Source organism: Diceros bicornis, chromosome X (genome assembly GCF_020826845.1).
Source record: "Diceros bicornis minor isolate mBicDic1 chromosome X, mDicBic1.mat.cur, whole genome shotgun sequence".
In the NCBI taxonomy this organism is placed as follows: domain Eukaryota; kingdom Metazoa; phylum Chordata; class Mammalia; order Perissodactyla; family Rhinocerotidae; genus Diceros; species Diceros bicornis.
This window is the reverse complement of record NC_080781.1, coordinates 4,050,010-4,626,725: the sequence shown is the minus strand read 5'-3', so window position 1 is coordinate 4,626,725 and position 576,716 is coordinate 4,050,010. Positions and strand designations below refer to the sequence as shown.

At 38.1% G+C, this 576,716-nt stretch overlaps 1 protein-coding gene and 1 long non-coding RNA gene across 7 annotated transcripts; one reads left to right on the top strand and one right to left on the bottom strand.

The window, feature by feature from the left end:
• Nucleotides 1–194,888: 194,888 nt before the first annotated feature.
• On the bottom strand, nt 194,889–246,198 carry LOC131400701 (uncharacterized). 2 transcript variants are annotated; one of them, XR_009217410.1, is made up of 3 exons: nt 245,676–246,198; nt 197,062–197,212; nt 194,889–195,467 (listed from the first exon to the last, which is right to left on the bottom strand). It is a non-coding gene; the product is annotated as an uncharacterized LOC131400701 (long non-coding RNA). The 2 variants fall into 2 exon arrangements; XR_009217411.1 differs by lacking the exon at nt 194,889–195,467 and adding an exon at nt 195,926–196,200.
• On the top strand, nt 245,841–540,145 carry NLGN4X (neuroligin 4 X-linked). 5 transcript variants are annotated; one of them, XM_058535384.1, is made up of 9 exons: nt 245,841–246,202; nt 277,872–278,040; nt 279,744–279,830; nt 310,355–311,158; nt 421,091–421,150; nt 424,506–424,658; nt 523,890–524,075; nt 527,928–528,717; nt 536,495–540,144. In XM_058535384.1, exons 4-9 carry the CDS (start codon nt 310,672–310,674, stop codon nt 537,342–537,344), a joined length of 2,526 nt encoding a protein of 841 aa, XP_058391367.1. In that variant the 5' UTR covers nt 245,841–246,202; nt 277,872–278,040; nt 279,744–279,830; nt 310,355–310,671; the 3' UTR covers nt 537,345–540,144. The 5 variants fall into 5 exon arrangements, with proteins under 5 accessions (XP_058391367.1, XP_058391369.1, XP_058391368.1 ...); XM_058535385.1 differs by lacking the exon at nt 245,841–246,202 and adding an exon at nt 247,869–248,034; XM_058535386.1 differs by lacking the exon at nt 421,091–421,150 and having other exon boundaries at nt 245,846–246,202.
• The last annotated feature ends 36,571 nt before the right edge of the window (nt 540,146–576,716 follow it).

Sequence of the window (576,716 nt, the reverse complement as noted above, 5' to 3'; positions counted from 1 at the left end):
ATGGAGGAAGTGATGGAAACATGGAATCCAAAGGCAAGAGCTGGCCATGTGAAAGGAGCCAGAGATCCAGGGCATGGGAGAGTGGGTGTTCAGGTCTTTGTGAAGCCCCAGAGTTTAAGGAACACTTGAAGCAGAGAGGGGCCATGTCAAGAATTGTCTCATCACACCAGGATGATGACATGCTGAGATGCTGAGATGCTGAGATGCTGAGAGCTGGAGCAAAACTGCTCTTGAGGACCTTGTACCATTGTTCACTGCTAACTGTAAACAGAAGATGACGTCTGTCGGATCTTTCTTTTCCCCTCCTTGGTATCAGTCTTCATTCACGATCTCACCTTCCACCATTTTGTAGAGACCAGATTTTGCAGCTCCCTGCTGTACCCTTCAAAGCATTTCTTTTCCGAATTTTTGCAAATCTGATTTTTGCTGTTTCTTTCTGCCTATTTTCTTGCCAACCATTTCTCAGATGAGTACTCATATTTTTAAATACTTGATTTCTTCTTTTGAGATCTTTACAGCTTTTAAGCACACCCATAGACAAGATACAAAATAACTGACAATTGTTTTTCAAAAGAGTTACCCGTGGTCATGAAATACAAAGAAAGACTGAAGAACTGGCAAAGATTAGAGGAGACTAAGGAGATCTGACAACTAAATATAATGTGGAATTCTGCATTGGATCCTGGTCCCTAAATAGAACACTATGGGTAAAACTGGTGAGATCTTCATAAGATCTCTAGTTTAGCTAATAGTACCGTATCAATGATAATATCCTGATGTTGTAGTTGTACTATGATGACATAAGATGTTAACATTAGAAAAAGTGGTATAGAGGGTATACAGAGCTCTACTATTTTGGCAACTTTCTGAAAGTCTAAAATTATCTTAAAACAAAAAGTGAAAAAGTAAATAAAGCTGAAATTACCAGGAAAAAACATCCTGCAACTCTCCGGCATTTTAAAAGTGGGACATGTATTCTTTTTCCACTGTTTGGCTTACAGTTTTAAAAAAAATGCTCTACAAGCATTTATCTACATTTCTTATATGCTACTCAGATTATTGGGTTTTGTCTCAGGTTATTTCTACAGCACAGAAGAGCTTCATTTTTTTTTTTTTAATTGAGATGGAATTCACTTAACATAAACGATTTTAAAGTATACAATTCAGTGACATTTAATACATTCACAGTGTTGTGCAACCATCATGTCTATCTGGTTCCAAAATTTTTTTTTTTTTGGTGAGGAAGATTAGCCCTGAGATAACATCTGTTGCCAATCCTCCTCTTTTTGCTGAGGAAGACTGGCCTTGGGCTAACATCTGTGCCCATCTTCCTCTACTTTATATGGGATGCCACCACAGCATGGCTTGATAAGTAGTGCGTTGGTCCGCGCCTGGGATCCAAACCCGCAAACCCCAGACTGCCAAAGCAGAGTGCACAAACTTAACCACTACGCCACCGGGCCAGCCCCTGGCTCCAAAATATTTCTGTCACCCCAAAGGGAAACCCCGTAGTCATTAAACAGTCACTGCTTATTTTACCACCCTACCCCCACCCCCACCCCCAGGCTTTGGCAACCACTGATCTATCTGCTTTCCGTCTCTATGAATTTACTATGTAGATCTGGACATTTCATGTAAATAGGATCAGACAATATGTGGCCTTTTGTGTTTGGCTTGTTTCACTGAGCATGATGTTCTCAAGGTTCATCCATGTTGTAGTGCGTCTCAGTGCTTTATTCCTTTTGAAGGAATAATATTTCGTTGTATATAGAGATCACAATTTGTTTATCCATTCATTGGTTAATAGACATTTGGGCTGTTTTTATCTTTTGGGTACTGTGACTAGTACTGCTGTGAACATTCACATGCAAGTACGTATTTGAGCCTATTTTCATTTCTCTTGGGTATACACCTAGGAGTAGGATTGCTGGGTCATAGGGTAATTCCATGTTTAACTTACTGAGCCTCACTTTATGTACCCTAATTCCATTCTTTGGCAGAGATCCTACTGGCTTACTTTTCCTACAGCTATAGTCTGTAAGTTTGTTCAGCCAACATGCACATCCTAGAATTCATCTTTCAAGGCTATGCTCTTTTAGGACCAGTTTTATAACTTTAGTTTCTTAAAACAGTTATTGGGAATGGTTGGTCCTGTCTTCTGTTCTCACAATTACCGTACTTATATATCGTTGCCGATTCAAACACAGTCACGTATGGGAGATGTTTTAATTCATTCTTCCCATTTATGGACATATATATTTTTAGCAACAGCCTTTTTAATTTTTAAACAGAATAACCTAGGCTTTTGTTTTACTTTCCTTAGATGAGTTCCATAGTCTGGTATCCAACGGGGCCATTATCTTTACTGAAGGAAATCTGTCTTGCCTCCCATCTTGCTGTTTCTCTGCTATGCCTTCCATCATCCTCGCAATGTCCCTTTCGCTTCTCATCTATATCCACTACGAGAAATGCATCTTTTTATTTTCTTCCATTTTTCCCTATGGCCACCTTTTACCATCTCCACTTTCTCTCATGGCCCCAAATGGCTGGCTTGAATTCATTTAGGTACATACCACCACTTTCGTTCCACGCCCCTGGAGATGGCACATTGTGGTCCTAACCCTTTCTGATTAGGAATGTTCTAGAGTAATGTGAATAGACATGTCCTTTTCCCTCTAAAATATAATATACAATCTAATTTTAACAGAGAACACACTTGAGGCTGCTCTTCTCGTGACCATTTCTTGTAGTCGGGTCAAATCTTCAACAAAATCTATAAAAGGCCATTGTCCTTCTCACGAGCTAACCATTTCCCCTGACACCAAATGGAAACAACTCATCAGGGGTGCCTTTCTCTCCTTTCTTGTCACTGCCCCATTTCAGCCTATTGTCTTCCCAGCCCACGTACACTTCTACGTGGATTGTTAAACGGCCACAATATCTTTTTAGCCAAGGCAAGATGATTTCTCTTTCTTATTCTTCTTCATTATAAAGAAGACACAGCACATTTGGCTGAGGCCTGCTGAGTAAAAGTGCCAAAATTAAATCATAAGTTTTGCCTCCATTATATCCTAATTCAGTCTGAAATTAAATTCTTCTCACAATAATGTGAAACACACAGCCACCTCCAGAGATTCATATGACTAGGGTTATTCCCCTGGGTTCTTCTTAACTGATTATCAGAGTCCATGCCACCTCATCGTTAGCTGGACACCTGCTCTTTTCACTTGTGGATTATATCTGTACAACAGACAACTTCCTCCTTTGGGCTCCTTCCACCAGCCTTCTCCTTTCTCAGAATCCTGCATAGGTCATTGCCAACGTGCCTGGCTGGGGATGGAGAGAGCCCAAAATGAAATGAAATAAAATAAATAAAGTAAAATGACTAGGATGTAACTTCCCACTCTGGAATACAAGCTCCATAAAGTCATGGACCATGTTCCCTTTGCACTTGGATCTCCACATCTACAATTCTCCAACTCATGCCTAAATTTTGCCTGACACATATTGAGTACTTATTAAATATAGCATTTTGCATTGCCACATCTGCAATCCTCCAACCCATGCTTAAATTCTACGAAGTACATACTGGGTAGTCATTAAATGTTGAATGAAAATTTTGGCCCCCATATACATCCCCTTCTTTGTTTTTCACTGTTCCTTTTCAACATCTTCCCTCCCCAAATATCAACTTCTCGAATTTCTCAGAACACAGTGGTCTGTCTCACATTCCCACACCTTTGCACCAGCTGTTTGCTCTGCCTGGTACATGTCTGAAAACTCAGAGCATCAACTTCTTGTTTCTGCAGAAAGATTTCATTGAATACCCAAAGCTGAAGGAGGCATTCTTGTCCTATTTTCTCATGTCACCTTGTGTACATATTTATCTATCTTCAATATTATTTCAAATATGTTTACATATTTGTATATCCATATTTATAGGTAAGTATATTAGTAATATAAATATTTATTCAATTATTCATAATTTGATATTTATATGAATATGATCACATGGGACAAATTCTTCTTTGACCTACTCTTTTTTTTTTTGTGAGGAAGATCAGCCCTGTGTTAACATCTGCCAATCCTCCTCTTTTTTTTGCTGAGGAAGACTGGCCCTGGGCACACATCCATGCCCACCTTCCTCTACTTTGTATGGGATGCCACCACAGCCTGGTTTGCCAAGTGGTGCGTTGGTGCGCGCCCAGGATCCGAACCAGCGAACCCCGGGCCGCCGCAGCCGAGCACGCACACTTAACCACTTGCTCCACAGGGCCGGCCCCCCTGCTCTTTTTTTTAATTCAACGTGTGTTGGTAAATTTGTTCAGGTTGAGGTCTATAGCTATAATTTATTAGTTATCAATACTCCATTCTATCAATAGACCATCTAAGGAGAAAACTGATATAATTTTATGCTATGATCACTAGTGGGCCATTATTGATTTGCTCTTAAATGTCTGGACGTGTGCCCTATGAGAAGCTAGTTTTACCAGTCTAAACTTCCCATAATACATAGATTACTTATTTGAATTGTTGAGTTCTACTATAAACTTCTTCCTCTAAACCTAATACTCACTGGCATGAAGTATGAGTGAATTGAAAGCTGTCTGTGTGTTGGTAATGGAATGTCTATTATAGTTTTCAAAACCGCATCCTACACGCAGATTTCCAATTGTACCCATTTCTGCTTATATGGGCAATTTTCATTTAAGGGTATATTCATAATATTAATGCAATGCCAGCAGTCATATTTTGCTCCTTCTGTTATTCTATGGAGTTTAATCGAAAAGCAGGAGTTATTTGAGTGATTTTAGCATTAGAGTAAAAATTATTCCCAATAGGATCCATCTTACACTACTCATATACATCAACCGACAATTATGTTTTTATACCCAGCATCCTGAAGTTAATCATTACTCACTCTATTCTCAGGTTAAAAAAATAATAATAATCAAAAGTGCAACTGAACTGACAAAACAAATCTAAATGTAGAGAATTCTCATTAGAATGTGCCAAGGGAAAAAAATAATCAATACAGTGCATGTCTCTAACATGGCCATTGTTCATGGAATCATGGTTTTGAATCCGAGACTTTGATCTAATGAAAACCGAGCTTTAATACACCAGTAAGAGGGTTATTTGCAATAGAGAGTCTTATGTATTCTTTTTATTTCCTACATATAATTCTGGTTTTCTTCAAAATACAGTTCATAGGTGCAGTGTTGCTTTTGAATATTCAGAGCTACTGAAGTTATCCCTAATGACTAATCATGATAGAAAACTGTAAGGTAATAACATTTTTTATCAAAGAATACTGGAGGAACTTAATGAGCCGGTAAGAGGAATGAGGTGTTTGACTATCTGAGAATTCAAGATTGTGAAACTGCTCTCTTGCAGGAGGAAAATTGAAGATTCTTCACACACATTCTTAGTAGAACCAAGCAGATAAAGATGTTCATACATCATGTAACCAGCATAGATAGATTTAAGGTCTTTCATTTTTTCCTTATAAGTCTCTAATTAATCACAAAGTTTCAGAATAATTGATTCTGTACACCTGAGTGCTTCAGAAGCTCTATCACATATAAGCACATTTGGATTTTTGCATTCCTACTGTCTTTTTCCAACACAAGGTTAACAATTGATCATATCAGAAGCTCCCTGTGGTCCAAAGTCCCCTTATCTCAATTGTGTACCTTATTGTGCTGCATATTCAGTGTCTACACATTGACCCTAGAAAAACAAGGAGGATGTTTTTGGATTGCACTAAAATGTTTAATTATCTTTCCCCAAACAGTGTTGCTTTAGGATGTAGGGATAATCTTGAGAATCAGTGACACAATAAATAAGTTAATCCATTTGAATTTTCCCATGATTGTTTGCCTTTTCTCAGCTCTTGGAGTTCATAAGAGAAGGCAAAATGAGGCAGTGTTTGAAAAAAATGTGTGAATGCATAAGGAAAAAGCAGAAATGTTTCCCTATATCAACAAGACTGAACATGGAGAATGAAAATTTTACACCTCAAAGAGATCCGGGAATGGATATTCTAATTGTTCTATCATTCTTCAGACCTGGCTAGAGTGATGGTGTTAGCTGTGATAGGTGAGAATACGCCTAAGGCAAATACAAAACACAGCTTGTGATAATACGACATTTTACTATCTACTGAATTCTTGTAGAGTAATGGCCTTGTTTGTCTTACAAAAAAATTGTTGAGCAGACAGAGAAAATGATGTTACTATCACCATTTTATAGCAGAAGAAACTAGAAATCAGGCAAATTGGTCATTTGCCCCAACTTTCCACGGCCTGTCAACGCCAAGGTCAATGATCAGAATCCAGGACTCCTAAATCTTTGTAGACTAAAGTCCTCTCCATCCTAGTTCTCTCTCCATTGTATAGAGCAGGAAAGTTTACTACATATTATACTAGGAATTGGAACCTTAAATTAATGTATTCAGTTTCCAATATGCAGGGCTTTCTGATACACAGAATAGAATGACTTTATTGAATCTGGAGTCTAAAGGAAAATGAAGCAAAACTGATGGCACTAAAAAAGAAAAAAATTGGGATATAAACCAAAAGCATCAACAATTCCAAGCAAAGATAATCAAATAATGTTTTATACAAGGTTTCTTTTTTTTTTTAAAGATTTTATTTATTTATTTTTTCCCCCCAAAGCCCCAGTAGATAGTTGTATGTCATAGCTGCACATCCTTCTATTTGCTGTATGTGGGACGCAGCCTCAGCATGGCGGGAGAGGCAGCGCGTCAGTGCGTGCCCGGGATCTGAACCCGGGCTGCCAGCAGCGGAGCACGAGCACTTAACCGCTAAGCCACGGGGCCGGCCCTATACAAGGTTTCTAATGAAAATGTCCAAAAGAATCTCTTTATAAAGGCGTCTTCTAGTTGAATAGTCATTACTTTTGACTCAAAATTATTTGACCTAAACCCACTTGGAAAAAACAGCACAATATAGCAGTGATGAAGTAGATGAAAAGAATTCCCCTCAATCAGCTTCATATTTAAAAGAAATGTCAATTGTGAATCAAGTCTAGATTTCTTGGCATTGTTCTAAGAATACTTAATAACACTTTAAAAATATTAACTTTTGCATTAATGAAAGGATTTATAGTATTCTATTAATGTTTGTAGAGACTTGTCAGAAGGAAACCTGTGTTTAGATGGCCTCTTGGAGGAGGAATGAATGAGCTGAATTATTAGAGTTCCTAACTGCCTCAGAGTCAATGCTGTTCATGAAATTTTCTTGCCTTGAAGGTGTACGTATATTATGGAGAAGAAATACGAACAAAGCCAAAAAATGATAGCCACTCATAAGAATTTCTGTAAGGAAATCTGCAAATACAACTATTTTGAGAAAAGAGACAGGTTCATCTGAAGGAGGTGAGCCGACAATTATGGAATTGGTAAAGATCACAATGAATCACGGATCATGTCTTTAAATGGAATGGAGCCAGCGTCACATTTGCTTATAAGAGTGCAGAAAGCACTGCGAAGGAAGGCATCCACGGAGAAGAGGATTCCTGCCATCCTTGGGAGTATTTTGTATAGTTCAACAACAAAGGTAACCTTGCAAGTCTGAATGCCGAGAGGTTATTCAAACACAGAGACTTATATAAAAGCACAATAGAATATTCCTTCTGCAAGATAAAATGTCAACATTGTAAAAGCCATGGTGAAGCCTGCTGTGTTATTTAAGGTGGTAATAATCAAGAATTCATGAGCTGAAGGACTATGGGATAGTTCCAATACGTAATTCTGTGTGTCCGTGGGAGATTTCTGCTCTACTCCAATCATAACCTGATGACTTCAGAGAGGAAAGAAATGTAACACATCTGGGAAAGACTCTACCTGTTTGAGGAACCTTAGGAATTAGGTTAGCAGCATCCGGGAACTTGTTAGAAATGTACATTCTATGATCCTGCCCTTGACGTACTGAATCAGAACCTCTGCAGGTGCGGCCCTCCAGGTGACTGCAAATGCTTACTGAAGTTGGAGAACTCTGCCCCAGTTGAGTTTTGCACCCAACTACGCCAAGTCAGAGGGTAGTGGTTGCCCCAAAGCATAAGCTACCGCAACCTGATCTAAAAGAGCTTCCTTGTTGCATTTGTAGAGAGTCAGACTCTGTGTTAGGATGTGATGAGTTTGCTGTTAACACTTGGCTCCTCCTGTAGGTTTTTGTTTAATAGTTTGGGTTCATCAGTGCCACTCTCTAGGCACACTCGCTGACACTTATTTGACGCTAGCATTATATGCATAATGGAATTGGGGCTGTGATAAGATTATTTCCCTAATGACAACCTGGAAATAAAATTGCTGAGAAAATTACCTTAAGGTTAAAAAAAAATAGATAAGTAATGAATAACACCTTATATGACTTAAAGCCATCCACCTTATTTTTTCTATTAAACATAAAAAAAGTATTAAAAAGAATTATGGGTGGTGGTGTTTGATTATTAGTTAATTTTCCGATGCAAAGAAATGGCATCCTTGCAGAAGGAAAAAGATATCCTGTTCATTAAACTCATTCTCTTCCATCAGGAACTGGAGAATGATTGATGAAATCATTCCTGGTTAAGATACCGGAGCAATAGAACGTATACTAAATCACAAAAATACTAATACATTGCATTTCACAAATTATTTATCTGAAATAAACTTCTTATTTTCTAGAAAAAATGTCACTAGTATTAATGCAACGAGAAAGAGAAAAACTAATTAATCAATTTCACAATGCGAATTATGAGGCAGTGAAGAAATATATTCCCCATATTGCATGAAATCTGATTTATTTAAAGGACAAGTTCTAGGAAAATTTCAAGTAACTTATTTCTCTATGAGTGTAGTTTAATGAATAAGTTTCCTCCACCATTCTGTCAGACTACTATAACACTGATTTTTTAAAATGCAAGGAAAAATGAAATATAGAATAATTAAACTCCAGCTTCCATCAAGCATACACAGGCAACCATAAAAATAAAACATTAGTAATTTTAATGTACTAGTTGGAAAATACACCAAATTTCTAAATAGAGTTTATTCCAGCAACGTGAAGACATTTAATATTAGGTGATCCATTAAAATATTATCATATTAACTTTGGAAGAGAAAAATAATGCAATCACAGCAGTGTATCTGGGAGAAATATTAATGAGTATGAAACCACGTCAAATGGGGAAAAATACATTTCGTACAAGAAACTTCCAGCAAACATCATGTAATGATATCATACTTTGCCACAGGAGAGATTTGGGGAAAATGAGCTTCTGCATGGAGAACAAAATGTCAATTTCTCCTCCCCTGTCTTCAGGCACATTCCCAAAAGTGCCCCAAGTTCTCCTACAGCAGTGGGATATGGGCCGGACTGACCCAGCCCTACAAAGCCTATCCACAGCGGGTATCCTTTATGAGGGAAAATTGGAGGGTATTGGGTGACAACAGAGTAGAGATGCATTTCCCTAAATGTACCATGGATGCTGGTAATCTCTCATGATATGGGTAGGTGTTTTACACACATACATTCACATACACACACCACACACAGGCAAACAAAGGCTTTGTGGACAAATAAGTTTGCACAATGCTGGGTTAAATAGTTAAAATAGCCTCCTTCACCAAGAGATGCCAAGGTCTTGGAGATGTTAATGGTCAGTATGAACTTCTACATGGGAGGACTTCCAAGATGGATGTTTTTCACACTTATTTCATCTGCAGAAAATCAGTCCTAGAAACATACATTTACACTATAGATGGTTCTATTTACACTATAGATGGTTTTGACTGCATTTGTCTGTTAAGTTCTTCTAACCAGTCCTAAATATAACACAAAATAGATAGCAGAGCAAAAGTACTTAATTTAACTCAATATAAACCAAATAAGTTGAAGACTGTGAGAAAATAATACCAAAGCAGACAGCCTTTGTTAATTATAAACAGACAAAAAAAGGCCAAGATAAATGGTTGACTTACAAAGACTGACATCATTGTAGTCAGTAGCTCAAAAAAATGTCATATATTGAGTAAACCGGCCTTTATGCTTTGCCTTTTTATTTTTTTGACTCTTAAAAAAATAGATTCAATAAATGATAGAAGTAGAAATACAGGAAATTTTTCATTGCCTAAAATATAGCTATGACAGTTATAAAAACAATCATAGCTGCATCCACACCAACAGCTATTTCCAAAACAAACAACAGAGAATAAAAAAGAGACAAATATGATCATCACAGGTCAGGATAGTTCAAGTGTAATTGATTTGATTAATCCCAGATGATGAAATTTTTTAAGCCAAGTTTATTAAAAAAGCCATTCCACAAAATGAAAATCGATTGTAATAGATATAAAAACAGATATTGTAATAGTTTATCATCTCATAAGAACACTTAGAAAACAAGTGGAAAATACTTATACCAGAATAAAAAAATGGGCAAGTGACACAAACAAATTATAAAAGAAAAAGAAAAAGAAAAGCAGACGGCTGTTAAGCAAGAAAAATAACCTCTTGCATTATAACAAGAAAAGAAATGAAAATATTTTACCTGACAGACTGGCATCTCATACGGTCTTAGAAGGATTGGAAACATTTTGTTACCACCCAAGGGGGGGTTGTTTGCCCACTGTAAGACATGCCAATAGTCAAGAGACAAGGAGGTAGGCGAGAAAGGACTTTTTGTTACAGCTTGCTAGCAAGGGGGAAGATGGCCTACTCATGTCCAAAAGAGCCATCTTACAGAACAAACACTATAAGCCAGTTATATAGGGGGCTGGTCTCTGGGTGGGGGAGGCATCTGGTCTCTGAGTGGGGACATCCAACTGATCTCCAGGTGGGGCAGACATCTGGTCTTAGTTCCTGATAGTCTTTTGTTTTACTGGATATGCATTAGAGACTGGAGCACTGCCCTATACCCTGGTCTTTCAGTTGTCACTGATGATGGCTATCAGCATAGACTCTCTGCCCAGGAGTCATCAATTCCTAAGGAACTCAAAAGAACATAGTTATTAATGTATATAGCAGCTGGGAGGGGCCAAAAAATCCACAGAGCATGTCTGGGCTAGTTAATCAGAGGTCATTCAAAGTCACAGTATGGTTTGTTTTCTACAATGTGGCTTCCCTTATGTCAACCTTGTGTTGAGCCAGTATCAATTTTAGGATGTTCCTGTAAAGCAATTTGGGCATTGGCATTGAGTTTTTAACTTTTGACAGAGTAATCTCAATTTTAGAAATATTTCCTAAAGGAACTATCAGAAATACAATAAGAGATTTGTGTGGATAGTCACTATCATATTGTTTATAATACCTAAAAATTAGAAGCAATCTAAAAATGTGAGAATATGTAAATTGACTAGTGAACATAATCATATTATATAGTGCAGCCACAGAAAGGAACAATGCTTATGATATGATGTTATGAGAAAAAAACAAGATATAAAAGAATATATATGATATGATCCACATCTTGCTAAATATATGAAGATTAGAGATTCAGAAATTAGAAATTTCAGGTTAGGGTATCAATATGAGTTTGGATATCTAAGCCCCACGAACCCATTCAAATTCTCCCTACATAATCAACTAAAATTTGAAATTGAATAACTTGTCTCACTCAAAGGGTGGTATTTATACACCAAAACTTACTGAAACTAGCAAGAGTAACTATTTGAAAATTTCTTATCAATTCAGACACATATGCACTCACTCTGGGGAAAGTACCTCTGTAAATTAGAAATGGAAGCCATGGAGAAGCAAATTGAAATCAGAAATTAAAGAATGGAAACAAAAAAGTAAAACCAAATGAAAACAGCAGAGGAGACAATGAAGAGCAGACTGGTTACTAAAGAAAGCTGAATAGAAAACAACTGAGAGGAAGGGACATCAAAGCAAGGAAGTGAGAAAATGACCGAGAACAACAGAAGGAAAGATGAATGACAAGAGTCGGTGGCCGACTCAGAGCTCCAATTTAGGTATAAGAAAAACTCCAAACCAGAAGCCACAGCAGCACATGAAGGAGAAGAAGACTTTAATAAAGAAAGAACCACATCAAAGGATTTGCTGAGGGCCAGATAAAATTCCTGAAAACACCTCACCACAGCGTGAAGAGCGTACACTTACCCTCTGCACCGCAGAACTCTCAACAAAGGAGAAACATCTCTAAAAATCTGAGGTGAGCTGCTGGCTCGTGACCTGAGGGTTCTACACAGCTCTCCACAAGCGAGGAGCCAACCCAAGCAAAGTAAAGAACATGCTCTGTGGGCTCTCCAAAGAAAATGTATTTAAAGATGTTATTCCAACAACCAAGAAATTAACTCAAAAAGGAAATCGGGGTGTAAGAGGACTGAAATGTGTGTATCAGAGTGAATTTAAATGTTTGTAGTGAATGTGTTTACCATTCGAGGCAAATGTAAGAAACAGACTAAAGAATTAACATTCTTTAATTCAAAAGACAAAAGAGTTAACACGAACGTAGCACAGCTTCAATTATGAAAGGAACATGCCCAGAAATGAACCCCAGGTGTCTGTGGCTGTGAATGTTGTGCGTGTTTACGTACGTTCAAAACATAAAGATAGAATTTCCAATCAGAGAGAGAAAGAAGATGGAAAAGTTAGATAACAGTCTTATTCACGAAAAGTAGTAAAAGAATTAGGGGAAAATATAAAGAATGGTTTACCTCAACCTGTGTTAGAGAAGGCTCTTACACTCGTGATGGTTAAGGTTAGTGAGTGCTTGAAAAAATTTTGAGTATGAAACTAGGTAAATAAAAAGCAGACAAATTTGATTTTCACAACATTATCAGAAAGAAAAGGTTACACTTCTTAATTTATCAATTGCTCCTGTAAATCAATAAAGAACAGCATATGAAAAATTCTCAAATAGAAAAAAATGTAACAAAATAGTTGAAGCCTGTACAGAAAGGAAATGAAATAAGTAAAATTAAGACAAAATCCTTAACTTCATTAGAAGTCAAAGGTAGACAAACTAGAACTCTAATTCAGAATAGTTTTAGCCTATAAAATAGTTAAAAGTTTAAAACATATAATAGCCAATATTTGTGAATTTGGCCCTCCCAGATGCCTATTTTTCTTTTGTAGTATACACTACAATTTAAATATACTAAATATGTGAAACATATATATTTTTTCTACATAAGCATAACATTATCCTGCGATGGAATTTATCAGGAGGCAAATTCTCTTTTCCACGAAGTTTTAATGCAGAGCAAATTAGTTTAAACCATAGCCAGTGATTGGGTTTAGATAGGGATGATTAAATCTGAACACAATTCTGGGTCTAAGCTGTATCATTTCTGTTGTGATATAGCAAACGGAATATTCGCTCAGACGCTCTCTCAGTTGGTTCTGTAAAGAGGCAGTGGGCTGGATTCTTTCGTGTCCTCTTCGGCTCTTGGGGGCAGAGAACACTCTCTCCGTTCTGAGTATTTCTGTTTTAAAATATGCTTTGGGGTCGGCAGGCGTTGGTGGATTTCCAGTTGCTTGACATTTTCTCCACATTTGATATTGCCAATATTTCCAAAGATTTCATAATTTAGTCATTCTGTTATGCAGTGGTTTTAATTTTAATTTCCCTGAGACTAACCAAGTTAAACACCATTTTAAAATATGTATACATTTAGAAACATACAACATGGAGGAAAGTCACAGAGAGCTAAGAGATACATATATCATATGAATATACTGTATATTAATAGATATAACATGATTATATTAATAGATATAATATGAATATACTATATATTGATAGATGTATAATATGTGTATATGAAGCATATAAATCAACATATTTGTCATATATAAACATATACCTTTAAAATATAAAAATATATATACATGTATATATGTGTGTGTATGTGCGTGTTTGGCCATTTGTATATCCTTTCTCTTTTTTGGTAGTATCTGTCTGAGATTTTTAATCTATAGAAATCCCAAAGTGTCAAATATTTGCCTTATTTTGTCTTCTGGTCTTACTCCATGCATTCTTTTTACATTAAGTGCTTATAAATAAAACAGTTTTACCAGTAAGACTGAAAAACATATCTATCAAAGAAAACTATTTCCTTTGTCAGTTTTCTCCTTGCCAACAAACCACAGGGACTCGTGTAACCCTGTGACTTTGCATGGGGAGAGAATCTTAGGTGAGCCCTGTGGCCCCCTGATACCGCAGAGTTTGGGACACGACAGGTCTATCTCGGCTCCGTTACTGATTAGCAAGCACTATCTTGGACTTGTTATCCCAACTCCCCACACCTTATTTTCGTTATCCATAAAATGATCCAACCAACGGGTTGCTGGAGGATTGGGTGACTCAGAGTCCATATTTCTCATTGTGTGTATATTTGTTTACTTAGAATAGAACCTCACAAAGGTGGCTATTCCATTACATCTCATCCCCAGCCCCCTGGACTCCCGTATGAGTTTCTTTAATTAACCCTGGGTTAGCAGAGTAAAGCACGGAATCGAAAACCTCCATTAACGCACTTTTGAGTATTTACTTGTATTTCATGGACTTCACAAATTTTGAGGATAAAAGTCCCTTATATTAGATAAATAACACTAGTCGTGATGCCTCCATTCATGTGTTACGGCTTACCCCATCGGATGCGAAACTGGAAAAAACACAACCCTGGGAAGCTGGCGTTGTTTCTTTGAATTGCTTATGGCAAGAGCACCTCAGAAAATAGACTGAAATATTCCTGTATATGTTGAAAACGATCATTAGAAGCATCTGTTTGGTCTGATCCCCTAGAGGCTTAAGAATAACACCAGCAATAGTATTGCTAATTAGCAGAACTTTATTTCTCTTCATTTGATTTGTTACTTAATCCCATTAAAATGAGTTGGATACATTTCAGGAGAAAAGATGTCACTAGTATCCACCTAGGTTTCAAAGGCAAGTTGATTTAATAAAGTCCTATATTTTGGGAAAACCCTGATAACCCAAGAAACCTTTTGAGAGGATGCACTTGATTTCTAGATTTGGCGTTTCTTGGCAGCCTGCGGGAGATACCAGCAGATGGCACTGTTCAGGGTTAGAACCACAAAGAGCCCAAACGGTTCAGTAGGTTGAATGGAAGGGATATTTCCAAAGACCCACCCATCTTGCCCCTGTGCCTGGAACATTGACTTCCTTTGGGCCCTCACTGAATTTGATGGCAAATAAGAATCATAACAAAAGAGAGATCCTTGGAGGAATTCATCCAAAAAATATAGCTGGTCCCCCAAATATTTTTCAAATAATAGACTAAAAAAACATCTAGAAATGATGCTTAAAGCATGGGACCATTCTTTTTCCATTTTCCCCTTCATCTTCTTTCAGCTATTTTCAAATGAAATTTTTATGCCAAAAACCAGTTTACTCTCACAAAAGTGAACTTTCTGTAGGTAAAAACATACCACGATTCCTTTTTAAAAATTACCTTTAAAAGCTAAGACCAAAGTTGTAAAAGGCAAACAATTGCCTGGTAAACTTCAATAATGCATAGCAGCATCCCGTAGAGATGTATCCCAACTTTCATTTCTGTGTTTTCACATGAATGCAAAAAGCATTTTGATTTTTAATTTAAGACTTTCTAGGGTATTTCAAGGGCTAAACTGGACCTTCACAATTAGACCTGTTCGATATCAAACAGAGAATACATGTTATCAGACCAAGTTTTCCACGTAGTTCACCTGTTATTGCCGTCTGCATCACACTATAATTGGTTAATGCCGTTATCATCTAGGAATCAGTTGTCATTACTGGACTTGGCATGAAAAGAAAGATTCAGCTGCCAATTCAGGAGCATCATCCTTTTGTTTTGTTTTTCAGAATGAGGTCATTTAAGACACTAAGGAGTGACCCGATGTTGATGAAAGCAGTCATCTAGACTTTGGTCTCTCGCACGAAATGACACCATATGCTGACCAGGGTTTGACTCCATGCAATTGCCTCATGTTATCAATTTCTTTGTAACCTGACTCATTAAATATTGGACCCAAAAAGGCCCATTGGAGACCTCCATAATGTAATAGATAAAGGATAAAATGCACTTATGGGATGAATTATGGACTCTACGTAATGGCTTGAACAATAAGTACTTATTAGATAAACATAATCAACGTGAAGTGATGTAATAACAGGAAGACAGGCTCTGGTATGAGAGGACAGGCCTCTTTCTGGATGCTCAATTTGGCCCGATCCTGCAACTGCCCCAGACTTCAATTCCATTATTGTTAATTGGTGATAAGTCCTTAGGGAGATAGTGAAATTAGATAAAGCAACAGCGTGTGAACATGCTGTGTGAACTGTGACACATTCTGCAAACCTTATTTGTTGCACAATTTGTGTGAGCCTCTTGTTCTCATCGCATTTTCTACATACTCACATGTTGCATTCATTATATGGAATTAGAATATTTTAATCTATTGCCCCAGCTCTTGGACTAGACACTTTGAGAACATGCTTATCTCATTCCTGTCCTCTTGGCATTGGATGATGTTCCTTGTCCCCAATAAACAACCACTGAGTGAACCAAGGAAGGATGGAAGGACAAATTATTGCATGATCAAATGAGCAAAAGGATGAACAAACCCCGTATATTTCATAAGAATATGGTGCAGAAAGTATGGAGTTTGGGGGAGAAGATAAACATTTCTGCCTATTGCATTTATGTCCAATTGCTTGTTGTCTGGACCGCTAAACTAGGCTATGCTAAAACTATAATTGACATTTTATTCTGTATTTGTCCAATTATTTCATAAGATTGCTAAGGAAGACTGATCTCTGGATTTAAATTAGAGTGCTACCTTTAAATCCTCTTCTGAATCACATTTGCCCACATTATTATTGACTATTGATTTGTATGGGTATCTCTTTAATGACTGGTTTCTCTCCACTGGGTTGTAAGTTCAATGGGCACTTCAGGCATGTTTCCCTCCATCTCCAGGACATAATATAGTATATGGAACATGGGAGCACTAATGATTAATTTATATTGCATAGCAGAAAAGTCGAAAAAGCTTTTTTTAAATTCTCAAAGTTAAAAAAATAATAATTCTAAAAGCACAAATTCTGAATTTATTATATTCTTTGTTAAAAAGTGAAGATGTGGCATTATGGTAATTCTACTGATCACTTAAAGGTAATTATAACTATTATGATTTTCCAATTAATTATATTTGGTTCATTCTTTAGACTTTTTCAACATTTTTCTTGTGCTGTGTTCAAAGTGAATGATTGTCTGGACTAATTATTATTCCTGGTGTTTCTTGAAGCATGAGCTCAGTGGTTTAAGTTTAACATTTCAGAGTCTGCTCCACCTGAAACTTTAAAGGGAAATATGATCAGACATTGGGGGCGCAGTGGGAATGTGCAAATAAAATTCCTACTCTCATCACTCCAATGATTCAATTTTGTTGTGTTTAGATGAATCAAAAATTAGGCTTTTGTCCCCAAACAACCATAAATGAAATTTCCAAAGTTCTCAAATAAATTTGGTCAAAATGAGTTTGGGGGTTACCCACTCTTTTCATTCAGATTAAGTGTAACTCATGTGTTTAAAAGCCCTCAGTATAAAATAAAAAGAATCTTAGAAGCTAGGAACGAAAATAAACACAAATGCCTTTATTCATGAGTAAAGTGAGACAAAAGCTAATCTCTGGGTTTCTCAAGGTGAAAAAACAGGGTCTGTCTTGTTCTTTCCCTAGCACCTTGTGCCTGCTCATAGGGGAACACCTGGCTAAATGATAAATGAACCCACTCAACACCATAGAGATCACTCAATTCAATTTAGTTCTGCAGCTCCCCACCCTAATATCAGAGTCTCTGCCTAGTACTGACACCCATTGTCAGTGCTAAATGCCTTGTAATAAATTCCTTGTAATATTATTGAATTTCGAAATTATTATGAGCTTCAAAATTGGTTCATTCCACAAAATGCAAAAATGGCTCAATATCTATTAATACCATGTACCATAATAATAAATCATAGAGGACATAAGCCATGTAATCCATATGTGCCAAAATGAATCTGGTAAGATTCGGTGTCTACTCTGACTAAAATGGGTGATAAAAAAGGACTGATAATTTTATTATGAAAAAATAAGTATTTTCAGCCATGAACCAGCACTTTAATTCATACGGAAACATTAGAAAAATTCCTATTAAAGTCAGTGTAATACCAGGATGCCCCACTGTCACTGTTATGATTTAACATTGTTCTGAAATTAACAGTCAATTCAGTTAGACAAAAGAGAGAACCATGGAATAAAAATTAAGAAGGAAGAAATGCAATAATTTGCCGATGGGAGTGTATATCTGGAAAACATCAAGACTGTTATTTGACAACCTGTTAGAAACAAGAACAGAATTCAGTAAATATATATATATATATATAATTTATAATATATAATATATAATAAAGTATATTTAAACTATATATGATATATAACATATAATATATGCTCTTGCATTTTTAGAAATTTTTTGATAATTCTCATATTTTTCCCCTATGAACTTAATATATATGAACTTGTCTAGACAATCTGATATGGAAACATGTTATTAAGCAATATTAATAAAAGTTTAGTATAGATGTGTGATTAGACAGATCAATAGAAGACTAGAGAATCTTGAAACTGCCCCCAGTACATATCAAAATTTTATTTTTAATGAAGAGAGCAATTCAAAGCAACACAAAATACCTACCTAGATCGTCCCATACATGTGTTGTGTCAAATAGCTAACAGTTCGGGGTGGGGGGAAAGGAGGATATGCTCACTTCCTTCAACAGAGAAAATTGTATGTAGATCAAAGATTTAAACATAAAAGGGGGAAAACACTCAGACTAGAAGAGATGGGATAACATTTTTTAGGATAATCTGAGAGTATCAAAGGCATTTCTAAGCAAAGCAAAAACCCAGACACCATAAAGATGAGACTGATAAATTTGATAATACACATTTTTAAAAACGCAACAATTCTTGCAAAAAATAGCAAGAAAAGTCAAAAAAATAAAATCATGCAAGATATTATAAACAAAGCCTCAATTTGCCTGGTATTGAAAGAGTGTTTATAATTTAATGAGAGACCAAGATTTCAGCAGAAAGAATGGACAAAGGACCTGAACAGATATTTCATGGGAAAATAAATACTATTTGTTTATAAACATATGAAAAATTGTCCAACCACATTCATAATGTTAACAGGAAAATTAAAACAGATTAGATATAGATAGATAAGTGTTTTTACCCTATGGTTTTGACAAAACCCAAAATGTTGGAAAATGTATATAATATAGGCAAAGATGTGGGGAAACGCTCACTCATACGTTCTGGGTGGGAATCTAAATTGCTGCCATCTCTTTGGAAAGAAATTTGATGTAGCAATTTCAAATCTAGAGATTTATGCTACCCATATATTCAAATATGTGCACAAAGCTCAACACACAAAAAGGCTCTTTTTGGCATTATTTATAAAACAAAACACTGGACACGACCCAAGCGGCTATAATTGGGGATTAGTAAAATGAAGTGTGATACCTCCATAATAAAGATTACTCTGATGCTATGATGTGTATAAGATGGTATGGAAAGTCTTCCAAGATAAACTATTTAAAGAGAAAATAAGGTGCAGAAGAATGTGTCTAATAGCCTCCATTTGTGGAAAAATAATTTGCGTATATATGTATATGTACACACATACATAAACATACACATCTACACACAGATATGTGTACACAAGAACAATACACCAAGGGTATGGAAAGGGTTGTTGGTGTGGGTTATGATAGCGTTTTATTCTTCATTGCACATCCTTTTCCCCTTTGAGATTTGTTTTTCCCATGTGTGTGCATTACTTTTACTTTAAATTAAAAAGCAAGCTAAAATTAAAAACAAATGAAAGTAGAAAAATGAAATACAAGGCATCCAGATCACCTCACATGTTTTATTCTTTTTTTCACAGTTTTACCCAATACTGTTTGGGTAATACTGTTTTCATCCAGGTGTGGCTGGACCTGGAGGCTGTAGAGTAGAAACAGATTTGGACAAATCTTTCAGAGTAGATGGCCTGGCTGTTGGAGATGGAGAGCTCATGGCAGGTGAGGGCATCATGACTAGATCCAGTGAGCACCAGATGTGGAGGGAATGTGGGCTGAGGAGTTTGGATTTTTCTTTCTTTTCTTTTTTGTTTGCTTGTTTTCATCCTTATCATCTGTCTGTTTTGTGGGGACTTTTCGGAATGACCTAGAGATAGTTTTTAGGAACCTGCTCTGGTGGTAGTATGGAGTGGTGTGGAGAGAGAGTGATACAGGCAGGTCTCAGTTTGTGAGAGCTGAAGGAATGTTGTTCAGTCAGACGCAGGGGGCATGGACGAGAGAGGCTAAATTTGAAAGGAAGTCAACATTCTCCCAGGAAACCCCAAGATCTTTAACCCCGACACAAAGCCAAGACTGGTGTCTTAGGGATAGCCAGAATATCCAGATGAGAACATTTCAAGTTCCCTGGTTTGCTCTCCACTGAAATCTGTTTATTGATTTAACCCCTCTCCTCCATTCACCCCTCAACCCAGCAGGGCACCCACAAGGCAACAAGCAGCTTCAGAAAACCATCACACTGCTGTGTCCTGTCTCCTGCAGGCTGTTTACAATTTACTCTTCTTGAAGTTAAAACATAAAGAAAATGAAATGTGTGTTAAAGAGATATTTGCAAGACATCCACAGATTGAGAAAAACCAACTCGATTATTGCAAAATAATAAGGGGAAAAAAAATCTGCTCAGGCACTTGTCTTTCTCTGACTGACACACATTTTGAAAGTGGGGTCTACCGTCGCTGTGTGAACTTCCCTAACTGCCAATCACCTTTAAAGCCGTGACAATATACCCTGTGTTCAACTTCGCCACCCTGCTGAGATTGGTCTTCAATTGGCTTCAGACACACTGGCTTTTTCATGTCTCCAAGGCCACTGGCCCTTTCTCGACTCACTGGGTTTTCATTTGCCATCCTGCTTCCCTCCTTTCTCCTTTTCCATTGGGCACCCTCCAATCCCTCAAGGTCCACATCCAGTGCAACAACTTTCTGAAGATGCCTAAACTTCCCAAGGAGAGTGAGCTCCTTTCCTGGCTTCATGGAGCCCGGGGTCACCTGGTTGTTAAATCAGGCAGTGTGGTCGTGTGTGTGGTTACGCAGTGACTTCCTCTACCAGACTTTACATCACATGAACATTTTATGTACCTTAGTGCCCTCAACTCCTGGCACACAATTGAGGCTTTTTAAAGGCTCGTTGAAACAAACAAACAAAAAGCCAAAAAACGGAATTAATGTGTACAAAATGTTTTAAACCTTCTTGGAATTCCAAGAACCCCATATTCATGTTAGGTTTATAATAAGTGAGTGTGTTAGTCAAGAGTTCCAGGATTCTGTTGTGATGTTTCCTCCGCTGTGAGTCAGAATTATGGAGATTGGACTCCAACAGAGTTTCTCAACCTTGGCACTATTCACATCTGAGCATGGATAATTCTTGGTTGTGGGGGGCTGTCCTGTGCATTTTACCGTGTTGAGCAGCATCCCTGGACTCCACCCGCTAGATACCAGTAGTAACGCACCTACTCCCTGTTGTGACATCGAAAGATGTCTCCAGGCACTGCCAAGTGTCCCCTGGGCAGCCATACTCACCCTGAGGTTGAGAAAAAATGGAGTACCCTATAGGATCATTGTTTTTCTTATTTTAAAGAGTATCTGAAGGGGATCATTAAGAAAAGGAAAAATAGCTTCTATTGGGGAAAGATTCAAGTAGCTACAGTTTATTTGTTAGACATTGTCGAAGTCAGACAAAGCTAATCTTTCTTCTCTAAAGAGGAGAGAGAAAGGAACAGGATTAAACAGAGGCAGAAATGATGGAGGCGTTTCCAACCAAAGGGGCCTTGTTTTGGGGACCGATTCAGAACAGGAACACACATCATAGAAAAGCATGGTTTGGGGTGACCAGCTGTGAAATGGGGTGCTTTTGTCATATTTTCGCTTCACAACACGGCCTGCTGTGTGTACATCTCCTTCCTGGATTATCCTGTAAATGGTCTAGGGCTTGGCTCCTGTCTTCTTCGTGTCTGCATTCTAGCCTAAGTCATAGAACAGGGCTTGCACATGAATTAGCAGCCTTGTCAGACTTAAAAGCCAAATTTAGTCTCATTTGAATTAAAGGTATTACCAATAGGCAACCATAAAACTTTTTTCTCAGAAATCACCACTTGTATGCTTACCACTTTCGACTTGGTGGTTTATGATTAATTGCCTGCTCATAGATGCTTAGGTAATCTCATTATTAACAGCAAGTCAGCAACAGGAAAAATGACTGAAATGCCAGAGTTTGTCTCCACCTCTACTAAGAGACTACATTCCAATACTTAAGCATTCCACATTGCTTTAGGGATAAAAAACAAAGGTCGTTGTACTAGTCTGGGTTCTCCAGAGAAACAGAAATGATAAAAGATATATATATGTATATACAATTTATTCAGATAGTCTATCATTTCTTCAGATAAATTTGCAATATTTAACGAGATTGGCATATATATGGCATATATATATATATATATATAGAGAGAGAGAGAGATGTGGAAATATGACATCATACACATATAGTATGTGGAGGAGTGTACAGTGTCATATATGTACATATATACATAGATATTCCTGTACATAGAGTGTGGAGATGTGGAAGTGCATGATTTCTTCGTCGACAGAAGTCATATGATTTATGCAGCCACACTATCTACTTTGCTTAACCTTCTAGCTAATAACACTTTCCAACGTGCTCAAGAACAATATGACAAGATCTCTGAGATATATGTAAATACACACATGTAAATCTGGAAAGTTAAATAATTGAAGTTGAAAGCTTTTTATATAAGTTCCTTAGAGATAAATGTAATATGTTAATTCAACATATATTTTTAAAATAAAAAGTGGGATTAACGTAAATTTGCATAACAAAATTCCAAAATCCTAATTATCTCCCATTTATAGGATGAGAAAAATTTGTCTCAAAATGTTACTACCCTTCCCCTTGTACTTACGACATGTATATGAATTAATGGAAGTTTATATGCTGACCTCATTAAATAATGCAAATTTATTTAAAGAAATGATAGACTGGTGATGATATTTTATTGAAATTTTATAAAATATTTAGAGCAATTCTTTTGGAAATACAAGGCAAAAAAAAAAACACCTCACAAAGCATTTGAAATATTTCTCTCTTTCAGCCATCAGCGAACTTGGAAGCCAAAATTTGTTATAACTCAATATTCCCATGAGTAATCACTTCTATGCTTGGATTAGAAACAATTCTATTTTCATTAGAGTCTTCAATTTATTTATGTTTTTCTCCTTTGGGGAAATCATTTCTATTGGTGATGAATATTTACTGTATGTGTTATCTTAAATAACTTAGATACATCAAGTGTGAATGCCTGGCTTTTAAAGGATCATTTCAATCCGTCAGATAACAAAGCATATTCCATGAAGGTGTTTATTGGAAGAATGTAAGTTGAACCAGTTTTCAGAGTGTATCCGGAATGATGAAGAGCTTTTCATTACTGGCCTCCTAATTTGTGTATGCTCTCCCTTCACGCTTGCCTTGGAGAAAGATTGCTTTGGCTCTTCAGTCTCTTTTGTGGTTCCATATGAATTTTAGGGTTGTGTTTTCTAGCTCTGTAAAGAATGCCATTGGAATTTTGATAGGAATTGCACTGACTTTGTAGATCACTTTCTGTAGTGTGGACATTTTAACAGTATTAATTCTTCGAAATCATAAATACAAGATTTCTTTCCATTTATCTGTCTTCTCTCATTTCCTTCATCAATAGCTTATAATTTTCTGTCTACAAATCTTTCACCTCTTTGGTTAATTTATTCCTAAGTATTTTTTGTTTTTGTTGCTATTTTAAATGAGATTGTTTTCCTTCTTTGGATAGTTTATTATTTGTACATAGAAATGCCAGTGATTTTTGTGTGTTGATTTTGTGCCCTCAAACTTTAATGAATTTGTTTGTTAGTTCAAAGAGTTTTTTTTTGTGAAGTCTTTAGGATTTTCTACTTACATGATCATGTCATCTACAAACAGAAATAATTTTACTTCCTCATTTTCAATTTGGATGCTTTTTATTTCTTTTTCTTCTGTAGTTGCTCTGGCTAGGACTTCCAGGGCTAGATTGAATAGAAGTGGCAGGAGTGGGCGTCCTTGCCTTATACAGGATCTTAGAGGAAAAGCTTTCAGTTTTTCATTGTTGAGTATGATGTTAGCTGTGAATTTTTCATACAGGACATTTGTTGTGGTAATTGAATTCTAAGAATAGATAAAACGTTCTCTTTTTGCTTAAAAAATGAATACAGATTTCAAGAGGTAGAAAGAGCCACAGCTATAAGAAGCCACACCTAATCTATGGAGAAGGTTGAAGATCCCATTTGTGATGGTAAAAGCGTGGGACCATTCTTTTGTCCAATCCACCCCAGGGATGCTGCAGAATCCAAAGGGACATGGAAGGTTTGCTTAAGGTATAATTATAGCTCCTCACCCTGGAAGACTCATCCTGGGAATTGCTTTCTTTTCTAAAATCATTATTCTCTCTCCCTAAGGCCTTTTATCTCACCGTTCCATGACATCACATTCTGGGTTAGAACCTCTCCTTATTTTTATTGTGTTTTAATGTACATTTTAAAATTTTTCTCCACCTCTCAAATCACATAGAGTTTTATTATTTTTAGTCTCACTGGAAATATTCTCATTTTGATTGCGTATTTGAAGAGTGTATATAGATGCATAAATGTAATTCATTTCCAGTTCATACCCTTTTTCAGAATAAGAACGTCAAGAATGGTCAAAATCACATGTATTACATTATAAATCCAACACTCAGAATGATACTACATGTTATCTGTAGGTTTATAAATTAAAGAGATGGGGGGTGTGTGTGTGTGAGAGAGAGAGACAGAGAGAATAGTGAATCCTATATCTATGTTGTTTATAGATTTCTGAAAAGCATGATTTCATTATTTTTTAAACAGAATACCAATGTTCAAGATTTCCAAGCTTCCCTTCATTTTGTTTTATATCATAATTAAGTCAAAGAAAAGAATTCACTTTTGTATTTCAATTGCCTGGAATTGCCCTAACAATTTCACGTACGTCTTCAATTCCCTCTCAGACTCTGAAAAGTAAATCTAACCTCCATTTGCCTGCTGCTATATGATGGCCTTGTTCTGAAGCACTCCCTTAACACATGTAGGCAGATATTCTCTGTGATTACAGAATGCATATACACATGCAGATTTCCATGTGATCAAATGGGGAAGACAGCTCAGCTGAATGTCGCCTTTTTGGCATAACCTGATGAGAAAACAAATTTCATTCTCTGATTGCAATCCTGTCATTATCAAAGAGATAATTTAATTTCACGTGCATGCTTTTGACTAGAGCTATGCCTGTCATCAGTAATAAACCCAATAGGTTTTATGTAACACATACAGCTGGGTCTGTGAAGCATTTTGGAAACCTAAATAAGATTTTGATGAGACAAGGAGCCTACTGGTATCACTCTTTCCCAGGGGTCAAGAGAGAATGGAGAATAAACTTTTCAATGTTTCTCCAGAATTTTCTGTCCTCTCTAGTCGTCTAGTGGGGACTCCATTCAGTGGGGATTCGTAGGTCTGCAGCTCCCAGGATGGGGCTCTGGAAACAAGCGATGACATCCTCTGGGGACGGTAATGACTTTCCTGGACAGCAAGGGATGAGCAGCCAATTAGGGGCATGGCTGCTCCCATTTGCTTCAGGCTGAAACCATCAGCATTGATTCCAGGTCCTCCGCTGGGCAGCCATCATCAATAAGACCCTCACCAGCTACTGCTCTCAACCAGGTATTGGCCAAGTTAAATTTATCAGCTGCCAAATTGCACTGGAAGCCTTTCCAGTTTTCAAGCAAATGCCTCATCTGTATGACTAAGGTTTCACAATAAAATGCAGGTTTCCAAATAGCCTACCTCTTTAATAAAATATTTGAAGGTTGTATGTTTGATTCTCTTAAGAAGAAAAATTATATATTATTTTTCTACAATTGTCACATTCTTTTTAACATTGCTTGCAGAGTGGAAGCTTAAATGTTTTCATTTTAGCCATATTCTAGCAGAGGTTTGCGTGTGCATCCCCAGGAGGGCTTGTTAAAACACAGATGACTGAACCCCACCCCAGAGCGCCTGATTCAGCAGGTCTGGGGAGGTGCTCAAGAATTTGCATTTCCAACAAGTTCCCAGATGAGGCTGAGGCTGATGGTCCCAGCACCACACTCTGAGAACCACCGTTCTGGAATGTATTTCTCACATTTTAACTATATAATTACATTCAACAAATCAAATAATTCCATATTTTGAACTTCTGGTTCATAATGATTCATTCCTTTAAAACAGTCTCCTTCTCAGAATTTTATTGTTTAATTATCCACATCTCGACATTTTAAAATATTTTAACTCTGGCTTTGATAACCAAGAATTTAAGAAAAGAATAAAATCAATGTAGGCATCGCTCCTGATGTTTCCATCACACCCGTTATTTCTTCTTGGAATTTCATATTAGACGTTATTTTTCCTTTTGTTAAAATTAATTTAAAAATTCCTCTTGGTTTGTTTGAAATTGAACTAGGAATTTCTACCAACACATCCATTTTAGAGGCACCTGTAAAGTTTAATCATGCACAGAAGGGCCTTATTAGCCAAAGTTTACCTATAGTTCAGCTTTAACATATGCTTATTAACCAAGAGGTCAGGAAGAGCTGTCAAGGAGGGCTTCCCACCTCACCTAAGGAGTGGAATTGTTACCACACCAGGTCCATTTTTGCCCTCTGCCCAGAAAGCCAAAAACCGAGACGACGAGATTGCAGCAGAGAGAGAGGGTTTATTAATCACAAGGCAGCCAAGTGAGGAAACGGGAGAATGAATCTCAAATCCACTTCCCCGAAAATAGGGACTCAGGGATATTTATGGGGTAGGGGCAAGGTGGTCTGAAATGATTGCAGGTGAGGAGAGATGAGGTAATTGACGATCTGCACAAGCATCGTCCGTCTTCATGCCTCTTCGTAGGACACATGTTCACAGAATGGCGGCATTAGTATGCACGGAGTGTGGAGTTCCAACGTCTTGACGTCAAAATGTTGCGTATGGGGCACATGTCAACCCAGTTGATGGGTTGGTGGTCTCAACAGGCCTGAAGTGGACAAGGGGTTCCAATTCCTGAAAAAAATAGCTCAAGAACCCATTAGCATGGTGACCCAGACTCCAGGGAGACGTTATCCATAGGAACCTAGTGAGAGTCAGATAGCATACTACCTAAACAGCACAGTTAACAATGGGTAAGTTTATCATGGAGATTTAAGTCCTTACCTTCCATTCAGATAAGTTTCTAGGTAAGGCCATCCCCCCCTTCTTCCTGGCACAGGGAGGAAGATACCTTTACAAATGGAGATTTCGTTTACAAATGTAAATGTCTCTTACAAAGGGTAACCAGAACTAAGAATGGGCTTAGCAAGGACCCTCCCAGATACCCAGAGATTTCTATGTTGACTGCCTGTTTTGGGGGCAGGCCTCCCATCCCAAACTCTTTTGGGAGTTAGTGGGGGTGGAGGCCAAAATGTCTTTCAGGCAGAGACGTATTTTGAGGTGGCCAATTCCAATCCCCCGTAGTTACTAGCTGCTTAATCATCAGTGGCTAACTGTTTGCCCGTTTCAGAATTTCAGGTGCGCTGAGAAGGTTCACTCTTTCAAACAAAATTTCCCCTACCTGCATGGTGGCATCTGAATTTCCACCCTTCATTTGATTACCAGGTCTTTTATTAAATAGTTGGAACTAAAAGTTAAAATGTAAGGACCTCTGAAACAGGTGAGATACTGAGTAGAAGACAGTGAGTATATTAAAGGACTGTATAAATTTCCTAGGGCTGGTGTAACAAATGAAAAACTGGTTGACTTTAAAGAACAGAAATTTATCCTCTCACAATTCTGGACACCAGAAGTCTGAAATCAAGGTGTCAATAGGGCTGCGCTCCCTCTGGAGGCTCTAGGGGAGAATCTTCCTTGTCTCTTCCAGCTTCTTGGGGCTCTAAACGTCACTTGGCTTGTGACCACATCCCTCCGCTGTCTGCCTGCATCTTCACATGACCTTTTCTTCTCTGTATCTTCTCTTCTAAGTTTAGTTATCATTGGGTTTAGGGCCCATCCTAATCCAGGATGATCTCCCTGGTTCCTGGCACAGACCTCCTAAAACCCTTGAAATATCCCAAGTGATGAGGGTGAGAAGAGTCTTTTGTTATTCATAACAAGCCCCTTTCAACCATACCTGAGTTTATGCTAATGAGGCAACTCTTGGTGGATGGAAGCTCGTTGCCAGGGGAACCGACCCTGTGGGGTTGGAAATTTCAGCACAGAGTCAGACCTCCAGGGAGGGGTGATGGGCTGGAGATTGAGTCAATCACCAATGGCCAATGATTTAACCAATCATGCCTAAGGAAACCTCCATAAAAATCCCTAAAGGAAAGGATTCCGAGAATTTCTGCGTTGGTAAATGCATCCACGTGCTGGGAGGATGGCGCATTCCAAACTCCATGGAGACAGAAACTCCTGTGTTTGGGACCTTCTGGGACCTCACCTTATGTACTTCATCTGGCCGGTCATCTATGACAGGTAATAGTAAGTAAAATGTTTCCTGAGTTCTGTGAGTCATTATGGCAAATCATCAAAACTAAAGCGGGGGTTGTGGGAACCCTCAATCTGTAGCCAAGTGGGACAGAAGTTGTGGGTAACCTGGGAACCCACTACTTGTGATTGGCATCTGAAGTAGGGGCAGTCTTGTGGGACTGAGCCCTTAAATTGTGGGGTCTGCACTAACTCCAGGTAGATGGTGTCAGAATTGAATTAAATTGTAGGACACTCAGTTGGTGTCCACAGAGAACTGAAGAATTGCTTGGTGTGGGAAACCCACACATTTGATGTCAGAAGTGTAATGAGTAGATAATCGGTTTTCCTTTAACAACTAAAAAAATTTTTTTATCTCCTTTAGAGCAAATACCTCCTCTTGGCTGATATGTCTGGCTGTTGGTCTTTTCCCCTGTAAGCGATTCTCCTCTCTGCTGACAGAGAAAATTCTCTAAAACCCAAATTAGGTCACGCCATTGCCCTGCTTAAAACCTTCAATGATTTTTCCTGGCTGTTAGAAAAAAGAACAAATTCTTTCACCTGTCCTGCAGACTGAGGAAGGGCAGCTGGTGGGAAGAGTGGCCACTGATGTAATTACAAACACGTTTTGAGGCTGATGGACATGATCTTCCACCGAGTACGTCTTGAGGGATTTTATACTCTGTGTTCTATTGCTTGAAAACTTTTTAAAATAATTTTTTCTTATTACTTATGTCTGACATACAGGAAAGATATTAAAATATTTTGGAACTGATCCATGTGCCCATCCAAGAGCAGATCCTTTTGTTTTTGCAAGGTAGATCGTCACAGCCTCTGCAAATAAATCCAATTTTCCCTTGTCATTTCCAATATTTGTACCTCTCATTTCTACTCCAGTTTTAGTTTATTGTGCAGAATTTCCAATAAACATATCTTTATGGGAATGCTTGTTTTTGCCTGGTTTAATAAACCTACCTCAATTTTGTTCACTATTACTTGGCTTTGGGTGTGATATCAATAATCTTCACCATGTCAAAGATCTATGCAAGACCAAGGCAGAGCTCAAACCCAAGACGGGACATCCTCTTAAGACGTGGCAACTACGAGTGGCATAGAAATCTGTCCACTGTGTGGTCGTGGTTTACCGTTTAGGCTTGTGGCCAGCTCTACAAACTGCTATTGCACATCCTTGTCTTCAAACATGGATGGACAAATTTTAAGAAGTGAATATTACTAGTTTTTTTTTTTTTTTTTGTGAGGACGATCAGCCCTGAGCTAACATCCGTGCTAAGCCTCCTCTTTCTGCTGAGGAAGACTGGTTCTGAGCTAACATCTATTGCCAATCTTCCTCCTTTTTCCGCCCCCCCCCACACAAAGCCCCAGTAGATAGTTGTATGTCATAGTTGCACATCCTTCTAGTTGCTGTATGTGGGATGCAGCCTCAGCATGGCAGAAGAAGCAGTGCGTCGGTGCGCCTCCAGGATCCGAACCCGGGCTGCCAGTAGGGCAGCGTGTGCACTTAACCCCTAAGCCATGGGGCCGGCCCAAATATTACTAGTTTTTAAGTGGGTTGTGTAAGCCATATCATTAGACCAGCTACATTTAAGTGGGATAGGGATGATTTTAACTTGGTTGTACCTCGTTTCTACTTCTGTCAATTTCACACTTGTGCAAAGTCTATCTAACCTTCTGGCTTGTTATTTACCAAGTTACAATGGGAAAACAAGCAGCAAACTATCTGAGGACTTTTTTTTTGGCCAATCTTCGATCATCCATCTGGCACCTCATTTCCTAATCATAGGTTCTTACAATTTTCCCTCTCCCAGAATATCACATTCCTGCTCCAAACGTTGCCTGGTTCACCATAATTACAAGATCACTCCCAAGACTGTTTTTCATGACTTGTTATGCATTTGGGAAATTCTGGAATCCTTTCTGCAGATCTTCTCAGAACCTTGAATAAACTGGTGTGCGTTTGATTATTTAAAGAAAGGCCCTTCGTATTGAGCTTTATGAAAGATTATTTGAATGTTGAAGGATTCTAAGGTCTATATTAATTGGGACACACTTTTGGAAGGGCCAGCCCAATGGAAAAGGTCCAAGTTCTGCAGCCCCTTTCCTTTACATTCTCCCTGTTGGGAAGAAACCCAGCTCACATTCCTCTCCCATTAACCTCCCCAATCACCCCTGCTAGAAATAATCTCTCCATCTTCCGTAAATCTTGAACAGTATTTTTGTCTATTTGATTATTTGGTAATTGTCCTTGATTTTAACCACCTTTGCATTGGAGGTTAGTGCTTCAACATGTGAATTGGGGTAGGGGGTGTGACACAAACATTCAGTTCATAGCAGACAGATAGGATATGAATGCACTGCTTAGCTTAGAAAGTCAAAAGGGGCTAGCTCTGGACTCATCAAACTTTATTGACTTGACTCTCGCGTCTCATCTGGTTTCAGCAGTGGAGAATAGCTTGCTAGTCACACATAATCAAACTCTATGTGCCCAAAAAGATTCTCACACATGCATGAGTTCTCTTTTCTCTGGATAGTGGCCCCTGCTGTCTTCACTGATGACAGAATCTGTGACCTAAGTCATCTGTGATTTTCCAGGTCCTCACATTGTACCTTGGATATGATAGTTACCCCCAACTTATATGAAATGAATTGAATGATTTCTTCTTTAGAAATTATTTTAACTACTCATTTTCTGTCTTGTTCCTCTTCAGGGTCACACTCTACATTTAGGAAAAAAAAATCCTTATCTGGTCAAACTACTTTGTTTAAAGTGTTTGACCAAGACTGAAGAAAATACAAATTTTTTTCTTAGATATTCTGCCGAATGCACATTGGTACGTCTTAGAGAAACATTCGCTTTTTTAAAACTAGGTCTGCATTGTTTGCCAACTAGATCTTCTTCTCTTGTTTTAGATAGTCTGGTTTGCTTCTTATCACAGTGATGGAATATCTCTTATCATCTCACATGTTAAAGCCAGAGCTCTAATCAAATGGGCATAGGTGGGTTTTATGGGCATCTGTGAACTTGGCATACAATATTTTTTACTTGTTTGAATTCCCTTCCTATTATTTAAAAATGTTTTTAAGAGATAAATAGGTCAAACATTATGATGAAAGTAATGTTTCATTCCAAACAGTTTCAGCATGGCTAGGGATAGGTACTGTATTTGGTCAGCTACAATAAAATGCTCTACTTTTGTTTCCATCAGCCTGCCAGACCCCAGATCTGACAAGCTTGTCAACTACATCCAGATTTTAGTTCACAGGAAGCCCAGGGGTAAGGTGGACTTCAGGTGAGAGAATCAAGTCACTCTATGAGGTCATTGAGCATCCAAGAGTTTCCCTTATTCCTATTCTGCAATCTTTGGAGTTGGTTATCTTCAGCTTGGTAGCAAGATTTCTGTGTAATTCTGGGCATGGCATCAGGACAGGAGGCAGAGAGACCATCTCTTCCTCTACTAGTTAGACGGACATTCTCCAAGAAGCCTTGAAGAAGACATCCCTCCTCATCTTACTAACAAGAATCAGACTACCTGCCCAATACCTGAGTTGGACACTAGTCAGATTACAGGGATTGCCTCTGGTCCAATAAGATACACCAAGGAGCTAAAGATGGCATCAGCTTTTCAGTCGCCATCATGGGAGATGGATTCGGGGGGACAAAGACATGAACAAAATCACACATCTAATTGGAAGTGTAAATGGGAAAGTACATTCTGAGAGGCAAGTGCCAGTTATCCAACGCATATGTCTAGAAGGGTTTGTTTGCTATTGCCTCTGCTGTTGACAGAATAAAATTTATAATGATATAAGCTTATGAATGCCTGCCTTTGTTTACATCAAATCCAGCAAAAGTTAGAAAGGGTTAGGAAAATAAAAATAACAAAGTTTATGCATTCTTTGGATTTTATTTTCATTGCTGAACATGACAGAATTCAAAAGCAACGGTGCTTTTTATACGGCAAAGTTCTTGTCAGAGGAAGAATGGAAATAACAATGCTGAAACAATACCTGATGTCTTCTTGTCTTGATAATGCCTCGGACATTGTAATTATCTCATAAAAGACACTGACTCAAGATTTGAAAAATCTTTACACAAAATACTTGGTTATGCACAGCTTGTCAAAGACAGTCCATTTGATTTGAGGATAAATAAAATAAAGCACTACGAATTCAAGTGAGAGAGTCTCAGGGCATTCCCCCTTTCCCCAATCCAAACCTACCAGTGTTTAAAATGTAAACTTGGATTTCTGATTCCATTTGCACTATAGGACCAGAAGGGGCACATGAGCATGCTCACACACATCAACCAAACAAAATACATTAGGTTATGACACAGGGCTGATCCTTTCCAGTAAATCTTAGTAATATTTTTAGATGTATGACAACTTAAAAGGGCTATTCTGAACGAATTACCAAGACACATGTAAATGTAGTTTTCAATAACTTTTTTTTTCCACTAAATATCTTTCTTTGACTTTGCCCACCCATAGACAAAGAGAGAAAAATAGTTAATTAAATTACCATGATTCATTAGGTGTGACTAAACTTGTGAGAGAAGCTTCCTTGGAAATTTTGATGGAATCAGCGAGAGAAGTTTCATTTTTATTCTTATTTATGTACATGTCAGATTCCCTTCAGGAACCACTGTTTACTCAATACCACCTTAATCAAGTCTTTTGCTTCCTAATTTTCCAATTCCCATTTGCCCTCAATGGGAATAGCATCCAATTTACAATGTATTTATGACCTGTCTCGTCATTATGGTGCCCTGTCTGTGGAAGTGCCTTACGTTACTTTAGGAAACCTTAATGATGGAGTAGATACTACATTTCCTTGAATCTAATGAAACTTGATTGTATGACATGCCACTATCCTATGGGTCTCTGAAAGAAAACATTGCCAATTAAACAGATGACATAATGTTTTCTTATCACTCATAATTTTTATTTTATACTTATTCAAGAGGGAAAGTGAAAAAATTATACATATGAAGCTTAAATAATCATAAGTGAATACACTTGAGTGTGCATCTCCTTGGTCAAAAAGTTGACCACTGCAAGCAGATTTATCTAATCTGCTAATCCTCTAATCCCCTCACCCACTTCTTCTCCCAATCATGACTTTTTGCACCACAAATTATTTTAAGCTCCTTATAATATTTCTAAAAGTAGAATCATAGAATATTTATTCTTTTGCATCTGGCTTCTTCTGCCTAACATTATGTTTGTGAGATTCACCAGTGATGTTATGCATAGTGGAGGTTAGTTCATTTTCCTTGCTATATTCTGTTCCATTGTATAAATATCCTATCATATATTGATCGACTCTACCATTGATAGACATTTGATGTGTTTCCCATTTTGGGTTATTATAAATAACGCTGGTGAGCACACTTTTGAATATAAGCCTAAAAGTGAAATTGCTGGGTGTTAGGAGCATGTGAATGTTCAACTGTAGTGTGCAAAGATGTACGCTTTGCAAAGAGCTGGTGTTAATTTACACTCCCACCAGCAGTGTTAGCACATTCTGCTAGATTCTCTATATTTGTGCTATCCAATAGAGTAGCCACCAGTCACATGTGGTTGTTTAAATTTAATGACAATGGAATAAAATTAAAAGTTTAGTTTCTCAGTTCTATAGCCAAATGTCAAGTACTCAGTGGCTTCATGCAGCTAGTGGCTACCATATTGGGACAGCACTTTTCATCATCACAAAAAGTTCCACTGGATAGCATCACTCCGTATCATTGCAGCACTCAACATTGTGTTTACAAACTCAGGAGACTGTGTGACGGTATCAATTTGTGGTTTTAGCTTACATTCTTCCTGGTTGCTAATAAGTTTGGATAACTTTTCATATGTTTCCTGACCACCTAGAGATTCTCTTTTGTAAAACACCTGTTAAAATCTTCCCTATGTTTTCATACGGCTGTGTGTGTTTTTGTATTATTTTTCTGAAGGATTTGAAGCCATCTATTACGTATTCTGTTATATCAAGTTCTTTTTCAGCTCTATGTTTTGCAAATAACTCCTCCCTTGTACTGCCTTCCCTTTTACTCACTTAGTGGCCACTGTGTAAGAGAGGATGTTTGTTATAAGGCAGCAAAATTTTACAGTCTTTAACTTTAAGGTTCATGCTTTTTGTGTGCTGTTTATAAAAGCTTTGCCTCCGTCAAGGACACTAGTATTTTTATTTCTTCAGATAGGTACGTCAATGGATATTGTAGGAAAAGGAATTTTGTTAGCTGTTCAGTGGGAATAAGAAAGGTCAATATAGATAGAGCTCTGCCAGAAGGACCAACAATATGTCGCCTTGGTGGAGACAGAATCCTACCATGAAGATTCTAGAAAGAGTATAATAGTACAAATATTTCATTTCTATTCTCATATTATGTTCAACATATATGCCCACGGCATCTATCAAAGCCCAGGTATCATTCTGTGATATACCTCTGCATTTTTATGATTAAAATTACAGGCATGATTTCTAAGTCAATTCTGGTTTCTTTGACACTATTTTATAGGCACTTGAGACTAAAATATTTATCTGAATCTACTATATGATAACACGATCTTTTAATATCAACAGGGCAAGTTAACCATTTGGTGGGAAAACATCAACATTAGCACAAACAGCTACTATTCTGAATCCCTACCTCACACACTACACTCAATAAATTTCAGACAGATGAAAGATGTAATCTAAAGAGAAATATATTGTAAAATATAAACGTATTGATAGAGCTTTGAAGTGTGTAAAGACTTCCTAACCTTGGCTCTAAATATAGAAGTCAGAAAGGAAGCTACCTACTTGTAGCCATCAAGTTCTGCCATCCATCTCTCCTTTCTTTCTCCCCTAAGCCCCACAACTCCTCCCCACACACACCTAATGGACACCAAGTCATCCTTCAGATAGTAGCTCAAACATCATTTCTTGCCTGCCTACACCCACTTTATAGATCAGATCAGCCTGGAAAACACTTGGGTCATAACCTCTGATATCCTTTCACACTACTTACCAAAAATGATAGCTACATATTAATTTCTGTGTTTTTTTTAAATTAGTATCTTTCTTCCCTCCAGTACATTAAGGCCCCCAGGGGAGAGACAAGCTGTGTTTTACTCACTATTAATACACCAGCATTAGTGTCTTTTCCCATAGATGGGGCTCAAAAATATTTTTTAAATAAAAAAAATATACTTACAGATTTTTACTACACAAATAAAAAGCTTCTGTACAATATAAAGGAAATGTACATGAAAAATATGCAGAGAATAGTTTTTAATGCATAAAATATATATATCACCTGTAACATAACACCTATAACACCTATATCTTAAAATTGATAGGAAAAACATTAGTAAAATAAAATGATAGCTAAGGCTAAAAAAACTTTTTATAGAAGCATTTATAGAGCCCATAAACAAATAAAAAAAGTTTAAATTCACTCATAAATGAAAAATGCTTATTTTTGAACACTGCATAAATTTTCCACAATGAGATTGATAAATATAATAACGAATAATAGAATATGTGGGCATATATATGTGGAAAGGAGCACACTTGGACACTTTGAGTAAATTTATATAACCTTTCTGGGAGGCCCTTTGGAAATATATAATAAAAGCCTTAAAGATGTCTTAAATTTGTCTCTGTGAACATAATTTTAGGAATTTAACCCAAAGAGAAAAAGCACAAATGGGGAAACACATAATGCCAAGGAAGTGTACAATACCAAAATAGCACCATGAATTTACTTTTCTATGATAGATATTAGTTAATTAATTATGACACAACCATATAAGAGAATGCTGTATCTGATTATGAACACAGATATAATCAAATGTATTGTTTAGTGACTGGAAAAGAACAGAGCCTTAAATAAGGCTGACAATTCTTATCTCTAGTGTGATAGAATAATGGCTGAAGTTTTTCGAAAACCGGTTTATCAGGATTTTTCTAATTTTTCTCCAATAAAACATTATGTAGTCATGTCTATATGTATATATCCAGTCACAATAAGTCCTTCTCTTCATTACTCCCTTTCAGATTTGTTTTAAGTGTTTTGCCCATTACCTTTTGTATGAAATTAGAATATATGTATAATTTATCTATATATAATTTACATACAATAATTGTATGTATATGTAATCTCTACATATAATACATATAATAATAATTCTCTCTATATATAATCTAGGTGTAAAATTACATATATAAAACATATATAAAATATACATTAAAATATATATAAAACATATAGAGAACTTGTGTCTATCTTGAAAGTCAAAAATAAAATATAATATGAAAATCCTGCTTTGAAATATAAAATTATGGAGAATCAGTCTTAAAAATCTTTTTTGGTAAATGATAGGCATTTAAAAATATTTGTAAATTGTTTACTTATATTTCCCCCCTTTATGTTTACTGGTACAGAGGAATGAACAAAAATAACAGAGTTGCTCAGATCATAGAAATCACTGTATTTCCAGTTAATTTTCTCAGTGAATTGAATCTCATAATCAGATAATATATGTGAAATGGTTTTGAGAATTGTAAAACAATGGAAAAACGTGTTTATTTAGAATGATCTTGCCATGGCAAATACCGGTACTTTCCAAACATCTACACAATCCACTTCACTAGAAATCATTCCTAATAACTTTTAGAAATTGAAACATTTCCTCTCTTACTGCAATAGGAGAAAACAGAAATAGGGAAATTATTTCCCTAAGCGCACATACTGAGTGCCAGAACTGATTAAAAGTGGAGCCCAGAACCAGCAAAATGAGCAGCCTTGTGGGATGAGAGAATAGGGGAGCTTACCAGTATTAAAGATTTGATTAAATGAAATACTTTGAGACCATTCAGCAAACCATCACTTTCATTTTCAATACCCATTTTTTCAAATGTGTTCTAAAATACTTTTATTTTTCATGAATGCCAATGGACTATGTGGACATCGTGGATATGAACTTACTGAGTGAATTTATTTAAATTCAGAATTGTTTTTTTAAAAAATCTGAACCTACTTGTCAGTAAAATGAATCTTTTGAAAGCACTATGAATTACACCATGGGCATTTTTAGGTAAAAATTTATCAGCAGTAATTCCTAGAATAAATCTCTCCCTTTTTTTTCTCCTATATACATCTCAAAAATCCTAGGGGCTGGCCCGGTGGCATAGTGGTTAAGTTCATGTACTCTGCTTCAGCAGCACGGGGTTCACAGGTTCAGATCCCGGGCACGGACATACGAACTGCTTATGAAGCCATGATGTGGCAGGCATCCCACATAAAGTAGAGGCAGATGGGCACAGATGTTAGCTCAGGGCCAATCTTCCTCAGCAAAAAGAGAAGGATGGGCAACAGAGGTTAGCTCAATGCTAACCTTCCTCCCCCAAAAAAGAAAAAAATCCTAAGCATCTACTGAGTCTATAGCAAATTTAGTTCACAAGAAAGTGCAAGTATGGAAACAAGTCTAAATTCCCCTCAACTCTCCATGAATCAATATCTTAAAAAATCAAATTGGTGTTCATAATGAACGTCTTAACAAAATAACTTATTATTTTTAATTCAGCTATGTTGTGCAATGTTTTCTTAATAGAAGAAAATCAGTGTGTACACTGAGACCCTTCCAGAATATTTCATCATCTCATTGGGTCATCCTTTGACTTATGAGATAGCTGGCCCCCATAGTCCACAAACGTAAGTCTCTGTATAGGAACGGCAAGAGAATCACGCTTTTGATATTCCTTTACATTATGTTTTCTGATTCCTCAATATCCTGAAATGTCTACTATGCCATGCTAAAAACGATGCACCATAAAGGAAGCCCCAGCCCAATACACTGTCTTTACTTCTCTCATGTGCTCTAATCACAGCCTCCATTTCTGCTAAACTGGACTGAAGTGCACAGAAGACAATTTCCTATTTAGGACTAGAGCCTTGAACAGGGAGATTGGACCCTATCTCTCTCCTCTGAGTTACATCCTCAGCCCTCTAGCTCTCATAAGTTAAGACTGCTTTTCAAGGAAAAGGCATGAATCAGTCCAAGGAAAATGAGAGTAAGAACTACCTTTCAGTTGACAGACCTTATATATTCAAAAATCAAAAGCCCCTCAGAGTCTTCAAAAATTCATCCAGTAAAAACATCTCTGAGAAACCTAGTAATCCTAGTTCTTACACAGTCCTATTTCCTACCAAATTTCCCAGGCCTAAGTCTAATGATATATGGAATTTGGACAAGGTAGGTGTGGGATGTGGGATGATATGAGGTTGGAACAGCATAGGGACAGAGAAATGTCTGTTCCACTTGTGACATTAAGAAGGGGCTTCACTCTATGATCTCACCTTTTTTTGGTGTCATTTTCTAATGAATTACTTTTTCCCACTGGGCACTGTCTTATGCCATTTTCCAAATGGCTTTGGGATTTCTGCTTTCTTCTACAAATCTTCTTCCGTTTAATTCATCGATGACCATGAGTTCTTCTGAGAAGAGTCCTTGTCCTCAGGATGCTCACCATGTGGGGCAAGAGGCAGACAAATTAAAAGATGTTAAAATAAAACCCAATTAGTGCCGTAACAGAGAATGTAACACGAAACTGGTGGTTTAAATGCACAAGTTGGAATTGGCTTATCCAAGAGTGGCACAATGGATTTACTTGGAATAATTTGGAAAAAGCTGAAGAATATACTGACTATGGGGCAACTGTGAAAGATGAGTGGGGCAGGTGGCACAGTAAGAAGTACAAACTTTATCCTGACGGCAAAACAGAGTCACCAGAGGATGTTAGAAGTGATCCTAGGAAGATATATGTCAGACAATTTTACTCATCTGCTCAAAATGGCGTAAGGCTTCCCATTGTTCTCAGCCGCCATAATTTTCCTGGACACCGAGTGCATTCCTATCCTCCCAGTGTGCTCTTTCTCTTGTCTCTGTCTTTCACGATCACCCTCTGAATCTTTACTCAGAAGACACCTTCTTGGTGAAACTTCTGAGGCCATCTCTCCTCACTCACAATAGGTGGGCTACACCCACCTCCCCCATCCAAGACATCATACCCACTTTTCAAGCTCTATTTTTGTTTGTCCTTAGGACTTTTCTCTTTCTAACATACTCTAAAATACTCTATATTGGACATATTTTTTCTCTTTTCCTTTTTGGTTTGTCTCCCTCAATAAGATAGATGAGATGAGATGAGATGAGATCTGTGCACAAGTAGGAGGTGCCTGCCTCAGGAGCTCAGACCTGGTCAACAGTGTTTATGGATTCTGCTCTCTTAGACTTGAGGAAATAGCACTGTGTATGTTTAATAAAATGAATTGTTTTTTGTTTTCCCTTTAAACAAGTAATACAGTTTTACTGCAAAAATTTTTGAAAAATGCCAAAAAGTGAAAAAGAATAATTTAGACTCTTTGAGATTTCTGTTTTCCAAAGATGAACACTGTTGATATTTTGGCAAAGATTCAAATTATTTTTGTAATGCACATTTTATATGTGATATGTAATATATATATTTTGTGAAATGTTTATAAATTTAAGATCACACTGTATATATAATTTTGCATTCTGCTTTAAAAATATAGTAATGCTATATTTTCAAAAATTTCCAAAGTAATATATATTAATCTGAATTTTAATGGCTGGATATTACCACAAAATTTACTCAATTAATTTCATTTTGTTGAGCATTTGTACTTTTTTTCTGATTTTTACCACTATCAGTAAAATTGTAATAAATATTCTCATGCATTAAATCTTTCTGTAAATCTGATTATTTATTTAGGATAAATTCCATATGGTGGAATTGTGGTAGTTTTTAAATTATGCTGTTTTCTTTTCCTGAATGTATGCCAGACTCAACTAACCCCTAATAACAACATGCTATTGTATTTGCTCAGTATTTTTAGATATGCCTGAGGAGTTTAGAAAGTAACTAGTCATTTTGTCTAGTTAGAATGTTTTCTTTTAATTAATTCAACATTTATTCAATTTTCCAAACAATACAATGTGTTTATATCTGCACTATTTAAGCATCATTTATCAGTAGACAAGATTCTAGTTTAAATGATTAGGCACATTGATGAAATATTTAGAATTCTTCCCCTTGGAAATATGCATTTATATTGTCATCTGTAATGATCGATAGTAATCTTAATTGCTTAATTTTCTCACAGAAAACATTGGTGCTTACATGACTGTTAAGTAACTCAAATCAATCTTAATTGCTTTATTCTAGACTAATCATGTCAATTGTTAAGACCTTAAATTAGAATAAAAAATGTGTCTGGAAAGTGACTCTCTCCTTTTTCCAAATTGGACATTGAGACCACCAAAACTGTGTAATATCCATTAACATTTATTGAATATCTGATGCACTTTGAGCTCAGTGCTAAATGCCAAGCATGCTTAATGCTATATACATTCTAAATATTCGTGGAAAACATATGACAAATATAAATGAAGAACTCCATTCAATAGAATCAACTACGTAAGGAAGGGATTTGAAAATGGTATCTATCAAATCTTAAATGAGAAAGGACAGAAAGTTGGAAATGAGTCTGGAATGTTCAGAAGAGGAGAGAAGGTCATTAAACATCGCTAGCACTCCTCAAATATATATTTGCTTATTTCAGTTCAAGAAGGAATCAATTCTGTTTCAAATGAAGGAAGATATTTTGTGCCCAGAATGGCGAATTGTCTTACAAAGCTAATTCGGCTAGAAATAAGGGATATTGGAATTTGTGGAGAAGACGCCGTTCAAATTAATCTTGTAAGTTCTAAAAAGGTAGTGACCCTACTCTTTTATTTCATTCATATACATTCCGGACAACCACAGGCTGATAGTTGGCGCTTGTGTTTGAAATCCTTTAAATTTCTGGCATAAATGTTTGAAATCCTTTAAAATGATCCCTAGGGGCAAAAAGTCAAGATTTTACAGAATTGAGTCTAAGATGAATAATTTAAATTAAAAATATCCAGTGTTTCTGTTAAATATGACAAAGGCATATTTTTACTTCAATCTCTTTCTCAAAAAGTAAAGGGAGGAAGAAATGATGACAACTCCAGACCACTATCCAAGCTGCTTCCTGGCTAATTGCGAAGTCTACCTAGGGAGAGGGAGAGGAGAAAACCTGTCCTCCATCAGAATAAATAGTTCCTAGAAAGAAATGTCAGAGATCTGAAAGGCATATCAAGTTATTAAAAAGAAATGCAAATGGATGTGTGTAAATCCTTACTCTTGACAAAGCCTATTTATCAAGACTATACTGCTTATGCCAAAATCCTATTTTCAATGTTGAAATCTGACTGTAAACTTCCCTCCACCTCATCCTGGCAGAGAGATGCTTAGGACTGGCTCAGGATACAATCATGTTGATGGAAATAAAAATGAGAAAAGCATTTGAATTTTTTAAAAGCTGTTACCTCCATCGTTTTCCTATAACTTTGATTCCTAACTCTTTGAAGCTGCCCAAGGTGAAGCAAGTTAAACAAGTTTGAGAATGCGATCATCTCCAGATTACAACTCTGGCCACAGAGAAACTGTGGGATGAGGAATTTCACAATAATTTATACCCACTCCTTGAACTCTTGAATCTGAGAAGAGACATGCTCCCCAGGGCAAAGAACGACTGATTTGACAAGAAAGTATGTAAAGTAAGTGGATCAAGGCCGCAGAGCAGATTCATTCCATTTCAATCTTTGTACATTGCCTATTGTCTGTTCTAAGATATGTAAAAATCAAAGATAAGCCAAAAGAAAACTCTTGCCTAAACTGCAAAGAAAATACGTGGGGTGGAGTGTAACAAGGAACATAACCAAAAAGAATGAAGGATAACTTCACATAATGAAACCATGATTTCAGATAATTAATTCTTCAGTCTACAAGAAATTTTCAACAAATGATTTCTCTTAAAATGAGTTGAAATATATTGTCTCAAATAAAAAGAGAAATAAAAAAACAACAGAGGAATACGTAAATCAAGCTAGTGAAAGAAATGAAAGAGAAAAATAAGGATTAAAAAGGTTGAAAATGCCATTTGAAGTACTATAAAATAGACTTAAAAAGACTAAAATATCACCAGAAACAAAGGGGATAGGTTTGAGGAAACTATTCAAAATGAAATAAAAAAGGATAAAAATATTTAGAACGGGAGAACCAAAGCAATGAAAGACAGAGATGATAAAGTGTCTACATAATTGGCATTCCTGGGGATGAGAACAGAAGGAAAATTCCATTCAAAGATGCGATAGAAGAGAAATTTCTTGAGATAAAGCAAGACTTGAATCTAGTGGTTAAAAGTTGGTTCTGGGAAAAGCTGTTACCCAATGAACTGCTCATCAAAACCTAGCCCAGTGATGTTGCCAAATGTGAAAAATAAAGAGACTATCATAGAGGCGTTCAGGGAGGAAAACAAGTTCAATATAACATGGAGAAAAAACAGGTTTACCTTCGACATTTTCTTAGGGATACTCAATGTCAGAATGTAATGGAACAATGATTATAGTTTGAAAGAATATCTTCTTCAAAATTGTCCTTGGAGGCCCGCCCCGTGGCTTAGCGGTTAAGTGCGCGAGCTCCACTGCTGGCGGACTGGGTTCGGATCCCCGGCGTGCACCGACACACTGCTTCTCTGGCCATGCTGACGCCGTGTCCCACATACAGCAACTAGAAGGATGTGCAGCTATGACGTACAACTGTCTACTGGGGCTTTGGGTGAAAAAAAAAAATTGTCCTTGAACTATGAAGACATCCGACAGCAACCATGACTCCTTGAAGACAGTCTACCCAAGGACGAAACCACTCAAACAAATGATGGGAAAATCTGAGAAGACTTGATCAAAAGGCATGCCAGTGTGTACTGAATTCATTCCGATATAGTTCTAAGGTCAAATTATGGAGGGAACTTTGAAAATCGACTGAATTGAATTGTTATAAAACTTACCCTTTCCAAAATAACAGTATAAATAACAAAGCTGGAAAGCTGAGAGACAGAAGGTGTCTGTAAAAAGTCCTTTATCTAATTGATACCCCTAAAGCAAACATGCCATTAACAAAAACATAATACCTCCAACGTTTTTAAAGATTTCTTTTTTCATTAGAGGACTCTTTAGAGAAGAAACATCTTCTTGAATATCAGTAATATTTTCAGGCTAACCCTTTTTACTTTTTTCTGTCAATATAAATCGTATATCTTTTATTTTAAGAACATATGACACTCTTCAATTTTAAGAAAATGAATTCTATGCATTTAATCTACTTATCTACATTTGCTTGCGCATATGTTTACAGAGATTCCAGGATGGTATTGACTAAATATTGACTAGGTGTATTTTGGGTGACTCTTTGGAATCTTCTTTATACTATTATTTTTTTTTTTAATTTTATTTATTTATTTATTCCCCTAAAGCCCCAGTAGATAGTTGTATGTCATAGCTGCACATCCTTCTAGTTGCTGTATGTGGAACACGGCCTCAGCATGGCCGGAGAAGCAGTGTGTCGGTGCACGCCTGGTATCTGTGCCTGGGATCCGCCAGCGCCTGGGATCCAAACCCTGGGCCGCCAGCAGCGGAGCGCGTGCACCTATCCGCCAAGCCACGGGGCCGGCGCCTATACTATTCTGTATTATCTGAATTCATCGTTTAACTAATATATTTTGACTATTAAAAAAATGGAAAATTATTGGTGAAGAAAAAAAGTAATAAATTAATGAAAAGAAATCCATCCACAACTATGTCCCATTAACCAGAATTGTGAGGATGAAATACAGACTTATCCAAGCTCCTTGCCCACCCGTGCAGAATTTCCTGGACATTCCTTTGCTTCACTTTGGGTGAAGAAGAAGATATTTGATCCCTTCCTCTTCACTCACAATCAGGGATCATAAAGTCGTATATTCAGTTCAGGACATGAAACTAAATCCTTTACTTTTCCCTCTTTTCTTCTTCTTAAAAAACAAACTGATATAAATTGAACTACCAACACAAATAAATACATGTTCTCTGAATTTCTCCTAGTTCTTAAGCTCCAAATACCATATGTTCATCCAAAAGTGATACATTGATTTTTAAAAATCCCTAAATTATGACATGTTTCTTGCCGTGCCAACATTTTTTGCTCCATCACACTGAGATCTACCTACTCTGATATGGCTCTCTATGCGATCAAGGCCATCACTTTGACAATGTCTGTTTTTATTAAGTAAAAACCAAAGGAGACTGTCTTAGTTGTCTTGATTTCATCTGGAGAACTATGTTCTAATTCCCAGAAAACAGCAACGCATAGCTTTCGAGACCCTCTGGTTCATAGGAGATGAATTTTAACCTCTGAGACCAATCTGATCAAAGATCTAAAAAAATAAGGGCAAAATCGTGGGTCCACAAAGTTTATATTCTTGCACACACAATCAACACACCTAGATCAGAATTTAGATCTTTCTACCAACCGACCCTTTGTGAATCGAGTTGTTCTCTATACTCATTTACATTGCCCACTTTTGGAGAGTGGCATTGTGGCATAATGGCAAGAAAAGGGAATCCATTCAAAACCAAACAGATCCGAGTAGAAATCACCTTCTTTTTCCAAATACCAACACAGGTTTGTAGGAATATTAAACTATTTTTTCTCACTCTTCCTTTTCTCCCATCTTTCCTTCCCCACCCCTGCCTCATTATAGGAGAGAATATCACCTATCTTAATGGGTGAATGATTTTTTTTCTTTAATTGTCTTGGCTTTATTTTTCAGTGATAGAGAAAATTGGACCTGAAATTTGTGTATATTCGTACGTATTCAGTCCACCTGTATGGGTGTTCATTAAGGTAAAATGAATGCTGTATAAATTAATTAAATCCAAGCCCAAGCTGTATATTTTCATTTGACATGAGCATTTTAAGGGGCTGTGATTGATACATCATTAAAAGAATTCGGTTTGAGGTTAAATTAGTTATTGAACCACCTCCGGGTGGATGCTCTCTATTGTGTGTGAGACTGGACAGGGAGACTGACTGATTTGCATAAATCAAGTTATCCCACCAGGCTGTTCAACTTCCATTGTCTAGAAAATGGTCCTCCTGGAAAGAGATTAGAGAGCTTTGAGGATGAAATGTTCATTTTTATAAAATTGCCAGTAAGTGAATTTCGACCACAAAGGAATTGCTCTCACAGCTTAAGTAAATGTATGACCTCAATAACTGCATACCCAGGAAGTAAAATCATTATTAACTTTAACCTTTTGGACACTTGGATCTCTGTGTTATGAAGCCGTCTAGGATCACCTTCAACAATGCAGGTTCAAGTAACACTCTATCTGTAAAACATTGTGTTTTAGTGAAGCATTATGCACTGTTTTTAAGAAGCTAATCTTGAAATGCAATTTAACTCAGGGGGACTATTGCAACTTAGATTAAACCACTTATTAATAAATGTAGCTCCACTCTGATGTAGGCTACAATATGAGCACGGTTCAAATGAAGAACCTACTTAATAAGAGAACAACGGAGAATCAAAGAGCACTTTCCCTACATCCCTTATGTATCCGTGTTGTCTCAATAAACATTTAATTGATTTATCAGTCTGATGATCTTGTTTTGTATATTTATTTAGATAAATGCTTCATGCACATGCATGTGTGCGCAGACTATTAAATATGGTCTATGGCAAAGCAATTAAGTAATTCAACAAATAATCATTGCATGCCTCCTAAGTTCCAGGCATCACTCTAGGTAACGGAATACAGCGATGAGCTAAGAGATGGGGTCTCTGCTTCTGTGGATCTTATATTCTTGTGTGTGTGTGTGTGTGTGCACGTGTGTGTGTGTGTGGGGAGGGTTCTAGTAACAGATGAGCAAACAAATAAATGAACAAGCCTATTTTAGATACACTAAGTGTGGTTAAGGAAAATACACGTGGGTGAGGATAGATAAGGTGGATGTGAGGGATAATTTAGCTCAAGAGCTCATTGAAGACTGTACCAGAAACCCAGTGCTAAGGCAGGAGCTGTCATAGGAGGATCTGAGAGCTGTGATGTCCCGCCAGTAGACAGAGCAATCAGATGCCTTAGATCTGAGCTTCCTTGTTTTAGGGAAGAGAGAAAGCAGGTCGGTGTCACTGGATCACAGTGAACAAGGAGAAGCATGGTTAGACAAAATGTGAAAGGTAGGAAGGGAGCCAGTCGTGCAGTCCTCATAGACCCCAATATGGAGCTTGGATTTTATCCTATGTGCTATGGGAAGCCCCATTAAGCATGGGATTAATAATAGTTTTAAACAAATCACTCTTGCAGCTGCTTGAAAATAGTCCTGCTATAATCTCCCAGGACTCCCCGTTAGACACAACGGCAGCTTGGACAAAATTAGTAGCATTTGGGCATGCGAGCAGGTTTGGGAATTAATGCTGATACAATAGGTGACTTCTATGTTTTTTGCTTGTGCCCCTGAGCAGATGAATGTGCCATTCACTAGGTAGGAAAGACTGACAACATACCTAGTTTGTGTGGGGGAAACCAAGAGTTCTAATGGAGCCATATTTATTTTGATAAGCCAGTTATTCATCCAAAAGGAGACACCAGGACATATTTGGGAGGAATTGCTCTATTTAAAACCATGAAATTTGGCCAAAGGGCCAAAAAAGTCAAGAGCCAAGATAGTGGTAGATCAAATAAGATGTAGACAGAAAAGTTACCATTAATAAGGCAAGAAGGAGACCTGGGGTGTCCTTTCAAGAGCGATATTTGAGTGTAGATGTTGGCTGATACTTGCTTGGATTTGCTGTAAAAATGAGTCTATTCCAGGGAAATGAGCAGCACCTACCAGGCTTGAACGTTGTGACAGATCCTAAAACATCAACCTGGTTATGCCAAGGATCTCAGATGGATCAGAAGGAGGACCTTTCCAGCCTGTTGTGGGAAATTCCCAATTCTCTATGCAACGGAGTCAAGACTGCTGGTTAAATTGTTACCTGTAATCAACTGGGATACCAACCATGTACACTCAGGGCTGTGACATTAGGGAGCTGAGCACTGAGATTCAGGATATTGGAGTGTGTAGTCTGGCTTACTGTAAGGTCTCTCACTGCAGAGAGACACATCGGCTGAAATTTGTCCATCTACAATTAGAGTGGCTTTTCTAAGAAAGGTCTTATCTGCGTCTGTCTAGCAATTCAAGTTGACTGAGACATCTATATTCCAGAGCCCAGCAGAGCTGGAAAAGCCAAATGCTCTACTCTGTGCTCAGTCTATTAGTCAGGGTTCCAATGGGAAGAGAAGGCAAAATCAAATATAGATAATCATTGGAGGGTATAATTATCAAGGGGAATTTATAAAACAAGAAGGCGGGGTATCAAGAAACGAATTGGGTTAGTGTATTATGCCAAGAAAAAGCAGGTACCACCTGTAGATTCAAAGGGAGAGAGGGTTTAGAAGAATCTAGAACAAGAGACCATAGAGTAGGGGGCCTTGAGACAAGCAATGGCAGATAGGGTCTTAGTATGTAGCACCCATGTAGAGGAATGTATAAATTACTAGGGCGACCATAACAAAGGACTATAGACTGGGGGCCTTAAAACACAGAAGTTCATTTCCCACGTAAGTCGGCCTCCCAGAAGAGGAAGCAGGCAGGGAAGGGCAAAGAATGGATCTAGGGGGAGATACTCTGGCTAGAGTTAGAGAGGATAAGGAGGGAAGATCATTGTTGAAGTTGATACTACCCCAGGCACCTCTTTTTCATCTGCTTTCTGTTGGAACGAAGAGCACAGTTGCTCCAATATGAAGACACAGCTGGGACACAACCCTCTGGGATAAGCAGATTAGTGGTATCACCTCTACTACGTTCTAATGCTTCACCTTAATACTTGCCAAGATGGAGGCTCTTTAATGAGTCATAGCGATGGGCAGAGCCCAGAGAACGGTTGCTAGGAGTCGACAAGGCCTGCACTGAATTCTAGACTCCAGAACTATGAATCAGTAAAAACTCTGCTTGCTAGTATTAATTCATGGAAATAAGCAGAAACAAATAGATACTAAGATACTTATATATGCTTCCAGGCATACAACCATGAAATACATATATGTATAGTGTATGAATTTTTAACAATGATACCCCGAGCTGGATAACAACAGCAAGCGTTGCTCAACCCATAAAACAGTCTCTGTTCCCAAATTTTCACCAGGTGGAGATGAACTGACAGAGAGCGGCAGTCTCCACAAAGGGCTATGTTCTTAAGGCATAGCTTAGATATGGACCTGGGATCAAGTGGAAAACGCGGTACCCCCAAAGAGAAGAGTGGGGGCAATGAGCTTAAATGATCAAGTGATCTGCCAAGGTAAGGAATCCTTACTAGTCTGATCAGTTAGGGTGGAACATGTACCATGGGCTTGGGAATATTATCCTGCTTTATTTTTTTATTCTCTCCTTTTCCAATCAAGAGACTTGGTTGGTATGTTCGTTTCATTTTAGCAGTTGTGACCTTCCTGGTGTCACCCCACAATTCTATCCTGGGCACATTCACAGGGGTTGAATTTATCATTGACTTATAAGTTCCTGGGTTGTGTGAGCTATGTCTGACAGGACTGATAGTTCATTTCCAAGAGATCTTTGACATAGACCTTGATGTGGTCACTAGATGAGACTCTGCCTTGTCTGCCATTGGAGGTGGAATCCAGAAAGGATGACATTTTATGGTGTATTAAGGGAAACAGATGTGTGTACAGACATTGGGTGGGCAAAGAGTTGGTGTGTAGAGTTGTTGTTTGCCATCCAAACAGTCATTCCTCTCTCTCCTGGTAACGGCCCCTCCCACTCTGTTGAGAAACCCATCTGTCCTGCACTTTCAACCAAAGTGGTTTGGGTACAAGTAGTCCTTACGCCCATCCCAGACATGGATCCTCGTTTGCTTAAACGAGTGAGTACCATTTCTCTGGTCGAAAGTGATTGAATTAGGAATCGAACATAGCCAGGTTACAGTAAATAGAACCACGGGAGATATTTTCTGGGCTTTTCTCTTTCTTATCCTTGATAACATGCTGTGAGTGTGTAAGGCTGGAAATGATGAGTGATTTTCTGCCAGGCTAGTGCTACAAACAGCAATGTAAAGAGAAGCAGAGATATTGGATGTTTGATGACAGTTGATGCAATCTCAGAAGCTAGTCTCACATCTGGATGCTAAGTCAATAAATTGCCTTCATTTAGACCAGTCTGAGTGGGTTTTCCGTCACTTGAAATGAATATATTCCTGATTAATATGTACCCTGTCTTCAGTCTCTCATCACTGCTTTTCCTAGTTTTAGCCACAGTCTCCTAATTGACCTAGCACCCATCCTCCCGAATAACCATTCTTCTCACCATAGCCAAAGGATATCTCTAAGTCATAAATACAATCATGGTACTTCTTTGCTTAATCCCTTTTAATGGCTCACCTCTGCCCTCAATAAAAATTCTGAATATCTTAACATAAATGTTCGATCACATTTCCTTCTTCTAATCATCCTATTACCTTGGGTAGGTCCCTCAATTTCCCTGTGTCTTAGTTTCATCATCTATTAAATAGGAAAAATAATCCTTACTATCTCACAAGCATTGACATGAGTTAAACTACGTACGGTGCATTGAGCAGGGTGCCAAGGGCACTCACTATAGGTTCCTCACATTTCTCAGTCCTCTTTGTAGTTGGGAGTGGCCATGAACTAGTTCTCTCTAATGAGTTTTGGGAGAAAGTGACATTCATTCTCACCAATCCAAGGCATTTAAGAAAGCAGAAGTGAGTTTCAGCAATCTCTTTCCTTCTGATATGTTGACCCTAGCCGCCACATATTCTTGATGGTTTCTCCAAAAGATGGCAACATTGAGTCACTAATAGACAGCTACTTGATTTTCAGTGGACTTTAGGAGCAGAAAAGAACCCTTATACAGTCATGCATTACTTATGGAGGGGGATGCATTCTGAGAAATGCGTTAGGTGATTTTGTCATTTTGCAAACACCATAGAGTGTACTTACACAAACCTACATGGTATAGCCTACTACACACCTAGGCTATAAGGTATTAATATTATGGGACCACTGTCACATATGTGGTCTGTCGTTGACTGAAACGTCATTATGTGGCACATGACTATATATATGTGAAGCCCCTGAGATGTAAGGGGTTGCTTGTCACTGCATTATTATCTGTCCTAGTCTGACACAAACAAAAAATTCCTGGCACATGGTAAGCCCTATCTAATTGTTAGCAATTATAGCCTGCCATTGTTGGCTTTTGTATTGCAGAAATGAACCTCAGGAAAGCCTGAAGCCTGGATCTGCTAGGAGGTCCTGGCTTGGGCAAATGACTTTGGAGTGTCCAGTCTTAGAGGACATATAAGAATGTTGACTGCTGTTCCACACCAGTTGCTTCCACCTAATGTTCAGCCTGATAGATAGGAAACCACGAGACAGAGTCCATGCTCAGCATGAGTGAGTGGTATAATCTCAGTGGAACTCTTTGAACCCCAAGGCACCTCTACTTTCCTTGGAAAGATCTCATGTAGTGATGACTTTAGCTTTGTATGGCTACGTCCAAACAGGCATATTTCCATACGCTTTGTCACAAGTATAAGTTGACACCCTCAGACATGTCTGTTGGTGTTGTAAGGGAGGAAGGACTTTTCCTCTGCTCTCTCCTAGGTTGGAAATAAACTGGCAAGAGGCAGATTAACAGAAGAAAAGTTACACAAATTTATTAACTTTTAATATTGTGTGCATAGGGGCATCAAAGGTAAAAAAAGTGAACATCCAAAAAAATCATGATATGTGAGAGCTTACATACCATCTTAAGAGGTGAAGGGAAGGCGGGGTGTAGGCAATTTAGGGGAGAGTAAATAATGCTCAGGAAAGGTGAATGGGAGATATGATAATTTGTGACAATGTTTGTCTGGTGTGGTGTCCACTTCTAGTCCCCTCTCCTGTGACAACAGTCAATCTTCCCGGTTGATGAAACTCTCAGGGAGGGGGCTGATGTCACTTAAGTTCCTTTTGGAGATCTGTCATTAGGCAGATAAGAATAGGCCAGAGAAAGTCTCTCCCTGCATCTACTGTTTTTCAAGTGTCTACAGCTCAAAATAATCCATATGTCAAGGTACCACATTTTGGGGTGGCATGTCCTGAACTTCAGTGTCTCTCCATCCACCCCATCCTGGTCCTTCTGTGATAATCGTGTCCCCATTCTGCCTCTTTACTCTTCTTTCCCTGAACATGCTGTTTTCAGGCGCAGTGAACTCTGACTATTAATGTGCTATCTTGGCCTGCTTGTCAGGGTTTGCGTATGCTGTTCCCTTGGACAGGTGTACATCCCCCAACGTCAGATCCCCTACTCCACTTCTTCTTTCTGATGAGTCATGCTCACCCTGTAGTTATGCCTTAAACACTGCCGCTTTCTTGCACATGGGTAGTGTAGGCACTCTCTCTGCGTGCATCCACAGAGAGCTTCCTGCACTTACTCCCGTTGGGGCACCATCCCATTTTATCATGGCAGCTAGATTACTTCCCTGTTGCATCCTACTGGCCTGGAGACCCCTCAAGATCTCTTCAGGGATGGAGTCATGATCATCAACTTGGTGCCTGCCTTTCTGTAAACACTTGATGCATAAACAAAGGTCTATTATGCTTAACCTTTAAAAAGTACAAACACCTCTTTTCATTGAATGAAATCATGTTCTAGTTTTTTCTTCTTTTTCATATGCTCTGTTGACTTGCAGACAAAATACAATGAAAACAGAGAAAAGTAAAAGAAATATTGGAACTTAGCTTCTTTGTTTCCCTTTAATTACAGGATTTTTAACAATTAAAGACCATATAAAAGTCCGAAGAATGGAAAAGCAATTAGCAAATTCATTAACTGTTTGCTTATGCTTTTGATCTTAAGAATAATTAGTTGTCTTAGATGAAGACTTCTGCTTGGATTAATGCCTCCTGCGTGGAAGCAGCCTATATTTCACGAGTATTTTTGCAAAATATATCAGAGCAGCAAGACTTGTAAATGGATTAATGCAAAGACATCATGCATCAAGCAGTCCTTATTGATGCTGCTAAATTTGAGTGCAGGAGTAGAAACAGAAACACGTGAATTTGCTAGTGTTTGAATTTCTGCAGGGTTGACCTGAAGTATCCAATTTCATTATAGGAGGGAGAGACCTTGCATAATGATAGCAGAAACTCTACATGATGTAGACATTTTGGATTATTTATGTGGCCTTATAATATTTGAGAAACTTGGAGATAATTACTCATTGACCCAAATTTATATTTGAGGATCCATTGAGGAAATTATTAATTGATTATGCAGCTATTTGTCTTTGCATGTATTGCATGCAAGACTCTATCCTAGGAGCTTAGGAGTAAAAAATAGAATAGGATGGTATAATTAATGTTTAAAAGCAAACACACAAAAAGTATAATTCAAGATAAAGTATGAGGCAAAATATTTAAGGGAAATAGCAGAATATTGGATTTTAGAGAACAAGTTTACTTCTAGATGAGAAAATCAAGGACATCTTCCTAAATGAAGTGACACTTGATTTAGTCCCAGGAAAATAGAGGGATATTTAGATATAGAAACATTTGAGTTTTGAGGGAGCAGAAATCAGTCTGGTTGATTCCTAAACTGAAGATATTTCTAAAGAAGCCCATGAAAAAGAAAGAAAGAGGTAATTTCCCTCATCAACAAATTGCCTTAGAATCCACGTCATCTGTTTGATCAGGGGATATCAATTTTAACACCCTGGGTGCAGTTCCTTGGGAGATAATTGCTTTTCTGTATGATGTCTCTCCTCTGAGTTTGAACTCATACTTTGTCTCAGAACTGTAATATTTTCCCTCAAATAAAATCATTTACCAATTGCAGATGACTGTGATCCAACTGATCCTTGATATATTTCCCAGAACATACATCTTAGCAGCAAAGTAGGACTTTGATACTTTGAATGATTTAAGAAATAAGCCTTTGGGACCAAAAAATGCTAAACAGCATCATTCCGGGAAGAATTTAGGGCTGGTGATCTTGCCATCCATTCCTGTAAAATCTAGGATGAAAATGTAATTTTTCAAATGTAAACTCAGATAGTTCACTTCGAATGCAGACTTTAAGATACCCTTAGGATTGAGGAGGGCCCAGTACCACTGCTAGCCAAGTCTAGTTAATCTGGATTACAAAGAATGTGAGTTATCAGTTAGTCTCTGCCTAAGTTTTACACACCAGCAATGCTTTATGGAAGCAGGGGTCTTTGCCTTTGTCCATGAGGGGCGCTTTTAAAAAAGGGAGACTTAAGCACATCTGAACGTCATGTTAGAATGCAGAGAATAAGTGACTTCATTTAAAGAGACCAAGTCATAGTCACAGCTGATTATGTAATGAGACACTGTTGTTTTAACTATCCAGAAAAAGATAGGAGAGAGCGGAATTATCCACATTCTGAATCTCGTGGAACATGGGATATTTATATATGCAATATCCAGTGTGTTCCAGTGCAGGGTGTCTCGTAGGAAAGCAGTTCTGTTATAGTATAGGAATTCAGTTGGAGTAATATGACTGTCCTCATGATTTCTTACCGATAGCCTTTGAGGCAAAAGACAATAGATAAAATACAAGTTTTCATTAGAGTAAAAAGTAGCATCTCCCGCAGATGTTGACAAAGCACCAAAATTCTGCAATTAACACTGACTCCTCTTATCTCTTTTATAGACTGAGTCCCCCTAGGTGGGGTTGGGGACTGGGATCCCTGTGATTTTAATATAGCTGAATGCCTCCTCTTCAGATCACCAGCACGATATATTATTACAATGAAGGTGGCTATTACTATACAATAGACCATGCTGAATTTCAAATGCAAACCAATCTTTTGTTTCCTAGTTACCTCTCCCTTCTTGACCCCAGGATTGACAACTCAAACATTCAAGAACAACAAATACATATTTTAATGAGTTCCAATAGAGAAGGCCAAGGAGTGAAAAAGAATGCAGAGAAATATAAAATTTAGGTAGAAAAACCTCGTTTAGCTGGATAATTATTTCTGTCAAAGTTACTAAGATCAGGAGACGTTCTTTTAGTATGTTTCAGGAAAATATACAAAGGTGATAATTTGTTTGTACTGTATTATTCTCATTCAAGGAAATACAACATGGTTTTCCAAAGGAAGACATTTTTCTCATGGTCTCTTTCATTTAGGAAGCAATGTAGTGTTTTTAGAATCAGGAGTAGACTATCACTCTTTTGTTATCTGATGTCAGACACTCTAATACTTTTACCTTTCATCTTCTGCAAAATGATGTGCAATAAAAGTGTTCTATTTCCTTAATGAAATTTTTGTACAAAGATAAAATTATAAATTATAAAATCACTTCCCACCTAATTAGCATAGCAATTTTACACACGAAATTTCAATTACTATGCAACCCACTGCCTGGAACTTGTTGAATAGGGAACCAATGGTGTTTGTTAATCATTAACGATTTATACATTGTGAAATTTTTGATTGCAAATATGAAGTTAGTTGGAAGGAATACTAAAGGTGCTTTTTCATATGTGCATCTGAAAAAAACCCTAGAAATCATCCAATCCTAGGGTACCCGTACAATATGTAGCTAATTATACTAATGAGGATGCTTTTGAGAATGAAAAAGGATGTTATTTAAAATTCTGTTAGGACAACAGCATAAAACAGGAAGTGTGGTTTTGTTCAAATACCCATTCTACCCTGAGGAAACTCTGGTCTACATAACTGATAATAACAGGGAGTGTTCAAAGACATCCCAAAGGTAAACTGTTAGGGCCAACTTTGGAACACCCATCTCATGGTTAACTGCAACATATCACACAATACTGAACCCCAAATGTGATATTGTTCAATGAGGTGTGGAATATGACTTCTTCCAGCTCTAACGCATCTCTCTCCTCACTTCCTGTGATGTTCTAGAGACAGGAAGTCCCTCGTTACCTTGGTAACTGTGACCAGGAAATGCATTGTGTTGAATTAGCAGTCAAAAACATAATCTATCCCTTCAAAAAAGCACCATGCCCAGAGAGTTTTACAGATGAATGTTAGTAAAATTTCAATAAAGAGAATACCCTCAGTTTTTATAAACTCTTTCAAATATATACAATGGTAAAACCTTCCCAACTTACTTTATAGTGCTAGTGGGGCTTTGATACAAAACTAGTCTATGTATATTTTGCATGTTTGAAATATTTCTGAATATTTCAAATAAACATATTATAAAATACCCCAATACAACCATAAAATAATATATATTAATGTTTTCTCTTCCCAGGGTGAGGAGAAACCTTCATAGCCATACAACCATAGCATGAGCCCATAACTATAAAGACTTACAGGTGTCACTATAAAAAATATATTGATGTATATCCAAAATAACCCATAGACAAACCTATGAGGGCACAATTTATCAGGTGGATCCCATAAGGGAGTCATGCAGATATCTGGGAGAGGGCACTCCAGTAGAAGGACCCCAAGTACAAACGCACAGAGTGGGAGCGTGTAGTTAACGTCTTTATAAAACAGCATGGGGGTATGATGGCTGGAATAGAATGAACAAAGTCAGAGGCTGGAGATAAGACCAGAAAAGTATTCAGAGTCCATGCCAAGCAGGGCTTTCTAGGTCATTATAAAGAACTTCACTTTTATTTTGAGTGAGGTGGGAAACCATTCAAGGGATTTAGTAAGAGAAGTGACACAGTCTGGACCTACATCTTAAAAGAATTAACCTGGCTGCTGAGTTGGGCATAGACTGTCAGGTGGCAGGTCAATACAGAGACACTTGTTAGGGAGATGGTCACAGTAAGCTAGGGAGGGTGTGATGGAGGTTAGGACCAGGTTGGGATGGCAAAGGTGGTGAGAAATGGTCTGTCTCTGGGTATGTTTTGACCTTGGCTGAAGAGTGTGTGAGAAAGAAAGAAGATGAGGGGTAGCTGCATCTATTTCTGGTCTCATAAGCTTGAGAATGAAGTTGCCTTCTTCTGATATGCAGAAAACTGACGGGAATAGACGGGGCAGCATGACAGGGTGAAGGGGATGAGTGAGGGGGAAATCTATTGTTCAAACTATATCTTGGAGTAGTTAGAGAATTTGGCTTTTTCAGAATATTTTGAATTCTATTGCATAGGCACAAAGGTCTCTCTTAAAAAGCCATATTTCCCCCGCTCTGATTTCACCAGTTATTTCACATAATCTTGTCTCTTGCCCATAGGAATTACTGAGAGCTTCTGGAAGTAGCTAATTTACCCCAACACCCTGAATTTTTCCTCCCAGCTCCCCTAAGCCTTGAAGGGCACAGAATCTGAGTCCCAAGAAATAACTGGTGGCAATTTAACTAGTGTTTTGCAACTACAAATTAATGCTAATACCTTTCCAGCCCTGGGTAGAGGAGTTCTCATTGTTGTCCATTTTTATCATTGGCTCAGCCCACCCAACATTCTAGATGTGTGAATTGGGACTCATTGTTCTTTGCTGAAATGAATTTGAATGGCAAGATAAATTGAAAATTATTCAAACTGACTTTAAAAAGAATGATGTATATTGGTGTGTATAACTTGAATTCAGATGTAGGGCAATTTTCAGGGCTGGCTTAACCAGCAGTTCCCATTCCATTTTTGTTGAGATTCCTTTGGCTTTCCCTTGTTTTTGCTGAGGAAGATTCACCCTGAGCTAACATGCATTGCCAATCTTCTTCTTTTTTTCCTTGAGGAAGATTATCCCCAAGCTAATATCTGTGCCAGTCTTCCTCTATTTTGTATGTGGGTTGCTGCCACAGCATGGCTGACGAGTAGTGTAGGTCTGTGCCAGGGATATGAACTCGTGAACCTGGGATACTGAAGCAGAGTGTGCCAAACTTAACCACTACAACATGAGGCCGGCCCCTGGCTTTCTCTTTTTCTAAGGGTTGGCTTCATTTTCAGGCTGCTCCCGTCTGTAGTGCAAAAATGGCTGTAGCATTCCAGCCATCACACCTGTAGACCACCATGTTCATAGAAGAGAGGAAGTGCTCCTGTTTAAGCATGATAAGCTAGAGTCCTAAGATTAGCTCTGATAGGACCTTTTGGGTCATATGCCCACTGTGTGCTGATTGGTTTAAGCCAAGGCACACAATAGCAGTAGTAGGGGTAGGTTCAGCCTCCATTGAGATATATGGGATTTGTGGATAAGAGGTAGACACTGAAACAAAAATGTAGGTGACATTAAGAAGTGGGATTAAATGGATGTGGATAAGCAACCTGTATGCACTCTACCGACATTTAGTCAATGCATATTAAACACACACACACACAAACACACACACACACACATACTCTTTGGCTGCTTCCATTTCTAAACAATCACGTGTACATAAATATTTATTGACAAATATGCATTAGCTGTTATGGTAGGCAGCATCTAAGATGGCCCCAAATGATCCCTACCTCATTATACGTATATGCTCATGCTGTCTCCTCCCTTCAGTGTAGGCTGCATCAAGTCACTTCTAACAAATAGAATACAGCAAAATGATGAGATGGCACTTCTGAAATTAGGATTCCATCCTGGGCATCATCTTTCATTTTCTTGTTCTGAGGGAAGTCAGCTGCCATCTTTGGAGCTGTCCCATGGAGACAATGACATGTAAAATAAATGCTATCTCTGGTCAATAGCCAGGAAGGACCTAAGGCCTGCTAAAATCATGTGTGTGAGCTTAGAAGCAAATCCTTCCACAGTCAAGTCTCCAGGTAAGACCCCAGCCCTGGCTGACATTTGATTGCAACCTTGTAGGAATTCCTAAACTGGGGGTCCAGTTAAGCTGCTCCTCGATTCCTGAATCTATGAGATAAATTATCACTTATTTTAAGTTGCTAAAATTTTGGATGTTTTTATGCACCATTAGACAGCTGATATAGTTATAATATCTCAAAATTGCAAACTACTTAAATTTTCAAAAGCAAGGTCTTGGCCAACCAGATAATAATATATCCATGTTAAGAAAGTCAGAGCACTCGAATGAGAATACCATTCTCCTACTTATCTCCTTGGAAATTGTGGCCAAGAATCTTAACCTTCTCTATGATGCTAATTTCTCTGTAAATAAGAGCAAGTGTTTCATAAGGTTATTGCAAAGATTAAGTGACATAATTTATTACTCAACAAAGTGCCTGGAAGAAAGTAAACTATCAAGAGAAGTAAGGTTTTTTTTTTTCTTAAATGACTTTGTACCTGTTATAAAGCATGCACCTGAGGAATATTTATGGATATGGGAAATGTTCACAACATATTAAGTGCAAATTCAGGTCATAAAAATGTATGTTAATAGACAAAAAGGTTAGGGGGTTTTATGTTAAAATGCAAATTGACTAAGATTGATTGCAATGATGCTGGCACAATTTTGCAAATACACTAAAAACCACTGAAGGTACGTGGGTGAATCGTATGGTATGTGAATTATAGCTCAATAAAGCTGTTAAAAGATGTAAGCAGTGTTGCGGCTGGCCCAATGACATAGCAGTTAAGTTCGCGCGCTCAGCTTTGGCGGCCTGAGGTTCACAGGTTTGGATCCTGGATGCAGACCTATAACACCGCTTATCAAGCCATGCTGTGGCAGGCATCCCATATAAAGTAGAGGCAGATGGGCATGGATGTTAGCCCAGGGCCAATCTTCTTCAGCAAAAAAAAAAAAAAAGAGGAAGATTGGCAACAGATGTTAGCTCAAGGCTAATCTTCCTCAAAAAAAAAAATGTAAACAGTGTTTTTCTTTATATCGTAGACTTTTCTTTGCCTCATTAAACATTTCCATATCCTCTACTATGATTATGTATTTTTTGTAATTGGAAAGTCTTATTAAAAATCTAATAATGACTCCAATTTAAAAATACATGCAGTAAACATCTGTATAGTAGATATGCTTGTCCCTCTTCCATTATTGGAATTTGTTTCTAAGTGCACAGAGTTTGATATGGATTTATCATTCCTGTGAGCTAAAAAAAGAAATTTTTTTTGCTTTATTTCATTTCTGTTATCCTATTAAGGCCAAAACTTTATAAGTAGGTGTCAGCAAATCTGATTGCCATGGTGAGTATGAAATCATTTGAGAGGACAAACAAAGCATTGGAAATAATTCCATAGTATATTTTCTTCTAACTTTGCTTGCAACCCAATATGAAACACTGAGAAAGAACTCTTAAAAAATGCAAAGGATGTGAGTCCAGCATAGAGTATTAACTGATTGACTATCATCTACTCAGCATTGTGCTAAGTTTTTGGCATTTATTATCTCTTTCAATACTCTGTTAGTCCCATGAAGCAGGTCTATGTGCTGCACCTTCTAAACTGGCTCCCAATGATCCGTACCTCTTGACTTTTCACGTCCTTATGTAATTCCCTCCCTTAGTGTGTGTGTGGGACCTAACGACTTCCTTCTAATGAATAGAATACTGCAAAAGTGATGAGGTATCACTTCTATGATTATGTCATAAGAGTACATGACATCCTTCTTGGTCATAGACAACTTCTATTGCCTTCTTGACATGGAAACTTTGATGATACAAGTTGACATGTGTGGGAAGCCCATGAGGCAGGGAACTGAGGGAAATCCCTGGCCAACAGTCATAAAGGAACGGAGGCCCTCAGTCCAACAAACTGGAAGGAATTGACTCCTGCCAACAACCACATGAGGTGGGAAGTGGGTCCTTCCCCTGTTGAGCCTTCAGATGATTATGGTCAAAGGACCCAGCTAAGCTGTGCCAAGATTCCTGACCACAGAAACTGTGAGTTCGTACATGTGAATTGTTTTAAACCACAATCTTTTGGGATAATTTGTCATGCAGTAATAGATAAGAAATGCACTGTATTATTGCATTTATGAAATGAGAAAGATATTATGTTGAAATAACAAAAAAAGATATCTCTTTTCAGGTAAGTAAGCAAAACTGTGCAATTCCTCATAATAGGAAGTGTTCCAGCCAGGCAGGAAATGGGAGATTTCAACAAATTTTAAGATTTTGATAGATTTGTGGTTGATACATCATTCATAAATGTGTGGTTGATAGGAACTGAGTCTGATGCTCTCTCTTACCATTTTGAAAGCAAACTACTGTCTCACAAAATGTCTCAAGGCACATTTGTCTGACAGAAACCTATCCCCAGGATGCCATTTTTCCCCCAGGTTATATCAAGGAAAGCAGCCTACAATCCTTGGTTTCTGCAAGACAACTCTTTACTATGCAATGCTAGACATGTCTTTCTTAGTTCTCAAGAATCCTGGAGCTAATTTGAAGGATGAGTATGGACTCATTTATGTGCACACTGTAAGACAAGACTATTTTTGCTCTCTGAGTGGATCCTTCATATAATCTCAATAATGGCGACTCCTTTTGGATAATAACACATCTACATCTGAGCATTTCCCATAAAGCTGCCAGTTACCACAGCTGTTCACTGCATGAGGTGGGATGATGAGGTGGGCTCATGCCATATTACTGATGACAGTGCAGTGTAGATCTATGGAACGTTCTCTGGGAAAGTTTTGTGATTCTTGTTTCATTCCTCAAACACTAAAGTTGGACTTGAACTTTGCTCTGTGTCCAAGACCTTGCTGTTCAGACATAGCTTACCCCTCCCCCCCCACAGATTTTAGGGAGTCAAGGATGTTTCTTTCTGCTCAATCCACCCTGTGGGACATATAAAATGTAGATTACGATTCACAAAATATTTTTTCACATATATTTGGTCCCATGATCTTCATGATAAATATGTGAGACAGGTGGTACAGAAATTATTACCTATACTTTACAAAAGAGGAAATGATATATCAGTGTTTTCAGGGAACTGCTCAATGTTACTTACATGGATGTTAAGAAGAGGCAGTGGGATTTGGGCGAGACATTGTGACCTTACATTGCGTGTCCTTCCAATGATATTACACTATCTCTGCTACCTGGATTGGATGTTGTATAATAAAGTGATGATACTCAGCACAAGGAACAGGAATAGTGTAATTCAGAGGAGTAAAATGCTTTAATTGCTTAGTAGCACTTACCAGGGCAATGCCTTTCTCAGACTTTGAGCCACAAAAATCTCTATCAGCCATTTTTTTTGGTCTTGTTTCATTGTATATTTCTTTTAATGCTGTTAAACAAGTACTTTGCTTCATTGGTGTACCAAGAGATGCATATTTGCATTATATGTCATCTCAATACTCTTGATATTAAGATTAGAAATGTTTAGTTCCTTATTTTGGGGTAAAACATTAAGTAATATTGAAAAACTTTTTCGTTTTAAATATTTTCAGTATTTTTGTCAGTTTTTCTCTCCCTCAAAAACTCTCTCTACACTAAAATTTGCAGTATTTTTGAAACTCTAAACCTTAAGGAACATCTTTACTTCAAAAATGCAAGTTTAGCTGATATTTATTTTCAAGGCAGTTTGATTCCCAAATCCGATTCAGAATACTACTGCTGTATTTTTCAATCTTCAAAGAGAAAAAGTTTATAGGTAAATGCATTCTTTGAGTAAATTTAAATGGAGTTAATAAAAAATATCAGCTATGTTTAATTTCTTAACAAACATAACTTCTAAGGAAAAGTCAAAAATATGAAAACAGTGTAAACACTACAGAATAGTTCAACAAAGTGTTCATTTGATAGTTTACACTGACCTAGCATAATACATTTTTTTATCAGAATACCATAGCTAGAAAATATAAAATTTGTTGTAGAGTATTACACATTTTTAGAAGTCATAATCATATTAATATTATATGCCTTTAAGAGAAAAGTAAAGTTGGGTCACATGGATCATATATTAAATGATGACTAGTTAAAAGATGAATTCAAAGTGAAATGAAAAAACAAAGATAGTATGACTTTCTCTTCCACATAAATCAACATCCAAAATCGAGTCTGAGAGGCAGTGTAGAGTTGCCATGGACACATAGCTATTTTTATAATAAAGATAAAACCAACATCATTGCTTCCTAATGATGTTTTGTGAATGTTTTGAATATTATTAAACTATCCACTCTTCTAAAACAGTGAAGTTATTAACTAAAGATTGTCAGTTAAGGAAGAATTAGTAAATTTCAAAAGGAGGCTTTATTTGGATTAATGAAGATGGGGAAAATCTCATTTTCTGGAAGTTACACAATATCTGAAGCTTGGGTGAGTTGATGTATAATATTGCATTAAAGTACATACCCAAAACCTTACAGTGGTAAACTCAGATAATGACTAAAATAGAAACAAAGAGAATGAACTCAAAATGTTCACAATTCACTTGGGATCTTTCCTGAATTACTTAGATATATACACAGGATGGCATAAAGATGCAATGACTATGCCCATAAAGGGTGTACAATTTTTTTCTAAAAATAATCTAAATATCCTTGTAAGTGAATAGCTTAATTTGTTAATTGAAATATGAAAGATTCATGGGATCAGGGACACTATATGTAGGAAGGTAGGTAGTACACTATTGTAGAACAGATGTCAAGTAGAAATTCTATTCTTTAGCTACGTCATTTTGGAGATGTCGTTTATCCTCTCTAAGACTCAATGGACTCAAATGTAAAATGAAAAAAAAAAAAGTAGAAACTCCCACAATACGGATGGTATAAACAAATAAGGTAATATGTGGAAAACATTGAGTGTAGTGGCTGGCATATGAGTCTTCAGTAATGAAATATGTGATTCTTATCATGGACTTATGACAAGAATCGGCTAGTGAACAACATTGTTCTATGAAGTACATGCTGTTTAAAAGGTCTTCCTCCTGCCAGAGGAAGAAGGAGGAAGCCAAGAGGAGGACCTGGGGCCAATTGCAGTGGGTGGAAGGTGCTGTCTGGAAATGTTCACGGGAGGTCTGTCGTATAGACAGGAGATTAAATAAAGGGGGCTACTTTTGCTGTTTCCTCTAGACTAAGTGTGTGTGTATGTGTACTACAATAGGAAGCAATGTAGTCACGGCCAGTTTCCTACAATCAGATCAAATTGGAGTGATTGGGGATTATATAGAGCCCAGGTGGGCAAACTGGTGTTGATGTCCAGAAATCCATTCTTGCTGAGAGCGAGGATGGACCTTCAGAGCCAACAGGCAGGACTTGGTGTCTCGTTGTAACCAGGTACGGAGGAACATGGGAAATAGTGTCAGACTTTGTCTTAGTCTATTCAAGCTGCTGTAACAAAATACCAAAGATTGGCCGGCTTGTGAAAAACAGCAATTTATTTCTCTCGGTTCTGGAGGTTGGAAGTCCAAGATCAAGGCACCGGCAGATTCAGTGTCTGGTGAGGATCCACTGCCTGGTTCATAGGCAGCCATCTTCTCACTGTGACCTCACATGGCGCAAAGGGCAAAAGAGCTCTGTGGGTCTCTTTTATAAGGGTCCTAATCTCATTCATGGGGGTCCACCCTCCTGAACGAATCAATTTCCAAAGGCCCCACTTCCAAATATCATCACATTTCGGCTTAGGTTTCAACATATGAATTTTGTGGGGATACGAGCATACAGTCAATAGCAGACCTGGAGACAGGGGTCCGCTTTTCGTTGTACAGAGACAGCAGACAGGACTCCATGCACAAATGCAATACAGCTGCCATTCATGTTTGAGTACTGGATCTTCCGTGGAAAAATGAGGGTCTGACGGTGACCATATGCAGAGCTCCTTGCATATGGGGGCAGATAATTACAGTTCAAGAAAGTCAATTACCTTGAAGACGGAGTGCCCATCCCTAAAATAAAAAGATAATGTGATATAGGTATGTAGTCACTTCTAAGACTCATCACAATCATGTGATGGTCATGAAAGGATACAAAAGACAACTCGGAAAACATTATGCATTCAGCTTTTCACGGAAAGGCACTTTTTTGTTGTTTTCAATTGTGGGCAGTGGATTTCTTTTTTCTTTCTTCCTTTATAAATTATGGACTTGCTCGTATTTCCCTAGGATATGATCTACAATATCAACAGTCATCCATTAAAACCGTGAGTAATGTTTAAAGGACATCATTATTTGATATTTGACAAAGGAAGATTGGAATTGGTGAGCAGTCGATGCTTCAGTTATACCAGTCACTTGGGGAAGAAACAATCTTGGAATATAAAATTGCGAAACAGGATCTTGTGTCTTTGAGAATGTTCAAAGACCAAGGCTCGTAAATATAATCCACGATGGAAAGTAATATAACGTGAAAAAGCAAAACACTTTCTCAGGGTTTTTAATATTAAACTCAAAGAGCTAAATAGTGTTCCAAATATTGTATAAGATCGCTGAGAAACAAACAAGAAAGCAAAAAAATAAAGCCTTAGGAAAAATGTTCTAGTACAGGGCTATAGTGAATGAATACAAAAATATACACCAGTGTGTTCTATTTACGGGAAAAATAAATAAATCAAAAGCATGAAACTGAACTTAGAACTCCTTACAGAGTATTGGCCTTTATAATTATCTTCCTGGCCTTTGTGTTTGCCAATAAAATTATAAATCATGATTCTTAATTCTGCCTGGGACAAGATGCATGTCACTCTCTCTTTCTGTGGGGTCATTTGGTTTTACATGACCACAGAGGACCATTCAATTGGCAATGATCTCAGTGAGTCAGGATAAGTTTCTCATGCAAAAATACAGCTTGGTTCTCAGATTATGGAAAAATTGAAAGTGTCTGAATTTTAGTGAGATGACTCAATTTAATGGTAACCCAAACGAGAAGTTCCCATTTGTGCTATCTCTACTCTTTCCGAATTTTCAGGGGCCACATAGAGTTCAGAGAACACTGGCTTATATATTTTCAATGCTTCATGGTTTCCCATCCAACAAAACTTACTTTTCATTTCAAATACTGGGATTATTAATTTTTTTTTTTAAATTATGGCTTTAACAAATGTTTTAACTTATCTTCAACTGTTAAGTTTTATAGAAATTGTTATGGTATTTTTAAATGAATTATGTATTCTCTACTTAAATTGTGAATTGGTAATACAAATTATTGTTCAGTTCTAGAGTAAGGTAAACCTCTTATTAATATCAATGCACACTTACAGAAAGCCTAGGAATATAGGATGATATGTATTAGAAAAAGAGTGAAACAAAATATATTTTCCTCTTTAGGTTGATTTACAATCTCTTTAAGAGAGCAGAAGACACACTTAGAAGGATGATGTACTCATATATGATACATCATGGGTGAAGGTTGAAAACATTATGCAAAGTGAAAAAGTCAATCACAAAGTGCCATATATTGTACGAGTCCCATTACATGAAATGGGCAGAATGGGCAAATAGCTCTCTTCCCATGTTCTTTCACACAGGGATTTCACATAATGAAATCTTTGCACATTTACTCTTTTCTTGGAATTTGCTTCTCAGAGGATATCATCTAACACAAGCACCCATTTCAACATCCTTAAGTTTTCACGTCAGCCTTCTCATAGCAAGCTCTTCCTCCTGGTGCCATGGCACCACACCATCCTCCTTCACTCATTTATCTGTCTTTCTTATTAGGTCCAAGATCCTTGAATCCAGGAAGCTTTTCTTACCCCACCAGCTTGGTACTCTCTATGGCACAATACTGACTCTCGATAATTGCTGAATGAATACATAATTGTTGAATGAAACAAACAAATTAAAATGACCCAGTCCGTCAAGACTGTAGGAGAGCAAATTTTAATAATGGCTGATTAATTTCAGAGCAATCTACCTCCCTCCCCCCAAAGATCATTGTGATCACCTCTAACAACTCCGTTTTGAGATGTTTTTCTTTCTGTCTGTCATTTGTGCAATTCTCAGTGAATGCCATCTGCAGATACTGCAATGATTCCCAGCACAGGCCATTTTGGTGTGTGTGGATATTCAAACCACTTAAGGTCTTTTTTTATGTGATTTGGGAGTGAATAATTATGTAATACATTGCATTGGATTCACTACTCCACTTTTCGCTTGTAGGGAATGGTTCAATAAAATAAGCCATCCGTTCTGAGTGGGTGATATCTTTAGGAATGCCACAAATGTAGTATAAAAAAAAAAAAAAAACAGGAACTAAACTGCAGTTGCAATTCTAGTCAGAATTTTCCAAATTTTGGTGGTACATATGGTCTCCTTGGAAATCTACGTTGGAGGAAATAATAGCTGTAATACTAGCCATAGACTTCATAATTTGTTACATGAGGACTGATTGATTTTTGTCTTGAAGAAAAATACATCGTAATCTATCCTAGGTCACTCATGAGTAGTTTGAAGGAAATATAGTACCTGATGACTATATTACATCACTTACCTTCAGCTCTTGTGTGTCTACTGCCTGGATTCGGGAGAACTTTGCCGTCAGATTATTATCCTCAACAAGGATAGTAAGATGTGTCTGTACACTTTATGAGAGTACATCCATTGCATCAATGCAGATAATTTCTCTTGTGTTTGGCTGGAAGTTGGCAGTGATCATCATCATCGGGTGAAATATGGTGCATTTCAAATTAGCGTTTAGTTTTCTAGTAAATGTACATGCACGAGATGTTTTAAAGAACGAGTTTTGCTTCTAGTTATCTCAATCTGGCTGACAAAGTCATAGTATTTTTAAAAAATCATAATGAAAGAAATCTCCATTCCGAGTGGTATTTTCACAGTGTCAGATTGTAGAGAACTGTGCCCATAGTGAGACAATCTATCTTATTCTAAAGACCAGTGTTATTTGCTTTGTGAACACATTCATTGCCAACAAGCCATCTTTTCTGGGTTATATTTATTAATATTTTTAGTCTCTGAGTGTCTCTTAGCTGAAAGTTTCCAAAATTAATTTTTATACTGTAGAGTAATTTTCTCGTATAGAACTAGAAATTTAATGGCAACAAAAAAACACTTAAATCTTTCTTGGAATGTTCATCCTAAGAACAATTCATATGACAAGAGTTTTTCATCAAAGACCCAGGGAGCAATGCCATCAGATCAACTGTGTCTTTGCTATTAGGCACATAAAACACTTTCTTTCCTCAGCAGCATGACTTCAGCATGGTTTATAAATCAATGCATCCCAACAAACATTATCATTACTTTACCAGATCATCATAGATACTAGATAATAATCAAGATTTTGCCAAAATAAGCTCAAGTCTCACTTATTTCAAAAGTTTATAAATTCAACATTTTAGAATTCACTGGCAGTATGAATAACAACAATTTGCCTTCAAATTGCAATGCCTGACCATTGCAGAACTGGTCTGCTACTAAAGGCAGAACATGCTGTTATACCTGAGCGAATCCCACAGCACATTGCAAATAGAATCATTGGGTAGTTTCTGAAATTTCTTATCTTAGTTTTTCACCAAGAGCCTTCAGGAATTGCCTTATCCATGGGGTTTTCTAGAAAACTGCTCACTTCCTTTGGGAAACAGAAGAAAATGTTTCTTTTCCAAGTAAAGAAATCCTGGATACCACTCTGGGACATCCCTCCCTCTGTCTTTAGAAGTTGCAGCCTTACTCATGTGATGGGAACTTCCGCCTTCCAATATTTTCACCCCACAGAGTCCTGTTTCAGGTGCAATGAGGCAGGAAAGAAAGTGGAGGAAGAGGAAAAGGTAGGTTAGGAGAAATTGGGGGTGAGGGAGATAAATCAAGCAAGCTTTCAATGATAGAGAAATAATGATTATCACATCACAAAAGCAGATATGGGAGTGCTTATCTCTCCCAAATTTTGTGTTCAAAAATAGAACACAAATAACATGCTATTTTATTTGAAGAGATAGTATATTTGGCAGAATATCTAATTATATTGTTCCCATAATTCACACTTAACCTTGCAATTTTTTAAATAAATTGTTACCTCCTGTAAATCTGTAATACTGCTACCTATAATGATCATATATCCCTTACACATGCCAAGTCATATCTTTAAGTTAATCTCATAGAGAGAAAATAACACTGTACACTTTTTTTCTAAAATTATTCCATTGTTGTTAAGGATTCTTAATCTAGCAACACTTGCTCCTAATGACATTCAAATTAATCTGTTTTTGACCTATTGTTACATCCTTCAATGGATATCTACCACAAAGACTTCTCCCCTTAATTCTGTGTTTAAAAAATCAGAAGCAGTGGGGATAGAGGCTTGTTATTGTATAATCCTTGAACCTTTGTATACTAATTAATGGTTAAATATGTAGCTACAAGATTTAGTGTCATATTAGGAACAAGGAGTCAGTTTAAATTACAATATCCATACTTTAATACAATCATTGCAGGACCACCTGCCTCTGCCTAACCCAGTTCCTGACTAAAGAGGAAAGAGCTAGGTTAATAAAAATATTATTTATAAATATTTTATGATTCGAGTCCACCAAAATAAGGAGACATTTTTAAACTATAGTGCTAGAATCTCCTTTTACACACTAGGTTGAGATGTCCAGTCATATGCCCCATAACAGCATTTCAGTCAATGACAGACTGCATATATGACACTGGTCGCATAAGAGTAGTACCATAATAGCCTAGGTGGGTAGTAGGCTATGCCATCTAGGTTTGTCTAGGTACACTCTATGATGTTTGCACAACGACAAAATCACCTAACAATTCATTTCTCAGAATGCGTTCCCTTCGTTAAGTGGCACACAACTGTATGTGGAAATGCTTAGGTTGCCTTTCCTATGTGACACCCAAACTCCAACCAGGATGACATCTGATGGTGATCAAACAATACAGCTTTCGTTGCTCCAGAAATTCAGGAAATTGGAATTGACCATGATGTCTTTCCTCCACCATGCATAGAAATGGACCTTGATATGTGACCCAACCTCTGGTAAAAGACGTCAGCCAGCCTGTCAGCTCAGCTTTTATTTTAAATGTAGGATGTCTGACTGGTGGTGGCCATCACTATCATCGTCATCATTTGTATAGTCTTCACTATTTGCCAAGCATTTTCATATGTTCTCATAATGGATGTGAATGTCATGGTTCTAATTTCTGTCTTCAAGTAGTTGGAGGCAAAATTGATGGACAAGTTGAGACTGACAAACAAGCAATGAAGAGGACTTAAATGATTAACTATAAAACTATTAAGCTTCAGGATGGGGTAGATAGTGATTTAGCATTGGAGAAAAATCTCAAGACATCAGAAGAAAACTTCTTGTTGAAGTAGGACTCTGAAATAGATTCACAGCTTCAGCAAGTATTTATTAACCACTTGTTTTATTCCAGGTTTTATGCTAGATGTGAGGGGATGCAAAGGTATGTGAATTAAGAGCTTCTTCCTCAACATGATGGTTAATTTTGTGTCAATTTGATTGTCTATGTACAATTAGCAAATTACTTTCACAAACCCTATCTGTGATTGTATGCATCCTATGAGGTAAGTGGTAAGATATTATAATTTCCATATGGAGATTGATAAAACTGGGTTTTATTTTTAGCATTTTAAATATCTTTCCCTGTCTCCTGACTCTAGTCCAGTGTTCCTTTAGACGCTAAAAGGTCTATTAGTAGAGTTGATTGGCCGCTATGATAAATTTCAGAAAAACACCCAAGAGACATGTTGGCCCATTCTAGAGAGTTTTATGAAATGGCTTTAATCTCTTTGATTTGTGAAAAACAACCCAGATCTTAATACAAGAGACATGAATTGTAAGCTGGGATAAGAAAGATTTGTCAACTATGAATTCAATGAGCCCTTTAAAATTAAACTTTATATTCAATGAAATAGAAGTATAAATCTTGATATTGTAGTGACAAGATTATTAGGTTCTCACTGAAAACAAACAAACAAAAAAGAGTTAAAGGTGCTCCTTAGAGAATATAGTAGCCTGGTTAAATTACTTATATTTTCTTATTAACCAAGGTTTTATTCTATAATTATTTGAGTGTGTTTCTCTCTCCCATGCATCATAAGCTTTTCAAAGAGGTTGTGTCACGCCCATCTCTGTACAATTTACTTCTCATAGTTATGTTGCTTTTGCACACATCAGGTGCTTATTAAATGTTTGCTACAGTTATTGTTACTAAGTCCCTGATGTTGTCCTGCAGATTTGCGAGTAGTCTCCCTCCCCAAGGAAGGGAGAAACCTCTAAACTTGGGTATATGGTTACAAGCTCACACTTAGACACACCTGGGTACATCACATCCCTCTCCTTGCATTACATTTGGATTCCAGGCAATTATTGAACCTCTCTCAGCCTCAGTTTCCTTGTTTGCAAAGCAGAGATAATTGTTGCAATCCATTTGCAGGGTGGTTGTGAGACTGCAGTGTATATAAAGTTCTAAGAAGGGGCTAGTTATCATCATGGTCATGACACTAAATTCGTTTTCAGCTTTTAGATGATAGCTTTACATATTTGGGGGTCTATCTAATATTCTTTTTAATGCAGTAGTATAAAAGACTAGCATTAGGCTATTTATTCCCAATCTATTTATTTTAATCACTAAGATAGTGAATATCAATGTTTCATGAGAATGGGTTTACAGTTCTGCAACCCTATGGAGAAAGTCGGGTGGAATACTTTTCTGTTGTTTATCTGTAAGGAAAATGTTTCTTTGGTTGGAACCATCACTTTAAATATTCATGCAACCTCCATTTAAATATAGTTAAAGCAGCATTTCCTTGCCAGCAAATAAAACGTAAATTCCAAAGAAAGCCATCAGAATGTTCACTGTAAGAATGAAGTATTACCTTCTACTTGTGTGTGCCTTCAGAAGTAGATCTTTTCATAGTATTCCAATTCCCTCTCTGTAGTATTCAGACTAAAATATTCCAAGGCACTGTTAATAAAAACCTTTTACTTCTGAATATCGTATTGAAAATGTAACAAGTGGCTCTGTGAGCTGATTAACAGATACTGCATCAACAAGCTACAGAATAGATCTAGCGGGGTTTATTTATCAGTATAAAAATCTGCACTATTACAACCCAGCACAGTACGATTTACTCCAGTATAATGGTAACTGATTAACTTCCTGGCTCCTATTTAAAATAACTCCTTTCTAATGGAGATAGCCCACAAATCTTAAACTGAAGAGGACACAAAATCCCAATACCGTTTTAGAGAAGAGAATTTATAGGCATCATTATTTCAGTGTAAAAGGCTTCTCGAAAAATGTTTGATATCTGGAGGAGAAAGTTAGTCCAACTTATACAAAGAGTGAAAAATTGATTTCAACATTGCAAGTAAACAATGCTAAAATTGACTAAATGAATAATTTAAATCTCAAGTCTTTTTCCAAGAAAACAAGAATATACTTTGGAATTGAACATTCCTACAGACTTCAAGGAATATGCTTGACATACTTGTTCAGATGATTTAAGGTTCTTTTTTCCCCAATCAATTGAATTATTTGGAGAAGCAGTACCTGTCACTTTCAGAAAATAGCTAAATGGGTTAGACTCATTCAAAAAGCCATTTGGCATACAAAATTGGAGACATGTTATGGTCTTTTTCAAAGAGATGCTTGCTCTTAACAAGAAATTATCTAGTCTATTTCCTGAGTTCATTCATCTTTATTTGATTAGGAATATAATTGCTTTACCCACTAACTCAGGGTAAACCGTTTGTGTGCCTGCTGAATAAATAAATGAGTGTGTGCACCTAGGAGGAGCTGCAGGAGCACAGCAGGGACAGATGCACAGAAGTAAGAAGAGGAAAGAGAGATGGATGGCATAGCGTGAAGAGTTGGCTCAGGGAGGGAAAGAGAGAGGGTGGTCCACGTGATGATCACAACTCTCCCGTCATATCCATTTCCCTGTGGCAGATAGTGCACAGGAGGTTGTTCTATTATTAGGACACTCATGTTCCTCCTTTTTCTTTGTCATTAAAAAGAATACATTAACCAAAATCAAATTTTGGTTTTGCTTTGTCTATTCAGGAAGGGAGATGAGACAGAACTTTTGTAACTTATAGAGAACAATGGCATCCTATTTGGGGGAGCAAGCAATCATTAAAATGTAAATTTCACCTGGTCTTAATAATGGGACAAGGGTATTTGGGAGGGGCCAGAATCTCTTTTTTATTTTTTTTAAGTAGAAAGCATTTGCTTCAAGGATGTTCCTTGCTTATCCCTCCCAGCCACCAGCAGTAACACCTGCTGACGTTGTGTTCTAAGAGATCCTTCTGCTTTGGAGACACCTTCATCCCAGGAGGAAGGATACACATATTTCATGGGAACCAGCATCATCTCTGCATCCATAACATGTCTATCTCAGTGTGTTCCATTTTGTTGACCTCTGCCATGTTGACTTCCGTTACTAAATCAGTTTTCTTAGCACCCAGTTGTTACGGCTTATGAATATCAGATCAAAGTCATTTCTTTTTTGTCAAAGTCCCAGAAAGAAATGCCTCACCCTTATTCACACCTGCCAGCCCGTTACCACAGAGTCGCATAAGCATCTACACCCAAAGAGAAGGATGCATGCAGAGCTCAGCCTTGCAACCCGAGGCTTTCCTCCAAAAGGGCCAGCACAGCATTTGCTTTAACTACAGATGCTACAGACCAAGAGAAGAACGTAGGTGTGCCCTTTAGCCTCCTTTAAACATTTTCATTACCACTTGGCATGCGGAACTTGCTCAATTTTTTTAAGTCTCTCGAGTGAACCTTCCCTAATAGGCATCCCTGTATAGGGACAATCAGTGGTTCTGATGCATGTGGGTTGACATAGAAACATCTGCAGGTCCACCATATTGTTGTTTGCAGGAGAACGCCAAAGTCAACAATCAAAGGAACAACAGAAGTCACAAAATTTTTACTTTGAGGCAGGGCAAGGTAGGGCCTGTTTTCAAGGAGCTGATCCCACACTTGAAGGAGGATCAGGGAAACACAGAGCAGCTAGGTCCCACAGCTGCTCTCTGCCAAGCAGGTGAGGCCACAGGTAAGGAACAACGTGCATGGGTCACCACAACTCTTGGTGCCCCTGTCTTGACTGATAAAAGTGATAGGGCTCCTGCTTCACTTCTGCCCTCGATGTCATGACCATGAGGGCTACCAAAAAAGGTGGCCGGAAACACATAGGTGGGGAGTTCAGGGAGAAGTAATTTGGTCTAGCCTGGTCTACACATTATAAAATCACGAGACTGAAATATGCTCCTTCTATGAACAATTTGATGTTAGACAATATCTTCAAAATCTTTCCCTTTCTTTGTAAGATTGACTTCCTATACATAGGCCTTTATATAGCACAAAGATGAAAATTCTAAACTACACTTGCTAATTGAAACAAACAAAATTAAAAATGTCAAAAACTCAGCCATGCAGGTGAGGTTCTCTTTCCAATATCAACATGAGAAATGATGGTCTTACATCAATTTTCTGTCATAGCAGCTTCTGATGCCCCCAGGGATACATCCCAGTCCCATTAATGCTATGGAATGCAAGGGAAATGTGGGAAGACAAAAGGAAGGTCCTGGAAAAAAGCTTAATCCCACCTCATTCATCAAGATCCAGCTCAAACAACTCCCTCAATGTCTCAGGCAAGCAGAGCTGATTACTCCTGCCTTTGACACGATGGCACCTTATCCATGATTATAGTACAGGGTGGAGCAGGTGTCACCATGCTTTTTCTACAAAGGGCCAGCTAGCACAAATTCCACCATTTCAGCTCATGTGGTCTCTGTCTCAAACACGCAACTCTGCCACTGTAACACGAAAGCAGCCATGGGTGATATATAAATGAATCACTGTGACTGTATGCCAATTAAACTTTATTTACAGACAGTGATCATTGAGTTTCATATAGTTTTTAGTAGACTACTTTCTAGAGCATTTTTAGGTTCACAGAAAAATTGAATAGAAAGTATAGAGATTTTTTTATATACCTCCTTCCCCCACACATGCACAGCCTCCCCCATTATCAACATCCCCCACCAGAGTGGGAAGTTTGTTACATTTGATGAACCTATGTTGACATGTCATAGTCACCCAAAGTCCATAGTTTATATTAGGGTTCACTCTTGGTGTCGTACATTCTATGGGTTTGGACAAATGTATAACGACATGTATCCAGCATTATAGTACTGTATAGGGTCTTTTTGCTGCCCTAAAAAATATCGTCTGTTCTCTGTGTATTCATCCTTCCCTCCCCTCCAACCCCTAGCAACCACTGATCTTTTTACTGTCTCCATAGTTTTGCCTTTTCCAGAATGTTATATAGTCAGATTCATACAGTATGTAGCCTTTTCAGATGGGCTTCTTTCACTTAGTAATATGCATTTCAGGTCCCTCCACGTCTTTTCATGACTTGATAGCTTATTTCATTTTAGTACTGAATAACATTCCACTGTCTGGATGGACCACAGTTTGTTTATCCATTCACCTACTGCAGGACATCTTGGTTGCTTCTAAGTTTTGGCAATGATGAATAAAGCTGCTATAAACATCTATGTTCAGGTTTTTGTGTGGATATAAGTTTTCAACTTTAAGTAAATAGCAAAGATGATGATTGTGGGATTGTATAGTTAACAGTAGAGTTCCATATAATTTTCACTTCACAAAATACTATTCTTCCTTTGATTTTTTCCTACTATTAAAAATATTTTTAAAAAATCCTACTTCACAGGCCATTCAAAGCAGGCAGCAGGGTGAATGTGGCCCACAGGCCATAGTTTGCAGATCCCCGGTCTAGACCACACTGTGTAAATACTTGTGTAATTGTATCCCTCATCTTTAAGCCACTTGAGAGTAAGAGTTGGGTCAGATTCATCTTCCTATCCTGAATATTTAGCATATTTAGTGCCAGGTATAATTATTAGTAGAAAGAATAAAACTTGGAATAAAAATACACATTCTCCTCAGTGATAACTACCCCAAAATGACCTTGAATATCCACACATTTCTCCTACAACAAAGTTGAAAAGAGATTTCTGCACTACCATAAGCCAAATGTATCCACAATGCAATGTACATAGCTTAAGGGGATATTCAATATTGAATTTTAGACCTCTCACAGTGATAAATAAATTTCCTGAAATGTGTCTCAATGAGGCATTAAAGGTATCAGCTACATCAAAAGATTTAGTAAGGATTGTCAAATGGGAGCTGTTGCATGGATTCAAAACAAGGTGGGGCTTGCTGTTCCCCTTTGTCTTCTGTTTCACAGACTTGTTTGTGCAAATGCATATTAGTTTAGAAAGAAGCACCTTGGATTCAGAGGCCTGATGCAAATTAATTAATTAATTCAGCCTACAGCAAAACATCTATATCAAAGGAGTACAATGGTGCCCGAGCCATCGATGTTTAAAACATGAGTTTCCATTTCATTTTATTTTCAGAATATTTATTTTTAGAATAAATTTCAAGAATTTATTCGATGCCCTTATCCTCCATGCTGATTTGCAGGTTGACATCCAGATCTTGGTGTCTAAGGGCCCAAGCCAAGTGAGGGGTCATGGTCTTCTGACTTATTCACAGGATATCAGGAAAGCCCCAGAGAAGCCTTTTCCAAGCACTTTTGGTGATCAAATGAAGACTTATCAAGCCATGTCTGTCCCCAATCTCTCCAACACCTCAGCCTGGCTGTTTTCCTGTCCTTGACTTGCACAAACTTTCACTTACTTCTCTTCCCCATCGCCTCCCTCATCAGTTTCCACTTTAGAAAGAAGGATTTAAAAGACTCACCGACACTCTAACTCAGTCTTGTCACCCTATCTGACCATGGTTCCTGTTCTAATAACTGGCTTCTGGCCCGGGCCCCTGCCCCCAGCTGTGCTCCAAGCCTGGAGACCACCACCTTTGCTCAAACACTGTCTACTTCTTTGTCTAGTACCCAAGTACCTAGTACTCAAGAGAGAGGACCTGCCTTGTCCTCTCTCTTGATCATTCCATTTCACTCACAGCAATTGAGTTTGGTCCTTGGACGTGGCCCATTGCATAAGGCCCTGCTAACTCCCAGCTCACAGTGCATAACTGGCTGTCCTCTTGGGTTTGTGAAGTGCAGCTGCTGTAGGGTCTCCAAGTCTACACTCCTCCCATCTTCCAGGAGCAGTGCTCTTCGTAGTCTGTTCATATTAAGGAACCCCACTGTACTTCATGCCTTCCATCTCCTCCCAGCCAGGCATCTGGGCCTGCACCTGCCTAGCCTTCTCTTGTGGAGAGAGCCTAACTCCATGCCTTAGCTTTTGCCTATACTCCTTGGTTGACTGCCAAGAACTAGACCATCTAGTCCCCCCAGTGATGATGTTTACCTGGTGATAAAGTGAGGCTTGGGGTTATGGGTTTAGGTACATATTTACAACATTTGTTAACGTTTTCTCAAAACATTGTCTCAGTTGGTGATTACTAGGTGCAGTGGGTTGAATTGTGTCCCCCAAATGTTCAAGTCCTAACCTTTGGCACCCTTGAATATGTTCTTTTTGGAAGTAAGGTCTTTGCAGATGTAATTAAGGGGAAATCATACTGCACTGGGGGGGTCCTTAGACCAATGACTTGTGTCTTCAGAAGAGAAATTAGAGGGATGTTTGGACACAGAGACACAGAGAGGAGGACACCATGTGAAGATGGAAAGAGATTGGAGTGATGCATCTACAAGCCAAGGAACATCAAAGATTGACAGCAACCACCAGAAGCCAGGAAAGAGGCTTGGAACGGACTCTCCCTCACAGCCCTCAGAAGGAACCAACTCTTACACACCTTGATTTTGTAGTAATTTGGCACAGCAGCTCTAAGAAACTAATACACTAGGGAAAAGGACCATGGTCCACAGACATTAAATGAGGTAGCTCTGGAGAAAGACTCATCATTTTATTCCCAGACAATACATTCCTTTGGAAAAAGCATGATTCTGTGATGCTGAGCAATACAGTATAACCCTCAGGTTTCTCCTTTTTCCCAATCATAGGTTAGCCTTCCTATTTTTTTTTTTTTACAAATGGAGAAACTATTTACATCTTTGCCAGAGGAGTTACCATCCAGGCTAATGGCTTTTAATAGCATCTCTCTGTGCTGACATCCAAATTTGTATCTCCGGTCTGTGCCTCTCACCAAGCTGCAGACACATGGATCCAATTGCCTTCTAATAGTTAATATTTATAAGCCTTGACCCTGTGCAGTGATTTTTATAGGCATCTTTTTTTTTTTTTTTAAGAGGAAGACCAGCCCTGAGCTAACATCCGATGCCAATCCTCTTTTTGCTGAGGAAGACTGGCCCTGGGCTAACATCCCTGCCCATCTTCCTCCACTTTATATGGGACACCACCACAGCATGGCTTGACAAGCAGCTCATCGGTGCGCGCCCGGGATCCGAACCCCATCCCGCCCCAGCAGAGTGCGCGCACTTAACTGCTACGCCACCGGGCCAGCACCCTATAGGCATCTTTTAAAATTAAGCAGTTGATGGCAGCCCTAGGAGGTACACGCTGTTATTTCATTCTCACCTTCCAGATAAAGAAATAGAGATACAGGATGGTTACGTTCTTGCCCAAGCTTAGAAAGTGGTAAGTGAAGGATCAGGAAATACATCTGATGAGATATTGACAACAGTGATAATTCTTATATTTGCACGAAAATGTGCAGTTTTCACTTTTAGCTAATGTTAACTAACCAGTAGAGTTGTGTAACGGCTTCAGCGTTTGGGATCTTGGCTCAATAACTCGACACTTCCACTGGCTGCCTCTCTCTACTTGAGAGGGAGGCTGAAGCTCTCTATGTCTCATTTTATGTTGGGTAGATGAACATTTGGTAAGCTTCAAGGCCATAATGAGCGTTATCATGACTGTTATCATCATCACTATTTGGAGGATATTAATAAGAATCATCATAATTATACTTATCAGGGAATGATTTTTCTACTGTGGTGTGTACAACGAATGCGCCTCTGTGGAGGCAAACACATTCCAAGAGTTAGTCTTGAGTCAAAATGGTAGTCACAAAACTTCCATTTGGACCCCACGGAAGGCAAACAGCCCTGCCATTTGTTTACATATGGTCTATGGCTGCTTTCACACGGCAATAGCAAAGTTGAGTAGTTACAACAGAAATCCGATGGCCCACAAAACCTAAACTATTTCCAATCTGGTGCTTTACAGGGGCTCTCCGCCGACCCCTACTAATCCTGTGTTATGAGCACGCAGCTGGATGCTTTACATGCATTGTCTTTAGTACTTCCAACAAACCTGCTTGATAGGCGTTTATATTTGTAGTTTTTACCAGATGCTCAGAGTAGTTATATGATTTGGCGAACACCAAACAACAGAGAGACAGTTGTGTTGCCGTTTGAGGTCCTGGAATTCTAATTTTGCAGCTTTCTTCCTCTACAGCTCCGAGAACAGAGGGACATCTTGCTTGGGCTTGAGTTTGCAGAATCAGAGATCCCTTGGTATTGAGTACATTTCAGGGCTTGAGAGAATTTGGAGGTGGTAAGGGGTTTCGATGCTATAGTTGTCTAATAAATGGAAACGTGGCCGAATACCGATAAACAGGGACTCTTCATTCAGATGGAGGAGAAGATCCTTGTACACCAATTCTGTACACATAGGGCCAGTGCCCCCAGGGAGACAGGTGCAGGCTTGTCTGCATATCTGCTGTTTTTTGCTTGAAATATTCCTGCACATTTGGTGGGTCCCCATACTTTATAAATTAACCAAACATCCAGGTACACAGATATTTATCCGGTCAAGAGCTTCCAATGTTACATAGATCAATACAGACAAGCTCTTCTCCAGTGCCCTCATCTTCTGTTTCTATTCAAATAACTCTCATTTCTAGATATTCATGGTGAATTCACAGATTATCACCATAAATTACCTCCAGGACTTATACAAAAACATCATTTGTTTCAAATACCTGTCCAACTTTAAAAATTGTCCTAAAACCTCTGTTGGGAATGTGAATTCAAATAAAATGTATTTAAGCATTTAGTGGGTCCATAAAGACATGAAAATGAAGGACTTTTATGGCATTTCACAGCTCTTGGCCATCTAGTACATACATGAAAACCTGACCCTGTGCTAATGATCTCTGAATGAAAGTTTTTTCTCTTTATTAAATGCAGTGACTGTGTCTATATCTGGAGTAATGTTCATAGGTCTTCAACTCTTACTTGAACTTTGTATTAAAGAAAGAGGAGGTCGAAGACAACCAACTGGAAAGCAAGAGTTTGGGGGTCTCCTGGGTGTAATCCATCATTAATGATGAAAGCCAGCATTACTTTTCTGGAAATCTGTCAGGACATTGAACCAAATACACGAGGCAGACAGATCTATCTTCTGGCAATTACATTTCCTTGTTGCTTGACATCCTCGATATAAATGACAGTCTTCATTTCTTTAGTCCTATATTTAATAGATAATTATTCCTTTATATAAATTAATCACCATAAATATTGCCATAACAAGAAATCAACATCCAGATCGTATTACCCTTAATCAGGTTACATAATCTTGAGGGACTCACATTGTGAAAAATTGACAATATTGCTGTCTAGACTAGTGCTGTCCAACAGGCATTTCTGATGATGGAAATATTCTATATCTCTTGCCCAGTATCAAAGCCACTAGCCCACGTGGCTATGGAGCTCTTGAAAGGCGACTAGTACGTCTGAGGAACACTGAATTTTAAGTTTTGTTAAATTGTAGTTAATACCAGTTTTAGCTTAAATTATCACATGTAGCAAGTGCTGCTGTATTGGACACACAGATCTCCTTATCAGATGGTATTAACCTAAATAATATGGTGAAACAGATTAATTAAAACTAAAAATAATAACACTGGAGTGATTTTCTTTATGTATACCAGGATATCTGAGCTCAGTGATGGTTACAGTACCAGCCACAGCTAAATTTGCACATTAGCCTACATAAATATGAGGGTGCCCTTCTGTTAGGAGGTTCAAGATGCACCGTTTCTCATGTACCATGAAGCTGTCCATGAAAAACTTTTATCATTGCTTCATAAAAATGACGGGAATTCTTGGGCTTTACTTCTCACTCTATACCTAATTATTTGCTGGTTTTCAAGAGCACAACTCTGTGGGAGGCTGAATAATGTCCCCCACCCCAATGCTTATGCATTAATCCATGGAATCTTTGGATATGTTATATTACATGGCTGATATGGGATGAATTGTGTCCCTGCCAAAATCCATGTGTTGAAGCCCTAACTCCTACTATCTCAGAATGTGACTGTATGTGGAGATGAGGTCTTTAAAGAGGTAATTAAGGTTAGATGAGGTCATTAGTGTGGCCCTAATCCAATGGGACTGGTGTCCTTATAAGAAGAGGAGATGAGGACACAGACACACACAGAGGAAAGACCATGTGAGGCCACAGGGAGAAGACGGCCATCTACAAGCTAAGGAGAGAGGCCTCAGGAGACACTAACCCTGCTCACACCTTGATCTCAGACTTCCAGCCTCCAGAAGTGTGATAGAATAAGTTTCTGTTGTTTAAGCCCCGCAGTCCATGGTACTCTGTTATGGCAGCTCTGGCAAACTAATGCAATGGCAAAAGAGACTTTATAAGTGAAATTAAGGCTATGGACCTTGAGATGGAGAGATTGTCCTGGATTATCAGAGTGGGCTCAATCTAATTACATGAACCTTTAAAGGCAGATAACCATTCCTGGCTGTGTTCAGAGAAATGTGACCAAAGAAGAGGCAGGAGAGATTTGAAGCATGAGAAGGACTAGGTCATCTGCAGCTGGCTTTGGAGATGAAGGAAGTGGGTTATGAGCCAAGGAATGTGGGTGGCCTCCAGAATCTGAGAACCACCTTCAGGTAACAGGCAGGAAGGACAAGGGGACCTCTGTTCTACACAAGGACCTGTATTTTACCAACAACCTGGCCGAGCTTGGAAACAGATCCCCTTCCATCTCCCCAGAACCTCCAGATAAGAGGCCAACCCAACTAACACCTTGATTTCAGCCTTGCCAGAGGCAGAGCAGAAAACCCAGTTGAACCTCCCGGACTTCTTATCTACAGAACTGTGAGACGAGAAATGGAATTTTCGTTAAACCACTAAGTCTGTGGTCATTTGTTACAGCATCGATAGACAATAAATACACACCTGTATAATCTTTATCATTCAACAATAATAATACCTGGTACCTTAAACTAATTACTAGGCAAACTCCTGAGGGAAATGAGATTCTCTTCCTTTAGTGCTGAAATCACTGATGTTTCCTCCTTGTACTTAAAAGGGAAAGGAAGGTGACCAAAGGACACCAGACGAAGCAGATGCAAAAGTACTTAAAATGGTTTTGCGCAGTTGTAAGCACCTCTTCTGGGTAAAATACTACTTTTGTCAAGGACCCGACTCAAAACAACCTAGGGTGACTACAGAGAGAGTTCACAAAACCTGATTTACCCACACAGCCTTGGTGGTAGAGTGTATTGTAAATCTCTTCAACTCTCAAAGGTCTAAGACTCCAGTGGCAATATTCTTTGTTCTTGGCATTGTCAATGTAAGTCATTGTACTGGTTACAGCAAATTAGCTGCAACTCTACAGACCAAGGGTTGATTTTTATTTCCCCCTGGAGCAGACTTGTAGCTTTCTTAGGCATTCCTCTTCTGCCTGCTTAAGCTTAGCATGTTAACATACCATAAATATTTAAATTTAATTGTATTTTTCTGCTATTGTTATCAACCCAATCATTTATCTCTAAAGAAACTAATGAAACTTTTGGTTCACTATGAAACCCCTAAAGCTACAACATAATAATTATCTCTGCTCTTCCCAACCAACGTTTAACAGCATGATTTACCACCTGCTATTTAATTTGTAATAATAACATTCATCCTACAAATATTGATTTAGTGCCTACCATATCGCAGGAACCTTTGAAAGGTTGTATGAAAATAAAGAGGAAAGAGCTACAGTCTAGTAGGGGAGAGAGGCATGCAGAAGGGGGCAATACATGTTACATGGAAAAGAAGTGGGCAGCCCCCAGTATGGTGGCATTGCAAAGGATGTGGCAGACGCTGCCCAAGGAAGACCAGCAAAGGTGTCCTGGAAGAGGTCTTGAAGAGTGAATTGGAGATGCTGTCAGTGCAAATAATCCATAACCAATCTATAAATCAAAATTGGGGAGAGTTTATTATGAGCCAAATTTGAGGACCATATAGCTGGGGACCTTCTTTCCTCAAGGAAGGAAGGACACCAAACAAGTGGGGAGTACAGAGTAGTTATATACCATCAAAGAGCATGCATCATGGGACCAGCCCAGTGGCGTAGCAATTAAGTGTGCGCACTCCACTGCGGCGGCCCGGGGTTTGGATCCCTGACGCGCACCGACGCACAACATGTCAAGCCATGCTGTGGTGGTGTCCCATATAAAGTGGAGGAAGATGGGCACGGATGTGAGCCCAGGGCCAGTCTTCCTCAGCAAAAAGAGGAGGATTGGCAGATGTTAGCTCATGGCTGGTCTTCCTCACAAAAAAAAAAAAAAAAGAGCATACATCACATATGATTGCAATGTCTCTTTTACAACAGTCATGAGATTGCCTAGCCTGCCTAGCAGGCACTGTGATTCAAACAGCAATTGATGAACACAGCAGGTAGCAGGTCTGTGGTCTCCAGCTGGGTGGTCACAGCAGGTCAGCAATCAATCCCTAGCCTAGGGATAGATGCTTATCCTTAAGGAAATGCTGGTGTGGGGGAAGTTACTTTATCTTAAGGGCATTTGTTCTTGTCTTTGTGACATAGTAAATGCTTAAAGCAGATATACAGTGCATGTTTAAAGGCCAGGTCTGGCCCTTTTGGAAAAACAAGTTCAGGCTGAATTAGTTTTACACAAATGGCTTCCTCATATACTCCAATATACCCTGTTGCTTGCCATTTATTTATCAATGCCCAGGAACATCCCAAGAGAAAGAACAGCCCAGATGGACAGTACAGCAAAGAAAAATATTGGGAGATATAAGAACATATAACATGGCTTGAGGTTCAATATGGCTGGAGAAGTGTTGAACAGTGGGGAAGGTCAGCGCAACCACCATCTCAAGCCACTTGCTGTATTTTCCTCTCTAGCTCAGAAGAAAGGGCCATGGATCTGCATTTCTTCTCAGTCTGAGGATCACATGGCTTAACCCTTATTATTCACGTACCCCATTTTGGTTCTAGCTTCTGCTAGCATTCCATGGATAGTTTAATTTTAGCTTTAGTGAGTCTCTGGACATGGTTTACTCTTCTGCATGTTTGCACACTTCAAAAGATGTCTCCCCAAGAGTCGTGTCTCCTGTTTATTCAAACACTAATCTAGGCACTGCTGTGAAGGGACCTTACAAGTTGAGGTAAGATTGAATCAACTGACCTTAAAATAGAATATCTTGGATTATGAAGGTGAGCCAATGTAATGACATGATCCCTTAAAAGTAGAAGAGGTACTCAGGGATGGGGCTGGCCCCATGGCATAATGGTTAAGTTCAGCACACTTCACTTTGGCGGCCTGGGTTTGCGGGTTTGGATCCCCAGGCATGGACCTACAGCACTCATCAGCCATGCTGTGGTGGTGACCCACATACAAAAAAATAGAGAAAGATTGGCACAGATGTTAACTCAGGGCTAATCTTCCTCAAGCAAAGAAAGAGGAAGATTGGCAACAGACATTAGCTCAGGACAAATCTTCCTCAGTAAAAAAAAAAACAACAACAACGGTAGAAGAGGCACTCAGGGAGATGTATGGGAGAAGGAGGCAGAGGAAGGATGAGACAGAGAGGGTCAGAGCATAAGGACTTGACCGACCATGTCCAGTGTCAAAGGAGGCCACAGGCCAAGGAATAGGAACAACTCCTTGAAGCTAAGAACCCCTCAAGGAAACAGAAACCTCAGTCCTACAACAGTATTCTTCCAACCGCCTGAGTGAGTCTGGAAATGGATTCTTCTCATGAGCTTCCAGAAGGGAACACAGCCCTGCCTACACTTTGATTTAATTGTTGTGAGAATCAAAGGAGAGAACCAGCTGAGCCATGCTGTGCCAGGAAAACTCATCCACAGAAACCATGAGCTAATAAACATGCAACGTTTTAAGGTGCTAACTTCGTAGGAATTTGTCACAGAGGTGTAGAAAGGAATACCCCATCTCTCAGAGATTCCTGGTTACACTGGATGAATGTGGTTTCACATATCAATACAACATTGAAAAGAAAAATATCATGTGTATCCAATATTGTGACACTTGGCCTCCTTCTGTAACATCAGGGATTTCAGAAGAGTAGACCTCCCTGAATGTGACATAGACTTGTGCATAAACATGCCTTATTCTTCCACTGCAACAACACCAACATCATGTGAATATTTCCACTTAGCTTGGGGATAACTCTGTGTTTACCATTGACAGGTGTGGATTGGGTGCATACTCTGTGCACAAATAAAAGGGATGCAGTTAATATAAGCAAACCATCACTGGTCATGCAACTTTCATATATAATGGGATGTAAATTTGCCTTCACAAAAGGTTACTTGGAAAGACAGTTGACTATAAAGCAGCACATAGCAAACATCTAATGGACATGGTGGCCATTGTGGGGGATCAGAATTGGCCACCCCAAAATGTGTCTCTGACATGAGGATTATTTTGGGCTGGTTACTTCTAAAAACTGCAGACATAGGAAAAGCTCTGAAAACCAAGTATAAGTAGAAGTTATCCTTTCTAAGGGATATTTACATTCGTAAGGGAAATCTCCATTTTTAAAGGTATTTCCATCTCTATACCAGGAAGAAGGGGGGATGACCTTATCTCTAGAATCTCTTAGCAGTGTGGAAGGTGAGGACTTAAATCTGCATAATAACTTTACTCTTGTTTACTGTGCTTTTCTCCCATAACTGACTCCCACCACCCCCAACATCTTCCTTTGTCTTTAGCTGAAGATGGTATTTAAAATGAGACCCTCCGCCATTTTGGTGAGTTACTCAGTTTTCCTGGGTCTCTCCCACGTATAAACATTATAAAGGTTTGTTTGATTTTCTCCTCTTATTCTGTCTCATGTCAATTTAATTCATAGCCCAGCCAGAAGGACCTACAGGGTAGAGGCTTTGTCTTCCTCCCCTACACCATTCAGGACTGGAGTTGTCTATAGGGGGAGATGGGGTGGGTGATGGAAAAGTCTTCCAGAAACAGACAAATGTCAAGCCTTGCATTTAGGTGGGATTTTTACTCCCAGTCAGGAACGGAAACACCACTATGAGCACGGACAATAGCATGGAACTGGAGGGAAAGCTCAAGATAAATGAAGATATTGTGAGCAGGCCAGTGGGGATCAGAGGGCTGGAACTATAGCTGGAGCAGGATTAGGGAGGTCCTTACAGATAAAGAATGAGAAACGAAGGAAGGTCTTTCAACTAATAAGCGATTCAGTGAAATATGTATTTCAGAAGAGCTATTTTGTGTGGTAGTGAAATGGAGGATGGGCTGTACTAGGGAGGATTAAAAGCAAGGAGACCATTAAGGAGTCTATGGTATTACCTTAGAAATCAGAGAGATAACCAGAGGGGTGGGAGTGACAGCAGAAGGGAGAGGAAAACTCAGATGTGAGAAAACTTGAATGCATTTGATTTTGAATCAGCCAGTGGCATTCTTTAAGTTATCTGCACGGAGAAGGCAACATTCAGAGATTTTGAAAAATTCTGACCAACGAGAAAAGTTACACATAAATGTGCCATGCCTGTGTAGAGATTGAGGGGCTGGGTAATTCATGGTGGCTAAATTCAGCCTGATTAGTGGATTCATTTTAATTCTGGGTGAGTAAATCCAATTTTCTATAGCAAAATTCTATGACTTAAATGAAGAACAGTACAATTACTGATGCAAAATATTGTGTTTTATGAGATTTTCTGTTATCATATGCTTCCTAGTCAAAGGGTACATTCCTGAGAGACAAAATAAAATGTATATACATGTATGTGTGATGTATATATAGAATTGGAGTTTAAAAATAAGGTCAGCACACCAGAAGCAGATTTTAAAGACAAGGAAACTGAAATTGAGCTATTCAAAAGTTAAATGGTGAATGAGCCAATAAGAGCAGTGTTCTTCCAACTCGTTCCCAAGAACTCTTGTTTTAAGAAGTCATTTCAGGTGTCCTGAAAGCATTTGATTCAAATTTTTGAAAACTAATGTTGAAATAAGAGTGCACCTATCACCCATTATACAAACTTCTAATTTCCATATATGTAAAAAAAAAAAAATACCACTTTTCATTGACTGCTTTTATTAAGCAACTGCTAATTAATTTAAACTGAAAAACAAATGCATGGACAAAATACTGTATTTACTATTTTATATATTGAGCACATGTGAATGGATTCATTTTGCAGCACGTGAAGAATCAAGGAAGACACAGACCATTAGAGTTACACAGTTTTCTCAGGGCAGCAATGCTCCTGGTTCTTATGTAGAGTCATCCAAGACAATAAACTGGAATTTTCAGCTCTGCTTGGGACAGTAGTTAGAGCGTGGATTACCTTGAGTCCCTGTAGAACAGTGGACATTTATGTCACACCATAAACATCTTTTACAAGCCTTGCAGGTGCATAATTTCCAGGTGTTAGCACACCAAGTCGCTGGCTGCAAAGAAAAAAAAAAATCAGGACTGAAGAACATCACCAATTCCTAGTTCCAGTCTTTCCCTTATATCGTCTCAAAGCCTGCTTTCAACATTTGTTTCTGGTATAGCCTTATTGAAATACAATTCACAAATCATACAATTCATCCATTCCAAGTGTACAATCTAATAGTTTTCAGACTATAAACTTGTGTAACCACCATTACCATTTTAGAACATTTTCATCACTCCTAAAAAGAAGCTCTGCCTCCCTTAGTCGTCTGCCCTAATCTTTCTCATGCATCCCCAAGCATAGGCAACTACTAATCTACCTTCTGTGTCTGTATAGATTTGCCTATTCTAGACATTTCATGTAAATGGAATCATACAATACTGTCTTTTGATGACTGATTACTTTCACTAAGCGTGATGTTTTCAAAGTCCATCCATGTTGTAGCATGTATTAATACTTCATTACTTTTTATGGTCAAATAATATTCCCTTATATGGATGCACCATATTGTTTATCCATGCATCAGCTGATGGACATCCACCTTCAACGGTGTGTTTTTAATTTAGTGGAAATCTCTCCCTGCTGACATGAATCACCATGCCTGCTTTTACTGCCATGGTACCCCATCAATCCTCAGAAAATCTCAGAGGGTCTTCAGGGTGGAGGACTTGAAACCTACAAAGAGTTCCAGGTCAGCTCCCTATTCATGGGCTCCTCATATGGGTCCATGTGCTCTCCCCCAACGAAGACAACATCACAGCCATGGGAGGAAGGGTGTTCTCTCGACATGGGTGGTTAAAGCAGAATCAGACTGTGAGGGCAGAACTTGAAGAGTGTTGCATGCAGGAGTAAGAGCTTGGGTGAAATAAAATATGACAGAAGGGAAAAGTACAGTGCTGCTGCTTCATAGGTATTTATGGGCGTGGGGCCGAAGGTGGAAGGATGATTTTGAATCTAACAACGTAAACTCACTGTTACAAAGAATGTGGCTAATTTTCACACTTCTATTCCTATTAAGAAAATAACAGTTAATTCATAAGTTTCCTGCGACTCAAGGACAGAGGTATTAGTGATAATTATGGAAAAAAATTACCCTTAGAAAAGCAACTCGTTAATGAATATGAAAATTGTATTACCACCTTAAAGGTGATTTTTCGGCAGTTCTTAGTTGTATGACCTGCGGATTCCCTAAATAGTTTTCAGGTACTAATTTTCTGTTTACAATCTCATCAACTGCCCCAATCTACCCACTGAAAATTGCATTTTTATTCCACATAATCTTGAATCAGTATTTGCTCTTACTTAATTTCACCCCACTTCACTTCATGAATATCCCACTTCTTAGCAACTTCTAGGAAATCAGTTGAAGCTTTTATCCCTGTGAACACAAGTGCATATGTACATACAAATGTAATTCTACGTAAATACATAATGGATCACTTAATGCACCTCTTTTAAAATAATGGACCCAACCTATGAATCCTGCTGTTATTTGTCGGTGTTGTCATTACCCTGCTATTTTTGAAATTCCTTTGGTATAAATTGTCTTAAAAAGATAACACATTATGTACCAAAACCAATCAGTTTTATCGCTTTATAAATCTCTAGATTTTAACAAAGACAATATTTCCCAGTTAGCTAAAACTTGTTACACCTACCATCTTTGTTATACTTATGAGCCCATAATTAATATAATAATTAACACACTTTTACACGCATTTTGTTAACACACTAACAGGCATATAAGGAAACTGAGGCACAAAGATTCAATTACTTGCTCCATGTCACACGATGACCCTCTGAGTTAAACCAGAGCTCAAAGGCTTTGTTTAATTTTCCAACTCTCTCTCCATTCTTTCCCTCCCATGTCATGCCGTGTTTTGATTACCTGTCATGTTCACAAGAATTAACTCTGAATAAATTTGGCCATTTTCCAGACTGAAAGCCACGGTCAGAGGCTAAAAAAAATATCATCATCGGAGATAGCAAAATAATGAGTTGCTACTTTGGAAAACAATTGCCATTATATAAAAATATATAGACCATATGGTGAAACCAAGAGCTTATTAATATTATATATGATTTCTCCATGAGAGTTATATCTGCATTCCATTCCATCCCCATATTTTTATTTTGAAAAATTTCAAAACTACAGAAAAATTGTAATGATACTACAATGAACACCTGTATACCCTTCATTGAGATTCACAAATTATTAATATTTTACCATTTTCCCTCATTTACTTTCTTTCTAGTATTTTTGCTTATGCATGCTCTCCTACATATATATGTAAAATATATGCATATATAAAGTATAAATACATAGAATACGTATGTACATATATAATACACATATATGAATACATATAAAATACACATATATAAAATAAATATATTAGTTCGAAATGATTCAGAATATATATATACTTTCAAATATATATATATTCACATCCTTCTGAATCATTTGAAAGTAATGACATTTTACTGATACATACTTCATTGTGCATCTCCTAAAAATAAAGACATTCTCCTACATAACCATAATTCAATTATTACAGCCAAGATATTTAAAATTGATACAATATCTGATGTACTACCCCAAATTAAAATTTTGCGATTATCACAAAATCTCATATATATTATGTATAAATATACCTTATATGTAAAGCCAGCTTCAGTTAATAAATAATCATGCTTGGGGGAGCATTTGGTTGTCATTTTTTTTTTTTTTAACCCTCTATAAATCTAGAATTGCTGCTCCACATTTTTGGTTTGTTGGTTTCAAAAAATCATCATTTTTGAAGAGTGCATGCTGCTTGTTTCGTAGACTGCTCCTCAATCTGGATTTGTCTAATTGCTTCCTTCTCATGATTAGTTTTGGGTTAAACTTTTTAGCAAAAATACTACTTATATAATTTTGAGCAAATCCTATCAGGAGTCAGATAATGTCAGTTTCTGTATTTGTTCTAAGAGATTCTCTTTGATCTTAGGTATGTATCCACTCAAATAGGGAAAGAGATGCAATTATTTGGTCTTATCATTCTGTCTTCCAAAAACGTAAAGAAAGGAAAAGAAAAGATATACCAGGTATTTTAATTAAATAACACGGCATAGTCTACATTAATAACTGACTCTGGAACAAGTTCCAACATTTTCTAATCGAAATCTAAAAAGTATTATGGCATCAACTTAGCAGTGACATGCAGATCCTCTCAACGTGTAGCTCTGTATTAGAAATCTTAAGGTCTCTAGGTGACTCTAATTGCCCAAAATTGCTGAAGTTTTCTGTAAGAATTAAAACTGACACTTGACTGCACCCTTAAGAATTTTCCAAAACACACAAAACAAGGCAAAATGGGACTTTTCTTATAGACTGACCTGAAGTCAGGCAAGTTTCTTAGAAGGTTACTGATTTGACCTACCTTACAGGACTGCTGTAAGGATTGAATAATAAGTCAACGGACCTCAAGAGCCTAGCTCAGCACACGGCTGAAACCGGGACTCAATACTACATGCCCATCCCTTTTCACACCCTTGAGCATTTATTCTGGGGCATTTTAGACTCTGTAGCACTCATGGAGAGTAGGCAAGTAATGTTGGAATGAGTCAAGGTGAAAAAGAGTAAGGAACATGTTTGGTTTTCCCAATCAAGCACTAAAGTTTGGAACCTATTATCCTCATGTGAACGATGATATATTAATACATTTAATAATGTATCTATACGTCTGTCAAAACCTTGAATTTTGGACAGACACAACCTGGTGATTCATTCACAATATTCCCATAACAAAGAAAGACAACATTAGAAAATTTAACTATTAAGCAGTTAAATAAAGTCTTTTTGCCCACAATCTATACTCTAGCTTTATTACTAAAGTAAATAGGTTAAACTCAATTGCAAGTATAAATTCTCTGTTTCCATTTTTGAAAATAAAAGTAGAAGTGTTTCGCATTGCATTGTGTCTAGACTTGCCTGTAAATACCTCCTTAAAATGCGGAAATTCGTGCAACTTTAAACTTATAAAGATTCGTGTGATATGATATATCCCTCCTAAACACTTATCATCATGCGTTTATTTTCACAACCAATTTTGACTCAGATTATTGAGCATTCATTTAAATCACACATTAAAACATCCTCTAGACTGAAGATAGCCTTGATTGAATTATTAGAGATTGGGAAAGAGAAAATACATTCTTTCTAAACCTCATTTCTTGTGTCGCAGCCTTCAGGATGTCATAATTTTAAGTCTTCTTTTCCTTTACGATTTCCTCCTAGTAAAAATGTGGAATGGTTGTCCACAATGGGTTCCACAATCCTTGTTAAATCGTATCTCTTCTTTAGGCAAGAGTATCTATGATCTATTTCTCTGTGTTCTTTGATTTTTCAGTAGCACTTGGGTACCGGGGTTTTGCATTCCTCATTGAAGGTCACCTTTATTCAAGAATTAAACAGCCAAAGCATTTTCAGTATCTTCATATTTTCATGAAGAATACTATTTTTTAATTCACAAGAATTAGCTTTTGATCTCTAAGCCATGATCTTCATCCTATGTCAACTATAGCACATTGATGATGGAAGATGGAGTTACCTTTCCAGGGTGAAATCTTTTCCTAAGGCAAAATTCCCCCTTTTTTTTTGCTCTTGGGGGAATAAATTCTCTTACTTTCGATAAAACTTTTGACTCCCACAATTAGTTTCCATGTTGGAAATGTTTCAATCTATTGAGACTAGAATTTTTCTTCATTTTAGGCTCCATATGGGTCCAGCTAAGACTTTTTCATCAAATAATACAAAGCCCCCTCCACTCTCTGAAATAAGACTTTTCCATTTGTGGATTCAAAGATTTAGACTTTACAGAATAGATGTTTCTATGCTCATGCCATCATTAAGGCATAGTTTTGCACAAAAGTAAAATTTTCTGTGAGCTGACATATACCCTTTAAAGATCTTAAGGAGACGTAAAGGGGTGTGATTTTGACAATTCCTACCAATACTCTCAATATCTAAAGCCCAATTCCCTTTACAGTTAAGATTCAAATCTGTTTCCTCTTCCAGACGTACCTCTAATTATATCTTGAGACAGATCTTGGCTCCAACTAAACTGCTCAATTTCCCAAAGCTTCAATATTTTCAGTTTTCCTGCCCCATGCATTAGTGCCATCCCTAATGTTCCACTGCTCATAACTTAGGTAGACTGAGCCCTCTCCATCCACTCACTGAGAGCCAGTTAAGATAGGAATATTGTCATAGCCCACCTAACTGACAATCTGTCCTTTCCGCTTGGTATTCATGCTTGTGTGTACGTGTATGTGTGTGTACTTTACATTGTATGTGCATACTCATACAAGCACACACGTGCATTTCCCTCTCCACTTTGAAGCCATGTGATGTCACACAAAGACCACAGGTTCTGGAGTCAAGCAAGCTGGGTTCTGAATCATAATCAACCACCGAGTTGGTTGAGTGCCTCTTCCTTCTCTCTTTTCTCAACTCTAGGACGTAGATCACTACACCAACCTTATGAGATTGCTGTGGATATAAATCAAATAATATATGTAAAGAAACTCATGTATACAAAACATTGTTCCCACTCCTCCTCTTTAGAAGACTAAGTTGCACCCACTTTTATATTTTGTAGAATTCTATAAAGACAGAAGGAAATTATATGTCGAAAATTATATGTTGTTGTGTCAATTGATTTTTTAAATTGATTAAACTCCAACCCAGTAAATTACGCCTCATCAATTTTTCAAATTGCATAAAAACAGATGAAAATCTGTCATCCCCTTTATCAATTGTAAGACCTAAGTTATTGTGGCAGAACAGATTAGAGCATTCACAATATCTTTTGATGATTTTCTTTAAAAAGTTCTTAAATCACTGCAAGCCAAGTAACATATCGTCTCTCCTCTTCCAAACCCGGACCTCAGATTACTCAGTAATTCTGATGATGTTGGAGACAATGCTGGTTTCCATCTCTTTTCTCGATAAACTGTTCCTCATTTGCCCTTAAGTAACATTGTTCCTTTAAGCAAAAACTAGTCTAGTGAGGAGAGAGAATTTGGTCCCTGTGCCAAGGAAACCCTGGGCTGGTGGAGAGACTGTCAGATTCTCCAGAGTGTGTGCAAATAAATTAACCCACTTTACTGTTGTAGAAATGGTCTGAGAGGCTTGTTTTTTTACCAGCTGGGGAGAGGCAGTTAATTTCAGCTCATTGAATTAAGTATCGGATCTTGTTAAGTGGTGAAACCCAGCTCGATCTACCAGCTTTTCTGAACACATAATTCTTGAACAGAAACAGCAGGTAATTGAGTTGGCGTTGATGGGGTATCAAATCAGCTCTGCCAGAGTTTGGGTTATCTACTTAATTTTCCCCAAAGTGGAAACCGAATGAGTGATGAATTTCCTATGCATCCATCCTGGCATTTGGTACCTGCTGTTCCTTTTCAGAACACTTGTATATAGAATTACATTTGTTTCTCTCTATGCTTTTATTATTATTATGAATTAAGTGAGTGGATCTTAAATTGCTTCTCTTACAAAATGCTTAGCATGCTTTACATCACAAATGAGGTACTATTAGTATTTTTATAGTAGTAGACACAGAAAGTTTTTGTCTATGGATTTGAGTTCAAATTCCAATTTTCCTCCTTAATCACAATGGGTTTTTAAATTAGTCACTTCTCTTTGAGCCTTAGTTTCCAATGTGTAACATAGGCATAATAACACCTATTATTACTGACTAGTATCATTGTAAAATTTATGTGTTTAAAGTAAAGAATAAACATCATAATGCAGCAACATCAATTAAAGAATGTGTCATTCGAATTTTAATCTTAAAGGGCAGCCATGAAAGCCCATGGAAGATAGCTTCTTTTAACACTACTGATTTTATTAAAAGCCAACATGGACAACCTTACCCACCTTTTTATTAGAAAAAGACTTGATCTTGGATACCTGCAAACAGACACACCTATATATTTATATGAATTTAATGAATAGCATCTAGAGTGGTGATCATCAAACTGTGGCCCTGGCCTATTTTTGTAAATAAAATTTTTTTGGAACACAGCCACATTCATTCCTTTATGTATCATCGATGGCTGCTTTCACACTAGAATGGCACAGTTGAGTAATTCTGATAGAGACTCTATGTCCTACCAAGCCAAAAATGCTTACTATCTAGCTCATTCCAGAAAAAGCTTGCCAACCCCTGATGTAGAATGCCAACAAGTTTTTCTTCTCAAGATGTTTTCTACTTGATGGGAATAATGTGGAACACTCTGAGTCATTCCGATAAGGGAAATCGACAGCATAAAACCAAGCCAAATAATCATGATTGTTACATAAAAGAAAATATATCTCCTCTAGCTAGAAAAATTTTAGAGACCAAAATGCCATAGTGTAGATTCAGCTTAGAACCTAAGTAACTGGACATACTGAAAGAAAAACTCAACTAAATGGCAGATAAAATCAACCAGGGTACTCATTTATCTGGTTTATCTTTGTTATCATCTTTGTCTGTGTGGGGATGAATGACATTTGACAATCACCTAAGGCTAAAGAGGAGAGCAGAGGAGACAAGTACTAAACATTTTAGATGGTAACTTTATCTCTGAAAATTATCCTTAAGACCCGTGTGCAAGATGCTTGCTTTCCTGGTTCCTGGAGAGGGATTCAAATAAAGTGTCTTTATAGGCACTTTCAATTTCCTTGCAGTATAGGAAATATTTCTAAGTTGATGTCATAAAGTATACAAAGCTCTCCACAATCTGGGATCCTGGAATTCTTTTTCTCATTTTGTCCAGATTCTCTAAGAATCTCCATAGTGCTGTATTAGTTTATCACTGAGCGTCTTTGCCTGTCTTGGTGTTCTTTGCCCCAGACCCCTTATCTCCATTCTTCTACTGTGTTGGGCATTGTAGGGAGACTGAACCCTGCAAGCAGTGCTTTCCAGGATCCATGTCACCAGGCTTCCTACGAGATCACCCCAACAAGAGATTGGCTGATAGGAGCAAGGAGGAATCCAGGGTATTTCTCACCCTTCTCCTGATGTATCTCCTCCACGGCTCAAAATCCTGCCCCCTCCACAGTCACAGCCTCCACTGGGATTACTAACATCCCTCTCTGCCTCTGGCCCTCCAGTTTCAGGGTGGGAGCAGCTCTCTGATGTTACTAGCCTCTGAGTTTCCTCACCATCCCTCAAGATCACTTGTATTAAAAATCCCCCATATTCAATTCCCTCTGTGGTACACGCTATTCCTGGGTGGTCCCTGATGATTCACCAGTTTACTTTCAAGATAGTTATTTGGGTGCATTTCCTGGTATTCCTCCCTATAAGCATCTTATAATCCTGGTTTCCCCCCCAAATAAGCCTCTTAAGGACGTAATCAGCATCTGGACATCTTTATATATTCCACAGTGTCTAACACACAACTTGGCACATAGGAGCTGTGCAGTAATTATTTGCTGAATTGAATTTGGCTGAAATGCTTACCATGGACAAAGAGTTCAGGAGATAAGATGACTGACAATCTGTTTAGAGTGTTATGTCTAAAGTGTAGACAGGCCAAGACCACCACTGTCCTCAAAAAGTGTGCTTTACTTACCTGGTATAGAAGGAATCATAGCTAGACGGGGAAGCCAAGAGTTTGAGGAGCTGAGAAACTCCACTGGAGACTCATCTAGCACAGTCATCAAAAATTGATGAGTGTTTTCTACTTTGGTGCACAATTTATAATTCAAGCATAGGAACACAATTTTTTTACTGGATAATCATCTGAAGAACATCATTCTCTTGTACCCTATGTCAGGCAACTCAAACTCTTTGTTGAATAATTCTATCTGAACACGTTTTGCCTTACATTTCATGACCATGTCAGAAACATCTCCACGTGCTTCCTTTGTGTATAAGGAACCTTGGTACTTGGAGCCCTCACAGCTTTAGTTTACCCTGGCCCTTTCTCTAAGCAACAGTGATTCCTGGGGTTTTTAATCAGACGTATGTGAACAACTTCATCACTTCTTTCTTAAATTTTGGAAGAGAAGAACACGAATTATAGCAGTACAGTGAAGAAGACCTCGTTTGTCAAACAGTAAGGTTTGAACTCCAAAGTCACCATCTACCAGCTCTGGGATCTTCCGGCAGTTCACTCGAGTGCAGTGTCTTCATCTCTACAATGAGTGTGTTGGAAAGTACCTCAGATTGATGCATTGGGATTTAAAGGAGTCGGCTCAGATGAAAACACATGGCACAGGGCTTGGCACCTGAGACTCATGGAGGACACTGGCATATGCTGCCCTCACTGTGCACAGAATGCAATCATTTCTGAGTAACCTGCAACTGAAGAGACCCACCTTTAAGAAACATGTATTCCCTCCTTGCTTCCTTTTCAACATTTTCCCATTTCTCTATGGTGAACAGGGCATATCCCTGGAGGGACTGCCCCAGCAGAAATGACTTTTCTCATCTTAAAATAATAGCACAGTATAATTGGAGTCTCCATGTTGGGTCTCTGTGTGTATATGAGTTTTTCCCTTGGAAGAACATGAAATCATTCATTAAACACACCAAAGGGGTTTATGCCACCGAAAACGTGTAGAACCATTGTACTCTTTTCTTTTACTAAATAGGATTATGGGAAATCTCCAAAATATTCAATCATCTTAATAATGTGTGTTTTAGTTAGAGGCCATTTCTAAGAAATAAATTGGAATTTTTCTCCTTTTGTTTTTCCTTGACCTCATTGAGGGGCAGATTGGTTAACCAGCGTGGTTTCTGACTCTTCAGCACCTACACTCCTTAGCAGAGCTGTCACAATCCTCTGCCATCTGGTTACCCTATCAACCTCAGATTCCTTTACTTTTTCTCACATATTCTACGTTTCAAACAAACAATACTTGGGATTTGGAAAATAAGCTGAAAAATGTTTAATATCTTTGACCTTTTACATGACCTTCTCCTGGAAACTTTGTCTTCCCACAACCCACCTAGTGAGCTCATAGCTCTCGTTGGAGACCAGATCAAATGTCTTCTCATCCAAAAAGGCTTTCCCATTCTCTACAGCCAGAATACAGACTGTCTTTCTCCAAGCTTCTATAAAGCACTTGTTGATTTGTCTGTGTTCCTCTGTTTGACCATTAATCTCAAGAAAATAAGGTCTTCTTTTTATTGTTGGGATATTTTTGTGTCCATCTGGGGTAACCAGACTACAAGAATGAGCACAATGGTAGTTTCTAGTTCTTGGAGCATAAGGTTTAGTCAATCACAATGCCCTAGGGTTTCTTTTCAGAAAGATGACCTCATGGCTAGGGAAGAGTCTTGCTTGCAAACCAGGTTCTGAGCTTTACTAACTAAGATGGGAGCCTCTGGGAGTTAGTTAGGCTCTCCTAGTACAGTGTGATTTAGGGCAGCCCAGGCTATATAGCCTTTTGCTCACCTTGATCATCTTTATCTATTTTAACTCCAAGCCCTGGTGCAGGAGTTATTGGAAGACTTCAGTCCAAGTAGTATGGCTCCTTCATATACTGTTCTCTCTAAATGACATTGGCACAATTAAATTCAGGCATCCAAAGCAAAACAATTCATGGAGGTGAAATGGAAAATGTGAAGGAAGGACTGCCCACTGTTCTAGCACATTTATGGGCACCAATCCAAAGAAAGGATCATTTCATGGGTGGGCATTTCTCCTGCCTGTGGTTGGGGCAAGTACATACCCTTTGCACCATTAACCTGTCATCCCAGGTCTATGACTCACCCAGTGGAAGGCTGAGACCTGGAATAGAATCTTCCAAGATATTCTGAAAGTGTGGACCATAGCCTGCTGTAGAGCCTTCTCCCAGCTCAATGGTGTGGCTTTGGGTCTCCAGTTTTCTCCCCACTTCTAACTTCAGAGGCCAGAGAATAAAGCAACGTCCAAAATGATACTGGCTTCTGGTTGGTGGATCCAAAGCCCAACTTGTCTCCCCATCACCATGGATAGAAATTCTTCAATGATTTATTGGTTAACTTTTCTACTTTTTGAGTTCTTTTAAGGCAGACTATTTGTAATATCAAGGAGAGGAGAGTGAAGAGGCTGTTCTGCTGCTCTTTCTAGTAGAGGACCTCACAAACAGATAATACCCAATCATGTTCCTTGAACATACTGAAGGTATCGTCTATTCCTGTACTATAGGTGTTTGCCTAAAACATTTATTTCTTCTACAAAATTATTAACCTCATTTAATACAGGGACTGTTTTATTTACACATTTCTTAGCGGGCGCCTTGTGTATGGGAGGCACTCATTAACTGTTTATAAGTGAGAAGCCTCTTTCTAAATATCACCTGCGGCCCATGTCAGAATGAATCATAATTCTGGTCCATCCTTCTTCTTATGCAGCCTAAGCCATTATAATTTACCATTCTTGAGATGCTCAGTTATTTGAGAAGATAACAGTTGCGTGGAGGAACAAAATGGAAAGAACACTGAGAGAAAGCTTTTCATATAGTTTTAAAACTACCCACATTTCATTCTTAAGTATTCCCCAGATGAAATTTTTACATGAAAAATAAAGACATAGAAAATACACTTCATTCAGCTACATTGATTTTTTTTCTAGCCTACATCTACAGGACTACAGTGATTATAGTAGGAACAGCTGAAATAAAATGTCTGTTGCAGATTGCCTTTCCTCCCCAGCACAGCATTATGCAATAGAATCCAAAAGAACGATACCATACATCTTGAGGAATGCAAGTAATGAATTCTGGTATGCTTTAAGTCTTACATCTAGCAAAAAAATTCCTACATAAATATGCTACACATAAAATATATCCATTTACAATATACAGAATAAATGCATTCAAATATTATCACTTTGTAGAATTTATCTTAAAAACCACAATGATTAAAAAAAGTGCTTGAACAAATCAATCCTGTATGAGAGATATACTAAAATTTAATAAACCTATATATGCAACCTTCCATGCTCCCTAGTTCCGTGCTGGGAATCTAGGATAGATAACCCACTTAGTGCATGGGAGCTATGAATCGATTGATAATGCACTACTGAGAATCAGATGTGTGTCTGGTTCCACAAACTTCAAGACAGTTATGGGGACTTAACCGATTCACTTTCATCCTCTGGGTCTCATTTTCTTTTTTGTAATGAAAAGCTGCTAGGACTTCTGATAGAAGATAAAGGCAGTTGTAGATGTGATCACCACTAGTGAAAGGTGAGTTAGCTCTTGACTTACATTTTCTCTTCTAAACCTTTCAGAAATTCTATGAGGTAACAATTGTTACTCCATTTTACAGATGAGAAATATAGCTCTAAAGCAGGAGTCAGTGAGGCCACTTGGTCTTTATTGAGACTACTCAACTCTGCCGTTGTGAGAAAGCAGCCATAGACCATCCTAAATGAATGGGCATGTCTGTGTTCCAATAAAACTTTATTGACAAAAACAAGTGGTGGGCCAGATTTGGTCCATGGGTCATAGTTTTCCAACCCCTTTTCTAAAGGATGGTAAGTTGTTCACTTTAGTTGGGTTGCTCAGCAAGGTTTTGAACACATCCTGAGTAGTCACTTATAAGTTCTTACTCACTACACAAGGTCCACTGTGAAAACATTGAAACTTTATAGAAAATTATAGAAAATGACACTCACGGATCTTCCAGAGACAATAACTAATAACAGTTTGGTGTATTTCTCTCTCGTCTTGGTTGAGCACATTTTTGTGAATAATTAAGATTGTACTGTGGGTAGATTCCTGATACGCTCTGGTTTACTTAACACACATCATAACCTTTTTTTCTTCTCCATTGAAATCCTTCATGAATATCACCTCAGTGTGGAGGTTTTGCACAGCCAACCAACATCCACTGCCTGCAGCCAATGACAGGCTGAACCCGGAGTACAGAAGGCTGGTCATTTTGCTTCAAGGTAGGTGCTGTATGAATTTTTGTGTCCCATCAAAATTCTTATGCTAAAACCTAACCCCCAATGGGATGGTATTAGGAGGTGGGACCTTTGGGAGGTGATTAGGTCAATGAGGGTAGAGCCCTCATGAATGAGATTAGTGCCCTTAAACAGAGACCCCAGAGAGATCCCGAGCCCCTCCTGCCATGTGAAGACACAAAAGAATACAGCCATCTACGAACAAGGAACAGAGCTCTCACCAAACACCAGATGTGCCAGCGTCTTGATCTCAGACTTCTAGCCTCCAGAACTGTGAGAAATAAATGTCTGTTGTTTCTAAGCCACCCAGGCTATGGTATTCTGTTATAGCATCCCGGATGGAGTAAGAGAGTGGTACTAGCTGTGAGGTGCAGGTCATGCGACAGACCTCCCTGTGGGATCGGGATGAAGTATACATCCATCTGGGATCACATCCACTCCCATTCCAACCCTATCCTGCTGTCGAGTCCCTCTCCTGAGAGCTCTTCCTCAAAAATTCACATGCACAAGGACCTTTCCCACAAGTTCTTCTTCCAGAAAACCTGACCTAAGACACAAGTTATATACATTAAAAAAAAACTCTATTTGGATCTGGGCCTTAAGTACCTAATTTTAAGAGATCCTAGGTCTAAAATTCTTTCTGATTTTTAATTCCCATTATTTGAAAATGAACAGAAAAAAAAAAACTCCCTAAGATTTCCTAAGAAAAGTCTAATAAGTTGCTATAAAATCTTACAGATCTTAGGCATGAGAAAATCCGTTTGCTGAGTATGATAATGGCTCTGTCTTCTGAGTATTCAGCTTTGTGTTACAGTACTTTGGTAAAGTGTAGCATTTATGGTTGGGAAAAATAAACTCAGAGGATTAAAACAAATATAATAGTCGGAGACCAACTTAATTTAAAAGTACCCCACGGGAGGGACATAAAAGTAAAATGTGTAGTTCTTGATCTTCTGCACAGAATACAAAGAATGTTACATGTGTGGGAGGGAAAGAAAACATTTCTACCGTTAAAAAAAATTCATGTGTCTAGCTACTGTATTCAAGTCACAATGCAATCAACCATCAGAATCCATTGTCGCCACTTCCAAATGGTAACTTCTTAAAACTACCATTTTCCCTGCTCCTACCTCAATTCAACCATGCTGTGTTTTTGTTATTGAGGTATGTTTGTTTGTTTTAATGTCCCCAAATAAGAACTTATTTATCAAAGCCACTATTTTCATGAAATAAATAAAATGAAGGAATAATTCAACTCATTGATGTCTTTCTTAAGGCTGTTTTTGTCACCTGAAAACATGTTTGAAGTAATAGAAGCATGATTTTTTCCTTTTCCACAATAAACACAAATGCTTATCTTGAGGCTGAATTTTTCCCTAAAGGATAAAGTTGGAAGTGTTTCAAGCCTGTCTGTTTTTCATGGATGCCCTCATCTGTTCAGTGAAAACTTAGTTGGATTTACTCTAATGCATGAATTATCTTTTGCCTCTCATAGCTCTGCTTTTAGTAAACTGCTATATGGCTCTCAGTATTTTCCACAATCCTTCCATTCTCTTCATTTGTACGATCGCAAGTGCCAATTCCCTCTTGGCATCAAGATAGCTGTAAATCTCATGCGAATCAGTGATGGTGGGTGTACAGGACCAGATTTGAAACCTAGTAGTATGATTCTACGCTGTGTGAGCTTCATTTTTTGGGGTCTAAATTATATACCCAGACACCCAATGTGGAACTCACAGGGATAACTTTATTGGCGTTGTGGTAGACATTATGGAGGCTTCCTAGATTTCCCTATCTTTTAGAGTTCGCCTTACTGACAAGCCCTGTGTTGTTTGATTTCAGTCAATGATGCCTAGCTTGTTTTACATTCAGTGTCACTGTTGCTGGTTCCCAAAAGCTAAACTGGGTGCATCTCTTCCATCTCCCCATTGAGTGACATCACATTGGTAGCTCGAAATTAGCCACAGTGGGAGTATTTACACCGCAGAAATTGGCAAACACTACAAACCACAGTTCTCCCCCACCCCTTTGGAGAGTCACTTATTAAGCATTTGCTATCCTTCTACTGTCTACATCTCTGACACATCAAGAATGAATAAAAGTAAAGCCAAAAGCAAAAAGAGCCTTGCATGGGAGTACAAAAGGACTGGGGTTCTGACTAAGACACCCAGTTGAAATCCTCCATGCTGATTTATGAAATGGCAAGGTGTAAAAGTGGAAGGATTCCCCTGATTGCCCCCAAAGGGCACATCACCACAGATAAGAGACACAGATGTTCAAGAGGCGGCACTCAAAGGAAGCCTTCAGGGCAAAAATGTACCTCTCACTTGATCTGGTGCTAAGGTATCCTTCAATGCACCCCCCTTTCCTGCAGTCTGCATAGACTTGTGGCAGCAGTGCCCTCTCTCTTCCGTGCATGAACAATCAGTTATTTTGAATTATACTAACAGTGCATTATGTGGTTTGTATGCATTATGCTTATATTTAGTGACTATTGAACTGCTTATGGGGACACATACAGACCTGCTATCATCTAGTACTAATTCCTCTCTCCGAATCCCTGTAAACAACGTCTTGCCTCTATTTGCTCTTCCCATTCTGTCCATGTAGACTGTCAATTTTTCTACAACCAATTCTCCCTTATTTCTTAAGGTCTGCTTTGTGTTCTGTTCTTCCCACCTAGTCTACCCATAGCAAGTATTCTATTTCAACTTTATGCCTTTGTTTTAAAATATTTTACATACACCTATTACTATTAGGTATATTTTATATCATACAAAGCAAATCACCTCTCTCTCCCTCCCTCTCTCTCTCCATAGACATGGGGTTGTACTTGTAGGTAAATGGTATTTGGGGCATAGAACTTTAACCAAATTCTGCCTCAGACATTCAGACAAAAGGGCATTAAATTGCAGTCAGGGGACACCAGATGAGGATACAAATTTTCTGATGCAGTTTTGTTCCAAAAGGAAGACAGCTTGATGTTTGCAAACAGGTTCTTAAAAGAAGTGAATAGATGATAAGCTCTCTTCATTTACAAGGTAAACCCTGAATACTAAAAGGTGATATTATACCCAGAACGTGGCTGTTTTCTACAATTTGGCCAGACCGTAGCCTGGGATAAGAGTGTCAGGAGATGTCATATACCTTCTCAAGGAACTAGCGGCCAGAAAATTCCAGACCAAGGTATTCAGTCATCTTGCTTCTGAGTCTTGTCTAATCATATTAGGAACTGAATTGAATGTCTGCACAGGTGGGATTTTCCCACCCATAACTCATCAATCTGAAAAGTGGCAGCAGATGTCAAAAGTGCTATCAGCGCTTGGCAGACTTTTGGAAGAGGTGTGACATTAAAGGAAGTGAAGCGACAAGCTGGAGATGCCTAAGGGCAAATCAGATTGCCAAGGCATGAGATCTTTGGGTTGATGATGGAGGTGTGTTGGACCGATGAATGCCAGTTGAAGCCCTCCACTCTGACCTTATGTCCAACCAGCTGTCTTGACGTTATAATGCAAAAAGGTTGAGCCTCCAACAAGGTCATTCAAGGTCAAATTTCCTGATGTTTTGAAATCTATTGTCCAAGGCAGTTGGGATGATTGGGGAACTCCAAGATAATTGAAAAGTCTCACAGTGGAGTGTTCCAAGGTACTGAATTGTAGCATTTGCCAAGTTCCATGGTGTAAATATTCCCACCATGGTTGATTCTAAGTTACAAAATGAAACCATGGAATGTGGAGATGGAGAGAGATGGGCAAGATTGGCCTCCAAGAGCTGCTTCTAGCACATACTACCTTGACCTAACCGATCTGGTAGAAACAGGAAAAGAAGAAAAGGTGAGAGTTTACCAGATATGTGAAAGCAAGGAGATAAAGGTTTTAGATGAGGAAGGGCACATTAGTTTTCCACAACTACTGAAAAAATCACCTCAAACTTAGTGGTTTAAAATAACACAAATTTATTCCCTTATAGTATCGGAGGTCAGTGTCCTAAAGTCAAGGTGTCAACACGGCTGGTTCCTTTTGGAGGCTGTAGGAGGCAATAAGCTCCGTGTCTTCTCCAGCCTGTAGAGGCTGCCTGCACTCCTTAGCCCATGGCCCTGAATCACTCCAACCTCCTTTTCCATTACATCTCCTTCTCTGACTCTGACTCCCATGCATCCTTCTGGTAAGGGTCCTCTTGCATATTCCAGGATAATCCCCTCATCTCAAAATCATCAACTTCCTCACATCTGCAAAGTTCTTTGTGCTATGTAAGGGAACATATTCCAGGTTCTAGGGAAAGCTCTACTGGACAGCAGTAGTCATTTGTCCAATCAGTATATTTTTCTTGAACTATATTCTAAGCACTGCTCTTGTTGTGGTTACAGCAGAAAACAAGACAGAGAAATACCTGTAGAAAGGCTTATATTCTAGCAAGAGGTACAGAAGACCAGGAGGTAGTCAAGTCTTATGTTGCAGTGCCTTTGCCTCTTACACAAATTCAATACAGAGTTTATTTTCATACTTAGGTTCCCTTCCAAACAGTGAGCCCCATGAGCATGGAGCCCTGCTCATCTTTATAATCGCTGAGCATGATACAGTGACTGGTATATAGTGGTAAGCACATAATATGTGGGTGATTAGTAAGTAAAATCATCTTTATGAATCGTCCACCATTTTGTTTATACAGAAACAGAAATAGCTCAAGAGACTAAAGATCACAGGGTTAGTGAGTGGAAGAACCAAATTTAGCATCCATTCTCTCCATTTTACATCATCTCAGGAGAATATTAGCATTATCAATGATAGATTTCAGAGCAACTCATTCTATAAAGAAACATATCTGCATCTTAAATATCATAAGAACAATAATGTTTATCATTGGAAAAATTGCTCCATCTAGTTATGTGCATCTAGTTTCCATAGTTATATGGAAAAGTTATAACTTTTCAGAAGAACTCGTAATACATGAAAACTTCTGGCTTCCTCTTACATTAGTTCTTCTGGTGTGTCTGATAGGTGCTCATGCACATGAGATTTCTCATCTCGTTGCCAGTATGTTCTCTGAGAAAGAAAGGAAAGACCTGAAAAACACTTGGAGACAATGAACTGTTATAATGCGTCTTGGTATTGATACTGAATTTGACCTTATGATACCTACTTTTAACCCAAATTAGTACATAATGATTGAAATAGATACAATTATATGTTTTTAGCCAAAGTGCTCATGGTCTTTTTAAATTGAATTTAGGTAATCCAAGCCCTTGCAAAGTGTTTATTTTCAATATGCATGATTATCTACATTTCACTTTTTCTCTTACAACCAGTCTTTGTGAACTTAAAATTAATTCTCTATTTTAGTCTGGAAAACCAGACTAGTTTTCTAGTTCATAAAATTGTAAACCATAAATATTTGGAAGAAAGAATGTATTTATCAAAATAAATATGGATATTTAGGTCAATACTAAAGTTTCTTATGTGTCCTGAAAAGTTGGGCAAAATTTGTCAAAGCTGAGAAAATAATACAGGTTGTTGTAATTCTTCATATAATGACCTACATTATTTAAATTTCATGTTCACTATTTTAGGATAATTGGATAATTTTTTAAATTTTTATTTTTTTCTTTGACAAACTATACAAGTTACCTATAGACATGTATTGAAAAGAGAAAAAAAGCAGAAAACACAATCGCCCACGACTCCTGAATTTTTGAAAATAAATGTCAAATATTTTTTGGTTTATTTCCTTTTTCTACATTCATTTTCACATAATTAAATACACAGTTTCTAAAACTCTTGGGAAATAGAATATAACAATTGAGATTTCAGCTCTTTTATATACTTAAAAATCTTCACTGCTTACATATTTCTTTTTTTTTTTTTTTTTTTTTTTTGTGAGGAGATCAGCCCTGAGCTAACATCCGCCAATCCTCCTCTTTTTTTTTTTTTTTTTTTTTTTTTTTTTTGCTGAGGAAGACGGCCCTGGGCTAACATCTGTGCCTATCTTCCTCCACTTTTTTATATGGGACGCCGCCACAGCATGGCCCACCAAGCAGTGCGCCGGTGCGCGCCCGGGATCCGAACCAGCGAACCCCGGGCCGCCGCAGCGGAGCGCGCGCACCCAACCGCTTGCGCCACCGGGCCGGCCCCTACATATTTCTTATTTCTCAAAATCAAATTACTTCTGAATATATTAAAATTAAGTTAGGGGCCGGCCCGGTGGCGCAAGCGGTTAAGTGCGCGCGCTCCGCTGCGGCGGCCCGGGGTTCGCTGGTTCGGATCCCGGGCGCGCACCGACGCACTGCTTGGTAAGCCATGCTGTGGCGGTGTCCCATATAAAGTGGAGGAAGATAGGCAGCGATGTTAGCCCAGGGCCGTCTTCCTCAGCAAAAAAAAGAGGAGGATTGGCAGATGTTAGCTCAGGGCTGATCTCCTCACAAAAAAAAAAAAAAAAAAAAAGTAAAATTAAGTTAGCTTCTAGCCACTGTAATCTAGAAGCGGTCCTAACATTAGATATGAATCAAATTTGGAAACAACAAGATTATTCGCCTGAGCACTGAGTGTACAAGGACTTCTTCTACCTCACAAGTTTTCAGTGGACAAACACATCTCAGGTACACTTGTACCACAAGGTTCCTTAATAGGCAAAACTTTTATCTTTCATTGCCATTGCCTTGAACAGAATCAAATTAGATCTAGAATACATCTTTATTATTCATTCTTAGTCATTAGCATATATCCCAAAACTCCCTTCTTTGCCTTTTCCTCCTCCCAGCAGAAATTACCTGTCAAAATTATTTTTATGTGTCTCCCACTCTATTCCAACTCTGAAAGGACCACATGTGCTTTTAATTCAATTTAAATATTTTCAGGGCTAACTGAGGCACTCTAATAGGCATTTTGAAAGACACCGAGGCAAGCAAAATACAGTTCCTGCAATCAAGGATTTTAAATCTAGAAGAAAATAAGATAGCAGATACTTTATAAATAAATGATGGGATTATGTCCCCCTTTCTTCTCACTGTAGCTTATCCCAATTACTGTGCATGTTGTCATGATTTATCATTCAATAAAGATGTGGATTTGGGTCCCAATAATGAGTAGAATGTCCACATGAGTGCCCTGATGTTTATAATTGACCCCAGGCTGATTAGTATTATAGCAAATTAGTGACAATATAATATTAATGACTTAGGGCTAACTGATGGAGAAGGTCAGTCTAAATTAATGAAAATCATGAATTTCTAGAATGCTCATTTACAAATTAAATGCTTACAAAATTTGTCCAGAGTGCTGACAATAATGAACGAAGCTTGATCATTTGTCATTATTAAATTAAGTATGGTCAAATGTACTGCCTTTCTTCTTTTTTCCTCACTTGACTTGGGCTAATTTAGCCGCTTAGCAACTCCCAGGTACTTCTGGTAAATATCAGGATTCTCTGGAGCTCATATCAACCCAACAACGTGGCTGTCAGGTGGTTGAGTTGCAATGAAGGTCAACTCTGTCAACAGTATGAATGTTTATTAGCCTGCAGACACATTTTGATGAACTCAAGAAAAATCTCTGCTCGATGTCTTCAGAAACAAGCCATTTTCACAAAAGATACACATTAAGATAGACTAATATTCTGAAGGCAGGATTAGGCAAGCTTTAGGTTGGCTTGGACAAAAGTCTCACTTTGAAATGAGTGTGTATGTGTGTGGGGTGGGGTGACACAAGACTAATGGGGTTGTAGACCAAGAACATTGTCCTGAAGGTATTGGGTGCTGAGCTGGTCACTTTCCCAACCCATGCAAACTTGCTCTGGGTATCAGTTCTTTAGATATTGCCACACACTTGGTGGCTTAAAACAACACAAATTCATTATCTTATGGTTCTCTAGGTTTAAGTCCAGCATGGGTCTCAGTGGGCTGATATCAAGGTGTCAGCAGCACTTCAATCCTTGTGGGGGCTCTATGGAAGAATCTATTTCCTTGCCTTATCTTGCATCTAGAGGCTGCCCCATTCCTTGGCTTGTGGCCCCTTCCTTCACCTTCAAAGCCAGCAATAACAGTTGGAGTCCTCACATCATACCACTCTGACCCCTTATGCCCCCCTCTTCCACTTTTAAAGACCCTTAAGATTCCATTGAGCCCACCTGGATAATCCAGGACACTCTCCCTATATTAAGGTTAGCTGATTAGCAATCTTAATTCCATCTGCAGCCTTTATTATCCTTTGTCAGGGAAGGTAACATTCACAGGTACTGGTAATTAGTATATGAATATCTTTGGGGTGTGGCATTCTTCTGCCTACCACACTATACAATCATAAATCTTGTCTCCACCCATGTCCCCAGAGAAAAACCATTTCTAATATATTTTATGATTAATAAGGAACTTCTGTTGTAGATTTGAATAGGATATTTGAAATATATTCTTTTTGGGTACTTCTCAATTCCTGACTAGGGACTTAAAACGCTAACTTTCCACAGTAAACTGTAAATGAAGATAATTTTCACACACATGTACCTCAGTCAGTTTATAAAGAGGCATTTTAAAGCAAGTTATCACAAAACAATATAAGACCATGCATTCAATGCAATTTGTACTATGAAGCTCAATTTTATCTCTTCAATTTTATTTAGCAAACACTTTCTGAATTAAAAGTGTCCAAAATATAGGCTTAAAAAACAATCCCAGAGTAGGAACAGCTCACAGACAGCTTTGGTCCAATTCCTTCATTTTAAAGATGAAAAATGTAAACTGAGAGAATTTAAGTGACTTGCTGAAAGTCACACATATAATTAATGACAGACGGAGGTGGGACCTACATCTTCTAAATCCAAGTTTAGTTTTATTACCAGAAACAAAAGTCTATCTCTCATCTCTGATAACAACCCTCAAGGGTTTTTGATTTAGAATTATTAAAATTTTTCACTTAGAATCATTAATATTATTTGAATTTGCAGTAATAAGTCTCTACTTAAGATTGTTTAAATAGAAGATATCAGTTTCTGGATTGTAGTCTAACTTCAGGCTTTAGCTAGCACTTCCTCGATTTTATTGAGCATCTAGTAAAATGGAAGGTGAAGGTAACTTGATACTACTTTGTAATCAACAGACGTCACTTTCCTATCAAGAGCTTAAAAGGTGAATTTGGAATTGTGGCAAGAAAGATCTTAAAAAACCTGCTTTATTCCACAGGTAACTCTTTGTGCATTCTTAGGCATCCAATGTGGTTAATTGTATGGAAACATGAAAAACCATTTCGATCTCCATGGAAACCATGGTGTGATCTATATGATCTATGTGAATGTCAAACATTGAGAAACTGAGAAAAGGGTAAGTGATTTTAAATGTCTGTTTTTACTGGAACTACTTGAAGGGATTCAGAAATGACGTGACTGCATGAAAAGTCTCAGTCAATCCTCACGGAGTTGAGATAAACAAAGCATAATGTGCTTTTCATATACTCTCACATAAAAGAATGGCAAACATTTCAGTTTGTCCCAGCAGATGCTCATGTCTGTCAAGGTATTAATTCAAACCCGGTGCCTGGACTGAATGTCCCCAAGCTAAGATTTTAGGTGTAGAATCATCACAGCTTACAATTTATAGTCTTTCTTATTTCATCTTCCCAATAACCCTAGACACAGTTCTTTTCATTCTACAAATGACAATATGGAGGTTCAGAAAGGTTACACACCTTATCCAACTTCAGGCAGCCAGCATTTACTCAGGCATTTGCCTGAGCTAAGGTTCTCACCTAGTCTAATAACTCAAAAGTAAAAATTATCTTTTTCTACTCTGGAACAGCTATTGCCTTCTGGCTGAGTTGCATTTGTCAATATTTTTTCTATTTCCTGGTGCATGTTTCATCCTGTACAGAGCACTCATAGAAGCGTGCAGTCTTCATGACTGAGAGAATAGTGTCCTATCCTTCAACTGTAGAAGCTTTTTTGGAAGGTCTCTTTGCGGTGCAAGAACTGCTTCCATTTCACCATCACCCTGCTTCATTGACCTTCTAAAGGTAATGAAAGCCACTGTTTACTCTCAAGCCAATTTATATCAAGAAAATACTCTAAATTTAGCCTCTAGAAAGGATGTCTTGTTCTCTGCTCCCATAGAAAATCTGCTTTGAAAATAGTCTCAGCAACTCATCCATTCATTCATCCAGCAGACATTTATTCAACAGCTACTGTGCTCAGAACATACAGGCGAGTCGATACAAATGTTTTGTGCTTGTCCTCAAGGGTCTCCCAGTCTAATGAGGAAAGCAATTATAAATATGCTCTTAGAAAACTGCACTATTTCTGATCTGGAAAGCATAGCCAAGGATGCTGAGAAAAAACGAAAAGGAAAAAGTGCCTTTACCAACAAACTCTACTAAATTCAGGAGAATTTTTAAAATCTAGGTACAGTTCAGTAGTACGTTAGTTATTAAAGTATGTGTCATTAATCTTAGGAACCATTCCATGATCAGTGGGGTGGCAATGGAGGGATATAGACATTAAATAAATCTGTTGGAGGGAGTTCAGTCTCTTAGATTCCGATACGTATTTTTCCCTCTTTTGAGATATAACAAAAATGCATCAACTTTCTTCAAAGGCCTCTAAAAAGTTAAATCTTAAATACTCAAGTGATTTTTAAAAGGGCTAACCAAAAAACTTATAAGTTGAGACCTATGGATAAAGACGGACAACTTAATGAACGCTTGTTAAAATTTTAACAAAAATTCCTAAGAAAACTTTCAATAGAGGAGAACAAAAGGGGTTTGCCAATTGTAAATGACCAAGGGATAAAGTACAGAAATATGCAACATTGCCCTCAAATTATGATATATTTTAAGGTATGTGCTTGTAGTAGTGTTGTCCTTTATCAGGGCAAAATTTTTACTGCAACATCTTCTGAATAAATGGATGCCAAAATATTTGTTTGGGCTCTCAGTCCCTTTTCTGCTGTGTGAAAATTATATTGTCATGTAGAAACTGAAAAGTAATTGTCATGTGTTAGTAGAAACGTTATGTTGATACAGCTAGGAAATTCCTGATACAAATAATCCCTTAAAAGGGCTATTGTAGATGAAGAACATTTTTAAGACTATATTATGACCACATGTGTTTTTTAACTGCTTTATGGAGGTAAAATTAATATACAAAAAACTGCACCTATTTAATGTGTTCAATTTGATGGGTTTGGACATAAGAAAACGCCTGTGATACCATCACCACAATCAAGGTAGTAGACATGCAAAACCTCCAAAAGTTTCCTTGTGTCACTTTGTTGCATATGTGTGTGTGACATAAGAACACTTAACATGAGATCTTCCCTCGCTGTCACCTCACACCTGTCAGGATGGTTATTATCAAAAAAATGAAAGGTAACAAGTCTTGGTAACAAAGATATGGAGACAAGGAAACCCTTGTGCACTGTTGGTGGGAATGTAAAATGGTGGAGCCACTGTGGAAAACAGCATGAAGGTTCCTCAAAAAATTAGAAATAGAATCAGCACATGATCCAGCAATCCGACTTCTGGGTATAGACCCAAAAGAATTGAAATCAGGATCTTGAAGAGATATCTGCACTCCCATGTTCATAGCAGCATTATTCACAATAGCCAAGATGTGGAAACAACGCAAATGTCCATCAACGGATGAATGGATAAAGAAAATGTGGTATACACATACAAAGAACATTCAGCCTTAAAAAAGAAGGAAATCCTGTGATTTGTGACAACATGGATGAACCTGGAGGATACAATGCTGAGTGAAATAAGCCAGCCACAGAAGGACAAACACTGCATGGTTCCACTTATATGAGGTATATAAAGTAGTCAAAGTCATAGAAGAAAAGAGTAGAATGGTCGTTGCCAGAGACTCAGGGCTGAGGGAAATGAGGAGTTGCTGTTCAAAGGGTGTGAAGTTTCAGTTATGCAAGGTGAATAAGTTCTAGGGATCTGCTGTGTGACATAGTGCCTACAGATAAGAATACTGTATTGGACAACATGTGATGTTAATACACAGTTGGAATGTAAACTCTGGTCTACGGCTGGCAAAAGATCGATGCTCAACAATTGAGTACTGTGAGACGAAGACCCACTATGGCTAAAATGGGAGGAGAGGGAATACAGAAGTGAGTAGCTGGACTCTTCAAGCTCAGTTCTGAGACAAGCAAGGGAAATCCAAAGGGATTTTGAACTCAGGAAGAAAATGTCACCATGGTCATCAAACCGAAATGTAAACTCCATGGGCGCAAGAACTTTTTTTCTTGTTTGTTTTGCTTTTTACCATTTAATTTCCAGTGCTTAAACATCGGCACTGTTGTTGAATGAACGAGTTTATCTTTATCTATCCAGTACTTAATAAAATGCCTAGCCCAAAGACAGTGCTTAATAAATGCTAGGTAAACAGATGGATGATCAGAGGCAGGACAGATGGAAAACTGGATGGATACATGAAGGAATGAATGAGAATAAAAGTAACCAAGGGTGTGTCTGAGAGAGGCAGAGACAGAAAGAGACAGAAAAGGAGAGACAGATTTGAAAATGAAAGGAAGAGCTACCGATTAGAGAAGGCAGAGGGTAAATTATCTTAACTCTTGATGTCATGACAGACGAGAAGAGCAATTTGGAGAATAGAAGATTGAGAAGATATTTCTGATGCTGTAGATCCTAGTGACGTTATTACTATCTCCAATATAGTCGTGCATGGCTTAACGATGGGGACTCATTACGAGAAATGCATTGTTAGGTGATTCCTTCCTTGTACGAACATCATAGAGTGTAGTTACACAAACTTGGATGGTCTAGCTTACTACACACCTAGGCTCTATGGTGCTAATCTTATGGAACCACTGTCATCTATGCAATCCATTGTTGACCAAAATGTCGTTATGTGGTACATAACTGTACTCAACATTGCATGGTATTTAACAAAAAATGTACCACCTTTGACTCAAACAATGAGTACCTGGTGCAGTCGGTCTGCCCCCAGTTTTATAATACTTGAGGCAATGTATATTTTTCCTTTATTCTGCATTGCTTCAAATCACTTACATGCAAGAAAATATTCTTTCAAGTATGAACAAGAAACTATTTGCTTTAACTATATTTTTCCACATACTAAATCCTATACGCCAATTCAGATATGCTAAACAAACAATATGCATATTCGATGGTTTCAAATGGACGGTGAAATAGTAGAAGCTTACTGAATGATTTGAGAATTTTTACATTCAATAGTTCAGTAATATTGGGCAATCTTAATTACGTTCTTCAGAAAATAGAATGCTAAATTCCAGGCATTTTCCATGATACATGATCATTTTGTACAAGTTTACTTTCCTGATACTGGAAGCCTCTGAGCCTTGCCCACTGGTTTTAAACTTATAGAGAAAATCATGAAAAATAGTGGACTTCAGCTTCTTCTATCAATGTGCCAATAAAAAAGCATTCAAAAAAAGTAAAAAAAAAAAGCACTTTCAATTCTCCACTTACCGGCTAATAGAGTGAGCCTGTTCTTTGAGAAACAAAAGGAAAATGGTTTAAAAATCCAGGTTCTCCAGGAAAGGGTAATGTGTTAAGGCCGTTAAGAAGGCAAGTGATTCAGGTGTCCTGCAGGGTTCTTAATACACCATTTGACACAGGCAGCCAGCACTTACCTCCTGCTAGAGGTTGCCCAAGGTAAGCAGATGCAAGCACTCATTGTCCATCCTCTGCAAGACCACATAGAATCATTTTAGACATTCTATTTTGTTCCTTATGAATGCAAAAACAAGTTGACATTCCTTAATTTGCTTTCATAGCCCTTCTGAATAGAAAACGATTCTTCTCGTCAAAAATTTCCTGCAGTTTACTGAAAGGGCTCTACTCTCTCTCCGCCCTATTCCACCGCCCACCAATCCACACACCACACTAGCCTGCCAGTAAGTAGCCTGGTTAAGTCATACAAACAACTTTTATTTTCACCCATAATGTCTGAATGATGGACTATGATTTCACACAGAAGGCTTTTGTTGAGAATCAGTCTTGTGGATTTTCAGAATGAGATGTTTCCATTCAATAATTTCAAGCTTGGCCAGCTCTCAGCATTATTCTGTCAGGTAAATATGAGCTCAAGGAAGGAAGACATGTGGACTCATTATAGGCAGAGGGAAGTTAAAAGGATTTTCTCTTTCAGAGTTTATCCAGCTGGATTTACAGTTGATCCAATAATTGCCTCAATAGCGGTGCATGATTCAGAGCACTTCTTCAAGCATCTCTCTCCCTTTGATAGTTCCGTGGAACTCGGGAGGTACAGATCATTATACTCACAAGGGCTGACTCAATGGGCAAAGGATACGCTGGAGAATTTTGTGATCATGTGTTAACAAGCAAAGTGTGATATGTCGATGGCAGATTCTAATTTTAAATGAAATTTAAGATTGGTTTGAAGGGTCCATTTTTTAGAGAATAAATTTTTAAGAGCAAGTACGCCAACTGGATAAGAAAACGCCACTGGAGCACATTAATGTTCTTGGCAATTACCTCCCAGAGGAACTGATGGCTTTGCATGGTGGAGGAAGCCACTGTACTCAATTCAAAACCCTGCAGATCCTTTTAGGAGCAATTATGGGAAGTCTGACTGTCTTCAAGACCAGCATTTCCAGTGTGCTCTCAAGAATGCTATTCCTATAGAATGTTGGTGGATATTTGTGATGGATGGGCTGAATTGTGTCCCCTCAAAATTCACATGTTGAGGCCCAAGCCCCTAGAACCTCAGAATATGGCTGTATTTGGAGATAATGTCTTTAAACAGAGGATTAAGGTAAAATGAGGTCACTATGGTAGGACCTAATCCAATAGGACTGGTGTCCTTATAAGAAGAGATGAGGACACGGACACCCACAGAGGGACTACCATGTGAGGACACAGGAAGAAGACGGCATCTACACACCAAGGAGAGAGCCCTCAGGAGAAACTAACCTTGCCCACAACTTGATCTCGGACTTCCAGCCTCCAGAAATGTGAAAAATACATCTATCTTGTTTAGGCCCCCCAGTCTGTACTTTCTTATAGCAGTCCTAGTGAAGTAAGATAATATTACATAACAAATAATCCCCATTGCCAGGAAAGGTTGGGAAGACTGAGTAAAATACAGTTAAACACACGTTTTTCACATTAGTGCTTTGCATAGCACTGTGTGTTATGAATCTATAAGAAACAATTATTATATGCAATGTTCTCCAATTTTTTTTGGCCACAGATATTTAACTCAGATAATTTTGAGAAACCTTTGTTCTAATGAATATCCCTTTGGAAACATCAACCTACACCAACATACTCTAATTAATAGAAATATCCATTTACCCCCAAATGCTTTTCTGTTTGCTTATCAAATTTTCCCAGTATCCCATTTTGGTTTTCTGGGTGGAATTATCCACGAGGAAGAGTGCTCTGGAAAGAGGTCCACTCTTGGTTCTTTTACTAGACACATCTTCCAACATAAATGAAGACATTTGCCTGTAAGTTTAAAATAATAAATATAACACCTCATGTTGTTATAGTGGTTTGAAGTTTGTCATGCTTAATAAATATTCCTTGATCCCAAAAATTCTGTGAAAGAAGACAGAATTTTTTTTTCTTTCTTTCTTTCTTTTTTTTTTTTTTTTGATAAAGAAGGAGATGAAGAAATAAGCAAAGTAATTTTAGGAAGCTTACTGGCTCATTTAAGAGCACACCTTTGGAGTCAATTCCAGCCACACAGAATACTTACTCCGTCTAGGAAAGTCAGTTAACCCATCTGAATCTTAATGTCTTCATCTACTCAGTGAAAGCAAGTTCAGGATACGGTTTTGCCTCTCAGGATTGAAGAGAGAATAAAATGAGCTGATAAAAGGAAGTAACAAAGAGCCCGGTATAGTAAGTACTCAGTATGCATTAGGTACTGTTTGTCTTATTCGAGGTTACCTTAACCCAAGAAGGAGTGGTACAGCCGGCTGCTGAGTGCCATCTCCTGATACCCCATCTCCTGTGCTCTGCACCTGATATGAACCCCCTTTCTGAGAGTGGCTAATAGAACCTGATTGCCCAGAGCTTAATCAGAGCTAAATGAGCTGATAAAACTGTTATTTCCATCCTACAAATAAAGATATATACCATCCAACTCCAAATCATCAAAACCGTGGAAGCACCACATATTTATGAACAAATGTGGAACTTCAAAAACTTATCTCAGAAAATAGTAATGCCCAGAATTTCCTCCGAAAGATCAGCAAAATTTATTCAATGTGCCTTGGTGAAAATTACCTAAACACCACAGAAAACAAAGTTTGTACTTGGCATGGTAAAGTAGATTCCTAAATTCCACTTTATGACCCTCAAAGTCTGTAATTCAAACACAGTTCCCAATTTTAATTTCTTTTGTTTTGTTTTACAGTTAGCTTTGGGCATGCATTTTTGGATCTTCCATGAGTTTCTTCTAGTTTCCACCTACACAACCTGAGTTCACTTTCATGCTCAGTATCCACGTCTTTGTTAAAGAGATTGTTACAGCATGTCAAAGGATAAGCCGCCTTAGAAACCAGTAGGGAACTTCCAAGACTCATACACCTTATCGTTCAGGGAAGCATAGGCACACGTTACAAATATGCTTCTCTTTGCATAATTTAAACACACAACCTTTTCACGAGGTCAAGTCATTTTCCACAGCAAATGTGTCAACGATAATCACAAACAAGAAAACAACCATATCCCAGCAGATCAGCCACACCCTTCATTTCATACAGCAGTCTCAGACAGAAGTTGCAGAACGCACAGCTCACAGTGTTGCGTTGGTCTGCATAGTGTTTCGTTGTCTTTTTTTTTTTAATTTAAACTTTTTATTTTGAAATAATCATAAATTCACATGCATTTGCATTAAAAAAAGATTCTGTTTGTGTACTTTTCACCCATTTTCTTCTAATGGTAACTGCTACCTTGTTAAATGTGATTTATTGAGCACTTAAAATTGGTTAGATTTTGATTTTAGAATTTCATTTTCTGTTTCCCTTAAAAATTGGAAGATCCAGCAATACGGGACCTAGATTTTCACATGGCAAACAGGGTCTGGTTCCATGTGATTCCAAATCAAATAGACGTGGAGATTTGTAAGATTTTCAACAGGAAGTATTCTCATTTCTATGCAGCGGCTAATCTCATGCAGATGGAGGGGTTGTGCACTCGTAGCTCACCACGCCTGTTCTTTTCCTGACACAATTCTGGGGCTGCTCATCTCTGGGCTTGTTCCACTGAATTTTTCACACCCAACTTGCTTTTCCCATCAGCTTTCCCCTTCGGACCCCAGCGGCATTTAAATTTGAGACTCCTGGCTCAAGTTATTCTGAGATATTTGAGAACAAAACAACTTGGTTGTATGTTTGTGAAGTAGAAAACAATGTCAAGACTGTTGAAAATGCAAGTTGGAAAAGGCTTACAGTCACGATGGAAGTAAAAGTAGGTAATGAAATTAAAAGTGTCAGAAAGTGATGAATGGATCACAGCTTATACAATACATCGAAAGATAGGAATAATACTTAGGGACGAAGAGAGAATTGTACCGCAAGCAAAAAGTGCTGATCTTGTGCATTTGACAAAAATAAGAAAGAGTAAAGGAAAATCATTGAAGATTTTTAAAATTCCCTTTCAGCATAAGACCAGATCTGTGTTAGCCTCGGATGACTGAGTCCATGTCTGTTTAAGAGCAGAACGGGCGTTCATCGCTCTGTGTTCTGTTGGTGCCACAAGTCGACCAACAATTGAGGTCTCTTCAAACCCGCTTCAATAACAAAGAGAGGGTCCCAGCAGCCAACCTGATGCCACAAATATTGAGAACGACTCCGTGTAAATTTCCCAAAGGAATCAGTAAGGAGGAGCACTTACCTGCTTCCATGGAGAGCGAATATTGACGAAATAGGCATTATTTGAGTATAGGCTACAATAAAACATTTATCAGCAAGTAGGACGTAGGTGCCTGGTTTTAATGCATGAGTAAGGACTGGTTCATGGTCTTTTCTGATGGGGATGACTATGGGAGGGGCAAGCTTAAATTCCCCTCCATCACTGTGGATTTATGAATCACAGACGGACAAACAAACACCTTAAGAAGATCCTTCCCGAGTGTAGCCTATTTGAAGGGCTCAGGACTGCTGTTTCAGCTCCTAATGCCGGAGGAGCCCATGCCCATCGCCTATAGTCAGCACAACTCTGCTGCATCGCATTTACACGCTCAGGACACTTTCTTATTCTGTTTTCTTCCTTTTTCTATGTTAGTAGCCATACCAGTATAGAACTGTCCATCTTACCTGTGTTCAACCTTCTGTGCTATCTATGTATTATGGAGGCTTTTGTGGGCATGAAATTTTCTGGTGCCACAGAGAGGTTCCTTCTCTAAGGCACATACATAGACTTCTCCTCATTCAACCTTTGCTGTTACTGATAATCCGTGTTCTGTGGGGGTTGGTGCTGAAGGATGTTTGATGTCCTACCTGTCCATCAGATGAGGAAGTCAGGCCAAACTCATTAATCTCCATCCTACCATCTTTAACCTCTTTTGAGGTTTAGCACAGTGCTGTTAATGGCTTAAAGCATGTTCCTTTCAATACTGAATTTGGCAAAATGCCGAGGCTATTTAAACTTGTAGTTTAAAGACATCATGTCTCATTTCTGTTGACAGATAATCTTAGTACGTGTAAGATTTAATTCAATCGGGCATGTTAAAAAAAGTGTCAATATTCTCGAAATAGAAATAGGTGAATAACCCTAAATAAAGAAGAAAAGCGTAAACTACAATGTTCTTTTTCCTGATACAGATGTTTATATTTGTAATTGAAAAATTAATCTGTCTTTAGATGACCCAGTGGAATTACAAGAAGCTTAGCTACTTTAAATAATTAAAAAAAAAGAAAGCTCCAGTGTAATTATAAGTAGACAATAGCAGTAATCAATCTTCCTAAACTTTTGTTAAGTTATTTGGGTTCTGGATCTTTAATTAATTGATATTATCCAATGATAATGCCATTTCATTTGCTCTTCAAAGAATGAAGACACGAGAAAGATGCAGACCCAAATCCATAACTACTTCCATTTATTTTACTTTTTCTACTTTATTTTAGGACTCAACATTTTCTACTGTGTAAGAGGTCTCGTCCTTTTCATTTTGATCCATTCATTTTTTTGTTGGTGATAGAAAACTGGATTTTAACCTTTTAATTTGCCCCTTTTTATATCTGGTTTAGGGGAACTCACTATGTTTTAATAATTATTTATTTCTAGAAAGAACATATATGACTTCCCTGGGTTCTTTTTTTTAACACTAGGTACACATCAAATTTATAATTATAGCATACTTGGTAATCATAGGCAAATCTCATTACTGGAATTTATATGATCACTTTGTGAATTTTTGAGAAAAATGAATGATCATATTTTCCAAAATAATCTACTTTATTATATCTGCTCATTAATTTTTCAGTCAATAAAAAATTATAAATTACTTACTCTGTTCCTCTTATAAAATATCTTAAGATGATTTAATATAAAAATGTATACAGAGAAAATTTTGAAAGGTAATCAATCTCAGTATAAAACATCATATGTACTTATTTATGTACTTCTGTTTCCCATAGATTTTCAAAGTGACTTTATTAACTACAGCTTTCACTAACTATGTTGGTTAGTTTATTGCATCTCAGGGTAGGTATATTTGGGTGTATTTGGATCTACGTATCCAGAATTTACTCCATTCTGCATCACAATTTAAAATCAAGTTTGGGCATAACTAATTCCACAGTGGTGGTGTTTGTACATTTTTTAGAGTCCCATTGTGAGTTTTCTTGAAATAATGTGCATTGGCCCTGTCATCAGAGCCTTTTTGGTGGCACGGCCTGAAGGATAAAGAGGACCTAAGTCATTATCACTGCTGGTTTGGGCATCTTTTTTTCAGGAGAAAGAAGAGATAAGACCACAACTACTTCACTCTTGCCTTGACTCGTACAAGCCCTGTGAATCTTGGATTGGATTTCTTTGGAAGTGAAGACTACTGCATTTCTGTGTGGTTTTGAATACTTATTGAGCTTCCTGAATCCAGTCCATATGTGGAATATCTAGAAGGATAATTCTGACAAGGGGTATAGTTTCTCTTGTATTGAACAAGAGCTGAGAAACTCCCTACTAACAGATGATCAAACTTGACTTTATATCTAATGAAAAAATATAGAGCCCATGCTAAAGTAATGGGTGAAGCTTAGTTATGAAAGTACATTTTTAAGTATTATTAGTGGTAGCATTTTAAATTTGGGGCTAAGTTAGCAAGATTGTTAGCAATCACGTCATATCTTTTTTCTTTATCATTTCACATAGTCTGATACTTTACCTGGAAATTATGTTTTCTTGGATGTAAAATACACACAAAATAAAATGATAGAAAGCATTTATAATAGAAAGTTGATGTGTTAGATGAAGTGAGTGTGAGTGGACAAAAGCGTAAAAACTAGAGAAAGATGACATTTCCTGTAAAGTATGGTGAAGAAGGGACACATGGATTTCTGATAGATTCTGTATTAATTGCATTTATTAGTATTTTTATAAATGAGCCACCTAGGCATTTTTAGTTTTAACAGCTTAAGGAGAACAGCAGGAGCAGCCTATCGCAGGTGTGAAACTGTTTACTGGAAGGTTATGCATCATACATTTTGACCTACTATGTGAGAGGCTAGGAGGAGAGATCAAAGCAAAACTCAGCTGCTGAGGATTATTGCATCTTTGTGGGCCACCCCTTCAAAGCTAAGGTTTTGTTACAAATATTAATGCTTCAAATGGTTTCCCTTCTGCTAAACGGCATGTTAAGTTGCATAGCCTCAAGGTAGATTTCTAAAATAACGAACAGCCATAGAGGGAAATCGATCTCCCCAATGAGGTGGCTGTTGAAAGTATGGCTCTGCCTTGAGGCTCTTCGGGAGGAGCGTCACCGAGATTGAACCCTCCAGAATGAGAGGAAAGAGAAAACTCCTGTCTCTCTCTTCTGTGGTTCCTCAAGAAAGGGCATGTCTGTAGTGTGTGAGGTAGGGAGTGAAGATGGCTGGGGATGGAGCTGTGCAGAAACTGAACCCATGGCCCCTTAAGATGACAAAAAGTATATTTTTTAAAATTTCTGGATGGAATAACATTTATACCCACAAACCAGTTCTCAAGTGTGCTTGTAGCAGCACTGAATAGCTGAATGACATAAGACCTAGAAAATGAGATATTGATTTTATTATACCAGAATGACCATATCTGAGTCATGAACCCTATATTCTCTTTGAAACTACAAAATAATGAGTCAAAAGTCACTATTTAAGAGAATGACTCTTATACAAGTGAGGGTCAACTCTGTAGAAATAAGGACATACTTGATAATTGAATGTGTTTATGGAATTAAGCAATGAGTGTCGGAGAAGGGAAGAAGTTGCAAATAGCCAGGTAGATAGAAATAAATAGAAATAGAAATAGAAATAGAAATAGAAATAGAAATAGAAATAGAAATAGAAAAAAGGGAATCCTTTGGAGGGGGTTGTAAAATGGATGCATGCTTTCAGGCAAGTGTATCTCAGGGTGACAGTGGCCTCTGGCTGTTTACCTATGGAAAGTAATAAGAATCAATGCAAATGAAGGCAGTTTCCACAACAGGAGAAATGAATCTGCCTGCCAAGACAAAGCAGCAACAGTTCGAAAGAGGATTCTTTCACATCCTCACTTTGAACTTGATGTTTGATGGCTAAACTTGCCCCTTAGTTCCAAATCCCTCAAAACAGTTGCCAGACATGAGGTTGTAAGATAAATCCCGTACTGCAGAGCATGCATAAAATAACAAAATATATATAAAAAAAGAGTCTCTGCATCTGATGATCAGCACCATATCATGTGCTCAACACAGTGAGATGTAGCTTCCAATGTAGATGGATATGACTCCATCCTGTCATCTAGTAGAGTAGAAAAAAAAATCAACTTGGGATGAAAGCCACTAATACTTGAACTTTATATCTGACAATGTGATCAAATTCTGTTGATTCAGATTGTTTCACCCATACAATGAAAGAATGGAAGCAGACCACTTGTGAGATCCTTCTCAACTCTAAAATTCTGTGATAATCAAGGGCCACACGAGGGATGTAATTATAGTGAGAGCTCAGAAGAGAAGGAAGCAATGAGGGATGGCCCAATTAAAGATGATTTTCATAAAGTCAGTGGGTCTGGGGTTGGGCCTCAAAGCTGTGTAGCATCTAGATGAGTAGAGGGAGGTGGGGAGGTCATTCTGTACGTGAGAATATTAGCAGAGAGTTAAGGAAGAATTGTTTATTTGTGAGACCATAAGACAGTCTCAGGTCAATGGAGAGCATTCATTGACTGGTAAAAGCCATACGTGGGGACACAAATGTGCTAGTGAGATTTTGTGTGGTCTTGAATGACATGTCAACAGGTTACTTCTTGATAAATAGGAATAGGAAGAAGTCATGCCATCCATAGAACAATTAAAATTCACTCGTATAGTACGCAGAAGGGAAGGTGAAGTGGAGATGTTATTTAATATGTAATTTTTATATTGACTATTAGCTTTAAGGCAGCCATATTACCTAGTACTAATTAGGAGAGAAGTATATGGAAAAAAGATGGGATTCCTTTTATAGACAGAGACAAGAAATTTAGAAATGCATGTAAAAGGTGAAGGAGTACTTTTGGAGGAGGGGAGAGTGTTAGCAATTAGCAGAATTACAATGCTTAATGCATAAGTGTATCAGCTGAACTTGCAGATGTTCAGGAAGACTGTACACAAAAAGTCACCAAGAAAACAAATGGAATATTTGTGCCCCGGAAACAATAAGAACATGATAGGAAGGCAGAGGGAGTTCTGTTGAATGGCACCAACAGAATAACAAAAATGAACCATGCATTAATCTTAGGAAGCTTCTCCTCATGGAATTGTCGTTATAGTGAGAAAAAACACATGCAAATGTCATTAAAAGTGATGAGATGAAACTCGTGTGGTTCAGCTAGCTCTGCCCTGGGGGATGGTCCAGACAAGATTTGGGTGGAAAAAGAAATATCCCTAACCTTGCACATTTAGCCATGTTTTAGCTGCTACAAACCTACCTGTCGTATCTCCTGTTGCTAAATATAAGGGATATTTGGATAATCCTTTGTTTGCATGGCTCACACAATTCTCAAGAGAGATGAAAACTGAGTTTCCATATTACAGTGTCATCGCTTGTCTGCCCAGGGCATCTCCATCTAGGCACTATTGACATCTGGGGTCAGATGCTTCTGTGCTGTGGGTGTCCTGTGCACTGTAGGATGTTTAGCAGCATCCTGGTCTGTACTCATTAGAAACCAGGAGCAACATTCCCCTTCACGACAATGAAAAATGTCTCCAGATATTACCAAAATCCCCTGAGGGGCCCAATTGCCACTGGTTTCCCCTTTAGCAGCTAAGCACAGCGAGACACCTTACATTTGTATGAATGAAAGAAAGAACGAATAAACTATTTTCCTAACAACGGTGACGCTAAGCTTTAAATGCCAGGCTCCTGGTCCCCCACCACTTTATGAACACAGAGATAATTTGGGATATGTCTAGGCATTAAGTTTTTCTACTAGGTGGCCTGGGTTATGCAAGAAAAGCCCTCCCCTTCCATCAATATTTTGGGAAGTAAAACTGCAGAATAAGGTATATACAAGTTGCTCCAAATATAAACGACATTTTGAAAAACAGCGTTAACTCTTTGAAATGATTGCTTTCCCCTTCCTGTTAGATTTTCAGAGAAGATTTCTTTCAAAGGTGGTATTCAGGACTCTGTGTTTTGGGTGGAATGCTTTAACCATGAGCCTGTCAGGCACTTGCTCAACCCCATGACGCACCAGCCCAAGAATGCAGAGCTGTGCGCCTCTTCTCTTTCTGGCATGGAAGGGCATAAAATCAGAGCAGGCCCGCCCCAATTGTGATCCGAGCTGTGGAAAAGCCTCCGTGAATGAGCTCATTGAAGTGGAGAGATTAAAAGGAGGGCACTCTGAAACTGGCAGGGCGTTCAAAAGATTCCAGGGGGCATTCCTTTGCCGGGAAAAGCAAGGAGGTAAGAGACCTAAAGCCTGAAGATCCTCCTGCTAAATACGGAGGCCTGGAAGGCCCCCAGGTCTCCTCCCCCATAAAACCAAGCTATTCAGGATCCTTCAAACGCTAGACAGCACAACAAATCACTTTGCCAAATGGGATCTTTGAAGTCAAGGCCACTCAGCACCGGAGAATGCCCTTCTGTGTCTGCTCATCAATCGAAGACGCTCTGCAATTAGAGTGTTTACCCAAGTGCTCCATAAACCACACAAATACAGTAAGCAACGATTATGCGCTATCTGCTCTGTGCTAAGGGGATATGAAAATGCTTCTGGAGCTAGGGTCCTGTGCCTAGTACAGTCAGGGAATAGGGTTAAAAGGATTTTGATTTATGTCTTGGATGTGGAAGTCCTTTCTCTTTTAGAGATAATGAGCTGTGTGATCATCAATCCTTCTCTTGGAAGGAGAAGATTGGGGACGACGCCAAAGACCTTCACCCTCTGGGCGCCATGGACGTTTGTTAGATTTTGTAAAAGGCAATGGAGTTGGGTGCTCTCCCCACCTATCCCTGCCCTAAAGCAGGATGAAAATGTCTGGCACCCTGAATACTGCTTATTGACCTTGCTTCTGTCACCATTTTAATCCCTGAACCCTTAGTGCATTTAAATGAGATTGGCAACATTCACATCTCTGATTATAGGTTAGCGCTCCCATGCTCCACAGTCTCCTATCACCCCTAATTCATTCTGAAGTCTCTTAAATTCCATCAGGCATCTTGCACTTCAGCCTAGGTGAACACATTTTGATTTGCACCAACAAATCAGCAATTTGAGGTCTCCGGGGAGAGAGCTGAAAACCCTACCTTCTCACCAGACAATTCCTCTCCAGTCAACAGGACAAGATCCCCAGAGTGGGCAGAGCACCCCATTGTGATGTCTGGACACCAACAGGGTCTCCGGGGCAACAGCATCCACAGTTCTGAGGATTGGCAACCATAGGAAGCCATTGGCTTGATATCAGTAGCTTTACCCAATGAAGCTGAATCCTCCAAACTTGAAACCACCAATATTTGAAAACTCCAAATTGCCTCCAGAAAAGACTGCCACTTCCTTCTCCCAGAAAGCACCTCCTCTAGACCATTGAGACTGGTATTGTATGGAGGCAATCCCACCCAATGTATCCTGTGGTTATTGGAGAAAGATAAGAAGAGGTACGACTATTAGAGAATCTAGGAGAGAGCTGTGGATGTGATGCAGTTCGACAGCGCAGGGCCCCATTTTCACACATTCTACGTGACTGCACGTCACACATAGCCCAAACCCACAGGAGAGGAAAGCTGCCGCTCTCAAGACACAGCCTTCTCCTAAACAAATCAGCTTGCCCTCAAAATATAAAGGAAAGGAACAACAGAACAAAAGCGAAAGATTTGAATCTTGGGAAGCATTTGCTTTTGCCGTCTTTCACATCTGTATTATTAGTATATGAGATAAAGTTAGTTATTTGCAGATTGTTTTATTTTAGACCAAGACAGGTGTAAAATCAATAAACAGCTGTTGGATCGATAACTGCCTCTCAACGAGCTTTGTTGACAGATCAATATCTCCACGAGATCATTTCTTAAATGTCAAGTGACCAGTTAATTCTCCTAAGCTTCTCATTTTAAAGCTTAAGGGACACCCCTTTGGAGTGTCTTTGCACACACCTGTGCATCACAAGAGCCCTGCACAGAACACACGAAGGCCAGATCCCCCTGTGCTTTCTTAGCAGCCTATGATCAAGTGAAGTTTTGTTGTGGCAAGGCAGTTTTTCCAGAAAGCCTGGAGTAATTAAGTGAAGAGAGCCTGTTCTGCTAACTGGTGCCCAGAAAAAGATCAGATCAGAAAAACTCACGGTGCGAAGGAGGGGTGAGCGGTTGCTTAATTTTTAACAAACACTGCACACTCCATATGGTAGCTCTTTTCCACCGCTGCATCATTTCTCAAACATTAATTCAAGAAAGGGGTGATTCGAGCAATTCGAAAAGTGGCACCAAAAAGAATGCTCCTTTTGTTATTGGTGAAAATAGCTTCGAGATGACAGAATGATGAGGTCTCGAAAGGACAGAAAGAAAAACAACAGCTGAGTTTATTTTAGATGGGACCCAATCTCTGGGTATTTGGTGAGATGTCAAAATATTGTTTTAGATATTTCTGCTCAGGCACTATTTCTGCTTTCAATAGGCATTTCTTTGGAAGACGGAATGTAAAGGAAATCTTACAGAATAACTGCTATACCCAGAATATGCCTGTCGGGGGGAAAAAAACTAAGAAGGAAATAATCTAAACTTCATGGTCAGTTACAAACCATTAGGTCCTTCTCCTTTCTCATACCTACCATTATCTTAAAGGGCTAATCAGCCATCATTAAAAATTGGAATCACTAAGGGGCTGGACTGGCGGCATGGCGGTTAGTGCACGCATTCCACTTCAGCAGCCCTGGCTTCATAGGTTCGGATCCCGGGCACACACCGATGCACCACTTGTCAAGCCATGCTGTGGTGGCGTCGATATAAAGTAGAGGAAGATGGGCATGGATGTTAGCGCAGGGCCAATCTTCCTTGGCAAAAAGAGGAGGATTTGCACCAGATGTTAGCTCAGGGCTGATCTTCCTCACAAAGAAAAAAAAAGAAAGAAAAAAAAATTGGAATCATTAAAAATAAAATAGGTAGATAAATATATAGAGACTATTGAATACTGTTTAATGATGAAGCAAGTTGCTAAGAGGCTACCAGAATTAGCGCTGGTGGATGTAAATAAAACCAGGATACACATTACCATGTGTAGCACCCAATACACATGAGTGATAGCTTCCAAAAAATTCATATTATTCAAAAGAAAGCAACTACAGCAACAACAAAAACTGGGGAAAATAGTAAAATAAAAAGGTCTAAAGAGAGATGACAAAACGCAATATGTGAATCCTGACAGGATCCTGGAAAGGAGGAGGAGGAAGAGAAGGAAAAGAGGAGGAGGATGAGGAAGAAGGAAGAGGAGGAAGAGGGTTGTAGAAGGCATTACTTTAAGAACAAATGGGGATATTTAAATAAGCACCATACAGCAGATGATGTTATTGAATTATCCTTATTTTTCATAAGTGTGCAAACGAAGCAGGAGAAAGTCCTTATTCCTAGGAGATGCAGACTGCAAGAGTGTGAGACACTCAGAGCACAAAGGTCAACATGCTAAGAAGCCAAAGTCATAAAATTTCAACTCTTAGCCTACACGGCACAACTGATATGGTTCAGTGTTGAACAGGGTGACAGGGATATGTGACAGGCGCTGTGGGAAAACCCCGCCCTTTTTCAGGGGCTGCAGGGATGGATCCACGGAGCAGATGCATCTGAGTTCAGCTCTGATGGATGGGATGCAAGGCTGAGAAGAGCTCAGTGGAGGACACTCCAAACAGATGGAGATGCAGGTACAAACGCAGGATAGAAAGAGGGAGAAAGACCCATTTGTAGAAGTCTAGGTAGATTGGTATTGCTCACATGGAAGGCACTGAATCACAACCACACTGTAATTCTTATGAGACCATGAATTCGAGCAGTCACCTTGCCTGCCCTTCAATTCACCCTCCCTAAAATGGAAATCATGATCCCATCCAAGGCGGATATTTCTAGGACTCTGTAGGAGGGGTAACAAGACCTGAGCATGCAGACTCTGTTGAAAAACATGCCCATGAAACAAAATTAAGACTCACGGCACACACTCTGCCCTTTGTGGCCTGTGTCCTTGAGTTTTGGGTGGCCCTGCCTTAGGAAGCATGCCATGCAGACATACAAAAATACCAGGTAGGAAATATTTATACCAGGAGTGAGATTCATGGGTTCCACTGATTGCTTATTATTCTTGAAGGGCCCTCTAAAAGATTCAGTGCCCTTAAATTATTACCAGGGAATGGATCTAGTCCATTACTCCATGAATTGAGTCCAATCAACAAGCATATATGGCATAACTTTCAGTTATGGAAGGTGCTACAGAAAGCAGAAGATACGAGAAAGCAGAAATGACAGACCCTGCCACGCAGGAACTTCCGAGATGAACACATACAAAAAGGCACAAAGACAATGGATGTGAAAGTTTAAATCCTGTATTGGGAATTGCAGATAAAAAGCCCTGAGCTATTATTCTTAACAGCATTTATGAAGACTTTGATAGATGACAGACCTCCTCTGCTTTCATTTCAGGGAGGGACTCTTTCCTCTGTGGGAAGGGTGAGCCTTGAGATTTCATAAGTTGAATGATAAGATACAGGGGACGTGATGCAGGGGTGAAAAGTGGGATGATGGGGCTGGAGGTGATGAAGCAAGGGGCATCTTTGGGGAAAGGAGGGTGAGTCGTTTAGACAGAAGTCAGAGATGTGTGAGTCAGAAGGCCTGAGAACCAGTAATGCTGATGGTGCAACTCCTAGTTTGATGGCAGGAGATAGATGACACAGCTCATATAGTCAGACAGAGGGTAAGTTCAACCTTCCTCCACCTTTTGTTCTATTTAGGCCCTCAACAGATTGGATATTGCCCACCTGCATTGGGGAGAACCATCTCACCCAGTCCACTGAATCAAATGCTAATCTCTTCTAGTAACACCCTCACAGACACACCCAGAAGTCATGTTTAACCAGCTATCTGGGGACCCTGTGGCCCCGTCAAGTTGACACATCAGTCCCTGCCCGGGTGGGTTTGTACTGTGCCATCTGAGCTAAGCTGGGACATTTCCCAACACACCCTCTGTTCACTTTCTATTACTCTGGCTTCGAAGTTTTCATATACATTGTTGCATTTTATTCTTACAATATGTGTCCAAGCTTAAACCAGGTGATGTTTTTATCAACGTCATCGTTTATTTCTTGTTCTCTCTTTTATAGATGAGAAAACTCATCTAGGAACAGAGACGGTAAGGGACAAAATCAGAATGTGGTCTTCTCATGCTGACCCCTTATCAATTTCCTTTTGCATCTGGCTCGTCTGTCATAGGGTCCCTCTGAGCCTTAACATCACGTGTCTGCATTCATGACACAGTGCTAAGACATAGTACACCCTAACTACACAGTCGCTACAGTAACAATTAACAGCTCAGATCAAAATGCTATGAACATTTAGAAAAAGAGCAGTTCTATAAAAATGAGTAAAAAAGAATTTGGTAGATTATGAACCTTCATTTAGGTTATGTTCATACAGATTTCATTCCCAACTAGTCAAATGCATTATCTAGAAGCTATCAAAACATATTGCCAAACACATGCTTTTTCTAGAAATAGGTTTCTTGCTTAAATCCTTTGGTGAGTGTGTGTGCACACTTTCTCTGGGGGTAAAAGTCTACAGTGAGAGAAGACGTTTATCAACAGACGTATGTGAATATTAGAAAATTGGATCCCCTGGAATGTAGGGAAATTTCTCCACAACCACTTAAGTAACACATCTCTAGGCTTTTGGGCACACGGGAGCCAAAATGCTCCTGAGTAATTAGAAATCGTCCTCCCATTACCCACTACCCTCTTTAGAAAGTTTTTAGCCTGATACCTTAATAAGAACTGTGTAAACAGCACTAGGAGAAAGACTTAAATTGCTTCTTTCAGAAGACTAACTCCTCTGTAACTAAGGTGCTTTACCAGTAAATATTTAAGAGGGAAATTACCACCAGAGCAGAACAAAAGCGAAATTCTTTAAGTTACAACATACTTTTTACAGACTGTAGAAAAAAAGCACATGTATGTATTTGGGAATTTCTTTTGTAACCGTTCAATGGCATTGGCCCTGCTGTATAAATGCTCAAAATCATTTTGAAGTGATCTTTGACCTGGGTGCAATATCCCCCCTACTTTCAGCAGTTCTTTAGAAAATCGTTTGAGGCCCATTTTGAATTAAACATGTACGTATAAAACCAAAATTGTAAAGTGGGGTTCTGCAAACTTCTTAAAAGGCCCGATAGCAAATATTGCAGACTTTTGACTTTACGAACCAAGAAGCAAAGTTGAGATTATGTAGGTACACAAACAACTGTCCAAAATTTAACCATTTGAAAACATACAAGCCATTCTTAACTCACCAGCTATTAAAAAAAAACAAAATAACATAGGCAGCTAGTCAGATTTGGCACACAGGTCATAGCTTGCTGACTCCTATTCTAAAGTGTCAAAAATGGTCTAAATTATCTTATTAGTAGTGATTTTAATAGGAATAATAGTAATAATCACAATCACTGAAAAGTGCATGTTAATACTTATGGAATCATTTCACCTGCATTATCTTGCTTGATTTATCTGAATTCCTGCTTCCCAGCTGTCATTCTAAGTTCCATTTCCATTGGGAGTTTTGAGGAGGGAACCAGTTTGATTTAATTCAATGAGAACAGAACCATCTTTTTTCTGCGATGTTCATAAAAGAGGCATGATTTGTGGGATCAGCTGACACAAGAACCATGGCCGAGCAGCTCTGTGCACTGTTTTATTGACATCCCCCTCAACAAGACAGGATTTAGAGGAAGACAATAGGCAACACACAATACCACTTAATCTTCAGAAGGATTTTCGAGGATAAAAGATGTGTGGCCAGGTTTCCAGTATGATCTTTGGACTTTTACCTACTTGCACCTACAGTCCTCTACTGAGTGGCCTATTTTTACTATTGCTGAACACACGCAATTGCCATTAAAGACACTACTATCCATTTTTTGGAAGCCCAAACACAAGCAAGCCCAAATTCATCTCGTAAAAATCATCCTGATGCGTGAGATGACAGACATCGTCCAATTAAGTATTGAGTGTCAAAGAAAAAAAATATATATACGTAGTAGGCTGCGGAATGCCAGTCCTGCTCAACCTCAGAATTGATGTTATAGAGAAAAATATGATGTCTAACATCACCTCCACAAAGTACCAGAAGACAGGAAATCTGTAAATATCCTGGTGGAAGATGCGTCACTAGCTTCTTGTCAATGCAGTGGAGCAAGTTCTAACCCCAGGTCAGGGGGTCCAGCTCTCTAGCTTCTTCACTGACCAATGATCATCCTATGGTTATTAACCTGTTTAACCCTCTGCTCTACACACAAGAGTTTGAGATTGAACGGGAAGAGCTCTAAGATGCTGGCCAGCTATAAACATTTCTGTAACCCCTATCTTTTTCCCAGCCCTTACTTTTAGCATGAGCTCAAAACCTACTTGATTCTTATTACCTGGCCTGTGTTTCTTGGAATGCCACCATTATAACTATTCCACAAAAAAAATCTTGAGAAAAGAAATGGTAATTATGTGATGTGATACAGGTGCTCACTATCGATACAATGGCAATCATATTACACTATAGAAATGCATCAAAACAACATTGCACAACTTAAATTGACACAATGTTATATGTCAGATATATTTCAATTAAAAAACAACACACTCATAGAATGTATCTTGACAATGGCCGTGTTTTCTCTTGCGGCTCATATGAACCTGGAGTAGCCTAAAACACGAGGATGCCAGAATGGCCCATGGAAATCACTACTTCAGGCAACATCACAGCCATTTTTGCTCTTACCTACACTACTTTTGTACAATGAAGATGCATTTATTAGTTTTAAAATAAAGGGGGTTTATAAAATTTTTTAAATGTGGTAAAATAACACATAACATAAAATTTACCGTCAACTATTTTTAAGTGTGCGGTTCAGTGGTATTAAGTACATTCACATTGTTGTGCAACCATCACCACCAACCATCTCCAGAAGTCATCTTGCTAAAGCGAAACTCTATACACATTAAACACTAACCCCACATCCTTCTTCCCCGGCCCCTGGCAACCACCATTCTACTTTCTATCACTATGATTTTGACTACTCTAGGGACCTCATATAAATGGAATCATATAAAAGTGTCCTTTTGTGACTGGCTTAGTTCACTCAGCATAATGTCCTCAAGGTTAGCAAAGGGAGTTTTTCAAAGCTTGTTTCACAAGACATAGAATTGTAGAATACAATAACCCCAAATTAGGAACCTTTAGAACAAGCCTGGGCAGAATTTATTTTTCGCCAATCCAGTGACTGCTTCCTAGTTATGCACAGATGAACAGCATAATTAAAATGCATGTATTCCTCCTTCAAATGGTGTCCACTTTCTGTAAAAAGATGGGGGCAGGTTTCATAGTCCAGTCTGGGAATTTAATTAGAAACTTAGTACTGTTGAGAGGGAGTGTCTTCCAATTAAAATCTAGGACACAGGGTAATAACGAGTAAAAATGATTTAAAAATCCTCTGGAAACATACCCTGATGTATTTGTGGAAAGTCATAATGGTGATTTTGGTGTTTATGGGGTGATTGTTTCCAATAATAGCCAAATGTGCTCTATCCAGAACAACAATGTAACGTGTTTTTAATTTTGGTTATCTTCTTAAACAGTTGTCCTGTTTTTGTCATTATGTAACAGGAAGCCTTATTAGGCAAGCTATTTAAGAAAGATATGAAACAGCTAGAGTTTAGTGGCATCGTGAAAGAATACTCTTTCCCATGTGTTTTTATGTCTTCTTGTTTCATGGCTTCTTCTCTGATTATTGATTTTACGGAGCAATAATGTGTGTCACACTTGGGGTATCAGGAAAGTATTATTTGCCAAGGAGGATGCTCGTAAAGTTAGTCACCTGGAGGAATTATGTGTGTGTTTTGCCTTCACACAGTGGGGTAATCCCATATATAAGTGTGAAGGGGACTGATGTGTAAGAAACCACTACACCTGTATTTTATTTTGAGCTCCTTCATCAATTTCGTAACCTCAGACGAGAGGTGTGGCTTTGCTGCATAATGTGAAATGAGGCACTTGGGTAGATCATAATCTACAAATGAAATTGTAGCTGAAACTGCAATCCTTAAAACAACAACAACAAAAAGCAGAAAGTGAACAATCCGTAAAACAACCCAAAAGCACTAATGACACTCATAACTTCCCCTCCCCACTCCTGATGGGCTCTGTACCACCCTTGGGGGTCCTCAGAGTGTAGTCTGAAGGCTAGTGAGTTAGACAGTCTCTAAAGTGCCACCTGTCTCAGATGTAAGACACAAAAAGAACCAATTATTTTAAAACAATGCAAATTAATTTGAATACACATATAATTAATATTTCTAAAAATAAAAGATACCATCAATAAAGAGAAAAGCCAAGAATGTGTGAAGACTATTGGAACACATTTTATTCCAAATATTTATGATTAATATCAAGGATATAAGAATGTATTATAATATAATACTTTCATATATATAAGAATACATGTACATTATATGTAAATGAATATCTTTGTATATAAGAATATGTAAGAGCACACACACAGATTCTGACAAATCAATAAGAAAAGGGGGGAAAAACTCCATAGAAAATAGGAAATGAATAGCACTTAGAAGACAGAAACCTGAATGACCAATAACACACGAAAAGCTGTCTTGTGCTCATGAACAGGGAAATTCAAGTTAAAACATCAATGAAACTCCCTTAAGATGGGCAAAAAATTAAATTTGACAGTACCAAGTCCTGAGGAAGATATGAAGCACAAAGGGATCCTCCTGCACTGTTGGCGGGAGTGTGGATTAACGCAAACGCTTTGGGAAGCCTTCTCAAAGCATTAGTAGGGCTGAAGATGCACTCAGCCTTCCAGCCAGCTCTCTACTCCAGAAAAGCTCATGCCATGTGCACAGAGTCATGAACAAGAATGTTCGCAGTAACTTGCTCATAATAATGAAAAATTAGACACTACCCACATTGGAATAATCAATGATAAGAAAAATGAATAAACTGTAGTTACAAGTATCAATTCAATCAGTCTCAAATTTAATTATGAATGAAGGAAGATGACCTTCAGCATGATACTATTTACTTAAGTTTTAAAAGTGGATGGATGGATAGATAGATAGATAGGTAGATGATAGATAGATTGATAGATGATAGATGGATGGATGATGGCTAGATGTAGATAGATAGATTGACAGATGATAGATGGATGGGTAGAGGTAGATAGATAGATGATAGATAGATAGATGAGATAGAGATAACAGATAGGTAGATAATAGATAGATGGATAGATATAGGTAGGCATAGATTGATAGACGATAGATGGATGGATAGATGTAGATAGACAGAGATGATAGATAGACAGACAGATAGATAGGTGACAGATAATAGGTAATAGATAGATGGATAAATATAGATAGATGATAAAGAGAGAGAGAGATAGGTAGATAGGTAGGTAGGTAGGTAGATAGATAGATAGATAGATAGATAGATAGATAGACAGATAGAAGATAGATGATGAACAGATGGATAGATAGATACACACATACATACCCACATACCAGGGATCCAGGGGACTATTAAAACTAAATTGAGTAGAATCTGCTGGGAAGGGCGAGAGGGAAAGGAAATCGAGGGCAGATACATAGAGGATTTCAAAACATTTCTTTAATGTGTTACGATGTTGTAAAAACCAACATGAAGGAGGCATGAAGGGGGTATGGCAAAGTTGTTCACACCACTCTTTCCTCTCCCTCCTCCTCCACCCTCTGCCTCTTTTCAAACCCCTTCCCCTAGCTTCAAGGCTGCATTCTACAACATCAAACATCATTGTTTTATTTCTCTGTTTAAATGTGATTTTTCTGTATATCACCAAACAACGTATCCGACAACAAATAGCAGAGATCTTTCCATTTGAAAATATGAAGTTTTTTTTTTTAAAAATAAAGCCCCTGGGAATCTTGGGCATATGTTAAAAAACATGGGCATATGCTCGTGTACTTAGATAAAGAGATTAAGTCACGGCAATTAGGGTGCACTGCTTTCATTCCTAGCATCAGTTGCAAGAATTAAGTACCAATTTTCCCTGAATTTAACAAACCTATATTCCCGTCCGTGGTATCATTCTATTCTTGCTAAGTCTCTTTCTTTCCTACGGTCAGACGTTTTAGTATGGACCTTGTATTCCTTCCTCTGAGTAGGGTAAACTTGAGTGTCAGGTAATTAAAATCTCCAATGTTTCATATCGTATAAAGTAGTATAAAATTTGATGTTTAAGGGAGCAGGTGTGGGAACACAACACAAGACCTCCCATGTGGCGGAGCAGAGGAATGGCGCCCGCTGGTATGGGCCCTTGTCAGGTCATTATTGCTTGAAAAGGAAGAAAGCTAGAGACTTGTTGCCAGTGTTTTAAACTAAATGCATCATTTATACACATACAACACACACACTAGTACACACATATGTCTATATGTCTCTATATGCCTATGTGTATATATATATATATATATATATATATATATCTCCCTCTCTGTCTTTCTCTCTCTATATATGTATTATAACATATAATTATATTTTATATATTTATTATTAATTAATATGTTAATTTATGTTATTATAATAATTAATTATATCTTAGCACACAATTTTTTAAGAGTGTTTTATGCCAGGGAGCTTTCTAAGTGTGCTACATTTGTTAACTTCACAAATTAATCTTCACAACAGCCACGAGCTAGCAGGTATTACTATACCCATTTTACGCAGAGTACTGATGCCCCGAGGCCAGTTACCTGAGGTCCCATAACAAGCAAGAAGTGCTGAGGGCAAGCAGAAATTTGATTCCAGTTAGTATGATCCAGAGATCCTTTCCCAACCAGCATGCACTGTTGGAAGTTGTCACTGGTTTCCACTTTTCCCCCAGGGCAAGATGGCACCCCAAGAGGATATGAATAGCCACAGAAATCTGCCATACTGAATTTAGCACTACAGCTTCAAGATTAATCATCATCATATAAATTCAACATCCATTCTTACTTTTATGTGTACCAAATCTCCTCCATATAATAGCTGCATTTGCACCTCCGAGCCAAAAGAGGGAGATGAAGAATTCTCTGTAGATTGTGTTCTCTTGCTAAGGATACAGATATTGCAAAGGAAAAGTTTGGATGCATCTAAGTTAATCACTAAAGAGAGTCACTAACAGCCTTGAATCTATTTAAGTAGCTCCTGTATGGAACGTTCTTTAGGTATTGAATATTTTAAGCCCCATTATTATCATCATCATCTACAGCAACATTCATCATCATTGCGGAGTAATGGAAAATGTTTTGCTAGCTCCCAAAATACTGTGTGCTCATTTCAGAACATCCTGTGCTCTTAATGCATTTCTTAATGATGGGTCCAAGTTGTGATAGGCAACAGAGCGATTGGAAGTCGGAAAGCCAGGTTCTCATTGTAGCTTCTTCTCCAAGTGGAGACATCCCTGCCCATCTTAAAACAGACATCCATACATAGAAATTAAATTACCAAGACTTCATTTCAGTCATTGAAATCAAATGAAATATCAATATCCTTTTTAAAATTATTGCACATACAAAGTCCCCTCTGATTTTTGTATGAGTAAAAACAAAACGGAAAAATGAGAAGATATTGCTGATGCATTCAGACATTGAGACTCTGACATAAGAGCCTCACTAGAAAAGACGTAATTAGTTGCAACTTTCAAGGAGATCCTGCTTATCTTAAATTGGAGCTCGTAATCCAAATGAAGAGTTGTTAGAAATCGCTAGAGTCTTAGGTTGGGTTCCCCAGAAGCAGAACTTGAGACAGGGATTTGAGTGCAATTGATTTGCTGTCAGAAAAACCAGCAAGGAAGGTGTAGGGGTGGGCTGTAAGGGTGGGGAGAAGTAAGAAAGGACCAGCTTCTGGTAAGAATCTGGTCTGATATCATGGTGGAGAGGCCACTGGAGCACAAACTGCATCACACAGCTTTGAAGCAAGGAAAGCCACTCTTTCTTGCCTCCATGTCAAGAGGTCTTTGGCTGTGAGGTTCTGGGGGTAGGGAGGTAGGGGGTAAATTTCTAGGCAGGGCAACTCATTGTCAACCAAGGGCAGTTCTCTAGAGAGGAGACCAGAGGTGAGCTGTTAGGAGTGCCTAATTCTGGAGGCTGAAAGACATCTCCATTGGCCATGTAAGGAGGGTTTGCAAGGTACCAAAACAGCATCTATCGCACCTACTAACTCCTGCAAGTAGAAATCTCTTTAAGCATCCGTTTAAAATAATACTCCTTTTAACTCTTTGATTCCTAATAGGTACCACTCAGAAATTCTGATGTGTCAAATTCGGATTGGATAATGGTTTATTATGCTGGCCATAATTGTACATATTCAAAGTCATGGTTTCTAAATCTTTCAGTTATATCCAAAATGTAACGTCTGGATTTGTAAATAAATTATTGTGGTTTTTTATTTGTTTGTTTACAAGATTTATTAGTATGATTTCAAAATCTGTGGTTCGTTTTGTACACATATTTTTCTGACTTATAAATCCTCATACTTTGCTAGAGCTGACACTTAGAATAATGATTTCTCAATGAGAAGTTGAACTGGATTTATTAGCAGGTTTTATAAATCAAGTGCAAAACATATAGTTTAAACTCCTAAAAGCACAGATTTATGTATCCTTGCAATAAATCATGAGAATAAGTATCCACCAAGCCTTATTTTTTTTCTAATCTGGTCAATTGTTGAGTAAATACTTCATGTCTTTTAATCCATTTCATATTCATAATTAAAACTCATTATTTTCAGTACATATCTGTCAATTTATGGTTATCCTAAATGCCTGCGTTTGGAGGGGTTTGGAAGCCTGCCTGCATATTAACAGTTACAGAGGATAACTAATGCTATCACCATGAGAATAAATGAAAAATGCACAGCAATAATATTGAATCTCATAAGCAAAAGATAAGGCAGAATTTAAACTAACTCAGCTTCTATTCTCCAAAAGGCACCATTTAATAATTATTATTATGTGGTAATCATTCAGCTTTATAATTGTACAATGTTTTATAATTGACTTAACACTTTTATGCCTACTTATTTATTTTATTCTGACACTAAGAAATAGGCAAGGTACATATAATTCTTTTTTCAAGCAAGTCAATGAAATCAGGGCGCGGACACTCAATGCATTACCCAATGCCACTGAGATAGTCTGGAGATCACAAGGGAAACTCTTTCTGTGTCCACTTTGATCTCTCCCTTCAAAGTCTCCATACTCAAAGAATCATACTTAAGGTTAAAACTCTGACATTACATTCCTTTATACCTTCCTCCATCATCATGGGAGGAGACAACATTTAAACAACTCACTGTCCACACAAACCACTTTTACAGTTGTTACTGCAACTTTTCTCTCAGCATTATACGTATTACCAGCTACCAGAGGAGATTGGCCAGGACTCATTTATTATGGTTGACACGGACCAACAGTTACGCCGATTGAGGAGTTCCGTTAGCCTTGTGACTGGGGAGCTAGTCCAATAGCTGTCATACAGTCGTAAAAAAAGAAATATGGATTTAATTTCCAATAAGGGATTAAATACTTTGTTAATATTATTAAACATTAAAGTAATGTTTTAAAATTTTAATCATTGATTAATGCCATTATGTAAAAGCCACATGCAAGGAGACTGTCAGTGTAAAGATGTTCAATATTTTTATACTAATGACTAACTAACCGTTTAAAAAGATGAAATGAGAGGAATTACAAGTTGGGAGTGACTAGGTTAGGAGGATGTCAAATACAGTGACTGTATAATTTCATCATTCAACCAGGACTAGAGAGAAATGGGGACACAAAAATTTATAATTTTATAATTAATTTTTTAAAATTATCAACTGAAAAATAAATTTTATTGAATTGCTGGAGCTATACATTAGTTCTGTTAAGAAATATTCTATACACACACATCATTAAAAATATGTCTTGCATTCTGGTTCTGGATAAGATGGTGTATTAGTTTGCTTGCGTTGCCATAAAAAAATGCCACAGACTGGGTGGCTTAAAAACAGACATTTATTTCTCACAGTACTGGAGGCTGGCAGTCCAAGATCAAAGTGTGGGCAGGGATGGTTTCTCCTGAGCCCTCTCTCCCTGACGTGTAGATGGCCGTCTTCTCCCTGTATCCTCACATGGTCATCCTCCTGTGCGTGTCTGTGTCCTCATCTCCTCTTTTTATAAGGACACCAGTCACATTGGCTTAGGCTCCACCGTTATGACCTCATTTTACCGTAATTACCTCTTTAAAAGCCCTATCTCCAAATCCAGTTATATTGGAGGGTAGAGTTTCAACACATAAATTTTGAGGGGATACAATTCAGTCTATAACAAATGAAGACAATATGTTGTATCATGATTCTCCCACTGAAAACAGCTACAAAAGCTGGACAGAATGCATGGAGCAGCAGAATGAATGGAGGACTCTACAAAGGAAATGGCTACTATGCACCTATTAGAATGTCCAAAATCCAAAACACTGACAACAACAAATGCTGACCAGGATGTAGACTATCAGGAACTCTCACACCTTGCTGGTGAGAATGTAAAATGGTACAGCCGCTGTGGAAGACAGTTTGCTAATTTCTTACAAAATCAAACATACTCCCACCATGGGATCCAGTAATCCTGCTCCTTGGTATTCATCCAAAGATGTTGAAAACTTATGTCCACACAGATGTTTATAGCAGCTTTATTCATAAATGCCAAGACCACATTTGTCAATAACATCATTGATCCAATCTGAAAATATTTTAGGTAGAGGAAGCTCTCAGTTAGCAGATAAAAAATTAGATTTTTCCTTGAAGTGAAAGGCTCACTTGTTCGTCTTTGAATTACCACGGTGGGTCCATGAGACATTCTTTCCAGTTCATTTGTTCTTTCATGAAAACAGCCTTTACTTCACTTTGCAACTCTAGCAATTGCACCATTGCTTTTCTGCAAGCTAGCAATCGTACTTCAGTGCACAGACGGGCTCCATGTGCCCTTCCCACTGCATCCTGCAGATTATTAACAAGACATACACTGAGGGGTTGAGATTTAATAAAATCAGTCATTTTCATTGTGTCATAAAGGTCGTTCTTAAGTGAAGCTGCCTTTTTCCCCTTTGTTTCTGAGGATGCATGGTGTTGAATAACACAACGACTACTAGTGTATTTTGATAATACTTCTTTGACTTGTTCTAAGGCACCAGTAACTTGATTCACTGTTATTTTGCACCGTAAGTGCAAATGTCAACACTGAGAAAAAAGCACATAACATGCCCATGTTACAAAAATTGTTTTGAGCTCTTCTTTGAACCCCCTCATAGGCTCTTGGAAACCCCAAGGGTCTGAAAAATCTCGCTTTGATAATTGTTACTCTAGCCAAATATATGCATTTGTAATTATGGACCATTGCAGTTTGATTTTGATACATTTTGATAAAACAGCTTATCTTGTTGCAATTAAGAATGATTTGTGGACCACAATTACTCCCAAGTACATGTCCGTCCATTGCTTTCTCAATTTACTAAGAACATTGTTTTTACCGAGAAGTGTGCTTCGCTAAAATGTGTACTCACATTATGACTGCAAAGCAAAGAATTCCATCTTCCACGTTGAACACTGCAGTCACAATAAGCCAGGTGTTTCAACTAAAACAGGATCAACTTATAAAAGCTCTACTATTATTCCATGAAATGGCTGAAAAACTGCACCACTGTCAAAATTAGCTTAATTGATATTTTATTCCATTCACCTGATGTTGGGAGTATAAAACTGATGTCATTCATCTGCTTGGGAAGGTGAAGTTTTTCTGCTAATAAAGCCGACATGCTAACAGCCTTCACTTCACCTTTAATGTATGCACAAGAAAACTTGGAATCGAAAAGCATAATCTCAAATAGTCATTTGATCTAAATGAGAGGTCATGCTTCCCAAAATGGCGTGCCAATTCACTTTCTGCAGGTCCATGTGTTAAATGATTGCCTGCAGTAACAGGCTTATAAAGTAACTACTAAATTTTTAAATAAATGCTATTACTTCTGCACATTTGTGTCTCCCAATTTTCAAGTGGGTTGTAATATCACAACAGCATTCGCGCTGACTTACAAAAGTTGACAAACTTTTCAGACAGCTTACAAATTCAGCATCAGGTTTCTGAGAAATGAAAATTTAATTCATTTAATTTCATTAATCATCCTTTTTTAAGTTCAGTCTTGTCAAAGAGTATTGCAAAATTCTTCACGTTTGATGAAACAGAAACATAAATAAATAATTGTAGATTTATACTACAACATGGACAGCAAAGCGACTATGACAAGACATTCAGACAACAATTTATAAGGTAGAAATACTGAGCCTTCTTGTTCAGCACATATTTGCCATATATCTAACAGATACTGTTCTAGTGTCACACTGAACCTTGCCCTGGTGGCTTCACGTATATTTTGGGTAGTGGCACCAGCTATGGCTCAACTGACTGGTACACCAAATGGCCCGTACCATTGGCCAACATCACCAGAGACCAGAAAGAGTCAGCAGTACCCAGTTTCTTCTGCTCCAACACAATTTGCATTATCATTGAGCACCCTGCACCCTTGAAGCACAATGTTCATTACTTTGCACATGGAAAGGGTTGGCACAAGAGATTATACTGCTCGCATTTCATATGTAACCACATGGTTAAGTGATAACTCTCCAGACCACCTCTGCTTTGCACATACTATCAGAGAAAAACAAAACAGAATCTGGACCTTCAGAAAGGAGCTCCACCCCACCTGTCCTGGTTTACTTTAATTCAACTATGAGCTATGGCACAGTTAAGTAAAAATAAAAAAAATTTGCGACGAATGCCAAATTGAAAAGGATGTTGAGGCAACAGGCAAAATCATGCAAGTTTTGAAGATGCAATTAGTGTTCCATGCAAACTAGAAAGCGTGGTTACCAAGCGAAAAAATAATTGGAAAAAAACATAGTCCAGAATGTCATGGAGTACCTAAGATTAATGATTCTTAACCTTTGCGGAAATAGATGACAATCATGATTTGAGAATTTGCTGAAAGTTATTGACAACCTCCCCAGCAGAATGTATCTCTACTCAATATTTTACCTAGAATTTCGGAGTTCAAGGAGATTCGGAATTCTATCCACAGATTCCCTAGAACTGTAACTCTTCAATAGCGTTTATGGGATTTAGTTATTGTTACCGCTATTATAATAATTTAGTGTCACTACTGTCATTTAGTGGGCAGGAGCTAGCAATGATAAAAAGTTCCAGCAATGTGCATTACATTGAAACAAAACAAAATAAAACAAACAAAAAAGAATTGTACCATTTCCCAAACAACTTTGAAATGTCCCACCTGTATGCATTTTCATAAAAAAAAAAAAAGCTCTCAATAACTATCTGAATCTAGAACCTAACTCCATTTAATATCTAAACTCAAGGAGTATTTTTTTTCCACTGGCCTATTTTTTTTCAATAGGAACTGAAGTTTCTAGGAACACAGCTGCCAAGTAATTAGAGGGAAAATTATAGTTTATTTGTTTGGAAACTCACCAAGAGTTGTTAACGATTTCAGAAAAATTCCAACACTGCTTATGTATTAGAGGCATTGGCACAAGCAACTCATCCCCCAAATCTTGGGATCACTTCATTATGTCATGTAGTGAAAATAGATATTATATTACTGCATTTTGCTTTCCATTTCTTTCTTCTTTGTATTGCAGTTAGGGAATTTATCATTATTATTATCATTATTATTAAATTATGTGTATAAGTAAGTTATAGCATAATGGGTAAGATTGCTGGATTCATATTTCATTGCTCATCAGATTTGCAGTCTTGGGCAAAGTTATTTACCTCTCTGTGCCTCAGTTTCCCCATCTGTAAAACGGTGATAAAAACCCCTTACTTCATAGAGCTCTTGAGAATTAAGTGAGTTATGATTTTGTGTGTAAAGCATTTGTGCCTGACACCTTGTAAACACTACGTAAAGTCAGCTATCATCATCATTAGTTATTAATATCCATGTGTGAGAACTAGGGGTATACTTTAAATGTGTGTTATATAATATACAACCATATACAAACAATATATAAAATATTGTTATTTAAGTGGGAGATTTGTATCTCTTACAGTTTAGAACAGCTGTTCTAGAAATTTAGGCTAGCCCAGGTGGAGAGGTTTAGGGAAACTCGCCTTCAAGTGAGAGATTTAATTTTAGGATCTATGTTTAAAAAGATGGGCATGTTTTACTCTTCTTTCCTACAATTTGTTTTGTTCTTGACATCAGTGAAACGCTACCCCATCCTAGAAAAGAAATCCCAATTATACTTACAATTGTAGATAAATTAATCCTTCTTCCTTTATTTCACTCAGTACACAGAGTCCATTTCCTTCATGTGCACTGAGTGTTGATTGAAAGGATTGTCATTTACAGACATGTCTTTTGCCTCCAATATTGAATAACATTTCTGATCCAACAAAAGCAACTTCATGGAGTCTCACTGCAAACAATGGCTATGCTATTTCCCTTCATGCGACTATTCATGAAGTCTTTGGTTACCATGTCGCTCGTCTCACACCCCACTGTGATTGCAACCTTGCCCGTCAACAACTTCTTATAATCAACCGTTTTCTCTCTCTTTGCTCTCCTAGGGGCCCCAACGCATTCACCCCCACCAAAATGGTGATATTTCAGCGTCTTGGTGTTGCTGAGGCTTTCTTGCTGGGAAGCAAATATGATGTTTGATTTCTGCTAGTAAAGTTGGCAACCGTAAGACCAAAGAGATTCTGAGAAACGACGTGGATTTAATAACTTCTTGTAATAAGAGACAAATCATGCATTATTTTCTTGGCTCCATTTTAGGGAGGAGCATCAGGGAATCTTGCTATTTATGTGTATTCACCTTCCTGAAGAAATATAGATTGCTTACATTTTTTTTCTGATTCTCTGGTTCTCCCCAGCTTAAGGAATGCCTATTTGCCCTCCATCCACCCCAAATTAGTCTTTCTTTAGAATCCATAAATTGCAGTATAGGATGTGGATACTGCTCTGTTTCATGATCCTTAAAGTGTGTAGATCCACTGACTTTCAATATCAGGGAAGAGGAAACTGTAATTACTTATCAGAAAAAAATTCCACACTACCTCCTATCCAAGCTCTCATCAAACCCAGTCTGAAGAATTAACTTAATGATGATTAATTGAATGAGAAGTAGCCCATCCAACTTCTAGATTTCTAAACCATCAGGAATTTGTGTACTCTGTTTATTTGGACAATGTTTCCTTGGCCAGCACCAAACACAGTTAGGTTTAGCTTGGATCCTATATCATCTGCTCGGGTTGAGGATACAGCACAAAAGTGTTCTTACAGGCTTCCATTTCACTGATCGTAAAGATGTCATGGAAAATGTTGACCACTCCATATTTAACATCACCATATTAAAAACCATCTTAAAAGCAAATGACGGCTTCATGTTCCAGAACAATCTTTGCTTCTCCTAATGAATTAATAGAATTTTTTTAAGGGAAAGTCAAATGTAGACTTCATTTTTATTAACTTTATGGACTCTATTATGTTTTTTCTATTATTCTGATTTTTATTCTTATGTGTTTTTACTTTTGATCATGTGTGCTATAACAAGTGTAAGAAATATCATTGTTAATTAACATTATTATTTTTGCAGCATCCCCTTCAATGCCTTCTGTAGTATTTTTCTTGATGCTTGATGTGTATCCCCTGAAGATGAGAGGGACTGACTCTCAAATGCCCTACGGTGCAAAGCACAGGACCACGTCCGGGAATTTATGTCACTTCCTTCCAACATCTGGGCAAAGCCATCTGGATGCCCACGTGAGGATCAGTGTGGGCCCCCACATTGTTACATATTAGCAAAAACTGTTTTGGAACACGAAGCTGTTATTTGTTTTTAAAGTAGGTTTTAATATGGTGACAGCATCCATGTTGGCTTGAGATCATTTTAAAGCAATCGTGCCCAACACAGCAGCCTGCAGAACCAGCCTCCCTACCCACCCCTACCTCCAGGAGCAGAAGCTGAGGAGATCACAGAGTTTCCATCCTAAAGAGAGACACATACTTGCCTTTGTCATGTTCACAAGAGAAAATGTTAGCCTTGAAACTAGCTAATTCCAGACAGCAGTAAAACACAGTATGATAGTGTGTGCCAAGTAAAAACATTCAGAAGACCTTAGCCCTCCTCCCTTCCTGTACACCCTCATGTAAAACCACCAAATAATTCAGCTACCAAGAACTGAGGAAGAGGAGACAGAAAAATAGAAGTACTATTACCCCCATATTCTTTATTGGCCAGTCTTCAGCAAGCTCCAGCTAAGGAAAATGAGAAGTTTATATTTAAGTCAAGTGTTTTTCATTTTTTGTCTGTAACCTGATACTTAAACTACTGAATTGAGAGTCGATTATGTAGCCAAAACCAGTTAGAAGGAGAGATTCCCCTCATCCAACTTATTCAAAGGGACAGAAAGAGCAACATCAGAATGGATTCTGATTTCATTCCAGGAGTCCTAACTGTAAAGATCCCAGTCATATGCTTGATGAATATTTATCAAGTTCTGAGTAAGGCCACAGACAATGCTGAGCACCAGGGAAACCAAAAGAAATGAGACATGGTGCATCCTGTGGATGAGCTCATGGTCTTGGAGAGAAGCACAGGCATAGAGAACTGGGAGCATGGAGTATGCTTTACTCCCTCCATGCTGCATGTTAAGTGATGGATCTACTATGAACTCAGTGGTCTCTAATCTTAGCAGGCAGTATCCTACTTAACTGAAGGAATGGGAATGATACCATGTTTTCTCCATTCATAGAAAAAAAGATAATTAAATGAACATTAGTTTACGTTGACTTTAAATAAACCATTCTCAAAACATTTTTATGTAGCTATTCTATTAAGTACAATGAACATTATGCTAGGCACTTTGGGATTAATGGATCATTTTTTAAAATATTTGTTACAGTTAAAACTAATTGGGAAGACAAAGTGAATGCCCATAAAACAACGAACAATAACAGTCTGAGTGTATTTACCTGTTACTTCAAAGCAATTACAATAAATGTTTCAGGGTTTTATTAGGGTCAGAGCTACCCTGATGAGTAAAAAGCCTCATAAACAAGGGGGGGGGCTTGCAGAATGATTAAAATTTACCCCCAAAATAAGGAGGAAGACAAGTGATTCCATAGGAGAAAAGGATAAATTGAGCAAAGGCACTGAGAGCTAGCAGGGAGTGTTTTGAGAGACATTGCTTCAATGAGACTGATGAAAGTAGGCTTTGCTCACTGGGGAATCATCAACATGAGTTTGTATAAGTAGAAAGGTAAAAACTAGAAGAGACCTGGAAACCCAGAAATTTAGATCTATAATTGAACAATGGAAGAGCAGAGTAAGGTTTGGAGCAGAGAATTGGGATATAAGTAAAACACTTAAATAAGATTAAATTCATAGAAGTCATTGCCAATAGACAGAAATAGGAGAGACTCTCCAGTCAATGAGTCTCCAGTTCACTGGGAGGCTGCTGGCATCACGCAGTTTAGAAGGCGTGTGGGGGACGCAAAGGCAAGATGAATGGAAAGGAAGGTGTGTAGGATTTTTGTTTCCACCAATATGGCAGGTTAGTTATGCCAAAGCAACATTCTCACTAGAAAATACACAGAAATTCTGGATAGTGTAGCAAACATTCTTTTAAATACATAGCTGATTATAAGGAAGTGGATGTAATTAATTGCTAGGCATAGAAATGTAATAGGATAGGAAATGAGTGTTCAGAGGGCTCCAAACTTCTCTGAGGGGATTAGCCGTTTCCAGGACAAGAGTACACAAGACCTTGGTCTTATACTAAAGATGGAGTTAAAACTGAAATCCCTTTCCACAGCTGAGAACTCAAAAGGCTCTTCTGCCAGTCAAAATTTGCACCAGGAAAAAAAATCCACCTGCTAATACAAGGAAATGTACCCTTTTGATCTGAAATCCAGGTTGGAAAAATGTCGTCTCTAAGAATTTGCAACTGTAGAACTGTTGTTGCAAAGGTTTGGGGGTTAGACCTTACATTAGTTGCATGATTTAAAAAAATCCAGGACAATAAAGGATTATCTTAAAATGCCATAGTGTTGTTAGCACACAGGGTGCCTGGCACCTGGAAGGTGGTTATTCCTTGGAGCAAGGCATGCTCAAAATGAGCAGGAGGACTCTCAGAGATAAAGCACATGTTAACATAAATACACAAACCCAAATTATGGAACACACAAGGTAACAAGCCACTAAGAACAAGAGTTAGCTATAGAAGCAAACAGCAGGTTAGGTCTTTAAGAAATAAATAATTACACCACATCCATCACCCTAACCCAAATAAACTATATCAACTTCATTCTATTTCCAATAAAATGTTTACATTTTATACAAGTTATGGTAACTTTCTGCACTCTGTACCTAATAAATATTTCCACCAACTTCCATTTACGCTGTTCCCAATAAACTCTTTATACCAACTTCCTTCATCCTATTGCAAATAAAGTATTGACACCAACTTCCATCATCCTGTTCCCAATAAACTATTTATATCAGTTTCTTCCATTATCTTATTCCAAAAAAGTATTTACAGCAATTTCCCTCATTATCGCCAATAAATTATTTACACCACACTCTATCATCCTACCCCCAATAAACTATTTCTCCCAGGAAGACTCCATGACTGGAGCAATTGTGCCTTCTGGGGCCACATTCCCTTCTACAAGCTCATTGCATTCGTCACCTGCCTACCTTGGTCCAGCCATTCTTACTTGGAACACTAAGGTTGGACACAGCTCAAGATGAGCTGTTTATCTAGCTACTCCCAAGAAGCTAGGCAAAGCCACAACCGTAGTTCAATGATTGGGACAGAGGGGCCTCCAGAGCCTTAAAGGGAGATTTACACCTTGAGAGACTACCATACCAAGTACCAGTTCAGACCACTGCACAGGACATCTGGTGCTCCATCTTTGACAGTTGCATAAAGACTCTTGCTTAGGTGAAGCAAACACCCTACAAAATATCATGTCTATAGGTAGGAATATAAATCATATAACTATAAATCATCAATAATTTTTCTATTTCCTTTGAGATTCATCATCTATGATTTTATGGTCATCCTTTTGTACCTATTTACACTCTCCACCTGGTATAGCCCCTTCCAGAAATGACTTCTACATCCTTCTTACCTGGCAGGTAAGGAATGATGCTTTTATTTGTCATTAAACTATCACCTCTGACTTCCAGGAACGTGTCCTCGTTCTGGTACTCTGGAATACATGAGCAAGAAAATACGAGTCTGCAAGGTGATGATTTTGTAAATATCAGTCATGACTTCTTGTTTCCTTAAACTTTCCAGAACAATCCATACTTACCTAGAGCTCCCTCATGATCTTTGCTTTTTTGATTTTATACTGAATCAGTAAAAGAAAATCAATCTTCAGTTACTCTATCCCACTTCCCAGGCAGAAATTGATGCAAAGACATTTGGACATTCTTGAGGTTGTTGATTTCAGATCTTGAATGCTGCAGACATAAATTTGGGCTTGTGATTCCTTAATATACAAAGAGCCTTGAAATCATATTGTTTTTGTTGTTTGACATACATTTTAGATTTGAGAATACTATCAGATGATGTTTAAGATTGGTCTTTAAGCGCTTATGGAGTTTTTGCAAGTTTATCTTTTGCAAAACTTGCTGACGGTAGTAAGTGGCGATATATAGCCTAGTTTTGTTGCTTTTTTAAAGGTAATGGAACTTGTTTTAGGTGAAAGGAATGCAAAGTAAATTTCCAAGAGAGGGAATGCCATGGAAATGGAAGTGAGGAGTAAATGATTTTTAGCAGAGTAGGACTGGACTGATAAAAATGTTTGAAACTATCAAGAAGAATTCTGCTAAATATATAAAGATTCTTTATGATATATTAGATGAAATATACATATTTCATCTAACATGTCTATGTATGGTTATCTAATATGTATATCTCATAATATCTAACATGTTTATTTCATATACATATGTATATATATGTATAGTATGTATATATGTATGTATGCAAAATAATGCATATAGAAAAGTTAATTTTGTGCTGGAAAGGTGTTAAAAGGATTATTTTCATTGAAAATATTTTCATTTTCAATGAAAATGAAATTTCATTTTCATTTCATATATTCATTGTTTTATTTGCATAAAGAAAACACTAGAATGATACATAAAAATCTAATAAATGCTTATCTGAAAAAAAAGATGAAGTGTAACCATAAAATGTCATAATGCGTACCTTTTATATCATTTTTGAGTTTGAATTATCTAAATATCTTACTCATTTTACAATTAAGTGAAATTTAAAATTTAAAAAGTGGTGTATAAAAGTGATAAAAAATGATGTAGATTAAATTATTAATTCCTGGATTTCTAGTAGAAATCCACTACTCAGGACATAATTCTCACCAACTATGAAAGAATTGATTGAAACAGTAACATTTCGGAGGTAGATACAATTCACTCTTTGAGGAGTCCCTTGTATTCATAAAAGGGGTCCCTTTGGATGTGCCCACTTGATTTTAGGCAAAGAATTTATTGATATATAAACATATTTTCATAGCTTAATATTCTCCAAGGAAAAACTACTCAAGCAGAATAGATATTGTCAGAAATGAAAATTTGCACTTAAAATCAAAATGAGTCTGAGGATCAGGGAGGTTTCTGACTTTAGAACATTCGAAGGATGTGTCCAGATTATCTGACAAATCCTCAAGGGAAAATATGAAAGAGAGGCACAGACTGTAAGTCGAATGTCAAGGAAGTTCAGTTTCAGAATAAGTTGGCACTGAAAAAAATGCTAAGTACAATGGAAAACGTTTATAATTTTAAAGTTCTACCAGAGTGACACAACCTATTGCTTGCCACAGAAGACATGCTTTTTATTGCTGATAAAGAGAAAAAAAAGCCCAACTGGTCCTCTACTTGCCATCAACAGGACTGATTGTTAGGCTGGACAGGATACAATAGCACAGTTAGACAGGAGTGGAAGGCCGGGAGATCTTGAAAGTTGCCTGCCCAAAGTTCATTGCCCTTTCTTTCAAGCTGAATGGTCCTCTTGCTTTGCTCTGAGTTGGCAATGTATCCCACTAGAAGAGGACTCCATGGTCCATCCTCCCTAGAAGCTGGGTGATGTCATGTGACATGAGTGTAGGCAACAGAATGTAAGTGGAAATCATTGCCTTGGCTTCCACAAGGATGCCTTGACATCAAATGTATTTGTCTGGCTTGTCCCTTTTATTCTCCCCTTTTTCCTTCTTCCTGTATGGAATAAAGACATGATAGCTGGAGCTACAGTTGCCATTTGTGACCAGCAAGGAAAGAGAGACCAAGAGAATAGCATCAAAGGTAGCTTGACATTCCTGAACCCCTGAGCCAAAGTAGATGGATATCTCCCTCCAGAATTCTTGGTAAACGACAAAAGAAACAGAATTCATTTAACAATCACATTAGCAAGAGCTAACATTTCTTCCGCATCCACTGTGTGTCACGTCCTGCTCTAGAACCTTCTCTTGTGCTCACGTATTTAATCCTGACAACATTCCTATGACAGAAGAGGAAATGCAGTGTTAGCCCACATGAACACAGGGACTAAGAGGCAGAGTGGGGATTCACAGTGCAGGGGTTCAGCTCCAGAGGTCACATACTTCTCCACTAGGCTACACTGCCTCCCCAATCCACCACTGAGCCAGGCGCTCTGAGAGTCACAGCTGGATGCAGTTCTAAGAGACCCAGTCCACAAGGGGTAAGATGCTAGCAAAAGAAGACCTGAAGGATTCTGAATGTGTTCAAAGCTTTCACCCCAACAATTACCACCTGAGAAATTGAGAGAATGTTGAAGACATCATGGAGTTATTGTCATACATCTTTGAAAAGTCTTGATCAATTGGAAAGTAGAGGATATATAAAGATTTGGGTAAAATGTAACACCTTCTTTTGTTTGGACCTCAGTTCCAAAACATATATTAAACATGAGTCCTGACTCGTGACATACTACCATCATTAGTCCACGAACATCCATGTACTTCTTCGTGTGTGTATAATCCTCTCATAGGCACCCACATAAAGACGAGACCTTAAAAATAACCTACATACTGCTATCTGGTTCCCCCACCTCATCTCCTTGCATTCTTCTATCCAGGGAAGCTGTTATCTAAATCCTCTGTTCATCATTTTCTTGTTTTCTCGTGTATCTAGTCTTAGTGCCTAAATATATATTTCTAATACTCACACACACACACACATCTCTAGAATGACTGAGATGGAAAAGTAAAATAAAAGGAAATGCAATGGATCAACAAAACAAAAACAAAGCATGTGGATAAAAAGAAGCATCTAGCCATTCCTGGAGCAGGTTAATGAGGTTTCAACAAAGAAGGGATACTTCACAGGAGTTTTAAAACTGAATTCCAGAGGAAATTGATGGGGGCAGGGGATGGAGAGGGAGTTAGATAGAGGTGGAAATGTTGGAAAAGAAATAACGAAGGGAGGACAGTGTGGAGTGATGAAATAATTTGACTTATCTGGAAAACGGGATTTTTTTTTTCCTGTAAGAAATACAGAAGTAGGAATAGAAGGACCGTGTATTTATTGGCACTACCCTCTTATCCTCATAACATCAGTTTCTTCCACATATATGGGGTTCTTATGACACCCCCTTTCCTGCTCTGAGCAAAGATAATCACTGAATTAAAATCTATTTCACCTTCATCTGCAGGCTAGTTTGGACAAATGGCAACTTGGATAAAAATAGCTTCTCTCTCTCAGGAACACTAAACTTGATATTATTTCAAATCATTGGTTCACATGGCAACACCATTTTCCCTCAAATCATTTATTCACCCCTATTTCTATAACATAGCTGGACATGGCCAATTAACCCAAGGGGCCTTACAAATTATTGAAATCATCTCAAAATATAATTAACTCTAATTCACTTAAGCTAAGAAAATCTTTTATGTGCCCGACAGAAATTATTTCAGTGAGGTGCTGGTGGATGTGCACGGTGGGAGGTAGTGTGGAAGAATAATTTCTCCAGCCTCTGACTGAGTGAGTTGTGTCAGAAATGAATAATTTCTAGAAACACTGAAAAGTGACAAGGATCTTTCACACAAACCACCTCTTGCAAAGTAAGAGCCATTGCAGCTTCAAGTAAATGTTGGTCGTTCCTCCAACGTCTGTATCTGCCATATTTATTTTCCTAATATCTCTGAATAGTCTCTTGAGAGAGTTAACTGACACAACACAGGTAGAAGGATTTGGCCTCCTGCAGCAAAGCAGGGATCTGTACAAAATAGCATCTGAGGGATTGGTCAGGAATGCATCCATTCGATCATATTTTATAGTTGAAGGGATCTATACAAAGTTAAGAAAGAGATGCAATGATAGAAACTTATCTTTTTTTTCTTGACTACTAAGTCAGTCCTTGTTATTTTTCAAGGTGCTACAGATTGGCTGTGCTGGGTATGATATTTGTTGTGGATGTATGTGCATCCAAGGGTTATTGACTTTATTATAGAACATCCTGGGTATGGAGACTAGGAACAGGTTTTGGAATTCAGATACACTGGAATCCACTTTGAGTGGGGAAAGTGGATAAGGGCAGGAAGAATCAGTATGTGAGGCTTGTGAAGTGGGCATGATAAGGCAGGACCATTAATTTATGTATTACTCATTTGATGAGCCAGAGACTTTGAGGCAAAGAGCCTCATTGGTTAAGCTTGCCATCTTCAAGATCAGTACTCTCTGTTGCATAGGTGTGATTTCATTCTTCGTATGGTGAACCGTGGGGGCAATGAATGTTTGGCTGTCTGTTCAGAAAATACCAAAATGTCCATCTAATTTGTGAAAAAATAAATATAGAATTTCAGCACTGTATTGTGACAACACTTCGTCTAGTTTTATAGGCAACAGCCATCTTTGGCAGTTGTCAAAATATTGGAACCCAAATATTACTGGAATGTTTCAGTCGAAAAATACGAACTCTGTACGTCTCATATGATGCTGTGTACTTTATTTCACTCTCATAGCTGCGGAATTAGTTGCCCTTCCTTCGAAGTGACTTCAAATTCGCTTTTTTAAAAAAATAAGTCTCTTTCTTCTACATCCTTCTCAAAGAATGGGTCATAATAAATCATTCTGATTTTACTCCTTAATATATTTCTTGCCATTCCTCGCTAAGCCATGCTATTGCACACTAATAACCTCACGCCAACCGAATTCACTGATTCTTTTATTTCAATTTTGAATCAAAAATGAATTTTATCGATCCAAGCATTGCAATCTACCAGGTTCAGTTTTCATTAAAATGAGAGATTTTATTGTTGACTCTTAAAGGAAAAAAAAAAGTTGTACAACTCTGCTATCAAAGAACTTGGTATTTGAGAGTGTGTTGGTACTACTCCCACTAAACTTCTTCACCATAGGACACAGATGCAAACGCATGATGTACTTGAAACGTTAAAATATAAATTATAAAAATTACATTTAAGGGGCCGGCCCGGTGGCGCAAGCAGTTAAGTGCGCGCGCTGCGCTGCGGTGGCCCGGGGTTCGCTGGTTCGGATCCCGGGCGCGCACCGACGCACTGCTTGGTAAGCCATGCTGTGGCAGCGTCCCATATAAAGTGGAGGAAGATGGGCACAGATGTTAGCCCAGGGCCGTCTTCCTCAGCAAAAAAAAGAGGAGGATTGGCGGATGTTAGCTCAGGGCTGATCTCCTCACACACACACACAAAAAATTACATTTAAATGAACATTATATACATTATAAAATAAAGATTTTAGATAAACATCATATAAATTATAAAAATTATAGGCACCAAAATACTGATCCTGAGTCTTGGCAGCTCATAAAACTTGATGGAGGAACAGATTTCAAAGTGAGGAGGAAGTCGCCGGGAACAGTATTGCCTTGGGAAAACAATCGGAGTCATGTCTCCTTAGAGACGTGGCCATGAAGGAAAAGAAGAATACAAAGAGGGAAAATTAAGATTTCGCTCCCCAACCACCACCACCACCAGTACAATCATCCATTAAAAAGACCACACTTTACTACAGTAACCAAAGAAGATCTTGAACTAGACGCTGTGTTCACAAAATGCTAAAGAATGGGAAGAAAAAAACTAACCAAAAAGCTACTGTTGAAAGAAAATAGTAAATGCAAACCAGCGGATGAAAATTCTCACTCCACACAGAAAAACAAAAGTAGAAAACTCTCCTGCTCATGCTATTCCCCTGAAACAGTGAGATGACAATATTTCTACAGAACCCAAATGTGGTCACTGACCTACAGTATCTCTGGCAAACACTGCCACAGAGTCTCAATTTTCTGGTTTATTGAGAAGAGCATCTAACAGCAAAGGTGCACCTGCTGGCAGCCAGAATTCAAGGTGTTTTCAGTTTCATTGGTTGACCTTTTAAATCTCTCCTTTTTTGAAAGATGGTGCCTCCCTAAACACAAATCATGTCCAGTATTTGAGGAGAGAATCCAAATAAGTAAAACTCAAAGTGTCTCCTGTGGTTTTAGCCAAAAAGTATAAAACTAGGCAACAGGCAATCTTGCCCCTTCCTCTCATATTATCACAGAAGGAATGTCGCAGCTGCAGAAGCCGTGAAAAGGAGATGCCAGCTATTTCCAAAATAACATTTGATAAGAGAGAGTTTAAGAAATGAGGCAGTGAGACAATTAAGTTACTTCATTCACTGTGAATCTCCAAATGGATCCTGGGTGATATTTGATGGATAATTATAGAACTTTTCCATGTGACTAATTGCAGTCCGTGTCTCTCTATTTCTCTCGTTTCTCTGTCTCTCTTCCTCTCTCCCTCCCTCAGTTGAGAAAGGCTCAGCACTACCCACTGACACTCCAGTTCCTTCACCATGCACCTCCAAGTCTACCAAGCATTTAGATGTGACTGGAGGTCTGGATAATGTTAAATCATGATGTCACTACATCGTATTTTACTAAGTGATGATGGCCAAAGGGAAAGAGAACCCAACTGAAGGCAAGCTGCAGTGATAGGCAAAGCCTCAGATGATTGCCATTTAAGGACGTAAAATAGGATATTGGCCAACCATGGTGATGGTCATCTGTGACAGAGCATTTCGGTAATCTGGAGTAGCGTGTGTTCCTGTAAGTGAGGCTGATGTACTCCTGACTACACCCCAAATATGAGGTCTGATATGAAACTTGGGGAAGTAGCCTGCAGTCAAAGGGACTCATCTAATATTGCTGGACCTTCACATCCTAGAGGAATTCACACCTCAGATCATCCAGCTGTCAGAACATCACAGAACTCTGAAGGCACCTACAGACATTGAAAGGTTAACTTGAGGAGACCAAGGATACTCATGGTTTTGATTCTTATCGGTATGATAACATGCACATAGAGGCTCCTTTACGAACACGTCCTTTAAAAAAAAGTTAAATGGTAACTTATTATTGAAGACTAGTTTATGACATGCATATTTCAAATCAATTTTATATAAATTTAGATTCTATATAAACTTTATTAGTTTTAAAATACTAATTAATTTTTTTAAGAAACATTTATTGAGCATCTACTGTGTGCTAAGAACAAGCTAATCCTAAGGAAACCGTGATAAAAAGAAAAGGCTTCCTTTTTTGTAGCTTAAGATTTTTAAAAACTAACTTTTTATATGAAACTAATTTCAAACTTACAGAAACATTGCAAAAATACTATAAGCAGCATACTTTTTATCCAGATTTATCTAGTGTAAATATTTTGCCCCATTTGTTTTATTTTTTCTCTATCAATATCTATCACTCAATAGACAGATAGATACATAGATAGATGATTGATAGATAGGTAGATAGATGATAGACACGATAGACACATGATAGATAGACAGATGATAGATAGATTATGGGCAGTTGATAGATGATAGATAGATACATAGATAGATAGATGATGGACAATTTTTATGAACTGTTTAAAAATAAGTATCATGGCCCTTTACCTGTCTGTATTTCAATGTCTATTCCTAATAAAAAGACTATTCCTTCCATAACTACATAACACTTTTCAACTTCAGTATATTTAACAATTAATATTATCTATTGTACCATCTGATTTCCAGTTTTTTATTCAATCAAATCATGTCTTTTTAGCGTTTTTCCCTCTAGCACAGGATCCAGTCCAGGACCATGTACTGCCTTTACCATGATGTCTCTATTTAGCCCTTTTATCTGGAAGAGTCTCTCAACTTCTCTTTGTCTTTGGTAACACTGAGATTTTGATGAATATAGGACCCGTTTTGATAAAATGTTCTTCATTTTGAGTTTGTCTGGTCTTCCCCATGTTTGAACCCCTGTTACGGATCCTACTTGGAATATTTCCTAAGTGATGCTGTGTCCTCTTCAGGGTATATTCAAAGCCACACAATATCTATCTGTGCCTGTCAATGCTAACTTTGATTTCCTGGTCACGAATTGTCCAATTTCTCCACTATACGGTTTCTACTGTCACCTTTGCCACAAATAATTAATATGTGGAGAAATCTTTTCAGACCATCCATATGTCCTGCTCCTCACGTAACCTTCTCCACTACAGCTGTAACATTCATTGGTGATTCCTGCTCAAAGTAATCTTTGCCAGGATGATAGCAAAATGGCGACTTTCCAATGTGAGCACTCCTTCCACATTCTCCTGGAAACAAGCTCTCTCTTTTCTTCCCCATTTGTTTACTTATATATTTACTATTGGTATGGACCCATGGATTCTTAATGATTTTTAATTCTTCACTGTACCAAGGTGACTATTTTTTCTTTCCTGATGATAAGCAGTTACACATATATTTTGTGTGAGTTTTTTTTTTTTTTTGCTATATGCTAACGTGCCATATATACGGAAATTTGTATTTTGACTTTTAAAAAGGTAATATATCCTGAAAATCACTTCATATCAGATCACAAAGACTGTCTTTACTTTTTCACAGCTGCGTACTATTCCACACGTGTGTGCCATAATTAGTACAACCAGTTGCCTCCACTTGGGCATTTAGGTAGCTTCTGATATTTACCATGACAAATAATGCCTTACAAATAAACTTGTGCATATGTGTTTCATATTATCGGAGCTGCATCCTTCACAAGGGTACATTTCTAGAAGTAGGATTGTTGGGTTGCATGGTGAACGCATATGCTGTCCTGTTACATATTGTCACTTTTCCCCTGTAGCTGTTGTACATTTGGGAGCCATAGGCAATATTTCCCAACAGCCTGGCCAATAGATTGTACGGCCAAGGTGTTAACATTTGCCAGTGAGAGAGGAAAGATATCCCTATGTTGTTTTAGCTTGCATCTCTCTCATTGAGAGTGATGTGAAATATTTTCACAGAAGGGTCATTAAAAAATTCTTTGAAGATGGCGGCGTAAGCAGACTTGGAACTCACCTCCTCCCGTGGACACAGCCAATTTACAACTACTCGTGGAAAAATTACCCCTGAGACAGAACTGATAACTGGATAAGAGGAACTTCTGCAACAACGGACAATCCTAACTGAGGTGGAAGAGGCAGAGACTCCCTTCTGAAGAGGAAAAACGCCGCCTTCACAAGCTGCAGCGCCTCACGGCCGCAGGGAGCAGCTCACAGGTACGCAGCCCTCCCTGGAGGCGCGGGGCCCTGAGCCATAGCGCACCCCGCTGTGGGTATTTTGTGGACCCAGCACAATCAAGACCAGCGGCATAATATCTGTGCCTGCTACTAAAGCACTGGGGAGTACCCCCAGAAAACCCGGTTCACAAAGAAACTAAAACTGGCTCTTAAAGGGCCCGTGCGCAAAATCACCCGTTTCAGAAAGCATCCTAAAATCACCAGAAAGAAAGGTGCACAGTGCTTTGGTGACAAGAGACTCACCTAATAGGCCCTGAGTGCATCTCGGTGAGGGGTGAGACCTCTCCAGGGACTGGGACATTGGCAGCGGCCATTGTTGTGGCCTGGTGTGAGCATGCTGACACAGACGCCATTGGAGTTCTCCCTGAGGCCTGCTAGCCCAGGGTCTGTCCCACTCACTAGAGCACCGATTTAATCCAGCTCAGCCAGGGCAGGCAGCCCACCCTAGAGACTGGCCCCACCCAACAACAAGCCCTCAGGCAACGTGTGGGCCTGCATAGATTGGTGACTGGATTCTCTGCTGCCTGGCAACTGAGCCGACTTGAGCGGGGCAGGGTGTGCACAAGGAGCAGGTGGAGAGTGTGGGGCGGAGGCAGAGTATGTGGGTCTCCCACCGTGGAGAGACTGGGTCTGCTTGGGGAGGTCGGGGTGCTCACACGGGGCAGGACTGTGTTGACTGTGTGTGTGGACCTGTGAGCGGCAGGGCTTGTCAGCTGCAGAAGACTTGTGCTTCTCAAAGACCCACATAGGGGGTTTGCCCCACCTTACACAGCCTGAAACAATTGGGTGCTCCCATGCCTGAGGCCAGCCCCACCCAGCTGCAATCCTCAGAGAGCTGACAAGAGACCTAATAGGCTAGAGGCTTACAGCAATTGTAAGGCCCTGAGCCTAACAACCTGCCACGCTGGGGGCTTACTCACTTAAAAGAAATATTGCAACACAAATGTGGTATTAGAACTTGCAGCCAACTGTGCTGGGGCTCCCCACACCTGATAAGAGAGACTGAAGGGCCCACAACAACTACAAGCAGCTGAGCATTACAACAGCTGGCCAGGAGCATAACTCGGCCTCCCTGGGCGCCTACAGGGAGAGCAAACAGGCCACAACAGGACACACGTAGCCCACATAGGGGTCACCCCGGGAACATTGAGAACTGAGGGAAGTACACTGCAAACCTCTAAGGCATCACTTATATAAGGTCACCTATCCAAGAGCAGGAGACACAGCTGACCTACCTAATACGTAGACACAAGCACAGGGAAAGAGGCAAAATGAGGAGGCAAAAGAATACATTCCAAGTAAGGGAACAGGACAAAACCCCAGAAAAGGAACTAAATGAAACAGAAATGAGCAACCTACCCGACAGAGAGTTCAAACTAAGAGTGTGAAGGTTGCTCACTGATCTGGGGAGAAGAATAGATGAACTCAGTGAGAACGTCAACAAAGAAATGGAAGATATAAAAAACAACCAATCAGAAATGAAGAATACAATACTGGAAATGAAAAATTCATTAGAGGGACTCAAAAGCAGAGTAGAGGATACAGAAGAACGGATCTGTGAGCTGGACGAAAGACTAGAAGAAATTACCCAAGGTGAACAGGTAAAAGAGAAAAGAATTAAATAAAGAAGATATGGTATATATACACCATGGAATACTACTCAGCCATAAGAAACGACGAAATCCAGCCATTTGTGACAACATGGGTGGACATTGAGGGTATAATGCAAAGTGAAATAAGTCAGAGGGAGAAAGTCAAATACCGTATGATTTCCTTCATTAAGTAGTAGATAATAACAACAATAAACAAACACATAGGGACAGAGATTGGATTGGTGGTTACCAGAGGGGAAGGGGGGAGGGAGGAGAGTGAAAGGGATAATTTGGCACATGTGTGTGGTGATGGGTTGTAATTAGCATTTTGGTGGTGAACATGATGTAATCTATGCAGAAATAGAAGTACAATGATGTACACCTGAAATTTTTACAATGTTATAAACCAATGTTACTGCAATAAACAAAAAATTAAAAAAAAAAATAAAGACAGCAGAGAGCAAAAAAAAAAAAGAGAGAAAAGAATTAAAAAGAGTAAGCACAGTCTAAGGGACCTCTGGGACAACATCAAGCGCACTAACATCCGTGTTATAGGTGTCCCAGAAGGAGAAGAGCGAGACAAGGGGGCAGAGAATCTATTTCAAGAAATAATAGCTGAAAACTTCCCTAACCTAAGGAAGAAAACAGACATCCAGGTACAGGAAGCACAGAGAGCCCCAAACAAGATAAACCCAAAGAGGCCCACACCAAGACACATCATAATCAAAATGTCCAGAATTAAAGATAAAGAGAGAATCCTAAAAGCCGCAAGAGAATGTCAAGTTACATACAAAGGAAACCCCATAAGGCTATCAGCTGACTTCTCAGCAGAAACCTTACAGGCTAGAAGAGAATGGCACGATATATTTAAAGTGCTAAAAGGAAAAAACTTACAGCCAAGAGTACTCTACCCAGCAAGGTTATCATTCAAAATGGAAGGAGAGATCAAAATTTTCCCAGATAAGCAAAAATTAAAGGAGTTTGTCACCAAGAAACTAGTGCTACAAGAAATGTTAAAGGGACTGATTTAAGGGGAAAAGAGAAGACCACAATAGGAAAAATTATCTATTTCCATGATTAGAACATAAAGGATACAAATGCACAAAAAAGAGGTTAGATATGATATCAAAAACATAAAAGGAGGCAGGAGGGGAGTTATGAAGAGTACAGCTTTCAGACAGAGGCCAAACCAAAGTGACCATCAATTCTGTATAGAAGAAGAAAGGAACAGAGAAAGACTACTAAAACATTGAGGAAAAAAAAAAGTTAAAAAATGGCAGTAAGTACATAGTTATCAATAGCTACTTTAAACGTCAATGGACTAAATGCTCCAATTAAAAGGCATAGGGTGGCTGATTGGATAAAAAAACAAGACCCATATATATGCTGCCTACAAGAGACACACTTCAGACCTAAAGACACTCACAAACTGAAAGTGAAGGGATGGAAAAAGATGCTCCATGCAAATGGCAAAGAAAAGAAAGCTGGGGTAGCCGTACTCATATCAGACAAAATAGACTTTAAAACAAAAACTGTAAAAAGAGACAAAGAAGGGCATTACATAATGATCAAGGGAACAATCCAACAAGAGGATGTAACACTTGTAAATATCTACGCACCCAGTGTAGGTGCATCTAAATATATAAAGCAATTATTAACAGACATAAAAACAAAAATAGACAGTAACACAATAATAGTAGGGGACTTTAACACTCCACTTACACCAACGGATAGATCATCCAAACAGAAGATCAATAAGGAAACATTGGCCTTAAACGACACACTAGAACAGATGGAACTAGTAAATATATACAGAGCATTCCATCCAAAAACTGAAGAATACACGTTCTTTTCAAACGCACATGAAACATTCTCCAGGATTGATCACATATTAGGCCACAAAACAAGTCTTCACAAATTTAAGAAGATTGAAATAATACCAAGCATCTTTTCTGACCACAACAGTATGAAACTAGAAATCAACTATAGGAAGAAAATCAGAAAAGCCACAAATACATGGAGATTCAACAAAATGCTACTGAACAACGACTGGGTTAACGAAGAAATCAAAGAAGAAATCAAAAAATACCTGGAGACAAATGAAAATGAAAATACGACATGCCAGAATTTATGGGATACAGCAAAAGTGGTTCTAAGAGGGAAGTTTATAGCGATACAGGCCTATCTCAACAAACAAGAAAAATCTCAAATAAACAATCTAACAATGCACCTAAAGGAACTGGAAAAAGAAGAACAAACAAAGCCCCAAATCAGTAGAAGAAGGGAAATAATAAAAATCAGAGCAGAAATAAATGAAATAGAGACCAAAAAACAATAGAAAAAATTAATAAAACCAAGAGCTGGTTCTTTGAAAAGATAAACAAAATTGACAAACCTTTAGCTAGACTCACCAAGAAAAAAAGAGAGAAGGCACAAATAAGTAAAATCAGAAATGAAAGAGGAGAGGTTACAACAGACACCTCAGAAATACAAAAGATTATAAGAGAATACTATGAAAAGCTATATGCCAACCAATTCGACAATCTGGAAGAAATGGATAAATTCTTAGAATCATACAACCTTCCAAAACTGGATCAAAAAGAAGTAGAGAATTTGAATAGACCAATCACCAGTAAGGAGATCGAAACAGTAATCACAAACCTCCCTAAAAATAAAAGTCCAGGACCAGACGGCTTCCCTGGTGAATTCTACCAAACATTCAAAGAAGACTTAATACCTATCCTTCTCAAACTCTTCCAAAAAATTGAGGAGGGAGGGAAGCTCCCTAATTCATTCTACAAAGCCGACATTACCCTGATACAAAAACAAGACAAGGACAACACAAAAAAAAGAAAATTACAGGCCAATATCACTGATGAACATCGATGCAAAAATTCTCAACAAAATACTAGCAAATCGCATACAACAATACGTTAAAAAGATTACACACCATGATCAAGTGGGATTTATTCCAGGGATGCAGGGATGGTTTAACATTCGCAAATCAATCAACATAATACACCACATTAATAAAATGAAGAATAAAAATCACATGATCATCTCAATAGATGCAGAGAAAACATTTGACAAGATACAGCATCCATTTATGATAAAATCTCTGAATAAAATGGGTATAGAAGGAAAGTATCTCAACATAATAAAGACCATATATGAGAAACCCACAGCTAATATCATCCTCAATGGTGAAAAACTGAAAGCTATTCCTCTGAGAACAGGAACCAGACAAGGATGCCCACTGTCACCACTCCTATTTAACATAGTACTGGAAGTCCTAGCCAGAGTAATCAGGCAAGAGAAAGAAATAAAAGGGATCTAAATTGGAAAGGAAGAAGTGAAACTGTCACTATTTGCAGGTGACATGATTTTATATATAGAAAACCCTAAAGAATCCACCAGAAAACTTTTAGAAGTAATAAACGAATATGGTAAAGTTGCAGGATACAAAATCAACATACAAAAATCAGTTGCATTTCTGTACACTAACAACGAAGTAGCAGAAAGAGAAATTAAGAATACCATCCCATTTACAATTGCAACAAAAAGAATAAAATACCTAGGAATAAACTTAACCAAAGAGGTGAAATATCTGTACACCGAAAACTATAAAACATTTCTGAAAGAAATTGAAGAAGACACAAAGAAATGGAAAGATATTCCGTGCTCTTGGATTGGAAGAATTAACATAGTTAAGATGTCCATACTTCCTAAAGCCATCTATAGATTCAACGCAATGCCTATCAAAGCTCCAACAACATTTTTCACAGAAATAGAACAAAGAATCTTAAAATTTATATGGAACAACAAAAGACCCCGAATAGCTAAAGGAATCCTGAGAAAAAAGAACAAAACTGGAGGTATCACACTCCCTGATTTCAAAATATATTACAAAGCTATAGTAACCAAAACAGCATGGTACTGGCACAAAAACAGACACACAGATCAATGGAATAGAATTGAAAGCCCAGAAATAAACCCACACATCTATGGACAGCTAATCTTTGACAAAGGAGCCAAGAACATACAATGGGGAAAAGAAAGTCTCTTCAACAAATGGTGTTGGGAAAACTGGATAGCCATATGCAAAAATATGAAAGTAGACCCTTACCTTACACCATACACAAAAATTAACTCCAAATGGATTAAAGACTTGAATGTAAGACCTGAAACTGTGAAACTTCTAGAAGAAAACATAGGCAGTACGCTCTTCGACATCGGTCTTAGCAACATCTTTTCAAACACCACGTCTGACCGGGCAAGAGAAACAATAGAAAAAATAAACAAATGGGACTACATCAAACTAAAAAGCTTCTGCACAGCAAAGGAAACCATCAACAAAACGAAAAGACAACCTAACAATTGGGAGAAGATATTTGCAAACCATACTTCTGATAAGGGCTTAATCTCCAAAATATATAAAGAACTCATGCATCTCAACAACAAAAAAACTACCAACCCAATTAAAAAATGGGCAAAAGACCTGAACAGACATTTCTCCAAAGAAGATATACAGATGGCCAACTGACACATGAAAAGATGTTCAAAATCACTATCAGGGAAATGCAAATCAAAACTACAATGAGATATCACCTCACGCCCGTCAGAATGGCTATAATTAAGAAGACAGGAAACAACATGTGTTGCAGAGGATGTGGTGAGAAGGGAACTCTCATACACTGCTGGTGGGAGTGCAAACTGGTGCAGTCACTATGGAAAACAGTATGGAGATTCCTCAAAAAATCAAGGATAGAACTACCATATGATCCAGCTATTCCACTGCTGGGTATTTATCCAAAGAACTTGAAAACACCAATTTGTAAAGGTACATGCACCCCTGTGTTCATTGCAGCGTTATTCACAATAGCCAAGACTTGGAAGCAATCTAAGCGCCCATCAAGGGACGAATGGATAAAGAAGGTGTGGTATATATACACAATGGAATACTACTCAGCCATAAGAAACGATGAAATCCAGCCATTTGTGACAACATGGGTGGACATTGAGAGTATAATGCAAAGTGAAATAAGTCAGAGGGAGAAGGTCCAATACCATGTGATTTCCTTCATTAAGTAGTAGATAATAATAACAATAAACAAACACATAGGGACAGAGATTGGATTGGTGGTTACCAGAGGGGAAGGGGGGAGGGAGGAGGGTGAAAGGGATAATTCGGTACATGTGTGTGGTGATGGGTTGTAATTAGCATTTTGGTGGTGAACATGATGTAATCTATGCAGAAATAGAAGTACAATGATGTACACCTGAAATTTTTACAATGTTATAAACCAATGTTACTGCAATAAACAAAAAATTAAAAAAAAAAATTCTTTGATTTGTCTGAGTTGTCAGTTTACACCTTTTTGCCTATTTTTTAAAAATCTGTGTCTTTTCCACTCATTTTTATACGTCTTTATATATTAGGAATATTAGCCCTTTATCGGTGATAAATCATGCAAATATTTCCTCTGAATTTGTCTTTGTTTTTAATGTTATTTATGGAATTTTATACCACGTGGAGTTTTTCTTAGTGTAGTCAAATTTATCAATCTCTTCTTTTATTAAATCTGGGTTTTGTGTCATCATTAGCCATTTCCCTACACCCAAGTCATAGAATAGTTTTTTTCCAGTTTTTCTCCTAGTACTTTTGTAGTTTCATTTCTTTTACCTTTAGATCTCTGGTCTTCTGGGGATTCATTCTTGGGTACAACGTAAAGGAATGGATCTAATTTTAGCTTCTTTCAAATGGTGGCATGCATCTGTCATGATGCCATTTATTAAAATTCCACTATTTCCCAAATGATTTGAGATCTAACTTTATACTAGATTTCTATATATTCTTGAGTCTATTTCTCTATTTTCTATTCTATTTCATTATTTTCTTCATTCTCGTGCCAGTTCAACATAGTCTTCATTATAAAGACTTTGCTGTATATTTTAATATCCAGTGTGACTATCCCCCCCTCATAGATCATCCTTTTCAGTATAAAACATGATTTTTGATGAAAACAATTAGAATTGATGGGACCTTTTAGATCCAATACTGCTGTTGACCTGAGCTGCTTTTTAAAAATCTTTCAGAGGTGTCAGCCTATCCAACAGTCCTCAGTCCATTGAATGAATGCATTTTTTTTGCACGTTGATGAGAGCACACAGACATGCATGTTCTATATTTGCATTGCAAAAATGAACATGGCTACCTTGATTTTTCATTACTGATGCCACAAGCTGTTAAATTATCTCTTCTGTAATTGAACATAATGAGCACCAGGGTTTTAGATTGAAATGCTTTAGTATTGTCTTTTACAAACAAATGAAGACTCAGTGGAGAATTAAGCCTTACTGATATTATATTTCACTCTCAAAGGTAATTTAATGTTCAATTAATCTCGAGAGGAGGGACAAGCTGTCTCATGTAGTCCCCCGATGCCGATTTATATATATTGTTGTATCAAGCAATAACCTGATGTGAACTGCAATAAAGAAGTGCATTTTTAGCCAAACATTCTGTCTCCAGGCAGCCCATATGTCTAGTCCAGATATTTCATAAGAATTTTTAAATGTGTAAGAGATAGAGTATGTTTCTCACTGTAAAATATACTCTCTTGAATACTCTCATTATTTTATTACTGTAGGTATAATTGACAATGAATTGTTAGTAAATCAGTTTGAAAATCCCCTTGCAATTAAGGTGCTTAAATTCAATCAATGTATCATAAAAAGCTTTCTGATAAACTTTCCATTGACAATGATTAGGAATACACAAACACAGTAAAATCCTGACTACTGAAATGCCACTGATCAAACTCCAAAGTATTTTCTTTTTACTTAAACATATTTATGAGAAAGAGGGAAATATTTTTGGTTTTAAAAAGTCAGATCCCAAATATATGAAGAACTCATACAACTCAACTACAAAAAAACAAAGAACCCGATCAAAAAATGGGCAGAGGATATGAACAGACATTTTTCCAAAGATGATATACAGATGGCCAAAGGCACATCAAAAGATGTTCAACATCATTAATTATCAAGGAAATGCAAATCAAAACTACAATAAGATTTCACCTTACACCTGTCAGAATGGCTATAATTAACAAGAGAAGAAATAACAAATGCTGGAGAGGATGTGGAGAAAAGGGAACCCTCATGCACTGCTGGTGGGAATGCAAACTGGTGCAGCCACTATGGAAAACAGTATGGAGATTCTTCAAAAATTAAAATAGAAATACCATATGATCCAGCTATCCCACTACTGGGTATTTATCCAAAGAACATGAAGTCAACAATTCAAAGATATTTATGTACCCCTGTGGTCATCACAGCATTATTCAAAATAGCCAAGATGTGGAAGCAACCCAAGTGCCCATCAATGGATGAATGGATAAAGAGGATGTGGTATACATACAGAGTTGAACACCACTCAGCCATAAAAAAGACAAAATCATGCCATTTTCAGCAACATGGATGGAGCTTGAGGGTATTATGCTAATCGAAATAAGCCAGACAGAGAAAGACAAACACCATATGATTTCACTCATGTAGAAGATAAACAAACACATGGATAAGGAGAACAGATTAGTGGTTACCCAGAGGGGAAGGGGTGGGGGGAGGGCAAAAGGGGTAAAGGGGCACATATGTATAGTAACGGAAAAAACTAGACTATTGATGTTGAAGTCTATACAGAAACTGATACATAATAATGTACACCTGAAATTTACGCAATGTTATAAGCCAAAATGACTTCGATAAAATAATTTTTTTTAAAATCAGACCCTAAAAAAACAGAATGCATATTCTGTCCTACTTCTTAGTCTTCTCAATTTTCTTTACTATAATAAATAATTGAAACTGAATTTTATTCTGAAAATACTACAAATGGATATAAATCGTTAATGAATTTTCAGTACGCATAGAATTGCTATATCTTCATTTAATAAATATATCTTAATTTCTTTTCTAAAATGAAATTGTGTATTTGATCCAGACACATTGTTTTAAACGATATTAATGACATGTAGTCTAATTAGTAAAAATACATTTATAAAAACAAATTAGTCTTAAGCTTATGGTCTTACAGAATGGGAAAATTACTTAGATGGCATAATAAACCCATAAGAATATAAAAGCACATTTTCAATTATGTACTTTTTCAGATAAAATGTGATTAAAATTCCTAGTTGAACTCCTGTTAAAGATGCTATTAGATCATAAATATCTTAAATCAACAGATTTAAAAATAGATCAAATAAAAATATCCTATGGTACAAGTCTAATTTTAGACAATTTAGCTGTTTATTTTTAGTTGTACCGTATCCTATACCTCACCCACACCTTTTTCAACTCATTTATTCTGTCCTCTGGCCTGTCATATAGAGGACTCTGCATTGAAATGAAGTGACAGGTTTCCTGTTCTGAATCAGCCTCTAATTACCCCCAAATGCCAATGCCTGGTTTTCTCACCTGTAAAGTGAGATGTGGGTTGGTCAACATCCAAAATGGCAGATTGGATTCGTCATCATCTAGAAACAGCTACGTTGTATCCTTTGTTGAGAGGGAATGAAGGCTTAGCTGGAAACAGTATCGATTATTTAGTCTTCAGGGAAGCTGAAAGATGGTCTGGTGGCATGTGTCCCAAATATCTGCTCCTGATGACCCTCAAATTTTAAGTTAACTCTGTGTGTGTATGTGTGTGTAGAAGTGAAGTGTGCCATATATGTGTGGGTCTATTTCTCAAGTCCCTATTCTGTTCCATTGATCTGTTTGTCTATCTCAATGCCAATTTTATGCTGTCTTAATTACTATAGCTTGCATATGTCTTGAAATCAGGTAGTGTGAGACTCCCAAATTTGTTCTTTTTCAAAGTTTTTTGTTTTTTGTTTAGGGCTATTCTAGGTTCTTTAAATTTACATATGATTTTAGAATAATTTTATCAATTTTGAAAAAAGCTTGTTGAGATTTTGACTGGCATTGCCTGGAATCTGTAGACTGATTTGAGCACTGTCTTCTTGGCAACACTTAGTCTTCCAATCCATGAACAAAGCATACCTCTCTATTTATTTAGGTCTTCGAATTCTCTCAGCCATTTTTTTTGGTAATTTTCAGCACACAAGTCTTGCACATCTTTTGTCAGAATTATCCCAAAATACTTCATACATTTGATGTTATTGTTATTGATGGTGCTTTCTCAATTTTGATTTTTGGACGTTCATTGCTAGTATATAGAAATACAATTTATCTTTGTATATTGATCTTCTATCTTGCAATCTTGTCTCTAGTAATTGTTTTGTATATTCCATTGGATTTTCTACACGAATGATCATGTCACCTAAAAATACAGTTTTAATTCTTCCTTTCCAATCTGGATATTTAAAAAAAAGTTTTTCCTTCTTTCACTGGCTAGAATCTCCAATACAATGATGATTAGAAGTGCTGAGAGTAGACGTATTTGTCTTTTTTTATTTTTTTAATTTTGTTTATTTTTTTTCCCAAAGCCCCAGTAGATAGTTGTATGTCATAGCTGCACATCCTTCTAGTTGCTGTATGTGGGACGCGGCCTCAGCATGGCCAGAGAACCGGTGCGTCAGTGCACGCCCGGGATCCGAACCCAGGCCGCCAGCAGTGGAGCGCGCGCACTTAACTGCTAAGACACGGGGCCGGCAGATGTATTTGTCTTGCTTCTGATTTTAGGGAGGAAGTATTCACCATTAAGAATGGTATTAGTTGTGTATTTTATGTAGATGCCCTTTATTAGATGGAGGTAGTATGTTTCTTTTCTTATATTGCTGAGCATTTTTTTAAATCAGGAATACACATTGAATTTCAACAAATTTTTTTCTGCAAATGTTGAAATGATAGTGTTTTCTTTTCTTTTTAAATTGGTTACTATGACATTGATTTTGAATGTTAAAACAATCTTCTTTCTTGGAATGATCCCTTGGTCATGATATATTATCCTTTTTATATAATTTTGATACAATTTTCTAAACACATTTAGAATTTTTGACTCTATGTTTACGAGGAATATTTGTCTGTAGTTTCCTGTTCTTGTATTGATGTGTCCAGTTTTACACAATAGTATACTTCCACTTTTCCTCTCTCAGCAGATACTATTGTTGTACACATTTTAATTTTACATATAATATACACTCAATACATTCCTATTATTTTTGTTTAAACTGTCAATTATCTTTTAAAGATATTTAAATAATAAGAAAAAATACATATGTTTATCGAGGAGCTATTATTTCTTCTTTTCGTCACTGTTTTGTGTAAATCCAGATGTCCATCTAGTATTTTCCTTCTGCCTGAAGGAATTCTTTGGATATTTATTGTAGTGCAGATCTGTTTCTCATGAATTCTTTCAGGTTTTGTATGGGTGAAAATGTCTTATCTTCACTTTTGTTGATTTAAGGATATTTTTGCTGAGCATAGAACTCTAGGTGATTTTTTTTAGTACCTTAAATATATTTCTTCACCATCTTGGTTACATTGGTACTGACAAGAAATCTAAAGTTATTCCCATCTTTCTCTGTCTATACATATATGTTTTTTTTTTTCTCTAGGTGCTCATTAAGATTTTATCTTTATCACTGGTTTTGAGAAATTTGATTATGATGTGACTTAGAAAATTTTTTCTCAATTTTCTTGTGCTTGGAGTTTGTTGAGATTCTTGGATCTATAGGCTTATAGATTTATATAAGATTTGAACATGTCTGGCCAGTATTTGTTCAAATTTTTTTTCTGTCCTCTTCTCTTTCATCTCCTTTCGGTATTCCAATTACCCACATATTAGGACACTTGATGTTGTGCCAACATTCATTTATGCTCTTTTTTATTCTTTTTTTCTATATATATTTAATTTTTTGATAATTTCTGTTGCTATGCTTCAAATTCTCTAATATTTGAATATAGAACATTGTGAATTTTTTGCACTTTGAGATTGGGTAATTTTTATTCCTATAAAAATTCTTAGGCTTTTTTCTGGGATTTAGTTAAGCTATTTGGAAAGAGATTGATCTCTTCTTGTCTTGCTTATGTGGTCTGGTAGGCAAGACCTGAGCTGTCCTCAGGCTATGGTGAAAAATTTCCTCCTTAATAAGGCAGGAACTTCCTCAATACTCTGTGCAATGTCTTATGTATTATGAGTTTTTTTCCTTTTGACTGATGGGAACAGGCATTATTGACACCCCTCTGTAAGCATGGAGCAGTGTTCTATCTAATCCTTTTGGATGGCTACATCCCGATCCTTGGGTCATATGAATGCACTGCATTAGTCACAAGCACGCCCGGATTAGTAATCTGCTAAATGCTCCAGGAGGACGCTCTGCAGATCTTTGGGATTCTCTGTGCAGCTTTCTCTTCTCCTGAAAACTCTGTCCTGAAAGCCCTAACTGCCTCATTCTCTCTAAACTCTCAGGTCCTTCACCTCAAATCAGAGAGTCTGTTGGGTTCCGCTTGGGTCCCCCTTCTTCCACCATTGCCTAGAATCTCTCAGTACAGCAGCTGTGCAATCCTAGTGCTCATCTCATTTGTTACCCATCCATCTGGAATCACTGTTGTCCATTAGTGGATAGCCAATGTCTTGAAAACCATTATTATAATTTTTTTTTCTGTTGGGAAGGTAATTCCCTGTTGCTCCTTTCTAGCCAGAAGTGGAAGTCTTAACTTTCTACATCTCAAGTCATGTAATTCCTCGTTATGAGAAAATCTCTGTAATATTTGAGGTGGCTTTGAGAAATATCGACCTTCTACATTTGAGAGCACTTTTTCACACCCATAATTTTGCCACCTGGCTGCTTTCCCAAACGCAGAGGTGCATTTGCTACTGTTTTAGTCCAGGTTTTCATTGGTTCTTCTATAATGGAGAAGCAATGTGGAGCAGTGGTTAGGAGGCTAGACTTGGGAGCTGGAATCTATGGGTTTGTATCACGGCTCCCAAACTCACCAGCTGTGTTCCACTGGGGAAGTTTCTAAAACTTTCCATGCCTCCACTTTCTTGTGCATAATGTAGAGATAAAAGCATGCCTTGCAAGGTCACTGTGAGGACTAAATGAGCTAGTATTTATAAGACCTTTGGAACAGTGGCTGGCATAAGAAGCACCATATGTGGTTGTTAAAAGAATAAATGGTAAATCCAAAAAGGAATTATAAATGTTGCAGTGAAATAATGGGAAAGTACTATCTGCGATTTCAGGAACCATTATGTAGATAAATAGCTTTCTCATTCCAGTTGTAATGGTTTTATCAATAAATTATGCTTAAATCTTTTATAGCATTATATCACATCCATATTTTTTTAAATGGGTCATCCTGACAAGATTGAAATTAAGTCATTCATCTTATTTTTAATTCAGAATTCTAATGATACTTGATACTAAATACATACAGAGTAATTATCAACCCTCCAGCTACTCACTAACAAAAGTAAAAAAGGTTCCTTTTTTTTTTAGAGGAAAAGGATAAACATGTGCTTCAAAGGAAAATGTTAAATGATCTGATCAAAGAATTAGGTCAGTATCCAGAAACTCAAAGGTTTGGTGGATTTAGGGGAGCACATTTCCCGAGATCTGCTCTTTAAAATTGTGTATATATATCATGGGTATTCCAGGAGGGTAGGACAGATTCACCAGGGTTCTCAACTGTGATGGTTCAATCCAAACGTGGGCAGAACCAGGGGTAACATTTTGATCACCCAATCACTTTCTACTTGGAACCTTTTTGCATATAAAGCTTTATCTTGCCACATCCATCACTTATTTATAATTCCAATTCAACTGTTATAAGACAAAATCATCCAGATGGAGAATGCCTATGGATTTGGAGGAAACAGGAGTTGTAGCGCCTTATACTAGAACTGTGCAAGAGTTAGGAAAACACGGTCTTGTAATAGACATTTAGTTGGGCATTCCATATTGTTTGTATTCTGACTTGGAACCAGGAAGTTTGGGTTTAATTTTTTTTAAACAGCTTTATTGAGGTATAATTGACATACAATAAACTGTATATTTTTAAAATTTATAATTTGATAAATTTTTTTTACCCTCTTAACCATTTTTATTGATTTATTTTTTGTTTGTGAGGAAGATCAGCCCTGAGCTAACATCCATGCCAATCCTCCTCTTTTTGCTGACGAAGACCAGCCTCGAGCTAACATCTATTGCCAATCCTCCTCCTTTTTTTTTTCCCCTTTTTCTCCCCAAGGCCCAGTCGATAATTGTATGTCATAGTTGTACATCCTTCTGGTTGCTGTATGTGGGACGCCGCCTCAGCATGGCTGTACAAGCCGTGTGTCGGTGCACGCCCATGATCCGAACCTGGGCCGCCAGTAGCAGAGCGCACGCACTTAACTGCTAAACCACGGGGCCGGTCCCCCCTCTTAACCATTTTTAAGTGTACAGTTCAGTAGTGTTAAGTATATCCACATTGTTGTGCAACGGATCTCAGGAACTTTTTTTTTTTCAGACAAATTATTTTCTTTCTTTTTTATGAAGGTAACATTGGTTTATAACATTATATAAATTTCAGGTGTTCATCATTATATTTCAATTTCTGTGTAGACTACCCAAAGACTAATCATGTTATCCATGCTATCATGTTCACCACCCAAAGACTAATTATAATCCTTCACCAAACACATGTGTCCTGTCACCTCTTTTGCCCTCCTCTCTCCTCCTTGCTCCTCTGGTGACCATCAATTTAACCTCTGTATCCACGTGTTTGTTTGTTGTTGTTGTTGTTCTTGGACTCGGAACCAGGAAGTTGGGGTTTAATTAAGTGCTGATTGACCAATCTCAAGGGGTGAGATCCTGGTCATTAAACGCTACACCAGTTCAGAGAAGTCAGCAAGGAGAGGTGGGTGTGCCCTTGTAACCTTTTTTTTTCCCCCCAAAGCCCCAGTAGATAGTTGTATGTCATAGCTGCACATCCTTCTAGTTGCTGTATGTGGGACGCGGCCTCAGCATGGCCGGAGAAGCAGTGTGTCGGTGCGCGCCCGGGATCCGAACCCGGGTCGCCAGCAGCGGAGCACGCACACTTAACTGCTAAGCCACTGGCCGGCCCAGTAATGTATCACCTTAACCTTGCTGAATTACATTCCCAGAAATCTCTTTCCTGTTTCCCTTTCCTGTATGAATCTCCACAGAGGAGATCCTTGGGAGATGAGGAGGGTGGGAGGGAAGCAGCTGCCATTTTGCAGGTCACACAGGATGTCTCTGATCTGCTGACTCACCTGCTTGGCGTCAGGCAGCCGCCAGGTCTGCAAGTGCTCCTTTTTCCCCAGCTCCTCCCTCAGCTTCTCCAACAGGCAGGCTAGATGCACGTGTCTGTTAGCTCCATGAGGAAGGGCCCTGGATTCTGCAGGATGCCCTCATCACAAAGGCCAGAGGCAACATTAATGGATACAAGTTTCAGTCCATCCTTCGCTCATGCTTGTGGGTTCCAGCCTGATCCCCATGTCTCCCACTTAATGTTCCCCTTCCCTTCACGACCACCCATGCTGTGGACTTCCAGCTCCAGCATCAGACACAAAGATAACAACAGTCTTAGGAGCCTGCTTAGCCAGCTCCACAATTGTGTAGGGTCACATCCCTGTAACAAAGACATATACATCCTCTAGAGGTTGAGCCTCTATGATAGTACCTTGATTGAATGTGCAGGACTGGAAAAACATAGAATGCACAGGAAATGTATAAATGAGCCTGATGACACAATGGTGAGAATAAATACCCTCTTTTCATTGCGATGGGACTTGAGCCTTTTGCAAACCCCACACAACTGAAGAAAAGTGTTCACCAGAGTGAGTTTATTCTTCCACAATTTGGAGAGAGAAATGATCACCAGTGGCAATATAACTGAGATGCTTTAGTTTAATAACTAACATAAGGAGCAAGGGTTCTAAATGTCTGAAGAATGAATTATTTTTTTTTATTTTAGATCATATTCTTTAGATACAAAACAGTGAAAAATAGGATTTTCTTCCTACTGCTTTAAAGGTATACATGATAAAATGCAATAATGAATTATAGATTTGTTTAAAAGAGCCAGAAATCAGACAGTAAGAATGACAGTCTTTAAAGATCTTTCTCTTTTTGTATTTCTTAAAAGTAAAATAAAGTGAAAATAAACTGGGATGCACATGTCTTTTGCTCAAGAAGTAGGCAAGAGTAGAAGATGGCAATGCAACCCTCCCACTAGAGCCCAACAAAGGGAGTCCCCTGTCTGGGATTCAGAAAGACAATGAATTCTTTATTTATTGTTGCCATTTTGTGACAAATTTCCTCCCCCATCCCTGATACACTACCCATGTGTCCTAACACCAAAGATAGATGATGTTTTAATATGCAGGACAGCTACTTCACTAGTAGCCCAACTAGTAGGATGTTTAAGAATGGGATGCCCAAATCTTCAACATTGCAAGGAACAATTTCTCTTCAAGTGGTATTTCTCAAATTTTAATGGGTATATGAGTCATGTAGGAAACTTGTTCAAATACAAATTCCATACTGGGAGTGGGTTGGGTTCTAAAATTATGCATCTCCTATAAGCTCCCGGTCAACTAGAATGTTGCTGGTCCAAGAATCGGAGTTCCAATAGCAAGGCCTTGAAGACCTTGGATCCCCAAATTCCTTCAATGTACTTCTTTTTAAGTGAGGGGCATAGTGACTCAATTATATTTTAAAGACCGTAGTATCTTCAGGACATATTTATCTGCCAATGTGGGGTGTCACTGCCTTTATGTTTTTTAGTTTTTCTCACTTACTTCACAATAAAGGATTTGTGATTGTGATGAATAGCCTGGACATTTCTTTATTTCTTCCACATTCTGACTTAGATGTGCATTGCAAAGCTTTATTTGCAAGTGTGGTGAATGTGTGCCTGTATTCTTCAGTTAAGGAGCCAATTTATCTATCTATCACATGCAGAATATTCAGGACCAGGTTTAAAGGGAACAGTCACAAAACGTGTTTGATTTTGAAACACTCTTTAGTTACATCCTGACACCCCAAAGTGAAATGGAAATTTAGCAACTATCCTATTAAATCAAAGCCAAAGCCACAATGAATCCTGAATTATATGCTAGGGTTATTTTGACACTAAACAAATTAACAGCTGAAACAAGCAAACAAAAAAAGCAACAGATTGGCCATGGAAAAGCAAAGAGGAAGAAAATGAATGTGGTTTATAAGGGACATGAGACAAAACAAATTCAAAAACAATAGTGACATTTAGAAACAAGATAACAGATTAAGAATAAAAATGTATCAAGTCTAGGTTGCATCCTTAATCTGTTGGTGATTCAAATTTAAAAATAAAAACCTAGCGAATTTCAAATTTCCTTTGTAAATATGGATGTCCTCCATCACTTTTTTCTTTGAAAATATAATGCTTATGGGAGTCCTGTATTTTCTATAATATTTTGCAAGCCACTAGTAGTAGATACAAGACAGAAAAAAAATTTTCTAAAAATAATCAAGGGCAATATTCAAGTCTGTAAAATAATAATTGAATTGAAGCTGTTATTAATTCTCTTTTATTTTTCATAAAGGATCAGAAAGAGTGAAGAATCTATGAAGTATAAATAAAATATACATATATTTTTCTCTTTAAATGACAAAGAAAAAAGAGATTCCAGTATGGCAGCCATTTGGGGGATGTGGGTGGGTGGAAGACTTAAAAATCAAAGACCTGGTACTAATGTTCGCTTTACTGGTATGACTCCACCTAAACCGTGGACAATGTGTTTGCGCCTCTTCTTTCAAGCAATCACACCACCTGGCATAATAGCCAAGGTTCCATCTACCTCTTCCTTCAGTGACTTCTGCTCAGTAAGTCTGGGATAAGATCTGAGAATTTGCTTTTTTAACAAGCTGCCAGGACATTCTCATCTTGCTGGTCTAGAGACCACAGTTTGAGAACCACAGTTTTATATCACGGTTATCTCCAACTGGTTACTTACAGTTTCCTTTCCTTGTGTGTGTGTAGGAATTAATTACCAATTACAAGTTCTCAATTTTCCTCTTCTTACTCTTGTACAATACAAATTACAAATACACACATATGTGCATTGTAGAAAAAATAAAGGAAAAAGAAAATACTTCATTATAAAGAAAAACCTTCCCTTGGTTTAGAAATACTACATAAATTTGTAGGCGAGCCTGTCTGTCAAAGAAAGAGAATGTAGAATAATTTTAAGAGGATTTGTAATCATTGAAGGAAAAAATGCTCAAGATTCGATTACATACTAAAGTGAATCCATGATGCCACTTCTAACATACCACTTTTAATAGTAAAATATTTCATTCTCAATTAAGAAATCTGGTGTGATTCAAGGCACCATCAAAGGCAGTAAATTCCGACACCCCTTGGCCACAGAGAATCCCAAGTAGGCCTTGTATTCAAGAACTTGCCCTGCAGAACAGTACTGGTGAGGGCGTGCCCAGTGCCATTTATCTGCATATGTGGAAATAGCCTGTCCTTATTAAGACTGATTCGCTCGAGTTTTCCTCCTTTACAGAAATGGGACTTTCTTATAGGTGGATAGAAATAGTTCATCAGAAAATTACACTCTATTCATTTTCTGTTGCTCCTGTAACCAATCACCATGAACCTCCTGGCTTAAAACAACATAGATTTATTTTCTTACATTTCTGGAGGTCAAGATTCTGACATGGGTTTCACTGGGCTAAAAATCAAGGTGTTGGCAAGATTGTGTTCATTTTGGAGGCTCTAAGGGAGAATTTACTCTCTTGCATTTTCCAGCTTCTAGAGGCTGCCCTCATTCCTTGGCTCATGGGCTCCTTCCTTCATCTTTACAGCCAGCAGGTTTATTCCTTCTCACACTGAATCAGTCTCTCGTCTCCCTCTTTCCTTTGTAAGGACCCTTGTGATTACACTGAGAACATCTGGATAATCCAAGATATTCTCTCCCTCTCAAAATCCTAAATCACATTTGCAAAGTCTCTTTTGCCATTGAAGGTAACATATTTGCACATTCTAGCGATTAGGACGTGGATATCTTTAGGGTGGTCATTTTCCTGCCTACTGAGAACTGAAATATGACCTGCCACTCTCCAGAAAGAAATTTCTCTTAAAGAAGGAAATAATCCCGCGTCTTGAATCTCATATCTTTTCCAACAGATTCTGTTAGGCTATGGCAGGATTTTGAAAATACTAAGAGGACTTGTTTGTCCCACATTATCTCATCAATTTATTTCTATGTGCCTTCCCCTCTCATAAACGGTGCTTCACAAATCCATTAAAGAACTAGTTGGTAAAATTAGAGGTCGGGTCTCACTTTTTGCCTTATTTGACTTCTTTCTAGCTTGGATGCTTTTGAGAAGAGACTGCATAAAATTCTCTTCAATCTTATTTTTAAGTTTTTTTTTGTTAAGTTGTTGCCATAATCATGAGAGAAAATATAAGAAATATAGATAAATAGAAAGGAATTAAAATTTAATTTATTTGAACTTAGATATGAGCATTGTTAACATTTTCACATATAACTTTCCAGCCTTTTAGTTACCCCTGTGTAAGCATGCTCTTGTGTATAAATGTATTTTTAATCAAAATTGGACAACACTGTACATATTGTGCTTTTAACTGTTTTCTTCACTTAATACTCTGAAGTTTAGATCTACATCAGTATTGGAATGAGTGCAGAGTATTCTGTTATATATTTGTGTAGGTTGTATGGGAAATAAATATCCCCTCTCCTTTGACACACAAGTAGTTTTATACATATTATTTTAACTTTACAAAATATCTTAATATCTTAAACGTGTGTCATTGCTTTGTTTTTCAAAAATTTTCTTGAAAAATCTACAAAACTGATTCATCCAAATGAATTTTAAAACATCTCTTCAAGTTAAAACATTCATAATTTGGACGACTTTGCATTAGATGGCTTTAAGTGGAATTTATCTTTATAATATTAAGTCTTCCTAGACTTGCGTGACCTATGCCTCCCTATTTAGTCAGAGCTTTTGATTAAATCAGGTCTGTTTTTTTAACGTCTTCTCACTGAGTTTAGGAAATCCACCTTTCTTCATATAAGTCCAGAAATTATCTTATTAATTTTGGCCCTTTCTATGTTTATAGCTATTGTGCAAACAACATTGTAACATTAGGTTTCCTAACGTTATGGCTTGAACATAAAAAACATATTGATTTTCTATTTTGTAACCGTTTTTTAAAAGTTAACTGTTTTATCCTTAGGTTTTGTAAGGAACTTACATAATTTTGAATATTATTTATTTTAAGTTGAGTCTTTTGGTCAGCTATCAGACCATGGTCAAATATCTATAATTTTGCCTCCTCCTATCAAATGTGTCTCATTATTTTTTTCTGAAGAAAAATTGTAAGCAAAAATGGAGTAAGAATTCTTGTCATATCAGTGATTCACATTAAGGGAAAACGTCCAGGGTTTTACCTTCACATAAGTATACTTTTGAAATAAGTATTTTTTCACATTAGGAAGTTTTCTTCTCTTTCTATTTTATTAAGAATCAGTATTGGGTATGCATGTTGAACTTTAGCAAATTCATCAGTGTTACAAATTTATGAAGAAAATTTGTTACTCTTTCTGCCATGTGCCATTAACACGATATCTATTTGGGTTTTATAATCCTGACCTGCCTCGCATTCCTGAAATAAACCATAATTGGTAATGACATTTTGTTCTTTTAATGTCCTGATTTCTTTCTCTGTTCTTGGAAAACTGTAAATACACAGGAAGCTTAGGCTTCTTCATAATTTAAAACAACTCATTCCATTTTATGATATAATTCTTTGACAACTTCCTCAATGTCTTTTAGAGTCATTGGTCTAAGATTCTTACCTCTTTTTGAGTAGAGTTTTATAATTTATGTTTTTGCAAAAATAATACTCCAGTTCCTTCTCATTTTCAAATGTTATATATATATGAAAGATTTATATATATATATATCTTTGATAAGTGTTTTAATTTCTCCATATTTGATTATATATAATTTTCTTCCTTCCTTTGGTTGTCTGTAAGTTTTTTAAATGTCTATCATTGTTGCATATCTGGCATTACATTTTGTTCTTTGTTCCCTAGAAAATCATGTCTAGCATGATTTTATAAAAATACATTTTCCTCTTCTCTAATTCATTAACGTCCATTATTATTTATCAATTCTTTTTCATTTGTTCTGGTATGTCTTTAAGGTTCTTAAATGAATGCTAAATTGTCTATATTCATTTATTTAGTAATAAACCCACTTTAAGATGTGTTATTTTCCTCTGAGTACATGCCCTGCATTCTATAAGTTAAAAATAAACTGTTCACATGGTTGATTTTTGGTCTATTGATGCAGTTTTAATATGCAGCTTCTCTCCAGCCTCAACTCCTTTTCATCTTCCACGTGTCTTTCAGAAATTTCAATAAAATTCTAGTTATCCTAGGTAATACACTTAAATTCTCCATTTCCTGCAACACATTTAAATTCTTGTCCTTTCTGATCTGACTTGAGCTACTCGTTGACCGTCAAGCCCTACAGCCTCTACGTCAATCCTACTCTCAAACTTAGGGGCAAGTTTATAATTCTTCAAATGGACCACAAGACCTCTTTCCCACCTTTCCACTCGAAAGAACCCTATTCATCAAGATTCAGCTCCATTGTTCCATCACGTATGAATTCTTCTTTTGCCCTCCCAATCAGAGCAAATCACTTTCTACTTTCTTCCAGACTTGATCATTTCCTCTTATGTCTTCTACATCATTTCCACACTGTACGTCAGTTTCTTCTCTTTCCTTCTCGTCTTTCCGTCTCTTCTAGTCCTTCAATGTGACCTAATCTCCTAGCACAGGAACTGCTGCAGAGTGGATTCTTAATCCACTTCTGTTGAATGAACAAGTGAGTCATGATTATCTAACTCATCCCACCGTCTTTCATGATTTCCTCCCTTTACAGTCACAATTTCTGATCCAGTCATCTCTCACATTATCAGGCACTTAAGGTACAGACAACGAGTAGATAATCCAAATCCCATGCTAATGCCATTACACAGCCTTTTTGACTTAATAATGATTTAACTCACCCTTTGGCAGGGCCAATCTCTGGCATCTTTGTGAATTTTGTCGTAGTTGTAGCCTTAAAATATCAGAACCAGTAGCGACTTTTGAGGCATCCGGTCCAGTCAACTCATTGTAGGGAGGCAAAGCTGAGCCCCACAGTTACCCGTCTGAAGATATCATTCAGGTGCAGACAGTGCCAAGACTGAGTCCATTCCCCTGAAACATTCTCCGATGTTCTTTGCAATACTCCACAGCTGAAAGACCTCTTGCCTCCCATTTACATGCCCTTCCCTCTCTCAACTACTTCCACACTCCTCTACATATGCTGCTAGGAGCCCATAACTACTGTTGGCCACGCCCCAACCCCACTGTATTGGGTAAACCAGAAAAACCCTCTTGAGGAAAACGCAGCTCTCAGACCTTCCAACCAAAAAAGAAATGATCAAAATATACTGAAAGGCAGTAAAAAAGTACAGTTTAAGGAAAAAAAAATGCCCTTACCTCTATTGCTGATTGGAGTAGAAATTGGCACCATTCTTTGGGAGAACATTTCAACAATATGCTTCAGAAACTGTGAAACTGTTCCCAGTCAACATTCTGGGTGAATCGAGGTGCCCATCCTCCTAGCAGCGAGCATCGCGGCCCATCTCTTGGAAACTCCTGACGTCACAAACACGCAGCGGAGCCACAACACTGTGACGTCATCGTGGGCTGGGACTTGAACCTGTTGAGAGGCAGACAGATACTTGTGAGCCTCCGTCCTGTCCACCCCAGCCCAGAGGAAGATTAAGGACAGTCGCCACCTCATCTTCACGGGGATATATTACACAAAAACATCATTATAAGATACAAGAAGTCTCTCCCACTCTTTCTTTCCCATGGCTGGTGTTCGAGATCGTAGGGGCGCAGAAATGGAGGAGGGTTATTAATGAGAAACTGTATTTATGGATGGAGGTGGTTTCCAAGACTTGACACATTCCAGACTGGATGGTCGTCAAAGATGCCTCTTCTGGACCGAGAAGGATCTTAACTTCAAATGAGACCTTCCCTTTGTGCATGTTTCTTGGCAGTGGGGAAACGATGGGAAAGTGTGGATGAAAAGATTAAAATTCGAAAACTCTCTACCACTAGAAACCAGACTCATTTTGCTGAAGTCCCTCTTCTTGACAAAATTTATCTCCATACACAAATGTACGGTACATTGGTCACAATTGAAGGTCCGATACTGATACTTTATCAAGTCAACTCCATACTTTATTCACATTTCCTTAGTTTTTGCCTAACATCCCTCTTCTGTTCCAGGATACCGCATTACATTCAGCCCTCTTGTTATTGGAGGCTCCTCTTGGCTCTAACAGGTTCTCAGACTGTCCCTGTTTTTGACGACCTGGACAGTTTGGAGGACCCCTTCTCAGGTATTCTGTAGACTGTAACTCAACTGGGGTGTGTCTGATGCTTTTCTCGTGTTTAGGCTGAGGTTATAGATTTTTGGAAGAGAGACAGAGGCAATTTTTGTCACATCCTAGCAAGGGAACATTCTATCAACATGACACCACAGCTGGTGTTGAACTTGGTCTCCTGACCAAGGTAGTATTTGTTAGGTTTCTCCACTGTAAAGTTACTTTTTTTTTTTTTTGGTTTAATAATGTATTTGATACATACAGAAATGTGCAAAGAAGAAAACTAAAATTACCTATAATTGTGCCATTGTACAATTCCATTGAATTGTTTATATTCTTTTAATTTTATCTATATTGGTATGTCTGTATCTATACATATCTATAGCTATATTTACATCTATCCAATAGTTTTAACTTGTTTTGTTAATTGATATGTTGCACCTTTGGCCCCTGTGATTATCTATCCTGGAACACCATCATTAAAGAGCTGCACTGAAATTCAACTCCTTTTTATTTGAACAATTATCCATTTGGGGCATTTAGCTTCTGCCCGTCTCTTCACTGTTAATAAACAGAACTTGGAAGAACATACAATTAAATCTTTGCACACATCAACGATTGTTTGCTTAAGATGTATTTCTAGTAATGGAATTGCTGGGTCAAAGGATATTCACTTGTTTAAAGCCTTTTCTATATTTTGCCATATTTCCTTCCAGAAAGTTTGCAACAACTAACCTCCCATCAGAAACCCTTAAGTATGCTTATTTCCCATGGATGCCACCAATATTTAATGTTAACACACACAGACTATTGGTTCTGTTTCTCTGGAGCATCCTGACCAAAGCATCCTGTAAGCTTTCCTTGACCTGACCCTAGCGTGACTTATGTATGCCAAGGAATAAACTGCAGGCAAGACCTGAAGAACGATGAACTAGAACATTTGCCAAATTCACCATTTATTTTCTCAGACTGGCTCAGATCGCAGACTGGAAAGCCAAAGCACAATCCAGGTATGACTCGTCACCTCTTCTGAGGGTATTTTCCAAATACAACCAGGAGTTGGGAGCAAGCCAAAGGTGCACCGGGCGATAAGGAATGTGTGATGATGCATGTGTAGACTGCAATTTCAGTGGAAGCAAAGAGCTCATTGGCTGTCACTGAACCTTCTTAAAATTGTATTACAGTTTCCCCAGGTGCTGCATAAGTTTCTGGCCATTTCAGTTGTGCGTGAAAGAGGAATTTGCCCTGTGTGCACTGCTAAGTAGTGGGAAGGTATTCTGCTGCTATAACGCCAGAGGCAAAAGCAAATGCCTTTGGTGGCGTGTTGTGACAGATCATACTTAAAAGATTGCCAAGATGTTTGCAGGGCCATTATCTGCCTTTCCACTGAACAAACATGGGTCCTTACATTCCTTCTCCATGCTGTGTAACTTCGAAAATGCCTCCTAGACCTAAGTCTAAAAATCCCTCCATCGTGGATGAATAACTATTCATCTTTTAAACCCTTTTTTATTGACTGGATGGATCATTTTCACTTTGTAGCTCACGAAATCCCATCTTTACAAGGAAAATTCTCAGAAAAGCATCTCTCTTTTTACTCTCTTAGAATTCTTTAGTACGATCAAGATATCTTGAAACTAAACGCACAGGGCAATATATTTAATTCTAGCTAAACTAGAGTAGAGATGATGGCTATCTCGTTAAATGTTTTTAAATTGATTTAATTATGGATTGTCAATTTCAAACTGTTGAGAAAATAAAATTCTGCCTGGAAATTGGAATGTTTTTACCTAAAATATGTGTTTAGGAAAGTTTTGAACTAACATCACACATCAATTAACTCAGCCCAGTTAAGCACCTGAACAGCAAAAATAAATTAACACTAATTAGTGCCAACAGCCTGTAATCATATTTTTAAATACAGCTTTTATTTTCCATCCCAATGTCATGTGACATTTGAACGCTCTTTTGCATTTTTGTGCTTTCATTTTTTTTTTTTTAACTGATTCAACTTTTCCCATTTTTGCCCTCTGCTGAAAACTACGGGTGATGGTAAGACTGACAACTAATTCTGCAAGAGTCGTGTCACGTAGAGAGAGCATTGAGTGGAGATGAGAATGATGGAAAGGGAACGAGAAAATTTAGCTTTTAGGACAAGCTTCACCACTAAACAGCTGTGTTTTACATAAGCCAGTAGATGCCTCAGAAACATAGTTTCCTCGTCCCTCAAATGAATATATATTTTGCCTCTCAAATGTATGTCTCAAAATTGAGAGATCAGAATGAGAGAATGGTTATGAAAGTACTTTGTAAACTGAAAAGTGCTTTCCAGTTGTAAGACAGCCTTATTGTTTTCCACCTGAAACTAAGTTAGGTAAGCTGCTTAGTATAATTTAAAAGTACATTTTTCTTTATATAGTTTCAATAATTTCTTTTTTAATTTTTTTTTAATTTTTTGTTTATTGCAGTAACATTTGTTTATAACATTGTATAAATTTCAGGTGTACATCATTATACTTCTATTTCTGCCTAGATTACATCATGTTCACCACCCAAATACTGATTACAACCCATCACCACACACATGTGCGGAATTATCCCTTTCACCCTCCTTCCTCCCCCCTTCCCCTCTGGTAACCACCAATCCAATCTCTGTCTCTATGTGTTTGTTTATTGTTGTTATTATCTACTACTTAATGAAGGAAATCGTATGGTATTTGACCTTCTCCCTCTGACTTATTTCACTTTGCATAATACCCTCAATGTCCATCCATGTTGTCACAAATGGCTGGATTTCATCGTTTCTTATGGCTGAGTAGACTATTACCAGTAACTTTGTTAGTATTGCTATATTCTAGTAACAATTTGTGTTGAATGTCATAGGGTAAATCTTACATCTGTTTTTATTTTTTTTGTTTTTTTGTTTTTTTTTTACTTTGGGGGAAGCATTAAAATTGAATTTGAATTTTGAGAAATAAATTCTGCTAATGCTATTTGGGAAATCACACTTTATTATTAATGCAAGTTTAAGACCATTTGTTAAATAGCAGCACATCTCACAGTGGCTATATTTTGTAAAAGATGAATGGAAGTATATATGCCAAAATTTGAACACAGACCATTAACTCAATTTTAGTACTCTTCCTACATGTATAGAAAACCAAGCAAAACCTCTGCAGGGTATCTACAAAAAACCAAGAGCTAACATTTTACTTAATGGTGAAAGGCTGGATGCTTTCCCCTAGGATCAGGAAGATGACAAGGATTTCTACTCTTGTCACTTCTATTCAACATTGTACTGGACATTCTAGCCAGGGCAATTAGTGAGGAAAATGAAATAAAAGGAACATAAATAGGAAAAGAAGAAATAAGATGATTTTTATTTGCAGATGTAATGATCTTGTATATAGAAAAGTCTAAGGATATAAGATCAATATAAAAAAACAATCGAATTTCTGTACATGAAAGGACTAACCCAAAAATAAAATTAAGAAAACAGTTCCATAGGGGGCTGGCCCGGTGGCACAGTGGTTAAGTTCACGCACTCTGCTTCGGCGATGGCCTGGGGTTCACAGGTTCGGATCACAGGTGTGGACCGATGTACCGCGCTTGTGAAACCATGCTGTGGTGGCGTCCCATATAAAGTAGAGGAAGGTGGGCCTGGATGTTAGCCCAGGGCCAATCTTCCTCACAAAAAAAAAAAAAAAGAGGAGGATTGTCAACAGATGTTCGCTCAGGGCTAACTTTCCTTACACACAAAAAATAAAACAAAATAAGATAAAATAAATTAATAAAAAAGAAAACAGTTCTGTATACAGCAGTATTGAAAATAATAAAATACTTAAGAGTAAACTATTTGAAAAACATACAACTTCTACTCTGAAAACTACAAAACGTTGCTGAAGGAAAGTAAAGAAGACCTAAATAAGTGGAAAGACATCCTGTGTTCCTGATTTGGAAGATTTAATATTAAGATAGCAATACTCACCAATGTGATCTACAGATTCATTGCAATCCCCATCAAAATCCCAATGGCTTATTTCAGAAATGGAAAAGTTAATCCTAAATTCATATGGAATTACAAGGAACCGTGTTAGCCAAAACATTCTTGAAAAAGAGGAACAAAGTTGGAGGACTCCCATTTCCATCAATGAATGACTAGATAAACAATTGTGGTCCATCCATAGAATGTAATAGTATTCAACCGTAAAAAGAAATCAGGTACTGATACATGCTACAATGTAGATGATCCTTGAAAACGGTGTGCTAAGTGAAGCCAGTCATGAAAGACCACAAATTGTGTGATTCCATTTGTAGGAAATGTCTAGAATAGGCAAATCTATAGACACAGTAATGATATTAGTAGTTGCCCAGGGCAGGTGAGGGGTAATGAGGAATTGCAGGCAAAGTGTACAGGTTTTCTTTTTGAGATGATGAAAATACTCTAAAATTTATTGTGATGACTGTACAGTTTTGTGAATATGATAGAAACCATTGAATCATACACTTTAAATGGGCAAATTGTATGGCATGTGAATCATATCTCAATAAAGCTGTTACAGAGAAACAAAAACCAAAAGCCCCTAGAAATCAGAATTCTGTAGCTTGGACTACTTTTTATAACCGAGTCAGTTCTCACAGTGTTAATTTATTTTTCGTCTTGTATCCCATAGTCTACATTGAGCTGAGACAGGGGACAAATTCTGGGAACTTTGGCTTCTTTTACTTCCTTAGGATAAGTGAATTAATTTCTTCCCGTAATGGAACGAATGGCTTTGGAGAAAAATTTCATATTTGAAAGTATGGAGTTCTGACTAACAAAATCAATTGATAATCAATCTGATGTGTCTAGAGTAATTGTTAATGCTGGACTTTTGATGATACTAAATGACTAAATTAACAAATGGAAGCATCCCTGCCCTCAAATCCAGTATGACCTATGCCAAGAGACAGGTTTTTAAAAAAATTTGTCTGTTAATTTCATTCATAGTATATTTTTGAATGCAGAAATTATAAATTTACATGTGGCCAAATTAATAAATCTATATGGCACCCGGGTTTCTGTCTTGCTTTGAAAGTCATCTCCACTTCAGCACTCTACTTTTAAAATGAATCCTGTTCTCTTCTCGACTTCCTACCCTCATATTTAAATTTATATAAGGAATAAAATAAGCTGTAAGTAGATAAATAGAAATATCTACCATTTATCAATCTCTATCATCTATCTACCTATCATCTACCTCTATCATCTATCTCTCTCTCTCTTTCTCTCTGTATATATACACATAGATACTATTTAGTATATAGTCTGTGATATATATAGTATATAGTTACTATATACAGTAACATATATAGTTATATATACATATATGCATATATTCACATATATATGTATGTACATATGCACTTAAATATTTTTCCCTCTGGTGGCCACATTAACTTCCCACAACTATTTGTTAAATGTACTGTCTCTTGCTCACTGATTTGGGATGTTCTCTTTGTCATAAGCTAAATTCCTCTCTGTATATCAATCTATTTATGGACCCTTTGTCCTGCTCGCTGTGTATATTCCTGTGCCAATGCCAAGTAGCTCTAATAAATGCAGCTTTATAATACATCTGAATACCTAGAGGGGCTGGTCCTTCCTCATTACTCTGAGCATCAGCTTTTCCAGTGCTCAAAGAAATTCTGTTTACAAATTAATTTAGGGAGATTGACATCTTTACAAGGCTAAGTGTTACTCACCAAGAAAAAAATAACATATTTTTACACTTATTTAATTCTTATTTAATACCTGTCAATACTTTTTCAATATTTTCTCTAAATATATATTGTACATGACTTGCTACATTAATTTTGAGGTACTTTATTTTTTGATTACTTGGTAAGGTGAGTTATCTTCCTGTCACTTTATTCTCTAACATACTGCCATTCATATGGGGAAATTATTGAATTTGCGTGTTAATTTCATAAATAATCGTGTTACTTTAATGTTTTAATGTCTTTATTTTTATTTTCTGGTTGATTCTCTTAGGTTTTAGTTATAAAACCAACCCTTCTGAAATATAATAACTCCACCTCCTTTTTTACAATAGGTATATACTTTATTTCTTTCTCCTGTGTATTGTAATTCTAGACTAATATCAAGCATTGATATTCTGAGTCATCCTGAAAGCAAATAAAGAAAAGGGGGTCTCTGGAAGGCTCAAGACAGGAAAGATAGAATTGGATGATAAAACAGGCAAACTGGTGAAGCTCCAGAAGAAAGCAAAGCATGAGGATCGGTGTTTCTGCGCAAGAAAGAACTTCGACCCTCCCCTGGTCTTTGGGGATCTTGAAGGAGCACCACCAGCCTGAAATGAGCCACCTCTTGATGATCCCCCAGGGAGCTGTGCCTTCATCTGCTGAACCACAGTGCAACAACACTTACTACATTGACCCAGGGGTCTAGGTGGCCTCTGCAGTGGTCTTAACTAACCCTAGAAGAAATTTACAGAGATGTAGCTTTGGGAGGGCACAGCCCCTCATTCTTCAGTGGAGGGCATCAGGCTCAACTCCTGTAAAGGAGATAGTGGTTCAAGTTACCTTCCACAGTTAATGATTTTTTCTGTTCCTCCGTGAACTGTCTCATCTACATGGGACCACTACCCGTCATATAGGCTGTGAGCTTCGTGGGGGAAAAACAGATCCAAAGCCTTTTCAGAAGTCTCAAGAGAAGAAGGTGATAATTCACTTGCTTCATATTAAAAAAAAAAAAAAAACTCAAATATATAGAATGTTCTAAGTACAGTATAAAGAACTGTTTTTATTTTCCTGAAACATTTGTAAGTAAAGTGGGGACTTGATGCATCATTAATCCTGAAAAATTCTTATATATTTTCTATGAACAGGGAAACTCGCTTGCATCAAAGTAAGAAAATTAACCTGGATCCATTACTACTCTGTAATCATCAGACCTTATTCAAGTTTGCCAAACGTCCTAATCGTGTGTCTTAGAGTCAAAGAGTACATTCCAGAATCACATGATGTTTTGGATTATGCTGTATTTTCAGTCTCCTTCAATCTGGAGCATTCTCTCAGGTCTCTCCTTGACCTCTACAACCTTAAGAATTTTGAAGTTCATGGGCCAGTTAATTTGTAGAATGGCCTTCAAATTGGGTTTTTCTGATTCTCTGTATGATCCCATTCAAGTTATGTGTCTTTGGCAAGACTATCCCAGAAGTAAAGATATATTCTCTTTTGGTGCTATCATATGGTGAACAATATTTAGTAGTGCCATTATTGACGATGGCCACCTTGATCATTTGGTTAAAGTGAAGTCTGTCATGCTTCACTGTAAAATCACTCGTTTGCTCTTTATAATTAAGTATCCACTGGGCAGTTCTTTCAAACTATGAACATATCCTATTCCTCCTCAAACTTTCTATTCATTTATTTACATCAATATGGCCTCATGGCTTCTCATTTTATTCAATGGTGTGTAATCCATTAGTATCATTAGTTATTTTGGTACTGAAACTGTCCCCAATTTGACCAGTGAGAGCTCTTCCAAACTGGCTTTGGCATCCTTTGATATGATCTCATCATTCGGACACTTTCTGGCACAAGATATTCCTGACTTATCTTGTACTTTTCCTGACCCAGCACCAGACTCTACCGTTTTTCCAAAGGGCCCTGGTATCTCCTAATGAAGAATGATATATAGAAGCCAAAATCTGGGTCTTTTATGTACTCATTACCTTTGGATTATCCATGTTCACAGGCCCTCTTAGTGAACAGAACTAGGGAATATGTGCACAGATTTATAGCTACATTCATTTCTTTATGTCTCTGACTGCATCAAAAACCATGACTTAACACTGATACCTCTAATTCTATTTCCACACCATAATCTTCATTCTAGCTCTGTCTAATATTACCTCCCTTATCTGACCATGAGAAATTGTGCTCCTGTTGTTCCTATATATGCATTTATTTGCTCATCCCTTCTATATGTATCCAATTACTCATAACTACTCTTATTCTTCTCCCACAGTGATGCCCCCTGCCCTTGTTTGGACTTTAACATCCCACACCAGGCAGCCTTCCTATGTGGTCACTCCTTACACTAGCTCTGACACCTTACTCTGGACCACTGGGGCCTCTCCTCACCCTGGTGTCGGCACCTGTCTTTTGCAGCCCCACTCTACAGATTTAGGACTGAATTGATCAAGAAAGGAGGGAGAAGAAGAGGACATGAGAGAATTCCAGGAATATTTTGACTCCAGTCTAAGGCTGGTCTTATGTGTGAAGAAAATATTCGACTCTGTTTTCCACAGCAAAGAAACAATCATGGACTGTATTAGGTGAGGTAACCCTGGCTGAGGAAATAAGCCCAAAAGTGTATAGTGGCTTGAACGTTATAAAAGCTTTGCTCGCATGGTGTCCAAAACAGGTTGTCTTGACTAACAAATGACTCTCCTGTAAGGAATGGTGCAGGCACCATTTCCTGTCCATCATTTGTTGCCGTAATTTTCCATAGCCAAATTCTCAGGCTACCATGCTTCTCTTCGTGCCAGCCAGCTAAGAAGGGAAAAAGAATGAAGCTTGTCATTGGGCATCCATGAATTCTGCTCACATCCCATAACTCAGTACCTCACTACAAGACAAGGTGGACATATGCTCTTCAGGTGTCCAAGGAAAGAAGATAGAGAGTTGGAAAACAGTTAACCAGTCTCTGCCAGGCAGAATATACCACAATTCAAATGGAAATTGCCATATGGGCACTAAATGATGAAAAATTCGTGATACTCTACTAGCAAGAGGACAACCTTCTTCTTACAGTATCAATGTGTAGTTGTGTGGGAGTGCAATTCTTCAAGCCTGTTCCCCATTACCTTGACTGTATGCAGACGTGTTAGTCATGTTTATTCTATTTCACTTCAAAGGTGGCTTTCATTTCTTTAGTGGTTTATATCCTTATTCCCTTCTTTCCAGCTTCTTCCTGGTGTCAAGCTACCTGACAAACTCTCTTGCCAGCAATATGACCTTGGAGAAGTTACTTAGCTTTTCCATGTTTCCTTCTCCAAGAACCAGGGCCCATCATTTTCTTTTCAAATCCAAGTTTCATGTTCAACCAGTAGGCGTGACTCATTGTGATTGGGTCTGTGGAAATTTTCTTATATTATTAAAGATAGAGGTTATTTTTTCTCTCTAGTTTTCATTATTTCACTTGTTTATGGTGGATTTTAAGGAAGGAGAGTGTAGTAAACATGTGTTAACCATCTTTGGTCAGAAACTTCAATTACCACCAATCCAATCTCTGTCTCTATGTGATAGTTTACTGTTGTTTTTATCTTCTACTTATGAGTGAGATCGGACAGAGGGGAAGGGGGGAGCAGGGGGCCGAAAGGGATGATTAGGCACATGTGTGGTGATGGATTGTAATTAGTCTTTGGGCGGTGAACATGATGTAATCTAAACAGAAACCAAAATATAATGATATACACCTGAAATTTATATAATGTTATAAACCAATGTTACTGCAAAAATTTAAACAAAAAAAGGCAAATACATAAATATTTCAAAAAAAAAACTTCAATAAATGGTCCTTGACAAAAATATATAAACATATTCATTTTGCATAAACTCAAAGACTCACTAAAAATAGTACTATCAGAAGTGTAGATTCCTGGCAATGCCACATTTCTGGTAGCTCACACCCACGTGTTTATTGGAATGAATCTCAGGGTTGAGTGATAAGAAAGATAACTCATATGACCTTGTCTGTTTTCTTGCCAATGCCGCTTCCAACAAATGTGTTTTAGAAGCCAATATCATTTAGATAGTGTCAGATGTGTAAACTTTAAAAAGAAAAAAATGTAAATCATGACAGTGACTATATTTACTGAATACTATAAAATATGTTGAGTGCTACACTGTCCTAGAGGAAAGGATTGATGGACATCCTGCTCAAACTTCCTTTGTTCTTAAGTCCTTGGGTGTCTCTTGGTAAATATTTCCTTTCCCTCATGTTAAAGAGATCATATCTAGCAGATCAACTTTGTCTGCAGATTTTTCTAGTAGATTAGGAAAGAACTAGAGTGGTGAAACCATCAGTAGCTTTTAAACTGAACCTGAGACTCTGGAATAACCAGACTTTGCCAGTCAGTAAGTCAACATTGAAGCAGTAAGGCGTGAGAGTGTCTGGTCAAAGTCAAGATGAAATGAAGAAGGAAGAAGAATAGTGGTTAGCGTTTCTACCATGGGTAATGGAGACTCCTGGACATCACCTCCACAACTCCAGTAGCCTTGTTTTCATTCTAGTTGACTATGGGCATTTCATTATTTCCCACATACATGCCAACACGTGACCAAAGATATTGCAAGTTTTGTCCCAAGAATTGCTTATGAGTAGCAAGTTCAAGAAGAAAACAATTTTAATTTCACAATAGATGTTCTCCACATTTCTATTTAGTAATTATAAAGAAAAAACTATGGTGTAAAATTTAAGGAATATTGAAAAATTTAAGTTCTTGCTGTTTGTGGCATAATAGTCACTTACTGGAAAGGTGATAATTCACTTTATGTGAATTTAACTAAAAAATTCACAGCAGAGTAGAATATCTCCAACTTTGCACAACATAATTCTTAGAGTGGGTGAGGTTATTGGAAGCAAGGAGAACAGCATTCTATGCAGAAGAACAAGCTTTGGAAGGGATATTTTCCTTGGTAATGAAGGAAGAGAGGGAGAGTGGAATTTCATCTGCCTTCCACGGACCTTGCCTTCCATGTTTCATGCTACTGGAGCCAAAATTAGGTATGTGCCCTCAGACCAGTAGCAACCTGGAAGGATATAAAGTTGAAGGGGAAGCCAGCAAGGGAAGCATAGTCCTCAAAATCAAGGAAAGCCCCTCAAAAGAGTGCAGCCAAAGCTTTCCACGGACATGCAAAATCTGGGTTTTCAATCTTCAGTAATTAAAACAGCACCAACAGACTCGGAACTGCTTGGAGTCAAATCCTGCTGCAACTTACCTGCAGCTGGGTGACCTCTCCCATTGTTCAGTTTCCTTATTTTCAAAATGAGGCTACTCATATCCAGTTTACAAAGTATTTGCAAAGATTGAAATGGACAATAGTTGAAAACCTTCTGATGCACATCAACAGCTCAAGAAGTAAAGGTGCTCATACCGGCTCGATACAAGGTTCACATAAAGGAAGCCATATTGTAGAAAAGAAACCATGCTGTAACTTTGAATGATCTCTAATGGACATGCTCTGTGGACTTTTTGGCCCCTGCCAGCTGCAACAAGCCAATAATTTTGTTCTTTCGAGTTCCTTAGGAATGTGATGGTCCCGGAGCAGAAAGTCTATGCTGATAGCCATCATCAAAGACAACTAGAAGATCAGGATATAGGGCATTGCTGTGGTCTCAGATGCATATCCAGTAAAACCAAAGACTATCAGAACTAAGAACAGATGGATGCCTCCACCCAAAGATCAAATGGATGCCCCACCCTGAGACCAGATGCCTACCCCACAGGAAACCAGCCCCTTATATATCTGGGTCTTTGTTCTGTGAGATGGTTTCTTCGGACATTAGTTGGCCATCTTCCTTCTTGCTAGCAAGCTATAATAAATAGTCCTTTCTCTCCTACCTCCTTGCCTCTTGACTATTGGCATGTCTTACAGTGGGCAGTCAAACCCCCTTTGGGCAGAAACAGTACCTCATGTCCCACCATCCTGAAACTTGCTTCAAAAATGATGATTTGCTTCAAACCTATTCTTAAAAGTGGCATGTCATAATTTTGTAATATTAATTGGATTTTGAAACCGAACCTTCCAATGACAAGGCTCTGACTGTATACACTTTCTGCAATGGCTCTGACTCTGTACACTTTCTGCAAACATCAGGCTTTTATTGCTTTTACCTCACTCAAGATCTTCACTCACTCAAAGGGGACATTCTTAAATAATTAATGGACGGAAGAGATATCTTGAATCATCATTGTTTAGAATGCCCTGAGATAATGCACCCTGCAGTGAAAACAGGCTGGTGAAGAAAACATATTTTCCCTGCCTTTATATGGCTTAAAATAGACTGGATGCATTTTCTTAAGTCAAGTAGAAAGTACTCAGGAATACACTAGAGGAACACCTAACCCAGGGGCCTGGGAACATCCCATTTCTTAAGACAATAGGAAAGGCTTCTTGTGACAGGTGATGTATCAGTTGAAGAGAAAGGATAAGGAGGGACATGTGTGGTGTGGGGAGAGGGAAGGGTGACCTAGGGAACAAAAATGTGCCAAAGTCTAAGTAGAAGGGACCCTGGTGTACTTTTTTTTTGCTGAAAATTACCTTTTTTTCTTGCTTGCTTGCTTTCTCTCTCTTTTTTGTTTGCTTAAACAATAGATATTTATTTTCTTATAATTCTGGAAGCCAGATGTCCAAGATGACAGTCTCAGAAGGTTTGGTTTCTTTTTTTCTTAATTGAGATGGAATTGACATATAACACTGTGTTAGTTTCAAGTGTACAACATAATGACTTGATACATGTATATAATACTGCAAAATGATCACCAGGTAAGTCTAGTTAACATTCACCACCACACATAGCTACAGTTTTTTTTCTTGAGATGAGGACTTTTAAGATCTGCTCTCTTAGCAAGTTTCAGATATATAATACAGTGTTGTTAACTGTAGTCACCATGCTGTACATAGTATCTTTTCTAACTGTGAGTGCTGTAGTTAATGTCTAAAGTGTGGAGTGGGAGATAAAGGGCTACAGGAGGTGAAGCTTGTGAGATACTAAGGTGAATCAGTCAGGGATTGGGATTGGGGAATAACACAGGGATTAGGATGAAATTCCACAATATTAAGGAAGGGTTGCGATTCTCAAAGGGATGCAGGGAAGCAGTCATCATGAATGGATTTGAGTGACAAAAAGAGAAACCGTTGGAAAATTACTGCTTCGAGTTACTAAATATAGAATTAGATTGCTTGTATGGAAAAGAAAAACAGGCAAGAAAGTAGTAGGCTGAGATGATTATCCCATAAAAACGGGGTTCTCCTACCCGATGTGCATAAACAAGCCGATTAATTACGGCGTTAGCATTTGGGAAAAGAGATCAGCTTTATTCTGCAAGATCTATCTGCAAGGAGACAGCTGATGTGTGCCCTCAGGTCTGTCTCCCCAATTCAGGATCTGGGATGAAATTTAAGAGGTTAGGGAGAACAGGCCGGCACGAGGAAATGCTGGCAGGATAAGTTTTGATTGGTGTGCTTCAAGCATTTATGTTAAGGTTCTAAACATTTATGGTAAGGTTCTAAACATTTACGATGAGGTGGGGAAGGAATTTTAACACAGCATCTTCCTGAATGGCAGACCCCTCACTTCTGATAAGAGTCCAACTTTAAAGTTCAGTCATATCCCAGTTCTTTGGTTCCGTGATGAGGAGAATCTTTGGTTCCACGGTCATTTCAGGTCAAGATTTCTTCTTCTGTGCATGCTCTGGCTATGCGACTTTGCAGATTTTCTGAAAGACAATTTCTTAATTACTCTGTTGACAAGATGGGGTCAGTTGAACTGGTCCTGGAGGGACCACAGTTACAAGATGAGATGGATGAATAACAGCTTGAGGTAGAGAAAGATTTTGTGGAATTCAGAAATTCTACACCAAGATGAAGATCTGCTTTGTAATCTGTAAAACAAAAGCAAAACTTAAAAAAATCAACTCAGTAATGAGGAAGACGATTTGAGATGGTGAACATGACTGCCCAGGAAAGGGACACAAATTTTTTTTTTTTTTTTTTTTTTTTTTTTTTTGTGAGGAGATCAGCCCTGTGCTAACATCCGCCAATCCTCCTCTTTTTTTGCTGAGGAAGACGGCCCTGGGCTAACATCTGTGCCCATCTTCCTCCACTTTATATGGGACGCCGCCACAGCATGGCTTGCCAAGCAGTGCGTCGGTGCGCGCCCGGGATCCGAACCAGCGAACCCCGGGCCGCCGCAGCGGAGCGCGCGCACCCAACCGCTTGCACCACCGGGCTGGCCCCAATTTTTTTTTTTTATGAGAAAATTTATTAAATTTCTTGAGGCCAAAGTCTCCTCCAAAATAATAATAGTTGGAATTCAGAGAAATAAAATCCAATGGCGGAGAGGAAAATACTAAAAACATCATAGAAGAAGTTTTCCTAAACCAAGAGAATAATTGAGTTTGGTGACTAACAGGGCTCACCAAGAATTTCACGGAAAAGGAAAAACTCATATCTATGCATTCAAGCAGGAAATATAAGTGACCTAAAAAATGAGAGGAAAAACATAGATTATCCTCAGGGGGTTTTCCGTAAAAAATGCCATATAAAATGATTTAAAAATAATTTAGAGCCTTTAAGGAAGATGGTTTCAGGATGTCATTTGTAGTTTCTGTTCATCTGTGAAAATAAAACAAAGTCAGTAATCGTGAAAAAGGGTCAATAATTTAAATATCTACTGTTAGCAAATGTTTGAGTAAATTAGATCAACTCAATGGACTATTAATATCAAAAATAAAGATCATGAAAATCATATACAAATTTAGAAAATGTAATATACTCTATTAAGTATTAACAAATAAATTAAATTGGATATGAATATGATCACAATATATCCAAATATACTTGAAAAAAACTGTGGGATGAAATACAGACAGGTGTTAATAGAAATTGTCTTTAGGAGGACTTACAATGTTTTTTTATTTCCTCTTAGTTATCTGAAGTGTAAAGCTTTCTGTATTTAGCCTGCGTTAATTTAATACAGGGAAAGCAAACTGTAATATTTGATTTGTGTCTCATTCATCAGCAGTTAACATATATTTACTCAAATGACCTTAAAAATAAAGATCATTTACTTTCAAGGTGTACATGGACTAGAAGGGAAACCAGACCCGGATGTCAGCTTGTCCCCAGCCAGCCTGACTCCATGGATGCCTGCTCACTCCTTCCTTCATTCTTACCTTGCCAGCCCCTGCTCTTCTATCCTGTGTCTGGTTTTTCTTCTCTGCTTACCAGCTCCTTTGTTTCCCATCCCCATCTTTCCCCTTTCTCTCTAACTCATATCATCTGAGGCACATATCATCAGTCGGGGCTTCCTCACGGTGCTGCTGCCATGATCCCTTTGGCTTCTCTTTCTCCTTTCTCATTCTCCTTCTGCATTTTTGTAGACTCAGCTCTCACTCTTTGAGCCCTCATTTTCTAAGTGTTTTCTAGTTGAGATTTTTGAAAGGAGCCTATCACTAGCCTGTCATCCCTGCTCACCTGACCACGTCTGAGATGTCCAGGCTCTCTCCTTCTTTTGGGTCGGAGGCCCTCTATTGGTCCAATCAACAGTATTCAGAGCATGAAAACAAGACTCTCCATAGCAATTCCTTCCAAGAAGGTGTGGACAGGGCAGTGAGCATGGCAGTCACTGTGATTGAAAATCAATAGATAAAACCATTGACCATTTTAGTCATAGTAATTTAGTTAATTGCCGGCACTCGACATGAATCATCCTGTCACTGCTGAAGGCATCGCACTGCAGGGGATGAAAATTAATCCTTGCTTCAAATCCCATCTACTTCTCTTCTTCCATCTTCTTTTCCCTTGAAGCCACTGGATGGTTTTTAAAAGCATATGTTTATTAGATTCATGAATTGCTGAAAATAAATATGATAATGCTCTTTGTCGAGTAATGTGCCGTGTGCTTGTCACTCATTTAATTACTGTAACAATCTTAGGAGGCTAGTGTTATCATCACAGCCCACTCATAGCTAGAACTCAGGCTTGGTTAGCTTCCAATGCACGGCCCCTCCATGCCTTTGCCATCAGAATGTGTTATAGCCCACAACACACACACATCAATATCAGAGACAGGCACAAATTAGATTTTCTTTAATTTTCCATGCACTCCTGATAATAGGAAATGAATTTACTAATGACTTTCCTAGAAAAAAAAAATTGTATGATTTGGATCTAGTGCAAAGACTGAGAGACGGATGGAGCCTAATTGTGAGTTACAGGCACGGGCAGAGCAGTAATTAGCCATGCACATCAAGATGGGCATAAATTCCTCTCCATATCTCTGTGCACCTTCGTTGGTGCTCATAAAAAGGGAGGGCGTATTCCTGGAGGGGTTTTTATAGCACTGCCTTCTTTACGCACTAAATCAACCCTGGTGTGAACACAGCCTGCTCTCCTTCACTCCCTACACCTCCACAACAAAGCTGGTGAGTGTAAAAAATATTTAACACCTTCTTTTTCCTTCTTGTCTTTTGAGGTTGTCAAAAGAGATAACAGACGTCACTCTTTTCCTCACAGAGAGAAAGAGATGGATAACCTACAAAAATCTGAACTTGCCCTGAGCCCTCCAAAATCGATGAGAACCTCTGAGGAGAGATGAGATATGGGAACTCTCTCCCCTGTATCAGCATGAGGGGGAGAGCCATCCTTCACTCTAGCGATTATAGAAGAGGAAAAATAACTTTACCTCTACCCTTCTAGGGTCTTGGTTGAGACCTCCTGTAACAAAAGACAGATTAACCGAACAAGGGTATGGTTCTTATGCAGATGTAAATTGGTGCCTTCTCCATTGATAAGAGTTTCTAGACCTTGAGTCATCCTCCTCTTCCTGGTACAGAGAAGGAGAAACCCTTACAAATGGAGATTTCCCTTATAAATGTAAAATTTCCCTTACAAAAAGGCAATTTCTACTCCGTATTCAGAGCTTCTCCTGTGTTGGCAGTTTCTCAAAAATAATTGGCTCAAAATAATCAAAGCGCCAAAGATGCATATTTTGGGGTGTCATATTCTGTTCCCCTTCACAAGCAAGGCAAAATGTGCCGAAATTTCAACCAATTTTTATAGGTCAACTGTGGGCTAGTGTGTCAGTCTGGAATAACTCCATGCCCCTCTAAGGACAATTTTTGAAAGACTTTGAAATGTAGTGGGGATCCTAGCTAGCTCATCCATCTGGATAATTTATTCCTTTGGTGGTCTTTGCCCAGGCTATTTACAACTGTCTAAGTTATAACAAATTGTATAGCAATGCAAATAATTCCTGTCCAAAGGAATGCAAATTATGTCCGGTGGAATGCAACTGATTTTCACCATGTAGATTTTGCCACTGTGATGTGTTTTTGATGTCAGCTTGGCTAGGCTACGCTATAGGAAACTAATACAAGCAGTTGGTTACTTTCACATCTGTTTGTAAATTCATTTCAGCATTCTTTATTGGACTGTCAACATGGAAACTGATTGTATATTGTTGGGGCTGAGGGCAGACCACCCCAAAGTATCCCACAATAGCATATTGATTATTTTGAATTAAAGTTACTTGAGGAGCGGAAAGGGCATTCTGACCCTCTGTCTGTACCCCCTCAAAGCAGGAAATAAATCACCCGTGTGAAAGGTGCTCTCCCTGCATCCTTATCACCAGAGCCAGGGAATTCAGGGTTGAGAAGCCTATATAGCAAACCTTGCCAATTTACTACCTCAAGCCTAAACTCTGCTTAAATTCCTCAGTAATTACGTACCCCAAGCCTAAGTTTCTTTGTCCTGTCAATTCTTTACAAATTTATTGTTTCTTTGTGTAAAAGATATATGTACTGCCTACTTTGTTCACTGCCCAAACATCATTTCCCTATGATCTCGAATACATATGTATTAAACTGGGTTTTTCTCCTGTTAATCCAGTCTTGTGTCAGTTTTCCTGTTGGTCCAGCCATAAGAATACAAGAAGGGAAGAAATGGGATTTTCCCCCACCCCGACAATATCTTACTCTTTCCCTCATCAACTAATAAGTTAAACTAAATATTTGGCATATGCTTATTGTATACCTTAATGAGAGTCGTGGATTTACCTTTTTATTTTTCATATGTCCTTAGGATCCCAGAGACAAGGGGCGTTCGCATTTATTCAGGGACTCTCAAGTGGCCTCATGGTTTCCTCGTGAGAAAGATTAGAGGCAGAGTGGGAGATGAGAGACGCCCACCTCAGTGGTGCAGGCATGAAGGAAATAACCAATAGCCGTTAAGGGAAATGCATGAAGACCCACAGGCTTCCCTGAATCTCTCTCTCCTAGGAAGCAAATCCTTCAACCAGTGACAAAGGTTGCAGCAAATGATGTCACCCCCAGGGCCCAGGCAAAGACCCTTTGCAGCTGGGTCAAGGGTAGCAGACAAACTCTCTACTCCTAGCAGAGGAGCAGAAAATTCTTCTGGTCCCAAGATCCTATGCTGATAAAGAGCAGAACTCTGCTAAATCCTGGAATACGGCATAAACTCCCTCCCATGCACAACCAAACATTAATGCCAGGCTGAGTTTGGCTGTCATGGAAAGGAAGCCAGGGATGCTGAGAAAGTCGCACCTCCAAACTCTGGGAACACAGGACCAGCCTAAATCTGAGATCAGATTAGGAAGACAGAACACAGCTCACCTTTCCCCTCACCCTGCCCATCCCTGCCCTCAGCCTCCCATCAATTAACAAGCAACGTCAAGGTACTATGGGGAAGAGGAAAGAGCACAGAGAGACACCTACCATGGGGGGAAGGAGGGTAGGGAATATCAAAAGCTGAAAGGAGACCAGAAACCACGAGAAAACCATCCAGCCTTTCAAATTCCACCCTCAGCAAATAGTAATCATCCCCCACCACCAGACAAATTGGAAGCCTGTGATGTCTCGAAGTTAACCCAAACCCAGCTCTGTTCAACCCCAACATTACATGGGAAAACACAATTTATTTCAATCTTTACCAGGTCTGGCTTCATTTGCATGCATCCCACTCATAGAAGGGCCCCCACTTTGTTTCATGCTCTGCTGTTGCCATTTTCAAATTCAAGATAATTTTTGATCAGAGGGTAGCACATTTTCATTTTGCACTTTTCCCTGACAAGGATGCAGCTGATCCTGGTCTCTATTATTCTACATGTGAGAGCTGACATTCAACCAATTAGAACACATGTTTTCATACTGTGGTTCAGAAACTTTGATTGTCTGTAAGACCATTTCAAGGGGTCCATAGGGCCAAAACCATTTTCATAATAACTCTCAGACCCTGCTCATTCCCTCATGAGCTCACAGTAAAGCTTTCCAGAGGCTGCGTGACACGTGGTATTATAACAGATTGAATGCAGAAACAGATATGAGAATCTGGCTGTCAAACTCACTAAGGAGGTTTGCATAGATATAAACCAATGGTACCTTATCACTGTTCTTTTTAAATATTGTCATTTTGATAAAAAATGTCATTTATATTAGCATGCAAAGGGTTTATTTGTTATATCATGTATAAATTTAATAGAGTAATAAGTAAATATTTTAAACGTATCTAGGTATTCATTTTTACTTTGGTACGTATTGATAAATATAACCCACATTAAAAATATTCTTTGAGGTCCTGAATCATTTTTAAGAAGGTAAAGGGATCCATAGACAAAAAGTTTTGAAGACTGCTGAGGTAGCGCATATTGCATCCTGCCTGTTCCCTAAAATAAAAATTTGAGAAAGGTTAAACACTGTCTCAGTGAGCTGATTTGTGTTGACTTGAGAATCTATAGATGAACCTTGATGAAGTCCACTGCCCTTCTTTGCTGTGGATATTCCATCATTTCTAAATCTCAGAGACATAAATGTCATGCTATAGAGCTTCCAGAATAGGTGACTGTTTCTCTTCCCTGTTCTCAGGAAAAGTGGGTAAGGATGATAATAATACATCAAGAGAAAGCACTAAGTGAGCTGAAATGTGTATACACCAAGAGAAAGGGGATAGGATGTTGTATGTGCATAAATGTGTGTTTTTCTGCACACACCCATATAATAGTAACATAATTGTGGGTATAGAATTGCTAAGCCTTATAACTATTACTTTGACTGAGTATTAGTGAGCATAATCTATACTAGTTGTTGTATCAGACAACTCCACCTCTTAGTGACTCAACCCAACAAACGTTTACTTATCCTTTATGCAAAGACATCCCTAGTCGACTGGCTCTGGATGACTTGTCTCTACAACAGAACTTCTTGTATTGTAATGTGCACACAATTCATGGGCAGGGGGTCTTGTCACAACAAAGACTCTGAGCAAGTCTAGGGTGAGGTTGAGATTCTGCATTTTTTTTTTTTTTGGTGAGGAAGATCAGCCCTGAACTAACATCCATGCCAATTCTCCTCTTTTTTTTTTTTTTTTTTGCTGAGGAAGACTGGCCCTGAGCTAACATCTGTGCCCATCTTCCTCCACTTTATGTGTGACACTGCCACAGCATGGCCTGACAAGCAGTGCATCAGTGGGCACCTGGGATCTGAACCCAGGCTGCCAGCAGCAGAGCACGTGCACTTAACCACTACACCATGGGGCCAGCCCAAGATTCTGCATTTTTTAACAAGCTCCCAGATGATGCTGATGTTGCAGCCCATAGGCCAGCATTTGAGTATGGAGGCTATGAACACAACTGTGTGGGTCTCTAGTACATGCGGTCTTCCTGTGCTCCCAGGAAGGGAAATATGTGTGGGCGAGCACCTAGCCAGCTTATGCCATACATAAACTCTTGCATATTAATATTTATTTGGGGTCTTTTTTTTTCAGCTTGTGTTAGGTGCATTTAGCTTTGAAGGGACATTTTGTCTAAGTTGTAAAACTTTCTGTATTTTCATGTTGGTAGCCAAGGAGAATAGAGTAAAATATTGCTATACTTAAAATTGTAAGACCTGCCTCATAGGAATTCACTCAAAGTCCATAAAATTTTCCACAGTTTTCAATATGTACAGAAAATTTCCTTTAAAAAAGTCCAGGTTTCGTCTCAGTGCCAAGAACTAGGATTTTAGGTGTCTGTTATGCAAAATAAACAAGCCAAAGGAATTTGAATGGCCACACGAGAAAATTGTTTTAATCCATGTTTGTACGCCTGGTTAAAACATGGTTCTGTTTTATAAAACGCAAAAATTAAATATGGATGGTACCTAAAGAGAGCAGTTTACATCTAATTTTTTTTAATAAATTTTTAAGAGATTTACATTTTATTTTCTTATCTAAGCACAAAACGATTTGATTAAAATTTTATCTACTTTGTTATATGCTGTTTTATGCAATTACTATTTCCTTGGCTAGTTTTCTCTTTTTATTATTCCTTAAAGAACAACTGCAAAGATAATACATAGATGAAGTTGAAGAATTTTACAACCAGGCAATTTTCTCGGCTTTACAACTCTTAAGCTTTCACGAAATTTTGTGAAGTTGTGTTTGACCGAGGGATGTTAAATTGTATAGCAGGTGTTGCCTATCTCTGACTACCAGTTTGGAGAATATATGGAAATACACACAACATACATACACACTTCTGGTAAATGAATGGTTTCTGAGTTGCTGACACCATCAAGGATTTCCATAGTTCCTTGACATCTTGATTGTAATGTGGAAACCACATAGTGAACAATGGCAGGACAGAGTACACTATTTCTGCATTTATATATGGTTATTATGGAACCTGTTGTAAATCAGTAGGATGAGAAATCATATGGTATGGGATCCTTTGGAAGCCATTAAGCTTGACACCAATCTACACACCCCAAGAAGGTGGTGTCTCTTTGAGCAAAGCCTTCAGTGTTCAGGAACTCAGCCTCAAGCCAGAAAATCTAGTGGCCTTAAAAGGTACAATATGTAGGGCTGGCCCGTGGCCTGGTGGTTCAGTTCAGCGTGCTCCACTTCAGTGGCCTGGGTTCATGGGTTCTGATCCTGGGCACAGACCTACACAACTCATCAGCCGTGCTGTGGCAGCATCCCACATATAAAGCAGAGGAAGAATGGCACAGATGTTAGCTCATGACTAATCATCCTCCAGCAAAAAAAAAAAAAAAATAAGGAGATTGGCAATGGACGTTAGCTCAGGGAGAATCTTCCTCAGCAAAAAAAAAAAAAAAAAAAGGTACAATGCTGCTTCCTGTCAGACTAGAGCAGACCCATTTTCTCCTCCAGTAGAAGAGTTTTCTTTACCTAAAGAGTCTGAGGAAGGCAATACTGGTGAAAAGCGAGGTATTTTAGGGAACATTTATAAAAAAATAAATGGCTAAATCATTTAACAAGAATACACTTAACGAGGTGAAGAGCAGATTGACCTTATTTTAAATGGAAAACAATTCAGGGGTGAAATGTATCCAACCCAAATCGAGTTGTATAATGTGACAAACATTAGAAAGAAAAAAAAACTACTTCTCTGCCACAATCTATGTCCTAAGAAGGAGCTTTTCATTTCTTGATAATACTTCACGTTGACAAAGTAAAAAGGAAGCAACCATTATTGTGACAAAGAATTAAAGACAGCTTAGATCATTCAGTCTCCTGTGAAGAAAATAAATAGGAATGGGAAGAAAATAAGAGAAAATGCTCTTAAAAAAAAAATAAAAAAAACACTGGGAAACGGCCCAACACAGAAAAACTTTAGTTTCCTTTCTTTAACAGGATTGCTTTTTTTTTTTTAGTACGGCACGGACATCGTAAAATGTATTCTCATAAAATGCCAGGTATGTACTAGTAGATGAGGTCGAGTATGCACAATACTCTACTGTGAGTGTGCTTTTAACTAACGTAGGCAGACATTACTTGCTTACACAACGTGCTCTTAAAAATTAATACTACAGGGCTGGCCCCGTGGCTTAGCAGTTGGGTGTGCGCACTCCACTACTGGCAGCCTGGTTCGGATCCTGGGTGCGCGCTGACGCACTGCTTCTCCCGCCACGCTGAGGCCGCTTCCCACATACAGCCACTAGAAGGATGTGCAACTATGACATACAACTATCTACTGGGGCTTTGGGGGGAAAAAAAAAAGGAGGAGGATTGGCAATAGATGTTAGCTCAGTGCCAGTTTTCCTCAGGAAAAAGAGGAGGATTAGAATGGATGTTAGCTCAGGGCTGATCTTCCTCACAAAAAAAAAAAAAAATTAATACTACAGTTGAATATGAGAAAATCAAATAACAACTTCCATGCTAAAAAGAGAACTTTAGATCTACAAAACAAAACAAACTCTAAAATATTCCTTTTAGACAAATTCTTTGATGACGCTAGTCCAGCATTTTTCACTTGTTCTTTTTTCTTATTCTTTTCCTTCAGAATGGCACACGCAATTGGCAAACTTAAGCCCAACAAACTAGAGACTTGCTATTTTTCATCTCACTGAATGATTTTCATCTTTTTCTTCAATCTCATTATCTTTTTGAAACATATTTCATATTATAGTATTTACACATTCGTTGGCACATTTTCTACCCATTTAAATATAAAATAATAAGGGCAAAATCAGGACGATATTCAAATAACTGCATCAGCATCATTGTACAAAGATGACAAGTCTGTCTAAAAACAACCACTGACCAACAGAGATTTCTGCTCCTTAGGAGCTCGTGGTTCCCAATGGTCAGATGATACAGGGAAACATATATAAATATGTTTATATCTATCTATAAATATATAAATAATATAGGTATGGGATATCTATATAATGCATGCAAAAATATAGATATGACATATAAATAAACACATATGGCTACATACATGTGGATATTTAAATATATATGATATATATAACATAATATATATAATTAATATGTTCTATGTTATATACAAATATACGTATATATTTTAAAAAGTATTTTCAGATTTAACAGCAAAGTGTTAGTATTCTGGTTACCAGCAGCATCAAGGGCTATATCCTTTTGTACTTGAATGAGGATCTATATCTCAGCATATCTAGTCAAATTCTCATTGAGTCTTTTTTTGATGTTGGGTCATGTGATGATACTGAACCAATCTCTGTGGTCAGGAAGTGTAATCTCCTGGCTGACTAAAATCTAGGTTGTGAGTTCCACTGTGGAGTCCGAGTTGGACTCAAGTCTACCAGAAAGGTTGAACTGAAAGTGAAGAACCAGTTGGTCCCCCAAAGAGAAATGGTTGGCGGAGAGTAAGTGAAGTAAATGGAACCCAAACAGGTATCCACCAGACATAACCAATCAGTGACAGAGACAGGACAAGGATGCAAACCCACTGACTTGACATGTAGAATATCTCTCTTAGACCATGTACTCTTTACAATGGACACTCTGTCCTGCTCAGGTCAAGAGTAGAGAGTTCTATCAGGCCATGTTGAGGGTTGAGGAATCACTTTGGCTACATCACTCTTTGATTCCTCTAAGTAATTGAGAGGGTCCTTTGACCCCCGGGATGACTCACAAAAAAACTTTGAAAGGCATATAAATTCCAATTTGAGAGAAATTAAAATGTCTTCTGAATGCAACCTGCAGCCATGGGATGGAGGAAGGCAAAGGGCATGGAAGGTCAAAGAGTCCCATGAACAAAAAACCAAAGGCAAGAAGTGAAATGATACAGGATATGTGTAGGAAAGAAGTGTTTCAGCCACACAGAGAGCTTGGAAATGTGGATCAAGACCAGATGTTAGAAGAACTGAAACCTGAGCTTGAGATGACTGCATGTGAGTCACTGTCTTGACAAGTCATACTGTAGAACCTTTAACCCTGCTGCATGAGGAAAACAGCTCCTTCGAAATCAACTGTGACTGAGCTGGGATTAGCTCAGTCTCTGATTACCTTGTCTCTTGTGGGGGTGATTACAAGACACTCCCACAAAAAATCACTATATTATGAGAGTGTTGGATCAGATAGCAGAACAACTTGGGTCCTCTCAAACAAATGATCTACATGACCAACTAGACATTTCTTGGAATCTGGTCTATCTTAAGGCAGATCATACCAAATATAACTTCAAATACACATGACCATGTTTACTTTTTTTCACTGTCTGCAGTCCAGGATAGATATTCCCTTATCAGACCAAGATTGGGCATTGTTCTCTTGTCTACACCCACCTAACTTCTATTCTCAATCTCCATCCCCCTGGAAACATACCCAGACAGATTTATAAGCCAATATGCACACAAACACAGAGGCACAACTTACGTGCTGGGAAGAAATGGAAGTCGCACTTATCAAAAACAAAACCTAATGGAAAGATAAGCAAAAATCTTTTTTTTTTCAAAAATTAAACGCAAGAAAAGAGGGAAAAAGTCTAGAAAATGGCAAATGCCACAAAAGTAGGAAGAACAAATAAAAATAAGAGTCATGACAAATGTGTAGAATACATTATTAATCCTTAAAGCAGAAGGACACTTTATGATGTAGAGACTCAACTGGTGACTTGTATATGTATCGAATAAGATCTACCTGTTTTACAAAGATAACCAAATATCATTTGGACCAGACTTAGTGATACTACAATCTAAAGCACTGATCATGGTTTGTAATTACAGATTGCCTGATAATTTTTTTAATTAAGACTTTACATTTTTAGAGCAGTTTCAGGTTCACAGAAAAACTGAGTGGAAAATACAGAGATTCTCCATATATACCCTGCCCCTACACATGCACAGCCTCTCCCACTACCAACATTCCCCACCAGAGTGGGACATTTATTATAATCAATGAAGCTGCATTGGCACAGCATAATAGCCCAAAGCCCATAGTTTACATTAGGGTTCACTCTTAGTGTCGTACATTCTATGGGTTTGGACAGATGTATAATGACATGCAGTCTGATCATTTTTTTAGTCCATCTCCTGCACTGGACAGGAGGAGATCCCCCTAAAGATCTCTGACTTCTGGTGTTCACATCTATGTATACTCCTCACATTGAGTGTGCCCAGGATCATGAGATGTCACTTCTGCGTGTACTCTATGTGACATAAAACCCCATCTTGCTAGCAGACTCTCTCTAGAGACGTTCTCTGTTGCTGATGATGGTGCTCAGGGCAAGCTGCCCCAGGAAGCACCACTCTGGTATGCGGATTATTTCGAGCTGAAGACAATAAGGACTCAGAGAGCTCAGGAAAAATATTTGAGTTTCCCCTCCCAAACTGCCTAAATAATTTAAAACCAAAAAAAATCTGTTTTAGGAAGGGGTTATTATCATGACTGCTATAAAAGATAATTTAGGATAGAGGTTACAATAGAAAAGGCACCAACAAGCCCATCTTATCCGGAGTCCTGTCTCTCTGGCCACATTCTTTGGATGGCCCTGCAGGAGTTGCCAGACAATCATTTACATTTATAAGGGAAATCTCCATTTGTAAAGGTATCTCCCTCTCTGTTTGGAGAAGAGAGGGAGGGTGAGCTCATTTCTAGTAACTTATCAATGTGGAAGATGAGGCCTTGGGGCTGTATAATAAACCTTACTCTTGTTTACTGTGCTTTAGTGGTAATCTCCTGTAACTGACTCCCCCACCCCCAAAATCTTCCTTTGTCATTGGCTGAAAATGATATTTAAGACGAGAATTTCTGCTATTGTGTTGAGAAACGCAGTGTCCCTGCTTTCTCCCATGTATACATGTTATTAAACTTGGTATTATTTTCTCCTGCTAACCTGTCTCGTTGATTATTTGGCCAGCCAGAAGAACCTTAAGGGAAAGGGCAGAGGGAGATTCTCCCTCTTCCCCGACACTGACTTTGAAGAAGTCAGAGGTCATGTTGAGCTGAGGGTGGTCCTTAAGAGTTGAGGGTGACCTCTACCTCACAACCAGCAAGAAGCTGGGTTCTCAGTCCTACAGCCACAAGGAAATGAAATCTTACAACAACTTGCCTGAGCTTGGGAGTGGATTCTTCCCAGGGCCAACACTCCACATGAGAACTCAGCCCAGACAACCCCTTGATGGAAGTCTCGATAGCCTCAGGGAAGAGGATTCAGCTGTACCTGAACTCCGACTCACAAAACTAGGAGATCATAAACGTGCATTGTTTTAAGTGTGTGGTAAGTCACAATCTTTACCAGGCAAGGAGAGCACTTACTTTGCTCTCTGCTACCTGCTTAGTTCACTGTATGGCACTGAACACAGGAGATGTTAATAAGGATATCTTCAATGAATGACTGGAAGAATGACTTTAATGAGGAAAGAAGGAAATTCTAGATTATCTTGGATTGGAAACTTATGGCTTTGCATTGTCAGAAGGACTTGGTCTTGTTGATGAATGTTTTCTGATGCTGGAGCAATCTGTAAAACTATGACAATTGTAGCACGAACTAATTCGTGTTCACTCAACAGATATCAGTACAGAGGTAAGAGCCCTGGACTGCATTTGGAAGATAAGTGTTAGAACCCTGGTTCTTCCATTTGTCAACTGCTTGAAGCTGCCAGCACATTTAGCCTCACTCAGTCTCATTTCCTTATTTGAAAGGTGCAGATAATAATACCTCACAGGGAATTGATTAACCAGAGTATGCAATGGAAAGACACCTCTGAAAGCATTTAACGCTGTTCTCCATATCTTAGACGTGTGATCAATGTGATTTGACCCCCTTTGTTTCTTCCCAGAAGTATTAAGGAACATTATTAATCAGCCAACCCTTAATTATGATTCTGCTGAAAACAAAATGAATCTGTGCATTCTATTCCATGCATCCTATTGTTTTCCTCGTTACCATTTTTATGGCTCCTGTGGAGAAAGGCAACAGATGGTAAGCTCCCTAATACAAGGAGGATTTCAGTAGATAGAGAGATCTCTATCTCTACTCACAGCTAGTGATCTTCCAAATTGCACAGTCTTTTGTACATAGGTTAGACTCATTCATTCAGTCATACACCCAATAAATTTATATTGAGAATGTCATTTATGCCAAGCATGGTAATAGACCCTGAGGACTAAATAAATAGAAAAAATGACTATGATTCTTCAAAGAGCTTTCCATTGTTCCAAGACTTAAGGTTTCAGCTTGATTTCCTCTCATTGAATCCGCAACAACCTTCTGCTGCATAACTGTTAAAGGTCAGACCAGAGCTGGCCAGTATGCCACCTTAATCTAAATCTAAGCATCACTCCCATGTGTAAGATGAAGAATACTTTAATACATTAAACCTTGTCTTCCTATACCTGTAGGAATAATTGAAAGCAGATGGTTTGCATACTTTCCCAGATTTTGCTTTGAATCACTGTGGCCAAATTTTTCGTGGATATTCAATGACTTTTCAGATTAACTTTACTTTGGAATATGTGCTCTTAAAGACATACTTCCAAGAGATTAGTACAACATGTCCACTTTCATCTAACCCCTTACACTGAACTTTTGATGAATTATGAGTAAATGGATCAACTTAATTCAATGAATATCATGATTCACTCAAGATGGAGAATGAGAATAATTCATTTTTTTATGGCTGAAAGTAGGCAGAGTCCTGCCCTCAATCAATTTACATTAAAAACAAACATTAAATACAGATGGAAATTTTTTAAAAAATCACTTGACAAAATATATTTAGGGACTCTGTAGTTTTAAACCATTAGAACAGATAGATTTCTAAGACTGAGCATATTCTTATCTCCGTCTATTTTTGAGTCTCACCAAACTAAATAGTTTCCAATGAGTAATTTAATTCCAATGATAGGTAAAACTGAGCAAACACAGAAATTGTAAATCAGCTCTCTACTAACTGAAATCATATATTCACTAGAGCGTTTCATGTACAGTTTAAAAGAAATTCACATTTATTCACATTCTCCGTCACTGAAAAATAGAAAAGGTAAATTATCTTGTTTGGAGCTCTCAAGGCACCCCTAGGGGCTTCTCCTTGTTTTACCAGAACATTCTGGTCCCCTTAATGACTTAAGTCCACAGAACAATGTACTTTTGAACATATTTGAATGGCAATTTGAGATTTCATTGTTGTAATAAGATGCCTTTGACTACTTTCCTTTCATTAAAAGGGAAAGAAAGAAAACCTTTTGGAAACAAAATGAACAGTGACTGGAGAGGCGGATGTTAATCTTGACTTCCAAGCTGTATAGTGCCCTCAAATTCTGGATTTAATACCAACTGGTATCAAAGACTAGACTTAACGAATTTCGGTCCATCCAAAGTTCTCCAACTCCTTTAGCTTGGGGGCTTTTCCACAGCAATCTGTCTTATTCTGTGAACCTAGCTTGGTCTTTCTCATTCCCAAAACTATGAGCTCACTGTCTGTCTCTCTTTTTTTTTACTGTCTTGGAGAATCTTGGCTGTAGAAATGCAGTAAAAACATTTACATCTCACTGTTAGAGCAGTAGATGTTGAAACACTCATTTTACAACTTAACCCACTGCTTAAATTGCACTGCCAAGATTGCAGAGATTAAATCATAACTCCCAGGAGCATCACTGGTCTAGAACTTAATGAAGGAGAAGGGTCCACTGAGATATATATCTCTTATATTGCTTCCAGCCAAAGCAGCTCATGGTGGATCCATCTAGAAGTTCTTTAAAAAAAGGAAAGCAAGAGTATAATGGCAAAAGGAGTTACATAATTCTGTAGGTTATTTTTAGAATCATTTCCATGGTGTGAAAAATAACTGAGGAAAGGATTACATTAATAATGTGTGTCTAGCTTCCTAGTAACACGCTGAGCTTCTGAGCAGTGTGGTGTTCTGTCCCCGTATCTATGAGAAAAACCTTGCAGAAGACTACTCTTGCTCAACAGTTTCTCTACCTGCCTTTCATTCACTCTTCTCACTCTTCTCAGGATAAGGTAGAGAATCTATAAATACTAGCACAGTTTCACATTATACTTTGTCCTCAAGGTAATTTTTCCCTGGAGCCTGCTTTCTTTTGGCAGAAGCCTGCTTTCTTTCTGAGCCAGGAGACATCAGCTAGTCAACATAGCTGTTCCATGACCACCGTGCCTTTTAGGATGTCATGGAAAAAGAAACAACCATAACTGCCATGTTTAATGTTTCATAACAATTCCAGGAACATTAACTCCACCACTGGGGAAGGAGATGTACACATCACAAAAGAAGTGAGTGAGTCTTGATGAAGATGCTAATCAGGAATGGCAAAAGGCACATGATAATGATTGAACAGGACATGGGGAGACTCCAGAAATATTTTTATGTTGGCTGATTCCCTTCCCTGATTCCAGAGACCAAAGCAAAGTTGCTTAGGAGGTCTGGGGACTAGGGATGCCAGACAAACTTTCTTCTTCCTCTGGGTTTGCAGATTTCTGGGCTTATAGGTCCTGAAAGGAATAAGCCCGTAGGACTTACAGATGTCTGCACCGGAGGGGCTCAATGAATGCTGAGTGGCTTTAAAACTGTTCTGCTCACTCCCACTTCTGCATTATATCCAAAATAAATTAAATCTGGATCTCAAATAGCTATCTGCACCCCCATGTTCATTCTAGCATTATTCACAGTAGCTAACGTGGAAACAACCCAAATGTCCATCAATGGATGAATGGATAAAGAAAATGGGATATTGATCAACCCTAAAAAGAAGGAAATCCTGCCATTTGCAACAACATGGATGGACCTGGAGGATGTTATGCTCAGCAAAATAAGCCAGACACAGAAAGACAAATACTGTATGATCTCGCTTACATGTGGAATCTAAAATAGTCAAACTCATAGAAGTAGAGAGTAGAAGGAAGGTTGCCAGAGGCTGGGAAAGGAGGGGGAAATGGACAGGTATTAGTCAAAGGGTACAAAGTATTGGTCATACATGATTAATTAAGTTAGAGATCTACTGTACAGCATAGAGCCTATAGTTAACAATATTGTATCATATACTTAAAAATGTGCTAAAAGGGTAGATCTTATGTTATATGTTATTACGCATAAAAAATATATATAAATATATATAAACATACAGGGCAGGAGAAAACTTTTGGAGGTGATGGATGCACTTATGGCATAGATTACGGTGATGATTTCATGGGTGTGTGGTCGTCTCCAAAGTCGTTGAGTTGTGTACATTCAACATGCGCAGCTTTTGTATGCCAATCATATCTCAATACAGCTATCCTGCTGCAAATCTGCACAAACGTCGTCCATTTACCGTGGATGTGAGTTGGAGAACTTTTGTATGAAGGGCATTTTGAGCAGCAAATCAATAAACCATTTCACCCATGCCAGCACCCTGAATTGTATAAAAAGTCAAGGTTCCTGCCAGAAGGATTTCAGAAAGCCTTTCTAAATCCCTCAGTGGCCCAGGTGACGATGATTCGGGGCCAAATCCAGTTCCTTGCCCTGTTCGTTCTCTACCTTTTTCCTCTTTTTTAAGTCAGGCGCCAACCATTGGGTCCTGGGTGAAGGTGTGCCATGGATGTAAATATCTCTTCCCGAAATACGTCTCTAAGCCTTGTCCTGAAATATCTCCTCTCTCATGGCCTGCTCGTAATTACCCCATTTCTCCACTTCGTTTTAACAGGGTGCACTCTCCTTCATGGTCTTCAGAGCAGGCCTTGGGAATTTTAAAACTCTTCGCAGGTTATTTAAATGATGTCAGCATTTCTGAGCATCGGGAGCCGCTAAGAACCTATTGTAGAAGGCGTCTCTGTGAGCCACGGTTGCATTTTTCAGATTTTAGACACTCAGAAAATGGAACGTGAGGTAATCTTTAGAGTCAGGGAAATTTCGATGACCTTCTTCCTCTGGACTGTGACAGTCTTTCAGTTGTCAATTGTAAGAGCGAGCATCTCACTGTAGCTGAACTCCCCCTCGTGGAAGCTGGCAAGGTAAAATGTTGAAACTTGCCCAGTTTGGTTAAGTGCCTCATGAAGAGTTGCTTATAGCTGGCAGGACGAGACCTCACACTCCACATGACAGAGCTTGTATTTTCCTGCTACGCTTTTTCAATGATGACAGAAATAGACTACTCTCTCTCCTGCTGTGGGTTGAATTGTGTCCCTCCCAAAATTTATAGGTTGAAGTCCTAACCCTCAGCACCTCAGAGGGTGACCTTATTTGAGGATGTAATGGCGTTAAGATGGGGGCATGAGGATGGGCTCTAATCCAACATGTCTGATGTCTTCACAAAAAGGTGATATTTGGATATAGAGACTTATACGCAGGGAGAAACCCATGTGAGGAGATACAGGGAGAAGAAGGCCGTCTACAAGCCAACGAGAGACAAACGGAACAGATCCTTCCCTCACAGCCCTCAGAAGGAACCAACCCTGCCCACACCTTGATCTATAGATACATGTGATTTATACATTTGTAGGATATATATAAATATACACACACAAAGATTTGTGTGTGTATATATGTCACATATTTATATTATAAGCATATAAATATATTTTATATTATATGTTATATATGTTTTCTATTATATAAGAGATTTATTTCAAGGAATTGGCTCACACAGTCGTGAAGGCTGTCACATTCACAATCTGTGGGGGCAAACTGGCAGACTGGAAACTTAGGCAGGAGCTGATGTTTCAGTCCTGAGACAGAATTTCTCCTTCTCTGGAAAACCTCAGTTTTGGTTTTAATGCCTTTCAGTCAATCAGGCAAGGCCCACTCCATTATCGAGGGTAATCTGCTGTACTTAAAATCTACTGATTGTTGATGTTAACCATGCCTACAAAATACCATCACAGCAGTATCTAGACTACCATTTGATTAAACTACTGGGCACTATAGCCTAGCAGAGCTAACATGTTGTGGGCTGAGCTGTGTCACTCCAAAATTCATATGTTGAAGCCCTAACCCCCAGCATCTCAGAATGTAGCCGTCTTTGGAGGTAACGCCTTTAAAGAGGTAAATAAGGTAAACTGAGGTCATTAGGGTGGGCCTTAATCCAATAGGACTGGTGTCCTTGTAAGAAGAGGAGATGAGGACACAGACACTGACAGAGGGATGACCATGTGAGGACACAGGGAGAAGATGGTGTCTACACACCAAGGAGACAGGGCTCAGGAGGAACCAGCCCCGCCCACACCTTGGTCTCAGACTTCCAACCTCTAGCACTGTGAGAAATAAATGTCCGTTATATAAGTCCCCTAGTCTGTGGTCCTTTGTTGTGGTAGCCCTAGCAAACTAATATAACACATAAGACTAACCATTACAGTATATAACAGATCATGGGTTACCGTACTTAAAATGTGTCCAGAACATTATCCACAAACGACATTGACTGAACGGAGAGTTTGAGAAGAACAGAAATATATAGAAGCTGAAATACAATGAGGTACTCCTGAAATTTACACAATGTTCTAAACCAATATGACCTCAATAAAATAACAAAATAAATAAATGTGGATAAATGACAAAAAAATACATACATAAGTTTAAATAAATGAAAATTCTCTTTCTCTCCTCATTGGTAAAGAAATGCAAATCAAATCGGTGATGGGAACTTACATCTTTAACTTTCAAATTGACTGAGATATAAAAAATTGACAACACATAGCAAGTGTTTTGACAGTAATCAGGTAGCCTCTTGAGAGGGAAATAGGACAAAGCAGATCCACACTGAAAATGCACACAGCCTTGACCCAGCATTGACTAACACTTGTAAGAATGCACCCTGAGATACACACTACCTCATGAAAAAGAGATTTATGTTTTAGGGTGTGTATACTGCAGAATTGTTTTGTAATTGTGCAGAAATAGGACAAAAACACTAAAATGACCTCTGATAGAGGTTGGTTAAATGGCAGTAGTTCATAAACAGAATATTAGGCGGCTATGAAAAAGACTGTGTGTGTGTGTGTATGTGTGCGCGCATGTGCACACGTGTGCTCTTGTACTAACCTAGACTATTTCCAGAAGGTTAGAGGAGGAATTTGTAACAGCCTCTAGAGAACGGTGGCTCAGAATCTGCTCTAAGATCAGTTAATTCTTGCTTGTATATCTTCACGTGCTCTTGGACTTTTACGTTTTCCACATGTGCTCTGACTCTCTGTTAACATCGTTAAGTAAATGTTCTCGAATTCCTTTATTTCCATTAACACAATGCTGTACTGGGCCCCGTTTTTATAAAATAATCATGGACTTTGGATGAACAATTGGACCTCTATAGAAGAAGTCTGTGGAACAATGGATTCTGTAAGTGGACTCTGTTTATTCACATCAGTGTCCCATGAAGTATTTTAAAGTTAAATGCTGCTTCAAATGCAACTCCTTGTAAGATCAAAATTAATAATGAGTACATTTCTGGACAAAGAAAATGTCAACTTTCCTTGCAGGTATAAAATATCTTTGAAACAGCCATGTCTTAAGATCATCCATTATAACTTCCATCTTTTACATAAGAAACATACGTATGGAGGGCCGGGTTAAAATTTGCCATATCCATGCAAACATTCATTTAATGGTTGATGTAATGACTAAGCATGTCTTTAAATCTGAGTTTTGTGCTTATAAATAAAGAAGGAATCATTAATAGTAATAAAAATATGGACCATAAAACTTTCATTAAATAGCAATAAAGGAAAAATGTGAGATTTTAGATTTGCACGTTTCTATCCAGGCTCTCAAACTTCCGCCAAGAAGTACAACAAACATAAAATATTCTCAAGTGCCAACAATTTTATTTTTCTTTAACTTTATTTATTTTTTTATTTTGTTGAGGTTGTATTGGTTTATAACACTGTGAAATTTCAGGTGTACATTATTATTTATCAGTTTCTGTATAGACTGCATCATGCTCACCACCAAGAGTCTAATTTTTTTCTGTCACCATACATATGTGCCCCTTTACCCCTTTCACCCTCCCTTGTGCCCCCTTCCCCTCTGGTAACCACTAATCTATTCTCTTTATCCTTGTGTTTCTTTATCTTCCATATATGAGTGAAATCATGCAGTGTATGTCTTTCTCTGTCTGGCTTATTTCATTTAAAATAATACCCTCAAGTTCCATGCATGTTGTTGCAAATGGGACGATTTCGTCTTTTTTTACGGCCAACAATTTCCAACGCTGTTGCTGAGCAGACTGGCTATAATTGTCAAGAACACATCTGAAGAACACATGGAAAAGAAAGTACTTGACATTTATTTAATTATGTTACATTAAAAAGTGAATAGTTATCAAAGTGGATAATCTGATGATCAGTAGATAGAGTGTGTGTGTATCAATGAGATACGAATTTGAACTCGTTACTTTAGAATTTGACAAAACCCCTTTGATCAGCTGGACTTCAGATAATTTATAGATATCAAATTAAAGATGGATCTTCTTCTGCAGAATTCAGGAAATCTGACAGCTTGACATGGCAGAAGTGTGATGTTTCTTTCAAACGCCAAGGCAGATTTTGTCCTGGAATTGAGTCACTCTTTTGCCAAGATTTGAGCATCATTTGGTAGCCCCAGGAGCACTAAACTTAGAGTCCTGAAATCTAGATCTGTTTCTGGGATTCACTACTGTTGTGAGTTGAATTGTGTCCCTCAAAATTCATACGTTGAAGACCTCAACCAGAGTACTTCAGAATGAGAACTTATTTGGAGATAAGATCAATGAAATGTAGTTTAAGTGAGATGAAGTCTATAGGGTGGGTCCTAATCCAATAGAACTGTTGCCATTATAAAAGGGCCAGACACACACACACACAGGAAGGAGGCCATATGAAGATGAAGGCAGAGATGGATGTGATGTGTTTACAAGCCAAGCAATGCCAAAGAGTGCCAGCAAACCACCGGAAGCTAGGAGAAAGGCATGAAACAGATTTTCCCTCACAGCCCTTAGAAGGACCCAACCCTGCCAACACCTTGATCTCACACTTCTATCCTCCATATCTATGAGAGAATAAATTTCAGCCAGGACTCTTACATGGTTCCAGAACTTCAATGACCAGCAATGAGGAAGGAGAAGTTGACTTGTTGTCATTGGCAGAACATCTGAACTGCGGAACTAGGCTAAACTCAAGAAATTTCAGGGAAAATATGCTGAACCTGCCTAGAAAAATTATATTATATTAAGACTTAAAGTTGAAAGTTTTAAATAGACCCCATTACCAAGCCCTCTGGAAGTCAGGAAAATAGCACAGCAGTGCCTAGAAGAAAAGCATGCCCCCCAATTAGAATTTCAATTTGTGTTCCTAGTACGATTTTATTACTTCTGGTAGACACAGTTTTAGAGCATGAATGAGGTGAAGTTTCCAGCTGACATGTGTGAATTTCTCTTTCTGGGAAAAAGGAGAATATGACCAGAAGACTTGCAGATGAAGGTCCCAGCCCCCATGCTATATATCTGCAGGAAGTCCAGCGTTTTCCTGCATTTCTCCTAAAGTGTCTCTGTTCATCGCCAAAGAGTAGGTACCCCTCCTCAGAGGTCTCCCTCCATCTTCCCTACCCACTGTCAGCATGACAGCAGAATGGTCAGCTCTGAGCTCACGTACTTGCACCTCATGCTGCCCTCTTTGGCCAGGCATCCACTGGGCTGCCGCTATGCTAAGCCTGGGCACACGCCCGACCCTTCATCTCCCACAATTCAGCAAATTCTAAGATGGGACACTATACAAAACTTGACTGTAAAGCAGTTGAGAGTGACAACACAGGGAAAAAAAAGGATTTGACACAGGTTCCTGGGTGCGTCTGCTCTGTGATGCCATGCTTTGGAATCAGATGTTGTGGGTTTTGGGGAAACCCCCTGGGACAACATGGCCCTGGAGTAGCCATAAGAATGTACTTCTCAGTTCCTCGACTGCAGGGAATGTGGGGAATGTGGCTACCAGAAACCCAAGCAACTGGTTCTGAAATCCATCACCTCGTTTGTGTCATGGTCACACTTCCCATAGACTAATCCCTTGCAACATTTGAATGTGGCATGAATACTAGGACAGGTCAATGCCTAGGAGACAGAAGACTTCACTGATGATGATCAACTTTGGCTTGAAGACTCCCAGACTGCCTTTCCCAATCTTCCTATGCCATTCTCTCTCTTTCACTCAAAGTCAGACTTGCATTCAGCTCAGTTGGGTCTCCCAGACTCACCCAGACCCCACCCCATTTTCCCTCACATAGGCGTTCCTCCTAAAACAACCCTTTCCCATTTAATCACATGTCATCTGCTTCTCCAAGGATCCATGTTGGAATCTCCTTATGAGGAAACCCAGAAGAATCCAGGTATCCTTTTGTTTAAGTTCTTCCATACAAGAAGGCATATCGGGATGTTTTTCTGAAGTAGGAGCTGTTTTCTATCAAATGAGAAGTGAAGACTTCACCAACTCAGGGAGAGAAAAAAATGCCTGCAGCTTTCAAATGACTCTTTCTCTCCCTTCTGGGGCCATAACTGTTCTAAAAATTACTAGGGTCCAGTTTCAGTGAAAGCATAAGTCACCCAAGAAATTGTTGTATCTTCGCAGTCACAAGAAAAGTCTCCCTGTGTCTAATGGATGTATGCAACTCTTTTTGGATCCTCTTCAGGACAAAAGAAAGAAAATATAGGCACAATGGAATATTACTCAGCCATAAGAAATGATGAAATCCAACCATTTGTGACAACATGGATGGACATTGAGGGTATTATGCTAAGTGAAATACGTCAGAGGGAGAAGGTCAAATACGATATGATCTCACTCATTAAGTAGTAGATAAAAACAAGAACAAACGACACATAGAGACAGAGAGTGGATTCGCGGTTACCAGAGGGGCAGAGGAGAGGGAGGAGGGCAAAAGGGATAATTAGGCACATGTGTGTGGTGATGGGTTGTAATTAGTATTTGGGTGGTGAACATGATGTAATCAACGCAGAAATAGAAGTATAATGATGTACACCTGAAATTTATACAATGATATAAACCAACGTTAATGCAATAAAAAGAAAAAAAAATAGAAAAAAAAGTTGTCAGAGATCATGAATATCAATATATTAGAAAAAATAGTCTGAGTTGTAGAAGTAAGCAATGACCAAGAGCTAAAGAGAAAGTCGGAGCTGCAGACATAGCATGATTTATATATTTCTTTCTTTCTTTCTTTTTTAGTTCACTTCTAAGCTGTCCTAAATACGTATATTTAGGTCAAAAATTAGAATTTGTGACTCAGTGATATGAACGCTGGATTGACCTGGATAACATTTTTTTTAAATGTCAATACCCAGGTCCAATTCACAAACGTCCCAGTTCAACTGGCAGCAGGTGGGATTCTTACCCGGCATGAGTGGTTCTTAAAACAACCCCCAGTGATTACAAATTTGCAGCTGAGGGCCGGCCCCGTGGCTTAGCGGTTAAGTGCGTGCGCTCTGCTGCTGGCAGCCCGGGTTTGGATCCCGGGCGCGCACAGACGCACTGCTTCTCTGGCCATGCTGAGGCTGCGTCCCACATACAGCAACTAGAAGGTTGTGCAGCTATGACATACAACTATGTACTGGGGCTTTGGGGGGAAAAAAAAAATAAAAAAATCTAAAAAAAAAAAAAACAAATTTGCAGCTGAGGTGGAGAAGACCCACAGGAACTGATCTCATAACTCATTCAGTGCCAATAGTAGGTGAGTTCCATGATCTCTGTCTATAATAATGTCTGTCTGGGCTGCGACATTGAACTCTTTGGGTCAAATTGATGATCCATTTGAAAAAATAGCCAGCTTGGTTTGTCTGCCCCTGAAGGGATGGTAGGATTGGACCTAACAGCTGGGAGGGTGATGGATATTTTTGTAAAATTGGTGATCATTTCATATGTTTGGCTGACTTGTTAATTTTAGCAGTCTAAATGATCAAATCTGTAATGTAAAATTATCCACAAAAATGCATGAATGATATCGAAAATATTTCTGAAGATCCTCTCTGCTTTAAATAATTTTTTAATAATTTAAAAAATAATAAAATAGTCAGAATTTAATATGTAATAGAAGGTAAGTGATTTATAACCATTATTTCATTCAATCTTCATAACAAACTTTTTGGGTAAATATAATAACGTGATCTTTCCTTCAATCTGATGTCAGGGTTATATTTTGTTATGTAAGTAAGATGTTTTTGTGTGATTTATTATATTAATATGGATAATTGCTATCATTGATCTGTTGAGAAGTTTCAATATACTGGAAAATGAATCAGTTGAAATGTGAAAATACATATTTAGGAACTTTTGACTGATGTAGATATAATTTTAGATTCATTCTATTGTACTCCTTTCCCTCCAAAAAAGAGAAATCCAACAAGTGAGTGTAAATAGATGGAAAAGAAGTTCTATATCAGTGCTGTGCAGTAGACATAAAAGGCTAGCCATTGAGGTAACGTCCAATTTTCTGGAAATCACTTTAAAATAAGTACAGTAAAACAGGTGAAATCAATTTTTGTCATATATTTAATGTGACCCAATATAGACAAAATGTTGTCATTCTAACATGGGATCGACATAAAAATGTTAGTAACATATCTCACGTTCTTGGTTTTTTGTGTGTGGTTGTTCTAAATCTTTGAAATCTGATGTGCGTTTCATACTTCTAGCACATCTCAGATTAGACTGGCCACATTTCCAGTGCTCACAGTCATGTGGCTAGTGGGTATCATGTTGTACAGCAAAGAACTTAATCATATTTTTCTCCTATCAATAACTTATAAATACAGAGATAGATGGGATCGTAAATATTTTCTAGTACAAGAGATATTTTACCAGTGATGATTCTAAGGCTCAGAGAGTTTAACAGGCTTGTCTAAGTCATAAAATTAATGGGAAAACTAGGATTAAGACTCAATTCTCAGCAACTGGTTGGTACCTTTTCTACTTGTGTGTGTGTGTCTGTGTGTGTGTTTAAATTTAGTTACCATGTACTTTTTCCTTACTACTAGTGTTCTCGTATGTCTTTCTTTGAGATTATCATTCAAACTGTCTGTGGTGGCCAGACACTAGGGTAGTCCCTCTGGTTCCCACCCCTAAATAATCCCCTCCTGTTGAACATGGGCAGGACCTATAATTTACTTCCACTCAAAAATGTGGCAAGAATGAAGGAATTTTTCAGATGTAATTAATGGCCCAAATTAGTTGATCCTGAGCTTCCTAAAAGGGATATTTTCCTGGGTGGGCTTGATCTAATCAAATGAAAGCCCTAGAAATGGACTGAGCCCTCACTGACCAGAGAGACTGTCTTTCTAGGCCTGATGACATAAGCATCCATGTTGGAAAACCCAAGTGGCAAGGATCTGTGGGTGGTCTCTAGGAATTGTGGACAACCTCTATGACCTGTGAGCGGCCTCTAGCCAACAGGTAGCAAAAGTTGGGGGCCCTCAGTCATATATCTGCAAGGATGTGGATCCTCCCAACAACCTGCATGAGATTGGAAATGGATTCTTCCACATTAGAACCTCCGGATGAGAACACGGGCTGGCTACTATCTTGACTGTAGCCTTTTGAGATCCTGAGCAAGGATCCAGCTCAGCCATACCTGGATTCAAGAGGCACAGAAATTATGAGATAATAAACATATGTGGTTTTAAGCCTCTATGATTGAGGTAATTTGTTAAACAACAATACAAAACGAAGACAATATCTGTTCCCAAATTTTCACCAAGTGTACCCTATTGATAACTGGTCACTTTTTCACAGTGGAATCATTTATTAATTTTTTAAAGACTCTCTTTCAAGCAAAGCATTTGCAGAGAGTGAATAAATCAGACAGGATGAAGGAAAACTAGGTAATACTTTTTGTGCGTTAGTAATCTAACTTGCACTTTTATGTGTCAGTTTTTCTGTTTGATCCATTCAGATTAAACAATCTTAAGGAAAGTGGAGATTTCTTCTTTAAAAATCAAGTAACTTGGGTGCCAATAAGAAATTGTCATAAGCAACAAAAGGCTAGTAATGTTTATTAGATGCATAATGCATAAAAATTAGAATACTTTTAAAATAATGATTATTATGATGTTGAAAGCTACATAACTAGAGGAGAGTGATCTGTTTTAGTTGAGTGTTGCCATCTGACCATCTACCAGCATATGATCACCAAGAGTTTCATTGCCAGGGCCTTATCAATGATTCTGCTTATATGTCTGGATGATATCTTAGTATCTGTTCCATCAGAGGGACTGCTGTTTGTTCACCTACAGGCCACTGCTCATTTATTAAAAGCCTTTGGCATTGTAATATAAGAGAAAAAAAATCAATGCATTCACTTCAAAAATCAATAGATTGCTGAGATTTGGGGGTGAGTGTAGAAAGCACGTAATTACAGAGATCTTGGGAGAGGAGACACATAATATTTAAACCTGTCACATGACCAAGACAGGGTCAGATGTTCTGAAAGCATGGGTTCTTCAGGCAAGTACTTTCTGTCTAAATAGTACTCCATATTTGGTCTAAGAACTAGAAAAAAATATTAGCTAAGCAATATTGATTTCTTAGCATGATCAGTTCTTTGAATACTAATAATAAAAACAACAATGATGATAAATTTATTAAATATATACTCTAAGTTATTCACTCTGCTAAAGGGCTGTAGAAACTCAACACTTCACCCGCATAAGGACTCTATGCTGAAGGGGCTATTATTCACCCCAATTAATAGATGAGCAAAATGGGTCAGAGCGAAGCAAAGTCTGTTTGGATTCAGAACCAAGGTCTTCAATTCTCTGTCAGTGATTTTATATTGGAATCATACATGTATTAGTTATCTATTGCTGTGTAGCAAATTACTCCAAAATATTGAAGCTTAAAACATTCATTAAATTAAATCATGTATTATCTCACAGTTTCTGTAGGTCAGGAATCTGGGCCTGGCTTAGGTAGGTCTGGTACTCAGGGTCTCTCAAGGGTGCAATCAAGATGTTTGCTGGCTGAGAAGAATCCTTTTCCAAACTCACTCAGGTTGTTGGCCTGAATTAAGTTCCTTGTGGCTATAGAACTGAGCACTCTGGCCATTTCTGGGCCTTTCTAGCAGAGGCCACTCTCATATCCTCAAGGCCATCCTCAACAGCTCGCCAGGTGGGGCTTCCCACATGAGCACCTACATCTTCAGTGTCAGCAAGACAAAGTCTCTAAGAGAGTCTGCTAGCAAGATGGGGTTTTATGTTGTATAAGTGAACACAGAAGTGACATCCTCTGATCCTGGGCACAGACAAGGAGAGGGGCGTATATAAGGTGGTATACCAAAAGATGGGCGTCATTGGGGGTCACCTTAAAATCTGTCCCACACAGGTGAAGGCCAAGTCAGCTTCTCCAATTTGGCTGATTTTTCATCAACCCACAAGAAGAGCTTTCTCTCAGGGGGAGCTCAGTCCCTCTTTTAAGGACTTCCATCTGATTAAGTCAAACCCACCCAAGATAATCTTCCTTTAGATCAACTCCAAGTCTGTAAATTCGGAACCATAAATTACATCTGTAACCTCCCTTAAAATTTTCCATAGTTGATGTCTAGAAACAGTCCCATCTACATTTTATGGGAGGGGATTACATGAAGTTGTGAACACCAAGAAGTGGGGATCATGGGGGTCACCTTAGAAATATATAATCTATCACAGTATATATGAACTGTTTATGTGCAATATCTGAGAATATAGAATTCCAATCACAGCTATCTATAATGCCACAGTGAATAAAAGAAACAAAGATATTTTTCAGGCATAAATGTTTCCAAAAATCTTTTACTCAAAGATCCTTTATGAAGATACTATGGAAGAATATACTTTAGCACAGAGAGTACTAAATCCAATAGGAAGTACTAGGATTCAATATACAAGATATGTAAAGCCCACTGTGAACCGTTTTGGTAAATCTATAAATGCACATTAATTGCAAAATTAACTTTAACTCAATATTGAAATTTTATGCTGAAAAGTAAGCTGGAAGAGAAATGCCAAACAACATGAATAAGGAATGGAGGAGGGGAAGGTATTTGATCAGTTTGAGTACTTAACACCATTGTCCTGTGCAGAAAGAGCATAAAGGTACTTAAGATCTTTAAAGTTCATTAGGAAATTGGAAATCTGAATATTTAAAAGAGCAAGTGGAGAAAAGTAAGAAAACTGAGCCAACAGTGAGTAAGATCACCAGAAGTCAGGAAAAGGAAAAAAAAAGAAGCCAGATAAAGGACAGGGAGAGAAATGGAAATACCGTTGGAGATGTAGGAATACGTCCAATTCTATCAGTAATTACAGTAGACATAAAAGGCTTAACTTCCCTATTAAAAGGTACAGACACTCAGGTTGGATTAAAACTAACTAAAGAAAATAATAGCATAGCTCTAAACTATTTACTAGTGACCCATGTGTATGTAACAAAATGATGAAAAGAGTTTGAAAAGAAGTGAAATGAAAATTGCACACCAGGAAAACAATAACTAAAATGAAGCTGACATGGAATTGAATTGAAGACAAAACTGATAAATACAGGTTAGGAATATTTCATTACCAGAAAAACATCCCACTAAAAATCCATGACAACCTCAAACTTGTATTCTAATGCCAAAAACAGAGTCTTGACATATATACAGCTTAAAATGACAGAATCACCGAAAGATATTTTAAACACACATATTTAGTGGGAGAATTGAGTGAAGCTCTGTCAAGGATTGCAAAAGGGAACAGAAACAGAACAAGAATAAAACCTGGAAAATCCTAATTAACAAGCTTGATCTAATTGAAATGTCCTAAAAAGATAGTGAAATACGTATAACAAGAAAAGGCACTATGCATTATTTTTGCAGGGCATCTGAATCATTTACAAAATTTAACCTATGTTGCAGAGGAAATCTCAAAACAATTTTCCACAGAATCAACATCATCAAGACATTGTTTGCTCTCTATTCTGCAACTATATATTAGATAAAATATATATGGAATCTAAAGTATAAAATATCTGTGGAATCTAAATGTATGGTAGTATAACTGCTACATATGAAAACATGCAAAACTCATTGGGTGGAAGACAGAATTGAGAAAAAAAATTTAAGCTATTTTTGGAAAACAAGGGAGAATGACTTTAAATCCTTGGCTTAAGGACAAACCTTCTGGAATTGTCAAATCCACTGATCTCTCAGCCTAATTATAGCCACTACCTACTATTGCTATTCATACAGACCCTAAAATTATTCAAATTATTTCATATACTCTGGTTTTCCAGAGGTCGGGTCATCATTTTGGGAACGTGACTGTCTATACTTAGTATGGTATAGTGTGGTCAACCTCTATTATCTCTTTTCCCTGGGCCCTGAACATTGAAACCATAAATGGGAATGGGGTTGCACAGCTGTTACTTCCCGGATTGTTTATTTATTTTCTTCTATGATAGGAGCACTTGCTGTTCATCGCTGTGTTTGTAACATGTGTCCATTTAAAACCTTCCATTTCAAAAGAAGCATTAGTCTTAGAAACATCTCTTTTTGCCCCTCCAATATTGCCTAATAGTGTACAGAAGCCATATGGTACCTGAAAAATACATTGATTTACAATTTCCCTAAAGCTTCCAGGCAGGAGATGAAGGATGAAAAAATATCACACAAAAGGTAAAAATAGGGTGAGATCAGGAATTATGATTTTTTTATGTTGATGTTGAAATTTCAGTTGCAGGTTTTTAGAAACCATTCTAAAGTGGCAATGCATTTAAAATTCCTTCGCTAGAACAGCAGATTTCATTCAATGTCCAGGAGAAAAAAGTGCCATTCATCAAACAAAACTGTGGTTAATGAAGTCAATAAAAAGATGTAACATTATACATAGTTATGTTGGAAATGTCCTTCTTTTTAAAACTACAACTTGAATAATTGAATAGTTAAATACATAAGGTAAATTTCTAACTTGTTCTTAACATTGTAGCTACAATTTAACTCTTTGAAGAGCTGTTTATAACTTAAAAATAGAAATTGACTGTTGTCCTGCACAAGTACACTAGCTCATCTGAGGTCATTGCTACACTGTGTGAAATTTCACAAGAAGAAGAAGTACTGCTGCTGCATCTTCTTTGATGGTATAATTTTGTATAACAATGTAATAATCGCATTAAAGTCATCACCTTTCTGTATAACTTAGTCTTATAATAAAAGGAACTGTGAAAATTCAATTAGATGTAGAAAAGTATTAACCCGAGCACTTTGATTTTAAGTGTGAAGCAATTAAAGAGAAAACAACATTCATTTAATTATTTTCTCTGAAATAAGATTCTCTTCAGAATCCATTTGGCACTTTTCGAAAACATTATTATTTTCGTACCTCCTTCCTGTACCCAAAATTTTATTTGGAGGGTGATTCAGGCATAGATGTTCTGAACGTTTAGTAGCTAAGAGAATAGGTCAAATTAAAGTTAATAATTGGAATGATGTTAGTTGATAACTGCAGTCATGTAGATCGTGCACCTAAGCATTTTCCACTTTGTAACTACAAAATAGAACCCGAGTGTCAGCCACAAGCATGCCCCTAAATCCTGTCTTTTGAGGTCCTCTTGTAATAGACATCTGTCAAAGGATCAAGGGCCCATCCCATATTCTGCTTCCGCAGCCTATCACTATTCCCATGGGGACGAGCGGGATTGCAAACTGTGGTCAGTCAGCGTTTTGGGCTGGGGCTATAGCTTCCATGATTTCTTCCTACTGCAAATGTCATGCTGCTGATGGAGAGGAAGAACTATTCCTCTACTCTCTAGGTTTTTCTGGCTGGTCTGTGAATTAAATTGACATGAGACAGAATAACAGGAGAAAATCAAATTTAATAACAGGTATACATGGGAGAAACCCAGGAAAACTGAGTGACTCAACCAGAATGGCAGAAACCACCACCTTAAATACCATCTTCAGCTCAAGACAAAGGAGGAGTTGAGGGTAGTGGTTTGGGACTTCAAAGGGGAGAAAAGCAATTCACAGGGAGATGAAAAAGCAAATGTTTGGTAAACAAATGTTGACCATACCTTGTAGAGACAATGAGAGACGGAGAGGACTTTGATTAAAAAGCCCTTGTTATTTTCCTCTGTGTCTACCACACCTAGTTTATATTGTACTTTACTTATCTTACAATATTATCTCCTTCCTAGAACAAGCCTTCTATCTTAAATTCCTTTAGGCAGTTAGGGGGAAGGTCAAAGTTTCTTTCAGAGTCTTTTTTTCTTAAAAATAATCAAGCCAAAGAGACACATTTTGGGGTGGCAAATTCTGATCCCCCACACTACATTGCAGGTCTCCTCCACCAATCCCCAGACCAATGGGGCCAAATCTCCCAGTGGACACTCTTACAAGACCATGGAAAGTATAGGGCATTGATGAGGGACTATGCATAGTACAACAAGCTCAATTCCTTTAAAATACATATTGGAAGTTCTGACCTTAACAATCCTTGGTTGTCTCCTGCTGACACAGAGAATTTCCTGCGAATTGTGAACCGCTAAGATGTCCCCCCTCTGTCTACATTGGGGTGTTCCCTCTACTCCAGCATGTTCCCACATTCCTCCCCCACCCTCATCCTCATCTCTGGCACAGCTCTTCCCAACTCTCACCCTCTCACCAGACCTGTCCTTTGAAACCCCAAATTCCTCAAAGGGCAGAACAGTTGGTCTTTCTCTTTCTTTTAGCTTCTCTTGCCAGGTCAGGCTCAGAGATATTACCCTTCACACCTAAAGAGACATATTTTTTTCTAATTATTTTATTGAGGTCATAATGGTTTATAACATTGTATAATTTCAGGTGTACATTATTATTTATCAGTTTCTATATAGACTGCATCCTGCTTACCACCAATAGTCTAATTTTTGTCCATCACCATATGTATGTGCCCCTTTACCCCGTTCACCCAACCCCCCAACCCCCTTCCCCTGTGGTAACCACTAATCTGTTCTCTTTATCCACGTGTTAGTTTATCTTCCACATATGAGTGAAATCATATGGTGTTTGTCTTTCTCTGTCTGGCTTATTTCACTTAACATCATACCCTCAAGGTCCATCCATGTTGTTGCAAATGGGGCGATTTTGTCTCTTTTTATGGCTGAGTAGTATTCCATCTTTATCCATTCACCAGTTGATGGGCACTTGGGTTGCTTCCACGTCTTGGCTATTGTGAATAATGCTGAAATGAATATAGGGGTGCGTTAACCTTAAAGAGACACTTCAAGGCGTTTCCATAAACCAAGATTGGGTGAACATTTTCTGTAAAGGCACAGAGAGTAACTAATTTAGGCTTTGAAGAGTAGACAGTCTCTGTCACACCTACTCAACCCGTCCAGTGCTACATGAAGCATGAAGGCATGTACAGACAGTCCAGAAATGCCTGGGCGTAGATGTGTGTCAATAAAACGTTATCGATGGATGCTGGAATTTAAATTTCGTACAATTCTCACGTGTCAGTGAAGATTCTTCTTTTATTTTTTAACATTTAAAATGTACAATTCTTTCACAGCTTGCAAGCTGTACGGATACAGGTGGTGGCTAGACTCGGCCCAGAAACTATAGTTTTCCAAACCCTGCAATTAAGGATGAGGTTCTCCTGTTGCTAGGATTCTTGACCCTCACTTAGTATGTGAAAATCGCAGCAGGCTTTAAATGACATTAAAAAATTTTTTACGACATCAAGAGGAAGGAATCAGAAAACCTGGATATGAGACCTAACTCATACACATTTGTTGTGCAACTTCAAGAATCAACACCTGTGCACAATGATATGCTAATAGTAATTCCCCTCTTTCCCAGTTCTGTGGATTTTTGAGACGTAAACATGAAGAAATGTAAAGAGTGAAACTGTACTGTGTACTTTTTCCCACAAATGCAGATCATAGGGAAGGGAGTTTATGTGGCTAGGATTTGATTCTTTGGTCCTCGAATGAGGGAATGTGTTACTTACAAACATGGCAACAACGAAACCCAGAAAAAGAAATAGAGTTTGACTATATTTACTCTTCCTCATTTTGCCTTTTTGTAAGTAAGTAATAGATATGGTATCAATTAAGTCACATTCCACAACTTAGTCACTCTCATGGGATTAGTTCCGTGGTGATAGTCATTCTGTAGTGCTCTGGTCAAAGAACTATCTGAAGGAAGTGGGTTTGCCTTAGAAATTTCTCCTGCTTGCTCCAACCTTGGCCTCCGAAGTAATTCCCATTGGCCAGCATCCCCATAATGATCAACAGGCAGGTAGTTTGAGTATGATTCCAGTGAAACCATTGACTTTCAAAGTTTGTGATGCCCAATCTCTCTTTATGTTATTTTTGTTTCAAATTATTTTAATGTTTTTTTATTAACTTAAAAATTTTTTCATTACCCTTTTACCTTTTGGCAGAAAAAGATACACTCGCCCAATCCCACAATCAACTTTCCTAGATATTTTAGGCATGTACATCTCTAACTCTACTGCTCCAAATAACTATGATAATCTGGACACTTTATATTGAAATGTATGGCACTAAGCAAATCCATTCTTCCAGAAAATGCATGTTAGTTATGTTAAATGCAATGCTGGATGGAGATTGAATAAACCTGGTGGTGTTTAATTTCTCCTGCTGAATGTTTTGTCTGTGGAATTAAACTGAGATAGAAGGGAAGATTGTGTTTAGTACAGGATATGATACTTAATAAATAAGAAATGCAGCAACTACTCATACAGTACAGTGATCTTATCATGTTTAACAAAAATAATCCTAGTTTAAATAAATGACTTCATTGTTTAAGGCCCAATGTAACTAGGAAGAAGTTTCTTCTATTCTTGTCTCTAGATTTATTTGAGAATGAAATGGGAGGAAGAAATGCATAAATATGAGGTGGAAAATTCCATTATGTCAAAGTGGAGATAAACATTTTTAAACTGAATTCTTCATATAGTCTCTCATATTTTAGTTTCTGGAGGAAAAGCTGTAATGTGTTTTCTTTATTCTTTCCGTAGTCTTGAGACCAAAACTTTTTTTTTCTAAATGATGCCAAACAGTGTTAAAAGTTTAAGAAAAAAATCATTCAAACTGGTTGAAGCTTGTCTTAATGCCCAGACGAAATCAAGACTGACTTAATGGCCAGACCAAATTGGTTGTTCAATTTCAAGGTCTACCAAAACAAATTGAGTGTGTTTTCCATTCAGACGACTGCAGACCTATTAGGACAACCAGTCCACTTCTAACAAAACCCTCGTAATTCCAACTTTGTGTTCCCTCTGACTTGGAAGCAGAATCGACTGTCTTTGCTTTCAGGTTTCTTAGAAAAATCCACAGTATCTTTCATGGCAATGTTTCTTTTGGCTGTATATGAATTTGTTTGGAAATGAACACTTGAGTTTTACAACACACGGTTTAGCAAGGAGACTCTTTGAGTGTGAGATGGGAATATAAGTGATAATGTGTCCTTTCCTTCTCAGTTTCCAAATGGAAAGACCCCAAGGGAAGAAACTCTTCCAAATGGTTATATTAAGTTATATATTTTTTATTTAGACAGGGAAAGGTCCCATGGAAATTCAGAAAGCAATATGGCCAGCTGAAGTCAGATTTGCAAGCATTAAAATGAAACTGGTGGGGCAGGCCCAGTGGTGTGGTGGTTAAGTGCTCAAGCTCCCCTTTGCTGGCCTGGGGTCCGCAGGTTCAGATCCCAGGCGCGGACAGACTCACTGCTTGTCAAGCCATGCTGTGGTGGTGTCCCGTATAAACTAGAGGAAGATGGGCACAGATGTTAGCCCAGGGCCAGTCTTCCTCAGCAAAAAGAGGAAGATTGGCAATGGATGGTAGTCAGGGCTAATCTTCCTCACACACAGAAAAATGAAGCTGGGTTCCTGGAGGCTATTCAGGCTTCGCGACACCATTTTCCATCGTTAAATTCTCTCTAGTTCCTTGTATTTGCACATCCTTAAAATAGGGAGTACTCAGACAGTTAAATTCTCAGGGCAGATACAGCTAACTTCACCCAAATAGTAACAATCAAACCAGATTGGGAAAATCCAGTTGTTACTGACTAAAACTTACCCACATGCATTTGAAGGCACCTCTCAAACTTAAGATCTACTAAAAACAATCTGCAAAGAGAGAGCCAACCTCACACCAATAAGGAGCTCATTATTTCAAGATGGTTCTGGGTCCCAATATTTGGGAAGCAGGGGAAATATGCAGTGATTGATTTTTCTGGTGGATAAATGCTGTTCCATAAAAATTATCCACACTCCGAAATCAACACATACACTGCATAGCGACCTATTCTTAACACAAGCAATTTGCCACCAGAAACTCATTGACTTTGTTACAATCCAAACATGTAATTCACTGTGATTCTGCAATGTTGTGGAAACATAGCTAAAGTATCTTCTAGCACATTTTTTTTCACATAGTATCTTAACTGTAGCCTCTGAATTTCATCCCCAGTAAAATTATTAGCCATGCCCTGTGAATCACAGTTAAATGAGAATGCATTTAAAGAAACAATAAACTTGCCATTAAAACCAGAAGAAAGATCTTTGATATCAGTTATTTGCCTTCCCAGAAATATCCCCAGTTGAAAAACCAAGGGCTTTGAGCAGCTTTTTAAAAAATGTAACATCATTTTCATAAGTGTTTTTAAACATCAGACTTGACCAACAAAACATTTCAACTGCCACTCTGAGAAAGTAAATATGAATGACCTTGTAGGAGTAGTGTTTCAATCTGCATAACAGCCTTAGTATTCCCAGGGAAAGCTTCCTGCATTTTAACCTCCCCATAACTGAATGTAAGAAATCAAATTTAGCACATTCCTATAGTTAAGTTCACAAATTGTTTCCTGCCTGTCTTCTTTTTTCCTCATAAAATAAAATATCCATCCATCGAAAATGTTCAAATTCAATCACTCTATTACCTTTACTGAAATGTTGACTTCAATAAGTGAAAGCAGGAAATACTATGAGAACTAAATCTTATAAAAGGTTTTACTAATATCAACTGGAATTTTGTGTCACCATTATTAATCCCTTTAAAGGGTGAGAAAAATGTTTACATTCCTCTCTCTCAAGAAAGCAAACCTCCATAACCTCACAGAGAAAAAGTGCTTTTAATTTTATATCCTTTAATTATAGTTTAATGTGTCGTTGGCTTATGATTAAAAAATACAAGTTTGCCAATCCTTGATTTAGATTGACAGATGTAGAATGATCTCTTGATGACTCCAGCAGAGTCAGAATATCTACTGTAATTGTGCCTCATTCATCTTCAATTGGAGAGAGGCAGGTCAACTTTCTCTGATTCTTCTGCTGTGTCACTGGGGTAAATGGCTGTTACTGGAATCTTAATACCCGGGGAGCTTTTGTGTCCTGAGAACAATTACTGTCTGCATTTTGTTCGTTGTCCATTTTGTCAAAATATAAAATTCCTGAAGCACATTCTTATAAAATCTTCAAACATTATCGGTAAAAAGAACAAATAAAATCTATAAATTATAGGAAGATATTATCTAATATGTTGAAGTATCAATGCAACTAACTTTAATAGCTCTCTTCTAAACCTATTAATAAAATCCCAGGCCTCAGGTTCTCCTTTCCCATATCATCCTCATTCCTACCCTAAATCATAGGAACTTGACCCTATCTCCTTTGGAGAAGGAGTTTCAGGAGACGACAGTAAACAATCACCAATTGCTTTATAACAAAATTTGCATTTTTATTTAAATCTAAATTTGCATTTTCACATGATAGGGTTGATGGAGTTTCATTCTGAAGAGTTATTAAGAGATATTAACTTTTTAAAAGAAAAACTTGGTTTAGAAAGCACGGTTGCTTGAAAAAGTTCTGAATCCATACTGAAAGCAGACAGGGACCAGATTAAAGGGGTTTCTACTAGACTGTCACAATAACTTAAACATTTTACTTGGAATAAGAACAAAGTTACCCCGAAGAAAGCAAGTTTGTGAAAAGGCATCAAAACCCAAGGAAACTCCTAAATGGAAAAGTGCAACTCAAGTCAACTAACAGGTAGTTATACATAGGACGAAAGAAAAGTAAGGACACACTATGTTTAATTCTTTTATTAGTTGGAATAGTTGATGCATCAATTAATTAATTTGTGAATTCTTGAAGGGCATTGTATGTAATCAAGGGCTTATTCACACAGCACATGCTGGTTCTCTGTAGTCGCTGCAGTGCTGTTCTGGACCCAGTTCACACTGGCTCCTGATCGCCGACAGCTCACTTTCCAGGAATTTTGAAATGCAGTTGTTAAACATAGCCTCCATTAAAAATTTAATTATATAATCTTAAAATTAAACATGCTATTTAAAAAGGTAATAAATGCTTGAAACTCATCACTGACTAATTATTTTACTTCATTTTGCTATTATCTACGCTCTTGAAGTTATGTCTATTGTATCTTCATAGTGGAAATTTTATATCATCGTACACCGCTGCACGTCTTCCATTCCAATTTTCACATTCTGGGAATTCATGTTCATATAGTATATTGGCCAGGATCCAAGTATTTCACTGTGGAAATCAGCAAATGCTACAAATCAGGGTTTCTCCTGACCCAGAGACTGAATTGTTAAATATTTTCAGCATGACATCATGCTTCACGTACATTTTTCCCATGCCATAAATACGTATTTGTTGAGGACCATGCCTTAATACCATATATTGCACTCATTAACGCGTCCTGCACCATACTGAGCCTGTAGACCTTAATAAATTCTTGATTACTTACTTTTGGTGAGTGGCTATTGATTATATTGGAAGAAATACTAATGTTTTTTAATTTCTCACTTAACTCATCAATTCAGTGCCTTGTAGCCATATTTACCAACCTATTACTCATTATCCTCCCACCTCACCCCCAGAGAGAGTTTTTAAACATATTTTTCTAGTTTCCCCTCCACATTTTAATACCACAGATACACTCTGCATTTGCTTACATACTGTATACATACATCTTTATACCTAAAAAGAGTAAGATTTTTTTGTCTCTCAAGGACCAGTTTTTACCCCTTGGAGAGTGGTGTCACCTCTGTTGAGAATACAATTCTTATAGCTTAACATTAGTATTTGTCACTGTCATTTCCCATTCCTTGTTAACTAAGCCATATTACATGAAACTCTTCTTCAGCGTTTTACCTACATCTTTTGCTGTCTCTGCTTCTGTGTAGGAAAAATAATGCTCTTTGAAGTCCCGCCCATAGCTTTATTAGCTACTGCAATGTTGTGATTTATAGGAAATATATATTTGGTCTTCGTCCACAGTTCTTGGCTCACAGCTCCCAAAACCCTTGGAATTTCTTGAGCCATCAGAGCAATGGGAGCATCTTTTGTTATAATATTTGATCTCTTGTCCTCAGTTGCTGAAAAAGCTTAAGAGCCCGAAAGGTGAAATGGGTGTCTTGTTATTCATAACAAGCCTCTTTCCACCACAACTGCGTTTATGTTAATGAGATGACTTTTGGAAATCCCCTAAGGATGGGGGCTGGTTGCCAGAGGAACTAACCATGAATAGAAGGTTGGAAATTTCAGTCCCACTCACTGACTTCTCGGGAGGGGAGAAGGGCTGGAGGTTGAATCAATGGCCAATGATTTAACGGACTGTGCCTATTTAATGAGGCCTCCACAACAACCCAAAAGGAGTGGGTTCAGAGAGCTTCTGGTTTGGTGAACCAGAATGCTTCCACATGCTTCCTTGACAGGCCACAAGCTCCAAGAAGACAGAAGATCTTTTGTTCAGGACCTTGCCCTAGGTATCTCCTCATCTGGCTGTTAATTCATATGCTTTAATATCCTTCATAATAAACTAGTAATCTAGTGAGTAAACTGGTTTCCTGAGTTCTGTGAGCTGCTCTAGCAAATTAGTGAAACCCAAGGAGGGGGTTATGGGAATCTCCGATCCATAGCCAGTCAATCAGAGGCACAGGTGACTACCTGAACTTTCAATTGGCATTTGAAATGGGGGGCAGTCTGGTAGGACTGAGCCCTTAAGATGTGAAATCTGATGCTATCTCTGAGTAGGTAGTGTCAGAATTGAGTTAAATTGTGAGACACCCCGCTGGTGTCACAGAATTGCTTTGTGGTGTGGGGAAAAACCCACACATTGGAAATAGTGACAAGAATTGTTGACTACATGAATCAAAACCATGCTTCATAGTCTCTCTAAGCCTCAGCTTACTCATCTATGTTATGGAGGGATTAAACACCATCTTCTTCGACTTTTGAAAATATTCAGTAGGGTGATGTATGTGGATAACTCTATCCCATTCTCTGACAAGTCTTCCCTCCGCTTCCAGCATGCCACCATGCCTAAGAATCAACTGTTAGAGTTGCATTCTGATGAGCAGCCTTTTAGAGTTGCTAACATGTTTATGTTCTGGGACTGGATGATGCTGATGAGACTTTAAAAGAAATGGAAGACGATTCTCGAAGACACAAAGTCAGAGTCACCACATTATTATGCTGTGTGTTTCCTGGAACTTGGTGACAAATTTATAAGAAAATGTCAGCTTTCCTAGAGTACACAATGGCCTTCCTGATTATCTTACCTCTCTATCATCTGGTGCACCACAGTACATGCCTACTGAGCCAAATCCAGTGGTGAGTTTTACTTCTTGGTATTTCTGGGTGCATTTTCAGGAACTAGGAAGCATCTGAGACTTTACGCAACATGAAAGGTAAAAAGAGAGTCTGCCACAGTTTCACGGATGCTGGCAGAAGACACAAAACCCCTGGGTCAGAGACAAAGAAGATTATTATTCACAGTACAGCAAGCAGCATAATCACTCTGTTGCCATCAGTTTTCTCTGCTCTCCAGGTTCCAAAGGGGCATCCCACAGAGGCCCAGGTTGATGCTCCACACACATCCTGAGCTTATGAAAGTCAAATATTTTATAACAGGCAGCAAGGAAACCTGCCTTTTGTTCTGTCGGGAGATACTATTCTATCTCCCAAGGCTGTTGACTGTGCAAACACTCTTGAAAAAAGAGTGTGGAACAGATGAAGAACTGGTGCCTCTCGAAAGTCATGCAGGACAACAGAGACCTATGGAGAGTGTCACACAGCGTATATCAGCTAAGGAACCATTAGGTTTATGATGAACCCAAAGCACTCTACGGATTTTGCAAAGCAGAAGATATAAGTCAAGAAAATCAATATCCCCTCCACTTTCTTAGAGCCATCAGTGATCCCAGCTCTTGATGAGCTTCCTGAATGGAAGCTAAATTTAGGAAGGAACTAATCGTGGTCCCCCTATTGCCTGTCCTGCCAAATTTTTTGCCAATTCCAGCAACTGCTTTAGCATTGAGTGTTTATAACCAAGTGGAAAATATAGGGACTTGAGCTTCCAAGTGCTACAAATGCATGGGGCCAGATTAAAAGGGATAGAAAAAGCAAAGACCAGAAGTAATTTGATTCATCCTGGTCCATATTTTTCTAAAATAGGTATAAGTGTGGGCGTCTTGGCCTTTCTTATTCACTAGTCCAAATGAAAAGGTACTGACCTCTTAGAGAGAGAGTTCAGAAATTAGACACCAGATAGTAATATCTTGCAGGTTAACTACCTTCTTTAGGACTCTGCTATATTAAAATAATTAGATATTATTAATTTCATGGGCAAACTTAAGCTATTGAGGTAGGGTTAAATATTTTCATGGGATCTATATAAGACTGAGTTAATAAATGGTATTTAAGGTATTGCTATCAGCTGGCATGAGACCAACTGGACCTGGATGTGGAAAACAATTTAAGGGGAAAAATGATTCAGTTATGATACTAGTCCTTCCTTCCTTCCTCCCTCCTTCCTTCTTTTTTCCTTCCTTCCTTCCTTCCTTCCTTCCTTCCTTCCTTCCTTCCTTCCTTCCTTCCTTCCTTCCTTCCCTCCTTCCCTCCCTTGCTCCCTCTCTCCCTCTCTTCTTTCCTTCTTTCCTCTCTCTCTCCTCTCTCTCTCTTTTTTTCCTATAGCAATAATAGTAAGTGGATTTAAAATACCTAGACTACCGTAATGACAAAAAGCCTGAAATTGGAAATAAAATAAAAGGGAAAGCATGGCGAATAACTGGCAACTTCAAGAAAAGGCATGGAGGAAAGCTTGTTGCTCTAGGAATCGTCAAACAGTCTTATTTATCTTCTAAGACAGTGCTGCCTGTTTGACTTCAAAGAGAAAGGAAAGTGTGTGTCATTAATTAAGAAAAGGCGGCTTGAAAGAAGCCAGATGGTCGAGGAATGAGCCATTGGAGGGAAGATAGCTCTGCTACCCTGACAAGGCAGACGTGGCACAGACTGATGAGCCCCAGGAAGACCGACTTTCCACAGCCCCGAAAAGATTGCATGAAGTGATTGTGTTTCTACCCCTCTGATTTAAAGTGCCCAGCCAGGGATTTGCAAAAATCTCATGGGTTGCAAGTGGCTACCTAGTTTTTGTGCAGCCTTTCTGTTCATACAGAGCAGACAAATTTGTTTTTTTTTTTTGTTTTGTTTTTGTGAGGAAGACTGGCCCTGAACTAACATCTGTTGCCAATCTTCCTCTTTTTGCCTGAGGAAGACTATCCCTGAGCTAACAGCTGTGCCCATCTTCCTCTATTTTGTATGTGGGAAGCCGCCACAGTGTGGCTTGATGAGTGGTGTATAGGTCCATGCCCAGGATTCAAACCACCAAAGCGGAGCACATGAATTTAACCACTACACCACCGGGCTGGTCCCAGAGTAGACAAATTAAAGGAGAAATTCCTCCATGGCAATCATTCTGTTATGTTAGAATTGATCCCTCAAAGCACTGGAGAACCAGCCAGGTGGGGATGTCCAGGAGGCATCAGAGTCTCAGAATGTTTACATTTTTCAGGCTCTAGCTATATATAAAAATAAACGAAGATATACTCAAAAAAAAAGTTACAAAATCATGGAATCTTTTAACATAAAATATACAATCTTTTAACACAAAGATTATATAGGTTGAAATAATTGATGCTTTTGATGCTTCCAGCACATTAAAAACAGTAAAAAAAACCACAGTGGTTATTTATGGCTGAAAGTTTCTCAAGTTGAAGTCCCTGGACACATGATCTCTCAACTTTCTGACTGTCATCCTTCCCTTCCCTTATAGGCTGGGATGGTGGCTACAGGGGCCTGGAGACCAGCCAAGGGGAGGCTTTCCTGGAAGGGGCAGCTCCAAGTGCCCATCTAGGCGTGGATGGGTCTGAGGGATGCTGAGGTCTCAGTCCATCCAGGGCTTCGCAAGAGGGAACTGTGGTGCATCCTGAAGCGCAGAAAGGCCTGTTGAGATCCCTGTGAGAAACAGAACTTGCTGCAGTATAGGATCCTTGCCTCCTGCTGCCCAGTCCCGTGCAGGGAAAAAAAACCTGTGTGCGAGTGCGTGTTTGTGTGTGTGTGTATTGATCCTCAGTTGCTATCAGACAGGTCTTTTCTGCAATCACCGTCGGGGATCTATGGATAGATAGCTTAATTATGCTAGTAATGTGCGAGGGTGACTTGAGAATGGCAATGCAATGGGCATGAGGATTGTGTTGATCTGTAACTTCAACCCTCTCACTTTATTAGTAAAAACCCGTGTTACTTCATTTCATACCAGAAGGCTCATGACTGTGAGATCGGATTAGACTACATTTGCAGATGACTTCATCCTGGTCTACCCAAGGTGGGAATCTCAACCCTCAAGAATGAGCCTACATAAGTCGGAAGATCGGGTAACATCCATTCTTTCCGGTACATTTCCATTGATGTTTTTGGAGTAATCTGCCCAATATATGAAATGAAAGTGAACTGAAGACCATGAAACAAAATTCAACTTCCTTACGTTAAAAATAATAAGCAAACATTTCAAAAGTGGGGCATTGGAGAGACATACAAATGGAGCCCACAGTCCAGGGGACCAGATGTGTGTACATACACATGCACACACACACCCTACATGCCACTGGAAGTAGGTGCGTTAAGTGCTTCAGAAGGTCAAGGTGCTTTGAGAATGCAGGAGGTGGAATGATAAATTTTTCTAAGGGAGGCTTTGAGGGGCGTGGATGGTTATATCAGGAAATTATAAGTCCTCTGGAATCAAATAATATTTCCAAGACTCTCACACCCTGGTTAGCACAGGGCTGACCAGAGAAAAGGTGGCTTCACTAATCATTCTTTGATGTGATGAACTGTAAAAAGATCAAGGCTGTTGAGGAGACCTATTACACTTCTCAGCCAGAGTGAAGGAAATCTATTTTGCTTAAGGTAGGAATTACAGATTTGGTTATCAAGTTATGCCACTCCCCTAATTTGATACCCTTTGGCAGGCTTTATGAGGAGATGATGTACTTAGTCTGGTTCATTCATCTATGGTGTGTCTGAAAGATCTGTAGCAACCATTCGGCAAACTGTAAAATTTGCATATTGGTTCAACTTGGTCAACATTCTTTTATGTTTGTATTTTCTTTTTTTTTAAAGATTTTGTTTATTTATTCCCCTCCCCCCAAAGCCCCAGTAGATAGTTGTATGTCACAGCTGCACATCCTTCCAGTTGCTGCATGTGGGACATGGCCTCAGCATGGCTGGAGAAGCAGTGCGTCGGTGCGCGCCCAGGATCCAAACCTGGGCCGCCAGCAGCGGAGCGTGCCCACTTAACCGCTAAGCCACGGGGCCGGCCCATATGTTTGTATTTTCTACAGCTTACTTGCTGCCATCCATATCGATATCCATCCATTCATACATACATGCATGCATATGTACTTAACATAACAGTAGGTATCTGTTATAGCATAACAAATGAGCACAGACTTAGAGGCTGAAACACATACTGACTCTCTCACAGGTTCTGTGAGCTGGAGCATAGCTTGGTTGAGTCCTCTGCCCGAGGATGCTCATAGGCTGCAAAGCAGGTATTGGCCAGGGCTGGGGTCTCATCAGAAAACTCAAGTGGGGAAGAATCCATTTCCAAGATTGCATGGATGTGGGTGCTATTCAGTTTCTCAAAGGCTGTGGGACTGAGGACTTCAGTTCTTCACTGGCTGTTGGCCAAAAGCCATCATTAGTTTCTTGACATGAAGAGATCACACAGGTTCATCTGTTCCCTATATAATTTTGGTCATGCCTATTCTAGGAAAATATTCCCATCTTACTAATATACCAGTGTTTTATACCAGAGGTTGATCCCCATTCAAAACAAATCCGTTGGTAGTAATATACATTTTCCTACTGCTCTGACTCCATATATGCATGCATGTCACAAGCAAAGCATTATTTGCAATACTTTCCCTCTCTTCTCAATGAGTGATAATAAAAAACTGAAATGCTTATTTTATTTTAATTTATTTTGTTCATTTTATTTTATTTTTTTTTCTGAGGAAGATCAGCCCTGAGCTAACATCTGTTGCCAATCCTCCTATTTTTGCTGAGGAAGACTGGCCCTGGGCTAACATCTGTGCCCATCTTCCTACACTTTACATGGGATGCCGCCACAGCATGGCTTGACAAGTGGTGTGTCGGTGCGTCCGTGCGCGCCCAGGATCCGAACTGGTGAACCCCGGGACACCGCAGCAGAGTGCGTGCACTTAACCACTTGCGCTGCCAGGCTGGTCCCTGAAATGCTTATTTTAAAAAAGTTATTCCAAAATAAGTCTTGAGTTTGAAAGGATAAAAGAGAGCAATTGTTCTAATAATTTTTTGTCTACTTCATTTAATTTAAATTACAATTATAAGCCATGTTGCATTCACCAGAGATGTTCTGTTTCCCTACTGGCATAGCTGGCACAGATCATTAACAAGAGAGAGGGCTGTTTGCTGGAGTGTCAATAAATATAGCATACCCATGCCACTGCTTATTTTCTCTCCTTCCAATACTAAACTTCTTTCTTTTTAGATATAGACTATCCAAAGTATAAAGTATGAAAGTAGGAAGAGAGGTGGTGTTCATACCCGGGACGAAGATACAGGGGCAGAATCGGGTAGGAATCCACTGTTCTGAGAATATAAACACCTCTCTATTTTTTTTTATATATATATATTATATATATAAAATATTTATATTTATATATATATTTATATTTATTTCTTATGCTTATTTTTATATATAATATATAGGGTTATATAAAAATATATAACAGTATTTATATATATTTTTATATATAATATATAGCATTATATATTATAACCTCTCTATTTTATATCTAAATATATTTATGTATTATGTATATGTGTGGAAATATATATATATTTCCATGTAACCTGGAAAGAGGAAGTTTTATGTATGTTTTTCGTAATTTTGAAGTGTACTACATGTAGTTATTTGTCAAAGTGACACAGACATCGTGAAAGATTTTCATAAAAAGTCTTAGGCAATAACAGTGGGACAGTTGCTGCAAAACGTCATTTAAAAATGATCTCTACCTCTTTGGGGCCACTTATTTGGGATTCAATATCCTTGGTTTTTGCATGAAAGCAATATTTAATGGGTTTCTCATCCTCAATGAGTGTAGTGAAGTTCAGGAGCTTGAATACTTTTTAAAAATCAGGGCAATTTAAAAGTCATTTAGACTAATCATGCCCAGTTATGAAATAATAACTAGGGAAAGAATTTAAAATAATCAGATGGAAAGTCAGCACAGAGCATCTCTCTGTCCAGTGTATGCCTGTTACATAATTAATGGTGTTTGATGAGTCTGAAACAGCAAAGTCAGAGGGACAAAGTCTTCTTTGGGCGAGCAGGCTCTCGCCCACGAGGATTTCATTATACTATGAACCTACCATCAACTCCTCACCGTTAGTATTTGCAGTGTGTAATTTAAGGACTGCCTACAAAAGACTCACTTAGCAAGGTCCCTACCAAGGCAGGCTCCCAGAACTAACTCAAGATCTGCTAAATCTGAGTCATTGTATTGAGTTCCAAGAGCATGGATTTTTTTTTAACAAGCTACCTGGCTGAACCTTAGGTATCTTGAACTGTCAGAGCCACTACGTACTCCACATCCATTTATTTTTTTCCAGATTTTGTTCACTTGGAGTTATTTTCACTTCTGCTCTCCAATTTCCTTTGAAAATCTTAACTATGAAGGATGTTCTCATCATCCCTATAGAAAGCATGCTATGCCTCTCATATGCTTCTAAGATGGCTTATTCCATATATTACCTTGAAGTTTAGTAATGGAGGAACTCGATTTATCACCTTATTAAGTTTTAAGCACCTTGGATGTTATACGTATTTATATCTCCAATAGTGTGTGATAATTATTAATAAAATAGCATATATTACTATTGCACTAATAACGATTATTCTACTTAATCATATTTCTGTTTTGTTTTAACTATTGTTTCAGTAGAGCCAATATGAGTTAGTACAGCCCAAAAGCCTCCCTGGCTTAGCCAATATTGCAATTAGGATTAAACTGTCAACCTCACAGGAAAATGAACATTAGATCAGAATGTGGTTGATGGAGATAAGATGGATTCATCAGAGAGAGCGCTAGTACAGGATAGATTATTTCTCAGATTCCTCCCAGTTCTCTTGTACCAAACTCAGCTCATATATCAATGGGTCTTTATCTATACCCTATTGTTTTCTATTTTTTTATGACATGTTTCTCTATATTACCATACTCCATAATTAGATAAAATGGAAACATGAAAAATTATACCCTTATCTCTTCCAAGATTCCTGGATTTAAAACTTTATAACTCCATTCACTGTATTACAGTCTGTTGCCCCAACAGTTATGAAATGGTGTGTTTGGTTCTCCCTCTTAGGACCCTGGTCTCAGGTAATTAGGATTAAGGAAAATTATAAACTCCTAAAATTATATATTCACCTTTTCTTCAAATAATTCCTTTGTTTGCTTAAGTCTTTTTTTTAATCTCAATAAGATCATTCAGACAGAAATGAAAATGTGCTTGCCCGCCCCATCCCAGGTAACGTATCTCTGGGTAGAGATCTGGTACGCAACCAGCTCACCCATACACTAGGACAAACATGAAGATTTTACCCAACAAACCAAACTCTCCCTCTCCAGGTTCATTTTTTAATGCTGCCTTAGTGTATTTAGAAATGACCTCTCCTACCCATACCAATTGCTATTTTCTTTTCTTCTTCTCTCTCTATATTTTATTCACGACTTCATTTCTCTAGGACCTCCATCTTTGCAATAGTGTCAGAAAATATTTCCTCCACTTTCAGTTCTTGTCCCCTCCAACTCATTCTTCATATTGCCACCAGGGTGATTGTCCTAAAATAAATCTGATTATTCCTCCCCTACCACCAGCTTAAAATAAATGATTGGCTCCCAACTGCCTCCTGGATAAATTCCACCTTTTCCACAGGGCATTCAGGATCCTTCATAGATAGGTCTCAGAACACTTCTTCACTCTCTGTAATCTCTTTTCTTTTCACACTCTATGCCCTGCTCATACCAAACCCTCTGGATTTCAAATCACCGCATACAAGTTGTTGCTGCTGTGGCTTTATCCAGGCTGTGACCATGGCTTTTTTCTCAATTTCTGCACTTGATCAATATCTATTTACCATTCCTTCTCTGCTGAGAGCACTTCCTCTGAAGATCCTTGCTTCATCATTTCCACCTCCACGGATCCCTATGAATTCATACTATAGGACTTTTTCACTTCTTCCTGTAGTTTTGTTTTATTTTCTTATGCTGTTGGCTACCTTATCCACAAGACTATACGCTTCTTCAAAAATAAATGGACATATCTTACTCACAAATGCATTTTCAGTGCTTAGGACTATGCTTGTGCTCAAAAACTACTTGATGAATTTATAAATCAATCAATTAATTCACTATTGGCAAAGCCAATGACTTTCTGGCCTGCTATAAATTATTGTGTTCAAGTTGAAGCTCTGCTTCTAAACTCTAGTTTGGGAAATACGTATGTCTATATCTATATCTGTATTTTTGTATCTATATCTATGTAAGTCACTGATTTGGGTGAAAAGCTATGTTTATTAACAATACTATTATGTTAGTGGATCTTAAATATCCATCCAATAATAGAAGAAACATATATTTATATGTTTGAACATCTATATATATGTTCTCTTCTTATTTATATATATGTTTCTTCTATTATTGGAGATATGTATCTCGTTTGTATATATATTATATATATGCAAACAGTGATTAAAAGTAGCTCTCTTTCTCATATATATATATATATATACACACACACACACACACACATCTTTCTGGTAAAAGATGTCTTCATACATATTATCTCATTTAATCATCCCAAGGAACCCACAGGAGAGCTATTTTAATCACTATTTAATAGAGCTATTCCCTAAGATGCATAGACCATAAAAGACTTTCCAACAAATCAAAGCTAGCAAGAGTAGACGCTTGATATGAAACTAGGTCCCCTGCCCCAGTGTTTATCATCTTTGTCATTATTGGCCATGTCCTCCAAGAGTCCATCCCTTAAAACATGTGAGGAATCCCTAATTGTATCATCACAACAAATAATTTCAGCAAGTTGGAAGCCTAAGTTTGCTGCCTTAATGCAGAAGCAATTGTGAGCATGTCCTAGGGGACATTATCTTTCTTCTTCAATAAATAAATTCATAGGCCTGTGAAATAATTTTAAGAAAAGAAAACTTTTTAAAAATCTTGTATGTCGAGTCCTGTATTAACACAGCTAATATCACAATAATATTATGAGGTCATTATTTTTATCTTCTCCAATTTAAAGATGTGGAAATGGACACAAAGCATTTAAATACATACTGAAGGTCAGATGCGACTTCAACCCAAGCAATCTACTTTTAGAATCTGTGTTCATATTGCCATATCTCTATACACTGTTCCCTGGTTTATCAATTAGGTTCTTCAGACGATGCCCATTTAAAGCCAACTCCCTCTAACCCAATGGTAAATACTGGGTCATGTAACCAAACTTGAAGTTGGCTGGGAAAGATAAACTCCTTGACCCCAAAAGTGAAGAGGGGTATTTACAAATAGCTGGCGAATACAACACCTCCAATATTGTATTATCAAAACCATTACTGTATAAGAAAAGAAACAGACATCAACCCATCCCCTGGGTTTAGGAGAGGTTCTTGTTCTTGACAGCTCCTCATTCTAATTTTGCTCTCAAACTATATATATACGATAGCTTCCCGATATAACCACAGTAACATCCAGAAAGAGTAACACATTTGTCAGCCTGACCCCCTGGGAATAGCTCCACACTGCTGGCGCTATCACAGAGCATGACCTCAAAGAGTTAAAGCTGTTTGCAAATACTGTAGCCTGTTTGGTGCCCAGGGTATTGGGAGAGTGCAAAGAAGCCAGAGAGGAAGCTTTCCTGTGCGCCTCTGGCGTGGTGGCCTTGCATGCCACCCTTACCTGTTTGCCATCCTGGCCCCAGGAATCTCTCTGTTAACAGCTGGTTTGCGCTGGGATTAGCTGCTCTTTGCATTCGCTTGTAGCTGTGGATGTGGTTTCTGTAGTGATGAAGCCGACTGCGGAGATCTATTGGCTGCTGGCTTTGTAAATTTCATTCAGTTTGGTCCAATAGCAGAGGGAGACATCGGGACCTCTCTGTTCAGTCTCTCTCTGTCTTGCAGACGCGTCTCTGTCTCTCAGCACAGAGCTCTTATTCAGACCTAGCTCTGCCCTTCCTGCTCCGACTGTGTTCCTTTTTCTTCCTGACCAGAAGACTATTTACGACAGAAACAACGAATTTCCTCCAAACGGCGGTGTCGGTGATCCTCACATTCCTTTGGAGGAGCAAATCTAGAGGAGATTCGAGAAAGCAAAGGCGCCTGGACTAAATACATCCTCCTGATTCATACCCTTAGTCCGGGTTCCCTAGAAAAATCTGGATGTGTAAAAAGAACATTTACAGCCCATGCAGCTTTTCCACGGCTAAGGTAGGTGCTGTTTTAAGATAGTCTCTGGGTTATTTTTTTTTTTTAAGCCTTTTAAACATTTTGACTTGTATATGCTCCCCAGCAAGAGATGATAAGCCTGACTACAAACATTTGAGCTTCACTTAATATGACATTTTTTTTCTTTTATTTCGAAAATTTGGATAGGACTTTCTCCCATCTGTCGCTCCATTTTTTAGGTGTGGGTGGGAGTGTGGACATATATGTACAGTGTGTCCTGTGCAAGCTACATGCACGTCTCGACAGACACATTTGATTTTTTTTTTTCGACTTAAAAAAAAATAAATCGGGACCACCGTGGTTTGGAAACGTTTTTGCTGCAATCAGCTATTTGAACGGCTCTGGGGCCGTGTGTGATGTGTTTACAAAGTAGAGCTGTCTTACATACAAATAAACAGAAGAGTGTGGCGGGGAGAGGAGGAAAAAAATATATCTGCAGTACAGGGAGAGAAGGAGCGAAGCCCCAGCTCTCTGCAAACCGGGACTAGAGATGGAGAAGGCAGGACGACTTCTGGAAACTGTGAGCAATCAGGGGCTTTTTTTTCCCTCCTTCTGTTTTAAGGAAACTGTCAGCTACCACCTCCTGCGGTGGTTTTTTTGGGTTAACCAGAGAGAAAAAAGGAAAACAGGCTTGGCTGGGGTTGCATTAAGCGATTTTTTTTTCCTCCTTCCTCTGCTGGCCTGGGATAAGATGACGGCTTGTGTGGTGCACGAAATAACGCACGCGATTGATTAGGACCTGGCTGGGGTTTGCTGGGGAGCGACCCGGGCGCGCCAGAGACCCCTGGTGAAGACGAAATGACGGTAGCTTAGCGCTGTTTCTGCAAAGCCGGGGAGCGGGCTACCTGCCCCCCTTTTCCCGTGCTTGTGGGTTAGGGGGGAGGCAAGCGGCTGGTGGGTGGCTGGTGGTTTTGCTTCTTTGGGTCTGGCCTGGACCTTTCTGAGGGGCGCGCAGCTGCCGCCCGACCACCATCCCCGAACTGCCTGCTTTTCCCGAGGACCACAAAAGTTGGTAGCTGTGGGAACAGGCGCCGGGCGCCCTAGCCCGGGTCTCAAGGGATGCGAAGCCCCAGCCCTTGCGGATAGAGAAACCCTATTCCCGGGAGCAGAGCCCGCGGGGCGCACGGCCGAATAGTCCCCTTGGGCGAGGTGGGGGTGGGGGGTTTGGGGAGTTGGTTCCTCTATGCGGACCACCCCCATAGCCTTGGGCAACCTAACAAACAACTCCTCCATCCCAAAGCTCTCTGCTGTCCCGCGCTTCAAATCCCACCCCCACCCCTACCCCCAACGCTTTCCCGGCCGATTTCATCCCGAACCCCCGCAGCTAACACACACACCTCCATTCCCGCGTGGCTCGGCCTGGCCCCCTCCCGCTCCAGGGGTTAGAAGTGATAGCGAAGAGGCGCCAAGCCTGCAGCCTGGGGTGGGGGAAGAACAGGGGTTGGGCGAGGGGCTGTGAGACCCTGGAAAAAACAAGTGAACTTGAGACCCGCCCCCTCCCCAAGGCCGCGGTCGAGGTGCCCCTGGCCTGCGCCCGCACTCGCGGGGCCTGAGCTGCGGACGCGCGGGCGGGGGTGGTTGGGGGGGATGTATTGCTCGACTGCAGATGATGCGGGGGTCCAGGCGCCTGCGGTGGGGGGAGAGGCCGAGGTTCCCGCCTGCGCCCCCCACCCCACGGTCGTTCCCTCCCGCTCCCGCTTGCAGAACGCCCGCCGCCTCCTCGGGCGCACTGGCATCCTTCAGTCTCCTAGACGACCCTTTTCTCCCCGCCAGCCCCCCAGCCTGCTTCGGCTCTTTCGCTCCTGGGAGAAGCGGTAGGTTTGGTCTCCTCAGCCGGGGTGTGGGGGCGGGGGCGTCCTCCCGGTCAGCCCCGCGGGCCTTTGGCCCCCGAATCGGGGCCCCGTGCCCCGCGCAGTCTTGGGCCCGGCGCACCATTCCGTCGCCTGCTCGCCGCCAGACACAGCGCCCTTTCTTCCCGGAGCGGCGGGGGCGGGAGCCGGGGGTCACTCCAACCCCTGCACCTCCGGGGCCTGGCTGGGACCACCTTGGGAACGGGTTTCCCGCTTGGAGGGCGAGGGGCGCCCGGAGGGCGTTCTCTGCAGCCCTCCAGCTCCATCCCAATGGGTATTTTTTTTTTTTTTTTTTTGGCTGCGGGTTTCCTTTTCTCTGACTCCTTCTTCTGAACCGACCGGCAGGTGTGGGCCTCTTTTTATTTGTTTTCGGAGCCACTGGGCTGCTATTTCGGCGCTGACGCGGAGGGGGTGCAGAGGCAGAGTTGGGGGTCCAGGGGGTGGCGGTGGGGTGGCCCCCGCCGTGCGCGGTGGCTCGCGGCTTGCGCCAGCGCTGGGCGCGCGCGTAATGAATTAAACCCAGTGCTTGGGCGAGTCTGGGTTGAGCGAGGACGGCGGATCCCAATCTGTCATTTGGACCCAACTTAAGAAATTTGGGGCGAGGGTTGATGGGTGGGGGTTATCGAAGTAACCAGGTGCTGTTCTTGCGAGTAGAATCCACGAGGTGGTGGTATGGATTCTTCTTTTGATTTTGATTTTTTTTTTTTTCCTGTTTGGTCAGTTGGGGGGAAACGGGTTTATGTGCTCATATCCTATGCTTTTTGAAGGGATCCACTGCTGGCAGGGCATCGACATCAAGATCGCGCTGCATTTAACTGTTTTCTAACGGGAGGTGGTGTGAGCTAGCTCTCTTCTCAGAGTCCGCACTTACCATGATTTGAGGAATGCAGAGGGGAAAAAAAAAAAGAAAAAGTTCGAGGAGACCTAGTTATCCTGATGAAGCAGAATTTCCAGTTTGTGTAGGCGTTCTGCAGGCCACATAGAAGTGAATGCTTAAGACATTGTCAATAGGTACCTTCTTCAGCTAGAAATTAAATGAGCAGGATGTGAAAACCTGACTTTCCATCAGAACAAAGCAACACCACTCTGCTAAGAGAGCTGCCTGGTTTGAAAAGAGATGCTTAGCATTTCCCTAGAGGATGGCAGAGCCCAGAGAAGTGATCAGATTGCACAGAAATCTGCATTTTTGTGGTGGCGGATGGGGGGAATGGAGAATTATTTCATGCCTTAGTTGGCTGTGGGAAGCGGTTAACTGCAATCCTGAAAATCCTCAAGATAAATAACTCTGTGGCGATGCAGCAGAAGGTAGTAGGGCCGGGGATAATGGCACAGGGTCACATTCATCCCTTATTTCCAGAAAAAAACTCTAGATTTTAAAAATTTGTCCCCAAATTAAGAATGTAAGAATTTCAAGGAAGCCTTTGCAAATATATATTTTTTCCAGATTAGAAGTTCAGTATTCTATTACCCTAGGAAATGTAGTTGAGTATATATGTAGATAGGTAGACAGCAATTTAAAAAAGTATCTTCCGTGACATGGAGGAAGACAATCAAGCCGATTGTAACAAGTGGAAAATTACTTCATCAGTTTTAAATCACTGGATTCACATGAGAGATTTGATTTTTTGGAAACTAGAATGATTTTGAGAAGGGATTTAATGATAATTGCATTTTCCTAATAATGGCTGTGCTTTGATACCGTTTTTAAGATGTTTTGACATATTTTTCTTGGGTGGAGGAATTGTTGCTTTCCTTTGTATTTTTTTAAAATAAAATAGTGCTGAATGTACTTTTGGCCCTAAAACCTGCAGTCCAGCTAATTTTTACACAAGTCTAAGAATAGAACAGATACTTGACAAGTAACCGATTGCTACAGAAGGTGGATAAAGCAGGTATATGGATGCTATTAAATTTACAAGTGAACAGACTTGAGGGTATTTGAAAATTCATGGTTTTAGCCTGGAATGCAGACTAATAAGTATATGAAGTTTTTCTTTATTTCTGAACTTGGCCTTTTCTTTTTTTTTTTTTCCTTTGTAGTAATTTGTGGAAAGGTTCTGGTCTTTGCACAAAGATTCCAGTGCTTACTAACTATGCACATTACGTAGCTTTCAGACTGTGCAAGAATCTCTTTAAGAGCTCCTTAGAGTATAGTGCTTTTATGCCTAGACCAAAACAAAAAACCTAGAGACGGTTCATACAAAAGTACACATTCAGGTGCATGGAGTCTGGCTTCCCTTTAACATTTTTCCATTTTAATTGGTACTCCATACTTTAAACCTTTATTATATGGTTGAGTATTGTCAATAATGCAACTTGTTGACAGAATTATTTTGTCCAAATGAAGCGATGATATAAAGATATTTTAAGTCCTTTAATACCCTCGCTCTGAAGATAGGATTATCAGGTTAAAACATACTTAAATTCCAGACTTGGTGAGAGCTGATTTTAGCATCTGAAAGTCATGTGTAAGGAACAGATTTTTAGTATATAAACCAGCCTGCATTCTTTCTATAATGGTTTCTACTCTTAACAATATGCATTTTATTCCCAAATGAGAAAAATATGTTCAGAGTTTAGTTTAAATCAGTTGCCCATTTTTTTTTTCTTCTTTCTGGATACTATATCTTTTTAGAAGAGAGACTTTAGTCTACTTAACTATCTTTAAGACTTCTAAGACAGACTATGCCTTCTCTGGAGCAACAAATAATCTCTTAAACTTGTCGGCTACCAGTTTCAAAGCAAATATACGGATTTTGCCCAGTCAAGGAGAGAAAGTGAGAATCTCAAAATTGAAGCCCACGTGGCTCTAGGCAATTAGGTCATCTCTTATGCGCTGTATCCATTCATGGACAATTCACTCAATGAATATTTTCCAGTTTTGTCATTTTTCTCTAAACAACCTTCATTTAGCCTCTCAAAGACTCCACTGTTCTTTGCTGAATGAATGGCAGAATGGGAAATCCTTCCTCATTTTTCTTGGGGAGGGGCAAAGTAGCACAAATGTACAAGGGAAAAAGAAGGCGGTACTGCCTAGAAGTTTGCCATTTTGCCACTTATGGGCTTTGAATAAATATGTACATAGGAGAAGGATTTCTCTCTGTCGTGGTTACACTAAATAAAAATTAAATAAAAGGCTCATAAAGTTAGCACAGGCATGGAAGGTTGGCTGTGGAGAATAACCAGTCCACCTAGGGATCTGATTCTGAACTTCAGACATTCAGTGTTGGGTTCACCTGTCCCAGGTGCATGCACAGTACCTAAGCTCTACCTGCCTGTGGAAGTTGGCCAATCAATTTCCAGCATGATCCTCTTCTCTGGCCCAAGTCACCCTCCTTCCTCCCAGAAGTGGTACCTGAAAGAAAACAAGGAAAATCCCAACAGATAGAAAATATATAGTAAGATGAGGTTTTATTGACTTGATTCCAGAGTGGAATAGAGTAGTCGTTGTACAATTTAGGAAAGAAATGAGGAAGAATAGACCCTCAAGGCCTCATTGGAATAAATCTCAAGGAGACAAATCTTTATTTCAGGCTAGTGTTAATGAAATAGCATGTGCTTTCACAGTTCTTTGGAAAGGTGGAGAAATAACCCAGAGCTTTGGGTGGTTTTATTTAAAATGTTTGTTATATAAATAGTGCTTTGCCACAGTAACAGAGTGCTATTTTTGGATTACAATTGGACCTCATGATTATGTGTGTTGACATTGGTGATCATTTTGGTTTCAAGAGGCTAATATCTGATTGGATGATGAGTCCTTGGGTCTGGAAGTCATCATCCCAGGTGTATGTTTTTATTTTATTTCATCATGGTAAGAAAACATAACAGGAGATCTATTCTCTTAACAAAACTTTAAGTGTACAACAGAGTATTGTTGATTCTGGGTATGATGTTGTACAGCAGATCTCTAGAACTTATTCATCTTGCTTAACTGAAACTTTATGCCCTTTGATTCATAATTCCCATTTCTCCCTTCCACAGTCCCTGGCAACCAACATTTCTCTCTGTGATTCTGTGACTTTGGCTGTGTTATATATCTGCAGGCATCAACACCTCATCCAGGCTCATTTTCCATTTTTTTCTTTTTTTGTCTCATTGGAGTTTTTTTTTTTTTTTTTTTTTTTTTGGTGGGTGAGGGGGGAGAATACATATTTTGCAAAGTGCACTCCTTTAAAGAGTGGAACTTGGCCTGCTATTTTTATGTTAGAAAGAAAAGAAACTTGGTTAGCCTAAAGTTGCATTTCTTGATAAGGTTTTGGATCCTTTAAAAAAGAGCCAAGGTTAACTGTAATTGGCACCAATGAGAAGCATCACAGTGAGTTGATGTTTGTTTTTACATTTTGTTCTGTTCTTATAGCTGTGATGGGATTTGCACGCGGTGTCATTTTCCATGTTTCGTATTTCAGCATCACCAAAGTTTGGTTCAAAACTGTGAGAGGGACACATATTACATTACCTCGATGGTCAGCCAGCTTCAGCTGCTCAGCCTACAGCAGGGAACTGTGGTCTCAGAAACAAGGATGGAGGGGTTGGGGGTACAGACCAGAACCTATTAAGATCAAGTGCTTTTATTGTTTTCATATTTTTCTCACTTAAGATAAGTATAACTCTATGAATGGGCTAGGAGGGAAAACAAAAATAAATGTATTTTTTTTTTCACTAATAAAATATTTCATTGTTAACTGCTTTTCTAAGTCAGGCAGATATGCCCTCCTGGCCTAAAGGCATGCAGTAAGAATTGAAATGTGTATGTGTGTGTCTGTGTATGTTTATATTCAGAGATATGCCCATATGCACAAGCATAGCCAAGAGCTATTTTCTTGCATAAAATGTTTTTCTCAGCCATCGCAACACATTTGATCAAAGCAAAAAACAAAATACTAGAATGAAAAATGTGATTTTTGCCTTAGTCTTTTTCCCTTTTTTTTCTCTCTCATTCACCCAGTGTATCTGATATTTAAAATTCATAATGTAGGGGCCAGCCCGGTGGCGCAAGCGGTTAAGTGCGCGCGCTCCGCTGCGGCGGCCCGGGGTTCGCTGGTTCGGATCCCGGGCGCGCACCGACGCACTGCTTGGCAAGCCATGCTGTGGCGGCGACCCATATAAAATGGAGGAAGATGGGCACAGATGTTAGCCCAGGGCCGTCTTCCTCAGCAAAAAAAGAGGAGGATTGGCGGATGTTAGCACAGGGCTGATATCCTCACAAAAAAAAAAAAAAAAAATATTCATAATGTAAATTACCTGTGATTGACCTGAGAGTACTCCTCATTTGAGGGTGTAGACATTCATTAACAATGAGACCTACATAAATAGAGAGTATAGGTTTAGGGGCAGGCATCTGTTTTCTCTAAGTTTCTTTGAAGCTTTCTTTTCTAATCTGAGTAATATTTTTCTAACAAGATATTATTACCCATGTTTATAGTGAAATAATCTATATGGTAGGTGTGAAAAAATATTACCCTTTTATGAACATCAATATTGCGTCGTGTTGTCTACTGGGATGGAGAAATCGACAATTTTTACAATGACCAAACTGGGCACTATTTTCACAAGGTTAAACTCATAACTCTTTTATCTGCCTCATAGGGCATGCATGCCTTTCTTTCTCTCCATGCTGTAAGAGCTCTGCTGAGAGACTGTTTCTATTGAAACCTTCTGCTACAGTCGCAGGAGCATTGTATCAGCACAGTAGAGAAACCCAGAGTTCACTTTCAATAAGCATCGAGAAGCTTGAAGTCACAAAAGTTGAGAAACTCATAATAGTCTCTCTCTGGTCTTGGGTCCCTCTCTTCCTGCAGAGATCCTTTGCATTCACATTCAACCTGGACCACTCATTCATATTGCTCGTCTGAGGAAGCACCGAAAAATCCCAAGTGATGGCCACAGCAGAGGTGAATTAGTGCGAGAGGATTTCTCATCCTGGGGGTCGTTTCACCACCAGCTGCAGGTTCTTTGGAAATAGGATGACACATCACAAATGTGCAGACAGACTTAGGTCTCTGACAGGACAGTATGCTGCCGTGTAGACACAAGTGGTCTCATGACAACCAAAACACAAATAAGAGCGATTTCTTGCATAAAATAGTTTCATTGGCAAGTTATATCTAGAAAGCCTTCATCATCTAAACTAGCTAAATTTCTCTTAAATATTGCATTTTTATATATTTATATAATTGTATTTATATACTATACATTTATAAGTGGTATTTACATACAATTTATGTAAGTGATGAAGAAAGCTTCCATCATCTAAACTCATTCTATTCCAAAATTCGTTGGAAATCCTTCATATATAATGAATAAAATTCATTTAGATACATAACGTACAGTAGTGGTTTCACTTTCCATAATTTCAGTTACCCGAGATCAACCCTGGTCCAAAAATATTAAATGGAAAATTCCAGAAACAAACCATTCTTAAATTCTAAATTGCACACCATTCTGAGTAGCGTGATGAAATCTCGCGTGGTCTTGCCCCGGATGTGACTCATCCCCTTAAGGTCCAGGGATCCACGCTGTAGACGCCACTGCCCGTCAGTCACTTAGTAGCCGTCTTGGTTATCAGATCCACTGTCATGGTATCGCAGTGCTTGTGTTCAAGTCACCTTTATTTTACTCAATAATGGCCCCAAAGTGCAAGAGTAGTGATGCTGGCAATTCAGATATGCCACAGAGAAGCCGAGAACTGCTTCCTTTAAGTGAAAAGGTGAAAGTTCTCGACCTAATAAGGGAAGAAAAAAAATCACATGCTGAGGTTGCTAAGACCTATGGTAACTTTTATTACAGTATGTTGTTATAAACTGTTCTATTTTGTTATTATTGCTGTTAATCTCTTACTGTCCCTAATTTATAAATTAAACATTATCATGGGTATGTATGTAAAGGAAAAAACATAGCGTATACAGGGTTCAGTACTCCCCAGGGTTTTAGGCATCCACTGGGGGTCTTGGAACATATCTCACACAGATAAGGGGGAACTACTGTATTAGATATATAATTATGTATTATATATTTATATATAAATATATAACCTATATAATAAATTAATTTAAACATATCAAAAATTAGTGTAAATATAACATACATATATAGATATAGATACATGAGAGATGGATTGATAGATAGCTTGACATGCATTTTCTGGAAGAAACCGTGTCATATCTGGTAAGTAGATTTCCAAGCTGGTCTCCAATATCTACATTTTTTTCCCTCAATATCACATTCAAGTGAAGTTGAAGAGCTATTAATGTTACTGTGGTAACAAGCATATTACAGTACTCACTGAAATATAATTAATTGATATGTAGTGTGCTTTTGTGAACCAGTGGAGAAACCTCATGTCAGTGGGAACATGTGTCGAGCAAGAATCTGTGTCAAGTGATCTTTCCTCCCGGATCAATAGGCAACTTGTGTCCTTAGAAGACAAGACTGAGAATCTCTCTGAGGTTGTGTGAAGTTCAGCAGAAAAGAACACCACAGCGAATCAATGTTGTCCGCCATGAGCGGGCATGAGATGGCACCAATCTAAGCATGCGTTTGCCTACCGTGGGGTAGATTCTATTGGCTAGGTCTCTTGCGTGGCCTTGCTCAAGATGAAAAATCAGTGCGGTAGGTTCAGGAATGCAGCTCCTTAGCACTGGCAAGAAGGAAATTTCATGACTAAGATATATTTGTCATTTTCTGGAAAAGAGCTTCTTACTCCATCAGGAGTTTGCTCTTCACGTTCCTTCTTTTATTCATCACTTTTATTGAGCATGTACTTACTATATGCCAGTTATAGGCTTGGAAGTGAACTTAGTGCTGGTAATATAGAGATGAATTAAGCATATACCTACTCCCAAAAATCCCTGCCTATGTGTGAATGTTCATAAGAAAGTTGTTGAAGTATTTAGAGCATATATATAAACATATATATATAGCATATATATATATAAGCATACATAGAGTATATATATATATAGCATATATATATATAAGCATATAGAGTGTGTGTGTGTGTGTGTGTGTGTGTATGTGTGTATTATATATCACTCCCATTTTCTGGTATGCAATATGGATTCTTTCCTTCTTTCATCTCTTCCTCCCTCCCATTCATCCACCCATCCTTTCTTCCTTCCTTCCTCCCTCCCTTCCTCCCTCTCTTTCTTCTATTTGGATGAGTGATGAGAACTCAGAGGTCTGGGAATGGATCAAATAGTCAGGAAAGAAGAGTAAAAAACAAAACAAACAAACAAACAAAAACTTGTGGAATGGCAAAGAATTTCCATGACAATTTAATAGAATTCTTCACATGCCATGTTTGTATAGCTGCTTATATTTTTAAAAGTTGTCAAACTCTATATTTGTAAAATGTTGATTTTCATTTTAGTAAGCCATATGAGTAAATACATGTATAAAACAGATTACTTTGACTCAACAAAGAACTGAGTGCCCATGAGATGTATATAGATAGATAGATAGATAGATAGATAGATTTTTTTTTTTTTTAACATATGGTAGTGGAACTAGCATCTTTAATTAATGGCCATTTCCTATGGTCTTTATAAAAATCAATAAGCAACAGTTAGATATAACAGCATTTTGAAGGAATGTGAAATACCTTGAATTCTAATGTATCTGAGTCTTGAAGATTGTAAAAATCACAGACAATTGTCTCAGACTCCACCACTCCTCATATAATCTATTTTTCAACCTTTTAAGATCTTTAGCTTCATGAAACAACCTTGAAAATAGACAGTGTTTTTCATACAGGTGAGCTAGGATTGCTTAAATATGGGTACAGATTGCATTGCCTCAGAGGAAAATTCATCATGGTGATTCTTTAAAAAAATGTGAAAACATGACAGCAATTGATGGGAAGAACTCCCAAATCAGGAATTCTCACTTAAAGAGGCTCCCAGATCAAATAATTTTGGAGAACCTCAAGTGTCATACTCCTCTCTTGAATTTTACACTGAAAACAGACACTTTAAGGACTTGACAAGTCCCACACTAGTGGATCCAGGAGACCTGACAGATAATTTGAGATTCTTTGTAACAAGCGTTACCTACATTACGTAACTATAATCACAGAACTATGTTAAGAATACATCTATTATATTTTACTGACACAAAGCAAAAAGAAGAGCTAACAGAATCTAAGGTTACTTGGCAGTGTTTAAATTGCCAAGGTAATCTAGAGAAATGGATTTGTTGATATTTTTTTTCCTTCATTTTATTAATTTCTTCAATATTTGTTGAGGGCTAAGAGGTGGGGTTATGAAGAAGATTAAGTTGTTTATCTTTCCTGTATTATCCATAAGAACATCATTTTCCACCTCTTTTGTAGCAGTAAAAAAAGAAGTGTGTGTGGGGAGGGGGGGTAGGCACAACAAAACATGAGCCAGACTCTTATAATTAGGAACAAAGAAGTTTCATATCAGACTCTCGCTTCTGTTGTGTGTGTATCTGTCTGTTTAATCTCTCATGTCCTATGTCTAATGTTAAGGAAAATAACCGCCTAATCAAAAGTTCATAAATCTCTTTAAAATAGTTAAAGGCAAGATCACCAGGGCCATATAGCTCAAATATTAAGAGTTAGGTTCATTTTGTTATTTTCAGATGGAGATGGTACACTTTTAAATTTTAGCTTCTTCAACAGGACAGGCTACTAGGGTTGATGAGCAAAGAGATGAAGATACTCGATAAGGAATGGGGAGGTAATCAGGAATCTTGGAGAAAAGAAGGATGCTTGCCCTAGGGGATGCCTGGATGGCACCTGTGTCCCAGGCTTAAGCCAGCAGGCTGGATCTGTCTGCTGCAGAAGCGACAACATGCGTCTATGGATTGTAAATTTACCACGTGCCAAGCTTGTGCTGTGCAAAGAACTGGAATTGTTTAGATCACAGTATAGAGAATTATTTGGAATCGATACTATTAGAGAATCAGAATCATTGAAAAGCAGACAAGACACTTTGAAAATAAAAAACAAACATAAAAAAGAAAAAGGCAAAAGGTTACTTTTAGATTTATCTTTGACTATTAGCAGAGAGAGTTCAGAATGAGCAGCTGAAATGTAACCCAGCAGGTGAGGCAGAAGAAAATACTTCTTGCTGAGTACACCAGTGAGACAGACTCTGGAAGAAAATGTAACAGTTACACAGAAGTTAAAAAATAATGTTCAGAAAAAGGAAGTATAAAGCTGAGATACTAGAACGGCAAAGCAGAAAGGGGGATAAATCTAAATTTGTTATAGCATAAAACCAACCAACCAACCTCAGTGAAAGCATGATAGATGGGTGAATTTTGGAATATGCAAAATATCTCAATAAAGCTGTAGATAAATATGTCTCAACAAAGATGCAGGAGAGTCATAATTTGTAACCTGGGAAAAATATCATCTCACCAAAAATCTTGTGACAATTTAGGTTCATAGTGGAAACAAGACAGTAGTGTGTTATGGGGATAAAATAGTAGTTCACACATCACTTCACTTAAAATTTGTGCAAAGGCATTTTATGATGATTCAGTCTGCCAGGACAATTTCACAGATAAAGAAATGTCCATAAATTTGTGTGAAAATTATTGGTTGAAAAGTCTTCCTTTGATGAATAACAAGTGTAAGGTATTACAATTTATCAAAATTACATGAAAATTACATAAATAAGCATGTGTATTAATTTCACAAGTTTTTGGGTATTTAATCTGGTCACATCCAAAATAACAGGAAAATCGTTCAGTTCTATGAATATATGTAACACGTCAGGATACACATTGAGCATTCATAGAGCTGAACAATTTCTTGTTAATTTGGATGTGACCTGATTAAATGTGTGTGTATACATATATATATATAAAATTTATATATGTCTACATAATTTACATCTACAAATTATATAAACATATATACATATATATTTACATATGTATAAATAATTTACTTTTTATTGGGAAACATATCTTCCTTTTTAAAGGACACAAATTGCTCTGCATTATATAATACCATAACAGAATCAGTAAAAAATTCAAATGTATTTATTTATATTGAAAAAATTTGACCATTACAGTTCTATTGCTAAATTATTCCAAGATATGTGTTAACCTTTTCTCTCTTTACTTTAAACATAGCTTAAGGAAGAGAAAACTAAAAAGGGAAGGAGATTGCAATATTATATTTAAACATAGACTAAACTCCCTCCCCTAATACGCTGTTTAATTTATAGGAACCACAGCACAGCCTGCAAGTCCACAGCATCTGCAGGGTCTCAGGGCATCCCTGGAGTGTGGGGCTGAGCCCAGATACTGCGTTTGTCACACCTAGGTGGGCATCCATGGTTTTGCTGGTGTTGGAGCAGCTGTCTAGTCCCGTGCAATGGTCATTCTTTCTTCCCGTTTCTCTTGAACGTGCCAGTTGGTGGCCTCTCTCTCACCAGAGGGAATTTATCCAATATCACCTCTTCCTAACGATGTTCATAGCCAGCTATGATGGATGGAGCAGGCGGCTCCCTCTTGGTCTGGCTTATCCTGGGAGTCTCACCAAAGCAGGTCAGAGCGGGAGGCAACTGCTTCTTCTTCCTTCTCTCCTCCTCCTCTGTCTGACATCCCTCTAAACCTACTTGACAGGAAAAACAAATCCTCTTTTCAAATTGTGAACAATATATACTATATAAATTTTTTGGCTATTTCAGTTTACGGGGTGGGAGAGAGCAGCACGCAATGATTCCAGGAAAGTATACATTTTTATCCACTTGTAATTCTGAGAATATAAGAATGTGCTTAAATTATAATTAAATCATGTATAACGTATAGTTGGTTGGAATACTCATGAGAAAAACAGAAAATAATTTAGAATCACAGGTTTTTTTGGTATTGAAAGTAACCAAAAAATCATTTGTATTCCCTCAATTATACACGAAGAAACTGAGTCACAGAGAGCTTCAGCGATTTATCTCAGACTGCACAGCTGGTCAGTACTTTTAAACACTATTCGTGAAATGAAGATTGAGTACCTGAAATTTCAGAGTTTGATATATCTGTTTTTGCCAATTTATGAGAAGCATACAAAATTAGAGGAATCATCAAATGGGCTAATAAAACAAGCACATTATTTCATTTTCAGAACCTACATTTCTTATTGTGCAGCAGAGACTTAAAAAGATAAATCATTTTGATGAAAGGAACAAGAGGAGAAAGAAAAAAAAATCTCCAAAATTGAAAGCAGAACTTAAGTTAGAGCCCCATTTTTTTTTTTTTCTGAATTACTAGGAAAGCAAGTTAGCTGGTTCAGATCTCTTTTTTTTTATTTCTTCATTCTTCATTATTCTTTATAAGTAAGAACCCAATATCTTTTCATTTTTTGAAACATTAATTAATTACATTTATTTGTTATACCTTGCCATGTTTCAGACATTCTTAGGAGAGGATGAAATCTTTTCAGGGGTGCATTCTCTCTCCCCACAGAGTTTTATCCAAGATGGGCATTTTATATCTTTCATCTCTATAAACACTAGTGGATTCTACTTCTCTGTCCATCTGTCTAGTGCTGTGAGATGTAACCAAGAGGACGGAAACAAAAGGTTCCTAGAGAAAAAAGATCCAGGAGCCTCCTTTTCAGGTGAATGTTGAGGTCTTCTGCTGCGTGGAGGGAGAGAAGGCAGAACAGAAGTTCAAGCATAAGGGCTGGTCTGTGACTGTTTTGTCACATTGAGGGCTTTGCATGGCATCTGTTGATTTTCCAGGAGGGAGGTGACTTGGTGAAATTGGTGTTTTGATGACGAGTCATCTGCCTTTTCATGATGATTTGTCCAATAAGAAGGCGACTTGGTAAAATCGGTATTTTTATTACAATTTTGTAATTGTAACAGAAGTCAGGATAAGGAGTTGCTGACTTACTATGAGCAAATAATCTATCTCGTGAATCAACAAAGCCCACCCGTGACCCCCATATTTTTGGACAATGGTTTGTTGTAATGTGGCCCTGAGAAACCTGGAGTGTTACAATGTCATAGCTTTTATGGAGATGCTTTCTGTGTACCTGAGAATTCATTATTGTTTGACAAACAACTCGACTGCTCTGTCATGGGCCTTTTATGCTTTTTCCTATTACTCATCTAAGAATGTGTGCACGGAGCTGTCAGTAAAGTTTTCTCTCCGTGTCTGATACCATTTTTCCGTGATGCTTTAATGTAAATGCACTTGAAATGGATCCTTTCTTATTCCAGTCAGTGGAATCTTAATAAATTTTAACTTTGCTCTCATTGCTTTTATACATCAGAGCTTTGATTACCAGGATTAAAACCAGGAACTGATGGTTCTGTTGGATGGAAAGTTTCAGGGTAAGAAGCTAACAGACCCAGCTCACTGGGGTACTAATGCTGTCTACTTGATTCTTACATGTCGGCTAATTTTACAAAATATAAACCTTTTTTTAATTCTTTAGGACCTTTTTGGAATACTGTTTTCATTTTTTAAAAACCGACTTTAACTTAAAATAGGTTTGATTTACAAAAAAATTATAAAGATAGTGTAGAGTGCCTGTTTACACCCCACACGCAGTTAACATCATATATTACCGTGGGACGTTCGAATCAACACCAACACATTGCTATTAACTAAACCCAAGACTTTATTTGGATGTCACTAGTTTTTACCTAATGCCCCCTTTCTGTTCCAGGATCCCATGCAGGATACCACATTGCGTGTAGTTGACATGTTTCCTTAGTCTCTACAGTCTGTGATGGTTTCATGACCTTGTTTTTCCTGATTTTAATGGTTTTGTGGTATTATGTAGAATGTCCCCCATTGGATTTTGTCTGATATTTCAGAGGAAAACACACAAAGATAAGTTGCCCTTCTCATCATCGTATCAAGGGCACATACTATCAACATGACCTTTACTGTTAACTTTGACCTTGGTCACTTGGCTGAGGTAGTAGTGTTTGCCAGGTGTCTCCACTGTAAAGTTACACACTCCCTCCCCTTTCCATAGTCTGTTCTTTGGAAGCAAGTCACCTAAACTGCAATAAATGTGAGGAGAAGGGAGAATTCAGCTCCACGTCTTGGATGGTGGAGCATTGACATCAGTTATTTAGAATTCCTCTGTAAGGAGGATTTGTCCCTACTCCCACATTCGTTTGTTTATTTATTCCATCATTCATTTTTATTAACATGGATGCCTGGATATTTAGTGTATACTTCCAATATTACATTACTGTTACTTATTTTGTTACATGTTTTAGTTTGTTGCCATGATTTGGACGCCGAGAAGTCTTTTCATTTCGACAGGTGGTAAATGAGAAGACTCTATGTTAAAGAACCACTGGAGGAAAAATCCCACCCAGGATTTGGACCTGGAAGGAGGATTCTATTCTTGAAAGGAATGGGGCACCAGTTGTGACTTTGATGTTTCACACAGAGTCTGGCTTGTATTGGTCATCTCTGCTCACCACGCTGGCCCAGTGGTATCCACCTTACAAAACTACTGCCTTCCATTGGGAAACCTCAGTGGACTGGCAGAGTTCACAGTGTCTTTGACAGTGCTTCATTGCATTAATTTGCAGTCTTTCTATGCAGGAAGGAAAACACTCGTACCACAGCTTCACAGTGGTGATGGGGTCATTCCTTCCCACAACTCATCCTTGTATTTGTTCACAAATAGATACAAAGTTGAAGGAACACATTATTGACCAGAGACTTCCAGAACGCCCATTGAGGAGGTTTGATTTCGGAATGTCCATACGTGTGGCCCTGCACATCCATTCACCATGATGGACATTTTAACAAATGATCTCATTCTCTTAACATTATAATGTGTGTTGATATAAAAATTTAGTATGCATACAAGTGGTTATCACTTAAGTATATCTTACGAAGCATTCTTTTTTGAATTCTGGTAACTGGATCCATTTTATAAATAAGTCATATAAGCAAACTCTAGCCTTTTCAAGCAGATCTTTAAACACAGTGTGTTTTTCCTTGCAGAAAAGGAATGAGGAATATTATAGGGAATGCAGAAATTTTGAAAAAGTGTAAAAATCTATCATCATTCTGTAAGCTAGTGGTTAAACACTAAACAATTTGTATAGCTTCTGCCAGCAATTTTCTGAATATTTTAAACCTAGATATTTATCTATCCATATGTACATTTTTATCTCTATCTATATCATGTGTATATATGTATATATCTGCACATATAGCACGTCTATATCTGTATATCTATATCAATATCAGTATCTATAACTATTAATATCATAACCTTATCTATGACTATACCTATACCATATTGTACCTATCTCTATCTATATTTGAATTATATCCACATTTACACCTCTACAACCATATCTTTCTTTATGTCTATATTATATCTCTTTCTTTGTAAGTATCTATATCTATACCATTTTGAACTTTATATTTCCTACAATATTATAGCAAAAGCCACTTTAGGATTATTACAAATCTTTATAAGCATTATTTTTCATGATTAGTTCTCTCAGAAGGTTATGACTTAATCATTCTTTATTTTTTCACATTTAGGATATTTGTACAGTTTTGATCCTGTAATTTATTTTCAAATCTTTTCATGTAAATCCCACATCTTCATCAGAGGGGCATTACTTATTTTGTTTTGTATATTTCCATATACTGTTTTGATTTGTAAACTTTTTTCTTTTGTGTACTTTTTAAAACTTTTGTATGTACTTGAAATCTTGTGGAATATATACTATTGAAAATTTCAAGTGCATGCAAAGAAAAGAAAGAAAATGGAATAATGAATCCCATGTACCCATCTGTTGACTTCATCAACTGTGAATGCATACCCTAATCTTTAGTATTTAACCTCATCCATTTCCCCCATTCTCATGGCACCATGTAGTTCATCTAAAGATATGTCAGTATATTGCTCTAAATATGAATTTTTTTTTACATAACCATCACATCTTTACTACACCTAAAATTGTCAACAGTTCCTCAACATCATCAACCGTCAAGTCATCAAAGTCAAAAATGATTTTTTGACAGTTTGCTAACTCACACAAGGTCTATGCATTGCAAAGTTTGATTTGTCTTTTGAATTTCTTTTCATCGATCTATCTCCCTCTCCATCCTTTTCTTTTCATGCAAATTCTTGCTGAAGAAACTGCTATTTCATTTTATCCTGTGTGAAAGTAGGTTATAGAATCAGCAAAATGTAGTACTCTAGTTATTTTTAAAGGAACGAGAGTGTTTTCCGTAATCTACAGTCTTAGGTTACCAACTCCTTAGGGAGGAAGCCTACAGTGCTCTCTGCAGAAGGAAAGCTAGGTGAATACTGCCAGGTGTGTGTGTGGGGTGGGGCTCTCTGGGCTTACTGAATCTCATTCTATGTGGTACCCAACAGATACGCAGTACCGAAGAGAGGCAAAGAGAAAGAGACTCAGAAGGTAGCCTTTGTTCCATCATTAAACACACACACACAACTGCAATTTTCCCCCTTTGCCAACTCACAGTTAACCGAATTATGTCAGTTTGTTGAAGTCTATGCTGCATATTATATCTAGAAAGACAAAGACTAAAGAATAGCAGCCTAATCTATACATTTCCAGTTGGCCATTTTCCTTACTGATAATATGAGTGTGCTCCATTTTATTTTATGTTTTTCCAGTTTTATTGAGAAATAATTGACATACATCACTACGTAAGTTTAAGGTGTGCAGGATGATGGTTTGATTTACATATATTGTGAAATGATTACCACAATGTGCTTAGTTAACATGCATCATCTCATATAGATACAATTAAAAAAAAACAAATTTCTTCTTGTGATGAGAACTCTTCGGATCTACTCTCTTAACTTTCTTATGTACCATACAGCAGTGTTAACTGTTGTCACCATGCTGTGCATTACATCTCTAGTACGTACTCATCTTCTAACTAGAAGTTTGTAACTTTGACCATTTTCCTCTAATCCCCCTCACCCCACTTCTGCCTCTGGTGACTACAAATCTGATCTCTTTTACTAGAGCTTAGTGTTTTTTGTGATTTTTAGATTCTACATATAAGTGAGATCATACAGTATTTGTCTTTCTCTGTCTGACTTATCCCACTTAGCAGAATGCCATCCAGATCCATCTATGTTGTTGCAAATGGTAGGGCTTCCTAGTTTTTCATGGCTGAATAATATTCCATTGTATATCTATTCCACATCTCTCTTATCCATTTTTCCATTGATGGACACTTAGGTTGATTCCATATCTTGGCTGCTGTAAATAATGCTGCTGTGAACATGGGTGTGCAGATATCTTTCAAGTTAGTATTTTCCTTGGATAAAAACCCATAATTGGGATTGCTGGATCATAAGGTAGTTCTCTTTTTAATTTTTTGAGGAACCTCCTTACTGTTTTCCATAGTGGCTGCACCAATTTACAATCCGACCATATAGTTGGCCATTTTCCTAATGCTAATGTAAGAATGTCCCCTTTTAAGACAGCTTGGGGACAAACAGATGGCTAAGGAAGATGGCTTCTCATCACTCTTAATTTATTTCACCCCTTTCCCCACACAGCTTTATTGAAATATAATTGACATACAATATTGTGTAAGTTTAAGATATACAAAGTATTGATTTGATACTATTATATATTGCAGAGTGATTACCATCACAGTGTTAGCTAACACCTCCATCATGTCACATAATTATCATTTCTTTCCTGTGGTAAGAACATTTAAGATCTACTCTCAACAATTTTCAAGTGTGTAATGCATTACTGTTAACTATAATCAAAATGTTGTATGTTAGAGCCCCAGAACTTGTTCATCTTCTAACTGGAAGTTTGTAGATGTTGGTCAAATCTTTGACCAACATCTCCCCCACTCCCCCAACCCCCAGCCCCACATAACCAGTAGTCTACTCTCTGTTTCTAAGTTTATTTCATCCTGCAGCACAATAACATAGACTTTTTGGATAAATAGCTGAATCTTTGAGAAAAGTGACACATATCAGATATTTAACTTGCAGAGCAAAATAAAATAAGTGACTTATCAACCTCTCAAAAAAATGATCTTGCTAGAAATAGCAGGTATGCCTCACACGTTTGTATGTGTGACTCTGTGTGTGTATTTGATAAATCCAAATGTCTATAACATAGACTAGGAATATTAATAATTAGTAGAAGATCTTTGGAATCTATTACAGAATGATGCATTAAAGAATTTTGCAAACTAGTAAGTGCTGTATAATATTTAAAATGTGATTTAGTTCACTGAGATATTTTGCAGGAATCCATCTTTCTTAGAAAACAAGATTTACTAACCTTGGCACTACTGATATTGGGGGCGGATAATTCTCTTTTGTGGGTGGCTGCCCTGTGCATTGTCGGATGTTTAGCAGTAAGCCTGGCCTCAAGCCTCTAGATGCCGGTAGCATTTCCATTTCCAGTTGTGACAACCAAAAATGTCTCAGACATTGCCAGATGTCCCCTAGGGATAAAGTCCATCCCACTTAAGAACCTGTTATAAAATGAGGTGTACCTATGCCAGATTTTACAGAGGGATTTTCACGGTCTTTGGGATTCTATTAGTCCGTGATGTGTGCTGGGCATGACCAGAGAAATTGGGCAAACTGTGCAATGAGAGATAGTAACCACACTATTTCAGAAGCACTTTTTAATAGCAAGAGTTGTCTTCATGAATTGTATCAGTTGTAATGAGAATTAGGTCGATGTTTGGGGATCGTCATTGTAATGCACTTTATCGAAAAGGAAGATGGAATGGATTTATGTTAACTGAGAGCTTTAGAGAAAATAAAAAGAGAAAAAAAGAAAAGAAAGTCCTCGATAAGTATCGTTCAGAACAAAGTGCAGAACAAAATGCAGCTAGCTGATCTAAAATTGGGCAAAATTGCATTGCAAATGAAAGTGCAGTAGATGTGAAGACAGCATTTGAACATTTGATGCACAGAATCTGATTTACAGTTCTTCAGATGTGCACAAATTGGTGAGAGCTGTCAGTTATTTAGAAGTTATTAACGTCAAGGGAAACACTAGAAATGTGTTATGCAGAAAATTAAATTTAAGACTCACTGAAAATGGTGTTATATTTTCTGAACTGTTACATTGATTGATTAAAATTAGATTCTCCAACAAAATAAGAATTTTAATATTCTGTGAGTGAATGCAAAATGGATTTATATGGAAGGAATGTGTTTTTAAGAGATGTATCATTAACCTCAGAGGTTCAGAATTAATATCACTAACCCCCAAAAATGCAATGTACGATTTGTCATGACTTCATAATAGGTTATTTTGTACTATCGTTTTAAATTTCTATAATCAATGGACACCTTTTACATTTTTTATGATAAAAGAATTATGCAAAACCAGTTATTTTTGTTCAGCTGGTAATAAAATAGCAATACATTGCCCTGCTTTATTTAAAATGCTGACATCAACTCCACACATAATTTCTAAAAGTCTGAATGATACTTACCAAGTCATTATTAAGAGTTTAATTCTGTAAAATTGGATCGTGGAAGTGTGTGCTGATCTTCTTCTATACACATTTCTTCAGTATTTATGTTTGCTACAGTGAATATCATTTCATTGTGTTCATTTACTGGTTCATAAATATGTGTTTACTTTTTCTGGTCTACATTTTTAAAACTTTGGTTTTATTTTTGAAATGTTGATGCCATGGCTAAAATATTGGAACTAATTAGTGGAACAGATTTCAAATAAATTTCGCTCCACAAGGAAACAGGTAGATAAGCTAGGCTCCGGCAAAATATAAGAGAAAAGGAAAAATCAATTTATTATACAATTATTACAAACAGTGTTTTGATGTATTTGTGCAAATTGCTCACAAATACAATTTGATTGCCATTGTCTTCACATCCCTGGTGGATGCATCTGTGAATGTGAATTATGCAGATAGCACACGTTCCAGCCTCATTCATCAACAAGATGCAAATGTGTAGAAGTGGCAAGGTGGTTTTTGTATGATGATAAAATACCTGGTTGAAAGTAAACACATCCAGCCAGTCATCCAAAAGTTCTGCTTCCGCAAGTCCAAATTCCAAATTACTGTGAGTGCCTGTGTGTGTGTGTGCATGTGTGTGTGTGAGAGAGAGAGAGAGAGAGAGAGAAATCCAGTGCAATTTTCTCATTCTATTTCTCTCCAGGTTTAACGCCAGAAACTAAAGCAAAAACACCATGAGTCCAACCATCTCATTTTACAAATAAACTAAGTGTTGTGGTTTGAATTATGTTCCCCCAAAAGATGTAATGAAGTCCTAACCCCCAGTACCACAGAATGTGACCTTATTTGAAAAAGGGGTCTTTGCAGATGTGCTAAGCTGCAACTGGTGTCCTGTTAAGAGGGGAAGGTACCATGTGAAGATTCAGATGCACAGAATGGGAAGACAAAGTGGAGCTGGAGACACACGGGAGAAGCTGTGTGGCCCTGGAGGCAGAGATTGGAGAGACACAGCTATAAGCCAAAGAACACCAAGGATTGCCAGCAGCCCCCTGAATTAGAAGAGACCCGGATCCTCCCCTAGAACCTTCAGAGGGAGTACAGCCCTACTGACACCTTAATTTAGGACTTCCAGGCTCCAGAACCATGAGAGACTAAATTCCTGCTGTTTTAAACCATCAAGCTGGTGGTACCTTGTTATAGTAGTCCTAGGAATCTCACACACCAAGATGCAGAGCTCCCTATAGGATTTATCCAAAGTGAAACCACCAGTTTGGGGTAGAAGTGGGGTGAACTGCAGACTGCAATGCTTACTCCTAAGCCTCCCTCTTTTTCTCTGGTACATTCCAGCAGAAGGGGGACACTTGTCTTCCGTGATTATCTCCATTACATCCAACTTTTATAGAAGCCAGGGCCCCATATTGCAGCATCTACACTTTCTGGAGTTGGGGTAGGGATCCCCTTTTAATTGCAGTCCTTTCCAGGGAAACAGCGGGGTTTCACGCCCCTCAATTGTATAAAATGAGTGGGTTGGACCAATCTCCAGGTCCTTTCCAACTCTAATTCTGCATGATTCGAGAGGCATGATCATTGTAATTAAGACTCTTGACTTGAATACAGCTCATTTTAAACTGTGATTAGTGATACAGCACACTCCGTGTATTCTCTGAATAAATTTCATTGTGACCCGGTTAAACATCAGATACAAACTGGGAAGAAGGGGTTTGCAACTCGATATTGTGTAATTTAAACAAATTCAGAGGTATTGACATACTGGATGGCATCTAGACTGTCAAAAGTGTGGCTGGATCGTGAAACGCAGTGCGGCATTTACAGTGGGAAATCTAAATTGCACTAAAATTAAACTTGGGAGGCGGATACGATTCTTCATATTTTATCTTTGCCTCACTCTTTCGACTGTGTCTGACTCTTAGGAAATATGAACTGCAATGTTGGTTTTCTCCAGCATGTTTTCAACGTCTAACTCATGGATTGTGAACAATTAAGCAAAAGAGCATATCTTGGTCTTTCCCTGCTTACGTGCACTAGGTGACATGTAGCCCAGTTATTCATGCCCTGACCTTTCTTTTCCCTGAGGAGATATTTCTCAACATTTATAAAGTGGATTAATGGGATCTTCTTTAATCTCACAGCTAGTGTGAATGTCAGAACCTTTGGAAACACAATCATATGTTTAGTACATTGAGCAATGAGTGGTTGTCTTGGCAGGTACTGGAATTCCCCTGGAGGATAGATAAGGAAGAGACAGCTCCCACATGGAGCATGCGGTCCAGTAGAGGAGGAAGGTGCTTCTCATATGATGACATAAATGCATGTGACCACCATTACTTTAATAACGGTGGCACCATCCGCGTATATGAGATTGGGAGGATGTAAGGGTTCCTAATAGGGGATGCTTCCTCAGGTCAGGTTAATAGGAAGTCTTCCAAAGAAAGTGAGACCTGCAAATTGGGAGGGAGTTGAAACAACCTAAAGAAATGATGGGAGAAAGGATTGAGGACTGAAAAGTATGGAGTTCGGTGCTGGTGCTGCAAAAACCTAAGTGATGTGAATTAATGAAAGCGTTGATTTCTGCTCTGTTGGTTTGCCTCATTGCTGCATCCAGTGGATTGGGGCTAAATTCCCATCCATTTTATTAGTGACCTTCTCAGAATAATACTATTGGGAAGATTATTCCTGGAAGGAGACACGATATCCTAAGCATTTATTATTTTTGAAGCAGACCATCTAGTACAGTGTTTCTGAAACTTGAGCCTCAGAGTCTCCTGAGGGCTTGTTCAACACAGACCACTGGGCTCTACCCATTTGAGTTTCCAAGTCGGTAGATTCAAGATGGAATTCAATACTTTCCCACCTGAATTTGCTGCCCTTGATCTAGGGGTCACAGTCTGAGAACCACTGCATTCCACCCTTTTCGGGTTCTATTTCCACAAACAACCTCTTTAGTTTTCGTATTCCACATCCTATTTTGGTCTTTCCTGTTTACAAGGTGGCTTTAGTACCTCTGGGTCACATCGTTTGCTTTCAGCATTCATTTCTGCTCAACTGATTTACAAGTTATCTCTATGTTTTCAGGTTCCTGGTCAGTTCAAGCCAACGCATATTTATTGGGCATCTACCATGTGCTATGGACTGTGAGGGATGTAAAGATTAATAATAACCACCATAAAAACTCATTGATATGCTAGACGTTATTTATTCCTCTGTGGCCTCCAAATGCTTAGCTCATAATTCAAAACACTAGAGTAACTTGAAGGCAGCTGATTGCTTCCCATTTCAGGGATCCAAGGGCACATGCTATCTTAAACCAAAGTCTGGTAATTCCAGGCTGCAAGGAGCTATTCTTCCTTCAGAGACTGAGAAACTATGAACAGAGCATCATTCGTTCATTCACTTGATAACCATGTATTCACGTCTTATTTTGAGAAGACTGTGCTAGATACCACAGGATATAGAAACATACATAAGATTCACCCCCGATCCCAGCAAGATCACAGTCCCAGTAGAGAAGACAAAATGATCAGTGAACTTCCTGTACTACAAGGCATGCCCATCATGCATTCCTTAAGGGGGGTAAAAACACAGACCTTGGGAATGTGGAATCTTAGTTTCCGCTTGTGTCCCTTGGGACCGTTCATTATTTGTCTATCACTGCATAAAAAATTACCCTAAAATGTGGCTTAAAACTGCAAATATTTATTATCTCATACATTTTCTGTAAGTCAGGAATTCAAGAACCACTTAGCTCGATGGTTCTGGCTCAGGGTCTCTCGTGATGCTGTAGTCCAGTTGTAGACTGGGGTTGCAGTATTATGAAGGTGCCAGAGAATGTCACTTATGTGGCCGATAACATGGAGATTCAGTTCCTTGTTTGCCACAGGAGCCTCTCCTTAGGGGCCAGTCACACAATATTGGCAGCTGGCATTACCAAGAGTGACTGAGGAGAGACAGAGAGACAGAATGAGAGGGATCCTAAGATGAAAAGCACATTCTTTTATACCTTGATCCTGAAGGTGACACATCTTCACTTCTGCTGCCTGCTATTGGTCACACAGTCCAAACCTGGTACAACTGGGAAGGGGATGGCAGGAGGTTGTTAATATGGGCAGGTACAGACCATTAGGTGCCATCTTGGATGATGGACTATCACAGCAGCTTTTCCAAAGGAGGTGGGTTGTGATCTGTGTCTTAGAAGATGGATAGGATTGTGTCAGAAGGGCAAAGGGGAGAGTGAGTGAATACATGGGTGCGTCAATTGTTGAGTGAACTGGTGGGTTGAGTGTTATTTCAAGTGCAGGCTGTTGAGTGTGGATGATTAAATTGAAATCAGCATTTTAGGTGGTGGAACCCAATGGTAAAGCCAATAGATGTTATTCTGTAGGATCTGGAGGAGACATGTTAGAGCTTTTGCAGAACTGAATCATTTATAGAATGTCAATTTTATGGTGGTGAATATGATGGAGGCCAGCAGAAGTGGAGGCAGAGATTGAAGACGTGAGACTAATAGTGTAAATTGAGATCTCGTGATGGTAGAGACTAAAGAAATGGAGAAGGCATGACATTCCCGAGATGCCTTGGAAAGTTGGCATTGATGGCACCTGGAGACCTATTGGATAGAGAACAAAACAATGAAGTAGCTATCAGAGGTTGGGGTAATATTTTAGGTAGTTGAAATAGGGGAAGAGAGAGGGTTCAGAAGTTGGGTGGGCAGGTCATCATTGCCATATGCTGCAGAAATCTATGAGACTGACAGGGAACATGTTATTTTTTGGTGATTATAAGGAAATTGATGGACTTTAAAAGATTATTATTTTTCAATCCTCCATATTATCTTGTTATTGTGTTTTTCTTTCTAAAACTAGTCTGACATATTCATTATCAAGACCTTCTTAGGGCCGGACCCGTGGCTTAGCGGTTAAGCGCGCGAGCTCCGCTACTGGTGGCCTGGGTTCGGATCCCGGGCGCGCACCGACCCACCGCTTCTCCGGCCATGCTGAGGCGACGTCCCACATACAGCAACTAGAAGGATGTGCAACTATGACATACAACTATCTACTGGGGCTTTTGGGGAAAAAAGGAGGAGGATTGGCAATAGATGTTAGCTCAGAGCCGGTCTTCCTCAGCAAAAAAAGAGGAGGATTAGCATGGATGTTAGCTCAGGGCTGATCTTCCTCACAAAAAAAAAAAAAAAAGAAAAAAACCTTCTCAACCATTGTAATCATCTTTCCAAAAATCTATTTATATCCTGACACATAGTACTTTAAGAGAAAGAACCCTTAATAAGAAACATTTCTTTCTTTTTTTAAATTTTATTGAGGTCATATTGGCTTATAACTGTAAATTTCAGCTGTACATTATTATATTCCAGTTTCCATATAGACTGCATCATATTCACTACCAATAGTCTAGTTTCCATCCATCACCATACATATGTGCCCTTTTACTCCTTTCATCCTCCCCCCACCTGCTTTCCCTCTGGTATCCACTAATCTGTTCTCCTTATCTATATGTTTGTTTATCTTCCACATTTGAGTGAAATCATACAGTGTTTGTCTGTCTCTGTCTGACTTATTTCACTTAGCATACTACCCTCAAGTTCTATCCATGTTGTTGCAAATGGCACAATTTTGTCTTTTTTTAATAGCTGAGTAGTATTCCATTGTATATATTATACACCACATCTTCTCTATCCATTCATCCATTGATGGACACTTGACAATTCAAAGAGATTTATGCATTCCTATGTTCATTGCAGCATTATTCACAATAGCCAAGAAATATTTCTTTATTTACTCTCACATCTCTTCTGCTTTCTTTCCTGACAGCACTCCTTGATCCCACTGGTTGCACAGCTGACCACTGGAGTGGCTGACCCTTCAACAGAGCCCACATTGTCTTTGCAGTTTCTCCATAGACTCTGACATGTTCACTGCCCCACCTTTGAGGGACTTTATCCTTCCTTGAATTTCAAAACCCTCCACTCTCTGGTTCTCCTCTACTGCCTTTGTATTCCTTTAACTTTTCTGACTCTCTGCTCATCCTGCCTCTTCTGTTACTGTTGCTTCCTAAATTCCAGCCTCAGGCCACTTCTCATGCTTCCACGCTATCCCGCCCTTACAGTTGCCTTTTGGACAGCTCTGCTTGTGTGCTCTGCCAAAAACTCAGCTTCAGTGTGCCTAAAACTGGCCCATCCTTTTTCTTGCCAAGCTTGCTCTGTTCTCTGCATTCTGTTTTCCCGTGAACGGCATCTTCACTCAGCCCCGCATCTTGCACTTTGAATCCCCTCTCTTCAGTGTCCCCAGTGTAAATCGATTTCCAGGTCTTGTTATTTCTCCGACTGTGATACATTTCCACTTTCCTTGGGCATCTTCTTGCTTTATGTTTTATTTTTACTATTTTAATGATATCTTGTTTATGGCCTTTCACACTCTCCAGTCTATTTTGAAAAATATTCCTGCTCCATCTTCCTAAATAATAGATTGCATAAGATGACTATCCCATCCAAAAACCATCAGTGAGCATCCACAGTCCTCCATCACCTGCCGCACCCGCATCTTCACAATTTTAGACATCACTTCTCCTCCCTGGGTACTTCATGTTCCGTCCAAACTGAGCATTACTGGGATTCAATGCTCTTGTTCCTTGGTTTCTTGCTCTGTCATTCTTCTCAGGCTCTCCTTCAACCCCACTATTGTATTCCCTTCTCCCATATCATTTGGGAAAAAACAAGCTTGTGTTTCTCCTTTACTCACACGGTCAACAATACCTCCTGACACCAGATGTGTGGGGGTGTCCCCCACATGAAGCTGTTCTCTGTGACACCAGCTGGGTGTCCTACAGTTCAATTCAACCTGACATTAACTGGAGTTAGCACAGACCCCACAGGTTAAGGAGTCAGTCTCACAAGACTGCCCCCCAACTTCAGATGCCAGTTTCAAGCAGTAGGTCCCCTGGTTACCCACAAATTCTCTCAGACTTGGCTGCAAATTGGAGATTCCCACCACCCACTCCTTAGATTTCATCATTTGCTAGAACAGCTCATAGAACTCGGGGAAACATTTATTTAATGTTTTCCAGTTTATTTTATAATAAAGGATATGATAAAGGATACACATGAACAGCCAGGAGAAGAGATACAGAGGGCAAGGTCTGGGAGGGTCCTGAGAGCAGAAGCTTCTGTCCTCAAGGAGCTGGAGTGCACCACCCTCCCGGCACCTGGATGTGTTTGCCAACCCAGAAGCTCCCTGAACCCTGTACTTTTGGGATTTTTATGGAAGCTTCATCATGCAGGCATGGCCAATCATTAACTCAACCTCCAGCCCCTCTCCCCTTTCCAGAGGATGGGAGGTGGGGCTGAAAGTCACAAATTCTCACCATGGCTTGGTCTTTCTGGTGACCAGCACTATCCAGGAGCCCCCAAGAGTCATCTCATTAGAACAAAAGACACTCTTATCACCCAGGAAATTCCAAGGGATTTAGGAGCTGGGTGTTAGGAACCAGAATCAAAGACCAAACATCAGAACAAAATATACTTCTAGTGCTCTTATCACTTAGGAAATTACAAGAGTTTTGGGATCTCTGGCCAGGAACTCTGGGCAGAGACCAATGTATATATTTTCTATTATTTCACACACATCCATTCTTTATCCATTACATGGGGCTAAGATTCTGTTCCACTCACTACCTTCCTAAGTTTGACATGCACTGTCGGCACTCCTCCTTGGTACTCTTCAATTTCCACCAGAAGAGCAAGGCCACCTAAAACTTCCTAACTGTGTGAATTTTAGTAGTTGCTTTTTCATGTTTCAGTTTGCTCATCTTTAAGAGAGTTAGGAAGAGAGTACCTACCTCTAGAGATGTTTGCAAAATAAATAAGTTAATTATGCATGTAAAGTACCTGAAAATATGGACACATCATAAGTATTAAAGGCAGGCTCTTCATATTATTTATCTTTGACCTTATGTTCCTTCTTCTCAGTCTGAAGTATTTTACAAAGGATGGCTTCATATTACACTTCGATAAACCCCAAATTCCTTTTACTGACCTGTTTGGCTTTACACAATGAGCCTCCTGCCCACCTCCCCAACTCCATTCCACAGCTGCTTTGATTACTGCGCTGCTGGTGTACCAGTTGTCTTTTGGTTTTGTAATCTAACTAAGCATGTACCAAATTAGGACATTTGCATGTGCTGCTGCCCCTGCCTGCATATCCTGCCCTCTTCCTACTTAAAGTGGGTTGCACACTCTATTGTTTTCATATCTAGTCCACTGCTTACTTCCTTCTCAGTGCTCACCCAAATTGGAAAGCATTTTTATTCTTTGTTTACTTATGTGTGTGTGTATTTTAATGTTTTCCTGCCTTTCCATGATGTACCACATCATGACATTTTGGTCAACGACGGACCGCATATACGACGGTGGTCCTGTAAGATTGGTACTCTATAACCTAGGTGTATAGTAGGCTATACCACCTAGATTTGTGTAAGTACACTCTATGATGTTTGCACAACTACAAAATCGCATAACGATGCATTTCTCAGAATGTATCCCTGTCGTTAAGTGACACATCACTGTAGTTGTAACATACTCTGTAGATACTCATTGAATGAATGAAAAAATTGAATGTTGCATGTTAATGATAAGTGTTAAGAAGCTAGCCATCAGTTTTCTTAGACATGTAGACAAACTAGAGAGACTCTGAGAGAAGAACATCTTTGATCATTTAACCAATTACTTGTAGGAGGAAATTTCTCTTTCACTTAAAGAAAGATGAGTCTTCCTTGATTGTTCAGTTTGGTATTCATAAACTAGCATGATTTACCGAAAACATATGGATCATTCAATATACTTATGTGATTTATTTCTAAATGCCTATTTATCTTCTAAAATCTTCCTTGCAAGTATTCGTGTCCCTAGAGCTTTTATAATTTTTTTCTGTATTTTTTTAAAGACGTCATAGAAAAACTTTGTCAAATTTTCCTTTCTAGTCCATGCCTAGAAAATTGAGAACGATAAATTTTAGGAAGGCTAAGGATTTTGGAGTTTAATTATTTAAAGTCTTACATTAAAGCTATAGATCTGCTGTGCGGCACTGTTTATTTTCACCATTAGCTGGATGGATGATTCTATGTACTTTTTAGTTTTGTTGTGAAGATTTGGGTCAAAATTAGCAGTGTAGACAAGAAATGAATTTCTTCAGAGTTTATCAGAACCATGGGATGATTCAGGGAGGAATTCAATTGTGTAAAATTGTTTATATATATTCTAACTTACTCTTTTTAAATTCTAAACTGAAATTTTTCTCTTTGTTCTTTTTTCTTGACTTTCATAATGCTAAAAATTATGTATTTGAACATTGAATAAAAATGTTAGGAGCAAATCAAAGACAGAAACAAGTGTTTTATTAAATATGCATCCTATAAAAAATGAATGTAGTCTAGAAAATTGTTCTATTTGGGAGGTAGAAGATAAAATTTGGGTTAGATAAATTAGGGTGCAAATTAAAGTCATTTATGTTAATTTTAACATTTAAATACACATTTAGAAATATCTAGGATGACCTCACTGAAACCTAGACATAAGTTCTTTTCTCACCTGAGCATGACTTTTTTTTTTTAGCTACTCAAGAAAAACAAATTAAACTTGTTCTTCTCATTTTTCTTTTAGAAACTGAGCAGGTCTCGGTGACTCAAAGGAAAACTAAATACATGATGGATGATCTTAGGTTTTTTGTTTTTTCTTAATTTTAATATACCTCTGAAATATGTTTAGGTTTTAAAAATAGGTTTTTATTGCCCTGTTTTTGTATATGTTTGCACAAGTCTACATGCAGACATTAGTAATGAGTGATGTCAAAGTCTTGGGAACCCTTAGTTATAATCATGGCGTGGACTTCTTGAGGATGCTGGAGGATCTGATGTAACTTCCACCTCATGCTTTCCATAGGCTATACTCTGACAGATATGGCCCTTCTCTCCCTCCTCTGTCAAGGTCATCTTCAATGCCATCTCTTAAGACATAGCACTCTATTTCTTTACCACTGGTACAGAATCTTGTGCAATTACAAATAACTATTTGCTTTGATGATGCTTTCCCCCACAAAACCACAAGCTTTGAGGGCAAAGATTGTGTCACATTCGTCTTTAGAATGCCTTTTATGTCCTCATAACTCATTCGTGGGCTGTGCTCAACAAACCCTTGTGAAATGAAATAACTTAGAATTGCTAGATGATATTTATTGGAGATTATTTAGGTACAAAGGAATAAAATCATATTAGTACCATATTGAAAAATCAGAGGCACATCAGTGCCATCTTCTGTGAAAATATTTATATCCTCGTACCTTATGTTCTAGGTATCCGTTTGACTTTCAACCCAGGGCAAATTGGAATGGCTATGAACATCTCTATGAACTCTAAAACCTTCAGTTGTAAAGATGAAATTATATGGAGAGGCCTACTTGAAACATTATCGTAGTGTGGAATATATCATTCTTAGCTTCCACATCTGATATTCCTCAAAAGGTCTGTATACTTTGACTAATGTATTCTCTGTATGCTAAGATTCTATTAAAGTGATGTAATAATTTTATGGTAACATTCACTAATATATTAGTGAATTACAATATCGCTAATATATTAGTAATTCATAAATATTGGTTTAATTAGTACCTTTCCCTGGTTAATCCACCTTGACTATGTAAAATCTATCATCACAGGTCATATATGTTTTTAAAAGATTCTTTTATATATAAATCAATACATATTAAGTGTAGTATAAGTCTTTACAAATGATATGTAAATAGTAGGGTATAGTTTTATGTGAAAACTTAGATTATAAAATGTAATTTCATATTAATTTCAAAATAATCAGCTATTTGTAGTCATATTTATCTATCTTAAGGCCTTCTATAATAGGTCATCCAGTCCAAATTTAATAGTAAAATCAGGAAGTATTTTAGTCTAGAAAATTTATTCTTTAACCTTTGAAATATCTTTTTAGCCATGACTATATCTCATAATTTAGCTTCAAATACATGAAGTAAGCCTTAGTACATCCTGCCCATGATGAATCACGTAGCAGAGAACAAATGTAGCAGAGAAAAATAAAGAAGTGATATTTAAAGGAAGGAGCGTTGAGAATCTGCATTTTTCCTTGATATCAACATTTAGCACCAAAATGGTGTAACATACCAGTGTAGTAGACAGCCACTGCCTTTCTCGGACTCTTTGGTGTTTGAGGGTTTCTGTTACAAAAAGCAGTCTGGAAGAGTGTTCTGTTGTGCGTTCACACATGAAGGGTTATCCTTTAAGAATAAATAAAAAACATTTAATAATGTACTGTTCGTTAACTATGAAACCCAAAGACCTTATCTACTTAGTAGCAATATTCTTCAAGAGTTGAAGTCACCAGAGAAGTGCATTAAATGATTTATCCTCTTTTTCCACTTACTACCCTCCCTAGCGATGTAAAATGGTGAGTGTCAGACGTGGGTATTCTGTCAAATGTCTCAAGTACTCACTTGTTTGTTAGGATCCTCATGGGTACGTACAAGGAGCAGTGTATCATGAGAGTCATCCTTTAAAGAGAAGATTCCATGGTGAGATGACAAGAAAATTGCCAAATGATCTTAGGATGATTACTGATCCGATAGAGACTAACTTTGTCATCATAGAGCCAAGAGAACAGGGCATGGCTGGATCTTGTCCATTCTTACCCACTGCTATAGGGGAAAAAAGTCTCTGCAGGCTGAGGATTAGTTCTTGGAAATAAACGATTTCTAAAATGTTGATTGGCTCTTTTCACAAATTAAATTTTGCAAGGATTTAAAATTCTTAATTTAAACAAGCTAGATCTAACGTAGACATGCACTAAACTGATGACGATCTTCAACAGAAATTTAATGGTGTCCAGATTAATGCAGATGAGATGTACATTGGTAACCTCACACTTGTCTCCATTTATTCTGAATTATCAAACTGCACATGGACTAAAATGGTTGGTTATAGAATCAATGTTTAGTCATGCCTGTGTAGGTGTCTTCTCTTGGTTAGTTGCTTGAATTATTAGGGAACCAGTTAAGAATTACTTTATGCCTCTACCAGCTAGTTCTTGTAACCAGCCAAAAGAAAGCTTATAAGGAATGTAACATTGGTTTGAAGTAATAACGCCATCGCTTTTACTGAATGGAGCAATATGTCTCTCTCTCTCTATTTTATTTTAATAGGAAAAAATGTGCCGAGATGGAAAAGAAATCAAGTAGATTTCCATGGAGGCGTTTTTAAAGGCATCTTCTTAGAAGGACAATGTAATGGTAAGTATTAAGAATAATCATTGACCTCTGCTGACATATTTTATTGATGCATTTACGGCCTGGTCAAATCAAATCAAGAAGTGCTTTCCGATTACTTTGGTGGTGAAAATAGTTTTCCTTTTTTAAAATCTACTTGAAATTGACAAAAGTACCAACCAGTGGTGTCAAGCGCACATAATGGCGTGCGTTGGAAATTTAGGATTTCATAATAATGATTTATTCCTCCAAATAGCCACAATGCGGAGTCCATCTCATAAATTAGACATACACAAATGAGAGAGCTATCTGACTCACCTTGTGTAAACCCCTCCGAAATGTACCTTGGACCCACTGGTCACTGGAAAACCACTCTGTTCTAGATTAAACATCTCAAGCTATCGGAACATTTGAATGGCTCCAGCATTCCGTTTTACCCTCTATGTTTGTAGTCCCTGTAGAGTGGGATCCAAAATGTTAGATGCGTGCTTGTAGTGCAGGCTGAGGGTCCACTGAGACCATGGGATCCTTCTCTCTACCTGGAAACTGGTAATAGAACAGATCCCAAGGAATGGGAAATGGGTAGAATATTTTATGATTTATGGTTGTGAGCACATGTTAATGAAGATAATTCATAATTCACAATCTGGACCCTTCCCCCATACTTAAATTTCAGAAAAGATGTGCTTTAATACGTTTCAAGTAAATGGTTATGTGTTTTTATGGCTCAGCTGTCAATTCAGGCTCTGCTGAGGCAGTCTTTATGATTATATTACTTAAATACAAGTTATTGACCAATTTTCTTATCACGTTGAGTGCTGTAGCTTCCCAACATTTGTCAAAATGTTGACCACAAATGGCTTTTGAGCATCTCTTTACAGTTGACCACATAATTTCCATATCTTGACTTTGTATCAAACTTCTGTAGATTTCCTGGATTCTAGAAGGTTGTCAAGGTCATGTCCTTTATTGAATGCATTTCCAACAAACTTGATTTTTAGACTCCTCTGCATATATCCTTCCACCAAAAAATGCTAGTTTTTTTTTCCAAAGATAATTTGTAATTAATAAAGAAAGACTAATACTGTCATCCTTTTAACATGCAAACTTGGAAGATGATCATAGTCAAGAAAGTGGATGATCAACTGTTTGCTATTTTTATCTTGTATACCTTTATCTATTTTATCAAAGGTATTCAATGCACACACACATTTCTCATCAGGATACACAGCTAAATAACTGATAGCAACACATTATGGAAATCCCTTCGCCTTCTGAATTGCACAACAGTTGTTTGTTTTCATTTTCATTTTCCTTTTTCAATCTGGAGGAGCATTAACATATAACCGAGGCATGAAGTCTCGAAAAGATTCATCTTCCTTCTCTCGCAACCTGCCTTTGGAACAGCGACCCGATGCAGCCTGGCTTGTAATCATTTCAGTAGCCGCAGTGCAAAGAGCACTCACTTTAATATAATCAGACTGTCCTAGTTCCAAGGAGAAGCGGTAGTAATAGGTCTGGCATCAGGCTCAGAGCTGTAGAGTCACAGCTCATAATAAGACAGCTCACATTATGAAACCCAAAGGGAACATTATATAAAGTGCACAATCAGAGGAAGAAAATTGAGAACTTTTGAATCTGGAAAGGCTTATTGTTTTACCATATGCACTGAAGTTCAGTCTACATTTGAAACCACTGGACAGTATCAGAAAATTTCTGCAAGAGTGTCTAACCACCTCCCCAATAAGGAGAATGCTTTGGAGTGACAGTTTGGGGTGGCCATTGAGAAGTGGTGATTCTATGTTGCAACTTCCTATATTGTATCCCAAGGATGTCTTGGCTGGATGAAAAACCAATGACAAAAGAGTTTGCCTTGCCCAGCATTCTTAAGATCCTGAATGAGAACTAAAAGCATTGTGACTCTTTAATTAGAGTCGTAGTCATTTATGAGGGGTGCAGGGTTTGGTGGAAAAATACATGGACCTCTGAATGAGGGCATCTATGTGGTAGTCTAGGTCTGCTGTGAAGTAGCTAGTTTTCCATGATCAGGCTCCTGATATATTTAAAGAATAGAGAGGTATGCATTCATTCCCTTTTCACTATGAAGAATCTGTGATTCTAAATGAAGAAAACTAGCTGTCTAGGAAGTGCAAATAATTCTTTAAGCCTATTTAATACTTGGAAATTTCAACTTATGCCAGTTTAACCAAGTTTTCTATACAATGTTTACTGAACACTTTCTGGTTGTGTGACTCCTGTTAAAGGAAATTCTTTGCAATGGATTTTCATGGTTGTCTGGGATGGTTTTGGTGAACCGATGTTAGAAATTTCTTTATTTTATTCCAAAGATGGCTTAGCTCAATTCAAAACTGACAACCAAGAAAACTTCCTTTCATGGCACTCCTGAAACCACAACTTTCATTTCTAAGTGAAGGGATCAAGGGGTGAACCAGGAATTAGGATGTTCAGTATTATATGAAACTGAATTTGTTAGTATGTTGAAGATCTTGATGATCAGGGTTATCCTAAGGGCTAATAAATTTGAACATTGAAATAATATGTTTATAGTCTACACAGTTCTGAATACATTATCTGAAAGAATCTTTTATTAAACATTTTTTGATTTAGAGGGACACACAGGTATGTTAATCAATTTGATAGAGCAACTGGGATATAGACAAATATAATAGTACAAAAATATATAAATATAATAATAAATAATATAAATATAATATATAATAATAATATAAACAATTTGTTCTTGGACCTCCTCAGTCCTTTTCCTTTCAACTGTTTCTCATATCCATAATATTTGGGAAAATAGACTGCCTATTTTTTCCTGGTTTAATGCTCCTTTTCTGCCAAAAGGATGTATTTCAGAGTGGAAAAAAGGGCAAGTATAACTAGTTAAATAGATCATCTTACATTATTTCTAAGTTATTTATGTATGAGGATTTGTTTGATCTCTGGAGGACATAAGTAAACTCAACTTGGAGTAAATGACCAAATGATACATATCCTAGTGTAAGGAGAACCTGCTGTGGCCCGTGGGCAAGTCACCCCTTTATATAAAATTTTATTGGAACACAGCCATGCCCTTCTATTCACATTTTTGTCTGTGGCTCTTTTACACCACAGTGCCAGAGTTGAATGGTTGCACCAGAGACCACATGGCCTACAAAGTCTAAAATATTTATTTGACCCTTTACAACGAGTTTGCCAATCCATACTTTAGGGAATGGTGTGATTCTTTGGAGCTTGGGAGGACAGTTCACGATGAATGTCTTGGATCCATAAATTGGTAATGAATATCAATATATAACAAATTATTAATAATATAGATAGATGCTTTCATACTAGAAATTCTATTAATGCATTCTCTATAATCTCTTAAACATAGAGCATGTATTTGTAACCTGGTATTTGTAATGTGCATCAATGGGGTCTGGGACCACCCTGGAATTTTACATGTGAAATGTACATGCACCAGGGAGAAATTCCATGTCCATCAACAACAAAACAAATGTGGTGCAGCTGACACACTCCAATTAGCGTGGGTCCTCTCTAGCTCTTCCAGTGATGGATTCCAATCGCTCTCTGATTGTAAGGGCAAACGTTCATAATTAAGCAGATTGACCATGGAGAACCATCTTGACCAGTTTTGCCAAGCCCCAGTCCATTTGTTCCACAATCTAGAAGAAGGGAACGCTTGATTAAGCACAAGCAATTATGGTGATTTTTAGTCTGCTTCACTAAACTTTTTAATGAAGCGCATTTTATACAGTTAAAACCAGGGAGTTCATTGATTCCATTTTTTGTGCGTGTGAGAATTTGAGCGCAAGGTAATTCTGACCCAGCACGCTTCCTTGAAGTGGATAATTAATATCAATGGGGAATGGAGTTGTTTTGTCTTTCTCTGGCAGGTTGCTGGATGTCACACTTGGCGTGCTGTGGACCCGTAGTAAATATTAACATAATATATTTCAGTTGTAGATGATTAAGGCTCTTTTGCCTAAAAATCTTCCTTTAATATGCCTTACTTCTTTCCCTTTCCATGGAGACTGCTGAAACATGATTTTCAGTTGTGTTCCTAAATATTAATGTATTTAAGCATGACATGGGGGCAATGGAGAATGTGACACTTAGGGCTTCAGTGAGGCAGAATGTAACACAGTCTGAGTGAAAATTGTTACTGCACTGAACTGGAACACTGCTCATCATTCCCGTACGTGAACCTTCACAGCATCCTTCTTTGTATGTGGTTGGAAATTTACGTAGAGAAATTTCAATCTTTCCAGATGAAAGATTGAAGATTCCAATCTTTCCATGGAAGATCTTCTTCCATGTAGATTATTCTGCATAAATGTTGGGTGAATGCAGGCCAACATGCACAACACAGTAGTTTGACAGGCAGTGAACCAGGCACCGCCTGGAAACCAGTAGCCCTTAAGTCTAGTCCTGGCTAAGTAGCCCAAGTGGGCAAGTAAGGTTGGACTAGTCCTCTTACCTCTTTCTGTCCCATCAGCTGAGAAGTGAGGGGAATGAGCCCGGGAAGTGTCAGCTTTGTCCAACTCTGGGAAGGCGCCATTCTGCGCCTGAAGCTTCCCTGCGTATTGGTCCAGAGGTGACCAACCTCTAAGTGGAGGTGGTTCTTTCCCATTGTGCAGATAATCCTTCAGCGATGCTTTAACGTTAGATGGAGAAAATAAAGTTCTTTTGGTCCATATTAGTTATGTTTCAGTGAACCAAACATTTTATTTTCACCCAACGATGGATAGGTATTATTTTCTTCCTTGAAATTTTGTGACTCTGGGTGAGGAAGAAAATAAATGCAGTGTCTTATGGCATTTTTCTATAGATAATAGCAACTTGGAAGCAATGGAGTGTCCATTCAGAGATTTTTTCCCCCCATTATTTGTTCTGGTCTCATATATATGCACAGAAGAATATAAATTATTTAGCATTGACTTATCTGTAATTAAGCCTTCTAAATGGACTACGATTTTAGCTGCTATATTTTCTTTCCAATTACTCAGAAAATTTAAGCCTTCCTTGGGGAATGCTTAGTCTTTCACTTGTCCTTTTAATGGTAATTGATTGGCTTGTTCAAATTATGCTGTTCTGGGAAGAAGGTTAACAAATAAAAGCTGGCAAGGTAATAAGCAAATGACGTCAGTTGAATGAAGAGCACTCTACGTCCAGGACCCGTGCCCTCATTAACTTCTTACCTTTCAGCAGTTGCAGATTCATAATGAAGGTAAACTTTAAAATGGAAAATATGTCAGGTACAGATTTTAAATTTCACAACAGGTGTTCTTTTGGTCTCTTTTATTATTGGTATTTGCATTTAGCCTTTTATAACCATTAGTTCATTAAAAATCTGAACTAATTTAATTGTGTTGATAAGAGATCAAGTTGTATTTTTAAAAAAATATTTAAACCAAATACTTGCTCAAAAATCAATTAATGAGGGGAACTGGAGCTGAAAGTTGAATAAGTTTCATTTATTAGTTTATGCTTGGAAGCAGATTATAGTTGAAACATTGTACTTAAAGTGTAATCACATGTTTTACCAGCACTTAACTTTTTCTTAAGTATTTTAAGATGACCATTTCTGTGGTTAAGTCTTAGAACTGGTCTCTGAAATGATGTAGCATCAACTATTTTTTATTTTCTAAAAGAAGTAAAATAGCACCGAATGAGTTCGGATTCCGGAATATCTGACCAGAATTGAACTGATTTAAGGATAAAGTCAATTTAATTTCATTGCCTTTCAAAGTGCACAGCCAGCATGTGAATCCATTTTCAACGGTGATGTCTGCCGTCTTGTTTTTGTGTAGTTGAAGATCAATTAATTGATCTTATGTCTTAAGGAGAAATTGGAATACTTCTCTTTTGTATTGAAATGGCTAAACTGCTTTGCAAAGAAATTTCAAAATGATTTGACTTTTCAGGGCTTAGAAAGCAAACTCTAGGTCTAATAGCATAAGCTTTCTCACAAATGCTTTCTGCTAGCTGCTTGTTGAGAATCTTCCAAATCGATTTCTTTCTTAGGGCTCCCTGTGTTTGGAAATGCGATGCCAGTCTTTCACATCTGAAAGGCAGCCTCCTGCAGCTCGAAGCCCGTGTCTGCTCTTTATTTCTTAGCCAGTCTTCTGGAAGGAGTAGTTACCATTCATTTCCTCACTTTTCCCTCTTTCCTCAGTGTTATTAATTTCCTATTGCTGCTGTCACAAAGGATCACAAACTTAATGGTTTGAACAGCATAGGTTAATAAATACAGTTCTGGAGGTCAGATGTCTGAAATGAGTCTTATGGGATGAAAACCAAAGTGTCAGCAGGGATGGTTCCTTCTGGAAGATCTAGGGGAGAATCCATTTCCTTGTCTTTTCTAGTTTCTAGAGGCTGCCAGCATTCCTTGGCACGTGGTCCCACATCACATCTCCTTTTCTCTCTGCTTCCGTTGTCACATCTCCTTCTCTGACTCTGACCCCTGCCTCCTTCTTTTAAGGACCCTAGTAATTCCATTGGGCTCACCCAAGTAATCCAGGATCGTCACCCCATCTTAAGACCCTTAATTTATTCACTTCTGCAAAGTCCCTTTGCCATGAAGGTTATATATTCACAGGGAATCTGGGGATTCAGAAGTGGATGACTTCGGGGGGCATTATTCAGCCTATCACAGTTAGTGTGCTATGATCTTGTGATTATGAGAACCGATAGATGCATCTCAGCTGTCATCTTCAATGACCCCTATGAGATCTGACCCTTCCTTGGAATGCTCTCCTCCATCTCTTTGACAACAGTCTCGTTTCTCATTGCCTCCCTGGCGGCTGCTTCTCAGTCTCCTTCTCAGAGTCCTCTTCACTTCCATTCTTCCCCACGCCCCTTCCTTCTTCCCTGCTCTCTCTCCCTTTGGAATCTCACCCCCTGTACTTGTTGGAGGGTGTGTATGGAAGACCCTCCCTTATGTGAACAAAGACTTGGGGCCACTGGAATGGCTTTGATGATTTGGCCTCGGGCTCCTTAGTCTACACTATTTCTGACATCCCTTCACGTATCCTCAGTCCCAGGCATGTTGAACCATTCAGAACCTTCCAGAACCAGCAGCGTTCAGTTTCAGACCTCCTTGTCTCTTGCAATGTTGCCCTCCTCTCCTCCCTCAGCTGAACTTCCTTCCTGGAGCAGAAAAAATCCAGTTCAGCCTTAGGACTCCACATCACCTGAATGTCAATTCCTAGGGAAGCCTTCCTTCTCCTCTGTAATCAGTTATGGAAGAGGGCACCTCCGTTGTAACCCTTCTCCCACCTGTTGATTTAAATGTCTGACTTCTTTCCCAGATTAAAACCCCTTGAGTGTGGGAAATATTTTGTATTACTGTAACCACCACCCCATCTGATGCAGTGCCCCCACACAGTCAAAAATTATTTATGGAACTCATATTATAATAAAATAGTAGTGATTAAGACTCTGCTTAGAGATGATTTCACTATTTGTAGTCAATCTCTTATAAATGTATTTGTATTAGTTTCATAGCATGTGTATCTGTCTGTTTAGATAAATTGTAATAGATTACTGAAAAAGTCGTGAAATGCTTGAGGGTTCTTTGTACCGTCTACTAAAATTTATTAACATCCACACACAGTTGTCAAAAGAGGGCAAGTGTTCCAGATGACCTGAATGATGCTACAGGAGCCCATCCTAACGTTCCCGAGAGCAGTTGATGCACCAAAGAAGGGTGAAAATTAAGTTCCATCCTGAGCATAGAGAGTTATCCTTGCTGTCGCCTGGAGGGAGAGAAACAAAATATTGGTGCCTCCTAATGCAATATCGTTTTCTTCCAAGAATGCTTTACCTTCCCTTTACTTAAAGACAAATGTAGGACAGCATAGTGGAAACGAACTGATAATCTTCTGTGGTGGATATGACTCTGCTCCAGGGAAGTTATTAAAGAGTCGAGTTTTCAAAATAACACCAAGAAATGAAAGCGAACATTAAGAAAAAATGTTGTCAGCAATTTAGACCTTCTGAAGGTCATGTGGAGAATGGCTTAACTGAAGTTGATAGCAACTCTGATCTCGTTTTTTTTTTTTTTTTTGAGGAATGGTATAGCCAAAGATTTTTTTTTCTTATCACAGTTCTGCTAATTTCTGTGTTTGTAAACAATAAACAAATGTATTCAGTTTTTCTTTATCCACAATAAACTGACACATCTAACATTACATTTGGACACTTTAATCTTAATTTGTATTTTGGCCTAGTTTCATAAAGGAAGATTTAGTTTAGGGCTCTCTCATGTGGAAATGCACTTGGTACTTTTGTTCTCTCATAGCTTTCTTGTTTTAAAGGCTTCTAAGCGCAAGATATTTCCTGAAGCTACGCATTCGTTTTTGTAAGATGAAATGAGGTAAATTTACTGAAAACTTGAAGGGATCTTAGTGACAGGACATTAACTCATCAATCACTTCCTACACACTCTAGAAAGATAATCATTGTCCTTGTCTTCAGCATCATAACTCTTGGATGATGAGGAGTTAGAAGGAATTGTCTTTAGATAGGAGGAAGGGATAAGAGACCCCACATCACAGCCTTGTAAGCGAGGAATAAGCCACCTCCTCCTCCATCTTCTTTTTGCACACAACTAGAACCTGAACTTTGGTGGTGTGTCTGTGATTTGGAATTGCCCTTTTGTCGAGAGAAGCACTTGCTCCCTCCAACTGGTGGACCTGAAAGGTTGAACTTCAGGTGGCAAGTGTTCAATACCAAAGAAAACTGAAATCAATGACAGCCCTACAGTTTGGTATGAACCCAACAGTGATCACATTGGGACATCAAAGTCAGCAAATGCCCACCCAGGTATCAGACCAAGGCATCCCACATGCACACCATGAAATTCTGACATCTAGCTTTCTCTCCTCTTAAGAATGCTGAAAAAAATATGTAAGTGGCAGTATTCTAAATTTTAGCCTACTATTATTTTTTTTTTTTTAGTAAATGACTTACTCAATGTCCTTGACACTCACAGGAAATGGTTGACACTTAGGATACTCCAGTCCTATGTGTCTGGAATAATGATGATGTTAAGATGACATGACCTGAGCCTTATCCTTTACCGTTGGCTATATTAATGTTTTGTAACCTTTGTGAAAAAAACATGCCTTTTTTTTTACTTGTCATGCCATAAGCAGTGGTTTGGTGTTTTTTAGTATTAGTGTAAAGGAGCTTTCTTAGCTCAGGACTTTTGAGAGTTGAGTTGATGTTGTATCTTTGCCAGTACCAGGGAATTTAAGTTTCCCCTGTGATGAGTTATGTGAACTATCTCAGCATACGCACACACACAAAACTAAAAAGGTCAATACATGCTTAGAATTTCTGTACTTTACTCATTTTTAGGATAAGTCAGTGAAAGAGGTATTTTTCTCATGCTCTTTTCAGCTCAACACTTGACATTGAATGATTTGGACAATGGTTATGATGGAGGCTGTCAGTGCGTGACAATACTTTATTTGAAATAAATGAAATAATCAGTGCCTACTAGAATAACAATATGTCCATTTGTTGCTTTGTAGAAGTCAAACTTCCCTTCATATTCTTGGTTATGTTTGATTCTGCCAACGAGTTAGGCAGACATATCTGATCCATTTTCCAGGGGTAGAAACTGAAGTGTAAGGGAGTGAAATGGTTGCCAGAAAAATCACTGTGGGATCTTGTTCAGTGATTGTCTCATCCGTTGTGTACAAAAGGATCATAAGAGATGGTGCCTTCCCACGAGGAGTTCAGAGTGACAAAATCAATATATTAATGCAGATATGATCCATTTCTACTCACAATAAAACACATTGTAGTTTTTAGTCAAGTATCAGAACTTAATGGATAAAATAGCATTTGATTGTGCTAAATTATGTCATGTAATCAATATGGGATAACCACCCTTCTTATGATGTTTTTCAACCTAGAATTCTGGTTGTATATCCTCATCTGTACCCAAGCCATTGTTTTTGGAGCCACCAGTTTTCTACGTTTGTGTGACCAAAAGATTGGCATCTACATTTTCTCTCAGGCGGTCATGGAAGCCATAGTAATATTTGAAAACACATAAGGAGAAAGCTAAGACCTGCTCGCTCCATGAAATCATCTGAATTCTATCAACCCCAATCATCCTCCCACTTTTCAGTTGCTGGGTGTATGAACTTTAAGGTGCCTCCTGATGTTCTTTAGAAAGTTCTAGAGCTCTTACTATCAATAAGCAATTTTTTGTGTTCAAAGGACATGATTCTGTGTGAGTAGTCTGCTGTTATTTGACAATGGACTAGAATTATAAATAAATCTTGACCATCCTATATAGGAAATAAACACATATCTAGATATATTATAATGCTTGTATAATCAACCCAGTGATAGATGGAATAGGATATTGTTTAAATCCATAACGTAAGGGGAGATATGTGCCCCAAAACATCATTATTTCCCTTTTCACTTTGCCGCTCTAGCATTATGCGTCATAAATTCAGCATTATCTCTTTGGGTTATCAGTCATAACATAGACTGACAATTATATAGCTTTTCATCTGTGCTGGGACCTGTTCCAAGAGCTTTTTATATGTTAACTCAATCATCTCAACCACTCTATCCAGTAGTGACCATTAGTATTAGTTTCTTATGCTGTTGCAACAAATTACAACAAACTCAGTTGCTTAAGACAACATAAATTTATGGTCTTGCAGCTCTGGAGTTCAGGAGCCCAAAACGAGTCTCAATGGGCTAAAATCAATGTGTCAGCCATTCTGCATTCCAGCTCAGATTCTAGGGAAGAATCTGTTTCTTTGCCTCTTCCAGCTTTCAGAGGTTACCTGCTTTCCTTGGCTCATGGCCCTCTTCCTCTATTTTCAAAGCCAGTGGTTTGAGTCCTTCTCATGGTACTATCTCTCTGGTTCCTTCCCTTCTGTCTCCTTCTTTCACTCATAAGGACCCATGTGATTCCATTGGGTCCACTTGCATAATCTCAGATCATCTCCCCATCTCAAGGTCAGCTGATTAGCATCTGTAATTCCATCTGCAACCTTTAGTCTCCTGTTCCATATAAAGTAACATATTCACAGGTTCTGGGGATTAACACATGGCCATCTTTGGGAGATCATTATTCTGCCTACCACACAATTACTATCTTCACTTGACAGCTGAGGAAACTGAACACTGAATGTTAAATATCTTACTCAGGGTTGTAGCGTGGCTGAGTGATGGAGCCTTGCAAAAGTTGGCACTGACACGGTGAAGCCAGGAATGCCATGTTGTGGGGGTTTGCACTGGTCCAGGGCGAGGGGCAGATATTTACCTTAGATCCTTGTGAATCCAAAATCAGTAGGTGCCTATTGGCCTTCACTGTGAAGGAACAGGTACAAGGCAAGGGATTAGAAACAGGAGGGAAAAACAATGTGAAATTAACATGGGCAGTGAAACATTGTACCAAAATATCAAGCCAATTTGAACAATTTTGGAATGATAGATTTTTTGTGTGTGAAAAGAGCAGGCACCAACTTCCTCAAAATCTGAATTTAGAGGGTTCTCTTTTTTCCCTAGGTGACAGAAATTTTCCATGAATTATCAGGAGAAAAAGACCTCTAATGGTTATCCCAACTCAGGATTTACTAGGAATCCCCTCTTTTCAGCTTTGCAAACACTTTGACCGTGGCGTCAGAAATGAGTTTATTGGTTGTATAAATTTTTAAAAACTTATTTACTTATTTATTATCATTACAGTAACATTGGTTTACAACATTATATAAATTTCAGGTGTACATCATTATATTTCGATTTCTGTATAGATTACATGATGTTCACCACCCAAAGACAAATTACAGCCCATCATCACTCACATGTTCCTAATCTCCCCTTTCGTCCTCCTCCGTCCTCCTTTCCCCTCTGGGGTACTTTTTTATATAATATTTCTGCAGAGTGAATGGAAACTTTCTCAGTAATACCTTTTGTTTTGAAAATTGTGACTTTCCTTTAAAACATTCAATTTTGCTGATGTATTTTAAGAACACAATTAAGTTACAGAGGGATTCATTTAACGTCAGTGACCTCTTTACATTAATGCTGCGAAATATCCTTTAACTTCAAAGGGTGCTCAGAGGCACCAGAAAATTTAAAGCTCAATTAACACTGAGGGATTATATTGTTTAATCATTTCAGCTGCACTACACAGTATAGTGTAATACTGGAAAGACTTTATATCTTAGTGGTTAAAAGCACAGGATTTAGAAAAAGAAAATGGTGTGAATATTGTCTCCTTGGACAGGTCTCAACTTCTTAGACTATCCACTTTCTTCTCTGAAAAATGGGTAGAGTGGCGTTACTCTCATGGATGGCTTTGTGGAGTAAGTGAGAAAACCATGTGTTCAACTTGGGAACTCTTTTGGCATGTAATTAATGCCTCCAAAATAATGCTGGTTTCTGGGGGACATAAATACTTTGTTTATTTTAAAAAAGTCTGTAATTATATGATACTTTTCTTAAATGAAGGCTTTATTTTTTTAGAGCAATTTTAGGTTCACAGCAAAATTGAGAGGAAGATACAGAGAGTTCCCATATACTCCTTGTCCCTACACATGCGTAGCCTCCCCCATTATCAACATTCCCCACCAGAGGGTACGTTCATTACCAAGGATGAATCTACATTGACACATCATAATCTGCCAAAGTCCATAGTTTGCATTGGGCTTCACTCTCAGTGTTGTACTTGCTATGGGTTTGGATAAATGTGTAACGACTTGTATCCACCATTGTAGTATCATACAGAACATTTTCACGGCCCTCAATTTCCTCTGTAGTCTGCTTATTCATCCCTCCTTCCCCTCTCAACTCCTGGCAACCACTGATCTTTTTACTTTCTTCAGGTTTTGCCCTTTGTAGAAGGTGATAGAGTTGGAATCATACGGTACCGTAGCCTTTTCAGACTGGCTTCTTTCACTTAGTAATGTCCATTTCGGGTTCCTCCATGTCTTTTCATGGCTTGATAGCTCATTTCTTTTTAGCACTGAATAATAATATCCCATTGTCTGAGTGTAACAGTTTATTTATCCACTCACGTACTATAGGACATCTTGGTTGCTTCCAACTTTTCATAATGATGAACAAATCTGCTATAAACATCCATGTGCAGGTTTCTGTGTGGATGGAAAGTTTTCAACTCTTTGGGGTAAATACCAAGGAGTGCAATTGCTGAGCATATACGTTATTTATCACATCCAGTAAGAGAGAAGAACCTACTTTTTTTCTTGAATTCCAAAACTGTTATGTGCATTGGGAATGAGAACACACTTAGCAAAATTATTCTTCCAAAGACAGTGGCACTGTGTTTGCCAAAGAGATTAATCAGACCTATTTTTAAGATAGCGTTTCCAGCATAGAAAACAAACAAAGAGGAGGAGGCACATGGAAATGCGCACTTCTCTGCAGACCAGCCAACTGACATCAGTTCTTTGGGTGTGGATGGTATAGGAGGGAATAGAAACTTATTGACATCAATATTCACGAAACACACATGCCTGAAGAGCAAATCTCTACCTTTCGAAGCTTAAAGAACTAGACAAATTTAATATATCATTGATGTTACAGAAAATTACATTTGCTCCCATCTCCCTTCTTTTCTCTAAATGTAAATGTTTTCCACGTCTTTGCAACCTTTCACTGCATAAGCTTCTCTTCTGGGGAAAATATAGGAGATTTAATTTTCTGTATATCTAATCCTAAAATTGGAAAGTTAATCCCACAGTACCATTTAGATAAGCTATTGAGTTTTCGTTTGCAAATCTAAGGATATAGAAATTGTCATATATTGCTGATATATTTTGTATAAAAGACTAAAGGGCATGAGAATGTCTGTAATTCTGAATAAATATGTCTAGCATTGTTGCAAAATAACCATATGCATTCTTCTGCTTCGATAGGCAACTATATTTAATAGTTTCTCTTTTATACTTTTCAAAGTCATCTTTGTGTCTCTCACCCTGTGGAAATGAAGGAGGAGAAGCAGTGTAACTTAATGTATATGCTGCTTTCCCAACCAGGGTTAACTTCAGTTTTGCCACCATCTCAACAAGATGGTTGTGGGTGGGAAAATGCCAAAGACTATGGTGGCAATGTTTACTCTTCTTGCATTGAATTTTGGGGACAGCATACTTTTAGTTGAATCAACCCAGCTAGTGTATTACTTTCTTCAGAGTTTGCCCTTTGCAGAATGTCATAGAGTTGTATTTGTTGACATTGTATGACATACAATGTCATAGACTTTGTATTAACATATTCATTGACTTTAATTAGAGTCTGTTGGGAGACCTGAAAACAGTCAGTTCCATTGGATGTTCTATTCTTTAAAGGTAGAAATGAGATTCTTACTCAATTTTAGATTAAAGACACCTGGCCAAAGTAGAAACACTAATGACTATTAGGAGCCCTTTAGAAATTTGATGGACAGAAGAGACACAGCTTGTGATCTTGAATAGACTGGATAACAAAGATGGAAGAAAGTGAGAAAGTTAATTGAGGAAAGTTTAGTGCTTAATGTTGGCAAATATATTTTCTCATGCATCCCATATATTCACCTTCACTCCTGGTTCCATCTGATTTTTCTATATAAGTTTCCACTTTTAGTCCTGTTTCTTACTTATTTTAAAATTTTTTAATCCAGTGTGTCAGATGCATCTTTGCCAGATAAAAATGAAAAAAACAAAACTAAATGTTTTGTAATTTGATATGTGAGAGGAAAGAATAAAATAGTACATGAAAAATATTTGATCAAGCTATTTATTAAATGACTTTGGAAAGCATTTAATTCAACATAATGAATTATATTTCATAGAGAGCATTTTCCTTACTTCAAGGTGGTATATAATACTATGTAATTTTACACTACCTTACCATTTCTCTCCATAACTTATCTCTTAATGCAGGTGCTTGTATTACATGTAGTGCTATTTTTCTCAGAGTAAGAAAAATAAATTCTTTCCTTGATGGTGGAGAATTTGATGTTTCCGTTTATCTAGGCTGGATTGAACACATGCATTTATGTTTTTACCTCTTTCAAAACTCTAAGCTCAATCGAACTTCTGTTAGACTATAGGTTTTCATCCCATGTGGCAAAGTATTGCCCCCTACTCCCCAGCAAGTAGAAGAAGTTTATTTTGGAGGAATTTAACCCAGGAGAGAAGGACCCAGCAACTTGAGGATTAGTGGAGTGAGGATTGAATGCTCAGACTGAAAAACTAGGGTATTACATACATTTTGCCTACAGATGGCAGGTTAGCTCCTCCTTTCCCCCTCCTCCTCCCAAGTTGAAAGCCATCGGACTTGTACAAACAGGTTTTGGAAACTGAACTGGCAGTGAAAAGAATTCCATAAATGGCATTTGAGGGCCATTTAAGTACATTGTTTTTCACTTACAAAAGTCTACTTGCTGAGGACCCCTGCCTACCTGTACGGAGCTTATTCTCAAATAAGAAAAGATAGCCTTACATCCTACATATTCTAGGGAAGCCACGGATAAGAAAGTCTACAAAACCAAGTGATAGACAAAAGGTTATCTGGAGGAAACATATTTGGCACTAACTAGAAAACATGGAAAAAAAAATCTCTAATCTGTAACTTGTAGGAGATATGCCAAAACATTGATCCTTTAAAAAAAATGGGAATCCTATCAAAAAGTAACATAATAGCCACGTTTTTAAAAATTGGATTGGAAAATAAGTATGAGGATATTTCCTGTGGATAAAGCCTGATGAGAGAGAGAGATGGAAAAAAGAAAAGGGAAGAAAGAAAATTGAGACTCAGTTTAGGAATTAATTGTCCAAACAGTGGTTAGAGAAAAGGATGACATAGAATAAGAGGCAGAAATGACTTATAAATAATTTTAATTTTTTCCCAGCATTGAAAGATCTAAGTTTCCAGGCTAACATGGCACATTGGATGCTTAGCACTTGAATAAAATGAAACTCAGTCCCATGCACACTGTTATGAAATTTCAGAAGAGCAGCTACATAGAGAAGATCCTAAGAGCTTGGGATCCTCAGAGTGGTTGGAGGGGCAAAGACAAAAAGAGAATAACCCATAAACAATCAAGAGTTAGAATGCCATGGGGCCCTTCAAAGTCTTTACCACAGGTTGCAAGACAGAAAAATTTCCACAATTCTAAGAACAGCTGATTGACCACATAGAACTCTATTCTGAGACAACACTATCAGTGGGAAGTCAGAGTAAAGAACTTTCCATTCACACAGGGTCTCCAAACATTTACCTTTTGTGCACCCTTTCTCAGAAAGCTGTGTGATTATGTGTTTCATCAAATAGCAGAATAAATAATGAACGGAAAGACATGATTTCCAAGAAGCAATAGACTCACCGGAAGATAGCCGAAGGACTTGGTCCCTAGATGATGCTGGGAGCATACTGGGGCAGAAAGGATGCTAGAGAGACACGTCAAAGAACAAAACAAATAAAATAAAAAGAAATGAGGCATTTGACCCTGAGGAAATAGTACTTGAGATGGGCTTTAGTTCTGTGAGAGCACTTAGAAAAATTGAACAATAGTAAGAGTGAAAATGAAAATCTGAGACCATTATTGCCTCCAGATAAAACACGTTATTCAAGAAAGGAGATTTTACATCTTAGAGTACAAAGCTTGGTTCAGGAGTGACCGTTAATTGCACAGTTACGGTAAAGTTAACACTGAAGAGTGATGTAACCAAATAGTGTTGTAACTATGTTGGGAAGAGGAGGGAAGAGGCCAATAATGTGGTGATTGCCCACAGATAATTTCTAGGTAATATCTAAAAATAGTACATTAAGAAAAAGTAGCATAAAATATCATTTAGAACCATGATGGACCATATTTTGAGGGGAAAAGCTAAGAGACCTAAAAGTGTTTGCCTCTTGAGACAGGCACGGTCATGGGGGCAGGGGGTGTATCTTGGAGCAGGAATTTGCTGTTTGATGTTACCGTTTAAGTAATACTTGTGGTTTGGCTTTTATGATTTCATGCGTGTCTTTCTTTGTTGAAACAAAATTTTTCTAAAAGAAAAAAATAAAACAAGGCCCAAATTTCGAGGTGTGCGTAGGTGAATGCCCTCTTCTAAAGCACCATTTTGCAAATTTGCTGCCCATTAGAATCTCCTGGAGAAGTTCACCAACGTTGTCCTGTGCCTTGTTCCCGCAGAGATTCTGACTGACTTGGTCTGCAGTGTAGCCTGGGCAGTGATATTTTCTCAGTTCTCCCCAAGGATTCTAATATAAAGCAGAGTTTGAAAACCATGGATGTACAGTAGCACAGATTATTGATGCAATTTAAAATCTCATCCTGTGTTCTGTTCACCTAGATATAGTACTTTCCATTAAAAAATAAAATAAGGATGCAGAATGAGCAAACTTCATCAATCACTTGTTTTTCTCTTTATTATCTGATGTGTTCTTTATAGAAAATCTGTAATCACTTAAAAATGACCTAATGCATCTCAAAAAGCTTTCCATTTTCTGGTTGTTTTACTTTTTTTCTTTTAACCGAAGTCACAGAATGTTCTCGTTTTAGAGTGCTTTGTCTCTCCTACAGGAAGCCCATTGTGCTTGGTCAATGGTGCCATTCCGGTTTAATTGTTCCACTTTCTCCTGTTTCTGTAACCGCACATGAGGTTGAATTAAATATAATTTTCTCAGTTTGCCTTTCCCTGGCATTCATCCTAAGTGGCTCCTTGGAGGAGCTCCGTGCATTCCGCTGGTCTGATTTCGTGAGGTCCTTTAACTTGAGGGCTAGGGACATCATTACTGGCTCTAGAAATTTGGTCAGTGGTCAACAATACTTGTATCAAAGCCAAATGTTCTTTCATTATAATCTGGCCTTTCCCAAGCTTCTACAGTGAGGAGAATTGAGTTCCTACCAATAAGCACTGAGGATTATCAATAGAACATTTTATCTTTTGCAACTAGCTTAGTCTACATTTCTTCAATGTATCTTCCGATAAACATCAGACAGGGTGTCGGCCTCAGTATTATTCAATGAGAAGCCAGTGGCTTATGAAAACATTTATGTTTGAGGAGTTACTTTGATCCTAGGAGAAGCAAATTCGTTAAATCCACGCAGTGCTGTCATTTAGAGCTGGCTATGTGACACGATCTTATCCTTGAGTCTGTTTTTCTGATGATTGATGTCGGTAGAATGTGCTCATTTGTTCCTTTCTCTGTTGGAGACGCCTGTGCTCTGTCCTGCCTTGAGGTCCCTTCCGATGAAAACCAGCGTATTTCCAGAAGGGCCATGTCTCCATCCCGCCTCGTCTGATGTTTCTTTACCTATTATGAGTTTTGGCTTCCTAAATTTACTTTTTTAGAATATCCTTAAAGCTAATGAATTTTTTATTTTCTTTAGTGTATTTCTACAAGCTCTTAACTTTTGAAATAACATTAAACATCGAAGTGGCCTCATTGGAAGTGGGATTGTAATTTTAATCTAGTCTGTAAAAATCTTGGAGAAGCAGCTATACACGCACACACACACACACACACACGTGAAATTTATTTGCTAATACATGTTGAAGCCAGCTATCTGGGCTGCCATAAATTCTGTCTGTTTTCCTAACGACCTAATTAATTCAAACAATCTACTTCACGGAGGCAAATTGTTTTGTATTTGTTGTTTTAAAACCTCCTTGACACAATCAGCCTGTTGCGCTCCGATATTTGAAGTTGCATTAAGAACCTAGTCTTAAAATGGCACTCTTCCTGTTGGTAGATTTCCACGCAGGGGAATTTGCCAGATGATAATTTAACATCAAGATTTTATATATGTGTGTATCACATCCTCTCAGTGACACCGTCTGGGGTGGGCCAGTTGAACAGAACATGCTGTTACAGAGACTTGTTAAGGGATAATTAAACATGTGGGAAACAGAACAATCGCGGCAGAGGATTTAATTGGGTGTAATTGGTTTAGGAGGAATAGGCCTGAGTGAAAGAATAGCTCTTAATAAGAGGTCTGAAAATAGCCAAGGAAAGCATTAATTGCAGAAAATCTGTGACATCTGATTACCATAGGGAAAAAAAGATCGCCCTTTTTATATCCTTACCTGTACAGAAAGAGGGGACTGGGAGAAAGAAATCTTCCCATATATATATTTAAGAAAAGCTAGAGGGAGTTTTGGGATTCAGAAGGGATGTGGTACAGGTTACAAGTCACAAGAGAGGCAAGTGATAGACCTACCCTTTTCGAGTTTCTGGAATTTGCCATTTGTTTTGAAATACTCCATAGCTTATGTAACCTTGAGCCTTTTGTCATATTTCCCCTTAGAAATGGAACTTAGGGAATAGGTAGGAGGGAGGTGGAGAACCAGGGGGGTTATGCATGCCTCCATGGATTCTGTTCATCCCTGGAATTTGTCTCCATGGCTTCAATGAGTGGAGACTCCCTCTGGCTACACAACATCCAATGGTGAATTAATTAACTTCGCTTCATCTTCCGTCTTCCGTTCCTCCATTAATCTGTGGTATTTCAAATGGAAATTTACATTAGCAATTGTTTTCTATGTATCTATGATTAGAAAGACATGTTAGTATTTAACATTCCTTTATTTTAGGTTTGAAATTTAAGTGCCTTTGGTTCAGAGAGAGAGGGACCATGTCTTTGCTGAAATCATTCCAGAGGTTAGAGGTGCCCTGGTCTTGGAGATGAGCCCTACTCCTGCCGTAGGCAAGTGGCATTAGATAGATGTTTAATTTCCTGGATGAGAGAAACCCTAATGTTCCTATTAGTCACTTGTGGGCACAGCTTTGGCCTCTAGGGAAGCCAAGCTGAGGTGCTCTCAGGTTCCATCAAAGATCTCTGGAGAGTGATGCCCAAGAAGACTTCCCAGACCTGGAAGGATCTGACCAGAGCAAGCCAAGACCTCCAGGAGGGGGTAAGGGTCATTCATTCACATGGAGTACTCATGCTAAGGGCAGGTCTTCCAAACGGAGGGATGACGAGCCAGAGAAGCCTTGTACAAGACAGTTGAGTAGATGGTCTTCGTTTACCCAACGTCACATCCACCTTATCCACCAGCAGAAAGCTGTCCTGTAACCTTTGCTCCACCCACCAGGTAATGATTGTTGGAAATGCAGGTGGTATGAACAGTTTGGCAATTAGTCAAGGTTTCTTAGCCATGCATGCTTCATGTGTGTGTCAGACGCCTTTGTCACTTTGGTGAAAAATATACACCCTTTCTGAAAATAATATTTTTAAGTCATAACATAAGATAAACTTAAAAGAAAAACAGTTTTATTGAAATAGTTATCAAGATATTTTTTAAATGTGCCATAGTAATATATATTTCTTTATTGCGTATTAAATAATCAGATCTAGTTAAGAGGCTCATAAGTGTCACAATTTCAAAGTAGTGGTGAATATAAACAGTAATTTGAGATATCTGCATTTTATCATTTAATATAAAAATGCATGTGATTTCTACTGGGGGCAAAGTTGCAGAGATTTCTAATATGACTGAGTGTGTGTGTGTGTATGTATGTGTTTGTTATGCCTACACTCATCATTGAAGCAGATACTAAATTTCAGTTCATATTGAGTGAAAACAAAGATGCAATTTCTCTTGTCTATTCTAGTTTATGGAACCTGTGGGCTCCACTAAACGACATCTGGCTGAGAGTAGAGGTCATGGACTCTGGGTAGAGAACCTCTGAATTTGGAACTAGGTAGAAGAGAAAGTTATTTATTTATTTTATTCAGATTTTCTTTTTCACACCTGCATATGTAGGTGGGAATTCTGCCCAGAGTGGGGTATGTAAGAATAATTAGATAGAGGATAGAGTATGAGAATTCTTTTTGTGTCGAAAAAGAAAGTAAGGAATCTTCCTGCTAAGTAAGGAAAGGATTAAATCTTCCTATCATTTTTATTTAAAAGACTTTAAAGTCTCAAGAGCAATTATCATTGAATGTTGTTTACCACCTTTATTGGCAAAATACATTTTTCATTTCAAGGAGTTTTGCCTTGTTGTAATGTTCATAAGCCTTTGGAGGTAGATCTGCAAGGAGATGCCTTTGAGCCCTGTCATACATTCTTGACTGTACCCTGATCCTGTCTCTTGACTTCAAACTTCTTATTCTTTCCTTCCTTCCTGAACCTTATCCTTCCTTTGGCACTTCTTTTTTTCCTCCTCTTCTCCCTTCCCATGCTAATGTGAGACACAAAGCTTTTCAAGAGAAGCCTCTTTCCTCTACTCCAGATCTTGGAAGCCTCGATCATTTCCCACAGATGGAAAGTCCGTCTCAGTTAGGTTCTGGTCCCAAGACAGGAAACCCCTCTGGAGTGTCTCAGCCACTGCGGAAGAGTCTGTTTTAATGAATTGATATTCCCGTTTAGGGCAATTCAGAGGAAGCATTTTGGGGAATGGGAGGAGGTGGTGGGGTTCAAGACTGAAGACAAATCTTTCCTGGGAGTTGTACAGAGTCATGCTCAGGAGGTAAAATGTGTAGAAAAAGAATTATTAGGTAACCCACAGCCTTACACATAACCTTGTCATTTCAAGTGACCCTACACCATCAGAAACACATGAGAGTAGTGTGTGAACTGTCAGGGTGAATATCACACTGAAATAGTAATTTCTGAAATACAGGGTCTTCCATATAAGATGAAGCAGCCTTCCCTGTGAGATGAAGTATCCTACAGGCAAATAGGATACATGTTTCAGAGAAAAAGTGGGGCACTCCAGCTGGGATTACATAAGATTGAACTGGTCCTTGGGTCCTGGTTGGTGTCTCGGGAAATTTTAGAAAACGTTCTCCATTTTGGATGTTGCACTGTGCCTTTGTAGATGAACAGCAGTTTCAAAGCTACTTATTAAGACCCACAGAGACTTACCATTATCACCTGAGATGGTTCTTAGTGTTGTCTCCCAATTGGGAGTATACAGTTTTTTTGCCTACACTGACCTCGAAGTGTCCAAGTGTTCAGCCATCTGTCTGCAGACCCACCATCTGACAGGGTGGTCCCACCACCTCTAAGGTACTAACTCCAGGTCAAACTGTGCTGTTTATAAATGGATCACTCTTTTTTAACTCAAACTTGTAGTTTTCCTTTGCAGGAGAACTCACTCAACTTCCCCTCTCTCTTAAACATTCCTTTCGATAATTAAGATTTTTTTCTGCCCACCTTCTACAGCGATGATAAAGCCTTTTATGGTTAATGGTATTAATCGGGCCTGGCATCTGGGATTCCTTACTTTGCTTGCAGAGACGCAGATAAATATATCTTCAGATCTGGATCTGAACCCTTTTTTTAAATTAGGTTTTGCTGAAATTGGTCAAGCGCCAAAGACTAACACTTTCTACTACTACCTCAGAGAAGGAATCCAAGACTCTCTCTTCACCATAAAATTCTTATAGGCAAAATTCACAGGGGCAAGATCATGGGGCTCAAAGGAAGTTTATGTTGGGAACGTGACTGTAGCTGATGGTGGGAGGAAGGGTTTACTGTGGTACCCCAGGAGATGAGCTAAGGAGAACATCGTGAAACCTGACCTTGCCAATGTCCAGGTTCCTTCTGACTTCCTTCTGCATATTTTCTCTCCCTTTTAGTGTAATAACCTTTGCCGAGGATCTTCTCTTTTCCAAGTATTAATCATCCATGATCTTTGCCCTTAGATTGCTCATAGTCTAGCGATGAATGTAAACATTTAGGAAGTAACTATGACATAATGTGAGCCTTCCTTCTGGTATCATCTTTCCCGCTCTCTATAAATCTTGGTAGGCTTGTATTCACATTCTTGAATTTCAATGCTTAACTCCTTGGTTACTATCTTACAGAACCCCTTTGTGGATATGTAGACATGTAGAATCTCTCTACATGTCTAAAATTTTAAACACATCTCTTAGACACTCCACCCCAAATCCTGTACAAGCCAGGTGTCCCACAGTAGGAGAGGGGATGGGAGGAAATGGACCACACGCTTGCCTAATTGTGGTCATTTTAAATACAGGCTTTATCTCATCAACCAGAGTGTAGACCACATTTAGATGGGAATTTGATTGGTGTATCTTTATATTTACCAAAGTGGATTTCAGAGTGGAAGCACTTAGTAGAACCTCTGTAAGTAATTATAATTAGCTAGCATTTCTTTGGCAGATACTTCTTGTTCTAAATTTATATACGTTTATATACACATACACATGCATATGTGTATTTATATATATTATGTAAGTGTATGTGTACGTATTCACACACGTGTATATTTCCACACACATACAATAGCACATGCGGTAATATCCAATGACTTACATCTTGTTACTATGCCCATTTTATAGATAAGAAAATAGAGGCATTGATGGTTTACACCCTTCTCTGTGGTCACCAATGCAGTTAAAGTTAGAGCTGAGGTTTGAATCTAAGCAGTCCGAGTCCAGAGGACGTGTTCCTAACCATTGCCCCACACTGCCTGCCAGATACTTAATGCATGGATGAGTAAGCGTTTCGGTGCTTAACCGTGTGTATTTGAGCCTATTGTTCTTCAGATTGCTCATGTTTGGAGCAATCTACCTGAAAAAGGATAATCAGCATCACGTATAACATTGGTTATCTGTAGAATAAAGGGCATAGAACAAGGCACTGTGGAGATGTACAGAGAATGGAGAAGGCATAATTCTTGAACCTAAGGAGCTTAATATTTCAGTGGGTTAGTTTGGAGATACACACGCACATGTACGCACACACACACACATCACATTATATTATTAGTTTGGATGTAGACATAGATATTTTTAAAAACTTGCATGCATGCAATAGTATATATATATATATACATAATCCAAGTGCAAACTCTTGTGAAATAACTCCATATAGTTAGATTTGAGGAGAATGGAATAGGTTATTTGTATAGTACAATTAGTACAACGAATATTGGGGAAAACAAAACATTCATTCTGAATCTTGATGTCGAATTCAGGTAAATGTTAATCTGGTGACATTTTTATAGCTTGTGTGGAATTGAAAAATACGTTTTTAAGAATATGGCTGTAGGACTCACTCTAGCTGCTTCTGACACAATAAGCTTTTTCATGTTCTTCAGTACCAATTGTCTCACTTAAGTTATGGCTTCCCACCTCACTGGAAAATCTTCTGTTCCCACTGGCTTCCGTATTTCATGTACACTCTGTTCTGAGGATCATCATCTGAGGTCTCAGGGAATCCTCAGGCTGAAGGCAACTGAAGAGGTCACCTTGTCCAAGCCCTCGTTGTGCGGTCCAGGGAGCTCAAGCCCTGGGCACTAACTGGTGTGCCAAAGATCGCCTGGTTAATTAGTGACCAAGGCAGTAGCAGTCTTAGGTGACCTGACTCTCTGTTTTAGTGATGCTGCCGGGAACCTGCTGCTTTTTAGGGAATATGTGGGTGGATGGTCCACTCCCTTGGGCTTGTAACACAACCTTGGAGAAAGCAGTTTATGTTTTTCCTTCGATTTTTAAATCTAAGGTATTTTTGTAGTGCATGGGAAAATCAAGTATTGAGTCAAACCTATATAAAGACAAACCTGTATAGATAAACCTATATAGATATGCGTCTCTTGATTAAAATTTTCATTGTAAAAGAATCATAGTCATAAATGTGTGCAAAATATATATAACTAAAAGTAAAAATTAAACAAACATATCCACTGGCATACTACCAGATAGAGCATTACCAATATCTTTGTATATCCATGTGAATTGCTTCCCTCCCATCTCTCAGAGGCAGCTACTATCCCAGAATTTAGTTTTAATTATGACCTTGCCATTTTTATACTTTAGCACCAATTTAGCTGTTAGTAAGGGACTGTTTATTTTACATAATATTATATTAATAAAATCACACCATATGTGCTCTTTTGTGACTTGCTTTTTATTTTTTGAGATTTATCCATTACAATACATGTATCTGCATCTTATTTATTTTTCACTGTTGTGTAGTATTCTGTTTTAATATGCCAACATTTATTTATCTATTCTCCTGTTAATGGACATCTGGGTTATTCCAATTCTTTTGCTGTTTTGACTACTGCTATAAATGAAAATTCCTGTGCATGTCTCCTGACACAAATATTCAAGAAGCTCTATAGGAGAGATGTAGCATATATGTATATTTTATATGTGTATGTGTGTGTGTGTGTGTATGCACCAAAGTCTTCTGCATGCTCTACTTTCCTGTGTAACACAAAACTGTTTTCCAGTGGGATGCACTAATTTCCACCACCATGGCATGGGTGTTCTAATTGCTCCACATCTTTGTCAACACTTGGTACCACTGGTCTTTTGAATTTTTCTAATCTTTTGTGATCTCTTCTCTGTTTCCCCAGCAATGAATAAAGTCAAGCTTCTTGTCCTATGTTAAGACCCTCAGCAGATTTGAGGACTAACTGTGCATGGAATCATGGAAGGACAGCCATCGAAGATGGCTTTGCGTTTAGCCTGCATAACTAGAAAAATAATGGTACTAGTTATTGAAATATGGAACAAAAGTATGGAGGCAGTTTGAGGGGCTCAGTAATGAGGTTTTTCAGAGCACCACAATCTAAGTGACAGTATTCCTGGAGACATGACAGTTTGACCTTGAAGAAATACAACTGAGTTTGATGAGAGAGGTCCACACAAACTCTGGAGATAATTGCAAGTTATTTGATTTAGATTTGGAAAGCATGTTTGATAAGAGTTTAATTAGACACACAAAATCAAGCATTTAATGAGTTTTTAAATATGCCAATCCTTGTGCTAGCTTTAGATGTACGAAAGATGAATAAGAAAACAAGCACCACTTTTAGGGATACTTCCGTGAGAAGCTAAGCTCCTAGTGGGCAAGAATTCTGAATTTCCTCCCACTAGGTCCCCATAACCTAGAATAGTGATCTTTATGAAATACTTATTGACCTGTGATTAAGTTTTGGTGTTGCCTTATTTCTGTGGCCACTGTAGGGTCCTGTTATCCACATAGTTTGCTCTAGAAAAATCCATGCTTTATTCCTGATCATATCTTTGACCTACATATATATCGAGTATCTTTCTATCCAAGCAGTCTTGACTGGACCACATATAAGCCATTAAGTCTTTCTCCTGGGTTTAGTCTGTGTTTTGCCTCTTGTCGAAAACTCCTGTTGCTACTGCTGTGGCTCATATGTGTTCCTGACCCATTAAACTTCAGTGGAAGAACAGAAATGGTGAGAGAGGTGATGCAGTTGATGACTTGAGCCTCCACTGGGCACAGTACCACCTTGAAGATAGTACATTTGGCATCTTTATTTTATTTTCCAAATACTTTATTTACATCTAAGCTTCATGGTTCAAAATGGTGGATTTTTATTGGATCTGATTTTTAGAACTAATAGAAACTACGTAGATGAATGGCCAAAGAACTTTAAGATTTGACAGAAGACAACGGATTGTAACCTTGCCCATCTAGGAGAGAAAGTCAAGACCAGAATATTAAAATATATGCAAAAATATACTAATTGGCTGATTGCTGGCATTGAGTGAATCTTGGGTAGGGACTAAGAGGGGGTGTATATGTGTGTGTGTGTGTGTGTGTGTGATAAGCCCACACACCCATGCACAGAGCAGAGGTTGTACATGTAGATAACAGGTACACAGTGCCACCTCAGGGTAGAACTCTGTGCTCTGGAACAAAAGATAAACCACACCCACTTAAGTACCATAAAAACTTGGTGTTCCCACCAGAAACAAAAGAAAAGGAAAATGGGAGATGTCTACATGTTGCACAGAGTTTTGGGAATAGCTATTATAGGCTTTCCTAGTAAACAGTATAGGAGGATTGCTGTACAAGCTCATTAATTTGGACAAGGACCAGGGTCAGCTGTTCTCGTTTTCCGGATGCTTCCAAATGCGAGATGAAAGATGAAAGTGAATCTTCCAAGTGCCTCTTGTCAGCAGCCTCTTGGCAGCACATACTTCAGTGAGTCCCAAGCCTTCAACATAGCTGAGAGTAACACAAGAAGAGGAGGGCTTCCACCTCATTTATCCTCTCTTTTGTCTGTTTTTTTGAAGATGCATCCACAAAGTTCTCTGTCTTCTAATGCACATGTTTCACGACCACGGAACGCTAAGACCGTGAACACCCAGGAGAAGGGATTTTATTCCTTACGAGGTCAAAATACCAAAATAAATTTCATTCAGGCTCACTTTAATGAAATATCTGTTTTCAAATTAAACCAGTCTCAATTTGAGTGATGTGTGCTTTGGGGAGATATTTATGGCAATTTTTATTTTGACTTGTTTATAGTCTGATAAGCCTGAGTTGTTTGAGCCTCACGTTAATTACAGCCTCAGACAGAATGACTGCCCTGTGGAGAATCGTTCTAAAATACCCAATCAAGTCATCAATCAAGTCGAAATGCCACTCTGAGATATTCCTGTTCGTGCAGACTTTGCAGAGAACATGCTATGAAGTCCTGCTTAACTCCCAAATTGTGTTCGATGAAGTTATAGTCTTTACTTTTTCTCCCTAAAATTTTTTATTCAGAGAATTCTTTTTGTAGGATCTGTTTTTTATTTTGGGAAAATTAAATATATATATATAAATATATGTTACACAAAATATATGTAATATATAAATACATGTATTATACGTAAGATATATTAAATATATACATATGTTATATGTATATATAACAACCTTGCACCCCTTGTGAAATCTTTCGGTATGTGACACTTACATGGGAAGTCTTTTATTTTTTTTTTGGTCTCCAAGTGTATTGGTTGGTTAAATTTATAGGGATTTTTTTAAATGATGATGATGCATATTTGATAGGTTTATTTTCAAAATCTTCATTACTGGTAATGCTAAAACTTTTAAAGTTGTCAAACATTTGAACGTGACGTGCACATACACACACACATGCATACATCTATATATACACACAAACACATATATAGTGCCATTCATTATAATCTTTAAATGTACCCACAGATGCCTTAATCATTTATATGGCCACTGTAATTCCATACTTGATGACTTAGACCTGTGGTTCTCCTCCTGGGGTCATTTTGCCCCCTAGGATCATTTAGCAATGTCTGGAGACATTTTTGATTGTTGAAACTGGGAGAGGAGTCCTCCTGGCATCTGATAGGTGGAGACCAGGGATGCTGCTGCATCATATGATGCACAGGACAGCCCCCATCACAAAGAGCTGTGTGCTTCAAAATGTCAACAGTGCCAAGGCTGAGAGACCGTGGGCTTTAGGTTTTATTACTTTTGCTCAAATTAGCTAAATTTCAAAAAACGAGGAAATATAAAAGGTAGCTCTGAACTTATGAATTTTATGCACACCTAACCTAGACATAGTAAGTGCTCAGATGCCCCCAGACCCCTTCTCTGAGGTTCTGCTGGTTCATGATCCCTCTCTGACCCTCAGAACTGTGTGGGCAGGTGGGTTTAGACAGAGGAGAGACTTGATCATAGCGCTCAATCATGAAGTCTAGGTGTGACCCCGCTTGGGCAGTCTTAACGAGCATGTGACTTGTAGATACTCTCATCCATGTTGAGTTGGAGCATTGATGGAGTGGGCCAGAGTTCCTCATGGTGTGGACTCTGTAAGCTGTGATACAAATCCACCAACTGAATTCTACCGTTGTTGAACTCTGCACTCCAGGGACTGTGTGAAGCTTTGTATGGACTATCTCATTTAATCCCCACACAGATATAAACAGACCAATAAAGGGAGGCTTAAAGAATTTAAATGACTTGTTCTAGACCTGCTCAATGCCAGCAGTGGGCTGACTCCAGAGCCTGTGCATTTTGTCCCTGTACCTGGGAGTTTTTAAGCAGGTCTGTGTCCAAAATCCCAGTGTTTTATATTTATTGAGTGAGTGTTTTCTCTGCCCTGTACCTTTGCATATTGCCTTACTTAATGTTCACCACAGCCCCATGAAGAAGGTATGACACGCCATTTACATGCCCAGAGAGGTCGACTCACTTCCCTCAGCTCACAGAGGTAGTATTCCAGGACCCATGTCTGTCAGAATCAGAAATTAATGGCGTCTCCTATTATCATTGAGGAAGGCTCCAGAAAGAAGAACTAACGCTGATTCAAAAGCAGAAGGGCTTTCAGGAAAACAGAAGATTCCAAACATGTCATCACCTCTTTCTTGTTCTTGTCTGTCTCTTAATTATTCAGAAATTGGATCACGGTGTGGCAGAAATCCAAGTGTTGTCTATGGTAGAATTCAAAGAGAGAAGCAAACACATAAATCAGCCATTTGGCCTGATGCTATTTTTCACTTGCAATGTTACAATCTAGATTTTTAGTGTATCTTCATTCAACTCTGGTTAACTTGGCCCAGGATGTCATGGACCACAGAATTTCCCCCAAGGCTACTATAGCTCCATGATAGAACCAGCTCTGATATGTTTCATTTTTCCAAAAATTAGCTGTTTGACATATTCTGCTCAACTGTTCACTTAAATGAAATGCATAATTGTATTCTAGTCCAGATAGACTCTGAATAACCCACAATGTACTTACACATGCCTTTGTCTATTTGGGAGTTGAAAAATTCTGTGTTTAAAGGTATACTCCTTGCAACACCTAATGAAATGTTTTCTGTCCCTAATGGATCATTTATGACACTCTTCACTAGTGCACAACATTCTTCAATGTCATGGGAGATATGATTCATCTAGTAAGAGTCGTGGGATCTACGTCAAGACAAACTGAGGAGGGACTCTTTAGCCATTGACTCCTCCCAGGCTCAAATGTACCATAAGCTTTTTAAATGGGCTGCAGGGTATACCCTCAAAGGCATGCAGTGCTTTACATGAAAGTCAGAAGAGCTGTATCAACACTTTTAATTATGAATGATGTGTGGATGTGACAAGCACTAGAGCATGTACTTGAAATGCACCATCATGTTCAGTGTTTTACAAGGAAGCTGAGATTCAGGGCTCTGGTGTATGTAGCCTAAAAACATGTGCCATTGAGTAGCCCAAGAAGGATTAATATTCAAAGTCTAGACTCTTTCCATTAGGTGATGTTCCCTTTGTGTTATACGATAAATATCGACATGCTGTGAAGCCAGTTTGGCCCAGATACAGGCTTCCATTTTCCCTGTCCCAGAAAACTTTTAGAGCTCCATGAATATCATTTTAGGAAAAAGTGAGTTTCCTAAAACATCTGAGAGACAGTGATTTGGAAGTACCTATCCATCGATGGGCCAATCTTGTAAATAATAGTGAAATTGGGAGATGTCGTTACAGTTATCGTGTAACAGGTATAACTTTTGGGGATTTGTTTGTTCATTCAACACAGACTTGTTGAGTGTTTCCCAAATGTCAGGCATAGTTTCAGGTGATGGGCACACAGCAAGAATTAAGACAAGTGACATGCTTGCTAGATTCTACTACATGGAGACGCCATTATACAAATTCATGAGTGAATAAGAATTTCATGGAGTGATGTTGAGGGTTGCATGGAAGAGACAGCGAATGGCTTAGGTGACAGTTGTTTTGGCTTCATTATCCTTGTCTGCTTTCTTTTCCCACTAGGCTGACTGCTCTGCCTTGGAGTTTTCATAAGGAATCATTGCCCTTGGGAGGTGTTGGATGCTCGCCACTTCCTTGGAGCCTCGCTTTTGCTGGAATCTGGTTCCGGAATTAAGGGAGGACCGCTCTCTCGCAATGGGCTGCCAAGAAAACCGCTGGGTTTGTTCTTAACGTTGGGCTCTGTCTATGACCCATCTGAGAGGCTTCCTAGCAAGCCTGTCCCCTCTCCTGGGTCTTTTGCTCCCTGGAAAGCCCTCTCTCTCCAAGAGCTTGCTTTACGTCTTTGTTTGCTCTGAGTTGTATGCCACAGACACCTGCGAATGTGGAAGCGAACAATGTCGAGACCCAAGAGACTGTTATGGCTTCCATTGTTCTTCACCCCGGTCTGCGTCATGTTGAACTCCAGTGTTCTCCTGTGGATAACCGCTCTTGCCATTAAGTTCACGCTCATTGACTGCCAGGCACAGTATCCTGTTGTCAACACAAATTACGGCAAAATCCGGGGTCTAAGAACACCATTGCCCAATGAGATTTTGGGTCCAGTGGAGCAATACTTGGGGGTCCCTTATGCCTCGCCTCCCACTGGAGAGAGACGGTTTCAGCCCCCGGAACCCCCATCTTCATGGACTGGGGTTCGAAATGCCACCCAGTTTGCTGCTGTGTGCCCCCAACACCTGGATGAGAGGTCTCTCTTGCATGACATGCTGCCCATATGGTTTACCGCCAATCTGGATACTTTAATGACCTACGTGCAAGATCAAAATGAAGACTGCCTTTACTTAAACATCTACGTGCCCACGGAGGATGGTAAGTACTTTTTTGAAAGAGAAAACAACACCTGCTCACTCAGTCTCGGGGAGATTTGCCAAGAGGGTTTCATAATGACCTGTGCGTGGTATTTTCTATAACCCATTTATTTTTTCTCATATTCCTAATACAGTTATTCCCGTTAACTTACCATTTGTTCCACTTGTATTTACTGAGCATCTAGCCGATGGACAATACTATAATTGAGGACTAACTGTTGTCATATATTGCCTTTTTAGCATTGTTATGGTGTTTATTTGCAGATGACAACCAGTGAGAGCGTGTAGTGTTGATGTTAAACCTGAATCATCTCTAAAGGAATAAACCTATAGAAAATAATAGAATTAAGAACATTATCATGCTTAAGTTGGCGAACTGAAAATTACAAGGAATGGTTCCTCTTGCTTCAATGCCTTAAGATTTTAGCACTATTTTTTTTTTTTGAGTCTTGAAAGGAACCCCTAATTGTCTTAAATACACAAGCAAGGGATATTTCATAAAACGGTTGAATTTCATTATTTAGAATCCATGTTGTTAACATAAATTTGGACCATGTTTTTTTCCAATATTCACTGCAATCAAATGGCAAATGTGTGTTGTCAGATGATTCTAGCTCCGTTAGAAAATAATGTACTTGCTTAAACAAAATGGCTTATTTCTTTCTGCCAACACAACAGTGAAAATCTGTAAAAACAATAATGTTAATATTAATTAATACAATGCTAGTAAAATGTGGGTATCTCTTTGTCCGTGTAGATTTCAAATTAATATTTTTATAAAGACTAACCAGATTAAAGTTATCCTACAATGATATCACACTTCTCATTTACTATTTCCATAGGCTATTTTTAGACGAGGAGAAAGAGAAGCATAGAATGAAATCTTGCTGGAATTTAAAGAAGTAATTTGTAGGAATCATAGACATCATCTACTATAGAAACTAAAGTGTGTCCTTGGTAACTCTGATGGAGAAATTTCTTTTCTTTTTTTTTCCTTTAGTCCTTGGAAAAGTTGTATCTCCAAAGTTGTATCCCATCTGCCATATTGTTCCTTCTCCATGTCAATGCTAGAAGGTAGTTTAAGCAGAGTGTCATGAAAAACCAGGCTAGGGTTGTCTGTTATTGAAATCACAAAGAACGCCCAGAGAAAGAAATTAAAGGACCGCGTTTCATTATATTAGTAGCTTCTGGCATGTGGCCCTTGTCGTTATGGCGACAGATCACACAATTACCTTGTAAAGTCTAGGACTGAATGTGATTCAAGGAGTTAAACTGACATTTGCCTGCCGTAGTTCCATGCAGCACACTGAGCTGCCTAAGTGCGGAACAGTCCCTGGGCAACGGCTTTGTGCATGTGCGAAAAGATGGATAACCGCATCCAAGACCAGTGAGACTTCTCATTTCAGAAGCCACCTGGGTCATGATCTTGCTCATAATGAACTATTCAAATATAAACTATAATGAAGGAAAGACAGAAAGAGAAGGGAAAGAAACGAAACAGGATAAAGGTTTATAATTGCTTTCATAGTACGTTTGACATGCTAGTGTCTACCAGCTGGGGACTTCATAGAGCTAACCTCACGAACAATGAATGCGCTTCAAATAGAATGCCTCCCTCTATGAGAGGTTGGATCAAATTAGACCACCTATGAAGAAAAATCAATAGCTTCCTTGATGACAGAACCATAGATGTGCAATTGTGTGGATTGAAACCATAAACAATTTGACCATTTCATTGCGATTCAGTGTTGAACAGGAATTTGGGAATATAAAAATGTGAAAAATGCTACCTGACGGAAAACCAATCCTCACTTAAGAATAAATCCAGTGCCTCTTGTGTATGTCTTTAGGTTTTTTAGAGCACTTTTGCGTACATCTCACATGATCTTGACAAGAGAAGTCAGAAATCCGATAGGGGCTGAAAATGTAGACTCCGTATCCGTATAATATGTAAATAATAGAATTTTGCTAATGAGTGAAGCTACATGCCTGTATGTTTGCACAAACAACAAATCACAGCCTGTTGGGTAGGGAATTTTGTGTTTTTTTTTTTTTTTAGATATTTGCATCAATTTGAGAATCAATGTGGAGATTTAGATATTTAACTATTGGGTATTAACTAAATGAAGAAACTTTACTTCTACAATAACACATTGAAAATGTAGTATCATGCTAATTCCTCCAAAGAACTTCCTTTAGGAACCATCTTATCAGAGCAATTAATCATTTCAGTGCATTTAATTAACGGTGTAGAGAGCAATATTGGACATTTGGAATTCAAAATTCCACATGATACTCTGTTTTTTAGATTCGTCTTTCTTTCTGCATTGATCAGAAGGTAAGGGTAATGAGCAAAGACAACTTTACTTCGCTACCAAAAATAGTTCTGAGTACCTATCATGTGCCAGCTGTGCTTTAGATGTTGGGACTGCAACACAGACAAGAATTTCTAATTTTGAGAAACAGACACTTGTGGTAGGCAGAATAATGACTCCCCAAAGATGCACAAATCTTAATCCCTGGAATCTGTGAGTATGTTGTTACATGGCAAAGAGGAGTTAAATTTGCAGATGGAATTATATTTCCTTATCAGTTGACCTTAAAATAGGCGGAATATATCCTGGATGATCTGGGTGGGCCCAGTATTTAATAACAAAGACCCTTAGTCATGGAAAAGAGAGGAAAAAGAGGAGATTAGAGCCAGAGTGAAACAATCTAAGAAAAACACAACGGGCCACTGTTGGCTCTGAGGATGAGAGGGAGCCAGGAGGCAAGGAATCTGGCAGCCTCTAGAAGCTGGAAAAGACGAGGAATGGATTCTCTCTTTGAACCCCCAGAAAGCAGGACAGCCCTGCTGATACCTTGATTTGAGCCCAGTAGGACTCCAACCTTCAGAACTGTAATATAATACATGTGTGCTCTTGAAACCACAACTTTTGTGGCAATGTGTTACAGCAGCAATAAAAACCTAATACAGAGTTTTGCCACCCTTTAAATTCATAGTCAAGTATATACCCTAATTGAAAACAAAGTTACAGCTGAAGAGTTATTTTGAGCTTTCTGAGCGCCTACCCATTCTGAGATTCTAATTCAGTTACTTCCCTTTCTACCTCAAGAATTACTGGTAGAAAACCCTCATCTTAACGCTGAGTAGTTAAAATGAGGGTTGCTGCTCTCCCTCATGCATATTGAGGAGACAAAATCGATTCCAATTGCTGGGCAGACATTTTGCCAATGTGAGGCTTAAACCCTATAGAGTGGATACCCAACCTTTTGTTTTTTGTGTTAATATAGCCTTATGGCAAATCCTACTAAATATCATATTCAAAAGATACACCGACTTTACACAGGAAAGGAATGAAGGAACATTTACATTTTCCCAGGTATCTAAAACGTATTTCCAGAGTAGATGTCATTGAAGGACATAAAGTATCCAAATTGACCTCTTTTCTTATCTGTCTCGACAAAATCTTACTCATGGTGGCAGTTGTACCTATAAATGGCTTCTTTTCCTACTTACATTAGTGTTAGCAAAATCTTCTGGGCTCCCCACTCCTTCCCTCTAGACCTCAAGATCTGTTCTGTTCTGGGTAAATCTATTCTCTACATTTTTAAAAAAGTTTTTGGATGAATTTATTTCGTGACGTAATGTCAGTAAATTCTTTTTTGTTTCCAGTTTTATTGAGATATAATTGACATTCATCGCTGTATATGTTTAAGGTGTACAGCATGATAGGTTGACTTACATATATTGTGAAATAATTACCACAATAAGTTTAGTTAGCATCCATCATCTCATATAGATACAATAAAAAGAGCAACCAAAAAAAGAAAAAAATTTTTTTCTCTGTGATGAGAACTCTTAGCATTTACTCTCATAACAACTTTTCTATACATCATATAGCAGTGTTAACTGTAGTCACCATGCTGTACTTTACATCCCCAGGACTAATTTATCTTATAACTGGAACTCTGTACCTTTGACCACCTTTATCCAATCCCATCCCCACCCCCCACCCTGCCTCTGGTAACCACAAATCTGATCTAGTTTTTTATGAGTTTTTAAAAAAATTTTAGATTCCACATATAAGTGAGATCGTACGGTATTTGTCTTTCTCTGTCTGACTTACTTCCCTTAGCATAATGCCCTCAAGGTCCATCCATGGTGTCACAAATAACAGGATTTCCTTCTTCTCTATGGCTGAATAATAATCCACCGTATATGTATACCACAATTTCTTTATCCATTCAACCATCAGTGGACACTTAGGTTGTTTCCATGGCTTGGCTATTGTGACTAATGCTGCTATGAACATGGGGGTGCAGATTTCTTTTCTCTACCCTTTTTAATGTAAATTTGGTTTACTCCTCAAGCTCAGCTTAGAAGAATGGTCAAGAACCTCCCTGCCTGGGTTCAAATGCCAGCTCGTGCCCTTACCAGTTGAGTGATTGTGGGCTAGTTACTTGGCTTATACACGCCTCAGTTTCCTTGTGTGTAAAATGGAGGTGAGCTGGGAGACAATCCATATGAAGTGGTTAGTCTAGTATCTTGCACGTAGAACCTTTCTGCAGTTTGATGTTGGTGGAACATAATTAATAGTAGAAAAGAGAACCAGAACATTCCAGCTAAATTGCATACACATAGTGGGTCTAATATGTATATTAATCCAATCTATAAAAAATGTGTATTATCTATAACATAATTATTTACTATGGTAGTGGAGCATTCGGCTCAAGAAATGGGAGCAGGGGATCGTCATTTCTGACAGTTCTGAGTATGGCTTTAATAAAAGGGAATTTAGAGGGAATAGCCCTTTTTAAAAGAGCAGACAATCAGTCCGTTCTGCTTTATTCCTAAACTTTGTCTTTTTAAGCCTAAATTGTCAAATGGAATTTTAGCATCCTATGTGACTTATACAAATTAATCATCAAGAAAGCATTAAAATTCATTTCTTGGAAGAGTGCCTTAGAACATCCAAAGACAATAGTACTAGTCTTTTTTATGTGAGGTAAAGGAGAAATTAATTTCCTTTCTCTTCTCGTCAAGTCACAAATAGTCCAATTGTATGCAGATAGTAGCAAAATCTAGGTGAAAAGCTAAAACTTAACCAAGTTAACACAGTAAGACAGACATTTTAACCAATCAGCATCACCATGCAACTATGTGAAAATAATTAAATGATTGCAGTTTTCATCTGTCAGCTGGATGTTTGATGTTGTATAGACGTAGCTTGTAAGTGAAGATAATTATGAAAGATTATTAAATAAATATCTCCCTGACAAGGATTAATTGAAAAGAATTTAGTATTTTGTGAACACAGTTAAATCGGAGTGGATTTCTGACAACATACATCTCTCTCCCAGAATAAAAGATTTCACCAGTTTGAAAATAGAATAATAATCTTAATGAGGATTTAGGAATTATATATGTTTAGAATAGTACTATTCAGTTAGTATGAATTATGCCTGTTTGGATAATTTAGCAAAACTGTTCTCTAAAGAAGAGAATTTTCCCTTGCATTTGTCATTTTCCATTACTATGAATTTTAATTCAATTCCATTTGCAATTTAGAACTTTTTTCACAATTAGAACAAGTCTAAATTACCTAGAATGTATTAAAAACCAAATTTGCTAGACAGTGCATGTCATAAGCAATATTACAAAAAGCTGTGCAAGATAGAAACTTTAGGTACAACTAGTCTTCTGAAATATCTGTCCATTTTCAACAATTTGTGTATTATTTACTCGTGCAGAGTCTTGCCTCCAGGACACCTGGTGGCTTTATTTGTTGACAAATGACACCAGTAGTTTGGACACTGTCATTTATTTTCCACATTCTCTTGGCCAAGGCATTCAACCTTTTTAATATTTAGTGACCTCAGCTTTTAATAATAATAATTATAGTGTTATACTTCCTCAGAATACTTTTTATGATTTTAGTGATTTTGGAATAAGATCTTGTACAGGGAATAATTATAAAATATAAAAGCTCAGTAAGTTCTTATAACTTTAATTTTATGTTAATTGAATGTTAATCTCACATTATCTTTCATTGGAAGATTAAGTTCTTTGGGTATGATGGTTGGGAGTAGATCCCTGTGTTTCTAGCCTTTTTTGGTTCTCCTAAACCAAGCTATTTTTATAATGCATTAGTTTCACGTTCTCTCCTTTACGTTGAAGAAACTCTTTCCTTGGTGCAGTAACATCCAAACTGCAGTGGAAGTGAATGGAGGCTGAGAATTCATTAGCTTTGTTAGCTTGAGGACCACGGAGGGTTTGTGAGATGCAAAACAGTGGCCATACGTAAATAAATCAGAGCTACAAATCACACAGTGAACTTACAGACAGCAGAAGCAGAGGGAACGTCTAAGAAAGAGTAATCTATTCATGTGCTAACCACTTGTTAAGATAAAATGAATATGAGACACGGTAGTCTCTATCTTGTTAATTCAATCAAATATTCTATATTTAGGTTCAGAGAAGCATTTCCACAAATTAGAAAGTGATACAGAAACTGAAATATAGTGAGGTACACCTGAAATTAACACAATGTTGTAAGCCAATATGACCTCAATAAAATAACTTTAAAACAAAATTAGACAGTGGAATTAGATAAAAAAATGGGTGAGGAAAACTCCCTGTTACACGTCACATGTCTGATTACTTTTGGTGTTGAAGGTGGGCATTGGTGTATGGTCTGTGGCCTGAGTGTGTGTGTGTGAGATTCTGAGTGTGTGTGTGTGTGTGTGTGTAGGATGTTGGAGGAAAGTCCAGGAGAGAAATATCCACAGTTCACTTAAGATCCAATGTGTTATGATTTTCTGGAAAAAAACACAGGGAATATATATTAATGACTATGTTGTCCCTTCCTCCCTGAATTCCCAAGCACTCTGAAGTCTCCCTTAATCAAGACACCCTCTTGTCTGCTGTGAATGTGGTTGTGTGTACAATACTCAAGTTTGCCCTGGGGAGAGTGTGTGTTCCCATCAGAAGGGGAGGAACACTGGAGGTATTGTTTGTCTCAAGCAAAAGAGCTTTTGTGGTGGGTTTCACCAAGATCTGAAAATTGTATGTTCACAGACACTCCTCTCCTTCTTTGTTAAAACTGATGCTTTGAGCTGTGTACTGCTCCATCAGTTTTATGACATGATGTAATCAATCATTCCATCAAAAAACGAACATCCAATATTCACTTAATATCCCATCTACCTGTTATATATTGACTTTAGTCCCAACTCTGGTCAGTTAATCTTTTGATCTCCTGATCCCAAGTCCGATTATTTATGTATTTTCTTCTCTCTTCCATTTCTTATTCTCTTTAGAGCCCTTTTAGCTGATTCACTTAAAAATTATTGATCAACAAGTCGCTGTTTGCACTTAACATATGGGAGGCATTGGGCGAGTCCAAGTGGTGATGTAAACAAATGTAAGCCCTTTGCTGGGAAAGTCAATGAACCCAGCAAAACAAAAGTTTCAGAAAGGGATCAGTGGGCATGAAGAATTCAGAGGGTGCTTTAGGTTTCAGGAAAAAAAAAAAAAGAGAATCTGAAAGTTCATGTTTTCCATTAAGGATCCCAGATGGAAAGGTTTCCACGAATTTTAAGGTGATAAAGGCAGATACACGTCTGGTTGTGCAAGAGGGAAATGCTTTCTGAGTTCCTTAAAACTAAGCTCCTTGTTTATTGCTTCTCTAGATGGACCAAGATATAAAAAGTGCAAAATGAGGGAGGAGGGAGAGATAAAACCATGACAAAATTATAGAAAGGCACATTGATACTATAATTTACCATGCCAAGTACTCACTTGGGTATTTTTCCGCATTGTTCGTTTTTTGTTTTTTTTTTTTTTTTTTTTTTTTTGTGAGGAGATCAGCCCTGAGCTAACATCCGCCAATCCTCCTCTTTTTTTTGCTGAGGAAGACGGCCCTGGGCTAACATCTGTGCCTATCTTCCTCCACTTTATATGGGACGCCGCCACAGCATGGCTTACCAAGCAGTGCGTCGGTGCGCGCCCGGGATCCGAACCAGCGAACCCCGGGCCGCCGCAGCGGAGCGCGCGCACTTAACCGCTTGCGCCACCGGGCCGGCCCCCGCATTGTTCGTTTTTGATGCTGGCGGATTCATAGGTGAAATTCTGTCTCGAGGAATTCTAATGCATAATTTTCTTCTCAGCAGGCTATGCAGTAAGGTTAAATCAAAGAACATGAGGTTCCATTCTTAGCAAATTCAAATATGCTTTGTACCACCTGGAATTTTTTAAAAATCATTTATTAGAAGGTTTCTGGCTCCCCCGAATTTTTTGTCTAGTGAAATACTTTCATCACTCTATATTTTGTAAAGTATCCATCCAGAAAACTAATATGAAATCAAGTTATAATATTAATTTTGCATGTTTAAAAAATAATTTAGATTTAAAAAGAATAGCAAAACATTAGAAAGAAAACTGCATCTTTTCTAAGAAAATTAAAATGTTAATAATATATAAACTTAGATTAGATATTTCCTTTTGAGCCTAAATCAGAAAAATACTGAGACCAAATTCCACTGTAGCACATTCTACAAGGTGGTTTGCATTTCATACATTTTTTTAAAGAAGGGGATTTTGGCATATTGAATATCATAATTAAAGTACCTGGGAGTAAGTGATGGAAACAACTAAGACTTCAATCACAGAATTATGGAGTTTCAATCCAATCATTATTTTACAAGTCTACACCTCCTAATGGACTGTAAACACTTTGAAGGCAGGGGTCCATTTGTGAAATGAATCCATCATCTACTTGAATGCATGGAACAAATGAATGAAGGAATAGTAGCTGGACATGCAGCCCTTTTGGAACCTGGCCAATGCAAATGTTTACAGCTTTGTAAGGGAGTTCACTTCACTCTTAGAAGAGGTTGGCGGTCTTTGCATGTGAAATCTCTACTGACAGAGCTGAAGCGATTTTGAATGTTTCCTTCGTCTCCCACTCTATGGCTGTGGGAATCTTTGAAGACGAGATATTGTGTTCCTCCCATGTAATCTTTTGCAAGCATCCTCAGCAGGCTTAATTTCCTCCTGCAAGTGACTCTGAGGCACTTTCATCCTCCTTCCTGGGTTGCTGTGGATAGGCTATAAATTATTATCTTATTGTTATATGGCTATCTTGCTACCAACAATTACTGCTGATGTCTACCAATAGGCACACATTTGTTCTCCTTCATCACAACATATGTTGTGAATATACCCAGAGTTTATGTTAGATTTTTTTTTGTTTGGCAAATGCGTTGGACTCTTTGCTCGTCTATATTGAGCCTGAAGCCACATGTTTTCATAATTTTTTTAAAAAAGCAATATCATATTTTACAATATGATTTAGAAAGTAAAAGAAAACGTGATCCCTCTGCTTCCTATGACCAACTGTCCGCATACAACAGGACAAAGCAATATGCCTCTGTGGCTCAGATTTCCCCACAGGACGTGGACTGCACAATTACCGGTTGCAGCCAGGCCAAAGTCTGTTTGCTGCATGTTTCCCTGAAATACCAAGCCCCTGAGGTCTTACAATGGAAGACAGCATAAAATTGTGATAGAACAGCCAACAAACTAATTGGTTTGTAGTTTTAAGAAAGCAGTGGGTTACTTGTTTTTAAATGCAATGGACTATAATTTGATTTAATGGAGATAGAGTCATTTCCAAGAAATTAATTAAAGTTCACAGGTTGGAAAAGAGTTGAGTGCATCATGTTAGATGGCTTTCTTGAGACTTAGAGGAAAATGAACTTCCTCCAGCATTTTATTCAACTTACGGCTTTATAGTTGTTATCATCATCATCATCATCATTTAAAATAGATTCTCTCTGAAGATGTATTATGACATCCTAGCCTGCGAGCAATTTGGGGCTTCTGAGATTTGAAATAGTTATTCAAAGACTGCAGAATATCAGTTGGAATCTTTTAAAAACTGTTACAGTCAACGTCATGGCTATTAATCTTTCAAACTTTTCTCTTGTCATTGGTTTTGAGTTGACCTGTGTTATGAGTGGAATTGTGTCCCCTAAAAAGATATGTTGAAGTCCTAACCTCCTGTACCTATGAATGTCACCTTATTTGGAAATAGGGTTTTTAGAGATGTGATCAAGGTAAGATGAGGTCTTACTGTATTAGCAAGGACCCTAAATCCATTACCACTGGTGTCCTTATACGAAGAGACACGGAAAGGAAGACAGACAGTGATACATGGGGAGAACACCATGTGAAGATGGAGGTAGAGATTGGAGTGACACATCTACAAGCCAGGGGGCCACCAAGGATTGCTGGAAACCAGCAGAAACTAGGAACTGAGAGAGAGACATGGAACAGATTCTCTCTCAGAACCTACAGAAGAAACCAACTCTGCTACTTCTCAATTTCAGATGTCTGTCCTACAGTACTGTGAGACAATAAATTCCTGTTGTTGTGAGCCACCTAGTTTATGGTAATTTATTACAATAGCCCTAGGAATCTAATACAGCCTGGATTATGTATATACTGTTTGCACAGCCTGTCTAGACCAGAAGAAGCCAGAATATGGGTTGTCTGCATTCCTAATTCCTAAAATCCTCTGTCAGTACCCACTGCTCTGTCCTTGGAGAAGCCTTCTAGACACCCTTGGGGTCTCCTGGCTCACCAGAGAAGAAAGTCTTGGCTTCCATTCACCCAAAGCAGCAATTTTCCAACTGAAAGACTTTATGCATCAATAAGCCACAAAATCAGCTGAACATTCTTCTATTGAACTCTTGTTCCTGAGAAAGAAATGATTCTATAACTCCTCTTCTCACTGCCTTCCTTTCTTTGGGAATCAACTTTAGGCTATCCAGGAGGCCCAACTGTTTCCTCTGAGACACGTGAATCCATTTCTGGCAGGCCCTGAGGATTCTCAACATCTTTCCCTGGAGTGTTCCAGGCATTACCACCATGACTCTTAGTGTAGGCATGTGTTGTAGACTGGCTTGAGCATAGCCTTCCATTATCCCTGCATGCTGATATGCATGGTCTTGTGGAACCCCTTCCACTTGCATGTGGACAGGATGTAGGACTTGCTTTCAACCCATAGAATGTGATAGGGGTGATGGGCCATCGCTTCCATGACTATGTTACAGAACCTTGGAACTTGTGTCTTACAAGCAGACCCTTTCTATTGCCTTCTTGGTTTTCATGCTTTAATGGAACGTGCTGCCATGTTGGAAAGGTCCCCATGGCAAGAAACTGAGAGCTGCATCTGATCAACAGCCAGCAAAGAACTGAGGCATTCAGTTAAACAGGCTACAAGGAATTGAATCCTGCCATCAACCGTGTGAGCTCGGAAGAGGATCCTGCCCAGTCTTTCAGATTTCAGATGAGACCCCAGCTTTGGCCAATGCCTTCATTGAAGCCTCTTGAGAGACCCTAAAACAGAAAACCCAGTTACGCTGTGCCTGGATTCCTGATATACAGAAACTAACATAAAATAAACATGTTGTTTTAAACCATTAGATTTGTGGTAACTTGTTACACAGCATTCAATAAGTAATGCAACATGATATGTAAAATGAGTGTATTTCAAAGCTAAATTATAACTCAAGTTCCACCTAGATATCATGTCTCTGGTTGGAGGGATATATATTTTGAGACTTATCAAGCTGTTATTACTTAGCAATGATTTGATGGCAAGTGAAAGAAATTCAAGTTGAATTCACTTAAGAGGAAAAAAGGGGATTCATTGGCTCAATGTACTGAGGATTGCAGTAGTGGATATAGCTTCAGAAATGATGTTCTAGATGTAGCTTCAGAAATAATGTTCTCAGATTCTGAGATGAATCATTGTCATAGGTAACCTGGCACTTTTAGTCCATCTTTCTTTGTCTATGTTGACTTTCTTCTCAACAAGGCTGTCTCCATGTGGTGGCAAAAAATGGTCACCAGTATTTCCCTGTGATGTCATCCTTGAGCTCAGAGAAGCACATTGGCCTGTGGATGAGGCTTATTGGCTCAATTTGGGTTGCAGGCCAACTCTAAACTAATTTCCATATCTAGGGAAAGAGTTCCTTGGATTGGCATGGTCTGGGTTAGGTACGCATTTCTGGATGGGGAGAGGGGTGGGTGAGTCCAACAAGAACTAGCTTAGGGTAGATGTGGAAAAGGCAGTTCCCCAATGGAAAATTGAATGCTAAGCAAGCAAAACCCAATGATGTCCATTGTCATCTCTCATATTAGGGACAGTAAGCAGACAAGAAAGATGGTATGGCTTCATGGCGTAGGAGGTGAGCACGGGCAGCAAAACCTTACCTAGACTATTAATTCTCTTTCAGCTAAAAAGAAGAACCTCGAGATTTGAACATAAGAAACCTTGCTTATGAGTTGTTACTGTTGTTGTTTCGTAAGCGTCTGGATCTCGTAGTGACATACACAGATCAAGTGACGGGAACATCTAGCAGATCAGGAATTTTATATTCAGACATCATTGAGGCGGTGCCACATTGGGTTTCACACACTAGAGAGACTTCTGGGTCTGGAAGCTGGCCTCTGATGGCAAAGCAGGGGTAGCATGAGCTGTAACTCCAGATGGAAAACTTGACCTGAAATGAGTGAGGCTGTTTAGGACGCGGTATATCCTGCTGTGCTCACCATTTCTTTTAAGAGTTCCAGTGAAAAGCCTAGGTTTACTGAAGGATCAGCCAATTTAGAGAGTTGATCTGAGGGAAATAAAATCGAATTTGAAGAAATTTCAGCCTAAGCCTTCAGCAGGGTGATGGCTTAGGAAGAATTGCCTTGTAGGGCACTGGGCAAATGGCTGGCAAGGTGGCATCCAGTTCTCTCTCAGGGAATTCTGCAAGAAGCACAGGAAGTCATTCTCAGCTGCTGCCTTCTGCTCGCTGGGCTTCTTTCTGAGAGCTTGAGGTGGGCAGGTTCTCAGGGTGATGATGAAACCTGGTCTTCAATTCTCATGCAGCTCTGTAAATCCCATTAGACACCACCGTCAATCACCCTTACTTCATTGAGTTTCTTTGGCTTGTTTGTTAACGTTTCCTTCTGTATGAGCCCCTGACATTAGCAAAAATGTGATTTATATATTTATTCATTCATTCAGTGAATACTTACTGAGCATGTTCTTATTGTCAGGCCACTTTGCTGAATGTGCTCCATCCCTTCTCTTGTAGACCATACAGGGGAAGATGGACAAGTAACTAGAGTCATCATTTAGTATAATCACTGCTATGATGGGGCAAAGTGGGGAGATACGGGAACATCTGGGAGGATTGTGTGCCCCAGACTTAGTGGGTTGGAATACACTAAGGAGAAATTTGAAGGATAGTAACTGACCGAATGGCTGGGGGCAGGGGGATTTCAGGTGGAGGGAACAACATGTTCAAGGATGGAACCCGGAGACTGATGTTAATACCAATTTTCTTTGCTGAGCATCATTTAAGAGACAAAGTGAGTGAATTGCTGAACCAATCATCTGAAGTGCAGTCACTCTCTGTGGTCACTTAATTGCATGGCAACCTGCTGGGCTGCAGAGAATCTCGACAGATGTGATCTTATGAAAATTGAGAAGCCCAACAAGGACAAGTGTTCAGCTGAAAGAGGACCTCATTTCCTTTTAGAGACGTGAAGCGGGAGTGGACGATATGACTCATCGGCTGAATCCGTCATGCTGCTGCCTGTTTTTGCGAAAAAGGTTAATGGAACACCACCACACCAATTTATTTTCGTATTTTCTCTGGCTGATTCCATACTACAATGGCAGAGTTGAGCAGCTGCAAAAGAGACCCTATGGCTCACAAAGCCTGAAATATTTATCATCTTGCCCTTTGTAAAAAACGTTTGCTGACATTTGATGTAAAGGCGTACCTTCACAAAGTCAATTGGGAATCTTCTAGTTAGTACATAGACATGAATGGCAGAGTCCACAGTTTCAGGCCAGAGAGCAGTTGCTGTCAAGCTAATCAGGGACTTTTTCATATGCAGACTCCCAGGCTCCATCCAGGCCCCCAATGACTCACCAATGCTGGGGAGGGGCCCCAAAAATCTACGTTTTAATGATCCTGAAGATGATGCTGTCGAAGATTATTTATATAATATAATATAGTGGACATAAGCTATGTTTATGTATAATAGTAGTCACTTATAGGACTATTGATATGAGTGATATAATTAATATGACTAACTGATATAAATAATAGTCATAAAGACCTCAGAAAATTGGACATGAAACATTTTTAAACCAAATATAAACAAATAATCGTTTCTGTCATCAGGAAAAAAAGGATGAAATCCATTAAAGAAAACACGGTCCATATAGCCTCGACCAGGTTCACTTTCTGCAATGACCTCCAAGATCAACTAGTTGCAAGGTATATCTATAGGGAATTAAATTAAGAGACATGCAACAAAGGATTATTAGCTGTAGATCTTTAAAATCAAATCAATTTAAAGAAAACACTAACAGCCCAGTGGCCAAAGGACACAACCAACCCGTAGATGCATACATATAGATGTTGATGATGATGATAATGATGATGATTCTGATGACAGTGATGATGGTGATGATAATACCCATAAAGATGGTAATGATGGTGATGGTGATTTTGATGATAGTGTTGATGGTGATGGTGATAGCAATGAAGATGATGATAATGATGATGGTGGTGATGGTGGTGATGGTGATGATGATGTGTTGATGGTGATGATGGTGAGAGAGGTAGGATGGCGATGATGATGGTGATGGTAATGAAGACAATGTTAGTTGGTATTCAGTGAGTGAGATTTTTACAGTAGACACTTTGCAGTAAATCTTGTGCATCTTCTATCAATGAGTGCAGCTAATAGCTCTCCAAGGCGCCATGTCACAAATAGGGAAAGTGAAGCCAGGAGTGGTTCATCTTTTACTCTAAATTACCCAGTTTGTAAAAGGAAAAACCAAAATTTGGATCCAAGTCTTTCTGACTCTGTCTTATGTAATTTCCTTAAGAGTAATTAAATGAAATTTAATAAAAGGAAACACCACTCCACCTATAATATTAGCAAAGACATAACAAAACAATATTCTGTGCTTAAGAGAATATGCACCCATGACTTTTTTTGTAGGCATTTTTGTAAATTGGTATATAGTTTTTTGGAGAAGCAACACAGCAATATCTGTGAGAAGACTTTAAATAACATCCATAACTTTTGAATCAGTAGTTCAACCTCAAGCAATCCATTTTAATGAAATAATTTTTTTTGAATGCTCCTAGAGATAAATGCCTAAGAATTTGCATTTCAGTATTATTTATGCTGGGGGAAATAAAAGGTAAGTAAAAACAGCTGAGAGGTAAGTTATGCTACGTTCGTGGAATGAAGTACTGTGCAGCCTGCTTTCATTGATTGCATGTAAGTACGTGCTTACAAATAATATCTAGACTACAGGTGCAGGTTTGCTGTAACCAGAGAGGTGAGGGCAGAGAGCAGAACCAGTCTGCCTTGAATTGTTCTTCCTTCTGGACCACGGCTTACTGCATCCAGGTTCTATGTTGTGGGTCTATCCGGAGCCAATCAGGATCCTTCTGTGGCTACTACACCCAGTGAGGGGGTATAATTAGCTGATGCCTGCACAGGCTCCAGCAAATCCAGAACTTGGCGGGTAGTGGACTTGAACTATGAGAAGAAGAAATTGGGAGACACGGGCACACCTGCTCCTGACAGTTGACATAGGGATCTCCTTAGGACTCCTTAACCATGAAGGAACCAAGAGGCACGAGGTCTGTGTTCAGATCTTGCCTCAGTCCTTGGTAGCTGGATGTCTTGTGACACATCATGAACCAATTGTAGACCCATTCCCTCATTACCACATGACCTCTAACATCCCTTCAAACGTGCGTAGTCCATGGCTCCATCAGTCAGAGAGTCTTAAGCTCTAAACTATCAAATAAGATATGTCAGAAGTTGACACTCAAGTGTGGCTTTTGGAGTGTTGCAGGGCTGTTGTGTTGCTGTGAGGATAGCAAGATGTTAGGAGGCACTTGTCTTTCACATTTTAAAAGTCTGTACATTACTCGTACCTGGGTCAACCTGCGGTGCACGTGAGATTTCATTGTATAAATGAGTGTATCCCATTTTATCCACAACCCTCTGCAAGGGGGCTGAGTACTAATATGAGAATACCCCACCTGGAATATGAGCATAACCTTGCTCCACTCTTTCTGGCACAAAGTCTTGTCAGTCATCTTTGCAAGAATTCTTAATGTAACTTCACATATTTACGACAAGAAAAAAAGCTAAATGTGCAGTGTACATGTTTAGATCTAATATTTTTAACAAGTCAGCATTCCTTATGGATAAATGAACACTCTCCTAAAATTTTAACGATAGCAAGGTGCTTATGATATCTGTTGTTCCATAACTCTTTCTCAACCTCATTCCTGTCGACATTTCTCAGCCTCGGCGCTACTGATATTCTCTGTTGTGAGGGGCTGTCCTATGCAGTGTAGGATGTTCAGCATTCTCCCTGGTCTCCACCAACTGGAGCGCTTGGGGAACACTGAGGGTACGGCAGAGTGTGGACCTACGGGATAAATTCCTGCAGAAGCAGATTAGAACCAATTTGCAATACATCTCCAATGGGACAGTGAAGGGAAGTGTGCCCAACATTTCTTGACCACTTGCTAGAGTGCAGGGCACTACAAAAGGCGATTTGCATGTATTATCTTATTTATCTTGTTTGGGAATTATCTTGTTGACAGCTGGAGTCCCATGAAGGAACACTTTTGAGCAGTAAAATGACAAGCTCTGATTTGCATTTGGAGATTAATTACTCAGACTGCCAGTTATTTGTTACCTTGCTCACCCGGGCCTAAATTGACATCTAGACGATGTATTTGGATTTATTCCGCAGAGAGGTGATCTCCCCTACATTATCTTGGCCCACTGCCTGAATTTCTGACCACGAAAAACTTATCTGATTAGGTCGTGGCATCTCATTTCCAAGAGCCATCAAAGAAGTAAGAATGATTAGAATATTGAACAAATTGACCAATGGGTTATTTTATCAGATGATTAGCTTGCATAACTAGTTTATCAAGAAATGGAACATTTAAATAAGAAGAGAGTAGCACATACAAGAAAAATTGGAGACCTTGGTCTCAATTATATGTTATTTTTAATTTTGGTTTGAATAAGTCTATTGGTAAATACAGTGAGTGGTTGGTTCTGCTTAAATTAGGTTGTAAAAAAATTTTTATAGGTGTGTCTGAAGTTGAGTGGTGTAGCAAGACAATAAGGGAGTATCCATAGGTACATTTAAACATAAAAGATCAATCCTTCATCCTTTGTAGAAAAAATCTATTTTCTGTTGCCTGGAATATAAAGCAGAATTTAGCGGTTGCCATTAGGAAGTGACAGACTATTCCCTATGATCTTCTTCCTCTATGCCATGATTATAGCTAGAAGAAAACATCAAAAAGAAATATTTTATCCCTGATATATACAATTGGTACAAAAATGTCTACGTACCAGAATACCCTCAAGAAAGCGCCATAAGAAGGGAATCTTCCACCACTATCAACAAATAGTCAGTGGTCATTAGCATGAAATTTGTGATACGTTTTGTATGTTCTTGATTAGATTCAAGAACCAAAGAATAAGGCCTAATTGATGAAAACGGGCTGTAATTTTGTGCTTTTAATATCATGGCCTCCGGCCAAATACAGACAAAAGAAAGAGCATTTGGTTTGTTACTTTAGATTTGTTTCTCCATCCTCCTCGAAAACAGGGATGATTTACAGTTTTCATATATTTTTCATGCACAATTAACATCACTGTTGCCAGATTTACAGAAGAGCCGCGAGAATGGAGCTGCAGTGATTTATTAGGAGCGCATGAAACAGAATTAATGCTACCAGCAGCAGAGTTTAACGGGAAAAAGCTAAAGTACAAAATCTTAAAAATGAAAAGAAACCTTGGTGTCAAAAGCGTGTTCACTTTAGGCAAGCTTTTGACCTCAGTGGATGCCTTTTTTTTAACAAAGTGACAAAAGTATTATACCCACATGGGGGACTTTTCTCCGTTTCGGTTTCTTGAGGAATCTCAATATGGTGGAATAGAATAATATTGTTATATGAGAGACTGAGGGAAACTCCAACTAAGATTGACATTTTTAGAAAGCAATGGGGCATAGGAATATTTTAAAGACTAGCTCTCTTTTTTTAACAATTGACATAGAAATTGAAAACCATGCATTTGATAGCAAAATAGTTCTTTTAATATTTCAATATCAAAAAACTTGCCAGTCTTGTGTGTTTTTACATGATTTTGTTGTGTATTTGCTTTGTATTTTTTTTTTTTTTTTGAATACTCTCTCATTGGATCTTGGAAAGTTAGCATATGTTTTCGCCCAGAGGTGCCCACCATAGACTTAGATTTCTTGATTTGTCACCTGCCCTTGTTGAAGACCTGTAAAGTAAGCATAACTTTCTTTCAGGCACAGAGAGGCAACACCTAGACATGTTATTAGTTGTCTTTTAATAGGAAGACAGAAACATTGCAAAAATTAAGGACAAGCTGAAGACCTTGCTACAGAGCAGTCAGGTATCTGCGAATTTAGTGTTTTGGAGGAGACTATAATTAGGGATACCTAATTGTCTACTTAGCTATTAAATATGTGTAACCAAATCAAGCATCAATAAATGAGTTCAACTAAGCTTATTTCCAAAATGCCTTCTCTGCCTCTCAGACCTCAAATGTACCTCCTGTCTCTATTGTGAATTAAGCGTCCCTTGCATTGATCTTCATTCTTGCCCGGTTCATGAGGTGGCATACTTACCTTCTAAATCCACCAGAAGTAGTATTCTATAGACAGGCAGGTGTGGCATTCATCCCCATGAGTCTTCCAAGCTCCTAAGAACAGGGACATACAAAGTATAGCTGACAATAATTATCTGTTAAAATAGACGTGAATCACAGCATCAATATTAGACCAGTGGTTTCTTTCTCTCTGTGGAAAGAGGGCTTCAGTTTTCTCTGCAGCTATTGTACTTTACAGAATCCTTCCCTCTTCTATCTCATAAAATCACTATTATTTAAAACGCCATTAGCTGTGGATGGGGTGAAACGCCCACTCATGCAATGCTGCAGGGTTTGCAAATGGTCATCATCTTTCTGAGGGAAAACATGGCAATAGGTAGCAAACACCTGAAATATGTGCCAGGAATACTTTGCACTTCAAGAAATTTTATCCTCAGGAGGTAATTGGACGCATTCAGAAGGATGCATGTATAGAGAGCACGTATAGAGATTTCCATTGTCCAGTGCTTATGATAGCAAAAAAAAAAAAAGTAAGGATACAACAATTTTTCCTTTTTTGTGTGTGTGAGGAAGATCAGCCGTGAGCTAACATCCATGCTAATCCTCCTCTTTTTGCTGAGGAAGACCGGCTCTGAGCTAACATTTATTGCCAATCCTCCTCCTTTTCTATTGCCAAAGCCCCAGTAGATAGTTGTATGTCATAGTTGCACATCCTTCTAGTTGCTGCATGTGGGATATGGCCTCAGCATGGCCGGAGAAGTGGTGCATCTGTGTGCGCCCGGGATCCGAACCCAGGCTGCCAGTAGTGGAGCTCGTGCACTTAACTGCTAAGCCACGTGGCCGGCCCGGATACAACAATTTTTAGCAGTCTAGAATTCATTACGTAATTAGAGCTACAAAACAAACATGGAATACCAGCCATTAGAATTGCTTTACAGGATAATATGTAGTGATGTGGGGAAATATTCAACGTGTATTATTATATAAAAACATCCCAATCATGTTATTTTCTATTGGACTTGCAGTCTTTTTAAGTTGCCTTGGATAATTTACTCCAGAGTATTGCAGTTTTATTTCATATTATGACAAGACTAGAAGACGATGACAGATTGGCACATTATGTGTTGAGAATATTTACAGTGGTATAAACAGAAGATGCTGCTGGGGGCAAGAGGAAGCCTGCCAGACAGCCTGCATATCCTTCAGGCTACACTAGCATCCCAGGACCCCATGTCTCGATTCTCTTAACCCACCTAAGACATACAGAGTGCCAGGCACACATCTGAGGGTGCTCTGGTTTAAACAGTCAACTGTCTTTAGTTTTACACATTGCAAATATCTTCTCCCATCTGTCCCCCATCCATTATCACCAGAAACACCAAGGGTTTCTGATGCAATTGGTTGAAACAAAAATCAGTAGTTTTGATTTAGCAAAGATCCCTCAACATTTTTTTCTTCCTATATCTTTTACCAGGTAGGGCATATTTAAAAAATCCTGATCCACTCCAAGAGCACAAAAATCTTCTCCTGCATATTTTTCTATGAGTGTTAGAGTTCATACATACATTTTTAATCTACGCACAATTTATTTTTATATGGTGTGAGGTAGGGATACAAAGTTATTTTTCTCCAAATAGTGAACCCATGTTCTCCACACATAAGGTAAACAATGTATCTTTCTGTGGTGTCAACCAGGGTCCTGAAAGGAAAAGGTGACACACAAAAAGGAGCATATTAAAAGTGGGGGCTATAAGGATCGAAGTAAATCAGCATTGGTGGTTTAGTAACCCTGGAGCAGCCATATTAGGGAGCCCTTCTGTGAAGTTACAGATACCCACTGAGGTTGTACTACCTGCCAGGTAAGGGAACTGGAAGTCATACATACTCTCTCCTTCTCTCCTTCTGCCCTTCAGACTGCCTGCCAATGTCTCCCTTGGCTGAAACCCTGGGGAAGCCAGAGGCAAGAGTGATTCCCTGTGGGTTCAGAGCAGAGAACGGTGTGGAGCTGAGAGAAAGTAAATCTCAAAGGAACCTGCCAAAAAATAGGCCAGTACAAACTTCTAACATCCTCTGCATATACATAGGGCAGTCTATGGGCTTTATATTTGGTCCCACTCATTTATCAGTCTGTTTCTGCAGTAGGGCAAAATGTGAATCAAATAGAACAAACAACCCTACGCTTTTCTTCAACATTCTCTTTAATCTTTGCAGATATTTATTCTTTCATATATAATTTATAATCACCATGTCAAATTCTGCAAATTTTGTCGTCTTTGCTGGGAGCTGTATTGAATTAAAAGATTAGTTTATGAAGAACAGATATCTTTCCAAATTCATGGTGCCCCATCCATAAATTGACACAGTTCACCACTTACTGATATCTAATTTTAGCTTTGTTAAAATAATGTAATTAATTTCTTTTTTTTTTTTTTTTGGTAAATAGTGTCTTCTTTTTGATGTCATTTCCTACTCCTGATATAAAAGAATGTCTTGATTTTTGGTACATTGATTATATATTCAGCAGTCTTTTTAGATTGTCTATTATTTCTGATAGCTTATCTATTGAATTGCACGTATGCCATGAAAGATGATCACACTATCTACAAATAATTACCATTTTCTTTCTTCCCTTTGAATATTTATACTTTTTATTTCCTTTATTCTCTGTTTTATTGCATTGACTCAGGACATCCAGTGCTGTATTGAACTGTATTGGTGCAAACTGACATCCTTGCTCATGATTTCATACAAAACGAGTCTAATGCTCTTTAATAAGTGTGATGTTGGCTAGAGGATTTTGGCAAACTGCCATTTCAGATAAAAGAAATTACCTTCAATTTCTAGATTTCTAGTCATTTAAAAATTTTTTTTAAATCATAAGTAGACATAGAATATTGTCAAAATTTTTGACATCTCTTTGGCTGGTCATGTGATTTTTCACTTTTTTCCTATTCACCTGGTTTGATAACGCAATAGATTTTTTTCCATTAGGGCGTTTTGGAAACAACTCTATTTTGATCTTAATGTTGAAATCTCAAAAATTTGCCTGTGCTCTATTACATTCAGTCTGTTAATATTTCACTCAGGATGTCTACATCTACATTCATAAGTGAATTTGATTTATAATTTTGATTTGATTTGATTTCTAAATTTGTTTTTCTGGTCTTGTACAGTCATTATTTGGTTTTGATATCTAAGTTAAACTAATCTTACAAAAATATTTTTGCTGCTTCCTTTCGCTTTATATTTTCTGAACAAAATCTCAATAAGAAGGATTATCAGAAATTGCCTGAAAATGATCTGGCCTGGTGAGTTTTTTTGTGAGAGATTTTTTATGACTATTTCATATTATTAACAATCTTTAATTTATTTAAATCTATTTATTTGTGTTCAAGTTTCTTTATTTTTTTTCTCCAGTATTTATTTATTTAAATTTAGTTTCTTTAACATCAGTGCTTATATGATTAAAATTTTATTTTATATTTTTATGTGTTTATTTTCTTCGGGATTATTTAAAGTGATTTCCCTCTCTTTTCAATTATTTTCCTTGTTTCTCAATTTTGCTTCATTGGTCTTGTCAGAAGTTTGTTTATATTGTTAAGCTTTTCAATATGCTAGTTTTCATTTTGGTAATTACCTTGACTTTATTTTTTCCCTTATTTCTCAGATTTCTATTCTTATGTTTATCATATCTTATTTTCTGATTTACTTGGATTTATTCTGTTTCTATTATTCTAGCTTTTGGATTTGCCTTCACAGATCATTTATTTCCAATCTTTCTTGCTATCTTGTAAATGAATTTGAAGTTTTAATTATTGCTGTAAGCATTTCTTTAGACCTGTTGGACAAATTTTCACATGTGATACCTAAATTATCGTTGGATTCCAAGTATTTTGTGTTTTTTCTTTAGCTTAAAGGTATATATACGTACACACACATATATGCACACATACACACATATGTATATATATACATACACACAAATATATATATATATTTAGTGTTCTAACATTTTTATGGCATGTTTTAAACTATTGATTTCTAATTCTATTGAATTATGAATCAAATTATATTGCTGTATGACGCTTCTTCTTTAAAGTATCATTTATGAATGGTGCATTTTGTAAACATTCTGCATGTTCTTAAAAGCTATACACACACATATACACACGTGTATGCATATTTACAAATACATATGTGTGTGTGCAAGAATGTGCGTTTTGGGTGGCACAGATTTCCATATATATCTATCAGATCACACTTTTTGGGTTACTGAAGTATTCTGTATCTTTGATTAATTTTTTTTGTCTCCTAAATCTATTGGTTCCAAGAAGATGTTATTTTAATTTCTTATAACATTTTATTTTTTTATGTTTCTTTTGTTTTAAATATTTCATATATACTGTATATTAATATGTAACACATTATAATATATAATATTAGGTATAATATTTATAAACAAATATATAATTTATAATTGTGTTATATATTATATAAAATATGTAAAAATGTAATTTTATATATACTATATATAAGATATATATAAAATTATTTATAAAATACAATATTAAAAATATAATATTTATAAATAATAATACAATTATTTATAAATAAATGGTAAATATATTACTATTTATGACATATATTATATATATTTCATATACACATATAATATGTATTATTTACTTTTTACATACGTTGAGGCTTTATTATTAGAGACTTACATAAATATGTTAGTTAAATTGTTTTAATTTTCTGTTCCTCTCCCAGCATTTAATATCCAATTGTGACATTTATGATTTTTTTGTCTGACATTACAATGTATTCTAGATATTTTTTCAGTCATATTTATCTTCTATTTTATATTTTTAGTCTCTTCAAGTTTATGTAGACTTTTGTTTTAAATATATCTGTTGTCAACAATATGTCACTAAAGCCATTTGTAATCCTAATTTATCAATTTATCTCACTTGTATTTTTGCAATTACCATTATTATAGAGCTCACTTAGGCGATTTTATTTTATATTTTCTGTTTACCGTGCTTGCTGGATTTTTATTTATTTTCTTTGCTTTTCCTAACTTGCATTGTATAAACTTCAGTTTTTATTGCCAACTTCATTGTTAGATTAGTTCTCTTTCTGTTTTGTTTTTCCTTTTTATAATTTGGATTCATCAAATTTTCCTCTATGTGTTATGTTCTGCAAGTATATTTTTACGTTAGACCCATATCTATTCTTATTATTACCTATCAAGCTTTTCAATATCTATAGTATTCCCCAGAAAAAGATACGGATTTAGTTCACTCTTACTTCATTGCATCTCTCTCTCCATGCCCACCTCACCCCAGGCTGGATTCCATTGGAAATTTGGCTCTAGAATGCTTTTGAATTTCTTTTTAGATTCTTGTTTTCTGAGACTACTAGTTTTAGGCTTACATTTATTATATTGCATTGTTCTGGATTCATTTCTCTCTTTGCGGAAATAGATCATTCCAAGAGTTCTTCAAAGAGCGTTTAATGTGGTAAATTTTGTAAGACTTTTCATACCTGAGCATATCCTTAGTTCTCCTTTTTGTTTAAAAGATAGTTTCACTGGATATAAAATTCTAGGCTCACTTCGTCTCCCTTTACCTTGTTGAAGGTAAAATGCTATCTGCACCCTGTGTAGTTTGTCCTGTCCAGTGTTGGTGTGAAGAAGCCCGTGTTAGCTTGCTTCTCCTTCATTTGCACATCATCTGCTTTCTTCTCACTGGAAGATTTAAACATATTTCATGTGTATTTAACATCCTTAAAGATCATGATAATTGGTCCAGAAGTTGTGTGTTTGTTTTTTAAAAGAAGCTTGTTCTTTTAACTTGTGTTTTCAATCTTAAGCCTTAACGTTTTTCTTTACTCCTCGGAAATTCTCAGCTGTTATTTCTAATGTAGTTCTTCTCAGCCTTTTAATCTTTGTTGCTCTCTCTTTATGAGTCTCCTCTTAGAGAAAAGGTAACGCTTATCTCCTCCATTTAAGGGATTTTTGTCCCCATTTCTCTCTCCCAGATATCTTCTGGGAGAATGCCTCTATCTTTTGGCTCACATGTGCATTCCTTGGCTGAATCCTTCCATTTTAGCCTAATCTTTGTGCTCATCCATACAACAATTTTATTTTTCCTCTGCAATATCTCTGTTGACCTCCTTTGTAATGGTTTGTTCCAGCTTCTTATTGCCATCATTCCCTCTCAAACCTCTGGGGGATATTTAATATACTTATACTGAATCCCTTATATTTGTTTATTTGGGTCATTCATCTTTCCAATAAATAGATTATTCTAGTTGTTTTTAATGTTTGTGATCCTGGCTGGCTCCTAAACATTTCCTATGAGTTCACCATTTATTTCCTTGGGGCCAGCAAACATCTTGGCAGGTAATTCATGTTTAATGGCTAATCACAGGCCCTACTCTCAATTTAATGCCTCTGGGTATATTTCAGGGAGAAGGAAATCCCTCCAAGAAGTGTCTCTGGAATTCTAGTTCTAGTGCCTGAACCAAGAACGTTATATTCTTCCCTCCCCTCTCATCTCTCCCATTTGCAGGCAGAGTCTTCTCTGAGAACTGTAATTCAATTGTCAATAGCCTAATGCATGTAGGACATGGACACAATGCTAAAGAGTTTACCTGCCTGACTTTTTTTTATTGCCATAAAATTCCCACTCCATTGGAAAACCAGACCTCTGCTGAGTTACCAGAACTTCTGGACTTTTGGTTTTCCAGGGTCTGTACCATGAAATTCCTGATTCAGAATCATGGTGATAGGAAAAGCAGTGATCCACCCACACAGTGCAGGAGAAAGAAGGATACATAGTCAGAAATCTCTTTTTCACTCCTCTGTTGGAGGCACCTGGATGGATAAGATTCTAGGACCTACTTTGCCTCACAAAGGAACACAACTCCTATTTCTCTCTCTAAGAGTTTCTCAGTTTTTGTAGTGATTTCAGAAAAAGTAAATAGTTTGATCGAAGAAACAGAGGAAGGAATTTAGGTGGCTTGTTCAGAAAATGGAGTGGAAAGTTCTGTGCCTGGAGTGATTTTGAAGCATCACTATTTCTGTAAATAAAGGGAAGCTATTTCCAGATGTCTTTTAGAAAAAAGAAAGGAATTACTTCTGGCTCTGAGAATATTCTCTCACAACATCTTGCTGCATCTCCATCTGTTATTGTTAACTTGTGGGCCAACAAATTCACAACAGTCTGGGGCTTTTCTATTGCCAATGGTTTTCATTTCATTAGAACCTGACATGTCTGTCTGAGATCAGGGTGAATTTTTATCATTGGCTTCCACGTATCCCTCATTTAATGACATAATGACAATCTCAAAGACCTGACTTGAACTTGAAAAGTTCTTTTTATTGATCCACAATAACAGAGTGGATTTTAGTCATAGGATAATCACAACAGGAAGAATTTTGAATATTCTAGAATATTATATGTTCAAATCCAGGCTGTGATATACAGTGAGATTTCTCCTACCTGAAGCTCTTAGAATAATAGGTTTTTTATTTCAATTAGATTTTTTTAGCGGCGTTAACCCTTAAGCAGCATTTTTCCCTCTAATGTAAAGATTTTGGATGAAGCTCTTTGTCAAGTCATTTAAAACTATACTCCTGTTTGCTTAGGCAGAAGTAACAAAGGATATAGGAACTTGACTCTTTGACAAACGGTTGTCATTGTAGATGTTACTTACTGTCAGAGACGCCTGTAGGGCCAATTGTATTCTCTAAAGTTTCTTGGACCTGTGTTAAATAAAATCGAACAACCGTGGGCTTTTCATTCTCATTCCTGTTTTGCGTATGTTTTCTTTCTTCTCTCTTTTTGCCTTGCTTTTATAAAATTGCTCACCACGATTTTCTCTGCATAATGGGATCTATGCTACAAAATCTGATTAATACAGTCACTAGAGTCCTGCTTGAAATAGCAGAAACCAGTAGAGTTTTCTGCACAGGGACAGGGCAGTAAGAGAGCCCAATTTTGAATACAGTCTTTTGGTCTTCAAGCTATAGCATTCAACTACCTTGCTTACCTTCTGGTGACTTCAGTTATCTGATGGGTAAAGTGGCAAGTAGTAATAGCATGTACCTCACTGAACTGTTGTAAAGATTCATGAGACAATTTATGGAAAGTCCTAGCACAGCACCTGACTTATGGGAGGGCCTTAATTAATGCTAGCAGTTACAAATTTTATTAACTATGATGAGGCTTCAAATGACTTGACTGAGCTACCAAGCAACTCACCCACTCTCAATACCGTTCTTTCATTCAATGACTTCTTTTTCTTTTTCTTTTTCTTTTTTTCTTGAGTGAGAAATAAGTCATGCTAGGGGCTGGCCAGGTGGCTCAGCGGCTAAGTGGGCACGCACCGCTTCGGTATCCCAGGGTTCACAGGTTCGGATCCCGGGAGCACACCGACGCACCGTTTGTCAAGCCATGCTGTGGTGGTGTCCCATATAAAGTAGAGAAAGATGGACACAGATGTTAGCCCAGGGCCAGTCTTCCTCAGCAAAAAAGAGGAGGGTTGGCATCAGATGTTAGCTCAGGGCCAATCTTCCTCACAATAAAAACAAACAAACAAAAATAAGTCATGCTAGGTACAGAGTGTACAATGACAACTCAAACAGTATTTGCATTCAAGATGCTTGTCATTTTGGGGACCGGACTTGAATTTATCCTGCTCAGAGATGCCCATTTTTACTGTAGGTCTTGATTCTTGCCTGTGTTCTGTATAGTGAAGGTTACAGAGCAACTTTTGGAATCAGTGACAAGATGTGATGCATATATATTTTTTTCCTGGGGGTTAATTAATTTCTCCAATCTTCATTTGAGGCTAGTTTTGGAGTGTCATTATCATCATAAGAAATATGATAGCACTGTCAATGGTAATATAAATAAAATGGTACCCTAATAGTGTGTAATACAGAGGTCACATCTTTATGACGTTACAGGCCCTGAAAAGTGTTGTACAGAATTAAAATTTTTGGCCACATTTAGAAGCTGGAATTTTTGCAAAATCCACATTTACAACATCTCTTAAAAATTTGTAAAATTTGGCAACACTGAGCCAACGGTTGACTAGGGATGAGGTGTGACTGTTCTCTTCAGACATGGCATTCCCTTTGCCTTGTAGCCACACTCTCTACCACTCCCTAATGTGTCCCCAACATTCAGGTCGATTTTGTGTTTCCTGTTTTTTTCTCCTCCAGTCTTATCTAACTCTTGTATTTTTTTTCTGAAAGGTCACTGAATTTATGCTTTTTTGTGTGTGGTTGTTTTGCACATTTTTTTAATCAATAATTCAACATCAAGTATTGACTCAAAAATTTTCATATCCACCAGCTCATCTCTTTGAGTACTTAGAAAACATTTCTGTTGATGTTCTCATCAACACATGGTGTATATGTTTGATTATCCAAGTAGATACCGGATATGATAAAGATTCCTGTCTTCTTAGAAGCTTATATCTTTGAGCTACTTTATTCTTAAGCATAGAGATTCAATCATTCATTCAACAAATATTTATTGAACACCTGCTATGAACCAGACAATTTTCTCAGTAGTAAAATAATAGACTACAGAGGCAACATCCCTCCTCTTAAGGAATTCAAATAAATAAATAAGCAAATATGTAGTATTTTAGATAGTCATTCCTGCTGTGGAGGAAAATAATGCAGGTTAAAGTAGATCTGGAGTAACAGGAAGGGGCTGGCACATTTGTTATTTTAAGTGCAGAGGTCAGTGGAGGTCATGCTGAGGGGTCTGAAAGAAATAAGAGTTAAGGAGCAGCATGTTCAAAGAACTTGAAGTGGTAGATACTTCGATGTTTTCAAGGAATATCAAAGAGACCAGTGTGGCTTGAGCTAACAGAATGAGGGCAGAGTGGTGGAGGTGAGAGTAGAGAGGTGGGCATCAAACCATGCAAGACCTTGCAGACCATTAAAAGGACTTGAGCTTTTCAATGACGGAGATGGAAAGCCACAACAGAATTTCGAACAGAAGAGTGACAAGCTATGACTTACATTTTTATTGGATCAGTCTGAGTTCTGGTTGGAAAATGAGCTGTGAGGAGGTATGGACACATTTAGGGAGACCGCTTAGGTAACCCTAGTAGTAGTGCAGTCAAGATATTATGGTGGGAAGCTAACAGGTGAGAAGTGTTCAGCTTCTGGGAATATTTTAGGGGTAAACTGCATTAACCAAAAACCAACATCTCAATTAGGGGTGATAGGAAGGGTTCATTTTGAGTGTGTGTTTCATCCCAGTGATGGATTGGTGTTAGCTCTCCTCCTGTCCCATGTCTTCTTCATTCCAGCATCCTAGCTGGGGCAACCACCCAAACAGAGGAGGTTGGGCTCCTAGCAGAAGGGAAACGGGCAAGAATTCTTTATGCTTCTGATCAGATGTGCAATGCACCACATCCACTCACATCTGATTGGTCAGACCATGTCCTCTCCTCCGGGGAGGTGATGCAAGGAGCATGGTACTGGATGGAGATCAAGAGGGAGCAAGAGAGTAGGTCCCGGCAGCTACATGTACAGTGTTACAAGAAAAAAAGATGACTGTACTAAATGCTGCTGCTGAGTACAGTGATCTGAGGACCACGAATAACTGACCACTGAGAATGTCAGTTGAAGGTCACAGTGATCTGCCAGGAGCCATTTCATTGAAAAGTCGGGACTAAAGCTTGTTTAAAAGGGCCTCTAGAGAATGGAGAACAGAAGCTAAAGGCAATGCTTTCAAGGAATTGTGCTGTAAATGGGAGCAGAGAGGTGGGACAATCAGTAGCTTCAGAGAATGTGGGTAGGTGGGGAGGTTTTTAAAGTTACAAAATGTTACTGTGTATAACATTTTGTGTGAGACCAAGTAAAGAGAGGAAGTTAAGATACAGGCTGAAAGGGACCATTGCAGGGCATTGTCACTGAGTTGGATGGGATGGAGGCTCCAGTGAAGTGGGGAGCTTGGAGAGAAGTGTGGACCTTTCCATCCCTGCTCTGGGAAGGAGCGATGACAGGGAATCTTGGTTGAGATACAGGAGGCTGGCTGGTGGGAGTTTGGAGAAATGTTCTTCTGACTGCTTCTACTTTCTCAGGTCTACAGCTGAGTGTGAGTTGTGGAGCAGCTGGAAAGAGAGGAGAAGGTGTGGAGGAGTCATCTAGGAGACGCATTGATAGAGTGCAGTGTGATAAGCTGTGGCACATGACTTGAAATGAGGCTCCATGGTTGGCTGTTTTTCTCCAGCCATATCTTTCTGCCAGGTGCTGGAGAGGCAGGAGCTGGACTGATGCCACACAAGTAAGCAGAACCAAAAGCCAGGAATTGAGGAATCCAAGACATTGAGTGGAAGGATGGATCATGAAACCTAACCTAGAAGTGTGCAGAAGTAATGCAGTTAAGGGAAGATAAAAGGATGTGGAATGAAGATGAACTTCTTATGGTGAATGGCTAACACTATTAAACTAAAGTATTAGTGCAATTGTTTACGTGAAAATGCCCTCATAAAATAACCAAGAAAAGTCAGTGGTTTTCTTATGTGGAAAAACCAAAACAAAAAAAAATCAAAGCAAAGGTAGCTATTACTTGGCATTCAGAAATAAATGCGTTACTTCATTAAGCCACAGCAATAATAATTAAACTCTCTCTCTCTCTCTCTCTCTCTCTCTCACACACACACACACACACACACAAATAGAAGAATGAAATATGCTAACTGTAAAACTCATATCCCCAGGAACTGGACAATTTCTTGGCACTTAGGGTCAATAAATACTTGTTGACTAAGTCTGTTCATGTGAATCTAACTTCTGCTCTTTCAGAGAGTTCATTGCCTTCTTTATTACTTTTGTAAAAATAACCCTACATCAATAAGTGCATTTCCTCATTCACACCTTGCTCCTTGAGCAAAGACAGATGGGGTGGATGATGGTGCCATAGTGGAGGGGAGCCCACCCTACTGAAAACCCTGTTCTGCACCCTAACAGCTTACGGGAAGCCAGTGAACATTTCAAACAGGTAGTGTGTCTTGGGGGTGACACGGTCAGATGTGCCTGTTGCAAGGACGATTCTGAATGTTGCTTGGAGACATTCTGGAGAATTCTAAAATGTCTACCCTGGCCTCTTCACCTTCCTACTTATCAAAAAATTTCTCTCACAATGAGGACCATCCATCTGTGTTTTTTTTTTTTTTTTGTCTCTGCATGTTTCTATTCCTGGAATGCTTCTTCTCAGTTTCTACTGATCCAGTTTCCTCTTCATCATTAGGATGCTAGGTCTTGGTTTAACTTGTCTCTCTCCCCAAGGAGACTCGAAGTCTGTGAGTACAGGGGTCTATTTTCACATAGCTTCACCTACAATAGCACAGGTGTTCCATAGCTCTGTTAGAGAAAAGCATACCCTGAACACAAATTTCCTTTTCAGCTTTTTGTCAAAAGGACGCATGTGATATCTTATATTTTCAAGACACAGCGGGACTTTGTTCTTGTATGTACTGCTGTGATCATGTAAAATTCATCTGTTTTGCTCTCAGCCCCACCTCCCCTCCTAATAATGTGTCCTGGACCACCTGATGCTGGATTGTTAATCGGTCTTCTCTGTCAATTGCTCATAAAAGAGCACACGTCTTTGGTCACACAGGCATCATTTCTAACTTTTTTTTTTCTTCCTAGAAACCACTTAGAGATGAAGACCCACTTTAGAAAATGGGTTGATTTTTTAAAATAGGTTATAGACAGCAACAATTGGACACATGGTGACTGGTGTTTATTTCCGTTAGGGATTGTTTTTCTGGATTTAATAAAAGAGAACCTGCTGTTTATCAGCAGGATTCAGATGGTTTGCAGGATGACAGTGATGCTTTCTGAAAAGGCAGAAATTTAGGAAGCTGGCAAGAATGTTTACTGAACTTCCCCTAGGATAAAATAATTCACAAATAAATTGTCCACCTGCAGTCACCACTGACAGCTGTACCCCCATACCTTCATTTTAATAACTGAATGCATTTAGAGAAAGATCCTATGATTTGATGTTTAGTTTATCTGTCTCTGATTACTACAATAACAAAGGAGAAAAGTACATAATTAAGAGAAAATTAAACTTCTATAGTTTAAGTTATCAAATGTTGGGATTTTCTGCCTGTGTGTGTTTGCCACTTTGATAGGAAGAGGCATTACAGAGACTAGTTCTTGTTAAGAGCTTTCCATTAAATTAGCACTTTAAGTAAGTTACAACACTGCATATGTGAGAGAAAAGGAGATGTGGTTTAAAAGGCAACCACACCTCATAACGATCCAGATGGGAATGTCTCAAAACATATGGCTTTTGTCTCAGCGTATAAACAAGAGCCAGGCATTGGAATCTGTCTCACTAAATTCCATAAGTAAATATATAGTCGATAAGTAAATAAAAGTGACTAATATCCTGTAAGGCTGTTCCTTCCTATATGCTTCTTGCCAAAACTTATTTAAAGTCTCTTAGAATTTAAATCTATGATTATTCAATAGGCTAGAAGAAATGCAGGGAATATGAAAATGTAGAAAAACTTTGAGGTGCATTTGTTTACTGGAAGTAACTCTAATTCTGCAGAAATCTACAATAATTCAGATATGAGTGGATTCTTCAACTCCATCTGTTAATCATAACAGATATGTATTTTTGAGAAACAAGCATATCCTGACCTGAATTAACCCTTAGTAATCAGTCTGAGCCAGGACATTCCAAAGGCCCCTGATGATCAAGATGCTATAAATCTAAGCCATATTTATATTTTCAGGATTTGGGATTTATTGCAAACTTGTAAAATCTTACAGTTTTTTTTTTTTGTCTTTCTGTAACACCTAGTAAATTTAAAAACTTGAACTACCCCTTTCCTCTATAAATAGTTTTTTCACTACTTTCCATTTTTAGATTTTTTGACTAAAGTATTCGAGTTGAAAATGTAAATAAATGTATATATTATATATATTTATATATAAAGAAATATGTATACTCTTCAAATTTTAAATATAAATTTAATTATAAACTTAAAATATATTTCTTTTTAATTCATATATATACATATATATATATAAGAATTACACTCCTGAGAAAATGTTATCTGCAATAGTTTTTAAAATAAACTTTCAATTTTAGTTTTAGATTTACAAAAAATTTGGGAAAATAGTATAGAGTTTCCATATACTCCACCCCTCATATTCCCCTATTATTAACATCTTCTATTACTACTGTAGGTTTGACACAATTAATGAACCAATATTTATACCTTATTATTGACTAAAGTCCACACATTATTTGGGTTTCCTCAATTTTGTGTGTGTGTGTGTGTGTGAGGAAGATTAGCCCTGAGCTAACATCCGTTGCCAATTCTCCACTTTTTTGCTGAGGAAGATTGGCCCTGGGCCAACATCTGTGCCCATCTTCCTCTACTTTATATGGGACGCCACCACAGCATGGCCTGACAAGCGGTGCATCGGTGCACAACCGGGGTCTGAACCTGAGAACCCAGGGCCGCTGAAGCAGAGTGCTCGAGCTTAACCACTATGCCACCATGCTGGCCCACTCCTCAGTTTTTATCTATTGTGTTGTTCTGTTCCAGAATCCCACATTACATTTAGTCCTCACATCTCCTTAGGTTCCTCTTGGCTGTGACTATTTCTTCTTCTCTCCTTGCCTTTCGTGACCTTGACAGTTTTGAGGAGGACTGCTCATGTGTTATGTAGACTGTCCCTCAATTTGGGTTTGTGTGACGTTTTTCTCATGATCAGACTGGGGTTAGGAGTTTAGGGAGGAAGACCACAGAGGTCCAGTGCCCTTTTGATCACATTATATTAAGGGTATGTGCTATCATCAACGTGACTTATCAGTGTTGATGTCGACCTTGATCACTTGGCTGAGGTCGTTTTCCTCCGGTTCTCCATTATAAAGTGACTTTTCCCCTCTCCATGCTGTCCTCTTTGGAAAGAAGTCATTTATGTGCAGCCCACACATAAGGAATGGAGATTTATGCTCTCCCTCCTTGAGGGCAGAGCATCTACATAAATTATATGAAATTATTCTTCATGAATGACTTGTCTATTTTCTCCCATTTATTTATTTATTTAATCATTTACTTCTATCAGATGGACTCATGGATATGTATTTTGTATGTTAGGTTATAATTTAATATTATGTTATTTGCAGCAGGTTTTGGGAAACAATCTGGAACTGAAAATTTTTCTTTTTTTTTTTTTTTTTAAAGGTCAGAGACCACCTTTTTTTTTAATGTGAGGAAGATTAGCCCTGAGCTAACAACCGTTGCCAATCCTCCTCTTTTTTGCTGAGGAAGATTGGCCCTGGGCTAACACCTGTGCCCATCTTCCTCTACTTTATGCAGGACCCTTGCCACAGTGTGGCTTGATGAGCAGTGTGTAAGTCCATGCCCGGGATCCGAACCTGTGAACCTCAGGCTGCTTATGCAGAGCATGCAAACTTAACCACTACACCACTGGGCCGGCCCCCGGAAATTTTTCATTTTTGAGCATTAAACATGCTGTTATTTTATCTAGGACATGGACCGGCAAAACAAAATTATATGTCACACTTTAGGACGTCAGTATTTTCTAATTTATCTTGATTTCCAAGAAACCAGGTCATCTATGCACTTACTCATACTCCAGCTTGCTTAGTTAAAATTACTCTCCTACAAACTAGGGGCTATCTTGTTACTCTGAATTTTTAAACAAATTTACAATATTCTTTCCTCTAACAGCTGTGGTTAGATTTCTAAAACTCCCTGCGTGTGATATTTTATATAGGATGAATTTAAAATCTAATGGCATACATCAGGTTAGGGGTGTTTTGGACTTGAGTGAATCTATGAAAGCTCTTTAACATATTTTTACTTTCCTTGAAATAAAACTGAATGAAGAAATCAGAGACACTATAAATCTTAAAATAATAATGGTTGGGAATGGCCCGTTGAATTGCATCATTATCTTTTTAGGGCCTCACCTCTCTTGCGGTTGGTTTTTGTGATGTGCTTTGCTGTGATAGGTGGAAGAGGTATATTCCTTTCACAGTCCCTGGCGTGTTGGCTTTCAATGGTGCCCTTTCTGATTCATACCTTGGGTCCTCCCTCTACACAGACTCGGGAATTGGTGATATTAAGGTTCAAATCTAAGCATTCTTTATCAGTGCCTTTCTTTTCCATTCCCTCTAAAGTCCTTTTATTCAAGGTTACACCCAACAGGAGACACTCAAAAACTTGGGAACCATGGCTCCCAAAGGCCCAGAGAAGCTGTTTCTCCTGGATGGATGTTGCAAGCACCTCCAAAGGTGAATACATTTCTTTCTTCTCTTCCAGGATTTTTGTCCAAATGTGCTGCTCCTAATAAGATTGGTTCTTCTGACAGTTTCGGCCTCTATAGGACAAGGGCTTTGAAGAGGATGCTCTCTACAGCTCCTTTGTTACTTTAGTACTCTACAATTAAGTATTTTCCTGGGATGAAGGATGCCTCTGGCTAGAGCAGCATATTGGGAAGCATCAGCCTGCCTGGGTATCTGCTGCTTGTAGGGTCTGAGCCCAGTAGAGGGGAACTCAGACACCCAGGGTTCTGAATGCTCAGCTCTCTATGAACGGGAAGATGACCAGCTTTCTTCCTTGTGAGGCTTCTCTGTTTATGGGTGGGAGTATCTTGCGTAGGGGCACAGGGCCTTCGACATGCAGGGGAGAGCCCGGGGAATCCCCTACAGTGCCACGGGACTCGGGGAACCTGCCATCTAGACTACATCCTTCCACTTCCCTTCCCCAGATTTGCTCTACCTGTAAGCAAAGCTTCTGACAGCACCACCCACCTCCAGAACACATCTGTTTGCTCATTAAGATATGAATGTAATTTCCTGAAGGCTTTTGTGTCTCTTCCTCTGATCTGCACGTTTACCTTTCCGTGCGGCTCATCAGAAGAGGGAAGTGAGAAGGAGTGTCAGCATCCCCAGCCCTGCATCTGACAAAGTGAAACCCTGTGATTTTCTTTTTCTGCATCAGAAAAATGTTTTTCTGCTGCTTGACTGGCCAACTCCAGGATGCATTTACCCATCAGGGGTTGCTGGAATTTGCACCCACTAACCTGCCTTATTTCTGAAATCTTCCCTTTGAGACATTACTGCTCTAATTAGGAGACCTGGAGCCAATAGACTTGGAAAAGGCTTACCATCACAAAATAAAGCAATAGCTTTCAGTGAGAAATGTACAGTAGAGTCAGCTACGGTGTTCACACATTCTGCTTTTTTATTTGTTTATTTTTGTTGTTGTTATTGTCGTTTTTTTTCACCAAGACTGCTCAGAGAATAAACCCAAAATGCATGTGTGATCAATGCATGTCTGATATTTGCTGCTGTTGAAAGTCTGAGTTTATAATTGATGGACCAAAAAGATAGAGATGAGGAAAGTTAAAAGAGGAATGAATCAATGAATCAATTCATACATTCTTCTGTCCGTTAGGATCTGCTATTCATCTAATGCAGGAAACCTGCCAATATTGCCTGTAATAATAAAAGTTGGGTCATGTCATAGTTAGCCCCCATTCTTCAGGCAGTTCTTGCTCTCATTTTATTGACCTCACCCTTATATAACTCTATATTTTATATGATTCAATGGTTTGCTCCACACTTAGAGTCTATTGCCAGATGTTACTTGGTTTCTGAAGGTTTATATCATTGTGAGTGTGATACATAGGGTATTACAGTCCTTGGTAGAAGAGAATAGAGACAATAAATAAGGACGAGTTTAAAATGAGGTTAGTCTCATGCTGCTTAAAACAGTGATAGGCCTGGGAGCAGCTAGTAGCAACATCTGAACTGATTTAGGAGACACCCTGGAGGGCTTCCTGGAGGAAGCACAATTTTGGTCAAATCCTGAGAGATGAGAAGGGAGGAACTGGCCAGGCAATGAACACCCACACACTAAATTCTGGAGTCAATTCCTTTTATTGTATGGAAAATTGATGTCTCCAGCTAAGCATTATGTTACTTCTGTTCTTATTTGTCATGCACAATTTAATAATCATTTCATGAGAAAATAATTCCCAAGATGATGCAGTTCACTGAAAAGCAAACTTAAGTTCTGCTGGAAAGTAAATTTCACTGAGAAATCTCCTGTGGTTTGCCTGGAAGTTGAAGTCAAAATTAGAGTTGGGGATTTGACGTGACTGCATGGTCGTCACATTCAAAATCCAGTCCACTTTGATTCTTTATTTTGGTGGCAATAAGGGCTGAAAATTCTGACTTGCAAAGTATTTTCTTAGCCCAGATTCTCCCAAAAGCAGAGGACTAAAGAAAACTTTCGTTTGTGTTTGTTAAGAATAATGTGCCAAGAGTAGGGATGAGGGACCATGGCGTGCAACATGGAAGGAATGAGAAGCAATTGAGGGTTGCATTGATTGACGGGTAGCCTCTGGACCCAGTGGAACCATCTGAAAACCTTTATGTGTGTGTCTCAGGACCCCCTTGCCAGGGTAAAAATGGAGTGACCACTTACTCATTGGCTTTCATGTCCTGTTAGTCCACTGTGGGTAATTACCCCACACTTCTTGCGGAGTGCTAAGTAGATTTTTTCAATCGTTCCCGATGAGGCATCAGAGAAACCTCAGGGCATGAAACAACAGGCACGTTGGCAGGTGTGAGGTGAGACTGTACGTACATAAAGCTGGTTGCTGCCTGGGCTGCCCTGGTCACCACATGAATGGCTGGAATGAGCCATGTGGCCAGGAGGCATCCAAAACCACCAAGAGAAACGAGAACACTGCTGGCTGTGGTTGAGCTTGGGTCAAAGCACACCAAAGTCTTAAAGATTCTTGTGTTGAATTGAAGCTCATCACTTACTGGTCCTTAAATCAGCAGGACCATATCTATGTTAGTAAGGAAAGGATAAAAAATAAATCCGCATATCAATATTTAGGTTACCTGAACCACAATGGCTTTCAAGATTTCTTCAGTTTTTTCCAAGTGTCTGCAGATTTTTGCTTGAAAGGCATTGATGATTCTTTGTTTTATCGTCTTACCCTCCTCCTTGGGAAAGCCATACCTCTGCTCCTGGAAAGTTGGCACAGCTGCTGGTTCCCAGGTCCATGTTTTGGGCAGCATAAAGCTTGAAAGTACTTCCAATGTTTCAGCTGATCCCTTGACAGAAATGAGAGAACCTTACTTTGAAGGATTTGATTATGGCCAAAAATAATAGCCAAGCAAGCCCAGCCTGAGATAAACTCCTCCCTTTCAAATTGTTATAATTACTGACTCGTCTTAAAGAGAAATGAAATTTCTGCCTGAAGGTCAAGTATTTCAAATATCCTCTGAAAACCCAGCTAACTTCTGAGTAGCAGAGGGAAAATCCACATTCTGTTCCCTTTCCTTGCCACCACCTCCCAAAGAAGTGCTAAATCACACACCTGATGAAGTTGAGGAAGAGATGGTCTTAGGGACATCAATTTTCCCGTGGGCAGCGTGAAAATGAGACGTGATGGAATGTAAGCCCTGGTCTTCTGATTCCATATCTAGTTTTCTGGGCAGTGCTAAAAACCTATGAACGGATCATAATGATATTATTAATATAATAACAATCATATCTGCTACCATTCCTCGAGTACTTACTATGTGCAGTAAGTACTGATGAAGTTGAGGTTACTCATTCAGACCATTGAATGAATAACTGCTGTGTTGAGGGTCCTTAGCTAAGTGTCTCATTTCCATTGGACTGGGAAGTTGAGGTGCAGAACGGCTCTGTATTCATTTCAGGGACTCAGACACAGGAAGTGGTGAAATGGATACAGTGTTTTTGACCACTCCTGTTCCCTACCTCTTGTTTATTTGTAGCATGATCAGAGAAGGCTCTTAGTGTCTAATTAGCTATTTATGTTCATTGTAATTGATCCATCTAGCGTGCATGGGTTTCCAGTGTCGAAGTGTTAACCAATTTCGAGGAACATAACCTAAAACCCCTTTCTAAGTAGGATGCCCTTAGGTCCTTGTTTTGTATGCTGTTTTAGGACTGGCCAATAGAGATCAGGAGATGTATGGATCCACAGTCCCTTGTCCCCAAGTTGAGAGTCAAAACCAGTTCTAAACAGGAAACTACTTCCCTAACTCATCTGGGGGCAAAACCTGACATTTGTTTTCCAACTTGGCATGGACATTTAGATATTTTCCTGCAGAAATATTAATGAATTTGATTATGGGATGATATTCCAGGTTCCTCTGGGGCTGTTGCATAGTATATGTGGAAACTGAAAAATTCTAAATTCCCTCCCTCCCCCCCAAAAGCTATTAATTCTCAAGGGTTTCAGATCACTGGTGGTGGACATGTGGTACCAAAGGCATCATCAAGAGTCTTGGTGGGCACTGGACAACTGGACATTAGATGTGCAGAGAGACGTGACTTCACCTGAAATTCATACAGAGGCTGCAGTAAGTCACATGTACCAATTTCCAAAAGACAGCAAGCAATCTGACTGCCTACCTTACCTTTAAAGACTTAGGTCTCGTTGGTGTTTATGGAAGATTACGCAAGCCAAAAAAATGTGGCTCCCATCAAAATAATGACATGTCTTTGTGGAGAAGGATGGTGGGGATGAGTCTTGATATGTGTTCAGTTTGCAAGTCAGACTCCCAGCTTAATTATTGAGATGGGTTTCCAAAGGATGGTTCTGGGTTTCAGTGTTAGAACAAGATGATAATTTCCCCATTAACATTAATAAGGAAAGTAATTTATTTAATAAAACAGGTTGGACGACACTTTCTGAGCGCTGAAATGTAATGAACCCACTTAAAGTTTGTTCACATAAAACCCCTTAGTATATTTTAAACAAGCTAATCTGAAGTGTTAATACAAAACTCCTTTTGAGGCACTGTTTTTTGCTTGTGGTTTGACTTCCTTAAATTACATCAATTTAAACTTTTTATCCCATATTCTAAGTTATATATGTATATACACACATACTATTCTATGAGTTAAGCTTATGTAAAAAGGAGATACACATTTTCAGATATTCGTAAAATAATGTTGATTAAATGGTCTAAAGTAATTTAATCCTGTCATTCAAATTACTGCTCCCATATATGAATCATTATTCCAGTTTAAGCTGTATCAATGTTCAACGGTTGTGGTTCCATACTTACAGCTCTTGGATTCACCCGCTAGATCTGTTTGGTTCCATTTGGGTCAGGGTGTCAACTTCCTTTCTCCGGCCTCCATCCCCATATAAGTCATCTTTGTCCCTTACCCTCCATGCAGGTGGCTGACAAGTGTCCAGTCATCATGAATGTTGCATGTCCCCAGGAAACGCATAGGGATCGAGAGTTGATGCTCAAGCACAGCTGGCCTTCCATTCACTGGTCCTCTGTTGCTCCCCCTCTGATTTCAAGGCCTCCAGGTCTTTCCAGATTGTCCATCGTCTGCTCCCCCTTTAACTGTGCATTCTCTCTCTCTACACTTTCCCTAGCTCCCGTCTCGTCATCTAAACATCACCGGGGAAAACCTGGTCCTGACGGCATTCCTGTAGAAATTGTTCTCAGGTTCTTAGGTCTGAATTTCTTTTGCATCTTGGTTTCCACATCAGTCTCAGCTGAGAGAGAGAGAGAGAGAGAGAGACCTTTAAGATACCACTGAGAGAGAGAGAAGACGGAGAAGGAGACATACAAACAACAAATGACTACACTGAGATATAACCCTCCCAGATTAACACAGAAACACATGCATATTTAGATTTTATCCACCATTAAGTGAAGGTAGTTAATAATGTATTTCCCCACATATAATACCATCTGAAGCCCTCACTTGGGAAGATTATAAAGAAAGCTAACAGGTATAACAGCTATGCAATATGTCCTTTGTACTCATCTAGAAACATAAGTTTTCATTTTTGTGTTTCTAGAAAATTTGTAGGTACATTTAATTCCAAGAATGCTTTAAGCTGTTTATTACTAAGTAGAAAATAAATGTTCAATTATAAAGGAGTTTGTGGAGGAGGTGAAATTTAGGATAAACATTAGCAATTTTGGAATCTAAAATGGAGATCTATGCAGTATCTGAAAACATTGAATAGATTTTAAAGTGAGTAGGGACACACACACACACCATTCATGCACACAAACACGTACACCCACATGCACTCACATTCACACCACTCATACACCCATTCCACTCAGACACAAAGGCATCACTCACACACAGTCACACCACAAACAACACACACATCCCTCACACAGATATATTCCATAAAAATCCTTTGCTGGTGATAGGCATAGAATTCTAGAATAAGTGTAAACCTCCTACGTTATGGTTTGGTTAGAAACACCTTAATGGTTCATATCCTTTAGAGATGGTGTGGATTTCTGTGTAATGATGAACTATGATGTATCATTATTTTAAAAGAAAATCTGATAACATGTTGAAATAGAATCCTGATGTATTCAGCATTCATGTTGAAATCAAGTTTCACAGGTGTTGAGCTATAGTGAGGAAAAACATTTACCCGGTGTCCTGCTGTAACTCTGTGTCACAAGAAAGCTCTATGACAGTGCCCACATTCTGCATCAGCACTGGTTAGACTTCTTGAGGAGGGCTCAGCAAGTCGTAAGAAAGTTTGGCAGCTGTTGTATATAGTGACATTTGGCTCATTAACCTTGCATTCCTACTGAGTCCCAGGCAGTCCAGAATGACATTTAACCACTTCTATTTTCACCTCATGGCTCTTGCCCATTTTTGGAAGCATTTAGTCTTAGCTACCAGTTACCCTAAGGTGGATTATCAGCCTCTAATGGAGGTTAGGGACAGTTGGAATCTGTACCAACTCTCCTTCTGGAAACTGGCGGGAAGGAACACTAGAGTCGAGAGTGATAGTCCAGGGAGAGACAGGCAGCAGGCAAATCATGCCGTCTGGTGGAGAGGGCGAGCACGTGAACTTCGCGATGTAATTTCCTTTTCCTTTTCCTTGTATTGATGAATATCGTATGTGTGCCATCAAAGGAAATCTTAAAATTGATCTCAGTGCATATCTACTCTCTGTTTTTCACATAGTGTATGTTTAATACCAGAAAATTTCCAAAAGAAAGGGGCCTCAGATCACCCCACACACACCCCCTCGAGGTGAGCTTTGTGTATTTTCATGAAGTGCTCTCATCTTTTCAAACTGTGACAATTTCCAGAAATAGGAAGTCCGCAACTTCCCTAGGTGGTTCCCTCATGTAGCAAGTCAGACTCTTTGCATGCTGTCAACTGAGTGATTTGTTGATGATCCATGTACTGACTTGCAGAATTGACTAAATGTCTTGACTCTGTCTCTGCAGTAAGTAGCCTCTCTATAGGTGAAGTGAGCCTTGTATATATATATATAAATATATAAAATATTTTCACAAATATATGAAATATGTATATTTAATTTAGAAGAGCAAATGAGTAACAGATCTCTGTCAAGGAACAAGCAAGACTATATACATACACACATAAAAATTATATATGTGTATATATGTATGCATATATATGTATATATATAGGAGATTCTATATATAGGCATATCTATATCACCCACAAATACACATGCATACATACATGTGTGTCTATCTATCTATCATCTATCTGTCTATCTATCATCTATCTATCTATCTATCTATCTATCTATCTATCTATCTATCTATCTATCATCCTCTATCATCTCTCTATCAATCATATATCTATATATCTATCTGTCTATCTATCATCCATCTATCATCTGTCTCTATCTCTATCATCTATCAATCTATCATCTGTCTAACAGCTCTTTATCTATTATCTATCTGTCTAATCTATCTATCTCTATCATTCTATCTATCTATTATCTATCATCTCTCCTCATCTATCTATCTATATCACTCTATCTATCATTTGTCTATCATCTGTCTGTTTAATTATTTATTATCTATCATGTATCTATCAATCAATTCCTGAATATTGCATGACATACTTTGTTAATTATTTCCAATGTCTTATTGGGTTTTAAAATAAGATTACTTTTCTAATAGACCTCATGTTGGGGTACCCTAACAAGCACAACAACCATACAGTTTGAAAGTTTTATCCTTTCTTTGTTTTTTTCTTATTTAGTAGGATGTTCACATTCCTTTCAAATGCCTCTGTTGGATGATACAATTTGCCTGCCTCCTGGGGCTCCTACAATTCCCCTGCCTTCTGAAACACGATCAATCTCCAGTCTGTGTCGAGCATAAGGATGATATTCATGGTGGTGATGTAGGGTAAGGATCAGGAGGACGGAATTGATGTTGTCTGAGAGACACATATATTCATTGTGTATGCATTACTGCCTGCCGCTTCAGCCCAGAATATAAATCCAAAAGTGAGGGGTTTTGTTTTCTTCAATACTATACTTGTGGTGCCTAGTACATACAAATTGCTTAATAAATATGCGTGGAGGTCATGAGTGGAGAAATGAATCACAGTATTGTCATTACTATGGTGTGGCTCATGTTTCTCTACCTTGATTCTTCTCCCACCTTTCCAATATCTGTCTAATTCCCACCTGTTAAGACGGATTACAGATGACTCCTTCTGTAGGTTGGCTTTGCCAACTGCTCCTGGGTAGAGACAAATTTTCCTCCACTGAGCTCCCATTGAATTGTATCTGCATCTACATATTATACTGTATATTTTAACACTCAGCCCTACCAGGTGATAAGACTTGATTGAGTGAAGGTCCTGGCTTGGCTCCTCATAAAACCAAAGTATGTGCTTTCCACATAGCCGTTCACAGACATTCTCTCTTATTGTACAGCAACTGATGAACTAGACGGGGAAGGCATTTCCACCTTGCTTAATAGATGAGAAAAACAAAGCTCAGAGAGACTGATTATGCAGGATTGTATGCCCAGCAAGTAAGCAAAGACAAGTCTGTTGACTTCAAAACAACCACGTCACATTGTCATTTGATAATTTTTCCAGCATCCCTCACTTCATTCATGTTGAAGTATTAATTAATGCTGATTTGTATAATTCAATCCAGCTTCACAAATATTTAATGGGCACTTGTTCTGTGCAAGACATTATGATGTAAGTAGTTCTCAATGAGGTAACAATGGGCAGTAGATTTTTTTATGCCATTCAACTTTGAAAGGCTGATGCCTAGTGATAGATACATAGGACAAACCTCTTGAGGGAATGAAGAAATGTATCCTGCCATCAAGGAGAGAGATAATAATAATAATTGTGATGACCACAAAAGTTATGAGAGGAAAGAAGTAAGGCTTTTGTTGTTGTTGTATATTATTCAGAGTTACTTTAGTGCTTAAATCGTGATAGAAATTGATAAATAAGACTTGCTGATCTGAATTGGCTATCCCAGAATATTTTGCCAGCTGTAACCAGATCTGAAATTAACTCACAGTTACTGCTGGTTTATTTGTTTATCCATCAAAATGTCATGAGCATCCCCTGTGTGCTCCCTATGGTACTACACTCTGAGAATAGACTATTGAGCAAAACAGATATCGTTTCTAATTTGATGTAGCTCATATTCTAGATCAGTGGTTCTCAACCAGGGGGGATTTTGCCCTCAGGAAACATTTGGCAAAGTCTTGAGACAGTTTGGGTTGTCATGATTGGGGTTTACTACTGACATCTGAAGGGTAGAAGCCAGGGATGCTGCTGAACATCCTTCAATATACTGCAGAGCCCCCACAGGAATTATCCAACCCAATCTGTCAATAGTGCCGAGGTTAAGAAACTCTGGTCTGGTGGTAGAGGAAAAATAAACAACTAATGACCCACAAGAGTAATTATGAATTGGAGTAAGTTTTTAATGCTGGCAGGGCTCATTTCTGATCTGACCAGCAGGATACACACTGATAATGAGAAGAAGAAGCAGGCTGAAGGATAGGGATGGGTCATAGGGTAGAAGGGTCTTGGTGGGTAGAGGGACTGGCATGTACAAAGGCCAGGGGAGGCCTGGCACAATCCAGGATCTGAGAGTACAGTGTGGCTGGAAGGCGAAGGGCAAAGGAGAGATAGGCAGGAGAAAAGGTGGAGATGCAGGTGGGGGCCAGATCTTTGAACTGCGCCAGCAATTAGTAGTGTGGGGCACAAATATGATTCTATGGACTCCTTTCCTTTGTCATTCTAGATATTTTTCTGTAGGAACATTCAATCATTGGATCAACAGTTTTTGCTGTCTACTCCTATCTAACCCACTGATAGACCTTGGAGATGCAAAAACAACTAAAATATGGTCTCTGCCCTAGGGAGTTTATGTTCTCAGTCAGAAGACACTTGCTGAGCAAGAATAATGATTGTCAAATGCATATCAATTTGCTTCTAATAGCTTGTACTTTTCTAGTTTGAATTACCATATTATTTTCCCACATTTTAGGTTAGTGTTACTGATTCCTCACAACCGAGGTTTTTCTTTTACCTTTTTTCCTTTCCAAAGTTAGATTGCAAACAACCAAATCTTATCATTCACAGATTTGAAATGCTAGATGTTGATTCTTAAAGTTGTATCTGCAAAGCGTTCTGATTTGAGGACATCTGTCATTTTTTTGAAGCCTGAGTTTGAATTGATTTGAGATACATGCAACTGCTCAACTATTGTGTGGGTGCATCTGTGAATTAATGAGTGACATGCATTCTTTTTTACAGTTGAGAGTATATATGATACAGGCATTGTTTTACAATATGTAAAGGTCGTGGTATATATTTGTGGCAAGAGCTAAGAGTTCATTCTCTCTGTTTCTCTTCATTTGTAGACTTTCACTACTTGTCCCCATTTTGTTAAACCATGTCTCTCAGATTTGGGGTTCTGTAGATTTGTTCTGCAGTCACATAGAGAGGCTAACTGGCTGGGATTGGGGTGAAGGAATCTCCAGAATCCCGTCCTTCTACAACCAGAGCAATGCCATTGAGACTTTCTTGTTAGCTTTTATTTGTTCTATTGCTTACATTTTAGACCACTACTATAAGCATTTTGAAAAGAACAGCCAAGAAAAACATAATCATAGACCATTAGTTGCTTTCCTCCTCAGATCTGGAACAAAGCAAGGATGTCTACTCTCCCCACCTCTATCTAATGATGAATTGGAGGTCTTCACCAGTGCAGTAAGATAAAGATGGAATTAAGTATATGGATTTGGAAAGGAAGAACTGTCTTTATATGCAGATGACATGACTGTTTATATGAAAACTCCTAAGGCATTTACAACTACTAAAACTCATAAATGATTTTAGCAAGATCAGGATACAAGGTATACACACACACAAATTTTTATTTCTATATTCATCAAGAAACCATTGGAAAATAAAATTTGAAATATACATTAACAATGGCCACCAAAAGCATAAAATGTTAGGAATAAGTTTAGCAAAAATTGCATAAGACCATATCGATTTACAGAATGTGTATCATTTTTAACAAAGAAATGGGATTTGGGGAGTTTTATTAAAATAAAGTTGAATCTATGAATAATTTGGGGAGAACTGACAACTTAAGACTATTGAGCCTTCCAATCCCTTAACGTGATTTAGCTCTCTATTTATTTGAATCTTCTTTAATTTTTTCCTGGCAATATTTGTCATTTTCAGTGTAGAAAACTTGCCCATTTTTTGTTAGATTTATTCCTAAATGAAAATGTGTCCACACAATAGGACTACAATTCTGAGACATGTATAAGCACTCATCATATTCCTGTTGATGACATGAATTAAACTAATAGTATATCTTAAATTTTATGGTATCTGGAAATAATATAAAATTGATAAACCAGAACACTAATATTATTACTGAATTTGTCTCATCCAAACTAACTCCCAATTATGATTTATCTATTTAACATTTAATAATTCTTATTTAATTCTGTCTTAAAAATCTTATTTTGATTTTTATAGCAAAATGGCCAAATTCAACATTCCCCTATTTGTGTAGATTTTCTTTTTATAGTGTTAAACAATCTCTTTATTTTCCCAGCTTCATACCATGTAGACCACTCTACAGCTTTCATTGACTACCTTTTTTTTTTTTTATTTTGGTGAGGAAGATTGGCCCTCAGCTAACATCTGTTGCCAATCTTCTTCTTTTTTCTTGAGGAAGATTGGCCCTGAGCTAACATCTGTGCCCATCTTCCTCTATTTTGTGTGTGGGATGCCACCACAGCATGGCTTGATGAGCGGTGTGTAGGTCCACGCCCAGGTTCCAAACCCACAGACACCAGGCTGTGGAATCTAACCACTATGCCACCGGGCTGGCTCTGACTACTTTTTTTTTGTATCTCCACCTAGCTGTTCCTTAACCTCCTGTAACCTGAGTCTTTTGCATTTCCTTCTACATTTAGGCTAATAATTTCAAAAGAAACATTTTTTAAGGGAGATGTAGTAATGTAGTAATAATGAAGCAAGCAGAGGCACAGGATACAGCAGAGTTAAAACGCACACATATCTCCCTGTGAGACTCGGAGAATGTCCATCTGTTGGTTTCTTAAATATCACCTTCCTTTCTGTCTCTCCGTAGAGTGTGCTTATAGGGGCGGCGTCTGCTCGTTGACTCTATTTACACTACAGTGTAATTTTAGCTTATTATCAACAGCTTGAGGAGCAAGGAAAATTTTTTGTAGACAGCACAGTCATTCTTTCTTAGAAGAAGAAAGTAAAGAAATCTTAAAATCTATGGTAGCATTTGTTGTTCATGGATCTCTGTCAAGGTCCACCATGATTGTAACCAGCATCTTTTTTCCCTCAACCCATTGAAATCATTTTGATCCCATCATTAAGCAGCTTCATAGACTAGACGAACAGATGTCTTTAAAACCAGAATTTTATAAATTTATTGAGTTATATCATCTTTGCTCACATTTTTATAGGAATTTTCCAAGTCCAGAGTGCCACATAAATGTTTTGATGGTATTACTCTCTTCATATAAGATGGATATCATTAATCTGTCATTGATAGAGGAGCTAACCATGTGTGAGAGGTGAGTGACCCGTACAAGGTTTAGTTAATGAACTTGGATCTCAGATCCTGGTGTTCAGACAGAATTTTTCCAACAGTTACAGGAATCTAGCTGTCTGAAGATAATGAAGAGTCTTTGAGATGTATTTACATAACTAGTTGAACACATGATTTCAGTAATTAATTTTATTTATAACTTCATTTGGGAACCTCCTTTCACTGGGGAAGAAATGGTTGGTTCTACCCAAATATGTTCCTGAAATGTTTTCTTTTTGGTTTCCGTGCTAAGAAGACACACTCACGTCCACTTGTGCTTGCTTCTGTCAACAAGATTTTAACACCAAATAGTCAGGCTCTCAGCAAGTTAACATCTTTGACCTTAAATTCCTCACATAATGACATACAACTATCCACTCTTCTATAAGTGGCATTTGAAGTGTCTAGGGACACATGAGCATTCCTTTCCAAAACTGAATACCAATTACATTATAAATTCAATCATTGTGCTGGAAGATATTATACCATTATTATTATTATTATTTTTAAGATGCATATTCTAAAGGTTAATTCTGAAGATAACACGTTGAAGGTTAACATTTTATCAGGGGGCATTACAGAGTGGACTTTTGATGCCAGTGATTTCAAATAATGAGATTATTATTTTCATTTTCCAACTTTAGCTTGGTCTCTGATCTGTGGGGGAGGGTGATTCTTACATGCAGGAATTGTGGCTGGATAAGACGGGAAGAGCCAGTGTTAATTGTGACAGCACAAGAAAGAGTGTGAGGTAGATTGAAGAAGTCGTCCTCTGACATTAAAGAAGTCGTCCTCTGACAGGCTTTGAATGTGTCAGACTAGTGGCTAGGTGTCCTCTTGCCTCTCCAGATGGTCACTAAGATGAGCTTTCAGAAGCAGCCTCATGCCTGGAGTAAGGCAAACCTGTCCCATGGAATTTGGATTTGACTGTGGAACATAGCTTCTTCCTGCTGTGGATGACATAAAACCATTCTAGCGGTTGTATATACAGACAAGTGTAACTAATGGGTGAGTGTTGTGGGGGAGGAAGAGGTTTCCTCTACCCTCTGGGTCCTTCTGGCTGCACTGTGAATTAAATTGACATGAGACAGAATGACAGGAGAAAATCAAACAAAGCTTTATAACATGTGTACATGGGAGAGACCCGGGAAACCAAACAACTCACCAAAATAGGAGAGGTTCTCATCTTAAATACAATCTTCAGCTAAAGACAAAGGAGGATGTTGGGGGTGGGGGAAGTCAGCTATGGGAGATTACCAGAAAAGTACAGTAAACAAGAGTAAGGTTATTATGCAGATTTAAGTCTTTGCCTTCCACACTGATAAGAATTTCTAGAGAGAAGATCATCCCCCCTTCTTCGTGGTACAAAGAGGGAGACACCTTTACAGATGGAGATTTCCCTTACAAATGTAAATGTCTCTTGCAAAGGGTAACTTCTACTTTTCAGAGCTTCTCTCATACCTGCAGTTTTTAAAACTAACCAACCCAAAATAACCCTCATGCCAAAGAGATACATTTTGGGGTGGCCAATTCTGAGCTCCCACAGTGTTCTCCATTTGTATAATTAATAATTAGTTAACTTCAAGATGAGGAGTACTTTCAAATGTCTATCTGAAACTCCAAGTCATTGGACATTGGATGTTTGCACATGGGGGACGCATGGAGTCAGGCCAGGGACCATTTTCACTTTTCCACTTATTTCTTTCCGAAATCCAGCATTTAGCAACGTTAGCAGTGTTGACATTTGTGGGGGCTGTCCTGTGCATTGTAGGATGTTTAGCAGCATCCATGACCTCTACCCACTAGATGCTAGTAGCAAACCCCCTCCTCCAAGTTGTGACAACCAAAAATATCTCTAGACATTGCCGAGTGTCAGCACAGAGGGCAATATTTTTCCCCATTGAGCACCACTACTCTAGTCTCTTGCATTCTATTATTACTCCTTAGCATATATACATGGGTAGATTTTGCCTAAAATACTACATGACTGTGAATTTCTTTGGATAATTATTTATAGTCATTGCAATTATATGATATGATCACAGACAGTGAAATCCCTTCTTTACCGAAACCAGAAAATAACACTTCATTAAAAAAACACAAACTCTTTTCATATTAACCAGTGAGTATTGTGAAAAGGGTAGTTCTTCAAGGTAGCAGTTGCTTAGAAGGTAAAGTGCAACGTATGAGTTTAACAAACGCAGATTTATGCTTAGCATTGAGGCATTGCTGTTTTGAATCTATTGCTTTTCAATGGCATTGTTATCTTTATTTTCCAAAGACTTGCATCAACAAGAGTACAGAATTACATGTATTCTCCAGAGTAGAAGCTGATCACTGAAGAATGTGCAATCTGAGTACAGTAATCTCAAAACTGGAATTGATGGCACATGTCTATGTATTTGTCAACATGGTGAGAATTACACACGCACACACACGTGAGTTTAAGCCTTAGCCATTATTTAATAGCATTTAGCAACTGAACATCATATATATACGTGGAACTCTATTCATGGCATGATTTTGAATGTTTTAATAGAGCAAACATATTCTTGAAAATCATTATCTAGGGAAAATTTGAAGCAATTGCCTATTCTTTTTTTATTAGAATATTAATTAAAACTGGAATTATAATTTTACTAACATTCAAGTAAGGACATTGGAATGTGTTTGATATTTATTTATGAGTAGGGTGAAAAAATGGATGGTGATAAGAAAGAGTCCTTTATTTGGTCATTATTGGCTTTATTTTCTGAATAGGGTATTTGCATTATTTAAGAACTATAAAATACATTGAGGAAATCCAAGTTAGTGCTAGGATTTGTATGCAAAAGTAAATAATATGAAGTATCTACTATGGGAAATATGAACCAGGAAGCAGACTGTCACCAGACACTGAATGTGTGGGAACATTGATTTTGGACTTCCAGCCTCCAGAACTGGGAGAAACAAATGTCTCTTGCTTGTAAGCCACCTACTTTGTGGTATTTAGCTATAGCAGTCCCAACAGATTAAGATATATGTATATATATTTTTTTTATTTTTTATCTCTCCTGTCTTTCCCTTCTAATTTCTTAAGTGAGATGCTTCACTCTGCTTTTTGCCCTTGTTTTATTTATTGATATATATGTTTATGGTTATAAATTTTTCTCTATTCATGCTTTTCCTGCATCATATAAATTCTAAAATGTAGTATTTTAGCATTTTTCTATTGTTGTGTTAAATGAAATTCGTGTGACAGCCCAATACATAGCCAATTTTGTAAATGTTTTATGTGTATTCTCTAATGGTGAGCTGCAAAGTTCTCTAATTGTCTATCAAATCATGGGTTAACTATTTAGTTTATAGTATCTCCTTTTCCTAATTTTGTTTCTGTTTGACTTATTAAAATTGAAAAAGGTATGTTGTTGTCTTCTACTTTTATAGAGAATTTGTAAATTCTCCCTGTGACACTACCAACTTTTGTTTTTCTTAGAGACTATATGTTGCATAAAATTTATAACAAATTGATGTGCTCTTGAAAAATAAAATATTTTATCATTATGAAATGATTCTTGCTATCTCTAAAAATTCTGGATTAAAATGTATTTTTTATCTGATATTAGTAGAGGTATCTCAGTTATTTTTAAAAATTTTTTAATTAGCTTTTGCCTGGAAAATATGATTTTATATTTTCACTTTTAATATTTCCAGGTACTCACAGATGTATCACTTCATATGGCATATATCTGCAATTTATTTTTTCTAAGATGACAATTTCAGTCTAGTAACTGCCGAGTTTAGGCTATACATGAGTTTGATGATACTTGATATTTTCTGACATATTTTGATATCTTACTATTTTCCTTATTTTATGTTTTTCTTGGATGCCTTTTGAGTAATTGAGTTTATTCTTTTATATTTCATGTTTCTTCCTTAATTTACCATTTACTTGCTTTCTATTGCTCATGGATAAATAGAAATTGTAAAATTCACATTTAAAGTCAATACACTCTAAAATTAAACAAGACTTGAACGTCTTTTTAGAAAGTACAAGAAACTGCAGCACACCTCCCTCTCTGCTTAATGGCAATTTTTTTTCAATATTTTAATTCTGTCCTATTGCTTTATCCTACAAGATGATGATGATGATGATGATGATGGTGGTGATGGTGATGATGATGATGGTGATGATGATGATGATGGTGATGATGGCGATGATGATGATGATGATGGTGGTGATGATGATAGTGATATTATCGTATTTAAACAACTAGGATTTACATTCATACTTGTCTTTTATTTACCACTATTCTTCCTTACATCCCAGTTCTAATTGAATCTTCTTTTCCCTGCCTTTGGTACATTCCTAAAAATTTGTAGCACAAATATTATAAATTCTTTCAGTTTTTGTTTGATGAAAACATCTTTGTCACATGCTCATTCTTGAAAGATAATTTTGCTAAGTACTCAATTCTGGGTTGACAGTTATTTTCTCTCAGCACTTTGAATATGCTATCCTACCGTCTTCAGGCTATTGCAATGTTTGTTTTGAGTCAAACTTTAATTATTTGCATGTTGTCTTTTGGCACAGTCTGCAATTGATAGCTCCTCTTTACTTCTGATTTTCACCAGTTTCATTTCAATATCAATTTTTTTATCCATTCTTCCTGTGAATCCTGAATCTTTGGATTCATATATTTTGTCATTTTGAAAATCCTTAGGGATTGCCTGCTCAAATACTTCCGCTTCTCTATTTTCTCCTTCTTGAACTTTGTTTAGATACGTGATAGATGTTCTCATATTCATACCCTTATCCCCTAAATTCACTTTCATATTATTCATTCCTGTCTCCCTACTATGTTTTATAAAACTTTCTCAGATACATCTTCCATTTATTCTCTTTTCTACCCTGTCTAATCTTCTCTTTGACTAGTCCATTGATTTCTATTTGTTTCAAAAATTATAGTTTCCACTTGTTTAATTTCTTCTTTGTCTTTCCCAGTAATTTCCTGTTTCCTGCTTACCTTTTCGTATTCCATCCTTCATTTCTTTAAACATTTCTTATATGGCTATTTTATATTATTGTACTGTGTTTTTAATATCTCAGTGCTCATGTACTTAATCACCTTTGACTGTGAGCTCATGCTTGTTTGATCTTAATCTGTGGGAAATTTCAGCCCTAAGTTGATGATTCTTTTCCTAGAGAAGTTTTCTACCCCTTCTGACAGGAGCTAGATTATGAGATTTGAGTCTATTTAGGGATCCAACTTCTCCACCTTGCTAGAGCTCCCCCATCTTACTGACCTGGCTACCCTACAGCTGCCTCTTCCCAGGCCCTGATGTCAGTGCAACTATGGACATGGTCCCAAAGGGAAAATCCCTTTTTCCAGTTTTCTCATTACTCAGGACACCCGAGTATTCTTTAGCTCACATTGTTGGAGGAGCACAGTGTGGAGGAGATCAACCTTGGATATTTCTGTTACTGAATAAGCCCAGAAATTCTCTAAAATTATATCTTATCAAGACGTAATTGCTCTTTAGATGGAGGGTATCTCAGAGTATTGTTTTATCTGCTGATGATGTAAGTGGTAGCTTTTCCTTTGAGATGATTTCACCATATTAAAGAAGAAAGAGAGAGAGAGATAGAGGGAAGGAAGGAAAGGGAGGAAAGAAAGGGGAGGAAGGGAGGAAGGAAGAAGGAGAGGAAGAAAGTAATGAAGAAAGAAAGGAAAGAAGAAAGGAAGGATGGAGGGAGAGAGGGAGGGGAGGAAAGGGTGGAAGGAAGGAAGGAAAGAAGGAGGTTAGAAAGAAAGGAAAGGGAGGAAGGGATGGAGGAAGGAAGGAGAGAAGGACTGAGAAATATCTTACCCAATTGTAAAAGCCAGTTCTCTTGTGTTCTTATTCTATGAGCTAATCTCTTTTTCAGATAGAGTTGGGCTCTCTTTTACTCTGTAATACAGATCCATGAGAAAATAGGTTTCATGAAAAGGGATTTTATAGTATTACACATTTGGCAGGAATACAGCTACATGTTGCAGTAATGAATACTAGTCTAAAATAGGAGGATGAGAAGAAAATAGCATTAAAATGATAATGCCGTTTTTTTTGTGAATGAAACTCACCAAGTATTGATTTTGAATTTCTAAGTTCTTTTTTTTTTTTTTGGTGAGGGAGATCAGCCCTGAGCTAACATCTGTGCTAATCCTCCTCTTTTTGCTGAGGAAGACTGGCTCTGCGCTAACATCTATTGCCAATCCTCCTCCTTTTTTTTCTTCCCCAAAGTCCCAGTAGATAGTTGTATGTCATAGTTGCACATCCTTCTAGTTGCTGTATGTGGGACGTGGCCTCAGCTAGGCCGGAGAAGCGGTGCGTCGGTGCGTGCCCGGGATCCGAACCCTGGGCCTCCAGTAGTGGAGCGCACGCACTTAACCGCTAAGCCACCAGGCCGGCCCATGAATGTCTAAGTTTTAAGGGCAGACATTCAACCATTGACAGAATCTCCTTAACATTCTGTAACCAAAAGGCACTTTTAGAGACTAGATATTGTATCCATATATGAAAATTTATCTTTCTTTTGTGAGTTTTTAGCTTTTGATAGATTTAGCTGAGTGGGGAGTGAAGGGAAGAATGGAGTGGGTATCTAATCAGCAGGTCGCGCTTATCTAGCAGAGAGAGGCTAGTAGCCTGGAGCAGAATGGCCAAGATGGAGAGAAGTTGATGGAGCCATTTGATAGATATTTGGGAGGGAAATCAGAGAGATGTTATCGACTGATTTAGAGTTTGGGAAAGTTAGGTGGAATTGACCCTCAGTTTCTGTCTAGATCACCTACCTTCATGGGAAATACTTAAGATGAAAAACACTGGACAGTTACAAGTGACAGAAGTGGAGGTACACATAGAGAGTTGTTTCTCTTCTATATTTCCATGTGAACAGAGATTATAAAGAGCATTGTCTCTTACTGCATGCAATCTCATGATTTGTGATTTTGGAAGCTATTGCCTTCATGGCAGGCATCCTCTAAGAGCAATGCTTGCTATAAAATATTACTCAAGGAGTAATGATTTAAATATGACAACTTCAATAATTGATGTAAGTATGATCAATAATAACATAAATATTTAATATAGAAATCTTACATATTAAATGTTAATATGAGTATTATGATATGTATTTGAAAGGAAAATTAGAGAAATGATTTAGGGACCCTGGCAACATCCCATGATTATAAGATGTTGAATACTATTTCCTTCATGGCAAGCATCCTCTGATTTCAAAATAGTACTCAAAGAACAATTTAAATATGATAATAATAATAAACAATGCATGTATAACAATAACATAACTATACAATATATAAATATTACATAATAAATTATAATATGAGTGATAAATGATATTTTAAAATACAACATTTTAGTTAGGTAACTTTAGTTAATAGATAATTCTAAAACCTGGTACAGAAATTTGCATGTTTTTAGTTGTCTACATGTTACTTGCATGCTATTACATTTTTAAGGATACAACAGAAACAACTAATGGCAAGCTTTGCAATTGTAAAATAAGCAATTGGATGACGGAGATAAGCAAAATTTTTCATTGAGTTTGGAGCTATCAACTGCACTGGTCGGATGATAAAACCAAACAGCCATCTCTCTACATCACAGATCTCCTGTGAGGTGTGCGTGGTGTTGCCATGGGTTACATCACTGTCCCTCATGGGATGGACCCCAATGCCACATGATATGTGTTGTCACGCAGTGAACATTTCAGAAAGGAGCAATTCTCTCAATTTTATTCTTGGAGGAAACAGCTTATTTGCTTTCTACCTATATAAGCAAAGCATTTTGATCACAACCAAAAGATGGTTTACTAATTTTATTTTCAATTAATATCATGACTAGTCCTTGTGAGAAAGCAAAGTCAACACAACAGGCATTTATGGAGCACTTTCTGGGAACCAGACACTGGGTAGGGCAGGGAGTTTGGACATGAGACAGATCAAGGCAGTCCTGTAGCTGAGAGCCTATGATGCCATCAAGATATTGCATTAGAAACTGATGAATCTGTGTAAAAAGAGCTGTGGGGACAGACAGGAGGCACCATATGCTATCTTCGATTTGATGGCTGACTCATGTTTTGATGAACAAGTGGGAAAAGAGTTTCATGGAAAGAACAGAGAGCAAGCACAGAGGTGGGGACAGGTCCCATTCTGGACGTGAGCAAAAACAGAGTAGTGCACAGTGCGTGATGGTGTGCCATGTTTGGGGATGGGAGAGATTGACGGGCTCCTGAGTGGGCAAAGTAGATTTGGCCAAGATAGTGCACGCCCTTTAATGTTACGTATGGGCGTGGTCATCTTCCTCTGAGAAATGAGGAAACAAGGCAGTTGAAGCATTTTAGATTTAAAATTAATGTTTTGTGGACTTACAGGTGATCAACGGTTAGTATCGTAACAAATGCTCCTGTTTATTTGAAGGAGCTGTGCCATTAGTTGCAGCATGCTTCAACTTTGTAAGGTGACATCTCTGCGGTATATTTCTCATGGGAAAAAATTATTTAAAGCTTTCACTTGATTTGTTATAATGAAGCATCAAAAGAGATCTTAGGGCACTATCCTGCCAATTACCAAGAGAATGACTTATTTCTTTATGCTGAGTAGTGATTATCTTTGAGAATTTCCATCCCTGGGATTCTTATTGTTACAATAATTGTTGCAATTATCAAGATGGTTACATTTCATGATCAGTTTTTAACAAATCAGAATCTCAATGCTTCCACTGACTCTGTAGCTTCATGAACTGAAAGTTTAAACATAAAAAAAAGAAATATTGAAGAAATATTTTTGAAAAAATGATTGTCAATGTGTGTTTTCCAAAGAATTCTTTAAAAATTTTTGAAGAGATGTGTTTTCCTTAATGTCACATGAAAATTCACATTTTATATCTCATATCATGCTATTTTATTTTTCTAAGATTTTGAAAAAATAGTTAAATTATTTTAATACCAAATACATATAAGCAGAAATCTATTTCCCTTAAAAAAAAGTAGTGCAAGTAGTTGAGAGTTACTTCTTAATACTTCATTTTAATTCATTAATTTTTAAATCTTAACAATTTTTTAAAGTGAAATTATTTTACTTTCATTGTGGAGTGTACCCATATGTTAATGACTGTACATCTTTATTTTCTTCATTGTATGCTGTGAATTCTGCTCCCTTAAATTTGTGAAGATAGGTATTCATTAACTTAAGGTAATTATCTATGTGAACTTGGCATTATATACTCTTTTTATGTTATTATTAAACATGTTCAAAACTCAAAAACATCTATTGTTACTTTGGTTAAAAAGCTAAAAAGAAAATAGCTGATATCATGCTTGGATGGAGAAAGTGGAAGTTTATTTTTTCCTTTCCAGTTTTCATCCCCAAGGATCATTGATAAACGGCTTACACAACCCTCACCTCCTTTAGTACCAAATATTGTAGCAGAAAATAATTTTGTTCTTAAAATGATGATAGAGGAATTTGCTTGGTTTTTGCTACGTAATACCATATTAAGAGTTGATTTCCTTATTATCATGGATAGATTCGTATAGTATTAGACATCACATTCCTGAATAAAATCAGAGAACGAGGGCCCCAAACCATGCCGTACATGTGTCTGATGGTCCCTTGGCTGGAGAACAATTTGGATATTGATGGCTTATTTCAGGCACCTTGACAGTCTTATCATAGATGCTAGCCATGGACCGTGAAAAATAGCTTCTACAGGGGCTTGAGAGAGAAAATGAAGAGCTTTGCATTTTCTCTTGGCATTTCCTGCTATTGTTAAAAAGGTCAGATGTGCAATTTAAAATGTTCCATGTGTGGAGCATGGCAAATGTCACATAGAAAATGAAACTGCTTTAGTCGGCATTTTTGGCCTATTTCCAAAGGGTACCATTTTTCACCTTTCGCCTCTCACGGATTTGCAAATTTTGGCTTGTGCAAAATGTCTGCCCCACTGTGAATTGTAGGCAGGGAAATGCTACGTGTAAGATAGGGAAATTGTGTATAGATGAGAACAGCAAATTGAGAATAAAAGTGAGAGACTATATAGCACCAAAAATATATTGTTGGATAACTTGCAAATTACTCCATCAAAACTGTTAAGGAAGTTCATAGTTGATGAAATAAAATGTCTGAAACTCATCAATAGGAAAACCCAAGACATTTATATTTAAAGAAAGGCAAATCAATTTTATTTCATTATACTTTTGCTTGGCTGAATGACAAAACTAAATTCAGTTACCTGTGGGCATGGTCAAATGACCACTCTCACAATTTGATAGTTGGAGGATGAATTGATGGAGAGTTTTGAAAGAAATTGGGTATTATGTATTAAAATTTAAAAAGAGACTCACTTAACTCTCCAGCAATTCTTTCTCAGGAATCTCTCCTACATGTATATGCACAAAGATGCATTGTCCTGGCACATTCAAGCTGCTATAGCAAAAATACCAAGACAGGATGGCTTAAACAACAGAAATTTATTTCTCACAGTTTCAAAGGCTGGAAGTTCAAGACCAAGAGGCCAGCAGATTCAGTGTCTGGTGAGGGTCCAATTCCTGATTCATAGATGGCTGTCTTCTCGCTGTATCCTCACATGACAGGAAGCAGGAGGAGCTCTCTGGGGTCTCTTTTATAAGGGCGCTAATCCAGTTAATGAAGCCTCCACCCTCATGACCTAATCACCTTCTAAAGGTCCCACCTCCTAATACCATCCCATTGGGGGTTAGGATTTCAACATATGAATTTTGAGAGGACACATACATTCAGTCTGTAGCATGCATGGACACGATACTCCTTGCTACTGAAATTTCACTCATCATGGGAATGAGTAAATAAATGATTGTGTACACTTATAATATAAAACTACTTTTCATTTAAAAGGGAAGAAGCAAAGCAAATTTGAAGATACATAATATCCACATAACCTCTTAAATCTATATACACATATATAGATACTTGTATATGTACAGATACATGAATATGTGCACATATATGTATTTATATGTATACATACTTGTGCATGTGGGTACATATATGCATTTAAAGTGTTCTGTGTGTATGCATGTATGTATACGTGTGTATACAAATATGTGTATGTGTATGTCACTCCCTAGAAAAAAGTGCAGAAACAAACAAATTAACAGTGCTCACTTCAGAGAAGGGAAGTAAGGTACAGTGCATTGGAAAGACAGGGATTGGCAGAGAACATGAAAACTATAGCTGTTCCTACACTTATGCATTTTTTGAATTCCTCACAATAAGCATGAATTTTTTCTTGTTGTTGTTAAATCATCCCGTAGGTTATGCAGAGTATGTATGCATGTGAAGCCATGTGGAGAAGATAGTTTTAATATATTAGAGAAGAACAAATGTTTAGGATTTGCACTCAGCTGATGGGATCATATTTGCCCAAATCCATTGGATCGAAGCTGCCTTGCCTGGAAGAAAGCCACTCATTTAAACAAATACAAGTAACCTCTTAATATTTGGGAAAAAGATTGATTAGTTGTCAAAGTGATTGTACCCATCAGCCCAATTTTGAGATTTGGGCAAGGGATCTCAGAGGTTCCTGGAAACGTTCCTGTGATTCATTGTCACAGAAAAATAGACTCAGGGGGATATAAGCCTTGCAGATTGTTCTGCTTTATTGTTACGTTTCTTATTATTCATTGCCTCTTTTGGCTTGGGAGAAGCCCTTCAGAGAAATGAGCAATACGCTATGTCATTTACAACATCTTTCCTTTCGAACATTATATTTCACATCCTGGAAGCAGCCATTACACATGAAAACATTTTCTTTCTTCCCTAAACCTAATTTCCTGGTCTCACCCAAGCCACCCTTTAACTTTGATATCAATTTGTCTTTTCGAAAGCTAGCGTTTACTCGCTTGTCGTAATTCTGTCAGCAACTGGTAGGTTTGACAGTTTCCATCTGAGCTTTCTGGAACCATAATCTGCCCTCCAACAAGTAATAGCAATCATGATAATAACAATAATAATAGTTCATTTTTTTAGTGTTGACAAGTTTTCTTGCTTGATTTTTACAAGACCGCCATGAAACACTCTGTGTAAACCCATGCAGCATCTAGGAAACAGAGTGTAATTTAAAGGTGATGGAACTCAGAAGTGGCAGAGCATGCACAAGCCTAATGCTATTCCTCTAGACCCCTGCAGGCTGCCCTCACCCTGTTCCAGACTAACCTTGCCATGCCATGCATGGGCTGCCCTTCACAATTGCCCTTTGCCTATCTCTAACCCCTTAGAGAAAAATGGTGTTCAGCTGTCAATCACCCCCATGAGAAGGACACCAGAGTCAGCCATGGATGGTTTTCTGAAGACACTGGCTTAATTCACATTATCAGCCATAGCGTATTTCAGCCTCCATTCTGTGCCAGGCACAATGTGCTTCTGTGGTCCACCAAGCTAGGAAATCCTCAGAAATGGTATTGAAAACAGGTCAGAAAACATCACATGAGCCTGGGTAAACCAAGTCTCTGTCCAGACTTAGCATACAGTGTGAATTCTGGTTGGGTTAATCCCCAGTAACAATAAATGCCAAAAACCCACCTATAACATAAATATTCGAGAAAAGGGCACTTCTGTCATACAACTGAATGAGAAGGGTGCATCTGTCTTTTAACATGGATGTTGAAGAGTTGATATTATACCTACAAAATCAGCATTGACTGAAAGGACCCAGAAAGAACAGAAGCATATGAGCTTCTTGATCTTCTCTCTTTGGAAGACTTCACCTCCATCCGACAGCCATCTCCCAGGTCCTCATTGGGATTTTGTCATTCCACAAATTCCCCTCTGCCTGTTCCTAACCCCTTACACAAGAATGGAGCTGAGCCATCATTTATCATGCAGGAAGTGATCACTGGGAAGTCCGTGTTCTGCTCTGAACTCTTAAAACTCTGAAATCCTGCCCCTAACTCGAACCTCCTAGTCTTCCAAATTTGGCTTCTTCCCTCCAGCTTTGATAGGTCTCCCATCAAGCCTTGCAACTCCCTAAGAACTGCTTCTCCTTTAAGCCACCAAATGTCTGTCGTAGATAGCAGAATCTGACTTCACTCTCAGGGACACCTTTGATTCCCTCCTCTGCTTGGGCTGAGCTCACCTGGCCATCCTCCATCTCTGTGTCCACCCATGGATTGACTTCAGTATCAATAGGCGGTTTCCAGAAACAGTAGAGATCTTAGTGATGGCCTGCAATCCTTTTAAGCTCCCTCCTCATCAGCTCTCATTTCCATTTCCCGTGGCATCTATCCAGGTGTTTCACATCTTCCCACCTTGGTTTTTATCAGAAAACACTGGTTTTCTCCTTCTTCACAGAGAGGACAAAGAACCCACCAGGAATGAACCCCCTGAAACCACATAGCAAAGCACATTCACAAATTACTTTGTATCCACATCTCTCCCATCTTCCAGAATCTGGGCAGGGCTCAACCTCCCAACTCTGATCCAGAAGTTAATTCCTACCACCAACTCAAGTGTTTCTTCCTTGTCCATTGGCCATCCCATCTTTCTAACCCTAAACAGCCTCATCCCTGTCTACCTCTTGAATTATGATATGTCTTCCTCCTTCCATTAATAGTCACATTTCTTGAAATTGGAATTTTCACTTGCTCCTTCCTCCTCCAGTTCCCCAATACCGGTTTTTAACCCTCCTCAACCTCATGCTAAATAACCCTCTTACAGTATGACAAGTAATGTCTACATTGCAAACCCAATAGAAATGCGTTACTCATGGTCTTATCTCATTTTTATGGACACTTGTCACTTTTGCTCAGTCCTCCTCAGCTTTCGTCGTATCACTGTGTTCTCTTTCTATTCCACAACTCTTGAGAAGTCCTTCTTCACTTACTTCTCTTTTCATTCTTAAATATTGGCCTCTCCAAGATTTCGTTCTAGACTCCATTCTCTTCCTTATATTTTATCTCTGGCTGATTCAATCCACCCACGTAGCTTCAGATGCTATCCCCCTATGAATGATTCTTATCTTTATTTCCAGCCCAGACCACCAACGTCCGTTACAGAATTTGTATTTTTAACTCCTATTAGAATCCTCTACTTGAATGTCACATTGACACTCCAAACTCAACATGTCCAAATGCTGATAAATTCCTCTTCCTCTCTTTGCACCCTCATGTTGGTCAAAGGTACCCCATATACCTACACGTCCAAGATAAGAACTCAGTCGTATTTTACTTCCACTTGCTCACCACTTGTGTAAATGGCCATATATATGCCATCGTTTCTGCCCTACAAAATATCCCTGAATACGTGCTCTCTGCTCAGTGCCCACAGTTACTGCTATAATTCTTGTCTTCACAATTATCTCAGTTTGGATGACCACTTAACTCATCACTCTTCTACCTTCACTCCATCCTTCATGCTACTATCATACGCATCTTCCTCATTCTCGGATCTGTTGACTTCATTCCCTAATTAAAAACAATTCCTGACCAGATGTCTCCAATGGCTCCCTGTTGACCACATGGGAGAGTCCAAGATCCTTGAGTCAACACAGAAGGACCTTCAAAATATGCCCATGTCTCCCTTTTCCAGCGTGAGCTCCCTCCACTGTCTCCCATATGCCCTGTGCTCTTACCCTTTCAACAAACAGCTCACAGTTCCCTGAGCACAGCCTGCTCTCCTATACGCCCCCGAGTCTTCCTTCTAACAAGCTCTACCCAGATGTCTTCCTCCCCACTCTCCATCTGGGATGGTTCCAGTCATTGATTATATCCAGTAAACATGTTTTTTCTCCCCTTCACTTTTTTGGGGAGTAAATACATATGAGAATGGTTTGACATATGTTTGTGTTTCTGATGCTTAGCTCATTTCTTTCTCAAAAATTACTTAGCAAATGATTTCTGGATTGACAAATGCATGAAGATGACTCTTTGGTAAATCATAGAATGTTAGAACCACAGATTGTCTTGGGTGAATTCAGGCCAAGAAAAGGGGGAATTATTTTATATTTGGAAATTATTCAATACATTATTAAAAATGTTGTTATTTGTCCCATTTGTGCAAAGTGCTGAGAATTTAACAGAGAATGAGACATGAATGGTCCAAGCTTTTATGTATCACAGCATAGCTGAAGAAACATAGGCAGTCTCTTGGGATTTCTTCTCAATCTTTGATAGGAAAAATTCCTGTGCTCACAACTGTACATTGACAACATAATCCCAATCTTGTAAAATAAGGTCATGTATACCTTCATTTGTCTTGCATCCCCTTACATTTTGCTCTTCTTGGGTTTACTGTTCTGGGTGTTGGTTTCTGGTTTTTAGAACATGAGCAGGTGCTGGAAGTAAGCAGCCTTGCTCTAGTGAGATGGTGTTACACCTTCCAGACCCATCATCATTTTGTGTTCTTGACATGGGCAATGCTTTTCCTTGAGTAATTTGCCTCTGGTTTTCTCCCAGCTTCTGTCCCTGGGCATGATGCAAACCCTCTCCTCTTGTTGCTAGAGTCACATTGGCTAGTAGACCAGCCATGTGGGAAGAAGGTCTTGCTCAGATGCACCTTCTTACTCTGATGCTTAGACTTTACCAGCCAGGAGTGAGTCCAGAACCTTCCACTGCAAGGGACAGTATCAAGCTGTCCCTGGGTTTTGAAGGGCACATCAGCCACCTCTCAATCATGAGGTAGACCATCTGTCATGTTTGCTACTCTGCCTTCCTTTATTTTCTTTCTGTTAGTTAAGAAAAGGTTTATGAAAACCTAATAACCAAGATGTTGAGCAGAATAGTATATACAATAAAAGGTTTAGGTTCTGAGAATCTAAGCAGAGTACATCTACTGTATTAATTGATGACAATTGATTTTTATTTTAGTTTATCAGACGGCTTTTTCTTTTTATAAGCTTAACGTTTTTGTTAGAGCGAACAGACATCAAATTGCATTTCAATAAATGCAATCAGAACAAATATAACCTAGAAAAAAGGAAAGGAATTGCAGACACCGTATATGTTGCTTGTTAAAGTATGCGTATGGGCATTGAATAGAGAGAATTACTACTACGTTTATAACTTTTTGTTATTTCACACCATATCAGATGAATTTTTGCTTTAGTGGTGATTCTTACATATGTTCTTGTGAGTTGCTTTTGATAAATTGAGAATGCCCATTAAGTGAGGTGTCTAGAAACATATCCATCAACTCACATATATGTGTGTATATTTGGGGTAATTATAAACAGGTCCAACATGTCCATCAAAAAAACCCACAAATCTGTCTCTATGCCCTCGTGGTCCCTTCCCCTTGGACGAGATCTGAAGAATGAAACAATGCTTATCACCCTTTTGTGTTCTGCAGTCTCTGCCTCCTTCTGGCCTGTCCAGGACCCACATTGTGGTCACCTGCATATCCAAGTGGTTCATTGTAACACTAATGTGTATCAGAGGCTGCGGGGTGAGGGTGTCATTACAGGACCCATGAGAGGGTAGGGGAGAAGACTCTTTTCTATTGAACAAGAAGAGGGAAAAAATAACCTTGATTGACTTAGGTAGCTGTGTCCAATAGTTCTGGAAAGTTGTGTTAAAAATGATGCAGATCTGTGGATCCTCGATGGTGGATTGTTCATCTACAAACATTCCTAGAGATCATGTAATCTAAACAACATCTTAAAGATGTGGCTCATACCAGTGCATAAATGAGTAGTTGGTAACAGAAAAGGGAAGGATTAGGGCCAAGCCTCTGGTCTGAAGTCTGAAATCCTTGCCCCAGGTCTTCCCGTCATACCTACTGCACAGCCACTTTTTCTGTCTGTGAGATTTGAGACATCAGGACAATTGTTTATCAAGTCTTGACTACTACATTAAGTGCTATAATCTTGTATCAACTGGGTCAATTTGTTTTCTAAAGAAAGTCACCATTGTTGTTATTTTCCTAGGGAGAGTTTCCAAGCTAAACATATTCCTCCCAAATAATAGAGAGTTCACTTTTGGTCAATATTGTCTGAATGGCCATAAGTAAACACGCCAATCCCTTGAGAATACATTAGATCAGAAAAGAGCGATGTGCTACTTTTATTTAAATTACAAATTTCCACTTAGTCCTAAAAGTCTGAGGCCATGAACATTTCCAATACCACTTTTAGGTCATGCTGAAGATAATTTTGCATCTTTGGGATTAGATGTTCTTCAGCTAAGAGTCATGGATGCCCAAGGGGTCTAAGAAACTCCCCTAACCTATATGGCATTTTTTTGAAAAACAATGTATTTTCCATTGAGAGGAGTATCTCCTCAAGGAAGTCTGTGACCCAGAAAAGGTGAAGAATCCCTGATTTGGATTCTGAATGTCATGACCATTCACTTGAAACATAATAAAAATTTCTTCTTAGTATGTATGAGATTGAACCATATGGGTTTGCCATTTGCTTGGACCTAAAACTGTCAGATGTTGTCATTTTCATATGGTTCATATTATATTTTTCACACATCCATATATCTCCCCTCCTAAGTAGCAAGCTCCTGAAAAAGACAGGGGATATATCTGCTTCATGTCCTCACTCAACTCTTTGTAGAGAAGATGGCTGGGAAGAGAAAGCCTTTTCACACTGAAGAAGGAGTACATTTGAGTCAGATGCATCTGGTTGGAAATCTCATCTGTGTGATCCAGAGTGAGTTAATGCAACTCTCTGGAAAACTGGGATAGTGAGCCCTCATAGGGTTGTGGTAAGGATTTGCAGAAGTTATGAATTGCACAATAAACGTATGTTCCCTTGCCCCTTGGGTGACAAAGATGACACAGAGGATGATGCCGATTGTCTCCTTGGTATTTTAAGCACATCAATAATAGCTCATGTTTATTGAGTGTTTACTGTGTGCCAGAAATAACTATGTGCTTTAGGATATTCATTCTCCTATGAAACAAGTGTTTAATTAGTCCCTAATATGTGACCAACACTGAAGACACAGCCATAATTAGCACTGACAGCTCCCTGCTGTCATGGTGTGCATGTTCTAATGTGGGGAAATTAGCTCAGGAAAGACAGGATCAGGAATATAAATGAGTCAAGTGGTGATAATCAACTCTCATGATCATTAATACAGGATGGGGAGTGGCAGCGATTGATGAGGAGCTAGATTGAACAAAGAGATCAGGATAGCCATCTCTGCTAGGTGGCATTTGAATAGACAACAAAAGTAAGCCTTATCTCATTGAGTCTTCTCAGTAAGGCCAGAAGGTGCTACTGTTATTTATTGCCTATATAGACATGGAAACTAAGAATTAGGCAAGTAAATAACCATGCAGTCATCAGATAAGGACCAGGGCTAACAGTCTTTAAAAAGCTGGACTCTCGAGTTACAGTCACATACTGTTAACATCATACCATCATACCATACCACACCATTCGTCACACCATGATAAAAGGGCAGAACACACCTCTACTCTCTTTCCCAGGGCATGTCCACCATTTAATTTACCTTGTTTGGCTGTCCTCAAACCATTACTAAGAGAGCAACAGAAATACATCATGAACGGTTTCAACGTCATTTAAAAATTCTCAATACTGTACTTGTAATTTGTTATTAGTTAGAAAATGGTGAGTCTCCTATCAGTGGTTGGGATCACTGGATAACATGCTGGACATTGATGTGGATACCTTGCTGTGAACATATTATTAGAGTTGCTCTTCTTAGTTGCCATGGAAACAACACTGCCCCTTCATCACCCAACACAGCCAACTTGGCAAAGATGGACAAACCTATTCAGTAGTGAGATGGTAGATGTCACAAGAGATTAGAAGTTAGTGGAGAAGGACCAGCTGTCCAGGAGAAGAGCCCCCTACAGTGAACACAACACAGATGCATGAGAGGGGGTTAAATGAGCCTTTTAGAGGTCCCTCCAATTACTGATCCATTCACTCCTTCATTCATGCATTCAACGGATGTTGAAGAACTGTTGTATTGGACCCTGAGGATACAGTAGTAAACAGGATACACAAATGTCCTTCCCTCACCTTAGTTGGGGAGGAAGAAGATAAACAAGCAAACAAACTCATCAAGGACAGAATCTCAGATTGTGATCAGAGCTGCGAGGGGAATAAGAACTGTGAGAGTAACTGGGGTGGGTGATGGGGATACTTTAGATTGCGTGACCAGGGCAGGTGTCTATGAGGGTGAGGAATTTAAGGTGGTAAGTGAAGACCAAAAAAAACAGCAATGCAAAGAGCCAGATGTGTACATCCCAGAGATTCTGGCCTAAACATTGTCTTATCACCATGTGAAAGAGCCTTTCAAGTTTGCTAAAATTTAATAAAATTAACAGTAGGAGTTCAGGGTCACCTCCAGGGAACCCAACTTTCTTTGTGGCTGGTGGAATTAGAAGGGATGCGTTGCTGGAAATCCCATTTTCAGTTTCCAAAGCCGGTGATGGACTATGACCAACAGTCTCTTATCATTTGCCAAGCAAAGAAAAATTCACTGAACCTGGAAAGGAGAAGTATCTTCCAATGAGTCCTTGTCTTTTCATAAGCCAAATTTCAGTATTCATTTCCATTTTAGTTGAGTTGGTGGGTGGGTGGATAATTAACTAGTTGTTTCTGAAATAAGAGAGAGGTAGATGAGAGAAAAAAGGGCATTTCCTATTTAATCCTAGGAAATATGGTTTATCAGGCAACATTTTAAGGAGAAATGAGGTCATTTTGGTGTATAAAACTGTAAAATTTTGAACTGTGATAATATCGACGCTGAAGTGAATTATGAAAAATGATTATATAAAAATATATTTGGAAAGCATGATATAAATTTCTATGTGTTAGTTGCCAAAATTTGAATGTATATGTTTTTAAATACACACCTATGCAAATGTTAGGACTGGCAGGTGGTATATCACTTTTTATATTTAAAATGTACGTGGGAGTGAAAGGAAAAAGGTAAAAACATTTGTCAAATTTGGAATTTTAATGAAAGAACATATTGGAAATACGAAAACATTATTTAGGACTTTGTGCTTTTAGAGTTTGATCAGAGATAATGCTAAAAATAGTCCCTCAAGTTTTATTGGCATCCTTTCAAAATAAACACGCTAAACACCAAGAAGCTATAGTATAAAGAACCCAAGAGCATCAGCCAAATGGACTTCATATCTCTTCATTTGCGTGTGTCTAGGAAATAAGAAAGACCCATAGAGTTACACTAATTAATTGGAATTTTATTTCAGTGGTGAATTTATGAGTGAGGTTGAGCACACCCAGTGTCTCTGTCTGCAGCTTTCTTCAAATCACGTGGTAGACTGTATCCAATGATAAAGTTTCACCCAGAATTCATCTGGGTGTTGGAGAAAAGAGAATCACAACTGTGGACCCAGAGCATTTACTCCATTGTGGATCAGCCAAGCTTAGCTGCTAACAAATGGGCAGAACTTGACCATTCTACACATGAAAGATGCTTGCTTCCATGGTCCTCTAAAACAATGCATCAGAACAACCAGAAAAATTGCCAGATTCATACAAAACCTGTTTAATCCAAAATGATAATGCATTAAGCCCTTTTGATAGATTGTGTGGTCAGATATGAGTTTGCAGTTAAAGTCATGGCTGATTTTGATAGGATTGATGTAAGGCCAGTTTATGGGGCTACTTATTAAGCTGGTTTTGTTGCTCTGTATTTACATTTTAAGAGCTCTATGATGCAAAACATGAATTCTGATTGCAATATTTTATAATTGTAACCAATATCTGTTCCATCTTCCCCCAGACACACAAATGCTGAACCATTATTTCAATCTGTAGTGCAGATATCATGACAGCATATTCGAATTAGAATTATGCAGAGATTTTGCAGGTAGAACCTGCCAGGCTTGGAGACTGATTTTAATGATGGATGTTGGCAGTGAAAGAAGGAGCTACATCTAGGAAGATTCATGCTTCTGGCTGGAATGACCAGTCAATGAGGTAATGAAAACCACTGAAGCTGCAGATTGCTCATAAATGTACCTCAGTTATTATCTCTCCTCCTCATATTCTTTTCCCTGCTTTAGTTCAAGTTCCCACTGTCTTCATTCTGTATGATTGCCATGTTTTCTTCTCTGGAAACTCCACCTTTGGTAACTCACCTAGAGTTATCTTTAGAAAATGCAGATGTGGTCACCTTTCTTTCCTGCTCAAAACGCTTTAGTGGTTCCCTGCTTTTTATAGCATCAAGTTCCATCTCCATCTCTGGTGAGCAAGTTGATGAAGACTAGGTCAGCAGCCTGATAGACCTTGGACTCTTTCCTTCAAGGTTCTGAACATTACAACCTTCTCTGGAACCTTTCTGTCTCTACTCTGGTTAGGTGTAGCCATATCAACTTAAATGCATCTTTCTCGTTACCTTCCAAAGGCTCTTATTTGCTTGGCATTCGTTGCCTCCATGATGGTCTCACCTATACAGGTATGGGCTGCTGTGTGTACCAGTCCAGTGCCCGGCATACAGCAAGCTCCCCAGAAATGATTATTTATCTACTAGAGCTTCCTTTGCTGTGATCACAGTTTTTCCTGGGCATCTTTGCTCTGTGCCTTTACTGTTGGCTCTCCATGAATCTATATGAATAATATAAGCTCTCTAGTTGTAGATCTAGGTTTAACTCCTGGTTCCTGATTTCATTGCTTTCTCCTGAAGACTCAAGATCTATCACCTTCCTCTCTCTAATTCTCAGTTTGTTCATCTGTGTAATTTTGATAGTTGTTCCTGTGATGATCGAATGGGCTCAGACATGCAAAGTATCTGCAGGTGCAATGGTAGCAAGATGCTGCATGAGAATCTGACCTTCGTTTGTTTAACTCTGTTCACCTGTCAACCAGATAAAGGGGCTGACGACAATGATCTGGGCCCCTTGGCTTACCAGAAAGATGATCGCCATTTCCATAAATTGCGTCTGGGCTGGGAAAAACCACAAGGAACTAAAAGAACCCAAAGGAGGTACCATGACATTAGGCTTCCCTGAAGGCAATGCTTTTTGTAACTCCCAAATTCCCTATGGGGACCCTGGGGGCTCTGCTTATGGGGTATTTATAGGAGATATAAGTCTGGTGAAGCCTGAGGCTTCTACGCCAAGGAGAACCTAACCCCAGTGGATGTGGACCTTGTAGAGATCTTGGCTCTTGGCATCTGAGCTGTCACCTGTGGAGCAGATAGCTCCCAGAGGACTGCAGGTCTGCTAACACGCTCAGTTTCCTGTCCTATATCCTTCTGGGTTGGCTGCCACCATGGTAAACCCTGGTGGTCTTATGATCTTGCCTGCTCACTTAAACTTAAGAAGACCCCCACTGGGCATTAAAGAGCACAGATCAGAGTTCTTCTCATAGAATACTGGCTTCACAATTACTTTCTTCTCTGATGCTTCTTCCCTGCTTGGGAAACCCTTTATTTCTTCCTCAGTAATCCCTTTTAATTCCCAGCTCAATCTTTACCTCTTGCAATATTCTTTCTTGACCTTCTCTCACCCCACACTTTTTAATTTTTTTACTCTGTCTTATTTTACTCTTTCCTAGTTTACGATGCAGTGTCTTACATATTATCTAATAACTGCCCCTCAGTCGGCTCACCCTTGTGTATTTAGCTTCTCTGCTAGATCACGTACTCCTTGAGAATAGAGACCATGCCTTACTTGTCTTCCTTCTTCACAGTAAATTCCATTTCATGAGCATCCCTCTTATTTTCTTTGTATACAGTGACACTAATTTGGCAAAGATGGCATGTGTCATCTAGGCAAAATTTCACCATCAGGGACTATGCTAGAATCCACCATAAATCTTAAGTCTAATTCTAATTTATTCTAATTTTAAATATATGAGTTTGGTGCTAGAGTTGTCATTCTATATGATTTATTAATTCATTCCAACAGCAAATATTTATTGAGTTCCAAATGTGTACAAAACACCACAATATGTGCCACTGGGGAAAAACGTAAAAAGTCAATTTCTACTATAAGAGAAATAAAATGTGGGTATCGTATTGACTCCTGGACAGGGCAAGGGGATGAATCTGGACTTGTGCTGTGGGGATACAGAGGAGGCGTAATGCTGTTTAGATTGCAGTATTAGGAAAGGAATCATAAAAAAGGTGCTGTTTTAACTGTGTCCTGATGGAGATGTGAGAGAGGAGGCATTGAGCTTAGTAGCTGAGGGAATATTATAAGCAAGGTATCAGAATAAGAAAGTATGAGGCATAATTTGGGAAGAATAAGGGACCTTATTATCTAAAGCAGAGTATGTTGCAGGATGGAGCAGAAAGTGAACCTGGGGCTAGGTTTGAGAATGATCCAGGGTACAGTGAATGTGAAAGTAAAGAGTTTGGGCTTAATCTGTAGGTGTGATTGACCCTAGTGTCTAGAGAGATGAGTCTATCAGCATTGAGTAGCATGGACAAAGGTGGAGGAGAGGGAGTTGGAGACTTACGTTTAGGAGCTTAGGGCAGAAGTTCAGTGAGGGATTAGACAGGGTCAACAAAGGATACGACAGCAGTGGGAGGGAGAGAGGATAAACACGGGGCACATCCCAAAGGTGGACTCACCATGAGAACAGCAAGAAAGCATGAGGAGTAATGGCAGATACCGTGTGGAGGCTAACACACACACACAAGTCAGGAGGAGGGTCCGGGATTAGCAGATAACTCAAAGTAAATTATAAAGATAACCTGATGGCTAGACAAATGGAAGAGTTCTCTAGAAATAGAACACTTGGAGGATTATTAGTCCCAATTCAAAATTTCATACCCAGAGCCCAAGATCTCTGTTCTTAAGAAGTTCCGTTTGTTTCACAGTGAGGGAAAAAAGATAAGCTGAAGATAAATATCCCTGACATCTAGATATTCAGATATAAAACCTCCCTCAAACATCAGGGAACTCTATCTCCAGCTATCTCTCACAGTCCCTGAAAGTGAGAGGAAACAAATACCCTCCATGCCATCACTTGGACTCATGAAAAAAAAAGAAGAGAAGAACGTGAGTTTGCTGTGGATGGTTTTGTAGGCTCTTGAGTAGTCATCAGCTCTCCATGGTACTGAATTTATAGTGGCGGTGTCACACTGACAAGCCGAATCCCTGAACTACACGAAAGGCCCCAGGGTGCTTCTTTTATGCTTTCAAGCAGCCAGGCTATCATTTATAAAGCACTCCCCAAGTGTCCTCATTAATGATGTTGGGCAAGGGGCCCTGTTTTCCCTGTTAAAATTCAAATCTTTCTCATGACAAAGTGAGAGCAAGATTTCAATTGACATTTGGAGATTTGTCCAGCCACACTGAACACAAAATGCGTTGAAGTGATGTCATGGTGTATAACAAGGTGCAGAGAACCTGGGTGCATCCAGGATCCTGACAAAATCAGTCTGATTAGGGCTTCTCTCCCACCCCACTCACCACAATGGGAGGCAGAACAAAACTGCAAACAGATGCAACTTCACTGCATGCATTTCAGTTCATTCCTTCCTCGTGATAGGAGCAATTCTCATATTGGACAACCTTGTGCTTCACTGCTTTCAGATTTTGTTGTAGATGCACATTTTACTATTGCTATGGAGGCTTTATTTTTAAGTTAATCTCAAATGGACATATTTTTCCCTCCCACCACCACCACAGTGATCCAGAACATGAAAATAATCCAAAAAGACCATGGATACCATCTCTTGGCTACAATTATTACCCTCTTGCTTTGGGTTCTGCGTGGTTTCTTACTCGCTTATGCAAAGATTTCATATAAGCTGAACTAATAACTGTTTCATATGAATATGTCAAGATTTTCCATCAAAGATATAGCTTTTCTGCCCAAGTTTATTGGAAATCTCTATTGAGTGGAAAGAAAAATACTATTAAAATATATTGTATTCACATTTGGGAAATAGTGGAATCTTCAGTATAAACTCTTTAGCAGTTTTTTTTTTTTTTTTAGGAACATAGGCCCTGAGGTAACATCTGTTGCCAATCTTCCTCCTTTTTTCCTTTATTCTCCCCAAAACCCCAGTAGATAGTTGTATGTTGTAGTTGTACATCCTTCTAGTTGCTCTAGGTGGGATGCCGTCTCAGCATGGCTTGATGAGTGGTGTGTAAGTCCGTGCCCAGGATCCGAACCAGTGAGCCCTGGGCCACTGAAGAAGAGCACGTGAACCTAACCGCTATGCCACCAGGCCAGCCCCAGCTTTTTAGCAGTTTTAATAGCTAACTTGTGTTTCTAAAATCTTTCATATGCTTCTTTTTAGGGTTATATACATTTTTTGTTTGCTTGTTGACAATCGTGGTGTTTTTGCTTTTTACCTGTCCTGCTAATCTGGAAACATCTCAAGAATGGGGACATTGTCATATTTTAACAAGAAGTGTGGTATCAGGCACCTGTGAAAAAGACTTAATGAATATGACTTGAGTAGATGATTGTAGCGGCTTTTTTTTTTTTGTCATATTAGATTCATACATCATTCATCCCTATATCATTATTTTCCATCAATGGAAACTAGAATTCTGTTCAATAATCTCATAGATGTATAACCATGAGGCATTTCTTATATGAAGCATCCAGAAAGTTCTTATTTTGAGTTTCAGTATGAATAAAATTATTCTAAATTTTCAGTGAGGTCTCTCGCCTCACCAAATGGCATGTGTTGTTATAGTCACAAATAACATCAGTGTAACTGATGTAATCCACTCTAAAATGATTAAAGATGGTTTATAGATTCTATTTCTGAATGAGCTAATGGATCATTATATATTTCCAGGAGATTTTTTTAAAATGTTGGCTCATTGCTTAAATTTTCAGTTTTACTTTCTGTAACATTAATCTCTGAGATTTGAAATCTGCAGGAAAAGAATTACTGATATTAATTATTGACCTGTCACCTTTCTTTGTAACAGCAATTGGCTGTACAGTTAGTTTTGTCAGTTATTAGTTCTTTCATAATATTATTTTCTAGTCTGGATCTTCATTTTTATTCAATTTTTATTGAATGTTTTGTTTTGATAAGTCTTATTGCCTCCACCCTTAGCACCAGAACTGTGTCTTTAATTCTTTTATGTCTTCCTTAGCACTTAACAGAATATCGTTTATTACTGGATGTTAGTTAACTCCATGTAATTTGGCTTTCTGCTTTTGTGATGGAGTGTTCATGTATGCTGCTGCTTTCAGAGGAAGGATGTGATGAATTAGAAGAATGATTGAATCGTAGTTCAGTGACATTCAGGCATTAAGATGGAATTTCCCATTTAGAGCGAAACCATAATTAGAACTAGACACACCCTGCTCGGCTGGCCCAATATACTTTCCCAACCTGTGTGTAGTTGGGGGAGCATCAGAGATGAGTGTGGCCAAGGAGACAGCTGTGGACTCTTATAGGGACTATTTCTGAGAAAACTTTCTTTCATCTAATAAAAGGGACCCAAATATCTTGCACCAACTGCCTCCCTTCCCCTTACCTGGGTATAGGTGAGCTACATGGCTGTCTTTTGTCAGGAGCTGTAAACATGAAGAGAAGATGAAAACCCACCTGCCGAGCATGGTCATGTGATGAGAGAGAGAGAGATGACTTGGGCTCCTGTGGGCACTGTTGAGCAGCTGACCTACAAACATCTCTTGCTGGCCTTCTTGTCAGGTTAAAAATAAGTCTCTTTCTTCCTTGTTAAAGTTCCCAGTTTGGGCTTTCCAATCCATGCTGCCAAATGCTCCCTAACTAAGACTGTGGGCTTAAATCAGAGATAAGATTTTACAAGCTAACATGAAATTGTAAGGTAAATGCAAAGAGATTGGATTCAAAGCATGCATCATGGAGAGGGCAAAATGCCATAAAGCTGTGTGGGTGAGCCACTAATTATTTGAGGATTTGTAAAAAAGGACGTTTCTTTTGGTTTAGTTTTTAATGAAAATAAATGGAACCAAGGGTAGTTTCTTCTCTCCTTAGCTTTGGAGAGTAACAGAATCCAATGAAACAGGAGGGGAAGATTATCCTTGCAGTGTTCGTTTAAATGAGCGATTGCAGCATGAGCATGCATGCCATTTGTATCCATCTGTTTTAATTATTTGCAAACAGAACGATAGTTAGAAATTTATGGAAGTGATAAAAATAATGTGAAATGCAGATAATCCCAAATCCTCTGTATCACGCTCATGTGAAAGGAGAGGGAAGAGGTCTGTGATGGGGGTAGCTGTACAATGGAGAGCTAGCCTACCTGGGCAAGTCCTCGGAGCTACGCCATGACCTGGTGTACAACTGGGTTGTGAGGGAACACACAACACTGCAGGGGAATTCTACTCCAATGAACTCAACCCGACTATAATATCAGAATGAAGGAATGTAGGGAGTGTGTTTGTATATGTGTGTCCTTTCTGGGATCAAGGTGCCAGGGTAACACCCTTATGTGAAAACGATAGAGAAAAGGTAAGATGTAAGAGAAGAAACAATCCAAGCAAGAAAAAAAAGCCAAGAAGAAAGGGGCAATGGAAAGGAGAATGGGAATCCTGAAGGATAGGAGGACCACGAGATCTCTCCAGACAGTGCACATCGATAAAGGAAGCCATCACTCACCAGAAAGCCATATTCTTTTATGGATAAGCACAGAATGGCAGTGATGGGCTGGTGAGCGATGGTTATAAAATGACATGACTTCTGAGATTCTACTTAATCAAAATGGTATGCAATTGCTTGGTTATTGTCTTGATCAGTATTTAAAAAGTGAAAAGGAATGTTAAAATGGTAGAGCCATGTGGAAAAAGCAGCGAGACTCTAAAGGGGGTGGAATTCACAGGAGACAGCAGAGGAGATAACAGGCAGGCTGTGAGACCAACATTAAAGTGTATGGCCTGAGGATGGACAGAGAACATGGAAGAAAGAGAAGAATTGCAAATGATAAAAATAACAGGACACCGAATTTCTAAAAAGTAAACGATGTTCATAAGCAAAGATATCACTGAGGAAGATGAAAACGTAAAGAATGGGTTACACCTCTGAGCAGAACAATCCCGAATGTCAATGGCTCACACCATACATAATTTAACACCATGTTAAAACATAGACACTTTACTAAAACCACTTATGATGTGTCAGGACATTAAATATAATGACGGATACTATCATTTAAAAAATAAATATTAGACTTATCAATCTTAAGATTATTATAATTTGTTTAAATCGTCTAGTTTATTAACTAGATGAGCATATAATTGAAGTGAATGTTAAAAATATTTGGCATGGATTATTCTGTTTGGATTTTTTTGTTGACATTTTTAAATCAGAAACTTAGATACTTTAAAAGTATTCTTCAAAACAAAACAAACAACAAATCTCAATGTGTCAAGAAATGAAGGAAAATTTAGGCATCAAATAATTGAGGCTACGTTTCCTGATTCATCTTACACGTGTTGAATGGAGATTTTTTTTAGAAGGAGCAGATTCTGTTTTTTGGGGCACCAAAGCAAGATTTCCAGAGATTTTATATTGAATTCAGCTTTAAAGAGAAAACTTCTGCTGTATGGTAGGCATCATATTCAAATCTTCAATTAGTTAACTCCAAAATCTTCCACCCTGTTACCAAGAAACTTGGATGATAAAATATAAAAGTGATCATTGTGTGTGGTTCAATTACCTGTAGTCCTTTTTTCTTCTTTTTTTTTTCACTTTTCTATATTTCCCAAAGTTGTATAATGAACATGTCCTAGTTTTTAACCAAAAGCAATGATAGCTTCCTTTTTTTTTTTTTTTTTTTGGAGGAAGATCAGTCCTGAGCTAACGTCTGCCAATCCTCCTCTTTTTTTACTGAGGAAGATTGGCCCTGGGCTATCATCCATGCCCATCTTCCTCTACTTTCTATGGGGCGCCACTACAGCACGGCTTGACAAGCGGTGCATCAGTGTGCACCCGGGATCTGAATCTGTGAACCCGGGGCCACCCAAGCAAAGCGTGTGTACTTAACTGCTGTGTCACCGGGCTGGTCCCGATAACTTCTTTCTCTTTGCTGATCCATTTGTCTCTTAGTAGTTTTCACTCCATCTTTTAGTTGTCCACGTGTGTCCCTGCCTCCTTCCACTAGACATGCCCTATCTTCTCCCGTCTATTACACTATTAGTCCCTCTTTCCACATATGTCCCCACAAACACACATGCACACAGATCTCACCTAAAGATCCCCCCCCTCCCCTCATGGTCTCCATCTTTAGCTCACAGCATGCCCCTCTCTACCTGGTTTTAAGATAAGATGATTATAAGTGTGTTTCCTGGAATGCAATGGCTCCCAGAAAAATGTCATAATATCTCTTCTGGAAATTGTGAGAAACAGAACAGGTTACGTGTTTCTAGAGGCAATGTGGACATTTGTCCTCCTGTGAAAGACAGAGGTTGGCTTCATAATCATTCAAAAGCCTTTCTCAGTTGGTCGGCTTCATTACTGATCTATAGTAATGCAGAGTAAATGATGATAAAATCTTGGCAAACTCTAACCCAGCTTTTCAAGAACCTTCTAGGAATCAGAGACTATAAGGATGAAGATGGGGGGAAGTAGGCACCGAATGGGGTGGAGGTGACAGGAATGAAGGAACAAATCTTAAAAGACCACAGAGTATATGCAGTTCATCAAATCGTTAGATATCTGTGCAGGAGGAATAGAGATTCACGGATGGCATCTAAAAATAGGACAGAAGTAGGGAAGAAATAAAAGGAAATGGAATATCAGTTCACCTGTGACAAAAACGAAGAGCCAAATGAGTGAATCTAGGCAAAGCCACCCACAGGACTGGAAGCTGCCGTCTGAATTCTGCTTCAATAACTTTGGAAGGACTTCACAATTATTTTTGTATTTGGTGAAGGACATTCTGTACATTTTCTAGATTTGTTCTTAAACAATTATCTCTCAACTAACCTGAAAATTCAACCTTTCAAGTAATTTATTCTCTTAAGATTTTTAAACATTCAGTTTTATGCTGTACACATCAGTATACCATTGTATAATTCCAAAAAACATTCACAGTACAGTACCTTTTAATATTTGCTTTTTACTATTGATTCTTTCTTTCAACTAATATTTTAGTTCTTACCACACGACAGGTATTGTTCTAAGCACTGCAGATGTAGCAATGTACTCAACAGATAAAATTTCTTGCCTTGTGAAATTTATGTTCTATGGGGGGTGGAAAATAAATTTAAGAATTAAAAAAATTATGTTTTATTTTGGAAGGTGGTGAGGGAAGAAACCATGATAGTGTACCACAAGGGTGTTCCAGGCGGAAGGAACAGGCAGTTTAAAGGCCCTGGGGTAGGAGCATTCCTGTTGTGTTGGGAAGACCAATAGGTGAGAGTGAGGGACAGGGATCAAAGTGGGATGAGGTCATTAATAATTTTTACTTTAATTCTGAGTACAAAAGGAGAACAATTGGAGGGATTTCAGCAGAGGAGTGACTAGGGGAGGTGTATTTTAAAGGACCACTTTAGCTTCCTTATTGAGACTAGCCTGTAGGGGCAAGAGCAGAAAATGGGAGACCAGTTAGAAGGCTAATGCAAGAGTCAATATGAGAAACTATGACTGCACATCCAGGATGGGAGCAGTGCAGGTGGAGAAAAGTGGTTGGATTTTTATATTTTTGAAAATAAGATTTGCCAATAAGGTAGACATGGACTGTTGGAAAGGGAAAGGAGTCCAAAATTTTTGATCTAAGTGTAGGAAAGGAAGGAGTTACTCACAAATGAAATTGGAGAAGGGGCTGGTGGAGAGAATCTTGAGGATTAGTTGAGGCTTGAAAGTTTGATTTGGAAATGTTTGTGAGAACTAAACGAGAGATATTCCATAGACAGGTGGATGTCAGAGTCTACAGCTCAAGGGAAAGATCTGTGCTAAAGAGAGAAATGTTGGGCTAGTCAGCATAGACAGTATTTAAAGTCAGTAGATTGAATGAGGTCATGAGGAGAATTCTGAAGACAGAGAAGAGAAATTACACAAGGCTGAGTCTGAAGCTCACCATCATAGCAGCCTGGAGGTATTGGTAACTTTTAGTAGAGCAGTAGTAATTTTGGTAGAGTTTTAGGTGCAGCCCGGTTGGAGTAGGTTTTTTTCCTCTCTCTTTTTTTTTTATTATTTATTTTTTGTTTATTGCAGTAACATTGGTTTATAACATTGTATAAATTTCAGGTATACATCATTATACTTCTATTTCTGCATGGATTACCTCATGTTCACCACCCAAATACCAATTACAACCCATCACCACACACATGTGCCTAATTATCCCTTTGGCCCTCGTGCCTCTCCCCATTCCCCTTTAGTAACCACCAATCCAATCACTGTCTCTATGTGTTTGTTTGTTGTTGTTATTATCTACTACTTAATGACTGAGATCACATGGTATTTGACCTTCTCTCTCTGACTTATTTCACATAATACCCTCAATGTTCATCCATGTTGTCACAAATGGCTGGATTTCATCGTGGGTCTTGTTTTTTTATCCAATCAGCCATCCTGTGCCTTTTAATTGGAGCATTTAGTCCACTGACGTTTAAAGTAGCTATTGATAAGTATGTACTTACTGCCACTTTTTAACTTTTTTTTTCTCACTGTTTTAGTAGTCTTTCTCTGTTCCTTTCTTCTTCTATACAGAATTTATGGTCTCTTTAGTTTGACCTCTGTCTGAAAGCTCTACTCTTTAACTCCCCTCCTCCCTCATTTTATGTTTTTGATATCATATCTAACCTCTTTTTTGTGCATTTGTATCCATTACCCTCTCATCATAGAAATAGATGATTTTTCCTATTTGTGGTCTTCTCTTTTCCCCTTAAATCAGTCTCTTTAACATTTCTTGTAGTACTGGTTTCTTGGTGACAAACTCCTTTAATTTTTGCTTGTCTGGGAAATTTTTGATCTCTCCTTCCATTTTGAATGATAACCTTGCTGGATAGAGTATTCTTGGCTGTAAGTTTTTTCCTTTTAGCACTTTAAATATATCATGCCATTCTCTTCTAGCCTGTAAGGTTTCTGCTGAGAAGTCAGCTGATAGCCTTATGGGGTTTCCTTTGTATGTAACTTGACATTCTCTTGCAGCTTTTAGGATTCTCTCTTTATCTTTAATTCTGGACATTTTGATTATGATGTGTCTTGGTGTGGGCCTCTTTGGGTTTATCTTGTTTGGTGCTCTCTGTGCTTCCTGTACCTGGATGTCTGTTTCCTTTCTTAGGTTAGGAAAATTTTCATCTATTATTTCTTCAAATAGATTCTCTGCCCCTTTGTCTCGCTCTTCTCCCTCTGGGACACCTATAACACGGATGTTAGTGTGCTTGATGTTGTCCCAGAGGTCCCTTAGACTGTCCTCACTCTTTTTAATTCTTTTTTCTTTTATCTGTTCAGCTTGGGTGATTTCTTCTACTCTTTTGTCCAGCTCACAGATCCCTTCTTCTGTATCCTCTACTCTGCTTTTGAGTCCCTCTAGTGAATTTTTCATTTCCCGTATTGTATTCTTCATTTCTGATTGGTTCTTTTTTATATCTTCCATTTATTTGTTGACATTCTCACTGAGTTCATCCATTCTTCTCCAAAGATCAGTGAGCATCCTTAACACTCTTAGTTTGAACTCTCTGTTGGGTAGGTTGCTCATTTCTGTTTCACTTAGTTTCTTTTCTGGGGTTTTGTCCTGTTCCCTTACTTGGAATATGTTCCTTTGTCATCTCATTTTGCCTCTTTCCCTGTGCTTGTGTCTGTGTGTTAGGTAGGTCAGCTACATCTCCTGCTCTTGGATAGGTGACCTTATATAAGTGATGCCTTCAGAGGCCTGCAGTGTGCTTCCCTCAGTTCTCAATGTTCCAGGAATGAACCCTATGTGGGCTACGTGTGTCCTTCTGTTGTGGCCTGTTTGCTCTCCCTGTAGGTGCCCAGGGAGCCCGAGTTATGCTCCTGGCCAGCTGTTGTAATGCTCAGCTGCTTGTAGTTGTTACAGGACCTTCAATCTCTTTATCGGGTGTGGGGAGCCCCAGCACGGTTGGCTGCAAGTTCTAATAGCACATTAGTGTTACAGTATTTCTTTTATGTGAGTTGGCCCCCAGCGTGGCAGGTTGTTAGGCTCAGGGGCTTACAATTGCTATAAGCCTCCAGCCTTTATGTCTCTTGTCAGCTCTCTGAGGATTGCAGCTGGGTGGGGCTGGCCTCAGGCACGGGAGCACCCAATTGTTTCAGGCTTTGGAAGGTGGGGCGAACCCACTATGTGGGTCTTTGAGAAGCACAAGTCTTCTGCAGATGACAAGCCCCGCCACCCACAGGTCCACACACACAGTCAACACAGTCCTGCCCTGTATGTGTGCCCTGCCCTCCTGAAGTGGACCCAGTCTCTTCACTGCGGGAGCCCCCCACACTCCACCACCGCCCCACACTCTCCACCCACTCCTTGTGCATGCGCTGCCCCACTGAAGTGGGCTCAGTTGCCAGGCTGCAGAGAATCCAGTCACTAATCTATGCAGGCCCACAAGTTGCCTGAGGGCTTGTTGTTGGGTGGGGCCAGTCTCTAGGGTGGGCTGCCTGCCCTGGCTGAGCTGGATTAAATCGGTGCTCTAGCGGGTGGGGCAGACCCTGGGCTAGCAGGCCTCAGGGAGAACTCCAATGGCATCTGTGTCAGCACGCCCACACCAGGCCACAACAATGGCCGCCGCCAATGTCCCAGTCCCTGGAGAGGTCTCACCCCTTACTGCGATGCACTCAGAGCGTATCAGGTGAGTCTCTTTTCCCCAAAGGGCTGTGCACCTTTCTTTCTGGTGATTTTATGTTCCTTTCTGAAATGGGTGAGTTTGTGCATGGGCCCTTTAAGAACCGGTTTTAATTTCTTTGCGAACTAGCTTTTCTAGGGGTACTTCCCAATGTTTTAGTAGCAGGCAAAGCCAGATATTATGCCACTTGTCTCGATTGTGCTGGGTCCACAAAATGCCTACAGTGGGGGCGCTCCCTGGCTCAGGGCCCCACTCCTTCAGGGAGGGCAGCATACCTTAGGGCTGCTCCCGGGCGGCCATGAAGCTGGTGGCTTGTGAAGGTGGCATTTTTCCTCTCCAGAAGGGAGTTTCTGCCTCTTCTACCTCAGTTAGGATTGTCGTTTGTTGCAGGAGTTCCTCTTATCCAGTTTTCAGTTCTCTCTCAGGGGTAATTTTTCCACGAGTAGTTGTAAATTGGCTGTGTCCGCAGGAGGAGGTGAGTTCAGAGTCTGCCTACGCCGCCATCTTGACTTCCACCCCTGGGTTGTCCCGGTTGGAGTAGGTTTAACAAAGAACAGGAGTGGTGGAATTGGAGTCAGTACGTGCAGACAGCAATTTTGAGATTTTCTATAAAGGAGCAGTGAAATAGGCAGTCATTGGAGGAATATATAGACCCAAGAGAAAATTACTGTATTTCTTTTAGGAGGAAAGGTCTAACAACCTGTCTGTATGCTGTCAGAGTGATCTACAGACATGTTGCATCCATCAGTTTAGTTTAAGTTGTGCTGTGTTAACAAATATCCCTAAAATGTTAATGATGTGTGGCCGCAAAGATTGATTTCTCTCTCATGTCACATGTTCTCCAGGGCTTCGCTGTGACTTTTCTCTGTCTCTTGCTCGTTCTGGGACACAGTCTCATGGAACAGACACAGTTCTGATTTTATGGCAAACGGGAAATGAAACATGGCAGAACCACATCATAGTTCTCAAGGTTTTTTCTTAGAAGTGGCACTCAATTCAGTTCACCTGTCCTTGGCTAAAACACGTCAAATAGGTACATCGAATGTCACTGAGATGAGGCAGTAAAATTCTTCCCAGGGAGAGACACTGCGACTCTTCTGACCAAGCCTGCCATCAGACAGAGGCAGTGTATATTTCTTCCACAGAGAGGCGTGGAAAGTACTTTGAACACTGACACAATATACCACAAGAGGAAAACAGTTATGATGTAGCAAGAGGGGGGTGACTTGTTGTTGAATTGGCAAGAGTTAATGGGATTTGATGTATGATAGTTAGCCTTAGATGGTGTTCCTACTATTTACCTATAGTGAAAGGATGGGAGCACAGAAGGTGGGGGTAGTTATGGTACATGGGCAAATGGGTTGATGGGGGTTTACTAATGTTCTCTTCAGATTGGTATAATTTTTGCAGTGTAGTTGGAAGCAAGATCATACACCAACAGTGAAGGAGGGACTGGGGATTTGTGACTAGAGGAGGCGGGAGAAGGTGTTAGTCATTTAGGGAAGCTTTAAAGGAAATTTATTAGGGAAATTTAGTATGAACTCCAGGATGAACCTACTGCAGATTTGTGGTCATGAATTCAAAGTGAGACTAGTCAGCGTGGGTCTATGTTTTCCTTCGTTGGTGCTCACCAGCAGAGGTGCAGTTGTGCACTGGATGGAAAGCTGCATTACATCAGGATTAGGGTTTTGCCAAACAAGAATCAAGAATTAAGAGTGAAGTATGGGAATGCAGGGTATATGCAAGGTTGTGACTCTATAACTCTAAGAAACAAAGATCAGACATCACTATCCCCATCTTGGAAACAACAAAAAAACAAAACAAGCTTATTTGCCAGTTTGCACAGGATTCCAAGTGTTCGTTTGTCTAGAGTCTTAAGGCTCAGAAAGAATTAATAGGCTGCCTGTATCCCACATAATTCTCCATGTGTGAGTTAGAACAACTTTCAAGGTTTGTCCTAAAATGGGAACAATATAGATTACTGAAACTAAAGCAGTGCATAAGAGAAAGAAGTGAGGATATAGTTTTGTATCCTCCATAACCAAAACTGGTGCAACAGTTAATTATCCATGCAAATGGAAGAAATTCATTATTTGTTCAATTTCTGCCCAAGAGTGATGAGATTACGTAGTTATATAATTAGTTAGGTGACTGATAAACTATTATATGTTCTGTTGAAATTTCTTGACTCAAGAATGAGTCCTTGTTCCATGTTGAAAAAAAATTACTTAGTGCGGTGAAAGGGTAAACAAGATATGACAGCAAAACCATACACTGTTGAGACAGAAAGTAGCAAAAAATGTATTTCCTGAGTAAATAAGTGGCTGGCTTAAGTTCCCATCATTTTGGGTCAAGATCTTATTTTGGTGTCTCAGCTAAAGTTTGGGTTGCCCTTTTCACAACCCATGGAGTGTTGTGACATTTGATTATCATCAGGCAGAAAGTAGTTGTTGAAAATAGATTGTGCTGTGCAGGTAAGGCCATTGCTACAAGAGGATGCGGTTCATGAGAAGCTTCAAGTCATGCTGGGAAAACCAACAAGACTGCAATTAAGGAATAAGAGAATGTATAATTAACTGCTGGTGTGTGTGGGGTAGACAATTAGAGACTAAGGCAACACAGATGTTTTAAGGTGCTGATTGTGAGTTTTAGACAATAATGAAAAACTGAAGGAAACATCAGCAGTGTGGGTTGAAATTGTCAGGGGGTTCTTTGGGCCTCTCTTGTATTGTCACCCTGTAACCAATGTTAGTTGAGTTTGATATCATTCCGTGAATGGTTGTTTCAGCTACCCTTCCTTTACCAGAGAATTGCTTCACCCCATGTATGGGGAGATTGATTCATAGATTCCGCAGATTTCCATTTCACTACTAGGTGAAGTATAGCTACAAACAAAATCAAATCACATTCATTGCCTTCCTGGAGTTTGCCCAGATACACAATAATGAGTCCATCTCACGTTCTTTTTTTTTTTTTTTTAGTTATTTTATTGAGGTCACATTGGTTTACTACATTGTGTAAATTTCAGGTGCACGTCATTATATTTCTGCATCGTATTCACCACCAAAAGTCTGGTTTCTATCCGTCATCATTCACATATGCCCCTTTACCCTTTTCACCCTCCCCCTAACCCCTTCCCCTGTGGTAACCACCAATCTGTTCTCCTTATTTATGTGTTCATGTATCTTCCACATGTGAGTGAAATCATAGGTTATTTGTCTTTCTCTATATGACTTATTTTGCTTAGCAGAATACCCTCAAGATCCATCCATATTGTAGCAAATGGCATGATTTTGTCTTTTCTATTGCTGTGTAGTGTTCCACTATACATATACACCACATCTTCTTTTTTCATTCATCCATTGATGGGCACTTGGGTTGCTTCCAAGTCTTGGCTATTGTGAATAATGCTGCAATGAATATAGGGGTGCATATATCATTTCAAATTAGTGTTTTCATGTTCTTTGGATAAATACCCAGAAGTGGAATAGCTGGATCATATGGTATTTCTATTTTTAATTTTTTGAGAAATCTCCATTCCATTTTCCATAGCGGCTGTAACAGTTTGCATTCCCACTAGCAATATGAGCAACCCACATTCTTAAGTCTGCTGTGGTCCAACGCATATTCTTAAGCCAATTCCAAAATCTAATTTACTTTGATCAATAGTCTCATACAGATTCCTTGTGTTTTCTTCACTATAAAATATCTCTGTGATTCATCTTTCAATAGACCAAAGGTCATATACATTGGGATTACATTTATACTAAATCTTTAATGATTCATCCTTTACTGAAGGCAAACACATCCATCATATCAATTCCATAGCAAGTTCAGTTGTATACTCTCACTTAAGTCTTTTATTATTTTTCAACAGGTTACGCAGTTGGTGTAGAACTTCAGATTGTCTACATAGACAAAATATCTGGTATAAAAGCGTAGTGCTCATAATTAATCTTGTATGTTTAAAATCATGTTTAATGATTTTAATTATAGATAAAAACTGTAATGTACCAAATTATCCAATATTAGTCCTTTATTTTTCAAATAACTGTTAATTTATAGGTCTTTCCCTAAAAAACCCCATAATATTCCCTTTGCTTATCATATCCTAAAAATAAAAGTTCTTAGCAATGAATGGGTCATTTTTATAAACCTGCAAAATATTCAAGTAGGGATTTGAATAACAAGATTTAAACAAAATAAGTATTTTGTTCCACGTTCCATTGCTTTTGTGTTTTGATCAGATAATTAATTTTCATCAGTTTTTAGTGATCTATTTGTAGCAAATTTAGGGAAATGTATATTCATCTTTTTTATAGTCACACACTTGAATATCTTGAACACATTGTCAACATCAAAATTGTCTACATCAAAAGGTGACTATTAAAAATTTGTATTAGAGGTGAAAACTATAATTTTTTCTATATCCAAGCTATCAATCCTTCAATTATTACATGTATGTATATATCCACACATAGATTTTAGCATAATAGTTTACAAAAGACCTCTTTTTCTCTTCAGTATGACTATGACACCTGAAATTCTACCAAAAATCCTAAGATTCTATGCCCCTTGGATAGTTTCAATGTGTCTATAATGTCTTTTTGTGATATTTCAAAATTTGAAATGTTAATCACCCCATGTACACAAGTTTCATTTTGTGATGATGAGTTGATCAGACCTATTACAGTGAGAACTTTTTAGGTAGGAACTTGATATAGTCTCTAACTAAAATGTTACATTTTAAATGCTAAGTTGCTTTTGGCTCATCTAGAGGTGTTTTATTGTTGACTTTCGCTATTCATTCTACTCATTTGGAAATAAAGGTTTCGTTTTTCTTGTAATAGTTCTGTCACTTTATGTAACATCTTCCCTTAGGTCACACCATGTAATTAATTTTTAGAAAAAGTTAAGTAGATTGTATTACAATAAGAACTTTGAGCCTATATGGGGATGCATCAAGTTAAATTAGCTTGATGCTCTGCAGCAATGGTCACAGCATGTTCATAAGACCTGTTATCCTTACATATATATGGTAAGCATTTTAATGACCTTTAAATATGAAAGAAGTATAAAGGTATTTTTTAATTTAATGTGCTTAATTAACTATTAATATTCTATTCACTTATTCTTATACTAAATATTTTGAGCCTCTTAATGGTTTTCATGTCTACCATATTTTTCCTCTGAGTGTCTGTCTAGTCATCTCAGCCTTGGCATTCTTGAGAATTGTTTGCGATCCTATAACCCCAATGCAGTTTGCACTCTCTGAACCTGATTCTTCAGAATCAAACAACTTCTAGACAGCAAATCAAATCCATTTTCCTATGAACAGGCTTCTGGAGCTCTTTTCCCAAAGCTGGCAAACACCAACTACATATGCATGTTACAACATGATACAGCATGATGAAGCTGCTTTTTGGCATACTCCATGTTTTCAAATATGATCCTGTGACAATACCATCTATTTATTCAAATAACCTTAGCATTTTATATCAGCACCACTGATAACATATCTATTCGATGCTAAGTGTCTTGTACTGTTGTTCTGTTTTCCTAAGCTGCGTCACTTCATTAAATTTGTATCATTAAAAATATTCGTCGCATCACTGAAGTTGCTCCCAGTAGCTAAGGAATCTGTTGATCTTTAGGCTGATCCAATTACCGCTGACATTTGCTTGGATGTAGAGGCCATCCATCTCTTCCTGCTGATTTTTGTCAATAGCCTCCTTTTCTTGGTGACTTATGAAATATTTTGTAACTTTGTATCCAAAGCAATACGTGTTAGATTCATTAATGGAAATTATCTTCACAGTGGATTGGTCACAGTCTGCTCTGTTTTACTCAGCCTGTCAACTCATACTATCTGGTTAAAAGATGCTAATGCATTGTTGGCTGGTTTCCTGTCATCTCTTCCTAATTGTTTGGTTTCAAAGCAATCGTGCATGTCACACATATTCATTTAGCTGTCCAATTAACACATGTTTCCAGGCAATTCTGATAGGGAGGTTGACTCTTCTTCCTTCAGACCAACCAAAACAAAATGAAAAAGTGGTCACTTACATGACAGTGAGCTTTGCTTTGCTTTAAATCCCTTACGCTAAGGCTCATTTCATGATCCCATTTATCTGTCTTTCCACAACATGACATTGTCCACTTCAAGTTATAGCTCTTTATTGGCATTAAAACTCTCTATTTGGTTTAATTAAATAGGAATAGGTGATGAAAAACAAAATTACTGCATCCATCATGCATGATAGTAGAGTGTTGACATTTGAGAAGATTAATATTGTGCACAGGCCATTTGCATCAACAGGGTCCATTCTTTAGTAAATAACACTGCAATAGTAAAGTAGGGAAATGGATGCTTCCATTTGGCTGGATTTGGACTTCCAAGATGGTGGGACGAGAAAGGACAAACGCCAGATGCTCAAGAGGTTTAGGCAGTGAGAGAGTTTTTTCTGCTCAGTGAGGCGTTTAGCTGCTGGCCACCAGCCTTCCATCACTGTGGGGTGTGTCTGCTTCAGACTGCAAAGTAGCTGACCCTTCTCAAATCTGAATGATATGGGTTGATGGCCATTGGAAAACTGAAGATTGTTCGGTTGATCCCGTGAGAGAGTCACAGAAGCCTGCAGAGAAAGCCAAGCCCAGCGATTTCATCTGGCATAGAATTACTGTAGAGATCCACAGTCAAAATCCAATTTGTCTTTCACTGTTATTTACAAATTTGTGCCTTTATCCTCATCCAGGAATTCTAAAGCTATTGTTGGAAGAACGGGGTCACATGAAACATGTAATTTTTGATCTATGGTTAAATATGATGAGATTTAGAATACAACTAACATTGTTATTCCTCCAAAGAATACGGGAGGCTCTAATTTGGGGACAAAAATAAAAAATATTGGGTGTATTAACTCCCTTTTTACTAAGTGACAGCCAAAAATATTTTATTTGGAAATAATCATTACATCCTAAGCAATGTTAATAGCATACGGGACCTATTGATTTTTAGTAGCTTCTGTGCTTCCATTGTTATAGATCATCTCCCTTTGCAAATTGCTTTGGAATACAAAGGTGGCCCTATTGTACAGTAATGATAAAAGAAAAGGCAGCATTCCAGGTGAAGTGTAAGACATATATGATAATGCGTGGTGACTGAAGCGATTATTTCCTGATGCTCCTTTTTAATAGCAATGGAAGCATCCAACTGAGATAGAATATTTCTGCTTTGAATGGCTTATTTGGCTCGCCATTTTTTGAAAGCTTCCTAAATAAAGCAGGTGCCAGGGACTGAAAGATTCCTTTTTTTGGAGTCAGAGTTAATTTGGATTATGTTTACAGAATGCTGTTAGAAAATTTGGTGGTGTTGTCTAAATGATCTCCATAGCAATGAAATTATGCTTTAATCATGGAGGTTGCCATTTCTCTAGCTGGAAATGTAGAGTCGTATGCCTGTAAGTACAGGGATTTGACCTTTAAAAAAACCTCTTTTTTGCTGGTTTATGTGATGATTTTGTGCCATCTGAGCAGCAAGGAACCCGTTGGCCTGCCTCCACGTGTGCGTGGCTGGGGATGCTTGCCGCAGCTCTGCGATGCCCTGAGCCAGCATGCTCATTGAGTTCCAGTCTGCTGCATGAACAACAAGTGGAGAAACACGATCTTCCCAAATTGCTCACAAGCTGCTAAGTGAATGATTTGTGTTCCCTCTGAATTCATGCTGTAAGTGGGAATGCTTGCTCCTCACCGAGTTATTACTCTGTGTACACGCCATTTGAGGATGCAGATAATTGCTGCATCGTTACTGAAGCGTCCCGTCTTAGTCCAGATTTCTGCTTTTACAGACCAAAAGGGCATAGTCAGGCTTGGCAGACAAGGCAGCATGTTGTCTTGTGGGAAATCTCTTTCCTTTATCGACCTCAGTCCTGGTCTTCCCAGCCTTTATAATTCACCTCACATGCGATATGGTGGGTGTCCATCCTGGTGAGCCTAGCACCTCAATGGTGGGGAAGGCCCTTGGAACCGATGTAGAGGGAGGGAAATGAATAAAAAGGGAGAAGAAACAAAGAAAAAAAACCAAGGCAAACCACAGAAAGAGTTTCAAAGTGCCGAGGAAAACTCAGACGCAGTCCAGTTACCGCTTTCATTTCTCAATAATGTTATAATTCAATATGTCAATGGCTTATGCGGAATTCATGCTCAAAAATAACTTGATGGTGGCTATGCCACTTATCTGTTATGCATTTGGAAGGAACGGTTATATCATGGACTATGTAATGTTCTTTAACTCCAATAAAGAAACAGTAAATGCAGACTTCGGCGTGCAGAGATGGAGGTGGCCCATGGGGTGTGTTTGGAACAGACAGGAATGCCCTCTCTGGTGCTGCCTCCACGCTGCAGGAGGACAGCTGAAGGCAGGCCAAATGCCCATACACATTGCTGGACTCCAGATGGCTTGCAGGTGCACGCTGGCTCTCCTTCAAGCCCTGCTTTCCATGGGTCTCCAACAGAATTCACATTACCTGGAATTTGAGGGAATTCATAGCGTTGGCTAAACAAATTCCTTACATAACTTGAGATGGGCTGTCAGAGGGAGACAGAATAGACGACAAGGGATACATCTTCTTTAAAAGGCTGTATCCCTTGGCTGCCCATGTGTGTTAGTTTTCTATGGCTCTGTAACAAATTACCACAAACTTAGTGGCTAAAATAAAGCTCATTTGTTATCACCGTTTCTGTGCATCTGGAGTTTGGGCATATCTTAGCCGGGTTCTCTGCTCAGGGTCCCACAAAGGTGCAATCAAGGTGTCAGCTAGGCTTCTTTTCCAGAGCCCATGGTCTTCGTCCAAGCTCTCAGGGGTTGGCAGATTTCAGTTCCTTGCGGTTATAGAATTGAGGTCCCACTTTCTTGCTGGCTGTCGGTGAAGTCTGCTCTCAGCTCCTAGATGCTGTCAGTAGCTCCTTTAGCACATGGCAGCTTACTTCTTCAAGGCCAGCAGGAGAATCTCTCACTCAGGTCAGCTGAGAAAGAATCTCATGTAACATACCTTAATCAAGCCATTGGCATCCCATCACATTTCCCATATAACGTAATCAGGGGGATGACTCTTCTGTCATCTTTGCAGGTCTGGGTCATATACAATTAACTGGGGTTATAGAAAGGTGTGACTCATTAGGTGTCGCCTTAGGATGTGTTTACCACACCACTGTGAAATGCCTAAAATATTAGTTTCCTGGGGCTTCCATAACACATTACCATAAAGTTGGTGGCTTAAAATAACAGAAACGTATTCTCTCTCAGCTCAGGAAGCCAGAAGTCCAATATCAAGGCATCAGCAGCGTTAGTTCCTTCTGCATGTTCTGAAGGAAAATTTGCTCCGTGCTTCTCTCCTAGCTTCTGGTGGCTGCCAGAAATCCTTGGTGTTCCTTGACTTGTAGACACATCCCTCCAATATCTGCCTCCATCTTCACATCACCTCCTTTTCTGTGTGTTTCTCTCTGTCTTCTTCTTTTCTTACAATGACACCAGTCATTGGATTTAGAGCCCATTGTAAATCCAGGAAGATTTCATCTCTGGATCCTTAACTAATGACATCTGCAATGACTCTATCTGCAAATAAGGTCACACTCTGAGTTCTGAGTGGATACGAGTTTCGGGGACATTATTCAGCCCACTATAGTCTGCCCAGCTTTGCCCATGATCTGATGCTAGTCTCATCCTGCATCAGACTTTCCTTCCCCTTTTCTGAAATGTTTCCTCACTTCTTTTTGTCTCCTTAACTCCTAGCTCAGCTCATAGATCCTTTAATTCTTCAGAGAATATTTTCTTGACCGCTAGAAGAGACAGGGTCACCAGGAGGTAAATATATCATATGTATATTCACATGGTAACATGTCCATGCATAACATCTCCACAGTAGGAATTTTGAAATTAAGTGTGATTATTGAATTAATTGTTATGTATTCCAGGAGACTATGGGCTTCATAAGGGGAAAGACTGAGTCTCCTTATGATCACTGTCCCCAGCCCTAGCATTTTAGAATAAACGGATGGTAGAAAACCTCAACTCACCTTCCTGCAAAAAGCATTCTGTGGGTCTGATGCCAGAGAAATGGAGATTCTCTGCCACCTCCCCAAAACCACAGACCCTGGCTCTGTGCTCTGTTTCCAACATGGGGATTTTAACACAGTCATTAAAGGAGAAATGATCGTTATATGAACCGAATTCATGCACATATTTTCTGATCATCTGGTATGGTCTGAACGTGTTTCCCTAAATTTCATATGTTCAAATCCTAACTCCCAAGTTGATGGTGGGGTCTTTGGAGAGGTGATTGTGTCACGAGGGTGGAGCCCTCATGATGAGATTAGTGTCCTTAAAAAAGAGACCTTGGAGAGCTCCCTCACCCCTTCCACCATGTGAGAACACAAGAAGTCAACCATATGTGAAATTGTAAGCGGGGTCTCACCGGACACCGAATCTGCCAGTGCCTTAATCTTGGACCTCCAGCTTCCAGAACTGTGAAAAATAAATATCTGTTGTGTATAAACCACCCAGCCTGAGGTATTTTGTTAAAGCAGCCTGAACGGACTAAGACGGCATCTCTGAGGAAGGCCGCAAGTACTGTGCTCAGTGAACCCAAGGACAAAACTGTCCTCGGTCACAGCACTAGGCATACAGCACAATGACAATCACACACCTGAATTCTACCAGTGGCCATTTTTAAGACTAAAAAAAAATTATTTGGCATTAATTTCTCCAATTGAGCTCAATGAGATAATTTTTGACCTCTCACGTATCTTTACTTTCTTCTGCAATTGCTTGAAATTTTCTGGTTTCTTAAAAAATATCAGCAGTGATTTTTAAACATGGTTTATGATTACATTATTAGGTTAAAAATAATATTTTGGCAAATAATGTTTATTTGACCTTCTTGTATTATATGATGAGTTATTTTAACTGATGCTTATTCTGTGTATAATTTTCAGTTCTTATATGGCATAATTTCCCCATTCTTCACCTTCAATGACTTCATTCTCCTCCAGTTCTTGAGCTCAATGGAATTTAATGCTCCTTGATTTGTTAGATTATTGGAGTGTTTTTTCGTCCTAATTTTACTAGATGCATCATGAAGGATATAATTTCTTAGTCCTTTCGTCTCTGAAAATACAGATTGGCAAAGCTTTTCTACCCAAACCTGATAGATATTGCTCCATTATCATCTCCATTTAGCGTTCTGGAGAATTCTAAGGTGAAGGATATTTTTGCTTGTTTGTAATTGTCCTAAACACATTTTGAGGAGCAAACCAACAAGGTAACAGAGGGAGCACAGGCTGTATGAAGAATATGGAAGGCCATTGTAGCCCCAGCAGGGGGTACATCAGAAGCTTCACAGGACTGAGAACCAGGGATGGAAGACCACCATGGAGAATGCTCTTTGCCCTTCCAGGGTCTCATGCTTCCTCATCTCATCTTATGATCACATGCCTCTTTGAGGATTTTCTGGCTGGCTAGCTCCTTTGGCTTCTTTGAGAAAATGAGCCTCCCAAAATCTCTATATACCTGAGTGCCTGGCCCTCAGACCACAGCCAGGAATGTGGAGGACAGTAGTGGGGTGGGAAGGATCAGCATACCTTTGATACGACCCACCTTGTCTTGGATTATGTGGACATTCAATCTAGACCGATGCCTCCAAAGATGTCTACTATGCAGAGAGATTATTTGTGTTTTCTACTCGGGTGCCTGTCATTGTGTTTGCTTTTACGCTTCGCTAATTTTAAGGTATGTTGCCAGGATATGTCTCCAAGTCTAGCTCTTTTCATGTATTTTTCTGGAAATTATGGGGCTGTTAAACTCAGAAATATCGTCGTCAATCTTTTTTTCTGATTCTGCACAGATATCTTCGTCTGTCTTCCTTCTCTGTCACCCCTCTTGTGATCTTTACTAGTTGCTTCCTTTTTGTTCTTTTCCTTATTTACTAACACCACTACTGATGGTCACAATGTCATTTCTCCCTTTGAGTCCCTTCCATGAGCTTCTTTTTCTGATTTGTAATATATATATTTATATATTTTATGTATTTATATATATTCATATGTATACATTTAGAGATGTATATATTTTATATAAAATATATTCATACAAATATATATATTTCCTGAATGATGATATACTTTATTAAAAATATATATGTATATATGTGGCCACATTCAGAAAATGTCATTGTAAAGGCTGACTATATAATCAGCAATGTACTTTATATGTATATATATAATGCCATCATCTTAATTAATAAATGCTGTTTCTTTATTAATAAATATATGTCGACCCAAAATATCAACCATGACATTATACACATTCTCACAAACATGCTCTTTTTTTTCAAGTATCAATATTTAATTGATCTAGAATCTATTTTGTTCTAAGATGAAGTTGTTATACTTTCCTATTTTACAAATGTTTAGCTAATGGTACTTTTTAAAAAGAAAGACATTATACTCATACTCAAATTATTGCTAGTGCAATAAGTGATATAATGAGGGCGAAAAACCTCCTTTACCTTCTACGAGCCCAAATTATTCATATGTGCTTTTTTTTTTTTCCAGAATCTTTGTCAGAATTATTTGTTCAATGGCCGAAAACCTTCTGGGTATTTTAAAGTAATAAATTAATTTGAAGAGGTGTTGATATTGTTACACATTTAATTTCTGCCAAGGCTCACTGAATGCTTCCCAATGGAAAGTCTTCTTTGATGTCTCTCATAATTTTATATATTCTATACAATATGTGTTATAGACTTCTCAAACTTGTTATTAGACCATTTATTATTAATATGAAACTTTTTATAAATATGTTAATATTCGTATGTATGAAAATTGATTTTGGATATTGATTTCATACAATCAGAACTAATAATTCATCCATGCTAATTTATTTAGTTGATGATCTAAATTCTTTTCCCCGGTGAAATAATCTGCGTAATCATAAATACTGCATAATCATATGCAGTAATGACTTTATTTTGTCTCCTCCTTTTGAATATTTTGAGTTCTTATTACTTTCTTTTTTTTTAACATTGGCTAAAACTTACAGAAGTATCTTGAAAAATGATGGTTGTGACATCATTTCATTGTTTTTAGTGAAAATTCCCATTGTGCAACCTTTCCCGAGGCGTCTTCTGTGCAATATGTCTGCTCTTGATTAGCAGGATTAAAAAAGGGTCCCTGTCCAAATAAATATTCCAGATGCTCTAGTCATTAAATTAAATATATTTATTGTATCAAATGCTATTTGCCATCTTCCAAATAGTGTTTTTCTCCTTTGTTCTTTCCTTGGTTATCATTTGACTTTTCTCCCTCTACTGTTAATGAGATGAACCAAAATACTACATTTCTTCCTGTTGAATCGTCTTCAGCATTCTTAGAGTAACCTAATTCTTTATTAATATTTTATGCTATTTATTAAAGTGGTCACTAGAGGGGACATCAGAAGGTGTTAGGATTCCTTTTCTTAACTTTAAAGTTTACTGTTGTTGCCCTCTGGACTGCCTTCTGCGTGGAGAGGGGCCAAAGGGATTTTCTATATTTGGAGACTCTGAAGGTCTTTGTACCAGAGGAAATGCCCAGGATACGGTCATATAGTTTTCTTTGCTTTTGAGTTCCTATCTCCTTACCACAGTTCTCTTGTGAATTATCCTTACATCAAGATTTTCAAGTGTATAGATGCAATGTTTGCTTAGGGTCCCCTTAAAGACAGACTTTTGTGGTATATTGCATATCGGTGGTTATTTCCCTGTGTTCAGATCTAAGGTACATATTTGTTTAGGCATTTTCCTTACAAAGAGTGTGGATTTTAATTCTTTCACTACACTTGCTATGTCTTTGCATCAGTGTCATCCTTTTCTTCCTATCTCAGACTGTTCTCTGTTTATGCCTCTGTATGAAGAAACGACATCTTACTTTGCTCCATGAAAAATGGCAAATGGTTATCGAAATGTTCCCGTAGAGTCTTCCAAAGGCAGTACTTATCTTTTAGTCTGTGCTGCTTTCACTCCCCGTAAAACACATGCTGTGTTTCTTTTTTTCTCTTTCGTAATCTTCAAGCAAGTCAAGATTTACCCAGATCAGGTGTCTGCTAACAGATGGGATAAGACAATCTGTGTATTAGTAAACACTCAAATACTCTGTCTAGCTGAGTGTGAGAAAAATGATAGTGGACTGCCAGGACTTTTCCTGAATTATTCAACTGCAGCAATAAGCTACTCCCCATTTCCATGCACCAACCCTACCTCTTACCTATTTGTTTTGGTTGGTTTAAAATTTGTTTCCTTGGAATGTACACATAGAGATGTTGGAGGCAGGAGGTTTTCTGAAATAATGCCCAGGCAACTGCCTACGATAGGAACACATTTCCTGGATTTTCTGGTTTGTATAGATGGACACTTATTCTCTGTGTTAAGTGGCTGAGTGTGTGTGTGTGTGGGGGGGGGCATCCCAATTATTCTCAAATTTATTTCCCATCAGGTTTATAGAACAATTCCCAGTGTGGTAATGTCATAAGAAGATCCTTGAGTAAACTAAACTTTCATCAGCCTCGTTAATGGGATTAAAAGAAACCCACCAGATACAGCCTTAGGTTTTCTGCTGCTCTGAGTATGCTATGATATTCACATCTTTTTCTTTGTTTTCATGAATATTGTAGTCGAAAAAGTCACATCAGAGGATGCTACATCAGCACCATATTGGGAAGTAGCTTCTTAAGGGAGGACCCTACAGACAAGAGGTTTTATCTAAATCTTGAAAGCTGGTTGGGACATGCAACCAGCAAGCAGCATGGCCATGGGAGTGAGCATGGGTTTTCCTGGTGAAAGACTGGCATTTGAACATATTTTAACAGTATTTACAACTTTCTTATTAACTCTTCCTTCTGCTCTAAAGTATTTTGAGCTGCATTTAGTCATTCCCTATTTCTTCAACTGGAAGTAATAATAATAACAAAAACCCGAATCCATGACCTGGAGAGATTTTCATAAATACCTGAAATTGCATGTAACTATCAAAGAAATGATGTCATTAAGCTAGCAATGACTTTGTCTACGGATCTCAAAATAAGATGCTTTTAAAACTGGAACTCATTTAGCAGAAATCTGTAAACACCTAGAGAGATATTAAGCTTACATTTTGGCCTGAAGTAAATGCTTGATGGAATTACAATAGAATGAATTGATTGGTTTAGAGTCATTAAGCCTATGGGATTAAATATTTGTATTCAAGAAAATCCCGTTGTACAGTCACCACAGGGTATTATTTTCTGAAGCAATATAATACTAAGGTAAATATATAAGAATATTAAAGTCGAGATAAATGAGAGATTATCAGGATATGTTTAATAAAGCTGGGTAGTGTTTTATGAATATAGCATTACCTAAAGATTCTGTGTCCTTGGGGAAGTGTCTTGCAGTATCTTAAAAATATCTTTATCCCTAACACCTAGGACTATATCCAAAACACCAATGTTTTCTTCAAGTTCAGTGCCACAGTCCTTACTAAGGAATGAGCTATAGTCCACAAGTGATACTCTGATGATTAAGAGACCCACCCACAGTCAAACAGGTCTCTTTCATTTACTCTTTTTCTCCTTTTCCAGAATGTCATCCCTTGTCTGAACCACAATTGCCAACACCTAGTTCCTGCCTTTCCCTGAAAACCAGTTATCCTTTATCTCCTCAGTTATTTCCATATATAATTTTTGTTTCCTTTACTAGACCAAAGATCCTAGCATATAGTCAAAGACTTATTCATCTCCACGTTTTATAATTTATTTTGGGGGGAACAAAACAAAATCACCTTGCCAGAGACTAACCCATCGCCTTGCATAATATAGTTTTCGCTATTTGCTAAAAAGGTGGTATTGTGTTGCCATGACATGTTTGGGTTCTGGGTTTGAATTCCAAAGCTGTGGCAGGTTGATCTCCTGAACCAAATCACAAACTTTCTTTGCTAAAGTCATCTCACCTGGGTAGTGGGGGCACAAAATGTTCCTGATAATTTTTCAGATGGTTACAAAGTATATGGAGAAGTGCCCTGCATGTATTAAGCAAATATTGAAATTTAGTTAATAATAGTGTCATAATGAAATCACTTGTAGTAACAGAAAGACCAGTAGGAGGAGATTAAGGCTAGTGAACGTTTTCACTTGTGGGAGATCAAGATTTGGCCACTCCGAAATATATCTCTTTACCTTGATTGTTTTCTCTGATGGACATTTGACCTCCTCCACTAACTGCCTAAAGAACTTAACATAGAAGACCTGTTCCAGGAAGGAGTTACTATCATATGATGTCTGTAATATAATGTAAAATAGATGTTACAGTAGGAAAGTCACCAACGAGCCCCTCTTATCAAAAATTCTCTCTTCCTGGCCACATGCTCTACGTGGCGCTGCAAGTTGTTGCAAGGCAAACATTTACATTTATAAGGGAAATCTCCATTTGTACAAGTATGTCCCTCTGTGTGCTGGGAAGAGGGGGGGATGGGCTTGTCTGTGGAAACTCTTGTCAGTAGGGAAGGAAAGGACTTAAATCTGCATACCCTTGATTACTGTGATTTCTGTCTCCCTCCCCACCCCCAACATCCTCCTTTGTCTTTAGCTGAAGATAGTATTTAAGATGAGAATCTCTGCCATTTTGTTGAGAAACTCAGTTTCCCTGGTTTCTCCTATGTATACATATTATTAAACTTGGTATTATTTTCTCCTACTAACCTGTCTTTTAATTATTTGGACAGCCAAAAGAACCTTAAGGGAAAGGGTGGAGGGGGATTCTCCCTCTTCCCCGGCACACTCTATCATCGACCAGCATGTTTTGTAGACACAATTATGTGCTGTAGAGCTTATTGTGTAAACATCAGCTGGGTCACCAACAAGTTCTTGCTTCATTTAGGCAAGTCATCCTCATCTGATCTCCTTCAGCTTCTTCACTTATAAAATGCAGACGTCAAATAAAAAGAACCGGGCTCCTTGGGGAAATGTCTAATTCTCGAAATGAGGCAGGAAATATACAAGATGATCCTGGAGCGTGTTGTAGTGCCAGAATGTAAGGAAGTGCTAAAAAAAAAAGTAAAAAAGAAAGAAAACTACAACTATGGGGTATATTGAAGGGGCACAGAAGCCAACTAAGAATTCTCGCTGACCAAAGCTAGAACAATTTGATAGGATTGAGTTCCTTTGAGAAGATCTAGTGGAAAATCTATTCCTTGCCTTTTTCAATTTATAGAGATAACCTGCATGCCTTGTCTCGTGGCCCCTTTCTCAATCTGCAAAACCAGCCATGTTGCATATTCCAGTCTCCCTGTAACACTGATTCTCTTCTTCTGCCTCCTTCTTCCACACTGAAGCACTCTTGTGATTACATTGTGCCCACCTGGATAATCCAGTATAATTTCCTTATTTTAAGGTCAACTGATTATAACCCTTAATTGCATCTACAAATTTAATTCCCCCTTGCCATGTATCATATCATATTCGCAGGTTCTGAGGATTAGGCCATGGATCTCTCAAGGAAGGGGTGACATGATTCTTCCTACCATGGGAGAGATGAGACAAACCTCTCATGCAGAAACATTCCAAATACTTTATGTAGATCTTCTCCCTCAGGGTGATGGAGCATGAATCTCTACTCCTTAGGTTTGGCTGGTCATGCTGACTTCCTTCCAAAGAGTGCAATATTGAAAGGGGGAGATATGGAGTAACTTTGTGGTGGAGAAACCTAAGAAGAACACCTCAGCCAGGAGATCAAGGTCAACATCAACAGTGCTAAGTCATGTTGATGGCCTGCGCCCTTGATATTATGCGATGAGGAGGGCCCTTTACATCTATGGGCTTTCTCCCAAAATTTCATAACCCCAGTCTGATCATAGAAAACATCAAGTAAACCCCAGTTGTGGGCTATTCTCCAAAATGCCTGGTGAGAACTCTTGAAAACTGTCAAGGTCATCAAAAACAAGGAAAATCGGAGAAACTGTCACAGTGAAGAAGAACTTAAGGAGACAGGATGACTAAAATGGAATGTGGGATTCTGGGGGAGAAAACAAAAGGACATTAGGTAGAAACTAAGGAAATCTGAATAAAGTATGGACTTTAGTTAATTATAATATTTCAATATCCACTCATTAATTGTAACACATGTACCAGACTAATGTTAGACGGTAATAATAGAGAAAACTGGGTGTGATGTGTAACAGCAACTCTCTATGCTATCTTCACAGTTTGTGTCTAAATCTAAAACTGTCCTAAAATTTAAGTTTATTAAAAAGAAACAAAAAAATGCAGGTATCATCCCTCCATGCTCTGAATCCTAGAGAGACTTTGAGGATCCTGACGTGTAATATCCATGAAAATGCATTGAAAGTTTCTTGAATATAAAATTCAAATAGGATTTTGCTTTAAAAAATCTTGCCTTCATTGTTATCAACATTGACTCATCTGGAAAACCAGAGATTATGATTAGCTTAATGCTAACATAGCAAGCATTCATGTTGGCACCTCCCTGATCAAGGTCTTTGTCTAAGTGGTTTTGGTTTGCGCAGTAAAGAATCTACACACACCTGCTGTCACTGGGGAACGTGGTGCGTGTAATTCACATGCCCATATAACTGACATGCAAGTCAGAGTGTACTCAGAGACACCCACAAAATGCTGCTGTAGCACGTTAATAAAGAGATGGTTTCCTCCTGAGGGGTATAACCTGGGGAACGTGCCATAGAGTTGCTGGCACTTGGACTGGGTGTTCAAAGGTTTTCAAAGTTAGAGAGTGAGTTTGAGGAGGGGGAGTTTAGATCAGTCATAGTTTCAGAAGCTAGTAAGAGAATGCTGAATGAGCAAAATCTGTGAGGCAGAAAAGTGCAGCAAATATTTGGGAAACCATGGAAAACAATACCACTCCCAGCAATAATATGAGCCAACATTTATGAATCCCTTGCTGTGTGCAAGATAACGTTTAAAAGTTGAGAACCCTCAGATTTGAAGGAGTGTTGTGCGTGATATTTCTGGATATGTGATTCTTTTAAGCTCCTTCTTACTTCAGAAAGTTCCTGATGATTGGATCGAAGGAAATAGTTTAATTTTTCCTCGTCTTTATTTTAGGATGTAATCATGATAGCATTTTGCTTACTCTTCATAAATATTTAGGTACTTCATACTCTATGTTGGCATTCTCATATTTTTTGTTCCACTATAGTCACGTGGAAGTTAGTGCCAAGTATAAAAATATTAATTTTCTGTAACAGGTAAACAAAATTATGTTATTAAATAAGGCATGTGCTTTAAGGGAAAGCCATCACATTGGCCTAAAATGATCTCTTTGATGAAAGTGTATGTTGGGCTGTTGGAGGCTGTGTGCCAGTCTGTGTGCATGTGGCCAAGTGTATGCAGGTGGCTGAGTGTCTGTGTGTGTATATTTGTGTTTGTGTGTGAATGAGTCCCTCACAGAGAGAAGCGAATATCTCTAACAGTCAACTTAAGTTGTCTTGCTATAACAAAAGACTCCAAAATCTTAGCAGCTTGCAACAACAACAAAAGCTATTTCTCCTCTGTGAAGTTTGTGTCCATTTGGGCTGACTGGTTGGTCTCTACATCCTCTTCTTTCCAAGATCAAGACTTTAAGAGTTAGCCCCATTCTGGACATTTTGATCTGGTGGTGGAGGGAAAAAATATGGCAGAAATGTGATGACTTATAATATTCCAGCTCAGGAGTGACATATGTCTCTTCCATTCACATTTTGTCTGCCAAGACTGACGTTAGCAGATGGGGAAGCTATCATTCTTCCCCAGGGAAGGGCATGGGATATTTTGAACAAGTAACAGAGCCCTCTGCACAGAATGTGTTGAGTGAAAGTAAACATAATCACACCGAAAGACGGATGAGAGCCATTTCCCGTAAGTTTGTTTTCTCCTTGACATGTCTGTTGTTTATATCACTACATCCTTTAGTTTCTAACTGAACAGAACAAGGAACAGCTCTATTGTGGCCAATCAGCTAAGTTCAAAATCAGATAAAGTGGCAAAAGTCCTTTTCTGCAGTTAGAGTTACCCTACATTCCAATGCTAAGCAAAATAAGTCAGAGGGAGAAAGTCAAATACCGTATGATCTTACTCATAAGTAGAAGATAAAAACAACAACAAACAAACATATAGAGACAGAGATTGGATTGGTGGTTACCAGAGGGGAAGGGGGAAGGGAGGAGGGTGAAAGGGATGATTAGGCAAATGTGTGTGGTGATGGATTGTAATTAGTATTTTGGTGGTGAACATGATGGAATCTACTCAGAAATCAAAATATAATGATGTACACCTGAAATTTATATCATGTTATAAACCAATGTTACCTTAAAATAAATAAATAAATAAAAAGTGATAAAGGCTCAAAAAGCAAAAAAAAAAAACAGGCTTGAATGACCTTGTGATTCTTTAAAAAAGTATTTTTAGGGGCCTTATTTGAGGTCATTTGATTTTGCATCTTCTGGAATGACAGACTCAGAAATTGAAGATTGGGATGATTTTGTCTAAATCTAGACTAATTTTGTGTTTTGGAACGATTCCACCCTAGATCCCCGTGTCAGACACACAAATGAGGAAAGCCAAAGGCAACTTGACTGATTTGATTGGTGAAGTCAGAAGAGATGTAGACAATTTATTCCCCATGTAGACAGCGAAGTGAGAACGTGCCAAAGTTTCCAGCTCCTCTAATTCCTGTCCCATATACCAAAAAGTCATATGGCTTAGAGATTCCTCCCATGAGTCAGCAGTCTATGTTCTGACTACAGAAAGAAGCTTTGCATCAGAGTTAATACTATGCACCAGAACTGAAAATCTTCCACAATCTCTTGGCAGGGAGAATATATATACATATACCTACAGAGAGTTATTGTCTTGTATCTTTTTTTAATACAACAATTCAGAAAGCATCTCAGGGCAAATAAAAGCTAGTTTCAATTTCAACATGAATTTTCTAAATAAAGATGCATAAAAAGCATCTAGTATAATTCAATATTAAATTAGTTCCAGATTTTAAATCCACTGTGATTTAATCTCAAGCTCATAGAGATTGTTCGGTGAGGTAATACATTCTATCAGCTGAAAGTTCTATAAAAATGGGAGAGATTCATGTAAATCTAATAGGATTTGTTTTTTATTCCTGAAAACAGAAACATTTCAATGACAAAATTCACAACAAAAAATACTTATATAGGGCTATGCAATGCCCTGAGATTTTAATGAGAGGGGCACAGACATATATCAGAGACCTGTAAACTTTTAGATTTATTTTGATTCCTACCAAAGAAAGTGTGAAATATCTTCTTCCTAATTCTAACAAAACAAGAAAGGAAAATTATTATGCACATTTTTCTCTCAGTCTGTCCTCCGAGGCTGGTCAGAGAAAAAGAAGAAAACGGACCAAAAAAAAGTATTGTTTCCATTATTACATTGAAGCATTTTTGAACTATTAGAAAATCAGAAAGAATTAGACCTTGTTTTGACTGTAATCACAAATATATGCCTTCAATTTTCCTGAAATGACAGCCCAAGATAAATTAAGTGATGATAAATTACAATCTAATTTCAATTTGAAAAATCAAGCAAGAGAATACAACATCTAATTTCCATACTTGAGAGAATTAATTTTACACACTCTATAGAAGAGTGTTTCTCTTACCAGTATTTATTATTGTTCTTCAAAGATGGTATAACAAGTACCTCTGCCTTGTAGTAGGTATGGTTTTGAGGTCAAATACCCATAATTCTTCCCACAGACATTTATCCTGTGACTTATATGCACTGGATATTTTGCTAATTTCGAATTTTGCTAGCAAAATATCCAGCACGTGTAAGTCACAGGATAAATATCTGTGGGATGAATCATAGATATTTGACCTCAAGACCACGCCATATTACTCAGCAATTCTAAGTCTCTTTATATGTCCTGGAGCAGAGGTCCTCAAACTTGGGTATGGCTTTCTGAAATTTTTTCAAAGTGTAACTCTCCTGATGACCTTAGAGAAATCAATTTCCGTACTCTCAGCTTCTAGATGTTCTTTTTCCTAAGGCTTTCCAGTCACTGAAATCCTTCCTCTCACATTACAAAAGCATAGCCTTCACTACCCTTGGCAGATCTCTTACCATCCTGAATTTCCACGGCATATAACAAAAGAGGGTTCATTCCAAATGCTGGTTTCCGGAAAGCCTCTTTGTTAAAGGCTCCATTAGACAGACTTACCCATATTTTTGTTAAGAGTGAAACCTGGTCTTGTTCGGATGTTCTGATTTCAGGGGAAAAAATGAAGCAGTAGGTCAGCTATGCTGATGCGTTTAAGTGTAGAAATTGAACTTTCGTAGGGAGCCAATTTTTCAAGGTGCACATGCATTGGATAAAACTCACAGATAAAGTGGTCTATGTTATCTTTCAGATTCGCTGTGCTAATAATGTTCTAGTGGAGGTTACAATTTATGTTAAAATTTATGTCTAAAGTGTTTAATTAATTTAAGTAATCAATACATCTTTCTTCCCATCTCCTAGCCAGAGCCAGCATATTCAAAGTGTCAGTACATATTTGTAGAAGGAATGGGTTTATGGGTGCTCACTGTTCTCCTCCCAGGATTCGATTAGAAGATTAAAGAAATTTTCCTCTGTGGCCTAGGGACAAAGTGATCAGTCCCACGCCTATCTGTAATGGCCAAGAAAGCATTTATTTCTCCCATACCCCATTCCACAACTTCCTTGGTATTGAAAATAAGATAGTTAGCTTCGACATGCCCTTTTTGTATTTAGGATAACAAGGCGAAATTGACCTTGGAATTTGCCCTCTTAAGAGGCAAAAAAAAACAAAAGTGAACTGGTAAATATATTTTTAATGTGATATCGCATGTTAAGAGCAATAATTCTAAAGGTTTTCTAGGTTCTATCATTTCTCTATATTGTTGCATAGATAATGGGATCACGTAAAACTGATGACTTGATTTGGTGATTTACATACATAAATGGCCACAAACTTAGTGTATATTAAAAAGAAGGAGTAGAAAATTACTTTCCTGCCTCAAAATGTGAAGAGCAGCCTCCACGACTGGGAGATTTTCCATTGACTTTTGTGTGTGTGTGTGTGTGTGTGTGTGTGTGAGGAAGATCAGCCCTGAGCTAACATCCATGCTAATCCTCCTCTTTTTGCTGAGGAAGACTGGCTCTGAACTAACATCTATTGCCAATCCTCCTCCTTTTTTCCCCCCAAAGCCCCAGTAGATAGTTGTATGTCATAGTTGCACATCCTTCTAGTTGCTGTATGTGGGACGGGGCCTCAGGTTGGCCGGAGAAGCGGTGCGTTGGTGCGCGCCCGGGATCTGAACCTGAGCCGCCAGTAGCGGAGCACACACACATAACCGCTAAGCCACGGGGCCGGCCCTCCATTGACTTTTGTTTACTCCTTCACTGTGGTTCACCTTTTCAAAGTGATATAGATAAAGCACTAAACGGGAAACATCAGAAGAACAGGTATAAAGAAGAATGGGCATCCTTTAGGATCAGGGATGTTGAGATATTTTATTTATAAAATCATATTGAAATATTAATAATGGAATGGCTATACTTTTGTTTGAAGTTATTTAAATATTCTCTTTAATATTTAAAACCATTTCCCCACGGAGGTTTGATGGAGATGCTAATTATTAGATGTAAAGAAATATTATTCTCGCCTTTTCGGGAAGGTGCAGACCTGGAGAGGGAGGGGAAAACTAATGGCCTGTGTGGATTTTGAAATGGCTTTTCTGGCAGCCATGAGATGGGTTTACTCTGGAATAAGTTTCAGCAGAATCTTTTTCCCTGTGTCCTCTAATATGTGTATTTACATAGTTCATGATTGTAACTAAAATAGATACTCAGGAGAACTCGGTTTATTTTTAAGTCATTTAATTAGTTATATTTACGAGGACAAATATTGCAGCAGCTCGTTGGAAAAGAACAAAAGGGCGAAAAATTAAATATACATAGAACATTAAAGGCGATATGTAATTATGTTTCTGGGTCAGGCTCTGCTATATAAAATTAATTTAAATTGTGGTTTGGCAAATAATTTCTCTCAAAATCTCAGCAGATGTTTTTGCTGCAATTGACCAGCTCATTCAAAATTTTGTGTGGAAGGACAGAGGATCTAGAACAACCAAACTATCCTGAAAAAGCAGAAGAAGGTTGGAGTACTTATCCTTCCCTAATTTAAAATGTACTATAAAGATGTAGTAATCAGGGCAGTAGAGTACTTGTGTGGAAAGAGATATAGAATGGAATATAATTAAAGAGTCCGGAAATAAACCCTCACATTTATAGTTAATTGACACTATTGTCAACTGACAACACTTCAACAGCAATGTTGCAACAGTTCAATGAGGAAAAGTTAGTGTTTCAATAAATGGGGCTGAGACAATTGGGTATCCGTATGCAAAACGATGAATTTCAACCCTTCATATCGAACACCAAAATTAACTCAAAATAAATGAAAGATGTAAGAACTAAAACTCTTAAACATTCAGGAAAAAAACATAAGAGAAAATCTTCAGGGCCTTGGGTTAGGCAAGGATTTCTTGGATATGATATCAAAGCGTAAGCTTTAAAAGAAAACAATCGATAAATTAGATCTCATCAAAATGAAAAACTTTTGGACTTCAAATATTGAGAAAGCCAAAAGAGGAGCCACAGACTGGGAGAAAAGATTTGCAAATGATATTTATGGTAAACAATCTGTATCTAAGAAAACATTAACAACTCTTACAAATCAATAATAAGAAACAAAGGACCCAGTTATAAAAATGGACAAAATATTTGCATAGACATCTATAGACAAGAAGATAGTACATGAGAAGGTCCTGGACCTCATTAAGTTATTAGCTAAATGCGAATTAAAACCACAGTGAGACATCATTTCACCTCCATTAGGATGGCTGTAATCAAAAAGATAATAGAAGTCTTGGCTAGGAGGTGGAGAAATTAGAACCTGTATACAGTGCTGAGGGGAAGGTACAATGATGCAGCTGATTTGGAAAACAGTCTGGCAATTTGTTAAAACATTAAACATAAATTTGCCATATAAAATAGCAATTCCACTCCTAGATATTTACTGAAGAGAGATGAAAATATATATCCATGCAAAAAAAAATTGTACACAAATGTTCACAGCAGCATTATTCATCATAGCCACCAAGTGGAAAAAAATACAAATGGCCATCAACAAGATGAACGGATAAATAAAATTTGGTATATCCATACAGTAGAATGTTGTTCATCCATGTATAGGCATGCATCACTTAACAAGGGGGATATGTTCTGAGAAATGCATAGTCAGGTGATTTCATCATTGTGTGAACATCATAGAGTGTACTTAAACACACCTAGATGGTACAGCCTACTACACACCTAGGCTCTATGGTACTAATCTTATGGGACCACTGTTGTATACTCGGTCCCTCTTGGACCAAAAGGTCATTATGTGGTGCATGACTGTAAAGTAAATGTAGTACTTATGCATACTACAGTATGGAAGGACTTTGAAAGCATTATGCTGAGTGAAAGAAGCAAGACACAAAAGCCTACATATTATATAAATTCATTTATATGAAACGCTCAGAAATGGAAATAAAGACAAATTACATTAGTGAGACTGAGGGATGGAATATGGAGTCCCTGCGATTGGACACCAACAGTCTTTTGGGGGTGATAGAAATGTTCTAAAATCAGATGACGCAGATGGTTGCCCAAATCCATAAATTGACTAAGAAATCATTGAATTTTATACTTGGATAAGCTGATTTTATGGTATGTAAATTATACCCCAGTAAAGCTCTTAAAAACCACACTTGGGTTAACAAAGGAATTTGGTAACGAATCAAAGAGAGGGTAGATTAGCCTGGATTGCTCCGTAATCAGTGATTTAACTATGTTACAAAATTGTAAAAGCATTACAAATCTTTAGAGCATTTTGCTCTGCTTGTCGGGGAAGTTTATCTGGCTGGGCACTGCCTCTCATCCTGCCCCCAGAAATATTTCAGATTGCGTGCTCAAATTTCGTGCACTGATGGTGAGCCTGAAGACGTTGAGAACTGGGTCTTGGGAAAGAGCTGTGGCATTTAACTCACCCCAGACCTTACAGAATGGCCTTTGTTTGGGCCAGTGGTCACACTTTTGTGCTTTCAGCTGGAGCATGGAAGAGAAAAGAGATTATAAGGAGAAAATTCAGAAGAAGAAAGGGATATAATGTTAGGCTCGTGGGAAAGGCAAAGTCCAGGTATGGAGTCCTAATGAAAGAAGACCTTTCTCAATGTGGACTTCATGCTTTCTGGAAGGCTGTGATAAGGAGAGGTAGTCAAACTTTAAAGGAATACATTTTCTTGGAGGGAATCAGCTGAATCAGGGAACACATTCTCTCCCCTAATCCATTCCATGTCTTTCAAGTACACCTTTAATTTTTCGAGTATCTTTTCTTTTCTAATGAAAGACGTGACGTGTCTCTATAGAAACTTAAAATCTTCCTCCATGAATGAATTGAAATTTTTTTTCAGAAAGGAGAAGGACTTGTTTTCTAACACAAACAGCTTAGTTGTATTATCCATGTAGCCTATTTCTCTAAGAAAGGCGTTTCTTTTAGGCTTTTTTACACAATTTAGCCATAAATTCAGTCCACGTGTTAGCTTTCAAATAGATTTTATGTGTATAAATCCTGACAAAAGAACCCCAAAAGACAGTTGAGCTAATTTGCTGGAGATTAATTTTTTAAAACTTTCTTTTAAGATACTTAAATGCAACAGAATTCTTTGACATGAATAGATTTTGATATCACGTTAACAACTATAAAAGATTAACACACCAGTGTTCTGATACTTTCGAAGTGATTGGAAATGAGCATGTTGTAATGAGAAGGGATTGTTTCCTACAAGACTCAGCTCTACCTTTAGGTAGATTGGATAAAATTAGTGGTATGTTGGAGTCTCAAGGGATCCCAGGCAGCTCTTCCCAGCTCTGTCTTCAATGACCTTATATTGGTATCTTGAAATTGTTTACAGTGGGAATGTTTAAACCTCAAAATCAAATACAATACATCAGCTTTCCCACCCACCCAGGTCTGCTTCTTAAAAGATGTTGAGCCACTTGGACTTGACAATATTTGACTCTTATTGGATCTGTGAAAACAGCAACTTCAAGTCTTGGTTTCAAAACACGGTTAAGCTCCTTTGAGTTACATAAAATTGAAGGCTGGTTTTCAGACACAAGTGTTGTGGATAACAGTTACTATTTTTCCTCTCTCTTAACTCACATATCCTAGTACCCTATAGGAAGGCAAAGATCCTTTTAATTGATTGACAGTTCAAGTTATAAGAACTGGGATACACATACCTGGGCTGTGTCTGTCTATAAAAAGAAAACAATTGAGTCAATTAACTAAACAGTTCAAGTGATAATAAATGTTTTGGCCTCTTGTATCTGAAAAATATAAAAACCAAAATGGTGCGCTGCACATAGAGAGCATAAGAGAGCCTTTTGGTGTGGTTAATGGACCCTCTCTGCATTTTGCCTACATGGAAATTCCTATTTGGCTTATGTTTAAGGTCATCAAGGTAGGTGACTTCATTTTTTTTTTTTTTTTACGAATTCAAATAGCAGTAACATTCAAATAATATTTAATAAGAGTTTCAAGAACAGAGAACATGATTTGTAATGTTTTATCTTGACTTAAGAAATACTTATTGAAAGTGGTAGATTTTTTTATAGTACACAACAGGAGCAAATAATGGGTAGTCTTCTCTAACCACTGGTGAGAGGTGAATCTTCCTGATTTAAATTAACTAGTGACATTCCTGATTTTTATTTGAAATGGTGTGTTTTATAGTTCTTATGCATGAAACTAATGTCAATTTTAAGATATTTTGATTAAAGTTCTTCCATGTTTACTGTTTAAATGTATTTCTTTGTACATTACAGAATTTCCTAGCCAAAGTGTATCAGTGACATTTCAAAAATTTATCTAGATTATAACATGTTAAAATTAGAGGAACATTGAATATTTCATATGCATTTCTTTTAAGAATGTGGGAAATCTCTTTTTTAATAATTTAATTTTCTTTTTTTTTTTAAACTCACATTCGCTCTTTTTTTTGGCAGTAGTATCATTTTAATCCCCAAACTGCATTTTCACCGGATAGCTAATATTTTTTGCAAGTAACATTTTGAATTTGTTCTTGTTGACATCTTTCTGTTTATATGCATTTTGCATCGCCCTTATTTTTTTGAAATCCAAATGTAACAAATTTCAACTTTTTGTGTGACATTATTTTTTTTTTCTTTTACTGGGTAATATCTCTCTCTTGTCTGATTTTTTTGCAAACCTGTTGTTTTTGAATTCTCTTTTTTCCCTTTATTTTCCTTCTCAATATGACCCAGGAGCCAACACAAAGAAAAACGCAGATGATATAACCAGTAATGACCGTGGTGAAGATGAAGGTATTTTTTGATTTTTCAAAGCTTGATCCTGATGCATGATTTTATACCTATCTCTCTATTTTTTTTTTTTTTTTTCATTTCAATCTGTTTTTCCTCCCCTTCTCTGAAACAAGTACACTTTGGTGTGCTTCTTTATTTTCTTCTTGTTTGGAAACCACTGTCATTTTTAACCCAAATGACCGTGTAGATGACTACACATCACCTGTGAGAAGACATATAAACATTGTTTCTGAATATGTAGTGAGTAACAAAATGCTGTTTACAAGGAAGCCTGCATTTTTCTTTTTCTTTTTCCTTTTTTTTTTTTGGCTTGGTCACAAGAAGAGAAAATGGAATTTTAAAACATGCATGTATACAATTTCTTTGCTTCCTTCCTAGTGTTATTGTGTAAGTTAATACTGTATTTTGGAGCTTTGGTCTTCTTAAATCTTTCTATGAACTGCAAAACTCTGTGAGACACCTCGGTACAACTTTTCTGGGAGCTGGTGTTTCAGTGTGTGTTTTTTTTCGAACATGCTGATTCCAAAATAGGTTTCAAAGAATCTTCTCTGGCTCACAGTGAAATACATGAAAAAGTGTTTTAATGAGATGTTGTTATTTCTTTCAGGACTGCTTTTTTAGCAGCATTTAAAGAAAAATAAATAGGGATAGCAAGGTCAAAAAGCTAGCACTGTGCAACTTTCTTTTCACACCACGGCTATTTCAAAAACATTTTTTCCTCTCAAAAATATTTGGTTGCTATGGAAAGTATCTTCTTGAAGGATCCCATATTGCTTGACAGATTATCCACCAGAAGTAAATTGATTCTTTTTAAAAGATGGAAGATACCTGGCATCTAAGCGACTGCTAACACACTGTATCCTAGTCCTTCAGCAGAATAACTGATTTAAAAGAAAATAAACAATGTCTAAAATAAGCCTTTGCTGCCATGAAGGCTCTATAGGATGCGTAAAAGCACGTTTCTCCAATCTGAGCAGCAAAATGCATGGAACTCTGTTTCTTTACCTTAGAGGATGAAGGCCCTTGATGAACCTGTGGTTCTCGGGCTGAAAGGCAATTTACAGCAGAGAAGTGAGTAGAGAGTTCGGTGCTGGGCGCCAAAATCTCCCTGAAAGTGCCTTTTTATCAGCGGGTTGTTTTTGCTGCCCTCTTTAATTTCTTTCATATATCAGCTGCTCTCCAAGAAAAGAAGTTTTGCCAAAGTTGCTTTCACGCCTGTCTTGTCTTAACGTTATTATTATTTTATTTTTTACCTGCATTCATATGGCTGTCTCTACCTCTAGTGGCTATCTATGAGAGCTCTTTGGATGGTGTTCGAATATCCCCTCCTACACCTGATGCAGTAGCTAGCCTCTCCTTTGGTGAGGGCCCCAGAACGCCTGCAATTCTATCAGTACTCAAAAAGATATATATTTTTAAAAACTCTTCTCCTTATTCTCATAAGAGATGGTGTAAACCATCTAAGGATGTAACTTGCGTCTTGCTCTGCACTCTCTTTTTAGCATATTTCCTTTTGATCATTAGGATCTGTTTTCACAATACTCACAATGCAACTTTAGTACCATTAAAATGCCGTCTAGTTTTCATTTGATACCCATAACCTGTATTTTTTTTTAAACTTTGGATTAATATGGCATCTGGTTATTACTTCCTCAAGTTCATGAGAACCTTGTTCTATGTGTCTCAAAAGGTAAGAGATGTTGACCAAACATTTTTTCTGAGCAAACCTCTTAAAGCAGCCCTCAAAATCTTCACCTATTCCTTTTTCACCATGGAGTAGTCAACAGCAGGTTATGGTAAAATAAATAAGGGCAAAAACAGCTAATCAGGGGCCAGAGAGAGAGGTGGATCGTGCCAACACCACACCTTATAGAGACAGCAGTTTATTTAAAAATTCCACATAGCGTATGATGAATAAATGACTAATAAAGGATTTTTACCTTCTATTTGAATTTCATATGAGAAAATAAGAGATGCTCTTCTGCTGTGGGTTAACTATCTGCAGACACATGGACAGCTTGACACTCTTTTTCTGTACTTGACTGTGACCAGTGGGTTTCTCCTGCTTTCTTTACTCTGTATTGTGACACCTCATGAGCACATTTGATTTTGTGATCATAATTCATTTTATTAGTAGCCACTATCCAAATGATGGTGGTACATTTCCTTAAAATTCCTTTCTGATATATCAAAAGTGTCTCAGTGAATTAGAATAATAAAAACTCCATTGAACAAAAAAGTGAAAATTAATATACATGGGTAAATTTGGTTTTCTTTTGATGACATACAGATACTTAAATTATTTACACACACATACACATACATATATATATGTGTGTATATATATCTCCATAAATTATTATAGTTGAGCTCAGTCTTCTTAAACATTAAATATAAGCCTAGGGAATGATTGATTAACACCAAGTAGGTTATTTCTTCATAACTTTTCAGAAAGCAGGCTTTACAAATGGACAAATGGTGTCTGAACTTTTATCATCACAAACCATGGCGAAATATTGTTTTTACATCATTGTTAAATAAAATAATAAAGTAATTGCCAAGAGTACTCATTGGTTGCAAATCACAACCAATATAAACTCCACAGGGAATTTGTATTCCCTGTGAAAATATATAGCATCCATAATTTTATCTTGAGGTTGCAATCATGCACCATTTTTATTACATCTCTTTCCTTTTCGTCATTTACATGTGTTGGACTATTACAACAAGTCAGCCAGAGCAAAAACACTTGCTTGGACATCAGTTTTCGTTTTGTTTTCATTTTTACACATTTCTGTTCTGTTGATAATTTTTGCCCATTGATTTGTTTTTTTTGTCACCATCTGTCCTATATTGAGAGTTTATAGTTTCACTCCTCCTCTTACGTTCCCATCTTTAAGTTAAAAATGAATCTATAAACTCACCTTTGACTGAAGAGGGCTGTTATAGTAAAAATAAATGATAATTTTGAAGTTGGTTTCACACTCAGACAGTGAAAATATATTTTATAATGGATGCCGTGTGCTTCTTCCATTTCAGTCACCTTTTAGGGTTTGAGCACCGTTTAGGAAATAAGTATCTCATCTAAATCGTTTAATTTTTTTAGTGTTTTAGATATATACATCCATACCACTTCAAATGTCTATATGCTTCTCAAAATATCATTTCTATCTGTAGAAAATATAACAACATTGACCATTTTCCTTAGGCAATCTTATCAATGTGTATATAATTCAAAAATAGACATGGGATTGATTCAAGTCAGAACTAGGAAAAGTAAGCAGTGTCCTTTGCCCTTTATTTAACTAATCAGTATGATTTTTTATTGTATTTCCTTATCTGGCTTTTTTTCCAGACATCCATGATCAGAACAGTAAGAAGCCAGTTATGGTCTATATCCATGGCGGATCTTATATGGAGGGTACCGGCAATATGATTGACGGCAGCATCCTGGCGAGCTATGGGAACGTCATTGTGATAACAATTAACTACCGGCTGGGAATTTTGGGTGAGTGATTCCATCACATACATGACTGTGCGAGAGGCAGTGACGAAGGTCTGCTGTTTATCTTGTTGGGCTCACTGATTGGAATTGTGTTGCTCTGATTCCAAGGAAATTCTACTTCCCAGTACTCACTTCACATGTTAGGATTTGTCTGTTCCTTTTAATAGTTGGATGCACGAAAAATCTGTTTTTTTAGTGTGCAGTTTGTAATCAGGAATTTTATTTCGTGGAACTCCAATCCCTCCTCAAACAAACACAGACTCCAAAGTCATCAAATTAACATGAAGTTTTATTTAAAGCACTTTTCTTTCTGTGGGCTGAAAGCAAACTTTGTTAGCCGACATAGCTCTGTGGAGTGAACTCGCTTAGGTGGTGTGTATGATAACATATTTGGCAATGGGTGGTAATTTCGTACAAGCTGATAATGGCCATAGATATTAGCTTTCTTTTATGGTTGTATAGGTAGATTAATTAGTTGATCGTGTGTAGGAAAATCTTTGACCTAATTTTTTAACTGATTACCTGTATTTGTTGGGCTTTGAAGAACTGCTGTGTGGTTAGCTGGCCATCGCATTTGCATGCAATGCCACTTAACTCTTATTTGAATTTTGTAACATTTTGTGATTTACAGTTAAAGGACGTTGGCTAACTGCATGGAAATTCATGAGTGGCTCTCCATTGTTTTGATGTTTAATTCATTGTCCTCCAATTGGGGATTGGAAAAATATATATTTTGGGGGGTAATATTTTGAGATTTACCTTCTTTTCATGGTTTTGTCTGCTGTCATACAATTTGTGAATAATGTTCCTTGGCCTATGTAAAAAAAGTTTGTTTTCAAGGCAAAAATGCATTGAAATGGTGCAGAAAATTGAGTTTTTAACAATGTGGTTGCGAGTGAGATGTGTATGTCACAGGGTGGGTACCACAAAATATAAAAAATAAAATAAAAAGGACTCACAGAGGTCTGTCAAACAAGAAATATGATTGGAAATGTTTTCTCCAAATAGGAAAATATTACCAAGGATAGTTTATTTTCAACTTGATGTTTTACTCTTATCTTGTACCTTTTTTTTTTCATTCACATGTGAAAATATTCACCTATTAAAAGGACCCCGGGGTGGGGGTGAGTAGTAGAAATGTATTTCTAATTGAGAAATGCAAACATCCATAAATGTTTGCAAAATTACGTCTTTTGGAGCATTAATAAAGTACTCGAAATTCTCTGTTGGTTTTTTACATTAAAGAAAATAAAAAGGAGCTTCTCATTTCATGATTTTATTTCTTTTTCTTACTTCATAGATTCTATGAGCCAAACCTTTGCAGAGTAATTTCACATAGCAATGATTGCATGCCTCTCCAAATATTTTCCAGAGGCTTCTGGCGAGTTGCTTTAGCCACTAGTGTTTGAAACAGGAAATCATGTTTCTTGATCTTTTACAAAAGATCCTTTCTAACAAAGAGGTGGGGAGAGGAGACAACATGTCGGGGGGCTGCACGTAGCCCTTTCAAAGCAGGCAGTGTGTTGGACCCTGTGTAGCATCATCAGACCGAGGAGGTGCTCTGGGCTCTGTTTTCTGAATGAAGCATCGGACATTGATCAAGTTCTTGCTTTGGTGGAATAACAAAAATGTTCTCTTGCGTGCATGATGTGTAGATGTTACTTAGAAGGTTAGATTTCAAAAGAAATTGATTTTTTCCCCTCTAAAGCCAAACTGTATTAAGCAACTCTACAAGGCGACCTCTTATCAGTTTGGCCCGTTCATGAATTAAGTACAGATCTGGAAAAGTACTGTGGGAATTGTATGCGTCTTAATATTTTTTCAAATAAGGGAAAAAACATTCTTGGTTTTAGAATTTTTCTCCTTGAAAAATTCTAAGTCTACATTTTGCTACTGAGAGTTAAAAAAAAATCATGGTAAGATAACAGAGAGCTGTGAGAGAGGTCGTAGAAAAATAAAAGAAGCAATTTAGCATCTCTCTCCAGTCTATTTACATCCCGCGAATGAGCTACTGTGGAACCACCGAGAACACTACAGACACCCTTTTATTGGATGGAGTGAAATGTGCCAACTTTGCTGATTATACAAAGTGACAGAGATTTTAAAATGTGACTTAGTTTATCACCATCACGGATCTTGCCTTTGCTGCTATCCTCTTGGAAACTGTTAGAGAGCATTTGCTTTTTCCTTGCAGCAAATCACTATTATCAGTGTTGAAAAATATTTTTAAACCATTGGCATCCAAATATTTTAAAAGATGATCAATTAAAATGGCACAATAATCACAGGGATGATCGTTCCAATTCGTGCCTTTGATATGAATGCATGTGTTTTTAGCAAAATGTTGAAGTATTGGTTGAGTTTTTCTCCAAAAAGTAATAAATACATAAATGCTATTTTTCTTTCTGAGGAATGGAAAAATATTGTTTGAGATGATTCTTTTTTTGCAGAGTAAAAAATGCAGTTTTCCTACCCAAAAGAGAGGGGTAAAAAGACGAATTATGGTAAAAATGGAAACAGGATGCTGGTGTGGAAAGGACATAAATTTTTTAGGATGACACAGAAATGAACCAGCGTCTTCTCTCTACTCCATGTCTGACATTGAGGAAGTCAGCTAATATTTTCTGAGTCCCTATAGACTGTGGTAGCATCCTCTCCTTTGCAAAGTTATTGTACATACAGCACAAATGTATTGTACATACATTATGTATGTGAAGTTTCATAGCCCATGACAGGCAACCAGTACACCCAGTCACCTTACAATTCCCACTGCTATTAATATCACTGGACATTGTATTAATATCACTGTTGATCCACAGAATTAATTGAAACTGGCCAAATATGTAGTAGTTAATATCTATCCAATACTGTCATCAAAACTGAACTGCTTTAATTAAAAAGATAATAATAATTATACCATGCTTGTAATGTGAAATAAATGAGAGGATCTTCATGCTTGCTTTTTGGAATATGAATGTTTCCTTTAATCAGAACTGTGTGACACAGTCTTCTAGCCATTGACCATATAATTTATTGTCGAATCCAGGACACTTTGAGAGTTATTAATAAGCTATTAATAAGCTAGGATTGTCCCCGGCAAACTGGGGTGTGTCATTATAGGTATAAGGTAATTATTTATACCCACATAAGGCCTAATGATTTAACTCCTGTTCCGTTTATTTTCAAAGGAGATGCTCCTGTATCAGCATGTTTCCTATTCGTTCTACCGTACACCTTTGTCATTAGGAAGGCATATATATCCAAAACTTGAGTTCTATCAAATCTGCCTCTTATTTTTTTTTTCATGATGATTGTTCAAAGACCTTTGATATAAAAGAGAAATCTCCTCACTGTTGCTTACTGATGGAAATACCTGGGATTTATTTATTTGTGGCTCTTACCTCCACTTTCCTCATTAATTGTCTCCAATTTGCATGTCTTTGCATCTTCAGTTGGTTGATTCTACCCCCATTCAGATATTCATTTCAATTTAGCTCGCATGGTATTACCTTTTGAGTTATCCTACAATTCGATGCCTCGTTTATGCTTTAAGTTATTTTTTGCTTCAAAATGATCCTATCTATATGCATTAAGACCACTTTATTGAGAGCATGCAGTGTGGCCAGCGGTGGGTTGCTGTATGTGGTACTTCTCTTAATCCTCACAAACTCCCTTGGAAGGTTCACTTATCTTACTTAGGAGGAAACAAAGGCTCGGAGGTGATGGGATGGACTCAAGTGGTACAGCTTGTAGGGATCAGAGCTGAGGTTGGAACCCAGGTCTAACGGAAGCCAAAGAGCTCACGTCCAGCCTTGCCAGTCAGTGTTAAATATGAACCAGGTAAACTACAAAATGAGTTAGGAAACTGAATACCACTTTAGCATCAGGTTTACCTTCTATAATTGCACAAAAAATATCAGATGTGCTTATTGTTGATCTAGATAAAAAATTGTGACACGATGCTTACAATGTATTCCTATGTTCCTCAAAGTGGGTTCTTCGTTGCTGATTCCTGTTCATTGAATCATTATTGGTAGTCCACTATGGTGCACGATGATGGTGGTATCTGCCCTAACAATGGCATTTGTCACATCAAAGCTCTTGGGCACCATGGATCTAACGCTTTATCATCGAGTTGGGTGTCTGACTGCTAGAGCCCATTCCTTTGCCTGCTTCCTGTCTGTTGCCCTCAAATGGAGTTGAGACCATTGAGCTAAATGGTGACTTCAATGGATGTCTCACCTGATAGGTATTTTGTGATCTTAAGAAATGTTGCCCATAGGTTTACATAACTGACTTTTCCAAGGATTCAAAAAGTCTCAGAAACACCTGCTCATTTTTCAGGTGTTGTAGCTATACTGAAAGTTTTCCTCTCAGGGAAGGTTGTGTAACTAACAGTGTTCTGAAGTTGCCTTTCTCTTGAAGGTCATCCATTGCATACACCCATTTAGGTGCATTGCTCTCATAACTTTGAATATAAGAGAGAAATATTTTGAAATAAAAGCAGTCTATACGCAGAGCAGGAAGATTATTTGAATTAAAATCTGCATGACTTGAGCTATATGCATGCTCTCATGGTGTGGCCACCTTTGCTGTTCTGGTCTCCTTTTTGGGGTCTTGGTTTCCATCTGAGATGGAAGGTCAGTGGCATTTGGAGGCCCTTTGACATGAGCTAGAGTAGTTTCACTGTTGTCCCTTTAAAATATTGGTCTTCCATGTCAGACTTCATTCAGTAAAAGGAGTCTGGGAATCATTGGAGCTGAGGATTGATAATTTCCTGTAAAGAGCTATGATCTGAATTCCATGTTTGTGCATTTCTGCACAAGCATTTTGCATCAGCGATACTTTAGTGGGTCGCTATGATATGCCGTATGCACCTCTGCTGCAAAATATCAAGCTACTGTATAGATGGCACATATATTCCTCTGTCATTTGGGAGTTCAAGATGTTCACTATTTGGTGCTTTCACTTTTTTTTAATAAGAATCCTTTTTTCTCTTTTCTTTTTATATGTTTTGTGAAGAATTTTCTCTTAGATTACAAATGGAGCATATCTTATTTATCAAATCAAAATTCCTTAAGTGTGTATATAAAGAAAAAAATCATTCCCCTCTTCAAGGATCTCCATGTCTTGATGCTGCCTTCCTAACTCCAGCATATCCCCTCTCCTCTCAGATTTCCCCAATTGGATTCCGACTGGAAAAGTTTCCTTTCTCCACTTTAAAAGAGAAACCATGCATCACTAAGCTACAAAAAATGCTGGAAAAAGTTAAATGGGTACAAAGGAAAGGTGGAGTGTTGCACTTAGAGAAAAATAAACAAAAGTCTAGAAGTAAAAGGTATGGGAGAAGTGTGAGAGCATGGGATGAGAAATTGTGTGAGACCATTCACAACCATGAAAATACAGATGGTGGAAGGAACAGATGGGAACCCTTAGAATAAGACCCTGTTTGGTGAGTGGCTGACATCATCTGGGTCTCATTGCTGCAAGGGTTGCTGATGTTGTTCTCCAAGATGGGCTCGGGGGCAGTGGGGAGTATGTACTCTAGATAATACAAGTGTAGGATGCATGCATTGTGGAAGGCAGGGTTGGCGTAGCTTCTCTGATCCCAAAGCTACGCAAAAACGAAAAACCAAGAGATTCTTCCCAAAAAAAGTTATTGTCTTTCGTAGTCTTCTTTATCAATAGGTTTCTGGGCATTCAATAGTCGTGTGGAAACACTGTAATCCAATCTTTGTTGTGGCTGGTGTTGATATGAACCAGAACTCTGGGAGTGGACAAGTTTGTGGTCCTGTTTTGTTCTTGCTGATCCTTTGTTTGGGTTTTCCTCTTCTGCCTCCTGGTGGCTAAACATGCCTACTGCATTAACTTTGGTCAGCAAATAAAGAAGAGTGCTCACATCGGATGCATGCTCTGTCATTGGGACTTCAGAGGCACGTGGGAGCAGATATAGAAAGCACTACAGTGGGATCAAGACTCTAATGTGGAAGGTGTCATTTGTGTGAAGGTTGATATGAACAGCAGAGCCAAGAGGATCCTTTGTTCTGAGGTGACAGAAGGCCATGGGGGAAAGTAAACTGCAGCAAATGGAAATGAAGAGAGATGTGAAGGGATTTTTTGGGTGAAGAAAATTAGGAGAAGGGTGGAGAGAAGGTACAAAAGACTTTTTTCTTTCAATCTCAAATGCACAAAATTATTGACTAGCATGTGCTGTGCTATGCAGAATCTCCATGATCTCCTTATGGATGATTCAGCATTTCTTAAAAGAAGTTGGAATTTTATTTTTGCATGGCTAGCCATTTTTGGAAATCACAATGTTAAGACACACTTGATAGAAGAATCTATTCAATAAATACATAATTTCCAGCTAATTAATTCTAGAGTATCATGTCAGCTTGAGTTAATAATCACACAGGATCTACTTAAAAAATGTTCTCCTCCAGAAATTTTTACATTCAAAACAGAGTCTCTTAGGAGTATTAATTCTAAAAGAAACAAACCACTCTCTCCCCTTTGTATGTTTTCTTCATTTTGCTCCTCACATAGCGTATGAAGGGTTGAGCATTTTTAGTTGATTAGGATAAGGTGGCCTCTGTCTTCCTGGGAAAAAGGGGCATGAGCATCATTGCAAATGAAAAGAAGGTCATTGGGTATTTGAGTGTTGGGAGAAGCTGGAAAGTTCCAGGGGGAAGCATTGACATTGAGAGCCAAGATACATTAGGCTTGATTGGAGTGGGCTGGGAATTAAGATTCTGGCGATAATTCTGTCACAGAAATGTTTTTTAAACAGTCCCTGAAGGATAAATACCTGCATGCTTCCTATGTGCCTTTCCTTCCTTCCCTAGATATGTTTGAGGAAATTAGGCCTTTCAAGTGAGATATTGGAGAAATGTCTGAAAGGCAATCGGAATGGGAAGTTTAAAGACTGCTGAGGCTGAAACACTCCATGACTATACACATCTAGCCTGTAGATCTTTTTTTTTCTTGTGACATTCACCTGCAAACCTGTAATAGCCTGCTTTATAAGAAACATGAAATGAATGTGCACGTGTGTACATGGCAGGAGTGGTACCACGAGGGGCATAGTCTCTCTTCTAGTATAACTCTCCTAGTTTTGCCTAATGACACACCAATAAGTCACTGACTTTATGAAAAGGAACGCTAGAAGATGCAAGGTGCAGATTCAAAGTGACTTTCTTAGGGAGCAAAAGGTAACCCAGAAATGGCAGATACATTGTGCATTTAGCAAGATAAATGTATTTTTCAAATAAAATTGCATTGTAACATATTGATTGGGTAAGTCTGATCTAATTGGTAGGGTAATTTTTCCTTTGATTAAAAAGAAATAGCTTTTTTGAATGAAGTGTGCAATTCCCAGCATAAAAAATCAGATATATTTTAGAACACTAAATGCCACACTCCTTTGCTGCTATAGCCATGAGGCATGGATGAGCTAGGGTCTTTCCGTAGATAAATCAATTGCAGGGCTCTGTTGATTCTGCTAATTATCTGAGATGGCATGCACTGATTTTCATTGCATTCAGTGCAACAGCTTTTATTATAGGTTCAGATATTACGGAAAGAAGGTTGTGTCCTATGAAATGGGTATTGTCACAAACAGGTGGGTAGGATTGTAAAGATACACGTTTTAGTATAGACATAAGCATTAGATGATCTCGCACAGAAACACTCTGAATTCTCTCCAATAAAACTAAGATTTGTACCAGAGTTGGGAAAACAATTTTGGAATGAGGAAATGTTTTCAGTTTGGATTGAGAAATGTTTTCTATCATTCAAAGTGATCCATGTCTCTTTACTAACGTATCTGGATAACTGTTTAGGTGACCCAGTTATTCTTTTTTCTTAGAGATCTGACATATATATATCTATATATATTCTATTCTATGCCGTTTGAACACATGGAGGACACCCCACCAGAGTGTCTCTTTCAATATGTTTCTGAATCTCTAAGAATCCTTTCCCCTCGTTGCTATCCCCTTCTCTCTCCTAAATATAAACTTATAATATCATTTAGAAATATCATTCATCCTTTCTCTTAGTAGTGCTTTGCTAAAACCATGCATAGGATTTCACATCTTTACAAAAAAGAATCTTGAGCAAATGGCCTCATTACTTCCACATCTCTTTTTTCCACAGTGCTCATTTTTTTAGTTATACCTTGTCTATTTCTTCCCTTCTCATGTCTGGTTAACCAACTTCCTCCCTTTTAATCATATTTCTTCAAAACAGTTCTCTCAAGGGCCACTCATATGTCGTAAGCTTTTTCTCTGCTGCCTCAAATACTTTTAATGGCCTTTACTGCATCCGTATCTTTCTTAATCTTCTTGGAATCCTTAACATGTAAATGACCTATTGGGTTTGTCTCCACTCCTACTTTTCATTGTCTGTCTGCTTTATTTAACACAGCTTATATACAATGTACACATTTAAAGTGTACAATTCCATGGCTTTTAGTCTAGTCACAAACTGGCTGCCATCAACGCCATTTAATGTTTGAACATTATCATCAGTCCAAAGAAAAACTCCATATCTATTCCTCCGGCCCCCCAGACTTACGCAACTACTAATCTACTTTCTGTCTCTATGGATTTGCCTTTTCTGGGCATTGCATGTAAATGGAGTCATACAATATGTGGTCTTTTGTGTCTGACTTTTTTCACTGAGTATTATGTTTTCAAAGTCTATCCATGTTGTAGCATATATCAGTACTTTGTTAATCTTTATGACCAGGTAATACTCCATTGTATGGATATAACATGTTTTGTTTATCCATCCATCTTTTTTGTGTGCGTGTGAGGAAGATTAGCCCTGAGCCAATACCCGATGCCAATCCTCCTCTTTTTGCTGAGGAAGATTGGCCCTGGGCTAACATCTGTGTCGATCTTCCTCTACTTTATATGGGACACTGACACAGCATGGCTTGACAAGAAATACGTTGGTGTGTGCCCAGGATCCGAACCCCGGGCCGCCGAAGCGGAGCGTGTGCACTTAACTGCTATGCCACCGGGCCAGCCCCTATCCATTCATCTTTTGATGGGCGTTTGGATGTTTCCACTTTTTAGATACAGTAATGCACCATGTAACTACACTTCGGTCAACAATGGACCACATATACAACAGTTGTCCCATAAGATTAGTACCATACAGCCTAGGTGTGTAGTAGGCTATACCATCTAGGTTTGTGTAAGTACACGCTATGCTGTTCACACAATGACAAAATCACCTAACAATGCATTTCTCAGAATGTATCCCTATCGTTAAGAAATGTATCACTGTATTATGAATAATGGTGCTATGAACATTCATGTACAAGTTTTTGTGTGGATACATGTTTTCATTTTTCTTGAATATATACCCAGGAATAGAAATTCTGGGTCATATGATAACTCTGTTTAACCATTTGAGTAACTTTCAAATTCTTTCCTAAAGTGGCCGCACTGTTTTCTACTTCTACCAGTATAAAGGCTCTAATTTCCCCACATCCTCACCAACACGTGTTCTTGTCCATCTTTTTAACTATAGCCATCCCAGTAGGTATAACGTAGTGTTATATTTGATGTGCATTTCCCTGGTTACTACTGATGTTGAGCACCTTTTCATGTGCTTACTGGCCATTTGTCTATCTTCCTCAGAGAAATGTCTGTTCCGATCTTTGCCCATATTTTACTGGGGTATTTATCTTTTTAGTATTGAGTTATAAGAGTTGTTTTTTTTTTTTTTTAGCATGTTGTGGATACATGTTCCTTATCAGATATAGGATTTGCAAATATCTACTCCCATTTTGTTTTTTACCCCACTTTTTTGGTGGTACCCTTTGAAGCACAAATGTTTTTAATTTTGATAAGGTTCAATTTATCTATTTTTTCTTTTTTTCTTTTTGCTCTTTTTGTGGTGTGTAAAAAGTCTTTGCGTAACCCAAGGCCACATCAATTTGTGCCTATATTTGTTTCTCAGAGTTATATAGTGTCAGATCTTATTTTAGACCTGATCCATTTTGAGTTCACTTTTTAAAAATATATTATCACGTGCTTTTTGTCCTTTTTCCTATTGATATATTTCATTAATCAGTTTCTGAATATTAAACTAACCTTGAATGCTAGAATAAATCCCACTTGGTGATGGTAATGATCCTTTTGATATACTGCTGGATTTGGTTTGCTAGTATTTTTTTGAGGACTTTTACATCTACATTCATAAAAAGATGAATCCATAGAGCTCTTTTCTGGTGATGTCTTTGTCAGGTTTAGGTATCAGAGTACTTACTACTCTTCTCACAGAATGAGTAGGAAGTGTTTTCTCATCTTCTATATTTTTTTAAAGAGTGTGTGGAGGATTGGTGTTAATTTGCCTTTGAGCAATCAGTAGGATTCACCACTGAAGCCATCCAGGCCTGGGATTTTCTTTGAGGAAAGTGTTTTCATTACTAATTCACTTTCTCCACTTGTAGTCCTATTCAGATTTTGTCATCCTTCTTTTGAGCTCATTTGCTGTCAGGCATTCAATGCTCGCATCGAAGATGAGGTCACTTTAATTCACATCTCTGACCCTGATCTTTTCGCTCAATTTTCATTTCCACCCTTTTACATATCCAGGACATTTCCACTTGAAATTTCCACCAGCGCTTTGAAACAAAATGGCCCCATATTACTCACAAAACTGGCTGCAAAGAGGGAGACCAGCAACTCACCTTTGTCTCTTTCTTATCACTTATGTATCTGGAAACTTAGTCCTCTGCCTCACTTATCTACAACTCTGCATAATGACTCTTGCTGCCCAAACAGCCTGGCCCACTTATTGTATTTCACAAGTTCAGTGCTATCATGACAGTCAACCCAATATTGAGCCCTACTGCTGTCTCCATTATTAGGATTGGCTACTCACCGTACAGACCCGATTTATGGATGCAAGAATGGATGAAGTGTATCTAGATAGAGTGCCATTGAAGCATCTCCAAATATGGATTCATTTCAACCAGTTTACTGTGACTGGGGATTTGATCCTGCCACTGCAGGCTCAGGGATCTAAATTCATGACCTCGATGTAGGAGTCAATATGTCTATCAGGGAAAGATCAGCATTGACTGAACTACAATGCAAATTTTCTCATTGACCATAAGACATTAACTCCCCATAACTGTTAATAAAATATGGATAAGGAATCTTTTCGCTATGAATTGGCAAGCAAAATTCACAAGGTTTTATAGGGAGCCCTAAATTAAAAAAAAAAAAAAATTACAGAAAGAGAAAGAGAGCTATGTGTGTATAATTTAAATGATATTAAGACATTGTTTCTTACCCTTACAAAGATATCTTTGCCAAGGAAACTTTAACAGTGGATTTAATTCATTCATTCATTCATTTATTCGAGACATGTATACTGAAGACCTGCTGTTTGCCACATGGTGCCTTCTGCTGGGAATAAAGTAGTGAAGAAAAAAGACAAAAATCCCTGAGCAGATAACATTTTTATTCCAGTGAGAAAAAAATGAAAAACAGACACATATCATAAAATGCATAGTATGATGTGGTATGATGAGGGCTGTGGACAAATATTTAGCATGGAGGCCCTTGACCTCTTATGCTAAGTATATTATGGACTTCATGGTTTCTGAGCCTCGGCACTCTTGACATTTTGGACTGGATGTTTCTTTATTGTGGGGATCTGTGTTGTACATTGTAGGATGTTGAGTACCATCCCTGGCTTCTACCCACCAGATGCCAGTAACACCTCCCACCCCCAGTCATGGCAATCAAAAATATTTCCAGGCATTGCTGAGTGCCCCCTGGTGGGGAGGAGGAGGGAAGCATCAACCCAGTTGAGAACCACTTGTCTTTTGCATATTTCCCTTCTCTGAGAACAGAGGGTCACACTGGCATGATAGTCCCTGTCGCTGAACTCAGTTTGAACCGTAAAATTCACATTCAGTTGTGTATGGCTTTGTTTCTTCATGTGGATAATATTTACTTCTGGGAACTGATTTCTAACCTCCTTGAGGGCTGGGGTCATAGCTCACAATGCCTTTGTCTTCTGAGTGCCTACCAGTTAATAAACACCTTCTGGATGAGTAGCTGTTGCAGTGTTTTTGACTCCAAATTGCAAAATGAAAGCTAATTAACACAGGAGAGAATATATTGATTTGAACATTTTTTTTTAATGCAGTATGAGTGAACTGCTGGTTGTCAAAATCTGTGAATGCCTCATTTTATGTAAACCATGTTTATATCCACTCCTTAGATTTGGCAGCTGTTCCTTTTTCACAAATACAGAAGGTTCCATTTTCCTCGAAACATCTACTTAAGCCAGTGTCAACAGCTCAGGATTCATCTTCTTTACATATAGGTTAGCTTCAATGGAGACGATTTATGTCTGTGGCATGCATGAGATCTTGAATCGAAACTTATTGTTTCAAAAATATTTAAAAATCTGCATGTCTTAATATTTTTACCAGATTTTGATAGTTATAAAAACAAACCGAAATAGTAGAGCTCTGTAATAGATTTTTTTCTTTAGCTCTTTCCATGGGTATTCTAAACAACTGTGATAATTGCAAATGACTGTCAGGTTTCTTAGATGGTCCTAAAATCTCAAAGTATTAATTTTCTAGGGCTGCCATATCATATTACCACAGACTTGGTGGCTTAAAACAGCAGAAATGGATACTCTCCCAGTTCTGTAGACCAGAAGTCTGAGATGAAGGTGTGGCAGGGCCTCGCTCCCTCCAGAGGCTCCAAGGGAGGGTCCTTCCTGCCTCTTCCAGCATCTGGAGGCTCCAGTTATCCCTTGGCTTGTGGCTGCACCCCTACCATCTCTGCTTCTGTCTTCACATGGCTTCTCCTCTGCATCTGTCTCTCCTCTTCTTATAAGAAAACCAGTCATTGGATATAGGGCCCACCCTACTCCAGGATGATTTCGTCTAGAGATACTTAGCTAAATTATATCTACAAAAACCTGTTTCCAAATAAGGTGACATTCTGAGGTTCCAGGCAGACAAGAATTTTTGGAGGACACTATTCAACTCATGACACCTAACTTTCTCAAATGGGTCATTATTGGGATATATATGTGTGTGGATACAGGAGTATCCAATGTTTTCATTCTGTGTGTCACTGGACTCAGGATGAAACCTGGCTCAGAACTCACCATTCTTAGAAGATCCTTCACCTTCTTGCTTCCTCTTTGCTTTCAAATAATGTAATGATGTAGTATCAAGAATTTTTTTTTCTGAACCTTTAAAACTTCCCCACTAGTTTTTTTTTTTTTTTTTTTTTTTTGGTGACGAAGATAGCCCCTGAGCTAACATCTGTTGCCAATCTTCCTCCTTTTGCTTGAGGAATACTGTCACTGAGCTAACATCCGTACCAATCTTCGTCTATTTTGTATGTGGGACACCGCCACAGCGTGGCTTGAGAGTGATGTGTAGGTCCGCACCCGGGATCCAAACCTGTGAGGCCTGGGCTGCCGAAGCGCAGTGTGTGAACTTAACCACTATGCCACCAGGCCGGCCCCAAAATTTCCCAACTAGTTTTAAAAGCAGCAAAAACAAATTTTTCCCATTAGCTACGAAACATATGCCTTTGTTCCAGCAATTTGCATAGGACTATATCTCACATTTTCTTCATCAATTACAAACTGATAAATATACGGTGAAAACGGTCACTTTGCTATAGTCTTTCCTCTTTTTCCCTCTATCATAAAATCCAACTACAAATGCTCCTTTTTGCCCTGTCTGGGAATTGCAAGTTGGCCACAAGCCATCTCGAAATGGAGGTTCCTAAAAATTAACGCACAGGATTAATGCAGGTTTTTAAAAAGAGACTTATTCAAATAGATCTCAAATTTTAAAGTGACTGATGGACTTTTAATGAAAATCTTAGCCCACTACTCACACACGAGTGATTTTTTTCCTGAAAGATGCTATCATCTTATTGCTGCACCAGCAGAGTGTTTGGCCAAAGAAAATAAGAGTCCATTATAGAGAAATTCTTTAGACTTTATTTTTTATTTTCTAGAATAATACCAGAGAATTCTACTTTAAAAGCAGAGATATATATGCCTGAATTGGGGATTGTTGGCTATTGGTAGGGATTCACTTGAATGGAAATAAACTTGCTTTCCTTTTGGCCGAAAATTATGGTCTCTTTTCTCCCAGATTGGCAAAATTATTGGTTTTAATGTAAGGAGTACTGTGGGTCAGATTGCCAGTAGTTTCCTACACTACCAGCCCATTCATTGGTCTTCTTTCTTCCTTTATTAATTTACATGGATGGCCTCTTTACTCTGAGAGATTTTTTTTTCCAGTTTTATTGAGATATAATGGACATATAACATTGTGTTAGTTTTAGGTGTAAAACATGATGATTTGATATATGTATATATTGTGGAATGATTACGACAGCCAATGTAGTTAATATCCATCAAATCATATAGTTACATTTTTTTTTTGTTTGTTTTTGATGAGAACTTTTAGGATCTACTGTTGAGAAATAATAGTCTTGGCACAAGTATACATTTAGACATTATTAGATATTTTAAGATAGGTATGGAGCAATACAAATGTGATATATTATTAATGCTTCAAATTTACTATTTCTTCAATTTGCAGTGGAATTTCTGTTTATACTAACTTTTGAAGATATCAATGGTGTAAAGCCGGTAGCACTTGCCTTTGATAACTTATCCTGAGGCCATCCATTTGAAGTTTAAATTTGGGAACTTTCCTATCCCTCTTTGGGAGATAGAGATTATAACAACTCAAAATGAGTAATCGATAAATTGATGTAGAAAAAAGATCTGTGATCCAAACTATCCAAAAGATATGATCAAAATATTTATTGCAGAAGACAGTAGATGCACAACCTACCAACCCATCAGTCCATTGTATTAGATGGTAGGTTGTGTATTGGAGTCCTGGAGGCTTACTGAGCCAGGGGTTAACATTTTGGGTTGCTGGATCATGGAGGAGATCTGGGGTAGCAAGGAGCAACCACTCTTCAGGGCTCCTGGCAACAGCATTCACCAGCCAGTAAAGAAGTCTTCTCTGATATTAGCCATCAGCATAGAGGCCCTGGGGCTTGCCAGGTGAGTGCCAGTTCTGCATTCACTTCCTGTACTTTACAGGTAAGATTATACCTGCCTGTACGTCCACGCGTCATTAATGATCTTACTGAACCAAGACAGGAGATGGCAGTTCCTTATCTGTGTTTAGCAATATCGCACTTGCTTCGTTTCTTGATTGTCTATCCTATTTGAATAACTAGGCATGGGATCCATTTGCAATTGAGTCTCAAGTCCAAATCCCCATGGAAGTTAAAATGTGAGAAGAGACATGATGAAACAAAACTACAGATGGCGAGTTACGATTCAGTGGTGTCTGTTCTGTTAATAGCGGGCAGGTGAGGCTGCTCAGGTCAGGGTTGAATGTGCGGAAATAGGGACCTCTCGTGTGCCCCTGAATTGTACACTTTAAAATGGTTAATTTTACATTATGTGAATTTTACCTCAATACAAGAAAAATAAAGTCTGAAGCTGGCATATGCCTCGCTGAGCTCCCTTCTTTAAAATTATTTAAAAGGAGCCCATTTGAAGCCAGTTCTTAAAAGGAACGTATAAATAACCAAACAGCAAACAAAACATGTCAGACACACCACAACATCCTGAAATGAAGAAAACAAAACAAAACTGGCCCCAAGGATCTCTTTTTTTCCTTTCTGTGACTTTCAGAGGCATTTTTATCATGGGGTCAAACGTGACCTTTTACCACTCCAATGTCTCAATTTGATTTCAGAGCAAACTTGCATTGCTAATTGAATTTCTATGCTTTTGACTAGGTGAAGACCTAATTTTAAGAAATATCCTTAAAACTGTGAACTTGTAGAGATGAGAGAATTTTATAGGCATCCACTTGTCAGGCCTATCCGTTCCATCAGACATTCATTCAGCAATTACATGTGGCAAGCATGCCACTTACAGTGCCCTAGGCTCACACCTGCACATTTTATTTTGCATCTATATCCGTTATTTTGTTAGCAAGTATTGTTTTACTTTATGTAATTACCAAATTTACATTTAAGTGTAAACCATTCAGAGTTTGAAAAAAAAAACAACAAATTATTATTTGAATTTAACATTGTTCACCCCACTTCAATTAATTGAGAATCAACAAAACAAACACCTTGTCAACTTAAGTTGCACATATAAATGACCTTCAGACTTGCTAAAGTCATGATTTTAAATATTTAATAATATATATCAGTTGGACAGTTGTTGCTGTTTCTGAAAAAAAATACAGTGCTAGCCTAAGGAATTATTTTAAAATAAAGATTATTCTTTAAGGGAACGAGTTTTAACTCATCTTTTAGTAGTCAACACATCATTCATTTCTGTTTTAGTTCAAATAACTTTTAACAAAGAGAAGAGAAAGTTCAATTTCCTAGTCATTTATTAACGCCATATAATTTCTAGTTACAAAGCCACAGTTAAGCTGCATGTTGAAGAGAGGTGGATAAAACAGCACAGGCTTCAAATAAAATCCATTTGGGAAGGTAAACTTGTTTTCAGAATGGTAAAGTCATTTGAGATCCAATTTTGATCTGGGTTTTCTATCTTTTCTTAATGTAGTCTTCATAATCCCCAAATCAGTCTTGGAGCCAAATGCCAAAATTGTTACTTACCTTTACTTGGGTTATAACAAAGTTTGGGAATCTTTGCTGAATAGATGATTTTCATTAATAGAATTGTTATGGGGCATTTAGATTTAGTGCTTAGATTTTTTCATACTTTCAGTTGCTTCTCAAACTATTGGAAATCTGCCTTTGCATTTTCTTTCCTCACGCTAGAGTAAGACGAAAGGGTGGCCCTATTTCCATCCCTTAGACCCAAGTTATTTTCTCATCATTATTAACATATGGGCTTGAGAACAGCGCAAGGATCTCCCCCACAAGAGTTAGCCAGGGCCAAGTGAGTGCTGAAGACCACCAAGAGCTAGATGTTAAGGGCTCCATGTCAGAGCATAAATGCTACCTTGTTTAGGAGGACACAGATTGCCATCAAGAGATGCATCATAATTTCAAAGATCTTTATAATACGTAAGACACTTGGCAGTCACATAACACATATGTGTTGTGGCTTCAGCCACTTGTTGATGTGACCTTAAACGCCTAAGAAATGTAATTGTCTGTCCATTGTTTTGGAAAAACGCATTTCATTTGCAAATGCAGAACAACAGCACATCATACATTGTGAGAATCTAGGATATATGCATCTTTACGAGATCTCCATCATAGCTCCATCTTGGAGTTTTCAGAATAACTCAGACAAAGTATTTGTTTATTAAACAAAACTTAAAGAAATGTTTACAAAGTGGTCTGAAGATAAAATATAATTGAAAAAGGCAGTTACATTGTTATATCAGGCTATGTAAACTTGAGTGGTTCCTGAAACTTCTAACTCTTGATCCAAACGCCGTTTTTTGCCACATTGCAGTCCTGGCCTGACGTGGTTACATCTTGATATACACATGTGACAACATCTAATTCATCTCCCTAAATGTCTGGTTACATCTTGATACTTCATCTTGACCCTCATCACAGTGGTCTGCATTTATCCATAAAGAGCTTTATTCTATATATCTTTGGGAACAGTAAACACGAGAGACAAGAACTTCATTGGACCCAAGAGTTTCCTAGCTTTAAAACACAGCAGATGCTGACCTGGGAAGAAAGAGCAAATTGGCATCACTTAATGTTAAGTGATAGAAAAGGAAGAGCAGGTGTTTGCCCACTCTTTTTTTTTTTTTTTTTTTTTAATTTTATTTATTTATTTCTTTTCCCCCAAAGCCCCAGCAGATAGTTGTATGGTGTAGTTGCACATCCTTATAGTTGCTGTATGTGGGACGCGGCCTCAGCATGGCCGGAGAAGCAGTGCGTCGGTGAGCGCCCGGGATCCGAACCCGGGCTGCCAGCAGCGGAGCACGCGCAATTAACCGCTAAGCCACGGGGCCAGCCCCATGCCCACTCTTGATACTCCTCTCATTTCTTCTTCCACCATCTCATCCATCATGGCTCAAATGAAACATTGTTGCTTTCATGTCCTCAGGATACCTTGTACTGTTTCCATGAGTAGAAGATATACCTGAAATACTACCCTCTATTTGTGACTAAGGATACCTGTGCTCTCCTCTAAATGAATAGTACTATTCTAAGAAACATCTAGCACATTGTAACAAGTTTTATCTTCATGATCCCTTTCAATTTTATATTGTAAATATAGTTGTTTTGTGAGCGAACATGAGTCCACGAAGACAGACAGCATTCATTATCAATAAATGTGGTTTTGTGTTTACTTTTGGTGTGCAAGACAAAAAGTTTCTGTGGGGATTTAAAAAATGTTTAATTTTTTAAAGTGTCCCCTCATGCATTTAACACGAATTCCTCTAGTTTTCTACTGAGTGCCAGGCTGGTTTGTAACAGGCAGCTGATCGCACGTGCTTCCTGATATTAAGGAGCTTCCAGCTCAATGCAGCAAATAAACAAACACACATCATATTAGTTCCTTACAAATTCCTTAGCCAATTAATTTTACATATTCTACATCCTTTAGAAGTGAGTGGCCATTTTGTGAAATTTGCCTTTGTCTTAAAATAACATGTAAAAAGAAAATCTAACAGCTTCCGCTATAAGAAAATAGAATGTAATGTATTCCATATTGGATTTGTCCTTAATTATTTTTTTCATAGGGTTTTTGCTCATACTAAGTTTATTAGCAACTAGTTTGCCTTCCCAAGGACTCTGGCAAGACTTGGTGCTTACCTCAACATACATTTAGCAGTTTTCATATTCAAAAGCCATGGCTCTCAAAAAACTGTCAAGGATCTCTGGTCATTTCTTCTAGTTGTTTCAGAAACGGTCCACATCAGGGGTGGATTTTTTACTCCCAAACAAAAGGCTTTTTACTTGGATATTCTTGGATTTAAAACCAGTAGATGTTCCTGTCTTCAGAGCCCTGATTCAGCAGGTGAACATTTTCTCGTGACGGCTATCATCGTGATCTATGAATCAGCAATTTGCTGTAAGAAATTTGGGACTCTTCTCCTGACGATAGCTTGACCCTTTCTAAGCATAATGAAAAGTTGTTTTAAGTTATGCCCTTTCTCAATGAAGTACGTTAAGTGAACCATACAGATTTCCACTGATTCTATATTAACAGTAGGCTCCCTTCTCTTTTCCTGCCACTTGGTTTGATTTACACAGCTCACATGGTAACTTGTGCATGGCTAAATGTTCCTACTGATTTCACTCGATGGCACTGTACACATTAGTCTTTCTGGGGTAAAAAGCAAAGTTTAGAACATTTTCTCACTCAGAAGTAAGGGGACTCATTTGGAAGTCATTTCATAGATAAGAACCCTGGCATGCTGTGGCATGAGATTTCCCTGGACCAAACATCTTCTTAGATGTACTTAAATATTATCTGAATCAGCCTTCAATATTTCCTTGGTGTTCAGTGCCTGCCAAGTGTTTGAAGGTTAGCTCTCAGACACGATCCATACATCAGACTCATCACATAGACTCATAGAATGCCTGTGAAGGCGCATGAATAGCATATGCTTGTAGTTACCGAAAGGTGTTCCAAAGTAGAATCGATCTTTGTCCTTAAAATTGAGATGTCCATCTGACCTAAAGAGAAGAAAAGATCAGAGTGAGGAAATTTTGCTGAGTATATGGTTTGTTGACATCAAACAGATGTCATAGAGAAGTTGGGTTACATAGACGAGAATGAAAAATCTATACTCCTATTAACATGATTTACTAAAAATTGTGCCGTAATTGACACTCTAAAAAAGATAGAATGTCCAAAATAATATTTTTTAGGGAGAAAGATTCCAATGAGATGCAAAAAAGTTAAAACAAAAACAACAACAAAAGACAAAAACCTTCTTCTCATCAATAACTATTACAAGATCCTTGCTATGCTAACTTCTTAGAATTTTTGTAAGTTAAAATATTTTAAGTATATTCCAGATCACTACATTAGAACATTACAATGTATATCCTATAACATCCAAACTAATTAACCACTCTCTTTATGGTGACTCTTGCTTTCTTTTTGAATGGTAAAATTATTTAGGAAAAAGTGGTTTCTCTTTTGGTTTTTGATGATTTCTGCCTTGTTGAAGGCTGTGATACATAGTTAAGTCTAAACAGGAAAATCTACAGCCTCAGGTGTTTCATGATTATATTAACACTAAGAATAATAATTACAATAATGGCTTCCACTCTTTCGCCCAGTTCTGTTGTAAGGAGCTTTGCTTGTGATGTTCCATTCAGTCCACGAAAACAACATAAAGAGAAGATGCTATTTTCTTTCCTCTACCCAACAGTACACAAGTGCTCAAAGGGGTTGAGCACATTCTCACTTTCATCCTGGCTGTGATCTTTGGAGACATGGTTGGAATCCAAGCATTTTAACTTCAGAGCCACATGGGGAACCATTAGGATTTGTTCCTTTAGTAGCTGACATCAGTCAGGACTTTTTTAAGTAAAAAATCTTGTTATATGACCTTAGGGCTCTTATATCCATTGTCTAATTAGTCAAACCTTTTGCCTTAGTATGTCAGAGGGTCCTGGAAGATGTCCAGTGTGTGTTAATGTATAGTATCAACAATAATGTTGATGCTGATGCTTTGGGCTATGTAGGTCACCTGTTCTGGTTAATCAAAGTGTCAAATGGGAGAGAAAGTTTGATGTCATTTAGAGAAAACCTGAGTGAGAAGACTTCACCAAGGTCCTCACCAAATTGCATAATTTTTGGTGAGTTTACAATAGTCCGTGAGAATCTATGGACTCTGCGGACAGAGAAATGTTTTCTTGTCCCCGGCAATAGCTGATTTAACTTAGGGACACGAATACTGGCTAACACATTTCTCCAGAGACTGATATAATAAGCATAATGTTGTACTTGTCCCCCACTGTGTAACTTCCAAGAACTTTCCCCAGCAGTTGCATATATTATCATGTTTCATTCTTACAAAAATCCTATGAGAACATTATTATTATCTTTATTTTCCCAGGTGGTGTATCAGTGGTCTTCAAACACATACTACTAGATACACCCCTCTACTTGAACAGAGTTAAGTTTATCAACTCTTTGCAGCAAGGGAGAATGTACACTGTGGGGACTGTTTAGTAAGAGGGGGTGGGAAGGACTTACGGGATTGTGGACTTGTGTCAAGTGATTTTAGGGAGGATCCAAGGAAGCTGGGAGTGGCTTTGGAGTGGACACTGTTAGGAAGCGGGGGTAATTCTGTGACTGGTTATCTAAAAAGGGATAAAATAGACAGCGGCTGATGCTACAATTGGCAAAGAATCGCTGAGTGTCCCTCAATGGATTTGCCTGATGTTGCTGTTCTATGAAATGGTTTATGTTCCGCAGGAGAACACCACAGCCTAGCTGTATGGACCAAGTCAGCTCCCAGCAATCCTTAGGCGGCCACATCTGGCAGCCAGATGTCAGGGGCTGCTTTCCTCTTTCTCAAGTAACAGAGAATGGAATACACTGAGTCTCATGGAGGGCAGGAGGCAGTGCTGAAGTCTCAACAAAGACTGCCACATGGAGTCTAGACTATTAACCACCAGCTTTTGTCTAAGAAACAGAATGCCAACATTTTATTTGTTGCAGAAGTGAGACATTGTATATGGTGGGCACATATTCCAGCAGGCTCTAATTTTAATCAGACTCTGCCTTAGAATTTAAGGAATCTGAAAAACGGAGGAGTGGTGTAACTCGCATATGGGAGGCACCTCTGTGGCTGATCAGCAGGTGCCATCTCTCTTCTAGAGATGAGGGTATCTTGAGAACATGCGAGTCCCACGTACAGCCTCGACAACTTCGTTTGTGGACCTTGCTTGAATGGGGATGGTCAGTACCAGAGTCTTTGACTCTTCGTTTTATTGTTATGTCTTCTGTGGCTGACTAAGGCCTGTCCACACAGAACAACTTGTTCTCTGATTTTGATAATTACCATCAAGTCTTCCTAGGTTGAAGGTGCCAACTTAACTGCAGAGCCTTGGCTGAATTCTGCAGAACAACCTATTTCTCCTACTTCTTGTTTCCTTCCAGTGGCAACTGTAACTTGTCAGCCACATTCCAGAGAAGGGTCTGAAATTCACCTAGAGCTGACAAGAATAGTGCAAGATGCAGAGATAGCACATGAACTTGAAAAGCCAAGGGATACATTTATGTGCATTTCTTCTTCTTGAGTTTAAAGGGCAACATGAAACGCAAAAGAAAAATACAAAGACATCTTGCAATTTATTTTCACTCATTAAGCCTGATCCTCACGCATTCAACCTTAGTTTTCTAATGTATGTGATTCTAGTTTTTGAGACCCAGAAGCACATACAAGTAAATTCTTGTTTGTCCAACCAATTAATCTCATGTTCTCTTGTTTCTGATGAACGAATACAGCTCATTTTGGAAAAGGTTGTGAGAAAGGCAATACTATCATACTTATTTTAAAAAATAGCAGGATGGCTTAGGTCATCAAAAATATATTTAAAGATTTTAAGAGGACCAAGTTAGAAAACAAGCTGATTGACAGCTTTAAGATTCTTAGATACAGAATTTTATACTTAGGTTTCTTTAGGTTGGTAGTTAATCCTATCGCATTTAAACCACTGTTGGGAGAGTCTACGCCTGCACAGGAGCGTTTGAGCTGCAAGCAGGGCTGGCGGGCAAACAGCACTAGTGGGCAAAGAAATATGTACATATTTCTCCTCTTGCAGAACCAGCTGCTGCTGACTGACCAGGAAAGATCGATGGGAGAAGTCAGGGCCAGGTCAATACCATCTTGGCGCCTATTGGGGTTTTAGTTTGCTTTAAAGCTCTATGCTAGAAAGAGCTGCTGGAAAGCCTTCTCTATAACAAGGGTGAAGTGAGTGTTCATGAATAGAAGGCAGAGAGATGCAATAATTTCTACAGCATTGAGAAGGCAAATTGTACAGATTTTTCAATAGAATCCACTTAATACAGATAGATGTACTTGCATTTTGTTAAAATGGAACTATAACAATTAAAACTACAGATTCCAGATACACCATATAAAATGTTGAAAGTTTTATTTATGGCAAATTTTTTTTAAAAACTGCATCCCATATTGATTTGTCTATTTCTTTTTGTATTTATTTGTTGTCGAGATTATCATATTTTCAAAGCATTTAGGCCCAGAGAATTATTTGTCTTTTTAATTTTTGTTTTCTATATTTTTTTTTAATGCAACTGTCACAGGACTATTCCACTTTAGCTGCTGGGAAAAAAATCCACTATGCTTTGATGGTAGGTCTGAATCATCAGAAACTCTGGAAATAATTTTTTGGCACGTTCTCCAAACATTTTAACATATTTTAGCATGATACAAAGTCATTTTCATATCTTGGAATAGTTTCAGCAAAGAGCTTTTTACAAATGGTGCTAGTATTGAGAAACGTCTTTGAATAAAACTGTTATTAAAATGCACTGTAGGACGCATAATCAGATTTTGTATGTTGAGTTTCCTATACAAGAGAGGGTACCATGAAATATCAGAAGAAACGCAAAGAGCTTCAAGACGTAGCATTAGGCAAAGGTAGGTTAAGGCAGCTCAAAAGTGTCTCTCCATGACTCTATGCCTTTGCTCGGGGTGAAATTAGTATTGCGTTACGGCCTCGTGAGCTGTGTGGTGCTGAGCAATTGACTTCACTTCTCTGACCCTCAGTTTCTCACCTGTAAAATGGAGATAATAAAACTTTAATTCTCTGTGGGAATCAAAAGAGTTATTACACATCCAGTGCTCAAAAGAACGCCTACCATGTGGAAAGGCTAAGTAAACGTTAGCAATTATCATGATCTTTATTTTACAGAAGTTAAATCAAGGTTTGAGGAGTGTATGTCGTAAGCCCAAAATCAGATGCTTGGCTAGTCCTTGACAAACAGAATTGAAATTCTTGTGATGTTGAAACTCTTCTTCTTCTCAACGCTCTGCAGCAGTTTATATGGCATGGAAATTGTTTCTTTTTCCACACTTTGAAAGAGGTCACCTGTCGAAACGGGTCTAGACCTAAAAGGATCCATTGTAGGTAGTTCTTTGATAACTTTTTCATTCCCCTCTCCCCACCCCCAATCCCGCACTGTTTCTGGTTATTGCTCTTAGTAGTCTAAATTTTTCTTGGTTCAATTTTGTTAATTTATATTTTCCCATGAGATAAAGGAAATTTTAGACTACCAAGGCAGAAAAACAAAAGAAAATTTTCAAAATACAGCATCCAAATTTTAAAAAGCCAAAGTAATATTGTGCTGTACATCTGAAATTTACATGATGTTGTAAGCCAATATGACGCCAATAAAATCATTTTAAAGAACCAATTAATGCAAAAAATAAGTGTATATTATACAATCTTAATTTCATAGTTTAAATAATATATATGTATTAAAAAGACTGTAAACTATTATCCATACGCTCACAGATGATATCTCTGGGTGAGAGCAGAGATTTTGCTTTTATCCTTTTTGCAAATTCTCTATAATTAGAAAAATGCCATAAACTTTTTTTTTTTTTTAACACACACGCACCTTTTGGGAGAGAACTCCAAAGTGCAGATTTTAGCATCTGGGTGTCCATCCAGTTTCCTTCCCTCCTCCCTGCCCTGCCTGCCCTCCGCCGCCCTCTTCCCTTGTCTGTCTTCCCACATGTGGTCTACTGCCAATATCCTCCTAACTGGGTTTTTATTCTCCAAACACAACCTTCTCATGCCTATTCCCCCAGTGCCATTGGAGTGATACATCAACAGTCAGACCTGACCCCCACGGTCCCAGCTCAAAGACCCCCCTTTCTCATCTGTTCCCTGCAGACTAACTTCCAATCTCCACATTGCACATGAGAGCGTTCACGATCTGGCTGCAGGCAATAGGACATAATTGTTTTGTGCAGGGACATCCATTTGGGTAATAAATAAAGAGTAGGAGGCAGACGTTACGGAATCTCAAGAGAGTTTGGAAGAAGCAGTTGCTCAGGCAGAAGACTTGGATAATTTTACGTATATATACATATGCACCTATATATGCATATCTGTGTACATACTATATGAACCTATATATAAGTATATACTATATATACATGTGTATATATGTAAATCTATATGCTATATATTTATATATACTATATATACAAATGTATATGCTACGTATTTATATATACTATATATGCTAAATATACATATGTATATATGTAACTAGTGTATATATATGCATATATTATATATTTTTTCCAAGTTATATATATATAATACACAAAAATTTCCGAAGCCTTCTTATGTATCTGTGTATATATAATTTATACATGACATTTTATATTTTATGTTTTATACATTTTATATATATATGTTCATAATGTATTTGTATATATCTATACATATATATTTTATATATTATATAGAATATATGTATACATATAATATATATATAATTTTCACAGAGTCTGGCTCTGTTTGTTTAATCCAACCCTTTCTCCCACCCCCTAAAAAAGTAGACGCTAAAAGAAAAGGAATTTCAGGTCCCGCGCAATTATACAGGAGCCACGAACTGGACTATAATAACCACATTATCTTAGTACACAGTATTTTCTTTCAGGCTTTTTTATAAACACAATATATATTTAAGAGGACATTATTATCTATACAATAATTATCTGTGCTCTTCCGTGGTTCTGCCTCATTTTCCGTTAAAAAGAGACATGAATTCTTTTCCTTATCTCTGAGAGCAGGTCCACGGGATTGGATTCTTTGGACATTGCAACCGAAAACGTGAAACTCTCTAATTACCTCTGACACAGCTTCAAAAGGATGGTTGTTCATGAGCTCCTGAACCGCTCCCCGCAGCCCACTGCACTCTGTACGAGTAAATCCTTCTCCCTCTGCTATCTTCCAGTACTTAAGTGATGGGGGTGGGGAGAAAAATAACGGAAATCGAACTCGGCAGCAAAGAAAAATGCCCCAAAAGCAAGGATGAAAGGGAGGTCGCAATCACAGGCATCAAAATTGGACTCCTATCTTGTGGGGGCTCCCCTGAACTGCAGGCTGCAGAACTGAGATGCTGGAGCAACTTTAGACATCAGAGAAGCTTTATTGACTTCATTTTGATTTTTTTCTTTATGTCAACGGAGGCACTGTCTTGAAGACTAAACTGGGTCTGACTTTCGAGGGAGCCCTTTCAGAGGTCTCTCTGGCATCGCTTTGATGGCATAACTATTTTTTACTTGTGACAGGATACATTTAGTTATCTATTTGTGTGACAGGAGATGAAGAAATGTATGTTCCAGGCTTATACAAAAGTTAAGACAGAGGGTTCATTCACAGAAATACAGTCTGATAGATGGCTCTGCCTGCGTGGATTTGTGTATAGAGCAGGTGCCCATTGACTTCCTCAAGACTGACAAGCTACAATCCAAGGTCTCAGACAGGAAGGAGTGGAGAAGGACATCGGTACGGGTGTCGGGGAACTCAGGACTCTTGCTGGTCAAAGAACAAGATGCATTATTTTCATTCTAGGGTCACCTGATTTTCTAGCCTTGACTGATGTTCACCGCTGTTCAATGAAACACCTTCTTGATGGGCCCTCTAACATAGCTTCTTTGAAGTGGAGCCTCTATGGTGTTTTACATAGAGCTCCTTAGAAGTCTATTTTCATGGTCGCTAAAATTTGTTTCTGTACCTTGGCTTCAGCATCAATTCCTTTGCCAGCTGGTTTCCAAGACTGTAGTTACCCTTAGGTAAAGTCCAGTACATTCTTCATTCCAGAACTCTGGCCAGGTCTTGCTGTTGGTTAACACTTCGCCTTGATGAGGTCAGAAGTTTCCAGCTATTCACTACAGAACTCAGTTTCCACTTTGCAAAATGCATTAGCTCTTGCACTACATTTTGTTTTTGCATTGTAGGTGAGGAATAATTCAGACATAACCAGCATGCAGTGAGTGAAGCTGTTCTACTTCCCCAGTTTCTCCCTGACTCACTTATTTGTTCCTGTGACCCTCTCCCCTGGAGATGCAGCCTTTTGTGGTATGAAGTGCCTTCTGTACACAGAAGCAATTTCATACATAAGATTCCCCAAGGGAAGAAGAGGATATTATCCTCATGGGACGTTCCTTTCTGTTAAATAGGATTTACTTACTGAACCAAGGGATTTGCTTCAGTTTACCAAGCGAGGGTAGAGAAAGTCTTGTAAAAATATAGCTAAATTGAGTGGGATTATTAAAAGTATTTACTCCTTCATTGGAAGAGCAATAATAAAGCTTGTACAAACAGGACTGATATCAAAAAGGATTATCAAAAGTATTATAAAATATCAAAAGTATTGGGCATGACCAATGTCCAAGAAGGTATAATTTTTGGCATTATTGATTTACTAACTTCTTATCAGTGATGGTACATACATCTTCAAACATCTTCAGCATTAAGGCACTCGATGAGTATGTTTAACCCACAGGGATTGCCAAAATATAGTGAATGTGTCATCTGTCTGCCGTAACGCCATCTTGAGCATCTGCATTGTGATTCTCATATTGCAGTCAGGTGTAATTGTCTACAAGTCCTGTTGGAGCCACTGCATTCTATAGGGGTTGACCAGGATATGGGAGGCTCTTCCCACCAAGCTGACAACCTCGTGGTCTCTGTGGATCTGCTAAGAATCTCAGAGAAGGGACACAGGATATATGAAATTATCCTTGTACTACTAGGTCTCATGGGTAGGTCTGATGGTGAGGTTTTCCATAGCAGAAGACAGAACACATCCACCAATTTGGTTTCAAATCAGGGATATATAATCTTTACTATCATTATGTCAAAAAGACAGTGAAAAATAGAATGAGATATTCAAAGGACCCCATGGGTTGTCTCCTTCCATCCCTCAGTGCTTGGTAAATGTCTGGTGTAGATTATTCCATTGGTAGTTCAGTAGTTATCCAACTTCCTGTGGGTAGAAACCCACAAACAGGTTGCAATAAGGTGCAGACTAAGGGCATTCAATATGGCATAAGTGAGAAGCAAATTTATTCTTTCCGTAGCTTACATTTCAATGCACTCTGTAGACTTTTTACTCACCTTTGGCTGAAATACTTGGCATGAGGCATAGTAATTCTGACCAGTCATAGATCACAACTATCCATTTCAGTCTACTGCAATTTCTCCTCCAGTATAAAGCTTTTTCTCTCTCCTTTCTGAGACCAGCCACAGACGGGGTAAATACTCAATAAGAAAGGAGGGTGATGTCAGCTTCTTTCTCCAACAAGAAGAGAGTGGAAATGAGAGGAAAAGGCGAACTCACGTGATGTGTGGAGTTAAAATCTGATGATGGGGCCGGCCCGGTGGCATAGTGGTTAAGTTTGTGCACTCCGCTTTGGCAGCCTGTGGTTCACAAGTTCAGATCCCAGGCGTTGATCTACCCACCACTCATCAAGCCATGCTGTGGAGGCATTCCACATATAAAATAGAGGAAGACTGGCACAGATGTTAGCTCAGAGACAATCTTCCTCAAGCGAAAAGAGGAAGATCGGCAACAGATGTTAACTCAGCAAAAAAAAAAAAAAAAAAAAAAAATCTGATGCTGCTATCTTCTGGGAGCAGTAATGTCTACTGCTGAATTTTACTTTGGGGGCATTTGTGATTTCCAGGGTCCTGTGGTGGGTCCTACCAACTGCAGTTCATTTGACTGGTGGTGTTAAGTCTCTTCTACTGAAGACTCCCATCCATGACTGGTTTTAGATGGATCTATTCTCTTGCACTCATCTGGTCTTTAGAGGTGTTCCTTTTGAGCAAGATCTGTTTCTAGATGACCAAGGAACCCTTCTTCCTAAGAGGTCTATCTTTGGCTCCATCACCATCACAGCTCCCAGGGAACCCTCTCCAGAAGCCCTCCAGAGTCTTCAACCTCCACCATATTCTTTTCTCTGTCTGGTAAAACCTGAATGAGGCTTATGGGCTAATGATGGAAGTGTCAGCCTCAAGTCTCTTAGCAGGTCTTGCATCTTTGGACTACCTCCTTGATTAGGAACCATGGCTCTCCTTTATAGGTGATTGTGCCTCCCACAGTTTGGCAATGTCAGGAGACATTTCTGGTTGTCACTATGAGAGTGGAGAGTGCTACTGGCATCCATAAGGTGGATGCCAGGGGTGCTGCAAAGCATCCTGCAGTGCACAGGACAACCCACCACAAAGAATTATCTGCTTCCAGAAGTTAACAGTGCTGACATGCTCTAAGTCAAAGCATTGTCCTACTCATTTATTAGATGATTATTCTAGACCATTAGGTCTCAACTGGGGATAAGTTTGCCCCCAAGGAGACATTTGGATATGTTTGGAGACATTTTTGGTCACAACTTGAAGTCAGGAAAGGGCATCTAGAGGATAGAGACCAAGGATGCTGCTAAACACCCTTCCATTCACAGAACAGCCCTCAATAATAGAGAATCATCCAATCCATAATATCACTAATGTTGAGGTTGAGAAACCTTGGTTTAGACATGGGGGTGCTTATTGATGCCCATTGAGCTGCTACTGGGAGGCAGCTTGGAAGATTCAGGAGCCAAGAGCACAGATTTAAGCCAGACGCCCTAGATTTGAATCCTAGCTTGGGCACTTCTAGCTCTGTCTGGATCTTGGACAAGTTACTTAATCTTTCCGTGCCTGGAAAACCTTTGTTTTTTTTTGTTTGTTTCTCAATGCCTCATAATACCCAGCACTAAAGATAATTAGATTAGATTCTAATCTAATCTTTAGATTAGATGCCAATGCAGTTTATAGGAGTGTCTGGCCAAGAGTAAGCACTTCTGTTAATAGCACTCTGTTGTCAGCTTTGGGACTCAGGTGATACCGAGACAGCAGGAAAAGGTCCATATTAGGATCCCTTGCACACAAAACTTCATTTCTCAGGAGGCAGTCCATCTGTTGTCAAATAATCCGACTAGTCGAAATTTATTAAATTTCTCTTTTCCTGCCCCTTGCCCCATTCATTACATGGAATCAGATTGTGACACTGTAAGGAAATTAAAGTGAAGGTACAATAAGAAAACGGTCAGAAGCCTGTCTTCAAGTTGGACATGCAATTATTAGCTTCTTTATCGTCGGTTTCAATTATCATTCATTGGCATTATCAGCCACAATAGATGTTCCGTGTCTTCTCAGGATTTTAATCAATGGCTGGCATCATTCACTCTTGTTTACTGTTATTAGCGCTGAGGGATATAATCTTCATGTCTTCCTCTGAATACTGCATCCTGAGGAAGACAACTTATTTCCTATTGGGTTTCTAGAGTAGGGGATTTCAGCCTCTACCTCATCTATTTCCATCTTGCTCCCCAGCGGACACACCTGCTTATGGAAACTCCAAGCGTGGCTGTCAGCTGAAGGCACCGTGGGAATGCAGGTCTGCCTCTCCTTTCAGGAATGAGGAGGAAATCAGAGGTAGAGAGAAAGTTCTTCATTCTCCTCTCACTTTTCTCGCCTCTGAGATGGAGGATTCTGCCATGTTTGTATTAAGCCACGAGTGGAGCAGACGGGAGGCAGCGCCTAAGAGGATATCGCTTCCTTACAAGATAAACAAACAAATAAATGACCATTTCCACTTTCCTCTTACTTTTCCCTGCCTTAGATTCTGGACGCCACACCAAAACAGGCACCAATCTCACAGGGAGATGGTCACATATTTCATCCCCAAATTCTGGGCCATGTCTTCTGATTCTAGAACTGCCCCATTGCATGTGTGTTTTTGTTGCAAGTCGCCTCAGACTTGCTGTTTTGGAAGTAGGCAAACTATGCTGCAACTCAAATAAAGCCACTCCTTGCAATTGAAAATAATGAAAAGTGAGCACACACACACACACATCTGCAGGCCTCTATGGTTGTACAGTTTGTGCACTGTGCAAAGGCAGGAGGCTAAGGGAACAAGCCTGACATTCAGCCCTAGAACGCTCTGTAAGCTGTGTGCCTTTGGGGCTGCTTTACCTGGCCAGAGGTGTGTCTATTTTTACTCACGCAGTAGCTGGCACTTTATTGACTAAAGACTGCCCAGACCCTCTCCTCCCTCACCCTGCACCCATCACACTTAGCACACTGTGTATTTGCTTGTTAATATGTTTATTGCCAGTTTAACCCAACTTGATCAGTTTGTATTCTGCCTTATCCTCGGTGTCTAAATCAGTCCTTGGAAACCTACAAGGTCAACAAATCAGCAAAGATTTGTTGAATAAAAGAACAAATGGTTGGCATAGCATATGCGTGAAAGTTAGAATGAATATGTCCATTGTCTTGTCTTGTTTTTAGATATAATTCTGATTCTCTTTTCTCATACATAACTTATTTTAGTTTGCATTTAGTTTTTCTTTTTCAGAACATTTATAATCTTTTGCTTACCCTTCCTTTAGAAATTTCAGTGTGGTGTGCCTAGGAGTGAGCTTCTTATGTTTTACGCCAGATAGGTCTCCTCCATTTAGAGACTCATTTCCTGTGGCATAGGGAAATGTTCTGGTTTATTTGTTTTTCTTGGCAATTTCTTCCTATCTATTTTTTTATACTCCTGTCTTTAAAAAATTTCCGAAATTCTACAAGTCGGATATTTAACCTAATTATTTTTCTAACTTTCTCACATATTTTTATCTTTGTTTTTTGTGTTACTTTCTAGGAAATTAATTTTCTGTTTAATTTTTAATTCCAGCTAGTGTTTTTTTTTAATTTTATAAAATTTTAAAATAAAATAATTTTTTTTATATTTAAAAAATTTTTAAGAACTTTGTAGGGGTCTTTTTTCATAGCATCACTGTTTGTGTAATAGATGCACCATTTTCTCTTATTCTCACAATATTCAGTATAATTTCAGGGATTATTTGGGATTTGTTTTTGTTTCTTTCAGATCTCCATTTCCTGCAAAGTCTGGTCTTTAGTTGTTTGTTTGTTTTTTTTAAGATTTTATTTTTTAGAGCAGTTTTGGGTTTACAACAAAATTGAGAAGAAGGTATAGAGATTTCCCATATATCCCCTGCCCCCACACATGTATAGCCTCCCCCACTATCAGCATCACTCACCTGAGTGGGACATTTGTTACAATTGATGAGTCTGCATTGACACATCATCATCACTCAAAAGTCATAGTTTACATTAGGGTTCACTCTTGGTGTTGTACATTCTGTGGGTTTGAACAAGTGTATAATGACAGGAATCCATCATTATAACACTATATAGTGTAGTTTCATTGCTCTAAAAATTCTCTGTGCTCTGCCTGTTCGTGCCTCTCTCTCTCCTAATGCCTGGCAACCAGTGATCATTTTACTGTCTCCGTAGTTTTGCCTTTTCCAGAATGTCATATAGTTTGAATTTTATAGTATGTAGCCTTTTCAGATTGGCTTCTTTCACTTAAGTCATATGTATTTAAGATTCTACCATGTCTTCTCCTGGTTTTATAACTCATTTCTTTTTAGCACTGAATAATATTCCATTGTCTGGAGGTACCACAGTTTATTTATCCATTCAGTTACTGAAAGACAATATTAGTTGGGAAATATTTTAATTAATAATAGTTAAATATTGAAGGTATATGAGCGCTGATTATTATATAATTAGGCTAATGTAATTTAGCAAGTATATCAGAAATTATATACTCCAAACAGGCATGATTATATACAAATTAGTCACTTCAGAGGCAAAACACTAATTTCAATAAAGTAAGATTGCTTCAACTCTGTGATTCTGCTCACTTTAAATCACTTCAGAGCCCATGGTAATTTATTTTCAATATCTTGCTATGAGGTAGCTCTTAATCCTTAAGGAGAGATTTATATTTGGAAACAGCCAAGGTTCTGTTGACTAAAGTAGGTGACCACATTGTATAGTGCAATTTTAATTCAAAACAAGGTACAGCTATAAATAAATGTAAGCTTGATTCAACTAATTCTTAAGGAACATTGAAAAGAGAAAACCAAAATACTTTGAGCAATCTAAGTGCCACACAATGGCTTTCCAAATTGACCATTACAAGCAATGGCATTCATTTAGAGCTATGATTTCTACCATGCTTGTTTTTAGAAAGCCCGTTATGCAGCCTCACCTTTCAAAAGTCTGTTTCATGAAATGGTTCCTGACTGTTTAATGCATCTGCAAAGTAATTTTGTCCAATTACACAGTTACCAATAACCAATGCAGGTACCTGCTCAATGTTAAAACCCAGGCAATCTGCTTTCTATTGAAAGCGCCTTTGAATAATTAAAAAATTTATAATATCGTTTCCATAGAAATAACGCTGAATATTTCATGTGGCTAGATAAATTGCTAAAGATACAGTAGAAATTGCTCTAGACTTTCATTAGAGAGTACTACTCAGTTATCACATATGCAGACATGCAATCAGAAAAATTAACTGCCACGTATGACTCAGATGATGCTATAGATGTGGATATATGAATAGACAGCTCTACTTATATTGGAGTTTGACATCTGGGGATGAGGATTTTTAGGGCTCTCAATCAGCTGCTGGTCTTGTAGGAAAGTGTGCAAATCCAGGGATGCCTGAAGGGCCTGGGAGGTTACATGGGGCTTTCTCAATACCTCTCCTGATTATCTGGCAGCAGAGGACAGAATTGCCACTTGACAATTTCTCCATTCGTGTGAGTAGCTCTACAATGATGTGGCCGTGTTTCTAACGGTGTTTTCTTCAATGGCAAGATGGACAATTTAAAGTCAGAAGCTACACTAAAGGGGCCATGTGAAGTTATATAATAGATATAGCAAGTAAATTGGTCAATATTTACATTGCAGTTAGATTTACACTAATTTAAAAATGAAACAACTCTATTTGAAATATAACACACAGATAGAACTAAGTTCATACAGCATCAATGTTTGGTGCAATGTAAAAACATGAAACGAATATTCCCATAACCATCAACCATGTCAAGAAATAGAATATTGCCATCCTCACAGAAGCCTCTGTTCTTTTCCTGTCATAGCTCGCTCTCCGCCCAGGTGATGAGCATTATTCTGACTTTTAGCAAATCACTTCCGTACTTTCCCTTACATTTTTCCCAGCAATATAAGCATCCCCAAATCACATAGTCAAATTTTACGTTTTTGGAGACTTTAAACAAATGGAACTTTATATTCTTTTCTGATGCATTCTTTTCATGCACAATTTTGTTTTTAAAGTCCATATATATTGCTTTGTTTAGATCTATTTCGCTCCTTTTAATTCCTGTAGAGTATTCCACTGTATGGCTATATCAGAATGTATTTGTCAGTTTTATTATTAGTAGCTATGTGTATTATTTCTAGCCTTGGCTATTACAAACTTTGGTGTTATAACCACTTTTGAAAATACATCCTCATTTCTCATAAGCACAGATTTTCTGAGATAAGTCCGCATTATGGAATTTCTGGTTTAAATCTTCAGTTCTAGGTTAGATAAAGCTGAACTCTTTTCCATTATGGAAATAAACGTTTTCACCAGCAGTGTGAAATCTGCACCAACATTTGGCATACCCAAATTTTATTTTATTTTATTTTATTTTCCAATCTAGTGGGTGTACATGGAAACTCATGGGGTTTTCAATTTGCTGTTTCCTGAGGTTGTAGCATTTCCGTATATCTATTGGCCATTTGTATTTCCTGTTTGGTGAAGTGTCTGTCTTTTATCAATTTTTCTGTTGGGTTGTCTATCTTTTTCTCATTGATTTATTTTGAGTAGAGTGCTTCAACAATTATGCAACAAAATTCATATATATCTTGTCTCCTCTGTCTCACCTTTCAACTGTGTTTAATGGTTTCCTTTCATGAGCTAAAGTTCTTAAAATTAGTGTATTGACCCTACAATATTTTGCTTCAGGATTAGTAATTTTGGAGTTTTGTTTAAAATATCTTTTCCTACCCAAAGATAGGAGCATATCTTTCTATATTATCTTCAAGTAGTTTCTTTTTTGTCTTTGATATTAAAAAGACAAAAATATCCACAGGGAGTTGATATTTTTGTTTTGTATGAGTAATGAGTACAATTTATTTTTCCATATAGATAATTAAATATCACAGTACTACTTATTGAAATAAAATGTTTATCCCATATTGCTCAAGTTCTGTTGGTTTCTTTGTCTATCTCTGTGCCAATATCGTATTTTTTAAACATTATATTTATAATAATTCACAATATATGGTATAACAAGGTTTTTCTCCTTGTTCTTTTTTAAGAGAGTTTTGGCTGGTTTTGGAGCTTTGCGTTTTTTTCCTTCTTCTTAAGTTTATTGTATTTTATTTTCAAATGATTAACTTAGGAAATGAAGAATAATTAAGATTGCAGAAAAAAGTAAGTTTTAACTTTTATAAAGTTATTCTTTCTTTTTCTTTGAAGCTTTGCATTTTTACATAAACTTTAGAATTGTCCCTTGGGAAAAGAAAAAAACAAATATCTGACTTTTAATTAAGAATTGTATTAATCTTTTTGCCAGATCAGGCTTATTGGACATCCTTCAATATTGAGTAGACCAATTCACAAAAAGAATATATCCTTAGCACTATGTAAGCATTTTAATTTTTTTCTCAGTAATATTTTAGACGGTACTGAATAGAGGCCTTGGATACACTTTGTTTAATTGATTTGTGGGAATTGATGTTTTCACAACTATTGTAATGTTTATCTTTTAAAAATATGTACTGAAATATACAATACACTATTTTTTGTTTAATATTAATTTTATAAGCAGAATTTTCTCATTGTTTGGAATTTTCTACATGCACACTCATCATCTATGAGTCAAAAAAATTTTGATACTTCCCTTTGAGTCTTAATACATGTTTCTTTTTCTCATCTTACCCCAGTGACTAAGACCTCCATTTTAATGCCAAATAGACACAAAGATTCGAGTATTTCTTTTTTTGCTTCTGGTTTTCAAGACAATGTTTCCAACATTTAACCAACTGGGATGCTATCTACTAAAGGCTTTTACTTGAGAATTTTTATCAGAAGGGAGAAGTTCCCTTCTATACTTTGTTCACTAAACTCTTTGTAAAAGGATGGTGCATTTTATTATCGTGTTTTTTCCTACACTTAATGAGTTGGTCATATTTTTTTCCTTACTCTCTGTATTAATTTTGTCCAATATATATCTATATCTCTCTATAGAATATATAGAATATATTTATATATTCTAATGTTAATACAACTTTGTATTTTGGAATAAACCCAACTTGGAAGTGGTGTATTCTTATGCTTTTTATATGTTGCTGAATATTGCTCACGAGTGGCTTGGCTTACCATTTTCTTAATCCTACTCCTTGCTGGGTTTGGGATGCCAGTTACACTATCCCACAGTGAATTCAAGGATATGTCTTTTTCTTACACACACTTGAAGAGTTTACGAAAGGGAGTATTTCTTCCCTCAATGTTTCCTGAACTAATAAGTGCAGCCATTTCTGCATAGAGTTTTCTTTGTGGCATGAGTTTTGACACCTAATTGGATATCTTAAATGGTTATGTGATCATTTAGGTTTTCTATTTATTTTTGAATCACTTTTGTTATGCTATATGCTTCTAGAAGTCTTTCCATTTCTTTTAAAATTTCAAAGTTATCAAAATATAGAAGTTAATAATTCTCTTTTATCTTTTTCTGTTTGCAAGCTTATAGTGGTGTTCTTTATTTTTATTCCCCAAATCTGTATGTCTTCACTTTTTTATGGTAGAAGTCACTGGTTTATCTGTTTGATTATACTTTCCAACACAAACTTTTGGTTTTATTTTTAACTCTACTATATGTTGTTTTTTTTTAAAATTAATTACTGTTCTTTATTATTTCCTTCCATTTAATCTTACTGTTGTTTTACTAGCTTATTGAAATAGAAGCCTATTTTATTAATTTGCTATACACCTGTAAATTTTGCTCAAGGAATGCATTAGCTGCACTCCACAAATTGGGTAAGTGGTAGTTTTGTTATTGTTCAGGTAAGATACTTGCTAATTTCTATTATGAGTTTTTCTTGGACTCATAAATTTTTTCAGGGGGAACTCTTTCATTTCCAAATATATTTGTTTTTTCTAGTTATATTTTGTTTATTTCTTGTCAATGTGTTTTGCATCCTTGAGGAAAGTGTTTATTCTGCAATAGTGGGTTGCAATATTCTATGTGTGTCTAATAATTCAAGTTGTTGAAATATGTTGTCCATACATTCTGTAATTTTATTGATAGTTTGCATGTTCTATCAGTTACTAAAATATGCCTATTATATTTTCCCATGATGGTTATGGATTTTCTCATCTCTATATATATTTTTCTAAACTTTTGTTTCGTGCATTTTATAGGCTTATCGATTTGGTGGACAAAATCTGGAATTTTTATTACTTTGTGGCAAATTGAATTTTTTACCATTATGAAGTTATCTTGTTTATTTCTGTTAGTGCTTTATGCCTTAATGTCTATTTAGCTTGATATTAGTATTGTCATATTTTTGTTAGTAAATTTATTGTGTACCATTTCATATTTTCACTTCTGCCCCTTCTGCTGACTCACATTCTAATTGTCTTTTGTATGTAGCGTATATTGGGATCTGATAATTTTTGCTATTTAAATGTAGATCTGCTTATATTTACATTTAATTTTTGATATAGTTATGTTTAAATCTTCTATCCTAAATTTGTGCTTTTGTTAGCCCATTTCTATTTTTCCTCTCCTTTCTTGCTTTCCTATGAATTGCTTGTTTTTTTTTTTTTAATCCTTCCATTCTCTTGTTCCTTCTCCCTCACTATGTTAGATATTAAAACCCTTTGCCTGTTTTCTTTTAATGAAGAATGCTAGAAATTACAACACGGATCCTTAATATAACCACTAATTTTAATTAATAGAGTTGCCACTTCTCTGAAACACTACATAATTGATATATTGTAGCTCCATCATCATCCATCTGACTTACCTGCTATTACTGCCATTTGATTTCTTGTGTATTTTTTAGGAATCTAATAGGAAATACGTGTGTTTATTTAATTTAGTCAGCATTCATTTTGCTATCCCCACAGTTACATCTCTTTACTTCTTGTGCCTCTAACTTTATCTGTGAGCCTATTCTTAAAAATCTAATGATGATCTAAAACATATTTTCAGAGCATGTGAACTATTGAAAACCTCCATTAGCTTGTCTGAAAGTGTCTTTATGGTACCGTCCTCTTGAAGAATATCTTCACTGAAATTTAATTTGCAATTATTTCCTTTCAGCCGTCAAAGAAATCATTCTCCTATTCTCTGGATTCCATTGCTACTATAGAGAATTTAGCTGTGAGTTTAAGTCACTCCTTTGAAAAGAGTACATTCTCTACATCTCAATCCGTGGATGCTATTATGATTGTTTGCCTTTCAATTTCTATAGTTTTACCGTGATGCAACTAGGTGTTGAGTTCTTTTTAATTTATCTGTTACAATTCCTTAATCATCTTCAACTTTTTTTTTTATTGAAGTACAGTCGGCATGCAATATTGTATTAGTTTCAGGTATACAACATAGTGATTCAACATTTACTTATATTACAGAATGATCACTCTGATAAGAAGAATAACCATCTGTCACTATACAAAGTTATTACAATATTGTTGACTTTATATTCCCTATGCTGTACATTACACCTGTGTCTTATTTATTTTATTACTGAAAGTTTGCACCTCTTATCTCATTCACTCATTTTGAACTTCCTCCCACCCTCCTCCCTTCTGGCAACCACCAATTTGTTCTCTATATCTATGAGTCTGTTTCTGTTGTGATATGTTTGTTCATTTGTTTTGTTCTTTTTCTGTTCCACATATAAGTGAGGCCATATAGTATTCTTCTCTCTCTGTCTGGCTTATTTCACATAGCATAATACATTCTAGGTCTATCTATGTTGTCACAAATGGGAATATTTCATTCATTTTTATGGCTGAGTAATATTCCATTGTGTATATATACCACATCTTCAACAACTCAGGTTGCTTTCATATTGTGACTATTGTAAATAATGCTGCAATGAACATACAGGTGCATATATCTTTTTGAATAAGTATTTTCATTTTCTTCAGATGAATACCCAAAAGTAGAATTGCTACTTTTGTGTGGTAGTCCTGTTTTTAATTTTTTGAAGAACTTCCAAACTGTTTTCCATTGTGGTTGCACCAATTTACACTCCCAACAACAATGTATGAGGGTTCCCTTTTCTCCACATCCTTGCCAACACTTGTTATTGCTTGTCTTCTGACGGGTGTGAGGTGATATCTCATTGTGGTTACCTTCAACATTTTCAATGGCATTTTTCTTAAGTTCTGAGAATGCTTAACATTGCCTCTGCAAATATTGCTGCTGTATTTTCCTTCTTCTCTCCTATTGGTAGTCTACTTTCACATGGCTTAAACTTTATCCTTCTGACTCCATTTTCACCCTTTTTTTGTATTTTCATGTAATTTTAAGCTTCATTCTGAATTACTTTTTCTCCAGACCTATATTCTATTGCACTAATTCTGTCTTCTGCTTCATCTAATGTGCAGTTCAGCCAACACATCAAATTCATAATTTTGTTACACATTTTCTTTACACTTCCAGAATTAATTTTTGCTCCTCCTTATGGTTTCCATGTTTTTGAAGTTTTCAAATTTATATTTTCTTGAATAGACTCTTCCTAGTTATTTTAAAGTCTGCATCTTGTATTTCCATTATCTCAATCACCCATGGGTCTGTTTTGCTTTCTTAATCTCTAATACCTTCACATTAGACGTTCTCATGTTGCTTTCCTTATTTCTTTCTTTTCTATATTATCTCTCTTTTTTATCTGTCCATGATATATTCTGGATAGTTTCTTCTCACCTCTCATCAAGTTCATTCATTTTCTCTTCAGCTTTATCTAATCTGCCCTTAAACCGACTCATTAGTTCTTAATATTTTTTTTTGTTCCTCTGATCTAGAATTTCTATTTGGTCTTTTATACTGTATTTTTCCCCCTTTTTTAATAGTTTCTCACTCCATGCAGAAATTTTCATTTTTTTTTTTAGTTCTTTGAGCATTCTTCAAAAACTTGGCTTACTCAGTGTGTTTGATAATTTCACTATCTTAATTTTTGAGGGTCTCTTTCCAGTAATTGTTATTTTTGCTGGGTCTTACCAGGGGCTTGTTTTTTTCACTATGTGCTTGGTGATCTTTGTGAACTGGTCATTGTACTTGAAATGAAAATATTTATAGCAATAGATTGATACTTGGGTTAACGGCATCTTCCTGCAGGGCAAACAACCTATCAGCACTATAATTCAAGTTTCGGTCATCCATTGTGACCTGCTGTTGTCTGAATTGTTTAGCTACTGTGGAGGTAGGCTGCAAGCCCCTGCCATCTGAATTTATTCTTGTTTCATGCTCGCCCTGTGGGTGAAACCCACAGAGAGAGGAAAATGTTAGGGAGAATTTATCAGATTGCACACCTTCAACAGAGACTGGGGTTTGATACTGGCCCCTTACGCAACAGTTTCTTCCAGAATAGAAAAATGCCTTAGGGCAAAGCTGCCTTGTGCATTGGGTATCCTACTGGTCTACCTAAACTGATCATTACTTTCTCTTCAAGTTTGGGGCTGTAATCTCTAAGTATGACTTTAGCATTGACATTTTTTTTAAAGAATTTTTTTTAATAGTGAAAATTTTAATTTGTTCTCAATAAGGAGGTTGGTTTGAATTACCTGGTCTGTTACTACAATATGTAGATGTCTGCTTTGTTCTAATTTTAACACAAATGAGAAAGTTGGAGATATTGATGTAAAGAGGTAATGCAAAATATTTTATTAGAGCTTATTCTCTTAAGGGTAGCTCAGAATTCAGAGAATTAGTATTTTGTTTTACAGGCATTAAATAGGCAATCTTATTCTTAACAACTCAAACTTCAAAGACATTTCAGACAGTCCGTCATCATTTAATAAGGCAGTACATGCAACTTGGAGTTTAATTAGGATTTATGTTACTGTAGAGTTATGGATAAGAAGATATGTTTATTAACAGTTCTCTGAGAGACAGAGTCATACTCTTGGTTTTTCACAAGGTTCTTTACACTTTTCAATCAGTATTTGAGTGTTTCCTGAGAAATGTGAGTCTGAGTATTTTGGTTTATTTGAGATGGTTTGATCTTTTAAAATGTGTGATTAAAAGCCATTTTAGAAATAAGTTCATGAATATTTTTAAGCAGAAATTACTAAAGCCAGTGTTTCATTTAAAATTCGGATATTTAAATTTTTCCCATCAAAATGCTCTCACTTAAATTTGAATAATGTTATGTAAGATCATTGACCTTAAAGATTAATGGCAGAGTTACTGCCAGCTGTTCATGAGTATGTCTGAATTAAATCCATCATATGGCAATAATGATAGCTGCTTTGCAGAGTTACTGTGAGGAATAAATGAAACCATGCATGTAAAAGACCTAGCAAGCTTCCCTGTATACGTTAATTAATCAGTAAATAATAGCCCTCATGATTATAGATCTACTCATCAGTCACACAGCAGTGAATTTATGTTGAAAATCCATGGACACTATAAAAGAATAATGGCATATTTTATGCCAAAATTAAAATTATTGGGAGATTAAAAATAATATAGTTTTCTAGGAATGCTAATTAGGCTTTTATATTGATCATTTTGAATATTTGACTCTACTTAGAATCCTTTCAAGATTTAGTTGCCTTACTCTTAATGCAAACCAACTTTTAAAATTTTCAGTATCCAGCATGCTCTAATAGCAGTGAATTTCAATTCAATTCCCTTCAGAAAACATCCACACCAAACACGCACATACAAACATATAAAACTTATAAACTAGCTCAGTGGGGTAGGAGTTGAAATTTTGTCAGTTTTTCAATGAGAAGTAGAAAGAAGAACAAGCTAAGATGTTATCAGAGTGTTAACAAATACATTATACACGGGAAAATTGCAAAATGTTCGTATTTCTCAAGAAAATCTCATAACACAACACTTCAACTCTCTGTCATGGATAATTAGGTTTTTTGTTTGGTTGTTTATCTTTCCAATCCATCACAGAAAGGTTCTTTGGTTTATGAATAGATAAATAACGTAGTGATAAATCTGACAAAAATTTGTGTGAGGTCTGTGCATGGACGTCTACACTCTGTCCTTGAGAGACACTAATGAAGAGCTAAGCCAATGGGAGACATACGTATATGCATCCTGTTCATGGGAACACCGTGGGATGATTCAACCTTGTTAAGATGTTCACTGGTCCTTAACAATAATAGGGAACTAATATTTTACCAGATAGAAACAATTTTGATGGAATTTTGTGTAACGTCTGTTTTGCCTGTTAATTAATTCTGACTGATGATGTGTCCAACATGTAAACTAGACAGGAGCACTCAGTATGCTTGATTCAATGTCACATTGTTTATTTTGTACTAGTTTTATTTGGATTTTCTTTTTTTAAACAGAGTTGATTAAAAGAGATATGAGTATCATATACACTCCAACTTGGTTAAAAGCAGGGTTAGTTGCATGATAAAATTTCCATTAAGTAGAATATTCTTGGGGGAATAGATGGGGGAAAGATGGAAGACTCACCTACATTGAATTTTCTAAATAGCATTATATGTCTCTGAAAATGATTCTTTTTCAATCTAGCATGTACTTGCTGAAGTCCTATTTATGATCTGTGCGTACATCCTTCAGCAGACACCTGGAAAGCATCTGCTTCATGCAACGGCAACTTGCTAGGTATTACAGAATGAATGTTTGTGTTCCCGAAAAATCCATGTAAGGAAATCCTAACCCCCAATGTGATAGTATTAGGAGGTGGTGCCTTTGGGAGGTGATTAGGTCACAATGGTGGAGCCCTCATGAATAGGATTGGTGCCCTTATAAAAGAGACCCCAGGGAGCTCCCTCACTCCTTCCACCATGTGAGGACACAGTGAGGAGATGCCGTCTATGAACCAGGAAGAATTCTCTTCAGACACTGGATCTGCTGGCACCTTGATCTTGGCCTTCCAGCTTCCTGAAATGTGAGAAATAAATATTAGTTGTTTATAAGCCCCCCAGTAAATGGTATTCTATTATAACAGCCCAATCAGACTGAGACACCAGGTGTTTGCCTAGAGAATGTTCTTCAAGGAGAAGGTGCTTGGGACACATCATCAGAGAGTGGAGGTGAAGTTAAAACCAACACTGCAATGTACATGGTACAAAGTAGCATCTGGTAGTCTTCCAATGGACCTTGATGAGTCCAACACTCTCCCTTCGTGGGCAGTCAAGGAAAAGATGGATACTTAAAACAAGTTACTTTGTGCAGTCGTAAAAAGATTGTGACTAGTGTTCTAGTTTTTTGAACCACGTCTACACAAATCTGTAGTAGGGTTTTTTAGCTTTGGCACCATTAGTATTTTGGGCTGGATAATTCTCTGTGGTGGGAGCTGTTCTGTGCATTGTAGACTAATGAGCAGCATCTCTCACCTTCACCTACTGGATATGAGGAGAACTTCCACACTACTTCTTCTCTGAGTTGACAAAATAAAAAATTTCTCCAGACATCATCAGATATCCTTGGGGCAGATGTGGAACCGTGCAGCTTCAGTGAAAGGATTTATACTATCTTTTTATGTGGCAAGAATTACATTGAATGAATGTTTATTTCTAGCCTAAAATTATGTAATGTGAACTGTTAAAACAATGTAAAGAGAGTCTCTTTAAATAGAGATAAATATTCTTAAATACTAAATCTGGTTTGCACTCTAAAAATGCAGTTAGTTTTCCCCATCAAATTTTCTATTTTATTAGTAATTTTTAAAAATCTAGTAAATAAATTGAATACAGCATAATGTTGATAGTATGCTTGATCATATGATTTGTTTTTGAATTTTGTTTTGAAATCCGGTTTTAATTATTCATTGAAGACTTTTTAAGTGAGGTGGATTTGGAAGTTTGTTTTAACAGATTGAAATCTTCAAAGGATAAAAATATGGCACAAAGTAGGTGATAATTGAGAATCTCATACAGAATATATTCTTTAATTCAAGAGCATCTTGCTTATTTAAAAATTATTTATCTAGGAATATTGGTTCAAGTTTCGAGTAAAAAAATTCTACCCAATATATAGTGGATATGCATTTGTATATATGATCGTATTTTTTTTTTCAGCTTTATTGAGGTATAAAGTTGGTCAGTATTTCTTCCTAACTCTCACTCTCACTATGAGGTGTGGCATATCTAGAAACTAATGAATAGTGAAACAATTTTATTTTCATTCCATTCTCTTCTACATAACCTATGTAATTAAGCAGAAAATAAAATAAATTATGTAATCATCTACCTTATAAAAGGCAATTTTACTTCACTAGAACAGAAAAGCTTTTATGGAAAAATGTTGGGTCTTTCTCTTTAGTTCAGTTCTGGTAATGTGAATTTAATGCTCCCCTATGTAAGACCAATTATTGACAAAAAAAATGTAAATCTTTCTTAAAATGTGTTTACGAATATTCTTCATACTCATCAGAAACATATGAGGCAATCCTCTTGGCAACACATTTTAAAAATATTTGAATGCCGTGGGCAAGCGGGAAAAATTCAGAAGTTTTATGAAATTGTTCATCCCACTATTATCATTAAGAGAAAAACACAGAATCAGATCATTCTACAATAGGACCTGTTTCTATACAAGCTGAAACTTTACTATTTTCTATATCTTTCTGAAAAGACTATGGAGACTTAGAATGAAGTACCTTAAATATACCAATGCACAGATCTTCAAAAACAAAATCATTTGTGAAGTGTAAATTAAAGAGTGCTGAAAAAAAATTTTTAAAAATAGTATTGAGATTGGAGATGCTCTGTTCAACTTTCGAATGCTATAATATAAGCATGCCAGCCATAAAAGGGGCCCATTTATTTTCTTTTTTGAGATCAATAAGAGTGCAGAAAAACCCATTAATGAAAGAGTAAGACTCTCCACTGTATATTACCCCCTCTTGAAAAATGAGTTAGATGATTTCACAGCAGGAGAGAAGCATATTTGTAATAAGAAGACCCATTAGTTACCAAATGATTTTCTCTGTCGTATATTTTCACAGAATGAGAACCATGAAGAACCCTAACCTTTGTGTTTTTCTTGTGTTTACTCATTTTCTGGAAGAGCCCTCCCTCAGCCTGCACAGTTTGGATCTTCCAGTCTCTGTGTGTTGATCTTTGGTAACTAGGCAAGACAAAGTCAATTTATATCTACCCAAAGGATAGTTTCATGTGTTTGGAATTTAAAATGTAGCATCATAAAAATAGACTGTATATTTGTTGGAAACATTGTAATTATTAAGATCAGGGAAGATACCGACCAGAAGATGCTCTGGGTTTGAAATTACATGGTAATCTATAGATGTTGCTTTGTGTTTACTGCAGTTTTTAATTGCCTACCCTTCTTTCTTTTGCCCAGAGACATTCCCCAAAGGGACAATTCAGTTGTGGGCTCAATAAAGAATGGCTGGAATTAGCTTTGTGCATGAGTGGTGTGAGCATTAGGAGGAGGGAAAAGAAAAGAGAGAGTGACTTTGCAGCTAGGACATCCTTGTTGCTTCGGTTGAAATCTTGTCCTACTATAAAAAAATAAAATAAAAAACATGAAGTTTCATCTAAGAAAGAGAAAATGGCAGGCTTTTTCTTTGAACATATAACAATATTTATCATTTGTCAAGCAATTTATATGATATTTAGTCTCCCTAAACAATTGTTAATGTTAATTCTACCAAGATGGCTCATGTAGAATGATAATCGCATCTACACTATTTCTTAAATTATGATTAATCCATTTCGTGCAACATCCTTGCAATACTTCAGGGGATTTTGAGTCATTGGTGGTCTGTTCCCCACAAACACTCCTTTCCTCCTCTGGTGAATTTGAATTGGCATGTGCTCAGCTTAATTGTTTTAACTATTGTTCCTCTATATCCTGCAGAAGAAATTTAAATTTATCATCATGTCAGTCAAAATGTTTTGGGGAAGGGAAAACTCCTGTGTTCATTTCCTCTTTACATTCATGGTTTCTCTTTCCTCCTTTCTTACTTTCCTTTAAGTTTCCCCAGCTGTAATGTCACGTCCCTTTACCCGTTTCATGACTTTGGATTGAACTCAACTGTCTTTCTTTTACGTACTGTTCTTAAGCCTGCCACTTCCCCTGCCTCCACAAACCTGTTTCACATATACAGATCTGAACTATTTTCATTTAAGCAGACCAACTATCTGTTTTTTCTCTGAAAAATTAATTGTACTTGTGGTTAAAAACTCAATATAACACAAGGCCTACAGAGAAATACCTGCCTGTGCTCCAATACAACTTTCACTCAATTCTCTCAGAAACCCCCACTGTTCCTTTTGTCTAGAGGATCTTCTGGAGACATTTGTGTCTCCAGACATTTACATGTCAGTGCAATGCACCATCCTTTACATTTTGTCTTTGGCCCTTAATAACAAAAAATTTTGACACATCTGCATCTACTTCATTTACAGAAAGATCCCATGGCAGTCCAATATATGGACAGACCGTAATTCATTGACTGGCCTGCTACGGTTGGTCATTTAGGTTGTTTCCAAACCATTACACAATAAAAACAGACTTCTTGCTTCTTTCTCTAGGGGTTGGATTTTGAATCTATTGTAAATTTATATAGATGTTGGAAGATTGAGTTTAAGAGGTTTAACCAATTTAGCTTCTAACCACAAGATATGAAAGTGAGTCTTGGCCACATTGTTACCAACACAGGGTATTATAAAACCTGTAGTTTTTATCTATCCCAGGTCATCAAACTTCTGTAAGGGCCAGATAATAAATGTTTTAGACTAGTGGGCCGTATGGTTTCCATCTCAACTATCCATATCTGCCACTGTAGTGCGATAGCAGCCATAGATGATTTGTAAACAAATAGATGTGGCTCTGTTCCAATAAATCTTCATTTACGAAAGCAGGTGGCAGGCCATTTTTGGCTTGTAGACCATAAATTGCTGACCCCTGGTCTATATAATAGATCAATAATAATTTTTTCTTTATTTCTTTTGTATGAATTAGGTTGAGAATCTGTTCATGTGTTTCAAATCCATTTAGGTATCACTTTCCGTTAACTATCATCTTATATCCTTTGCTCATTTTTCATAATGTAATGGAACTTTCTTATTGGTTTGTGGGAGCTCTTTATATATTTGAAACCTAATCATTTTCGTATATGCTGAAAGTTTAATGATCTCTTATCTCAGCTGTTACAACAGCTGACTTTCCTATAAATTCCTGTTTTACATAGAACTAAATAAAACTCATTTATGTTCCTTCGGTTTGTGGTATTTACTCTTAAAAACAATTGCACCTCATACTGGTGTTCAGTTCTACAGTTTTCCAAGTATTTTCAAACAACAGGGTTATATGTGATCCTTAATCTTAATCTAAGGTATGTTCTAATTGTACAGATGAGGAAACTGAGGTTCCGAAATATTCAGTATCCTGAGCAAGATTATAGCTTATAAGCACAGAACTGTAACTTAGTTTTGGACTCCAGTTGTAGAGTCTTCTTCCTCCTTGTGTCTCCCAGCTGTGATTGCCAGTTGCCATAGGGATTCAAATAATCCCTCTTATTATGCATCCTACTTTCCTGGAGTTAACAGCTTGACTCCATTCAGCGAGCTACAATCCTGCACCAAGAGCCCATTGTCTTCTTCTAAAGCCTGGTCACCAGCCATCGTGTTCTGTTCTCTTTACAACCTTTCCCTTCTGTCAAAGTTTTCTTTTCCTCTGCTTACCTTCCCTGCTCTGTGATGTCACAATGGGGCCAGGGGATTGAGGTAGATGGATGCTGACACAAATAGTGGCAGAGACTTGGAAACACCTGTTGACGTGGTTATCTAACAGGGAGATAATACATCCCTCTCTCATACAGAAGCGTGCTATATTGGGTTTCTCACTATTACCCTGGCACAGCCAACCATGAATGTTACCACTCACACAGACTGAGGATTCCTTTTAGGGGCTTCCATTTCTATTTGGTACATCGCCAAAGTGTACGTGTCGACTTCTTAATCAACAAGAATCATATGTTCAAGTTTTCCCAGAAAAGGCAGTAGAGGCAGTTGACTATTCCATTTTAATTTTATTAATTTTACGTTAATTTTACTACTTTTCCAAGTTTTTTTTCCTTTTATATGTTTTATAAAGGATTATTGTTTAGATATGTGGTAAGCTCTTTTTTTTTGACTTCTAGTGACTAACTCTTGTTTCTCGGTATAGGAGGGACAACAGTAAGGAATTAGGCTTAAAATACCAGTTTCCAGGGGTCAGCCCCATGGCCTAGTGGCTAAAGTTCAGCACAGTCCACTTTGGCAGCCTGGGGTTCACGGGTTCGAATCTCAGGTGCAGACCTACACCACTCATCAGCCATGCTGTGGCAGTGACCTACATACAAAATAGAGGAAGACTGGCACAGATGTTAGCTCAGGGCTAATCTTCCTCAGGCAAAAAAAAAAGAGGAGGCTTGGCAATGGATGTTAGCTCAGGGCAAAAACAAAAAATAAAAAAAAAAATGCCAGTGTCCAGGAGTAATGCAAAACTATACACAAAGTTTGGGAAGGCACAGAGTGACTAGATTTGGGTCAATCAGTAGAATAAACGGTGTACATGTTCCATATTGTTTAATCCTAGTTTGGTAGTTTGCATTTTTGTCTCTTAATTCTGAAGATCTTGTAATGAATCAAGTGAATGTGGACACAACGCCCACACACAGACACACATTTGCACATGCACACACACACATACACAGATACTAATGTGTGTTTGAGGTGTTGCCTTTTATGTTACTTCTGTATATCAAACCTATTTATCATTCATTAGATGGCGTTTATTGAGACAATACAATGCTCTAGAGTATCATTATCTAAAAGATGTTTCAAATTGCTCTCAAAGCAGAAATCAATTAATTTTCTTTAAGGATGAGCTTGTGTCTGGCAGAGGGGAAAACATTATAATAAAACAAATCAAAGTTCCACTCTTCAAGGAATGTCCTACTTCACTTTTCCGCCTACTAAGTATGGTCTTTGCTTTCAGGACACATGTTATGATTCAGTTAATATTTTCACCTCTTTGACCCAGAACGGAACATGCTGAATGGAACCACAGCAGGAAGACTGTGTTTAAAGCCCAATTCTGTCTAATACAATTTCCCCAAAGCCTATTAAGTCTGTTATTGTGCAAATCATACCCAAATGAGGTTATGGCGGTTGAGATGAAATTGATTAAGGAAATGTGTCATCTTCTTGCAGAAAGGAAAGTGTCATTGAGGAAATTGTGGCTGATAGGACTCAGGGTTGACATCACTAGCTGTGCCCTTCCTCTTTGCTGAATTAACATCTACCTTCTGAGGGCATTTCTGGGAAGTGAGAATACAATGGTTTTCCTTGGATCCCTGTGACTTGATCCTTCTCTTAGGCACTGTTTTAAAGTCAGAGAGGAGGTGATGATTCAGACGTATGACTTCAGGTTTCTTGTAGTTGCTGTGAAAAGGAATAGTTGAAAATCATTGCAAATGTAACTTCATGGTTTTTAAAGACTCAATGGACAGGATTCATTATGATTTTTCTGGGCTTCGGAAACATGGACCCAAACCTCAACAGCTAGTCTGCAAAGCATGGAGTGAAGCACAAATGGGGTCTGAGTTGGAGAGTTCTCATGAGGCTGGGGCCATGGAGGGTGGCTTTCACGAGGATATCATTGTCCAGCTTTGGTATTATTCACCTGAAAAAGAGGTGACATTCCACTGTTGAGATGCTGTGATCTGGTGAATGAGACAAACAGTTCAAATGTCTAGGCAATGGTGATTTTTGGAACTGGATGAGAGATAGGATTATGGTTGATTGGTCCATTTTTTGGTAGAGCCAAGCTAAGATTCTGTCTGGTCTATGACGTCTCCCATAATTATTTCTTTTTTGTGTGTGTGTGAGGAGATCAGCCCTGTGCTAACATCTGTCAATCCTCCTCTTTTTTTATTTTTTTGCTGAGGAAGACTGGCTCTAGGCTAACATCCTTACCCATCTTCCTCCACTTTATATGGGATGCCGCTGCAGCATGGCCTGCTAAGCAGTGCGTCTGTGTGCGCCCGGGATCCGAACCGGCAATCCCCGGGCTGCCGCAGTGGATCACGCGCACCCAACCACTTGTGCCACCAGGCTGGCCCCCCATAATTATTTCTAATAATAGAAATTTTATTTTTAATAATTATTTCTAATAGTTATTATTTCTAACAACTATCAACTCTTTATTATAATAGAGCTCTCCAGCCATAGGATAGGCTTCCTCAGGGGACAGCGAATTCTTTATCACTGAAGGTATTTAAACAGCAGTTGGACAGACAGTAGTCAAGATGGTACAGAGAATTCCCATTTTGGAAGAGGAGTTAGACTGAATTGAGTCTGTGGTTCTTTGCCATTCTCAGATTCTTTAAGTCCAGGGTTTAATATCAAAACTTCCCCCATCATCATTGCTCTAATTATTGCCAATTATATTGATTGAAAATTGAATGAAGGTATGGCCCTGCCTTCTCAAGGTTAAAAGCTACAGCTGAAAGCAGAGGCTCCTAATTCAGGTAAGACACACATATTGTTAGAAGTAAATATGTCGTTTATATTACTGAAACTTGGAAGATAAGAAAAGTGCATTTCTTAAGGTAGAGCTGAAGAAGTCTTCCTATTAGATCCAGAGAATAAAAAGAAATCTTAAAGAAGAGATAAGATTTTATAAATTGCATGAGGAACAAAATAAGATGGGTATTGATAGCCTAGAAAGATGCTAAATAATGAATTGTAGGTAAAAGGCTTCTTAGAAAGCTAGGGAATGAACATGGTGGAGACTCTCACGGGAAATACTTTGATTCCTGGAGACAGGAAGAAACTCCTATTGAGACTGGTAGGAGGTAAAGCTTCTCCCAGAATTTAGTTATTGTTGCCTGGAAAGGACTACAAAATAGGTGTTATTTTCTTTCTCAATCATTTTAATCGTGTGAAATCACTCCATGTTGACATTGAGCTGACACCAATGGCCAGGCTAGTTCTGGGGGGAAGAAGTAGATGGAACTGGGGGAGAGACTGAGAGCACCAGTCCGTGAAAGTTAAGGTAGCTCTAGAGGTTGAGTGGATGAGAGCCCTTCTGGCACAGCTCTGTGGTGGTGATTCTGCTAAATCACGAATGACACTTCCTGCGTGTCCTTTAACTCCCTCTAAATCTCAGGGGTGGACCTCAAAAGGTCCAGAACAACTTAGCCATTTAAAAATGCACTTTTTAAAAAACCACAGTCTGTTCTTTGTTGGATATTTGGAACTCAGATTTCATAAACTCCTCAGGGACTACTAAGATCACTCAGATGCATCAATTCATTCACAGGAGTTGATTTTCTTTTCAAATGTGTTGAAATTTTAGATAAGCTGTGTAGACACACACAAACACTCACAGTTGTAGTGGAGGAAAAATTTTTCCTGGACCCTCTTAGGGTCCCTGGCTTGGTCTGAAAAGTAAACTGACAAAGACAGGTGAACAGGAGAAAAGCATACAGATTTAGTTAATATCAGTTTTACATGACATGGAGGCCTTCACAAGGAAAGGAAGACCTGAAGAAACAGTTGAACCTGAATGTTTTATGCTGGGTTTAATGAAGAGTGCACAGTCATGGAGGAATATGACAGGTTAAGGTGTGAGAGGTAAGGGTAGTAATCTGGGGGAAACTTAGTAAGACTTGTTCTTTGGGATTCTTCTTGCCCTCTTTTTGTCTTTGGAGATAAGGATGCTCCTCTCCTCTAGGTATAGAGAGGGCAACTCTCACATGAAGGTGTTATGACCTGTTTCAGGGAAGAAGGCTGGGGGAGGTCGGAATGACCTTCCTGCTTCTGCCACTTTCTCAAACTCCTTCACCTTAAAATATTCAATGTGCCAAGGTGCCATATTTTGGAATAGGGTATCCTGATCCCCATCACAATCGAAGATAACACAACCAGATCCAACTGGTACAAACAAGACGAAGAAGATATTAGGACCTGTTGGCAAATTGGAAATACATAAAGCCACATTAAAAGCATGCACTTTGATGGAGGAAGTGGGGAGAAAGATCAATTTCCCACTAAGCTTATTTTCTATCCTAATGTCCATTTGCAGTGTAAATTCCCACTCCCATTCCTTTCAGAAAAAATTGAAACATCTAGAACAGGAGAGCAAATTGAGCCTAGAGTCGGAATAAATTACCACATGAGGGATTTTTCCAGTTTCCTTTTAGTATGATTGATTGATTCCTTCATTGGAAAAAAAATATTGATCGGCCACTTAGCTTGTGTCTTCTCCTCCTCTCAAAGACTCAGGTCACAGTCTGATGGGGGGGCATATCCATAAATAGATTTTTGCAATCTGGAGGTAAGGGCGAGATGAAACGCTGCTTGACATCCAATCCAGATTGGAAATCAGGTTTCAGGGCTGTAAATTTGAGGACTTTCAGGAGTTAAATAGATAAAGAGTCGAGGGGTCAACGGATGTTGTGTGATGGAGGCGGTGTCAACTCATTATCAATCACACTTCATTTAGTACATGGAAATAGCAAGAAGTAAGCAGCGTTTTGATACTGCAGGGCTAACATTTAAATCCTTACAGGGAGTAATCTTTTCTGTGCATATTCCAAGTGCTTTTCTTTAGGCATGTTTCTGAGGCTTGAAGGAGAGGGAGCCAGTCCATGTGTCTGCTTCTCTCCCAGGCGTGTCACCCAGGCGTGGCACTGCTGATGCACATAAAATATGACCTTGTATTAGAACCACCTTCCCAGCTACTGACATTTCACTCCCCTGAGCAAGACTGAGTGACAAGAAGGCTTCATGCCCCCAAGGCGAAGGTGTGGAATGACTCAGCTTTTTTCTGAATTCCTTCAGCTTCCTTAGCTTGTGGTCTTGAGAGTTGATACTGGTATTCTCATGTGCTGCTATAGAAACTTACACAGGACGAACCAGACAGGGGCCAGGATACAGAGAGAGAAAAGAAACACCTTTCTCCTATCCTATCCCTACCTGGAGCTTCTATGATGAAGCATGTTAAAGCTCGTAGATGGTTTGTAAAAAAAAAAAAAAGAAGAAAGAAAACAACTATGCAATAAAGATTTAAAGAAAGTTCTGCTGACAGTCACCAGTTTTTATACTTTTAAATAAGTCCACAATAACTTTTGCTGTAAAAATTAGTGTTTTGTCCCGGATCAAGGCACTAGAAAGGAATGAATGGGAGACCTCAACTGCATCAAACTCACCCTACCTGAGTGGTATCTCTTCTCTTTTCCTCTTGATAAAACGGCCTCGTTCTGTCAGTCCTTTCTAACTTTTTCTCAGACAACAGACTGAATTTATCTCTGATTTGATACAGATCTTGATGGCATTCGTGGCTGTCAGCCTGCTGTATTTAGGGTTGTGATGAGAAATGTGCAGTGATACTGTGTTTTATGGAAATAGTAAAAGTGGAAATAATCCTACAGATATTTCATCCACTTTCAGATGTATGTTTTATTACAAGGCTGCCTTTTCCCTCCACATTCCAAGTAATCAAGTTTCTCAACAATCTTTCCTGATACCCGGTTTTTGCCGTGACCAATTTCCCGAGGGACTTCACTTTGCATTCTGGAAATTCAGTTGAAACTTGACATTTTACTAAATGATGTATCTTCTACTTTGACCGTTGAAACCCTCTTAAAGGGATCATTTCAAAATTAAAATTTTTATAAATAGTTGTCATGCTTTTATCTCCTTTCACATGACACAAAATCATGTGACATTAAAGCATGTAGACATTTTTCTGTATTTATTTGGCTTTAAGTATATTTATTTGTTAATAATAACAGACCAGTGCAGTACAGAGCGAATCACCACTTTTCAGTGTTCTATACTCATTGACTATTCCATTTATGCTGTAAGTATAATATTTACATCTTGTAACACAAATCTACTCTCTCTGAATTTTCATGTGCTGTGAGGCATAGGAACAGAACAGCCTTGTGAAAAAGCTGCAAAATATGCCCTGAAAAGTTAAGCCGTATGAGTGGAAAATCAAAATGATTAATTTACTAAGTGTGTATTAATATTTAAGTTAAGCTGATGCATGACTCAGCATCTTACTCACCCTCGAAGTCTGTTTCTTTACTTTCCCAACTGTCTGTATTATTTTGTGACAGCTTATTAAAAAGAGCAAGAAAAATAAAGTCTATACCACATATTTACCCTTTCAAGAGCTCCAATGAACATTTGTTGCTGGATGCTTTTTTTTTTACAACCACCATAAAGAGAATTCCAATGCCATACCTTTTCAGTTTTTGTGGAGAAGTTGATCAATGATCAATAACATTTGCAGGGATCCTGGCGTGTGACTTGTTTTTCTTTACACTGTGATGCATTCTCCCCAAGGCTCCTTGCAGTCAATGAGGCATTAAATTTTATTAACTGAAAAAGATATTAAAACTGACATCTGGTGATACAGGAACTAAGAGCTGCTTGTTGGATTTTTATGGGGTTCTCCTAACACATACAGAATTTTGCCTGTCATTCAAAGCCATTGAAACCGAGTGACACTGTCTAAAATGCCTAGACACCTAATGTATGTTTGCCTAGTGGCAGACAATGTTGCATGGAGTTGTAGAACATTTGCTTTGAAATGAGATTTCCTTACTTCCTAAAAGTTTGAATTTGGGTCAGTGACTTACCTTCTCTTGGCTTCCATTTTTTCACTTACCTAATGCAGGTATGCCTATCAGAGAAGGAATTTGGCAGGCAAGCCTTGTGGTCTACCACTCGTCTCCCTTCTGCCCTGATTTCAGCACCATCCTAGTGGACGGTTCCAAACACTGCATTTCACTATAATCCCACCACATACACAAAAAATGTGTACTCTAGTGGTCTCTCTTTACAGTGCTCACTCTTAAGCTGCTGAGGACCATGCCATCTACAGGCACAACCCAGCAGTGCAGTGGAAATAACACCAACAGGGTCGAGAGGGGGTTCTCAACCGAAAGTGTGGGTGGAGAAATGCCTCACTCAGCCTCCTTCTTGTTAGACACTGGGGCAATTCTGAGGTGCATTCTACAGGATCCTCAGAGATTTCCCAAAGGAACTGGGCTCCAGGTGGCCACATTAGAAACATACTCACACATGCTTCTTTTATTAATTTTTTCTCCCAACCAAATAAACTACCTGCACACCAGTGCTTTTCTCATGTACTTTAGGGTAACCCCCAAAATAAGACAAGGTGGATGTAGAGATTAGAAGCGTGATGTGTGATGCTTACATGGGCTTGCAGTATATTGACAGCTAATCATCAAATGTGCCAAACACTGCTGTAGGCACTCACTGTATGTATATGACAGGTCCTTTATAGTTCTTTCTCATGCTGATAAACCGTTCCATTAGTGTCTTAGTCTGTTCAGGCTGCTATAACAGAATGCCATAGACTGGTTGGCTTATGAACAATACAAATTTATTTCCCACAGGTCTGGAAGCTGGAAATTTAAGATCAAGGTGCTGGCAGATTCGGTGTCTGCTGAGATCCACTTCCTGTTTCATAAATGGTTGACTTCTCCTTGTGTCCTCATGTGGTGGAAGGGGTGAGGGAGCTATCCAGAGTCTTTTTTATAAGGACACTAACCCCATTCATAAAGGCTTCACCTTCATGACCTGATCACCTCCCAAAGGCCCCACCTCCAAATACTCTCACATTGGAGAAATAGGTTTCAATATATGAATTTTAGGGGTGACACAAATATTCAGTCTATAGCAATCACATAGGATGTTCTTAAGAGACATTTCAACTAATCCTTGCCCAGCTCTTCCTTCAACTCACCACATGTATTCATTAACCTCATGGTCCACGTAACACAGCTGCATAGAATTGATTTAGACCTATTCCGTGTTCTAAATATATTAGATAATTTCATATAGATACTGGGAAAATTCTCATATTTTTATAAATTTTAACTATTATTATTGGAGGCCTTATCTAGAAAGTTGCTTTGCATTAGTAGAGCTATACATGTCATCTTCCTTACATTTTAGTAGAAAAAACCCACATCTAAAATGAAAAACATTGGTGGACTGCATTCTTTGGAGACATTAATCTGCCAGTTCAGTCTTGCTTCTGTTTTTCTTCTGTCATTCTTTAGGTGGCAGCCAACTCTTATTTTAGTTGTAATCTTTTTTAGGATACCTAGGTCTAGAATAAGTTGTACCATCCTATGCATACATATGACTGTTATTTTGGTAACTTTGCATTGTATTTTAATGGTTTATGTTGGACACTTCCATAATCAAATGTGCTATCAGCCCTTGAAATTGAGGATTCTACCAGGAAAGGGATTTCTTCTCATTTATTTTTGCATGTCCAGCAAGTTATCCAGGACTGGTTGTGCAGCCCTCCTCTGCCACTGCGGATGATATTCCCTGCACACTCTATTAAAGGCAGTTACTTATATTGGTCTTGAGGTAAAATTCCCCTTATTTTTGTTGTTAAGATATTTGTTAAATGTCTAAGGATATGTTAGAGGCAAGCTATGGAAATCTATAAACTCATTTACTGTTTTGATTAAAATGCACTCAAAATGTTTTTAGTTCTCCAAATTTTACTTTGTCTACGTCATTCTTTATCCAGAAAACAAATGTACATAGTGATATTTAATTCTCTCATGATGCATTGGCAAAAGTGTGGCTTTGGGTTTGCTGTAAGACTTGTAGGGGAGGAAGAACTATTCCTCTACCCTCCAGGTCTTTCTGGCTGGCCTAAGAATTAATTGACATGCAACAGAATAACAGGAGAAAATCAAAGTTTAATAACATGTATACATGGGAGAAACTCACCAAAATGGCTGAAGCCACCACCTTAAATACCATGTTCAGCTAAAGACAAAGGAGAATGTTGGGGGTAGTGGTTTGGGACTTCAAAGGCGAGGGAGGTAATTTAATGGAGATACAAAAGCAAATGTTTGATAAACAAATGTTTGCTGGACCATCTATGGACAATGATACCCAAGAGAGAACTTTGATAAAAATGAGCGTACTAGTGCCTTCCTGTCTACCACACCTATTTCATATCATACTATAGTTATCTTATGGTTTTAGCTCCTTCCTGGAACAGGCCTTCTATCTTAAATTCTTTTAGGCAGTTGGGGGGAAGGTCAAAGTTTTTTTCAGAGTCTTTTGTTCTTAAAAATAAGCCAGAGACACAATTTGGGCTGGCAAATTCTGATCCCCCACAGTCTCATCTCTGACTTTATGTAATCTTGGGAAAGTTATCCAGTATTTCAGAACTTGGTCTCTTGAATCTTAAAATGATTGTGTAGGGAAGCAGAAAATCATTTTGTTCCTTTACCCTTCTAAGTTATTGGCTGGAGCCCCTGTCATAAAAAAGACAGATTAACAGGTGAAAAACAAACAAAAGTTTATTGACATGTATACCTCATATATGCATGGGAGAGACCCAGGAAAATAAGTAATTCTGCAAGAGATGTCTTAGAATTGAGGCTTAAATACCACTTCAGCTAAAGACAAAGAAGAGAAGCATGTTTCAGAGGCCAGTCATGGGGGATGACCAGGAAAAGTAACAAGAGTAAGGTTTGTTATGCAAATTTAAGTTGGTGCCTTCTGCATTGTTGAGAGTTTCTTCTGACTTAGAGCCATCCTTATCTTCCTGGTACAGAGAAGGAGACACCCTTACAAATGGAGATTTCCCTTATAAATATAAATTTCCTTTACAAAAGAGTAACTTATACTGGGTTTTCAGAGCTTCTGGTCTGCTGCTTCTCAAAAGAATCAGCTTGAAGTAATCCATATGCCCAAGACCATATTTAGGGGTGACATATAGTCTGCTGCTTTTCAAGTGCAATGATCCCAGTCCTACCTACCTTATAAGATGCTGCATCAAATGGTCCATCCAATTTACAAATACTTTGACCAGAGTGTTCTGGTACCCTAGCATTAGGAATTACTATAATCCATTTGACTCTCTGCTTTCCTTTTCTATGGAAACATATATAAATACTTAATGTCAAGTGGTTTGGATTATTTTATTGGCTAATATAGATAAGTACGATCATTGTCCATCTTATTGTTTGGGAACTCCTCTTCCTAGAACTCAAGACAGAATGAGCTTTTGATTCACATTTACATGAACATGGAGACAGAGTAACCTGATGTAGAACAGAAGAGAGAGCAGACGTAAGGTGGCATGGAGTGAAATGAGAAAGAACCTTTCAAATTTCTCTTTGCTGGCTTATCACGTCTTGGAGAGGCGATGCATTCCTAAACATGCATCCATACTTGATATAAGCCCATACTTGAACACTGTCTTTGAGTAGTTCAACATATATTTTTTATGTTGGAAGACTTTCAGTTGATAAATCCTCAAGATACCTCAGAGGTTCAAAAAAATGTAAAAACATGTTTAAGGTTTGAAATGACTCATGTTTTTTGGTATCCATGGCAAAGAACTTCTTTCCCAACCTTAATAGGATTTCAAATTGACATTGACATTTTAGTAAATCAGAATTAGCTTTTTCTTTTTAAACTCCCATGTCTTATGTAAATGGCTGTGCTGACTTTTATGGAATTGAATATTCCAGAAAATGTCATGGAACCTAATATAAAACACGTTAACATTCTCATTTTTAGATCTAAAGGGATATGGTGTTAAAATATAGATTTGATTTCCCTCCAGCTTGTGCTAGGTTTTCTATGTATGTGAATTTCAAATTCAACAATTTAGCATGTCTTTGAAAACATATCTATCCCTGTTGAAAACAAAGTTGAAATTCTGAAGGAATTATTATAATTTACTTAAATAAGAACTACTTTAAAAGTCAAAGACTCTATTAACGGAGTGACAATAGATTTCTATTGAGAGTTTCAAGCTTTTCATTTCCATTATTACAAGTCTACCAAAATATCTGCTAGATTCTGAAAGCCAACCTCTTGTTACAAAAATCATTATTCAAAATTTTAGCCTATTTTCACTGGAAGATTCTATAGTGTTATCGTACATTTGTGTACAATAAAATTTCCCTCCTAAAGTCTGAAATTTATTACTAATGTGAAAATTTTAAACATTTCAGAATAAAATAGTTTTGAAATAATGTTGTAAGTTATGGAAAACACCACAGTAAAGTATGAAATTTGCAAACGATAGAACACCTGTACTAGTTATGAACTAATTGTTGGACCATATGACTGGGTTCAGATAGCAACCTGGTTAGGAATGATAAGAAATAGCATCTTTTAGGGGCCAACCCAGTGGTATAGTGGTTAGGTTCATGTACTCTGTTTCAGCGGCTCAGAGTTCATGGATTTGGATCTCAGGCGCCAACCTACACTCTGCTCATCAGGCCGTGCTGTGGTGGTATCCCATATACAAGGTGAAGGATGATTGGCACAGGTGTTAGTTCAGGGACAATCTTCCTCAAGCACAAAAGAGGAAGATTGGCAACAGATGTTAGCTCAGGGCCAGTCTTCCTCACCAAAAAAAGAAAAAAAAATCATCTTTTAAAAAATTAATATACATTTGCTTTGTAAAAATCCTCCCCTTCTGAGATACTATTTTATCTGAAATTGCCCTCAATTTTGTTATTATTTTGGTTCAAGGAATTGTGTCTTTGGAAGGCTAGTGATAAATGTGCTAATAGAAGAGATATTGAATTAAGCCTCTGACACACGGTTTATATTATTTTACTTGATGTATAAGAGACAACAGCATAATAAAGATAAATTCTTCTTCATTCTCGATCAAAATAGGACATCCTTTGACCTTCGCATAGCTCATTACTTCTAACTTCCATTATGGCGTAATTTGATTAAGTCCTTTAAAATATATTCAGTCCTTAACATGTTCAAACAATACAGAAATGCATGACGTAGACAGTGAACTTCTTCCATCAGTATTTTCTGCATGTTTTTTCCAGTTTTTTCTTGAATCATATACATACATATATTGTAAAGCTATATCACACACCCACACACATTTATGCATTTATACAGAATTGGTTTTAGTGTCTCTTCACAAAATTGCAATCATATTATTTATAGTACTCTGCAACTTGCTTTATTCTCTAAAAATCTATATCTTGGTAGGGAAGTTTCACGAAGTAAATCATTTTTAAACAATTGCATAATACTCAACTTAATGGATGTGTCATAATTTGTTTAATTGCTTCTCTATTTAGGGGTATTTATGAACAATGTTGCAGTGAAAACCCTCCTATACTTTTGCAGTTTGTGAAAGTTCTATAAATAATCAGAAGCTGCCTCCTTTCACAGTCTCAATGACACATTATATGTCACTGGAATAAATTGAACATACAGTGCCAATTAGCTCAGTTCTCCATAAGTAACTTTTTCTTATTGATAAGATGCAAACTGATCTTTTCCATGCAGTGTTGGCAGTGCCCTCAAGTAGAAACAGAAATCATAACAAAACAAGCAAACATCACCACCACGAAAACAATAAAAACACTCCTTTAGGACCTTGAGCCCCAGCCCCCTAAAATACTTCATATTTAAGTTTTAAATGAGGATCTGACAGTTTTCTTTGCCCACTCTTGTCTCATGCCCTGTATTTTTTATGATGTGAAACACAGTGTATATATAAAGCTGAAATGGAAGTTGATAAAAAACACAGCCTAGACAGTATGATATTATGCATGTGCTACTTATTTTAAGGAGGATACTATTATTTGAATGGTGTGTCCACACTCCAGGAGTGGTCAGCGAGCCCCACATCAGAAAATTCACACCCTAGTCCTTCACATAGCCACAGTGCAATCAACTGAGCTGCTTGTAATTAGCATGTCAGAAATGCATCATATGTGTCAAATGAGTTACTTGTCACATCATGATGAATGATAGGATGGACTCTCACTGGTGAAATTAAAGATATTCAAGATATGTGGATTGGCTGAAATATTTTAGAGACAATCTCCTTACTTGCATGATCAAGGTATACAAATCCAGAGCTGTCCATGCCTCTGACACGATCCCAAGTGCATGGCTTGAAGCTCCAGTAGTCCTATGCAAATCAATTGACTGAGGAGAATGTCTCATTTTTCTGATGTCTACTGTAATGTTCAAAAGAACACCCCTTATGCTGTCCTCAGAGATCTGGGTGTTAGAGGATTTAAAAGATAGATGTTGAACCTCTTGAAGGTTTGTAGAACAAATCAAATCAACTGTTTTTTGTCTGCAATGGTAGGCTAATGCCTATGTATGACTGATTTGGATTCAAGACTTATAGGATACAATATGGGTGGAGAAGAATAGCTAACTTTCACCTCCTTTGTCTTCTAGGGTTACTGTTACCTATGAAAATGAACCTAAGAATTGTACATAAGCAAATCGGCTTAGAGAGTCTCACAATGTTGACTTTACAGTGTGACCCAGGGCTGTCCCAGAGACTAGACATAATGAAATTCAGCCAGGTTACATAAAATTACAATATACTGTAGCTCTTGGCTGTCTGCAACCTTCTTTCTGTGTGGGGAAATGCTGCACACACCTTTCCTGTAGGCAAATCTTAAATAATCATGACCAGGTGAGAACAGAAAGAAAATTATTTGGAGGGATAATTTAGGGAACAGATAAGAGAGCAATATTGAATATGAGCCAAAATGACATAAATACTCGCATTCTACTACAAATTTAGAAGGCCTAATTATTTTGGAAAACTGTGTTTAAGGTTATGCTAATAATATGTCAAACATTCAATGTGATCTACAAAAACCATGCAGTCCATGGCCTTAGCATAGCTCCTCAGATGTCAAGGAGCAGCAATATGCTTTTATGAACACTATCTTTTACCAACATGTGAAATGGCACTTAAGAGGGAGGTTGGGAGTATGTAATGTTAATCATTCTTGAGTTCTAGTCATTCTTACCTGTTCTCCCTCAATCTCCACTGCCTCCATTTAATGATAGATGGAAAGAAAGATGGTTGGATGGGTGGATGGATGGATGAGTGAACAGGATGGGTTGTTGGATAGATGGAGGGATAAGTAGGTGTATGGGTGGGTTGGTGGGTAGACAGGTAGATGGACATTTAGACAGACATACAGACAGATAGATAGATAGATAATAACACTGATTTTAGGGAAGATAATATCTATTTAAACTCAATCTGATAAATTTAATACTATACTCTTCCTTTTTGTCCAGAAGTCTAGTAAAGTTCTGGAATTATGATTACCCTTGTCATATGTGTGTATGCTTTCTTTTTTTTATGTAGACACGTTCAACTTTTTTCCCTCACTGCTCTATGCCCTCCACTATCGACAGACCCTGAATTTGGGTCTCAGGAGTTATCGTTTAACCGCATTCCACAGGTCCATCATATGTAGTATATAAGATTAGTTAATTAGAAGCTTTTTCTTGTGCGAGAGAAGACAAAAATTGTTGTTATATTAAATGTATAAAAATTTTTTTCGTTACCTGGTAGTAATAAAAACCAGGAAAAGACCATTTAAAAAGAACTCACTTTAAAAATAAAAAAAAAAACAGCATTTCGTCCATCATGGGGAAAAAGTTGGCATTTTATTTCCCTCTATCATGGGGAAAAAGTTGGTCTTAAATGCTTTTGGAAAGATGAAACTCTCACTCTGGAATTAAGTTTATCTCATATTTAAGAAACATTAAGGGGCTGGTCTGGTGGCGTAGTGGTTGGGTTCGCGTGCTCCACTTACAAATGATTCATTTCTCTCTCTTCTTTGTCTCTCTCTGTCGCTATCTCTTTATATCTCTCTTTGTCCCTTTGCCTCTCTCTTCCTTCTCCCTCCACACACACACTAGCTTTTCTCGTGTCTTAACACACAATACTAGGAAGAAATGCCAATAATAGTACGGCAAAGCTGTCAGTTATTTTCTATCTGAAGTGCTTTTCTCTTCTATTGTCTCTTAGATACAACAACAAACAAACAAAAACAAGAGTAAAACAGATGAGGATACATTTTGTCATGTTAAATTTCTAGAAATTTAGACTAATGCTTAGTGGATTTGTTACTCTCTTTATATCAGTTTTTCAAATCAGTTTTTCCTGCCTCCCTATGGAAAACTGTGTCCTACCTCAGTGGTTTCCATTTGTCGATTAATTGGCTAATTTTCTGCACATTTCAGGTGATCGAAGGACAATGAGAGAGAGACAGAGACAGAGAGAAAGAAAGAGAAGTTTGGGTGATTCTTAGATTGTGTGGTTTAGACAGCTACATTCTATACCAGCACTACTGATTTTTCTCATCTTTGAGTTTCTACCCAACATAAAATTTATATCCATTACATCCCCAATAGACCACAACTAAACTGTTACTTGTTTTATTGTTCCGTACCTAACGTGTGTATGTCTTAGAATACGTTTGCTGGTATGAACACAGCTCACCTTCTTTTAGCTTTTATGCTGTAATCTTGAAAACTTTTGCGACCTGGCAATTTTTTTTTTTAATCCTGGTAATCATACTATTTTCTCCAGTTTGATTTCCAGAGTTGCAGGAATCTTGATTCATGATATCTAGAAAAGGGTACATGGTGACAGTCTTTGGAAGGAACTTGGTTACAATTTGCTCGTTTCCTTTTGTTCTGGGTGCTTTTTGTGTCTTGACTGTTCATAAATATCTTGCATTGTTTTGCAAACAAATACACTATACAGCCAGCATTTTTAAAATCTCTTTGAGCAGCGTGGTGTGTAGGTCTGCCCTTAGAATTTTCATCTGTGGTTTTATTGTGTATTCCTCTTTTTAATTTAATAAATCTTAAAATGCTTTAGATTTTTAAGATTGGTCTTACTGAGAACAAGAGTTTAGTACAGTTTTCTTTGCCGGGGTAATGTCATAACATACATTTCTGAAAGAACAGTATTTTTAAAATTTTGTTAATGTTCTGATTAAATATTTTTCTATTACTATTTGGCTCTTTCGTATTGTGTTATGTTATATTATTATTTTAGAACCTCTTTTGACTCTAGCACTGGGAACTCGTTTTTATTTGACTGGGCTTATTTCCTTTGGGATATTAAGACTGAGCCTAAATTTTTTTTTTTCTTCCCTGTGGGCACAGAAATTACTATTCTTTTCTACTGATTCAGCAAATACTTTACTTCTTAAACAATATATTTCTTTATATGGTTAGGTATGTTTTAGATGAAACTAAAGCTTTAAATATCTGTCTGTACAAGAGTGGGGTTTGAAATTCTCATCAGTGATGGATACTTTTATTTTCTTGCCTGACGTTATCAGCTGTGGCTAAAATCTGTGAACTATTTCTAGGTCAATTACTGATAAAGAAATAAAGGGCTTTCTTCTGCTGCTAAGTGGGTTGTTGTAGCACAATCTGGTCATTCTGAGCTAAACTCTGAGGTGTTACCAGATGGTAAGGATTTTCATTTGGGAAATATTATAAAAACGTGATAAGCTGATAGTGGTGGGGTCTGCTTTAGATGCTGTAAAGTTAAACGCACCTTTGCAAGTTTGTACATCTTATTTTAGATAACCTTACATTGAAAATATCTGATTGAATTAATCAACGCTTTCATCAATTTTGAGAGCACCTATGACATATTTTATTTTATTTTATTTTATTTTATTTTATTTTATTTTATTTTATTTTATTTTTTGTGAGGAAGATCAGCCCTGAGCTAACATCCGTGCTAATCCTCCTCTTTTTGCTGAGGAAGACCAGCTCTGAGCTAACATCTATTGCCAATCCTCCTCCCTTTTTCCCACCCCACCAAAGCCCCAGTAGATAGTTCTATCTCATAGTTGCACATCCTTCTAGTTTCTGTATGTGGGACCAGCCTCAGCATGGCCAGAGAAGCGGTGCGTTGGTGCGCGCCCGGATCCGAACCCGGGCCGCCAGTAGCGGAGCGCGCGCACTTAACTGCTAAGCCACAGGGCCGGCCCAATGACATATTTTATATTCTTGCATTTTTGTGGTTAAAAAAATCACTAGCAAGTTATCTGATAATAGAGTGGTCAACTATCGATGGGAATCTAAAGATATTAGTTATGGTAGCATTGTTTGAAATTGGATCTCTACTTGTGATAACTACCTGTACATGTCCAATTAAAAGGTAAAAACATATTAAAAAGGAAGGCGCAAATAATCCCCAAGGCCCTTTGGAGTGTTAGATTCTGAGCAAGGCACAGATAGCAGCTATTTCTTTTAAAATTCAACTACCAATTGAGGAATGTTGTAACACAAGAGACAAAGAGACAGAAGCAAAGAAATAACAACCTGGAAACATTTAGCTTGGAATTGCTGATATTATGGGCTGATTCTTCAGTCCTTTCTATTCTCCAGATGCCTCGCAATCTCCAGAAAATTGATTTTCTCTCTAGATTTCCCAGATAATTGAGGGGAAAATGGAGTTCAGAATTTGAGTTTTCATAACAGCTGTCCACATCGCCTGGAATCCCTGGCAAAACACCAACACTTTCCTCTTCTCTGGGCTTTGCAGCGTGGGCATAAATTACGACTTTATTAGGTTGAGCACATATGGGCGTTATCCGAGGGAGACTCTCCAGGGCCCAGTCTGTTGGCAAAGGCAGCGTCCTCACTTTCATTCCAATTCACGTTCCATGAAAGGGCCGATGAGGCCATCAGGCTATAGCCTGCCCCAGGTCTCCTTAGGACATTTCTATCACAGGTGACAACACCATGGTAAAACACACGCCAAATGGTTCCAACACCCTTTTACTCCCAGTATAAAAATTATTTATATTGCATTTCCAAACTAGGAAGAGAGAAGAACAATATTCCAGACTATTCATCAGAATTTGGAACATTTATTTTAAAATAGAAAGCTCTTAATTTTTAATTCTAGAAGCTGCTCTTCAAATAAACACAATGGTGTCTTTGACTTGATTTTTTGATGGAGCTCCTAACTACTGGGCTTTCAAAGATATCTGGTAGTGAAAGGGGTACCCAAAAGATCTCTGGGAATAGCACTAAGCTGAGCTCATGACTGCCAGGCAGTCATGTTATCTATTCAAAAGCACTAAGGTCACCTCCGTTGCTCTGTTAACCTATTGGCAGAAAAATAGGCACAGTGATTTTTCACCAGATCTGCAGCTTAACAGTGGAACAATGAAAATTAAATATAGAGTGTGGGGCAGATGCAACTTTATTTTAGGGGTATGGTGTGGCATGGTCTTTGCAGTGGATGTGTGGTCTGTTATGGCAAACTTGGAGGTGAAATCTAGCAGACATTCCTTTACGTAGTATTGGTTAGTAATTTGCCAGAGGCACCCAAGGTTGAATAGCTCACTTATGATGAGGGAATTTTCATTTTGATCCTATGTGATGCTCAACTGTATGTGACACCTTGGTTAGACTATAGTCCCCAGTTATTTAATCAAACAGGAATCTAGGTGTTGTTGCAAAAGTATCCTATAGCTCTAGTTAATATCTAACATCAGTTGACTTCAAGTAAAGCAGATCACCCTCCAAAATGTGAGTGGGCTTAATCAGTCAGATGAGGCCTTAATTGCAAAACCTGAGTTCACTCAAAGAAGAAAGAATTCTGCCTCAAGTCCACGGCATCAACTCCGGCCTGAGTTTCCAGCCTGCCAGCCTGTCCTACAGATGTCAGTCTTGCCAGTGCCCTCAATTGTAGGAGCCAATTCCTTAACATGGATTGCGTTAATCAATTTAACAAATACAGGTTAATAAATTTAACAGAGAACTTTGATATGCCTTGGTATCATTCATATATTATTGTTTTCAGAGAAATTGGAATAACTTACACTGAAGTATAATTTGTTGTCTGGCCATATATGTTGCCAATGCACACACACACTCACATAGAGATGTATCAGCAGCCCAGTATAAAAACAGGCAATAAATACAGGAACCATGGATGAGCTTATGTAGGGAACTCCATCCTTCTTGCACCTACTCAAGAACATTGCTGCTACTAATCTCCTCCAAATCCTACATCATCTATTTCTTCATATGCACCGGACATACCTAATACCATATATTCTCTTATTTATCGCATTTGCAAATACAGTCACGTGTTGCTTAATGATGGGGATATGTTCTGAGAAATGCATCATTAGGTGATTTTTTTCATTGTGTGAACATCATAGAGTGTCCTTACACAAATCTAAATGGTATAGCCTATGACACACTTAGGTTATATGGTACTAATCTTATGGGACCTTTGTCATATATGTGGTCTGTTCTTGACCGAAGTGTCGTGATGTGGTGTGGGACTGTACTTTAACCTCACTTTGGCTGCCCACTGTGGCCCCATTTCTTTGTTCCTACAGCATCAGTCTCCTACTCTTTGAAGAGTTCTCTCCAGCCCCTGTCTCAATTCCTCTCCTCCTATCTTCTCTTGAATCCACTCCAATCAATGTATATCCCTTGCCACTTCATCAACCTCCTCTTGCCAAGTTGACCCACCATTGGGCTCTCAGCTGCTAACTCCAGGAGTTAACTGTCAGGCTTCATCCTCCTTGCTCTGGCAGGACTTCGGAAGTCCCATCTTGAAGCATTGGGGGAACGAGTGAGGTTGGAATTGTTAGCAGGAAATATTGGGAGGGGATGGAGGAGTCCACGAACATCCCAAAATCATGTGCTGCTCTACTGCCCCATTCTCCCAGCAGACAAACTAGAGAGGGCAGTGTTTAATTTGTCTAAATCCAATGCCCTTCTGCCTACCAGCTAGGGCAAACAAGCTGCTTTATATTTCTAATTTTCTTGCTCCGTCCAATCAATTGTCAAATTGCTGAAATGTCAGAAAAATAAATCAAATGACTTCTTTGGGATTCTGGAGTAGAAAAAGGAAAGGCGAGGGGTCAGACTCTCATGCAATCTGGGCCTGGGAGGAAGTTCTTGTTTTATTGTGCTGTAAATAACTACATGACATTCCTGGTACCTGAGAATTCGGGACAGGTAATATAGTTCATATGAAGTCAGTGAGCATCTTCTGTAAAAAAATAATTAGTTTAAAACACCGTGAATCATTGTAAATTTCTCTATTAAGAAAGAAATAAACATATTATTTTGGATATAGGTGAATGTTAATTATTAAAGTTTAATTATAATTCTCAGAATTTATTCTGATTTTCAGTGAAAGAAACACTAGAGGAATGCAGTAGAAGGACCACAACCAATCCGAGCCTTATACTCACCTCAGGTGGGGGGTGTTCCTCCTCCATCCTTCCTCCTGAGAGTAGTGGAAGGATTTTGCCAGAGTGAAGGCAGATCAGAAAACATCCCAGTTGCTTCCATAGTTCATGCTGTGACAAGAAGTTTCAAGTCTCAAGGACCGAACAGTACAATCAATTTCAGAACTTCTCCCTCCTCCTCCACAGCTCACCTTCATGGACGGCTTGCTCAGCACTTGGGGTTTGTATTCACACATTGTTTAGATAACTTTGGAGCCTTCATTCTTATATGCTTCCATCTCCCTCTCATAAATAAAAACTATTAGCACCAAAGTTTCTGGAAATAGACCAACATTGTGTGCCATACATTAACCTGTTAAATTTGGTTATTTATATCTGGAAACCTCTGCAGCCGTAGAAAACCAAGACACCTAAAAACCACAACTTTCCTCCAGAGTAGCAATGTCCCATAGCATCTTGTATGAATTACCTGCTTATTTTTAAATTTTCTAGTAGCAACATTAAAGAGAAATCAATAGGATTGATTAATGTTAATAATACATTTAGTTTATCCCAATATTTCCAAAATATTAACTCAACATATAATAGAGGCAAAATTATTAATGAGATATTTTGCATATCTTTTACTAAATATTTGATATCGAGTGTGTATTTTATACTTACAATGCATCTCAATTTGGATGAGCCACATTTCAAGGGAGCAATAGCCACATGTGGTTACAGCTACGATATTTGGAAAGCATGGTATTAGAGTCTGAATACTTCCACCACTATCAACCATCTCTTCTCACTTACACCTCAGTTACAACCTCCTGATTGGTTTCTAGACATCCACTTCTGCAAATTAATTGGCTTCTAGAAAGGCCAAATGATCTTTTAAACAATAGATGATCAAAACTCATCTATGTCTTTAAATCACCTTTATAGTTGGGTACTCATTCCTATACATAGTCTTCAAGACTCACGGTACTCTTTGCTAAGCCATTTTGCCTCTTCCCGTGTCATCTTTCCTTCATTCTCCATACTCCAGGTTTCCTGCACTAAACCCCTCTGAGCACCTTGCATTTCTACTTAACATTTACAATGCGTTTGGTCTCTAGTACGTATCTGGTTACTGTTCTGGGTTGTAAACTCCATGATAGCATGCAGAGTGCCTCCCTTCTTCACTATCTATTCAACAATCGTGCCTAGAAGAGAGCCTAAATCATAGCAGATATAAACTCCATAAATTGACTTAAATTAATGCATGGAAAATTGCATCTGCTGGTGTAATGGATGACGCAAGTGTACACTGTTGTTGGATATGATTTTTAAAAAATCGTGAACTAATGTCAGATTCCATCTGTAATCCTTATTACTTCTATGTAAATTAATCTACAATATTCCAACAGCAGTGCAATTGAAATTTATGGTTAATGTAATATGTTGGAACGCACATGACGACTTGTTGGAGGCCTGGGTTCTATTCTTGATCAACAGCATATGTATGATCTGACACATGATGTATGATTTTGGGCATTTTGAGGACCAGTCACTCATCTGCACTCTCAAGTTCCCTGTGTATAAAGGGATGACATTAGAATAAATCAGGGTTTCAGTTGATAGGCCAGTGTCCTTATACCTGGTAGAGATCACTCATTGATCACAGTGTTCTGTTTATCTGAGTTAATAGGTGAATTCTTCTTATAGCCTCTATTACCCATCTATTAGAATCATCACATGTGATTAAACAGATTTAACGTACTGGGTGTGATAGAAATCAATGCAAATGTTCAGCTGCTTTCCCAACTTAGAAGTGGAGTTGAACCCTGTCTCTTTGCATCTTGTGCTGGCCTCAGAGGTGTTCTTTCACCAAGAGAATGTTCTGGAGTGAGGTGCTGGGCCTTCCGGGTTGGATCATTAAAGCCATGCAGTTTCTGCTCAGGCTGCTTGGAATGCTCACTCTTGGAATACTTCCTCTTGGAATCCAGACACCAAGTTGCAAGATGTTCAAGCCTCATGGGGAGGCCGTGTATCATACTCCCATCAATAACCTCAGCTGCCCCTCAGTTGACAGCCAACATTAACTGCCAGCTATCTGAGTATGCCATCATGGGCAGCTCACCTCCTTAAGCCTTCAAATGACTTTATCCCCAGCTTCTAACTGACTAGAATCCAGGAGACCTCAAGAGAGAACTTCCCAGTGGAGCCCAGCCAACCCACAGATAATCTCATGATTATCATGACAGATAATCATAAACTGTTGCTTTAAGCCTCAGATTTTGGGCTAGTTTGTCACACAGCATTAACTAACCAGAACAGAAATTGAAACCAGAAGTGATGTGCTATCCTAACAAAAACCTAAAATATGTGGTGTCACCTTTGAGACTAGATGGTAGACGGAGGCTAGAAAGGCCATGGAGAGAAGATCACCAGCTTGAAGGATGGGGAAGAAAATTGGAGGCTGGTGGAAGGGGATGGATGAAGAGAACCCAGTGAAAGGCTCACTCTTACAGGAAAAAAATATAGCTTTAACGTTGTACAATTTTATCTAAAAGTGTATTTGTCTTTTAAAATAGAAAGATGGCATCCCAATGAAGATATTTGACATTAGAAGTTCCTAAGGAACATGATAGTTAACATGCATTTCAGAGGTCTATGATATTTATATTACTATAATATAATTTCCATTGTATGGCAAAAAGTTAAGGATGCAATTATAATAATAGATTCCTTTTTGTTAGTCTTAAATGTAAATTGTGAACACCATTTTTATTTTGTCTTATAATCCATGCCTTTTCCATTGTTTGAGTCATATAAAGATCTATTTTTACATTATGAATTTTGTAATACATATTTCCACAGAAAACAGCAATTTATAACACATGCAGTTTGTAGATATCGTTCCTTTCAGAGTAAATTTTCAACTAGTTTTCCTTCATTTCTATTACTACACATCTATCTACTTATTCTTTTGTTTGGTTCATTCCCACCTATTCTTGAACGTTCTTGTAAAGTTAGAAAATATCCTTCAAATTCTTTTCAGTCTCTACCTGCCTAACAGGTATTTAAGTTGCATCTTGATTTCATTTTCTGCTTACAGATACATACTTCCATTTTCAGGCTCAACTTATTCTGCAAACGTCTGCATTCTAAGGATGACATACATAAAGAAAGGACATCTATATCTTCTTGTACAATTTTTATTTCTTTTAATAAATGTGTATTACTTTCCTATTTGCCCATCTCAAACATATACACACTTGTGTGTGTGTGACATATCTGTGATATATCATATATCTACATACACCCGTGTGTGTGTATATATATATATATATATATATATATGAAACGCCATCAGCTTCTGAAAAATAACTGCTCCGTCAAAATGTCATTATATCTACCTAATATTCCTTCTCCCCCTGCACGGAACACAGATCTTCTGCCCCCAATATCAAGCCATCCCCAGGCTCTAAAGTCACTTGAAGGTACTTTTGTTTCTTTAAACAATTTCAAATTTCCTTTTTTCAAACTTTACGTGAATTGGCATGCGTTTTGTACCTCAGACTGGAACATTTGGGAAACTTTCCCTTATGCTTCTGAATGCTTGCCTAATCCTAAAGGGTATATCTATATCCACTATATTTACATACTTTCTTTTGAAGTTATACCTTAGGGTACTCTCTTAAAGCTCAAATTTTGTTTTTCTTACTTGTGCTTAGAATAAGTCAGTCACTCTTTCTTTCTCCCCCCACTTTCGGCTTTGCTATGCTTCCTACCTGATTGAATTCTTTATAAACCATAGAAGCACTCCTTACTAATTTGATTCTCTATATACATAGTGTCATACTGTCTTATTTGTTCTTTAAGGCTAAGACTGTAAAAAAAATTTGAGGCGTCTAACAGTGTTTGACACTTACAATAAAGGATAAGTATATATTTGGAAAGTCAGTTACAGGAGTAAAGTAGGTAAATAGATGTCTAATTGTCTAGGCAGTGGTTCTCAGCCAGGGAAATTTGTCAACATCTGGAGACATTCTTAGTTGCCCCAGCTAGATGGAAGGAGGGGGTACTAATGACATCTAGAGGGAGAGTCCAGGGAGGCTACTGAACATCCTGTAATGCCCAGGACAGCCCCCCAAGACAAAGCATTATCCATCTCCAAATGTCAGTAGTGCCAAGGTTGAGGATTACTGGTCTAGGATAATATTAATGAGCACAAAGTACAGCTTGGAACAGCTTTTTCCTTACGTGGTTTATGCCTGATTTAAGAAATGATCATAGGAAGAAATAAACTCTTGGTTGTGTAGAATTCATGGGTGATGTTTCCTGTGTGTTTATGCAACCCCTACTTGGAGCAGAGAGGTGAGTATCAGGCAAGTTACTTTCCAGAATCGTCCATGTTAAGGACAACGTGGCGCTCATTACATTCCACGCGGACACCTGCTTCCTGATTCAACACAAGAGCCACGACCCTGAAATGGTAGATCTGTGTGTATGCTCTTGCATATTAATGTCAAACACCTTTTTACCCTCTCCAAATTCGCTTCCAAATTTGATGGATCCAGGCTGACCACCAAGGCATTCAGGCAGCCTACTTTCTTCTGCTGGGACCTTTCACAAAGTGAATCATATGTCGCTTTTCCTTTCTGAAGCATATGCCATTTTATTTTATTCTGGGAGTTTGAATCACGCTGTACATCTGTTTTAGTGTCGTTCCCAGCGAGTTCACTAGCAGTGATTCCTCAGAGTGGTTTCTTACAAGGATGCTTGCTGACCTAACCCATCAATCTTGCCCCTGCCTCCAGTCATCCTCTAAACTGTTGACTACGTTTATCTTCTCACACCCTCACCATGCTTTTTGTGAGCTTCCTTTTTTCCCTCTATTTGGCATTTATCATTACTTATTGTGACTCTTGAATATTGGACAGTGAAGAGAGATGCCCAGTGCCTATTCTAATATACTTTCATCCTTTTGTATTGTCAGTGTCACTTTTTATTTCCTCTGAATAGATAATATTTCCAAAGGCTTTATGGCACTGAGTATGCTTTCTCTTGTTTTTTTCCTCATTTTGTCCTCAACAGCAACTTGGTGATGAAGGCATTATTATTACCCTCATATTTTACGTGATGAAAGAAGGTTTCACAACCTGCCAGAAAATCTCAGCCATTAATCGACAAAACTGGGCGTCTAAATTCTATCTTCTGCCTCCAAAATGATTGTTCTTTCCATGCTATTTGCTATTAGCCTACTAAAAATATTGCTTAAAAAGAGCTCCACTAATATTTCTCCTTTGGCTGATTTCTTCTCTCAGACCAAGGGAGTTTCTGAGATTGGGATGATCCACTGATGTAGGTGTCTTCCTAATTAACATGGATGCGTGTGCTCTGTTCATTTGTTTTGATGTGAACTGATTAGGAAGGGCAGCTTTAGGGTGCTGCGCACTGGTGCTGGTGAGGGGTGGGAGTGAGGACAGCCAGTAGAAGAACAGCCACAGAGTGAGAGTGTAAAGCAGCTCGCCACTCCACCACAAAGAGTACACGATTGTCTCAAGGGTTTCTGCACACTACTCTTTGTGAGTTCTGCAGAAATGAGAGCAGCCTTCTACGCTGGGTTAGACTGACAGTGACTCTTTCCGTTGTAACAAAACACATATTTCCTGGACGAGTCAAATGATCTGAGCTACTCTTGTTCACTCAAGATTCGGGGTTGGCATTACAGGCAGGGTGCCCCCAAAATAGGTGGGCTTCTTCATTGAACATCTGGATCACGTCCATCAAGTAGAGAAGATATGGAATCATACTCTTATAACCTTTGTGGTCAGAAATGATACCCACAGTTACATTTTCCTCTGAAGCCTCCCTGGCCTAGTTCAGTCCATGTAGATGTTGTCCAGGGTTGGCCAGTTAGGCATATAGCAATGGGATAATTCTATTCCTAAACAGTTATGACAAGCTGCTGATACGGATATTATTCATTCTCAGTCAGGGTGTATATTTTCTTGGGAAGGCATAGCGACTTAGTAGGAAATGATCACTCTATATATTTAAATTATGTCTTTAACTTAGAAGGAAAATTCACCACCTACTGGGTAATAAGCATCTCAGACTGCATGAAAGTCTGAGCATTTCCAACAATTATTTCTCCAAATCCCATCCTTTGCTGCTTCAAGTTCATCCATGAGATTGGCACTGCCTGCACTTTCCTGTATGAGCTTCCTACGGCTGCCATAACAAATAACACCACACCTAGTGGCTTAAAACTACACAAATTTATTACCTTGCAGTTCTGTAGACCACAAGTCTGAGTCACTTGGATGGTTTCTCTATGTCAAGCCTCACAAGTCTAAACCCACGTGTGGGCTGCGCTATGTTCCTTATTTGAGACTCTAGGGATGAATCACTTCCAGGAACATTCGGTTTGTTGGCTGAATTCAACTCCATGTGGTTAAGGTTCCTGTTTCTTTGATGACTTTTGGCTCAGGGTCATGCTCGGCTTCTGGAGGACCTCAGCCCTCCTTGTCTCCTGGCCCCCTTCCTCTATCTTCAAAGCCACAATAGCGTCTTCTAATGATTTGAATCAGTCTGACTTCCCTTCTGCCCTGTCTCTCCTTGTCCATTTTCAGTAGTATCTCTCTGATTGATTGTCCTGTCTCCATCTTTTGCTTTTAAGGGTCAGGTCATTAGATTGGACTCACTTGGATATTCCAGAATAATCAGCTAACCTTAAGGTCAGCTGCTTGGTACATTTAATTACATTTACAGAGTCCCTTCACAACAGTGCCTAGACTCATGTTTGATTGGGTAACCAGGGGAACAAGAATCTTGGGGCACTGTCTTTAGAATTCTGCTTACTATATCCCGCTATATAAACAACTATTGAAGTTGGTTGAAACACATTTGACAACTGGCTTTGGGCACCCACCAGATCAGCGTAGTCTCTATTCACCCAGTAGGCTCCCCCAGGAAGACTCCAGCGGAGAACGGTATTACCATTATTTTCATGTCCTATCCTGGTCTAAGTGGTAATCCTCAGGTGGCACTGCCTAGAGTCAGGGACAAATAAATTCTCCGCTCATCTCTGATGTGGCTGGCCACCACCCCAATTATTTGTGCTTTCTTATTTTAAAGGCTGAAAATACCAAGATCCTTTTATCCCTAACTTTACTGTCTATTAAGCACTTCCTTTTACTCAGAATTCTGCACCCTGAAATCAACCCACTCTAGTGATGTGGCAGTTGTTACCTTAATATTTCTATTTAGGGTTCAATTTTCATCTCACCTTAAAGGGCCTTGATAATTGAGCTCCCTTGAATTCCCATCTTGTTTCTTCCATTCCTTTGGATAATCACAAGTTAATTTTTTTTTCCCTTCATCAATTTCCAGCAGTGAATCAAAGGTGGATACATTTTCATAAATCAACCATTTGGCAACCTTTGCATTTTTAATCAACTTGCAATCACATCAAAGAACAAAGGAAGAGCTTGAGAGATCATTCTGTTCTTAGGAAGTCCTATGTTCTTAGGAAGAAAATTACAATGAGTTTTTCTAATGCTCTGACCCAGATGTCTAAATTATTAATATTTACAATGTTTCCTCACTGAAATTCAGAGTCAGTGCTCCATTATCTTCTATATGTGTCCTTACCTATGGCATTCAAAGTGACTTTGCAATGACAGTGATTTGTAAAACTAGATCTGACCTACAGAAGTTGTCTGATATTTGATTTTCCTTGCATTAATTTGCTGGTTTGGCTTTTTGCTTAGGCCATTCTGACACTTTAATTGCAATTTCTTAGGAAATGCTTCGAACACGAAATGGACAGTCTTTAAACTACCTCTAATAATAATAATTTGAAAAAATGTGAGTATAGCATCCAGTTATGCACCACACATCGATGTTTCCATCTACAGTGGACCACATAGATGATGGTGGTCCTATAAGATTAGTACCATATAGCCTAGGTGTGTAGTAGGCTACACCATCTAGGTTTGTGTAAGTACATTCTGTGATATGTGCACAACGATGACATTGCCTAACGATGCATTTCTCAGAATGTATCTCTGTTATGTCATTAACTGACATGTGACTGTATCTTTGTTTCTCAGTGTGAGATTTCCATTACCTTGTGCCATCACGGGCAGACGTCTCAAGCAATAGCCAGGCTTTGTTGATTTAGTGTTCTCATCCTTTATGTTTTAGTAGCTTCTCCAGTACCATGGTAGATTATAATAGAGTAGTAGAAGAAAGGTATTTTAAAGTACTTTCTGATTGTAGATCTCATTTTGCTCAGCTAAAAAAAAAAAAAGTTTTTTCCTGGGGAATAGAACCAGCAGTGTCCCCGTGTTTTATATTCGTCTTGGTCTATTGAACATTAATGGAAATCTTTTGCAGCACCAAATCTTCACAAGGATTTGATTCTACCATTTTCCTTCCATTTATTAATGGCACAATACCTATTAAGCCATTTTACAAAATTAGCTTCTCATAAGAGAGTAAATTGAAGACGAACTCTAAGGAAAGGTTTGACTCATCTATTTAGCCCTCAAAAATTCTCTCTTAAATTGTGGTTCAATTAAGAATTAGACTAAAATAGAAATTTTAATAAAAATGTAGTTATAAGATATGAAAATGACCTTTAAATCCACCACTGGTATAAAAGAGTAGAATAAATTTAAAATAAAGTTATAGGTGCTGATTTAATCCTTGAAAAGCATCACTTCATTTCCATAAATGAGTATTGAAATGAGTTTTTTCCAAATGAAATGCAGCTTTTAATGGAAGAAATGTATGAGAAATAATGTATTTCAGCAGTGTGGTCTCAGCACCTTCCAGATGGCTGAGCTGAGGTAGGAAAATTGATGAGATGACATTTTGGATTTTTCTGCATGTACTTGCCCACTCTCAAGTGAATTTGGGCTTCCATCTGTATTTCAATGCTGTCTTACCTGGTCAGGAAACACAGGTGTCCAGGGAAAACTTTAAAAAATTAACATCTAAGCAGAAAAGCCCCCAACTACTTAAAAACAGGGGAGCTTTCTGGTATACCACATCCTGTACAGTTAGTGTTGCTAAGTAAACCAAATTATTTTAGGTGTTTCTTCCTGACATTTTTTTCTTGTGTTATTTTAATTTTGGAACATAACTGGAAACTGAGAACACCATGGGGGATCCTTATCTCTTGCATCATCATGATTGAAAATCATAATTAGAAGAATGCATGGAAAAGAGAAAAGCTTAATAACCTATGCATACTTTTATAAGACAGAAATGTGGAAAGAAATCAAGGATTCAATAATTATGCATGGTAGGGGAAAGGTTATTAAAAAGGTAAATTTTTTTTTTGAGCACAAAAGATATCAGGAAATGGATGTTCTATAAATAGGGTAATTTAGCCAATTTATTTGCTGGAATATGGATGTTGACCTCTTCGTAGCTAAGAGAGCAAATTGACCCTAGACCAGCCCACTGGGAGCTACAGCGATTGTGTGTGTGTGCGCGTGCACGTGTGTGTTTGTCCTATTTGAGTGGGCAGATTTTCCACATCCCTATTGTAAATATTTTGGCACTCCCAAACTTAAATATTTACATGTTCGTGTGAAGTATTTCTGCACTTTCCCTTCCTCTGTATGCAGTGTTTTGCAAATTTCCTATCAAATCCTACAAATCCCCCGAGCTCCTTCACTCTCGTGCCCCTCTCTCTGCCCCCTATATATGTGTTCTATTACATCTGCTAGGACTCATCCTCAGTCTATGCATTTCCCATTTGCAAAAGAGGCAAAATGTGTTATATGCACCCGTCCTCTTCCACTTGTGTCTCTACATCGGTGTGTTGAATAACGCAAAACAAAACTTTAATATTCGTGTTGTGAAAAACTTGTAATCCTGGAATAGAATTCTCCTGGGAGGACTTCAGAGGTTTGGAAACAGCCCACCAGCTAGAGATAATTAGTGCTGTAAGGAGGCAATCTTTAGCAATGGACCTGAGAGGCACTTATAAACACCTTTCTATGGGTTTTCATATAAATCCTGGTACCAGGACACTGGAAATGCATTTATAAATTTTCTCTTTATGTTGAGCTTTGGCCAGTTCACATTAGCAGAACACTTGAAACACATACATGATGTCTTTGTGTAAAGAAATGGTCCTTTATTATCATTGCATGCTGTAGAAAAATGAATGATTGAATGAATAAATAAGTGTAGGTGCATGTATGTGTGTATGTGCATGCCTATACATATATGTATATGTACGTATGTATACATATATATTCATATATACTCACTTATATATTTCATTTGTTTATATATCTGGACAGACTGTATGCACATGTGTACTTATATGAACATAAAGAAAGGTAAACTGTATTGAGTTTGTGCTTGGGATGATGGAAAAGTTTTGGAAGTAGACAGGGGTGATGGTTGCAGAACATAGTGAAAGTGTTTAATGCCTCTGAATTATACATTTAAAAAGGTTAAAATGGCAAAGTTTATGCTATGGATATTTTACTACAATAAAAAACATATATATTAAGTTTGAATTTGCATCTACAAAAACCCAAACTCAAACGTAAATCCTATCCCTAAACTAAACGCAAGTTATTTACCCTACCTCTGACCTTTGACTCTTGACACTAACCCCTACCATATGAAACCTGACCTTTGACCCTTGGCGCCTGATCTGAACACTGACTCTGACACTTAAGGAGAACCCAGATCTGAAACGTGTACTTGACGCCAACCCTAACCAGAAGATGGAACCTGGAAACTGAGCCCTGGACTTTTCCTCCTTGGTTCTTGAAACATTGAGTAGACCTATGACCCCAAACAGTGATGTGGACTTGAACTCAAACCCAATCCCAAGTTCTAACCGGAAGCTGGATACGAAACCTAATCCTACCCAAACTTGAACATGAATCCAAACCTGAACCCAAACTCTGAACTTAACCACTCACCCGTAACTTGAATGTAAAACTTTGAACATATCCTTGACCCTTGACCATAACCCTTAACTATCGACCCCTGACTCAAACACCAAACACAGCCCCCAAACAGAGCCTCTGACCCATGGCCTTTGATCCTAGTCCTGACCTTCGACCTCTGTCCCTAACATGGATATGATCCCTTGATCTTAACATTGACCTTTGACCCTAACCCTACATGCAATCAGAAATACAAACTTACCCTAACTTGAACCTGAATCCGTGCTCAAAGCCTATCTTAACCCTTAACCCTTGATCTACAACCCTTTACCTTTTACCCCTTGACTCTTGACAATGAACCTTCAACCTGGACAGGAATCCAAATCCATACTCAAAACTTTTTTCTCACTTGAATCATAATCCAAACCCAAAATTGAACCCAACCTCTGACCCTGCCTAGCCACTGATCTGAACCCAAAACCTGTCCCTAACCCTGACGTGAGCAAATGAGTGTGTTTGTCCTAGAGGGTGGATGTGGGATTTGCAGCACTACAGCCTACAGATGCCACAGACTTGGACAAACTATCACATGTAAGTTTTGCAAAAAGACTCAGCTCCTGGAGAACCAGGTGTTGAAGGTTATGGTTGACCTCTGTATAGACTTCAAGGTGAAATACCTGTGGCTTGACCTGTGATATTCCCCATTACATAATTGTGTGATCAAGAGATAATTGTGGGCTCTTGTGTCGCTGAAAATCCATTCATTCAACAAATATTTATGGACTACCAGTGGTGTGCCAGGCGCCATGCTAGGCACCTGGATACAGCCATGAGCAGAAGAGAGCCAGATACCTGGCCCAGTGGAATGGATATTCTCTTGGTGGATGGAGATAACACTGACTAAATCTAAGATTCACTCCATGTGGAAGTCCTAACTCCTCACCAAACTTTTCTGCAAATTTCTTGGAGAACATGGATGGAGACTCTGGTTAACACGGCTATTTCTGGAGCCAATTTTCTCTACTTCCATTTACACATGGTGTGTTTTCCACCTTGGTTACCAGCGTAAGAAACTCAGCCACGTCTCAATTTATACGGAAATCCAGTCAACTGCATATAGATGGATGTGTGTGTGGTGTTTAGTCTTTATTAGATATAACTTATGATTTGAGGAGAAACTGGAAGCATTTTATCATAATAATGAGAAGATAAACCTTCCAAATTGATCATGTCTTAACTCTTTTTTCTTGGTGAGGAAGATTGGCCCTGAGCTAACATCTGCGCCAATCTTCCTCTATTTTGTATGTGGAACGCCACCACAGCGTGGCTTGATGAGCAGTGTGTAGGTCCACGCTGAGGATCCAAACCCGCAAACCCTGGGCTGCCAAAGCAGAGCATGCGAACTTAACCACTATGCCACCGGGCTGGCCCCTCTTAGCTCTTTTGATAACTAACTTTTGAGCATCCTACAACTGCGGATTTTCTGCAGGATGTTTCAACTTCCAACTCATCAAACCCACTGATTGGCTAGAGCAGATTTATAATCTGTTCTTCTTCTGGAATTCACCCTCTGCCACACATGATTTAAGAAAGAATACTATGAAAGTAAGTTCTTTCCCTAAGATGAGTTTTGCTTCTCTCTGTTAAAAATAATAATAGACTTTTGCCTCTATTAAGATAGTTCTGCATACTCAGGGGAATCCCTTTAGAAGATGTATGGCTTCTCTGAGCTATGCTTGCAATTTGAATAATTGCTATCTACGAGTTCCAGTAGCACAGTGAATAGGTCAGAATTCCCATGAGGTTTAGCTGGGAAATTTCTTGCAAAACACATCCCACGTGTTCATCTGTGTCTGGAAATTTATAATAAGTAATAATTTCTCCAGACAAGGCGACTGAGAATGGTTGAACATTAGTTTTAAAAAACATTTTAACCAATGCCTTCACAAATACTAATTGAGACTTAGTTATTTAGATTCACTTGTTCTAGTTACTGAGAAATAGTATTTGGCACAGGACAAGAAAGAATTAGAGCACACATTTTCTTCGTTCCAGAGAAACAATTACTTTATCTGGAACTAGACAACAAACTTAAACTCGTTGCTTTCTTAGGATTAGAAAATTTAAGGTTGGTGATTAGGCTGGTTGTTAAACTACTGGATTTGACCTGAAATACAAAAAGGACTCATCATTTTTCTATCTCTGGCTGCTTCATGCAGTCCTGGTTCCAGCTTTTTAAAACAATTTTAATGGGTTGTTTTTTTCCTTTTTTATTATTAGAGAATATTTCATACACGGGCATGAATAATTAAATGCACGTCTTTCTATACACAAAATGAAATACAATTAGAACCCAATGGAGATCTTTGGATCCCTCCCTTCTCCCTTCTAAATTGCATCATGTCATCCCACCCCGTAAGGATAATAACCTTTCTGAATCTTGTTCATCATTTCCTTCTTTTACTGAGTTTTAATTCTGCAAAACTGTCACTACCAGCATGATCCTAATAATTTATTAAGTATGGTCTGTTTTTTGGTTTTTATAAATTGGATCATTATACATTCTTCTTCACCTGGCGTTTTTCATTGAATATTTTGTTTTTCAACCATGGTGATGTTTGAAACTTTAGCTCATTTATATTCACTGATATATAAAACCCCATCCTTTGGTCATGTCACAATATGTTTCACTCTTTTTCTGAAACTGGGCCTTTTGTAAACATTGCAGCCATTAACATTTTGTGCATGTCTCTTGTTGAAAAGGTGCACAACAACTCTTTACCTAGTAAGAGATTTACTATACTCTATTTTATATGCATGTTTAGATATACGTGCTAATGTCAACTTTTTAAATGGTTGTGCACATTTATCCAAGAACAGAATATGAGTTTCTACTGCTCTTTATCTTCACTGGACGAGGTATTGTCTAAATTTTATTTTCATTTTTTTAATCTGGTAACTGTAAATTTCTGTATCTTTTTAAAAATATAATTTACACACAAAATCCGCTTATTTTAGGTGCACAATTCCATGAGCTTTGAAAAATCTTGGACAGTATTTTGACAAAATTTTTTGACAAAAAATTTTAGCAAATAGTTTTGCATTTTCTCCAAATAGATCTTGCACAACTGCATAGCTTCTTTTATGTTTCCTTGCTTTGGTAAAACACATCTTTAAAAAGTGTTTTTTGCTAAAATCTATTGCTGATATATAGAAATAATATTGGCTTTTGTATGTTGATACTCTATCTAGATACCTTGTTAAGTGTCATCATTAGTTTTAATAATTTTTAAATTCTGTTGGGTGTCATATGTAATAGAGAATATGATTTATCAGAATCAACAGCTACTATTTCCTCTCCTCATTTTCTGTTACACTTTTTCATTTGTTTTTCTTACAGAGCTGGCTAGGGCATCTGAATACAATGTTGACTAGAAATAAGACTGTGTATCTTTTTTTTTCTGTCTTTAGAGGAAAGGCTTCTTATGTTACCCCATCTGTATAATATTTGGAGTAGGATATCAGTAAATGACCTTCTTTAGATGAAGAAACACTTATTGGTAGGTGGTTACTCCAAAGCTCATTCCCACTGACCTCGTACAAATATCAGATTCAGATACTAAATGGATGAGGGAACATCCTGCCTCCCCCCCACAGCACAGAATATAATGAGTCATATTTATTCAGAAGTCTGAAGACATTCTTGCTGAAATATTTTATCTAGTTCGTGGAACTATACTCGATTAGTTGATTTGTCAATTGTTTTCTTAATACATTTATCCAAATCGATCATTTTGGGTTATAGTCATTTTTATGATCAATACTTTCTACCAGAATGCTTTTCATGCTTTAGCATTTATCAGAATCCCTGGAAGGGCTTGTTGAAATGCAGATTCTTGAGCCTATTCTCCAAAATTTTGACCCAGTAGCTCTTGGATGGGACCAGAGGATTTGCATATCTAACTGTTTCCCACATGATGTGGTTGCTGTGGGTCCATGGACACACTTCCAGTAGTGCTGCGTACAACCTTCTGATGTCAAAAGAATTGTGAGTTGTCATCTATACTTCTTATTACTGGTCAACCTCCAGTCACTCTGTTCGTAAAATCTATATCTGTATTGCATTAGGCTACTAGTTAATTTATTTCAGTCTATAACTACAGAGGGAAGCCTACTTAATGAGTTTTCTCAAACAATTCCCTGATTATACACATTAGCTTAAGTCAAATCTTATAAAATGTCAATGTAGTATATATGTATATATTATAAAATATTGTGATATATAACGAAGTATCTATTCAAGTTAATATACAGTAGTTTATTAACAAATCTTGTATATATTTTCCATTCAGTGCAAAATGTATACATTTCTCCCTCCTCCTCCTCTCCTTCCTCCCCCCACCCCCCCCCACTCTCTCCCATCCCCACCCCCTTCTCCCAGGACAAGCTTGTGTCTCTAAAACAAATCTTGACAAATAACAAGCATTGCATTTTCCACTCCACAGATTAATTAGTAGCTCAAGTAAGATAAAAAGTTGTTGACTTTATGACAAGGCTAATGTGATATTTTTGAAAGGGATTCACATTTCAAGTTAGCAAGCACTCTCCATATCATATCTGTGTCAACGGAAGGTAGGGTACTCAGTGGCTTTCTGCAGAGCTCAAAGACAGCATTTTCAGCTGGAAGTCACTGCCATAGGTGGTAAGCCACACATTTTTGCTAAATACATTGTTGCACAACTGATGAATAACATATCAAACATATTCGTTGTCTATGGTAAAACAAATGAATTTAGCAAGCATGCGGTCTGGAATACGTGTACACTCTTATAAATTTAATCACCTCTGCCATCCTATTAATCAACTCCTATCCCCTTCCCCCACTCAAATCACCTTGATCCTGGAAAAGTGATTATTTAGAAGGGAGATGGGGTCACCTGTAACCTGTTAAGAGGACATTTATTTATTCATTCAACACCCATTTAACATGAGCATAAAATGGACATAGTATGAGTTTAAGAATATATAGTTTATAAGACTAACCTGATTGAACAAAGGGAGGATAGTAAGTAAATATTAGTTGGGAAAACAAGATTGTGTATATGGCTTCGAAAGACAAGACTAGGAGCTTAACCTTGTTTGTGTAACGCAACTATTAAAGAATTCTGAGGAAAATAAGCTTCAAGCAAGATTTAGCATGAGGACAAAGTGTGGGCATTCAGGAAAGTTTAGAATGGGCGGGGGCGGTGAATAATGGGGAAGCTGTGGGTAAGGGTCTTTGCTCTGGAGTTGCAGATGGGTGTGGGAAAGAGAAGGAAGGGATGGATGCAAAAACGCTTTAAGAGTAAAAATCACTTCAGCCCAAATGTTAACCAAATACTGGGATTTTAAAAAGAGATATGATGTCAAAATATGAATTAGAATGTTTCAACCTGTGTAGCTGGGAACATGGTTGTAATATGGACACAAGACATAAGAAAGAAGACCAGTTTGAGGGAAAGAAAGATGTTTAGCTCAACACAGAGCTTTAGGGGAAAGTGGACATCTGAATGGAAAACTCCACTATGCATTGGGGGAATTTAAACAGGATCTCGTGTGATGCCTTAAAGGTACAGACTGGAATTGTTATCAGATTGATGGTGGTGGAAGTATCTGAGATGTGAGTCGTGTTGAGTTCACAGACTCATGTCAGGAGCAGTACCTTATTGAAGGATTCGCTTTAGCGCTGCAAGAATTCATGTAAATTCTCTTTTACCTAGCTTTATGCTTCCCTTGGTACATTTATGAGGAGATGGGCGAGAATAATATTGATTCACCGATACTATCCATCTGTTAGAAAAACATATAAAACAGAAATATTTGCTTTAGGCTGAGTTCCAAACTTAATACTTAATGATTTTTTCTTAAACTTTGTTGACACATGCTACATCTCAACAGGCAATTTGCTCCAACTAGTTTCCCAGATTTGCTACAGAAAGTACAATTGATCAAAAGTTGGCTGCAGAAAGTCAACAGCAATACTTTTACTGCATTTTTGTTGCTTCCCGAAACTATTCTAAGACCATAAAACACCTTGGGTATCAACTGTCTGTCTGAATTCCATTTCAGATGATATCTTCTTTCTTGAGGTAGAATATTTTATATTTTTCTGATTCTCTGATTGCTGAAACAATATATTGTTAATGTCATAAATTTAGAAATTCAAGGGGCATAAAGAAGAAAATTAACAAAATAAAACCACTGTTAATAGTATGGTTATCTATATACATGCATGTGTATATGTACATGTGTGTGTATATGTATAAATATGTATATGAAACAAGAAAACAATAGAAGTACAAAGACCCCAAAAGTCAACTGGAAGGATTCTCATTGGCCACAATGGGGCAATTTCAACATCCCTAAGAATAATATGTGTACTGAATTGAAACATGACAAATATATGACAATTCATGCATTCATCATGATACTCAATATAAAAACTCGCCGATTACAAAGAACTCTTAAAACTCAACAATAAGAAAACAATCATGGGCTGACAACCTTCACAAACATCTCATCAAAGAAGATATGCAGATGGCAAATCAGCATATGAAAAGTTGCTCCACATTATATGTCATCAGGAAAATGCAAATTAAATCTGCCATGAGATACCACTCTACACCTATTAGAACAGCCAAAATCCAGAACACAAACAACACCAAATGCTGGTGAGGTTATGGAGCAACAGGAACTCTCATTCATTGCTGGTAGGAATGAAAAATGGTACAGCCACTTTTGAAGACAGTTTACCAGTTTCTTACCAAACTAAACATACTCTTACCATGTGATCCACAAATTACGCTCGTTTGTATTTACCCAAAGGAGTTGAAAACTGACATCCACACAAAAAACTTCACATGGATGTTTATAGCAGATTTATTCATAATTGCCAAAACTTGGAAGCAACCCAGACGTCCTTCAGGAGGCGAATGGATGAATAAAACTGTGGTCCATCAGAGAATGGAATATTACTCAGTGCTAAAAAGAAACGAGTTACGAACCCATGCAAAGACACGGAAGAATCTCAAATGCATATTACTAAGTGAAAAAAGCCAATCTGAAAAGGCTACATAATGTGTGATTCCGACTCTATGACATTCTGGAAAAGGCAAAACTGTGGAGACAGTGGAAAGACCAGTGGTTGCCACGGGTTGCGAGTGGGGGAGCGGTGAATAGGCAGAGCACAGAGGATTTTTTAGGGCAGTCAAAATAAACTGTCTGATACTATAATGGTGGATTTATATCATTATACATTTTTCAAGACCTGTAGAATGTACAACACCAAGAGTGAACCCTAATGTAAACTATGACCTTTGGTGATTGTGATGTGTCAATGTAGGTTCATCCTTGGTAAGAAATACACCACTCTGGTGAGTGACGTTGTTAGTGGTGGGGCGGGGGGTGGGGGGAGGCTGTGCATGTGTAGGGGCAGGAGGTATAGAGGAAATCTCTGTTCCTTCCTCTCAATTGTGCTGTGAACCTAAAACTGCTCTAAAAAAAACCTCATTGGTCATATTACTAGGACACAATCACATTTCTCTTAGTATTGAAAAAGAAAAGAATCATGCTTTTCTCTCACTTTCCCTGTACATATTGAATTTCAGAGTAACTACAAAAATTGATGAGTGAGTACGGAATTCCAAATAATAAAAGCAGAAGGAATAATAACATCATACAATCACCTTTTGGTAAAACCCCAGATGAAGTCATAGATCAAGGAGCTCATCACCAATGGTTTGTAAAACATCAGTTGAAACACTTAGCAGATTTTTTAAAATAAATAATGAGATTAGGCCACCTGAATACAATTGTCAATCGCTTAAGATTGTTAAAAATAAGACAATCGGGCGCCATATAATTTCTTATGGGATACAATCTGAAGTACAGAGCATTTCCTACTAAGCACCCTTGCCCACAAAGGGCAATATGAATCTAATCCACCCTGTGAATTGAATACTAGTTTACAGGAAATACAGTGAGATGAGATACAAGACGTGATTAGGAATCATTCAGTCCGTTCTAGAACTCAGGGTATTCGTTAGCAGTGATACTCAAAATGTGGTTCACAGACCAACAGTAACATCACGCTGGCAGCTTGTTAGAAATGCAAATTTCTGGCTTCCAACCCAGACCTCCTGAATCTGAAATCTTGGGGCGGGTGGGGGGGGGGTGTTGCTGCTCTGGGTCATGTGATTTCATAAGCCCTCCAGGTGATTTTTATGCTAAATTTTGAGAAACACTTTTGGACTTGAATATTTACCTGATTTTTATAAAGTATCAGTGACATAAGAAAATGGAAAGAAGATTTTCATACAGAAAAGACAGTGTCATTATTTTCATTTGGTTTCTCTCTAGATGTGTGGACCATATTATTTGTTTTTCATTAAAATTTCTTGTACAATTTTTTTAAAAACACATGCGCCTACGTCCTCCCTCAAAACAAAGATCTCCCGATGTTTAGTGTGAATGGGGAGAGTAGAGAAAAAAATCTTTTAACCCAGTTTATCAGGTAGGCAATTTGGGCTCAGGGGAGAAGAGTGATAAAAAAACTTGAATGAGAATCAGCTGTGTGCTTACGCAAGCACTCATTATTATTCAACTATTTCATGCTACCCAATGCTTTCAAAATAATAGATGTGTTCAGCTACAAGTATAACGTAGGAAGCCAGAAATATTGGTGACTGAAAGGATCCTTGGTTTCAGTGACACAAATAAAATAAAATAACGTGTAAAAAGGACTTTGCAAACTATAAGGTGTTTTGCATAAAGAGGTTGGGTGTTACTTTGAGTTTCTATTTAAATATGATAGTCAATTAGAGAATTTCTTTTCTGTTTTATTCCTTGCTTTGAAAACATTTAAAAGTGTAAGAGTGTAGAATTTAACTATGAAAAAAATATGTTCAACATAATGGGGTCTTTCTTGGAAACTGATGTTATGCCTTGTTTCAGAGGCATGCTGTTGAAAGCTATCCATGACTCCCACATTCAGCAAATTGCTGTGGACAGAGAAACATCTTGGCTGACCCGAGACCTCACTAGGGTGGCAAATATTAGTTTATTTTTACCAATCAAATCCATCTTGGATAATTACACAAAAGTATTCTGTTTTCCGTAATTTGCTTCTGTCTCTACTCTTAAGGTAAACACACTTCACAGTTGCTTTGCTTATGTAAATGTAGATTACAAAACAGCATCAGGAAAAACAACACAATAATTTTAAGGGGTCTTCCAAGTTGAGTGCTAATGAGTACTTTTTAAAGGATGTAGAAATGTCCTCTGGAAAAGGACGTTTCCTTGGAGAAATGTGTGTTTAGATCTCCCGGCCAGGGAGGGCAGTCGTGGTGTCTTTTGTCTGTTTGGGCTGTTATGACAGAATACCATAGACAAGGTGACTTGTGAACAACAGCCATTTATTTCTTACACTTCTGGAAGCTGGAAGATCAGGGTTCCAGCATGATCCAGGTGAGGACCCTTTGCAAGTGCAGAGTTCAGACTGCTGACTTCTTGTTGCATCCTCACATGGCTAGCTCTCTGGCCTCTTCTTATAAGAACAGTAATCCCATTCATGAGGGCTCCTCCCTTGTGACCTAATCACCTCCCAAAGGCCCCACCTCCTAATATCATCACATTAGGGGTTAGGATTTCAACATATACATTTTAAGAAGAAAAAAAAACATTCAGTCCATTGCAAGTAGAAATGATAGAGGGTGTGGCACTGGTCATTAAATACAGGTGTCATACCTAATTAAGTAGATTTAGCTCATTGTGCAGGTAACACTTCATATGGGCACCATGATTCAAAGCATTTCCCCAATGGGATCTTGTTGCTTCATAGTTAGAGAGTTTCTGTTTGGGGTGATGAAAACATTTTAGAAATAGGCAGTGATGATGGTTGCACATCATTGTGAATGTAATGAATCCCATCGAATTGTACACTTAGAAATGATTAAAACAGCAAAATGTATAGCGCACGCACACACATATGTATATACCGTATCACATCTATATCTCTCTGTATATATATTCACATGATTTTTCATTTTAGTTGTGCTCAATTTAAGGGCAGTTTGAGACAGCACAAGAGTATAGTACCACACACACTTTTTACCCAAAATAAAACAGACCAGAGTCCATCACAGAGACACAAAAGGAATAGAGACTTTCAGATCCCTGAGTTGAGCATAAATTTGACTTCACAATTTCTGGCAGATGAAGCAAAAAAAAAAAGAGAGAAAGAAACACATTTGGTTCCAAGATTTCTATATTTCTGGCAAGAGAAAGCTTTTCCCTTTTCCTTCTGATGCTTTATGAAGAGCAGTTATGGGGTCGGTGATAAAAGAGGGGGCGGTGAAGGAAGGCTCCGTGCCCTTTTCTTCTGCAGCAGCTAGCAGATTCACCCATGACATTAAGAATAATATACCAACGTCTGAGACGACCTCCCTAAAGGGAGACCCTGCCTGTTATGTGTAATGACTGCCTACACTCTTGAACCTGGAAAAATACTACCTGGGTTGTGCTAAGTTTATTCTTAAAAGACCAACCCCAGATAGCTACAGCTGCCAAATACAACTGCAGAGAGCAGTGCTTCTCAAATTGGGAATCGCTTCTGGTTTTTAGCATCTACCCCTCGATTGTACCACCAGAGATTCTCATTCTGTGTCTGGGATGGAGCCCACATGTTTCCATTTTTACTGAGAACTCAGGATTGTGCTGATGTACCCCTGACCAACATTCCGAGATAGCCCAGCCTTCCAGGCCCTAAGTATCGTGAGGGCTGGGAGAGGATGGCCCCAGCTCACCCATCTAACACAGTGGAGGATGCAGAGCTGTCCCTAACAAGTGAGTTCAGGAGACAGGGAGCACCTGCACTCAGAGGTACTCGCTGGCACCTCTCTCTCCGGCTCATTTTCAACATGGCTGAGTCAGATTTTGAGATGCAGCTTGGAATTATCAGACTGAAGCACCAGGGAAAAGCTTTGGACACTTTTCCCTCTGAGTCCCTGTTTTTCGCTCTTTCTGCCCTTGTCTATCAAGTTTGGCACCATTGAAACTGTTGTGATGGTAACGAAATGAGTCTATGCTTTATCCTTTGAAGTGATTTGATACACACATATTTATTTTAACTAGAAGATCTTTTACATCTACTATGTATGTTCTTGTTTGAAATACCTCTTGTACACAAAAGCACTTGGGCAAATTCTCACAGCTTTAAAAATAGGGACTGTGCCTTTGGCTAAAGGTAAATTAAACATAACAGGCTATTGACCCTTTTTTCATAATCATCATGACCACCAAGCCCTTACTAAGTATTTTCCTGCACAAGAAGAGCAACTCACATTTACATGAAGCTTTATGACACACAAAGTGTTTTCACATTCGTCCCCTCTTTCCAGGTCATTGATTGAAGGAGTTTTACTAACCTTTTCCTTTTGTGATGGTGGTGGAATGGGCAAGACCACCATTTGGCGTTAAAAGAATCCTGGATTTTATTCAGCTTGCCTGCCGTAGTCATAGGGCTATTGGTAATGTACCCAAGTCAGTCAGGCACTAGGTTTGCAGTAATTCGTTACCGTAAGCAGCAATAGTAAACTAATATACAGCAAGATGTAATTTTTACTTGTTTATTGTCTATCTACCCATGCTAGAATATGAGTTTCAGGCAGTTAAAGATCTAGTTTATCCCGTTCACTCCTGCGTCTTCAGCATTAGGACAATTAGCGCCTGGAATATTGGAGGCACCCATGAAGATCTGTTGAATGAGCCATAAATTAACCCCATATGCCTGTTAAATATTTTATCTCTATTACACTTTCACTATTTCAAAATCTGTACTTTTTCCACAGTTGATTCCAACTCATTCTGCTTTTCCTTTTTGGCCATTGCAAGATTAATGATATTTTGCTGAACCCAAGAGTAATGGCCAAAATTTGGTGGACCGAATGTGACTGTACATGCTGTCTGTCCGTGGAAGACTTGGTGTTTTTGACTCTGGAGAATTTCTTTGTTTAAGCCCATAAAATTTTGTGAGATAAATGTTCTTAAGTGGAGAATCGGCACAATTAGAGTTGGTTAAAGTCTAGTCTTTTTTAAGAACAGAGAGTTATCCTCTTTTTGAGATGAATTTGCCCATATCTGCTCTGATATGTGATCCATTTAATGTTTTTATGTTAATTTTCAGAGAGGAATCTTAGTCCTTGCCATTCAAATTTCTCAGGAAATCTTTGCCTGCATCTCCATGTGCCATTAGGACAGAATTATCAAAAATGACAAAACAAGGGCAATTATAACAATAAGCGTTAGTACAGTAAGAGATAAGATGGGATTTTGTAACTGCTGACAAATGAAGAGTCTCTCCTATTTAGTTAAAACAGAATTCCAAAGATCTCATATCCAGTACTTGGTGAAACTCCCTTCTAATTTCCACAATACAGTCTCCAAATTAGCCAACCTTTCAAGTCTTGTAAGAAAAGTTATTTTAATGGGGCTTAGAACAGCCACCCCAAGTATGCATTGTGGTTCAAGACAAGAGGAACTTGAGAGTCATGGGCATATGAGCTATGCCATCTTTGGAAAGAAAAATAGCAAAGACTATAAAAACACTGATCTTAGAATAGTTATGAACATATAATATATCATTGGGAACTTGACAAGGCAGAGAGCATAGCATGGTTAAAGTGCTCAACCAAAGATACAGTTTTCGCCTGTGATACCTGGAAAATATTTGCACTATCTGCCTTCACTCATTTCTGGAAAATATCATCTTCCTTCTTCAATAACCTTTCTATTACTGAAACTAAACATTCCATTGTGAATTTAGCTGTTTTATATGTCATCACATTTACTGATTATTCGTGTGTATTATTTCATCTAAGATCTTCTCATTGTTTTTCTTAATTAAAACAATCTTCCTAATTGTGCTCCAAGTTTGCCAGAAAAAAACAATGTTGGGAAGCTTGGGAATATTTCTGGGTACGACAAAGGATTCTGTGAGCTGGTAGATGACATTGGATTTAGATAAAATTGAAAAAGAATGCACTGTCCTTATTTGATTCAGTTCTGATTATCTTATGGAAAAATAAAAACAAACCAGATTAATTCTTGTCTGCCCACAGATAGCATCTAACAGTAAGCACTGGGAAACACCACCATCACTATCGCATGCTTATTTTACAGTTGAGGATAAAAGAGTGCATCGAAACAGAGGAACATATTTTGAATTAGTGCACTTTAAAAGGAGTTATGAAAATTATGTTTCATATTTGTAACAGTGTGTAAGTCATCTTTTTTCTTATATGCACTTTACAGTGCCCTGAATACCATATGGGTATAAAATATGTATCTCATGTGTCTTTATAAATATACTTTGATGGCAAAAAATATGACTTTCAGTTCTAATGTTTTAAATATTAATATTTAAACTAATATTATTATTAATTTATAATATAAATTATACACAAATATATAAATACAATAAATATATAAATATAGTATTGTTAAATATTAATATTGATATTATTATTAATATTTAAAATATTGTTGAAAATTTTGAACAAATTGAAGCTTAAAAATGCAAGAAAAACCACACTTCTGTGTAAGTTTTCACGACATCTAAGGAAATCCACTCAAATAATGTATCATTTTTCTCCGGCACTTAGCACATTGTTTGGGTCACTGTGGTACAAAATAAGTGTTAGTTGAATAAGCATTTCCATAATTTTTACAGCATGAGTAAAAGCTGTGATATATGTTTTGCCTTGCAAAATAAATATGCGTCACCTTTATGCAAAATTATTCACAAACAGCATCTGTAGTCAGAGAACATGTAAGCTATCTTTATCATCTGTACAATCTTAAAGTCAGAGTCTGAGTAGACCAGTAATCAATTTTCCCTATGGACCCATTTCATTTATTCAAAGGACACCTCTTCATACTTGCTATGTGTAGGTGAAACAGAATAAATAGCAGTGTTTCTGATATCAAGGAAATCAGTCTTCTTGGTGACCAGTTTTGAGCAGACACTGTACACCAGGCACAGTGCTTTTCTATGCTCATTGTCCAATGAGTTCTCAGCACTGCTGTGGGGTAGCTTCTCTTCTCAATTCCACACTTGAGAAAAGTGGGGCTTTGAAATCTTAAGTAACATGCCTGAGGCTTCACCGTAGATTCAGCATAGACTCTGAATCCAGTGCAATCAATAACTCTGCTACTGAACTACAAGCAGATACCCTTCATATAAAGTGGTAAGGTCTATAATAGAAATTCATTTAAAGAATTTACTGTGCTGAGAGAACTGAGATGATTTGGAAATTTTTGAAAAGTTATCTGCATTGGTGGAGGGAAAGAGATGAAATGGCAGTGCCCTAGACCAGCGAGGTGATGGGGTTGACCACAGATGGCGCTGTGCTCCATTGGCAAATGGTGCAGCTTGGGGTGAGGCCATATCTACAGAAGGAAGGCACGTTTTGGCAGGGTATGCAAGGCAATTTACAAGCTCATGGCAGCCCTGTAAAGAGCATCCGAGATGTAGGAGACTGCATATAAAAAGGCAAAGAGATATAGAGCGCAAGGCGTGTCATGGGGCAGTTCACAAGTAATGTGGTGGGTTTGTAGGCTAACAGACTTATGCAGAGCATGGCCAGAGATGTGGAGATGGGACTACCAGGAATGGCCTTGGAAGTCCAACTAACGGATTTGACTTTAAAACACACTTGCTATGTTGTGTGTGTGTGTGTGTGTGTGTGTGAGAGAGAGAGTTTGAAGAAAGAGCTATAAATTGTGAACAGAATGTAAACAGATATTTAAAATAAAGAGAGAAAATCCTCTATAACCACATTCCTAGAGATAAACACAGTTAACTCTCTGATTTCTTTCCAGAGTTTATGTTTTACACACTCATTTTATTATGCTAATAAAAATAGGATCATATGACATCGTATTCAGCAGCTCACTGATTCCTCTTGAAACATCTTAGATGCATTTCTATGTCCACATATATAAATACTCATTATTATTTTAAACAAATGAAGAGCCTCCTATCATATGGATTCAGCCAACAGAATTCACGCAACAAATCTCCTATTCATGGACATTGATTGAGATGGTTTTCTTCCCTTGTCTTCAAAATTAGAATTAATAAGAATTGTAGATCCTTGGGTAGCTATTTTTGTACATTCAAATAAAGATTTTTTTATAGAAAGCAGTCATAGATATAGAACTTCTGGGTCAAGGGGCTTCGAGTTTTCATTTTCATGGGTTTTGTCGGTTTTTATGAGTTTGGGAGCACCATGATTAGATTGATGGTGTGGAAATGGATTGGAAGCAGCAAGGATGAGGGAGGGAATTGAAACTCTTATCTCAGCCACTGGGATGTGACTCAGAGGAATGACGAGGTGTATGAGCTATTTAAGAAACAAAACCGAAAGGATTTGACAGCCAACTGAATGCAAGTCATCAACAAATCTGGAGAAAGGTTCAAGTGTGAGGTTTTGCATGGAAAAGAATCTAAAGTTGGCTCAAAGGAGATTTGGTTCCAGACTCGCCATTCCCAAATTTTCATCAATGGGAAACTTATTTAGCAATTATTTTCATATTTTGATCTATGTTGTGTAACAAACTTTATTTTATATTTTGTTTCCATAATATCATCTTTAGTTTTGTGAATTAACATAATTTCAACGAAGGTATCTTAAAACACCTGCTCAGCCTTATTCTAAATAATTATGTGGAGATATAATACACTTTATGAAAATAATGCAAGGAATCCCATTAACAATTTAATGGACCCCAAATTTGGAAACTTGTGCTGTAGAAATCATGTGTCCTTCATAATTGTCTTAGATTTATTCTACTGACATTGGAAATAGAATTTGACCCTGTGCAATATTGATGTGATAATTAGATATACTAGAAAGAGGGTCAGCTATTAGTCGTGTCATTTTAAAGAAATATAAAAGTAAAACTAGAGACGCTAAATTTCAATCAGCTTTGCCTCTCAGACCCACAGAATCTGAGTATATGGCTTTCCTCTCCTTCCAACTCATCCTTTATAAGTATATGCCCTTTCGTTAAATCATAAGCGATTCCAATAAGAAAATTTGTTTCCCCTTGAAATGAATGCATCCAGTGAATGACTGGTTTCCTATCAACATCAAAGAATATAGATTTGCATTCTTTGGACTGATGTTCATTTTTATACCTCTTCTCTAATTCTCATCACACAGATTTCTTTTTGGGCTCATTTACATGTCCTAAAGTAAATTCTATCTATTCTCATTAAAGAATTTTTATTGAAACATTTCTTCTTTGCTTTCACTCCATTAAATTAAATATGTGCATGCGCGCACACACACAGGAGGGAGGTGTTCCTATATTGCAAATCCTCATGCTACTCTATGCATACATATATATATGTGTGTATGTATAGTTAATAATAATTAAGAGTCTTAACTGCATTTCTGAAAGAGTTCTATATACGTATATGTATATACAAAGTCATAGATATAGAACTTCTGGATCAGAGTTGCAGAAATAAGAAAAATATATAGAATTATACATGTATCTGTCTATATCCTTATATAGAATTCTTTTAGAAATGCAGGTGAGATTCTAAATTAATTCTACCAATTAGAGGTGAATACACACACTAAAAATACAAAAGCATTTTTCTATATTCACTTAGCAATTATCTCATGGTTAACGGGCACACAGAAAACACCTACTCTGCTTATGTAATGAATTATCTCCTAAAAGAAAACGGATTGTGGTTTTAAAGTCATATTACAAATGATCAAAAGGGCAAGCCCACCTGACCCCATTGAGTTTCTTAGCATTGATTTGCAGTGTGTGGAGAGCCACGTGATCTGGAATCATTCTCCTAAACCCTGTGGTGCAACTCAAAAGAACAAGAAAACTTTAAATTATGATTACCTATCATGAAAACCTGAAACGTTCTATTCTAGGGCAATCTTAAGACCAAATACAATGCTCATTTTTACAAGATATGCATTTCATTCAACGTGCAGGGGGAAATGTGATTTCTGTCTTTTACGCATCCTTTCCATGAACTACATTTTAAAATAATCACACAACAACTGAGCCTATATTCTGTGTGTATATACAATTTTTTGTTCCTTCCAGTGCGTTGAATGAAACTGGGCATCAATCTAGTCATTAATATGTCTGAACTCAAATGGTCTCTTTTGTATCTCTCTTCATCACTCAATTGTTGGGGAGAGAGGTTACTGATTTATAAGCTTCATTTCAGAGATAGTAAATCTCAAAAACCAAATGTTTCATCAGCTGAAATGCTTCCAAGGTTTGGAGCCGAGAGTGCTTGTCAATGAAAGGAACTATTTGTTTAAAATCTCTGGTTTTAGCCAGTCAAGGGGCCTCTTCCATTAATTCACCTAGAGCGTGTATGGAAATTTACATCCTCCACTGGGAACAGACTTCTCAAGAGGTTTCTCTTAGAACTCGTCTTTGGTAGGGTGTGGGGCTGCTTCCAAATAGATTAGTAGCTACCATTTTGTTGTTCATGGGATTCCATGCCAGTAAACCTACACACACATCATATGTCTGGATTATTTCAAATGCCGTATTTGACAATCAGAATAGGAAAGAAATGTGCTCTGGTAGAGAAAATAAAACTGCTTACTTTCACTCTGTACCTGCAACGGAAACTCTGCCCACTTGATCATTTAGATTAAAAGTGGAGAAAAAACAATCCCTGGATGTTGCAGTAAATGAAGATTCCGTGGCAGAAACTATGGAAACACCAGCTTCAAAAAAAACCATGTTCCTTTGCTAAACTTCAGAGATGCATGGAGAGTTGTTTTCCTCAGGACTCTTGGAAGGAATTCAGAATCGCAAAGATCAAACCTTTCAATAGGATGCTCTTAGAAGAACTAAGATTTGCAGGGTACGGAATATTAATTAGCCTCCTGTTTGAGAGGTTACAGCAGTCACGTTTTGCTAGGGAGGGAGGGATTCTGATTTAATAAAGGCTAGTGATTTACCGTATGTCGCAAATCCTCACGCTCGTCATTCTGAGAGAGTCGAGAGAGGCAGAGAGGCGGATGGAGGAGGGATGTGTTAAAAACAGAACAGTTTTGCCAGAAAATTACTGAAGGCTTTAGGAATGAATCACCTCTCTCCTTAATGGGGAAAGAGAGGCTTGTCTTATGGTTATTATACGGCACCCAAACTGCCATTATCAACCCCTTTCAGACATAAAACCGCATGAAAGAGGCTTTTCTCCCAAGCAAAGCACGATTCATTTTATGAGAAACTGTGTAAAAGGTTTAGTGATGAATGTTGGAGCCACAGAACACTTGCTGGCATGAAACACTAATTAGTAATTGCTAATTAAATAAGGGAGGGGTTGGTAACGTCTGAACATTCCCACTAATCGTCTACTCTCAGCTCAATCCCTAGGAACTTGAGAGAGGGCTGGATCTGAGGGATGTGCCATAAATGTACAACCTGGTGGTTGTCATCTTGCATCTATTTGTAGGTCCAGGGGATTGTGAGTCCTGATTATTGTAATTTTAGAACAAAAAGCCCCTTCCTGCTGCTTTCCTTCGAATCAGGCCATTCATTTCTGATCCCCTCCTGGCTCACTTAGTGCATTTTCCACAGGTGCCCGGGAAAGCTTAGGGAAGGAAGGCTCGCTCCCTTGGTTGGCAGAGGGCTTCATCCTTTGCTGATTATGTTTTAGGTTTTAGAAGCTGGCACTCAAGAGCTTCTTGGCATGCTGTCGGCTTTCTTTAGGGATGTATTTGGAGGAGCTGGTTCTGATTTATGCTATTTCAGGGCCCAGATCAGTCCATCTTCATGTATATACTGCAGCAGGCGGCCCTAGGACCTTAATAAGCATTAATTTAAATGAGTGAGTCGCATGGCCCTGAGAATAAAGAAATGGTACAGAAAGAGAAATTATCGTAATTGGGTAGTTTGCACAGGGGCAAATAAGAATGTGAAATGGTAAAAACATTTTCTGACTTTTTTTTTTCTTCAAAAGGCTTATCCAACATGGATTTGGACATAAAGTCGGATTAAAGTGTGTGCGATGATTTAAACTTGGAGGATGCTTTAGAAAATATTTATAGTTTTGGAGCTGAATATGAGAGAGTGTGTCTCTCTAACAAAATGACTGCAAGCATCAGAGGAAAGCAGTGTTTCCAGGTCAAGATCTTTCTTCAATGTGAAAGGAACTGGGAAGGAAATAAATATCTAAAATGGATCACTCTGCTACAATAAATGCCCCATGTAGCTTTTAAGGCAGAATTAAAAATTTGATGCCTTGAGTGAAATCTAGTTCCTCAATTTACAGAATCCTCCTTTTTAAAATCAAGTGTACCAGCTCGTGCTATTTTGGGGACAGTTAGGGAGATTTGAATATGCATTGGCTTTTAAATGAGATTGAAGAACTATAAGTTTTTGTATGTAACTACAATTTTTTTCTGTATAGGAAAATATACTAAATATAGCATACTAAACTATTAAAGAGTGAGATCTTATGATATCTGTAGTTTACTTTGAAACTTAAGCATTAAAAGGAGTTAAAATATTAATAATGAATTCAATGGGAAAAATCTACTTTTGTATACGTACACACACTCTTACACACAGATACCAACACACAAATCCTCACCTCCCACATACACACATACACTTTTTATCCAAAAACATTCTTTTAGGAATCTTTTGTATTTTTCAAAGGAAAATGGACATATGCACAGGAATGATAACTTGAATCTAGTGAAATTCATAGTTTCTGATATTGTCACGTGTTTTAAATATTTCAGATTCATTTTGCCTTATAGGTTAGCCGGTATGTACCCACAGATGAGACATTTTATCATAGTGTCAACAAAAACAATAACCGTTATAACTGTTGTTTACATAATCCTTTCTGCCAAGAAATTGTTCTACGATGTTGTTTCTCATTTATAGGAAGAAAAGAATGAACAGGGTCAACCGTGAGATATCTTTTCAAATAGCAACAATGTTTACGTGCTTTTTATAGTTGACCACCTAAAAGACCCTGTGTTCTCTTGTAGGGTTTTTAAGTACCGGTGACCAGGCGGCCAAAGGCAACTATGGGCTCCTGGATCAGATCCAAGCACTGCGGTGGATTGAGGAGAACGTTGGCGCCTTTGGTGGGGATCCCAAGAGGGTGACCATCTTCGGCTCAGGCGCGGGAGCCTCTTGTGTCAGTCTCTTGACCTTGTCCCACTATTCAGAAGGTAATAAAGGCAGCCTCATGGAGGGCAGGCCACCCCCAGGACTGAGGAATGAGCACACGCAAAAAGTTCATATCCAAGGTGCATGATGAAGTTGCCATAAGTCTCTTAGAAATCTCCATGCAAAATCCCCCAAATGACATATATCTACATTCTCTTCTTTTAACTTGGCTTTCTTTCCATTTTTTTAAAATTGAGGTATAATTGACCTGTAACATATTAGTTTCAGGTGTACCACATAGTGATTCAATATTTGTATATGTTGAGAAATGATCGCCACAATAATTTAACATCCCTCACCACACATAGTTACAAAGCTTTTTTTTCTTGTGATGAGAACTTTTAAGATCTACTCTCTTAGCAACTTTCAGTTATACAGTACAGTATTATTATTATTATTATTTTTGTGTGTGGAAGATCGACCCTGAGCTAACATCTGCCAATCCTCCTCTTTTTGCTGAGGAAGACTGGCCCTGGGCTAACATCCATGCCCATCTTCCTCCACTTTATATGGGACACCACCACAGCATGGCTTGCCAAGCGGTGCGTTGGCATGCGCCTGGGCTCCGAACCAGTGAACCCCGGGTTGCCGCAGTGTTGACACATGCACTTACCCACTTGTGCCACCGGGCCGGCCCCCTGAGGTTTTTACCTAGGGGCTAACTCAAGGCAATTACCTCTTATGCAGTGGGGATGCACGTTCCAAGCAATGTCAGAGGAGAGATTGAAAAGAGAAATCAATTGGGATTGGATGCAGTTGGTTCTAGAAACATGGTAATAACGTCTTAGCTCTCCCTGCAAAGTAAGACACAGGAAAACCCAGCCCTGGGATACCTTGGCAAGTGCAAATGATTATTCGTAATAAGAATCTAAATCGTCAAGGTTGTGTTATATTTCCTTCTGTGTCATTGGTTGGTTTCAGAATTGCACCATACCTATTTGAACCATTTACATCAAAAGTACTTGAAACTTCAAAGGAATTATTTTTTATTTAAAGAATCTTGCAAAAGGGGTCAAAAGGTAACAAAATTAAAAAAAATAAAAACAAATAAAATTGTGTAGAATTCTAATAAAATAAAAATCAAAGAACTGTAACACTGAAAGGGACCTTGAAGCTCATGTACTCCAAAACTGTCATTTATAGAAAAGGACATTGAGGCTCAGAGACATCGCATGACCTTCCTAAGGTCACACAGCAAGTGATAGAGCCAAGAAAGAAACCAGACTTCCCAGACCCAGATTCAAACATATTCCCATTATTCTTCTTTAGCTATTAAAAATTAGGGAAGAGTGGAGGGTAGTCTTGATCTTCTAGGTAGAATAAACTTTCACTTAGGGATTCATGAATATCTGTGAATTGAGAAACTGTTAGGAAATTCCTGATTGCCTGTCACATTTGGTATTTCACTTACCAACTGCTTTTCCACTTTCAACTTGTATTGTTGTGCTTCAAATTTCCCCTGAGGGTATTCAACAGGCCTTAGGAAATAAAAATGTTCAACTGGAGTAGAAATTTTCCTAGTCCTAGGCATCGATTTGACAAGTAGATTTTCAGCTTAGTAATGAGATTCACAACTCACATTTCAATAGGATGCTTGGTGCAGGAAACAGACAAGCAACCATCAGTCAAATCAGGGGTGACAGGGCTGTAGATTATTTCATAAGGCTAAGGAGAGGTGGAATTAAAGGCTAATATTTGTATTAACCCTTTATTTTAAAAAAAGGAAAATGTGAATAATCAGTTAAATCATTGGTAATATCCATTCTTATAGCATTTTAGAAAATACTTAAACTTTCACGTTTCTCAATTGATACAGTCATAGTTCTAGATTTAGAAAGTAGTCAGGACCAAATTCAGTAGTAACCAAACACATATGAGCCAAAACTAATTGGAGGAAGGGTATTAATTACTTAAATCAACAGATTGGAAATGATTCTGCTCTATGACAATGCCTTGCCTCGGTCATTTCTGCAAAGCAGCTTTTGAAAAACAAGCCAGCAATAGAATCAAGAATTACAAAAATATCTAGACAGTTGGGCTTAGGAATTCCACTTCTAGCAATATAGTCTAGCCAAATCAATATACACATGGGAAAAGATGTTTTCATGAAGATGATCGCCACTGTATTCTCATAGCAAAGAATGAAATGAAAAGCTAAAAGATTAAAAAGACAAGAAAGTTTTCAAGAATATGTGCATTTATTCAAAAGAACAATAACTAGTTTTAAGAATCATGCTTCAGATATACAATAGCCTGGAAAACACAAAGTAAAAGCTATGAATATATTTAACACACTTATGCATAACAAACCAATGCAGTGGGGGAGAATAGCCAAGAGGAATTATGCTAAAATGTTAATGTAACTTGTATTTTCTAGTATGAATTTTAGGTGATTTTTTTTCTTTATCCAATTCTTCAAGTTTTAGCAGCGTTATATTACTTCCCTAACATACAAGTATATATACACTGCTAACTCAATCATGGCCAATAGTTGTGAGAGGAAAAAGCAAGTAACCTCTAGCAGCATTTTCCTAATTCTGATTGTTTTAACTTACGAATGTCTTCAAGAGATCAAATATTGACATCATTTCTTTAAGGTGCTCTAAAACAGTAATCTTTAAAGCTAAACACACAAGCCAATACTTGCACATTTTGGACAGAATTATAGACGCTGGGAAATTGGCCCCCAAATGACTTTGATGATGTATCGGGCAAAGCCAGATCAATTTAAAGTCTCAGCCTTGTGTGTCATCTTTGGGCAATCCTCCAACCTTTAGAATCGCATCTTCCTGATTGCAATCATTTTTTCCTTATACTCGATTGCTTGTATGACCTTAAAAATCGACAGGGCGTGAACTTCTGGACTCCCAGCTGAATGCTTTATTCTTCCAGCAACTCATGAGACGTCAGAGCTAGATCGTGCTGGAATTCAAGGAAAGGGCAGGAACAGATAAGAAATTGAAGGCTGTGATTTTACAGTCCATCATCTCTTGTCCTATAGTAGTTAAAAATAGAGTTTTCTTTTGTTTTTTTACTTTGAGACATTCATGTGGTAGACTGACCTGATGGAAAATTTTAAGCTACACAGAATTTTAGTCCTCAAATTTTACTCTTCAAAATTGCTCAAGATTTTTCAAGTTTCTCACCAAACAGATGTTTTTAAAATGTGGCAGAATAAATTAGACAAAAATCTGGGCTTTGAATGGGTGCAATTTTGAAATTAATGATTTTTTGAAAAATACATTTTAGTTGGGCATTCCAGTGAGGATTTCTTTAGGAATAGCTAATTTAATTAATTTAATTTAAAATTGTAATGCTTCCAATATATTGAGGGTGGAAATAGAAATACATCCCTGAATTTGTACTCTGAAATTGATTTCAGTGGATTTTTTTTCCTCGTTATGAAGTGGTACCTGCTTTTGCCAGTGAAACAAAATGTCTTTTGACTTCTTATTGCCACAAAGCATATTTTTATGGAATGGGGGATCTGATTGCTCTGAGAGGCTTTATTTATAGCATCTGGGGATGAAGAAGCAAACACTACACTAAATTGTGGAAGGATAAAGAGATTACATATTTTTACCACAGCGAAAGTGTAAATGTAGTTTCATTTTCTTAAACAGCATTTGTGTGTGTGTGTGTGTGTAAGAACATCCCATAAAACCAATGTCCAGTGGGAGCGGGGGTAGGGAAAATGGGATGGAAATGAGTGAAAGAGATCCTGAAAAAGCTGAATGCCACTGTATCCAGAAATTCACATGCCGGAGAGACAATCAGAGCCTTCTTTGCTAAGTAAAGGCTGCTTTTCTATCTTTTGGGTTTTCATTTGCATGTACACAATTTTGCACCTGCAGGTCTGTTCCAGAAGGCGATCATCCAGAGCGGGACCGCCCTGTCCAGCTGGGCAGTGAACTACCAGCCTGCCAAGTACACTCGGATATTGGCAGATAAAGTCGGCTGCAACATGCTGGATACCACGGACGTGGTGGAATGCCTTCGGAATAAGAACTACAAAGAGCTTATTCAGCAGACAATCACCCCGGCCACATATCACATTTCCTTCGGTCCTGTCATCGACGGGGATGTTATCCCAGATGACCCTCAGATCCTGATGGAGCAGGGGGAGTTCCTTAATTATGACATCATGCTTGGTGTCAACCAAGGGGAAGGCTTAAAGTTTGTTGACGGCATAGTGGACAATGAAGATGGCGTGACGCCCAACGACTTTGACTTCTCCGTGTCCAACTTTGTGGACAACCTTTATGGCTATCCGGAGGGGAAAGACACCTTGCGGGAGACCATTAAATTCATGTACACGGACTGGGCAGATAAGGAAAACCCGGAAACTCGACGGAAAACCCTGGTAGCTCTCTTTACGGACCACCAGTGGGTGGCCCCCGCTGTGGCCACAGCTGACCTGCACGCCCAGTATGGCTCTCCAACATATTTCTACGCCTTCTACCACCACTGCCAAAGCGAAATGAAGCCCAGCTGGGCAGACTCAGCCCACGGCGACGAAGTACCCTATGTGTTTGGGATCCCCATGATTGGCCCTACTGAACTCTTCAGCTGTAACTTCTCCAAGAATGATGTCATGCTCAGCGCAGTGGTCATGACGTACTGGACAAATTTCGCCAAAACTGGGTATGTTCTTCTCCACCTCAGGTTATCGCCCTACTTCTAGCTTGATGGTTCCTCTGTGTAAGTGCTGTTTCCATGACACAATAGACCACGGTACACAGGCAAGCACACACATGCACGCACAATAGCAGTCATTTTTCCCCAACATCTGTGGGGCCCTCGTTTTTTCTTTACCCCTAAATTGTTTTCTGTCAAACCAGATTTTTACTAGAATGCTGGTTGCATATTGAAAATTCTATGTTTCCTATCTGCTGGGGCAGAATTTAGACATATTTGGCAATTCTATTGAAAGATGACCCCAGAGTTTCAAATCTAAATAGGACCTAACCTCATTTAGTAAATAATAGGGTTATCAAAACACATGTGCCACATGGCAAATTGTATTTATTGTGTAGCCACAGGAATGAAATAAATCTCATAATACCTATGAAGAAATAATATGTGTGTATGTATATACATAATATGTATATATATATCTGTATGCCTATACTCACATAATATTTCTCTATAGTTATGAGATTTATTTCATATATATACATGTATTTACAAATATATTTATTCACTTATATATCATTTATACATATTTCTTTCATAAATCAATATAAATTTCTTATATGTATCTATATAGAGAGATATAACATCTATGTGTAGATAGATATCTCATATCTATCCATATCTATCTATCTATACATATCTCTGTTATATCTCATATCTATAGATAGATATCTCATATCTATCTATCTATCTATCTATCTATCTATCTATCTATCTATCCATTATATAGATATATCTAAAGAAAGCTCATTGGTTAGATCTCGTAGAAAATATACAAGAGCTACACGTACAACAGGGTCCACCAATATTCTACTGAGCAGATTCTCTGCAAACAATGAGAGAAAAGACCCCCCAACATCTTAAACAGCTACAAATATCGTGGCACCTTTTCATTTTCTCTTGTCTAATAACATAATTGTGGAAATTAATGAGGTATCATTCTGTTCTACCTGTGTGTGCTTTTGCATTAACCTTGAGCCTCTTGTACTGAATTAAAAATGAAGATGCTCACTGCTCCGGCTCCGAGGGGTGGTAAATCTTCCCACGGATGCCGGATGGCAGCCTTAGGTTCCCCCACTGCAGCAGCCCTGCAGTGCCCAAGCCTTATGAAGCTCTATTGACAGGATGGGAGATGAGGAAGGTTCCCATGCATAGGGCTTTAGCAGATACCATCCTTTACAATGATTCCAAATATTCTGTGGTAGGAAATGGTTTCAGAATGTTTTGTCATCTTGGCAAAAGTATGGCATGTTTATTGAGTGGAAAACGTGTTGCATGGATACCTGCTTTGAACTGTCAGATTTTACAAATTTGGTCTAAGAAAGGCTTTCATGGGGGCAGTGGGGAAGAGAGAAGGTACAACCATTTAGGAGAGATGCTTGCCTCACCAATAGGTTCTGTCTTTGACAAGGAAATGATTGAAGTCAAATCAACAAGTATTTTTAGATAAACCTTGTTTATTAGATTCTTAAAACTGCTGTAACAAAGAGCCAAAGATGGTGTGGCTTAAAACAACAGAAATTGATTGTTTCCCAGTTCTGGATGCTGGAAGTTCACAATGAAGGTGTCGGCAGGGCTGAGCTCCTTCTAAAACCTGTAGGGGAATATTTCCATGAGTCTTAGCTTTTGGAGGTTTGCTGGCAGTCTTTGCTGTTGCTTGACTTGCAGCTACATTACTCCAGTCTTGGCCTGTGTCATCACATGGCAGTCTCTCTCTGTGTCTATCTTTAGGTGGTCATCTTCTTATAAGGGCCCTGGTCATATCGGTTTAGAATTCCATCCTACTCCAGTATGACCTCATCTCATTTTGACTAATTACGTCTGCAAAGAGCCTATTTCCAGTAAGGTCACATTCTGAGGTACTGGGGGTTAGGACTTCAGCATGTCTTAATTAGAGAGGGGAGCAGTTCAATTCATAACACCTTTTAAAGGCAAGACCATGCCCAGTTGTGTCATAGAACTCAGATATGTGATGTCCGCCCTTGCAAAGTACTGCATTCTCTAGAAGCAGAAATGAATGGGCATTCCCCAAACCATGGCTCTGGCCATTCTTTCTTCACTACACTGCCATCGAAACGTATCCTTCTTTGTGTAATAATGAAACACGCAGTCATGACTTACTTTTGTTAAAACCACATATTCTTTTTTCCCTTACATGTTTTGGAAATAAACTTTATTTGATATTCTTAAATGGAAAACTAGTATCATTCATCATCAATTTAACTCAACCACTAAAAAACTCCTGAAATCCAAATAAAGCCATTAGATTCTCGTTAGCTCTTCTCGCCTGCCAAAGGCTCTGACGCTGATGCTCTCTCATTGTTTAAAAAAAGAGGAAAAGATAGAGGAAATTAATTAGTGTCATGAGATAGTAAAGAACTGCTAGCACCAAATGGACACCTTCACGAGGACCTATCCAAGACTGAGCCAGGAATGAAAATACCACCATGTTCTGTTATTGAGTGCTTTTTAATGCCCTAACTCTGTTTCCTAATATCACTTTGCCTAGAGGCCGTGGTTCATGCCCCTCGCTTGGGGAACATAGATGTGGAGATGTCAAATAGCATGATATTAATCACTGGCCAAATATATTCATGTGGCCATTAGTGGTATGTGTTTAGGGTGTATTTGGCTTTCATAAAGATGTTAAAGTAGCTGGAACAGATGGGGAAGGAGAAAGGACTTCAATTTGGAGGAATAGTTCTCATCTCACCAGAAACCAAACCTTCAGGTAGAGATCTCACTGAGGGAACAGGATACACATGATGGAGGGCCTTGGATGTCGGTCTGAAGAATCTGGACTTTATGCAAACAAGAGCTATTTTTATTCCTGCAGTCTGTGTGGAGCAGAGCTGAAATCATACTTAGGGATATCAATGCAGTGAGTTTTCTTAATTCATTTGGAAGGTCATTGGAATGACCCAAGTCATCCTTAAAGAAAGATACTCAGAACTTCTTGTGTCCAATGCAAGGTGCAATTTCAAATGTAAGGAAATAGGGGAAAACATTTCAATGGCAGCTGGTTTAACAAGAAAACAGGAAATCTAGCTGATGGGCAGAGTCTAGTGATTTAGGTATTTGTCAATGGATGGCAAAAGCTTGAAAGGTAGTTGCTAGTTATTGCTTTTAAATAGGGTAGTGGCATGATCAGCCTGTGCAGAGGAGGATATCCTTGTCCCCAGGAGGCTGCTTCGTGTGGTCCAGGTGAGGAGAATGAGCCAAAATCGTGCCAGTAAGGGAACAGCGTAGGATAAATCATATCTCTTTATGTGAGGTGTGATGCTTAACTCTGTTCTCCAGAACACGTACTCAGGCCATGGCCCACAGAATATGAGGGAATACAAGTGAGTACCATCAACTGTTCCCTTAAGCACTAGAGAGACAAGAGTTTGATTATAAGAATATCTTCTCATCCATCTATCACAACACATTGCTGTGGAGACAGGATTATGTTACATCAGAACCTTCTTTATCATTTGGTGGGACTTCAAATCTACACCTCAGAAACAGCACCCTGTGTTTCTAATTGTTCGTACATTTGCCAGGACGAAGTGTTCTGATAATTCTTTTCATATACCCAAAGCTAACGGTTCTGACCTTATCTTTAGGTTTAAACGTTAAGTGTCTCTGGTATGCCAACATTTTTTTGTTTTTTGTCCAGCACAGAAAAATAATATTGGGGTGTGCGTGTGGAAGGTGTGGAAGGAAGGAAGGAACGAGGGAGAGAGAGGGAAGGAAAGAAGGGGAGAAAGAAGGAAGGAAGGAGGGGGAAAGGAAGGAAGTGGGGAGAGAGGGAGAGAGAGAGAGAAGAGAGGGTGGGAGGGAAGGACAAGGAAGGAAAGGAGGAAGGAAGGAAGGAAGGACAGACAAGGATTCCTTTGTAGCTAGGAGGCTCTTTCAATGATCCAGGTTAGAAGACTAAAAAAAAAACAGTGCTGGATAAGAACAATGTAGGCCAAAACATTAAGTACTGGGATAGAAATAAGGCTGACTTGGAGAGTTTGATAAATGAGAAATAATGTCAAGGAAAAAATTAAAGCTAATTCCAAGGCTTGCAAAGGACTATAAAGAATTAAAATCAGCATCATATAAAATCTCTTTGGGAATAAGAGGCCTGATTGGTGCATAGAATTCAGATGCTCATTGATCAAACACCAATGCAATTTGATTTCTTTGTGGGAAGAAGTGCATAAAAAGGGAACAAGAGAGAAACTTGGTATCTATAGAAGATATGGCCACAAGCAGCACTTGAAGCAATCAAATGATGCATTATATAGCAAAGGCCTTAAATGCTATTGGAAGTCAGGGATGGAGGGCTAGTTCTGTAATGGCCAGTGAAACCAACATATATTTCGATTTGTCATCTTTGTTCTCAGGACTTCGGTGTAGGTATGCTTCAGAGGCCATTTCTACTTTTGAATTTTCTGGTGTCCTATGATTAATTTATATTCAACCTTTGTGAAATCTTTGCAAAAAGCAGGAAAGAGGCACATGGGGAGGATGGCTCAGAGAACATTGCAGCATAAATTTGGTTTTAAAAGTGACCTTTATTGCCAAAAAAATATTTTGAGCTGAATGAATGAACATCTGTTGCATAGCTGTCACTGAACACGTATTCTTGCTGCATAGGCTAATTTTCTTCTTAGAGGTCTGTAATGAAGCGTCAGCCACGACATTGCTTTATGTGTGAGGAGAAACATACCATCGAAAGGAGCGTATCAGAGGGATTACTGATACATTTAAAGAACTAGTATTACCTATCTCTAGTAAACAAAATAATCCACAAGATCTTAGAAACACATTCAACTCTCTGCTGCCACGATGGTGTCTCAAATGAAATATGAGAGGTGAAAACGTATGTGTTAGGTGTTGGGAAATATGGATGAAGATATGCATGGAGGCTTTTACTAGGGAGAGAAGATATGTCTGTTTCTTTCTATCCTTATTCATTATAATCTTCAGTTTTACTCCTGGGAACTAAAACACACCATATGCTTAAGTGAAGTCTGAAAACAAGACGTTGATATCCCACTTAGAGATCTTACTGTCTTTGGAGTATTTGACAAGGAAAATGACGGGTTTTCATAAGCTCTGTGAGTTTATCTTGGTTTTTAGCTTCTGACTGTGCATCTCCAAGAGCTTTAATAGCTGAATTGTATCAGGCTCAACCTTACTTATCAGAATTTTCAAAATCCTCCCCTCTGTTCTTTGAGAACAAAATAAATGTGTTCCTTTACCTTTCAAATATACACTGAATTCTGTCAAAAATAGCCAAATAGCCAGACGAACAGAACACTCTCTTTCCCAGATGTCTGCTCCTTAATAAAAAGTCAACACATCTAATAGGCCCAGTGCAGTGAACCCAAATCAATGGAAAAATAGTAGGAATCCTCACCACCTTTCATTTCTTTTACAGCAGTAAAAATTGATGACAAATGTTTCCATGGCAGATTCCAATTAAATAAGAATTATTCAAAAATTTATTTCAAAAGACTCAAATAAAAGAAACACAAGGTGCTATACTGAATCTAACATTTTTTAAAACATATAAAAATTTAAAAAATAATAAACGAATTATTTTTAAATATATTAATGTTTGTAAATGAACACATAAATAAAAAAGATCATTGCATGAGTACCTGTAATTTTATGTATTTTTTTCATTCTATGAGTAAAATAAAAGCACAGCCCTTAGTATGTACTCAGTTAAGAGGTAAATTTTCTTTTTCTTGTGTATCACATGTATTATCATATGTATACGTCATATATTTTTATATCTATATGTATACAGTATATAGTATACTATATATACTGTGGTATACGGTATGCTTTTATATACTATATACAGTGTATAATACAGTGTATGTGGTATACAGTACATTTTTATACATCATATACTATACACAGTGTATAGTACACTGTATATACTCTGGGTATATACAGTATATTACTTTATAGTCCCCTCTCCCTAAGCAATCTTTGGGTGTTCTAATTTATATATTGGCAGAAGGCGATAATATTTTTTAAGCTCTTACTATATGCCAGGAATTTTGTAGTTACTATTTAACCTTCATGACTTACTTCCAACCCCAATATTCTTATCTACTCTATAAATGAGGAAGATTAGGCCAAGACAGGCTAAAGAATTTGCTCGAGATTTCACAGCTATAAAGAGGGAAAGCTGCAGAGGTTAATCCATGCAAGTGATTTTGACAGCCTCGGATTGAGGGCTCAAGTCTTTCCTTTAGCGGATGTCGTACCTGTTGGTCAAGCACGTGGTTTGCAGCCTGCACAATGCCTGGTAATGTCTGCACACTTGAGATCTTCAAGTAGGACCTTCTGGTCCCCCAGCTTTCCGGCGTGTAAGCGAGTAGGCGTGGCTGGAGCCAGCTTCATAAAAGTGCTGACAAGGAGTGATTACCTGGAAGGTAGAAGTTGCAGCGCCCAGAGCAGTAAGTTAGTGTGCTGTATCTCCCACTTGTTCTGGGTCTGCACATCAGGTCTGAATGTTCAATACTGTCCACCAGGGGAATGTTTCCATGGGTAATCTCAAATTTTTCAAAACAAATAAACATTAAGATGAAATCTGTTTTACAGTTCACATTACCAACTTTACAAAAAATGGAAGAAATGAGAATATGGTATCTTTCGGGGCTTGTTTGTTATCTTAAAAGAGGTGGTTGCAAAGATATTTAAAGCACCATGTTTTGTGGATTGTCTTTTAATTTTGATGATTCTCCTTCTGCCTGTACCCACTTATGTAAATAAGAAGAAAATTGTTTGATGCCAAACACACTTAGCATCTACAAAAACCCTCAATTTCTTGCATCGTGTCTTACTTCTCCTAAACAGGTTGACTTCACCACATCTAAAAGGACTATCTTACCAAACTTCTTAGAATTAATGGAATGTTGTTTGACCTTTACATGACTCAGTCTTCAAAAGATTTTCAAGTGTATAGGTAGTTCTCCTTAAAATAGAGAGCAAACAAATAATGCATATTTCTATTTATTAGCATTTTGTAATTACAAAAGCCTATTCTGATTGGACTTTTACCTATATTTTAGTTGTTAAAACTGCCATATCTAGTCATTGATTAGAAGCAATCTTTGAGCAAGGAAGAGAATACTCACTTTTTGAACAATTGCCTCTAAATCAGGATATCTCAATTTCAGTACTATGGACATTTGGACTCAATACTTCTTTGTTTGTGGGGGGCCGTCCTGTGCACTGGAGAATGTTCAGCGGTGCCCCTGGCATCTACCCATTCATAACACAACCCTCCAGTTATGACAACCAAAAACATATCCAGACGTTGCCAATTGTCCTCGTGGGGGCAAATCACCTCTGGTTGGGATTTATGGCTCAAAAGTAGTTAAACTTGAGAGACTGAAAATATTCTTAGACACATTTTGTTTTCCTTCTTCATTGTTGAAGATAATTTGATGCATTTAAAAATAATTGAAATGTTATGAAAATGCCATAGTATGGCCATCAGAAATTATTTTTAAGATAAAGGTAAGAGGGGATTTTAAGGAAAAGACAAAATGGCAGCCTTGTTTGGATTAAAGCAGAATGTATCTATTGCTACTTGGTTACTTGGTGCTCATCAACAAACGTGCGATTAATTGATCATAATTTCCCAGTTTATTTGATAAAAAGATTTACTTGTCACATGTGGAAGAATGTGACCTTCTTTCTCTTTTTTTCTTCCTTCTGTCCCCAGTGACCCTAACCAGCCAGTTCCTCAGGATACCAAGTTCATTCACACGAAACCCAATCGCTTTGAGGAAGTGGCCTGGTCCAAATATAACCCCAAAGACCAGCTCTATCTGCATATTGGCCTGAAACCCAGAGTAAGGGATCACTACCGAGCTACGAAAGTGGCTTTCTGGTTGGAACTCGTCCCTCACTTGCACAACTTGAATGAGATATTCCAGTACGTTTCGACAACCACCAAGGTCCCTCCTCCCGACATGACCTCCTTCCCCTATGGGACCCGGCGATCTCCTGCGAAGATATGGCCAACGACCAAACGCCCAGCGATCACTCCCGCTAACAATCCGAAACACTCCAAGGACCCTCACAAGACGGGGCCCGAGGACACAACCGTCCTCATCGAAACCAAACGGGATTATTCCACTGAATTAAGCGTCACCATCGCCGTGGGGGCATCCTTACTCTTCCTCAACATTTTGGCATTCGCAGCACTGTATTACAAGAAGGATAAGAGACGCCACGAGACTCACAGGCGCCCCAGTCCCCAGAGAAATACCACCAACGACATTGCTCACATCCAGAACGAAGAGATCATGTCCCTGCAGATGAAACAGCTGGACCACGACCATGAGTGTGAGTCGCTGCAGGCTCACGACACCCTGAGGCTCACCTGTCCGCCAGACTACACCCTCACGCTGCGCCGGTCCCCAGATGACATCCCTCTTATGACCCCAAATACCATCACCATGATCCCAAACACACTGACGGGAATGCAGCCTTTGCACACCTTCAATACCTTCAGTGGAGGGCAAAACAGTACCAATTTACCCCACGGACATTCAACCACCAGAGTATAGCTTTGTGGGTCCCTTCCCTTCCCTCTGTTCCTCCCCTCAGCAGCATCGAAGAGAGACAGAAAGACAGAAGCAGCATCTCCACACAAGGAATGTTTTTCATCCCACTAACTTGAGACAAAAGAGCAAAAGGGCGGTCATCGCGTCCCCGGACCCGTCCCATTGGCATTTCCCGGTATGACAAGATCAACTTCTGACCCTATGAAATGTGAAAAGTATACATTGCTGTTACAATACTGCTTTAAGATCTCCACCACTCCAGCCAACGTTTAGTGTGACTAGGACATCGCCCTTTCAAGGACTTGGATGTTTCCAACATAACAATCGAAGCTGACACTTCTAGAACTCGGCCAGGGACACGATTTTTTTTTTTTTTTTAATTATGATTGAAAAAAAAAAAAAGTTCTTTATGTGCCATATGATGGATGGCTCTACTTCAGTGAAGAAAGAGTTTATGGGCTTTTACCCAGCATATGGAGCTGTAATCTAGAGAGAAGGCAAAGTAGAATTTTATTATTAAAATAAAAGAACTGACTATGCAGTAACATACGTATAGTTCTGTGCAAAGAGATGTTTGGCCAGCCTGAACTATATTTAAGAAACTTTGTAAAGAAAAATGTATATAGCTGTGAGTTTAAACAAAAACACACACAGAAAACAACAACAACAAAAAACGGACAAAAAAGCTTTTATTGGTGTTTTCAGTTTGAAAGAGCTTTTAGCAAGATTGTGTTTTCCATTGTGGTCTGTATGTATATAAGTATATATATACATTAGTCATATCACCTCTGTTTCCTCCAGGACAAAGGAGGATTTTCTTCTTAATTACTTGTGGTAAACGAAGACACGGGGTTTTCTAATGCATTTCATTTGTACGAGGACGTGGTGTCACACAGCGGACCCAGACCGTCTGTGTGGCTGGGCTCTTTCCCCTTTTCAGGTTGCACAAGTGCATGAGACAGCATTTTTAGGAGACTGTTGTTTTAGGAAACTTTTATTTTTGTGTGTTAAGCCTTCATGAAGTTGCCACACAAAGATGGATCCCCAACGTGGAGTCTATTTAAAGCTTTTTGAATTAGAGACACGCACATGCAGAGCGACAGCAGGAAAAACAAAATACAAATCTCGTTCTGTAGTTCTGGTTCTTTGAATACGTTTAGGAAGAGTTGCTTCCCACCCCAGGGTCCTGCCAAAAAGGAAAGAAAGCTTGCCTTTGGTGGGGCCGTGCCCTGCCGAGTAAATACGGCTCTGTGTTCCCCAGCAGCTGCGGAAGAGTTTGGCTGGTAAGGTACCTGCTCAGCTTAGCTAATCAGATTGAAGGAGGGCATGTGTCTTTCCTTTTGTGTTGAAGCAGTAAGTCCCTTATTTATCAGTAGGCAGGGTTTTTTATTCTTTATACCATTTATGGGATAAAACATATGCTTGTCTGAAAATATTACTTTCTGTGGGTTTGTGTATCAGTCACTGATCAATGAATATCATAGAAAGAAAACAAAAAAGACAGAAGATTAAAAATGCTTTGCATGGGTTTTGCAGGAAGTTAGGATAGCTTCACTGTCAGGATAACATATTCACCCATTTTGAATTGGCAACTTGGAGACTAGACATTTGTCCCTCCAACACCTTGTCATCTTCTCATTGTCCTTTTAATTTTCCTCAAGGAATATTTTGAGTGTCATAAAGTGGGAGGAAAAAGTAATAACAATGATTCCTTTATATTTGTCTTTTAAAAATTATTGCAACATCAGGAAATAGTAGCCAAAGATATTTGAAGATAGTGTCTCTGGGCTTGATTGTGTTTATTCTAGAAACCCAGTCTTGAAAGTCATTGCTAAATTGGGCATCCTCCACAAAGACAGTCCAACTTCCTTGCCCCATTGCACACCTTTGAGTACTGAACCCCTAAACTAAAACTGTAGTGATATATATCAGAGTGTTTGAAAATGCCCTCTAGAGAAAGACAGCTCTTAGAAATGCATATAAGAGTCACACAATAAATTCTGTGTGGTTTATCTTGGTTTAAATTTGAGAGTGATTCTCTGTATATACCTATGCGAAATATTAGAATCCCAACTTTGCACACAGTGAAGCAACACTCCCTTTTTGCAGCTAGAGGTGTCATGGGTAAGATTTTTGTCCCCCCGTTCATCATCTTCTAAAGCTATTGTCAGGCCATTTCTGCAAGCTATGTATTACCCCAGCTGGGCTATGGCAAATAGGCTCTCCATGAAACCACGAAGGAAGTGATGGTTGGCATCGGTGTCGGTCCAGTATGTCTGTAATGTGAATTCCAGTATTTGTTTAGTATTTCCAATTGTCTTCTGCTAGCAATATGCACAGTAATGTATCAGGCTTGTGACATTTGGATAAGGATAAAAAAAAGAGTTCTTGTTAAGTGAATAACTTTAGCTTTTACAGAGGATTATGATCAAAAGCAGTTTAATACACCTTAAAGGATATCTTATTTCTACATGGAAAGATGTTATAGAATCTTCATAGAGTTCTATGAGAATAAAATATACTTGCTATCTATAAAAAAAGAGAAAAAAGAGAAAAAAATGAGAAAAAAATAAGTCAAAAAAAAAATACTTTCCTAGGCTTTTATTCTTGACCTTCAGAGGCACGCAGGGTTTAATGGTTTCTTGGGTTATTATTTTGCAATTTTGTTTTTGATTTTGCCTTAAGTAATGATAGAAGATATATATGGCTGGACACATATGTATAAACTTTTCAGCAGCATTTTTAATAATAAAATATCACAGTATTTTCTAATGCTTTGTGCAAATAATTATGCGTCCATTCTTTTTGTGCAGGTGGCCTATTTTATTTACTTTATCCTTCTTTGAACGCCTTTTTCATTTTAAAAGCAAAGTGAGACATCTGACGTAGGCTATAAATGGAAAACTCGATTGGTAACGGGTTGGTTTCTTGGTTTATCCTGGCACACAGTTTTTGTGCCACTGTTGGGGAAGTTCTACTGGCCTGACGTTGGAGAAGTAGGTCCTGGATGGTGGAATTCAAGATAAGAAAATGTTTCCTGAAACGGAACGCTCGGATTCATTAATTCTACCAGTGCTCACTCTTATGTCCTGGGTTGTGTTTGACGTAATAATGCCTTAAACTTTTCAGAGAGCCTTATCTGAATAAATCTTCAAATGAAGGCAAGAAATTCTACCAAATAAAACTCAAGGGGCAGAAAATGACTCTCTTATTAACGAGAGCTAATTTGCCGAGGCCTCGCTGTGCATGCAACCGTTCCTTATCTAACTTGACACTCACAGTAGCCCTAGGGGGGGCACCTGTATTACTCTTGTTTCACAACTGAAGGAGTTGAGAATCAGAAACTGTAAGCTGTGAGGAAGCAGAGCTTAGATTCAAAGCGAGATAGTGTGTCTTCAGAGCTCAAACTTCTCACCTATAAGGGATATGGCAAAAATTTCTAACTCAGGCTCATGCATGTCATGATAATACTAGTTAATGATCAGATGAAAAACAGCAAATACCGTGACTGCTATACTCGAACTCTGAATTTTTTTAGATGTAGGACACAGGATATATATTATTCTTATATATTATATATGAATAATAATGAATATATTAATAACTTAATAATATATTAATATTATTTATAATTTTATTATAATATAATAAATACTCAAATATAGTTTACATATAAAATATAACAATTATATATAATTTAAATAAATACATAAATAATATAAAATAGGTGATATAGTATTAATTTTATTATGTATATGATACATTTATTTACATATAAAATAATACATATCATATACCTTATATTATATAATATGTAATATATATTTTCTACATTTATACACATATTTAATGTATTACATATATTAAATATATACATATATTGCATTTATTATTTATATGTGCATGTATTATTGTATATGTACTACATATGTAAATATACATATATTATCTCATACATTATATTTATGTATATGTAAATATGTAAATATTTATATAAATATTTTGTAAATATGTAAACAATATTTTATAAGTATATAAGTATATATAATATACATGTATATGTAATGGAATTTTTCATGGATTTAAAATTGAATCTTTAGTAAATTTTAGGTTGGGGGGAGTCACTGTTTTTTTCACGATTTTATGCATTCTTGGCCATTCTGAATAACTCGAGGATTGGTAAAAATGTATTAATTAATTCATTCATTTACTCATTCATTCACTCACTAATTCATTCAGTAAACCTTTACCCAGCATCTCCGTCATCCCCGCCCTGTGGTGGGGCTGGCGTTAAAAATAAAATAAAAAGCTTTTTCCATTCTAGAACTCAAAGTGGAAGACAGAAAAGTACAGTGATGAGATTGGGAGAAGATGTTGGAGATGGTACCCAGGGTGCCAACAGGAGTCTAGACAGCCCTTAACTTCATCCAGGAGGAAAGGAGAGCATTTTGCAGGACGCTACCCCAAACCATGTGTCTCCAAATACACGGGAGTCCATGCTGATGCAACAATGGTGCTGTGTGCTCTGGGAAGACAGACCTCGCCCCTTTGAAGTGAGAAGACATGGGAAGTTTGGGCAACCGTGGCTTTTTTGTCATAGCTGGAAAAATAGAGGATGTCGTTTGGAAAGGAGTGGGGAATGATGTGTACAGCATCCAGCTGATAAAATGCCTCAAATCACGAGACACGCAGTTTGCATGTTGTCCTGAATTCAGGCGGGAGACAGTGAAAGTTTGCACAAAAGTGGTGTTTGTGGTAGTTAGAAGGGCTTATCAAGGATTACTCTTCCAAGAATGTACGGGACATCGGGCTACAGTGTAGATTCTGATTCAGTAGAGGTTGGGTGGACGAGAGTCTCCATATTTCCAACAAGCCCTCTAAGTAATGCAGATCTTGCTGGTTCCCAACTAACCCCAAGTATTTTCGGGAGCAAGATACGAAAGTGTTCACTCCAGAAGTAGCCTTGGGGATGGTCTGAATCGGGGTCCTGGGTGCAGTGAACGTAGGTAAGTACACAGCTAGAGCAATCTGTTTGAGAAATTAATTACTATCTTCCTTTTGAGGGTGGTGGGGGATAGGAATGAGAGCAAAAAGTAAAAAAAAAAAAAAATTTGCATAGTTTTATAGCTGAACATTCCAGAACTGATAAAGTGCGATGACCAAAGACGACCCTTAGCACATTTGTAGTCAAAGCCAATTTTGGCAACTTGCTGCAGCAAAGACAGGGCACACTCAAGAGCAGTGAGCCACCTGGGTGAGGAGTTCAGGTGGGATAGACAAGGGCTTGGGCTTTTTCTGGGTGGTTTTACGAGGCCTAAACAGAGCAAGAAGTTGTTCTGTATTGGTTGCTTTCTGGATAATTGGCTGTCAACAACTTTTAGCCAGAAAGTAAGAGAAATGGAGGATGGCTAGTTATCAGTAAAGAAATTCTGGAATAAAAGAGGGTGTTGGATAATTTTTAGTGGCTACAGACTGTCCTTGATTTTGTCTTAACCCGTGGTATTGTGGGCGACTTTCATCTGATGTTATCTTGAATTATTTTTAGATGCACTGGGGCCCCCCATGACTTAGCCATTGATTATCAGGCTAGCTACTAGCAGTCAGATGCCAGGGCTGTTTTTACTTTCTCAGAACTTCCTTGAAATGTACTCAATACCTCACGTCTTTTGGTCTGTCTGATTAGGAAAAAAAATCTAGGTTCTGCGAAGGAAGTTAACGTGACACTTTCTCTGCAGATTCTCATTATTATATTTAAGAAAATGGATATACAAAGAAAGGTCTTTTACAAGCCTACCTTTCCATAAAGGGACCATCAGCATAAATTCTTAGAAAACCTACAAATAATTATGTTTTCTGCAGGTCAGAGCTTTACGGAAAATGGGAGAGACTGCCACATTTGGCTGAAGAGGAGAAAAAGCTGGTTGGAAGGAACAGGTGGAATCTACTAAAGGGAAATCTTCAGACTAGCTCCTAAGGTCATTAGCTCCCAATAGGACTGACTGTGGGCTGCTGGGAACTGAGAAAAATGGCCGGGGATTTCAGCTGGGAGACACTTTGGAAGGAAAATTCTTCTAAGTCCCCCCTGCCAGGTCCTGAATGCAAGATCTTGGACTTCAGGTGTTCCCGTTGATGTAGAAATGGGAAGATATATTGCTGGCACCCCAAAATACACCCCTAAAACATGTCCCATAAAAACTGGGAAATCAGAGGGTGCCCAATTTCAAATATTGGAAGCATTATTATGCTTCGGTTGCAAGATCTGTTTTGCTCTTGAGCGCTTATCAACTATTCTCTAATGTACCTGGTTAGTAGAGAAATACATGTCCTCTATAGGAATTTTGGAAAATATAAAAAAAGAAAAAAAACCTACTATCATCTCTTTAAGCCTTGATGAAACTGAGCTTTAACTTTTAGAACTCTTCATGTGCACACCCACCCACTCCCACACACTGCTGCACACACTGCATATAGAATCTTGTAGAGTGTCAGTTTGTTTAAAAAAACAATGTATCAGTTTTGCCTATAGTTTTCTTACGACTTTCAGTTCGTTTTGTGTCATTAAACATTGGGATCTCATTTTTGCTCAAATAACATTTTCAAATGGTTGCTCTGCCTGCGTCTCACCTGGATGGGTGAATATAGAACATGGAACTTGGCATATTAAGGTTGGAGAGTAGAAAGGAGACAGAGTTCGCGAGGAAACATTGTAACTAATTTATCACACAGGAAAAGAATAGTGTGCCTCTGCAGAGTGTTTACCAAATGTGTTATAAAACCAGGTTTTGAAAGAAAAGACATCTGAATGATGTGAACCAGGAGTGAAGCCTCTTCACAGCCAAAGATTTTCCTGTACCGGCTACCTAAACAGTGTGGCCTCCGCACATACTTTGTGAAATATGTGGGTTTGACAAGAACCCCGTGAGCCCCAACGCACTGAGCTAGGAGTGCAGCAGGAACCCCATTTCCCCAGACTTATTCAACATCAAGAACCTTTATTATTTGATCAGACTGCAGTTGCCAATCCCACATAGCTGTCTCGGAAGTTCCTTCTACTGTCTCACACTGTTGGAATAACAACCAGACCCTGACTGAGACCAGATCTCAGATTCTGGAAAAAAAAAAAAAAAACCCTCCTTTTGTTTAATGTTGTCATTTAGGAAAACTAATCCCACGTTGAATATCTATCATATATTTATATGTGGCGTTTCCCATCCTGTCTCTCCCTACCTCTGCCATTCTAATATATGAGCTGGCACAGTCCCAATAGAAAAAGAAACTGACGGGGTACCTGGTCACCTTCGATTTCCTTTACCTACATTTTTATTAAAGAGCTAAATGCTATTCATCACATAAGAAGTTTTAACCTTTTTCTTCCAAATTGTTTTGCAATCACTTTTACATGCGTCCTATGCACTAGCAGAGATAAGGCATAAACACATTATAAGGTGTGTCTCTTTATTTGGGGCATATATAAGATATTATGTACTGTGGAGAGCTAACATTTTGTATTTTGAACTAGTTATCAAGGTGACCAGAAAAAATAACAATTGACATGATGTCTTCAAAAAGTTTGGAAAAGTATGTGAGCATTTGATGATCTGTGGGTGCTAGAAAAACATATCAACATTCCCTTTATGAAAAAATTAGCAGATGACGGTTATTGTCTAAAATAGCCCCTGGAAATATTATTCCAGTATTAGGATAAAGAAAGAAATGAATGACTTTGACTCCTCTGATTTTGAAGAAATGGTCTGCAACTTCAAAATTATATGTTCTTTGGGTATTTAGGGTACAAGATCAGAGGAAATGTGACCTTCAACTGTGGCCAGGAAAATTAAATCTCACATTTACCTTTGTCCTTAAAGCAGCTTTGAACTCTTGGATTTATGGGAAAAAATAATTCAATAGAAAGTGTATCTGCTTTGGAGCCAAGTTTCCCAGAATGTATGAATTCCCATCTTGACATTTACACCAAGAAGCCATAGGTGCCTTATATTTAATTCTCTCATTGATCACAACATGCTTTATTGACCACTTACGTTGAGAGAAACATTGGAACCACATAATATAATATTTCTATGAATAAGGATCATAAATCTGACTTGCATTATACCAATCCACCATACAATTAATACCAGCAAATACCACAGTAATCCCTTTAGCAAAACTGAGCCCACACCACCTTTATTTATCATAGGTAGGCGACCCCCTGCTACATGTCCACACAGTTGTATGCTGTAGCAGTTGTCTTGAATTCAACATAATTTGGGACAACAGTTCGATTTCATGCATGTTTAAAGTTATTTCTCTTCTTAATAGAGAGGCAGATCATTCAGCATGTGTGTTTTTGCTGGTGGGGGGGTGTGGTTCTTAGCGTCAATAACTTGTTCAATGTTAATTCTTTTCCTTCATTTTTTCTCCACTGGTGTAGCTTGTGGGCTGCTCAGTAAGAAAAGCTCAATGCCTCCATTACAAAATAATAATGATGATAGTAATAACAATGGTGGTGATCCAGATCGAGAGCCTCTCACAGTAAAGAAAGAAAAGAAACATAGAATGGGCATGTGTGAAGCATAGGCAAAGGCAGCGAGATTCAATGAGGTTAGGTTAGGACCTCTACAGTGGCAAGAACAAGTCAAATGCAAGATGATGTGATTTGGGAGAAAACGCACAACCCAGGGAGGAGAAGGAGGGATGAAGCAGAGAGAGAGAGAGCTCTGGAAAAGGAGCATTCCTGATTGAAATTTCCTGTTCCATGTGCAGTCTATCCTTATAACAACGCTCGTCTGATGGGTCTCTTTAACTTGCAATAACACCCAAAATCAAGACAAACCATTGTTATACACACGAAAATTCTTCAGGACTCAAGTACTGCTTTCGATGCCCATAGATTTCACAATTCCTCCTTTGCCCCTAGATTGTATCCCTGTTGTAGAGTGTTGAAGCACTTTATTAACAATACCGTGAGCTCCGATGAAGGGTATGTAAGAGAGGAAATCAGAAATAACTGGATAATGGTGGTACTTTGTCCCTTTGATTAACTCCGGACTCCTTCCTTTGAACAGCTTATGGGGATTTTTCTCACTGAATATTCTACTTCCACAAAACCCAAACCTATGTCTGTACTTTCTGTGCTTCACGTCATTTTTTCTCATCCTACAACACATCCTATTTGGAATAGCATCTTCCTTTTTTATTTTCTTTTGAACTATAATAACAGTCACCTCAGAAGGGAGTTTCATATGAGGCATACTCATAAATTTGTCATGAACCCTATTTTGTTTTATCCTAAATTTTCAATGATTGCTCCATAAGACCAATGGTGCATCAAAATGACAGGCAAGCAAGGTAGGCCACCTGCCTGTCTGTTCTTCCCAATAGCAAATCCAATTTGGACTGGCAAAGCCACTTCCTCCAGCCAGATGAATCAGGTTGGAGAGGACTGTTAATTTATTGGAATGTACATGTGTCAACAGCACTCTTAAAGGTACTATGTTGAAGAGAAACTGTAATCCAGTTTGTGATCTGAACAATCACCTTTTAGATTTTAATGAAAAACAAAAAACCACATGTAGTTGTTGCTAGCCAATTGCAAAGAGGGTACATTATTAAGGCTCAGTTGTTGAAATAGTCATTTCTATATAGAATATGGTAATGCAGAATGTCTGTTTTTACTGTGTGTGTTTTCAATCTAAAACCGGCTGTCAGCCTCCCCCCTTTGTATAGATGGTAGAGACCATATAATCTGTAGTGTGCCAATGAGCAAAAAAAAAAAGAAAAATGCGCCTCACTATGGCTTCTCATTGACCGCTTATTTAGGATTGAGCTATTAGCAGAAACTACTTTGCAGCCTAAGATAAGGAGCACAGATGCTGTGTTTCTTGGTTGGAATGGATGACGATACCAGCAATGGTCTCATTGATTGTTCTTAAGATGTGTGTGCAGAAGAGTAAATGACAAGGCACTTTCTTGCAGAATTGTAAATAAAGGCAGCAATTTGAGGACATATATTTTTATTATTGTCAGTGCATGATCACAAGAGATACATGAATAAGTAAAAGAAAAGCAGTCTTCCTTTATCACCAATAGGGATAAATCCGCACTCAACCTCCCAAGGGAAAGACGTGTAGCACTGTGGTAAGGAAGCTTGTTAGTTAACCTGCATGGCATCCATCTAAATAAGAATGAAGCTTCAGGAGCTGTGGAGCAAAATCAGCTGGCCTGGATTTTTCTCCTCCACTGGCCAAATGAAGATGAAGCGACCTCCGACAAGTTACTTGGAAATTTCTATGTGTTTATCTGCTAATGAGTGACAGCCTTTGTCCTACTTGCAACCCAGGATCCAGTTAAAGATAAAACAAAATGGCAGATTTGAGAATTTATTATAAACTCATATAAATCTCACAGCGTCTTGGGTAATCCGATCCTTTTTCAAGTTCGTTCCCAGGCAATATCTGAAGAAAGCGGTACCGCCACTCTATCCTGCCGACTGCTAGGAACTCCGCTAACAACCTGGCATCATTTGTCTTTCATTTTCTCTCTATTCATTTGGCATCTTTATATCTAGCACTCAACTAGGTCCTGTGGGAATACATAAGAAATACAAGAGCATGCTTTGTTTATCCCCCTTAGGAGGAAAGACACCGCCTGGGAGACTATGCAGACACACCATTAAAAAAGAGAATATGAGAACGTTTACAATATGATACTGAACTATATTTAGGATTAGCCTAAATTATTAACACACACAGACTATATTATGCATGGCTAAAGATGTGTGTGTGTGTGTGGTGTGTGTAAAACATATGCTGTATATAGTAAATATATAGTATATGTGTTTATATATGTAAATATAGAAAGAAATGTATATTATGTATTTATAAATATAAATAATATAAAAATATAAATTTTACCATATATGTGTTTTACACATAGATGTTTTCCTAAGCCATTAAAAATTCTTTCTATGAAGTTGATCAGGGTCCTGTGAAAAGGTCTTATTATAAGAACATTAGACAACGATTCTCCTATCCATCCACTTCTTCTCTCATTGAGAGACAATATTTTGTGCAAGGTGCGAGAACTTGGTCTCAAACTAGACTAATTTCAATTTCCAGCTCCCATACTTACTGGTTCTTTAACCTGGGATAAATTACTTAGCATTCTTTGTTTCTTCCCTCATACCGTTTTAAGATCATAATATAAATAATGTCATATAAATAATGTAAATAACAATATAAATATATTTAGATTTCCCTATTTTTTGACTGCTTGTGTATTAATATTATAATCAGAAAAAATATTTTAACAGAGAAATAGCACAAATAAATGCAGTGTGTTCCATGAAGCCATGCGAGTGGCCCAGTAGGTGGTGCTATCTGCTCTGTGTCGGCAGAGCCAGCGAAAGCTTGAGGTGGAAGACAAGGATGGTGGATAATGTGACATACTTAGTGCCTTGACACAGGTGCCTTAACTCAGGTGGCAAAGCTTTCCATCAATCTTTCCAAAGGCTCTAGTGAGGCACTCATCACCACCCTACATATACAGCCGTATGACAGTTGAATTTATTTTAAAGAGGAAGATTCAGTGGTTTTGTACAATCCCTTCCAGCTCAATGATCACTTTTTTCATTCAATTTCCCGGAGGAAACAGAAGCAACAACCCAACTTGGATCTTACTCTCAATCAGCAGTGAAGTAGAACTTTTGACAAGAGTATATGAATATCTATTTTGTTAATGTCCTTGGATTCATGGTACATCCTCTGAAAGCTAAAAAAAAAAAATCTCCAAAATATTATATTGGGAATTTGCAGCATCTCAAACTGGAGAAATTCCCACTGCTTTAAATACAAATTGGAGAATTATTACATTTAGTTCTTGTAAAATCGATTCTAGGAGAAGACCGTAGTTATTTCAAAATGATGAGAAGAGGAATATACACAAATATGTCATTCTCAACTATGGCTCTTGAAAGAAGTGAATTATGTGATGTAAAGTCCTTAATTGGGACATGTGGATTTTGCATCCTACGAAAGATTGTGTTCCATAAAAGTTCTAATGCCTAGTTTCTATTACATTTTTCATCGGGAATTTCATTTGGAATTCTATTTTACCATGAAGTTTATTGCTTGTCGTCGCTAAAATAATTCCGTACTGTGTTAGAACATATTGACGCTGTGACCCTTTATGAGACATCCTTGTTTTTACAGCTGAGGAGGCTAACGTCCTGAAGCGCTAAATGATTTATACCAAAAGCTCTTTCTTAAAATCAATCTATTCAAGGGATATTTATCAGTGATTTTTATGTGCCTGATTTCCTGTTAGCTTCTGGGATACACTCAGTTCCTGAGAGGAGAAGAAATTACAGCTAAGGAGGTAATCAACCGAAATGAAGAAGATGAATCACAGTTTCAAACTGAGGTGTTCTGAATTGTACAGGATTTGGGGCTGGAATAAACTAGGTATGTGGGCTGCATGCCTGGACTGGAACTGCCCAGGAAAAAGTGATGGTGTGGTCAGAGGTGAATCCGGAAGGATGAGAAGGAGCCCATCTTGCAAATATTTAGAGGCAGGGAGGGAGGAAATGCCTAAACAGAAAGGGACTCATTAGAGGAGATCAGGACCTGTATAAGAACTAAAGGAAGTCTTGGGGGCGTGGAATGAGGAGGGAATGGGTAGGTTAAAAGGTGAGGCTGCAAATGTGAGCAGGAGCCAAGTGGATGACCTTGTAGTCCTGGTGAGAGCTTGATAGATTCCTGTAAAATCACTGGGAAACTGCTGGTTTAAACAGAATGGTGACATGAGGCATTTATCAACAGAGATCAGCGAAGCTATGCAGAGGTCAGAAGCTGAGTGTAGAGGGCAAGACAGGCAGGGAGGTGATCAGTTCAAAGTAAGGCAGTAGTTCCAATAGGAGAGGAGGTGGCTTGCATGAAATGGGCTAGAAGAAGAGAAACGGATGGCTTCCATATGGGTTGTGGGCGTGGAAGCTCGGGGCCTTGCCCTGGGATGGGCAAGGGCAGGTATGGAAGAGAATAAACCAAAAGTTTACTCAATGAGCAAAAGCGAGTATGCAGTCTTGTCATCAGGAAGGGAGGAAAAGACTCCAGGGAAGAAATAAAAATATCTGTTCTGGACACGAGAAATGGGGGATCCTGTGATATATCTGAGCACCTAGGTCAAGTGTATAACACCGGAGCTCAGAGAAGTAAAATTAGCAAACGTCAATGGTATATGGTATTTAAAACCCAGGGAATGGATGGTTGCACCAGAGATAGAACTGCCTAGACGTCATTTCTGAAGAAACACATTGTTCAAGTAGTATGTGGAGGTGGAGAATTCAGGATTTAACATTTTGAGGAACTGCCAAATTGCTTTCTAAAGCAGCTGCCCCATTTTAAATTCCCACCAGCACTGCATCAGGGTTCCAATTTCTCTACATCCTCGTGAACACTTGCTTTCAACATTTTTTTTTTTTTTAATTTTAGCCACGCTGGGTTTATGGTTTTGATTTGCATTCCCCTAATGACTACTGATGTTGAGCATCTTTTGATGTGTTTAGTAGCCATTTATATTTCTTCTTTGGAGAAAAATCTATTCAAATCGTTTGTTCACTTTTTTCTTTTTAATTGGGGCTATTTGTCTTTTTGTCGCTGAGGGAATCTACCTTCAAAGTTTCTTTTGGTGGGAGGACTAACTGATTTGAGTATATGGAAGAAAGATAACTCAATGGGCTGGTGATTAATTATGAACACTCAAAAGATGTTTGTAAAATACAGCGACATATCCCTCCTCCGTCCTGGTGACGATATTCATTCCTAAACCAAATGTGTTTCTTTCCAAAGTTGTACACTGGCATGATTTTTGGATCACGGATGGACTGAGAAAGCACAGTTATTAATAGGTTCCATGCTTTGATGCCGTTTTGGCTTGGAGAGATGCCAAGAGTGTAATCTGTGTTTTCACCACAGAATAACACATGCCTGCAAGAAAAGAATATATTACAACATGCTTTTATTCTATTATAATGGCCATGGGCTGATTCCTTTAACTTAATAACTCTTTTAGAAGAGTATTTTTGATCATGTCCTTTGCTACTTGGGCATAGGACCAAAGAAACCCCTTTCCCCATCTTCTACTCTCATTGACAAGACATAGATAACTGAAATCACATTATTAACAAGTCATCCTTTTATGAAAAACTGCCTCCTGCCAATGGCCCTCCTTTAAGCTTCAAAATTACTAGAAAAAATATTCTCATATGAATTAATTTCTTCAATTATTTTCTAACTTCTCCTCATCTGTCTAGCAAATGTGTTGAAATGGAGTAAGGCAGTAGTGGCCAGGTAAGACTTCACCTATTCAGCAATTTCTCTCGGACTTACTCTTTGGATTGTAAGTTAAAATTTTCTTTCTGCTTTATTAGGTTTAAAATCTGTAATCCGAAACTGCGTGATGGAAAATTTATGTATCGCTCAACAACATCTATTTTCATTCATGACTAACAGCAAGGATATGTCTTTTATTTTTTTATTGATATGGAGTTGGAAATGAAAGGGTTATCGTTGTTTCTGCCATATGAAGATTCCCAGAACTCAGCCACACTTCCCCATGCCAAATTTTTAAATGAAATTTGCTTAACTCATTTGTGCTGAAATTTAAGACCAACTCTCCTCATTATGCCTTTTGCAACAGTTGAAAGAAACTGCCCCCTTCCACATCCTTAATATCTCTTCTTATCCTCCTGCCAAATGCTAGTGATGACATTTGTGGTCTGCACAGATACATCCCACTGAAATATAAATGAGAACATAGTCTCCTTTGCTATTTAATGGGCTAAACTGAGTTAAACTCTCTCGTCATAATTCAGTTCTATATGATTTTCATGTAGTTAGTAGCGTTAAGCTTGTTATAGCCATAATGAACAAGAGATTTAGAACATCAAAGGAAGGGAGGAAGATACTTAATGTTTTATTGAGTGCTATCACCTACCAGAGTAAGTTTGGTTAAAAGAGCAAATTCACAATTTGCATAAATTTCTTCCAGATTTTATTCATAGCCTCACGAATGAGTGACTCCTCTTGTTGACTAGAAAGACTGAATTAACAATAATTTTATCAGACGCAGATTGTGAATTATTGATTTGCTCTCCAGAGCAGTTCATTCCTAGCAATAGTAGCAGCTTTGCCAATCCAGCTCCCTCTAGCTCCTTCCTGTATAAGATCCATTTTCCACACCCAGTTGTAGGGACCCAATCATTTCGTCCCAGCATCAATACTATCTTCATTCACTCTCTAACTTTTGGCAAGAGCGCTGAAACCCAATATTGAAGAGAACGACAGGTAAGACCTAAGTGAATACCAGAATTCCACAGGGCTGCATTTGCAAACAAGGTGCCTCGAACTCAGGGGTTGGCTTCTGCCAGTAGTGTGGTTAATGAATCAAATAACACAGAAATGAACTAGAAAATGGAAGAGACTCAGATGTTTGAGCAAATAAGGAGACATGTTTTTGGTCCTTGTAACCCATTCCCCAGTTCTGATTTATTGCCTTGGATAATTATCTGCTAGACTTTATTTTTCCAAAACATTTGCCACTAGTCATCCTCCCAACTGAAAGTCGTGATTCTACCTGCTCCCTTGCATACTTCTGAGTTGTCATCTATTGCTGCATCACAAATTATTACACATTTGTGGCTTAAGACAACACACCTTGTCTCACAGTTTCTGTGGATTAGGAGTCCAGGCATGGCTTAGCTGGGTCATCGGTCCCAGGGTCTCTCACAAGACTGCCATCCAGGCGGTGGCTGTAATCAAAGTCCCAACTGAAGGCTTGATAGGGAAAGATCCACTGCCAAAAGCTCAGTTAAGCTGTTGGCAGAATTCAGTTCCTCATGTGTTGTTGAACTGAGGCTCTCGATTGGCTTATAGCCTGCTCAGGCTGCCATAACAAAATACCATAGACTGGATAGCTTAAACAATAGACATTTATTTCTTACAGTTCTGGAGACTGCTAAGTCCAAGATCAAGGTATCAGGAAGGTAGGGTTTCAATCTTGGTTCTGTTATCTTGACATGAAGATGGCCACCATCTCCCTGTGTGCTTACATGACCTCTTCTTTGTGCACACGGAGAGAGAGAGAACTCTGGTCTCTCTTCTTCTTATAAGGACAGTGACCCATCATGGTGGCCCCAACTTCATCTCAACCTAATTATTTTCCAAAGGCTCCACCTCAAATACCATCACATTGGGAGTTAGGGCTTCAGCATATGAATTTTGGGGGAACATAAGCATTCAGTCCATTACAATTGGCCAGAGGCTACCCTAATTTCCCTGTTGTGCGGCCCTCTCTAACACGGGTGCTTAATTCATCAAAGCATATAAGTGGAGAAGGTGATAGACAGAGGGCTAGTAAGACAGAAGTCAGAGTCTTTTATGAACTAATGACAAAAGTGACATCCTATCCCATCTGACCTCTTGTGGTGGTTAGAAAGAAATCACTGAGACAGCCAGCACTCAATGGGACAGAATTATGCAAAGATGTGAATACCAGGATTTGGGGATTATCAGGGCTTATCTTAGACAGACTTCCACAGGGAGCTTCCCCCCAACCCTTCAGCTTGATACCATCTGGGTGAGGTTTAGAAGTGAACAGAGATAAAGGATGCCCCCAGTTCATGTCTGCCTCTCAGCCTGGCATCCACTGTTGATAGTATCTCCGCAAGCCAAAAGATTATCAAAAGATATATAAAAATGATGGACTCCAAAACTACTCATATAGAATTCAGAATCTGAAGAATTTTAACCATACCCCCATAAAAATGCTACAGGGATTACAGAAGGGAATGGTTCCTCCATATTCTTTGCCACAGCCCAAAATATTTTCTTTGAAAGATAGTAACTAATTGATCCTTCCCTTTGCCCTCTCCAGATAAAATCTGAGACAAATTTACTCACTTCTTTTGCTCCTTTTGGAACCACCAAAACTAATATCCAATGGACCGCATGCAATGAGATAATGATGTGAGAAATATAACATTCTTTCTTCAACATGTTGAGGAAATGTCACACAATCCAAAGTGAGGCACATTCCCAAAATAACTGTTCAGTACTCTTCTGGTGAGTTAAGGTCAAATAAGACAAGGAAAGATTAAGGAACTGTCAGAGATTGGAGGAGAAAAAGGAGACACAAACTAAATGCAATGTGATTCCACAGGCTGTTGACATTGGGGCCAGCCAGATGAAGGGTGTGCAAACACTCTTGATATTATTTTTGTAAGTTTTCCATGAGGCTGAATTTATTTTAAGACTAAAATTTTACAAATATATTGTCACCTGATTTCAAAAAGAATTTTGTTATTATTGTTGCCATTATCTTATTCAATGAAGATTGCTCAAAAGAATCCCATAAAATGTGCTTTAAGACATGGGCATTGAAAATTGTCAACAGTCAAGAAAACGTTCTAATATTTTGGAAGATAACTGTATAAAGTACCATTCTTTAGGACATGGAAAGTCAATGGTTCAATCCTGTAAGCTTCCAAATCAATAATATCCATGAAAAGTAATCATAATGGCCTCACGATTTAGAGATGATCTTAAATGATATATTTGTCAGAAACCAAAGCTGCAGGATAGCACCTATTTCAAAATATTTACTACCTTATTAAATTTACTATTGATAATATCAATAAAAACAAAGTTTTCTAGTTTGTAACAGTGACTAAAAATGTAAAGGAGAAAGCATACGGTAATGTAGGTAGAAAAGCACTTACAAATTGTTACAAGAAAATGAGAAAAAATATCTCCCACTGTCTACTCTTGAATGAAACATTGTTCATTCTTCTCAGTGTAAAATTCCCGGTAAAGTTTGAGTCCATTATGAGAATATAATCAGACACCCCAATTCTGAGATAATTCGAGTTAAAAATAAAGTTAGAGTGACACCTTCTCTAGAATTCTTGTCCTATCATTATTCCATAGCACATTTTTCTTATAAATTTCATTAGAGTGATTATTCATCCTTTTAATTAATGTAAATTTCATGTCAGTTATGGCCGTGCAAACGTCCCAGTGCCACTTCTATGTTCCTACATAATGAATACGATTGTAATTCCATCTTGGCCATGTACAGTTCATAGGAATCTCCTTAAATGTCAAAGTTTTAAAATTTCTATTTAGAAGGGTACATCTCTACTAAATCATATTATAAAAAAAGCTTATCCACTGGGGATAATGAGACCTTATGTGTCCTCTTCCATTCTTCATCAGCATAAAAAGGGGCTTCTTGTGCCAAAGTACATGAGCAAAGGTATGTCCACAGGAAACTGAAGGATGGTGTTGTTTTTCCTATAGATTATTTCCATATATATATATATAACGAAATATAAAAGAAGTCTACTGAGTTGTAAGAGAGATTACCACTGCGTTGCAAATCAGTTCTAAATATTTGATTTTGTCCTCTAAGGGCTCAGGTGAACTATGTACAATGTCTTGTCTCAAAGCCTTGCCCAGCCTGGCTTACGGTAGACGCTTCTTCATCTGTTGGACTAACCTGAATCATCTGTAAAGAAAAAAAAAAAGGTATCAGGTGACTACATATTTCCATTATTGTTACATGCTACATGAAGGCTTTCTGATTATGTAATAATATAATCTAACATGTCCATAGTCCGCGTGCAATGAGATAACAATATGGGTATGACACTCTTCCACATGAGGAAGTAGTGAGATTATTATCAATATCTGTTGATGTTTTTCAATGAGGGCATCAATTTTCATTTATATTTCTAGCAAACAGACTCAAAGAATCATTGATGGTATGCACGACCTCCAAAATCCTTAAATTCCTTCACTTTTTAAAAAGATGTTTAATATAAAGCTAAATATTTGCCTTTCAACTCCCCATTGTCATCAGAGTAAACTGGAGAGCCATGATGAGGTCATTATTTAATCTTCTCAATAGGGGCTGGCCTGGTGGCACAAGCAGTTAAGTGCGCGCTCTGCTTCGGCAGCCTGGGGTTCGAACGTTTGGATCCCGGGCGCGCACGGACGCACCGCTTGTCAGGCCATGCTGTGGCAGCGTCCCATATAAAGTAGAGGAAGATAGGCACGGATGTTAGCCCAGGGCCAATCTTCCTCAGCAAAAAAGAGGAGGATTGGCATCGGATGTTAGCTCAGGGCTGATCTTCCTCACAAAAAAGAAAAAAAAATCTTCTCAATAAGAAGAAGAAAAGCTCTTAATAGGCAGCGATTACATGCCTGCAACTTTTCTTCTGCTTTAGCATCTAGCCCTCCTCATATTATCATGTGGGTATTATTAACTTTCTCATACATTTGAGATGATAGATATTCAGACAGATGATATATGTCCTAAAGTTAGAGAGCTCTTGTATGGCCAATTTGAGATTTATATTCAGATCTGTAGCATCCCAAAATTGTTGCTTTTTCCCATGGTAATTAATTCCCTCATTACTTAGGTATTGTTTCACGTTTCAAGGTGTAAAGAAGATGGGTGATTGAATGAGTACATTTTGAGTCACATGGAAGACATTGCATTCAAGTCTATGATGAGTATTAATTCCACTACCAGAATTTAGAACCAATTAAACCTCCTTTGTTTTCCAATGATGAAATAGAACCTGAGGAGTTTCCACGCATACTCAAAGGCAGAATTAGGACCTAGAAGCTAGATCTGTTGATTTACTTTAATAAGTACCAATATATTGTATACTAAAAACTAATATTAAAGTATAGCTGACTCTAAGAAAGTTCCAGAATTATATTTTAATACACAGGAAGGAACTAAAAACTCTACATACCACAAAATCCAGAGTTAGAAGATAACTATGAATTTTTCCAATTTCAGTTCCCACTTATAAATTACAGAAGATAAAATGACAAATCACAAAAGATTCTCTTTGGACAAAGACGTAGTCAGTGTTGAGCCAGGCATGATAAAACCTCAGTGACTGGGAACGTTGCTGTCCTGCCAAATTATTTATGCTGAAAATTACAAGAGGCATGAAATAAACAGCTCAGTCTGAGGAAATCACTGTTGTCAGAAAAAGAAGCAATTTCATTGGACATATTAACAATTGATGTTATGAGGATGTCAATCCTTTTTGCCCAAGAGGATATTATGAATACATTTGATATCTACTGGAATTATTACAAAATGATTGAGGCTGCTTAGTGGAATCTATAGACCAACTGTGTTCTATCAAAGTTCACATGTTGAAATCTAATCTCCAGTGTGAGGGTATTTGGAGGTGGGCCATTTGGGGAGGTGATTAGGTCATGATGGTGGAGACCTCATGATGGGATAATACCTTATAAAAGAGACCTCAGAGAACAGCCTTGCTCCTTTCATCATGTGAAGACACAGTGAGAAGATGGCCATCTATGAACCAGGAAATAGTCTCTTACCAGACACTGAATCTGCCAGCACTTTGATCTTGGACTTCCCAGCCTCCAGAACTGCGAGGAATAAATTTTGTTGTTTATAAGCCACTCAACCTACGGTATTCTGTTGCAGCATCCTGTATGGTCTAAGACAGTGAGAGTCTTTTAAACCTATTCACCTCACAAATTTGTATATCGTATAGATCTTTTACTGCAGATCTAGGCTAACATTGTCTTAGGTTCTCAAGTAGACGTTACAATGACAGTGTCAACTCGAAGAAGAGCAACTTACCAAAAACTCTGAAGATAATAGAAGTGGTAGGGAGAAAGAGAATTTTTCCAAGTTCTCAGTAATTCATTCAAGGAAAATTGTGAGATTCTCTACTTCAGATGAATGGTTGGCTTCAAAACACATGTAAATGTGCTCAGCACCAAGGTTCTGAGGTTGGAATACAAATGTTTCACAAGCCTCCATCTGGAGAATGTAAATAACACTCAGAAAAACTAGAAGCCCAAACATTAGAAGAAGAGATGCATTAACAGGGCAGCTTATGCTATCACTATCTAGGCAACTCTCTCCTGGGTGCTAAACAATATTTAACAGTGTGGGACCCTCCCTCCTTCATTCTGCTCCTTTTTTTCTAAATTCTCTTGGCTATTACTTTCTACTCATTTTATCTCATCTCTATGAAGTGGAAATATATATGGACATTCACACTCCCTTGCCAAATCCTTATCATCATCACCATCATCACCATCATCATCGTGATCATCACCATCATCATCATCATTACCATCATCACCATCATCATCACCATTATGATCTCCATTACCACCATCACCATTATCATCATCACCATCATCATCATCTTCACCATCATCATCACCATTATTATCTTCATCATCACCATTACCATCATCACTGTCATTATGACTATCATCACCACTATGATAATAATCTTGTTTTTAACCATTAATCAACACTTCTTCTCTGAATGCAAAGAAAATGAGATTCTTCAAAGGACAAAACTAGGTTTCTCTTCTACTATGTTCAAAAGGTCATATCTAAAGGAAGCATATACTCTTTATAGAAATCTTCCTTAGAAGAAATTATAGAATCCAGACAAGCCCGGTGTATGAATCCACAGGTAGGAGACTCAGGGCCTGATGCAGGAAGCCTAGCATCCTGATCTAGGAGATTCATGTGTTCCACAGTGGACAATCTAAGTATCCTTCACCTTTACTTATCCTTTTGTTACTTATAGAACCAAGAGGAGACCAAGAGGCTTTCTTCAATGAGCTGCTGAGAACATGTTGCATACCATCCTCTCTATATAAAGAGTTGGTTTAGTGAGAGTCAGCCAAGAACTCCCATCAGCGGTTGTAATCTGACGCCCATCCACATGAACTCTTTTGAGTTTAATGCAAAGCAACACTAAAACTCATGCTCCCAAAGTATAAAAATTAGTTGCATAGGAGATGACTAACTATGAGAAGTCAAAAGTGTGTGGCAGCCAGCTATGACAGCCATAAACACGTATCAGGCAGATCTTTTTTTTTTTGTTTTTTGTGAGGAAGATCAGCCCCGAGCTAACATCTGATGCCAATCCTCCTCTTTTTTTGCTGAAGAAGATTGGCCCTGGGCTAACATCCGTGCCCATCTTCCTCTACTTTATATGGGACGCCACGACAGTATGGCTTGACAAGCGGTGCATCAGTGCACGCCCGAGATCTGAACCTGCGTTCCCTAGGCTGCCAAAGCGGAGCGTGTGAACGTAACCACTGCGCCACCAGGCCAGCCCCTTGGGCGGATCTTTGAATGCATTATGGATTGAGGGTCCCAGCTGCTGAGCTCTGGAATTTGCCACTGCATTTGAACCAAATTCAAGCCTTCTAGGGGCTGCTTCTCTTCAATGCCTGAAAGCAGCAGGAGGATTAAGGCAGCTTGTTTCTGGATGTCACAGGATGCCTGGGGCAGTGATTTATGACTTCAACTTGAGAATCTTCTGACACACTTATGGAACTCTCTTTCAACTGTGCTGAAAGCAAAGATGGTTCCTTACCCCCTCCCTTCCTTCCAGGGGTCAGACACCCACCATGGTCCAATGGCTCCCCCAGTCCCTCCTGGTCAGACACTCATCATGGCTCCCCTAGTACTGCCTGGATCCCTGCCCATGTTCTCTCACAAGCATCCCCCCAGTAAATCTTTCACACATCTAACCCTGCCTTGTCTGTTTCTCAGAGTACCTGGACTTACATATAAACCTTGATCAAGATTATTAAAAAAAAAAAGCAACAAAATGAGGATTATCTCTAAAATAGGTGTACTTTTTCATTCCTACCTTAAATTATGTGTTGCACCTGTATTTTTTCCATGGAAAATGGAAATAGTAGCTCTCTCTAATTTTAATAGTCTATTATTCAAGAAAAGGCACAAACTGTGGAGTATTCTGTTTTTGCCTAACTTTTCACTTCCATCACAGGCATATCATACCTCATATAAAACAATATCACCAGGAATGTCTCCAACTTGACTCAACACAGTTCTACTCGCTTCACAAAACAGTAGGTACCTAAGATTCTGTCTGAAATGCTCAGCATTCTCTCGCATTTCATTCCTGTGCACTCTACTGCCTAAAGCACATCTGCATGTGAATGGTTTGCCTTTACCTCAAAATCATATAAAACTGAACTCATTAATTTCAGTGGAAATTGGAATCACCTCTCCTGTGTCTTTACCTTAGTAGCAGCCTTTTTCTACGGGCAATGTCTGTTTAAGCTCCTGCAGGCAGCGTTCAGATGGAGCTCTGAAGTCCTGGAGCTCTGGATCACAGTTGTCTCAAGACTTTGCTTGTTCCTGATGGATTTAATTCAGTCCATACTCTGCTCCCACTAATAACCCATTTAATAGGTGTGAAATGGGAGGCATCGATAGTTTGACCTCGCTGGTCAACCCTTGATGAGAAGGTAAAAAAGATCCCTAATTAAATATTGTAACTAGGTGGAAACCAGTATAATTCCAAAGGGTGGATGGATGATTCTAGGAAGAAAAAAAGAAAGAAAGTTCTCTGGTGTATAAAATAACTTTAACTTCCTCATTCACCCCTGAAGCTCACCCCATCACATTCCATCATCATCATCACACATCCGATCGTTAACCTTTGTCTCTGGGGGAAGGTGAGGGTTTGGGTGAGGTTCAGAGATAGCAGTATTAATTTCCTATTGCTGCTGTAACAAATTACCACAAATTTAGTGTCTTAGACAATACAAGTGTGTATCTTGTTGTTCTGGCATTCTGGATGTCTCATGGGGCTAATATCAAGGTGTTGGCAGTTCCTTATTTCTTCCTGGAGGCTCTAGGGGAGAATCTGTTTCCTTGTACCTTCCAGATTCTAGAGGCTTCCTGCACTCCTGGTCTCGCAGTCCCTTCCGTCTTCAATGCTCTCCGTGGGCATTTGAGTCTCTTTCACAATGACATCTGTGTGACACTAACTTCTGCCTCCTTCTCCCACTTTTAAGGAATTGATTACATCATGCCCACTCAAATAATCCAGGATCATCTCCCTGTCTTTAGGTCAGCTAACAATTTTAATTCCATTGGCAAACTCAATACCATTCTGACATGTAACCTACCATATTCGCAGACTCAAGATTAGGACGTGGGTATGTTTGAAAGGTGGTTTATTTTCCATATCACCATGACCATTCCCCATATGTTTTACCAATAAAAGGAGAACAAATTTAAAATTTGTCACAACCATTTTGATGTGGTTTTATCAAACCAGCCAGGCAGAAGCACTCCTTGTATAAAAGAGCTGAGTCCATTTTTTCTCCCTCAAAGTACCATGACACTCCAACTGCAGAAAGAGCACTTGATCATTTCATCTCTCAAATTTCAAATATCAAATTGAAAAAAAGGATGATAATTTGGTAATTTTTTAGCACTGTGATTCTTTATATTTTTAATCTAAAAAAACTAACATCCAATTTAGTAAAATTATGTCAACATATCTCACAGTTGAAAACTTTAAACATTATCCAATCCCCTTGATTTGTATTTCATTGTCTACTTGAGAACATCATGTAGTATTGACTTAACCATAATAGGTGGAGTAACCAAGAAGCAATCATGAGAGGAGAATTCCTGTGTCATGTTGAGGAAGGGCCCCTAGGGGGAGCCAGAAGGAGGGTAGTAACAAACATATCAGACTCAGCCTGATCTGTAGGAACTCTGAAGTGTAAATCAAGGTTGTTCTTAGGTTTAATCAAGGAGGATAGGCTTTCATATGTGCTAATGGTCACCCTAGGGGAAGTAATTCTCAGGCAGCTCTGGGTCTTTGCACTTGTAGGTGGAGATCCCAGCAGACTAAGAATAGTTTTCTCAAGAGAGTTACAGAAGTGAGGAGTTGAACCAAATACACACACATAACACACACACACACACACAGACACGAGGTTGTCATGGTAACAGTCCGAAGGTAAAAGTAATCCAAAGGGTCTGTGTTTCTCATCCACAGTGTTTGCTAAACAAAATATTGATAGTATCTTTATGTTAAAAGGAGTATATTTTGGAATGATAGACATTTGAATGAAAAATAAATCAAGAATATGTTCCTAATTGGAGTTATTTAAAATAGTGTTGATATTGCAAAATGCTTTTTTTTCTTCTGCACTGAAGCTCACAAACTACCACTTTTCAAGAAATAAAATTTTATAATAGACAGATCATCCTTCTCAAAAATAGATCCCTTAGTGCATTACCTGCTCTGTCATAGGAACTTGGTGATAGTTTTTTGGAAAGCTCAAAATGCAGTAGCATGACAACTGGGGTTACGTGGTCTTTGTGCCTTGTTCTTGTCTTCAGCGGTTGCCAGTACACAGAGAATATAGTTCAGTCTTCACGACGTATTGTGAAAATTCAGCAAAGTACACTCATCACTGGAGCTTTTTCAAGTGGACTTCCAAGTGAGCCTTACCACCTGATGATTTCAGAATGCAATTTAGTCAGAACCAAAAGGAATTTTTTAGAAATTTGGGAGAGTAAGCATAGAATACCTGGACATTACATGAGAGGTTAAACCTCCTTTGGAAATGCTTTGCACTCGTTTTGATGGACCACAGGGTACAGTTCCAACTCTGTTTAATCAACAAAGCAATCCCCATTCCACCTCTAGTCCTTATGAAAAGAAAATGATGTTAGCAATCTAATTTTTTTGCATCTTCTCTATCAGCGTTCTGCAAACTACAGCCCATGGGCCAAATGGAACATATTCCATATTTTTTTGGGGGGGGTAAGGAAGATTCACCCTAAAGTAATATCTGTTGCCAATCTTCCTCTTTTTGCTTGAGGAAGATTAGCCCTCAGCTAACATCTGTGCCAATCTTCCTCTTTTTGCTTGAGGGAGATTAGCCCTGAGCTAACATCTGTGTCAATCTTCCTCTATTTTGTATGTTGCTCACTGCCTCAGCATGGCTGAGAGGGGTGCAGGTCCGTGTTCGGGATCCGAACCCGTGAACCCGGGCTGCCAAAGCAGAGCACGCCAAACTTAACCACTATACCTGGGAACTGGCCCCCACCCTCTGTTTTTATAAATAAAGTTTTATTGGAACACAGCTGTGCCCATGGGCTTACATATTGTCTATGGCTGCCTTCTCACTATGACGGCAGAGTTGAGTAGTTTGTATGTAAAGCCAAAAATATTTACTATCTAGGAATAGTATCTAAATATTTACTTCAAGAAAAAGATTGCCAATTGCTATCTGTATAAAAGACGGTTCTAGTGTTTTGCCTACACTAGGACTCGTTGAATGCGATAGTCCAAAATGGTGGCAGTAATTTCTGGTACAAGAGAATTTTGCTCTGCGGGACAAAGGCTTGAGATACATCCACACCAGTTCCTATAATTAATAAATTAATTTATTATACAGAGTGATTTTTTGAACTCATGATTTCACAGGTAACATTGGAAAAAGAAAGTGTTGTCCTACTTAAACACAACACAGTGTCTCAAAGACCGATTTCACATTCATCTGATTAACACGGCATTTAATGACCCCAGAACTAGTTCAGAATCATCACACTGACATAAATTCCAGCTGTTTTCTACTGTGTTGTCTTTATATAACCACGCCTGGGTCCAATCACGTCAAGTGTAACCATTAAGCTATTCTCTAAACTATTGTAAAAATAGAGAACAGAGTATGAAATAACCCTGAAACCATTCCTCATGCCTTTTCCATTAAAAAGTAATTTCCTCCCAAACCCTCCCAAATCATTTATCACTCACCTCCTTAGCCACAATTTATATTCTGTAAATGTTCTCAAATCTTTTTGATCCAAAAAACTAATCATGTGTTGGTTATATGAACATGTTAGTTTACATTAGTCTAAGCCTTAAAATCAGTTATTTGGCTACTTTTTGTATGATTTCCCTTGACAGCAGTATTTAGATTTTGTTGTATGGGCTTTAATTCTGCAGTGTATACATTTGGTCTCTTTTTTATTATAGTAATCCCTAAAATTAATCTTAATTTACTCACAGAATAGGGTTGTCTGCATTTTTAATTCCCTAAGTATGGCATTACAACTTGACTTACTTGACTGGAAATTTATCCTAGCATAAGTACTACCCTTTATTTATTTCTAGTAACATTTGCTCTAAGCTTTGTGTTCTAATGGGTATTTTTATACTAAATGCTAATTCTATTGATTAGAATATCTTAATTCTTTTAAATATTTTTCATATAAATGTATAGTAATGTTTCTTTTTCCAATACCCTACAAATGCCATATCTAAGTTATGATTCGTGGTGTAAGCAGTTCAGAAAGCTCTTTTAAATAGCAAGTAATTAGGTAGTTAAACTGAATTATATTCAGAGATATATAAACAGGAAATTTGTTTATGCTTAAAGGTAATGAGTGAAGAATATTTCAAAATAAATATTTCTAAGTAAAGCTGACTCCAATCCAGTTGCCAAGTCTATATAACACATGTACATGACTTTAAAATATGTATCATACATGGTATTAAACTTTAAGAAACAATGTACAAACTCCATCTTGTGGCTAAGACCTTAATCCACATACATACCTCCATGATTATTCCTTAACTAAAAGTAGGTGGCCTTTTAGAAAAATGCTCAAATGCACATACATACAAAAATGTGCACACTCATGGGCTTCAGATAGAGGACTTCCAACTTACAGTTTAGTAGGAAAGACACAAAAGCTAAGATGAAGAAACTATAATTAAAGACAGAAAACATAGTACACTGTTGGCTCCCTACGAACTAGCAAACTCCTCTTTCTCTTGTGAAGGAACTCTTGTAGCAGGTGGCACCATAGGGGGATTTATTTACAAAACATTGTAGGGAGTAGTGAAACCACAAACGTTAGTGTAGGAAGTCAGGACTAGCAGCAGCAGAGCTATCACTAGGTCCTAAGAAATGAAGAAAGAGAGTGGTTATCAGTGCCTGAAAGAGGAAGCTTTGGGTGGGGGTAGCTGTGATATGACCTTCTGAAAAACCATACAAGGCCACTTCACAGATTTAGAAACAGGAACCCTCTTTTTTCTGCCAGAGATTTCCATTGGAATTGCCAACCTGGCTTCCAGCTCTCAGAAGAGCCCACTGGTGTAATCCATACAGTTCAGCCTCAAAGGAGAGAGAAGACTAGACAATAGATCTAAAGAGGCATGTAAAAGATATTTTTCATAATTCTGGCATTTCTCAATATGAACCCAATCCTAACATGTCTCCAAAGGTCATGACTCTATTGCTTCATCCAAAGATGATTATTCTTGATGTGAGCCCTTCTCAGATCTCTCAAGAGAGGTCTCATCACTCTTTCTTGAGATTTGATTAGGAGTGAGAATCTCAAACCCATGGAAAGTTTAAATAACTTGTATTGGGAGGCTTCTGGGAAAGGCATGAGGAGACAGCCTCTCTTCTGCCACTGGACATTCATCATGTGTACTGTATGTGTTGTATTGTTCCATGATATGTGATATGGTGTATAGGACTGGAGCTGCCATCTTGGGAAAGGAACAGAGCTAGCCGGAGGAGCGAGATGGCAGAGCAGAAAGATGGAAGGAGCATGAGTCTTTGCAAGTATTGTTGAGTCTGGATTTGTCAACATGGGAGCCCCCTGCTTTGATATTTAATGCTGTGTAGGATAATACATTGTTCTCATAGTTAAACCCATTTTGAATTAGGGATTTTTGTTACCTTCAGCCAAGGGCATTCCAATCTGTACAGGTTTCATTAAAGGAGCTGTGTGTAACCAGAGTGGTAAGTTGAGACAAGTTTGTGGAGCCCAGATTGTTGGAAGTCTTGAATGGAAGGAATTTCATAATGAGGACTAACTAAATGTCTTAAACATTGGAGTGTCACATAGAAAGGAATACATATTGTGAGATGAACTAAAGAAGAATGAGACACAGTCCCGAGAGATGTGAAAATGTTTATGCAATAATTGAAAATTCAAGTGTCAAGAACCTGAAATAGAATGCAAATCTGTGAAATGGAAAGTAAGACTATAGGAGAGATTCACTGAAAAATAAGAAACCACAAGACAGATTGGGGCAGGAGCAAAGAAAGGAAGAAAAAAGAATAATAAAAACAAATTGGTACCAATTATGTCTCTCTTTAAAGCAATTCAAACATTTAATAGATTTTTTAAGAAACCATCTAATCTATAATTCAGATTTTATTACAACTCAAACTATCAATGTAATGAAAATCGTTCAGTTGAGGGTCATTTTATTTCAAGGATTATTAATGCAGATAAAATTCCAACACAGTGAATGAATATGGATTTGATTAACAGGAACAGCTTTCCCCAAAACAATATAAATTCCAAAGAAATTAAATAATATTCTCAATGTCCTTAACCTATGAAAGCAAGACAGTGAAATTATTTTTCATCTTTCTTTTTAACTCATGGCCAACAACATTTAGTATATAACCAGACATTGTGTTGGGACTAAGTATGTAAGGGATGAAAAATACAGGGCCTGCCTTCAAGCAGTCTACAATGTAAAGGTTAAGAACCAACAAAAAGTTGAAACACAAGACAGAAAGTACCGTAATTGAAGTATACCTGAGGTGTTACTGGAATACAAAGAAATGTCATCTAACAAAGCTTGGAGTGGAGTGGTAGAGAGGATCAGGGCACAGATTCTGGAGAAATTGAGTGTAAAGTTAATTTTGAGGAGTGACAATCAATTAACAAGGAGAAGGGAGCCATGAGTATGACTTTCTTTCCAACAATGAAGTTGGCTTCTTCAAGCCATTAGGCATGGCTGAGACATAAGCTGGTTGCTCAAGAAGTGAGCTGGGTAAGGCTACAGACACACACATGGCCACATCAGAGGGAGCTTGTTATTCCTAAATGAGATGACTTATTCTTTTCTCCTCGCTTTTGGTTACAAAGGAGACTTGGTTCCTCACAAGTAAACGTTTTATGTAGCTTCATAAGCATTTGGGATACTTTAGGAGCATCTAAATAAGTACCGTTTGTTCTAGTTAAATCAACCCATTATTTTTCCCCTAGGGCTTGTGTGACAAAAGAATTTGAGGTCATACCTATTTTCAGATCATTATTTTTTCTTGCCGGAAAATAAAAAATGCAATTTTAACGTTAAAATTATAGTCATTTCCTTCACCCCAGATTGAATTCAATCAAAGACTTCCTACATTTCCATGATTAAAAAAATGTATGTGTGCATGTGTGTTCTATAAATGATTCAACATTTATGAGAATTGATAAACTTATCAGGATCAATAAGAGAAAATTGCTTGTACATATGTTAATATGAATTTATTTATGCGAGTTTGATTTGTGTAAAATAAATCACTAACATGTACATATTTAATTTCAGCTTCAAGTGATGCAGCTCTTTAAATAAGATTTGTAATCCCAAATGTTCTCGTTTGTTAGTTTTGCAGAGACCAGATTGAAATTTAACCATCTTCCTCCTAAATCAGTGGACTGTCAGAGTAAACTAGCTTTTAGAAATAAAATTAAATTGAAAAGTGTTTTCATACCCCCTTCTAAGTATGAAATGATAATATTAATGAAACTATGATGTATCCTCCTAAAAAGAAGTTTATGGATATAACTTGTCTACTCTGTCCCAATGTAAGATCGCATCATGTGCGTACTTTGTACATCTTCCTTGTAGTTAGAAAGTCTGAAACCAAGGTTGCGTAATGGCGTGGATTCAATAACTTGGCAAATGCTTTTGTTTTCTTTAAATTTTCTACTTAGTTTTTGAACAGTCTGAACCTTGAAAGGATTTATCAGAAGGTGAAATCTTTGTTTTTATAGAAATCTTTGCTGCCATCTGAAAACTGCAATTACTGGTCTTTATTTTAGAAATGGACAGCTGGGTTCCATAAATTATGAGAATTATTATTTTTTTGACATTTCTCAAGATATCAGCAAGGTTAGACAAGGTATCATCATTTAAGCAGTAATTATTTATGCCCTTTGGGTCACAAACACCTATGAGTATCAGATCAAAACTATTGACCTTAGCCAGAAAAATGCACATATGTGCCTTTACACATGACACAATTTCAGGGATTTTCAGCCAATATAGGTATCACTGGTTAAGAATGCTTCCTTCAGAAAATAAATTATTCTTAGGAGAACAAGCTGCCTTTCTTGATTTGAGAGAAAGGATAATTTAAAGAGATAACTACCATCAAAGATTCACAAGAAAATACGTTACCAGTATTCCCTAAAAAGCCTGTGCATAAAAGAAAATAATTTCCAGGAGTAAGAAATTTTCATGGCCTTAGTGTTCATGTCGATGTTATAGAAATAATACATAACTCTGAATACTCGAACAGAATTTTCTAAAGGTGGATGTTTCCTAGGTAAAAATCTTAGGTAGGATCCAACACCAACGGATTCATCAGTCAGTTCCTGGGGTAACAGAGTGGCAAGTTGGCTGTTGTTATTGCTGGTTTTAGATTTTAGAGTCTCTACCAAGTTCTGTTTAAGAATATTCAATCAACAGATAAAATGTAAATTTTTAGCAAAATTAAGAGGATCTCACTTTACTTTGGACCATTTTGATTTCATGTCTGCTTCCTTGAGTTGTTCCATATTGTACTTTCTTACAATATTAAAATCAAATACAGGTAGATACATCAGTTCCAATTGTATGGATTACCGTGACAGTTCTAAATTAATAGTTCTCTTAAGTTTAGTAGCACACCATACAATCAATGATCTCCATGATTGTGATCCTGAGTTATGAAGAATCAGTGAAATTAAAGTGGAGAAAAATATAAAAAAGATAAGGAAACAGTGTCATGTTCATAGAATGGAATACTTCTCAGTCATTAAACAAACCAACAAAAACAGTGCTGATTTGACAATAGCGTAAATGGACCTCAAGAGCATTTTGTTCAGGGAAAGAAGCCCAATGCAACAGAGTATCTACTGTGTGATTCCAGTGATAGGAAGCACAAGATCAGGCAAACTAATCCATGATTATCTTGAGATAGGAAATTTTTTGGAAATGGGCATGAAGAAACTTCCTGGGATGATAGAAATGGTTTATACCTTGTTCTGCATGATACTCACATGGATACATCTGGTTGTCCAAGTTCGTGACGCAGCATACTTAAGATGTATGCATTCTACTGTGCATATATCAAAACTCATTGAGATACCATTTTTTAAGATAATAAGTGAAGTTAGCATCTGCTAACATGTATCTATGGAAGTAGCAATTCCACAGGGTTTTAACAGATGTTATTAAATAAATTTTATATATCAAATAATACCCTATGGGACTACTGTGTGTGACAACATAATTTGGGAAACTCTCACTTAAGTGGCACTGGGTATTTAAAGACATTAAATTATAACCACTTTTTAAGAAGTGTTTTCCTCCAAAATGGCTAGATTTTGGAAAACTGACTTGGGTGGAAGAGGTCATTGATGAATGATTCCAGACAAATGACACTTTACTACAGAGAGAGGAAGAAGTAAAGATTTAAAATTTCTCTGTTTGAACCATAAAACTCATTCTAAAAAAGTAAATCTCAGTGAATAGAACTAATCAAAAAATGGTACACAATTTATTTCCTTCACTTGCTAACTTAACAGACATATATAATAGACTGGTCATAAAAAAGAAAACTGGTTCCTATTCTCCTAATGATGCTATAAAAATATCTGCCTTTATTTTTCTCTTTCAAAATTCATTGAGAACATCACAAGCTCGGGCACATTAATACATGATTTACTGATTCTTTAGATGGACACAGGTAACTATCCACTTAGAAATGTATGACATAATGACGGCCGGCCCTGTGGCTTAGCGGTTAAGGGCGCGGGCTCCGCTACTGGCGGCTTGGGTTCGGATCCCTGGCGCGCACAGATGCACCGCTTCTCCAGCCATGCTGAGGCCGCATCCCACACACAGCAACTAGAGGGATGTGCAGCTATGACATACAACTTTCTACTGGGGCTTTGGGGAAAAAAAAAAGGAGGAGGATTGGCAATAGATGTTAGCTCAGAGCCAGTCTTCCTCAGCAAAAAAAAAAAAGGGGGAGGATTAGCATGGATGTTAGCTCAGGACTGATCTTCCTCACAAAAAAATAAAAAAAGAAAAGTATGACATAATGAAGTGTCATATATAATGTCATACACATTGAAATGCATAACATAATGACTCAATTCCTAATTTAATTTGATTATCTTACCTACAAAATCATGATAGCCTAGAAAAAATTATTTTTCCATTTGGTAGACATCTTAAACAATTGTAATTATTTGGGGAGAAAAATGTGAAACTTCCAGGTCTTTAGAAACAACACAACACTGTGGACCACCTAAGTGCATTTTAAATTTGAGAATTCTGTGATATTCTGGGTTAAACCAGTAGTGGTTCATTTTTAAGCCTACTCACTTCATGAAAATTCATGAAGGTGGATTTTTCCCCTTAAACTCTCAGTACATGCTAAATCTGATATCTAAATGCTTCCAAATGAGACCGAAATGCTTCACCACACATTCTTAGCAAAGTAATGTGTGATGAGGATTGTGACAGACCCTTTTAACTTAATGATCTTTGCATCGCTGCCTGTCTCTTGTCTCAATAGATTTTTCTCTGACATTTGTAACTAGGAGTGCGGTTCCATTTTTGTCTGTCACTGGTAAACAAGTCTGTTATTTATATGAGCTACAGCATACACTTGGAAGGATAGGATGTATCCTTACACTCAGGGATACATTCTCCCTGGAGTCTTAAACACCCAGCTTACTCAGAAACGATTAGTGATATCACATTTGTCTCCACCAATTGAACAAAAAACCATTTAAATTCTGTGGTTTGTTTTAGCATCCAATTAGAATACAATAAAATATATGAAGCTGACATTGCCTGAATAAAAATGGGGTATAATTTAATAGGATTTGAATCTGCAACTAAACTTGCTCTTAACAATTCCCACTCATTCCCTCTATCTTTTGGCTACCAGCTGAACTATAGACCATAGCCATTCTCAATTTTTTTGTTCCTTACTCATTAAATACAGCAGAGCATGCATATATAAAAGAATATGTTTTATAAATCATTTGGAGAAAAATATAACCCAAGGAAAAGAATGGAAACATCCCCAGAGATATTGGTAGGGTTCAGACTGGAATGTTTATTTATTTATTTTTTTTGTATTTGCAAGCTAATTCTCATTCTAAAATCTCAAGTGCATCATAGCTGATACACTTAATTTACGTTTGGTTCTTCAGTAGAATTTGTGCTAGATATTAAATCATTTGCTTCTGTGTTTTTGCCCTTTTTTCTTTCATCATCTTGTGTTTGAGAGAGGTAATTTTCTGTCAGGTTTTATAAAAAGGCATTGAATGTTAGATTAAAATATACATTTTTATGTAGATATTATTCAGACACAGAAAACACATTGATTTTAAGTACTCAGTTTGATGCTTTTTGTCCATTGTATACATTCATATGACAGCAACTCAATATATGCACAGAACATTTCCATTATTGTAGAAAGTCCCCATACGTGCCCATTCCTCATCAGATAACTCCCCACTAGAGGCAACCATTGAGTAGCTTCTGTTACACTGGAAAAGTTGTCCCAGTTCTTGTATTTCTTATTAATTAGTTAATACTATATATTTGTCATTTTTTAACTCAATATAACGTTTCTGAGATTCATCATAGTGTTGTGTGTATCAATAGATCACTCATTTTCATTGCATGTTAGTACTGCCTTGGGCAAATAGACACTGTTTATCTTTTCTCCAGATGTTGGACACTTGGGTTGTTTCCAGATTTTGGCTATTACAAATATAGATTCTATAAACATTTGTGTGCATGCGTTCGTATAGACACATTTCTTCACGTTATTTCGGACTTGTTGAGTTGTAGGGTTGTTACACTTCCAGCTTTGTGAGAAACTACCAAATAGTTTTTCAAAGAGATTGTCAAATTTTTTACTCCCTCACCATATATGAAAATTCCACTTGCTCCAGGTCTCCACTGATATTTGCAGTTGTCTGTCTTTATAATTTAGACCATTCTAGTAGATATGGTTTCAATTTGATGTTGAGCAAATCTTCATGTGCTTATTGGTAATTTTTATGTGTTGAATTTTGAGTTACCCGTTCAAGTCTTTAGCTCATTTTATTGCCTTGTGCATTGTTTATCTTTTATTGTCCATTTGTAGGAGTTGTTTATATATTCTGGATATGAGTCTTTCGAGACATATATATATATATCTTCTGATATATATATATATCATGATATATATATGTCTTTTGATATATATATATGTATAATTTTTGTCAGTCTATGGTTAGCCTAAATATTTTCACAATGATATCTTTGATAAGCAGAGTCATCAACTTTGATTGAGTTTAATTTTTCCATTTGTTCTTTTGTAGTTTGTTGTTTTCATGTCCTGTCTAAGAAATCTTGCTACCCTGCTAGGCAGAGTGAAATTCTCCTACATTTTCTTCCAGAGTCTTTCTTTTAAATTCAGGTATATATCCCATCTAGAATTAATTATTAGATGCTGTGAGGTAGAAGTCTAGGTTCACATTTTTTCCAGTTTACCAGTTGTTCCAACATCATTTATTGAAAGTATTTATATACGCTTGGGTCTATTTCTGGATATTCTATTTCTTCCTGTGGTCTACTTATCAATCATAATGCCACAATGACACTACATTGATAGTAGTATTATGGTAGGTCTTGATATCAGATGGCATAAATCCTCCCTTTGTTCTTCGTCTCCAAAATCTTGATGCAACGGCCTTTCTGTATATTGCTGAATTCAATTGCCTAATATTTTGTTAGATGTTCTTGCATCTATAATTATGAAGTTATTATTCTATAATGTTCCTTTCTAACAATGTAAGGTTTATCAGATTTTGGTTTCAAGGTAGTGCTGAATTTCTAGAACAAGATGGAAAGTGTTCTCTATTTTTATGTTTTTTATTTTTTAGAAGTGTTTATGTAGTATTGGTATCATATCTTCTTTAAATGTTTTAGAGAATTTACCAATAAATCTAACTGGACCTGGAGAGGTTTTATATGGTATTTTTTATTATTATGTTTCAAACTAAATTAATAGTTTTATATCTGTTTTAATTTTATTTTTCCTTGTATCAGTTTTAAACTGTGTTTTTCGAGGAAATTATCTAAGTTTCCTCATTTATTATCATAGAGCTATTGATAGTATGGCCTCATCATTAGTTTAACATCTGTGATCACTTTTTCACTCCCAGCATTAGTAATTTGTTTTCTTTCTTTTTCTTGATCACTCGTTGTAAATGTTTGTCAATTTCATTAAATTTTCAGAAAAACAATATTTAACTATCTTGATACCTCTATTTTGCATGTTTTCCAAAATATTAATTTCTGTATTTATTTTTACTGTTTGATATCTTCAAGGTACTTTGATTTTATTTTGCTCTTCTTCTAGCTTGCTAAAATTGAATCTTAGTTTGCTGATTTTATACTTTTCCTTAAATCTGAGCAGTATTTATCTGCATCACACATATGTTGATATGTGGTCTTTTCATCATCAGACAGGTCAATATTTTCTAATTTTTATTGTGATTTTTTCTTTCACCTCCAGGCTTTTAAAAATATATTCTTAATTTCCAAATATATAAATTTTCTCTGTTTCTGTCTGTCTCTCTTTCTGTCACAAAATACACACATACATACACACACACCTCTCGCTTTGTGAAAATGCCTTGGAGATTTTTCACCTATTTAATTGTTATTAATTTATAATTTAATATCCTTTTAGTCAGTGAATATACTCAGCATGATTTCAATCCTTTCATGATTTTTGAGTTTTATTTTAAAGTGCAGCACATTATCTTAGTGCATGTTCCATGTGTGCTTGAAAATTAATGTATATTCTACAGTTACTGGATGTACTGTTACATAAATGTCAGTTAAGTAAATTTGATTGATAATGTACCTCGAATCTTCCACATTTTTACTAAACATTTGTTTGTTTGTTCCATCTGTTACTAAATATGAGAGGATTTTTCCCATTTCTCCACTTAGAACTATATTATTTCCTACGTTTTGAAGCTTTGTCATTAACATTTCTTGTCTTGCAAGTCTGCTGGAGAACAATTTTTTCAGCAATTTATACTTTCCATTTCACTACTTTCTGGGATCCCTTGTATATGGTGAATTGTCAGATTTCATCCCTCTTTGTGTCCTTGAATATAATGTGTCTTTTTTTTCCAACTGCTTTAAACTTTATCTTTTTGATTTTTATCACTTTGACAATGGCATGGCAGCTGCAGTTTCCTTTATATTTATCCTGCTTTGGGACTGTCAAGCTTCTTGCCTTATTTGGGTGATGTATTTTATCAACTTTAGAAATTTGGGGGCCATTTTGTTTTCAAATATTTCCTCCACCCCCTTCCCTGTCTAATCTCTATCTGAAATTCCAGTGTACATATGTTATAGCGTTCAATGTTGTCCATCAGATGTCGCATGCTCTATGCTGTTTGTTTTCTACTCTTTTAATACAAATTTTTGTTTATCAGTTTGAATACTTTTCTATTGACTTATGTCAAATATACACATACCTATTCTTTTGCTGTTTCAGTCTCCTGTTGAGTGAATCTGATGAATATGTCATTTCCCATACCACAGTTTTTAATTTCCAGTATTTCCTTTTTGTGCCTTTTTATTGTTTTTATGTCTTTATCAAAATATCCACTCTTCATTCTTTTGTTCTTCTTCTACATTAGCTACTATAATCTATCTATCTATCCATCTATCTATCTATCTATCAACTATTTATTCTTTCCTTCCTTCTTTCTTTTTATTTCTTTCTTCCTTCCTTCCTTCCTTCCTTCCTGCCTTCCTTCCTTCCTGCCTTCCTTCCTTCCTGCCTCCCTTCCTTCCTTCCTCCTTCCTTCCTCCCTCCCTCCCTTCCTTCCTTCCTTTCCTCGTCATAGTTATTTAAAATACTTTGTCTGATAATTTCAATATCTGGACCATCTCTGGGTCTGCTTTTATTGACTATTTTCTCTATTAAGCATGGGTTACATATTTTTAGTTCTTTGAGTGTCTCCTAATCTTTGATTTGCATACCAACGATTCTGCATAAAAGAATAGTAGAATGTGAAATATATCATGTTTTACCCCAGGGAACAAATATGCCTTTTTTATTCTATCAAGCCCCTAGAGTGTGAGGCTATGTCAATCTGACCTCTAGCTTAGATAAATCTATGCTTTTTGCAGCTTTGGTTTGCTCTGATTTACTAACGACTTCAAATGTTTCGAGAGCATGCTGTAGGCTGTCTTTTCAGCATACTTTATAACTGAGCGCTTGTGTGACTTCATTCCATGGTGGTCTCTCTTATTTACAACTTTTGGGTTTGCTAAAGGTTTTCACTTTGTTCTCTAGTCCTGCTCCTATATTTCTTTCTTTAAGAGAGCTCTGTCTGCACCGATGCCCTTCCCCCAGCCTTTAAAGGACTTTTGCCTTACAATCTCTGAAGATCAGGAATGTTTTGGAAGGTCTCTCTTAGCTCTCGTCCCCTGTTCCTGCCTTCAGAGTGTGCCTACACGGTACTTGGGTGAGGCCTGAATATCTCTCTCATCGGGGATATATTCCAACTCTCTTGTCATGCAGCCTGGCATGCATGTGCTGCTTGCACATTCATACATTCAACAAAGACCTGGTGTTAACAGTTAGTGGGAAATGCAGAGTCCCTTTGTGGCTGACCCTCCTCAGAATTCTAAGCTGTCTCACCAGCCCATGTGGAAAGTTAGTCACAATTTCAGCTTTTGAAAAAATTTTCCTCTTTATCTTCTTGCCGGGTTCTCCCTTCTCCCATTCCTTTCTCCAATCCATCAGGGATAAGAACAGCTGTGGGTCATTTCCCTCCTACAAAGAACTCATCTCTTTTATAATTGAATTTAAGTAGATTTCTTGGCTTCTTCAAATGTCAGATGTATTTATAATAAATATGATTTCTACTATATCCAGTTTGTTTTGGGTGATAGGGTGAGAGTGATTGTCTCTTGTTACTTTCTATATCCTCACTGAAAGCAGAAGACCAAATACAAAATTTAAATTGAATGCCTACAAAACAGAAATGAGAGCAGATGTTCATTTAATGAATTGTGGCATACACATACATATATATGAATATTTTATATAAGTATATTTATAAGTATATGTATATAAATATATCATGTCTATAAATATATATACTTATATAGAAATATAAGTTTATATTTAACTTATATTTACGTTTCTCTTTTGATATTTTTTGGTATAAGTATATACAAATATATGTATATACACACATATATATAGTATATACTCTATATAGTATTTATGCATACATAAGTATATATAAGCATATAAATCTATGTATACTTATAGATATATAAGGTATATATATTCATATACAGTATGTACTTACATATACTTA

Excerpts from the sequence above, each read along its gene's own strand:
- NLGN4X (XM_058535384.1), top strand. The coding sequence starts at position 310,672 with ATGTGGAAGCGAACAATGTCGAGACCCAAGAGACTGTTATGGCTTCCA. Across the intron at positions 424,659-523,889 it reads CTACCGGCTGGGAATTTTGG|GGTTTTTAAGTACCGGTGAC; the intron begins GTGAGTGATTCC and ends GTTCTCTTGTAG. Across the intron at positions 524,076-527,927 it reads CTTGTCCCACTATTCAGAAG|GTCTGTTCCAGAAGGCGATC; the intron begins GTAATAAAGGCA and ends TTGCACCTGCAG.